At 42.6% G+C, this 576716-nt stretch overlaps 8 protein-coding genes, 4 long non-coding RNA genes, 2 other non-coding genes and 25 pseudogenes across 54 annotated transcripts in view; 33 read left to right on the top strand and 6 right to left on the bottom strand.

The window, feature by feature from the left end:
* NOS1AP (nitric oxide synthase 1 adaptor protein) overlaps window positions 1-7410 on the top strand; it is a 304488-nt gene extending 297078 nt beyond the window's left edge. The window contains exons 1-3 of one of the 3 annotated variants that reach the window (XM_077997533.1): window positions 1-1584; window positions 1892-2475; window positions 3985-7410. The exon at window positions 1-1584 is cut by the window's left edge and continues 1170 nt beyond it. In XM_077997533.1, the coding sequence (XP_077853659.1) occupies window positions 2202-2475; window positions 3985-4400 (690 nt within the window). In that variant the 5' untranslated portion in view covers window positions 1-1584; window positions 1892-2201 and the 3' untranslated portion in view covers window positions 4401-7410. 3 annotated transcript variants of the gene reach the window in all.
* Window positions 4606-22407, top strand: C1H1orf226 (chromosome 1 C1orf226 homolog). Of its 2 annotated transcripts, none has more exons than XM_077939481.1 (3): window positions 4606-4828; window positions 19908-20235; window positions 21178-22407. In XM_077939481.1, exons 2-3 carry the CDS (start codon window positions 19919-19921, stop codon window positions 21677-21679), a joined length of 819 nt encoding a protein of 272 aa, XP_077795607.1. In that variant the 5' UTR covers window positions 4606-4828; window positions 19908-19918; the 3' UTR covers window positions 21680-22407. The 2 variants fall into 2 exon arrangements, with proteins under 2 accessions (XP_077795607.1, XP_028702241.2); XM_028846408.2 differs by lacking the exon at window positions 4606-4828 and adding an exon at window positions 15959-15968.
* LOC144329891 (uncharacterized) lies at window positions 7284-8618 on the bottom strand. Its single transcript, XR_013395629.1, has 2 exons — window positions 8348-8618; window positions 7284-7608 (listed from the first exon to the last, which is right to left on the bottom strand). It is a non-coding gene; the product is annotated as an uncharacterized LOC144329891 (long non-coding RNA).
* Window positions 10997-13878, bottom strand: SPATA46 (spermatogenesis associated 46). The gene is made up of 3 exons (XM_001118171.5): window positions 13632-13878; window positions 12218-12331; window positions 10997-11535 (listed from the first exon to the last, which is right to left on the bottom strand). Exons 1-3 carry the CDS (start codon window positions 13732-13734, stop codon window positions 10997-10999), a joined length of 756 nt encoding a protein of 251 aa, XP_001118171.2. The 5' UTR covers window positions 13735-13878.
* Window positions 22408-32336: 9929 nt separating the features above from the next.
* On the top strand, window positions 32337-34249 carry LOC144329488 (cholesterol side-chain cleavage enzyme, mitochondrial pseudogene; annotated as a pseudogene). The gene has a single exon (XR_013395607.1). The product of XR_013395607.1 is annotated as a cholesterol side-chain cleavage enzyme, mitochondrial pseudogene (transcript).
* Window positions 34250-35605: 1356 nt separating this feature from the next.
* On the bottom strand, window positions 35606-53621 carry SH2D1B (SH2 domain containing 1B). Its single transcript, XM_001118174.5, has 4 exons — window positions 53357-53621; window positions 43102-43165; window positions 39236-39400; window positions 35606-37634 (listed from the first exon to the last, which is right to left on the bottom strand). Exons 1-4 carry the CDS (start codon window positions 53488-53490, stop codon window positions 37599-37601), a joined length of 399 nt encoding a protein of 132 aa, XP_001118174.1. The 5' UTR covers window positions 53491-53621; the 3' UTR covers window positions 35606-37598.
* A 35413-nt stretch (window positions 53622-89034) lies between these two features.
* Window positions 89035-90858, top strand: LOC144337664 (SLAM family member 9-like; annotated as a pseudogene).
* A 39247-nt stretch (window positions 90859-130105) lies between these two features.
* Window positions 130106-135736, bottom strand: LOC144329876 (uncharacterized). Its single transcript, XR_013395605.1, has 3 exons — window positions 134744-135736; window positions 132802-133916; window positions 130106-132384 (listed from the first exon to the last, which is right to left on the bottom strand). It is a non-coding gene; the product is annotated as an uncharacterized LOC144329876 (long non-coding RNA).
* On the top strand, window positions 134656-166435 carry UHMK1 (U2AF homology motif kinase 1). 7 transcript variants are annotated; one of them, XM_077997220.1, is made up of 8 exons: window positions 134656-134778; window positions 137398-137690; window positions 138342-138533; window positions 141170-141264; window positions 150640-150716; window positions 150865-150963; window positions 154623-154711; window positions 159232-166435. In XM_077997220.1, exons 1-8 carry the CDS (start codon window positions 134733-134735, stop codon window positions 159376-159378), a joined length of 1038 nt encoding a protein of 345 aa, XP_077853346.1. In that variant the 5' UTR covers window positions 134656-134732; the 3' UTR covers window positions 159379-166435.
* A 37753-nt stretch (window positions 166436-204188) lies between these two features.
* Window positions 204189-243210, top strand: UAP1 (UDP-N-acetylglucosamine pyrophosphorylase 1). 20 transcript variants are annotated; one of them, XM_077997329.1, is made up of 12 exons: window positions 204189-204393; window positions 205060-205171; window positions 209472-209598; window positions 220435-220639; window positions 223052-223227; window positions 224911-225083; window positions 231086-231279; window positions 232286-232426; window positions 234002-234190; window positions 236410-236457; window positions 241150-241216; window positions 242643-243210. In XM_077997329.1, exons 3-12 carry the CDS (start codon window positions 209523-209525, stop codon window positions 242733-242735), a joined length of 1362 nt encoding a protein of 453 aa, XP_077853455.1. In that variant the 5' UTR covers window positions 204189-204393; window positions 205060-205171; window positions 209472-209522; the 3' UTR covers window positions 242736-243210. The 20 variants fall into 20 exon arrangements, with proteins under 20 accessions (XP_077853455.1, XP_077853434.1, XP_077853381.1 ...); XM_077997308.1 differs by having other exon boundaries at window positions 236407-236457; XM_077997255.1 differs by having other exon boundaries at window positions 209270-209598; window positions 236407-236457.
* Window positions 243211-246153: 2943 nt separating this feature from the next.
* LOC144329875 (uncharacterized) lies at window positions 246154-290199 on the bottom strand. The gene is made up of 2 exons (XR_013395604.1): window positions 289248-290199; window positions 246154-246276 (listed from the first exon to the last, which is right to left on the bottom strand). It is a non-coding gene; the product is annotated as an uncharacterized LOC144329875 (long non-coding RNA).
* DDR2 (discoidin domain receptor tyrosine kinase 2) lies at window positions 282944-443668 on the top strand. Of its 11 annotated transcripts, none has more exons than XM_077939420.1 (20): window positions 282944-283110; window positions 284565-284684; window positions 313762-313925; window positions 336451-336563; window positions 380600-380708; window positions 412081-412183; window positions 413626-413857; window positions 414159-414306; window positions 414659-414764; window positions 418762-418945; window positions 419988-420231; window positions 425325-425387; window positions 426570-426700; window positions 429627-429837; window positions 431340-431563; window positions 432785-432912; window positions 434976-435167; window positions 435461-435695; window positions 437877-438026; window positions 439411-443668. In XM_077939420.1, the coding sequence occupies exons 5-20, from the start codon at window positions 380627-380629 to the stop codon at window positions 439543-439545; spliced, it is 2568 nt and encodes an 855-aa protein (XP_077795546.1). In that variant the 5' UTR covers window positions 282944-283110; window positions 284565-284684; window positions 313762-313925; window positions 336451-336563; window positions 380600-380626; the 3' UTR covers window positions 439546-443668. The 11 variants fall into 11 exon arrangements, with proteins under 11 accessions (XP_077795546.1, XP_077795549.1, XP_077795560.1 ...); XM_077939423.1 differs by having other exon boundaries at window positions 282944-283119; window positions 284595-284684; XM_077939434.1 differs by lacking the exon at window positions 284565-284684.
* Window positions 339056-339711, bottom strand: LOC144338648 (uncharacterized; annotated as a pseudogene).
* Window positions 443669-450065: 6397 nt separating the features above from the next.
* On the top strand, window positions 450066-467700 carry HSD17B7 (hydroxysteroid 17-beta dehydrogenase 7). Of its 2 annotated transcripts, XM_015114093.3 has the most exons (9): window positions 450066-450175; window positions 452015-452218; window positions 455808-455900; window positions 457082-457196; window positions 459122-459316; window positions 462737-462841; window positions 463563-463619; window positions 464694-464792; window positions 467175-467700. In XM_015114093.3, the coding sequence occupies exons 1-9, from the start codon at window positions 450141-450143 to the stop codon at window positions 467295-467297; spliced, it is 1026 nt and encodes a 341-aa protein (XP_014969579.1). In that variant the 5' UTR covers window positions 450066-450140; the 3' UTR covers window positions 467298-467700. The 2 variants fall into 2 exon arrangements, 1 of the variants encoding a protein (XP_014969579.1); XR_013395597.1 differs by lacking the exons at window positions 463563-463619; window positions 464694-464792; window positions 467175-467700 and having other exon boundaries at window positions 457108-457196; window positions 462737-462840.
* A 3701-nt stretch (window positions 467701-471401) lies between these two features.
* Window positions 471402-479686, top strand: LOC114669997 (uncharacterized). The gene is made up of 3 exons (XR_013395600.1): window positions 471402-471528; window positions 475945-476059; window positions 479201-479686. It is a non-coding gene; the product is annotated as an uncharacterized LOC114669997 (long non-coding RNA).
* A 1854-nt stretch (window positions 479687-481540) lies between these two features.
* Window positions 481541-481659, top strand: LOC144338831 (5S ribosomal RNA; annotated as a pseudogene).
* A 10487-nt stretch (window positions 481660-492146) lies between these two features.
* On the top strand, window positions 492147-492265 carry LOC114674625 (5S ribosomal RNA; annotated as a pseudogene).
* Window positions 492266-493963: 1698 nt separating this feature from the next.
* Window positions 493964-494083, top strand: LOC114675270 (5S ribosomal RNA; annotated as a pseudogene).
* Window positions 494084-496360: 2277 nt separating this feature from the next.
* Window positions 496361-496478, top strand: LOC144338842 (5S ribosomal RNA; annotated as a pseudogene).
* Window positions 496479-499040: 2562 nt separating this feature from the next.
* On the top strand, window positions 499041-499160 carry LOC114674683 (5S ribosomal RNA). The gene has a single exon (XR_003725810.1). It is a non-coding gene; the product is annotated as a 5S ribosomal RNA (ribosomal RNA).
* A 2087-nt stretch (window positions 499161-501247) lies between these two features.
* LOC144338863 (5S ribosomal RNA) lies at window positions 501248-501357 on the top strand (annotated as a pseudogene).
* Window positions 501358-503748: 2391 nt separating this feature from the next.
* LOC144338858 (5S ribosomal RNA) lies at window positions 503749-503857 on the top strand (annotated as a pseudogene).
* Window positions 503858-508534: 4677 nt separating this feature from the next.
* LOC114675640 (5S ribosomal RNA) lies at window positions 508535-508653 on the top strand (annotated as a pseudogene).
* A 2411-nt stretch (window positions 508654-511064) lies between these two features.
* Window positions 511065-511184, top strand: LOC114675639 (5S ribosomal RNA; annotated as a pseudogene).
* A 1370-nt stretch (window positions 511185-512554) lies between these two features.
* On the top strand, window positions 512555-512673 carry LOC144338835 (5S ribosomal RNA; annotated as a pseudogene).
* Window positions 512674-514438: 1765 nt separating this feature from the next.
* LOC114675125 (5S ribosomal RNA) lies at window positions 514439-514557 on the top strand (annotated as a pseudogene).
* A 2455-nt stretch (window positions 514558-517012) lies between these two features.
* On the top strand, window positions 517013-517131 carry LOC144338853 (5S ribosomal RNA; annotated as a pseudogene).
* A 2236-nt stretch (window positions 517132-519367) lies between these two features.
* Window positions 519368-519486, top strand: LOC144338793 (5S ribosomal RNA). The gene has a single exon (XR_013413167.1). It is a non-coding gene; the product is annotated as a 5S ribosomal RNA (ribosomal RNA).
* A 4934-nt stretch (window positions 519487-524420) lies between these two features.
* Window positions 524421-524539, top strand: LOC114674617 (5S ribosomal RNA; annotated as a pseudogene).
* A 3187-nt stretch (window positions 524540-527726) lies between these two features.
* On the top strand, window positions 527727-527846 carry LOC114675921 (5S ribosomal RNA; annotated as a pseudogene).
* Window positions 527847-530527: 2681 nt separating this feature from the next.
* On the top strand, window positions 530528-530646 carry LOC114675923 (5S ribosomal RNA; annotated as a pseudogene).
* Window positions 530647-533471: 2825 nt separating this feature from the next.
* LOC114674621 (5S ribosomal RNA) lies at window positions 533472-533590 on the top strand (annotated as a pseudogene).
* A 913-nt stretch (window positions 533591-534503) lies between these two features.
* LOC114675096 (5S ribosomal RNA) lies at window positions 534504-534623 on the top strand (annotated as a pseudogene).
* Window positions 534624-537840: 3217 nt separating this feature from the next.
* LOC114675044 (5S ribosomal RNA) lies at window positions 537841-537956 on the top strand (annotated as a pseudogene).
* A 2379-nt stretch (window positions 537957-540335) lies between these two features.
* On the top strand, window positions 540336-540453 carry LOC114674627 (5S ribosomal RNA; annotated as a pseudogene).
* A 1566-nt stretch (window positions 540454-542019) lies between these two features.
* LOC114674634 (5S ribosomal RNA) lies at window positions 542020-542138 on the top strand (annotated as a pseudogene).
* Window positions 542139-544747: 2609 nt separating this feature from the next.
* LOC144338892 (5S ribosomal RNA) lies at window positions 544748-544863 on the top strand (annotated as a pseudogene).
* Window positions 544864-546486: 1623 nt separating this feature from the next.
* Window positions 546487-546605, top strand: LOC114675079 (5S ribosomal RNA; annotated as a pseudogene).
* A 4355-nt stretch (window positions 546606-550960) lies between these two features.
* LOC114675340 (5S ribosomal RNA) lies at window positions 550961-551079 on the top strand (annotated as a pseudogene).
* The last annotated feature ends 25637 nt before the right edge of the window (window positions 551080-576716 follow it).

Here is a 576716-nt window from a genome sequence, read left to right as displayed (position 1 = left end):
GGTGCGCCACCCTCCAGGAACCTCCAAATGTTCAACCTGGCAGCTCCCCCAATCCAGTCCTTTTGAGTTTTTAATGGAGGCTTTATTATGTAGGCATGATTGATTACATCACTGGCCATTGATGATTAGTTTAACTTTTAGCCCCTCCCCTCCTGGAGGTTAGGGCGTGGGACTGAAAAGTCCCAACCCTCTAATCATACCTTGGTCTTTCCTGTGACCAGCCCCCATCCTGAAGCTTCCAGGGGTTCCCCAACCACTAATCATCTAATAAGCATACAAAAAACTTTCTTACCACTCTGGATATCTCATGGTTTGGGGAGCTATATGTCAGGAAACAGGGATGAAGACCAAACATGTATTTCACTGTATCACACCTGTTCTCACCCCTCCCCAGATCTTTCTCAATTAATATGAGACAAAAAAATGAGTCTGACTTCTTGACCAAAATATCTTCTGTCCTTAGCAGCTTTATGGAGGACAGATTTACTTTAAATTCCTTAGGCATTATGCCCCTATGCCTCCACTCAATTAGAAACAGGGTCAATGGCAAGGTCAGGGCCTCCAATCTGGGCAAGAGGGAGGCAGCCACTGCATCCACAAGTGTAATTCTCTGAGTGCTGGTTGCTGGGAGGGGCATGCCCTGGGCCAGCAGGTCACTTGGCCAGGGGTGGCCAACTGTGAGATTAGTACTGCCCTTTACTCCCTAAAAAAAATGTGACTCTCTTCAGAGCAAACTCCTCTTCAGAAATTTGAGCATTTGTTTTCTGAGCAAGAGAATCAGCTAATGCTTTCGACTCCCCATCCATCTTCCTGCATCCTCGTCACACCTCTCCTGCCCCCAGTCACCTGGCTCTGTCTTTACCCACACCATGGTTTTGGTACAAGAACACCCTTTTCCCCATAAGCTACATTGATTCAGGCCATAAAAATTCATTAGTTCCCTTTCTTCGGGGGCTTTCTGAAACCCTCCCTGGAGAACCCTTTATTCACTTCTTTGCACAAGAATCACATATGTGTGAACACTAGTATTGGCCTTCTAACTCAGTTTCTTCAAACCAGGGTCCTGGTCTGGTTGCCCCTGTCTCCTCCCACTGAGTTTCATCTCCACATAAAGATTGCTCACCAAGAACAGAGATGTTGACACCACTGGGCCTCAAGCATGCTGAATGCATCGCTGCTGGCTGCTCTGCCATGAGAACGTTGGAAATTGATGAGGGTGCCACAAACTGTTCACCTCAGCCCTTCTGGGCTGGTTGGAGGAGGCCCTCTCATGAGTCAGTCAGCAAATGTTTAACCCCTACCAGGTGGTCCTGGTGGTATGTGGTATGAATCAGGGTCCTAGATGTCTGCCATGGCAAATAAAAAGGGAAGACAGGGAAAGAAGCTGCCACCTACAGAGTGGCTAGATGACAGCTGCATCACTAATTTAAAAAGCCATGTGTAGTGCTTCCTATTTCTCACTACTTTTGGGTGAGTGGGGGAGGGAGAAAGATTATATGGGCTTCGTTGTGACACTGTTCTCAGCCAGTGGGTCAATAGATCAGTTTTGGTTTTGTTTTTTAGAAGACGGGATGAGAAAAGAGTGTGCCCCCTTCCGGCCGGGCGCGGTGGCTCAAGCCTGTAATCCCAGCACTTTGGGAGGCCGAGGCGGGCGGATCACAAGGTCAGGAGATCGAGACCACAGTGAAACCCCGTCTCTACTAAAAATACAAAAAATTAGCCGGGCGCGGTGGCGGGCGCCTGTAGTCCCAGCTACTCAGGAGGCTGAGGCAGGAGAATGGCAGGAACCCGGGAGGCGGAGCTTGCAGTGAGCCGAGATCGCGCCACTGCACTCCAGCCTGGGCAACAGCGTGAGACTCCATCTCAAAAAAAAAAAAAAAAGAGAAAAGAGTGTGTCCCCTTCCACCTCCAACATGGCATATGCCATACTAGGTGCAGAAGGAGTTCTCTAAGCAGGGATGGAGCACTGTGCGTGTGTATGTGTGTGTATGTGTGTATGTGGTGGGGGCTGGGGGTCGATGGCTCTTTCCTGCTTCTTGCCCTTGGTATGGGGCCCAGAGTGGTACCTTAGTGATACATCATGGCCCTCCCTTGGGACACACAGCTTCACAGGGTCAGTGAACCCACTCCTTCCGGCTCCTCCTCTGGAATGATAAGCCCAGATGCCCATTCTGCCCGTGAAGGGCTTCTTCTTGAACTGAATGTGGAGGGCATCTATGGTCCCGGCTGTCTGCCAGCGACTCTCATGTGCATTCACGTCCCTCTCTTCTCTCTGTCCTGTCTTCTCTGCTGCTGCCTCTATTCTGCAGGTACACTTGCTGAAGGACCAGTTGGCTGCTGAGGCTGCGGCGCGGCTGGAGGCCCAGGCTCGCGTGCACCAGCTTTTGCTGCAGAACAAGGACATGCTCCAGCACATCTCCCTGCTGGTCAAGCAGGTGCAAGAGCTGGAGCTGAAGCTGTCAGGACAGAACGCCAGTAAGCCAGTGCCCTCCCCAGCCCCGCTTCCTCTGTGAAGGCTCTGGAAAGAGTGTTACTTTCCTCAAGTTTTTGGTGGTGCTTTCTTGGACCCCTGACCTGCCCCTATATTCCAGCAGAAAACATAGGCAGCTTTGTTTCCCCATTAGTATACTTAATGAATTACAGAATCGCATGCCCAAAGGAGATCTCGGGTGCCTTCTAATCCAGGCCCAGGGCTGGACTTTGAATGTCCCCGGAGTCACTGCTATGTGCTCATTCAGTCTCTATTTGATAGGGGCTCAGGTACTCTATGTCCTAGGGCAGCCCATTTCTTTCTCAGAGAGCTTTTGCAACCACCATACAGTATACTCGGCACCTATTGGGTGTCATGGTCTCTGTGAGCTCTGTGGGAGACAGCAAATTGTTTCTTAATTTACTATTCTGCACTATGTATTTCAAAACTCTGTCACATAGAAAAAGCTGGGAGCAGTATATCTGTTCAGTGGATAAGGCAGTGGAATCACTGGCTGCACAGCTTTGCTGGACAATGGCAGAGGTTGCCTGGCCCCTACTTGAGAGGCTTCCTCTACGCTCAGCACCCCCAGACTGGACTGGACAGCTGTAGATTGCAACGCATTTTCACACCTTCCTCTTGAGCCTTTCTGTGGGTTGTATGCATGCTCAGAGTGTGTGTGGGCTGTGGACCAGCAAATACCCATTGACCACACATTGTGCCAGAAACTGTGATAGAATTTTTTGCATGTGAGATCATTTAATCCCTGTAGTTCGGCTGCAGAAAAATGGGATGCCATTTTACAGATGAGGTAACAGATTCAGGGAGGTTAAGTAATTAGCTCAAGGTTACAGGCCTAGCAAGGAGCAGAGTCAAGATTCAAACCTAGATCTGATTGCAAAACTTTGTTCCAACTATACCAGTGGTTCCCCCAAACTATCCCGTGAGCTCTTTTAAAAATACATCTTACTGGGTCCAACCTACAGAGATCCTGCATCATTGGGTCTGGGGCTGGTCTGGGAGCCTGTATTTTTAAAGTAACCCAGAGGTATGGATTGGAAACCTTCACCACTCTGGAAGCCTCTCTGGATTTTCCAGATTATTCATTGAAACTCTGCTCTATCCTAATTAATGCTTATTTATATGATTGTACTGAAGGTTACCACAGGCTTCTAACATGGTTCTCTCAATTGGTACCTTTTTCCTACCACTAACACTATTCAGAGCCTTTAGTGGCTTCCAGAACCATCATATGGTTCTCATGTCCCCGCCTTTACCACCTCCCAAAGCTCCTCCCCTCCAGCGAGGTGTGTCTGGAGCTATGTGGGGGCGCCAGGAAGGGGTGAAGAGTTAAGAGATCCAAAGCCCGGGAAGGTGCTGCTAAGCTGGTCTGGGAAGGGCTTTTGCAGGGCACCGGCGGACAGAAGGCAGGCATCCCAAATCAGAAGGCGGGCATCCCAAATCAGCAACCTTGCCTAACGCTGCCCCTCTGCTACCTCTTGTCTCCCCTGCAGTGGGCTCCCAGGACAGCTTGCTGGAGATCACCTTCCGCTCTGGAGCCCTGCCCGTGCTCTGTGACCCCACGACCCCTAAGCCGGAGGACCTGCATTCGCCGCCGCTGGGCGCGGGCTTGGCTGACTTTGCCCACCCTGCGGGCAGCCCCTTAGGTAGGCGCGACTGCTTGGTGAAGCTGGAGTGCTTTCGCTTTCTCCCGCCCGAGGACACCCCGCCCCCAGCACAGGGCGAGGCGCTCCTGGGCGGTCTGGAGCTCATCAAGTTCCGAGAGTCAGGCATCGCCTCGGAGTACGAGTCCAACACGGACGAGAGCGAGGAGCGCGACTCGTGGTCCCAGGAGGAGCTGCCGCGCCTGCTGAATGTCCTGCAGAGGCAGGAGCTGGGCGACGGCCTGGATGATGAGATCGCCGTGTAGGTGCCGAGGGCGAGGAGATGGAGGCGGCGGCGTGGCTGGAGGGGCCGTGTCTGGCTGCTGCCCGGGTAGGGGATGCCCAGTGAATGCGCGCTGCCGAGGAAAATGCCAGCCGGGGCCCGGGAGAGTGTGAGGTTTCAGGAAAGGATTGAGATTCTGCTTTGGAGGGTAAAGTGGGGGAAGAAATCGGATTCCCAGAGGTGAATCAGCTCCTCTCCTACTTGTGACTAGAGGGTGATGGAGGTAGGGCCTTGCAGAGCCCATGGCTTCAGGAAAGGGTCTCTCTCCAGGACTGCCAGGCTGCTGGAGGACCTGCTCCTACCTGCTGCATCGTCAGGCTCCCACGCTTTGTCCGTGATGCCCCCGTACCCCCTCACTCTCCCCATCTCCATGGTCCCGACCATGAAGGGAAGCCATCCGTACCTTCTCAGGTACTTTGTTTCGGATATCAGGATGCTCTGAGTTGCCTAACCCTCCCCCTACCTTTATGAGAGGAATTCCTTCTCCAGGCCCTTGCTGAGATTGTGGAGATTGAGTGATCTGGGCTATAAAAGCCAGGCTAGTCCTTGTAGTGTGAGCATGGAATTGGAATGTGTCACAGTGGATAATCTTTTAGAGGAACTGAATCCAAACGTTTTCTCCAGCCGGACATTGAATGTTGCTTCAAAAGGAGCCTTGAAGCTTTAACATGGTTCAGGCCCTTGGTGTGAGAGCCCAGGGGGAGGACAGCTTGTTTGCTGCTCCAGGTCACTTAGATCTGATTCTTGTTTTGAAAGCCCTGCCCTGCCCACCTCCTGCTTGTAGCCCAGCCCATCTAAATGGAAGCTGGGAAGTGCCCTTCACCTCCCCTGTGTCCTGTCCAGCTAAAGCTTTTGCAGCACTTTACCTCTCTGAAAGCCCCAGAGGACCAGAGTCCCCAGCCTTACCTCTCAACCTGTCCCCTCCACTGGGTAGTGGTGGTCAGTTTTTACTGCAAAAAAAAGAAAAGAAAAGAAAAAAGAGAAAGAAAAAAAAAAGTGAATGCAGGCTGATAGCTGAGACTGTGAGACTGTTTTTGTCCACTTTTCTGAATCACTGCCACTTGGGTCAGGGACTGCAGCCATTGCCACCCTTGGCCCATCTCTCTGGGTGCGTGCCTTGAGCACACCTGTAAAAAGTGCCATGTGCAATTGTCTTATCTTTTATGATCTAGGCTTTGCCTAGGGATCACCACTCCTTAATGGGCTGACTGGGGCAATGAGGGAAAGCTCCTTTGCTCCTGTAAGGCCGTAAGTGGCTGTTAACAGATTTTCAAATGACTGAAGAGATTGCTGAGACCTGCTAGAGTCATATGTTTGGGGAATTAAGTCTTTATCCTAGACAACAAGCTACAGATGCAAACTGCAGTATTTTTGGAGGGTCAATCGGCAAGGATATGATTGTCCCAAAATGGAGTTCATCGATCCTAGCTTTGCTTTAGAATGTATATAAATAAAAGTGCAGTCCTCTTCTAATGGCCACAGTTGATTTAGCCCAGAAAGTCCAAATGAAAGGAAATAAATTCAGTTTTATGTTAGCCTTCCTTGGTGCATCAGGGTGTCAGTGGAAATAGGATGGGGTGGGGTGTGTGTGTGTTTTGTGTGTGTGTGTACACATGTGTTTATATATACATGTGTGAGGGAAGGTGTGTACCTATATGTAGGATTGTGACCAGACAGAAAAGAGTGGGAATCTCCAGGGTGTTTGAATCAGCAACAGATTTGTGTTTTCTAACATGCATTTAGTTGGAGAGGCATGGTTCTGTTTGTTTTGTTTTGATCTAATTTGCCATTGGAAATAGGTACAGGTACACAGAGAAGGAAGAACTAGAAAAGTGAAATCCATGAAACTAAATGAGCAGCTGTCAGGAATCCAGTGTGACTGAGCCTACCTAGCTTGTTAAATCTAACCCAGGGTTCCTTGAGTCCAAGACCGCTTCGATTATTAAGATTTTGAATGTTCAGAGGAGTGAAAAGTCTGTTTTCTGGACGTAAGCAGGAGCTGAGGATAAAGCCAGAGGCCAGTGGATTAGGTGTGTGGAATGTGGATGGAGAGGGCTTGTGTGGGATGTGGCCAGGGAGCGAGTGAGGAAGGCCATTTCTAAATGGTCTGTAAAAACTTAAGATTGGATAGACAAAAGGAAATGGAGAGATTAAAGAATTGGGGAAACTAGTTATCTGTGTTGCTGACTTTGGGACCCATCCAAGACTCTTGCCCTTGGGGTGTTCCATGGTGGTTTCTTCCTGCCTGGGCCCCACCCTTTCCCCAGTTCAGGCCCTCCCTGAAGGACTAGTTTGTATATTGGCATCCTCCCTAGTGGGACCCAAACCAGTGCACACTTGGTGTGTGGAGATGGGAGACAAAGGACAGATCTAGGAGCCTTGAAGGATCACCAGCCACCAACCCTCCATCAGGGCCAACTGGGCAGGAAAGGGAACATTGCAGACCTGATTTCCCAACGATGTCACCCTGTCCTCCCTCCTTGCTTCTTGCTCTGCTAACTCAACTCTGCCTTCCTCTTTTTCATTCTTCTACTTTGCCCTATATGGAGGACAAATGGACACCAGGGGTGCTGACCTTATTGGTGCCTGCCCCAGCCTGCCCCAGGTGCCAGCAGGCTCTCGTGCACAGGAGTCTCCCACAGTTATGGAGCCAGGAAAGAATTTCTCCACACTGGATGGACTGTATATTGGGATTAAAAATTATATTCCTTATATTCCTGCTTATATCAATGCTCTCTCTGTAAAACCTCTTCCTAGCCTCATTTCTCTCAATGGATCTTGTTTAGGAGTTGTATTCCTTTTATTTACTCTTTGCTTGACTGCTTCCTCCTAACCCTCTACCTGCTAGCCCTCTACTTCCTAAAGCTGTGTGTCATTAACTCTGTTGGATCAACTCTCTGGGAAAAGATTCTGTTAATGTAAGTGCACTTACTCCCTGGATGTTGTCACTAGTCTAGTGGCTTTTGCTAAATAAATCTTTCTTATTTCTAAAAGCTTTTCCATTGTATTTTCTTGCTGCTTCTATTCCACCTGCTCCTTCTCTCCCCCTCACTTCCACCCCACTTCCCAAGCCAAGTGGCATCAGCTCTGTGACATGGTTCCCAAAGGTATGGGATTGAGGAAGGATTCACAAGTTCCCTGTAGGAGGAGAGGAAGATGGTGGCTTCATTTGCACTTTATATAGATCAGCCCTGCGGGATCAGAGGTATCAGTGGTTCTTAACTAGGGATGATTTTGCCTCACCAGGGGACATCTGACAATGTCTAGAAATGTTTTTCGTTGTCACAAAGCTACTGGCATGTAGTGAGTGAAGCCAGGGATACTGATCAACATCCTACAATGCACAGGACAGCCCCCCACAACAAAGAATCATCCAGCCCCAAATGTTAGTAGTCCTGAGTTTGGGAAACTCTCATCTACACCCATTTTTGCTGACTCTGCCAATCCCAGGTCTTTTCAAACTCCAAATATCATTAGAATATGTGGGTAGTAGCAACCAGTTTGTTTTTTGATTTTGAGTTTTGGGGCTTTTTGTTTTTCGGGTTTTTTTTTAAGGCAGGGTCTCACTGTCGCCCAGGCTGAAGTGCATGATCATGGCTCACTGCAGCCCTGACCTCCCTGGGCTCTGCAATCCTCCCACTTTAGTCTCCCAAGTAGCTGGGACTACAGGTGTGCGCCACCACACCCAGCTAATTTTTGTATTTTTTGTAGAGACGGGGTTTCACCATGTTGTTCAGGCTGGTCTCAAACTCTTGAGCTCAAGCGATTCTCCCGCCTTGGCCTCCCAAAGTGCTGGGATTGCAGGCATGAGCCACCTGGCCAGCATCAAGTTCTGAGTGCTTGAAAAATTACTACATCATAGATATTTGCCAATATAACTGTATAATTTTATAATCAAGATTACACAGCTCATGCCTGTGATCCCAGCACTTTGGGAGGCCGAGGCAGGTGTATCGCTTGTGCTCAGGAGTTTGAACCAACCTGGGCAACATGGGGAAAGACCGTTTCTATAAAAAAAAAGCATAAAAATTGGCCAGGCATGGTGGTGAGTGGCTGTGGTCCAAGCTACTTGGGAGGCTGAGGTGGGAAGATGGCTTCAGCCTGGGAGGCGGAGGTTGCAATGAACCGAGATCACGCCACTGCACACTCCAGCCTGGGTGAGAGAGCGAGACCCTGTCTCAAGGAAAAAAAAAAAAAAAAGGTTAAACTGTTTCACTGACTTCATGACTAAATGCCTGAAATATGTAGTTGGTAGAAGTCTGAATAGGCCTATTCTAGAAATGTTCATACTGGGGACAAAACAGGCTCCTCCTCATACCTACCTCAGGGGGGATCATGGTATCACTGCAACACAGCTCAGCACGGAAGTCCTGACTCATGGGAATGTAGGCTTCCCTGCAAGGAGTACAAATGAAAGGGCAGAGGAGGTTGGTAAAGGAGGGAGAGTTTGAGGAATTAGGAGCTGTGGATCTCACAGAACAGACTTTAGAGAAGCCAGGTCACTTTGGCTGGAACTTTTAGCCATTTTGCAGGCAGAGGACGTGTTAAGCCTGATGCTTCGTCAGGCCCAGGCTAGAGAGAAAATTGGAAAGGTTAGATCAACTGGGTTCACATGCCCTCTGTTCTTTTCTGGCTAAGTGAACTGAACTGAGCTTTGTATTCTCATCTCGAAAATGGGGATAGTATAAACCACAAAAAGCTACTCTGGAGAGTAAATGAGATTGCATTTTAAAAGCCCCTGGTAGAGAGTGACTGGCAGTGACCCAGGATAAGGGAGCTTCCTTCTACCTGCACCTGTGCTGCTCAGTACAGTGCTGGGTGCTTTTTCCTGCTCTGCTAAAACTTAGCTCTGTACTGAGAAAATTCCTGGGGTTACATTGATACAACATTAAATGTGGAATGTGGAAAACGCCTTGTCTTTAGGGAGAAGACACTAACCACAAGCACCTGGCAGGCAGGATGGGCACGTGCCGTGGCACCTGGGCTCAGTCTCTGGCCTGCTTGTTTTCCTTCTTGTGATGTGTTCTATACCTGTTGTACAGATGCCATAGAGAAGGGAGCATGGGGTTGGCAAAGGACAGGAGACAACACTAGCTCAGAGTGAGGACTAAAAAGATTGCCCAGAGCCACTCATCTGCCCTTTCAGGGCACAGGGTCCTGGGAGTGATGTCAGGGCTGCCTGGAGACCCCCACACACTGGACTGGACAGGTTGTGACCTTGTCCTGGCTCCCAGCCCAGTTGGAGCCTGGCAGCCAAGTGGACTCTGGGATGCAGGCTGGGTGGGGTTGGGGATAGAATGGGGCGAGAAGCATGGCTCGAGGGCACAGGGCGGGAGTGGTCTCACAGCATATGATGTGATAGGGATTGAGCCCAGCCTCCCTCCCACTCTGTGGGGAATGAGAGAACCACAAATGAGATTTTCGCAGCACACTGATAAGCAGAGCAGCTCTGCTAAGCCATAGATAAGACTCTGGAGGAAAAGCCATTGGGAGGTGAGGCAGGACCCTCCAGGCCACCTGCTGGCCAAGCCCTGGGGGAGGCAAAGACCAGGGGAGGGTTTGTGCTGGGGTCCCTGCAAGGCAGTGCCCACTGCAGTGGAGGGGCCACTGAGTCATCAGGGAGGCGAAGCAAGAGGTAAATGAGGCCTGAAAGGATGACCAGCAAGCATTTGGTGCTTTTTAAGAATCATGTTACAGTCAAGATAGATGTCCTTGCTGCATCCCTGATGCTTATCCGTCTTTCTGGGTCAGATGGACCGGGAGGTTCACTCAGAAATGGAGGAAGAGTCAGGGCTGCCCGCTGGGCACATTACTTGGTAACAGGAAGCAATAGGTTCCCATGTTTACCTGCCCATTTTCACCTGGCTCAAAGCAGCCATGAAAAGATGTCTCCTGGGTCAAAACTGATTCTATTCTGCGCCAGCACAAGATGGCTGTTCTAAGTGAATGATGGTGGCACATGTGAGCTCAGCCCGGGGTGAGCTCAGTCTCATCTGCCTCTGACCTGGCTTATACTCAGAGGCATATTGTCCTCCACATTCCCCTCCTCAGAAGATCTACCATCAAAGAAGCCTTTAAAACTGCAGAGATTCTTCCCCATGCAAATAGGAAAGGGCATCCAGCTCCTTATTCCCAGGGTGGGGCAAGGACTGAACACACAGGGACCAAGCAGAGGCCAGGATCCTAGAGCAGTGCTTCTCATAGCTGAGCTGCATCAGAGTCACCTGGAGGGCTGGTTAGAATACAGACCACCAGCCCCAGCCCCATGGTTTCTGATTCAGCAGGTCTGAGGAGGGCCTGAGAGTTCCCAGGGGATGCTGGTACTGCCGGCTGGGCACCTTACTTTGAGAACCTCTGCCTTAGAGGATATTCCCAAACTTCAGGTATTGTCTTTATTTTTAAAAGAGAGAAAGGGGAGGGTGTGTGCCTGGTGTTGCTAGGCAACCATTAGCCAAAGGGGATGGGAGCCGGGTTCTGGGAAGGACAGCAGGCTCTACGGGGTGACCTCAGACTGGACAGAAGGCTGTGACTAACTTTATTGGCATCTCTCTAGAGACATAAGTAGGCTTTACCGCCAATTTACCTAAGGTGTTCAGCAGGACTATTGAAGGCCTGGCAGCTGCCCGAGGAGAGCCTGTCTCCGAGCCAGGCCTTCGGCTCCTTACTCCAGAGGGCTTTGAGCTTCCGGTAGTACACCTTGCAACTGAAGCCCTCCCTGAAGCCTCTCTTGATGTGGCTCTTAAGGAAGTCCAGGGTGGGGTACATGCGGCAGCAGGCTGCGCACTTGTAGCCATTCTGCTGTGCTGGGTGCCACCTGGAAGCCATTAGGATGTCCTGAGATGTGATGGAGTCCAGGCCATGCCTGGATTTCTTGGTGGCTTCTCGAGGACAAGTGTTCTCTGCGGAGGAAGAGGACGAACAGATGCTCTCAGCCATGTCCTCAGAAAGGCAGTTGTCCCACTTGCCCTCATCCTGTTGCACCTCTGGGAAGTCATAAGCTTCCGGGTGGCTCTCTTTGTCTGCACACACAAAGTAGCTGTAGGGGGAGAACCAGGGCCGGTAGATAGTGCAGTTCCGCCTCAGCTTCTCTCCGTGCTGGGTGTCCCCCAAGCTGCAGTCTGCAAAGGAAAGGACCAGGTCAGAGCCTCCGGCAGGGAGCAGTGGAACCAAGGATGCCAGAGCAGCAAGGCAAGAAGGCAGACATCAGGCATGTCCTCGGTTACCTCCACCCCACCACGATTGCAGTCCTGAGAGCAGACGCAAGATGGTGGGAAGAGCAGCCGAGGGCATTCCTTCTCACTGCATTCTTTTTCTAGGGGTACAAAGGGCCACTGGATCTTGGGATGGGAGAGGCTGCTTTTAGTTAGTAAGCCTTGGTATTTGTCAAGTCCTTCCCTTCCTGGAGACACCATGTCCACTGACTCCTCTAAGGATAGACACAGACAGGTGACCTCGCGGACAGCCAGACCGGCGGCCTCCCATAGTCCTTCTTTTTGCCACCCGTGGCTGTGACCCTTTTTGCAGCCTCACTACCCATCTTGAGGGGTAGCCTCACTACCCTCCACAGCCCACTCAGCCAGAAGCTCTTGCACCAGCTTCAGAGACAGCAGAGGGGAGGCATGGCGAGATCCCCAGGCCTGTGGGTATCTACCAAAGGAAAAAGGGCCAGATAGGAGGCTGCAGGTGACAAGGCCACGCATGGGGGTCCAGCTTCCAGACACCTCTGCTCCCTTAGGGAAGCAGCCGCTATTCATCCTTAGCTTCTCATACATTCCCACCCAGAGTCAGAGAAGGCCTCACCTGGTGAGAGCACTGTGTTTTGTATCCCTTGCCGGACAGTGATGCTTTGGTACTGGGGTGGCAGGGCCTGAGCTGGGCTGGATGCCTCAGTGGGTACCGCTGTCTTTGCAATGTCTGGGTCACAGAAGAAACACTGGTGAGCTGAGCAAGGTTGAGATGCCACTTCCTGGGACTCCCCCAGGCATACCTAGAGGCTCAACCTCTGTACTTCAAGGCATCTCAAAGCTGAAACAGAACAGTGACCTCTCGAACTCAGCCAGGCAGAGCTATTCTGGATGACATCCTGGGGAATTCTGAATGGGGCCATTTCTTTCAGGCCTCAGAAACATCCTCTGCAAAGTGGGATTTATGATGTGGCCCAGATGACACCTCTGTTCCTGGCCTGCCCCTCACCTGACCCTCTTGCATCTCATCACACGGATGACTTCACTCTGCATTGCCAGTCTCCTGGGCATCCTGGGACCCAGAGTCACAGGCCGCAGAGCAATGTTCCATGCCCGCTTTGAGGATTGTCCAGTTGAAATATGTCACACCCACAGTCAGGGTTCCCGTGGACCATCACTGCACGGCACACCCTGGAGTAGCTGCTAACACTTGGACAAAAAGCTGACCTGCCTCAAATCCCAGAAAAAAGCTGTGTTCAGTTTGGGGGACAAATTTATAAATGTCATGGATATAGGCAAATGAATGCTTAGGAGGCCTACTCCACTGAGCAGTACTTCTCCATTTTACTGTGCATAGGGATGCCCTGGGGATCTTGTTAATAACGCAGGCGCTGATTCAATGGGTCTGGGGTGGGAACCTGAGATTCTGTATTTCTAAAAGCTCCCAGACGACGCAGATGTTGCAAGTCTAAGGACCGTATTTTTGAACAGGGAGTCATCAGGGTGTCCAACTTTATTCCAGGATGTGCTCATCAGTTTACCCTGCTGCTTAGGCTTCTCTGATGGTTTGCTAACTCCAAATCCTCTACAAGCTTGTCAAAACAGAGGTAAAACTAGTTTCTACTCTGTGTAGACATACTACCACCTTGAGATTTCATGCACACTCTAGGGGGGAAAAACTTGGTGATAAATGGAGGCTGAGGCAGAAGAATCGCTTGAACCCAGGAGGCGGAGGTTGCAGTGGCCAAGATTGCATCATTGCACTCCAGCCTGGGTGACAGGAGGGAAACTCTGTCTCAAAAAAAAAAAAAAAAAACACAAAAGTTTACCCCTTTCTTCCCTTAACAAAAATCAATACACAGCAATAACTACTTACCACAAATTTTTTGAAAAATTATTTTCTCCCCATACGTAATTTGACTTTCTCACTAAACCACGTTACATGGTCCCGTAACATGTTCTGGTAGGGTACTCAATTAAAAGCTTCAAAAAAACCACATCTTTGTGGCCCTAGTAGCACCAGAGTTTACCTGGCAGGCTGGTGGCACGAGAGAACATAATGTCGGGAAAAGCACTCAGGGCGGAGGAAGAGATTGGAGGTCCAGAGATGCTGAGGAGTGAGAAGTTCTCCATATTCTGACCACTGCGGTGTACAGAGATCACACGCCTGCTCTGGAGAGGCAGGCTGGCTGGCTTGTCCAGAGGATAAACATTCTGAGCGCAGTTGATGTCACAAGGCACATGATTCCACTACCCAACTAGGTTACCCTTTGGAAGATGAATGGAGTCTAACTGCAAGCAAGATTAAAATGTGTAAAGATTGTTTTTGACTTGCCATTGCCCAGCGGCAGGCCCTGATTGAGAAGACCCAGAGAGAAGAAAATAGTAGAGATGCTATAGTGATGCTGTCTGTTTGTCCCCTTTTATCTTTATTATCGTCATTTTTCTGTGTTCACACTGTCTACCCCCAGCCCTCCAGCCCTGGAAACCTCTGTCCTGTCTGAATAATCTCCTTCCTTTTCTTCTCCTTTATCAGCCTAATCTCTGTCAGCAAATATTTTTATTGTTTTGTTTTAGTTTGTTTTTTGGGGTTTATATATTTTTCACATTTTCTTTGAAAATTCAAATTTATAAAAGTTGCAGAAAAGGCTGGGTGCAGTAGCTCAGGCCTATAATGCCAACACTTTGGGAGGCCAAGGTGGGTGGATCATTTGAGGTCAGGAGTTCAAGACCAGCCAGACAAACATGGTGAAACCCCGTCTACTCAAAATATAAAATTTAGCCGGGCGTGATGGTGGGCACCTGTAATCCCAGCTACTTGGGAGGCTGAGGCAGGAGAATCGCTTGAACCCGGGAGACAGAGGCTTCAATGAGCCGAGATCGTGCCATTGCACTGCAGCCTGGGTGACAGAGCGAGACTCCGTCTCAAAAGTTGCAAAAATAAAATCAATACAAAGAACACCCATATGCCCTGTATCCAGATTTTCCTATTAACATTTTACCCGATTTGCTGTATCAGTCCCCTTCTTCCTGCCCCCTGCCCCATGTGTATGTGTGTATACTTAATTTTTTCTCTGAACTATTTGAAGGTAAGTTATAAACACTATGTCCTTTTACACCTAAGTACTTCAATGTGTATTTCCTAAGAATAGGGACCAAATATTGGTTTCAGTGGTTGGTGCTCTTTTTAGCGAGTGACTAAAACAAAAATGGGTGACTTAATACTGTTTTGCTCATTGCTTAAGTCAGTTTGATGGGGAGACTCTGGGACTCCAGAGAGGCAAGGTTGCCTCTTCGTTTCACTTGTCCTGTGACAACATTGTGCACTAGCAAGGTGTGGATAAGGTGAAAGATGATTGTGACTCGGAAGATAAACTGAAGGCACCCCTTTCTAGATTATCACGTGTCAACTAGATACAGAACAGGGCTGCAGATCTAAATGGCAGGTATGTTTATGCTGCATGGGGAGCGATGGCCACTCTGGAAATAGTGATGGGCTTCTTTTGAGGTGCTGTCAAGCATGTGTGACTGGAGTGTGAGTTAGCTTCTGCACATGATAGCCTAGAGTTGTCTTCCTGTGTGTATTTATTCACAGTACTGAAACATTCGAAGGACAATGGGAGAACATGATTCCCCTCGTGTTCCTCCCAGATAGCCTGGTTTGGAACATTAACATGTGTTGGAAAGTAAGTTGAAGCCACATACTTTGGCAATTTGGGGGGTATCAGCAATTTCATTTGGTCCATTATGGTGTAGAGAAAGCTCATGAGTCTGGGCATCGGTTTATGTGACTTCTAACCCCACTCCGCCATGAGCTACCTGTGTGATACTGGGCAAACCTCTCTGCTACTTGATTTTCCTATATGATTAGTTTAGACTCTAAACTCGAGTGGATGAATGTCTTCCTGGCTAAAACCCAGTGAGTGGCATGTGGACAGTAGCATACCTGTGAGTGGTGCACACAGGGCCCCGAGGACTTGGAATTGCATTCATTCTGTCTTGACCCATCACATTCCTCCCACTGCCAACTTCAGACTTTCCCACTGGAACCTCAGACTTAATGTAAAGGTGCTCAACATACTGGGGGGAAATATGGAAGGCGGACTCTCTCAGTGCCTGTGTAGAGTTTTTAAAATGCGACCCAGTTTTGGTTTAGTCACTGAAAAGTTTGTGGGAGCCTGGTGGTTCCCGGGTGCGCACCACTCTTTGTAGCAGGTCCCCTGTCTTGTGTGCTGTGTCCTCCCGAGGTTTGCTGTTGCTGGTGGCCCAGGTGGTAGGTGACACTCTCAAAGCGATTGGTCACTATGTAAAATGAGTCTTTCTCTTGTTTGCTTCCCACCTGCTTTCCAAGCCCCTTTCTCGGACAGGTAAGATATCCGTTGTTTTGTGGATGACTTACATTCCCAGATGCCCTCCTCTGCTTGGGTGTGTGCATGTTGGGGGGTGCTGTGGGGAGGGCCACCTGGCTGGGGTCCAGTCATCTCTCTCTCCTTCATTGCCATTATTTTCTGAATCATCAAGCCTGTAGTCCTAAAGCAAGAGAGACAATATGTGGGGGTCATTAGCGTCATCATCAAGAAGGACCCATTGCACGTCCTCAGACACAGGGATAGAGGGACCCCCAGCCAGAGGCCCACTTTCACTTGGAATAGAAGGGCAGTTCTCAAGATCTGACCTCCAGAGCCTCTGAAGACCACTCACATAGAGGGGTTTTTGAGTGGTTTTTATAAATGGAAAAAGACTTGTGGGCAGTTTCCCTGTAGTGTCAGCCCATCATGCAATTTTTAAGAATTCATGTAAAAGTCAAATTCAATTAAACAAACTTATTAAATGCCTACTATCATGCAAGACCCTAAGGTCGGCATTGTAGAAGATAAAGAAACACTTCAGATGCTGTGGCCCCTCAAGGAGCTTACCATTTTAAGACAAGGTGTATTTACTGGAAAGACTTAGACAAGGGTAAAGGGAGTGCATGGTAGGCTATTTTTACATTACTTGACAATTCAGTGCATTATAGACTATGTTATGAAGGGTAGAGAGCAAAAAATACAGAAAATCTAAAATGGTGCATAATCCAGAGTTACGTTTATTACAAAGAGTGTTTTAAAAATAATAATAGCTTATAATTTACTAATCACCTTGACAGGTGTTTTTGGTGCTTGCTTTTTTGAAAACGAGTATGTCTACTCTGAAAAGTCACTTTAAACCAGTAAGGAGACCGCCAGGGAAATGTCTGATTTGGGAAGTGGTGGCAATTTGCCTTCCCCAGGCATTTCGTACAGTTTCATTGTTGTCTATGTGCTTTCTGGTTTGGGGGAAAATAGTTAAATGGTTTGGTTTCCAAATCTTCTTTGCTAGTTTGCAGATGGCATGATTAAAGAAAATAAGACAGATGTGGGACCCGACAGGCAAATTGTGCCAAAGTGGAGGATGTGGCAAGATACACACTTAGGAGAATAATCAGGAGTTGATGACCCTGCTTGCTGTGGAGCGGGCTGGAAGCTTCTGCTGGTGCGGCGGGTCTATCCGGAGCCCAGCCAGCTCGGGCCCTGTGTCCGAGGGATGCTGTCATGCTGTTCCCTGGCAGGTCCTCACCCTGCAGTGGTGAAGGCCACAGGGCTCATCTGCAGAGACTAGTCTCCACTCCTCTTCCCACAGGTCTTCCTCCCTGCCACCCAAAGGCCCTTAGAATATGATGTATCTAGGTAGTCAGCCTAGAAAGGATAGCACCATTCATTCATCTCTAAGAACTGGACAAAGGTGACAGTAAACTATGCATTTCTTAACCAGCTTCAGTTAGATTAAGCAACCCTCCCTTTACTATCTCTACACAGCCCTCTATCAAATCCATTGATTGTACTTACTGATTTGATTGCAATGCTATCCCTTCCTGGACTTCAAGGACAGATCTTGGTGCTTGTCCTCCAGGCTCAAAATTGTTTTATTTGGGAAACAACTGGAGAAATCTAAGGATGAACTTTGATAATGTAAAGGAATTGCAATACTGGCATAATCATATAGAAAACTCTAATTATTAAGAGATTTAAACTTAATGATGACACCTTCCAGCCATTCACACAGAGAAAAAGACTTGTTTTCTTGAGATAACAGATATAGTGGCCTTTATTGCATTCTTCTCTCAATTTGTTTTATGTTTAAAAACTGTCATTTCGGCCGGGCGCAGTGGCTCATGCTTGTAACCCCAACACTTTGGGAGGCAAAGGCGGGCGGATCACCTAAGATCAGGAGTCCAAAACCAGCCTAGCCAACATGGCGAAACCCATCTCTGCTAAAACTACAAAAAATTAGCTGGGCGTGGTGGTGGGCACCTGTAATCCTAGCCTAGAGCCAAGATCACGCCACTGCACTCCAGCCTGAGCAACAGAGTAAGACTCTTGTCCCCCCCAAAATAGTAATAGTAATAATAATAATAATAAATGTTTGTATACTCATTAAAAAAAAAAAAAAGGATAGCACCACTGAAACTACAAGAAAGGTTTCCACTGGCCCAGGATGCAGCAGTGCAGGGCAGAAAGAACTGCTTTACACAAAAATTCTGCAGAAGAAAAAGTACACCCTAACCCCAGTTACTCTTAGAAGAGGCTCTGAGAATAGACACTTAGCAGAGGTGTTGACAAGGAAAGGAGCCTAGTGATCAAATGATCACATCCCTCAGACTGACAACATATCAGGGGTAGTTGGTGTAGACAGAAACCTTGACCCAGGTTCCAAGGCCTCAGAGTGGGTCTGGCTGCCTGATGACTGAGCTGGATTTCCAGATAGGGAGAGGATGGCCAAGTGTGAGTGTGTGGACAGCATGGCTTAGAGCCTGGAGCTCCAGTCATTTCAATAACGAACTTTTAAGCTACCACCTTGGCCACCACAATTTTCTATCTACAAAATGGGTTTTGGCGAGTCAAGATCTGTATTGAGCACAGCTGTGTACCAAACTGAGGCTAGGTGTTGAAGATACAAAGATGAATGAGGCGTGGCCTCTGCCTTGCAAATCTTTACAACCTAATGGGTTTATACCCAGCTCTTTGAGTTAATTTTTCAAGCCAAAGAGGATCCCTACGAGAAGGACTATGTACTAGGCATATATAGGCAGCTGTTCCATGATCTGTAGCAGGACAAAGTTGTGGACAGAGCCCTGAGCTGTGGGTTAGAAGGCCTGAGTTCTAGTTCCAGCCCTGCTAGTATTAAACTGTGTGACCTCAGGCACGGCACTGCATTATGTGGAGTCTTGCAGGCTTCATCTGTAGGTAGATATCCTTCCATGCACCACCTCCCTAGGTGGTTGTAAGGATTAAGTAAGCTGATGTTCATTAGGATCCTCATGCTTCACTGGCACTGAGTGGGGCTGACCTATCCATTTGGTATGAACTGATTCTGAACCACCACTTAGCATCTCTGCAAGAGCTGGCCCACTCGCTCAAGTCCCACCTCTGTAGACCTGAGGAGCTGCTGCCCCATTTTTCATGGAGAATTTGTGCTATACTCATGGGCTTCAGTGGGGAGCTTCTAACACCAAGCCTCATCCATGCCGTCCCTCCACCAGCTTCCAACCCACTGAGAGCTCAGCACGTGCTTATAGCGATGTAAAAATGTCACGTTTTAGGCCGGGCGCGGTGGCTCAAGCCTGTAATCCCAGCACTTTGGGAGGCCGAGACAGGCGGATCACGAGGTCAGGAGATCGAGACCATCCTGGCTAACACGGTGAAACCCCGTCTCTACTAAAAATACAAGAAAATTAGCTGGGCGAGGTGGCAGGTGCCTGTAGTCCCAGCTACTCGGGAGGCTGAGGCAGGAGAATGGCGTGAACCCGGGGAGGCGGAGCTGGCAGTGAGCCGAGATCGCGCCACTGCACTCCAGCCTGGGGCACAGAGCAAGACTCCGTCTCAAAAAAAAAAAAAAAAAAAAAAAAAAAAAAAAAAAAAAAAAAAAAATGTTACGTTTCATTGCTTCATCCTCATTTTTTCTTTACTTCAAAGGGCGTGGTGACTCCAAGGTAAAGGGGCCAAGCCCATGAATCAAGGAGGCAGGTTTACAGGAACAATTTTATTTTTTTATGGCTAGCATTAGTCACTGATTAACTTGGGTGGGGCAGAGCTAGAATTTCTAGTTCCTCTCCCATCAAGAAAACTGCACTGGGAAGTTCAAGAGTGTCTTTACCGGCTCTCACTTGAATATTTCCAAAGGCTTGGAAGTTACAAGTTTTGGGTGTGGGATAAGGAAAGCTGAATGATAGGGCACAGGTCCCACTCCCTTTTCCTCATCATGTCGCTCTGTCCCCTCTTTGTTCACAGTTGACCACGGCATGTTTGAGAATTTGAACACAGCCCTCACTCCAAAGCTCCAGGCCAGCCGCTCCTTCCCCCACTTGTCCAAGCCCGTGGCCCCCAGCTCTGCCCCTCTGGGTTCTGCTGAGCCTGGGGGGCCAGGACTCTGGGTGGGCAGCAGCCAGCACCTCAAGAACCTGGGCAAAGCCATGGGGGCCAAAGTGAATGACTTCCTACGGAGAAAGGAGCCCTCCAGCCTGGGCAGTGTGGGTGTGACGGAGATCAACAAGACTGCAGAAGCACAGCTGGTCAGTGGGGCTGATGCGGCTCCAGGGGCTTGGCCAGAGGATGAAAGGTGAGCCCCTCACCCACCCAACATCCATGCCCCTCTGTGAACCCACTTGAAAAAGTACAGGGACAAACTACGGTGTCTCCACAGGAGAACAGCCCCAAGGGAGGGGTGTGAGATTGTCCTGTACTGAAAAGCTGCAGGATCAGGCCACGTTCTCAGGAGCTGGCTTCATCTTCCGCAGCCACAGCTGAAGGTTGCTGAGTGCCTACTATGTCCTCAGCTCTGAGCTGCTGAAGGTTGCTGAGTGTCATGTCCTCAGCACTGTGCTTCAGACTTTGGTTGCATCATTTTGTCTAACTCTCCCAGCAGCCCTGGGAGGTAGATGGTATTTCCATCCTGCAGGTAACTCACGTTCAGACAGGCAAAGTAAACAGCTTGAGGTCACAAAGTTAGTACTTGGCAGAGCCGGATTTGAACCCAAGTATTGTCCAGAAGTTCCCCAGGTAGATTCTGATACCTGGCCATAGCTGAGAACCGCTGCCCTAGACCATTGCTTGTGGAGAAGCCTGCACCTGTCAGATCCCACTAGTGCAGGGCGGGAGAAGCCCCCCGTAGCAGCCCTCCTGTTCTTCCCCCTTCTACCAACAGGCTCTTTCCAGGCCTTGTTTTAAACACCTGTGCATCTGAGGGGGGCATGCCCTCCGCAGGTGTTACTCCATGGGTTCTGATTTGACAAGCTTCACCAGTGGTCTCTATCCTGTCTTCTAGAGGCCAGCACCTTGTGCTGCTCTGAACAGTGAGTGAGCATGGACCAGGCCAAAAGCTACTGTTGTGCTGAAGGTGCTGAGACCTACATGCCAAACCAAGAACCAGAGCCCAAGGAGTAGAGCATTCATTGAGTGGGGTGGGTCGAAAGTGCAACTGGAGTTGGAGAAGCAGGATGGCAGGTGGACTGGTGTCTTGCTGTCCTTAAGGCATGTATGTTTATTGTCATTAACCTTACAGATCAGTCCTGCAAGAAGCATTTCCTCGGCTGGATCCTCCACCTCCCATAACCAGAAAGCGAACCCCTCGGGCCCTGAAGACCACCCAGGACATGCTGATTTCATCACAGCCTGTCCTGAGCAGTCTGGAGTATGGGACAGAGCCATCACCTGGGCAGGCCCAGGACTCTGCTCCCACTGCCCAGCCTGATGTCCCAGCAGATGATTCACAGCCAGAGGCCACCATGGAAAGAGAAGAGAGAGGCGAAGTTCTACCTAATGGAGAGGTTTCCCTGTCAGTACCTGATCTAATCCACAAGGATAGCCAGGACGAATCCAAGCTAAAAATGACTGAGTGCAGAAGGGCCTCCTCCCCCAGCCTCATCGAGAGGAATGGCCTCAAACTCAGCTTGAGCCCCATCAGCCTGGCTGAGTCCTGGGAGGATGGCAACCCCCCTCCTCAGGGACGGACCTCCAGCCTCGACAATGAGGGCCCTCACCCAGACCTGCTGTCCTTTGAGTAGAGCCTCTGCTCTTTCCTGCTGAGCTCTGCCCTTGTCTTCCTGCTGCTTTCTCCTCCACTGCACACACTGACCCTGGCCCCAACTCCACCGTGCCCTTGGACTTCCTCGTATGAGGCACCAGCAGAGAGCCAGTCGTCCATCATGGGATTTTGCAGGACTGGAAGTCCTTGAGTAGTTCTAGTTAAAGAGTCTATCTGCAGAATGGCTAAAGGACTCGATGCCATCTTGAGCCTAAATTTCTGTAACCTCCTCTGAGTGGGCTGCAGCCCTTGGACATTAGAGCTCTTACACTCTTGAGCTTGTCCTGTCTTCTCAGTGAATTGCAGGGCCACCAGCCCAGGACGATGGATCTTGCAGGAATTCTCTTTGCCTGTCCCCTACATGCACCTCCTCCCCTGCTGTTCTCCCTCCCACACCCCGTCCCTTCTCTCTCCTCCTTGATGGGTCTGAGGCCCCTGGCCTCAGCGGGAGCAAGGCTGGATGAGGAATGATGGGTTTGGCTTGATGATAGGCCCTGGCCTGGAAAGCCACACACCCTGACCACAGCCCAGCCATGGCTCCTCTTGGTCCCAGGACAGCGCAGGCCCCTGGTTGCCGTGTTTGCTCTGCCCCTGGGGTGGAGGCCAGAGGAGATGCTTACCAGGCCTGAGACCTTGAGAGTTCACCCAGGGTTCCCAAGGTTTCCCCCATCTGGTCAGATGTCAAATACAAAATGTGGGCATCCTGCACAGAAGGAAAGATGAGGCTTCCTTTGCTGTGTATGTGAAGACAGGAGAGCCAGGCCCCAGCAGATGCAGCCGAGCACACTCTGGTTTTGTTTCTGGGGGAGGGCCCAGGAACTTGGGGATGGTTTTGGCATTCAGGGCTGAAGCTAAAAACCCAGAGCAGAAGTAGGGAGAAGGGAGTGAGGATGGGACAGAGAAGAGCGATCACTGGGGATCAGAACAGCTTTTCAGGGGCCACCTTGCAACCTAAAATGATGCCGTTTCAGGGCCTGGGCCTGCTGTGAGAGCCAGAGTGAAGCGTGTGCAAGATTGGAATGTGAGGGCCGGGCGCGGTGGCTCAAGCCTGTAATGCCAGCACTTTGGGAGGCCGAGACGGGCGGATCACGAGGTCAGGAGATCAAGACCATCCTGGCTAACACAGTGAAACCCCGTCTCTATTAAGAAATACAAAAAACTAGCTGGGCGAGGTGGCGGGTGCCTGTAGTCCCAGCTACTCGGGAGGCTGAGGCCGGAGAATGGCGTGAACCTGGGAGGCGGAGCTTGCAGTGAGCTGAGATCCGGCCACTGCACTCCAGCCTGGGTAACAGCGAGACTCCGTCTCAAAAAAAAAAAAAAAAAAAAAAAAAAAAAACAAAGATTGGAATGTGAGAAGAACTGAGGGGGGAAACCACTTTTAATTAAGTGGAAGTGCTTTGTGCTTGTGCTGAAGTTACCTGGGTCTCCTGTAGCCCTGGACCTCACTGGAGTGGCCCCGCCCTGCCCGTCCCTGCCCTTCTTTTATGCTGATGCTGATGGGCTGTGTCCTGCTTCAGGATCCATGTAAGGGACTCACCAGGTTCATCCAACCTTAACTGGTTCCTGCTCTCCTGGATTAAGCCACTTTTAGGTCTCCCACCAGGGGTCCTATTGTGCTGTCTTCCTGTGGCCAGCAGACCCTGTAAGGGGGTGATCCTAATCCCGGGGCTCTTTGCAGCAAGAGGAGAACATCCCTTTTCTTGAACAAGGTGGCCAGTTCCCTGGGAGAAAGCTGGGAATGGCACGTCCAGCCGGGGCAGGCATTGCGACATCCTTCTCCTGGGATTTCTGTGGCCTCCCCTGTTCTATTCATTATTTGGCTTCCCAACCATAAGCTCTGGGATACCCAGGGCTTGCTTCCCAGCTCATCTCATCTCTAAGCCTTTGCTCCCCTTCCCACCACCACTGCTATGTAAAATGGCCATGCTAACTCCTACAGAACTAGGAGCCTCAGCAGGATTGCTAGGATGTGGGTGCCTTCCTGCATTCTTGCTTCTGCAGCTGTGTGGCCTTCCCACAGCCCTCCCACCACTTTCCCTTCTACCTTGCCGTCCATTGTCTTCCTTCTCCCAGAAAGCCAGGTTTCAACACGTGCTCACCACTAGCTCTCTCCCCTCCCTCGTGGAGGTTGCTGCAGCAAGGCACCTGCAGGCCCTGGTAGAGTGAGCAGGGCTTATGTGTACGTTCTTTACGTGTACATCTCCAAGGATGTGATGTCTGACTGTGATGTCAGAGAGGAGGTCTCAGGACTAGCATTTGGGGTCCTGTGAGTTTTCCCAGAATGGTTTGGGGTATCACACAAAACACCAGAGCTGAGGATAGGGGTAGAGTCCCCAAACACACATCCTGGGAGCAAGCCACTTCATCTGAGTTTCCCATACCAGGAACATGATTTGTGCTTTGGTGGAAAACTTAGCAAGTCCCTGCACTCTGGGGCTTCTCCTCTTCTAGAACCCAGGGCGGCTCTGGCCCGATGATATGGCAGCCATAGGTACAGGTATTGCAGGTGCAGTCTTTCTTAAGTACCCTGCCTCCACTCTATAGCCCAGCTGCTGCTAGAGTCCAGGACCTTAGACCCAGGATGAGCAAAAGGACTCCACCAGGTTGTCCAGGACCATTGCCAGGGTGACCCCAGAGTCCTTCAGACTTCTGTCTGATACTGAACACAGTGCCACGGGACCCTGCTCCAATCTAACTGCCTACAACCCACCCATCCCCCTGCTGCAGGGGTGACGCTGCTACCTCGGGAGGCTCTCTTGAGAGTGGTGTCTGGTCTTAGATGCTGCAGATAGTACCTGATGCTAGGGTCTAGGTGCTGCCCAAAGCCCAGCAGGATCAGCTACTACTCATCCTGCAGAGGCCTTGGCCCAGACCAGCTCTTCCATCCAAAGCCTCACCTGGTTTCCGTGTTCATCTCAACAGTCTGGCCTTCCTGTGACTGCAGCCTGGCAGCCACACCCCCAGTAATCCCACACAGTGAGTCCAGCTTCTCTGGGAGCTTGGCCTTCAGTTAGCCCAGTCCATGAGAGGGCAGGGTAATGAGGAGGAGTAAAGGACCTATCTTCTCTGTCCACATAAGGAATTTGGGACCACAGGGTCTTTTATCTCCTTGTTACTCCCCAACCCCATCATAACCTCCTACTCAGCACACAGCTTTATCCTGGTAGATTATAAGGTGAGCTTCCAGAACCTGGCAGGAGGCTGGTGTATCCCCCTGCACGGAGGGAGGTGTATCTGAATGTTGTGTATGTGGCTGATATGGAAGACATACATGTATGCAATCAATCAGCCTTTAAAGAGGACTGGCTGCAGTTCGGAGGAGGAGGAGGAAGATTACAGATCTATTCTGAGTATTTTTTAGAGAGTTAATATTTATATTTTTAGTAATTTTCTGGTAGAAGGAAATTGCACAATAAAATGATTTGGTTTGGTTTGCTGGCTTTGTCTGTTTGATTTTCCTCCTGACTGATGGGGAGCAGTTGGTTTCCTCAAGTCTGACTTGTTGGGTGGAGGGCACTGGCATTTTCCTTTGTAAGCCTGGAAAAGTGGGAAATGAGGGAGGTAGAATGTGAGGAAGATGGGCACTACTGACACCTCCAGCCTGAACCCTTGGCGGGGAAATGACTTCTGAGGATGTGCCATCATTAGCTCCCCTGGCTGACCACTGTGAGGGGTACCTCTGTCGAAGCGACCTATCACTGTTTCAGGGGTGCCATCATGATGTGCACAGGCAGGACCCTCTTTGGGAGGAAGTAGGGGGAAGTGGACATGGCCATCTGATCATCCTCTAGGGTACTCATTCTTTACCTGGGTCCAAAACCCTCTTCCACCAAGAAAGGGATGGAGCTTCGCATTTCTGTGTGCACCTTCTTCCAGAGAGGGACGGGAGCTTCTATCAGCCTCTCAAAGAGAGTCATCAATACATGTCAGTGATTTGGACTTAGGTACTTCCTGGGAAATTGTCCCCAAGGACCCCCCTGGACAGGGACATTCTTGATGCTCACCTGCGGAGAGAAGGTGGCTCAGAGAAGAGCTGGCCTGGAGTCCCTTTGCCCCATTGCTGCCCCTAGGCCAGTGTCAGATCCAAGGACCCAGAGGACCCACACAGCTGAGTATTGGCCAGGCCTTTATCCTGCTTAAAAAGGAAGGAAATGGGGAAGAAACAGGAAGGGAAAGGGGTGTTCAGTCTGTTCACAGAAGCCACGCAGATTTCCAAAGGGAAACATGGGACCTTTCTGCGCAGCCCTCTCGTGCAGATGTGACTATGCCTGGGGTTGGATTCCACAGTTCCACATGCAGGGGCTCCCTGGCTCCATATCAGAGGCATCTCAGGCATGAGGCTAAGTCCCTAATGTTTTCTGCATCTTGTTCCACTCAGTGGAGGGGCAAGAAAAGAACGGCTGGGCTCTCAAAGGTTGCTCGCTGTCTCTGCAGTGGGGTGCAGCGTTATTGTCCAGGGAAAGCAGGAAAAACACAGAAAGCAATCTTCCATGTTTTGGGAAAAGGCATTGAAAATACTTACAGTAGCAACTTTTTTCTTTATGAGTATGCTGCGGTGACTCCAGACGACCTCTCCCATTGAATGGCTTCCGTATCTTGCTGCAGTCATTCAGTTGTGAAATGTGCTTTTAACATGCCTTTCCCACTATTATGTGAAGTCGTTATTTTTGTCTAAGATCAAATATAAACAGTTCTAGTGTAAAAAAATTTTTAAGGAAATTTTAAGTGTAAAAATGGAAGTGCATATGTCATGTTTTTTAATGCTGTGCTCTACGCTGAGCCACTGTTCTAGAATCTGGGGGACAAAGATGCATTTATTCAGACAATATATCCAAGCCCCTTCCTGCCATGCACTGAGTGCTATCTAGGGGACTGTGGTGACATTGGTGGAAAAGTGACACGCAGCCCTCTTTCTCCATTCTGAATGGATGGGGACACCATCATACCTGCCCTCCCGGGCACTATGCTGACAGGGTATGTGATCAGGATGTGAAATGCAGTGGAAGCACCACCAAAGCGGGACTCAGGATGAGGCAATTAATTTCAGCCGAGAGAGTGCTCATTTCCTCTGGACTAAATCTGCTGGTAGTAAGTAGTTGCCGAAGGAAACACACTAAGAGGCCATCAGGAGACCCACCTCATTCCGTACGTCTGTGCCTATGCTGTCAGGGACCCTAGTTGGTATTCAGAATTTTTATGAAATTAGTGGACCCGGAAATGTACTCAGATGCTAGCCTAATCTCGGAAAATTCCTGCTGGGTCAGTTTAATCTGCTCTCAGATTTCACAATGCCTTTGAGGTCAGTGAATCCTGGGAGTGTTCTAGAATTCTCTGTGCTTGGACTCCCTGTCCTCTCTCTGCTCCCCTCCCCACAGTGCGGAGTTTCCCAGGCCAGCCTAGTTGTGGTGGCAAACTCAGTGATGGCTTCTCTGAGATTTTGGCCCTCAGAGTGCCCCGAGCTTCAGTCGCTCAGTTTGCTGCCCTGGTTTGGGACATTCAGCCTGGAGCCTCCCACTGTGGCCCCTCTGTGAGTGGGAACAAGTAATTAAGTCCATATAGCCCTCGTAGAGAGGCTCCTACTCCCCCTTGGAAAGCTTCATCAGTGCTGATGGCATTTAATACCTTTCATCTCTCCCAAGGAAATCCACGCTGGAAGCTTTAAGTTGTCCAGTGAAAGCATCTTCAAGTACATCTCCCCTCCAGGATGCCCCCTCTCTGCTACTGTTTGCACTGGGGGCACAGGATGAAAGCCCAGAGTCCCCACCACTGACTTCCTCCTAATGAGAAAATTCCTCCACTTTCTGTATCTAGGGACCAGCTCTCCTGACACACAATTCCTCTTTGTGTCCAGCTTATCTCCAGCTGCTGCCATGATAAATAGTCCAGCCCAAGGGAGCCTGGGGAAGCTACCCTACAAAACGAATCACTTGGCTATTAACAACACAGACGAGGAATCAAGCTTGAGGAAATATTTAAGGACCACCTCAGACTCCAGACTGTATTCTCCTTCGTGTGAGTTGCCTGAGGAATCTGTTGGTTATATAGAGCAGGGAACATTGCCAGTGTGTTCTTTGGAATTGACCAAAACAAAACAAAAAACCCCAAACAAAGAGCAACCTCCCAACACACCGCAACTTTTTTTTTTTTTTTACTGTTTAACCAGCCAGCTGTTTCCAGTGCCATCTGCTTAGCTACCTATTTCCTGAATCATCCCTCCATGTCTGCCGCCACCTGCTTTCTAGGCTTGCGTTTATTGGGGAATTCTTGTTGGCTTGGTCTGATGTTCAAGCACATCCCAGTGTTCAGCCCGCTTCAGGGGCTAACTCACAGCGACTTAGAACAATTCCCTGTGGTTGCCACAGGAGCGCTTTGAGTTGGTCCGGGTCTTCATGGAGCAGGACAAAGGGGCAGGAGAAAAGTTAACTGTCAGCCCTGGGAATGGTTTGCAGCTTCAGCAAGATGCATGCCCCCTCTTTATCCTGAGCCTGCAATGGATGGACCCCCTTTGCTGGATAGGAAAGCTCAGGACAAGTGTGGACTGCTCCTGTTGTTTTGCCTTCCCACCATCTCCTGGTACTTGTTAAATTCTGTTGCAGCCAGCTTTCTTTGCTCAGCTTAAATCCTGGGTCCTATGTGTCAGGAAGTCTTTGCCTCTGACCTGGCAAGTACTCTTTAGACCTGGCCAACGTGTGACATTTCTAGGAACTGGGCCTCCTGGAGAGGCCATGTAGGCCATCTAGGAAGTGATTTCCAGAAAGCTGGAGGGGGAGGTGGGGATGGCAGTGTTGTCCATGCCTCTCCCTACCCCTCCCCCAACCCCTTAATCATCAGTTAGTGACTATGTAAGTGGCACATGCTGTGACCAGGCCCCAGGACACTTGCTGAGACCCATGTGGGGGAGGTGTCAGGTGGGTCCTCTGTGCTCTAGATTATCTGCGGCTGGCCTGCCTGCCTCGCTGGTGGCATCCACCACTGCTGCCTCTGTGCTGCACTTCCCTCAGAGCCCCAGCCTGCTCCGAATTGCTTCCATGCCTGTGTTTAAGATGGTCCATCTGCCCGGGTCACCTTTCTACCGTCCTTTCCCTTTCCTCTGACTTCACCAGGCTATGTTAACTCATCCTTCACATTTTCACTCAGGCATCCCTTCCTCCAGGTGGCTTCCCGGACACCACTCCACCCCTTCTCTGCGTTCCCGTAGCATCCTATGTGTTCCTCCATCACGTCACTTGCCATGTGTCATAGAAAGTCGCTTCCTCATCGTGCCTCTCTCCCACAGGTCTTTGAGCTCAGGGGCAGGGTCCATGCCATCTTCATCCCTGACTCCTCGGTTCCCAGCAGCGTCTGGCATATTGCAGGAGCTCAATAAAGATGCACTTTGGATGGAACTAGACTCAGGAAACTTGCAGTTGAATTTGTGTGGAACAGACTACATGGGCTCTGGGTTAGACCAGCAGGAATCTTTCAGTTCCTCTTCCTCAGGATCTCTATCCGCAGGCAGCCTCTGTACGTGATCATCAACTCCACAGAGAAGGATTGAGGGTGGCCATTTTCAAAATGGAAAGTGATTAATGGGCCAATGTGAAGCTCATTTATCTGCAGCCGGAGGCTTCATTCACTCTATTCCTTGGACTGGTGCCACCTTGCCGTGGAGCTGGTAGAAGCAAGCACTTATATCCAGCATAATGCAAGAAGGGCTGTGCTTCAGTGCCAGGCACCTGTCTATCTCTGGGAGCTGCCTACAGGGCTCTGAGTTCCAATTCTTAATATTCTACTTCACTGTGGTAGGCCTTAATTGGTGCTTTATCATTCTCTGAAGCTTCTGTATACTCCAGGAATTGTGTTAATCAATTTATACACATGGTCTCATTTGTTTTTCTCATAGTCCCCTAAGGGAGAAGCCCATTTTCCAGATACGGATGTTATTCTATTGTGCTTAAAGAGATGCACACACAGAATCTCATGAACCCTATCTTGTGAGGGCGGTATTTCAGCCCTGTCTTACAAAGAGGTAAACTGAGGTAAACAAGGGTAAACTGAGACTGAGATGATGACTAAGCCAGCTGCCTGGGAAGCCAGGCAGAACTCTCTGGGAAGGCCTAGGTCCTCAGGCCCGAGGACCAGCCACCCTCCCGCACTGTACGGCTCTTCTCTATCTCCATCGCGCTGGTCTGATAAATAATTCCAGGAAACATTCATGGCTCAGAAACATCTTTTAAGGTTAGATCTTCTCCAAGGACTAATACAATTTCATTAAACACTGCACATTCATCTGGGATGGGAATTTAAAGACCCATTCCACAGTCCCCACATTTTACAAAAGAGGAAACAACAAAGACTGCATTGTTAACACGTGAACCTGGGCTGGCGTCATCTCAGTGAAGCCCCACAGTGACTTTATGTGGTAAGTCATTATCTTCGTTTTCTAGATGAAGCTGAACAGAGGCTTAGGGAGTCTTAGCAATTTGCCCATAGTCACTCTACCAGTAAGTGACAGAGCTAACACTAGTACCTCCTGAAAACATTCATTCTTAAGGCTGTTGGTAAGAGCCTACTCTGAATTGCAAGAATTTTGCCCTGAAGTAGGAGTGGCAAGAGCACTTCTATTATATCTCACATTGCAAACTCAGGGAAGCCTGGCTTAGAAGTTAATCCTGTTATCGACACTAGAGATTAAGCATTCAATGGGGAAGTGAATATTGTTTGGAGAATACTTGCTAAAGAACTGTTTCAGGTCTAATAGCTACCATGGTACTCAGCAGTGCTTTAAAAAAAGAGAGAGAGAGAGAGAGGAAGCAAAGAAGGAAGAAAGAAAAGGAGGGAAGGAGGGAAGGAAAGGAAGGAAAGAAGAAAGGAAGGAAAAGGAAGGAAGGAAGGAAGAAGGAAGGAAGGAAAAGAAAGGAAAGAAGGAAGGAAGGAAAAGAAAGGAAGGAAGGAAGGAAAAGAAAGAAAAGAAAGAAAGAAAGAAAGAAGAAAAGAAAAGAAAGGTAAAAAGAAGGAAAAGGAAAGAAAACAAGGAAAAAAATGCAAGCAGTACTGGTTTTCTTGATAGCTGTCTGACCTCTTGTGTTTGGCATCAGGTATTGCAGTTTCTGGTAACTGAAAGGAAGATTTTCATGACAAAACGAATAGTAATTTATGAGATAGATATTATCTCCATTTTAGAGAGGTTGTATCTTTTCTAAGATCACTTAACAAATATTATTTCAAGGGTGAAATAAAAGAGAGGACAGTTCTTAATTAGAAATTCCAGTAAGAGGGAAAAATATAGAAGAAGAAATATTTGAAAAATGAATGAGAATTCTCATTCATTAATTCATTCATTCTATTCATTTAAATAGTAATAAAAGTAAAGAAAGATTAAAATCCCAAGAATAAAATGGCATATAAAGTTTAGTATTTGATAGAGAAGAAAAAACTCACTATTAGACACATTAAACTGAAATCGAAGATCACGAAGACAGACCATCTTTCAACTTTCCACAAAAAACTCAGCTGTGAAGGAGGATCAGATTGACATTAGACATCTCAGTAAGAAACCTACACATAAAATGCTAGCAGCTTAATATGTTTTATATCATTGAAGGAAAATAACTTTAAACCTGCAATTCTATATTTAGTTCAACTATCATTTAAATTAATCTAAAATAAAAAAGACTGCAAAAGGTTTACCACTCAAAGACCATCTTTAATGAGAACACTTAAAATCTGCTCTCTTAGCAATTTTCAAATACGCAAAATACTTTTGCAGAAAATATTCTGGCAAGAAGAGAAACTTGGGAGAGTGCTATGTGTTTTAAATATACAAGAAGGATGAGTAATTGACTCATTATTTAAATGATAAAGGACCCAAAAGAGTAAACAACAATTAAAAGTTTAGATAACATCAGAAAATCTGATGGGATTGGTGATGGTGACAGAAGAGAAATGAGAGTATGCTAAATTATAACAATTGATGTATTTACAATATTATAGAGAAAAGTAAAAATACAGGGCCTAGTAAGTTATGGGTAAACACTAAAACTTTTTTAATAGAGCTTTCAAGTTAACAGAAGTAAATTTGATCTATTCAATGGAAAGAAGAAAAGGAGGAAAAAAAGGAAAAAATGTATAGTAAATGGAAAGAATGGTATAAGATGGCAGAGATAAATTCCAGTAGAACAAATTATAATAAACATGTGTATTGAACTCACCAAACAAAAGGAGAGAATCTTAAATTGGAAAAAAAAAGATCTAGCAATATTGTGTCCACAGAAGGCAGAGAAAAAAGGTGTAAAAACTTGAAAATGAAAGGACAGAAAATTATATACTGGGAAAGTATGAATAAAAGTTGGGATAGCATTTTAATATGATATAAAATATAAATAAAGGCAAAACTAATAAGAGATAAGGAGGAATACTTTATAAAATAAAGGAAACAAATGAAGATGATAAAATAGTAATAAAAATATATACACACGAAAACATAAACTCAAAAAGTTAAAATAAGAATGGTAAGATAAAAACAAGTTAATATACTATTATAATCAGAAAGCTAAACACTATTATATATAATTAAAATGAAAGATTTATCTTTCTCTGATGCTGATAGATCAAATAGATAAAAAAATACAAATCTATAAAAACATTTGTTTTATATAATCTATAATCTTGAATACGTCTGGGGAAGAGGTAAAGAGAATGAGCTTTAAAATGAATGGAGACAGTCATCCTGGCAGTCCCCACTGGAGTGGAGCAGGTACAGTCACAGCTGTGGGGACAGCATGCTGGCCAAGGGTCTTCCCCCACGCTCAGTCTTGGTCAAAGGCTGCCAGACCTTTCTGAGTGCCCCCAAGGAGAGGCTGGGGCATCTCAGGGTGCCCACCAGTGAGGGAGCTGGCATCTCCACTCGCAGTCCTCGCCCCTTCAATGAGATCCCCTCTCCTGGTGACAATGGCTGGCTAAACCTGTACCATTTCTGGAGGGAGACAGGCACACACAAAGTCCACCTTCACCATGTCCAGAATTTCCAGAAGTATGGCCCGATTTACAGGGAGAAGCTCGGCAACGTGGAGTCGGTTTATGTCATCGACCCTGAAGATGTGGCCCTTCTCTTTAAGTCCGAGGGCCCCAACCCAGAACGATTCCTCATCCCGCCCTGGGTCGCCTATCACCAATATTACCAGAGACCCATAGGAGTCCTGTTGAAGAAGTCAGCAGCCTGGAAGAAAGACCGGGTGGCCCTGAACCAGGAGGTGATGGCTCCAGAGACCACCAAGAACTTTTTGCCCCTGTTGGATGCAGTGTCTCGGGACTTCGTCAGTGTCCTGCACAGGCGAATCAAGAAAGCAGGCTCCGGAAATTTCTCAGGGGACATCAGCGATGACCTGTTCCGCTTTGCCTTTGAGTCCATCACTAACGTCATTTTTGGGGAGCGCCAGGGGATGCTGGAGGAAGTAGTGAACCCCGAGGCCCAGCGGTTCATTGATGCCATCTACCAGATGTTCCACACCAGCGTCCCCATGCTCAACCTTCCCCCAGACCTATTCCGTCTGTTCAGGACCAAGACCTGGAAGGACCATGTGGCCGCATGGGACGTGATTTTCAGCAAAGCTGACATGTACACCGAGAACTTCCACTGGGAATTGAGACAGAAAGGAAATGTTCACCATGATTACCGTGGCATCCTCTACAGACTCCTGGGAGACAGCAAGATGTCCTTCGAGGACATCAAGACCAACGTCACAGAGATGCTGGCAGGAGGGGTGGACACGACGTCCATGACCCTGCAGTGGCACTTGTATGAGATGGCACGCAACCTGAAGGTGCAGGATATGCTGCGGGCAGAGGTCTTGGCTGCGCGGCGCCAGGCCCAGGGAGACATGGCCACGATGCTGCAGCTGGTCCCCCTCCTCAAAGCCAGCATCAAGGAGACACTGAGACTTCACCCCATCTCCGTGACCCTGCAGAGATATCTCGTAAATGACTTGGTTCTTCGAGGTTACATGATTCCTGCCAAGACACTGGTGCAGGTGGCCATCTATGCTCTGGGCCGAGAGCCCACTTTCTTCTTCGACCCGGAAAATTTTGACCCAACCCGATGGCTGAGCAAAGACAAGAACATTACCTACTTCCGGAACTTGGGCTTTGGCTGGGGTGTGCGGCAGTGTCTGGGACGGCGGATCGCCGAGCTAGAGATGACCATCTTCCTCATCAATATGCTGGAGAACTTCAGAGTTGAAATCCAACATCTCAGCGATGTGGGCACCACATTCAACCTCATCCTGATGCCTGAAAAGCCCATCTCCTTCACCTTCTGGCCCTTTAACCAGGAAGCAACCCAGGAGTGATCGGAGACGATGGCCTGCAGCCACATGGGAGGAAGGCCCAGGGGGTGGGGTCCATGGGGGCTCTACAGCTTCAGTCCTCTGTCCCCAGCCCTGCCCCTTTCTGCCCAGCCTGCTGAGCAGGTAGAATGGGTTCTCAGTGGTCACCTTCCTCAGCTCAGCTGGGCCACTCCTCTTCACCCACTCCATGGAGACAATAAACAGCTGAACCATGTGGAAAAAAAAAATGAATGGAAAGAGCAATTCAAACAAATGAAATAGTCGCAGAATGTTCACATATACCAGGTCAGCAAGGAAACCTCAGAAACTGAAGTCAAGCTGTTATCCAATATTAACGTGTTATAGTTTGAAATCTATACTAAAATAACTAAAAATGTATGTTTGAAAACAATTATAAACTACAAAAATAGTTTTTGGATTGAAGAAGATACTTTTACAAGAATTAAAAATACTTTGACCTGAACAGGAATAAACACTATTTGTGTTAAAATTTATGGGATATAGCTAAAATAGTACTTTGAGATAAATTCGTAACTTTAAATATATTTATTAGAAAATAATAAGTATTGCAAATAAGTCAGATAAGCCCCCCTAAAAGGAGGCTGGCAATCAAATAAATAGAGAATAACAATTAAAAACAGTAACAAAAAAGATTAACAAAACCAAAAGCTGGCTTTGAAAAGACTAATAAGATAGATAAGATCAATAAATATAAAAGGGTAAGATCCAAATAAGACACAGAGTGAGAAAGGAGATGTGGCTACAGACACAAGAAAGCATTAAAATAATGCAAGAATATTATGAACTATCTGCCAATAATTGTGAAAACAGACAAAATTGATAAACTTCTGGAAAAACAAAAAAGGTCAAAATTGGCAAAATATTTTAATAAATCAACGAGTGTTAATATTTAAATAGTAATTGAAGATGTCCCCCCACTCCACCCCACCCCACCCCACCCCACCAGAGTCTCAAACTCAGTTTTATAAGAAAGTACTGTAATAAAAAATGTCAAGGAACAGATAAGTTTATTTTATTTTATTTATTTATTTATTTATTTATTTATTTATTTATTTAAGATAGGGTCTCACTCTGTCACCCAGGCTGGAGTGCCCTGACACGATCTTGGCTCACTGCAACCTCCACCTCCCGGGTTCAAGCAATTCTCCCACCTCATCCTCCTGAGTAGCTGGGATTATAGGCGTGTGCCACCACACCTAGCTACGTTTTTGTATTTTCGTAGAGACAGGGTTTCACCATGTTGGCCAGCCTGATCTTGAGCTCCTGACCTCAAGTGATCCTCCCACCTAGGCCTCCCTAAGTGCTTGGATTACAGGTGTGAGCCACCACACACAGTCAGGAACAAATAACCTTTACCTTAAGAAGTTGTTGCAGAAAATGGTAAAAGGAGAAAGACTTTTCTTCGCTTTATATGAACAGTATAACCATGATTCAGTAAATTATAGTTCCATTTGGTTTATGAGTTTTAATGCAAAAATCTTAAATGAAATATTAACTTACCAAATTCCACAGTTTATGAAAAATAATACGATATGATCAAGTTAAACAATGCAAGGATGATATGATATCAACAATTTTATTAAGGTAACTTACCTTTATAATGGAGTGAAGACAAAAGGAATGTGACTACCTCAATAGATGTAGAAAAAAATAACAATAAATGTCAAAATATTTCTGGTAAAAATTACAGGCTTTAACAAGGCTACAACAAACATCATGTTTAAATAGAGAAAATTTCTAAGCAGTCCCTGTAATACTGGGAACAGCATAAGAATACTCACTATCATGACTCTGAACTGTTTAATGTATAGAGGAGGCCCTAACCAATGGGTAAACACAAAAAATAAATGAGCATAGGTATTGCAAGGAAAGAGAATAAAACATTATTATTTATAGCTGACAAAATCATTTACATAGAAAACACAATAGAATCAACAAGCAAACTAGTAGATCTAATGAGAGGGTTAACATTTCACCAACACCATAGCCTATTAGAAATGTAATAAAATATAAGATATCATTTACAGCAACTAGAAATAGGAATTAATCTAACAGCATATACAAGACTTTGGTTGTGAAAATTTACAACTCCATGAAAGGGCAAAAAAGATGACCCGAGAACATGATGCGGCACGTTTATGCATGGGAAAACATCGCAAGAGTGTCAGTTCTCCCCTATTTAAAAATTTGTTGCAAGTTCATTCAAAATTCCAAAAAGAGATTTTGAGCAATTTCACATATTTATTATAAAATGTACATGTAAGAATCAAGGTCCATGAATACCTAAGTCAGTTTTGAAAAGTAAAAGAGGACATTTGTCCTATGTACCAGACACAGGGAGTAGTAGCCGTAAATTACTGTGACCCCAAATCTCGGGGTCCACATTTGGGGGCTCCAGTCACAATGTCTGTTAGTCTGTTCATGTTACCTCTAAGTCTAGAGCTCCTCTCTTTAAAAACTCTGAAGATAAGTCCAGTGGGGTGAAACAAATTACTACAATTTGATGATAGGTAAGAGAAAGGGCACAGAATTCGGTACCTTTCAAACTAACCAGGTCCTAATTCACATTTTGAACTAGCAGAAAAATTCAACAAATCAATTTCAATAAACCTTAAAAACCAATTCAACAAACCTCCCTCAGCAATGTGCTTCCAGTCAATTTCTATGAACTAGGCACAGCTCTGAGTAGCACAAATTTCTACACACTGTGGAAGATACAAGGGAGACCCAACTGTGCTTTGATGGCACTTAGAACCTAACTGGGAACAGAAATCACACATAGAATATTTCAGAAATCTCCACATACATCACTGTACGGAACCACATTATTGCTGTTGAAGTGGCCGATGCATAAGTGGAATTAAGCAAAATCAGGGAGAAAGTGTGACTGGGGCAATGCTCACCAGGAAGTTTAAGATTAGAAAGAAGAACCAGAAGGAGAGTAGCCCAGGCTGGAGGGAGAAGGGTGCACGTGTGGGTCCAGCAGGTACAGAGAAGGTGCTGATCTGTATGCATCTCCATCACTCCCAATCCCTCACCTTCACCTAACACAAGCAGGCTCAACAGAGAGACTGGGGCAATGTCTATCATCCTACCCAACCACATAGACAAAGAAACTAAGACCTGGAGATGGGAAGAAATGTGTTCAAAGTCACATAGCCGCAGGACTGGAACTTGGGGCTTCAGACTCACAGACAAGTGTGCCCTCCTCTGTATGAAGCTGCCCCTCTGACTGTATGGTCCGAAGGAGGGTGTCAACCATGATGTAGGACGGTATCTTTAACAAGTCAAGGGGAAAAGGTTTAGGCTGTCCCATTCCGAGAAAGAAGAGTGAAACTGGAGAGGGCTTTGAAATTGCTCCTGGTGTATGTCTGGGAGGCAGGGATGTGGAGAGCGACCTCTGGTGCTGGTGGGCAGAACATCTTCAGTTACACAAACAGGAGAGTCTGAATTGTCCACTAGAGTTTGGTGCTCTGGACCTACGCCTGCAGAAGTGGGTCACCAGCGAGAACTGTTACTCATCTCCTTAACTTGCTTTGTCTGGCAGCCTTATCTTCAAGGCAAGACATCCACATAATCGCTGTTACTGTTCTTTGGAGGGGAAAAAAAAGCAGAAGACCAGCCATGAGACCACACCCAGAGGTCATATCAAACAACCCCCCTCAAAGGAAAGAAGACCCCTCCCCAGGCACAGAGCCAATTTGATGCCACCTCAAAGTTATATCTTCAAAGCCGGGGTACTACAGGGAGCCCTCCTAACAAAACGGGATCCCTTTATAAGCCAAGCCTCAGAGATTCCAGCACAAGTGTCTCCATTCACTAGTGAGAAACCTGCGCCTCCCTTGGAGTGAGAACATCTGAAGTTTGTTCTAAGAAAGCAACAGGAATGGGAGGAAGAGGTTAATGGGGAAGATTTCCTCTTCGGTAGCTGAGAATTTTGGAGCCCGCTGTGTCAGCACTGACCCGGTATGGAAAGTTGGTGGAGTGAGATTCATGCCCAGGTCTTGGGGAAGATTTCTGAGGGTTCTCCTCCTAGGATCTGTGATTCTTTTGTCATTGTCAAGACAAGTACTACCACCATCCCAACCAGTCCCAGCAACTCATCTGGGTTTGCCTAAGGGCTGCAGCACAGATACGTTCCTGGGTTTCTAGATCTGCCACATTTTATACTTTTTATTCCATAAATTTGGTGGGGGGGGGGAGTAGCTGTGGGACTACATCTGCAGCTAGACGTATAGAAAGTGATTTTTTGTGTGTGTCCATGAGTACACACTGCCCTTCATGGGGACTGGGGGACAGGGACACAATAGTAGGGAAGGGATTTTATGCTTAGCCTTGCTGGGGAGATGAGAAGCCGGCTATGGCAGCCTAAAGGGTGACTTTGCTGCAGACAGAGTAGAATGGCATGGAGTGATCGCAGGCTCCCAGAGAACTCTCTGTCCTCTGTCCCTCTCCCTAGGGAGGACATCTGATCTCATCCCATCACCTGCCACTGATAACTGCAGTCCCTTTCACTGAGAATATAACCACACATTCCAACATGGGAAAATAGGATTAAGCCCTAAGTGTTTCTGGAAGTCTGAGTTAAATTCAAACCACATTGCAACTGATAATAAATTATTTCCTGAGAGCAGATTTCAAGGGTGTGGGTAAGGAAGAGTAGCTGCTCGTGATATAATTTGAGAGGCTTCAGTGGAGATTCTCTGCACTCAGAGTTACTGACCATCTCTCATTTTCCACCATGGCTTAATACCTTTAAAAATGTATCTGACATAATTTGACACCCAGCACTTTATAAATGAATGCTTAGCAAATATTGAGCAAAATCTAACAGTATAAGCTTTGGGGAGGGGTTGAAGGGCTAACGTGATTTTTTCATTTGAAAACCTGCCCATTTGCCCGTTTATTCTCAAACTTGAATCATCTGCACAAGGTCACAGAATGAATTTGAAGTCAGCTGTCTGCCCAGGAACCACTCTTGCTATCCTGGCTGCAAACACAGCAAGCTCTATGTCTTGGCCCTCAGGGACTAAAAGACACCACTTCTCAACAAAATGGAAATTGCTCTTAGTAGGATGAAGCTTTTTAGAGATAATGTCATAGAAAAGAGCATGTATCTGTATTGAGTTTACAAAGGCGTTGGTGGAAATAGGATTAAGATTCCTATCTGACCCACATGTGAGAGATTTTACCATAAATGTTTCCAACTCTAATTTTGATCCTCTCCATCTCAAGCTGGGGCTGCTTCTCTTTATTGGCTTTAAAAGGTGAACCACCATCCCCTGATTTGGTTTTTCAAATTTGGTGATCAGTTCCTTTAGGCTTGGAAAGACCTGTTTTGGAGAACCTTCTGCCGTCTGCAAAAATACAAGAAAGGAGATCACTCATTATCATGCAACTGCGTGTGAAATGTGACACTTCTCAAAGCAGTGGTTTTTTCAGGGCTGCCCCTATGAGCTGAAAAACTGAAAACACAAGTGGTGGGAGCTCACACCACTTCTGGTTCACAGAAACTCTCATTTTTAAGACCAACCTCTGACTTGAGCCACTCTGAGTAAAGAGGATTTGCAGTCAAGGGATCCCAGTGCAGTCCATAGTATCGAGTGAACCTCATCCTTGGCAAGTTTATCTGGGGCAGTACTCGCAGATACACTGTGAAGGGTAACCCTATAAGAGTTTATGTCTGTACCCTACAGGCAGGCTTTGCTATCTTAGGGGACTATCGGAAGTGGACTTCTGATGGGAATGCAAAAACGCAATTAAAAAACAAAATTCCAACTGTTATTTTAAGTTCAGGGGTACATGTGCAGGATGTGCAGGTTCGTTACATAGGTAAACATGTGCCGTGGTGGTTTGCTGCACAGATCATCCCATTACCCAGGTATTAAGCCCAGCATTCACTAGCTATACTTCCTGATTCTCTCCCTCCTCCCACCTTGAGCCCTCCATCAGACCCCAGCGTGTGTTTTTCTCTGTGTGTCCATGTGCTCTTATCATTCAGCTCCCACTTACACGTGAGAACATGCGGTATTTGGTTTTCTGTTCCTGCATGAGTTTGCTAAAGGTAATGGCCTCCATCTCCATCCACGTCCCTGCAAAGGACATGATTTCATTCTTTTTTGACCTAAGCTTCTTTCTGACTCCCATGTGAGAGATTTTACCATACATGTTTCCAACTCTAATTTCGATCCTCTCCATCTCAAGCTGGGGCTGATTCTCTTTATTGACTTTAAAAGGTGAACCACCAGCCTCTGATCTGGTTTTTCAAATTTGGAGATCAGTTAGGCTGCTTAGTATTCCATGGTGTATACATACCACATTTTCTTTATCTAGTCTATCACCGATGGGCATTCCATGTCTTTAAAATATGCAATTTGTATACTTGATGAATTTAAAATATGCAATTTGTATACTTGATGAATTTAAAATATGCAATTTGTATACTTGATGAATTTAAAATATGCAATTTGTATACTTGATGAATTCAGAATCTCCATGTGAGCAAAACAAAACCAAAAAAGTCCCAATGTAAATAGAAAGTGGGAATGGCAACACAACTCAGTTAAGTTGTAAATGATTGTTTTCTGTTTATCAGCTATACCCAAGTACTTTTTTTTTGAGACAGAGTCTCACTCTGTCACCCAGGCTGGAGTGCAGTGGCGCGATTGTGGCTCACTGCAAATTCCGCCTCCTGGGTTCATGCTATTCTCCTGCCTCAGCCTCCTGAGTAGCTGGGACTACAGGTGCCCGCCACCACGCCCAGCTAATTTTTTTTTTTTCTATTTTTAGTAGACACAGGGTTTCACCATGTTAACCAGGTTGGTCTCAATCTCCTGACCTTGTGATCTGCCCACCTCAGCCTCCCAAAGTGTTGCGATTACAGGCATGAGCCACTGCCCCCAGCCCACCAAGTACTATTTTCTAATATAACCTTTTAGAAATAATTTTAAAATAAAAAGAATTTTCTGGCTAGGCACAGTGGCTCATGCCTGTAATCCCAGCGCTTTAGGAGGCCGAGGTGGGTGGATCACTTGAGGTCAGGAGTTCGAGACCAGCCTGGTCAACATGGCAAAACCCCATCTCTACTAAAAATACAAAAAATTAGCTGGGAGTGGTGGCAGATGCCTGTAATCCCAGCTACTCGGGAGGCTGAGGCAGGAGAATCGCTTGAACCAGGACATGGATGTTGCAGTGAGCCAAGATCATATCACTGCACTCCAGTCTGGGTGACAGCAAGACTCTGTCTTACACACCAACACACACACAGATTTTCTTCCTCTGCTCTTGTGCATTTGGTTTTCTTGATCATCACTGTGGTTTTCATATGGCCGCTATGTCAGACTAGAGAAGGGGGTGGCGATCAGGAGGTTTTCTGACATGCAGCCTGATTAACCTCTGTATTAGAGGCACAGGCTGACATCAAAGTCATCTGCAAGGAGGTTCCTTTAATGCAGTCACTTCAACAAAAGGCATAATCACTGCAGGCTTCTGAGCACAGAGCTGCTCCCCAGTGAAACGCCTTTTTGTGTCTGAGTTACAAATGATTTGGATTTCTCACTCTATTTTGTCCACACAAGAGACAAAACAGGGTACTGAGGAATTATCCAGAATTTCCCAAAGAATAAACAGGAAAAAAATGTTTTAAAATAAGTTGCTTTTTATAAGACATTTTATCTTGAAATTATTTCAGACATAGCAAACCTGCAAAAATAGTTTTTAAAAATTACCATATATTGCACCCACCCCCAAATGTTAACATTTTATATTTGCTTTTTATTCTCTTTCCAAATATATACACATATATTGTGTATGTATATATGCACACATATAGAAGCTATTTTCACAGTTAATTTGCAGACATAATATCCCTTTAAATATTTCAGTATTTCTTTAAATGTAAAGATATTACATAACCATACTACAATGATTAAAATCAGGAAATTAACTTTGATACAGTACTATTTGTTAATCTTATTCAAAATTTAAATTTATTCAATTTTTGCCAGCTGCCTCAATTATCATCCTCTATAGCAAAAGAAAAATAACGTAAGTGAAGTGTTTGGGGATCATTTTATATTCTAGTCTCTTTCAGATATTCAGAGTAAACATTAATATACTGGAGATTCTTAGAAATCTGTAGTCCCCTTAACCTTATATATAAGTGTTTGAGAAAGATTATTTCAGGATTCTCTGTTAGCAATTACAATTCAATTATGTTTATTATACTCTACTTCTTAAGCCAGATAACTAAATTTAAAATAAGCAAAATGTTTTTCTTCTTAGCTCTCAGTAAACCATAAAAATTAAACCCTAAGACTTTCAGCTATCTGATGCTTCCCACTATATTTTCATACAGCTACTGGGCACACTTGACTTCTTAAACACTCTGACCTCTTTCCACCGTCCCTTTCTAGTTCCATCCTGCATCATTGCTGAGTCTTCTAATTCAACGGAGGTTTTGCCTGGAATCCAAGCTGGCGCATTTGACCAGTGGAGGAGCCACAGTGGAATAACAGTGAGGGTTATTCAAAAGTAGAACCCAGCCGGGTGCGGCGGCTCACGCCTGTAATCCCAGCACTTTGGGAGGCCGAGGCGGGCAGATCACGAGGTCAGGAGATTGAGACCATCCTGTCTAACAGGGTAAAACCCCGTCTCTACTGAAAATACAAAAATTAGCTGGGGGTGATGGAGTGCGCCTGTAGTCCCAGATACTGGGTGGCTGGGGGAGTTTGGGGGCTGAGGCAGGAGTATCGCTTGACCCCGGGAGGCGGATGTTGCAGTGAGCCCAGATCGCGCCAACGCACTCCAGCCTGGGCAACAGAGTGAGACTCCGTCTAAACAAAACAAAACAACAACAAAAAAGTAGAATCCAAGCCCAGAACCTTCCTATTTCTCTTCAGGGAAAAACCAGGTTAACTCGATCTGACTCTCATCTCTGCATTGTGCTTTCCTTTTTAGAATGCTTTCATACAGTCATGGCTCAGGTAAAAGACATGTTCCCAGGTTCTTCTCCCCCAACATTTTTGTTGCTGTTGTTGCTGTCCTTTTTTGTTCTTACCTGTATCCTGTAATACCCATGTTTCTCTCTGAAGATTCGGTACGTATAGACAATATTTTTAAATCTGTGGAAAAAAAAATGACTGTTTGAATCATAATGTTCTATGCAAATCCAGGTAACATCTATCGTTATATTTCATATGCAAAACTTTGTTAATCTTCAATCCCCCCAAAAAAAACTTTTTTTTTTTTTTTTTTTTTTTTTTTTTTTAGACGGAGTATCACTTTGTCGCCCAGGCTGGAGTGCAGTGGCACGATCTCGGCTCACTGCAACATCCACCTCCCGGGTTCAAGTGATTCTCCTGCCTCAGCCTCCTGCGTAGCTGGGATTACAGGCACCCACCATCATGCCTGTTAGAATGGCTATTATCAAAAAAGACAAAGGATATAGAGAAAGGGAAACCCTTGTACAATGCTGATGGGAATGTAAATTAGTATAGCCATATGAAAAACAGTACGGAGGTTCCTCAAAAAATTAAAAATAGAATTACTGGCCGGGCGCGGTGGCTCACGCCTGTAATCCCAACACTTTGGGAGGCTGAGGTGGGCAGATCATGAGGTCAGGAGTTCCAGGCCAGCCTGGCCAACATGGTGAAACTCTGTCTCTACTAAAAATACAAAAATTAACTGGGTGTGGTGGCATGTGCCTGTAATCCCATCTACTGGAGAGGCTGAGGCACGAGAATCACTTGAACCCAGGAGGCGGAGGTTGCAGTGAGCGACAGAGCGAGACTCTGTCTGAAAAAAAATGTATATATGTATATATATGTGTGTGTGTATATATATATAATTACTATATAACCTCACTACTGTGTATATAACTGTGTATATATCCAGTGGAAATGAATCTAGTATGTTGAAGAAATATCTGTACTCCCACTTCTATTGCAGCATTAGTCACAATAGCCAAGACATGGAATCAACCTAAGTTGATTAATAGATGAATGAAGAAAGTTATACACACACACACACACAAAATGGAATATTATTCAGCCATAGAAAAATAAAATCCTGTTACTTGCAACAACATGGATAAATCTGGAGGATGTTATCCTAAGTGAAATAAGCCAGGCACAGAAAGAAAAATACCACATGGTCTCACTCATGTATGGCATCTAAAAAAAGTTGATCTCATAAAACTAAAGAGTAGAATGGTAGTTCTCAGGCACTGACAGTGAGAGGGAGAGGACTGGGTAGATATTGGTCAAAGAATACAAAATTTCAGTTAGATCTGTTGTACCACATGATGACTATAGTTAATAACCGTATATTCTTAGGCAGGGCACAGTGGCTCAGGCCTGTAATCCCAGCACTTTGGGAGGCCAAGGTAGGTGGATCACCTGAGGTCAGAATTCAAGACCAGCCTGGCCAACATGGTGAAACCCTGTCTCTGCTAAAAATACAGAAGTTTGCTGGGTGTGGTGGCACATGTCTCTAATCCCAGGTACTCAGGCAGCTGAGACAGGAGAATCACGTGAATGTAGGAGGTGGAGGTTGCAGTGAGCCAAGATGGTGCCACTGCACTCCAGCCTAGGTGACAGAGTGAGACTCCATCTCAAAAAAATAAAACAAAATAATAACCATATATCATATTTTTGAAAAATGCAGAGAGGAGATTTTAAGTTTTCTCACTACAAAAATGATAACTTGATGAGGTAATGCATATGTTAATTAGCTAGATTTAGTCATTCCGTGACATATATATATATTTTAAAACATCACATTGCGCACAATAAGTACATGCAATTTTATCTATCAAATAAAATAAAATGAATTAGATTGTATACTTTAAATATGTACAGTTTATTTTACTTGAAGTAGACTTTAGTTAAGTCTTTAAAAGCAAAAAAGTAGGCCGGGCGCGGTGGCTCAAGCCTGTAATCCCAGCACTTTGGGAGGCCGAGACGGGCGGATCACGAGGTCAGGAGATCGAGATCATCCTGGCTAACACAGTGAAACCCCGTCTCTACTAAAAAATACAAAACACTAGCCGGGCGAGGTGGCGGGCATCTGTAGTCCCAGCTACTGGGGAGGCTGAGGCAGGAGAATGGCGTAAACCTGGGAGGCGGAGCTTGCAGTGAGCTGAGATCCGGCCACTGCACTCCAGCCTGGGAGACAGAGCAAGACTCCGTCTCAAAAAAAAAAAAAAAAAAAAAAAAAAAAGCAAAAAAGTAAAATCTGCTGTTGAACCTCAATAAAAAAAGAAAAGAAAACACACGGATGGCAAATAAGCACTCTTAAAGATACTCAGTATCATTAGTCATTAGTGAAATGCAAATTCAACTCACAATGAGATATCACTACACACTTACTAATACAGTTAAAATGTAAAAGACTGACTGTTCCACATGTTGGTAAGGATGTGGAGCAATCAGAACTCATGTAATGCCCATAGGAATGGTGAGATAGCATGATCACTTTGGAAAACAGTTTGGCAGTTTCTTAAAAAAAGATAAGCCTCCGTAGAACACACAACTTAGCTGTTCTACTCCTGATTATTTACCCAGGAGACATGAAAGCATATGCCCACACAAGGACTTAGTGACAAATATTCATAGCAACTTTAGTTGTAATAGTTATAAATGAGTAACTAATCTGGGATACATCCCTACAATGGAGCACTATTCAGCAATGCAAAAGGATGAACTATTGATGCATGCAACAACATAGATGGATCTCAAAATAATTATTCCAAATAAAAGAAGTTAGACAAAAATGACTATATACTCTATGATTTGATTTATATTAAATTCTGGAAAAATACACATTAATCTATAGTGCCAGAAAGCCCATCGTGGTGGCCTGGAGTCTGGGCATAGGTGGGAGGTATGGTAACGAGAAATTACAAAGGGGTGCAAGGGAAGTTTTGGAGGTGATAAATATGTTCATTATCTTGGTCGTGTTAGTTTCTTTTTTTTTCTTTTTCTTTTTTTTTTTTTTTGGAGACGGAGTCTCACTCTGTCGCCCAGGCTGGAGTGCAGTGGCTGGATCTCAGCTCACTGCAAGCTCCGCCTCCCTGATTTACGCCATTCTCCTGCCTCAGCCTCCTGAGTAGCTGGGACTACAGGCACTCGCCACCTTGCCTGGCTAGTTTTTTGTATTTTTTAGTAGAGACGGGGTTTCACTGGGTTAGCCAGGATGGTCTCGATCTCCTGACCTCGTGATCCGCCCGTCTCGGCCTCCCAAAGTGCTGGGATTACAGGCTTGAGCCACCGCGCCCGGCCTGGTCGTGTTAGTTTCACAGGTGTACATACATATGTCAAAATCCATCAAATTATACACTTTTTATTTTATGTCAATGATACCTCAATAAAACTGTAAGACATATTCATGGCATTAAAAAGTAGATGAATATAATTTATCTTTCCAATATATAAACTAAATTTTAGTTCCTTATACACATATGTTTTTGGTGTTTTCATGATTGGGTTTTGACATCAGATAGAAAAAGTCCTATTTTTGCAGTTATATTCTCAAGAAATATGTGGTGTCTTGACTCTCAGTGTGAGACTGATACCCAGTGGAGCCTACCTTTTTGTTTATTCTATGGAAATCATTGTCAACATTTATGAGAAATACACTGGGCTTATAAAAATCATTTAAAAATCTTAGGCATTAATTTCTCAGTTGAGGTTCAAAAAGGCTGGAATACAGGGCCTCTAAGTTTTCCCATATCTTTGAATTGTTTTACTCTTATCTATTTAGCTTTCAAAGTGATCATTCCATGAGGTGCTGTGCACGGATCTCTGAGTCCTTGCTCAGTGCATGAACAGTCCACAGATTAGCATGGTCTCATGTTGTGGCCATTGTTGTGGGGAAAGTTTTTTTTTTTTTTTTTTTTTTGAGACAGAGTCTTGCTCTGTCGCCCAGGCTGGGGTGCAGTGGCCGGATCTCGGCTCACTGCAAGCTCCGCCTCCCGGGTTTAGACCATTCTCCTGCCTCAGCCTCCCGAGTAGCTGGGACTACAGGCGCCCGCCACCTCGCCCGGCTAGTGTTTTGTATTTTTTAGTAGAGACGGGGTTTCACCGTGTTAGCCAGGATGGTCTCGATCTCCTGACCTCGTGATCCGCCCGTCTCGGCCTCCCAAAGTGCTGGGATTACAGGCTTGAACCACCGCGCCCGGCCGCGTTGTGGGGAAAGTTGTTTGTGTTCGAGTTTTTATTTTAACTGACCTTCAAAAGATCAGTTGAAGGAAATGGAATCGACTGTGCCCTATAATATCAACAATGTGTTCCGCGTTTTTCCGTGCCATGATGCAAGTGGGGAACCCAGGTCAATAAAAAAAATATTTAAGACTCTTGACCTCTGGCCTTATCATGGCTCCTGATCTCAGCGTATTGTGGTGTAACCTTTTGTGGTACTAATTTGTCAGTGTGCTTGAAGATTTCTAAACATCGAGGATTTTATCCTAACTAGAGAGTGAGGCAAACTTTCACAGATGTAAGTACAAAAATGTTAATCATTCCAAATTACACTGAGTCCACTGGACTAAATTGGAAATGAAAATTGAAAATATTCTAATGTATGATATGTATACATTATGATGTATCAAGTCAATAAAATACTAAGCAGTCATAAAGGGATGACCTGCTTTCTTTGATGGGGAAGGATACCTACAATTATGGAAAAAACAGGTTGCAAGCAATCATGTATAATGAACCATTTATGTACATACATTGGCTTATAGATGCAAAGAGAAAAGCCTGGAGAGATGTATGCCAAAATATTAAAAATGGTGATTTCAGAGTGGTGAGACTGATATAATTTGTTTTGTTTTTTATACCTTTCTCTATATTTGATTTTTCTAAAATGAACTTTCATTAGCTTGATAAACCACCACAACAAAATGGATCATTTCTTTTCTTTCTGTTCTCTACAATCCTTCCAAAAGTCTCAGAATCTGAGACTCATAAGTGACTCTCAAGGCAATAGATAGACATTGCCATTATTCTTCTTAATGAGAGCACACATTAGGTTAGGGCTCAGGTCTTCCTCACCTGCAGCCTTCCTATGGCTTTGCAACATCCTCCTTTTCTTCACACTTACGGATGAACCCTTTGCACCTCCTAATACCTACTCCATTTAATTCTACTGATGATAAAGGCTGACTTAGTTTAGACACTCACAAAGTCACACTACACAGACAAATTTTACACACTGGAGTTTTCTAGACACTCTATTGTATTTTAAGATCAGAAAACATTTCCTGTCCACAGTTACCACATAGCTTTCTGGTTAGTGATATATGCTCCTATGTCAGCTCTCTCTGTGACTTCCTTCCTTTATTTCTAACCTTTCTCACAGTATTTTCATCACTAGATATTTAGCTTTGTGAAAGTGCTGAAGTATCGGGGGAACCAGCCCCCAATATTTCAATGTAGGTTCTTTTCTATTTTCCCTAAGTGTCGGCCGGTCTGAGAAATAAAGGAAAAGAGTACAAAAGAGAGAAATTTTAAAGCTGGATGTCTGGGGAAGACCCATTTTAATGCAGCAGAGAAGAAGGGGACACTGCATATCAGAGTCCACTCCCAAGCCCTAGGTCCCCTGCTTGGGCATTTTATAACACAGATCTTAGGTGAATACCTGAAACATATTTCAGTGAAGCTGGGGACATTGGTAAGAGACGGAACGTCATAATGTATTAGCAATTTGGCCCTAGGCAAGTTATTAAACAAGAAGTTACAGTTTATTTTCTCACAAAGTAGTGATCATGTCACCTACTGCAAAGGGATTGCAAAGGACAAATAAGATAATGCATGTACCATGCTTAGCAAAATGTTTGGCTCATAGAAAACACCTACATGGTAACTTTTTTTCTGTGTCAGTGAAGACAAGCAAGCTAACACTTGTATCATAATAGTAATTCTTGCTTTGCTTGCAAAGGGTTGTATCTTGAAGCATGAATGGTTGATGCGACCTCTTCAGAGAAACCTTTCCTGTACCCAACGGAAAGCAGCCGCTGTGTCTCTCCCTGTCATATGACTCTGTTTCATTTTCATCATATTTTCTCCTCTTACTGAAATTAACTTCATGAGGGCAGAAACATTGCCAGTAGTATTTATCACTGTATTACCAGTGCTTAGGACCACGCATGGAACATAATAAGTGCTCAATATATGCTTGTTGAATGAATGAAGGTTCCACTCATTCTCCTAAAGTCTCAGCTCCAATATCTGGTTCTCCCCTTTTTGCTGTCAGCTCTACAGTGCCCTAATGATAGTCTAATCATCACAATTATCATGTGCATCACAGTGTCTGTTTACTTCTTTATTTTCCCCACTAGGCTCTGAGCTGTGTTGAAGGCATCAACCAAGCGTCTAGCACACTGACATATGAGAGAATTCAAATATCTGTTGAACAACTAGAATTTAATAGTCCATACTTATCTGTGTGATAATAAGTTTTTACAAAGCCCTATGAGGAGGTAGCTTCAGGGGTCACTTGACCTGAGCCTTAAGCCTGAGGGTGAATGAAATTTTGTTTGCCTTTCAGTGACATGCATAGGAAGGCAGGTGAGACCTGATTATGTGCGGGGCTTAACAAATATTTATTTTTGCCTCTCCACTTGATTTACTTTCATTTTCTAGCATTTCTTTTCTTTTCTTTTTTTCTTTTCTTTTCTTTTTTTTTTTTTTTGAGATGGAGTCTCGCTCTGTAACCCGGCTGGAGTGCAGTGATGCGATCTTGGCTCACTGCAACCTCCGCCTCCTGGGTTCAAGCAATCCTCCTGCCTCAGCCTCCTGAGTAGCTGGGACTACAGGCTTGTGCCACCACACCCAGCTAATTTTTGTATTTTTAGTAGAGACAGAGTTTCACCATGTTGGCCAGGATGGTCTTGATCTCTTGACCTGGTGATCTGCCCTCCTCGGCCTCCCAAAGTACTGGGAATACAGGTGTGAGCCACCACACCTGGCCCATTTTTTAGCATTTCTTAGTGACCTTTGCTTTAGATGAATATGCAAGATGGGCTGATGCACCACAGAACAGTTGAGAATAAATATCAATTTTCGAAGAGAATCCCAATATAGGCTGGGTACAGTGGCTCATGCCTGTAATCCCAGAACTTTGGGAGGCCAAGGTGAGTGGATCGCTGGAGCCCAGGAGCTCAAAATCAGCCTGGGCGACATAGCGAGACCCCATGTCTACAAAAAATTTAAACATTAACCAGGCATGGTAACGTGCACCTGTAGTCCCAGACACTCAGGGGGTCTGATACAGGAGAATCTCTTGAACCCAGAAGGTTGAGGTTGCAGTGAGCCATGATCGCACCACTGCGCTCCAGCCTGGGAGTTGGAGTGAGACACTGTCTAAAAAGAAATAAAGAAGGAAAGAAGAAAGAAAGAAAAAGAAAGAAAGAAAGAAGGAAAGAAGGAAGGAAGGGAAGGAAGGGAAGGAAAGGAAGGAAGGGAAGGAAGGGAAGGAAGGGAAGGAAGGGAAGGAAGGGAAGGAAGGGAAGGAAGGGAAGGAAGGAGAAATGAAAAGAAGAGAAGAGAAAAGAAAAGAGAATCCCAATATTGATCACATACCCTGAGATCCTGTCCAAGGTCTGTCCTTGCACCTTCTTCTTTTTTCCCTTCCCACTGCTTGCCCCAGCACAACTAGCTGTTCACCATCTCCCGTCTAGAGGCACAACAGTTTCCGTTGCCATCATTTCCCAGCTTCATTGTCTTCTCCATATCAGATCGAAGTTCCTAAATTCACCAGTCTTATCACTTCCCTGCTCAGAAATCATCCATGTTTCCCTGCTATCTATAGAACCATTCTTGTAAAACTCCATTATCTTATCCCACCCTCCTTTTCCAAAAGCTGGTTTCCAAACTACATTTTAGGAACCTTGTATGTAAATCCTTTAAAATAACCTAGTTCTAGACTCCTGTTCCTACCTCCTCCCCTTCATAAAATGCCCTCCATCCCATTTACATGTAATCAGATCTTATCCACTCTTTGTTTATTTTATTTTATTTGAGATGTAGAGTCTCTCTCTGTCTCACAGGCAATGGCGCAATCTCAGCTCACTGCAACCTCTGCCTCCTGGGTTCAAGTGATTCTCATGCCTCAGCCTCCCAAGTAGCTGGGATACAGGTGCACCCACCATGCCTGGCTAATTTTTGTATTTTTAGTAGATGGGGGTTTCATTATGTTGACCAGGCTGGTCTCAAACTCCTGACCTCAGTGATCCGCCCACCTCAGCTTCCCAAATTGCTAGGATTACAGGCATGAGCCACCGTGCCTTGCCAATATATATTTTTCTTTAAATGGTACTGTGGATGTAGGTATGAGAGAAATAGCCTGTATCTCCATTACCATTTAAAGAAAGAAATATGTCCCTATGTATTCTATTAGTAATGACAATCACCTTTGTCTATAATCAGACTTCTGAGCCTATTCCAAGGCCCATTTGTGTACTTCCTTGTAAAATCAAGTTTTGGCAAAGAACTCTACTATGTCAGTTTGGCAAGGACTCCTCCCTCACCCTAGCTATCTGATCACTGTCAGATTCTGATCAGATTCCTCATCCTCCACCATCCCCCAGGCAACATCTGATCACCCTGGCCTGTCTTCAGTTACAGTTCTGTTAGGCTGGCTTAGCCAGAATCCACTTTACCCCTGCTGTTTCCTCTGAGTAATTTTCTATCTACTGACAGCCACACTGCTCCTTGGCCATAAATTCCCACTTCTCCATGCTGGATTCAGAGTTGAGTCCAATCTATCTTCTGCACCGCAAGAGCTCATTGCAGTGGTCACTGTACCTTTGTGATGATCCTGAATAAAGTCTTCCCAACCATTATTTAACAAGGGACATTAAGCAATTTTTTTCTTTAACAAGAGACACTTGGATTTTAATTTCTGTTACAGGTATAGTAAAAGGTTCAGTGGTCCCTACTTTACAAAGAGGAACATACATAAAAATAGGAGGTTTCTAGTGATTTCTGTTCAGGATTGCTTTCTAAACTGGGCACAAACAAGTTCCTTCAGCTGGGTCTCTTTGATACTGTGGCCTGGAATTTTTTTTTTCTTTTTCTTTTTTCTTTTTGAGATGGAGTTTTGCTTTTGTTGCCCAGGCTGGAGTGCAATGGCGCCATCTCAGCTCACTGCAACCTCCGCCACCCGGGTTCAAGCGATTCTCCTGCCTCAGCCTCCCAAATAGATGGGATTACAGTCATGTGCCACCACACCTGTAATTTTGTATTTTTAGTAGAGACGGGGTTTCTTTTTTTGGTCAGGCTGGTCTCCAACTCCCAACCTCAGGTAATTCATCTGCCTCTGCTTCCCTAAGTGCTGGGATTACAGGAGTGAGACGTTATGCCCAGCCACTCTTTTTACTTTTTTTGGAACAGAGTCTCCCTCTATTGCCCAGGCTGGAGTGCAGTGGTGCAATTTCAGCTCACTGCAGCCTCTGCCTCCTGGGATCAAGTGATTCTCCTGCCTCAGCCTCTCAAGTAGCTAGTATTACAGGCACACGCCACCACACCAGCTTAATTTTTGTATTTTTGGTAGAGATGCGGTTTTGCCATGTTGATCAGGCTGGTCTCAAACTCCTGACTTCAAGTGATTCGCCTGCCTCAGCCTCCCAAAGTTTTGGGATTATAGGCATGAGCCACCACGCCCGGCCTGGAATTTCATATTTAACTTAGACTCTGGAAATTCCAAATGAGTTTTAACACAAACAAATTATTTGAGAAATTCAGGTCTCTGTTTCTTTACTTATGAAATGGTGACTGCTTATGCTTGCCTCGATAGACTACAAGGATGAAAGGAAATGATGAATATTGAAGTCCTTTACAAATCTGACAAAATGTGAAATATGATTGTATTTATAGTTTAACTATTGCAAGCGGATGCTGCAGAATAAGTAGTCCTTCAGATTGAAACTTCTTAAAGAACCCCTAGCCTTTTCCATACCAAATAAACAGATCTCTGGAGGACAGGACCTCTGACATTTTCTCCATCCCCCTGTACCTTTGCTCCATCCCCCTGCACCCCTATACTTTCTGCAGCCCTTCCCTTCCCCACCACCATATCCCTCCTGCTGCTGCAGAGTCTGCTTGCAGGGCCCTTACACTAGGGAGAGCAGGCAGATGGAGGAGCATGGACAGATACATTCCTGTCCTGGCAGTGTCCATTAGTTCTCACTCTACTCATTGAGACTCCAAAGTCAGAGTGAAATACTGAGGGATATGAATTCCTGTACTGTGTGGCAGCCATTGCCACATTCAACATACGATGTCAGATGTGTGCAAAATGAGGCTACTCACGAGACACAGAGGCACAGGACTCCTGGTATCGACTCGCTGTCTCTTAACAGAAAGTTGCCATCCACCCCTTCCTTGAGCAGCAAGGTCTCACAGTCTTGCTTGGTCAGACGTCCGTGGTAGTAAGGCAGATCCATGGAGAACCCTCTTGTATCCCAGGTAGCCCTGTTGGCCTGAAATTCACCCCCAAGTCAAGGGACAGCTCTGGGGAGAGATGTGCAAGCAGTTGTACCTACTGTGGAAATACCTCTTCCTCTAGTGGTCTGCGGGACTCAGCCAGCTTCACAAGATTCAGGAAATTAGAAGGGCGGGGTTATAAAATGACCAACACTTTTCACCCTCTAAATGGCCCACATGTGACTTGCAGAAGTGGGTAAAGCACATTTAAACACACAATGGAATCAGTGATGCTCATAGCTAGGGAGGCAATGCTGAAGTCAAGCTTCCTGGAACTTGTTGAAGCCTTGTATGTTACCATGGACTATTATCACCTCTGGCTACTGGTATCCCTTCCAGGAAGCACACCACTACTTTTGCTCTAATGGTACCCACTTTCTGCTGAAGTTGCCTAGGATTGGGCTATGCTTGCCTTAGACTGGGTGCTCAAAAAGCATTTGGATGCTGAGAGAATTGATACGCTCAGATACAGTGGGAAAATTGAAAGGGTGGGATTTCCATGGGTCAAATGACACTAAAAATGGAAGACATTAATGGGAATAAAAAACAGTGGGACACTATGCATGAGGACAGCCCATTCCATGGCTAAGGCTCCCAGCCACTGGTGAAAAAAGGCCATTTGAACACCTTCAAGCATTGTTCCTTTTGGAGAAAGGGCTGGTGCAGGTGGGAGGGATATCTGGGTATACTCATACATCTACAGAAAATCAGTATATATATCTCAAAAATGTTATCTATGAAAATAGAACTATGTGCTAATGATTCATCTTTACTTCTCTTAGCTTCTTCTTCTTTTTTTTTTTTCTTCATCTCTGAAGTACCTGGAGATCTTAACTTCTTAACCTAGGTGTTTATTTCACCTTGCTCCTTTGCTTACCAGCTGTTTACTCACACTTGGGTGTATCTTATATGGAACTTACTTGTAACAGATCTTTGTTCTTCCTTGGAATTCCCACTCTTTGCATTTGGCATAGGGTAGTTTCACTGATTGAGGAACTTGTTATCAGAGAGATATGCTCTCAAATAGCAACATTTCTTCTGTGGTTTTGGACAATTCATCATTCAATTCTCTGGAAACTATGGCAGTTGAAGACAGAGTTGTTAATAACGAAAGAAGAAATTTGGTAATTCTTGTGAATAAATTCACAATTGTGGTGTGAAGATGCTTTTTGACATAAGAGAGGAAATAACAAAGCATGCTCAGGCTCTTGGTCATCACAGGGGCTTGCTTGCCCTTTTTCCTGTTTCAAAATCCAATCCTCACAATAAAAGAAATTCAAATTACCTCCATGCTGAGATAACAATTCTCACCTATCATATTGGTGAAAATCAAAAGTTTGAAAGCTTACTGGGTTGGTCATGGTGAAAGAAAATAGAATATCTTGTATATCATTCGTTGGAATAAAAAATAGTTACAACTATAGTAAAAGATGGTTTGGCAATATCTTGCAAATTTATGTATGACTTCACCATCTGATAGAACAATCTCAGTTCTAGAAATCTATCACAAAACTACACAGGCAGAATTGGAAAATGACTTGTGAATAAGGTAGTATTTTTTAATAGAAAAAGATTACAAACAACTCAAAAACTTGTGAATAGAGGGATATGTAAATAAACTGTGATTCATGTATACATGGAATATTACTATAGAATAATAAAATGGGATGAGGAAGATCTCTATATGCTGATATGCAATAATCTTCAGGATGTATTTTTAGGTGAAAGCAGCAAGATGCACAATAGTATATAGAGTATGGGGAATATAAATAAATATATACATTTATATATTTGCTCATATTTAAAAAACAAAACAAAATCCCCTGGAAGAACAAAACTAAAACTAATTAAAACTAAAAACTTCTTCCTCTAAGAGGAGAGAGGAAACATGCATAGAGGTGAGACTTCTCTTACTAAAACTTGCTGTAGAGTTGTCGGTTTTTTGTTTTGTTTTGTTTTGAGACAGAGTCTCACTCTGTTACCCCGTCTGGAGTGCAGTGGTGTGATATTGGCTCACTGCAACCTCTGCCTCCCTGGTTCAAGCGATTCTCCCACATCAGCCTCCCAAGTAGCTGGGACTACAGGTACATGCCACCATGACTAGCTAATTTTTATATTTTTAGTAGAGACAGGGTTTCATCATGTGGCCCAGGCTGGTCTCAAACTCCTCACCTCAAGTTATCCACCTGCCTCGGCCTCCCAAAGTGCTGGGATTACAGATGTGAGCCACTGCACCCAGCCTGCTGTAGAGTTTTGAATGTAGAATCTTGTAACTGTTTTACATATTGAAAATAAATAAGTAAAAGGGTATTCCTAAAAGGAGGGAAAAAACTAAAATAATGTATCTAACTGAACATTACTTTGGTAATATAATCATACAGAGAATTATTTCAACTGACTTTAGAAAGCAGAATTTGAGTGAACAGTTTTAATTAAATACTTTGTACATTAAATAAACTAGTAAATAAATTTAGTAATAATTTGGTATAATTTAAATATGTCTAACACATATTGTAAGATAAATAAAAATCATACTGATATTAACATTGTAAGAACCAAGTAAGGTAAACAACTGTTCCAGTTTGCATATGCCTGAGGGGTTTCCCAGTATCTATGACTTTCAGTGTTAAAAACAGACGAGTCCTGGGAAAATTCTAGAATCAAGATTTTTTTTCAGTGTAAGAGAAGAGATACACATATAAAAGCAAAGAAGCTAAATAAAATTATTGATGTTAAATTTGAATTGGAAATATCAGCATGGATTTACAACTCACTTTTCAACAAAAGGCCTAAAACAGGAGCCAGCAAACTTTTTCTTAGGCTTTGCAGGCAATAGTCTCTCTTGCAACCATTCAACTCTGCCATTGTAGTGTAAAAGCAGTGCTATGGCCTGTAGTTTGCCAATCCCTAGCTAAAACAATGAAAACTTGGTAGCAATGAGCACACCTAGGGATAAGGCTATGGTCTCTAAATACCATTTCTCCTATAAAAAAAGCAAGAACTTTTTAGAGAAATGGCTGAATTCACACCAGGGACATAAAAGTGTGACAGTGAAGACTGACTGAGTCATGTCAAAGGACCTAAGAACCAATATGGAAAAATTTAAGTATCAAAGGAATAATGATTGTGGTTGATCAAAATACACTGAATTTATATCATCTAGTAAAATATTAACCTTGCCCAAATATAGATGTAGCCCTTTGTCCCTGGCTCCTTGGAGATAACTTTTAAGCTCTTAGAATCCAGCATGTGGGACATTCAGTAGAACAAATAATGTGGTTTCTTCATAGGTCATAAAAACTGAGTCAGATAGTTGGGTGAGAACTGCTTTAGGCTAAAAAGATGTTTATGCAGCATGAAACCAATGCTAGATGACATCTTGTTTGGATCTTGGCTTGAAAAAAACAAATACAAAAAATGTAGTGCCAGGGGAAATATAAGTATTGATTTGATATTAGATAGTGCCAAACAATTATTGTTGACTTTTTAAAAGTGTAGCAATGGCATTATGCTTATGTGAATATAACTTTTAGAGATACGTAATGAAGTGTTATGTCTGATACTGGGTGATTGTGTGTGTGGTTCATTATATTAATGTCTCTTTTTGCATGTGTTGGAAAGTTTTAATAGTAAAAATATCTTTCCATTCCCATATTATTCTGATCCCATGTCACCTTTGAGAATAGCTCCACAGTACACAAGAATATCTTCAATTTCTTGCATGGGTCCCCTTTCTCTCATCCACAGAAACAAAAACCTAGCACCGTGTTTGTGGAACATGACCCTATTCTTCTGGCCATGGTTGATTGGATCAAGGATAGGCCTCTGACCTGAGATGGGTTAATCACAGACCCTTACCCAGGAATTTAGAGAAAATGGGGAAATGAAGGAAACTAGAGAGAAAAAGAGAGAGGAAACAAAGAAAGAAAGAAAGAAAGAAAGAAAGAAAGAAAGAAAGAAAGAAAGAAAGAAAGAAAGAGAAAGAAAGAAAGAAAGAAAGAAGAAAGAAGAAAAGAAAAAGAGAAGAAAGAAAAAGAAAGAAAGAGAAAAAGAAAGAAAGGAAGGAAGCAAGGAAGGAAGGAAGGGAGGAAGGAAGGAAGGAAGGAAAGAGGGAAGGAAGGAAGGAAAGAAAGAGGCAGAGGGCAGGGATGGGTAGGAAATGGGAATGGAAATGAATTCTCTAGGAATGACTGTGTAATAGGTACATTTTTACACTGTATACTGGTGGCTATATCCCAGCAAGCTGTCAGGAGAAGACAACTGGTCTGCAAAATGAAGAATGAAGTAGACACATGAAAAAAAGCAGAGTCAAAAGATAGTCTCACTTGGATTTCCCATGGGTTTTCATTCTAGGATTCAGTGATTTCTGAGGTCTGGCTACATGTTTGCCCTTGAGTTTTTTTGTCATTTTAATACAGTTCCCTTTTGTCATAAGCTAGTCAACATTTGTTTTTGTTATTTTCTACTAAAGATGTCAAATAAATCCAGCCTTACAGATAAAATTCTGTTCTCATGACCAAGGAAGCATGAGGCCAAATGTGAATCATAGTGTTGTTCTCAATGAAAAGTCATGTAGAATCTGGACAGTGCAGTGTCAACCCCAGAAAGCCCAAGATCACAAGATCATCACTGACCACAGCAGCATGGCAAATGCTTGTGTTGTGCTTGTTAAAAGATGCCTGATGGAGGGCGACAGTGTAGGACCTCCCACTTCATTCCTACTGTCTTATCTTAGGACATAGCACTTTGTCTATCTCCTTGAAGAGCTAACTCATTGCACCACCATCATTCATTGAACGTACTTTATAGTGGGACCCCAATATTCTTGGAATCTCCATGACTCTAAGGGCAGAACTGCCTATGTGAGAGGCAGTATGGTGTGGGGGGTTCAGCATGAGGCCTTGCCACCTGTTCATTCTTTCACTGCTACAAAGAAACACCTGAGACTGGGTAATTTGTAAAGAAGTTTAATTGGCTCACAGTCCACTGGTTATGCAGGAAGCATGGAAGCATCTGCTTTTGGGGAGGGCTCCGAGAGGTTTTACTCATGGTGGAAGGCAAAGAGGGAGCAGGACTGAGAAGGGGGACGTGCCACACACTTTTAAACAACCAGGTCTCACAATAACTCACTCACTCACTATCACAAGAACAGCACCAAGGGGATGGTGCTAACCCATTCATAAGAACTCTGCCCTCATGATCCAATCACCTCCCACCAGGCCCCCCCACCTCCAGCAATGGGGATTACAATTCAGTATGAGATTTGGTGGGGAAACAGATCCAAACCATATCAACACCAGACTGCCTGGATTTGAATTCCAATTTCACCACTCAGTGATGAATACAAACTGCCTACCTTTTGTGCCTTTGTTTTCCAGAAAATGGAGATGATCATTATAATGACCACATAGGGTTGTTGAGAGGATTACATATATAATGTAGCTGGCATGTAGTTAGGGCTTGGTTTTCTATTATTGTTCATATCTGAGAGATTCCACACAAGATGGCCCTTCTTTTGTCTGGATGGTGATATGTCTGCATGGGAGGCCTGGACCTTTGGTAATCATTCTAGGGCCACAGGAGTGTCAGCCCGAGGCCCAGCCTGTCTGCTGAGAAAGGAAAGGTAGAGAGACAGAAAGAATCTAGGTCCTTGACAGTGGCACTGGGCTGCTTTAACAACTGACCTAGAAGACCATTCCTCTTCTTGACTTCCAATTGGATGGGAGAATAAATTTCCTCACTCTTCAAACTATTTGAATTGGGGCCTTTTTTTTTTTTTTCAGTGAAAAGATCCTAACGAGTACACTGGCATATGCAGTTAAATTTTTTATTAGTTCAAATGTTATCTTCATTGATATTTTGAATATAATTACTCATCTACTAACATTGTATAGAAGAGTAATTATATTGGATGTTTTATAACATCAAACATTGTGTAGATGAGTACATAATGAGTTTTATAACTTCAAACATCCAATATGTACTATCTGTATTCACCTCTTAAATAGCTCAGATGTTTACCTGCATGTCACAAGTAAGCTCTTGTTAATTTAACACCAAGCTATTATTTTCCACAACTAATATAGTTATTGAAATAACTAATACAGTTTCAATAACTAATACAGTTATGGAAAATAATAACAACATTGGATGTTTCCAGTGTGGATGTTGACACTCACACTATCCAGTTTATATTGGAAACCACTGAATGTTTCCACAATAATGTTGAACTTCTACTACTTGTTGACCTCCTCTTACATTAAACTAGCAACTTTCTTTTTCTGAGACAAGGTCTTGCTATGTTACCCAGGCTGGAGTGCAGTGGCACAATCTTGGCTCACTGCAACCTCCACCTCCTGGGCTCAAGCGATTCTCCCACTTCAGACTCCCAAGTAGCTGGGATTACAGGCATGTGCCACCACGCCTGGCTAATTTTGTATTTTTAGTAGAGACAGGGGTTTCACCATGCAGGCTGGGCTGGTCTTGAACTCCTGACCTCAAGCAATCTGCCTGACTTGGCCTCCCAAAGTGCTGGTATTACAGGCATGAGTCACTGTGCCCAGCCCTGGACTAGCAGCTTTCTGAAAGCCACTCTACCACAGATGTATTATCTCTTTTTTCCTTTCATTTCTCAAACAAAATTTTAAAAGCCATGATGAAACTGGATTAGTTATATAAAATAATAGCTTGGTGTTAAATTAATAAGAGCATACTTATGACAGGCTGGTAAACTTCTGAGCTATTTAAGAGGTGAATACAGATAGTATATCCATCTGACAGCTTGAACTATTAATATACTAGAAAAAAGTTTTTATATGCGTCATTTTATTTTAAAAATAAAATACTCAGAAGTAAGCAAAATGATAATAAGATCCCTGAACAGTACAAAATAAAAATCTCAGAACGAGCTGAGATACTCCAATCAAATATAAAAGGTCAAGTTGGTGAGTACTGTGTGAATTTTAGAAGATGTGATTAGGAAGTTTGTTCATTAGGAATATATACATTTTGCACCTTTCTTCCCCATGCAATTTGGTTTAGGTAAACTGTGGGAAAGAGAGTGTCTGGGGTACCAGTTGAGTTGATCTCCCCTGTGTGAGACTCCCATGGGGAGCCATGGGCGGGCTCTGAGGAGAAAAGTCTCCTTATTGCCTTCATGTCTTTATGCCCCGAGAGCATAAGAGCTCAGTGGCCTGCCACAGGTTGCTCGGGGAAACAACACTCCCTTGAAGCAGTGAAGTATAATCAAACGTCTTGGCTCCTCCTGAAACCCACTCGCACCCATTTCAGTGCTGATAAGTTAAAGATCTTAAGTAGTTTAGACACACGTTTTTGCTCAAGGAAATTCACAGAAACTGCCACTGCTATACATCTTATTCAATGACTCACGAGTTCTCCTTCACTGATTAATGCTTTTCCTCATCCCTTCCTCCCCCTCCCATCTGCACTAAGAACCAAGAGCTTGTAAACCAATAAATTGGGCAGAGCCTGAGAGCTCTGGGCAGTGAGCAAGTCTCAGCCGCTCCCGTCTCCTGGACCCACCTTTTAAATGCTTTTTCTGTCTCTAACTCCTTTGTCTCCACCGGACTCGGGGTACCCGCTGGGTGGTGTGGGGCTGGTTTCCCCCAACAGTAAACAAGATGAGTCTTCTTGGAAGAAGAAACTGAGTTTAACCCTGAATACTTGACCTACAAGGCTTGGTTGCTGGGCTAATTCATAGTGAAGAGGATCACACTAGTCAACGTACAGACACAGGTGAGTGGGGACAAGAAAATTAATGAAATCTACTTCATTCTCCACAGGAGGAACCTGGGTTTACTTCTTAAGGGGACCTGATTTGTTAGGTGTGTAAGTTCCCTATTGCTGTTGTAACAAGTTACCACAAACTTAGCAGCTGAAAACAACACAAATTTATTATCTCATAGTGCCCTTAGGTTAGAAGTCTGGCAACCTTGGCTAGGTTTCTGCTTAGAATCTCACAAGGCCAAAATCAAGATGTTAGCAGGCCTGTGTTTTCTTTAGAGGTCCTAGGGGAGAATCCATATCCCTGTTCATTCAGGTTATTGGTGGAATTCCTTTTAAGGTCACTGTGGCACCAATGACTCATTTGCATCTTGTCTGTCAGTTGAGAGGCATTACCAGTTTTTAGAGGCTTCCCACGTGCCTTGGTGCATGGCCTTCATCCTCCATCTTCAGAACCAGCAATGGTGGGTGACATCTCTCACAGGCTCCCAATCTCTTCTCTGTCTCTCGATTCCACTGCATATCTCTGACCACTATTCTCCCTTCTTCTTCTACTGTTAAGGAATCCCATGGGGGCTGGGCACAGTGGCTCACGTTTGTAATCCCAGCACTTTGAGAGGCCGAGGTGGAAGGCTCACTTGAGCCCAGGAGTTTGAGATCAGCCTGGGCAACAAAATGAGACCCCCATCTCTACAAAAAATCAAAAAATTAATTGGGCATGGTGGTGCATGCCTGTAGTCCCAGCTACTTGGGTGACTGAGGTGGGAGGATTGCTGGAGGCCAGGAGCGTCAAGGCTGCAGTGAGCCATGTTCATGCCACTGCACTCCAGCCTGGGTGATAGAGTGAGACCATGTCTCCAAAAAAAAAAAAAAAAAAAAAGAAAAAGTGAAAGGAATCTCATGATTTTGCATTGGGCCTACACAAGACAGTCCAGAATAATCTCCTTGTCTTAAAGTCAGCTGATTAGTAACCTTAATTCCATCTGTCATGTCCCTGTTGTCAAAAAACTTAACATATTCACAAAGTCTAGGGCATAAGGGACCATTATTCAACCCACAAAATTAGGGATATGATCAAAGGAGGAAATACTAATGAAATTAAAACAAAATGCTGAAACAAATATCAGGGACAATCATAAGAGAAAACAAAAAGGTAGTTCATGGTCAGCTCCAGGAAATCACATGTCTGCTGCACTGCCAAGGCTCTGTGACAGAGTCTTGACTTCTCTGCCACCTTCTAAACTACGTTTCCTGGGCTCCTGGTGGGAGTCTAGCCCCCAAGAAATCTCAAGAGGAAGGAGATTGTAATCAATTGGCCACTTCTAGCTCCAGCCACAGCACAACTGTGGTTATTGTTTATGTCCAACATATCTGATAACACCAGCATTACGGCTCTCTGATCTACTGCCAGAGTGGGCGGGGGTGTTTACAAGAGATGCTTTTGTGCATTTTCCTTCCGGACTTACAGGAAACATAATTTCACACACTAAACCTGTTTTATCCCCTTATCATGAACAGTTGTCTGGAGGAGTTGTTGGCTCTCTCCCTGAAGGCTCTTGGAAGAAAGCAGATTAATATCATTACCTAGTTTCTTGATTTTGTATCTCTTGCCCTCATAATACCAAAAGAAGGAACGCCAGAAAGCATCAGGGTAAATGAAACCAAAAGTGTAACTGACCTTTACCTACTTTTTGCTGCAGTTCAGTATCCTGACCATGTTAAAGGGCCCAGTGTATGTTATTGTCCTCCAGAGCATTCTTCCATTTCTCTGTTAGGGGCTTCAGAACGTAAGGATGCAAGTGACATCACTGATGGCAAGGTGGAGGAGTTCCTCACAAGACCTTGGGGACTGGATATCTCTTATTTTTTTTTTTTTTTTTTTGAGACGGAGTCTCGCTGTGTCTCCCAGGCTGGAGTGCAGTGGCGTGATCTCGGCTCACTGCAAGCTCCGCCTCCCGGGTTCACGCCATTCTCCCGCCTCAGCCTCCCAAGTAGCTGAGACTACAGGTGCCTGCCACCACACCCGGCTAGTTTTTTGTATTTTTAGTAGAGACGGGGTTTCACCATGTTAGCCAGGATAGTCTCGATCTCCTGACCTCGTGATCCACCCGCCTCGGCCTCCCAAAGTGCTGGGATTACAGGCTTGAGCCACCGCGCCCGGCCTGGATATCTCTTATTAAAGGTGATCACTGACATGGATATTGGCCCAGAATGCTTTCTGGAAGGACTTCTTGTTCCCTCCTGTATTTGTTTCCTGCAGCAGAGTCCCAGAAGCCAGGAAGTTTATTGTCTCACAGAGGCTTGAAGTCTGAAACAAAGGTACCAGCAGGATAGTGCCCTCCAGAAATTCATGTCCTACCCCAAATCTCAGAATGTGATCTTATGTAGAACTGTGATCATGGCAGATGAACTTAATTAGGCTCTAAGATTTAGAAGAGGAAGAAAGAGGTGGAAGAAAGGGACTAGGTTGCTAGTGAAACTAGGCCTCATAAAACTTAGAAACTAGGCCTCATATAGAAAAAATTAACACCAGGTGGCTCTGGATAGGGTCCCACCCTGCCTCGATAGGGACCCACCCTGATAGGGTCCCACCCTGCCAATTCCGGGAAACAACCTCATGGGGTCCCACCCTGCCAATTCCGGGGGTCCCACCCTGCCTCGAGGTTCCTGGAATCAACAACTCCAGGAAAAAAACCTCATAAGGTCCTGCTCTAACCAATTAGCATAAAACACCTTGCTCAGGCCATAGCTAGACCCAATCATTTTGCGCCTTAAGCTTTGTTTGAATTTCGCGCCATAAGCTGTGTTTAAACTTGTGTTTGCCTATATAAACAGCCTGTAACAAGCAGTCGGGGTCCCAGGGCCAACTTAGAGCTTGGGACCCTAGCGCGCTAGTAATAAATAACTCTCTGCTGTGAATCTCGTGTTGGTGATCCTTCGCGGCGACCCCTGCCCAGGAGGGAATCGACAGTTCGGTTCCAACACTAGATTCTTGAGAGGAGCCCCTCTAAATAAGAACTATAGAAATGAATGCTACAGCCCTCAGAGCAATGCCAGAGCAGAGAAATAATTTACCTTGATGACCAGAACTCACTGACAGATCCCAGCTGATGTAACTAGTTATAATTGGCTGAACAAACTCAGATGAGCTGTTTCTTTTTCCAGAGGCGAAGACTTCTCAGAGTCTGGGATTAGAAGAGTCTGAGATCTTTGCTGTTTTTTCTCCCCTTCATCCATAAATCTTCTTCTCTTGGGATGTCCTGAAGAGGACCCTGTTTGCTTTTATCATTTTTTCAAAATACTATTGCTTCCAGCAGCTAAAAAAGCCTCAAGGTACACTGGAATCCACTATCTCTGAGAACAGTGCCTGTTATGCCCTGTTCTAACACGTTCCTTGAAGGGAGGAGGTGAAATCATACTTACAGGTGGACCCCAATGGACCAGGAGATGCTGTGTCCTAGGATGGATCCACTCACAGTGACTCCTTAGGCTCTGCAACCTGGACCAGACCTACATCTAGACAGCTTTAAACCCTATGAGCAAGAGCATCTCCTGCCATCCCTGCTGGGCAGTCTTGTGCAGATAACTGACCTTCATGGCCCCTCCAGGACCCCTGGGATATTCTCTGAGAAGATATGGGGAGTGCTGAAAAAAAGATGCCAGGCTGGGTGCAGTGGCTCATGCCTGTTATCCCAGCACTTTGGGAGGCCGAGGCAGGTGGATCACGAGGTCAGGATATCAAGACCAGCCTGACTGACATGGTGAAACCCCGTCTCAACTGAAAATACAAAAAATTAGCTAGGCGTGGTAGCACATGCCTGTAGCCCTAGCTACTCTGGAGGATGAGGCAGGAGAATTGCTGGAACCTAGGAGGCAGAGGTTGCAGTGAACTGAGGTCACGCCACGGCACTCCAGCCTGAGCAACAAAAGCGAAACTCCATCTTAAAAAAAAAAAGAAAAGAAAAGAAAAAAGAAGAAGTTGTGGTCATGGGCTAGTGCTTGAATGGATTTGAAGTTCAGGCTCACATAAGCTAGGTACTCAAAGGCAAAAAAAAAAAAAGCAGAATAGACTCAGCAAGACTTCAGATCAATTTTAATTACAATTAGCCATACAGATTCAAAAACAATTATGCTTAAATAAGAAACAACTTTGGAAATGTCTTCAAGAAACAGGAGAATTAATACCAATAAAATGTCCATACTACCCAAAGTGACCCACAGATTCAATACAATCCCCATCAAAATTCCAATGGCATTTTTAACAAAAATGGAAAAAATAATCCTAAAGTTTGTATGGAACCACACACAAAAAAACCCAAATAGTCAAAGCAATCATAAACAAAAAGGACAAAACTGGTGGCATTATTCTATCAGACTTCAGAATGTACTACAAAGTTATATTAATCAAAATAGCATGATACTGACATAAAAACAGACACATAGGCCAAAGGAACAGATAGAAAGCCCAGAAACAAATTCATGCATTTACAGTTCACTGATTTTTGACAAGGTGTAGAGGACTACGTGCTCGCAAACGACCGATAAGTCTTGCTCTTGCAAACAAAGCAGGGTGTTGGGGGCTTGTTTATATGTAAACATCTTGAAAATCCAGAAAGTCAGGGAAAGGTCAGAAAAACAACAATGTGTCTTGTGACTTGGCAACATTCCACAAACGACTGTATAAAATAAAGCAGAGCGCGCCATTCGAGGCGGCCGCCATGTTTGTCTTGTCTTCTGTTGTCTTGTGTGTTCATTCCTTTGTTTAGGAAACACGTGGACCCCAACAACAAGGTACCCAAACACACAATGAAGAAAGGAAAGTCCCTTCAATAAAAGGCATTGGGGAAATTGGATATCCATGTACAGAAAAATGAAATTAGACCCTTACCTCACACTATATTCAAATATCAACTTGAAACACATTCAAAACTTAAATGTGAGATGTGAAGCTGCAAAACCACTAGAAGAAAACATAGAGAAAATGTTCCATGACATTGGTCTGGGCAAAGATTTATTGAATATGCCCCCAAAGCATAGGCAATAAAGGCAAAAATAGACAAAACAGGATTGCATCAAACCAAAAAGCTCCTGCACAACCAAGGAAACAATCAACAGAGTGGAGAGATAACCTATAAAGTGGGAGGAAATACTTGCAAAGCATACATCTGATAAAGGATTAATATCCAAAATGTATAAGGAAGTCAAACAACTCAATCGTAAGAAACAAATAACCTGAGTAAAAATGGACAAAGGATCTGAATAGACAGTTCCTAAAAGAAGGCATACAAATGACCAAAAAATATAACGAAAAAATAGGCCAGGTGTGGTGGCTCACACTTGTAATTCCATCACTTTGGGAAGCTGAGGTGGGTGGATCACCTGCGGTCAGGAGTTCGAAACCAGCCTGGCTAACATGGTGGAACCCTTCTCTACTAAAAATACAAAAAAATTAGCCAGGCATGGTGGCACACACCTGTAATCCCAGCTACTCGGGAGACTAAGGCAGGAGAATCGCTTGAACCCAGGAGGCAGAGGTTGCAGTGAGCCGAGGTCATGCCACTGCAGCCCAGCCTGGGCAACAGAGCAAGATTCTGTCTCAAAAAGAAAAAATGCTCAACATCACTAATCATTAGAAAAATGCAAATTAAAACTGCAATGAGATACCACTTTATGTCTTAGAATGGCTATTAACAAAAGGATAAAAGATAACAAATATTGGCAAGGATGTGGAGAAAAGGGAACTTTGCACACTGTTTATGGGAACATAAATTGGTACAGCCATTATGAAAAAACAGTATAGAAGTTCCTCAAAATATTAAAAATAGAACTACTATATAATCCAACAATCTCACTACTGGGTATGTAGCAGGATAGGTAGTCAAGGAACTGACCATGTCCTTGGACACAGCAACCTTGGTGACCGTACAGTCAGTACAATAAGCCTCAGCATTTGTATTGTAGTCCAGCTCATTCAAGCAAAGCTATCTCCAGTAGGGCCTTTCCCCTCTACAGAGCATGTGCCTTTTGATTTTACCTATACTCAAACTGACCCTTTGCTCATTTTAATAGTAAGAAACATGCCCCTGGGTGGAGATTAAGACGCTTATGAGACAACGACATACGAACAAGTATGTACAGCTACTGTGCATGTGCATCTAGAGGACCACCCAGAACATGCTTTCTAGTAACACCTCTTCCCACAACCCTTTTGAATAATGTAAGACTCCCATAAAGGGAGTCTCCTCAGTGCCAGTCTTTGCTGTCTCATCCTTATGAGCAGCCCGCCCTGGATCTTCTCTCTCTCAGAATGTACTGTCTATTCTGCACTTTTAACTTTCAAAACGTTGTTTTTTACTTTGGAATAAATTATTGTATGCTGCATCTCTTTTTCTGTGTGTCTTTTGTTTAAATTCTTTTAAACTAAGATGATAAGAACTGAAGTATCACAATAGCCATCAACAGGTGTATAGCCAAAGAAAATGGAATTAGTATGTTGAAGAGTTATCTGCACTACCATGTTCATTGCAGCACTATTTACAATAGTCAAGATATGAAAGCAACATAAGCATCCATCAATGAATGAATGGATAAAGAAAATGTAGTATATGTACATGATGGAATACTATTCTGCCTTAAAAAAGAAGGAAATCCTATCATTCGCCACAATTTGAATAAACTGGGAGGGCATTATGTTAAGTGAAATAAGTCAGGCACAGAAAGACAAATACCACATGATTTCGCTTATGTGTGGAATCTAAAAAAGTTGAACTCGTAGAAGTAGAGAGCATAACAATGGTTACCAATGGTTGGAGAAACCGGGTTGGGAAAAGTTTGGTTAAAGGTTACAAAACAAGTTTAAGAGATCTATTGTACAACATGGTGACTATAGTAAATAATGATTATCTGTATTTTCGAAAATTGTGAACGGAGTAGTTTTGAAGTGTATTCACCATAAAAAAAAAAAAAAGCATGTGAGGTAATGCATATGTTAATTAGTTTGATTTAACTTTTCTACAGTGTATGCATATTTTAAAATAACATATTGCATATAACAAATATATTCAATTTTATTTTTTTATTTTTATTTTTATTTTTATTTTTTGAGACGGAGTCTCGCTCTGTCGCCCAGGCTGGAGTGTAGTGGCCAGATCTCAGCTCACTGCAAGCTCCGCCTCCCGGGTTCCCGCCATTCTCCTGCCTCAGCCTCCCGAGTAGCTGGGACCACAGGCGCCGCCACCTCGCCCGGCTAATTTTTTGTGTTTTTAGTAGAGATGGGGTTTCGCCGTGTTAGCCAGGATGGTCTCGATCTCCTGACCTTGTGATCCGCCCGTCTCGGCCTCCCAAAGTGCTGGGATTACAGGCTTGAGCCACCGCGCCATGCCTCAATTTTAATTTGTCAATTAAAAATAATTTTCTTAAAAAAGAAAAATGTGATCTATTAGATTTGAAAAATAACGAATAGAGGCCGGGCGCGATGGCTCACGCCTGTAATCCCAGCACTTTGGGAGGCCGAGGCGGGCGGATCACAAGATCAGGAGATCGAGACCACGGTGAAACCCCGTCTCTACTAAAAATACAAAAAATTAGCCGGGCGCGGTGGTGGGCGCCTGTAGTTCCAGCTACTCGGGAGGCTGAGGCAGGAGAATGGCGTGAACCCGGGAGGCGGAGCTTGCAGTGAGCCGAGATCGCGCCACTGCACTCCAGCCTGGGCTGGGCGACAGAGCGAGACTCCGTCTCAAAAAAAAAAAAAAAAAGAAAAATAACGAATAGAACTTACAGAAATAAAAGCAAAAAAAAAATTATATTTTAAAAAGCCAATAGATGTGCCAGGCGCGGTGGCTCAAGCCTGTAATCCCAGCACTTTGGGAGGCTGAGACGGGCGGATCACAAGGTCAGGAGATCGAGACCATCCTGGCTAACACGGTGAAACCCCATCTCTACTAAAAAAAATACGAAAAACTAGCCGGGCGAGGTGGCGGGCGCCTGTAGTCCCAGCTACTCGGGAGGCTGAGGCAGGAGAATGGCGTGAACCCGGGAGGCGGAGCTTGCAGTGAGCTGAGATCCGGCCACTGCACTCCAGCCCGGGTGACAGAGCGAGACTCCGTCTCAAAAAAAAAAGCCAATAGATGTAATTGGCAGCACATGGAATATTGTAAAAGAGATAATTCATGAATTGGAAATTAGGTTAGAAAAAATATTCAGAATGTAGTACAGAGAAACAGAAAGGCATAACATATGGAACAGAGATTAAGAGGCACGAAGGATAGGGTGATAAGTCTTAAGAGATGCTTTATTAGCGTTCTGGATAGCAGGAGAGTGAAAATGGGACGGAGGTGGTACTGAAAGAAATAATGGTTAAGAATATTTAGGACTGGGCCGGGCGCGGTGGCTCAAGCCTGTAATCCCAGCACTTTGGGAGGCCGAGACGGGCGGATCACGAGGTCAGGAGATCGAGACCATCCTGGCTAACACGGTGAAACCCCATCTCTACTAAAAAATACAAAAAACTAGCCGGGCGAGGTGGCGGCGCCTGTGGTCCCAGCTACTCGGGAGGCTGAGGCAGGAGAATGGCGTAAACCCGGGAGGCAGAGCTTGCAGTGAGCTGAGAACCGGCCACTGCACTCCAGCCTGAACGGCAGAGCGAGACTCCGTCTCAAAAAAAAAAAAAAAAAAAAAAAAAAAAAAAAAAAAAAAGAATATTTAGGACTAATGAAAAACACCAGTGCACAGAGCAAAGAGGCAGCAAATTCTAAGAAAGGGAAATGAAAAGAAATCTACCTCACAGCCGAGCGCGGTGGCTCACGCCTGTTATCCCAGCACTTTGGGAGGCCGAGACGGGCGGATCACCTGAGGTCGGCAGTTCGAGACCAGCCTGGCCAAAATGGAGAAACCTCGTCTCTACCAAAAATACAAAAATTAGTTAGACGTGGTGGCGGGCGCCTGTAATCCCAACTAGTCGGAGGTTGGGGCAGGAGAATCGCTTAAACCCGGGAAGGCAGAGGTTGCCGTGAGCCGAGATCTCGCCACTGCACTCCAGCCTGGGCAACAAGAGCAAAACTCTGTGTCAAAAAAAAAAAAAAAAAGGAAACCTACATCAAGATGCGGCTTAGTAAAAATGTAAAATTCCAAAGATAAACAGAAAATTTAAAGGTAGTCAGAGAGAAAAGGAAGGTTGCTTTAAAGAAACAGCAGTTGGCCGGGCGCGGTGGCTCACACCCGTAATCCCAGCACTTTGGGAAGCCGAGATGGGCGGATCACGAGGTCAGGAGATCGAGACCATCCTGGCTAACACAGTGAGACCCCGTCTCTACTAAAAATACAAAAAATTAGCCAGGCGTGGTGGCGGGTGCCTGTAGTCCCAGCTACTCGGGAGGCTGAGGCAGGAGAATGGCGTGAATCAGGGAGGTGGAGCTTGCAGTGAGCCGAGATGGTGCCACTGCACTCCAGCCCACGCGACAGAACTAGACTTGGTCTCAAAAACAAACAAACAAAAAAGAAACAACAGTTAGACCTCTGACATTTTTCCTTTAACAGTGAAAGTTATGAGGCAGTGGTATAGTATTTTCAATATACTAAGAAGGGATAATTCTCATCCTACAATATTATTATGCTCAGCAAAAGTATAAGAATAAACATTAAATAAAAATATTATCAGACCCCCCCACCAAAGAAATAGAAAAAGTTCACCATGAGTAGATCCTCCATGTATGAGGGATATACTTCAGATGGAATTAAATAATGCCAAATGAAAGAACTGAGCTGCATATTATCCTAAAGAAAGGGAAATATAGAGATTAAATTACAATATATTAAATGTAGATAAGATTAAGCTAAAAGTATAACATCCAAAATAGTAGATGGAAAAATAGATGATAGCAAAATGATTAATCCAAAAAGAAGGCAAGAGAGAGAAAAAGAAAGGTAGAACTTGTGGGACAAATAAAAAGCACAACATAGGATGTTATATTTAAACTCAAATGTATTAGCATTGCATTAAATGTAAATGGACTAAGCGCTCCACTTAAAACACCAACCTTGACAAATAGGATTAAAATAAACAAAATCCAGCTTTGTAATGTTTAGTAAAGAAACATTTAAGACATATACACACAGAAAATTTGAATGTAAAGCATAGAAAAAGATTACAGCATGTAAATAAAAGCAAAAGGAAATTTGTGTGGTTATATTAATATCAGACAAAATAAAGTTTATGACAATAGCATTAACAGAGAGGATCATCTTTTTATTCCCGAGTAATATATAAGAAATTGACATTTACATGCACCTTAGATAGTCTTAAAATATATAATACAGGCCGGGCATGATGGCTCATGCCTGTAATCCCAGCACTTTGGGAGGCCGAGGCGGGAGGATCACCTGAGGTCAGGAGTTTGAGATCAGCCTGGCTAACATGGCGAAACCCCGTCTCTACCAAAAATATAAAAATTAGCTTGGTGTGGTGGCAGGCACCTGTAATCCCAGTTACTTGGGAGGCTGAGGCAGAAGAATCACTTGAACCTGGGAGGCAGAGGTTGCAGTGAGCTGAGATCACGCCACTACACTCCAGGTTGGGCGACAGAGTGACACCCTGTTTTAAGAAAAAAGAAAAGAAGAAAAAAAGAAATGTATGATACCCTTTATGAAAACAAAGCATTTCAAACATTTAGATCTAGTAAAAGTTTCACAAGACCCCTAGAATCAAATTACAAAGCATTATTTGGAGAAATGAAAGAAGACCCAAATGAATAAAGGGATATGTATACAATATGGAAGAATCAATACTGTAAAGATGTATGTGGTCATGTAACCAAACGCCACCTGTTTCCCAAAAACCTATTGAAATAGAAAAACGCAGTAGTAGAAAAAAAAAAAAAAAAAAAAAAAAAAAAGAGGTATGTGGGCTCCAGAATGATATATAGGTTTTTTAGAAATCACAACAGTTTCTCTTTTTTTTTTTTTTTTTGAGACAGGGTCTCTCTCGGTCACCCAGGCTGGAGTGCAGTAGCTCACGGCTCACTGTAGCCTCAACCTCCCAGGCTCGATCAGTCCTCCCCACTTCAACTTCCCATGTAACTGTGATTACAGGAGCATGCCACCATGCCTGGCCAATTTTTTTTTTTTTTTTTTTGTAGAGACAGGGTTTCTACATGTTGCCCAGGCTGGTCTTGAACTCCTTCCACCTCGGCCTCCCAAAGTGCTGGGCTTACAGTTGTGAGTCACTATGCCCAGCCGTTTTTTTGTTTTGTTTTGTTTTGTTTGTTTCGTTTTTTTGAGAGACAAGTTCTTCCTCTGTTGCACAGGCTGGTGTGCAGTGGCACAATCATAGCTCATAGTAACCTCAAACTCCTGGGCTCCTGAGTAGCAAGGACTATGAGCTTATGGCACCATACCCAGCTAATTTTAAAATTCTTTGTAGAGGTGGGGTCTCACTGTATTACCCAGGCTGATCTGGAACTCCTGGCCTCAAGCAGACTCCCACATTGACCTCTCAAGATTCTGAGATTACAGGCGTGAGCCACAGTGCCCCACCCACAGCAGGTTTTTTTGTGGGGAGGGGGAATGGAAAATGACAAAACGATTCTAAAATTTATATAGAAATGAAAATAGTCACTGCTAGTCAAGAGACTCTTGAAGGAGAAAGGTGACTTAACTAATTCTAAAGATATTAAAATCTATTATAAAGCTACTAAAATTATGACAATGTGCTTATAGCACAAGAAAGCCCAAATAGACCAAAGGAACAAAATTAAAGTTCCAGAAATACACACTGTTATATGTAGACACTCAGTGTGTGACAAAGGAGGTACTACAGAGCTATGGAGAAATGACAATTTTTTCAACAAATGGTGCTGTGTCAATTAGACATTCATTCAATGTGGAAAAAAATGAAACTCACACCTTACTTCACACTTTACATCTCCAAATTCCAAGTATATTGAAGACCCTCATGTGACATGTAAATTTTTTAAAAACCTTCTAAAAGATATCTATATCTATAGACGAGTATCTGAATTCTGTGTGACCTTGTGGTAGGGAAAGAATTCTTTTTTTTTTTTTTTTGAGACGGAGTCTGGCTCTGTCACCCAGGCTGGAGTGCAGTGGCGCGATCTCGGCTCACTGCAAGCTCCGCCTCCCGGGTTTACACCATTCTCCTGCCTCAGCCTCCCGAGTAGCTGGGACTACAGGCGCCCGCCACCTCGCCCGGCTAGTTTTTTTTTGTATTTTTTAGTAGAGACGGGGTTTCACCGTGTTAGCCAGGATGGTCTCGATCTCCTGACCTCGTGATCCGCCCGTCTCGGCCTCCCAAAGTGCTGGGATTACAGGCTTGAGCCACCGCGCCCGGCCAGAATTCTTAAACAGAACAAAACAAAACAACAAAAAAGCTAACCCTAAAAGAAATGGTGATGATGTGCCAAATTAATCTTAAGAAATTCCACTTATCAAAAACCGTTAAAAAAGTAAAGAGACAAAGCACAGAATAAGAGAGAAGATTTGCAACACACAAAACAAAAAGCTCTTATCCCCAAAATATAAAGAATTGTACAAATCGTACAAATCAAAAGGAAAATGACAATCGAGAAATTAGCAAAAAACTTGAAAAGCATTTCAAAAAATAACCAATAAACATTTTTAAAGGCATTCAATCTTATTAGTAATCAGGGAAGTAAAAATTAAGACTAAAATAAGATACCAACACACACCCACAAGGAAAAATTAAGAAGACTAATAACACCAGGTATTAGTGGAGCAATGAGAACTCTCATATACTGTAGATGGAAGGGTAAATTGTTACAATATGGTTTTTCATTATCTATTTTTTTTTTCTTTTTGAGACAGAGTGTCACACTGTCACCCAGGCTGGAGTGCAGTGGTACCATCTCAGCTCACTGCAACCTCTGCCTCCCAGGTTCAAGCAATCCTCCCATGTCAGCCTCCTGAGTAGCTAGAATTAACAGGCATGCATCACCACACCTGGCTAATTTTTTTATTTTTATTTTTAGTAGAGAGGGGTTTCACCATGTTGGCCTCAATCTCCTGACCTCAAGTGATCTGCCTGCCTTGGCCTCCCAAGGTGCTGGGATTATAGGTGTGGGCCACCGAGCCTGGCCTCATTATCTATTAAAGTTTAAACACAGACATGCACTATGACCCAGTAATATTCTACTCCTAGGTATATACCCTTAAGAAATGAGAGCACACTGTGCAAAAAAATTAACAACACTCTTCGTAGAAATATTATTTACAATAGCATCAAGCTGAAAACAACACAAATAATGCCTATCAGTAATAGAACACGTCACTAAATTGTGGTGTGCACATACAGTGGGATACTATATAGCAACAAAGGTGAAGAAACTACAGCTACTTGCCACAGTATGGCTGATTCTTACGAATGTAATATTAACCAAAGGAAGCCAGATATAAAATACATAAACTATATTATTCCATTTGTATACAACTTAGAAATAGGCAAACCTAATCTATGGTGTTAGAAGTCAGACTATCTGGTTACCTTTTGGGCGATGAGTGCATCTAAGTATAGGGAGAAGGCAAGAGATGGGGCTTCAGGGCTGCTGGTAATTTTTTATTCCTTGAGTGTTGGTAACATTGATGTGTGTACTTTCTGTTAATTTATTGATCCTCATTTATCATACACATATTTTTATGTATGTTACAGTTCAATAAAAACATAATAAGAAAAATAATTCCCACTAAGAAATTTCAACCCCACCAAGCCCCAGGGGAGCAAGAAAGTGTGGCCGGCCTCTGGCACTGCTTTGTCTCCAAAACAAACTACTAAAATAAAACAAAAAAAAAGAAAAGAAAAGAAAAGAAAAGAACTTTCAACCCCAAATGCCTTCATTGGAGAGTTCTATTTTAATTCAAAGAAGAAATAATTTAAATAATTTACACAATCTCATTTAGGGAAATGAAAAAGAGGAAATATTCTTCAACCCATTTGTGAAGTGATGTTATATCGAGAGAACGCACTTTAAAAATAGTTGCCTTAGACATAAATTATACTTCAAAAATATTAGCCTCAGGCTGAATTAATAGTCTAAATATATAAGGAGCTAAATACAGATTGATAAGAAAATTACCAAGTATCAGCCTGGGGCAGTGATTCATACCTGTAATCCTAGCACTTTGGGAGGCCAAGGCAGGCATATCACTTGAGGTCAGGACCAAGTTCTAAACCAGGCTTGCCAACATGGTGAAACCCTGTCTCTACTAAAAACACAAAAAATTAGCGGGGTATGGTAGTGCACACCTTTAATCCCAGCTACTAGGGAGGCTGAGGCCAGAGAATCACTTGAACCCAGGAGGCGGAGTTTGCAGTGAGCCGAGATTGCACCACTGCACCGCAGCCTGGGCGACAGAGCGAGACTTTGCCTCAAAAGAAAAAAAAAGAAAAAGAAAAAGAAAAAAAAAAATTACCAAGTACCAAATAGATAGGTAAGAGCATAACTTATGTAGCAAATCAATTTGTTTTTTTTTAAAGTTCAACCTCACTAGTAGTTACAAAAAGTTATATAAATTAAGAAGTTATTTTCTTAATTACGAAATGGTATATATATTTTAAATGATAGTCTCCACGGCTGGGGAAACTACACATTGGTAGAATCATTTTGAAGGGGAATTTAGCAATCATATAAACAGTATAAAATTGTTAGCATCCTGTAATCCAAATACTATATTTCTAAGAATTTATCTTTTTATTTATCTTATGGAAGTAATCCTAAATAAGGATAATGACTTAAGCAGAAAAGTATAATCTTGTCACTATCTCACATGGTGAAAAATTGGAAATACCTGAAATGTTCTATGTTAGGGGCCTGGTTAAATAAACTATGGTGCATTCACTTGGCGGTCTATTTTTATGTGATCATCAAAAATAATGTGAATAAATAATATTAATGACAGTAAAATATGCTAAGAATATAACTACACAAAAAGGCTAAAAAAATTGTATAAAGATTTTGATATCAATTATCTATTTTAAAACATATTCAAAAGAGGCCAGAAGAAAAGACAAAATACTAAGCAGTTTTTCTACTTTTTGGAATTTTCTCCAGTTTTCAAACTTACTATAAGTGTATGTTCCCTTTTAAAACCCTACCCAAAACATCTTTTTAAAAGTACCATAATAGCAATAGAAAGAAAGAATATTACATATCTATTTTTCACTTTAGTCATATGTATTATTCTTAATATTGTATTTTTTTAAATGCTACAAATTTATATATTCTGTGCCTAACATTAAAACTGTGTTCATCGATAGCCAGGCACAGTGGCTCACGCCTGTAATTCCAGCACTTCAGGAGGCCGAGGCAGGTGGATCACTTGAGGCCAGGAGTTTGAGATCAGCCTGGCCAACATAGTGAAACCCCATCTCTACTAAAAAGACAAAAAAAAAAAAAAAAAAAGCAGGCCGTGGTGGTGCATACCTGTAGTCCCAGTTACTCAGGACGCTGAGGTAGGAGAATCGCTTGAACCCAGGAAGCAGAGGTTGCAGTGAGCCGAGATGGCACCACTGCACTCTAGTCTGGGAGACAAAGCAAGACTGACTCAAAGCAAACAAACACAACACAACAACCCACAAAACAGAACTAAACAAAAAAACTGTGTGCGTGGAACATTTTAAATGTTTTGCTGTAATAGAAACCAAGTTAAGTTGATTTTATGTATGTGAATCTTGATGTTTTCTTTGTGGGTCTTTGACCCTTGATAGAAAAAAGACTTCATATATTTGTTATAGGTCTTCAATAAATAAATGTTGGCTGGACCTTAGTGGAGGACAACTCTGAATATGACAAAGAGGATGAAACTCTTCAATACTCTCTAAGATTTTCAAGACAGACTATTGAAGTAGCTGCTTTTATCAGTTCTCCATGGAAATCTTTATCTTCATTTAAGATGTGATACCTCCATAGAGTTTATACCGTCCATTTGTCCATCTTTGGCATAGTATTTCCAGTTGTGGTCGCAAGGCTAGACTATGAAATGTAGTTGTTTGTTGTCTGGGTTCTTTTTTGTCAGAGGGATGAGCTTTAAGTACCTTGGCCATACTTCATAGTCTCTGAGTTTTACATCTGCTTCGAAAAGCCTTCTTAATTCCAAGGCTATTTTTAAATGCAATGCTTTCTTCTAGTACATTTATAAGTGTTTTTATGTTAAAGTTCTAGACCTAATTTTAATTAAATTTCATCTAAAATACAAGAGAGGGTTCAGCTAATTCTCTTTCAAACAAGCAGCTAGCTGTTCTAACACCATTAATTGAGTCATTCTTCTTTTCCCCACTAATTAGAAAGTCCCCCTTTATGCTAAATTCTATATGTATTTGTTCCTATTTTTCGATGTATTTCTCTCCACTATTCTGTCAGTACCAAACTCTTAATTACTGTAGCTTTCCAATACATTTTAGTTTTAAGTTCATCTCTGTTTCCCCAGCCTCCCCACCAAATTTTCCTGGCTTTAAAGCAAAATTAAAATGGAGGCCAGGCCTGAAAAATTCCTCAGCAAGCAAAACCAACTAAGTGTTAAAAACAGCCTTAGTCTTGCTTAAACTACAAACATAGGTGAAATTTAACTCGAATTATTTTTGGTAAAAGTTACGTCAGTCAGAACCTAAACCTCAGCCAATCATAAGCGGCCAATTAACATATGATTATGTGACTAGGGACTTTCCAGCAAAGTAAACCAAAAAGGGTAATTTTGTAACCACAGTCAATTAAATTTTTTTTATTTTGCTTCCTCATTTTCCCAATAAATGTTTTCCTCCAATGTTTCATCACAAGAACACCGCACCTCTTTCAGTTTGGTGTTCCCCAATTTGTGAATTTCTTCTTACTCAAAATCTTTAAAATTTTATTGTTCTTCAGATTTTTCTTTAACACAGTATTTTTACTTCTGATGAATTTTATACTCACTTTGTCAAATTTACAAAAAATATCTGTTGGTGTTTAGATCTATAGAATTTATAGATTTATCTGAGGAAAAAAATGGCATGGGTCCCAAATCAAGTCCTTTTATTCATTCAAATTTTCTTTTATGTCCTTGAGTATATTTTAAACATTTTTAAAAACAATTCTCTTGGTTACAAAAACTGCTAAAATTTTTGTTGTTATTCTCATTGTTATTATAAATGGGCATTTTTTATTATATCTTTTTAGTGATTATTGTTTGAATTAAGACAAAATAGTCTTCAAAGTTTCATTTTGTTTCCCAGTTAAGTTTCTTGGATTTCCCAGGCATAAAACCATGTCATGTGCAAATACTGCTAATTTTGGCCCTTTCCTTAAAGATTTCTAAACCTCATTTATTTTGTCTAATGGCACTGGCTAGTACTTACAGTATAAATTTATATCAAAGTGGTGATAATATGCATATTTATTTCATTCTTTTATTTATGTATTTATTTGGTAGAGGTGGGGTTTTACTATATTGCCTGGGCTGGTCACGAACTCTGGGCTCCTGGGTGACCCAGTTGTCTTCGCCTCCCAAAGTGCTGAGATTACAGCATATTTATTTCATTCTTAAAACCAATGTGAGTTCTTTTAGTGCTTTATCCTTAAACATAATTCTGACCATTAGTTAAGGAAGTATACCTCTTGCACTACATTTTTCAGATTACATATGTTAGTGTGAGAGTGTTTGAGAGTGGTAGTTGAATTTTATCTATCTTTTAGGAAACTTTTGAACACTTAATTCTTATTTTTTTACCTATTTATATGACAAGTTATGTTAACAGATTTCCTAACATAGAAGCACTCTTGGGTTCTTGGAATACACATTGAATCATAACTATTATTCTTGTAATATGCTACAAGATTCCAGCTGTTAGTAGTTTATCTAAGATTGACATTAAGTGAAATTAGTCTGAAGTTGTTTTTGTGTGCATGTGAACATTCTTATATTTAAAGCTTCATACACAGAATTTATGAGAAATCTGTAAAAGAAGATAAGCAACTCAATATTAAAACAATAAAAGATATAAATAGGCAATTCTCAAGAGTTAAAATACCAATAGTTAATAAAGATATGAAAACAGATCAACCTCAATAGTAATCCAGAAAACACAAATTAAATAAGGTGTTAGCTTTTTCTCAACAAATTGGCAAAGGTAAAAATTATTGAAAAAAGTTAGTAAAGGCTGGGCGCGGTGGCTCAAGCCTGTAATCCCAGCACTTTGGGAGGCCGAGACGGGCGGATCACGAGGTCAGGAGATCGAGACCTTCCTGGCTAACACGGTGAAACCCCGTCTCTACTAAAAAATACAAAAAACTAGCCGGGCGAGGTGGCGGGCACCTGTAGTCCCAACTACTCGGGAGGCTGAGGCAGGAGAATGGCGTAAACCCGGGAGGCGGAGCTTGCAGTGAGCTGAGATCCGGCCACTGCACTCCAGCCTGGGCGGCAGAGCGAGACTCCGTCTCAAAAAAAAAAAAAAAAAAAGTTAGTAAAGGTGTGGAGAAATGAGTTCTCTTATGTGTTGCAGGAAATGGTGGAAATATTGACTGCTATACTTTTTTAAATTTTAACAAATTAATAAATAATTCTCAATGTTAAAAATGCAAAGTGTAAAGAAGCATATATATGTCCCCTCACTGCCAATTCCCTTTTTTGGGGGGAAAATGATGTTTTGAGTTTTTAATGTGTCCTTCCAAAAATATTTTAAACCCATAAACACATTTTCATCCCCTTCCTCCTCCATCAACTTTTCTGAATTATAATTGAAGTACAATAAACTGGACATATTTGAAACCTACAATTTGTTTGATTTTGATGTATGTTTACAGATGCATATACCTTAGAAATCATCAATGAGTCCATATAATCAACATAGTCATCTCCCCGCAAATTTCCTTGTTCTCCTTGGTAATCTCTCCCTCCCTCTCACCCTTCCTGACCTACTTTCAGGGAAACTACCGATCTACTTTTTGCCACTATAGATTAGTTTGCGTTTTTTGGAAGTTCATGTAAATGGGCCAAGTGTGGTGGCTCACCACTGTAATCCCAGCACTTTGGGAGGCTGAGGTGGGCAGATCACCTAAGGTCAGGAGTTCGAAACTAACCTGGCCAACATAGTGAAACCCCATCTCTACTAAAAATACAAAAATTAGCCAGGCCTGGTGGTGCACACCTGTAATCCCAGCTACATGAGAGGCTGAGGCAGAAGAATTGCTTGAACCCGGGAGATGGAGGTTGCAGTGAGCCTAGATCACACCAATGCACTCTAACCTGGGTGACAGAGCAAGACTCTGTCTTTAAAAAAAAAAAGGTTCATGTAGACAGAATAATACAGCATATACTTTTTGCCAGGTCTATTTCATTTTGCATAATTATTTTGTGATTCATCATGTTATTTTATGAATAGTTCATTTTTTATTGCTGAATAGTATTTTACTGTATGCGTGTACCACAATTGGTTCATATATTCACCTGTTGATAGACATTTGGATTGTTTATATTTTGAGGCTATTACAAATAAAGTTGCTATGAGTATTTGTGTACACATCTTTTTTAAACATATGTTTTAATTTCTTTAGGTAAATATCTAGGAGTGATCTACTTTTAACTTTTTAAAAAATCAAACTATTTTCCAAAGTGTCTTTACCATTTTACATCACGTAGTATTTGTGTTATTGTTGGTATCATCAAGTATCATATATCCCATTGTGGTCAGCAAATATATTTAATATGATGTGTACTTTTTTGAATTTGTTGAGACTTGTTTTGTGGTCTAAGACATGGTCTATTTTGGAGAATGTTTTGTGTGCTAATTAAAATAATGTGTATTCTGTGGCAGTTGGGTGAAATGTTCTGTTAATGTCAGTTAGACCTATTTGGTCTAGTGTATAGTTTAACTCTAACGCTTCTTTGTTGACATTTTGTCTGGATGATCTGTCCATTACTGAGAGTGGGATGTTGAAGTTCCCTACTATTATTGTATTGCAGTCTGTCTCTCCCTTTAGATCTATTAATGTTTGCTTTATATACTTGGGAGCTCCAGTGTTGGGTGCATAGATACTTATAATTGTGATATCTTCTTGCTGAGTTATATTATATAGTGACTTTCTTTGTCTCTTTTTACAGTCTCTGATTTGTAGTCTATAATATCTGATATAAGTACAGCTACTCCTGCTCTTACTTGGTTTCTAGTTGCATGGAATATTTTTCTCCACTCCTTTACTTTCAGTCTGTGTGTGTGTTTATCGGTGAAGTGAATTTCTTCTAGGCAGCGCGTAGTTGGGTCTTGTTTCTTTATTCATTCAGCCACTCTGACTTTTAGTTGGAGAATTGAGACCTTTTAAATTGTGTTATTATTGATGTATAAGAACATATTACTGAAATTTTGTTGCTTGTTCTCAGGTTGTTTTGTAAGTCCTCTTTCACTTTCTTACTCTCCTTTTTGGTGGTTAATCAATTTTCTATGATAGTATGTCTTAATTTGTTGCTTTTTATTTTTAGTGAATCTATTATAGGTTTTTGCACTGTGGTTACCATGAGGCCTACAAAAAACACATCATAGATATAATGAGACATTTTAAAGGGATGACAACTTATCTTAGATCACAAAGAAAAGAATAGAAACAAACAAACAAAAAGAAAAAGAAAAAATAACCCTCTAGACTTTAACTCCACCCCCCTCACATTTTGACTTTTCGTTGTCTCAATTTGCATATTTTATACTGCTTATCTCTTAACAGGTTGCTGTAGCTATTACTGGTTTTGATAGATTTGTCTATGGGGCTTCACACTAGATTCATGAGTGAACTGCACATCGCAATTACAGTATTAGTGTATTTTGGGTTTGTCCGTGTACTTAATTTTACCAGTGGGTTTTGTACCTTCAAATGACTTCTTTCTGCACATTTGTGGGTTGTTTTTTTTTTTTTCCTACTCTTTAGCATTTCTTGTAAAATGGGTCTGGTGATGATAAATTTTCTCTGCTTCTGTTTGTCTGGGAAAGACTTTCTCCTTTATTTGAAGGATAACTTTGCTAGTTACAGTATTCTAACATGGTAGTTTTTATCTTTTAGCATTTTGAAAATATCATCCCACTCCTTGCTGGTCTGTATGGTTTCCACTGAGAAGTCTATTGCCAGATGAATTGAGTTTCTTGCTATGTTACTTGCTTCTTTTCTCTTGCTGCTTTTAGGATTCTTTCTTTGTGCTTGACCTTTGGGAGTTTATTATATGCCTTGGGGTAGTCTTATTTGAGTTTAATCTGTTTGGTGTTTTTTGTCCTTCCTGTACCTGGATATTTATACTTTTCTCAAGTTTTGAGAAGTTTTCTGTAGTTATTTCTTTTTTAAAAAACAAGCTTTAAAACTTTTATTACATTCTTTTGTTGAGACCAGGTTTTACTCTGTCACCCAGGCTAGAGTGCAGTGGAGCAATCTTGGCTCACTGCAACTCCCCCCTCCCAGGCTCAAGTGATCCCCCCACCTCAGTCCCACCAAGTAGGTGGGACGCCTGAATAATTTTTGTATTTTTTTATAAAGAAGGGATTTCACCATGTTGCCCAGACTGGTCTGGAACTTCTGAGCTCAAGCGATCCATCCTCTTCAGCCTCCAAAAGTGCTGGGATTATGGGCATGAGCCACTATGCCCAGCTATTTCTTTAAATAAGCTTTATACCCTTTGCTTTTGCTCAACCCCCTCCTGAACATCAATAATTTATAGATTTGGGCCGGGCGCGGTGGCTCAAGCCTGTAATCCCAGCACTTTGGGAGGCCGAGGCGGGCGGATCACAAGGTCAGGAGATCGAGACCAAAGTGAAACCCCGTCTCTACTAAAAATACAAAAAATTAGCCGGGCGCGGTGGCGGGCGCCTGTAGTCCCAGCTACTCAGGAGGCTGAGGCAGGAGAATGGCGGGAACCCGGGAGGCGGAGCTTGCAGTGAGCCGAGATCGCGCCACTGCACTCCAGCCTGGGCAACAGCGTGAGACTCCGTCTCAAAAAAAAAAAAAAAAAAAAAAAAAAAAAAAAAAAAATTTATAGATTTGATCTTTTGAGGTAATTTTCTACATCTTGTACGTTCCCTTCACCACCACCCCACATCTCTCCTGCAGCCACAGAGTTGGCTCGCATTTACACCAGGGACAGCAGGGCAGATGGAGGAGCATGGACAGGCACATTCCTTCCATCTTTTCCTGGCAGTGTCTACGATTTCTTACTCTACTCATTGGGGCTGCAAGGTCAGAGTGAAATCTTGAGGCATATTGATTCCTTTGATGTGTGGCAGCCATTGCTGCATTCAACACAAAATGTCTCATGTGTGGAAGATGAGGCTACTCACCAGATACAGAGGCACAGGACTCCTATTAATGACTCTTTGTCTCTTAACAAAAAGTTGCCATCCCCACCTTCCTTGAGCAGCAAGGCCTCACGGTCTTGCTTGGTCAGAGGGCTGTGGTAATGAGGCAGATCCATGGAGAACCCTGTCTGATCTTAAGCTAATTTGACAGCAGTAAAACCAGCCCCAATATTTTAATTATACATTCTAAGTGGAGGATATTCTAAGGAAAAGTAGATTTGCAAAGAAATTCTATACTCATTCAGTGTTTATTATTGCTATAAATAATTTTGATACTATTATTTAAAAACTATATATTTTTTCTAAGTTAAAATGAACATGTTTTTACATCAGTGCTGTCAAAAAATAGACTTTCTCTTGTAAGAAAAAAAGATACATGTAAAACAATCTAAATAAAAATCAGGAAAATACATGCAAACTTTTTTTTAATTTTTTAGAATATGTATTTTCTAGTGCTTTTCTCTAAAAAGACCTGGAAGCAATGAAACCCAATATTAGTATGTATGCTTAGAGATAAAATTTTGATCCTTACATACTATTCCCCTGTGAAAAGAATCAGGGGTCTTTTGAGAAATGGCTGATCTCATGTCTTTAGCAGATAATGAAGAAGATAAGCCCGGGATACTTTCTTGTTCAAGAATTCAAAGAAATTTTGAAATCTGAATTCAAAGAAATTTTAAAATATTTTTTTTTTTTTTTTCTTTTTTTTTTTTTGAGACGGAGTCTCGCTCTGTCGCCCGGGCTGGAGTGCAGTGGCCGGATCTCAGCTCACTGCAAGCTCCGCCTCCCGGGTTTACGCCATTCTCCTGCCTCAGCCTCCCGAATAGCTGGGACTACAGGCGCCCGCCACCTCGCCCGGCTAGTTTTTTGTATTTTTTTTAGTAGAGACGGGGTTTCACCGTGTTAGCCAGGATGGTCTCGATCTCCTGACCTCGTGATCCGCCCGCCTCGGCCTCCCAGAGTGCTGGGATTACAGGCTTGAGAAATTTTAAAATATTAATGCAGGCATGTCGAAAGAAGATAGGGACCAACATAAAGTTGGGGGAGGGTGCTCATATTGGCCACAAGTGAGAAAATTTAAGCACCAAAATAAAGATGATTGCAGTTGATTGAAATAGTTGATTGAGTTTGTAAATTCGATAGGGACCAACATAAAGTTGGGGGAGGGTGCTCATATTGGCCACAAGTGAGAAAATTTAAGCACCAAAATAAAGATGATTGCAGTTGATTGAAATAGTTGATTGAGTTTGTAAATTCATGAGAAAAGGAAAGAGTGAAGGAGAGACCTCCCTCCAAAAACAAAAAGGAAAAAAAGAAAAGAGGAGAGAAAAGAGTACCGAATTCTCTATACTAGAAGATATTTATGAGGTTCAATAACAAAACATAGCATAAGGATTTTGTTTGGATCCTGATTAAAACAAAACCAACTGCGACATGTTTTTTGCCATCAGAGGAACTTTGAATATGGACCGGGTATTTTACAATACCAAAGAATTATTTTTCACTTTTTTAGTTGTGATAATGGCATTAAGGTTATATAAGAAAGTATATGTATCTATTTTTAAACACATATTGAAATATGTAAGGATGATAGCATAGTACATAGGATTTTTTTTCAACACTTGAACAAGAAGAAAGAAAGAAAAGTATAGATAAAATAAGAGTGGCGGCCGGGTGCGGTGGCTCAGGCCTGTAATCCCAGCACTCTGGGAGGCCGAGAGGGGCGGATCACCTAAGGTGGAGAATTCGAAACCAGCCTGACCAACATAGAGAAACCCCATCTCTACTAAAAATACAAAAATTAGCTGGGTGTGGTGGCGCATGCCTGTAATCCCAGCTACTCATGAGGCTGAGGCAGGAGAATTGCTTGAATCAGGGAAGCAGAGGTTGCGGTGAGCAGAGATCCAGCCACTGCACTCCAGCCTGGGCTACAAGAGTGAAACTCTGTCTCAAAAAAACAAATAATAATAATAAAATAAGAGTGGCAAAAATAGTAATAAATATTGAATTTGGGTGGTAGATATTTTGGGAGTTCATTTACAATTATCTTAACTAATGCTTGGCTGAAAAATTTTAAAAACAGTCCTATGTTAGACCAATTCTCTTGTATTATTAGCAGTTGAGAATGGTTTTTCACTTTACTAGAATACCCTTAATTTCTCACATTGTGGAAAGTAAGAATGAGATAGGCAAATTTGCAGATAACCTTACTGCCCTAACTAGAGTCCCTTCTCCCAGGAAGTTTGAATTGGGAGAAAAGGAAGAAATGAAGAGAGGGAGAGAGAATGGTGATGAGTCTCTAGATATGGCTAGCCCTATAATAGCTGCGTACTGGTGACCATATTCTACCAGTAGGCAGGTGGAGAGAGAGCTAATCCAGAAAGAGAAAAGTAAATTAGACACATACAGAACAGAGTCGAGAGACAGTCCTAGTTGGTGTCCCCTTGGTTTTCATTTCCTAGATTAAGTGCTTTTTGAGTTCTGGCTACATGCTTGCCCTTGGGCTCTTTATTCTTGTGATTATCCACCCCTTAACCCCATCATAAGACAGTCTGCATTGGTGTTTGCTACATGATGCCAGTGGTATTTTATGAATGCAGCCCTATGTAATAAAGTCTATTGCCAATCCAAAGAAGTATTGGGTCAAGCTCATCAACGCCAACAGTGCTGGAGGAATTTTGTTGCTGAGAAATTGAATTGTATTGCACCGTTTTCTTAAAAAGTGCGTTGTTGGGACAGACCATGTAGCACCTTCCACTTAATTCCTGTTACTTATTTGGAGGTAGCGGCACATGGTAGTTTTATACTTTTCATTTAACTTTGTAAGCCATTCAGGGTGTATTTTATGTTAAGGGTAAGACAGGGATTTAAATAGAAAAATCTAGCCAATTATTATTATTATTATTGTTATTATTATTATTATGACAGAGTCTTGCTTTGTTGCCCAGGCTGCAGTGCAGTGGTGCAATCTTGGTTCACTGCAACCTCCACCTCCCGGGTTCAAGTGATTCTCCTGCCTCAGCCTCCCGAGTATGGATTACAGGCATGTGCCACCTGTAAAAAATTATGCCTGGATAATTTTTGTATTTTTAGTAGAGATGGGGTTTTACCATGTTGGCCAGGCTGGTCTCGAACTCACGGTGATCCACCTGCCTAAGCCTCCCAAAGAGCTGAGATTACAGGTGTGAGCCACCATGCCCGGCCAAAACTAGCCAATTATATCAGAACCATTTCATAAGTGTAGTAGGTTCTTCTACAGTGGAATCTCAATATTTCTGAACAAATGAGGACTATAAGGACTGAAGCTGAGGCAAGTGTCTAGGCCAATTAAAAGAAAATAACACATTGTATATATGTATCAAAATATCACATTGTACCACATAACTATGAACAAATATTGTGTCCATTTAAAAAACTGAGTGAAAGATACAGAGATTTCCCATATACTCTCTGCTACACACACACACACACACACACACACACACACGCACAAAGGAAGAAGGAGAGAAAGAAAGAACAAAAGAAAAAAAGCAGGGAAGCAAGCAAGAAAGAACGAGAGAAAGAGATATGGTTAGGCTTTGTGCCCCTACCCAAATCTCATCTACCTCATCTAGAATTGTAATCCCCACGTATTGAAGGAGAAACCTTGTGGGAGGTGATTGGATCATGGGGGTGGTTCTTCTATGCTGTTCTTGTGATAGTAAGTTCTCATGAGATCTGATGGTTTTATAAGTGTCTGGCATTTCCCCTGCTTGCACTTCTCTCCCCGGCTACCATGTGAAGAAGGTCCTTGCTTCTCCTTTGCCTTCCACCATGACTGTAAGTTTCCTGAGGCTGCTCCAGCCATGTGGAACTGTGAGTCAAACTTCTTTCCTTTATAAATTACTCAGTCTTGGGAAGTTCTTTATAGCAGTGTGAGAATGGAGAAAGAAACAAGGAAAGAAAGAAAGAGAGAGAAAGAAGTGAGGGAGGGAGGGAGGAAGGAAGGAAGGAAGGAACGAAGGAAGGAATGAAGGAAGGAAGGTGATTAGCAAATGTGATCATGTGATCAGCATAGAGCACAAAGAGCATTTAATCTGTTAGCTGTTCACGCTGCAGAACAGGATTTATCGTTCTCTTTTGCCTTCCTTTTTTTTTTTTTTTTTTTTTTTTTTGAGATGGAGTCTCGCTCTGTCGCCCAGGCTGGAGTGCAGTGGCGCGATCTCAGCTCACTGCAAGCTCCGCCTCCCGGGTTCACGCCATTCTCCTGCCTCAGTCTCCCGAGTAGCTGGGACTACAGGCGCCCACAACCGCGCCCGGCTAATTTTTTGTATTTTTAGTAGAGACGGGGTTTCACCGTGGTCTCGATCTCCTGACCTTGTGATCCGCCCGCCTCGGCCTCCCAAAGCGCTGGGATTACAGGCGTGAGCCACCGCGCCCAGCCTTTGCCTTCCTTTTAACTCCTCGCAATCTTCAAGGCAAGACCTTCCAGATCAGTCGGGCCACCATGAAACCTCTTGCTCAGCTTCTCCGCTTTCTCCTCCAGTTCCAGAAAGGTGAGTGAGTCAGGGGCTCCTTCCCTGACCTCCCAGGGGGTAGGAAGTCTACACAGGCACAGCCCAGCCAGACCTTTTCAGAACTGAGACCTCATATTAGGGAAATTGGGGGTCAAGCAGATGGAAGATGTTGAGAAACTCTAGGACATGGGAAAGACTGACTAGGGAGTGAATGAGGGCAAGGAGGAAAAGGAAAAGAGAAAAATCTAAGGTACATGGAATAATGACATTGTGAATGTCAGAGTTGGAAGGATTCTGAAAGACTCTGCATTTTATCTCCCTTGTTTTAAAAAAGAAGAGAAAAGGACTGGAGGAATCAACAGGCTTTCCCAAAGCTGCACATCTCAATAGAGGCAGGATCAGGACTAAGAAGCAGGACTAAGTCCTGTCTGTCATCTGAGATCTTTATATCACATACCGTTGAGACACACCAGAATTGCAGCGACAGTGAAACTCCAGTTCTGTGGGGCAAAAACATTTCAGGAAATAGGAAGTTGTGAGAGTTGAAATGTCTAGCTGAAAAAAAAGAGGGACCAGGCAGGGCAGGGCTGGCCTCTGACTTCCCCAGTGGTCTCCTTTCTGGTCTTCCAGGGCCAATAGCTCTCAGGGGAACACAACCCCAGAGACAGGGTTTAGTGATCCTAGCTGGAAGGGTCCCTGGAGTGATCCCTGGAGATCCCAGCAGGAAGGAGAGTTTAAGCATTGCCCACTTTGAGCTCCAACTACAACACCACTGCTAATACCTCTTTATGTCCAACATTCTTGTGGGCCCCAACATACAGGAGCTATAACTGACTGGGAGACTTGTGGGGTGGGACAATTGTCAGGGACATTTTGTAGCCTTTTCCTTCTGTGTTTACAGGGAATCTACTTTCACAAAGCAGCTCAACCCCATTGATGGTGAATGGGGTTCTGGGGGAGTCAGTAACTCTTCCCCTGGAGTTTCCTGCAGGAGAGAGGATCCAGTCCATCACTTGGCTTTGCAGTGGGACATCTTTTGCCTTCATAGTACTCTACGAAGAGTACTCTATGAAGGCAAAAGTCCACAAATCTACGTGACTCATCCGAAATGGCAAAAACGACTGAACTTCACCCAATCCTACTCCCCGCAACTCAGCAACTTGGAGATGGAAGACACAGGCTCTTACAGTGCCCTGATAGCCACAGAGACCTCTGCAAAGCTATCCAGTTATACTCTGAGGATACTCAGTGAGTAAGGGCATAGAGGACCAGCTCCCTACTGGTAAGGGTGAGTGGGCTACCCACTAAGCCTGGGGGGCTGCATGATCCTTGGTAAAGGCGGTCTCCCAGTTTCACTCTTTTTGTCAGTCCAGAACCTTTCCTAGGTAGATTCATTTTTTCTTTTCTCTCCTTATTCTTTTTCGTCCTTCTTCAGTTTGGCGGCCCCTGGCTGTGGCTGTGGCTGTGGCTGTGGCTGTTTGAAAAACATACAACTTACCCCTTCCTTCATGCAGTCACCCAGGAGTTGGAAATGAAAGAGTCAGAGATCTTTGCGTTGAAGGGGTCTGGATTTCTTGCTGGGTTCTTACTCCTTGATGATCTGAGTCTTCTCTTTCTAGTGTGGCCTGGAAAGGTCCTTAATTGCTATTAGTATCTTTTAAAATTATTGTTTCAAAGCAGAGCGGCTGCCAAGGCCTCAAATTAGAGTGGATTCTACCATCTCTGAGAATGGGATCTGTAATGCCATCTTGAGGTGTTCTGTGGAGGAAGGAGGAAAGACCATCACACATGAGTAGACATCAGTGGGACCAGGGGCTGCTGTGTCCCACGTGGGGTCAGTCCTCAATGGCTCCTGGAGTCTTCGTGACCTGGATTGGATCTACACTTGCACAGCTCTGAATCCTGTTAGCTACAGCAACTCTACTCCCATCCTTGCTGCACAGCTTTGGGCAGGTAGCAGGCCCCTTCTGGTCTCTCTAGCACCCCTATGAAATGTTGTGAGGTGAGGGCACAGCAGCCCTTGTCACCTGCCAACAATCCTCATTCCACTTACACTACACACATGTGCTCTGTCCTCTCTCATTCTACTTTCTCTCTTTCAGGTTCCAAAGCAACTGAAGCTACCTGTCACTCAGTGAAATGGATTTTCCTGAGGAAGGGGCTTCTTCTCCTTGTGTTCCTTGGGGTCCTAGGAATTTGGCTTATCCAGGTGCAGGTGCTCAGCAAACCCTTGAGGCCTAACTCAGGGTGATAAGAGACCACCAGTACCCCAAGAGAGCCAGGCTGTGCCTAACTGAGGCCATTACTTTTCTGTGGCTCGATTAAATTACATCTATTGACCCATACTCTTTTCAAGGTGAAGTACTATGGATTGTCAAAGGCCATTGGGATAAAATTTTTTATTTTGTGATGTCTGAGCCCACGTACATGCTCATTTTTTTTAAAAAAGAAGAAGTTTGGTCAAGAAGAGTTAAAATAACTGCATGAACACCATATGTTATCTATTCTGAGCATATTTTTTTCTCCACAATTTAAGGTTTCTGAAATCAAGGTAAGTTATAATATAAATATATACAGCTAAAAGGAATAGGGTGTTTTTCTCCTGAAATATCATTATTAAAATGATCTGCTTTTTAAAATTCAGTGGTGTCTTCTGTTGATGGAAATGTAAATTAGTACACTATTATTGAAAAATAGTATGAAGATTCCTAAAAGAATTAAAAATAAAACTACCATTTGATCCAGCAATCCTATTACTGGGCATATATCCAAAGAAAATTACATGTCGAAGAGGTATCTGCACTCCTATGTTCATTGCAGCATTATTCACAATAGCCAAGATATGGAAGCAACCTAAGTGTCCATCAGTGGATGAATGGATAAAGAACACATGGTATATATACACAACGGAACGCTATTCAGCTTTTATTTATTTATTGAGATGGAGTCTCACTCTGTTGCCCAGACTGGAGTGCAGTGGTGTGATCTCGGCTCACAGCAACTTTGTCTCCTGGGTTCAAGCAATTCTCCTGCCTCAGCCTCCCGAGTAGCTGGGATTATAGGCACGTGCCACCATGCCCAGCTAATTCTTGTATTTTTAGTGGAGATGGGGTTTTACCACGTTGGCCAGGCTTGTCCTGGCTCCCGACCTCAGATAATCTGCCTGCCTCGGCCTCCCAAAGTGCTGGGATTACAGGTGTGAGCCACTGCACCCGGCCAGCTTTTAAAAAGAAGAAAATCTGTCATTTGCAATGGCATAGGTAGACCTGGAAGACATTACGTTAAGTGAAATAAATCAGGCACAGAAAGATAAATACTACATAATCTCACTCATATGTGGAATCTAAAATAGTTGAACTAATAGAAGTAGAGAGTAGAATAGTGGTTTACCAGGGGCTGGGGTAGTTGGGTATGATGTTGGGGACATGTTAGTCAAAGGATACACAATTTCAATTAGGAAGAAGCTCAAAAAATCTATTGTACAATATGGTCACTATAGGTTAATAATATATTTTAACTTAAAATTTAAAATATCTTAAGAAAAATACAAATCTGTTCAATATTTATTAGAACTAGACAGTTGAGACTATTTTATGAAATAACATTTAACTGCTTTGAAAAGGCAATAAGTAGCCCCAATAGATGCAAAAATATTCAGAATCTGCTAATCCTATCCTAGCATTAGGAAATTCATCAAAATTAAAATTTTCATCATAAATATCAAGTGAAGGCCGGGTGTGGCAGCTCATGCCTGTAATCCCAGCATTTTGGGAGGCCGAGGCAGGCGGATCACCTGAGGTTGAGAGTTTGAGACCAGCCTGGCCAACATGGCGAAACTCCATCACTACTAAAAATACAAAAATTAGCCGGGCATGGTGGTGCACACCTATGATCCCAGCTACTTGGGAGGCTGAGGCACAAGAATCGCTTGAGCCTGGGAGACAGAGGCTGCAGTGAGCTGATATTGTGCCACTGCACTGCAGCCTGGGCGACAGAGAGAGATTCCATTTCAAAAAAAAAAAAAAAGAAAAAGAAAGAAAAGAAAAGAAACATCAAGTCAATATAGTCAATGTTAACAATTTTTTAAAAAGTTTATTGTAAAGAGATCTGTAGGTAGGAAGCAGGATGAGGTACTTTAATACTTTCTTACTAGCTGGTGAAGGTGGGCTACATGTACAATTGAAGTTAAATAATATTCTGGGTGGACTGGCTCACGCCTGTAATCCCAGCACTTTGGGAGGCCAAGGCAAGTGCATCACTTGACCTCAAGAGTTCGAGACCAGTGTGGGCAACATGGTGAAACCTTGTCTCTACAAAAAAATACAAAAATTAGCTGGTTGTGGTGGTATGCACCTGTAGTCCCGGCTAATTGGGAGGCTCACTTAAGCCCCAGAGGTCGAAGCTGCAGTAAGCTGTGATCATACCAGTGCACTCCAGCCTGGGTTTCAGAGTGAGACTCTATCTCAAAAAAATAAAAATAATAAATAATAAAGTACATGAAATCACAGAGAGTAGTTATCACAATGGTGGAATATGTCATGTAAAAATAATCTAACAAATATAATTTCCTATAACAAATATTGTGCATGACTAGCCTTGAGATTAAGGAGACATAATACCATCACATACAGATATCTCAGGGAAACTTCTGGTAACCAAAATTTGCCAAAACACATTTCCTTCATAGCAAAATAATAGTATGTATAAATGTGATAATAAAGGATTTAACCCCATTTGCTTAATGTTTACATTCTTACTGCCTCCCAGGGGATGATCTTTTAAGTACATCCCCATGTTCATCCTTATATAACAAGATATAATGACCAACTCAGTGCTTTGTCAATCTCAAAACACAATAACAAGACTTTTCCTAATTTTTCTAGGTTCCTTGTTAAGTTATTCAAGTACATTTTTTGACTCTGGCTTTTGTTACAAAACTGAATTAGGAAATACAGGGCTCCTAATTTTGTTTCCCCTATAGCCTGAGGATGTTTTGCCATGTATTAATCACTGCAGATTTGAAAACATGACTTTTTTTTCTTTTTTTTTTTTTTATTATACTTTAAGTTCTAGGGTACATGTGCACAACGTGCAGGTTCATTACATATGTATACATGTGCCAGAAAGCATAACTTTTAGGCAAGTGTATTATTAGGCAAATTGCTCGCCATTAAACTTTCATTGTAATTTTCTATGTAAATTTTCATAGTCTTCTCAACAAATGATGCTTGATCAATTGGATATCAATATGTCAAAAAAATTTTTGATCAATTTCCTATACAATATTGTAAAATTAACTTAAAACAGATCATAAGCATACATGTAAAATCAGAAAGCATAAGACCTCTAGAGAAAACCAGGAAAAAGTATTTGTGATCTTGGGTTAGGCAAGAATTTTGCAGATAACAACAAAAGCACAATTCATAAAAGAAAAATTTGAGCCTCTGCTTTTTTTTTTTTTTTTTTTTTTTGAGATGGAGTCTTGCTCTGTTGCCCAGGCTGGAGTGCAGTGACACGATCTCAGCTCACTGCAATGACTAATGTGGTTGAACAACTTTTCATGTGCTGGCAAATAAGCACATGAAATGCACATGAAAACCAGATGAGACACCACTCCATACATATGAGAATGTCTAAAATTAGGCTGAGCAGACCAACTATTTGGTGATGGTGTGGAGGAACTGGAGCACTCATATACTGCTGGTGGAAATACAAAATGGTACAATTGCTTTGAAAAACATTTTAGATACTTCTTAAAAAGTAACACATATAACATGATTTAGCCATTCCACTTGCAGGTATGAAAAGAGAACTGAAAACATATGCCTATACAAAGAGTTATCTGGAAATATTCACAGTGCTTTTTTTTTTGTAACAGCCTCAAACTGGAAACCACCTAAATGCACATCAACAGGTGAATGATTAAACTTGGCACATTCATCTGATGGAATACTACTCATAAACTAAAAGGAATAAACTACAGACATATGCAAAAACATAGATATACCTCAAAACAATTATTCTGAGTGAAATAAACCAGACAAAAATGAACATGAATTTAATGATTTTATTTATTTATTTATTTTTTCTTTTTGAGACGGAGTCTCACTCTGTCGCCCAGGCTGGAGTGCAGTGGCTCAATCGGCTCACTGCAAGCTCTGCCTCCTGGGTTCACGCCATTCTCCCGCCCTAGCCTCCAGAGTAACTGGAACTACAGGCGCCCACCACAAACGCCCGGCTAATTTTGTGTGTGTGTGTGTGTGTATTTTTAGTAGAGACAGGGTTTCACCGTGTTAGCCAGGATGGTCTCGATCTCCTGATCTCATGATCCGCCCACCTTGGCCTCCCAAAGTGCTGGGATTACAGGTGTGAGCCATCATGCCCTGCCTTAATGATTTAATTTATATGTTTCAAAAATGCAAACTAATCTATCATGATAGAAAGCAGATTACTGGTTGTCTGGGAATGAGAGGGATGAGAGTGGGAAAGAGGAAAGTTTCTACTAGGGCATAGGGAAGCTTAGGAGTGATGGACATGTTTAGATTCTCATTCCTGATGATGGTTTCACAGGTGAAAACATGTGAAAACTTAATCATTGTACACTTTCCACAGGTGTAGCCTATAACCTGTCAGTTGTAACCCAACACAGCTGTAAAGGAATGGAAAGAGCATCAGTGACCCACAGAGAAATCTCAAGGAGTCTAATATGTGTATTTGGAGTCCCCTAAGGTGAAGAGAAAGGAAAGACGTAAAACAATATTTCAAGAAATAATGACCAAAATTTTCCTAATTTGATGAAAACTGTAAATCTACAGGTCGAAAAAGCCCAATGAAACTCAAGCCAGATACATAAACACACACATACACACACACACAAAGACACTAAGGCATGCCATCACCTGTAAGACTGCACAAAGTAGCCATAAAAATTTTACAAGAATACATGTCTGTAACCTCAACACTTTGGGAGGTGGAGGTAGGTGGATTGTTTGAGCCCAGGAGTTGGAGAACAGCCGGGGCAACATGGCAAAACCCTGTCCCCGTCTCTATAAAAAAATTTTTTTAAAATTTTTATTATTATACTTTAAGTTCTAGGGTACATGTGCATAACGTGCAGGTTTGTTACATATGTATACTTGTGCCATGTTGCTGTGCTGCACCCATCAACTCGTCAGCACCCATCAACTCGTCATTTACATCAGGTATAACTCCCAATGCAATCCCTCCCCCATCCCCACCCCATGATAGGCCCCGGTGTGTGATGTCCCCCTTCCCGAGTCCAAGTGATCTCATTGTTCAGTTCCCACCTATGAGTGAGAACATGCGGTGTTTGGTTCTCTGTTCTTGTGATAGTTTGCTAAGAATGATGGTTTCCAGCTGCATCCATGTCCCTACAAAGGACACGAACTCATCCTTTTTTATGGCTGCATAGTATTCCATGGTGTATATGTGCCACATTTTCTTAATCCAGTCTGTCATTGATGGACATTTGGGTTGATTCAAAGTCTTTGTTATTGTGAATAGTGCCGCAATAAACATACATGTGCATATGTCTTTATAGCAGCATGATTTATAATCCTTTGGGTATATACCCAGTAATGGGATGGCTGGGTCGTATGGTACATCTAGTTCTAGATCCTTGAGGAATCGCCATACTGTTTTCCATAATGGTTGAACTAGTTTACAATCCCACCAACCGTGTAAAAGTGTTCCTATTTCTCCACATCCTCTCCAGCACCTGTTGTTTCCTGACTTTTTAATGATCGCCATTCTAACTGGTGTGAGATGGTATCTCATTGTGGTTTTAATTTGCATTTCTCTGATGGCCAGTGATGAAGAGCATTTTTTCATGTGTCTGTTGGCTACATAAATGTCTTCTTTTGAGAAATGTCTGTTCATATCCTTTGCCCACTTTTTGATGGGGTTGTTTTTTTTTTCTTGTAAATTTGTTTGAGTTCTTTGTAGGTTCTGGATATTAGCCCTTTGTCAGATGAGTAGATTGCAAAAATTTTCTCCCATTCTGTAGGTTGCCTGTTCACTCTGATGGTAGTTTCTTTTGCTGTGCAGAAGCTCTTTAGTTTAATGAGATCCCATTTGTCAATTTTGGCTTTTGCTGCCGTTGCTTTTGGTGTTTTAGACATGAAGTCTTTGCCCATGCCTATGTCCTGAATGGTATTACCTAGGTTTTCCTCTAGGGTTTTTATGGTATTAGGTCTAACATTTAAGTCTCTAATCCATCTTGAATTAATTTTTCATATAAGGAGTAAGGAAAGGATCCAGTTTCAGCTTTCTACTTAAGGCTAGCCAATTTTCCCAGCACCATTTATTAAATAGGGAATCCTTTCCCCATTTCTTGTTTCTCTCAGGTTTGTCAAAGATCAGATGGCTGTAGATGTGTGGTATTATTTCTGAGGACTCTGTTCTGTTCCATTAGTCTATATCTCTGTTTCGGTACCAGTACCATGCTGTTTTGGTTACTGTAGCCTTGTAGTATAGTTTGAAGTCAGGTAGCGTGATGCCTCCAGCTTTGTTCTTTTGACTTAGGATTGTCTTGGAGATGCGTGCTCTTTTTTGGTTCCATATGAACTTTAAAGCAGTTTTGTCCAATTCTGTGAAGAAACTCATTGGTAGCTTGATGGGGATGGCATTGAATCTATAAATAACCTTGGGCATTATGGCCATTTTCACGATATTGATTCTTCCTATCCATGTGAATGGTATGGTCTTCCATTTGTTTGTGTCCTCTTTTATTTCACTGAGCAGTGGTTTGTAGTTCTCCTTGAAGAGGTCCTTTGCATCCCTTGTAAGTTGGATTCCTAGGTATTTTATTCTCTTTGAAGCAATTGTGAATGGAAGTTCATTCATGATTTGGCTCTCTGTTTGTCTGTTACTGGTGTATAAGAATGCTTGTGATTTTTGCACATTAATTTTGTATCCTGAGACTTTGCTGAAGTTGCTTATCAGCTTAAGGAGATTTTGGGCTGAGACAATGGGGTTTTCTAAGTATACAATCATGTCATCTGCAAACAGGGACAATTTGACTTCTTCTTTTCCTAACTGAATACCCTTGATTTCTTTCTCTTTTTTTTTTTTTTTTTTTTTTTTTGAGACGGAGTCTCACTCTGTCGCCCAGGCTGGAGTTCAGTGGCGCTATCTCGGCTCACTGCAAGCTCCGCCTCCCGGGTTTACACCATTCTCCTGCCTCAGCCTCCCGAGTAGCTGGGACTACAGGCACCCACCACCTCGCCCGGCTAATTTTTTTGTATTTTTAGTAGAGACGGGGTTTCATTGTGTTAGCCAGGATGGTCTCGATCTCCTGACCTTGTGATCCGCCCGTCTCGGCCTCCCAAAGTGCTGGGATTACAGGCTTGAGCCACCGCACCCGGCCTCTTTCTCTTGCCTGATTGCCCTAGCCAGAACTTCCAACACTATGTTGAATAGGAGTGGTGAGAGAGGGCATCCCTGTCTTGTGCCAGTTTTCAAAGGGAATTTTTCCAGTTTTTGCCCATTCAGTATGATATTGGCTGTGGGTTTGTCATAAATAGCTCTTATTATTTTGAGGTACGTTCCATCAATACCGAATTTATTGAGCATTTTTAGCATGAATGGCTGTTGAATTTTGTCAAAAGCCTTTTCTGCATCTATTGAGATAATCATGTGGTTCTTGTCTTTGGTTCTGTTTATATGCTGGATTATGTTTATTGATTTGCGAATGTTGAACCAGCCTTGCATCGCAGGGATGAAGCCCACTTGATCATGGTGGATAAGCTTTTTGATGTGCTGCTGAATTTGGTTTGCCAGTATTTTATTGAGGATTTTTGCATCGATGTTCATCAGGGATATTGGTCTAAAAATCTCTTTTTTTGTTGTGTCTCTGCCAGGCTTTGGTATCAGGATGATGTTGGCCTCATAAAATGAGTTAGGGAGGATTCCCTCTTTTTCTATTGATTGGAATAGTTTCAGAAGGAATGGTACCAGCTCCTCCTTGTACCTCTGGTAGAATTCAGCTGTGAATCCATCTGGTCCTGGACTTTTTTTGGTTGGTAGGCTATTAATTATTGACTCAATTTCAGAGCCTGTTATTGGTCTATTCAGGGATTCAACTTCTTCCTGGTTTAGTCTTGGAAGAGTGTAAGTGTCCAGGAAATTATCCATTTCTTCTAGATTCTCTAGTTTATTTGCGTAGAGGTGTTTATAGTATTCTCTGATGGTAGTTTGTATTTCTGTGGGGTCGGTGGTGATATCACCTTTATCATTTTTTATTGCATCCATTTGATTCTTCTCTCTTTTCTGGATATCTCTCTTTTCTTCTTTATTAGTCTTGCTAGCGGTCTGTCAATTTTGTTGATCTTTTCAAAAAACCAACTCCTGGATTCATTGATTTTTTGGAGGGTTTTTTGTGTCTCTATCTCCTTCAGTTCTGCTCTGATCTTAGTTATTTCTTGCCTTCTGCTAGCTTTTGAATGCATTTGCTCTTGCTTCTCTAGTTCTTTTTTTTTTTTTTTTTTTGAGATGGAGTCTCGCTCTGTCACCCCGGCTGGAGTGCAGTGGCCGGATCTCAGCTCACTGCAAGCTCCGCCTCCCGGGTTCCCGCCATTCTCCTGCCTCAGCCTCCCGAGTAGCTGGGACTACAGGTGCCCGCCACCTCGCCCAGCTAGTTTTTTGTATTTTTTAGTAGAGACGGGGTTTCACCGTATTAGCCAGGATGGTCTTGATCTCCTGACCTCGTGATCCACCCGTCTTGGCCTCCCAAAGTGCTGGGATTACAGGTGAGCCACCGCGCTCGGCCGCTTCTCTAGTTCTTTTAATTGTGATGTTAGAGTGTCAATTTTAGATCTTTCCTGCTTTCTCTTGTGGGCATTTAGTGCTATAAATTTCCCTCCACACACTGCTTTAAATGTGTCCCAGAGATTCTGGTATGTTGTATCTTTGTTCTCATTGGTTTCAAAGAACATCTTTATTTCTGCCTTCATTTCGTTATGTACCCAGTAGTCATTCAGGAGCAGGTTGTTCAGTTTCCATGTAGTTGAGCGGTTTTGATTGAGTTTCTTAGTCCTGAGTTCTAGTTTGATGGCACTGTGGTCTGAGAAACAGTTTGTTATAATTTCTGTTCTTGTACATTTGCTGAGGAGTGCTTTACTTCCAATTATGTGGTCAATTTTGGAATAAGTGCGATGTAGTGCTGAGAAGAATGTATATTCTGTTGATTTGGGGTGGAGAGTTCTATAGATGTCTATTAGGTCTGCTTGCTGCAGAGATGAGTTCAATTCCTGGATATCCTTGTTAACTTTCTGTCTCGTTGATCTGTCTAATGTTGACAGTGGAGTGTTGAAGTCTCCCATTATTATTGTATGGGAGTCCAAGTCTCTTTGTAAGTCTCTAAGGACTTGCTTTATGAATCTGGGTGCTCCTGTATTGGGTGCATATATATTTAGGATAGTTAGCGCTTCCTGTTGAATTGATCCTTTTACCATTATGTAATGGCCTTCTTTGTCTCTTTTGATCTTTGATGGTTTAAAGTCTGTTTTATCAGAGACTAGTATTGCAACCCCTGCTTTTTTTTGTTCTCCGTTTGCTTGGTAAATCTTCCTCCATCCCTTTATTTTGAGCCTATGTATGTCTCTGCATGTGAGATGGGTTTCCTGAATACAGCAGACTGATGGGTCTTGACTCTTTATCCAGTTTGCCAGTCTGTGTCTTTTAATTGGAGCATTTAGTCCATTTACATTTAAGGTTAATATTGTTATGTGTGAACTTGATCCTGCCATTATGGTATTAACTGGTTATTTTGCTCGTTAGTTGATGCAGTTTTTTCCTAGCCTAAATGGTCTTTACATTTTGGCATGTTTTTGCAATGGCTGGTACCGGTTGTTCCTTTCCATGTTTAGTGCTTCCTTCAGGGTCTCTTGTAAGGCAGGCCTAGTGGTGACAAAATCTCTAAGCATTTGCTTATCTGTAAAGGATTTTATTTCTCCTTCACTTATGAAACTTAGTTTGGCTGGATATGAAAATCTGGGTTTAAAATTCTTTTCTTTAAGAATGTTGAATATTGGCCCCCACTCTCTTCTGGCTTGGAGAGTTTCTGCCGAGAGATCTGCTGTTAGTCTGATGGGCTTCCCTTTGTGGGTAACCCAACCTTTCTCTCTGGCTGCCCTTAAGATTTTTTCCTTCATTTCAACTTTGGTGAATCTGGCAATTATGTGTCTTGGAGTTGCTCTTCTCGAGGAGTATCTTTGTGGTGTTCTCTGTATTTCCTGGATTTGAATGTTGGTCTGCCCTACTAGGTTGGGGAAGTTCTCCTGGATGATATCCTGAAGAGTGTTTTCCAACTTGGTTCCATTTTCCCCCTCACTTTCAGGCACCCCAATCAGACGTAGATTTGGTCTTTTTACATAATCCCATACTTCTTGCAGGCTTTGTTCATTTCTTTTTCTTCTTTTTTCTTTTGGTTTCTCTTCTCGCTTCATTTCGTTCGTTTGATCCTCAATCACTGATACTCTTTCTTCCAGTTGATCGAGTTGGTTACTGAAGCTTGTGCATTTGTCACGTATTTCTCGTGTCATGGTTTTCATCTTTTTCATTTTGTTTATGATCTTCTCTGCATTAATTACTCCAGCCATCAATTCTTCCATTTTTTTTTCAAGATTTTTAGTTTCTTTGCGCTGGGTACATAATTCCTCCTTTAGCTCTGAGAAGTTTGATGGACTGAAGCCTTCTTCTCTCATCTCATCAAAGTCATTCTCCATCAAGCTTTGATCTGTTGCTGGCGATGAGCTGCGCTCCTTTGCCGGGGGAGATGCGCTCTTATTTTTTGAATTTCCAGCTTTTCTGCCCTGCTTTTTCCCCATCTTTGTGGTTTTATCTGCCTCTGGTCTTTGATGATGATGGTGACGTACTGATGGGGTTTTGGTGTAGGTGTCCTTCCTGTTTGATAGTTTTCCTTCTAACAGTCAGGACCCTCAGCTGTAGGTCTGTTGGAGATTGCTTGAGGTCCACTCCAGACCCTGTTTGCCTGGGTGTCAGCAGCAGAGGCTGCAGAAGATAGAATATTGCTGAACAGCGAGTGTACCTGTCTGATTCTTGCTTTGGAAGCTTCCTCTCAGGGGTGTACTCCACCCTGTGAGGTGTGGGGTGTCAGACTGTCCCTAGTGGGGGATGTCTCCCAGTTAGGCTACTCAGGGGTCAGGGACCCACTTGAGCAGGCAGTCTGTCCCTTCTCAGATCTCAACCTCTGTGTTGGGAGATCCACTGCTCTCTTCAAAGCTGTCAGACAGAGTCGTTTGCATCTGCAGAGGTTTCTGCTGCTTTTGTTGTTGTTTACTGTGCCCTGTCCCCAGAGGTGGAGTCTACAGAGACAGGCAGGTTTCCTTGAGCTGCTGTGAGCTCCACCCAGTTCGAGCTTCCCAGCGGCTTTGTTTACCTACTTAAGCCTCAGCAATGGCGGGCGCCCCTCCCTCAGCCTCGCTGCTGCCTTGCCGCAAGATCGCAGACTGCTGTGCTAGCAATGAGGGAGGCTCCGTGGGCGTGGGACCCTCCTGGCCAGGTGTGGGATATAATCTCCTGGTGTGCCTGTTTGCTTAAAGCGCAGTATTGGGGTGGGAGTTACCCGATTTTCCAGGTGTTGTGTGTCTCAGTTCCCCTGGCTAGGAAAACGGATTCCCTTTCCCCTTGCGCTTCCCAGGTGAGGCGATGCCTAGCCCTGCTTCAGCTCTCGCTGGTCGGGCTGCAGCAGCTGACCAGCACCGATTGTCCAGCACTCCCTAGTTAGATGAACCCAGTACCTCAGTTGAAAATGCAGAAATCACCAGTCTTCTGTGTCGCTCGTGCTGGGAGTTGGAGACCGGAGCTGTTCCTATTCGGCCATCTTGCTCCGCCCCCTCCCAAATCTTTAATGATAAGGTAACTCAACAAGTAGAAGGAATTAGGAACATATCAAGAAACTGGCACATGTGTATCATATGTGTGTAGAGCACTGTTTTCTTGAGTGCAGCAGATATCAAGATAAAAAGGCTACAGTTGAAAGGGCACACACCCGGGAGGTGAAGGTTGCAGTAAGCCATGATCACACCACTGCACTCCAACCTGGGTGACAGACTCTCTCTCTCAAAAAAAAAAAAAAAAACAGTCACCAAAAATATCTCATAATAAAGAAGAGGGTACAGACTGAGCTGTCTCATGGAAGGGATGGGGGTAGGGTTGGTATCAGGAAGGGATCACAGGTACAAAATACTACATCTAGTTTGAGAGAGTAGCAAATACTTTGCAAAAGAGGCATTTGAGATTGATATTGAAAGATGGAAGGCAACCGAGTAGGTCAGAAGAGGATTCTAGATAATAGGGTAATACAATTACCATTTATTGAGTGTCTCTTATATTCCAGGTACTGTATATCACTGAATACCCCTAACAACTGTAGGGAGTCGGCATGGTTACCCCCATTATTCAGATGAAGAAGCAAGCCATTAATATTATTTTCCCTGATATTATTGTGTCTCTGAATGTTACCACTATCCAAGTAGTCTTCCAAAATAGAAATCTGGAGATTATTAAAATTTCTTCTTATTCATCCCTATAGCCAATGACTAAATGATGTTCTTTTCATTACCTAAATAGTCTTATATCCATTCCTTCTCACCCATCCCTATGGTATAGTTTGTTAATTTTATTTATTTATTTATTTATTTTGAGATAGAGTCTCACTCTGTTGCCCAGGCTGGAATGCAGTGGCATGATCTTGGCTCACTGCAACCTCCACCTCCTAGGTTCAAGCGATTCTCCTGCCTCAGCCTCCTAAGTAGCTGGGATTACAGGCGAACACCACCACACCCAGTTAATTTTTGTATTTTTAGTAGAGGTGGGGTTTCACCATGTTGGCCAGGCTGGTCTTGAACTCCTGACCTCAAATGATTCACCCACCTCAGCCTCCCAAAGTGTTGGGATTACAGGTGTGAGTCACTACACCCAGCCCCTATGGTATAGTTTAAATGCATGATCTCCTCATGTTTTTTGAAGGATTCAATCATCTTTTGGCTAAGCCCTATCTCTAGTTTTATCTGCTCCCAATTCACCAGAATGATCTTTGTGAAATAAAAACTGATATCTATTTCCTTCCTGGGATGTATGAGTTAGGGTTATTTATGTTTCACATAATAGAAACCTTATCTCAAATCTATTCAGTAAGGTAACTCAACCAGAAAACTTCTTGGCTCATGTTATGGGAAGTTCAGAGAGAAGGTAGTGTTTGCTTAATCTGGGCTGCAGCACCATTTCCCTGCAATTCTCTCATGTCAGCCTCTCCACTATCAGTTTCGTTCTTCAGGCTAGTTGAAAGGTATCCACAGTAGTTTTGGCACTCACATTTACAGTATGATGTCCAGTGAGAGAGAAAAACTACCCCTTCTTGTGTTTCAGTCTTGGGAGTGAAAAAACTTTATCTGGAAGCTGTCAGAAAACTTGAATTGTATTACCTCATATTTCACCATATGTACAATTTCTGACCCTGTCTCTCTGGTTAAGGGAATGCCATCCAGGAATTGGTTCAGGTCTGAGATGCTGAGCCAATCACTGACAAGGAGCATGGGATTATTAAAGTAGCTTAGAGTATTCAGAATACACTCCCAGAGCTGGGGGTTCAATCTTCCATACCACTTGGATGTTACACAATAGAAGTGTGTAAAATTGATGTTGAGTAGAAAATCATGGGGTCACTACATGGATAAGAGCGAAACTCTTTTGCCCAACTGACAAAGCCCTTTGAGTTTTCTCCTCTGCTTACCTCTCAGGACTCATTCCCTGCCATTCTTCTTTGCACACTTAAAATTGAGCCATATTGAACTACCTGTACTTCCTGAAAAAGAACATGCTTTTCCAGATGACCATACTTTTCATTTATCTAGATCTACATTTGCATCTTTGCATGCTTTCTACTTCCTGGAATGCCAGCCCCCTTTGACTAACTGATAAACACATCCTTCAACATCAAACTCAAGTGTCCTCTCCTATATGAAGCCTTCCTCAATCTCTTGGACAAGTTTAACCAATGAGTCCTTTGTGCCATTGGTTACCCAGTTCACACTTCAAATATCTTTTTTTTTTTTTTTTTTTTTTTTTTTTGAGACAGGGTCTTCTTGCTCTGTCGTCTGGGCTGGAGTGCAGTGGCACTGTCATGGCTTACTGGAGCCTTGACCCCCTGGCTCAAGTGATCCTCCCACCTCAGCCTCCTAAGTAACTGGAATTATAGGCACACACCACCATGCCCAGCTAATTTTTTAGTTTTGTAAAGATGAATTTTCACTACATTACCTAGGCTGGTCTCAAATTCCTGGACCCAAGCTATCTGCCTGCCTCAGTCTCCCAGTGTTGAAATTATAGGTGTGAGCCGCAGTGCCTGGCCCACACTTCAAATATTGTAGTTATCTCACTGACGTGCAATTATTTGTTTTTGTTTTGGTCTCCTCAACTAGATTGCAAGCATTTTAAGGACAGGTACTATATCTTCTGTCGTTTTCTACTGCCTAGTAGAGTTTCTAGCACATTCCAAATACTCATAAGTATCTCTTATATGAATGAAGCATGCCCTCAGCATCATTGTTTCCCCTCCTCCTTTAGGTTCCCCTTGCTTAGTCTCCCCAGCCCTGGCCAGTCTCCCCACTGCTACTTTGTTGGTGCCCAGATCTTGTCATTATCACGCTTAGGTGTAAGATAAGACCTGTATTGGGTCTTACACCTAGGAGCTGTTATCTCTTTAGTAAGTTAACTCACCAGGTGAACAAATACACTTACATGTGGTAATACTAAAAAGCTGGGAGACCCCCTCCCAGATTTGTGCTTGTTATTTCTTTCACCACATCCCTCAGTGATATGCCTCTGTCTCTTTGTCTGCCCTCTGAGTGTTTCTGATAGGCATGAGAACAGGCTGCAAGACAGATTTAGGTCCCTCCGATATCTGGATTACTGGAATAGCCTCCTATTGTCTCTCTGCTTATGGTTTTGCTCTTTTTCCATCTATTCTCCACATACCCATCAAAGAGATCTTTTAACAGTTTAGTCAGGCAGGGTGCAGTGGTTCACGCCTGTCATCCCAGCACTTTGGCAGGCCAAAGTGGAGGATCGCTTGAGCCCAGGAGTTCAAGACCAACCTGGGCAGTATGATGAAACCTCATTTATACAAAAAATACAGAAATCATGTGGGAATGGTTGTGCACACCTTTAGTCCAAGCTACTTGGGAGGCTGAGGTGGCAGGATCGCTTGATCTCTGGAGGTGGATGCTGCAGTAAACTGAGATCACACCACTGCACTTCAGCCCGGGTGGCAGAGACCCTTTCTAAAAAAAAAAGCGAGGGGGGTTTAATCAGATCTTGTTTTTCCTTTGCTCAAACCCTGCAAATCATTTCCCCTTTCACTTATAGTAAAAGTCAAAAGCTCTACTAGGCTACAAAGCCCTGATGATCTGTTCCACTGCCCCGCTCCTCTCTGGCCTCATCTCCTACCCTGCCGCTTGCTCACTCAGCCGCAGCCACCTTGGCTGCCCAGTCCCTCTTAAGCACGCTTGGCGTGCCTCAGAAACAAAGCTTTCACACCGGCTGTTCTTGCTGCAGGATGTCTTCTTCTGCGGATTCACATAGCTAATTCTCTCACCTCCTTCAAGTCTTTGTTTAACTGCTGTCATCTCAATGAGGCCCACCTAGACCACTCCTTTAAAAATTGTAGCTCCCCTCACCCCACCTTCAGGCACTCTTGGTTTCCCTTACTCTGCTTTTGAAAATTAAAACATAATGTTTTATTATTGCACTTATAACTTTTGTACATACTATATAATTTACTAACCGATTAAGAGTATTGTTATTGTCTGACTTCTCTGGGTAGAACGTAAGCAGAACGAAGTCAAGGACCTTAATTTTGTTCACTGATGTATCTCAAGGTCCTGGAACAGTGTCTGTTCTATGGACTCACCAAAACTACCTGTGAAATGAATGAATGAATGAATTATGACAGCTTTAAATTATGAATTTATGAATAAATGTTCATTATTAAATGAATGAATGAATTCATTTCATAATGAGTGAATGAATTATGACAGCTTTAAATATGCAGGTGGTTCTTCTGAGAACAAAAGGGACACGGATTTGCATAATTCAAGGATAGAGTACATTTCTGACACTTACAATGGGGAGTTAGATACTTATAATGGGGAGTTATGTTCACAGAAAAACTCAAAGAAAAAAAAATTCCTGTATCTTATTACCCAATTTTGTCACAAACTTATGAAATGTAGCTATTGCGCAGTGTTAGAATAGGCATATGTTGTAATCATGGCTGTTAAGAATAAAATTATCTGAGATGAGAAAGAAGATTCTGCCAAACCATTTACATATATTCTGCACTCACTGCATCCTCTTTAACACTTTAGAATCCAGATTCTATCTTTTTAACTGTTTCTAATAACAATATTTGTGCATATTTATACTTGGTCTGCTTCCATGACTTTTTTTTTTTTTTTTTTAGCTCCCCAAGGCGTCTGATAAAAACCTCCAGTTTAAGAACCACTTATTTAAGACAAGAATTCTACCTTACTCATTTTTTTTTTTTTTTTTTTGTCCCTAGCACCTAACACACAATATGGTACGGAGCAGGTATTCAGTAAATGCTAACTGAACTCAGGAGACGAGTCTCACCATCCTCTAGGACATTTTCTGCATTATACCACAAGAGTTACTCTTCAACATAACAGAGGTGCTTGGCTTTAGCATTCTTGAATGATATCAACTCCAAATACATAAACTGTGAAACTTCAAATATGTACATTGTGAAAACAAAGCTTTTATCAAGATATGAAACACTACCATTATCCTTAAAATTTATTTGTGTCTCATCCCAATTTCTGCCCCACCCCGACCAGAGACAAACACGTTTCTGATTTTTCTCACCGTAAATTAGTTTTGACCTTTGGAAAATTTCCTATAAATGGAATCATAGAGTAAGTAATCTTCTGTGTAAGTCTTTTGCTCTGCATAATTTTGCCAGTTATTTTGTTTAAGATATTTGGAATTACGCTCATGAGTGAGACAGGTCTGTACATTTCCTTTCTTGAACTATCCTGGTTTTTGTATCAAGATTATGCCTTATGTGCCCATGTTGCTCTCTTCCTTTTGTTTAATAGCTAATACAATGACCTGCACAGAGTAAGTACAGAAGAATATGAATAAACAAATGAATAAACAGAGCTATAATAATTCCATAGTTGCCTTGTTATAACAAGCTCCTAGTCTTTGTCAAATTCTATGGCGGTTCAAATGAAAATAGCAATAGCTTCAAAGTTAACACTGGAAAATTAATTTTGACCAGATCCCAATGATAAATTTGTTAATTATGATAATGTAATAGTATTTTAATAATAATAAACCATTTTTGTTACTTATTGTGGCTTACACTAATAATTGCCACCCAATATCCACCTTTCTTACTAGTTAACACCTTCCTTACTGATAATCCTGATTTTAAGACAATGATGTGCACAAAGAAAAAGAACTTCACACACCTAGCCTCTCTTGCAGCTAGGGGTGGCCACACCACACAGGTCTGGTCAATAAGACCTTGATACATAATTGCCAGGGAATTGCTGAGAAGCTGCTTGTCTCTCATAGACATTGCATCTTCCTCCCTGTCATTTCCTTCTTCCTGTATGGAAAACAAACATAAAGTTGAAGATGAATTAGCTATGTTGTACCCATGAAGCAATTGAGACAATGAAAACCAGGTGCTAATACAGATGCTCCTTGGTTTACGTCCCAATAAATCCATTGTAAGTTGAAAATATCATAAGTCTAAAATGCATCAGGGTGGGCACAGTGGCTTATGCCTATAATCCCGGCACTTTAGGAGGCCGAAGCAGGAGAATTGTTTGATCCCAGGAGTTTGACACCAGCTTGGGAAACACAGTGAGACCCCATCTCTCAAAAAAAAATTAATGTAGTACACCTAACCTACAGAACATCATAGCTTAGCCTAGCTTACCTTAAACGCACTGAGAACACTATTGTTAGCCTAGAGTTGGACAAAACCATCTAACACAAAGCCTATTTTATAATAAAGTTTTGAATATCTCATGTAATTTATTGACTGCTGTACTGTAAGTGAAAACACAATGGCTGATGGGTACTTGATATACAATTTCTACTGATGCATACCATCATGAAATCCAAAAATTTTTAAGTCAAGCCATCAAAAGTCAGGGTCAGTCTATATGTTAATTGGGTTATAGGCTAGTTGGCTGTGACAAAGAGACTGAAAGTACAGTGTCCTAAATAAGAGAGTTTATTTCTCTCTCTCTAGAGTTTGCAATTCAGGCCTCTGCCATTCAAGACGTGGCTTCCATCTCCGTGATGAACGCATTTGCTTCACCTTCACCATTTCATGGCCTTTGGGAAGGTGAGAAGAGACCAGGAAAGAACACACCCGGTTTCAATGATGTTAAGACCCAAATGGGGTGCACATTATTTCCATTCATACCCCATTAGCTTCTACTTAGTCACATGACCTCACCTAGCTGAGAGAGAGGCCGGGAAATCCAGGTAAAATTCTATTAGTAATGGAAGAAGAAGAGAATGGATGAAGAGGGACAGAAACAGGTCTACCTCACTAATACTGGCACAGCAGAAAGGTAGAAGGCTCCTGGGTCCCTAATGGCATAAGAGAAGTCCATTCTAGCTTTCCACTGCCTTCCCCCAGCCTTCTTGTAAATAAATAGAAAAATAAATCTCTATTTGATTAAGCCTCTGTTACTATTCTTGTTTTTTATAAGATGTACTGTTTATTTGTTGTAGCAGAATTGTTTTTGTTTTTTATTTTTGGTAAAATATGCATAACATATAGTTTACCATTAAAGCCATTTTTAGTTGCACAGGTAGATAATGTTAAGTTCATCTACATTGTTGTGCAACCATTACCACCAACCATCTCTGGAACTTGTCTTATCTTGCATAATTGAAACTTTATACTCATTAAGAAACTCCCTAGTCTCTCCTTTCCCCAGCCCCTGGCAGCCACCATTCTACTTTCTGTCTCAATGAATTTGATTACTTCAGGTACTTTATGTAAGTGGAATCACACAGTATTTGTCTTTTTGTGACGGGCTCATTTTACTTAGTATTATGTCTTCAAGGTTCATTCATGTTGGAGCACATGTCAGAATTTTCTTCCTTTTGAAGGCTGAATAAAATTGCATTGTGTGTATACACTGTCTTTTGTTTATCCATTCATTCACTGATGGACACTTGGCTGCCACCTTTCTGAACATTGTGAATAATGCTGCTATGAACATGGGTATACAATGGGTACACAAACACTGCTTTGGGACCCCGCTTTACATTCTCTGGGAGTATATAACCAGAAGTAAAATTGCCAAATCATATGATAATTCTATTTTTAACTTTTTGAGGAACCACATTCTGGTTTTCATAGCAAGTGGGCCATTTTACATTCCCACCAACAGTGCACAAGGATTCCGACTTCTCACAAACACTTGTTCTTTTTTTTTTTTTTTTAAATAGTGGTCCTCCTAATGGATGTGAGATAGTTAAGCCTCTGTTATTTGGATTCTGTCTTACATGAACCCAAATGCAGTTTCTGACTCATATGCTGTACAACATTGTGTAGCTATCACTAGATTTAATCGTCAAAATCCTAAGGCAATACTGCTATTGTCCCCATTTTTCAGACAGAGAAACAGGGGATTCAGTGACTTGCTTAAGGTCACACAGTAGAAAAATCAGGATTTGAAATTAGCTCTGAATACTCTTTGGAGGCCCTATTTTTAACAATTCTAATTGCTTCCCTGCTTTTTGTCTAGATTACTTCCTGATTATTTAATACATAAACTATTACATTCACTATTCTGCCTCATTGCTGCAATGTAAAGAGTTGGTGAAGGAAGAAGTGAGGTGGGCAGAGGAGCCGTGGGAGCACGTGGGAGAAAAAAGTTGTGGTCTTGGTTCTGTCCCTAACTGGTCTGAACCAGTCTTTCTGAGCTTCTGTTTCCTCATATGCAAAACAAATGAATTTGATTAGATGATCTCCATGGTTCCCTCCAGCTTAACATCACTGATAGTTGGACTTCAAGGGGGATGGGAGTGCTAACTGGAGGGAAGACAAAATGAGAAAGTATTTGACTGAGGATAATTATTGGGGGCAATGAGAGTGAAAGTGAAGAACAGATAATTCAGTCAATGAAGCAGTGTAACAGGTAAAAGAGACACACCTGGGAAAATCATCAGGTATGTCAAAATGTGTTGTGGGTCTTTTGTTTGATAATAAAAAAAGAGAGTGTTTAGAATTAAAGAAATTCAAAAACACACACAGATTGATCCCATATGTTCTGGAAGAATGATTTGATATTGAAAATCAGAGTCCTGGACATTCTTTTTTTTTTTTTTTTTTTAATTATTTTTTTTATTTTTTTAAATTTTTTTTTTTTGAGACAGAGTCTTGCTCTGTCACCCAGGCTGGAGTGCAGTGGCGCGATCTCGGCTCACTGCAAGCTCCGCCTCCCGGGTTCACTCCATTCTCCTGCCTCAGCCTCCCAAGTAGCTGGGACTACAGGCACCCGCCACCGCGCCCGGCTAATTTTTTGTATTTTTTAGTAGAGACGGGGTTTCACCGTGGTCTCGATCTCCTGACCTTGTGATCCGCCCGCCTCGGCCTCCCAAAGTGCTGGGATTACAGGCGTGAGCCACTGCGCCCGGCCGTCCTGGACATTCTTAAAGATTGACATTTCTAGTTCTAGTCAATTCAGTTTGAATTTTACCAGTCCTATTAACTTAACATTCTTATTTTTTTCATTCTATTTACTTAAAATAAGGTATCTTAATTATTCATCCATATTAATGGATTTCAAGTGATCCCCCTCATCAATGTAGAAATGTACCTGAAATATCCTAAGCCCATGGCTGTCCACATTTCTTGTATTAAGAGAAGCCTGCTGGCCAGGTGCAGTGGCTTGCACCTATCATCCCAGTACTTTGGGAGGTGAAGGTGTTAAGGATCACTTGAGCCCAGGAGTTCAACGTCAGCCTCGGCAACATAGTGAGACCTCATATCTATAAAAAAATTTTTTTAATTAACCGGGCATGGCAATATGTTCCTGTAGTTCCAGTTACTCAGGAGGCTGAGGTAGAGGGATGCTGATGTACCAAGAATATGTGTATAAGAAAAAGAAAAAAATACAAAAGAAAAGAAAACTAAAAGCCAGGTGTTCTTGGCTTACTATTCACAAATATCTGAATTAGGATTTCAGCCAAGTTTCAGTGGAACCCAGTGGAACCCCAATGGTCCAGCAAAAAGTTGTGATTGAAAACAAACCTATCATTTTTTGTACATTATACACTGCCCAATGCTGGCACTCGCAGTGATGGACAGTAACCCAAAACTATGTCAGCAATTACATTAAGAGGTCAACCTATGGGATTAGCCCCATAGGTTGGCACAGGGTAAGGTCGTGTTTATTTAGTTGACTCATTGTCAGTTTTTGATGTGATAATTGGTGATTGCTGTATTGTACAGAGGGAAGGACAGGAAACAGATGACATCAACCTCTCCCTTCCAAATTGTCTCGCCCAATCTCCCTTACAAGCTACTAAGCCACCAACTGCTTTTATGGGAGCAAATTTCATCAATGTAAAAAAAACTCGGCCAAGTGTGGTGGCTCAAGCCTGTAATCCCAGCACTTTGGGAGGCTGAGGCAGGAAGATCACCTGAGGTCAGGAGTTTGAGACCAAACTGACCAACATGGCAAAACCCCGTCTCTACTAAAAATACAAAAATTAGCTGGGAGCTGAGATGGCACCACTGCACTCCAGCCTGGGTGACAGAGCGAGATTCCATCTCAAAAAAAAAAAAAAAAAAAAAAAAAACAAAAAAAAAACTAGAGAACACGATTTTTTTTTAATCTAGGATGATGAGTCAACAGAGTTCAAAAATAAATACGCTGTAGCAGTTTTAGGATTTTAAATGATGTTAAGATTTGCTGGGCGTGGTGGCTCACGCCTATAATCCCAGCACTTTGGGGAGGCCGAGGCAGGTGGATCACCTGAAGTTAGGAGCTCATGATGAGCCTGACCAACATAGAGAAACCCCATCTCTACTAAAAATACAAAATTAGCCAGGTGTGGTGGCACATGCCTGTAATCCCAGTTACTCAGGGGACTGAGGCAGGAGAATCGCTTGAACCCGGGAGGCGGAGGTTGTGGTGAGCCGAGATCACACCATCACAATCCAGCCTGGGCAACAAGAGTGAAACTGTCTCAAAAAAAAAAAAAAAAAAAAAGATGGTAAGATTTAAGAAAATATTTCCTGCTGCAAAGAACTGACTGAAACAAGAAAAGTCCAGGAAATATGAAGTATTCATTTTTGTGTCTAAAAAGGAAGGTATGGGCAGGGTGCAGTGGCTCATGCCTATAATCCCAGCACTTTGGGAGGCCACGATGGGTTGATTGTGGGACTTTGCTTTGGAGCTTAGTGCTGCCCTGTCACAGTGGAAGACAACACAAGGCAGAATTCTGCCAGCACCCATGGAGGGAGCATTTAGATCAGTCCTGGCAAGAGGAAATTGAGTTCTGGCTGACTCCACCACTGGCTGAGTAAAGTGTTCTGGGGCCCAGAACAAACTTGAGTGGTAGCCAGACCACTAGGACTGCAGTCCTTGGGTAAGCATTGATGCTGCACTGAGCTTGAAGGCAGTAGATTTGGTGCATGTGACCCAGTGAGACACCAGGTGTGGTGACCAAGGTAGTGCCTGTATTATCCCTCTCCCATCCTCAGGCAGTACAGCTTAGGGAGAGACTTCTGCTTGGGCAAAGGTAAGGGCAGAGTACAGAGGACTTTGTCTAGCAACTTTGGTACCAGCTTAGCCATGGTAAAATAAAGTACTAAGTGTTTGGGTGAAGGAAAAGGGACAAGATGGAGGAAGGTGAACAAGATGGAGCAGTCCCTGTTGTTTCCGGGTTCTTCTTCACAGATTTTCCCGCGCCCGGAAAAAGAACCAAATCAACTGAGCATGCGCAAAATGACGTCAAGCCGAGGACACCGAAATTCAAGAAGCCACTCCTACACACACGCCCCGAACTCCTCCCCTTCCAGCTCCCAGGCATGAAAGTCCGCCGCCGGCCGGAGCCGGGGTGACTTCTTCGGCCCCCCACATTCGTGGACCGGGGAACATCACCCGAGAGCGCCGGCGCGACTTCCCTGGCCCCCCCACACCTGAGGACCAGAGAACTTCGCCCGAGAGTGTGTGCATATTTGCAATAAAAGACTGCCACTTTCTTATGTACTTTGGCCTCATGTTTAATTACTTAGCTCTCCTAAATTAAGTTACATTAAATTAAATCAAAACACTAAGCAGTTTCCTGAGGCCACTATTCCAGGCCCTACCTCCCAGACAACATTACTAGGTACACCCCGGGCCAGAAGGGAACCTGCTGACCTGAAGGAAAGGACCCAGTCTTTACAAGATTCATCACCCGCTGACTAAGAAGCCCTTGGAATTTGCATATACATCAGTGGTAGCCAGGCAGTAGTTACCAAGGGCCTTGGGCAAGACCCAGTACCATACTGGCTTCAGGTGTGACACACAGCAGTAGCAAGCAGCTGTGATGGCCACAGGAGTGCCTGCATCATTCGTTCCTCAATTTCAGGCAGCTCAGCACAGAGAGAGATTCCTTCTGATTAGGGAAAAGTGAGGGAAGACAGTGAAAGACTTTGCCTGGTAATCTAGGGAATTCTCCTTGACCTTACGAAGGCCAACCAAGGTGATTCATTTAAGAGTCTGCAAGAGTCACAGTGTTACTGAGCTCGAGGGCATCCCCTAATGCTGATAATAGCTGCAGTGATCACAGTCTTATATCACAACACTCAACTCCCTTTCAATACATGGAAAGTCTTCTCAAGAAAGACAGGTACAAACAAACCCAGACTGTGAAGAGTGGAATAAATACCTAACTCTTCAATCCCTAGACATTAATGAGTATCACAAGCATCAAGAACATCCAGGAAAATATGACCTCACCAAACGAAATAAATAAGATACTAATGACCAGTCCCAGAGTGAGAGAGATATGTGACCTTTCATTTTATTTATTTATTTTTAATTTTTAAATTTTTTTTCTTTTCTTTTTGAGACAGAGTCTCACTCTGTCACCCAGAGTGGAGTGCAGGGGTGCAATCTGGGCTCACTACAACCTCTGCCTCCTGGGTTCAAGTGATTCTCCTGCCATAGCCTCCCGAGTGGCTGGGATTACAGGCATGTGCCATCATGCCCAGATAATTTTTGTATTTTTAGTAGAGATAGGGTTTCACCATGTTGACTAGGCTGTTCTTGAACTCCTGATCTCAGGTGATCCACTTGCTTCAGTCTCCCAAAGTGCTGGGATTACAGGTGTGAACCAATGCACCTGGCTACATGTGACCTTTCAGACAAAGACTTCAAAATAGCTGTCTTGAGGAAGCTCAGTGAACTTCATGATAACACAAAGCAGAGAAGGAATTCAGAATTCTATCAGACAAATTTAACAAATAAATTAAAATAATTTTAAAAAATCATGCAAAAGTGCTGAAGCTGAAAAATTCAGTTGACAAACTGAAAAATGCATCAGAGTCTCTCAACAGCAGAATTCATCAAGCAGAAGAGAGAATTCGTGGGCTTGAAGACAAGTTATATGAAAATACACAGTTAGAGGAGAAAAAAGAAAAAAGAATAGAAAAGAATGAAGCATGCCTATAAAACCTAGAAAATCACCTCAAAGGGCAAACCTAAGAGTTCTTGGCCTTAAAGAGGAGTTAGAGAGAATGATTGAGCTATAAAGTTCATTCAAAGAAGTAAAAACAGGCCGGGCATGGTGGCTTCTGCCAGTAATCCCAGCACTTTGGGAGGCCGAGGTAGGCAGATCATTTGAGGCCATGGGTTTGAGACCAGCCTGGCCAACATGGTGAAACACCATTTCAACTAAAAATACAAAAAATTAGCTGGGCCATGGTGGTGCACATCTGTCATGCCAGCTACTCGAGAGGCAGTGGCACGAGAATCACTTGATCCTGAGAGGCAGAGGTTATGGTGAGCCAAAATCGCACCACTGCACTCCAGCCTGGGTGACACAGCAAGACTTGTCCAAAAAAAAAAAAGTCACAATGGAGAACTTTTCAAACCTAGAGAAAGATATTGATATTCAGGTACGAGAAGGTCACGGAACACCAAGAACACACAACCCTAATAAGAGAACCTCATAGCATTTAATAATCAGACTCTCAAAGGCAAGTATAACAAAGTATTCTAAAAGCAGTAAGATAAAATAAACAAACATATAAAAGAGCTCTGATACATCTGGTACCAGACTTCTCAGGGGAAATCTTACAGGCCAGGAGAAAGTGGAATAACATGTTCAAAGGGCTGAAGGAAAAATTTTTCATTATAGAATATTATAAACAGCAAACATATCCTTCAAACATGAAGGAGAAATAAAGGCTTTCCCAGTCAAACAAAAACTGAAGGATTTTATCAATACCAGACTGGTCCTACAAGAAATGCTAAAGGGAATTCTCAATCTGAAAGAAAAGGACATTAATACACAACAAGAAATCATATGAAGGTCTAAAACTCATTTGTAATAGTAAGTACACAGACAAAAACAGAGTGGTCTAACACTACAATTGCTTACATAAACCACTCATATCTTGAGTAAAAAGACTAAAAGAGACACGTATCAAAAACAATAACAACAACTTTTTTTTTTTTTTTTGAGACGGAGTCTGGCTCTGTTGCCCAGGCTGGAGTGCAGTGGCCAGATCTCAGCTCACTGCAAGCTCCGCCTCCCGGGTTCACGCCATTCTCCTGCCTCAGCCTCCCGAGTAGCTGGGACTACAGGTGCCCGCCACCTCGCCCAGCTAGGTTTTTGTATTTTTTTAGTAGAGATGGGGTTTCACCGTGTTAGCCAGGATGGTCTCGATCTCCTGACCTCGTGATCCATCCATCTCGGCCTCCCAAAGTGCTGGGATTACAGGCTTGAGCCACCGCGCCCGGCAACAACAACTTTTTAAGACACAGATAGTATAAAATGTCACAGAGACAACAAAAAGTCAAAAAGAGGGTGGTGGTGTTTTAAAGTGTAAAGTTTTTTTAGTTTTCTCTTTGCTTGTTTCTCTTTTTTAAAATAATCAGAGTTAAGTTGTCATTCGTTTAAAATCATGAGTTATAAGATATTATTTGGAAGCCTTATGTCAACCTCAAATCAAAAATCTGTAGCAAATACATTAAAAGATAAAAAGCAAGAAGTTCAAATATATTACTAGACAAAGTTACTTTTACACAAAGGAAGACAGGAAGGAAGGAAGGAAATGGAAGGGGAAGGGGAAGGAGAAGGAAAGAAGTAAAGACCAACAAAACAACCAGAAAGCAAATAAACAAAATGACAGTAGTAAGTTTTTACCTATCAATAATAACGCTGAATATGAATGTCCTAAATTTTCCCATCAAAAGACACAGAGTGACCAGGTGTGGTGTCTCATGCTTGTAATCCCAACATCTTGGAAGGTCGAGGCAGGTGGATGGCTTGAGCCCAGGAGTTCAAGACCAGCCTGGGCAACATAACAAAATTCTATCTCTACCAAAAAGAAAAGAAAAGGGGGGAGGGGGAGGGGGAGGGGGAGGGGGAGGGGGAGGGGGGAAGGGGGAAGGGGGAGGGGGGAAGGGGGAAGGGGGAGGGGGGAAGGGGGAAGGGGGAGGGGGGGGAGGGGGGAAGGGGGAGGGGGGAAGGGGGAAGGGGGAGGGGGGGGAGGGGGGAAGGGGGAGGGGGGAGGGGGAGGGGGGAAGGGGGAGGGGGGAAGGGGGGAATGGGGGAAGGGGGGAGGGGAAGGGAGGGGAAGGGAGGGGAAGGGAAGGGAATTAGCCTGGCATGGTGGTGTGTTCTTGCAGTCCCAGCTATTCAAGAGGCTGAGGTAGGAGGATCTTTTGAGCCCAGGAGGTTGAGGCTACAGTGAGCTGTGATTGTGCCACTGCACTTCAGTCTGAGTGACAGAGCGAGTCTGTTTCAAAAAACAGAAAAAAATAAAAAATACATAGAGTACTTAAATGAATAAAAAAATTAGACTCAAAGTATATGCTGCTTGTAAGAAACTCACTTCATCTACAAAGACATTCGTAGACTGAAAATGAAGGGGTAGAAAGGACATTTCATGCAAATGGAAGCCAAAAAAGAGCAAAAGTAGCTATACTTACATCAGATAAAATATATTTAAACATGAAAATGTAAAGAGAGACAAAGAAGGTATTATAAAATGATAAAGGGGTCATGCATGGTGGCTCACACCTGTAATCCCAGCTCTTGGGGAGGCTGAGGCGGGTGGATCACCTGAGGTCAGGAGATCGAGACCAGCCTGGCCAACATGGCGAAACCCCGTCTCTACTAAAAAATACAAAAACTGGCTGGGCGCAGTGGCTCACGCCTATAATCCCAGCACTTTGGGAGGCTAAGGTGGATGGATCATGAGGTCAACAGTTCGAGACCAGATTGGCCAAAATGGCGAAACCCCATGTCTACTAAAAATACAAAAATTAGCTGGGCGTGATGGCGGGTGCCTGTAATCCCAGCTACTTGAGGGGCTGAGGCAGGGAGAATTGCTTGAACCCGGAAGGTGGAGGTTGCAGTGAGCTGAGATCACACCACTCCAGCCTGGGCGACAGAGCAAGACTCTGGTCCGACAAAAAAAAGAAAAGATAAAGGGGTCAATTCAGCAAGAGGATATGATTGTAAGTATACATACACTCAACACTGGAGATATATAAAGCGAATATTATTAGAGCTAAAAGAAAGAAAGGCCTTGATACAATAATAGCTGAAGACCTTAACCCCCACTTTCAGCATTGGACAGATCATCCAGACAGAAAATCAACAAAGAAACATCCGACCTGGGGGAGGGATAGCATTAGGAGAAATACCTAATGTAGATGATGGGTTGATGGGTGCAGCAAACCACCACGGCACATGTATACCTATGTAACAAATGTGCACGTTCTGCACATGTATCCCAGAACTTAAAGTATAATTAAAAAAAAAAAAAAAAAGAGGCCAGGCATGGTGGCTCAGACTTGTAATCTCAGCACTTTGGGAGGCTGAGGCAGGTGGATCACAAGGTCAGGAGATCGAGACCATCCTGGCTAACATGGTGAAAACTAAACACGTCTCTACTAAAAATGGAAAAAATTAGCCGGGCATGGTGGCACATGCCTATAGTCCCAGCTACTTGGGAGGCTGAGGCAGGAGAATTGCTTGAACCTGAGAGGCGGAGGTTGCAGTGGGCCTAGATTGCGCCACTGCACTCCAGCCTGGACAACAGAGCAAGACTCCATTTCAAAAAAAAAGAAAGAAAGAAACATCTGACCTAATCTGCACCAAGACAACATGGACATAAAAGACGTTTACAGAACATTTCATCCAACTGCCGTAGGATACACATTCTTCTTGGCACATGAATCACTCTCAAGGATAGACCATATGTTAGACCATGAGACAAGTCTTAAAAATTTTTTTTTAAATTGAAATCATATCAAGTGTCTTCTCTAACCACAATGAAAGAAAACTAGAAATCAAGAACAAGAAGAACTTTGGAAACGATACAAACATGGAAATCAAACAATATGCTCCTGAAGGATCCCTGAGCCAATGACGAATTAGGAAGGATATTAAAAAATGTATTGAAACAAATGAAACATGGAAACACAACATACCAAAACCTATAGGATACAGCAAAACAGTATAAGAAAGAATTTTATAGCAATAAATGCCTACATCAAAAAACTAGAAAAAACAAACAAACAAACAAAAAACGAAAGATGCATCTTAAAAAACTAGAAAAACAAGAGCAAACTAAATCCAAAATTAGTGGAAGAAAACAAAGAATAGTCTAGGCATGGTGGCTCATGTCTGTAATCCCAGCACATTAGTAGACTGGAGGTGGGAGGATTGCTTGAGCCCAGGAGCTCAAGACCAGCCTAGGCAACATAGCGAGACCCCATTCTCTACAAAACTAATTTAAAAAATTATCTGGGTATGGTGGCATACACCTGTGATCCCAGCTACTCTGGAGGGTAAGATAGGAGAATTCCTTGAGCCCTGGAGGTTGATGCTACAGTGAGCCATGATCAGCACTGCACTCCAGCCACCTGGGTGACAGAGAAAGACCCTGTCTCATAATAAGAAAAGAGAGAATAAGATCAAAGTAGAAAGAAACGAAATCAAAACAAAAAAAAAGCTATAAAAAAGATGAACTAAACAAAAAGTTGGTTTTTGAAAAGATAAACACAATCAACAGGCCTTTAGCCAGACTAAGAATAAAAGAAAGAAGTCCCAAATAAATAAAATCAGAGATGAAAAGGAAGACATCATGGCCTGTTGTGGTAGCTCATGCCTGTAATTCCAGTACCTTGAGAGGTCAAGGTGGGAGGATGGCTTGAAGCTAAGAGCTGGAGACCAGCTTGTGCAACATAGTGAGACTTCATATCTACAAAAAAAGAAAAAAAAATGGGGCATGGTGGCACATACCTGCAGTCCAGCTATTTAGGAGGCTGAGGTGAGAGCACTGTTTGAGCCTGGGAGGTCAAGGCTGCAGTGAGCCATGACTGAACTACTACATTCCAGCCTTGGCAACAGAATGAGACCCTATCTCAAAGAACAACAACAACAACAACAACAACAAAAAAAAAAAAAAAAGCAGGGGGAGACTTTACAATTGACATCACAGAAATTCAAAGGATCATTGGAGACTATTGTGGGTAACTATATGCCAATAAATTGGAAAATCTAGAATAAATTGATAAGTTCCTACAACCCTACCAATACAGAACCATGAAGAAACCCCAGAACCTGAATAAAACAATAACAAGCAATGATATAGAAACAGTAATAAAAAGTCTCCCATCAAAGAAAAGCTTAAAATCTGATGGCATCAGTGCTGAATTCTACCATTTAGAGAAAAACTAACACAAATCTTACTGAAACTATTCAAAAAAATTGAGGAGGGCATACTACCAAACTCATTCCATGAGGCCAATAGAACTTTGGCACCAAAACCAGAAAAAGACACAACAAAAACAACAACAACAACTGCTAGCCGACATCTCTGATGAACATAGATGCAGAAATTCTCAATAAAATACTAGCAAACCAAATTCAACAATACATTAAAAAGATCATTTATTGTAATTTAATGGGATTCATCCCAGAATGCAAGGATTGCTTAACATACACAAATCAATAAACATGATATATCACATTAATAGAACCAAGAGCAAAAACCATATGATCATTTCAGTCGATGCCAAAAAAAGGCATTTGATAAAATTCAACATCCTTTCCTGGAAAAAAAAAAACCCTCAAAAAACTGGATACAGAAGGACCATAACTCAATACAATAAAAGTCACATATGACAGACTCACAGCTATGATCATACTGAACAGGGGGAAGTGAAAGACTTTCCTTTAAGATCTTAAACAGGACAAGAATGTTCACTTTCACCACTGTTATTCAACATAGTATTGGAAATCCTAGATACAGCAATTAGGTAAGAGAAAGAAATAAAGGGCACTCAAATTGGAACGGAAAAAGTCAAACTATCCTTTTTTCAGATGACATGATCTTATATTTAGAAAAATCTAAAGACTTCACCAAAATACCATTAGAACTATAAACAAATTCAGTAAATTTGCAGGATACAAAATCAATGTACAAAAATCAGTAGCATTTCTATATACCAAAAATGAACAATCTGAAAAAGAAGAAAAGAAGATAATCCCATTTACAGTAAGTGCAAATAAAATAAAATACCTAGAAATAAACTTAACCAAAGAACTGAAAGATCGCTACATAAAAACCATAAAACATTAATGAAATAAATGAAAGAGGACACACACACACACACACACACACACACACACACAAAAGGAAAACTATTCCATGGTCATGTACTAGAAGAACCAGTATTGTTAAAATGTCCATACTGCCCAATGCAGTCTACAGATTCAATGCAATTCCTATCAAAATACCAATGACACTCTTCACAGAAATAGAAAAAAAAAATCTTAAAATTTATTGAAACCAGAAAAGATCCAGAATAACCAAAGTCATTCTGAGCAAAAAGAATAAAACTGGAAGAATCGTATTACCTGACTTCAAATTATACTACAGAGCTATAATAACCCAAACAGCATGGTACTAGCATAAATATGGACACATAGACCAATACAACAGAATAGAGAACCCATAAGTAAATCCACACATTTACAGTAAACTCATTTTTGACAAAGATGCCAAGAACGTACATTGGGGAAAGAACAGTCTCTTCAATAAATTGTGCTGAGAAAACTGGATATCCATATACAAAAAAATGAAACTAGACCCCTATCTTTTGCCATATATGAAATTGAAATCAAAATGGATTAGAGACCAGGCATGATGGCTCATGCCTGTAATCCTAGCACTTTGGGAGGCCGAGGTGGGTGGATCACTTGAAGTTAGGAGTCGAGACCAGCCTGGCCAATATGGCAAAACCCTGTCTCTACTAAAAATTAGCCAGGCATGGTGGCATGCACTTGTAATCTCAGCTACTCAGGAGGTTGAAACATGAGAATCACTTGAACCCCAGGGGCGGAGGTTGCAGTGAGCCAAGATTGTACCACTGCACTCCAGCCTGGGTGACTGAGTGAGACTCCAAGACTCCATCTCAACAACGACAACAAAAAAGATTGAAGACTTAAATCTAAGGCCTGAAAGTATAAAACAACTAAGAGAAAATGTTGGCTAAACACTCCAGGACATTGATCTGGACAAAGATTTATTGAGTAATACCTCAAAAGCATAGGCAACCAAAGCAAAAATGGACAGATGAAGCTAAAAAGCTTTTGCACAGCAATGAAAACAATCAACAAAATAAAGAGACAACCCACATAATGGGAAAAAATGTTTGCAAACTACCCATCTGAAAAGGGATTAATAACCAGAATATAGAAGGAGCTCAAGCAACTCATTAAGAAAAAAAAAAAAATCAAATAATCCATTAAAAAGTAGGTAAAATATCTGAATAGACGTTTCTGAAAAGAAGACATGCAAGTGATCAACAGGTATACAAAGAAAATGCTCAACATCACTAATCATCAGAAAAATGTAAATACAAATTACAATAAGATATCATCTCACTCCACCCAGTTAAAATAGCTTTTATCCAAAAGATAGGCAATAACGAACGCTGGTGAGCATGTGGAGAAAGAGGGACCCTTGTACACTGTTGGTGGGAATGTAAATTAGTACAACCACTGTGAAGAGCAGTATGAAGATTCCTCAAAAAACTAAAAACAGAGCTACCATACCAGCTATCCCACAGCTACACCTGAAAGAAAGGAAATCAGTGTATTGAAGGGATACTTGCACTCCCATGTTCATTGCAGCACTATTCAGAATAGTCAAGACATGGAATCAACCGAAGGGTCCATCAGTGGATGAATGGATAAAGAAATATGGTACATACACATAATGAAATATTACTTGGCCATTCAACAGAAAGAAATTCAATCATTTGCAAGAACATGGATGAACCTATAGGGCATCATGTTATGTGAAATAAGTTAGGCACAGAAAGACAAATTTCACATGTTCTCTCTCATAAGTGGGAGCCAAAAATTATTTTAAATGAACTCTTAGAGACAGAGTAGAATGATGGTTACTAGAGGGTGGGAAAGGTAGCAGGGAGGGGATGCAAAAATACAGTTAGATAGAGTAAGTACAAAAATACAGTTAGAAATGATAAATAAGCTCTAGCATTCATAGCACAATAGGGTGACTATAGTTAACAATAATCTATTGTAAGTGAAAAAATAACAAAAATAGTGAAATTTGAATGTTCCTAACACAAAGAATGATAAATGCTTGAGGTGATGGATACCCCAATAACTCTGATTCGATCATTTCACATTATATGCTTGTTTCAAATCATCATATGTACCCTGTAAATATATACAACCATTACGTGCCCATAATAATTAAAAATTTTAAACTTTTTTTTTCTTTCTTTTTTTTTTTTTTTTTTTTTTTGAGGTGGAGTCTTGCTCTGTCACCCACACTGGAGTGCAGTGGCTGATCTCAGCTCACTGCAACCTCCACCTCCCAGGTTCAAGCAATTCTCCTGCCTCAGCCTCCCAAGTTGCTGGGATTACAGGTGCCCACCACACCTGACTAATTTTTTTTTAATTTTTAGTAGAGATGGGGTTTCACTACGTTGGCCAGGCTGGTCTTCAACTCCTGTTCTCAAGTGATCCACCCACCTCTGCCTCCCAAAATGTTCGGATTACAGCCCTGAGCCATTGCGCCTGGCCAAAATTTAAAGCTTTTTAAAAATCAGAAAGAACTGCATAACAAAATTGAACAGTATTTTGTCTTCTTTCTATCCAAGTGTGTGACTTAGTCAGGGATTTTTTTTTTTTTTTTTTTTTTTTTTTTGAGACAGAGTCTTGCTGTATCGCCCAGGCTGGAGTGCAGTGGTGCAATCTCGGCCCACTGCAAGCTCTGCCTCCCAGGTTCACGCCATTCTCCTGCCTCAGCCTCCTGAGTGGCTGAGACTACAGGCAACCACCACCACACCTGGCTAATTTTTTTTGTATTTTTAGTAGAGACGGAGTCTCACCATGTTAGCCAGGATGGTCTTGATCTCCGGACCTTGTGATCCGCCCGCCTCAGCCTCCCAAAGTGCTGGGATTACAGGTGTGAGCCACCGCGCCTGGCTCCTCAGTTCTATTTCTAATTGTCTTTCCTCCTTAAGATATAATGCCCTTTGTTAAAGTCCGTCTTCTGGTTTTTCCATTTTCCCCTACTGGTTGTCATCCCCTCTCCATCCACTAGCCTCCTGTTGCTGCCTGAAAAATAGACAACCATTTAATAAACATTTGTTAAGAGCTTAATAATGTTCCAGACACTACTCTAGGCACTGGAAATACAGCGGTGAACAAATCGAAATCAAACTAGTCCTTATTTTAAACAGGGGAATCTAATTTTAAAAATGAAATATATACTATGTTGAAGGTGAAACAGTAAAATGAAAGCAAAGTAAGGGGTGCAGGGGATACCAGGGAAGTAAGGAATGGCTAATTTATATAAATGTGGTCAAGGGAGCTTCACCAATTAATGACATTTGGGCAGACACTTGAAAGAAATGAAAAGTTTTCTGGGTGTGGTGGCTCATGCCTGTAATCCTAGCACTTTGGGAGGCCAAGGCAGGTGGATCACCTGAGGTCAGGAGTTCAAGACCAGCCTGGCCAACATGGCAAAACTTTGTCTCTATTAAAAATACAAAAATTAGCTGGGTGTGGTGGCGGGGGCCTGTAATCCCAGCTACTATGGAGGCTGAGGCAGGGAGAATCTCTTGACCTTGGGAGGTGGAGGTTGCAGTGAGCCAAGATCACATCATGGCACTCCAGCCTGGGCGACAGAGCGAGACTCTATCTCAAAAAAAAAAAAGAAAGAAAGAAATGAAAAGTGAGTCATGTAGATATCTGAGGAAAGACTATGCCAGGCAGAGGAAACAGCAAGTTTCCTTCTTGAGGAAGGCAGCTACCTGATGTGTTTGAAGAACAGGTAGCTGGTGTGTTGGAACCAGAGTGAACATGGGGGATAATGGGAAGACATGAGGTTGGAGTGGTAGAGGGGTCTAAATCATGGACAGTTTCATCATCCATTTTATGGATTTTGACTTTAACTCTGGGAGAGATGGAGGGTTTGGAGCAAAGCCATGAAGCCATGACTTAGCCTGACTTCTGCTCTCACTGGATCATTCTGGCTACAGTGTTGAGAATAGACTGTAGGAGGGCAGGAGTGGAAGCAAAGAGACTGGCTAGGAGGTTATTTCAATTATTGAGGCAGGAGGTGATAGAGGCTTGGAACAGACTAGTAGCTGGGAAGGTGGTAAAAAAAAAAGTTGTTGGAGACTGAGTGTATATTGAAAATGGAGGAAAGAGAAGAATCAAGAATGACTCCAGGGGCTGGGCATGGTGGCTCATGCCTGTAATCCCAGCACTTTGGGAGGCCGGGGCAGACGCATCACCTGAGGTCAAGAGTTCGAGACCAGCCTGACCGATATGGTGAAACCCTGTCTCTACTAAAAATACAAAAATTATCTCGGTGCAGTGGTGAGCTCCTGTAATCCCAGCTACTGGGGAGGCTGAGACAGGAGAACTGCTTGAACTGGGGAGGCGGGGGTTGCAGTGAGCTGAGATTGCACCACTGCACTCCAGCACTCCAGCCTGGGCAACAGAGTGAGACTCTGTCAAAAAAAAAAAAAAAAAAAATGACTCCAGGGTTTTTGACTTGAGCATCTGGAACAATAGAGTTTCCATGAACTGACCTGGGGAAGGCTATGGAGGAAGAAAGTTGGGGAGGAAGATTGGGAGTATAGTTATATATATACCAAGTTTGAGATACTGATAAAATGCTAATTTGACACTCCCCACTCAAAATTCCAGGAAAAAAAGTTCCTGTAGCCAGCTGACAAGAGTGTCATTGAGACATTCCCCACTCCCTGCAGTCTCTTCTCCAACAGTGTATCAAGTACAGAACTGGTGGTTAACACTGAGTAAGAGTCAACCTCAAATCAAGCTTGCATGTAGATACGTGCTGTTCAATTTAAACTCTTCTCTCCAACGCATTTCCCACTGGAGTTATTCTCTCTTTCAATCCCCATATGCTCTCCCTCTGCTCTTCCAATGATGCTATCATGCCACCTTAATGGGAAAGTTTGAAGTCATCCAGCATTTTTCAGTTCATCAGATCACACATTCCCACATCATCCTCTCAGAACTCTCTCCAATCTCAAATGATGAGCTTTCTCTTTTTCTCTAAGCAAAGTCCTTCACCTGTGCTTTTTTGGGTTTTTTTGTGTGTATTTGTTTTTTCCTTAATCTTGTCTGTCTCCCCTACTAGACTATGAGTTCCTTGCCTGGGAAACTCTAGTGGTTCTTTATAAATATATATTGAAATAATGCATAGGTGAATAAATAAATGAATGGTTTTAAGCTACCAATATTTTCCAGTTTTCTGGATTTGGGGCCCCACAATCCTCTCCTTAGAATCGTCAATCTCTCTGGGCTAAAGAGATCAAGGCCAGACTGATTTTAATTAGTAGCTTATGGAATAAATCTTTTTATTATTTAGACCTACCTGTATCATTAAGCACCTACTTTTCAGGCAAGAGCTAGCTGGGACAGGAGTGAGGGGAACTAAAGAGGAAAAGAAAATCTACCAGGAGATCAAGAAAATTTAAAGAAGAGAAAATTAAAATAATTTTTTAAAAAACGCTTGAAAAGTAATCAAAAGTCATTAAAAGTATGAAAAAAGTACACCCTACTAATAACAACAAAAATTAAAAACTATATCAAAATGTCATTTTGGCTTTTAAAATTAAAAAGAAAAAAGTTTAAATAATAATGCTTTATATTGATATGGATATGGTAAGTCAACTTTTGACTGCTGATTAGGACACAAATGTATACAATGGGTTTGAAAAAGTGTGAAATTTGGGGGACATTATTTATTCCTTTCTAGTGTACAGCTACTTATTGCTACATAACAAGCACTCTAAAACTTAAAACAACAATAAATATTTATTATCACACATAATCTCTGTAGGACTGGATTCAGAAGTGGCTTAGCCGGGATGGTTCTACCTAGGGGGTCTCTCATGAGTTGGCAATCAAGAATTCAGCAGAGCTGCAATCATACTGAAAGCTTGACTAGGATTGAAAGATCCACTTCCAAGGTAGCTCACTAACATGGCTGTTGACAGGAGACCTCAGTTCCTCACCATGTAGACATCTCCATTGGGCTGCATGAGAGTCTTCATGACAAGACAGGTAGCTTCCCCAAGGTAAGCGATCAAAGATATAGCAAGGTGGAAGCTGAAATATCTTTTATGACCTAGGAAGTCTCACACCATCATTTCCAAAACTTCCCCTTGGTTATACAGGTCACCCTGCTCAACATGAAAGGCGGTTACAGGAAGGAGTGAATACTAGGACACAAGGATCATTGGGGGCTATTTTGGAGACTGGCTACCACAGGGTGTAAACACTTTCATGCTTGAAGGATTTGTATCTATCTTTAAGAGCTCAACAATTAAAATACACGCCACCCCTTCTGTTAATGATATTCCAAGGCATATCTGTTTCAGAATATTCTTTTTTTTTTTTTTAATTTATTTATTATTATTATACTTTAAGTTGTAGGGTACATGTGCATAACGTGCAGGTTTGTTACATATGTATACTTGTGCCATGTTGCTGTGCTGCACCCATCAACTCGTCATTTACATCAGGTATAACTCCCAATGCAATCCCTCCCCCCTCCCCCCTCCCCATGATAGGCTCCGGTGTGTGATGTTCCCCTTCCTGAGTCCGAGTGATCTCATTGTTCAGTTCCCACCTATGAGTGAGAACATGCGGTGTTTGGTTTTCTGTTCTTGTGATAGTTTGCTAAGAATGATGGATTCCAGCTGCATCCAAGTCCCTACAAAGGACTCAAACTCATCCTTTTTTATGGCTGCATAGTATTCCATGGTGTATATGTGCCACATTTTCTTAATCCAATCTGTCACTGATGGACATTTGGGTTGATTCCAAGTCTTTGCTATTGTGAATAGTGCTGCAATAAACATACGTGTGCATGTGTCTTTATAGCAGCATAATTTATAATCCTTTGGGTATATACCCAGTAATGGGATGGCTGGGTCGTATGGTACATCTAGTTCTAGATCCTTGAGGAATCGCCATACTGTTTTCCATAATGGTTGAACTAGTTTACAATCCCACCAACAGTGTAAAAGTGTTCCTATTTCTCCACATCCTCTCCAGCACCTGTTGTTTCCTGACTTTTTAATGATTGCCATTCTAACTGGTGTGAGATGGTATCTCATTGTGGTTTTGATTTGCATTTCTCTGATGGCCAGTGATGATGAGCATTTTTCATGTGTCTGTTGGCTGTATGAATGTCTTCTTTTGAGAAATGTCTGTTCATGTCCTTTGCCCACTTTTTGATGGGGTTGTTTGTTTTTTTCTTGTAAATTTGTTTGAGTTCTTTGTAGGTTCTGGATATTAGCCCTTTGTCAGATGAGTAGATTGCAAAAATTTTCTCCCATTCTGTAGGTTGCCTGTTCACTCTGATGGTAGTGTCTTTTGCTGTGCAGAAGCTCTTTAGTTTAATGAGATCCCATTTGTCAATTTTGGCTTTTGCTGCCGTTGCTTTTGGTGTTTTAGACATGAAATCTTTGCCCATGCCTATGTCCTGAATGGTACTACCTAGGTTTTCCTCTAGGATTTTTATGGTATTAGGTCTAACATTTAAGTCTCTAATCCATCTTGAATTAATTTTCGTATAAGGAGTAAGGAAAGGATCCAGTTTCAGCTTTCTACTTATGGCTAGCCAATTTTCCCAGCACCATTTATTAAATAGGGAATCCTTTCCCCATTTCTTGTTTCTCTCAGGTTTGTCAAAGATCAAATGGCTGTAGATGTGTGGTATTATTTCTGAGGACTCTGTTCTGTTCCATTGGTCTATATCTCTGTTTTGGTACCAATACCATGCTGTTTTGGTTACTGTAGCCTTGTAGTATAGTTTGAAGTCAGGTAGCGTGATGCCTCCAGCTTTGTTCTTTTGACTTAGGATTGTCTTGGAGATGCGGGCTCTTTTTTGGTTCCATATGAACTTTAAAGCAGTTTTTTCCAATTCTGTGAAGAAACTCATTGGTAGCTTGATGGGGATGGCATTGAATCTATAAATTACCTTGGGCAGTATGGCCATTTTCACAATATTGATTCTTCCTATCCATGAGCATGGTATGTTCTTCCATTTGTTTGTGTCCTCTTTGATTTCACTGAGCAGTGGTTTGTAGTTCTCCTTGAAGAGGTCCTTTACATCCCTTGTAAGTTGGATTCCTAGGTATTTTATTCTCTTTGAAGCAATTGTGAATGGAAGTTCATTCCTGATTTGGCTCTCTGTTTGTCTGTTACTGGTGTATAAGAATGCTTGTGATTTTTGCACATTAATTTTGTATCCTGAGACTTTGCTGAAGTTGCTTATCAGCTTAAGGAGATTTTGGGCTGAGACAATGGGGTTTTCTAAATATACAATCATGTCATCTGCAAACAGGGACAATTTGACTTCTTCTTTTCCTATCTGAATACCCTTGATTTCTTTCTCTTGCCTGATTGCCCTAGCCAGAACTTCCAACACTATGTTGAATAGGAGTGGTGAGAGAGGGCATCCCTGTCTTGTGCCAGTTTTCAAAGGGAATTTTTCCAGTTTTTGCCCATTCAGTATGATATTGGCTGTGGGTTTGTCATAAATAGCTCTTATTATTTTGAGGTACGTTCCATCAATACCGAATTTATTGAGCGTTTTTAGCATGAAGGGCTGTTGAATTTTGTCAAAAGCCTTTTCTGCATCAATTGAGATAATCATGTGGTTCTTGTCTTTGGTTCTGTTTATATGCTGGATTATGTTTATTGATTTGCGAATGTTGAACCAGCCTTGCATCCCAGGGATGAAGCCCACTTGATCATGGTGGATAAGCTTTTTGATGTGTTGCTGAATCCGGTTTGCCAGTATTTTATTGAGGATTTTTGCATCGATGTTCATCAGGGATATTGGTCTAAAATTCTCTTTTTTTGTTGTGTCTCTGCCAGGCTTTGGTATCAGGATGATGTTGGCCTCATAAAATGAGTTAGGGAGGATTCCCTCTTTTTCTATTGATTGGAATAGTTTCAGAAGGAATGGTACCAACTCCATCAGAATATTCTTGCTATAACTTTTGAATACGGTTCAATTCTGTAATTTAGTATCTTCACCTTGTAGGTTTACAAGTGAAGCAATGAGAAGACACTGAAGTATAACAGAAGAGACTTGAAAAGCAGAATGAAAGAAAACTTTACTGGGAAATATTTTCAGATGGATAACTTTTATTTGTAGTGTTCAGGAAAAGGGTTTATAACTAAGATATGGAGTATAACAATGGATATTTTTCACAAGGAGGACCTATTCAACTTCTAAAAGTTTAGCGCTTAAACTCTCTGCTTACAATACACTTTATTTCAACAAGACCATCTGAGGATCCCTAGTACTTTACTCGGCATTCCTTTAGAGCATTTTTACCTTTATAGTTTGATCATGTTACACTTGTCTAAGTCATTCTGCCAATTCCAAAGTCCTTAAAATCAGAGTTCATTTCTATTTCATCTCTTCCCTCTATTTAGGATCTAATGTCATTGTGTTCTCCACTTCCCTCCCTACTTCTCAATTTCCCACTTTGCTCTCCCTTTATACAAACACAGATGGCTGTACTTATTGCCTTAGAGGAGCCATGTGGCTGTAACATCACAAAAAACCTGTGAGTCTTTGCTTTAGTTTTGTATTCCAAAAGCCCAAAGCCCTCAAGAGATTTGTGTGGACTTCAGACTTAGAGAAAATGCTTTTTAGATATAGTAGGAGAGGGGCTGGGCATGGTGGCTCATGCCTATAATCCCATCACTTTGGGAGGCTAAGGAGGAAGGAGCCCTTGAAGCCAGGAGTTCAAAACCAGCCTGGACAAGAAAGTGGAGACCTTGTTTCTAATAAATAAAAGAATAGATTTTTAAAATTAAAAAAAAAATACTTGTGCAAGATGGTGTGTGGCTGTAGTACCAGCTACATGCAAGGTTGAGGCAGGAAGGTCACTTGAACCCAGGAATTGGAGGATGCAGTGAGCTATAATTATGCTACTGCATTCCAGTCTGGGCAACAAGTGAGGCTCTGTCTCTAAAAAAAGAAAAAGAAAAAAAGCAGGAGAGTGCACACATCTCAGTGACAATCAGACAAGATGATGAAAAATGATACTGAAAATCAGATGTGTCAATGAAAAAAGCCAAACTCTGTAAAACATTTGAGGAGATTTATTCTGAGCCAAATATGAGTGGCCATGGTCCAAGGCACAGTCTCAAGAAGTCCTGAGAACATGTGCCTAATATGTTTGGATTACATCTTGGTTTTGTATGTTTGAGGGAAACATTAGACATCAATCAATACACGTGAGGTACACAATGGATTGGTCTAGAAACGTGGAACAAAGCAGGGGTGGTGGCTTTCAGGTCATAGGTGGATTCAAAGAGTTTCTGATTGCAGTTGTTTGAAAGAGTTAAATTATTGTCCTGTAATCAGTAGAAAGGAGTATCTTGGTTAAGATAAGGAGTTGTATGATCAGAATACATAGATACAGGGAGAGGAACAACACACATTGGGGCTTGTTGGAGGGTGGGATGGGGGAGGGAGAGCATTGAGAAAAATAGCTAATGCATGCTGGGCTTAATACCTAGCTGATGGATTGGTAGGTGCCGCAAACTACCATGGCACATATTTACCTGCCTATGTAATAAGCCTGCACATCCTGCACATGTATCCTGGAACTTAAAATAAAAATTAAAATTAATAAGAAATAAAAAAGATAAGGGGTTGTAGAGACCAAGAATCTCATTATGTAGATGAAGTCTCCATAGATGATCATCCTTAGAGACAATAGATGAAAAATCTTTCTTATTTGGACCTTTAAAAGGTGCTAGACTCTCATTTAATACCTTCAGGGTTGGGAGGGCCTGGCAGGGGAAAAAGCCCTAGTTATGTTAACATAGATTATTTACAGATGCAAATTTTCCCCCACTAAAGATAGGCTTCGCAGGGCCATTTCAAAATATAACAAAGAAATGTATTTGGGGGCCTGGCACAGTGGCTCATGCCTGTTATCCCAGCACTTTGGGAGACCAAGGTGGGTGGATTACCTGAGCTCAGGAGTTCGAGATCAGCCTGGCCAATGTGGTGAAACCTCATCTCTACTAAAAATAAAAAATTAGCTGAGTGTGGTGGCAAGCACCTGTAATCCCAGCTACTTGGGAGGCTGAGGCAGGAGAATCGCTTGAATCCGGGAGGGAGAGGTTGCAGTGAGCCAAGATCACACCATTGCACTCCAGACTGGGTAAAATTCCATCTCAAAAAAAAAAAAAGCAAAACTCCGCCTCCAAAAAAAAAAAAAAAAAAGAGGCTGGGCACGGTGGCTCACGCCTATAATCCCAGCACTTTGGGAGGCTGAGGCAGGCAGATCACGAGGTCACGAGATCGAGACCATCCTGGCCAACATGTTACAAATACAAAATTAGCTGGGCGTGGTGGTGGATGCCTGTAATCCCAGCTACTTGGGAGGCTGAGGCAGGATAATCGCTTGAACCCAGGAGGCGGAGGTTGCGGTGAGTCAAGATCACGCCATTGCTCTCCAGCCTAGGCAACAAGAGTGAAACTCTGCCTCTAAAAAAAAAAAAAGAAATATATCTGGGGTTAAAATATTTGTATTTCCTTCTTTATCTGTCATGTGATTTTATGCCAGAGTTAGGTTGGGAAGTAAGTTTTATTTATACGGGGTTAAATAAAACCCATCCTGTGGCCAGGTGCCGTGGCTCATGCCTGTAATCCTAACACTTTGGGAGGCCAAGGTGGGAGGATTACCTGAGGTTAGGAGTTTGAGACCAGCCTGACCAACATGGGAAAACCCCGTCTCTACTAAAAATACAAAATTTAACCAGGCATGGTGGCCCATGCCTGTAATCCCAGCTACTCCGGAGGCTGAGGTGGGAGAATTGCTTGAACCCAGCAGGCAGAGGTTGCAGTGAGCTGAGATCGTGCCACCGCACTCCAGCCTGGGCAATACAGTGAGACTTTGTCTCAAATAAACAAACAAACAAACAAACAAACGAACCCATCTTGTTACTGGAAAGTGGTCTCAATTCAGACCCCAAGAGAGGGTTCTTGGACTTCACGCAATAAAGAATTAAGAATGAGTCCATAAAGCAAGTTTATTAGGAAGTAATGGGATAAAACAGTGGCTACTCCATAGGCAGAGCAACAGCTTAGGCTGCTCAACTTATAATTATTCACAGTTATAGTTATTTCTGGATTATATGCTAAAGAAGGGGTGGATTATTCATGAGTTTCCAGGAAAGGAGCGGGCAATTCCTGGAACTGAGGGTTCCTCCTCTTTTTAGACCACGAAGGGTAACTTCCGGACGATGCCATAGCATTTGTAAACTGTAATGGTGCTGGTAAGAGTTTCCTTTAGCATGTTAATGCATTATAATTAGCATCTAATGAGTAGTAAGGACGACTAGAGGTCACTTTCACCACTATCTTGGTTTTGGTGGGTTTTGGCCGGCTTCTTTCCTGCAATCTGTTTTATCAGCAAAGTCTTTGTTACCTGTATCTTGTGCTGACCTCCTGAGACTTAGAATGCCTAACCTCCTGGGAATGCAGCCCAGTAGATCTCAGCCTCATTTTACCATGCTCCTATTCAAGGTGGACTTGCTCTGGTTTGAACACTTCTGATAATCTGATGAGATTTTATGGTTTGTAGGCTGTGACTCCTCACATCCCTTAGATAAGAATTTGGGGCCAGGTGTGGTGGCTCACTCCTGTAATCCCAGCACTTTGGGAGGGTGAGGCAGGTGGATAATGAGGGCAGGAGTTCAAGACCAGCTTCACCAACAAAGAGAAAGTTCGTCTCTACTAAAAATGCAAAAGTAGCCGGCGTGGTGGCGCATTCCTGTAATCCCAGCTACTTCGGAGGCTGAGGCAGGAGAATCGCTGGAATCCGGGAGGGGGAGGTTGCGGTGAGCTGAGGTGCCGAGATCAAGCCATTGTACTCCAGCCTGGGCAACAAGAGTGAAACTCCGTCTAAAAAAAAAACTTGAGCAAGAGAGAAGACAGGTCAGAGTTTAGTCCTCAACCTCTCCTCAAACTTTCCACTTAGCACTATATGAACCATATCGAACCTGGCTGGGAACTTACACAAAACCTGAGGAAAAGAAGATAGGGCCTATTGCCTGATACTAAGTTTTTGCCACACAATCAGAATAGAGTTTGAAAGAGAAAAGGTTGAATGACTGAAAAGTAAAGGCGGCTACATTTCTTACACATCCTAGTTTGTGGATTGAGATGCCTATTTGCTACATTTGTTACTCAATAAACGTTTGCTGAATGAATAAAATAATTGAATAAATAAATGAAAAATAAAAATTTGAAACAGATCCATGTTTGCCCAGGGTGAATGTTCTTTGATGAGGGAGCCATAGGCAAGGTGGACTATATTGATAAAAAGAGTTAAACTCTGAAAAATGTTTGAAGAGATTTATTCTGAGCCAAATATGAGTGACCATGGCCTGTGACACAGCCCTCAGGAGATCCTGAGATCATGTACCCAAGGTGGTTGGGGTGCAGCTTGGTTTTATACACTTTGGGAGACATGAGATTTCAATCAAATACATTTAAGAAATACACTGATTTGGCCCAGAAAGGTGGGACAACTCGAAGCGGGGATTGGTGGGGGGAGAAATGGGTGCTTCCAGGTTATAGGCAGATTTAAAATTTTTCTACTTGGCAATTGGTTGAAAGAGTTATTAATAGAAAGGAATGTCTGGGTTGTCTTAAGAACTTGTGGAGACCAAAGTTTTATCATGCAGATGAAGCCTCCAGGTAGCAGGCTTCCGAGAAAATAGATTGTAAATGTTTCTTACCAGACTGAAGATCTGTGTTGACATTAACCAGAGAGGTATAATGAGGCTACTCGGACAAGGCCCTACTTCCCTTCATGGCCTGAACCAGTCTTTCAGAATTTGAGTGCCCTGACCTAGGAGAAAGTCCATTCCGATGGTTGGCGGGGGAGCTTAGAATTTTATTTTTGGTTTACATCTAAAAGAAGCACAAAGGTCTAGGCATCCAGAATCGTGGTTACTGGTGATCATGGACCTGCAGGTGATGGTAAATTCTCTCTTTTTGTTCCTGGTGTGTTTTCCTTGGGATCCTTTCTATGAGAAATGTAGGTAGGGTTTTATTTTTCTGGGTTCCTAGTGGTGAGGTGAGGTGCCTCAACAAGAAAAAGGACCAGTTTTAGCTTCAGGTCTATGTGAAAGCGGTTAACACTGGGCTTGGAATGGTAGATACCCAATGATTAAGGTTACTTGTTATTCTCGGTTCTTCTTTCCAAACCTAACTCATCTAATCACTTCTAGGCCCCGCCCCCTCTGTGCCCCCCTCCTTCGGCCTGTACGATGGGCTCTTCCTCCATTTCCGGCTTCTGGGACTCGGGTGCACCACGGCTTCCGGTGTCATGGCTGTTTGAAGTCTCGGGAGTCGGTGAGGCGGCTGCAGGTCTCTCCCTGCGGAGCCGCTGGTCCGGCTGGCGGGGATGTGACCGCGGGCCCGGCCGGCCTGCCTCAGGCGTCGCGTCAGCTCCCGAGTCCGTGCCCTTAGCCCACACCGATGGCGGGATCCGGCTGCGCCTGGGGCGCGGAGCCGCCGCGTTTTCTGGAGGCCTTCGGACGGCTGTGGCAGGTACAGAGCCGTCTGGGTAGCGGCTCCTCCGCCTCGGTGTATCGGGTTCGCTGCTGCGGCAACCCTGGCTCGCCCCCCGGCGCCCTCAAGCAGTTCTTGCCGCCAGGAACCACCGGGGCTGCGGCCTCGGCCGCCGAGTATGGTTTCCGCAAAGAGAGGGCGGCGCTGGAACAGTTGCAGGGTCACAGGAACATCGGTAATTGCCCCTGGCTCCTTTCTTTTCTTGCCCGGGTCACAGTCCGAGCACACTCCTCCTCTCGCTATCTGGCGTTCTGTCTTCCTCCCCTTCTGCGGGAGAAGCGGGTCTAGCCTTCTTTATCACCCGATCCAGGCCCCTTTCCCCTTTCACTGTAATACTGTCTGCGGTATAGTGGAATTGGTGGTCTGCTTTGCCAGGTGTCACACAGATGCTCAGTAAATTCTGTCCTGCTTCGAGTCCCATCGGAGAGTGCCGCATTCATTAGCATACAGAAATATCTTTTCTAGTGAGAGGAGGCACGTCTTTGCTAGATTGTCGTGTCTTGTGTGGAAATTTTTGGATCTTTGCATACCAGTAGAAAATGGGAACTATGTCTGGGCCTTGTGACATCAATGCTGGTAACTCATATAGCTCACCTGTTATATATTTAGTACGGATTTGGAAGAAATGATTCACTATTCCATGGGAGCCCTTATAGAAGTGTGAAATTTAGGAACACTGTGCCTTTGCTCTCGTGAGACTGTTTCATGAATCAGATACTCAGAATGTAAGCTATGTAATGATCACTGATGATTGATCTGTGGAAAGGTTTCATTTCTATTACACGACAGAAAGCTTATCATTAGTTATGGCTTTGGTTATTAAAGAAAAGTGAGTTTTTTTATAATACCATTTTGGAGAAGAATTAACACTAGTGCTACATTTTTTTAGTTTACTAAATGGTCTGTTACTATAAGTTTGGTACTGAAAAGGGAAAATTTTTGCAAGCCTAAGAACTTGCTGAATCTCTGCAAGATTAGTTGAAATTTCGTCCGGAAAGTCTCAATCTCTTCGTTAGTATTTAGATTATAGATAGCTGTTTGTTTTTCTGTTTTAATTTTTTTTGAGACAAGTTCACTCTGTCACCCAGGCTGGAGTACAATGGCGAGATCACAGTTCACTTCAGCCTCCAATTCCTCCTAAAGCCATTCTCCTGCCTTAGCCTCCCAAGTAGCTGGGACTACAGGCACATAGCACCACGCCTGACTAATTTTTTGTAGAGAGGAGGTTCCCCTTTGTTACCCAGGCTGGTCTCCAAACTCCTGGGCTCAAGCAGTCCTCCTGCCTCGGTCTCCCAGAATGCTGGGATCATAGGCATGAGCCACTGTGACAGACCTAGACGGCTATTTTGGATGAAGAAGCAATCTTTAGTTTGGTTTTTGCACATTGTGACATTCCTTTTAAAAGAGTTGCTTAATATTTGGATTTTTACTTTTTAAAATTTTTTTAAAAGGACCTCATGATGCAACAGTAAGTTTTATTTATTTATATTTTGGATTTTTACTTTTAATCATTTTTGGTTGGCACTCCAAGTTCATGTGCATCACCACTGAGTACTCGGTAAACACAAATTGAATAATTGTACTGTATGTAGTATCTGTGAATGGTAATCAGCTATTGTAGGCTGTCTCATCTTATTTTTATTAAAATAACCCAATTGCCAAAAGATCTTATTCATGGGAAAAATAAATTACAGTGGAAGCTTGCTCAGCAAAGTTATCCTTATCTAGACTATGGCAAGTTTGTACTGCAGTTACCTACTTTAATAGTGACTTACTCTGAGTCTGATTTTTAAAGTATGATAATTTCTTTTTCTAGTGACTTTGTATGGAGTGTTTACAATCCACTTTTCTCCAAATGTGCCATCACGCTGTCTGTTGCTTGAACTCCTGGATGTCAGTGTTTCGGAATTGCTCTTATATTCCAGTCACCAGGGTTGTTCCATGTGGATGATACAGCATTGTGCCCGAGATGTTTTGGAGGCCCTTGCTTTTCTTCATCATGAGGGCTATGTCCATGCAGACCTCAAGCCACGTAACATATTGTGGAGTGCAGAGAATGAATGTTTTAAACTCATTGACTTTGGGCTTAGCTTCAAAGAAGGCAATCAGGTAAGAAATAACCTTTTCTTTTCTCTAGCAGTTTAAAATGTAGTGGTCGAAGCCAAATATTTTTAAATGACAAGGGTAGTTTAGTAGGGACTTACAGGTCATTTTAATCAAAAGTACTGAAATGCCAGGGGATGCAGCAAATCAAAAGAATTTCAGTGCCACCGTGTAAAAATAAGACATAATGTTTGGGTCAGGTAGGAGGAGCCAGTGAAGCACGAGAGCTCTGGAATATTATAGATACTTAACCTACATAGAATGGTTTTCTAAATTTTATGCGTGTTTGGCTAATTGCTGAGTTACTATTCCTGGTCCCTTCAGTGTTGGGGCTGTAGCTCGTGGCAGAATGCATGGGACAGTTCTGCCAAATCCTCCTTTCTCCATGGTTTATTGTTTCTTTGCAAAGTGTCCTTATTATCAGCAGTGCCTAATAGGTAAGAGACAATCCAAAGAAGACTTCTTTATGGAAATGTACAGCTTGCCTCTGAGAATTGCCCAGTTAATGAACCAAGGAATTATGTTAACCAAGGACTAAAAATTTTTAACATTTAGCTTGCCAGTGGGTTTACTGCACTGTTAGGGAAGTAAATTCACCGTAGAGATGGAAAGGGAGCAGCTTTTTTATTGGTTGTAATATTTACTCATTTTTTTTAGGATGTAAAGTATATTCAGACAGACGGGTATCGGGCTCCAGAAGCAGAACTGCAAAATTGCTTGGCCCAGGCTGGCCTGCAGAGTGATACAGAGTGTACCTCAGCTGTTGATCTGTGGAGCCTAGGAATCATTTTACTGGAAATGTTCTCAGGAATGAAACTGAAACATACAGTCAGATCTCAGGAATGGAAGGTAGACTTCGCCAGTGCTTTGCTTTGGGGTCCTTACTTTCAATTTAAGAGCATATAATTTATGATGATTCTTTTTTTTTTCTTTTGAGATGGAGTTTCACTCTTTCGCCCAGGCTGGAGTGCAGTGGCGCAATCTCAGCTCACTGCAACCTCCGCCTTCCGGTTTCAAGCAATTCTCCTGCCTCAGCTTCCTGAGTAGCTGGGATTACAGATGCCAGCCACCTCGGCCAGCTGATTTTTGTATTTTTAGTAGACACGGGGTTTCACCATGTTGGCCAGGCTGGTCTCCTGACCTCATGATGCGCCCGCCTGAGCCTCCCCAAGTGCTGGGATTACAGGCATGAGCTACCGCGCCTGGCCAATTTATGATGATTCTTTTAGAGAACTCTTGATTGCTGTCTGTTGTCGGTACTCCTCTTTTTCTATTTATGATACTTGTATGCCACTACCAACTCCTATAGCTATCAATGTGCTAGTGAGTATTGCATTCTTATTGTTCCTAGCCTGTGGCTTGGCATATAGTAAGTACTCGATAAAATGTTTGAATGAATGCATTTTCTTGAAGAAGCAAAAGTGGTTTCTTTTGTTTACTAACAGTAATATTAAGTTCTAAAGTGTTACTAACACAACCATAGCTTATAAGTTAAACGATAATGTTTATAGATTATCTTAACTCCTTTGCAGTTAAAAAAATTATTTTTACTGGGCATGGTGGCTCACACCTGTAATCCCAGCACTTTTGGAGGCTGAGGTGGGAGGCTTATTTGAGACCAGCCCAGGCAAAGTAGTGAGACCCTGGTCTGTAGTTTAAAAAAAAAAAAACGTATAAAAGATATTTTAATACTTGTTTAATATCAAGACCAATAATCATTCCAAAGCATTGTATTTATTAAACCTCCAAAAATTAACTGGGTGTGGTGGCACACACCTGTAGTCCCAGCTACTCAGGAGACCGAGGCAGGAAGATCACTTAAATAGTAGCCTAAAGGATACTGATATTATCACAACATTAAAGCCCCACAATACCTTTGAAAACATACTGTAGTTAATTCCTAATTTATAAACGTACAAAAAGTTCATTCAAATATTAGAGGTTTGGAACTTAGATATTAAGCAACAAGTTTTTGATACTAAGCAACAAGTGTTTTTTTGAGCATCTAATACATACTATATAGCTATTATAACATAGTTTTGTTTCTTTTAAACACCTAGACACTGATTTCTGTTGTAGCATTTCCTGGAAGGGATATTTTAATAGCCCAATGTATATACCTGGTGCTTGTATGGGTAAAAATTGCTTTCTTGGGAATAAAATCAGTATCATTCTTTATTATTGGTACCCCAAACAATCAAGAGTCTAAGTATTCTTTCTTAGTGCTAATCCAGACATAGATCAGTTATTTGAATGAGCTTTGACTGTCTTTGAGCCTTTTGTACTATATCTGCTTGGCTTAGAGCTTATCAGAACTAGATCACATTCAAATTTGTGTGAAATTTAGAGGGGTGATGTGCAGTAATGGGATCTCCAATATATGCCTCTAGATAAAACATTATTTTTCTGTTTTATCGCTTTCTATGGAGGCAGAATTGCCAACTGATTATGAGCATGGGCTCTAAAGTCAAACTACTAGGGTTTGTATCTTGCCTCCACAAAGGTCTTACTAAGTTATTTATTTAGGTTCACTAAGCCATGGTTTGCTTTCTTTAAAATGAGGATAATAATGGCATTTATCTCATAAGACTATTGAGATTAATAAAGAAATGATACTTTTAGCAAGCAGCTCATGGTAAGTATTTAATAAATTTTACTGATAATGATAGTACTGATGGTGATAGTATCAGTTCTTTTAACTCGTATACACAGTTCTAAATTCTGAGTTAGCATAGTATTCAAGGAGAAAATATATTCCTTAAAGATTTAGAGAATGAGTAATATGACAAATAAGATGTTTTAATACTGCATCATATTCTCTTTGATAGTTTATTTCTGTCTGAAAACCAATTGAAGACTCATCACGGAGATACTCTGAGTCACCTATTATACGTTCATTTTTGCATTAAACTACATTCCTATGTGGTTGCTTTGGTATTTATTTTTTATTCTTTCGTCTAGTAGATGTTCACAGAGTGCTAGGTGCTGAAAATGAAGAAAAAATGTTCTTCTCTAGAAGTGTATAATTATGTTTATTATTTCTTCTGTTAAGATTGTAGGATCTTGCTGGGCACGATGGTTCACACTTATAGTCCCAGCATTTTGGGAGGTCACGGTGGGCAGATCACTTGAGCCCAAGAGTTTGAGACCAGCCTGGGCAACATGGTGAAACCCCATATCTACAAAAAATACAAACAATTAGCTGGATGTGGTGGCACACACGTGTATTTCCAGCTACGCAGGAGGCTGAGGCAGGAGGATCACTTAAATCTGGGAGGCAGAGGTTGCAGTGAGCTGAGATTGCGTCACTGCACTCCAGCCTGGGTGGCAGAGCAAGACCCTGTCTCCAAAAAAAGAAAAAAAAGATTGTAGGCTCTCAGAAGATAGTGTTTTCTGTTGCATTTTATTCTCAAATAGTGCTATATGCCTAGTACTCAATATACAGACTGAATAACCAAAAGGAAGACTTTTCTCCCTTTTTTAAGGCAAACAGTTCTGCTATTATTGATCACATATTTGCCAGTAAAGCAGTGGTGAATGCCGCGATTCCAGCCTATCACCTAAGAGACCTTATCAAAAGGTATGTTATACATGCTGTAAACTTGCTTTGCATACATGTACTATGTGAAATGGTACGTCTTTTTTTTTTTTTCTGAACAGATTTATATTATTTCTAGTTTGCTTGATCCACGTAGGGGTTTTGTTCCCCTAGAAATAAGTCTATGCAGGCTAGCTTCCTATAAGGAACATAAGTAATCAAATAGTTTCACCAAATTTATTTTCAAAGAAATGTTCTTTTGCTCATAGTATCGGATATTAAGCTTTCCCTGGCAGCTGCCTTTTCACTGGAAGATAGATACTGAGCCACTATACCTTTAGCCTCTCATAGCCCTGTCTGTTGTATATACTTGATGGTAAGCAGGTTTTTAAAGAGAATCTTTATTAACTAAAGATTGAGTTTGCTTTTGGACTACTCCCCTCCCCCTAAAAAAAGACCCAAAAACCATTTTGAATAAGATGGTTTTTAATTATACTTTAAATAATTACTCTTGACAATGGTCTGGGGACAGATACAGTTTTTCTGATGTCTGAATAGATCCAAATACAATAGATATTTTGAAAATACAAATGTGTACAGTCGTGTCATTTAACAATAGGTATCTGTCGTGAGAAATATGTCATTAGGTGATTTTGCCGTGCTAACATCATAGAGTACCTACATAAACGTAAATGATTCAGATTTCTGCCCATACCTGGGCTATATGGCAGAGACTATTGCTGTTAGGCTAAAACCTATATAGCATGTTACTGTACCAAATACTATGGATAGTTGTAATACAATGGTAAGTATTGTGTCTAAACATAGAAAAGGTACACTAAAAATATAGTATAAAAGATTAAAAATGGTATACCTTATAGGGCACTTAACCATGAATGGAGCTTGCAGGACTACAGTTCCTCTGGGTGATTCAGTGAGTGAGTGGTGAGTGAATGTGAAGGCCTAGGACATTACTGTACACTATAAGACTAAGGGTAAAACTGTGTACTTAGCCTACACTAAATTTATTTAAAAATTTTTTTTTTCTTCTTTTTTTTTTCTGAGAGTCTCACTCCGTCACCCAAACTGGAGTGCAGTGGCACAATCTTGGCTCCCTGCAACCTCTGCCTCCCAGATTCAAGCGATTCTTGTGCCTCAGCCTTCCGAATAGCTGGAAGTACAGGTGCACGCCACCATGCCCAGCTAATTTTTGTATTTTTAGTAGAGACAGGGTTTCACGATGTTGGCTAGGTTGGTCTCGAACTCCTGACCTCAAGTGATCTGCCTGCCTCAGCCTCCCAAAGTGCTGAGATTACAGGTGTGTGCCACTGCTTCTGGCCAAAATTTGTTTTCTTCTATAATAAGTCAGCTTAACAACTTAACTGTAACTTTTTTACTTTATAAACTTTAATTTTTCTTTATCTTATTTACTTTTAATTTTTTTTTGCTAAAAACTGAGACATAAGCACACCTTAGCCTAGACCTACACAGGGTCAGGATTATCAATATCATTGTCTTCCACTTCCACATATTGTCTTACTGGAATGTCTGCCGGGGCAGTAACATGCATAGAGCTGCCATCTCCTATGTTAACAATGCCTTGTTTTGGAATACCTCACAAAGGACCTGCCTGAGACTATTTTACAGTTAACTTTTTGGGGGAGGGGGTACACTTTAAAATAGGAATAAAAAAAATAGTTACAAATACATAAGCCAGTAGCACCTTTGTATTGTCATTATCAAGTACAGTAGTTTTGTTTACATCTGTGTCCTACTGCAACACATTACTCACCTGCATTACCACAAGCATGTGAGTGATATGTTGCGATAGGGGATTATGATAGCTATGATGTCACTAGGGGATAGAAATTTTTCAGCCCAGTATAATTTTATGAGATCACTGTCGTATATGTGGTCCATTGTTGACCAAAACGTCATTAGGCAGTGTATGACTGTATTATTAAATAGGAGGCTTTTCAGATTTCTAGACTATGGACTGGAAATGAATAAAATAATTAGTACGTCAGAAAAGTATGGATCCCTTGTTTGAGTTAGAGTATTATAGTTTCCTTTGAATATTAGTCCTATAAACCTTAATAATTGGCCCTATAAACCTTAAATTAGTTTTATTAACTCTTTACTTTGAAATAGTTACAGACTCACAGGACTTTGCAAAAATGTTACAGAGAGGTCCATTTACCCAGTTTCCAGCCGTGGTAATTATTTACATAACTGTAGTATACACAGTATCAAAACCAGTAAGTTGAAATAGGTATAATCCACAGGATTTATTCCGATTTCACCAATTTTACGCATACTTATTTGTGTGTGTATTTTTCAAATTAGTTTTAAATAGCTGTTAGTATCTGATTGATATGAGATATTATAAATTGCATTTTACATTGAAGAGAAGGGAGTGAAAAATTATAAAATGGATTCTAGCATGGAAGTTAAATCATCTAAATTATAGTATTGACTTTTTTATTTTTATTATTTTTTAAATAATAGCTCCCCCCCATTTTACATAGAATACTAAATTTGGGCACTATAGAAAGTCATGATGAGGAAAATAAAAATTATAAACCCACATTCTAGTGTAGTACTTTGGTATATTTCCTTCCACTATTTTTCTTTTTTTTTTTTTTTTTTTTTGTTTTTTGTTTTTTTGAGATGGAGTCTCGCTCTGTCGCCCAGGCTGGAGTGCAGTGGCCAGATCCCAGCTCACTGCAAGCTCCGCCTCCCGGGTTCACGCCCTTCTCCTGCCTCAGCCTCCGGAGTAGCTGGGACTACAGGCGCCCGCCATCTCGCCCGGCTAGTTTTTTTTTTGTATTTTTTAGTAGAGACGGGGTTTCACCGTGTTAGCCAGGATGGTCTCGATCTCCTGACCTCGTGATCCGCCCATCTCGGCCTCCCAAAGTGCTGGGATTACAGGCTTGAGCCACCGTGCCCGGCTCCTTCCACTATTTTTCTGCATATCGCGTTATATATGCATACAAGTCGCTTGAACCTTTTTTGTTGTTGTTGAATAAAGCACAGATACTAAAAGCACGAATTAAGCAAATGTGTAGCTTAATTAATCTGTTGGAACATTGTACCCATCTTGTAACTACCATTCACATCAAGAAAGAAAACTTTGCCCACCACCCTGAAAGTCCTGTATGTGTCTCATCCCAATCTCATACATTTTTGTTTCCTTTAGTGTCTTATATATTACTGCATGGGTTTCTGTTGAAAGTTTCGTGACTCAGTAAAAGTCACTTGGTCTTCCAGCCTGGCCAAGATGGTGACACCCCGTCTCTACTAAAAATACAAAAAATTTAGCTGGACGTGGTGGCGGGCGCCTGTAATCCCAGCTCCTCAGGAGGCTGTGGCAGAGAATTGCTTGAACCCGGGAGGCGGAGGTTGCAGTGACCCGAGATCATGCCACTGCAGTCCATTGTGGGCAACAGAGCGAGACTCTGTCTCAAGAAAAAAAAAAATCACTTGGTATTCTTGTCTAGATGCCTATTTTAACTTTTTCTTCGATGTGTAGTGATTTTAGCAAAATATATTTTGACTTTGATTGTTCTGGGTCAGAAATACGGTATGCCTTTCACTGTGTAGTTTCAGATCTTCGTTTGTTTTAGAAAAGTGTTCTGAAAGTACAGTTTTTAATATTTTTTTTCGGTTCTTTTTGGTTTTCACTTTCATGTCCTTCTAGTCTACATATGTTTGATTTTCTTTGCCTCATATTCAATATTGCCATTTTTTCTTTTCTTTTTCTTTGAGACGGAGTTTTCGCTCTGTTGTCCAGGCTGAAGTGCAGTGGCACGATCTCGGCTCACTGCAACCTCTGTCCCCTGAGTTCAAGCAATTCTCCCACATCAGCCTCCCAAGTAGCTGGGATTACAGGCTACTGCCGCCATGCCTGGCCAATTTTTGTATTTTTAGTAGAGACAGGGTTTCACCATGTTGGCCAGGCTGATCTCGAACTCCTGACCTCAAGTGATCTGCCCGCCTTGGCCTACCAATGTGCTGGGATTACAGGTGTGATCCACGGCGTCCAGCTATCATTTTTGCTTGATTCTGTATTTTCTCTTTTTCCTTTCTTAAGAGACGAGGTCCCACCATGTGCCAGGCTGGTCTTGAACTCAAGTGACCTTCCTGCCTCAGCTTCCCAAATGCTGGGTTTACAGGCATAAGCCACCACCCCCAACCCATTATTTCTTTTGTTTTTCTTTCTTTTTTTTTTTTTGGTGTGTGTATGTGTGTGTGTGAGACCGAATCTCACTCTGTTGCCCAGGCTGGAGTGCAGTGGCGCGATCTCGGCGCACTGCAAGCTCCGCTTCCCGGGTTCACGCCATTCTCCTACCTCAGCCACCTGAGTAGCTGGGACTACAGGCGCCGCCACCACGCCAGGCTAATTTTTTATATTTTCAGTAGAGATGGGGTTTCACCGTGTTAGCCAGGATGGTCTTGATCTCCTGACCTCGTGATCTGCCCACCTCGGCCTCACCAAGTGTTGTGATTGCAGGCGTGAACCACCGTGCCCGGCCTTTTTGATTTTTAAGAATATCCTCCTCTTTGCCTACTATTTCTCTTTAAGACGTTATTTGTTGTGTTTATTCATCCTGGTATCTCTTGTAGTGTAATTTTATTTTATGAAATGATTTTCTTTTAATTTCTAATTCTTTCCTGAGTTCTATTACCTTATTTTTGTGATTTTCTATTTTTTTTTCTCTTGCTCTTTCACATCTTGTGTCATTTTAAAAAAATGTCTTTAGCTCGTTTTTTGCAGGGGGAGGAGAAGACAAAGTCTCACTCTGTCGCCCAGGCTGGAGTGCAGTGGTGCAGTGCTCACTGCAACCTCTGCCTCTCAGCTTTTAGCGTTCCTCCTTCCTCACCCTCTCAAGTAGCTGGGATTATAGGTGGACCCCACCAGGCCCAACTAATTTTCATGTTTTTAGTAGAGATGAGGTTTCACCGTGTTGGCCAGGCTAGTCTGGAATTCCTGACCTCAAGTGATGTGCTTGCCTCAACCTCCCAAAGTGCTGGGATTATGGGCATGAGCGACCATGCCTGGCCATTTAACTCATTTTGAAATGGTAGGTTATAAAGGCCAGGTGTGGCCATTTAGTTCATTTTGAAATGGTAGGCTCACGCCCATAATCCCAGCACTTTGGGAGGTTGAGGTGAGCAGACCACTTGAGATCAGGAGTTCCAGACTAGCGTGGCCAACATGGTGAAACCCCGTCTCTACTAAAAACACAAAATTTAGCTGGGCCTAGCAGCATCTGCCTGTAATCCCAGCTACTCTGGAGGCTGAGGCAGGAGGAGGATTGCTTGAACCCCTCAGGCAGAGGTTGCAGTGAGCCAAGATTGCACCAGTGCACTTCAGCCTGGGTGACAGAGCAAGACTCTGCCTCAGAAAAAAAAAAAAAAAAAAGGTAGATTTTAATGTTCATCTGTGTTATGGTCATGTCTTTCTGGCATACATTATCTGAGATTTATCATTTTGCAGGTTTTTTTTTTTTTTTTTTGTACAATAGATTTCTTTCTTTCTTTCTTTCCTTCTTTCCTTCCTTCCTTCCTTCCTTCCTTCCTTCCTTCCTTCCTTCCTTCCTTCCTTCTTTCCTTCTTTCCTTCTTTCCTTCTTTTCTTTCTTTCTTTCTTTTTCTTTCTTTCTTTTCTTTTCTTTTCTTTTCTTTTCTTTTCTTTTCTTTTCTTTTCTTTTCTTTTCTTTCTTTTTTTGAGGCAGAGTCTCGCTCTGTGACCCAGGCTAGAGTGCCATGGTGTGATGACAGCTCACTGCATCTTTAAGCAGTCCTCCCACCTTAGCCTCCCAAGGAGCTGGCACCACAGGCATGCACCATCATGCCTGGTTTATTTTTTTGTAGACAAAGTTGTACTATGATGCCCAGGCTGGTTTCGAACTCCTGGGCTCAAGTAATCCTCCCACCTTTGCCTTCCAAAGTGCTGGGATTACAGGCATGAGGCACCATGCATAGTCAGTTATAATCCTTTTTATGTTGCTCATTTTTATGTGAAAATTATTTTCTTAAACTTATATAAGAAAATATACTTGGGATAACTTTTCTTATTATACAGGGCTCCCTATTCTGTTGTTTTGTGTAATATTCCCAAAAAGTGGCTTTTTTCAGAGATCTCCTGGCTCTTCTCTTCTGCTTTTTTCTGGTGCCTCTCTATCTCTCCCTCATCCTGCTCAGTTTGGATTCTGTTCCCAATATTTCTTCTCACTGTGGGACTTTGCACTGAAAAAATGCTTTGGCTGGTTAGTTTTAAGAGGTCTTAGTGTCTAGATTACTCCAACCTCATGATATTACAAAGAATTCCTTGTATTCACTTAGTATTAGAATGTATAACCCCTTATAGTTTCAGCTGCTTTTCTCTAGCATCTTGCTATGCAGTCCAGTGAGTACCTTTTGGCTGTTCGGGATGATTTTTTTCTCTGGTTCATCAGATCAATTGTAGCTTTCCTCTGCCTTCTTACACATAGATGCCAATATAGTGCAGATCTTACTGCTATTGATAGTTTGGCACTATAGGGTTTTTTGTTTGTTTGTTTGTTTGTTTGTTTTTTGTGATGGAGTCACACTCTGTTGCCCAGGCTGGAGTGCAGTGGCACGATCTCGGCTTACTGCAACCTCCACCTCCCAGGTTCAAGTGATTCTCCTGCCTCAGCCTCCCAAATAGTTGGGATTACAGATGCATGGCACCACGCTGGCTAATTTTTTGTATTTTTTAATAGAGACAGGGTTTCACCGTGTTGGCCAGGCTGTTCTCAAACTCCTGACCTGAAGTGATCCACCCACCTCTGCCTCCCAAATTGCTGGGATTACAGGCATGAGCCACCATGCCCGGCCTAGTTTTTGTTTTTTAAGTGGCTTATTTTTACTTTACAAATGCTTACTTACAATAAGGAAATAATGGTCTTTTTATGCCGCAAACACTTCAATAGCTATATAGAGATACATTAATTTTATTAGACTATAACAGCATCTCAGTCTTTTTTGTTTTTAATGACCTAAAATTTTATGTATTTATCATGTGCAACATGTTTTGAAGTATATATACATTATGGAATTATTAAATCTAGTTAATGAAAAAATGCATTAGTTTACATAGTTATCATTTTTTGTGATGAGAGTGCTTAACATTCACTCCCTGTGTTTTTCAAGAATCCAATATGTCATCATTAACTAGAATCACCATATTGTGCAGTAGGTCTCTTGAACTTATTCTTTCTATCTAACTGTAATTAGGCATCTTTTGGCTTTGGCCAATGTCTCCCCAAACTCTTCTGTCTTCTAACTCCCCCACCCAGCCTCTGGTAACCACCATTCTTCTCTCTACTTCTGCGACATCAACACTTTTTAGAATTCACATATGAGTGAGATCATGCTGTATTTGTCTTTCTGGACCTGCCTTATTTCACTTAACATGATGCCCTACAGGTTCATCTGTGTTGAAAATGACAGGATTTGCTCCTTTTCAATGGCTGAATAGTATTCCATTGTGTATATATATATCATATTTTCTTTTTTTACTCATCTGTGTTTTTCTTTTTCTTTTTTTTTTTCACTTTTTACACATCTGTTTTTTTATTTTTATTTCTTTTAAGCTAACATACAAGAAATGAACACTTATCTGTTAATAGATACTTAGGTTGATTCCATATGTTGTCTATTGTGAATAGTGCTGCAACAAACTTGGACATACAGGTATCTCTTAATCACACTGGTTTCATTTCCTTTGGATGTATACCCAGTAGTGGGATTGCTGGTAGTTCTGTTTTTAAAAAATTTTTAAGAGGCCTCCATGGTGCTTTCCATAATGGCTTTACTAATTTATATTCCCACCAACAATGTGTGTGGATTCCCTTTTCTTTATGTCTTTTGTCTGTTTGATAATAGCTATTGTAGTAGATGCGAGGTGATACCTCATTGTGGTTTTGTTTTTTCATTTTCCTGATGATTAGTGATACTGAGCATTTCTCATATATTGTTGGTCGTCTGTATGTGTTCTTTTGAGAAATGTTTGTTCAGGTCTTTTGCCCATGTTTTAATTGGGCTATTTGTTTCCTTGCTGTTAAGTTGTTTGAGCTCTTTTTTTTTTTTTTTTTTGAGACAGGGTCTCATTCTGTTGCCCAGGCTGTAGTGCTGTGGTGTAAACATGGCTCACTGCAGCCTTGAATTCATAGGCTCAAGTGATCCTGGAGCTACAGGTGCATGCCACCATACCAGCTAATTTTTAAAATTTTTTGTAGGGAGATGATCTTGCCATGTTGCCCAGGCTGGTCTTGGACTCCTGGGCTCATGTTGTCCTCTCACCTCTGCCTCCCAAAGTTCTGCGACTACAGATGTGAGCTACCACACCCAGCCAAATTGAGTTCTTTATATATTTTGTATATTACTCCCCTAGCTGATGTATAGTTTGTAAATATTTTCTCCTATTCTGTAAGTTGTCTCTTCACCCTGTTCATTGTTTCCTTGGCTGTGCAGAAGGTTTTTAGTTTGATGTAATCCCATTTGTCTGTTTTTGCTTTTGTTGCTTGTGCTGTTGAAGTTATATTAAAAAATTCAATGCCAAGAACAATGTTGTGCAGCTTTTCTCCTGTTTTCTTCTAGTAGTTTTGGGTCTTACATGTAAATTGTTCATCTATTTTGAGTTGATTTTTGTGTAGTTGAGAGATAAGGGTTTAATTTTATTCTTTGGTGTGTTAATATCCAGTTTTTCCCAGCACCGTTTATTGAAAATACTGTCCTTTCCCCATTGTGTATTCTTGGCACCTTTGTTGAAAATCAGTTGGTTGTAAATATTTTTTTTTCCCTGGGCTCTCTGTTCTGTTTCATCAGTCTGTGTATCTGTTTTCATATCAATACCATGCTGTTTTGGTTACTGTAGCTTTGTAGTATTTTTTTGAAGTCAGGTAGTATAATGCTTCCAGCTTTGTTCTTTTTTCTCAAGATTGCTTTGGCTATTTAGGGTGTCCCTATGGTTTTTGTTATAGATATTGTCCATGGGTTTTTGGTTTTGCTATCTAGTTGCTTTATTATTAGAGAAATTTGATGAAATTCAACAATCATCCCACCACTGTCTTTTTTTTAAATTATGTTACCCTAAATCTGTGGGTTTTTTTCCACTCACTGTTATAGAGTGTGAATCACTTTGCAGTATTTCATTTATTAATCAAAAGTGTTATTTTAAATCACAGTATAATGTCATAGGTATGTATCATGAATTGCTAAACCATTTACTAATAAATAGCATTTGTATTCTTTATAGGTGAATGATTCAATAAATCTTGCTACTATAATTAATGCTGTCATGAACATTTAGACATTCTTACTTTCTTTAATGGTTGCATTTTCAAAAGATTCAGTAGAAATGATAAGGCACCTATTTTTTGTGTTTTAGCATGCTTCATGATGATCCAAGCAGAAGAATTCCTGCTGAAATGGCATTGTGCAGCCCATTCTTTAGCATTCCTTTTGGTAAGTTGTATATTCTTTTATTTTTTTCCTGGTCATTTGACAGTCATTCAAGACATCCGCACTAATTTATATTCCCAAGTTCCTTTATCTGGTGTTCAACTTATTTGGGGGGATTTACATTTAACCATATTATGATGAATTTTAACAGCCCCTCATATTGAAGATCTGGTCATGCTTCCCACTCCAGTGCTAAGACTGCTGAATGTGCTGGATGATGATTATCTTGAGAATGAAGAGGAATATGAAGGTTAGTGTTTTCTAAATTATAATGTGTCTTTCTTAAATAAGTCTGGAATAAACATGTCTATAACATTTTCATATTTTCCAGTTTATCTAATGAGAATATTGAACAATATGATCTCTAATATACTCTCACTTTTTTTTTTTTTTTTTTTTGAGGCAGAGTTTCACTCGTTGCCCAGGCTGGAGTGCAGTGGCACGATCTCAACTCACTGCAACCTCTGCCTCCTGGATTTAAGCCTCAGCTCCCCAAGTAGCTGAGATTACAAGCATGTGCCACCAGGCCTGGCTAATTTTGTATTTTTAGTAGGAATGGGGTTTCACCATGTTGATCAGCTGGTCTCGAACTCGTGGCCTCAGGTGATCCACCAGCCTCAGCCTCTCAAAGTGCTGGGATTACAGGTGTAGCCACTGCGCCCAGCCCTCTCACTTTTATATTCATAATGTCCTTTTGACTCTTTCACGTTTCATCTTTACCCAGTTAATGAAGAAGATTAACTTGCCAACAGCTTCTATCTGTCTGATCTGTCTCTTCTAGCCTTTCCCTATGCTTGTGTTTCTCCATTTTAGTTCTCTTTTTTGCTTTTAGCATTTATTCATTTAAGACATATTAACTGAATATTTACTATGGGATTACTTCCCATCTTTAGTATAGTAGGGGAGACAGCTACATAAACAATTATAGTTGTGATAATCTGAAGATAGGGTACTATGCAATGGCAGAAAGGACAAGTACTTAACCCAGTCTTAGTAACTGGTGAATGCTTCTCTACAGATGTTATATCTGAGCTCAGTAATTTGGAGTTGCTTGGCTAAAAGTTGAGGGATTAGGAAGTAAGTGGCACAAACAGAGATGAAAGTGTCAGAAAACAGCAAATTTGTATGACTGTATCTTAAGATATTTGTTGGGGAGCAATCAGTTAAAGCTAATGAGGTAGTCAGAGTACAGACCAGTTTGCTATGTTTAAGAATTTGGATTTTATCCTAGAGATGGTAACACCAAAATACAGATACGTGAAGAACTTTGCATCAGGTATAGAATAATATCTAACTTATGGTAAGTATTCAATACCTATCTATTCTTTGTTGAATTCAGTAAAGAGTTTATTAAATAGTTTTAAATGGGAGAATGACATAGTCAAACTTGTATTTTAGTAGGGACATTTTGGAAACAGAGAGGGAGTAGGCTAAAGCAGGGCCAAACTTAGACCAAAGACAACAGCTATGAAGCATTTGCATCGACCTATTGTTACTACTACTAGAGAGACAATTTTATGTAGCGATTAAGAGTGTAGACTTACAAAAATTAGCTCGGCGTGGCGGCACATGCCTGTAATCCCAGCTGCTTGGGAGGCTGAGGTAGGAGAATCGCTTGAACCCAGGAGGCGGAGGTTTCATGTCCCGACAGAGTAGTGAGAGAACTGTAATTTCTTTGAGTCTGTGACCATTTTAAGAGTCTTGAGTTTTCATGTTGTCTATCTGAAAGAAAGTCTTGCCCTCAGCATTGTTTCAGGTCATGAAGGTATAATGACTCTGAATTTCCTGGGATCAGTTCAAAATACTACTTATGTCCTTTTAGTCTTCATCTTTGTGAAGACCTGCTGTCTTCATCACCTCATTCTGTCTACTCCAAATAATTTTGATGTCTTTAAAACTGAAGCTTGGCCTTTTTTTGAATAAACCTTTAGACTACCATATAACTCTTCTATCTTGCTGTGACTTTTTTTCTGCTTTGAAATACACTGAGTCTTTACATTTTGTTTAAATGTTGCTATTCAATCTTAGTGTTTAAGAATCTGAAGTGAACTAAAGTGCAACAGACAATATATGGTACCATTAAATACCTTTGTTACTTTTGATGAACAGGGTCATCATGAAATAACAAGTTTCTTAGCTAGAAATTATGGTATGTGTTGGAACAGCTGTCTTGTAATCTTGATAGAGGCAGGGAAGGAAGTTAAACCTTACATTATAGACCAAATTCAATTTCAAGTCAAGTAAAGATTAAAATACTAAAACAAGGGAATGAAATAGGGAAGGAGGGAAAAGAAAGGGGTGAGGGAAGGAAATAGGGCAGGTGGGAAGGAGATAATTTTTTAATATAAAAAGACATTGTATAATTTTGTTTTTTAATATTCCTGAAGTTGGAAAGGCCTTTTTTGAATATGGCAAAAAACTCAGAACCAGTATAATAAGCATTGAACAAAATCAATCCTGACAAAAATAACTCTAAGAAAGATTAAAAGACAAAGGATACTTTAAAGAAAAAGTATTTATAGCTCTTACTACAGTTTATGGAAAAGGAAGTAGACAAGTCTTTTACACATATGCTTTTATTCATTATTATTATGGAAATGCTCATTAGAGCCAAACTGCAATATCTTTGTTACCCATCAACCACATTGACAGTGATGAAACATTTGATTATCCTCTTGTGGGTAAGGGTATAAGGAAACAGACATTTTTGTACCTTGCTAGAGAAAGTTTACATTGGTAAACTTTTATGGAAAGCAAATTGGAAAAATTACAAATTTATGTCAATTTTGACCCAGCATTTCTGTTTCTAGAGTGTCAACTTAGAAATACACAAGTGAGGCCGGGCACAGTGGCTCATGCCTGTAATCCCAACACTTTGGGAGGCCAAGGCAGGTAGATCACCTGAGGTCAGGAGTTTGAGACCAGCCTGACCAACATGGTGAAACCCTGTCTCTACTGAAAATGCAAAGATTAGCTGGGCGTGGTGGCACACGTCTGTAATCCAAGCTACTTGAGAGGCTGAGGCAGGAGAATCACTTGAACCCTGGAGGTGGAGGTTGCAGTGAGCCGACATTGTGCCACTACACTCCAGCCTGGGCAACAGAGCAAGACTGTTTCAAAAAAAAAAAACAAAAAAAAAGAAAGAAATAAATACACAAATGAAATGAGATATGCCTGGGGGGAGTTTAATGGTAAAAGTTTGGAAGTTGTCTAATCAGTACTGGACATATTAGATAATATATTGAACATTCATAGAATAAAATATTTCGTAACCATAAAAATAAATGAGAAAATTTTATGTGATAATTTTATCTTAAAGGACATATTTAATATAAAAAGCAAGGTATTTGCTTTTATAATTTCATATTTGCTTGTATATAAGTTTATAATAATTATGGCAGAATACAGAAGAAATTGGCTGGACACGGTGGCCTCCCAGCACTTTGGGAGGCTGAGGTGGGCGGATCGCGAGACCAGGAGTTCGAAAACAGCCTGGTCAGTATGATGAAACCCTGTCTCTACTAAAAATACAAAAATTAGCCTGGTGTGGTGGCACCCGCCTGTAGTCCCAGCTACGGGGGAGGCTGAGGCAGAAGAATCGCTTGAACCTGAGAAGCGGAGGTTGCAGTGAGCTGAGATCGCGCTACTCTCTCCAGCCTGGGCGACAGAGCGAGACTCTGTCTAAAAAAAAAAAAAGAAACTGATCATTATGTGTTGCCTTCAGGGAGAGTAGAAGGTGGCAGACTATTATTTAAAATTTTGAATCATTTGAATGTCAACTATTCAAGACATAAAATGACCTCATTACTAGTTATGTATTCCTGAATTCTTTGATGATTAAAAAATTTAAAATGTTGAATACTTGTTTATTATATCAGAGCAGTTACTGTTATATGTTTTAATAATCAGATGTTGTAGAAGATGTAAAAGAGGAGTGTCAAAAATATGGACCAGTGGTATCTCTACTTGTTCCAAAGGAAAATCCTGGCAGAGGACAAGTAAGTGAATATTTTCATAATTGCAGAATTACTCAGAGGTTATTAAAATTCTGTGTTAAATGTTTTAGTTCTGTAGGAAGATGTACAACAAAATTTTGCTAAGGATTATGAGTTTTGCATTTTAATGATTCATATATTCTGACTTGTACTTTTTACTTATTCTAAAAGTTCTATAATATGCTTGCATTTTTTTAGCACTTAAAATTTTTTTTTTCTTTTTAAATATTGGCTGGGTGTGGTGGCTCACGCCTGTAATCCCAGCACTTTGGGAGGCTGAGGTGGGTGCATTACTTGAGGTCAGGAGTTCAGAGATGGTGAAGCCCTGTCTCTACTGAAAATACAAGTTAGCCAGGCGTGGTGGCACACACCTGTAATCCTAGCTACTTGGGAGGCTGAGGCAGGAGAATCACTTGAACCCAGGAGGCAGAGGTTGCAGTGAGCCAAGATCCTGCCACTGCACTCCAGCCTGGGCTGGGAGAAATGAGTGAGACTTCGCCTCAAAAAAATACTACTTTCGGCCGGTGCGGTGGCTCACGCCTATAATCCCAGCACTTTGGGAGGCCGAGGCAGGCGGATCACGAGATCAGGAGTTTGAGACCAGCGTGGCCAACATGATGAAACTCTGTCTCTACTAAAAATACAAAAAATTAGCCCGGCTTGGTGGCGCATGCCTCTAATCCCAGCTACTCGGAAGGCTGAGGCAGAGAATTGCTTGAACCTGGGAGGCGGAGGTTGCAGTGAGCAGAGATCACACCACTGCACTTCAGCCTGGGCGACAGTGTGGGACTCTGTCTCACAAAAAAAAACAAAAACTACTTTTGAGCCACTGTAAACAGTAACACCAGGCCAGGGGAGGTGGCTCATGCATGTAATCCTAGCACTTTGGGAGGCTGAGGTGGGTAGATCACCTGAGGTCAGGAGTTTGAGACCACCCCGGCCAACATGGTGAAACCCCATCTCACATGGTGAAATCCTGTCTCTACCAAAAATACAAAAATTAGCCAGGCGTGGTGGTGGGCGCCTATAATCCCAGCTCTTTGGGGGGCTGGGCAGGAGATTTGCTTGAACCTGGGAGGCGGAGCTGCAGCGAGCCGAGATTGCTTTATTGCACTCCATTCTGGGTGACAGAGCGAGACTCCATCTCAAAAAAAAAAAAAAAACAATAACACCAACTGCTAAATCATGCTTTATGTCAGGTTCAGCTAGAGAAATGTTTTAGTCTAATTTTGTTCTAATTAAGTAGAGTTAGAAAGCCAGTTAGGTTAAGTTCTAATTGTAATAGAAACTATCAGTGATAGTTTAAAGAAGGAAAGTGTGCTGGACTGAGTGAGAATTCTTGAACCTGAGTTCTAGCCTCAGTATGATTAGCTTTGTGATGATCCCCAGTTTCTTCATCTGTAAAATGTGTGGGCTAAAACTGTTATCACCACATTTTCTTTAGAAACTCTTAATTCCAAATTAAATTATATGACAAAGAATATAAGAAAATATTTATTTGTAGGATTTTTATTTTTTGAGAGAATTTTAGTTTGCTCTATCTTCAGGTTTCTCGTTCTTGATATTATTGACATTGAGCCTGATAATTCTTTTGTTGGAGTAGCTATTCTCTACATTATAGAACGTTTAACAGCATTCCTCATTTCTACCCTTTGGACAACAAAAATGTCTAGACACTGCCAGATGTCTGTTGTCTAGGGGGTGCAGTCATCTCTGGTTGTGGATTATTTTATCTTTCTTTGTGTGTGTGTGAGACAGGGTGTCACTCTGTTTCCCAGGCTGGAGTGCAGTGGTGCGATCTCAGCTGTCTGCAAACTCTGCCTTCCAGGCTCAAGTGATCCTTCTGCCTTAGCCTCCTGAGTAGCTGGAACTACAGGCACGTGCGCCACCACACCTGGCTAATTTTTTGTATTTTTTATAAAGACGAGGTTTTGCCATGTTGCCCAGGGTGGTCTTGAACACATGAATTCAAGAGATCCACCCCGATTCAGCCTTCCTAAGTGCTGGGACTAAAGGGATGAGCCCCTGCGCCCAGCTATTATTTTATCTTAATAGCTTAGTATTATGAACATTCCTGACAACTGAAAAAATATGAAAACAAAAATATGAACACAATTTTATTCTAGTCCTAATGAAAAGTTATTGCCAAACTAGTGATAATAGTTTTACATTTAGTATCACATACTGAATACTAATATGTATAATTCTGTCCTTGCTGTTTAGTCATTTAACTGATATTTATTGAGCATTTATTATGTTCTAGGTACCCATCATAAAAGTGGTCAAATCAGATTTTTTAAAATGTGATGATAAATGCTAGGGAGAAAAACAGATTAAGGTAGAACCTTAAGGAGTGCTAGGATAGGTAGGGTGGGTTGCACTTTTAAATGGGTTAGTAGGGAAGGACATACTGAGAAGGTTATGAGAGTCAAGATTTGAGGGAAGCGAGGAAGAGAATTTTAGGCAAAAGGAACAGCAAGATCCTGAGTATTCCTGGCAGATTTGAGGAGGCCTGTGTGGCTATAGCAGAGTGAGAAAGAAGAATAGTAGGAGATTAGATCAGAGAGATTAGGGAGTTGTAGGGGGCATACTAAGTAGAGTGAGCTTGATAGAGTATTGAGATTATATTGGCTTTTACTTGCAACTAGGGCAAGATATTAGAAGATTTGGAAAGAAGGGCTAACATGATCTGACTCAATATTAGCCCCAGTGGTCAAAACGAAGTGGAAGATACAGAAGAGACAGAAGTCTTTTCCAGAGAGAAGTATCCAGGTTTAAGATGGTATGAAAAAAGTATCAGTGAGAGGAAAGTTGTTATTTTGAGAGGTTTTCACCGACATTTAAAGGAGAGTGAAAGCTGCTTTTGATAAACTCTTGGAATCACAGATTTAATCTATTTAGATTTTTGAAAATGTTCATTACCTAGTTGTCAAAGCCATTCTTCATTTGAATTTTCTTTTTTAATTTGAATTTTCAATTCAAGTAAACATGGTTTTATAAGGAATGTTACAAAAAACACTGAAAAATAATGAATGCGTCTGATAAAGCAATTATAAAAATCAGAATTAAAATCATATAGCCCTATTAATTTCATAATGAATTATAAAAATAAGATGACTTTCTTAGCGTGGGATGGTGTAGTATAGAAAAGTATAGCCTATCTGAAGCAAGGAGTATTATAGAAAACATGATATTCCTTCTATAAATGCATGTCTACTCATTTATTCAACTTTGGTCTATAGGTTTGGGAATAATTAAGAATCGGGTGGCCGGGCGCGGTGGCTCAAGCCTGTAATCCCAGCACTTTGGGAGGCCGAGACGGGCGGATCACGAGGTCAGGAGATCGAGACCATCCTGGCTAACACGGTGAAACCCCGTCTCTACTAAAAAAATACAAAAAACTAGCCGGGCGAGGTGGCGGGCGCCTGTGGTCCCAGCTACTCGGGAGGCTGAGGCAGGAGAATGGTCTAAACCCGGGAGGCGGAGCTTGCAGTGAGCTGTCTCAAAAAAAAAAAAAAAAAAAAGAATCGGGTAAAAAAAAAATCAGGAATAGATTCATTATTCCTTTTTGGGGTGGGGTGGAGCTGGGGACAGGGTCTTGCTCTGTCACCCAGGCTGGAGTACATACAGTGGCGTGATCTTGACTTTTTGCAGCCTCAACTTCCTGGGCTCAAGTGATCCTCCCAACTCTGCCTCCCAAGTAGCTGGGATTATAGGCACGTGCTACCACGCCCAGTTAGATTTTGTTTGTTTGTTTTTGAGATGGAGTCTTGCTCTGTTGTTGCCCAGCTGGAGTGCAGTGGCACAATCTCAGCTCTCTGCAACCTGCGCCTCCCAGGTTCAAGCGATTCTCCTGCCTCAGCCCCCTGAGTAGCTGGGATTACAGGCGCGCGCCACCTTGCCCAAACTAATTTTTGTATTTTTAGTAGAGACAGGGTTTCACCATGTTGGCCAGGCTAATCTCGAATTCCTGACCTCGTGATCTACCTGCCTCAGCCTCCCAAAGTGCTGGGATTACAGGCGTGAGCCCCTGCGCCTGGCCAAATTGTACCTCCTAATAGGTGCAATTTCCAGCAGCTTTTGACCAATATTTTTTCCTTTTTCATTTCTAAAAGTACAGAATATCATCCAGATACCATTGAAATGCAGTTGCTGTCTGGGCTATTCAACCCTATCTTTGGGAGATGTCTAGTGTTATTCACCACTCCTGTAATGACCTTGGCAAAAGATTGTACATGATTCACATAACTTGTCTTTGAGAGATTTTTCAGAGTTAAGCTGAGTTGTGAGGAAGTATTCTAAACCTTGCTGCCCTGAAGTATAGTTCATGGACCAGCAGCATCGGCATCACCTGAAAGTTTGTTTAGATCAGAAACTCAGATGACATCTTAGACCTAAGGAAGCAAAATCTGCATTTTAATAAGATCTCCAGTTGATGTATGTCCATTAAAGGTGGTAAAGTGCTGGTCTAAAACAATCTTGGTGGAAATGAAATGACGTTTTTTTTCTCTGTCTTCTTTCAGGTCTTTGTCGAGTATGCAAATGCTGGTGATTCCAAAGCTGCGCAGAAATTACTGACTGGAAGGATGTTTGATGGAAAGTTTGTTGTGGCTACATTCTACCCGCTGAGTGCCTACAGGAGGGGATATCTGTATCAAACCTTGCTTTAATCAGTAACCTAAGGACTGTTTCCTTTTTCTCCTCTTCCATTTCTTGAGTTATTATATTCCACATCTGAATGCAGGAGTACCCCCTTACCATTTTAAGAGGTACTTTGTACATTTATTTAATCCTACTAATGTGCAGCCATTGCCCAAGCAGTGACTGCATTGCATACATTTGGCACTGAGTAGGACAAGACCTCTCAGCTATACATTGAGGGGTTTTAGAGCATCCATGTGGGCAGCCCTTTTTTGTGCAGGAGAGCAGGTGTTGCTCTTCAGTATGTAACCTAAAAAAATCTTAATTATTTCATGGGTCATGAAGCAAGGATGAATAATATCATGTCTTGGTAAATACTAACAAATTTGTTAGGTTTGGTGACATCATTTACAGATTATTTCTTTATGTTGTCCAGTGGTTCTTCCTTATTGTTGATATCCATAAGCTGGCACTGGATGCTCTCAGTAATGTTAAGCAATTGTCAAGCAGCAGTTACCTACTGTGTTCTTAACACTGAGTTGTGAATTTTTTCTTAAAGGAGTACTGTAGTACTGAATATTCCTTTAAAGGAACTGCAGTGAGCCTATCTAAGTTTTTTTAAATTAAGGCTTTTAAAATAGAAAGCTGATGCTTGATCTTGCACAATTTTTATGTCTAGTATGTATGCTTGAGTGTGCGGGTATGAATGATTAGAGAAAATTTGAGTCAGTGTACTTTATAGTGTGAATCCTGTGAGCTAATACAGTCTATACTCATTTCTTCCCTACCTGTTTCACATCCGTAAGATTTAGGATATACATTTTTTGAGAGGTAGTCTGTCTGATACAGTGTAAATGACAAAACAGATAATTCCTGAGAGGCTTAGAACAAACGAGTCTAGCCTGGAGTTAAATTGAGACTTCTAAAAAGATTGGAACAAAGACTAAGTTTTGCCAGATGTAAATCAACCCCTCTTTTAGTCTACTTTAGACTCAGTATTAGCTCATCTTTTTTGTAGTAAATCTATAGTTTTAAGGTGTCTCAAGATGTGGCTCTATCTACTATGATGGAAAATTGAAGTGGGTCGAAAGAATTAGATGTACAGTGAAGGGAAAAGAAAAAAATGGGCGAAGAGAGGATGGAAAATAAAGGATTCTTTTTTTTTTTCTGTTTCTCATATCACTGCTCCCTTTTTTCTCCACTTCCCTCATTCTCTGCCTCTATCCTTAGCTGAAGACAGACTAGAGGAACAGCATCCCAGGTAGTTTGGCTTTTGACTGCAAGTTAGTTAAGAAAGGTGTAGATATAATGAAGTAGAAGTAGAAAGGAAGAAAAACTCAAAGAATTCTTAAAAGGATTCATAGCAACCTAACGTGTCCCTGAGTAGAGAATGCTGCTGTATGTGTGTTCATGGACACAAGTTGATTACATAGTTTTTAGAATTATAATTATGGATTCTTCTTATTTCATGGTAGGTTGTCTTTAAAGATATAAAAGTTAGGACGCCTTTATGAAGCACTGATTATACCAAAAAAGAAAAAAAGACAAGTTATATACAGGTTATTAATTTTTTAATTTATTTATTTTTTCCTAAGGAAAAAGTCTTCTATCTTTCCCTGCTGGAAGCCTCCTCATATTTCCTTATGTTTGCCATGCAGGTTGCTGAGAGTTCGATTAGAATTTGCATTTTACAGAATGAAATATATTACCCCATGACATTTTAGTTATTTACAATTGTCAAATTCAGGACTCTCCTTTAATGTTTATTATGAAACCAAATTTGGCTTAAGGAGGCTGATTTATGAATTACCAAAGGGTCTTTTGCCATGTTCCCCAATACATGCGCTTAGAAGGAAGAACTATTTTTTTTTTATTTTGGCCCTTTCAGGGGTTGATTATAAATTGGTTTGTTTTCAAGTCAGAATTCAAGTGGGCAGAACCTGTATTGTGAAGACCTAAACTTTCCTAAATGTTCATATGGGTAGCAGATTTTGTGGTGATTAGAAACATCAGGTCCTTAAGTACGATGAACATGGGATACAAAGAAATTCTTTATAAGGGCAAGTATCCTAAGTTAGCACATTGACTTTTCACTCCCCTCCTCCCCCAAAAGAAAAATCTTTACAAATAAACTGCAGGTAGTCTTCTAAGCCTAGTCCTGCAGTATGCTGCTAACATCTTGATGCCAATCTTCGCAGCATTCTTTGATTGTCATCTTATTGCTGATACATTCATACATATATTTAGTGCTTGACACTGTAGGATTTTGTTACAGAAGATGCTAACTAGATTTTAAGGGAGCTGAGGGAATAATTGATGAGTCTTGAATTAACCATGCATTTAATTAGAGGTTTTTTTTGTTTTTTGTTTTTTTTTTTTCGAGATGGTATCTTGCTCTGTTGCCCAGGCTGGAGTGCAGTGGCTCAATTTCAGCTCACTGCAACCTCTGCCTCCCAGGTTTGAGCAATTCTCCTGTCTCAGCCTCTCCAGTAGCTGGGATTATAGGCGCTTGCCACCATACCCGGCTACATGTTTTATATTAAAGCCAGAGAATTGAAAAAGAAATGCCTCTGTGATTTAAATTATTTTATAGCTTAGCCCATTCTACCAAAGATCACATTAGCAGATTACCCCTCCCACCTCTGATATTATCTTTCTTAAACCTGAACCAAATATTATCAAAAGATATAAGTTTCATGATTAGGATGAAATACATACATAGGGATTTTGATTTACTGAAGTTATTGGAAAACCTAGAATTTTCTTTTTGAGAGAAAGGGTAAAGAGGTGAGGGTTCATGTCACTTAACTCCTACCCTTTTGGGCAAATTCTGTCTCAGGTAGTTTTTCATTCCCTAAATTAATACCTGTGCTTCCTTGCCTCTCACCTTCCCAGTTACATCTTTGGGATATTACTGTGGTACATTTTACACCCAGAAAAGGCACATACGGTGATTATTTTGTAGGAAATACTTGATTCTTTTTAAGCATATTTGGAGGGGGTAGCTAGCTAGCCACTGTCAAAACTAATGCTGTATTTACAGGACAAAAACAAGTAGAGTTGGACACCTCAGTAAGAGACAGCATTAACTAAAAGTACTGACTGCCTTTTAAAGGAATTTTTTAAAACTATCCTCTTGCAATAAGAGATCCACATTTATTACCACTGGATGTCTTCCTTTTTTGTGGCCACCAATATAGCAGCTCTCTTTAGAGGGATTCCCTTTCTGCTATGCCTTGAGCCAAACTGGCTGCTTTTAGAACAAAAACCATAAGTATGGTTTTACTCGAACTTCTCTTTGTTTTTATTGAGAGAAATATTGCCTTCTTTTTGGTACTCCAGCTGCTTAAGAGTGCTGAGATATGTTAAATTATTCTTTAAAAGAAAATCTCTGAATGCTTATTTAACTTGTCTTCTAGATTCACGTTGCTTATATTTTAATTATTGAGCAAATGTATTATAAGGAATGCTGCCATGTAGAGAAAGCTGAAGAGAAACCATGGGCAGAGGCTTTTTTCTGTCTTATTACACTGGACCTTCACTCTGGTAAGGGCATCAGTTACTTTTCTGGAATAAAAGGCAGAGTTAGAGCACTTATCAGATGCTGTTTCATGGCTTGTTTTAGTTAATTCACCATGCAGATAACTAACATTTGGGTATCCTTTTGTTTTGGGTCTTATTTTCTGACTGTTAGACCTATCTTACATGTAATTTCTACTATCAGTGTACTTGGCAGCATGACTTTTTTTTTTTTTTTTGTACAATTAATTTAATGAAAATCAGCACCATTGTAAATGATAGTAATTGTAACAACATAGTTACTGGGTGAAGGAGTAGGGGAGACACTCAGTAACCATATATTTACCTAGACACTTATGCAAGGGTACATGCTAGGTGGCTTTATTCAGATTCGGGTACAGATGGAATCACATCATGACTTTGAGTCTGATGGATGTGTAGATAAAGATTTAAGCAAGTGCCTTGTGTTTCCTGGAAAATATTAAAACTCATTTGGTTTAGCTTCCCAGATGATGATAATTAATAGCACTTCTGCCTTTTTCCTGGAGTAACTTTTAATTGAGTCACATATGATAGTATAAAAGTCCAAACTTTTCTTGGTTTACTTTTTGTTTTATTTTTCATGTATATATTCACTATCTTCCTGGAAATAGCCTTGGTTTACCTTATTTTTTTGTATGTGTAAAACTATTCGTGTTTGATTTTATTCCAATATTATGTATGATGGAAAAGCCAGAATTGTCTGGCAGAATTTAATTTTTCCTTGGATCTCTAGTTCTGTTTTTAATATCAGGTTCCTTCATCAAATTTTATTACTGTAGCTCTCTGATATAATTTTATTTCTTGTCAATTATGGTCACATATAGACAAGTAGTTGGTCACAATTAGCTCAAAAGAATCCCCATTTCTTAAGGTGCTCAGTCAATCACCTTTATTTTGAGATGGTAGTGTTTCAAGTTAGTATTACTTATTAGCTTTCTTGATGAATATAAAAATGTTGTCTCCATCGTACGGAGCTGAGCCTCTTGTGGTATATTAAGATAAGTCCCATTCTTAATCACAGAAGAACATGGATATTTTAGTTTTTGGAGTACCTAGAATTGTAAAATTTGGTTTCATTTGTTTTAGGATAGCTTCTCTGCCTGATACTGTAGGATATGTCATGTTTGTTATTGTAGTCGCCTCCCTCAGATGTTTTTCACTGTTTTTAAAACTATATAATGACCAGTAGATTCACAGTGACATGTACTTGACAAGTGCCGTGGATATTTAAGAAGAAGGTAAATAATTTTAATATTTTTGCTGTAATTTTATAGGAGCAGTGGACTGCAAGAGAAATATCTATAAATCAGAGAGTATTTAGGAAACTTTATATTTTATAGGTGGTCATTAAAATGATCTTCAGGATATAAGATAGTTTACACAAACTTTATTCTCCTGATAGGAAATTTTTATTCATTTTCCTACCAGTCAGCACTTTTGTTCTGCCTTGTACTGCTTGTGAGGATTAATGTTTTAAATTTGCTTTATTTGTGCTTTTCAGAGAGTTGTCATAATTGTGGCAGTTGTGTTTGTGGCTCTGTAAATGCTGGAATTCATGGGAAACTTCTCAGATGACTGCTTGAGTGTTATTTCCCATTAAATTGGGTAGCTGTCACAATAACCGGAAGAAAGCTGGTGGCTTTTTTGAAGAAAGCCATGTATGTTTTGTTACCTAGGTTCATAGTATTTTAATTTAAAGGCAAAGAGAAGCATTCTATCTTATTTGTCTTATAAACCATTAATCTTTTTTTTGCAGAAGAGAGCTTGTTTTGTTATACTGCTTTGTATAATGGAAATAAGTCACATTCTGGGGGAAAAAAACTGGAAATGTTCGTATTTTGTTTTTTTTTGCGGCGGGGGGGAAATCTTTATGTGAAAAATCAGAGCTACTTGTTACCATGAGCCCTTATTATCAACAAGATAATTATTTGTAATCACTTTTTTATCCCAGATTGGAATTGCTTTCCCCTTCTAAGTTATCTTCCCTTAATAATATTTATGATATCAGGACAGTGAGGGTGTAAGAGCAAATGCAGTGAGGTATTCAAAAATCCTGCATATATGGACTCAAAAGTTCTTTAGTTATTTGAATTACATATAGCTATATTATTTTATTAGCATGGGTTGTCAGAAGACTGCCAATTTTAAGAGTAAAGAGGAGAGAGATAAGTAATAAAAAAATAGAGGAGGGGAAGAAAATGGCTCCCTTACTGGTCTTAGTAATCTTCCATATAGTTAATGAGCTAAAAATGATACTTAAAGTTCCAGGTTTGGTACCGCTAGCATAGAAACATTGCCTTTCCTGCACATTCCTCGTCATTGTTTCCTCAGAAAAGCATTTTAAGAGTTTGTGAAACCAGATTAAATATCTATATTCAGTTTGGCCTAATGTTTAAAAATAAATATTTGTACTCCAGCTTTTGTGTATTTGGTGTACACTGCCACTTACGCAAATCAAGGATCAGAAAACTGGAGGTTAGCCATCTCCATTATTTCCTTTTGCACATTGGGTACAGTGGGTGGCATTAGTATGCACTAGCTGCAAAGTTACAGCACCTTAAGGAAGTAAGTATATTTATTATAATTAAAAAAAAGGTTAAGCTGCATGTCTGTAGATTATTTACTTTGCAGACTGTAAAGCTGTCATGAATTTACTCTTTCATTCTTAATTCTTTTTTGAAATCTTAAATAATTTAACATTCCTTTATAACCTCTTAACAGTGTCAAATCTGGGGTAGAAGGGATTTTATTTTTTCCCAAAAGGGCTCCATCTTTGCTATCTGTTGATCACTCTTAGAAAATCTAATTAAGATCAATAAATTTTAACAGTTGATGGCATCCTGTGTCAGCTGGAGTAGTTGGTTGTGAATATTAAAACCTAGTACTATTTTCCCTCAGTAACAATGTAATTGCTACATTTTTTATAAGAAGGTATGGTTAGAAAAAAATGTGAAAGATCACTTAAACCAAAGCCAGTTACAAGGAGTAATCTCTCCTGTTGGTTTACCTTCACCTCAGAACTACAAGAATATTACAATACCTAGTGAATAGTTGTCTGTAACATTTCTACCAGTTGTATCAGTAGCATATTGGTCTTAGCATTTCTTGGCACTATGGTTCTGCTGTATTATTTGTGATGTCTCATTGTTTGTGAGGTTTTGTTTTTTTTTTTTTTTAAAGAAAAAACAAAAACAAAAATTAAGTGGGACTATATATGTAGATGTGTGTCAGTACCAAAAAGTTATTTTTTCAGATCCCTAAATTTCTGATTTCCATTCAAGTCTTTTAAACTCTTTCCTGCTGAATAGCAAAGGACTTTTATTTTCCACTTTCCTATATTCCTAAAAAGTATGAACAATGCGTTTCAGTTGACTGTATTGCATACTTTTTTGCTGAAGACTTTTTCTGTAAACACAATTGCCTTGTTCAGTTTTGTTGTAAACTGACTTACCATAAGATGCACTGTTGATAATGCTTTCTGATGTGTGTTTGATACGAGTGATAAAATAAAAGCTTAAAAATAAAGGAGTTTCTTTTTAATTTCAACTTTTTCTATACTTAGTATAAATACTCAGATAACAGGTAAATATATTTATTTTATGATTTAATTTTAACTAAAAACTGCCGTTAAAAATTTCCATACAGCTTTAACCACCCATTTCTAAAGAATATGATTTTTCACTTTTGGAAATCTTGCATCATATTGACAATACTAATATGTAATTTTTTATTTTGGAAAAGTGTTCTTGATATTGTAGAAACAGCCAGGTCTAATGAAAAGAACCAGAGTTCAGAGTCAGGAAATTTGTGTTCTAGTCTTGGCTGTTTTATCAACTTGGATATCTTTAATCCAGTGATTCTGCTTTGATAATAGCTGTATTTTTATGTTGTGAGGACCAAATGAGATAATAGGTGCAATAGTAATAAAACAGCCATAAATCATGACGCATCAACTAGGTGATGGATACCATTTGAGTTTATATCATGTTTAATGTTCCCTTTTTCCATATGGGAACTGAGACCCAAATAACCTGAGACCCAATTAACTGAGACAACTGAGACCCAATTAACCCAAATAAAGAGACTTGCCCGACATTTCATAAAACTGAGAGGTGGTATTTATATACTGGTCTGTCTGGGAGTGGCATTGGCATGTTGTTTTAGGAAGTCAGTGACAGATCCGGAAGATATTCAACAGGAAAATATTGTTAGGAGGGACACCCTAAGAGACTGTTTTAATAACTTAGACTGGAGATAAGAATATTTAAACCAGTAATTCTCATCCTTCAGCATATAACAGAATCACCTGGGAGGGCCTGTTAGGCTACCCACTGTTGGGCCCCGCCCCTAGAGTTTCTGACTAGTTTTGTGGGATTCGAGAATTTGCATTTCTGACAAGTTCTCAGGTGGGACTGTTGTGGCTGCTAGTGTGGAGACTGCACTTTGAGAACCACTCATCTAAACAAAGAGCATTGTTCACAATTGAAAAGCAGAAGCAGTCCTTTATTCAAGAGCTACTTAGGAGTAGCTCAATCTCTTCATCTCGCTGGTAGTAGAATAGTGACTAACTGAGTGGTATTTTGCACCAAATGTTGTGCTAAATGCTTTTTGTGCATTATCTTTCCCCCTACCTACCCCTAATCCTCCCAACAAGCCTATGAGGAAGATATTAATGTTCACTTCATTTTATGGTTAAGGAAATGGGTTGTTTAGCTTACTTCCTAGGGTTTACACAGTGGACAAATGAATATCTAACTCCAGAGTCACCACTGTACTAGATTGCCTGCTAGTCAACCCAGTAATTCCTTCCAGATCCAGCTTCCCTTTTTCGTTTCCTCAGATACTACTTGGTTTAGTCCTTGATCTTTTACTAGAGCTTCTTACAAGATCCCTGTCTCCTGCCCTCTTGTCTCTTAACATTGCTAACAGTTTTCATTTTTAAAAAGAAGCCTGATCATGCTACTTATGTTTAAAATTCTTCATTTTATTTCCTATTCTGCCCATTTGCCTTCAAAATAATATGTAATTCCCTTGAACTGGCATATAAGACTTTTTACAATCTGGCTCCACTTGTCAATCATGCCTCCTGTCTCTTTCCCTGTTTATATTTCATGCTGCAGCTACACGTACCTGTATTTCTGCAAAATCCATACTTTTTCCTGTTTCTGATCCTCTTATTAAAATGCCATTCAGGCCAGGCACAGTGGCACACGCCTGTAATCCCAACATTTTGTGAGGCCGAGGTGGGCGGATCGCTTGAGCCAGGAGTTCAAGACCAACCTGGGAAACATGGCGAAACCCTGTCTATACAAAAAATAGAAAAATTAGCCTGGCATGGTGGCATACACCTGTAGTCCCAGCTACCTGGAAGGCTGAGGTGGGAGTATCACCTGCGCCCAGGAGGTCAAGGCTGCAGTGAGCCGTGATGAGACCAAGTGCACTCCAGCCCAGATCACAGAGTGAGACCATGTCTCAAAAATAAAACAGGAAGAAATTAGCCAGGCATGGTGGCATGTGCCTGTAATCCCAGCTACTGGGGAGGCAGAGGCATGAGAATCGCTTGAACCTAGGAGGCAGTGGTTGCAGTGAGCCGAGATTGCGCCACTGCACTCCAGCCTGGGTGACAGAGCCAGGCTCTGTCTAAAAAAAGAAAAAATAAAACAAAGCGCCATTCAATTCCCTGCCTACCCATGCCCAGTTTATCTGTGTGATAAAATCATATTGATCTTAAAACAGCTCAGTTGTTACTTTCTCTAGTTATCTTCCCTGTACTCCTCCCTGTCAAATTGTTAGTACTTCTGTACCAAGTCTGTACTTTGTATGTACGCATTTCCTATATGACTAGATTTACCATTTTGTTTTGCCCCAAGTGTACTCCATATCAGTAGTGGATCATCATATTCAGATCTGTATTCCTAGCACCTAGCCCCATGCCTGGGCTATATAGTAATTGCTCAATAAATGTCTGTGGCATTGAAAATGAATTCATAGAATCTGGCATCCAGTTGGATGTGGATGACTCCAATATTTCAAAGAATGGCAGTTTAGTAGTTTATTTTGTTTATTTATTTTTGAGACAGTTTTGCTCTTGTTGCCCAGGCTGGAGTACAATGGCACCATCTCGGCTCACCGCAACCTCCGCCTCCCAGGTTCAAGCAATTCTCCTGCCTCAGCCTCCCTAGTAGCTGGGATTACAAGCATGCACCACCACACCTGGCTAATTCTGTATTCCTAGTAGAGACGGGGTTCCTCCATGTTGGTCAGGCTGGTCTTGAACACCTGACCTCAGGTGATCCGCCCGCCTCTGCCACCCAAAGTGGTGGGATTACAGGTGTGAGGCACTGCACCCGGCCAGTAGTTTCTATTTTAATTAACTCTATAGCAAAAAGAAATCACTATAAAGTATAATCTATTGATGTACAAATAACAAAATTGGCAATTAATCAAACAACTTAGAAATTTAGAAAGGTAGACTTTGGATTTTAAAAATATAGCAAATTATGCCTGATCACAGTGGCTCATGCCTGTAATCCCAGCACTTTGGGAGGCCAAGATGGGTGGATTGCTTGAGGTCAGGAGTTCAAGACTAGCCTGGCCAAGACAACAAAACCCCATCTCTACAAAAAAAAAATACAAAAATTAGCTAGGCGTCGTGGCACACACCTGTAATTCCAGCTACTTGGGAGGCTGATGTCTAAGAATCGCTTAAACCCGGGAAGCGCTCTCTCTCTCTCTATAATATATATATATAGAGAGAGAGAGAGAGCAGATTATTTTTGTGGAACAGTTTGTAGTCCTAAATTTAAGGAATTCGGATTTTTCATATCCTTCTGTTGCATAAAATTGTGTATCTGAACAACCAAAATCCTTGAGTTCTTCTTTAGCATGAGTATATTGAACTTCCTAAACAAATTTCCACTTTAAAAACATGAGATGTTTTATTGTGACTTGTAGTTCTCTCTAATATTCTGTAACTTTTAAGAATTCTTGACTTAATATGTTGGAACATGAATGAGTTGCTACACATAATTACTAAACCATTTCCAAAAGCCTATTTTTCATTAAGCATACAATGTCATCTGCATATGTAATATTATATCGATGTCTGTATGTATATTTCAATATCTTTATTTACATATGAAATAAAAATAATGCTCAAAGGAAAGTGGGTAACTGATGGCTGCATATTCAAATACCAGCTAAATGAAATGTCTTCCAGAGTTGTGCAGACCTGGCAAGAGGCTCTATGACAAGGACCATCGAACACCTGTTCAGTTGAGAATACTTTGTAAAGCAATAAGACGTTATTGATGTTTCTGTTGGAAAAGATTTATTAGACTAGTAACAAAAGATTACTGCTATAGGCTGGGCGGTGGCTCATGGCTGTAATCCCAGCACTTTGGGAGGCCGAGGAGGACAGGTCACTTGAGGTCAGCAATTCAAGACCAGCCTGGCCAACATAGTGAAATTCCATCTATACCAAACAATCCAAAATTAGCGGGGCATAGTGGTGCGTGCCTGTGGTCCCAACTACTCAGAAGACTGAGGTTAGAGACTTGCTTGAACCCAGGAGGCAGAGGTTGCTGTGAGGCATTGTACTCTAGCCTGGGTGTCAGAATGAGACCGTGTCTCAAAAAAAAATAAAAATAAAAAAAAAATAATAAATTACTGCTATATAATTAGAACATTTACATTTTTTTTTTTTTTTTTTTTTTTTTTTTTTTTTTTTGAGACGGAGTCTCGCTGTGTCGCCCAGGCTGGAGTGCAGTGGCCGGATCTCAGCTCACTGCAAGCTCTGCCTCCCGGGTTTTTACGCCATTCTCCTGCCTCAGCCTCCCGAGTAGCCGGGACTACAGGCGCCCGCCACCTCGCCCAGCTAGTTTTTTGTATTTTTTAGTAGAGACGGGGTTTCACCGTGTTTGCCAGGATGGTCTCGATCTCCTGACCTCGTGATCCGCCCGTCTCGGCCTCCCAAAGTGCTGGGATTACAGGCTTGAGCCACCGCGCCCGGCCGAACATTTACATTTTTAAGACCACACTCCTTTAAAGAAAAGAGGGATCAGGCTGGGCGCGGTGACTTGCACCTGTAATCTCAGCACTTTGGGAGGCCGAGGCAGGTGGATCACTTGAGCTGAGGAGTTCGAGACCAGCCTGGCCAGCATGGTGAAACCCTGTCTCTACTAAGAATACAAAAATTAGCTGGGCATGGTGACATGTGCCTGCAGTTCCAGCTACTCAGGAGACTAAGGCAGGAGAATCCCTTGAACTCAGGAGGCGGAGATTGCAGTGAACTGAAATGGCGCTACTGCCAGCCAGCCTGGGCAATAGAGCGAGACTCTGTCTCAAACAAAAAAAAAGAAAAGAGGGATCAGGGGTAGATTTTTTTTAAAGATAGAGATTTTGCAATAACCTTTTGAAAAATGAAGCTCACAAAAAGAACTGCATTTTAGGTGGAAATGAGCAACTTACAGAGGTAGCAAACACATCTGGTCACCTGAGTGGCATTACTCATTGCACAGTTGGCAATAGAGAGCCTCTAGGGCTTATAAGCATACTTAAATAAGTATGCTTATTTTTGCTTAAAAAAACGTAAACCGTATATTTAACTGTATGTTAAGACACGTCTAAATAAAGTGTTCTGACAGAAAAGATGAAGCAAGTAAACGCTCATCTTTTTTGTTTTTTGTGTTTTTAAATTTTATTTATTTATTTTTATTTGAGACAGATTCTCGCTCTGTTGCCCAGGCTGGAGTGCAGTGGCGTCATCTTGGCTCACTGCAACCTCTGCCTCCTGGATTCAAGCAATTCTCCTGCCTCAGCCTCCCTAGTAGCTGGGACTACAGGCATGCACCACCACACCTGGCTAATTTTTGTATTTTTAGTAGAGATGGGGTTTCACCATGTTGGGCAGGCTGGTCTTGAATTCCTGACCTCATGATCCACCCGCCTTGGTCTCCCAAAGTGCTATGAAGGCTCATCTTTAAAGTAAGAACGAGGCCGGGCGCGGTGGCTCACGCCTATAATCCCAGCACTTTGGGAGGCCGAGACGGGCGGATCAGGAGGTCAGGAGATCGAGACCATCCCGGCTAACACGGTGAAACCCCGTCTCTACTAAAAATACAAAAAACTAGCCAGGCGAGGTGGTGGGCGCCTATAATCCCAGCTACTCGGGAGGCTGAGGCAGGAGAATGGCGTGAACCCGGGAGGCGGAGCTTGCAGTGAGCTGAGATCTGGCCACTGCACTCCAGCCTGGGCGACAGAGCGAAACTCCGTCTCAAAAAAAAAAAAATAAGAACGAAAGCCAAAGCTTAGTTAAGCAGTCATGGAACAAGTTGAAGTTAGAGAAGAAGTGCTTATTAGTGTTTAGTACAGCACTTCCCAAACTATATCCTTGGAACATTAGCATGGCGTATAATACTAAGAGAGGCCTAGAGGGGCTGGGTAGACCAGAAATATTCTATGGTTAAATATGTTTTGGACGTACTGCATACTTTTCCCCCAATTTTCTTAGAGAAGTTGGGAGTCTGCTTGGTCTATGTCAACCCACAGAAGAGTTGGAAGGATAGTAAGTTGATGCCAATATACCCTTCATCTACTGTCAATATTTTGTCACATATTTTTAATCTCTGGCCCTCTCCCCCTTTATGTATATAAATAATAAACATAACCTTTTTTCTGGACCATTTAACAGTTGCATGTATCATAACATTTGACCTCTAATTACATCAGCATGACTCTCCTAAGAATAAAATTGTCATCTATAACTATAATACCTTTATCACAACCTTAGAATTTAACACTGATACAGAAATTCCTAATATAGTCTGTCTTAGTCTGTTTTCTGTTTCTATAACTGAATACCGAAGATTGGGTAGTTTATAAAGAAGAGAGATTTATTTATCTCATGATTCTGGAGGCTGGGAAGTCCAAGATTATGAGATCGGATTCTGGTGAAGGATCCATGCTACATCATAATGCGACAGAGAAGTAGAAATGGCAAGACCAGGGGTGGCCTCGTTTTTATAACAACCCACTCGTAACTATTCTAGTCTCCAGAGAACAAGGACTCATTCCCTCGAGAATTCACTGAGTCCCATGAGAGCAGCATCTGTCCCTCTTTATGACCTAATCACTTCTTAAAGACCCTGTCTCCCAACACTGCCACCCTGGGCACCAGTTTCCAACACATGAATTCTGGGGGACACACTCAAACCATAGCACAGTCCATATTCAGTTTTTCCCAGTTACCTCATATAATGTCTTTTATAGCTGTATTTCCCTGCCGGGACCCAATTAAGACTCTTTGTATTGAAAGTATCTGTTGAGAATTTGTGCAATGTTGGTGTTCCTCAGAACACAGAACAGCTAGTTGGTGAAAAACTAGCTTAGACTATACACTTAAACCCATCCCTTTTATTATTATTATTATTATTATTATTATTATTATTATTATTTTGAGACAGAGTCTCACTCTATTGCCCAGGCTGGAGTGCAGTGGTGTGATCTCAGCTCACTGCAACCTCCACCTCCCAAGTTCAAGTGATTCTCCTGCCTCAGCCTCCCAAGTAGCTGGACGACAGGCACCCGCACCATGCCCAACTAATTTTTGTATTTTTAGTAGAGACAGGGTTTCACCATATTGGACAGGCTGGTCTTGAACTCCTGATCTCAAGTGATCTGCCTACCTCGGCCTCCCAAAGTGCTGGGATTATAGGTGTGAGCCACTGCATCTGGCCTCATCCCTTTTATAATTTAACAATTGTTAACACTCATTTAAAATGTATTTTCTTATTTCAGGGAAGCAACATTGAGTGGACTGTTTGTTTTATCCTTTGTATCTCTTGGTTATGCTTGCAAGGGAAAACAGAGCTATAATTACTAAGAACCTGCATATGTCCTGACAAAATAGCAAATAATACCTTTTTTTTTTTTTGAGATGGAGTCTCACTGTCACCTAGGCTGCAGTGCAGTGGCGCTATCTTGGCTCACTGCAACCTCCACCTCCCAGGTTCAAGCACTTCTCCCACCTCAGCCTCCCAAGTAGCTGGGATTACAGGTCACCACCACGCCTGGCTAATTTTTTATTTTGTATTTTTAGTAGAGATAGGGGTCTCACCATGTTGGCCAGTCTGGTCTCAAACTCCTGACCTCAAGTGATCTGCCTGCCTTGGCCTCCCAAAGTGCTGGGATTACAGGTGTGAGCCACCACACCCAGTCTAATTTTGTATTTTTAGTAGAGACAGGGTTTCACCATGTTGGCCAGGCCAGTCTGGAACTGCTGACCTCAAGCAATCCACCCACCTCAGCCTTCCAAAGTGCTGGGATTACAGGCATGAGCCACTGTGCCCAGCCAAGAAGTGTGTAACTTTAAGAGGGAAAGGATGGAGCAAGTATGGTCCAAAGAACCATAGTAATTGACACATGTCCTAGAGACCATTTAATTAAAAAATAAACTTTTTATTACACAAAATTTCATGACAAATAATGCTTAACATATGTTTGGAAATCATCCCAGACAAAAATCTTAGGGCCACTGCTGATTTGGGAGCTATGGTAAAGTTTTTGACTTAGTGAGGCATTCTGGTCCTCATTTGCAGCTAAACTAAGAAATCATTTCTTTCCTTCTTTCTTTTCTCTCTCTTTTTTTTTCTTTTTTTGTTTTTTGTTTTTGAGACAAGGTCTCTCTCTGGGGTTCAGTGGCACCATCACAGCTCACGGCAGCCTCCTGAGTAGCTGGGACCACAGGCATGTACCACCATGGACAGCTAATTTTTAAATTTTTTTGTAGAGACAGGGTCTCACTATGTTGCCCAGGCTCATTTCTGATTTCTGTAACGAGGAGTTGGTTGTATTACATCCTAAATTTCCGCATTCTATGAAGTAGATGATAATAGAGTCATCAACATTTTCCACTGGTAGTTGGTTTTTCCTAAGAGGAAATGGAAGACACTGAGCATGAATAAATATACTATGTCAGATTGGCACATGGAGGTTTTCTTTTCACTAATGTCTGTCATTACTCATTACTTAATAGTATTAATTATGATGTATATGTCTTAATCACTAAGTCTGAGAGTTAGGGAAAATTCTGTTTTAACTACGATACCCAAAGGATTATTTCTGTTTCCTTGAAAATAGCAAGTCCTGGCCAGGCGCAGTGGCTCATGCCTGTAATCCCAGCACTTTGGGAGGCTGAGGCGGGTGGATCACGAGGTCAGGAGTTCAAGACCTGCCTGGCCAAGATGGTGAAACCCTGTCTCTACTAGAAAAAATACAAAAAATTAGCTGGGTGTGGTGGCACTCGCCTGTAATCCCAGCTACTCTCGAGGCCGAGGCAGAGAATTGCTTAAACTTAGGAAGCAGAGGTTGCAGTGAGCCAAGATTGCACCACTGCACTCCAGCCTGGGTGACAGAGCAAGACTCTGTCTGGAAAAAAAAAAAGAAAATAACAAGTCCTTTAACTTTCCTCTAAAATCATTTTTAGTGTCTAGATAGCTTGTATTTCTTATCTCCTTATACTCTATCCAGATGACCACACAGCCTTTCTCTTTCAAATGCCACTTATATATGCCAAACACAGACAAATATTTCATGCCAGCCAATCCCCACTTTTGTGGACTCACCCAGGCTGAAGTGCAGTGGCACGGTCTCAGCTCACTGCAACCTCCATCTCCCAGGTTCAAGCAATTCTCCTGTCTCAGCCTCCCAAGTAGCTGGGATTACAGGCATGTGCCACCATACCTGGCTAATTTTTGTATTTGTAGTAGAGACAGGGTTTCACCATATTGTCCAGGCTGGTCTTGAACTCCTGACCTCAGGTAATCCACCCACCTCAGCCTCCCAAAGTGCTGGGATTACAGGTGTGTGCCACCGCGCCCAGCCACCCATATATATATCTAAGGGCCTACTAGATGTTTTCACTTAGTAGTCATGTGAATGCCTCAAATCTCCATATCCCAAACCCCATTTTTTTGTCCTGTATTGCCAGTAACAGAAACTAATACTAAATGAAACGAATAGACAGACAAACAAACAAAACCTTATAATTAGGACACAGTTGAGTTTATGGAATATAAGAGTAGCTATGCAGTTAGATCTCACGCAGGGACAGGATCCAGAAACTGGGAAGCTGCCAGTACTCTCCCTATTCTTTTCTTGCTTTGCCTCTTAGTCTCTGCTTTTCTTTTGGGGAATACCTGCTTTGTGCTTTATTAGGCTGTCTCTCCTTCTCTTCCTCCTCTGCCCCCTTCCTCTTCCTGTTGCTGCTGTTGTCTTCTCTCTGCTTCCCCATCTACCAGTGGGATATGACTGTCCACTGCACAGGCAGTTAAAATTCTAGCCACATTTGAAAAGTAGCTTTGTTTTTTTTTTTTTTTTAGACGGAGTTTCGTTCTTGTTGCCCATGCTGGAGTGCAATGGCTCGATCTTGATTCACTGCAATCTCCGCCTCCCAGGTTCAAACGATTCTTCTGCCTCAGCCTCCTGAGTAGCTGGGATTACAGGCATCTGCCACAATGCCCAGCTAATTTTGGTATTTTTAGTAGAGACGGGGTTTCACCATGTTGGCCAGGCTAGTCTTAAACTCCTGACCTTGTGATCTGCCCACCTCAGCCTCCCAAAGTGCTGGGATTGCAGGCATGAGCCACTGTGCCCAGCCTGAAAAGTGACTTTCTTTAGGCCCAATCACAAATTCCCAGAAGAGAATCTTTAACTGGCACAGTGTATTTAAGTGTCCATGCTAGACCAATAAACTATGAAAAATATTGATCCACGTTGTACAAAGACTGTTGTGCACTTTTCCTTTTGACAGGGGGCTGTTCTTACAGAAGGGAGAATTGTTCATTAACCAAAGAGATATCTCAAAACCGACCTTGACTATATTCTTTTTTCAGGTAATAACCCATCTACTCAGTGACCTAAGTCAGAAACACGAAAGCCATTTAGTTCTCCTCCTCCCTCACTGTCAACATGCAGTCAGTAAGCCTTTCCCATCCTAAATCTTAAATATCTCTTATATTTATTTCCTGAACTTAATACGCATCGTCAGATATATATATATATATGAAATAGAGATGGACTCTCAGATTTTGACCAGGCTGGTCTCGAACTCTTGGCCTCAAGCAATCCTCCCATCTCAGCTTCCCAAAGTGCTGGGATTACAGGCGTGAGCCACCATGCACGGCCCATCAGCATATTTTGGACCATCATAATCTCTTGCTTAAACTATTACAGTGATCTTCCTGCCTTCAGGCTCCACGCTGCCAAGAGAACTAAAAATTTTGATCAGATTCCTTCACTTCTTGAAATTCTTCAGTAACTCCATATGCTCTGCCCACTCCTCCCCAACACTTGCTTGGATTTTGGACCCAGTGTTCCAGTATCTGTTTTCAATAGCAGTACTTCCTCCATTTCTGTGTATCATTGCTTGGCAAGTATCTACTCATCCTTTAAGAATCAGCCCATGTATCCACATCTGTGTAAACCTGTGGTCCCCGGGCTGAATCAACTATTCCTTCCTTGATGTTTCCAATGAATTTTGTGAATATTTATAAATTCTTAACACTAAATAACATTTCTCTGTTTTTTCCCTTTGCATGTGAGATATGTAAAAGCAGTGACCTCATCTTATTCATCTTACAGCTAAAAGGACATGTGTTATGATAAGAAGGCTACATTATTTCTGCCAGGGAATATGAGAGCTAAAAAAATTATACTCCTTGTCTCTGAACTATTTATTTATTTATTTATTTATTTATTTATTTATTTATTTTTTGAGACAGTCTTGCTGTGTCGCCCAGGCTGGAGTGCAGTGGTGTGATCTCTGCTCACTGCAGCCTCCACCTCCTGAGTTAAGCGATTCTCCTTCCTCAGCCTCCTGAGGCAGGATTACAGATGCCCACTACTATGCCTGGCTAACTCTTGTATTTTTAGTAGAGACAGGGTTTCACCGTGTTGGCCAGGCTGATTTCGAACTCCTGACCTCAAGTAATTGGCCTGCCTCGGCCTCCCAAAGTGCTGGGATTACAAGCTTGAGCCACTGAGCCCAGCCTTTCTTCTTTGCTTCTGCATAAAACATGTGCTCTTAGGCTTTTAGTAAGCTAGTATTAAGTATTTGTACTTTTAGGGGGAGGCTGTGACTAGGTGTTAAGTCTAATTCTGTACTGTAATGTTAGGAAACTTATTGTACCCATGCACCTAAGCTACATTCTCCAGCTGTTCTATCAGCAAATGGTGGCCATTTGCTCTCCACTGCTTAACTACTTCATCTCATTAGATTCAAGACTTGGTTCAGACCAGGTGCGGTGGCTCACACCTGTAATCCTAGCACTTGGGAAGGCTAGGGCAGGCAGATAACTTGAGGTCAGGAGTTTGAAACCAGCCTGGCCAACATGGTGAAACTTCATCTCTACTAAAAATATCAAAATTAGCCAGGCATGGTGGCACACACCTGTAGTCCCAGCTAATTGGGAGGCTGAGGCAGGAGAATCGCTTGAACCCAGGAGGCGGGGGCTGCAGTGAACCAAGATTGTACCACCGCACTCCAGCCTGGGCGATAGAGCAAGTCTCCATCTCGGGAAAAAAAAAAAAAAAAGCAGAGAGCTATATGTGATGGTTAATTCTGGGTGTCAACTTGACTGGATTAAGGGATACACACATAACTGGTAATGCATTATTTCTGGGTATATCTGAGAGGGTGTTTCCAAAAGAGATGGGCATTTGAATCAGTGGACTGAGTAAAAAAGATTCACCCTCAACGTGTGCTGGCTGAGGGCCCACAGAGGAAAGGCAAAATTCACCCTCTGTCTTCCGGAGCTGGGACACCATTCTTCTCTTGCCTTTGGACATCAGAACTCTATGATTTTTGGCATTTGGACTCTGGGACTTGCATCAGCAACCCCCACCCCATGCCGCAGGGTTCTCAGGTCTTCTATTTCTAACTGGAAATTACACTATCATCTTTCCTGGTTCTGAGGTCTTTGGACTTGGTCTGAGCCACTATGCAGGCAGCCTGTTGTGGATCTTCTCAACCTTCGTAATCACCTGAACCAATTCTCCTAATAAATCCTCTCACATATATCTATGTATATACATACGTCTTATTGATTCTGTGTCTTGGGAGATCTCTAACTAATGTGTTGTGCATGCCCGGTTCCTATTCCCAAATTTACCAGTCTTTCTTCTGAACATAAGTGAGTAAGGAACCTCAGGAGTGGGAACTAAGTGTTCACCCTTAACACTTAGAATCAGGATGGCTCCCAGCTTGTGGTAAAGCACTATTTATTTATTTATTTATTTATTTATTTAATTTTTGAGGCAAGTTTTGCTCTTGTTGCCCAGGCTAGAGTGCAATGGCGTGATCTCAGCTCACTGCAACCTCTGCCTCCCAGGTTCAAGTGATTCTCCTGACTTAGCCTCCCGAGTAGCTGGGATTATAGGCATGCACCACCACACCCGGCTAATTTTTGTATTTTTAGTACAGACAGGGTTTCTTCATGTTTGATCAGGCTGGTCTTGAACTCCCAACCTCAGGTGATCTGCCTGCCTCAGCCTCCCAAAGTGCTGGGATTATAGGTGTGGGCCACTGCACTATTTATTTATTTATTTATTTAAACCATCTTGCTCTGTTGCCCAGGCTGGAGTGCAGTGTCATGCTGATGACTCATACAGCCTTGACCTCCTGGGCTCAAGTGATTTCCCACCTTAGCCTCCCTAGTAGCTGGAACTACAGACATGCATGACCACGCCTGGCTAATTTTTTTTTTTTTTTGTATTTTATGTAGAGACAGGGTCTTGCCGTGTTGCCCAGGCTGGTCTCAAACTCCTAGTCTCAAGTGATCCTCCCACCTTGACCTCCCAAAGTGTTGGGATTACAGGCGAGAGCCACTGCACCTGGCCAGCACTCCCTTCTTATTATTGCTGCACATTCATCAAAGGCCTAAGCATCTGACTTTGTGTTATAGCCAAGAAAGAGAATTTGGAGGTTGGCTCTGGTGATAAATAACATATGGAGCTATAGCCTCTGACCTAGGCTGCCTGAAAGTGGTGTTGTGAGAGTCACTTTTATGGTTTTGGCAAACTGAAATTCTACCATTCAAAATGGCTTCCACCTACTTGTTCATGTGTCTGTTCATGTACGTGACGAAATCGTTTTCTTTGTTCCCAAAGAAACAGGCAAGGGAAATCAGCTAACTGGCTAACCCTTAAGCAATAGGGAAGATATGGCAAGGGCTGGTTATGTTACTACATTGGTTTGTATCACAAGTGGACATAGAGAGTCTGGGGTTAAGGAACAGAAGGTTGCATTTGAATGCCGTATTTCTCCATTATCTTCATTGACAGAGCATCAGAACCACTTGCCTGCTGACAAAGGCCAAGTTTAATTAGGGTAAAAGAGGTGAGGAGATGCCAAATGTGTGTGTGTGTGTGTGTGACAGAGAGAGAAAGAGAGCGAGAGAGAGAGAGGGAGAGAGAGAATTAGAGATTTCAGGACCAGGTAAAGGAGGTAGCTTGGAAATGAAAATAGAAAGGTAAGTTTGAGTGTTCAAGGGACTTGTATGACTCTCCCTTGTACTCTCAAAGTTGGAGAGACTTCCTCACACATTAACGATATGACCTTAGTAAGCTGCTTAAACTTTACAAGACTTGGTTTCCTCTTTTGTAACATAGAGATAATAATTATATTTACATTATAAAATTGCTGTGAAGACTAAACGAGCTTATTCACATGAAACAACTGTGAGGTGTCTTTCCCTCCCTTTTGTTCTCATTGTCATCCAAATTTCTCTTCTTATGTTGGGCTGCAAGTTGAGCTTTTCAAAACATTTTCCCTTCAATGTTATCTCCATTTTTCTCATCATTTGGGGATAGTGCCTAACTCATCCTGACCATTTTTGATGTAAGGAACCTCCCTCATAGCAGGATTTTCTTTTTCAGCATGCTCATACTTTTTGTTTCTAACAATTTTACATTTGGAAAACTCATTTTTACTTGCAACTGTGGAAAAACATGTCATCTACAGTGGATGCAGAAACATAGTTTTAATGCTTTTTGCTTTTTTTCTATTATTACTGTAATTATTTTTTTCATTAGGTGGCCTGGCATGGTGGCTTACATCTATAATCCCTGCACTTTGGGAAGCCGAGGCGGGTGGATCACTTGAGGTCAGGAGTTTGAGAACAGTCTGGGCAATATGGTGAGACCCCATCTCTACTAAAAATACAAAAGATCAGCTGGGCTTGGTGGTGCACACTTGTAATTCCAGCTACTCGGGAGGCTGGAGTAGGAGAATTGTTTGAACCCAGGAGGCAGAGGTTGCAGGAAGCCGAGATCATGCCCCTGTACTCCAGCCTGGGTGACAGAGTGAGACTTTATCTCAAAAAAAAAAAAAAAAAAAATTAGGTTATTAAGCGTGTCAAGGAATAATTAAATATAGACTATATTCTCTACCCTTTGATATTGTGGAGGAAAAATAACACTGCCACCATCAATATTTTTATTTCATATAAATATTATTATGTATATTTTTTCACCTCCTTAATACAGCTTCACTGTCATGTTTAAATGAAGATGGGGGGGTGGATTTTTGTCTGAGATTTTAACAATATCTTTTCCTTCCACAGATAACAAGCCCTTAATTTTGCTTGTAGCTTATAGCTGTATGAATAGGTAAAAGGGGATTATTACTTGGATGCAAAGCTCAGTAAGTTGACTGATGATTAATTCATAAGGAATGTTTTACTGTTAACATAGACATGGGCCTATATGGGCCAATTTTTTCTTAATCTGTTTGTTTAATATGTCTGAAATAAGGTTTTGTGACTGAATTCAAGCAGCCTATCCCCTGTGTCACCAGAATTTCAAGCCTTAAATCTCTCTTTAATTATGCTTTTCACTACTGGCTTCAACAAAGCTGAATAATTGTGCATATGTGCCCCACCTACATATGCCCCATGTAATAGGTAGACTGCATTTCTTAGATAGAATACATACTTAACTCATTGCTCATGATATTTCTTTGAGTTCCAGGAGCATGACCAAAGATTAATTTTCTAGGTTGTACAGGAAGACAGAAACCACACATACAGGCTAATAATGACTGATCTCAGAGCATATGAATTGAATGACTCTGTGTCTCAAACTTTCAGTTGCCTGAATTGAGAGGCCTTTTCTTATTCTTGCATCACTTCCTATTGAGCCCTTCTGAAGTTCCTTACTAAGTTGAAGCAACACCCTCCTTATGGAAAAATACAGTTCTCAATGAAGGTAAGTATGGCAACTATGATCTCTGTTAGAACAGCCCAACAAATGCTCAAAGCTCACATACAGGAGAGGGCAGGTTTGCCTGACCACACTGGGTGAGCAGCAGAATTAAAAGCCCAGCCTGAACCAGGGGTGGTGACTCATGCCTGTAATCCCAGCACTTTGGGAGGCCAAGGCAGGTGGATCCCTTGAGGTCAGGAGTTCAAGACCTGCCGGGGCAAAATGACCAAACCCTGTCTCTACTAAAAATACAAAAATTTGGCCGGGCACAGTGACTCATGTCTGTAATCCCAGCACTTTGGGAGGCTGAGGCAGGTGGATCACAAGGTCAGGAGATCCAGACCATCCTGGCTAACACGGTGAAACCCCGTCTCTACGAAAAATAAAAAATAAATAAAAATAAAAATTTAGCCGGGCGTGGTGGCAGGCGCCTGTAGTCCCAGCTACTCAGGAGGCTGAGGCAGGAGAATGGCGTGAACCCAGCAGGCGGAGCTTGCAGTGAGCCGAGATCGCGCCACTGCACTCCAGCCTGGGTGACAGAGCGAGACTCCGTCTCAAAAAAAAAAAACCCCAAAAAACAAAAATTAGGCCGGGCGCGGTGGCTCACGCCTGTAATCCCAGCACTTTGGGAGGCCGAGGCGGGCGGATCACAAGGTCAGGAGATCGAGACCACGGTGAAACGCCGTCTCTACTAAAAATACGAAAAATTAGCCGGGCGCGGTTGTGGGCGCCTGTAGTCCCAGCTACTCGGGAGGCTGAGGCAGGAGAATGGCGTGAACCCGGGAGGCGGAGCTTGCAGTGAGCCGAGATCGCGCCACTGCACTCCAGCCTGGGCGACAGAGCGAGACTCCGTCTCAAAAAAAAAAAAAAAAAAAAAAAGAAACCAGAAAACACTAGTGGCAGTGGCTCACACCTGTAATCCTAGCACTTTGGGAGGCCGAGGTGGGCGGATCACCTGAGGTCGAGAGTTACAAAATTAGCTGGGCATGGTGGTGTATGCTGGTAATCCCAGCTACTGGGGAGGCTGAGGCAGGAGAATCGCTTGAACCGGGGAGGCAGAGGTTGCAGTGAGCCGAGATTGCGCCATTGCACTCCAGCCTGGGCAACAAGAGCGAAACTGTCTCAAAAAAACAAAAGAAACCAGAAAACCTTTGTAAAATGGTTTCTGGGTGGTAGTCGCAGATTGCAAAAATATTACAGTTTTACAAGCTGCATTTTATAGCTCCAGAGACAATTCATCTTTTGTTTGGGGGAGCAATTCAACAGGTCTTTGGGTGATGTAAAGACAGTACTCACAGACTAGTGTGTGGAAATAAGAAGGGGCTAAACTGCTCGGTATATTAAAAATTTTGTTCCTTGGGTACAGAGAGAATCAAGTGATTACCTGATTTTCTGCTTGTGGGGAATCCAAAGACATGAAATTGGAATTATTTTATCTGGATAATAAAATACAGTGATCTCAGGAGGCCAAAAATAAGAACAAACATCAACCAACTTGGTAAAGTTGGGGTACATACTGGATTCATTTGAGAGTTTTTTTTTGTTGTTGTTGTTGTTTTTACTATAGGTATTTATTTAAAGGAAAACATGCAGACTAAATAATTTTCTTTTTCTTTTTTTTTTTGAGACGGAGTCTCACTCTGTCACCCAGGCTGGAGTGCGGTGGCACAATCTCGGCTCACTGCAACCTCCACCTCCCAGGTTCAAGCGATTCTCCTACCTCAGTCTCCCGAGTAGCTGGGATTACAAGCGCCTACCACCACGCCCGACTAATTTTTGTATTCTTTTAAGTAGAGACAGGGTTTCGCCATGTTGGCCAGGCTGATCTTGCACTCTTGACCTCAGGTGATCTGCCCACCTCAGCCTCCCAAAATGCTGAGATTACAGGTGTGAGCCACTGCCCCCACCCTAAATAATTATTATATTGTGTTTTGGGCTTAGCCGTCTTCATAAAAATACTTTGAGGACAGCTGCATCCATAGATTTCAACTACATGATTACTTCTTTGCCCACTGTTTTATCTCTTTTCTCTCCTGAGTAACCACTTTCAGATATGGTTCAAGGTAGAATTTATCCTATCATATTTGGTCCACTGCTCTTTAGGCAAGATCTGCTGCCTCATAGTCAGGTCCAGTGCAGTAGATGCAAAACATCCTGTTATTACAAAGGTTCACAGGAAGGCTTCTTATGGCTTCTCTTCTTCATCCTTGTATATGAGATAGTTTGGAATCCTGGTACAGTATCGACATGCACCTTAGACTGGTACTTCCCGGAGGATTGAGTCAAAAGCAACTACCAAATGGATTTTCAGAGTCCAGACTGATCAGTTAATCTCATCCACACACTCCCTTCTTCCTTCAGTTCTCTGTTCTCTTGCAGCCTCTGCTTTGAAAATCTGTCCATTGAGTGACCCTGTGGCCACTGTTCCATTTTGTAATCCCAACTAATGGGGAAGGATTTTTTTTTTCTTAGTCTCTTCGTAAGCATTCAAGGGAAATGCCTCTGGCTTTGCTCAGATGCTGGCTCTCTTCCAGTCAGTTCCTATCGGCTCCTGGAGGAAGAGAAAGCACCACTTTCTGGAGAGAAGGTTATGGGAGAGTGCGGTGGGGTAGGTACTCCCTTTGCAATTCAGTTTACTCATCGAGAGCAACAGTAATTTCCTACTGACTTCACAGAAAATAAGTACAACTCAAACTAACCAAGAAGGGCAATTTTTTTTTTCCTTTTGGTACATTATATCTCAAAGTTAAGAAACAAAACATTAGAAATTGCTGATGGTTTGGCTGTTCCTTTTAAACAACACATCCCGGTCATTGAAGGATTTGCTCTTTCCTAGACCTGTCTTATATTATACCCTGGCCATACATTACTTTTTATTTCTCATAAAGAAAGGGAAACACCATTTCAAATTAGCATTCTTTTTTTTTGTATACCAAATTTTCTCCTTATGGAAGTCTCTCCTACTGTCAAGAACAATTTTTAAGAGCAAAGCAATCTCAATTTGTATTTATATTAAAAAAAAATTAGGTGGGGCACAGTGGCTCATATTTGTAATCCTAGCTCTTTGGGAAGCTGAGTTGGGAGCATCGCTTGAGCCCAGGAGTTCAAGACCAGCCTGGGCAACATAGTGAGACCCCATCTCTACAAAAGACACTAAAAAAAAAAAAAAAAAAAAAAAAAGATGTGGTGTCATGCACCTGTAGTCTCAGCTACTCAGGAGGGTGAGGCAAGAAGATTGCTTGAGCCTGGAAGGTTGAGGCTGAAGTGAGATGTGATTGTGCTACTGCACTCCAGCCTGGGTAACAGAGTAAGATCCTGTTTCTCAAAAAATAAAATAAAATAAAATAAAACAAAACAAAATATTTATTTAATTGGTAAATTCTGTCTGCCTAAATTCCCCTAACACATTTTCTGCTGGATAGAGGCAAGGAGAAGTAAATGGTAGGCCACTTTGACACCTCCTAAAACACACACACATACACACACACACACACACGCTAATATCCCTTACACTGCATTTATTTGTTTTGACATCATGTAAAGATAAGGAATATTTGGAAAAAATACTTCAGTGTGGTTCAACTTCATAATTTGTTGTGATGTCAACTTCATAATTTGTACTACCATAGCATCATAGCAATCTCAAAATACAGATATGTACTTTGATTATAATTGTGCCTTAGCATTTATTAGTGTAATTACATTTCAATGTGGCCTCTCCTCTAGCTTCATTTGATCATGAACTGTTTCTGGCTTGGTCACTATTATATCCCCTGTATCAATATGTTGCCTGATACACTGTAAGAGCCCAATAATTATTTGTCAAGTGCATATGTAACCACCCAATGGGCTCATCTTGCCCACTGCTTAGATAGAGCCAATTTATCCAGACAGGGGAATTGCAATAGAAAGAGTTCAATACACGTAGAGCCAGCTAAATGGAAGACTGGAGTTTTATTATTACTTAAATCAACCTCCCTGAAAACTAAAAAATTCAGAGGCTAGGGCTTCTCAAGCATAATTTAGTGGGCATGGGACTTCAGAAGAGGGAATGCTGATTGGTTGGGGATGCAATCATAGGAGTGTAGGAAACAGTCTTTTCCTGTGTCTGCTTCTGGGTGGGGGCCATAGAGGAGCCCCTGGTCTAGATGGGGCCATCTGGTTGTCAGAAATGCAAAAGTCTGAAAAGACATCTCAAAAGGCCAATTTCTACAGTAGTGAAATTATTTACAGGAGTAATTGGGGAAGTTGCAAATCTTGTGACCTCCAGAATAATGGCTGGTGATCATTTAACTGTGCTTACATCTTAGCAGAATTCAGGCCTCTCTCATCCTCGTAATCTGGTGGATTTTGATTGTTTTTTTTTTGAAACGGAGTCTCCCTCTGTCACCCAGGCTGGAGTGCAGTGGTGCAATCTTGGCTCACTGCAGCCTCCATCTCCCAGGTTCAAGCAATTCTCCTGCCTCAGTCTCCCGAGTAGCTGGGATTACAGGCAAACACCACTACACCCAGCTAATTTTTGTATTTTTTAGTAGAGATGGGGTTTCACCATGTTGGCCAGGCTGGTCTCGGACTCCTGACCTAGTGATCCTCCCACCTCAGCCTCCCAAAGTGCTGGGATTACAGGCATGAGCCACCGCACCCAGCCTTTCATTGCTTTACAAAAGTGGTTTAGTTTAGGGAAGGGCTATTATAATTTAAACTATAAACTAAAATTCTGCCCAATTAGTGTGACCCATGCCCAGGAATGACCAAGGGCAGTTTGGAGGTTAAGGCAAGGTGGAGTTGGTTAAATCAGATCTCTTTTACTGTCATAATTTCTCGCCATTATGATTTTTGCAAAGGTGGTTTTAGAGAAAGGAACAGGTGGTTCAAGTGGTAGTATTCAGAAAAATGGGCAGAATCACAAGGGAGGCAGATATTCCACCCCCACCCCTCAGTTGTCCATACCCAAATCCCTGGAACCAAGGAACATGTTGCATTACATGGCAAAAGGGACTTTGCAGATCCAACTAAGGTTATGAACTTTAAGATAGGGAGGTGATCCTGGATTATCCCTAGGGATGAGGATGTGGGGAACATTCAATTACAGAAGGCTTTAAAGCAAATCGCTTTTTCTTTTTCTTTTCTTTTCTTTTTTTTTTTTTTTGAGATGGAATCTCACTCTTGTTGCACAGGGTGGAGTGCAATGGCGCAATCTTGGCTTACTGCAACCACTGCCTCCTGGGTTCAAGCAATTCTACCTCAGCCTCCCAAGTAGCTGGGATTACAGGAATGCGCCCCCATGCCTGGCTAATTTTTTTTTTTTTTTTTTTTTTGTATTTTTAGTAGCGACGGGGTTTCTTCATGTTGAGTCAGGCTGGTCTCGAACTCTCGACCTCATGTGATCCGCTCACCTTGGCCTCCCAAAGTTCTGGGATCACAGGTGTGAGCCACTGCACCCAGCAAAGCTGAGAACTTTTATGGCTGGGCACGGTGGCTCACGCCTGTAATCCCAGCACTTTGGGAGGCCAAGGGTGGCGGATCATGAGGTTGGGAGTTCAAGACCAGACTGGCCAATATGGTGAAACCTCGTCTCTACTAAAAGTACAAAAATTAGCCAGGCGTGTTGGCAAGCGCCTGTGGTCCCAGCTGCTCAGGAAGCTGAGGCAGAGGAGTTGCTTGAACCTGGGAGGTGGAGGCTGTGGTGAGCCGAGATCACGCCACTGCACTCCAGCCTCGGCGACAGAGCATGACTCCATCTCAAAAAATAAAAATGAAAAAAATAAAAACCAGAGAACTTTCTCCAGCTGGGGTCAGAGAGAGGTGGCAGAAGGTAAAGTCAGAGATTCAAAGCATGAGAAGAACTCTACCTGCCATTGTTGGAAGAGGCCACATAGAAAGCATGAAAATAAAAGTGGGCACCCTCTAAGAGCAAAGCCTGGACCTGGCCTGACAGCAGCAAGGAAACAGGGACCTCAAGAAACTGAATATGGCCAACAACTTGAACAAGTCTGGGTGTGTTTTCTTCCCTAGAGCCTCCATTAAGGAATGCACTCCATTAAGGAGTGCAGCCTCGATGTAAGCATTTTTTTTTTTCTTTTTTCTTTTTCTTTTTTTTTTTTTTTTTTGAGACAAAGTCTTGCTCTGTTGCCCAGGCTGAAGAGCAGTAGTGCAATCTCGGCTCGCTGCAACCTCCACCTGCCAGGTTCAAGCTATTCTCTTGCCTCAGCCTCCCAAGTAGCTGGAATTACAGGTGCCTGTCACCACACCCAGCTAATTTTGTATTTTTAGTGGAGACAGGGTTTCAACATGTTGGCCAAGCTGGTCTCAAACTCCTGACCACCTGCCTCGGCCTCCCAAAGTGCTGGGATTATAGGTGTCAGCCACCGCGTCTGACTGATTTTAGCCTTTTGTACTCTAAATAAAGGACCCAATTGAACTTACCCAGCTTCCTGATCCAGAGAAACTGTGACATAACAAATTTGTGTGGCTTGAAGCCACTACGTTTGTAGTATTACAGCATCCATGTGAAATGAATACATCCATCCACAGAACAAAGAGATTTTATAACATTTCTATCTGACAATACCTAATTCATGATTTCATTAGCTCTATCTGTCAGAGATGTTGAAGAAATGATTCGTGCATTGCTTGGGAGGTAGGATATGATGACTTAGGAAGTTTCTTCCAGGGACCTGGTGCAGTGGGTCGCGCCTGTAATCTCAGCACTTTGGGAGGCCAAGGTGGGCAGATTATGAGGTCAGGAGATCGAGACCCTCCTGGCCAACATGGAGAAACCCTGTCTCTACTAAAAATACAAAATACACCTCCACCTCCCAGGTTCAAGCAATTCTCCTGCCTCAGCCTCCCGAGTAGCTGGGACTACAGGCATGTGCCATCATGCCCAGCTAATTTTTTGTATTTTTAGTAGAGACGGGGTTTAACCATACTGGCCAGGATAGTCTCCGTCTCTTGACCTCGTGCTCCGCCTACCTCAGCCTCCCAAAGTGCTGGGATTACAGGTGTGAGCCATCGTGCCTGGCCCATTATTGTCTTTTTGAGATGTTACTCTGCAGTATTTATCTAAATGGGTGCTGGACAGAGTATTTACTATTTTGGAAAATAAATTGTTGGATATATGAATTCAGTGATTAAAAGTATGAAATTTGTAGTAAGAGAGATGTGTTCATATTCAAAATCTGCCACTGGTTGAGACCTTGAAAAAGCTGCTTAACATTTCTCAGCTTGTTTATTGAACTATAAGATGAAAATAATATCAGGGCCGGGTATGCTGGCTCATGCCTGTAATCCCAGTACTTTGGGAGGCTGAGGCGGGTGGATCAGGAGCTTGAGACCAACCTAGCCAACATGATGAAACCCCGTCTTTACTAAAAGGACAAAAATTAGCCGGGTGTGTTGGCACAAACCTGTAGTCCCAGCTACTTAGATGGCTGAGGCAATAGAATCACTTGAACCCAGGAGGCGGAGGTTGCAGTGAGCTGAGATCATGCCACTGCACACTGCACTCCAGCCTGGGTGACAGAGCAAGACTCTGTCTAAAAAAGAAAAAAAAAACCAAAAAACCAAAAAACCAAAAAAAACAACAACAAAAATAATTATTATAAAATGACCTTAACTTTTGTGGTAAAAAATTTTAAGCACATAATTGAAAATATTTTACATTGTTAATTTAAATATAGGCTTTCCTTATTCTAATAATTATCCAAATCAACTATAATCAGGTGCTATATCAAAGAGTCACTCCAGCCTGGGCAACAAAGCAAGACCTTTCTCTACAAAAATTAAAAAAAATAAAAATTAGCCAGGCGTGGTGGCATGCACCAGGAGTCTCAGCTACTTGGGAGGGTGAGGCGGGAGGATTACTTGAGCCCAGGAGTTTGAGGCTGCAGTGAGCTGTGATTGAGTCACTGCACTCTGACATGGGCGATATAGAACAAGAAAAAAAAAAATTCACAGCTGCCATTTGGAAAGTTCCATTTACTGTATATTTTCATATTCCTAAATTACTTTTTAGCAATTTTCTATTGTGTACTAAATTGTGGCCTAAAGTCATGTTTTTTATGGCTAATAATAAATAACAACTTTAGACAGTTATTTAAACAAAATGGCTACCTCCAAACAAACCATCACAATGTTTCTTTAGTAGTTACAGTAGAACCTTATAAAACCTAGTATTAATGGAACAAGGTTCAATGACAAATAAATGAAGGACAAATTAATCTTTAAAAATATAAACAAATGCTGGGCACTGTGGCTCACACCTGTAATTCCAGCACTTTGGGAGGCCGAGGCAGGTGGATCACGAGGTCAAGAGATCAAGACCATCCTGGCCAACATGGTGAAACCCTGTCTCTACTAAAATTACAAATATTAACTGGGTGTGGTGGCACGCACCTGCAGTCCCAGCTACTCGGGAGGCTGAGGCAGGAGAATTGCTTGAACCTGGGAGGCAGAGGTTGCAGTGAGCCGAGATCACGCCACTGCACTCCAGCCTGGTGACAGAGAGAGATTCTGTCTCAAAAACAAACAAACAAACAAACACCAAATATCAAAAAAAAATAATAATTGTAGATTTCCATCATGATGTAATTTAATGAGATAATCTGGCGAGGAAAAGAAAAAAGTCTGTATGTTCATTTCAATAAAAAGGATTTATTTTATTCTTGGGTGGCCTGTTTATATTTTATGCATTCATTTTAACTGTTGAGAATACAGTGCAATGAAATATATTCTATCAAAAGAAGAATCTAGATTGTCTCTTTAAAACAGCCTTATGGTCAAGACAAATCCAGTCAGAAGTTACTTCAGTGAGATGCCAGAAAGGTCTGGACTCATGAGCAAACCCCAGGGCGTATTTTCAAAAACTTGTGAGAAATGAGCTCAACTGGGGCAGGGTGTGGTGTGCTACGTGAAGTCAGGATTTCAGAGAAGACACTGTTCCTCTCTCTCCCTGGGGAGGAACACTGCCAAGGATAGTAAATAAGTCTTTTAAAAGTATTTAGACTTTTTACTCTATAAGGAAAAATACTAGTTTGAATAGGAATTGTTTTATGTGCCAGGCTCAAAAGGTGATTTCCTTCCTTCCTTCCTTCCTTCCTTATTCCTTCTCCCTCTCTCCTTGCCTCCCTCCCTTCCTTCCTCCCTCCTTCCCTTCTTTCTCTCCTTTGTGTGTTTCAAGTTTTAATATGTATAATATCTGTAAAATTAAAAAATAAGAATCTATTTTATTCTTTTAAAAATACTAAAAGTTTCAGGTCTTTAACTGATTTTTTTTTGCTTTTAATCTTTCTTTCATCACAAAAAGGAAGATAAAAAAGGAGTCTCAAGTAACACCAGCTTGGCTACTAAGGGATGCTTTGTGCCCCTGCTGGGTCAGCAAGACCAATCAGAACAGTTTGATCACATAAGGGGCAGGTACTGTAGGAGGTGCAGGCCTGTGATATTAACTGTCTGTATTTTGTCCCACTTTATAGGCAGAGAAGACAAAATGGTGGCTTTTAAAAATCCTTCAGGGGATCTGGCACAGTGGCTCACACCTGTAATCCCAGCACTTTGGGAGGCTGAGGTTGCAGTGAGTCAAGATTGCACCACTGGACTCCAGCCTGGGCAACAGAGCGAGACTCTGTCTCAAAAAAAACAAAAAACAAGAAAAAGAAAAACCCTTCAAGGACTCCTCACTGCCCTCAGGAAAAATTATAAGCTCCAGTGTGTCTGGAGTCTGGTGAACCAGGGCAGGCTATGGAGAACTTTAGGGAGAAGTTAGAGAAGGAGTGGGCCAGGTGGAGTGGGACAGCATAGATGATCTTGTGAGTCATTTGATGATTTTGCGTTTTATTCTGGTTGAGATAGGAAGCCATCAGAGTGTTTTGAGCACAGGGGTACTATAAATCCACAGATCATCATTCTGGCTGTTGTACTGAGAATGGCTTTAAGAAGGGCAAGGGGTCTGGGTTTGGTCGTTGACGCCTGTAATCCCAGCACTTTGGGAGGCTGAAGCTGGAAGATCACTTGAGCCTGGGAGTTTGAGACCAGCCTGGGCAACAGTGAGACCCCATCTCAATTAAAAATAAAAAATTAAAAAAAAAAAAAAAGAAAAAAAGTAAGAAAGAGAGAAAAGAAAAGATAAAAACAAGGGTAAGGGTAGAAGCAAGACTGGTTTGGAGGCCATTATGTAAACCAGGTAAGAAATGATGATGGGAGAAAGTGATTGTGTGAATTGGTCAGATTCTAGATGTACTTTGAAGATAGAGCCTATGGGATTTACTGTAGATTGGATCTGGTATGAGAAAAAGAAGTGAAGGATGACCCTAAGGTTTTTGGCCTGAGAAACCATAGAGATAGGGAAGACTGAGGGAGGGAAGCAGGTAGTTGTGGAGGTGTATAGGAATCATTTGGGAATTCAGTTAAAGACATGTTAATTGTGTAAGTAAGTATTCAAGGCTATGCATGGTGGTTTACACTTGTAATCCCAGCACTTTGAGAGGATGAGGCAGGCAGATAGCTTGAGACCAGCCTGGGCAACATGGCGAAACCCAGTCTCAATTAAATCTTAAAGTATTTTTTTTTTTTTTTTTTTTGAGACGGAGTCTCGCTCTGTCGCCCAAACTGGATGGCAGTGGCCGGATCTCAGCTCACTGCAAGCTCCGCCTCCCGGGTTTACGCCATTCTCCTGCCTCAGCCTCCCGAGTAGCTGGGACTACAGGCGCCCGCCACCTCGCCCGGCTAGTTTTTTGTATTTTTTAGTAGAGATGGGGTTTCACCGGGTTAGCCAAGATGGTCTCGATCTCCTGACCTCGTGATCCGCCCGTCTCGGCCTCCCAAAGTGCTGGGATTACAGGCTTGAGCCACCGCGCCCGGCCTAAATCTTAAAGTATTAAAGAATTCAAGCCCCAGAGTGATGTCCTTGAGTGAGCAAGAAAGGATGGGATCTAGCTCACAGGTAGAGGCGTTGAACCATGGACAGCTTATCCTAAGCACATAGAGATAAGATAAGAATATGGGTGCAGATACAAGTACATGGGAGGGTGTGGTGGTGGGAACTCGTAAAAGTTCTCTTCTGATTGCTTTTGTTTTCTCAATGAAAGAAGCAAGGTTATCTGTTGAGAGTGAGCATGGGGGAGAAGATTATAGAGGCCTGAGGAAAAAAAAAAGATGTGAAATAGTCATCTAGGAGCATGGTAAAATGATATTTCTCTAGAGTAGACTACAGAAATATAACATATCATATTTCTGTGGTGTTCATGAATTTAAAGTCAGACCAGTCAGCATGATTGCACGTTTTTCTCCAATATGTTCATCTACCTGAGTATTCTGGTTCAGGGTCTCTCACAAGGCTGCGATCAAGGTGGTGTTGGCCCAGGGCTTACCTGGGTTTTTTGTTTCAAGGTCCCACCAGACTGTTGTTAAGATGTCAGCTTCACTGCATTCTCACCTAGAGGCTTGACTGGAGAAGACTCCAGTTCCAAGCTCCCTCTGTTTCCTTGCATTGCAGGATTGCAAATTTCAGAGTTTTGTGGTTGTTGTTTTGTCATTGTTTGTGTTTTGTTGCTGGAAGCCACTCTCAGCTCCTAGAAGCTGTAAGTTCTCTGCCATGTGGTCCTCTTCACAGGCCATTCACAACATGGCAGTTGGTTTCCTCAAGGCCAGCCGAATTGTGAAAATAGTTTGTTGGCAAGAAGGAGTTTTACATAATGTAACATGATCTTGGAATTGACATCCACTCACCCTTGTCAAACAGCATACTGTATTCAGGGGAGTGAATATCTCCTTTTCCATATTCTGTTAGAAGCAAGTCACAGGTCCTGCCTGCACTCAAGGAGCGGGGTTACACAAACCCTCTCCAAATGCACACCATTCTGTTCTCAATACCTGACACTCACAAAGCCAAACTTAGCAAATATATATATATATATGCGTGTGTGTGTGTGTGTATACACACATATATAGGATTTGTTTTATGTGCCAGGCCCAAATGGTGATTTATTTCCTTCCTTCCTTCCTTCCTTCCTTCCTTCCTTCCTTCCTTCCTTCCTTCCTTCCTTCCTTCCTTCCTTCCTTCTCTCTATCCCTCCCTCCCTCCTTCCCTTCTTTCTCTCCTTTCTTTCCATCATGAAGTTTTATATATATATATATATATGCACACACACATGTATATAGTGAGATGGAGTCTTGCTCTGTCGCCTAGGCTGGAGGGCAATGGCACTATCTCGGCTCACTGCAGCCTCTGCCTCCTGGGTTCACGCAATTCTCTTGCCTCAGCCTCCCAAATAGCTGGGACTACAGGCACCTGCCATCACGTCTGGCTAATTTTTGTATTTTCAGTAGAGACAGGGTTTCACCATGTTGGCCAGCCTGGTTTTGAACTCCTGACCTTAAGTGATCTGCCCGCCTCAACCTCCCAAAGTGCTGGAATTATAGACCTGAGCCACTGTATCCGGCCAGCAAATATAATTTTTTAAACAAAAACTTACAGATCTCTTATTCTGTGTCAGAAACTGCTCTAAACACTTTGTAAATAACCTCACAGTAACTCTAGTCGGCAGGTCTTCTTATTAAGTAGGTCTTATTTCTTTTTCTACCTTGTTTTATTTGTTGTTGTTGTTGTTGTAGAGACGGGGGTCTCACTAAGTTGCCCAGGCTAGTTCTGGGATTCCTGGGCTCAAGGAATTCTCCTGCCTCAGCCTACCGAAGTGCTGAGATTATGGGTGTGAGCCACCACGCCAGGTCTGATAGGTTTTATTTATATATGCATTTGGGAATCAAGGCATGGAGACATCAGTTAACTTGTTGAAGGTCATAGTAACTGCAGAGCCAAGACTCCAACTCTTGTAGTCTGGCTTCAGAGTTCATATTCTTACTTATTATGCTAAGCAGTTAAAGACAAATTAAATGAATAAATAAATGCTTTGGGGGGAAACAGGAAATAATTACCCAGCAGCTCTGAGAACCCAAGTAAGTTTTGAAACAAACACGCTTTTGTAATTCAATTTTTTTCTTTTTTTTGTTTCTGTAATTCAATTTTGATGTCAAGCCAGTTGCCACTGCCAGAGACTTTTATTGCAACATTGGTTTTTTTCTTCCACTAATATTCAGTAACACAGGCCAAGGGGAGACATGGGGTCTGGAGCAAAAAATGTTGAGGAATTTTTTACTGTGCCTAAGATATTACCTGGAAAATAAAAACAAAGTTAATTTGTTGTCTATTCACAAAGAAGGAATAGGCAACCAGGAGGTATCTCGAACAAAAATAACTTGTGGTATATTGTATGTGTGAGAAGGATAAAAGATAAAATGTACAATAAATTCAGACATGTTCACTTAGAGTAGAGCTGAAAAACTATATTATGAAAATCATATTCTGAGAAATCATCCACATCTGAGAAATCATCTTATGGAAGGTCAACAGCCCAGCAGAGATGGATGGCTGAACAATGACAAAATAGGTGGAAAGGCAAGTTTAGAATAAAGTATGCTGCCCTTCTGGTTTCAATGTAGGTCTGATGCCATTCTAGGCTAGGTTTTTGAGGAATTTTCCTTGGAGAGAGTAACACTGTGTGGCTGCCTGCCTTAGAAAGATCCAGTGAAAGCCAGGTGTGGTGGCTCACGCCTATAATCTCAACACTTTGGGAGGCCAAGGTTGGTGGATTGCTGGAGGCCAGGCGTTCGAGACCTGCCTGGGCAACATGGTGAAACCCCATCTCTACTAAAAATACAAAAAATTAGCTGGGCGTCATGACGGGCACCTGTATTCCAGCTACCTGAGAGGTTAACACAGGAAAATTCCTTGAATCTGGGAGGTGGAATTTGTGGTGAGCTGAGACTGTGCCACTGCACTCCAGCCTGGGTGACAGTAAAACTCCATTTCAAAAAAAAAAAAGGAAAGATTCAGCCAAGTATACTCTCAAGAATATGCATTAAGTGTTTGACCTAGGACTCATAGTGGTTACAAGCCATTTAGCTTTAAAAGAAGAAAATATATTGGAATAATTGATTATGGTGGTTGAGGTTTTTAATGACTGGGTTATTTTTACATTCATTACCTTCAGAGGAACTCTGTTATGTGGCAATAGATTGACTTCTGATCCTGCTGTTTTTTTTTAACTACTCGTTCTTTCCTTCAGTTAATCTCTTAAGAGAAATTTTGTCTCCTTATCTATGAATTAAGGGAGGTGAAGCAGGTAATTTCCAGTTAACAGCACAGGAATAAAATTTCAAGTCCACTCCTCCACACTATAAAAACCATACCTCAGTCTGGAATCCTGAGGTTGTGTACCTGCTCTAATTAGCACGCAATGATACTCTTAATTTTTCTTTTCTTTTTTTTGAGACAGAGTCTGGCTCTGTTGCCCAGGCTGGAATGCAGTGATCACGGCTCACTGTAGCCTCAAACTCCCGGACTCAAGTGATCTTCCCACCTCAGCCTCTGGAGTAGCTGGGACCACAAGCACATGCTATCATACCTGGCTAATTTTTGTATTTTTTGTAGAGGCAGGGTTTTGCCATGTTGCCCAGGCAGGTCTCAAACTCCTGAGCTCCAGCTATTGGCCCATCTTGACCTCCCAAAGTGCTGGGATTACAGGTGTGAGCCACTGCACCTGGCACACCCACACTTTCTTGCCTGCTTTCTCTCCTGTTCATTCCATTTTGTTATTTATGTGATTCTTACGTTATAATCAGTTTTGAGAGGTTGTACGTTTACTCATCTTTGTATATCATCCCCAGCATCCCACACACTGTAGATGCACAAATATTTTTCTGACAACTTAACCCTCTGAAGGACAGCATATACTTTAGAAGGGTGTGGAAAACACTGGGCAAAAAAAAAAAAAAAAAAAAAAAATTTGTCATTTAATAGAGTGTACTAATCATTCCACAGAATTTCAAAACACACTCTGAAGTACAGAAAATTTATAGTGTGGAAGAAGTGGTAAGCTACATCAGGATGATCTCTTGGGAGAATGAAGTACTCATGTCCTAGGAAACTGTCAACAGGAAAGTTAAAACGCTAATCCCACCCCACCCATTTGTTTGAGGCTCGCAGAAACAGTGATCTCATGAATGCTCAGGCCTTGCATTGAACAGAGCCTTGAGTTGAGCCAGACTTTCTCCTGGTGTGTTGTCTATACAGCTGGGAAATAATCTGGACATTTGCAGAAGTTCAGTGGACTAGCTGAGGCCATTGCATTCAGGACAATGGAGGGAAGACTCCTCTAGTGTATACTTGCTAATACCAGCCTACTGTTCAAAAAATCTTGGTGGGGCCAGGCAAATCGCAGCACTTTGGAAGGCAGAGGTGAGCGGATCACTTGAGGCCAGGAGTTCAAGGCCAGTCTGGACAATGTGGTGAAACCGTCTCTCTAAAAATATAAAAATTAGTCACACATGGTGGCACATGCCTGTAATCCCAGTTACTTGGGAGGCTGAGGCATGAGAATCACTTGAACCCGGGAGGTGGAGGATGCAGTGAGCTGAGATCGTGCCACTGCACTCCAGCCTGGGCAACAGATCGAGACCCTGTCTCAAAAACAAAACAAAAACAAAAAACCCTGGGTGGTGGATCATTACTTGTACTAAGCAAGAGAGTGTGGTCAGACTGGCACATATCTGTCATGACTTCAGGGAAGAACAATCAAGGAAGCAGCTTTTTAAGTTGTTAGCATACCTGCTCTTCTGAAATTAAAAAAAAAAAAAATTCTCCTAATTATAAAACAACTTTCTCTGGAGCATATTTAGAAAATAACCCCTCAAAATCATCCAAAAGAATATAAAAATCACCATAATTCTATTGTCCCTAAAAGACAAAACATAAAACCTATTCTTGTATGTCTTGAATTTTTTTGTTTGTAGTAATGGCCCACTTAAAACATCTCTCCCTTTATCGCGGTATGATTCTGCTTTTTTTTTTTTTTTTTTTTTTTTTTTTTTTGAGACAGAGTTTCACTCTAATTGCCCAGGCTGGAGTGCAATGGTACAATCTTGGCTCACTGCGAACTCCACCTCCTGGGTTCAAGTGACTCTCCTGCCTCAGCCTCCTAAGTAGCTGGGATTACAGGTGCTCACCACCACTCCTGGCTAATTTTTTGTATTTAGTAGAGACGAGGTTTTGCCATGTTGGTCGGGCTGGTCTCAAACTCCTGACCTTAGGTGATCCACCCACCTCAGCCTCCCAAAGTGCTGGATTACAGGTATGAGCCACCTAGCCCAGGCTGATTCTATATTTTTAATACAGGACTATTTCATTTCACTTTTTTCTTTCTTTCCTTCTATCTTTCATTTATTCACCTAACATTTATTTATTTATTTATTTTTTGAGATGGAGTCTTGCTGTCACCTGGGCTGGAGTACAATGGCGCCATCTCAGCTCACTGCAACCTGCACCTCCCGAGTTCAAGTGATTCTCCTGCCTCAGCCTCCTGAGTAGCTGGGATTACAGGCGCGCACCACCATGCCCGGCTAATTTTTGTATTTTCAGTAGAGACAGGGTTTCACAATGTTGGTCAGGCTGGTCTTGAACTCCTGACCTTGTATTCACCTAATATTTATTGAATAGCTACTGTGTACTAGGCTTTTTCTCTTTTAATTCTCTTTCCAACTCCATATTTCAATTTTGTAGATGAGGAAACTGAAGTTCAGGGAATTTAGGTGATTTTTTTCCAGGTCTCACAGCTTCTATATACCTGTTCCTTTTTTTTTTTTTTTTTTTTTGAGATGTGGATCTCACTCTGTCGTCCAGGCTGGAGTGCAGTGGTGTAGTCTGGGCTCACTGCAACCTCTGCCTCCCAGGCTCAAGTAATTCTCCTGCCTCAGCCTCGCAAGTAGCTGGGACCACAGGTGCACACCAGCACACCAGTTAATTTTTTGTATTTTTGGTAGAGACAGGGTTTCTCCATGTTGCCCAGGCTGGTCTTGACCTCCTGGGCTCAGGCAATCCACCTGCCTTGGCCTCCCATATGCTTGGATTACAGGTGTGAGTCACCGTGCCCGGCTCTATCTATGGATCTCTCTATCTCTCTATGTATCTAGATGAAATATTATCTTTTGGAACACCAAGCTGAGATCATAACACTGCTGAAAATACATCCCTTTTGGTAAATATTCCATTTTTGGTGTTTCAAATTTTACAGCTTATTTAATAGCAACCCTTAAGTAAATATATCACTTTTTTTTTTTTGAGATGGAGTTTCGCTCTTGTTGCCCAGGCTGGAGTGCAATGGCACCATCTCAGCTCACTGCAACCTCCGCCTCCCGGGTTCAAGTGATTCTTCTGCCTCAGCCTCCCAAGTAGCTGGGATTACAGGCATGCACCACTACACCTGGCTAATTTTGTATTTGTAGTAGAGACAGGGTTTCTCCATGTTGGTCAGGCTGGTCTCAAACTTCCGACCTCATGTGATCTGCCCGCCTCAGCCTCCCAAAGTGCTGGGATTACAGGCATGAGCCACTGCGCCCGGCCAGATGTCTTACTTTCTACGTTCTTTACTTGAGTACAAATATCTTAGTCTTTTTTATTAAGGAGGCAGCAAGAGTTAGAAAAGGTGATGGTGTTACAAGTAGGAAAACACATGAAAGCCTCCAACCCCAAGGCTGCGTATCAAACGGCAGCCTCCTGTGAGGAGTGAGGCTGTCCTTTGCCTCCTGCCTCTTTCCCAAACCTTCTGGGTGTCCTTTTCGGAAACCTCTTCATTCCTTCATTCCTTCCCTCCTCTGAGCTCTGAAATCCTTTATTTGTGCATTCATTATGACGCTTATGACTCTCTGCATTGAAAAAGAAACATCTCTCCTATCTCTATTATTGCACTATAAAGCCCTTGAGGACACAGAATCTTTTGCTATCCTAGGGTGTCTATCACGAAGTCTAGCACAGAGCAGCCAAATAAACATACTTTGAGCAAACATCAGTTTGTTCTTTTTTGCATGCTGAACATATGTCAGTTTGTGCTTAAGAGAATAGTTCAACTTCAGAGACATCCATATATAAACATGGAGGGATTCCAGGCAATGCCCTCTCTGTACAGGTTTCTGTGCTCTTCATCTAAGCCTCCACTGTATCCAACTAGAAGGCTGAGAATCACAGAAAAACATTTCCCTACCATTATTCCTGTACTAAGGAGGCACGGTTGCCACCATAAACAGGACTTGCTGGTGGCATTTACAGCTTCTCAGGTGATGTGGCATTCTGACCAGATGCCAGAAGGCTTGCGACATGGGACAGATATGTTATTCTATGCACTGTCACACCTTTCCTGGATCCTTTCCCTTCAGAGCTGTGTGCTCTATAGGTTAAAGATTTCCTTTTGTGTTGGACTGGTAATGAACAACTCCACCGTTGGTTGTATTTTAAAATTTTATATAATTTCAATCTTACTTGCAGAACAGTATAAAGTTCTAAATACCCTTTAAATTAACTATTGTATTTTCCTCCATTTACTTTATTATTTACTTCGCCTCCCAAATTTCTTCCTTGCCTACCCCCATGTGTGTATGCACATATATTTCTTTCTGAGCCTTTTATTTATTTATTTTTTTGAGATAGGGTCTCACTCTGACACCCAGGCTGAAGTGCAGTGGCATGATCACAGCTCACTGCGGCCTCAACCTCCTGGACCAAAGCGATACTCCTGCTTCAGCCTTGGGAGTAGCTGGGTCCACAGGCACATACCATCATGCCCAGCAAATTTTTTTTTTTTTTTTTTTTTTTTGGAGAGATGGGGTTTTGCCATGTTGCCCAGGCTAGTCTCAAATTCCTACACTCAAGTGATCCTCTCGCCTTGGCCTCCCAAAGTGTTGGGATTACAGGCATGAGCCATCGCTCCTGATCTTTCTGAGTCATTTAAGAATTGCAGACATCATATTCTTTTACTCCTAAATATTTTGGTATGTCTTTCCTAGGAACATAAACATTCTTTTACATAACCATAGCACAATGACCAAAATCAATTTATTTAGTCATTTGTTCATATCTGCAACATACATGAAATAGCTCCAGAATTTTTTCATTTGATCAAGTATCTTATGTGGCTTTCAGGCATCTTTTACAACTCTCCTTATACAGGTTTTGCACATTTTGCACTAAATTTATACTTATTATTATTTTTTTTTGCTGTTATAAATGGGATTTTCTCCACCATCGTGTCTTCTAGATGTTATAATGTGTGTATATGAGAGCTACTGATTTACTGATTTCTACATGTTCATTTTATAACTTGCTACCTTACTGATATGGTTTGTCTCTGTGTCCCCACCCAAATCTCACCTCCAATTGTAATAATCTCTATGTGTCAAGGGTCAGACCAGGTGGAGATAATTGAATCACGGGATGGTTTCTGTTGTAGTGTTCTTGTGATAGTGAATTCTCATTATATCTGTTTTTTTTTTTCTTTTTTTGGAGACGGAGTCTCGCTCTGTCACCCAGGCTGGAGTGCAGTGGTGAAATCTAGGCTTACTGCAACCTCCGCCTCCCAGGTTCAAGCGACTCTCCTGCCTCAGCCTCCTAAGTAGCTGGGACTACAGGCACGTACCACCACACCCGGCTAATTTTTGTATTTTTAATAGAGACAGGGTTTCGCTATGTTGGCCAGGCTGATCTCAAAACTCCTGACCTCATGATTCACCCACCTCAGCCTCCCAAAGTGCTGGGATTACAGGCGTGAGCCACCGTGCCTGGCTGATATGATGGTTTTATAAGGGGCTTCCCCCTTCACTCAGTGCTCATTCTCTCTCCTGCTGCCCTGTAAAGAGGTGCCTTCCATCCTGATAGTAAGTTGCCTGAGGCCTCTGCAGCCATGCAGAACTGTGAGTCAATTAAACCTCTTTTCTTTATAAATTACCCAGTCTTGGGTATCTCTTGATAGCAGTGTGAAAACGGACTAATACACTAATCAAAATTTTATGGTTAGTCTTATCGTTGACTCTTTAGGGTTTTGCAGGTATTCTCTCTTGTCATTTGCAAGTCGAAGTAGTTTTACTACTTTTTAGAATTCTCAAAATGTATTTTTTAAATTTTATATATATTTTTCGAATTCATAAGCCTCTTATGATTTCTGTTGTCTAACTTCATTAGCTGATACCTTTGGTGTAATGTCAAAAAATCAATAGGTAGAGTGAGCATCGCTGCCTTGTTTTCTTCAATCGGCTCTTAAAAGACCATGTATACAAACAGTATTTTGAAGGACAGATATAACTCTAGTGTGAGAAATTTCTGGACATTTAGCTGGCAAGATGAGATTATGGCCCCTCTTATGCCTACTAACCGGAATAACAAACAAACAAATGAAACTTCAGCAAAAAAGGGCAAAAGTACAAATTTGATTTTATAGTAGTTCATTAAAAACATTTGAGCCAGACCTCAGTTCTACCTTTTTTCTTTAAAGGATTTCTAACTAATAATTTTGCTCTTTACTCAGTCATTCATCTAAGACTTATAGAATGCCTGTAATATTCCAGCCATTATCTTAGGTTCTTTCTCACTTTTTACTACACCCATGTGAAATAGGTATTAGCTTCATTTCATAAAAGGACATTGGAGTTTGGAGTGGTTAAATGACTTACCCAAAGTCACACAGTTAGTAAGTATAGACTGATTTTGAATCTGGGTCTCCTAGTTTGAATTTTTATAAGTACTCAATAATAAATAATAACTAAAAGTTATTTAGTGTTTACTGTTTTACATACTTCATTTATATCGATTGGTTTAATACAACCACCAAATGGCATTTTCATCTTTATTGTCTGTTTTTTATAGATGAGAAAACTGATCGCACAAGTAGCTTGCCAAAGATCACAAGCAATAAAGAAGCTGAAATTGTCTTCGGATCCCGTGGTTAAGAAACCAATCACTACACTGTAAACCAATCACTACAGTATTCTTCTTTCAAAGAAACAAATGAAGTTCCAGGATCATGAGAGATGGAGAGTATTCAATCTCCTGAATGTAAATCTACAACCATTACTTACCAAGTTTAAGTTTTTCTGTTGTTACTTGAGGCAGTGGGTGATTATGCAACTGGTAAAGGGAACGAAAAGGCCTTTGCACTCAAGAAAGTAGAAGAAAGGCGCCTGAATCTCTTTATGATAGGTGGTATGTTAAATTTAGGTGTTTTCGTATTTCAACATATCCCACTTCTTGCAAAAACTGCAAAATGCAACACAACTTTAAATGTAAACATAGCTTCCAAGGGCACAGTGCTGAACATATAATAACCTGTGTGTACACTAGGTTATGTAACAGGACTGTAAACACTGGTCCTGGAATGGCCTGGGAGGTCATCTAGGCCCTCCGCCATCTTTCTGCAGAGTACTGAAGCCTAGCTACGTTGTCTGCAGACTCACAAAGATGACCCCCGGCTTATACTGCCTTAGGTTACCTAATACCTTTGTTTGCATTTCCTCTCTCCTTTCCTGTCTGCTTGTGCTAAAGAAAAAAGGCCTGGCTTCACCTTCTTGGGAGCCAAAACACAACCAGAGAGCGAGTTTGGAGCCCGGTCAGGCATCTTGCGAACTGCACACAAAATAGCCCAAGGTCAGAGAGCGCGCCAGGCCCGCCCTGAAAGTTTCTCCGCAGGAAAATCCGCCGCTCTTTCCCAACCATCCGCGTGGGTGGCTCGGAAATCCGCCACCCTGGGGACACAGCTCCCTGCCCATCTCTGTGGCCCGTTGTGCCTCGTGCCGCTGGGCCAAAAGCCTCGGGCTCGCACCTCTCAGTACAACCTAGAGACATCAGGAGTCCTGGGACCCAGTAGGCGCTCTCTGCCGGCCCGGGCGTGGCCCCTCCTAGCGGACCCAACTAATATCCTCCAGCCTCAGCCAGTGCGCTGGAGGGACGGGGCCGCCAGCCGACTGCGCTCCAGGACTATCCCCATTGGGCCAGAGAATGAGTGACGCACTAGGCCCCGCCCCGCCCTGGCGGGTTACTCCTTTCACGCCCGGCCCCCGTCCCTAGCCCCGCCTCGGCGCCCCCGGCTGCGTCCGCGTCGTCATCTGCGCTCCGGACGCTGACGTGTCTGGGCGGTCGGCTTCCACTCCTCCCGGCGCCGGCAGCCACTAGTCGTGGCGAGAGGGGCGGGGTGGCCGGGGCTGGCGTTCCCCTTGGCCCCCGCTCCCGGCCCGCCCCGCCGCCGCGGCCCCCCGGATGAGGGTATATATTCGGAGCGGGCGCGGGACGCCGATGAGTGGCTGCGCGGAAGGAGCTGGAGACAGGCGTAGCTGTGGTCGCGCCGAGGAAGGTGAGGAGCTCCCAGCCCAGCGAGGGGACGGCGGGGCCCTGGACCCGGGCGGGCGGAGGACCTGGCCCCGCCGCACACACAGCCATGCGCTCAGACGTGGACACGCGTCGCACGAACGTGCACAGCGCGGGCAACCGAGCACACACACCCCCCAGCCCGTGCGCCCCTCAGTCGCACCCCGTCGTCCGCCACCCGGCGAGAGGGTGTGTGGGCTGGGCAGCCGGGTGGATGGCGGGGCCAGGGATGGAATGATCTCGCCCCAGATGGACTGGGGGCGTTGTGAGAGGAGGTCTGGGCCAGTGTCTGGAGTCCGAGGGGGTTGTGTAGGCGTGTGGGGTTGCGAGTGGGGCCTTTCCCGGGTGGGCAGTAGAGACCTCGAGGCTCTCAGGCTAGGGCCTTGTGGACAGTTATACCAAGTGGGGGGGCCTCCAGTGGGACAGGAGATCGTTGGAACTGTCAGGTGGAAGCGAGTTCGTGTATCTTGAATATATGAGGAAAATAATTGAGAGCTCTGACAAAGACGGGATACATTTGGAGGACAGGACAGTGGGACAAAACCTGTTTGCTTGCCACTTTTTTCTTTCTTTTTTTTTGGTTTGGTTTGCCATGATACTGGTAGTGAGAGAGAATTGAAATTTCTGGGTTTCCCCGTGCTTGGCCAAGCAGAAGGATGGTATTGGAGGGCTAAGTACACATATGCTGAACATATGGCTGCTTGAACTTTGGCCTGACGCTGTGCTACACTTACTTCTACGTGGTTTATGAAATCTGGAATCAGGTAATAGGATTATAATCATATGTGTGTGTCATTTGGTATTGCAAAAGTTTAAGGACTTTTAGGTGAAATTCACTGGGTGTGGACCCAAGAGTTCGTCGGAAACTAAAGGTCTGTTCCTTCACTGTTAGTCAGTTGGCTCACTTAGCTGGAGCTAAGAAAGACTTCTTAGGCTGTGCTGCCAAGCATTTATAGGATTCAGTTGGTGGTTATGTCTCAACGCTGATACTGTGTTTTAAAAGCTGTAAAAGGTTTACTTAATCATTTCGAGGGCATACATATACCAGCAGAGATAGGGGCCGAGTGGGGGAGGCCAGAAAAGGAGGGAGAAATACTGGATTTCTTTAATACTGGTATTTAAATTCTAATAAAAATATATTTGATAATGGTAGATTATTACCAAATTTGTCATATATTTTGATGCAGATGGATTAGGCTGTGGGCATGTACCAAGTTTTGTTATAATTTCTAGAGCAGCTTTTCAACTTTTTCAGTTTTCGGTTGTCAAAATAAAAATTCTTGTCTTTTAACTCTTCTGTTCATTGCTGCTTACCATTACACACACATGCCTCTAAACATCGTTAATGGGAAATATGGTACTATTTTTGTGGCATGAAGATGCTTATGTCTGCCTCAGATAAATATAATAGGTGAATTGTGCTTGTCCAAAACTCAAGTATGGTTGTTACATTATAAAAATTATACAACATGTAAATGAGTACATGTGACCAGTGGTTTAGGTCCAGATATCAAAGTTTAACCTATGAGGTACCTTTTTTTTTTTCTTTTTTTTCTTTTTTTGAGATGGAGAGTCTCACTATGTCGCCAGGCTGGAGTGCAGTGGCGTGATGTCTGCTTACTGCAACCTCTACCTCCCCCGTCCAAGCGATTCTCCTGCCTCAGCCTCCTGAGTAGCTGGGACTACAGGCGCGCACCACCATGCCCAGCTAATTTTTGTATTTTTAGTAGAGATGGGGTTTCACCATGTTGGCCAGATGGTCTCCATCGCTTGACCTCGTGATCTGCCCGCCTCGGCCTCCCAGAGTGTTGGGATTACAGGCGTGAGCCACCGCGCCCGGCCCTATGAGGTATCTTATTTGCATGGATTCATTTTTCCAAGTGTCTGAAGGTGGAGGAGTATCTAATGATGACCTTTTAGAAAAGTTTGGTTTATATCTTAAAATGTTATAATAATATGTTTGTGTATGCCTTTTAGCAGACAGAGCACTCTTTACTCTTGACTCTCTTGAAGGCATGTGAGAAAGGTTGGTTGTCTTATATTCATGAGGAAGTATATGCACAGGGAGGTAAAATGATTGCATAGAATCAAATGATGGAGAAGGACCAAGAACAGGGACTTCCTATTCTTTGGTTATCTGGTTCCTTGCTGATCTTCCTATTACAATGTACTCTCTTAAATCAGAGGCAAAGCAGTAGCATAAATGAGGTCTTGGGAAAAACTACATTCCTTGGAAAATAATTTAATATAAATCTGTTCCTCTCAAGTGTCTTTCTTAATGTGATTTTTTAAAATTACAAAATAATAGCATCATGACTCTTGAAACCTATATAAATCAATAGGAATGCCTTTTAATACCATAACGAACATTGAAAGCTAAGTGTTGTTATTACCACCTCAGGGAACACACAGATGTAGGTTCTCTAGACCTGAGCTTGTAAATGGTGTTTGATGTTTAATGATCCTGGTGAGGTAGATACTATTATTAATCTCATTTTACAGACAAGGTCACCGAGGCATGGGGAAATTAAGTGGCTCAGCTGAGCCTAGAATTGTGCTCTGAACTACCATGTGTATTACTTTTCACTGTTCTCATAGGAGAAGATAAGTGTCTTTAGTACCTACTTTTTCCCTCTGTCCCTCACATCGAAGCAATTATAATGCAGTGATGATTCTTTACAGTGACCCTCAGATTTATTCCTTTCACTCTTATTTTCTCTGCCACTAATCTGGTTCAGACCTTTGGTATTTCATACCTGCAGTTGTCTTTTAACTTCTTTTCCTGCTTCTAGTTGTCCCTCCTTAAAATCTATTGTATGCCATTGCTCCTTTCTCTCATCCTTTAAAGCATGGTAACGCTGCCCTGTTTGAGAATCTGCTGTTCACTTTCTGTTACTTCTTCTCTAAAGTCTAAATTCTTTTGGTTAGTTTTCAGACTCTTCATGATCTAGCCCTACCCTAGGCCATTTTATGTCATTTGTCATACCTTAACCTTCTTACTGCTTTCCATCCCACACGTGCTTGCTCCTTATGGCCACCAGGCTCTGCTTGTTTCCTAATCTTTTATTTTTTTGAGATAGAATTTCCTGTCGCCGAGGCTGGAGTGCAGTGATGTGATTACGCTTCATTACAGCCTCGACCTTCCGAATTCAGGTGTTCCTCCCACCTCAGTCTCCTCAGTAGAGTAGCTGGGACTACAGGCATATGTCACCACACCTGGCTGATTTTTGTGTTTTTTGTGGAGGTGGGGTTTTGCCATGTTGCCCAGGTAGGTCTTAAACTCCTGAGCAGAGGCCTGTGCTGGGATTACAGGTATGAACTACCATGCCTGGCCTCTAATCTTATCTATGTAGTCTGCCCAACCCTTAACATATGGCTAGATCCTGCCTGTTTGTGAACTTTCTTTTTTTTTTTTTTTTTTTTTTTTTGAGACGGAGTCTCGCTCTGTCGCCCAGGCTGGAGTGCAGTGGCCGGATCTCAGCTCACTGCAAGCTCTGCCTCCCAGGTTCACGCCATTCTCCTGCCTCAGCCTCCCGAGTAGCTGGGACTACAGGCGCCTGCCACCTCGCCCGGCTAGTGTTTTGTATTTTTTTTTTAGTAGAGACGGGGTTTCACCAGGTTAGCCAGGATGGTCTTGATCTCCTCACCTTGTGATCCGCCCATCTCGGCCTCCCAAAGTGCTGGGATTACAGGCTTGAGCCACCGCGCCCGGCCTTGTGAACTTTCTAGAAAACACCTATCTCCTGTTGCATTTGTCTATATTGGGCAAGTAGATTAAATATTTCCTCATTTTCTTATTTTTTAGCACTATGAAGTTTAACATTTTACTATATTATCACAGAATATAGCTCTTTAGAAAACATTTGTCTTATTCACTGATTGTTATATGTATATTGCTTGTCTCTTTAAGGAGGACCCAAGTTTTTAGTGAGTAGAGACAATAGATGTGTTATTGCTTCTTTGCAGAAGTTGCTAATGAAATGAAATGTATTTTTCCTTATTATAGGTAGTTCTGTCTTTCTGAATATTTCGGTATACTGACTACAACAACACTTAATAGTATTTCTATCATTAGAGATACAAGGAAAACATTTTATTTTATTTTATTTTATTTTATTTTTTTTTTTTGAGACAGAGTCTCGCTCTGCCGCCCAGGCTGGAGTGCAGTGGTGTGATCTTGGCTCACTGCAAGCTCCGCCTCCCGGGTTCACGCCATTCTCCTGCCTCAGCCTCCCGAGTAGATGGGACTACAGGCGCCCGCCACCTCGCCCGGCTAGTTTTTTGTATTTTTTAGTAGAGACGGGGTTTCACTGTGTCAGCCAGGATGGTCTCGATCTCCTGACCTCGTGATCCGCCCGTCTCGGCCTCCCAAAGTGCTGGGATTACAGGCTTGAGCCACCGCGCCCGGCCAAGGAAAACATTTTAATATTAAGTAGTCAAGTGTTCTTTCAGTGGTAGCTTAGTAGTCGGAGGACTAATACAGAGACAACTAAATGTGGTAAAGAGTGTGAGCCATGTCATCAGGCTGCCTGGGTTCCTATCCCAGCTCCACTCATTAGTTAGGTTACTTAGCCTCTCTGCCTGTCTTCTCAACTGTAAAAGAGTGGTAATAATAGTGCCTATGCCATAGAGTTGTTGAAAATTAAACAAGACCATGAAGGTAAAGTACTTAGAAGTGCCTGGTGCATATTTTTGTCTTACAGGTTTGATCTCTTACAAATATTGAGTGATGGAAAAGCAGAAGTTAATTTTTTTAACATCAAGTTTTAAAAATATTCTTATTTTAGAGGGGGAAAACCCCCTCAATTTTGGAGGTTGAATTTTGACGTGCCATTAATTATTTTTCTCTTTTCGGTTTATAGGTACGTACATTACACCCCTATTTCTACAAAGCTTGGCTATTAGACCATTATGAACATTAATGACCTCAAACTCACGTTGTCCAAAGCTGGGCAAGAGCACCTACTACATTTCTGGAATGAGCTTGAAGAAGCCCAACAGGTAGAACTTTACGCAGAGCTCCAGGCCATGAATTTTGAGGAGCTGAACTTGTTTTTCCAAAAGGCCATTGAAGGATTTAACCAGTCTTCTCACCAAAAGAATGTGGATGCACGAATGGAGCCTGTGCCTCGAGAGGTATTGGGCAGTGCTACAAGGGATCAAGATCAGCTCCAGGCCTGGGAAAGTGAAGGTACTGGGCATCTACATATTTCTTCTGAAGTTTATTTGAGATATACTAAAATTGTTCAGGTAGCTGGATCATGTCACTAATATTTTGATTCATACTACATTAAACCAGGTGATCTAGCAGAAAGTGACAAAAATTGTCTTTTTATTTTTGATGCTCCATTCAAGGCTTCTCTCATTCAAGTCTTAATTTGCCTTCAGTCTCTTTCCCTCCTTAGTTTCCATACTTCTGCTAGATTTCTTTTCCCGAGGCACAAGTTAAATACTTAAGTTTAAGCTGGCTTAATTTTTTTTTTTTAAGACAGAGTCTCACTCTGCTGCCCAGGGTGGAGTGTAGTGGGGCAATCTCAGCTTACTGCAACCTCTACCTCCTGGGCTCAAGTGATTCTACTGCCTCAGCCTCCCGAGTAGCTGGGATTATAGGCATGTACTACCATGCCTGGCTAATTTTTGTATTTTTAGTATAGGCAGGGTTTCACCATGTTGGCCAGGCTGGTCTTGAACTCCTGACCTCAAGTGATTCGCCCACCTCGGCCTCCCAAAGTGTTGGGGTTACAGGTGTGAGCCACTGCGCCTAGCCCAGCTGGTTTAATCTTTAATGCCTTAACCTGACCCTAACCCATATTTCCAATCAACATTTTAGCTGAACCAAATAATTCGCCTTTCCCTGAAATAATTCACCTTTCCCTGCCTTTGCTCATGTTTATCCGTAGCTTGATGTGCCCTTTGCCCTTTCTCTACCTAGCTAGGTCACCTTGTAAGGTCATTTCTTGGAGTTGTACAGTGCAGTAGTTCTGCCACTTGGGGAACTTACACTCATTCATTAAGGTTCACCACACATAATATTTGATCTATGACCTTTTCTTCTGTGTCCCAAGTTACAATGAGTTGTTCATGCTTTTATTTCATTCTAGCTTATCATAAGAGGTGTTTGTCTTCCTTAGTACATTGTAAATTCTTGAAGAGCAGCCCGTGTACTAGTTGTCTCTGCATGTTATGTAGCATTTAGAAAAGAGTTTTATAGTTATAAGTTGATCAATAAGTGTTTGTTGAATTGCCCCAATTCTTTTCATTCTAAAGCATGTAAAAATATCTGTCCCCTTAACCTAATACTAATTTGTGCTTTTGAGAATGACAAAATAGCTCAACTGTAGCTTTTGGTGGAGTTGAAAGCTGTGCTTTTTATAATCTATTACTCCTTCGTAAGTAAAATGTTGACTAAATATTGTAGGTGATTCCCTGAGTGTTTGTACATGATCCTTGTCACATCTGGGCCTCATTTTCTCAACTGTGAATGAGAGCTTGGGCAAATACTTTCCTTAACTTTTTAAAATACATTATTTTATTGCAAAAATATTGTTGAAATAACAGATTGCCCATAATCTCATCAAAGCTATATTTTTATTTGCTCACATTACCACCCAGTACTTGATTGTATACTTATTTTTTTGTTTCTTTGGGCTTTTTTTTTTGAGACAGCCTCGCTTTGTTGCCCAGGCTGGAGCGCAGTGGTGTGTTCCTCACTCACTGCAACCTCTGCCTCTTAGGCTTAAGCAATACTCCTGCCTCAGCTTCCTGAGTAGCTGGGATTATAGGCGTGAACCACCATGCCTGGCTAAGTTTTTGGTATTTTTAGTAGAGATGGGGTTTCACCATGTTGGCCATACTGGTCTCCAACTCCTGACCTCAAGTGATCCGCCCACCTTTGCTTCTCCCAAGTACTGGGGTTACAGGTATGAGCCAGTGTGCCGGGGTGGATTGTATATATATTGGATTTCATAGATGTGTAGTAATGCTATAGATACAGTCTTATAGTCTGTATTTATAACATGGCTATTTTTATTTTGTTTTCCACTCTTTGGCATCCCCTCACCCCCTGTAAAAGAAAGATTACTGGCATCATCAACCTGCTGTATACCTCTCTCTGTCTTTCTCAAGGCTCACAAATTTACTGATTTTCAAAGGGTGTTCCAAAGAACCCAAGGGTTTTCACTGTTGGAGAAGCTGCCTCTTATAGGGAGGGAGGGAGGGAGCAGATACTAAACTGGTAGGTCTCCAACCCCTTTATTCTCCACTATGAGTAGTTCTACTTTTTTCTGTTCTGTGTATTTGATCTTTACGTGAGGTTTTATTTAAAAGAGTTTAGAGATTTAAAAACAGTTTGAAAATAATTGAATCTTCTTCAAGGAGGTGCTTTTCAGATGTAAAATGCTTGGTGGTAGCTAACTTAGCTTTTTACCTAGGATAGGGCTGTGCCACTAAGATGTGAGAGAATGATGCCTAGATGTGTCCTTGTGAATGAAGAGTTTTAAGTGATACCATGACTCCTGTTACTTTGGATTCACTAATCCTTCCCTCCTTCCCTGGGTTTCAAAAAGGCTACTATTCCCAACCAAAAACCACACAGGCCTTTCTTTACCCTCTAGTATCCCAGTTGCCTATATTTTTCCTTGGGATTTTAAGGGGATGAAGTATTAGTAGTAACTCTTATGGAAAGTCAAAGCTTTGACCTTGTGTAATGGGGAACATAAGCCACAATTAAGATATCCTATAATTTGAGTCTTCTTTATAGCCTTTTTGTTGGACTATGTGGAGCTAGTCTACTTTTATGACTTTTCATGTAAACTAAAATCTGGAACTATTAGAATCAAATATAGTATAACACGGTGTAAACTTCCTTTTGGCTTAGTGTCAAGGGAAAGGTATTTATCTGTAGCTTAAACAGTAAGGGTGGAGAAGGAGACTTTATGTTGACATTATTATCCTTTTCACTTAGCCAGAAACTACTGTGTATCTGCAAATTCATAACAAAATGAAGTTTCTGCAGTAAGTTATCAAAGGGAAGAGAAGCCATTGCGAAGATCATGGCATTGTATTTCAGGTAGTAGGAAAATCCTGCTAATTGTATCAGGGACAGTTTTTACTTCCCCACACCTCCACCTCCTCAGATTGGGGGAATGAAAGCATTGTCCAGTAGTTGCAAAGTATCTGGTGGTTATTCAGATGATAATGGACATTTTTACAACTAGAGTGGAAAATTATTTATTTCTGAAGGATGAATATAAGTGACCACTGTATTCCTTGTTAAAGAGAGATCTTGCTTTATTTCTTGAAGTTTTCTGGCCAGTTGTAGAAAAAGGAATGTAGAGGAGCAACTAGAAAATCTTTATTTTACAAAGCTGAGATCTTGAAAGAGAAGTAATTACCAGCTTTGAGAATGTTATTTTAGTAAAGATACACTGGGAAAACCTGTTTGCTTGATAACAATACCCATTTATTAAAACAAATGCATGCTTATTTGAACACAAATATACCAATTTTATATTATAATATCTAATTAGTATTCAGTCTTAGTCTTTTTTGCCTATAAGACGTTTTCCTGTTAATCATAATGGTGCTTCTCTACTATATAGCACTATGGTAGAAAAGTAAGTGGATTGTTTAGAAGAAATGCATTCTTAACATTATCTCCCTCTACATTTTCTGAAATCTAGGATACTGATGTTTTTAATAGATTTGTTTTATTTTAAAAGTAATACGGCTGGGCACTGTGGCTGACGCCTGTAATCCCAGCACTTTGGGAGGCTGAGGCAGGAGGATCATGAGGTCAGGAGACCGAGACCATCCTGGCTAACATGGTGAAACCCCATCTCTACTAAAAATACAAAAAAGTAACTGGGTGTGGTAGCAGGTGCTTGTAGTCCCAGCTACTCGGGAGGCTGAGGCAGGAGAATGGTGTGAACCCAGGTGTCGGAGCTTGCAGTGAGCTGAGATTGCGCCACTGCACTCCAGCCTGGGCGACAGAGTGAGACTCCATCTCAAAAAAAAAAAAAAAGAAAAAACATATTTATTTTAGAGAAATGGGTAAATACTAAAAATTACAAAGGAAAAAATACAAATCTCTGTGATTCCACCATCGAGAGATACTCACTAGTAATATTTTACAGTATTTTCTTTCACGCACACACACATACGCATATATTGGGATTGTGGTGCGTGTGTAGTTTTGCAGCCTGCACAAGAATTTATCATGAAAAATGTCAAGGATATTTTGAAACAAATATTTAGCGGCAAATTCAGTACAGTGAACCCCCACATAAGCCACCTTAATTAAAAATTATGAAAGTTTTGCTCCTTTTGCTTTCTCTCTCCCTCTTTTTTTTTTTTTTTTCCTTTGCTGCAGTATTTTAAGGCAAATCCCAAACATCATGTTATTTTTATCCTCATATAGTTCGATATCCGTGTCTAAATATATGGGCCTTTTCTTACTGATCACATGCCATTATTATACCTAACGAAATTCATCTAATGTAATCTCTGCTACCTAAAACTGGTTCAGATAGAGATTTTCCTGATTGTTTTGCTTTTTGTGCTTACTATTTTGGGGAAATATTGTAGTTTCAGCTAGAACGTGATTAAAAATTAAAGACTTAAATTATTCTCTCTAACTTTCTTGGATAGCTTTCCTTTATTTCTAGCAGTTGAATAGCCTGTTTACCCAACTCTACTTGTCCTGGAGTTCTGATACTTTAAATGAAAGTTCTGACAGTGCTTTACTCCAAAAGGACCTGTGCTATCTTCTTTGTTAAAGTCTACAGAAGGAACTAGTCTAAGTAGGAAGTTATCCAGGAAGCGTTTGACTTCTGACAGGCCACTGTAAACTTTTCTGTTTCTTGTGAATGTTATCAGAAAAAGTGCTTAGATTCTCTTGGGCCCACAATGCATGACTCTCCAAGGAGAGAGATATGCTCCAGCCCTGGACATGTGTCAGGCTGGCTTGCTTGCCCTTCCTTCCTTCCTTCCTTCCTTCCTTCCTTCCTTCCTTCCTTCCTTCCTTCCTTCCTTCCTTCCTTCCTTCCTCTTTCTTTCTTTCTTTCTTTCTCTCTCTCTCTTTCTTCCTTTCTTCCTTTTTCTTTTTTTTGAGACAGAGTCTTACTGTGTTGCCCAGGCTGGAGTGCAGTGGCACGATCTTGGCTCACTGCAACCTCTGCCTCCTGGGTTCAAGCAATTCTCCTGTCTCAGCCTCCCCAGTAGCTGGAATTATAGGCGCCTGCCACCACACCCAGCCAATTTTTGTATTTTTAGTAGAGATGGGGTTTCACCATGTTGGCCAGACTGGTCTTGAACTCCTGACCTCAAGTGATCTGCCTGCCTTGGCCTCCCAAGTGCTAGGATTACAGGTGTGAGCTATCTTCCAAGTGCTGGGATTACAGGCGTGAGCCACTGCACCTGGCCACTTTTTTCAATTTCAATTTCAGTTTTGCCTGTGTTGAGTTCCCTTGTGTAGGAAAAATTATTAACCCTTATGTCTTATCATGGAGAGATAGAAAGGATGATACAGTGTTGAACTTTTCAGTGTTTTTCCGTATTTCTGCAGAGGTAGCTTTAGGATAGAAATTTATAATTTCCTAATTGTCACTTGGGTTTAAATACATTTATAATTAGTTATTTTTCAGGTATGTTATGACAAACGCAGTTTGAAATAATGTATAATTGCCATATAACCAAAAAACTTATTGAATTTTATTGGCCCACTTAATTCAAAACAGCATTTTATCTGTCATCAGAAGACAGATACTAATTTATGTGTTGCATACTTTTGATAAACATTGCAACTTTATTGTAGTAACAGAGCTGAAGTAGATGAGTACTGAGTACTTCAGCCAGTGTACACCAATTTGATACTGTGAACAATAGCTGTAGCTGCATTTCATTTGTGAATTATAGCTGGCCTTGGTTCTCCAGGGACTGCTGCCTTTTCTCTTGTTTTCTGCTGTTTGCTTATAAGTGAGGTGTGTAAACAGGAAGAAGTTAATGAAAAACCTTTTTATTGCAAATATATGTGGATTGTGTTATAATTCATTGTAATAGTTGTGGTTAAATAGAGATGAGATGCAAATGTATATCTACCTGGTAATATACATCTGGTTGGCATCATCTCAGTGCCACTGTTAATTGGTGACCGGACTGGTTATCAGGTTCAGAGATGGAAAGAAGCACTGAAGAGTGAACAGGAGTTTAGGAAACAAACACATGCCATTTATCTGAATAAAGAATGAAGCCACTGTGAGCTGCTGGTTAGCAAAATTTTAAACGTGAAACAATTGGAGAGTAGGAATGAAGCAATAATTTAGGGAACCCATCTAAGGAAGAGAAAAGTTTATACAGGGCTATTTTGAACCTGGTTAGACCTGTAGAAAGCACAGAATTGATGTTGAATGCCATCAGGTCAGCAGGAGCTGAGACCTGGAACTGGCTCTGGGAGTGTAGCTTTTACCTTTTTCAGATCAGTTAGCTAAGGGAAATAACTTACCTCGGACTGAGAGTGAAATTAAGAAGAAGGCTAGCACCATGTTAAGAGTAAAACAACTTGAAACACATGTGCCATATGAAGGAAATGTACTGTATAAAAAGAACAAAGATGTCTGTGGCCAGAATATAGGTATCAGGCACTTCTTTTGAAGATGTTCAGAAATATTTTTTATTCTAACACCTTTGATTATATGCAAGTGTCCAGACAGCAGATCTTTATCTGCATTTCTAAAATGATACAAAACCTGACCTGAATAGACATGAGGCTGTTTGTCAACTTTATTTATCCCACTTAATGTGATTATAGGGTGCTGTTTCAGATCTGCTGGGGACATATATAATTATAGCATATTATACATGTACTATAGTCTTTTTATACATTTTGAAGAGTTCTGTGTTCTGAAACAAATCTGACCCATGGGTTACATAAGAAATTGTGGACTTGTTCTTTAAAACAATGTTTTGTAGGTGACAGCAGAATTAAATTTATTTTCTAGAAACCATAGTTTATTTGATATAATTCAGGGAATAACCAAATACAAAACAGTTTTCAAATGTCTAAAAATGTTCCCCGTTCCCATTACATTTCTTCATCTCAGTTTTTGTTATATAATGGTTATGGGTCTTGCTTAAGACAAATACAAACTCAGAATGACTGTTAAGAATTTCGGTGTTTGGGAAGTTTTGGAGAATGTTGACTCTTCTTGCTCAACAGCTTTTTCTTTTTTTTTTTTGAGACAGAGTTTCGCTCTTTTTACCCAGGCTGGAGTGCAATGGCGCGATCTCGGCTCACTGCAGCCTCCGCCTCCCGGGTTCAAGTGATTCTCCTGCCTCAGCCTCCTGAGTAGCTGGGATTACAGGCATGTGCCACCACCCCGGCTAATTTTGTATTTTTGGTAGAGACGGGGTTTCTCCATGTTGGTCAGGCTGGTCTTGAACTCCCGACCTCAGGTGATCCACCTGACTCGGCCTCCCAAAGTGCTGGGATTACAAGCGTGAGCCACCGCGCCCGGCCAGTTTTTTCATTTAGGATGGTGGGTAAGACAGGCTAAGAAAAAAGGCAGCATAACCTCTGGTGGCAGGGTGGTATGGTGCTGAAGAGGCCCTGGATTCAGGTCCTAATCCTGATTCACAATTACTAGCTATGTGACCCTGGGCGAGACTCTTAACTTTTCTGAGTTTATTATCTCTAAAGTGGTGAAAATTACACAGAACCTGCCTCTTAGATTATAGTTACTATTTTGGGTTCTATTTTGGTACACCTGATTTTATGTTCTTGTTTTCAAACTCTGATGAGGTACAATTAAATACTATGGAGTTAACGAGGACAATTCTGGTTTTAGGGAAGGAAGAAAGAAGATTTAACTCTCAGGTAGCTAAGGTCAGCTTCATATCGAAGGTGAAATTTATGAAAATATATAATGTGCTTTTGGGTTTTTAAATTGAAAAAATAGCTGGAATAGGCTGGGCAGGGTGGCTCATGCCTATAGTCCCAGCACTTTGGGACGCTGAGCTGGGCAGATCGCTTGAGCCCAGGAGTTCAAGACCAGCGTGGGCAACATGGTGAGACCTCTGTCTCTACTAAAAATACAAAAATTAGCTAAGTGTGTTGGTGTGCACCTGTAGTCTCAGCTACATGGGAGGCTGAGGTGGGTGGATCACTTGAACCCAGGAGGCGGAGGTTGCAGTAAGCCAAGGTTGTGCCACTGCACTCCAGCCTGGGTGACAGTGTGAGACTTTGTCTCCAAAAAAAGAAGAAAAAATAGCTGGAATGATTGCTGAATAATGTTCTTGGACTATACTTACTAATGCAGGAAAAATAGAATCAGACCTGGCTCTAAATTTATAATGGGTTTATTTTTCTTTATTTTTTTTTGATGGAGTCTCACTGTGTTGCCCAAGCTGGAGTGCAGTGGCACGATCTCGGTTCACTGCAGCCTCCGCCTCCCGGGTTCAAGCAATTCATCTGCCTCAGCCTCCCGAGCAGCTGGGATTACAGGCGTGCACCACCACACCCAGCTAATTTTTGTATTTTTAGTAGAGATGGGGTTTCACCATGTTGGCCAGGTTGGTCTTGAGCTCCTGACCTCAGCTGATTCACCCACTTTGGCCTTCCAAAGTGTTGAGATTACAGGTGTGAGCCACTGCACCCGGCCGGGTTTAGTTTTCTTTATGTTGTTGACCTACTAATGTATTAGCTTTAAGAAAACCCAGTATGTCAAAAACAAAGCACAAAGTTGGTAAATGAAATAAACCCACATTACCTAAGGATTTTAAAATAATAATTGATAGTTGCCGTCACTGACTGCGTCCTCTGACTTCGCATACAACTGTGGGCAGTGGCCAGGTTTGTTCACAAAATTTCTAAGAATTCTAATGAAAGTATGAAACTCAGAAAACAAGAACAAAACTGTTTACCATGGCTTTAATTTTATAGTTTTTCTAGCTTGCCAGAAACCCAGTTTCCACATAGCCTCTTCTCACCAACTACTGTGCCTTGTGGTACTGAGACTGTCCACTTTTGAATGATGAGATCAGTCTTAGGAATGGATTATGGCAAGATTTTTTTTTTTTTTTAATTCAGACTGAGAGCTCCTTTGTAGTTTTTATGGTTACATTTGTTTGCATTTGGATCTCAAATCATCTTGAATTTATTTTGGTTTGAAGAATAACATTTTTATTCAAACATTATGCTTGATGACTACTTATTGCTGAATATTCTACTGGCAAAAATTGACAGGCTTCCAGACTAAAGAAATAAATCAGTAGTGAAGATAGTCTGAGTCTTATATTCTTCTGAGCTGGTATAGATGGCCCATTTTTTTAAAAGACATTTTATTTATTTATTTATTTTTGAGACAGAGTCCCACTTTGTTGCTCAGGCTGGAGTGCAGTGGCACGATCTCGGCTCACTGCAACTTCGGCCTCCCGGATTCAAGTGATTTTCCTGCCTCAGCCTCCTGAGTAGGTGGGATTACAGGTGCCTGCCCCTGTGCCTAGCTAATTTTTGTATTTTTAGTAGAGATGGGGTTTCGCCATGTTGGTTAGACTGGTCTCGAACTCCTGACCTCAGGTAATCCTCCCGCCTTGGGTTCCCAAAGTGCTGGGATTACAGGCGTGAACCACTGTACCCGGCCTACAAAAGGCATTTTAATAAATTAATATATATTTACATGTAATAAAAAGCACTAGTTTTACCTTTTGGTTTTGTTTTGTTTTTGAGACAGAGTCTTACGGTCACCCAGGCTGGAGTGCAGTGGTGCAGTCTTGGTTCACTGCAACCTCTGTCTCCTAGGTTCAAGCAATTCTCATGCCTCAGCCTCCTGAGTAGCTGGGATTATAGGCATGCACCACCATGCCTGGCTAATTTTTGTATTTTTAGTAGAGATGGGGCTTCGCCATGTTGGCCAGCCTGGTCTGGTCTTGAACTCCTGGCTTCACATGATCTGCCTGTCCCGTAGTTTTATGTTTTTGTGTTTTTTTTGAGTCTCACTCTGTCACCCAGGCTGGAGAGGAGTGGCGTGATCTCGGCTCAGTGCAACCTCCGCCTTCTGGGTTCAAGCAGTTCTCCTGTTTCAGCCTACAGGTGTGTACCACCATGCCCGGCTAATTTTTGTATTTTTATTAGAGACAGGTTTCACCATGTTGGCCAGGCTTCTCTCGAACTCCTGACCGCAGGTGATCCACCTGCCGCGGCCTCCCAAAGTGCTGGGGTGAGCCACTGTGCCCAGCCAATTTTATGTTTTAACAAATATATACCCATGTAACTACCATCCCAATCAACATAAGCGTATTTCCATCACCCTACAAAGACTTCTGATGCCCATTGCAGGTGATACCCCAGGCTCATTCTGTTGAGTTGGGTTTCAAACTAGAAATCCTAACTTCAGAGCCTGAGTTCTCACCCATTATACTTTACTGCTTTCCTAACTGAAGATTTATTTTCTTTATATAGCTTACCTGTTATATTTGCATGCTCATTGATTATTTATTATAGGCTGGAGGTAATTTGATAGTGTCATCATTCATCCTGAAACTTTGCTATTTTCTTTATTTTATCTTTTCTTGACTTGCCACATCAATCAGTCATCAAATTTTTGCGAAACCTTTATAATATCTCTTGCTTCTTACCTCCTGACATTATCAGCAAAAATATTTAGTTCATTAAAATACATCGTTCATCGTTTGGTGTTCTGTTGGGTTATGTAAATTTAATTGTTTTAATAATAGAAAAGTTTTTATTAGCAAGGTAGTCATCCACGATTCTATGTAGATTCTGTGTTCTCTGTGCCTTACGTCGATAAGCCCCTATCTTGTTATTTCAGTCCCATGTGATCAATAAAACAGCAAGCAGCCTTTGGTCCAAGCCAGATTCTCCACCTGTACCCTAAATCAGCAAATGACCTCAGGACAAGGCAGCTGTATAGCCTTACTTCCCTTTTGATGAGTCTTTGCTGCTACCTATGTATATTTAATACTAAAGTGTTGAATTGTAGAGGTTTTGTGATACAAGTGTTTTCTTTTCTAGGACTTTTCCAGATTTCTCAGAATAAAGTAGCAGTTCTTCTTCTAGCTGGTGGGCAGGGGACAAGACTCGGCGTTGCATATCCTAAGGGGATGTATGATGTTGGTTTGCCATCCTGTAAGACACTTTTTCAGATTCAAGCAGAGCGTATCCTGAAGCTACAACAGGTTGCTGAAAAATATTATGGCAACAAATGCATTATTCCATGGTAAGATACATCTCATTATTGGAGTGTGTCTGAACATATATTGTTTTATAATATTCAAAATGCATATATACACTTTATTCACTTGCAGACATATTTCTTGTTACTGAAGATTTTCTTGGGAGGTGTAATTTACTATATATGTTAAAAGTAATATATATTATTGCTTGGTAGATGACCACTATTGACTTAATAAGCAATACGTACTCACGACCAACTTTTACATTCCTAACTGAGTACCTTAAAGTACTCAGTGAGCTCTCTGCATCTAGAAACTCTTATTTTCAAGTACCAAGTTATTTAGCTCTCCCACATCCACCCGTGCCTCTTCCACATACACACCAGGTTTGGCTGACTGCGTCCTCTGCCTCCCGGGTTCAAGCGGTTCTCCTGCCTCAGCCTCCCGAGTAGCTGGCATTACAGGCGCCTGCCACCACACCTGGCTAATTTCTGTATTTTTAGCAGAGATGGAGTTTCACCTCGTTGGTCAGGCTGGTCTTGAACTCCTGACCTCATGATCTGCCCGCCTCAGCCTCCCAAAGTGCTGAGATTATAGGCATGAGCCACTGTGCCCGGCTGTTTTTTTTTTTGTATTTTTTGTAGAGACAGGGTTTCACTTGTTACCTAGGCTGGTCTCAAATTCCTGAGCTCAAGCGATCTGCCTGCTTTGACCTCCCAAAATGCTGGGATTACAGGTGTGAGCCACTGTGTCCAGCCAGTGTTAGTTTCCTAAGTACCAAGAGATTACAGAAGATCCTGCTCTGCTTTTTACAAGTTTTTGGTTCAGCTCTTTAATCTCTTTCCCCGAGCAGTTTTGGAAGTTACCGTGTTTTGAGGGGAAAATCAGCTGTGTGTTTGAAGCCCCCCAAGTCCCTATCTTGTTATTTCAATCCCATGTGATCAACAAAAGCTCCACTAGTTTCTGTCCCCCAGCAGCCTTTGGTCTAAGCCATATTCACCACTAGCCTGTACCCCAAATCAGCAGATGCCCTCAGGACAAGGCCTCAGTTCCTTTTGAAAGATTCTGTCTCTGGACTTACAGTTCCAATCTATTTTGCCTCTGAAGCTCTCTGATGCCTTTAAAAATCTGCTTTTTGTAATTTTCCTAGCTTTTCTAGCTCTTCTTACCACAAGTACTGGCCTGCTGTGAACTGTTTGGTTCATCTTGATTCCTGTGGGGAATTTGGAGGAACATCTGTGTTCTAAGTGGCCAGCATTCTACTTACAGCCCTGGCCTCCTACTATCATGTCGAATTTTCTTCTCTTTCTTCCATCTCCTCACAACTCAGAATTTCTGTTCTTATGCAGAGAAGTTTAGCCACTTCTTTTGTCGTCTTCTAAATATATCCAAACCTTTTGTACCTAAAGTTCAAAATATCCAGGATAATTTGTTAAACAGACGGGTATCTCCTGTGGTATGAAATTATACCATTTTGTTTATTCTTTTAACAAATATTAATTGAGTGTCTGTTTCTAGGTGTTGAGGATAAATCAGTAACCAAAATAGGCAAAAATCCCTTCTTATTTGTAGTTTACATTCTAGTAAGGGCAAAAGCTACCGCAGTCACTAATTATAGTTTTAGATATTATTTTCTTCTTCTTATCCGCACTAGCATGGGTTGACTTTTTGTGACAACAGAAAGTATAATTATACTTTTATGATTTTTAAATGGAGGGTTAGCAGAGCCCAGATTGCATTTCAAATTTCAATAAAAGGAACCCCAAGAGATCATTAAACTGTATTACAGTTACCCTTTTCTTCCTATTTATTCAGAATAGGCTTTTCAAATTTAAAATACACTTTCACAGAGTTCCAAAATGTTTCCGTAAGCCATTTTATAGGTTCTCTGGAAGGAGTTATGTTTAGTATGTTTAATATTGTTAAGTAGATTTATTTCATACCTAAGAGTTGATGAAATTACTGAAAGAAATTTCCCTTGGGAAACAGCTAATGAATGTGTCTTACCCAAGAAAAATATGAAGGAAGTCAAAATAATAAGCAAGTACTTTCTTTTTTTTTTTTTTGAGACAGAGTCTCACTCTGTCGCCCAGGCTGGAGTGCAGTGGCCGGATCTCAGCTCACTGCAAGCTCCGGCTCCCGGGTTTACAACATTCTCCTGCCTCAGCCTCCCGAGTAGCTGGGACTACAGGCGCCTGCCACCTTGCCCGGCTAGTTTTTTGTATTTTTTTAGTAGAGACGCGGTTTCACCGTGTTAGCCAGGCTGGTCTCGATCTCCTGACCTCGTGATCCGCCCATCTCGGCCTCCCAAAGTGCTGGGATTACAGGCTTGAGCCACCGTGCCCGGCCAAGCAAGTACTTTCAAAGGTATCTTTAGCTTAGGAAATAGACAAAACTTTATTTTGCCCTAGTCCACCTAGCACGATTGCTTAGAAGATCTAATTTTCTCTTGTAAGGTATATAATGACCAGTGGCAGAACAATGGAATCTACAAAGGAGTTCTTCACCAAGCACAAGTACTTTGGTTTAAAAAAAGAGAATGTAATCTTTTTTCAGCAAGGAATGCTCCCCGCCATGAGTTTTGATGGGAAAATTATTTTGGAAGAGAAGAACAAAGTTTCTATGGCTCCAGGTTTGTAATCATCCTTATTTAATGGTGACTAGAAAGGGTAACAACCTAAATCATCAAATGTTGATTTGCTTTTTAACATGGTGATTTGGGTATTTAAACATTAATACGTGTGTGTTTTTTGCAGCTTGGAAATAATTTAAAAAGATGAAAATGCCCGTTGGTGGAATGGATACTTTTTTTATACTTGTTTTGATGTCTGCTCTGTAATGGAGCAATTTGAGGAACATTCAGGGTATTCATTCTCTATAACAAGTATTTTATTTTATTTTTTATTTTTTAAATTTTTGAGACAGAGTCTCACTCTGTTGCCCAGGCTGGAGTGCAGTGGCGCAGTCTCGGCTCACTGCAGTCTCTGCCTACTGGGTTCAAGTCATTCTCCTGCCTCAGCCTCCTGAGTAGCTGGGATTACAGGCACGTGCCACCATGCCCGGCTAATTTTTTGTACTTTTTTGTAGAGTTGGAGTTTCGCCATGTTGGCTAGGCTGGTATCCTGACCTCAAGTAATCTACCTGCCTTGGCCTCCCAAAGTGCTGGGATTACAGGTGTGAGCCACCGTGCCTAGCCATATAGCAAATATTTTCTATATACTGCAATGTTCATGGCTACATTATTTATTATAGTAAAAACTTGAAACCATATGCTATTTAATAAATGAGAGGCTAAATTAAGTTTATAAATAGCATTAATTCTTAAATAGTATTAAAATAATTGGTGGCATTAAATGAAAAACATTATTTCAGTAGGTTAAGTAAGAGAATGCAAAATGAAAAACTGCATACAGTCTATGATTAGGGCCACTGCTTTGCACAGTTCCAGATAGTGCATACACATCGTGGTTTGTTAATGGGACCCACTAGAATGGGACAGTGTGTTGCCTGTGTAGCCACATTCAGTGACCTTGAGTACAACGTCAATCTATAAAAATAGACCTACTGACAGATTTATATTTATGTGAATCTGTACTTGGAGGAAAGGCTGAAAAGAAATTAATGGTATTAACAGTGGTGCTCTCTAGATGTAGGCTTTTATTTCATCTTAATTCTTTTGGTTAATGCAAGAGTTACTATTCTTAGCTGTATTTTGTGAAATTGTCTAATTTTTCATCACTTAAGCTATGGCTAAGGTTGTTATTGGACAAAGTACATTAAAGCAGCATTATAAATAGATGGAGAAAGAAGAGGCTTTATTTATATCTAGTTTAAATCACCTTAGGCCTTCTTATCAGTCTATTTTTTTAACACATGATTTGATATAAAATACTTACATATTTTTATTTTTGACATGGGTGAAATTGTTAGCGTCAGAGTTATAAATACAGAGCTAACTTATATCATACAAATGTTAATAAAGCTTGATATGAAATAATCATTGCCTGATAAAGGATTTTATATCATACAATATATTACTAAAAGGGGCTGAGTTAAAAAGAAAGATATGGTTTTTGGGGTTGCCTGATCTTACATTGATAGTGTTGTTCTCTGGATACTTAATGCTAAGTAACCTTCAAAATCCTATAGTTTAATTTTTTTGACACCTGATTCCTTCCTTATGGATATTCACTTTTCTTGCCTTTGTAAAGTGAATTTTGGTTTTTAGGGATCTTGACCCTAGTTTGGAAACAATCTTTGTGTTGCCTTTATAATGGATTTTGATGTGCTACTAATGAGCTATTTTGTTTTCCAGATGGGAATGGTGGTCTTTATCGGGCACTTGCAGCCCAGAATATTGTGGAGGATATGGAGCAAAGGGGCATTTGGAGCATTCATGTCTATTGTGTTGACAACATATTAGTAAAAGTGGCAGACCCACGGTTCATTGGATTTTGCATTCAGAAAGGAGCAGACTGTGGAGCAAAGGTAATGCCTTTCTCAACTATGGTGAGGCTTCTGATGGTCTTTCTCTGTCATATATGCATTCCAGAATTCAAACCAAGTTTATTAGGGTGATTTGAATATTTTAGAACCATTTATCTCTCTAAGGTAACTAAACGGTCCCACACCTACTTTTTTCCTTAAATTGGCAAGACTTGATTCTAGAAGTAATGTTGTATACTTATCAATCACAGGTAAGAGTTTAAAGTATGTGAGGAGGATTTGTAAGTACTTGGGAAAGTGGTCATCACTAGACCTGGGTTGGATTCATTAATACCAAATTGTGTTCAATCAGATTAACCCAACTTTTTTCCTGTGACAAAGTTATTGGAGTAGGAAAGGAAAATGTGGTAGAAATAACAGATTTAGACTTCCTAAGTCAGGTGACAAGGTATCTGATGATGTTCTTTCAAATAATTTGGAAATAGGTGAGTTGGGCATAAGGACAATTAAAGAGACGAATACTTGCTTGAATGACCACACACAGACTGATAATAAGTTGGAGGGAGGTTTGTAATGATATGTAATGATTCTGTTCTTGGCATTGTACTTTTCAACATGTTTTTAGTTGTATAGATGATATGTCTTTATGGTAGCAAAAAAATATGTATTATAGCTAGAAATAGACAGCAAACATGCAAACCTTTAAAAACACTTTGGAAGACTTAAAAATATTGATATAAACATTACTAGAAGTCTGTAAAGGTATCCATTCTCATCAAAAACAGTATAATACAATCCCAGTCAAAATCACAGTGAGACTATTTTGGGGACACTTGACAGAATGATTGCAAAGTTTAGAATAAACATGTAAAGGTGGCCAGGAAAATGTTGAAAAAGGATGAAGATAAGCGTGGAAAGGGGGCCAAAGACAATATATCAAGCATTAAAAGGAATTGTAAATTAAAAGAGTGTGGTACTAGAACCAGAATAGAATGACAGATTAATGAAAATAATGTAGGTCAGTCAGAAACACATCTGTGTATGTATAAGAAGAACACATTTTATAAAATATGGCATTTCAAATCAGTGGAGGAAATTAATGAAATAACTGGCTAACAATAAAGTAAGATCTCTCTGTCAAAGTTCATACAAATATCAATTTTAGGTGAATTACAGTTAAGTATTTTAAAATGAAGCCATAAAGGTATTAGAAGAAAATTAGAATAATTTTACAATTGTGATGCAAAGGGAAGACCTTTCTACCAAAAGCAGTAACTATATAGACTTCTGACAAAAACAAATTAGATTTCAAATTATTTTGAAATATCTGTATTTAAAAAGAAGATCTGCCAAAGAAGTGATTTCTCTCAAAGTTAATCTAGAAATTTTATGCAAAGTCACATCTGAAGCTGAAATCTTAAATTTACTGATACAAGTTTTGAAAGATTAAGCTGATGGACCTAATAAGCCTCCTCTGGACTCTGAAAATAAGAGTTGGTTTAGTTCATTTATTTAAGACTTCTGTATACCCTGTGAGTATCTGAACTGTATTTTTTTTTTTTTTTCCGAGCCACAGACTCACTGTGTCATCCAGGCTGGAGTGCAGTGGCAGGATCTCGGCTCACTGCAACCTCTACCTCCTGGGTTCAAGTGATTCTCCTGCCTCACCCTCCCCAGTAGCTGGGATTATAGGCACACGCCTTCCACTTGGTGTCACTCTTTTTTTTTTTTTTTTTGAGACGGAGTCTTGCACTGTCGCCTGGGCTGGAGTGCAGTGGCATGATCTCAGCTCACTGCAACCTCTGCCTCCCAGGTTCAAGCAATTCTCCTGCCTCAGCCTCCTGAGTAGCTGGGATTATAGGCACTCATCACCAGACCCAACTAATTTTTTTGTATTTTCAGTAGAGACAGGGTTTCACTATGTTGGCCAGGCTGGTCTCGAATGCCTGACCTCATGATCCACCCGCCTCGGCCTCCCAAAGTGCTGGGATTACAGGCGTGAACCACTGTGCCCGGCTGGTGTCACTCTTTTTTTCTAAAATAGAAACTTAAAATTTTACTGTTACGAGCTTCAGAACGAATTTAAACTTTATGCAGTCAGAGAGTGTTCAACCTGGAAGGGACCCCAGAGATCATCTGGTCAACCCCTTTGATCTCAGAAATGAGAATCCTGAGTTCTAGTACTTTGTTTGTTTATTTATTTATTTGATAGGGTCTGGCTGTGTTGCCTAGGCTGGAGTGCAGTGATGTGATCTTGGCTCACTGCAACTTCTGTCTCCAGGCTCAAGCAATTCTCCTGCCTCAGCCTCTGGAGTAGCTGGTACCACGGGCATGCACCACCATGCCTGGTTAATTTTTTTGGGTCTTTTGTATTTTTAGTAGAGACAGGGTTTCTGTATGTTGCCCAGGCTGGCCTTGAACTTCTGACCTCAGGTGATCTGCCCACTTTGGCCTTTTGCTGGGATTACAGGCGTGAGCCAACACACCCAGCCAGAGTTCTAGTACTTTATAAGACCCAGGCTCAAGGTTCTTTATCACATTAGCAGAGCCAGGATTAGAGTTCGTGTTTCCCAACTTTCTAGTCTTATATTATATTACATTATAGAACCATACTCTTTAGATTAGTTAAGTTTTTGCTGACAGCTCAAAAATCTTTAAACTGGTGTGCTGACTTTTGTGAGTACACTAATCACGCAAAGATGCAAGTGTTGTCACTCCTCTCCATTACCTGTGGACTCTGTAGGGTAAATCCAGACTGAGTCTTGCAAAGACACTCACTGTTTAGTCCTGTGTCTGGCATGTAATGTAGTAGTCACTTAGTGAATGAATAAGTAAATATTCAGATGGAACCAAAATATAACTAGACTGACATATATTAAAATCTTTTAGAAATGTTAGAAGCCTTTTATGTAATTGCTCCCCTGCCCTTTTAAAATAAGAAAATCAAAGCATTAAAATATGTGTTTTAAAACATGTAAGTTAGGGGATGATTCATACTGTGGTAGTAGAATTATTTGCAGTACTTTATTTTTATTGTATTTATTTATTTTGAGACAGGGTCTCACTCTGCCACCCAAGCTGGTGTGCAGTGGCATTATCATGGCTTCAGTGCAGCCTCGACCTCCTGGGTTCAGGTGATCCTCTCACCTCAGCCTCCTGAGTAGCTGGGACTACAGGCACCCGGCACCATGCCTGGCTAATTTTTGTCTTTTTTGTAGAGATGGGGTTTTGCTATGTTGCCCAGGTTGGTCTTGAAATCCTGGGCTCAAGCAATATGCCTGCCTGAGCCTTCCAAATTGCTGGGATTACAGGTGTGAGTCATTGTGCCTGGCCTGCAGTACTTTAATAGGCCCCTGTCTTGGTGCATTAAGTATTTTTTATGGAGTGAGGAACATGAGAAAAGACTGAAAGAGTGAGGTAATTTGCAGAAGTGCAAAGTTAAAAAGGCAGGAACCATTATTTATTGAAGATCATTTTGTAAAGCAATTATAGTAACTCTGAGGTTAAAGTGTTATTTTGTACTCAGCTTTTCTTTCAGCTCACTGCAACCTCTGCCTACCGGGTTCAAGTGATCTTCCTGCTCAGTCTCCCAAGTAGCTGGGATTACAGGCATGTGCCACCACACCTGGCTAATTTACCATGTTGGCCAGGCTGGTCTTTTAACTCCTGATCTCAAGTGATCCACCTGCCTTGGCCTCCTGGAGTGCTGGGATTATAGGTGTGAGCCACTGCGCCCGGCCCTGGACTCAGTTTTTCTGGATTAAACTTATGAAATAATGAGTAAACCTTTTAAGTTTATACTGTATATCTTTTCTTTGTGTGGTTTTTTTTTTTGAGATGGAGTCTTTCTCATTTCGTCCAAGCTGGAGTACAATGGCACAATCTTGGCTCACTGCAATCTCCGCCTCCCAGGTTCAAGTGATTCTTCTGCCTCAGCCTCCCAAAGTGCTGGGATTACAGTGCCTGCCACTATGCCTGGCTAATTTTGTTTTAAATTTTCAGTAGAGATGGGGTTTCACAATGTTGGCCAGGCTGGTCTTGAACTCCTGACCTCAGGTGATCTACCCACCTCAGCCTCCCAAAGTGCTGAGATTACAGGCGTGAGCTACCACCACCCGGTCTAAGCTTTATATCTTTTCTGTATAATATAAATTGATTCCCACTTCATGCAGTTTACAAATGCTTTCTTCTATAATGTAGACTTTTATAATATTTGGAGGTTCATAGTTGCCATAGAAGTAAACCTTTGGGAAATGTAAAATGTGAATATGCACATTTTTATTTTTATGGCTGGTTGGGAGTAGGCGTATATAGCGGTGATTGGAAAATAAACCTGTGTGTGTTAAAAAAAAAAAAAAAATGAGAATAAGGGGAATCTATCCCAAATTCCCTGCCTAGTAAGGTACCGACTGTAGGTAAAGTACATGAAGTAAGAGGTGGTGATGGGTTGGTAGATAAGAATTATAAATAGGCCCCTGATTGATTTAAATGATTTGCTGAATAATGTTCCCCTTCAGTTTAATCTAATTCCTTGGTAGAAAGTTTCTTTTCATTAAGAACTGTGTTCCTTATAGGGTGGCAAACAGTGAACCACACAGCAGGCTTACTTATCCAGCAGCTCTGCCTCACCCAGCTAGACTCAGTGCCTATATCTCTAATTGCTGTGTAAACGAAGTTCTCAATAGTGCCTTTAGTTTTCTGGACGAGACTGCTACTGACTGTATTTATTTTAAGAAATCAGTTGTTGAAGAAAAGTTTTAACTTTATTAATATAATTTCATGTCCACTTAGGATAGACTTGTCAAATTGTTTTAAACATATTTTGAAGCATGCTGAATTGATAATTGGACAGGACAAATAAAACAATACCTTCAAATAAATATGTATTTTTGAGACAGGGTCTTACTCTGTTGCACAGGCTGGAGTGGAGTGCAGTGGTGCAATCACGTTTCACTGTAGCCTCAACCTCCCCAGACTCAGGTGATTCTCTTGCCACAGCCTCCCTAGTAGCTGAGACTCCAGCATGCCACCATGCCTGGCTAATTGTTTTATTTTTTAAATAGAGACCAGGGTTTCACCTTGTTGCCTAGGTTGACAAATATTTTTTATTGTTTGATTCTTTGGTTGAATATTTATCTCATCTGAACCTTGATTTTATATTGCTCATTGTATATAGTTCTTTTATAATTTTCTTGTAAACACTTAAGTCAGTGATGTGTGGGATTAGTGTGGTGGCACACTAAAATCACCTGTGAGGTTTTTAAAAATTACATATTCTTACATTTCCCTCTGATTTTAGTATGCCCTCTTTTCTCAGCTCCCCATCAGCCCAGAGCCTTTGATAAATTGTCACATCACTGGTTTTCAAAATTAATTTTTTGAAATGTAGAATCACTTATTTCAAACAAAATTGAGTATACAAAACAGATAAATATGGTTGGGTTTTCTGATTAAAGTTGGAGTGGGAGGCTAGTGACCTGCCTGCTCTAAACCCCTTTACCTGCTACTCAGGTCCCTGAAAAACAAGAAAAATGCCATATTCACTAATGAAAATTAAAGAAATGCTATTTTCAGATGAAATATTGGGCAATAGAAAATGAGAGACAAAATGCCTAACTTAGGTCTTTTGTCTTGTGAATCCCAGAGAAATTTCATTTTGTTTATTATCAAAGTAATTGAGTGTGGTTAAGGATAAATTAAACAAAAAGTACAAGATACATGGGGAATGTTGACTCCTGATTTAGTTATTCCCAGTCCAATGTGATTTACTCTGTGCTAGATATATATATATATGATGGAATTTCTAGCCCATGGTTTAGTTAGGTGATAAGTAGGAAGGAAATAATGTACCTCATTTCCGGTTGGAAAGTGCCTGTCAGGGTATATAAAGATGGATAGTTGATTGTCTAAAGTTAAAGATTCTTCTTGGCTTTATACCTTTTCGTGTAAGCAAAGTTGTAAATGTCATCTTTGACAATGGCAAATCTCCAAAGAAACATTTAATTCCATTTCTTTCTCTACTGTTGTCTTTCTTTGGTGGACAGGTGGTGGAAAAAACGAACCCTACAGAACCAGTTGGAGTGGTTTGCCGAGTGGATGGAGTTTACCAGGTGGTAGAATATAGTGAGATTTCCCTGGCAACAGCTCAAAAACGAAGCTCAGATGGACGACTGCTGTTCAATGCGGGGAACATTGCCAACCATTTCTTCACTGTACCATTTCTGAGAGATGTTGTCAAGTATGGGCAAGATGGAGCCTTTTAAAATTATATTTATTGTTAATCAGAAACTAAGACACTTGAGAGGGACGCAGATACCCCAAATCCATATCCCACAGAATTCATCTTTCCCGAGGATCACTTATCAAATGGACATGTATCTCATGTTGTGATTGTTTTTAGTAAGATGTATTGTAAGGTGGGAATCATCGGAGCCCATTCCCCAGCACATTAATGGGAGGCCAAAGCATTTCACCCTTCTCACCTTCCCACCCCCAACTATGTGCTAGGTTCTGTTGAAGCAAAGAATAAGAAATGAAACTTTCTTTACCACAACTGTGAGCTTTTTAAAAATACAGATATTCACCCTACACCAACTGAATTAGAATTTCAGGAGGTGGGTTCGGGGCATCTGTATTTTTAGGAAGCTGTCCTCAGAGTTCTAATTCAGCTGATTCCCAAGCTGGCATTTAGGAACTAGTGTGTTAAAGAATAAAGAAAGAACTTGACACCTGCATGAAAATCAGTGGGTAGTGCTATAAAGGATAAAATAAGAGCTATTTTATCCTACCATAGTTTTAAATGAAGGACATTCTCACTATCAATTTCACTTAGCTTTTAGACATTCAAGATGACTGTCTACTTTTTAAAAAGTTAATACACCTTACTTTATCCAGTTCCAGAATATTTCCCATTCTATGCCATTTGTAGCTGGGTTTTTGTTTCATCCATAGTAACTTAATGCATTTTTTAATGTACACATATACAGTTTTAAGGCATTTGTAATGAATACAGTTTTAATGCACATGTACACAGTTTTAGTGGAGACCGTTATTTGATTTTTTTAAAAATAGATGATTTGGGGAAAGCTATTCATTTACTATTTAAATATGAACTGAAACTTAAATGCTCTTCACTTTGAAAATCTTAGTATTGGTTGTTGACACATTTGCTCCTGAGTGTTATAAGATTTTCTGGCATTTGAAATCTGAAACGTGATTATATCTTTTCTCCTCCTACTTCTTAGTGTTTATGAACCTCAGTTGCAGCACCATGTGGCTCAGAAGAAGATACCTTATGTGGATACCCAAGGACATTTAGTTAAGCCAGACAAACCCAATGGAATAAAGATGGAAAAATTTGTCTTTGACATCTTCCAGTTTGCAAAGTATGCTTTGAATAGTACCAGTAAGGTTAAATAAATGTCTTAAAATGCTGCTTTTCACTCTCTTAGGCATGAAACTGTTTTCAGGAAACATTTGATAGCACATATCTCACATGGCATTTTGATTGTGAGTATGCAGTCTAGATTCATTATGGTTCTCTAGAATAAAACCAGGAGTGTGATCTGAGTTGCCTATGAGTACAACATCTTTTTTTAAATCATCTAGTTTCTGGCTCCTATAAAGTTTTTTTTTTCTCATATATATATATTTATTAAATGAGATGGGTTCTTCCTATGTTGAGCAGGCAGGTCTCAAACTCGCAGCCTCAAGTGATTGTCCCATCTCGGCTGCGCAAAGTGCTGGGATTACGGGCTTGAGCCACTGTGCCCCGCCTTGGTCTCCTGTAAAGTTGTTAAAGTCGTTTATTTTGGATGAGAAACTGAAAAGGTTAAGATAAAGAATTGACCCGTTTTGTATTTAGGATATCTTTTTACTGCCCTGTGAATAAATGTTTTAGTAAACATGTTTTTAGATTATATAGTTTTCTATAAAGATCACATTTGATGCTGAGATGCTTGTCTCAGAATTTGATGAGTGCAAAAATGAGGAAGACAAATAAGCTTATAAAATTAATGCGTGGTGGCTCATGCCTGGAATTCCAGCAGTTTGGGAGGCTGAGGCGGGTGGATGACTTGAGGCCAAGGAGTTGGAGACCAGTCTGGCCAACATGGTGAAACCCCGTCTCTACTAACAGTACAAAAATTAGCCGGGCGTGGTGGTGCATGCCTGAAGTCCCAGTTACTCAGAAGGCTGAGGTGAGAGAATCTCTTGAACCCAGGAGGTGGAGGTTGCAGTGAGCTGAGATTGCACCACTGCAGTCCAGCCTGGGTGACAGAGTGAGACTCTGTCTCAAAAAAAAAAAACCATAAATAAATAAAATGAAATTAATCTTTCCATTTCTAAATCATCTTTTTTGCCTGTTTTTTTTTTTCCCCCAGAACAGGCACTAATGTGATCTTTGTACGTTAGGATTCCTAATCTTTCTGACTTAAGATGAACTGTTCTATAGTTGAGGGGGGAAATGATTTCTCATTTCGCATTGAGAAAGAAAATTTCAACTTTCTTTAGTCCAAGGATGAGCAATATTTTATTCATCATTCAAATTGGAATAGGAAAGCCTATTGTTGAAGACCAAAGGCTTAGCTATGTTTTTTTTTTTTTTTTTTTTTTTGAGACGGAGTCTCACGCTGTTGCCCAGGCTGGAGTGCAGTGGCGCGATTTCGGCTCACTGCAAGCTCCGCCTCCCGGGTTCCCGCCATTCTCCTGCCTCAGCCTCCTGAGTAGCTGGGACTACAGGCGCCCGCCACCGTGCCCGGCTAATTTTTTGTATTTTTAGTAGAGACGGGGTTTCACTGTGGTCTCGATCTCCTGACCTTGTGATCTGCCCGCCTCGGCCTCCCAAAGTGCTGGGATTACAGGCTTGAGCCACCGCGCCCGGCCGGCTTAGCTATGTTAAGGGGTTAGAAGCTGTGTATGCAGTTTCATAATAAAGAGGTCTTTATATGGTTTTGCTCTAGGAAGTTTGTGGTGTATGAAGTATTACGGGAAGATGAGTTTTCCCCACTAAAGAATGCTGACAGTCAGAATGGGAAGGACAACCCTACTACTGCAAGGCATGCTTTGATGTCCCTTCATCATTGCTGGGTCCTTAATGCAGGGGGCCACTTCATAGATGAAAATGGCTCTCGCCTTCCAGCAATTCCCCGGTAAGTCCGTATCTTTTCTCTTTTGTATGAATGCTTTCTTGGACTTTTCCTCCTCTTGGACTACTTTCTCTCTCTCTCTCTGTATTCCTAGATCTTTTTTAAAAAACAAAGTGTTAATGTGTGAATAGTTCCTGTTGTGAAATAACACTAGCTTTGCCTATTACAAAGAGAATGATTGTTTTACTTTCTTGTGAAGAGGAGTCTTTCAAATCTCTTTCTTTAATTTTTATTTTTTGGAAACAATGCCACCGTGACAGCAAAAAGACTTCTACTAAATAACGATCAGAAGATTTTTTTTGTTTTGGTGTGCCATATGGTTAAAGCCCATCGGTAACACTGTGTACCACAGGGCAAGTCCTTCAGCCACAGAGGATTGGTTGTTGCTGCCCTTATATCTGTGGCCTCACTACTTTTTTTTTTTTTTTTTTTTTTTGAGACAGACTATCGCTTTGTCACCAGGCTGGAGTGCAGTGGCGCAATCTCAGCTCACTGCAACCTCCACCTCCCAGGTTCAAGCGATTCTCTTACCTCAGCCTCCCAAGTAGCAGGGACTACAGGTGCACACCACCACACCCAGCTAATTTTTGTATTTTTATTAGAGATGGGCTTTCACCTTGTTGGCCAGAGTGCTGTTGATCTCCTGACCTTGTGATCTGCCTGCCTTGGCCTCCCAAATTGCTGGGACAGGCGTGAGCCACTGGGCCCAACTGACCTCACTACCATTAATAATACTGTCTGTGAGACCCACTCATAGCCCCACCAACCCCAGGCTACCTACAAATTGTAGTCCCATGGCAGTTTTCACTGTCGCACTTTCAGGTCACTGAGGAAGATGTGTAGAACAGAAGTAAATATCAGTTACATTCACTGATACTTTAGAAATGGCCTTGGTTTTGAGCAGTTAAAAAAAAGAAGGTATTGTAGCAATTTAAATCCAAGGTAAAATACTTTCCAGCTAAATCTGTTTTTGTTTGTTTGTTTGTTTTTTGGAGCCAGAGTTTCGCTCTTGTCACCCAGGCTGGAGTGCAATGGCACAATCTCTGCCCACTGCAACCTCTGCTTCCTGGGTTCACGTGAGTCTCCTGCCTCAGCCTCCCAAGTAGCTGGGGTTACCCTCGCCTGCCGTAATGCCTGGCTAATTTGGTATTTTTAGTAGAGACAGGATTCCACCATGTTTGTCAGGCTTGTCCCGAACTCCTGACCTCAGGTGATCCGCCTGCTTTGACCTCCCAAAGTGCTGGGATTACAGGCGTGAGCTGCCATGTCTGGCCAGTCCTTTTCGTTTTTAAGACAAGGTCTTGCTCTGTCAGCCAGGCTGGAGTGCAGTGGCGCGATCTCGGCTCACTTCACCTCCTGGGCTTAAACAATACACCCGCCTCGGCCACCCAAAGTGCTGGGATTACAGGTGTGAGCTATTGTGCTCAGCCTAAATCTTGTATTTTATGATGAAACCTTCACTGGCACCTAGAATTTCCTCTTCTGAATCATCTGGTATATCCGTACTTATGTAAAAAGCATTCTGCCATTTAATTTATATTCCTAACGGATAAGATGGCTGGCTGCAAGAATGCCTCAATAAATGTTAAAATATTGGGCTAGGTGTGGTGGTTCATGCCTGTAATCCCAGTATTTTGGGAGACTGAGGCAGGTGATTACCTGAGGTCAGAAGTTCAAGACCAGCCTGGCCAACGTAGTGAAACCCTGACTCTACTAAATCTACAAAATTAACTGGGCATGGTAGCACACGCCTGTATCCCAGCTACTTGGGCGGCTGAGGCAGGAGAATTGCTTGAACCCAGGAGGGAGAAGTTGCAGTGAGCTGAGACTGTACCGTTGCACTCCAGCCTGGGTGACAGGGTGAGACTCCATCTCAAGAAAAAATAATAAAATGTTAGAGAACACATTGGAATTTACTAGTACGTAACTGGTTTTATAAGAAGCAGCAGTGGTAGCTTTCATCTCCCAGTCCAAGGCCACTTTTGGGCTCTGTATTGGTCAACAAGCTTGCTCTTGGCGTGTCACGTTGTCCTCATGTTTCATCTTTGGCCATTGAGTTTTATTTTGATTTTTTTTTTACCCCCTTTTGGTCTCTTGGGACAAATTTATGATTTACCATAAATACATACCATTCAATCAAGTATATTTTGCAACTCCATTTCATTGTTATTGTTTGATTTGCTTCCATTCCCCATTAATGCTTATTTATTCCCACATAGCAGTGCTACAAATGGGAAGTCAGAGACCATCACAGCTGATGTCAATCACAAGTAAATATACCAGCCTGCCTACAGTGCATGGTGATGGGGCTGTGCTTCCCTCCATACTAACTGGCATCGTAGTTTAGTGCTCTGCCTTTTGGGGGTCTGGAGGGAGGATGGTTGAAGCTTTGGTGTGGGTGCACTGCTTACTTGGTGGCAGGTATCTCTCTGGATAACACTAACTCAGAATCTTGTTGCATGCTGGAAATGGGGAGCATGCTTTACTAAAGAATCTGACCACAGGTGTTAGAACTGGAACTGACAAATTTTAGATGATAGATAAGATCCAGAGCAGGTTACAGGTCAGGGAGAACACATTTTGCACCTTTAACATAAGCTTGTACGGGATTAAAAATACCATTCTGAAGATGTGTCTTGTGGAATTGGGTGTATGCTGTCAGTATAAAGGCTAATTGTTCCTGTCGTGTTTGATGGCCCTTGATATGGTGAAAACTGTTCTGTTGATTTATTCTCACACTAATAACTCCCCTTTTTGGTCACTGCATTAATTTTAGTCAGTTACTATCTTGCTTCTAAAGAATCTTTTAATCTTAATGGCAGATCATTTTTAGTTAGAAGTAACACATATCCTCTCCCATCTGGGTACTGACAGAGTTTGGAAAAGCAGTTATCTTTATAGTTTAAGAGACAGCTTGGTGTTATTGTCACACGTTGAAAGTTAAAGTTTTTAAGGTTGGGTGCAGTCGCTTACGCCTTTAATCCCAGCACTTTGGGAGGCCAAGGCGGGTGGATTTTCTGAGGTCAGGAGTTGGAGACCAGCCTGGCAAACATGGCGAAACCTCATCTCTACTAAAAATACAAAAATTAGCTGGTGTGGTGGTGCACACTTGTTAACTAGCTACTCAGGAGGCTCAGGCGGGAGAATCACTTAAACCTAGGAGGCAGAGGTTGCAGTGAGCTGAGATTGCACCACTGTACTCCAGCCTTGGTGACAGAGCAAGACTCCATCTCAAAAAAAAAAAAAAAGAAAAAAAAAGTTTTTAAGGTAATTTGGGAAATATATGTAGGGCAAAAGATCTGGAGATGGAAGTTGTCTCAGAAATAGAGTAGCACTGACATCAGTGTCACCCAAGTGCTTTTTCCTGTTTGTGCCATTCCTTTGCCCAAATTCCTGTGAATGTCAATGTTTCTGGGATGTGACTCTGTAAACAAGGAAGTGGACTTAAAGATCTGATCAATTTCTTACAGGTGCTGTAGATCAGTGGTCCCCAACCTATTTTGGCACCAGGGACTGGCTTTGTGGAAGACAAATTTTCCACGGACTTGGGGTGGTGAGGGTGGTTTCAGGATGATTCAAGCACGTTATATTTATGGTATACTTTATTTCTATTATTATTACATTGTAATGAAGTAATTATACAACTCACTGTAATGTAGAATCAGTGGGAGCCCTGAGCTTGTTTTCCTGCAAATAAATGGTTCCATTTGGGGATGATGGGAGACATCATCAAGCATTAGATTCTCATGAGGAGCATACAGCCTTAGATCCCTTACATGGGCAGTTCACAATAGTGTTCACATTCTTATGAGAATCTCTTGCTGCCACTGATCTGACAGGAGATGGAGCTCAGGCAGTAATGTGAGTGGTGGGGAGCGTGTGTAAATACAGATGAAGCTTTACTCACTTGCCCACTGCTCATCTTCTGCTGTGTGGCCCAGGTCCTAACAGGCCACAGAGTAGTACCGGTCCATGGCCCAGGGGCTGGGGACTGCTGCCACAGATGGCTATTGTCCCTCATGCCTTGAGAACTGTATGCAGATCCCTTTGTCACTTTCTGTCTCATCCATCATTTTTAATATATGGAAGCAAACTGCTTTTATATTTAAAAAATAAAACTTTGACTAAATTTTTTTGTCATTGAACCGTAGCTTTTAACCTAAGAGTGTAATAGATTCTTAATTATATAACTGAAGACAGCTACAGCATCTAGCTATCTTAGTTAAGATACAAAAAGCTTTAAACATTATTCTTACTCTTTTATTTAAAACCCCCCATCGCCCAGTTTTCTTCATTTTAGCCGTTTGTAGAATAATTAAAGTGAAATAAAAGTTTGGCTTTAAATGATACCATGCACTGAAAGAGTTCCTGCATAATCCTTGGCACCAAAGGATGAACTCACACAGCTGAAGAAAATCATGTAATAGTGAGAGACGAAAAGAAAGTATATTATGTAAAAGAGGGAAGAAGCAGCTAGAAGTATTCTGAAAGAAGGGAAACAGCCATGCTGAGTTTTGACTCAGTATTATTTTTATTTCTCACCTTAATGCTTACTGAATAGTGTTAGCTACCAAAAGGATGCATGGCTAAAGAATTGTGGGGCAGTTGGTATATTGGGCTAATTTGCCTATATCCTGAGATTTTACATTTGGTGATGGTAGCTTCTGTTTTCCCTCCTTCAGGGCATCCAGTTTTGTTTGCTAAAGTTGACTCCTTAGTTTCTTGGGGTATCTTTGTGGTAGTAGAATGGAAGTTATATATTAAGGCCAGCTGTATATGTGTTTCTTGGGTTCACAACCACCTTCTGTTCCTGCTACACTGAATCCTTCGGGGTTTAGGTGGGACTGGGCTATATACATCTTATTAATGGGTGGGCCCTCATTTTTTCCTTGGCATGCCTACTCAAAATTCATTTGGTTTTGTATGACTTTGAGTTGCCCCAGAAGGTCTGGACTAGACCTCTTGAGCTCTTGTGGTAGAATCTGGCACGTATGTAGAGAGGTGTATGCCCTACTATACCTCCTCTTTTCCCTTCATTAGTTTGTCATCTGTCTATTTTCATAGTGTTAATTTGTTCAGACAACAAGCATTGGTAGGCCTGCTCATAGGTTTATAGGTGCTATTAGTATTCTAGGTGCTGAAGTATCTTATACAAGAGAAATAAGTCACTTCTTACAGCCTACTGGGATGTTCAAGATGCACATACATAAAAGTTAAGTAAATTTTCAGACAGTATGTGATTATGTGCCAAATGTGTGCTATAGCAATAATAACTCTAGGAGGCAGTGACTTAGCAGGTGTCTAATACATTTATTTTTTATTTATTATTGTTATTACTATTTTTGAGATGGTATCTTCCTCAGTCGCCCAGGCTGGAGTGCAGTGGAGCGATCTCAGCTCATTGCAACCTTCGCCTCCCAGGCTCAAGCGATTCTCCTGCCTCAGCCTCCTGAGTAGCTGGGATTACAGATGCTCGCCTCCACACCCAGCTAATTTTTTGTATTTTTACTAGAGACGGAGTTTCACCATGTTGGCCAGGCTGGTCTTGCACTTCTGACTTCAGGTGATCTACCCGCCTTGGCCTCCCAAAGTGTTAGAATTACAGGCGTGAGCCACTGCGCCCAGCCACATTTATTTTTTATATGACTAAATGGATGGAGACAATTACTATGAAATGCAGTGGTCAAGAGAAGATTGGGGCTTGAGCCAAATCTTGGAGGATGGGTGTGGTTTTTATGGGACCATAATTGAGAATGACTTGGAATAATCCAAAGAGTGTGACTGGTCTGATTTGAGTGGAGAGTCTCAGGATAAGTAAGTTGAAGTAGGATAGAGAGTGCTTTGAATGCTAGAGAAAGGTTGACCTGTAGCTGAACTCAGAAGCCCTCTGGTTTTTATTCACTCCAGCAAAGTCTGAGACTATGTACTTAGGGAAAGAAAAGAAAGAGCTATGGTTTGACAAGAGACTAATATTTTTGTGCCCTGTGTCTTATTGGTAAGATTCTTGAAGCGGCAAGTAACAAAGAAGTCTGATGACTGCAAATGCATTGACTATTTATTGACTTTTGTGTTAGATAACATAGAAATTCATTGCTATAAATGTTAGGTTGTGACCTAGATGAAGCAAATAGGGACTTTGACCTTGCTTTTGCTTGAGTGCCTTCTGCCTTAACTCTTTAGAAAGGGACTTTTGGTAACAGAGAAGTACTTTGAAACATACTGAATAAATCAGCTCAGTTAATCTAGAATATTTGGGATGTACAGAAAAACATGTACTGGGAAATAATTTAATTGTCCGATAGAACTTTCTGCAGTGAAGGAAATGTTGCATATCTTTGTTGTCCAATTTTGTAGTCATTGGGCATTCATGGCTTCTGAACCCTTGAAGTGTGATTGTTATGACTGAGAAACTGAATTTTAAATTTTAAATTAATTTTAAAAATTTTAACTAAGTTTAAGTAGCCCTGTGTGGCTATTGGCTTCTGTATTGGATAGTACAGCTTTAGAATGTTTGTCAACCTTAATAGTACCAAGGTAGTGGTGAGAATTAAAATGCAATATAAAGGGCTCCAGAGCACCTAGCACTGGGGCACTGGGCTTGGCATATAGTATATACCTAGTAAGTAGTTGCCTTTTTATCAAATTGAAACTTGGAAATGGTAAAAAATGAAATGTAGGTAAGGGGACAGTGTATAAAAACTATAAAAACTAGTGAAGTGCTGTAAAGAGCTACCCATAATTATTGGCACTTGCCCCAAGTAGTGTCCTTCTGACCTGAGAATTTCATATTAACTTAATCCTCAGGGAATTTAGTGATCATCAGGGTAGCATCTGTTCCATTCGTTTAACTGGAAGAATTGTTATCTGTAAGCTTCTCAGAGGAAAGTTGATGGTTTGTACTTTTGCTCCGGCAAGTAATATGGGAAGCAAAATCTTTAACACACATTTGTTTTTTTTCTTAGCTTGAAGGATGCCAATGATGTACCAATCCAGTGTGAAATCTCTCCTCTTATTTCCTATGCTGGAGAAGTAAGTCTGCTTTACTTTTTCCTCTATTCTTTGGCAAAGCTTTGTATATTTCAAAATAACGAAAAGGTGGATTTTAAATGTTCTCACCACAAAGAAAGGATAAGTATTTGAGGTGATAGGTATGTTAATTGGCCTTATTTGATTATTCTACAGTGTATACATGCATCGCATCATCACATTGTATCTCAAAAATATATACAATTATTGTCAATTAAAAATGAAATAAAGTTGGGCACAGTGGCTCACTCCTGTAATCCCAGTACTTTGGGAGGCCGAGGCAAGTGGGTTGCTTGAGCTCAGGAGTTTGAGACCAGCCTGGGCAATGTAGTGAGACCTTGTCTTTATAAATTAAAAAAAAATAACAAAAAAAAGCAATAAAACTTTTTTAAAAAGTAGAATTCTGGCATTGTTTTATGTTTAAGTAGGGATGCCCTTAGAGAAGATGCAGCATTTTCTGATGGTCCTGCCCTGAGGAGCTCTTCCTGGGAATAAGTTGAGAAACTGCATTTGTTCTGAATTCTTCTCTTTGAGAATTCCTGTTATGGCTTTGCATCTATCCCATAAGTGAGTTAGTTGCCATTAACAGACATCTACAATAGCTAGTCCATTTCACCCACTCATTGAAATGCAGTAGGCTTTTGAAAAATATATAGTCACCCTTGTTTTTTAGATAAATCATCTGGCTTTTTAAAAAGCAATGTAACTTCTCTTTCAAGGAGTCTAGCTTGTTCATGTACTTAGTACTGTCACTTTTGGGTGACAGTACTTGGGGATTTAGAGGTCTCTACTCTTTTAATTATGTAATATTTTTCCAGGAGATCTTTGTATTGCTTTGTTGTAGCATTAGAGACAACTTTCTTGCTTAGAAAGTTAACTCTATTGGCCGCTTGTGGTGGCTCATGCCTGTAATCCCAGCACTTTGGGAGGCCAAGGCAGGTAGATCATTTGAGGTCAGGAGTTTGAGACCAGCCTGGCCAACATGATGAAACCCTGTCTCTACTGAAAAATACAAAAAATTAGACGGGTATGGTGGCAGGCGCCCATAGTCCCACCTACTCAGGAGGCTGAGGCACGAGAATTCCTTGAACCTGGGAGGTGGAAGTTGCAGTGAGCAGAGGGGTGAGACTCCTCCGTCTCAAAAAAAAAAAGTTAATTTTGTGAGAGGTGATTGTAGGAAAAATGATTATCATCTTATTAACTGTAGAAATGATAATCAGAGTAATTTTCTTTTTATATTTTTGTTTTGTGCTTTTACAAGTCAGTCATTGAGTCTACTCTAAAACGTATATTAAATAGATTTTGACTTTTATGTTCTGCATCTCAACCTTTTTTGGCATTTGTGCTTTAAATCATCATTATAGCAAGTCCAGCATTGCATGACAAGTGCAGATTTTCTAATTGTGTTTCATTTCAATCCTCTTTTTAGGGATTAGAAAGTTATGTGGCAGATAAAGAATTTCATGCACCTCTAATCATCGATGAGAATGGAGTTCATGAGCTGGTGAAAAATGGTATTTGAACCAGATACCAAGTTTTGTTTGCCACAATAGGAATAGCTTTTATTTTTGATAGACCAACTGTGAACCTACAAGACCTCTTGGACAACCGAAGTTTAAATATCCACAGGGTTTTATTTTGCTCGTTGAACTCTTACAGCTATTGCACACTTCCCGAGATCCAGATGACTCAACTGCAGATAGCATTTTTATGATTCCCAACTCATTGAAGGTCTTATTTATATAATTTTTTTCCAAGCCAAGGAGACTATTGGCCATCCAGGAAATTTTGTACAGCTGAAATACAGGCAGGATGTTCAACATCAGTTTACTTGGAGCTGGAAGCATTTGTTTTTGAAGTTGTACATAGTAATAATATGTCATTGTACATGTTGAAAGATTTATATGGTACTAAAAGTTTGTTTTATTTTATCAAACATCAAGCTTTTTTAAGAAAATAATTGGGCGGTAAAATAAATGTGTCTTCTTGTCCCTGGAGTGTCATTTGTACTTGAAGAAATTATTTCATTGAGAAAATATGAAACTTGGGAGAAACTTTAAGAGAATGCATAAAAACAAATCGATGATTCAATGAGGCTGCAGAGTCATAGAACTTCTTTCAGTGAATGTCTAACTTTGGGCTTTCTCTTCTTATCACTTTATAGTAGTAGCTCTCACTCAAAGATTATTTTGTCCCCCTCCCAAAGGGCCATTTGGCAATATCTGGAGATATTTTTGGTTGTGACAAGTAGGAAAGTGAAATGGTACCACTGACATCTAATAGGGAGTAGGGATGTCACTAAACATCTTACAATACACAGGACAGTCTCCTACGACAAAGAATTGTCTGGCCTAAAGTGTCAATGGTGTCAAGGTTGAGAAACCTTGTTTCAAATTATTCATTTACTCTGTTTTGCTCAAATATTTGGTGGCACTTAGGAATTCAAAAGAATATAGTTTCTGAATTTTCTGTGGCAGGCTATTCCAGTTTTTTGTTACTGTAATTGTTTTGGAGGATTAAAAAAAAAAAGACAAAGGTAGTTCTTTAAATATGGGCCATAGATCATTGGTCATTAGTAAGGGTTCTGTGTGTCTAAAATGCTGTTTGTTTGAAAAGACTGAGCTTTTTAAATGCATCTTAAATAATATTTAAGTATTGACAAAAAGTATAAAAATGAACATCTGGATAAATGATTATGAAAATTATATCTAGAAAAGAGATGAATAAATTTTATTTTCCACTAACAAGTTGTCACAAGATAGGATGCCATTCATGGGGTGGGTCTTTTGTTTAAGGATCACTTTTTTTTTTTTTTTTTTTGAAGAGCATGTGATGTTGATATCCATCAATTTTATGTAAATTTTTTTTTTTAACTAAGGCCTAAATTGTTCATTTAGCATATTTTCTATTTTATTTCAATAACAGCTCAATTTTGCTATTGTTATCTATTCTAGTTTTCAGAAAGATTAGTGAAGTTTGACTTCTTTTTGAAATGAGCTCCAAATGGATTGTAAGAATGGAATTGCAGAGTTTTTAGCTCCTGAATGCCAAAAACTGGTACTAATGGTGTGATCCATTTCTTTTTTTCTTGAACCTTGCTATTTCCACTGCTATTTCTGCCTGCTATTTCTTCTCCCCTTGTTATAAGAACATACTAGTGACACCATGAAAAGGGAAGAATGGAAGCCTGGGATTGTGTAGTGGTTTTGTTGGAGAGGAGTGATGGCTGGGGAACATTGGGTAGTTAAGAACAAACTCTGAGAGCCTCTGAACCATGGAATGATGAGGTGATAGCATTATGTATCTTTATAAGTTCTCGTTAAATAATTGTCACAATTCAGAAAATATAGAATTGGGTAAAATGTTTATGAAAATAAAAGCTAGAATAATTTGGCAGTAACAGTATAGAATTTATGTGAGAGCTGATAGTCATTTTGAGTCTGGCTTGATTGGCTGGCTGTGATTTAATAACTTTTTTGATAGTCACAAGTGAACATATAAGCCCAATGGGTATGTTACTTGAATATTTGATTTTTGTTCAATTTCCCTCTTACCTCTCAAATTTAATCCAGTTTTGATGTCCACAAAGGAATTATTAGTGACATCTATTGGAAGACAAAGAAAAATTACAGTTTTCAACTTCTACCTCTTCTATTCCTGGAAGTTTTGGCATTTATTGGTAATTTTGATTGTATTTCTAATTCCAGCTTACTGTTGCTAACTTTTCCTCTTTATTCATCATAGTACAGTCAGATTTCAGTTATCCGGGTAAAAAGAGGGAAGGAAAAAGCATGCATATTTTAGAAGAGTGACTAAAACACAAAGCATTCAGTTAGTTTGGAAATCTGTTTTTCTGTTGGCCAACGTGGACGTTTTTGCAATTCATGGTCCTATTTTGAACCCTGGTTTAGGAAATACATACTGGGAAGTGATGAATGGATGAGTTAGCCAATAAGGACTGAGTGCTTGCTTGTCATGTGGTCAGCAGTATTAGATGGGGTATAAAAAGTATAACGCAGAGACTTGTCCTTAAAAAACTTACATTCTGGTTAAAGAGACAAAATTAACCCACATAAAATGAAAATATAATTTATTACTAAAATGTAAGGAATTAAGCTCAGTAAGAATTAACAAAGGCAATCATAAATTGGAGTTTAGCATGTCCTCATCGAAGGATCTCGTTGTATTAGGGTTCTCTAGAAAAACAGAACTGATAGGATATTAAAAGTAATGGGAAAAACTGCAATTACTTTTGCACCAGCTGAAATATATAGTTATACGAAAGATTTAATTACGAGGAACTGGCTTGTGATTATGGAGGCTAAGACCTATGATCTGCCCTCTGCAAGCTGGTGGTGTGGTTCCAGTCCAAACCCGAAGGCCTGAGAACCAGGGGAGCCAATGGCTTAAGTCTTAGTCTGAGTCTGAAGGCTGGAGAACCAGGAGTGCAGATGTCCAAGGGCAGGAGAAGATGGATGTCCCAGCTCAAGCAGAGCCAGTTCACTCTTCCTCTGCCCTTTTGTTTTATTCAGGCCCTCAATGTATTGGATGCTGCCCACCCACACTGATGAGGACAGTCTTCCTTACTCAGTCTCCTGACTCAAATGTTAATATCTTCTAGAAACACCCTCAAAGACACACCTAGGAATAATGTTTTACCAGCTGTCTGGGCATCCCTTAACCCAGTCAAGCTGACACATAAAATTAACTATCACATCCATCATTTTGAGAGTAGAGCTATTCCCTTCCCAAATTGGGGTTATATGTTTATATATACTAACAAGAAAATGTACCTCAATAATTCTAACATGTATTACGAAAAATCAGTGTGGTTTTTAGTAATCAGACCATGTTTTTCTCATAGTAGGCACTCAAACATTTTAATTAGGGTTTATTGGGTTTAATTACCTTTTTTCTTTTTTTTTTTTTTTTTTGAGATGGTGTTTCATTCTTGTTGCCCAGGCTGGAGTACGATGGCATGATCTTGGCTCCCTGAAACCTCTGCTTCTCGGGTTCAAATGGTTCTACTGTCTCAGCCTCCCTAGTAGCTGGATTACAGGCACCTGCCACCATGCCCAGCTAATTTTTTAGTAGAGACAGGATTTCATCGTGTTGGCCAGGCTGGTTTTGAACTCCTGACCTCAGGTGATCCACCCACCTTGGCTTCCCAAAGTGCTGAGATTACAGGCGTGAGCCACGGTGCCCGGCCAGATTTAATTACCTCTAAGTGCAAATGTTTGTTGTGATTTAGAAGTGGATCATGAAGGAAGATTTATAATTATTTTGGGGAGGAAAGGGGTCCCGTAACTGCATCAAGTTGCCAGGTGATTGATGCCCAAAATATGGGGTTCATTAGGAAATCTATAACTGATATTTCTAAGTGTGGTCGCCTGACCAGGTACATCAGCATCACCTGGAAACTTGTTAGAAATACAGATTCTCAGAATTACTACATTATGCATTTGGGGGTGCAGCCTAGAAATGTGTGTTTTAACAAGCCATCTGGGTGATTTTGGTGTACATTAAGACTTGAGAATGATCACTGTAAGAGGATTTGGGGAGGCTGACCGAAAGTTCAGAGATGTTCCTGTGTTGATTTGTTTAAGGTAATGGCCTCCAGCTGCATCCATGTTACTGCAAAGGACATGATTTCATTCTTTTTTTTTTATGGCTGTATAGTATTCCATGGTGTATATGTACCACATTTTCTTTATCCAGTCCATCTTTGATGGACACCTAGCTTGATTCCATGTTTTGCAATTGTGAATAGTGCTGTGATGAACATACAAGTACATGTGTCTTTTTGGGTGAACAATTTATATATTTTTTAGATATATACACAGTAATGGGATTGCTGGACCAAATGCCACATGTTTTCACTTATAAGTGGGAGCTAAACGTTGGATACTCATGAACATAAAGATAGCAACAACAGACACTGGGGACTGCTTGAGAGGGGAGGGAAAGAGTGGGGAAAGGGTTGAAAAACCAATAGTTTTCCACCAATAGTTGAAAAACTATGCTTACTACCTGGGTGACAGAATCAGTTGTACCCCAAGCCTCAGCATCACACAGTATATCCATGTAACAAACCTGCATAGGTACTGCCTGAATCAAGAATAAAAGTTGAAATTATTAAAAAATGTTCAGGGATGATACTAAAAAGGAAACATAAATTAGGCAGAGAGACTGAGAGAGGCCAGTGTTTCCACAGCAATAATAAATTAAGCAAGAAACCAAATAGATAAATCTTATGTGAGCTTTATCCTTTCAAACACCTGAGGGGGCGGTAAAAGAATGAAAGATGGGCTGGGTGCGGTGACTCAGGCTTGTAATCTCAGCACTTTGGGAGGCTGAGGTGGGCAGATCACGATGTCAGGAGTTTGAGACCAACCTGACCAACATGGTGAAACTCTGTCTCCACTAAAAACAAAAATTAGCTGGGTGTGGTGGCGTGTGCCTGTAATCCCAGCTACTCAGGAGGCTGAGGCAGAAGAATCGCTCGATCCCTGGAGGCGGAGGTTGCAGTGAGCAGAGATCATGCCACTGCACTTCAGTCTGGGTGACTCGGTCTCAAAAAAAAAAAAAAAAAGAAAGATAAAACTAGCAAGACATGACTAGGAGAATTGTAATTACTAGAACAATGGTTTCCAACCCTTAGGATCCTCTGAATTACTTGGAGAGATTTTTGAAAAATCTTGCAAGGTTTTGACTTCAGTCCTAGAGATTATGATTCTCAGTCTGGTAGAAGGCCAGAGCATCTAATTTGTAAAAAGCATTAGATGATTCCAAAAGGCAGCTAGGAGTGAAAATTACTGACTTGGAGGCATAGACTTAGCTTAGAAATCAGCAACCAGGGATGAGAGGGAAGAGACCGGATGTGTTCTGGCTTTGAAAGCTTAGACGAGGGGAAGAGAAGAGTGAAGAACATTTCACTTGAGAACAGTACAAGCAAAAGATGAATAGATGGGGCCAGGGAATAGGCATTCTGGGGATAATTCCACTTTGCAAATATCTCAGACTGCTAGAAAGAACCAGCCTAAATAGGGGTCTTTCTAAATTTTATCCCTCTCTGACTCAACATTTTCTGAAACGAGGGTGGGGTGGTAGGCAGGGAAGAGAAAGGGGAAAGTTAGTGAACAGTTTGGTTTAAAAATATTACTGGCACTTTTTTTCAGGCTGAATGAGATGTAGAAAGTATAATGTGTTAAGGCTGGGCACGATGGCTCACACCTGTAATCCCAGCACTTTGGGAGAACGAGGCGGGTGGGTCACCTGAGGTCAGGAGTTCAAGACCAGCCTAGGTAACATAGAGAAATCCCATGTCTACTAAAAATACAAATATTAGCTGGGTGTGGTGGCACACACTTGTAATCCCAGCTCCTCAGGAGGCTGAGGCAGGAGAATCATTTGAACCCGGGAGGCAGAGGGTACAGTGAGCTGAGATTGCACACTGCACTCCTGTCTGAGCCACAGAGTCTCAAAAAAAAAAAAAAAAAAAAAAAAAAAAAGTGTTAAGGTAGGTTTTTTTCTCTCTATGAATTTTTGGACAATGCATTCTTAATTTTATGATAAAAAGCTTTATCTTTTATAAAGGCTCAAAGGAAAAATTAACCAAAGTTGTTCACATTAGCCACTTTGGTACAGCTGTAAAGGAACTCTGAGGTCAAATGGCTGTGGTGCAGTTGAGGTGGGGGATGTAAATGTACTTTCAGATAGCGGAATGTCCATCGTTGCAGTATAAGAAAGCGTAGTCTTCATTATGCTATTGTCTTTGGCATTGGGCATTTCATAGAGTGTCTTCATTTGTCAAATATGATAATGCCTTATGATTCAGAGGAATATATGAAGGAAATATATAGAAATTTAAGGTAATGCAGTTTGAGATAAAGCCTTTCTGCAGGAGGTTTAATATGAGTCCGCTGATGGAATGTATACATTCAGTATTATGTCTTTAAAGTTGAAAGGTCTAAAAGGCTTGCCAAAAAGTGTAGTGAGTCGGTGCTGACACAAAGTATGTTTATATGAACAAATTCTCAACAAAGTTAGGATACCATAAGAACAAAAAGTCTATCCTGATAGCTTCATGACTCATCATTTCCATATCAGTTCTTCAGTTTCTCTCTCAGTGATTCCACTTCCCAGAAATGATCCTTCTCACAGATCTCAGATTTTATTCTGGTAGGCAAAGCTTTTTTTTTTTCTTCTTACAAAACGATGTGTGCAACTCATACTGTATGTATTTTATAGAGTAAAATATATAACATAGGTAGTATGGATAAAATTGAAATGAGACAATATATTTCCTTTTAAAGTTTAAAATATGCATTTTATTTTTTTTCTTTTTTTTAAATTTATTTATTTTTTATTATACTTTTAAGTTTTAGGGTACATGTGCACAACGTGCAGGTTTGTTACATATGTATACATGTGCCATGTTGGTGTGCTGCACCCATTAACTCATCATTTACATTAGGTATATCTCCTAATGCTATCCCTCTGCCCTCCCCCCACCCCACGACAGGCGCTGGTGTGTGATGTTACCCTTCCTGGGTCCAAGTGTTCTCATTGTTCAATTCCCACCTATGAGTGAGAACATGCGGTGTTTGGTTTTCTGTTCTTGCAATAGTTTGCTGAGAATGATGGTTTCCAGCTGCATCCATGTCCCTACAAAGGACACGAACTCATCCTTTTTTATGGCGGCGTAGTATTCCATGGTGTATATGTGCCACATTTTCTTAATCCAGTCTGTCATTGATGGACATTTGGGTTAGTTCCAAGTCTTTGCTATTGTGAATAGTGCCACAGTAAACATATGTGTACATGTGTTTTTATAGCAGCATGATTTGTACTCCTTTGGGTATATACCCAGTAATGGGATGGCTGGGTCAAATAGTATTTCTAGTTCTAGATCCTCGAGGAATCGCCGCAGTGTCTTCCACAATGGTTGAACTGGTTTACAGTCCCACCAACAGTGTAAAAGTGTTCCTATTTCTCTACATCCTCTCCAGCACCTGTTGTTTCCTGACTTTTTAATGATTGCCATTCTAACTGGTGTAAGATGGTATCTCATTGTGGTTCTGATTTGCATTTCTCTGATGGCGAGTGATTATGAGCATTTTTTCATGTGTCTGTTGGCTGCATAAATGTCTTCTTTTGAGAAGTGTCTGTTCATATCCTTTGCCCACTTTTTGATGGGGTTGTTTGTTTTTTTCTTGTAAATTTGTTTGAGTTCTTTGTAGGTTCTGGATATTAGCCCTTTGTCAGATGAGTAGATTGCAAAAATTTTCCCCCATTCTGTAGGTTGCCTGTTCACCCTGATGGTAGTTTCTTTTGCTGCGCAGAAGCTCTTTAGTTTAATTAGATCCCATTTGTCAATTTTGGCTTTTGTTGCCATTGCTTTTGTTGTTTTAGACATGAAGTCCTTGCCCATGCCTATGTCCTGAGTGGTATTGCCTAGGTTTTCTTCTAGGGTTTTTAAGGTTTTAGGTCTAACATTTAAGTCTCTAATCCATCTTGAATTAATTTTCATATAAGGTGTAAGGACGGGATCCAGTTTCAGCTTTCTACATATGGCTAGCCAGTTTTCCCAGCACCATTTATTAAATAGGGAATCCTTTCCCCATTTCTTGTTTTTGTCAGGTTTGTCAAAGATCAGATGGTTGTAGATGTGTGGTATTATTTCTGAGGGCTCTGTTCTGTTCCATTGGTCTATATCTCTGTTTTGGCACCAGTACCATGCTGTTTTGGTTACTGTAGCCTTGTAGTATAGTTTGAAGTCAGGTAGCGTGATGCCTCCAGCTTTGTTCTTTTGACTTAGGATTGTCTTGGAGATGTGAGCTCTTTTTTGGTTCCATATGAACTTTAAAGCAGTTTTTTCCAATTCTGTGAAGAAAGTCATTGGTAGCTTAATGGGGATGGCATTGAATCTATAAATTACCTTGGGCAGTATGGCCATTTTCATGATACTGATTCTTCCTATCCATGAGCATGGAATGTTTTTCCATTTGTTTGTGTCCTCTTTTATTTCATTGAGCAGTGGTTTGTAGTTCTCCTTGAAGAGGTCCTTCACATCCCTTGTAAGTTGGATTCCTAGGTATTTTATTCTCTTTGAAGCAATTGTGAATGGGAGTTCACTCATGATTTGGCTCTCTGTTTATCTGTTACTGGTGTATAAGAATGCTTGTGATTTTTGCACATTGATTTTGTATACTGAGACTTTGCTGAAGTTGCTTATTAGCTTAAGGAGATTTTGGGCTGAGACAATGGGGTTTTCTAAGTATACAATCATGTCATCCGCAAACAGGGACAGTTTGACTTCCTCTTTTCCTGATTGAATACCCTTTATTTCTTTCTCCAGCCTGATTGCCCTAGCCAGAACTTCCAACACTATGTTGAATAGGAGTGGTGAGAGAGGGCATCCCTGTCTTGTGCCAGTTTTCAAAGGGAATGCTTCCAGTTTTTGCCCATTCAGTATAATATTGGCTGTGGGTTTGTCATAAATAGCTCTTATTATTTTGAGATATGTTCCATCAATACCGAATTTATTGAGAGTTTTTAGCATGACTGGCTGTTGAATTTTGTCAAAGGCCTTTTCTGCATCTATTGAGATAATCATGTGGTTTTTGTGTTTGGTTCTGTTTATATGCTGGATTATGTTTATTGATTTGCATATGTTGAACCAGCCTTGCATCCCAGGGATGAAGCCCACTTGATCATGGTGGATAAGGTTTTTGATGTGCTGCTGGATTTGGTTTGCCAGTATTTTGTTGAGGATTTTTGCCTCAATGTTCATCAGGGATACTGGTGTAAAATTCTCTTTTTTTGTTGTGTCTCTGCCAGGCTTTGGTATCAGGATGATGTTGGCCTCATAAAATGAGTAGGGAGGATTCCTTCTTTTTCTATTGATTGGAATAGTTTTAGAAGGAATGGTACCAGCTCCTCCTTGTACCTCTGGTAGAATTTGGCTGTGAATCTATCTGGTCCTGGACTTTTTTTGGTTGGTAGGCTATTAATTATTGCCTCAATTTCAGAGCCTGTTATTGGGCTATTCAGGGATTCACCTTCTTCCTGGTTTAGTCTTGGGAGGGTGTATGTGTCCAGGAATTTATCCATTTCTTCTAGGTTTTCTAGTTTATTTGCGTAGAGGTGTTTTTAGTATTCTCTGATGATAGTTTGTATTTCTGTGGGGTCGGTGGTGATATCCCCTTTATCATTTTTTACTGTATCTATTTGATTCTTCTCTCTTTTCTTCTTTATTAGTCTTGCTAGTGGTCTATCAATTTTGTTGATCTTTTCAAAAAACCAGCTCCTGGATTCATTGATGTTTTGAAGTTTTTTTTGTGTCTCTATCTCCTTCAGTTCTGCTCTGATCTTAGTAATTTCTTGTCTTCTGCTACCTTTTGAATGTGTTTGCTCTTGCTTCTCCAGTTCTTTTAATTGTGACGTTAGGGTGTCGATTTTAGATCTTTCCTGCTTTCTCTTGTGGGCATTTAGTGCTACAAATTTCCCTCTACACACTGCTTTAAATGTGTCCTAGAGATTCTGGTATGTTGTATCTTTGTTCTCAGTGGTTTCAAAGAACATGTTTATTTCTGCCTTCATTTCATTATGTACCCAGTAGTCATTCAGGAGCAGGTTATTCAGTTTCCATGTAGCTGAGCAGTTTTGAGTGAGTTTCTTAATCCTGAGTTCTGGTTTGATTGCATTGTGGTCTGAGAGACAGTTTGTTATAATTTCTGTTCTTGTACATTTGCTGAGAAGTGCTTTACTTCCAACTGTGTGGTCAATTTTGGAGTAAGTGTGATGTGGTGCTGAGAAGAATGTGTATTCTGTTGAATTGGGGTGGAGAGTTCTGTATATGTCCATTAGGTCCACTTGGTGCAGAGCTGAGTTCAATTCCTGGATATCCTTGTTAATTTTCTGTCTCATTGATCTATCTAATGTTGACAGTGAGGTGTTGAAGTCTCCCATTGTTATTGTGTGGGAGTCTAAGTCTCATTGTAAGCCTCTAAGGACTTGCTTTATGAATCTGGGTGCTCCTATATTGGGTTCATATATATTTAGGATAGTTAGCTCTTCTTGTTGAATTGATCCCTTTACCATTATGTAATGGCCTTCTTTGTCTCTTTTGATCTTTGTTGGTTTAAAGTCTGTTTTATCAAAGACTAGGATTGCAACCCCTGCCTGTTTTTTGGTTTTGTTTTCCATTTGCTTGGTAGATCTTCCTCCATCTCTTTATTTTGAGCCTATGTGTGTCTCTGCTCATGAGATGGATCTCCTGCATACAGCACACTGATGGGTCTTGACTCTTTATCCAATTTGCCAGTCTGTGTGTTTTAATTGGAGCATTTAGCCCATTTACATTTAAGGTTAATATTGTTATGTGTGAATTTGATCCTGTCATTATGATGTTAGCTGGTTATTTTTTTTGTTAGTTGATGCAGTTTCTTCCTACCATTGATGGTCTTTACATTTTGGCATGTTTTTGCAGTGGCTGGTACTGGTTGTTCCTTTCTGTGTTTAGTTCTTCCTTCAGGAGCTCTTGTAGGGCAGGCCTGGTGGTGACAAAATCTCTCAGCATTTGCTTGTCTGTAAAAGATTTTATTTCTCCTTCACTTATGAAACTTAGTTTGGCTGGATATGAAATTCTGGGTTGAAAATTCTTTTCTTTAAGACTGTTGAATATTCGCCCCCACTCTCTTCTGGCTTGTAGAGTTTCTGTGAGAGATCTGCTGTTAGTCTGATGAGCTTTCCTTTGGGGGTAACCCGACCTTTCTCTCTGGCTGCCCTTAACATTTTTTTCTTCATTTCAACTTTGGCGAATCTGACAATTATGTCTTGGAGTTGCTCTTCTTGAGGAGTATCTTTGTGGCATTCTCTGTATGTCCTGAATTTAAATGTTGGCCTGCCTTGCTAGGTTGGGGAATTTCTCCTGGATAAATAGCCTGAAGAGTGTTTTCCAACTTGGTTCTATTCTCCCCGTCACTTTCAGGTACACCAATCAGACGCAGATTTGGTCTTTTCACATAGTCCCATATTTCTTGGAGGCTTTGTTCATTTCTTTTTACTCTTTTTTCTCTACACTTCTCTTCTTGCTTCATTTCATTCATTTGATTTTCAATCACTGATTCCCTTTCTTCCAGTTGATCAAATCGGTTACTGAAGCTTGTGCATTTATCATATAGTTCTCCTGCTATGGTTTTCAGCTCTATCAGGTCATTTAAGGACTTCTCTACATTGGTTATTCTAGTTAGCCATTTGTCTAATCTTTTTTCAAGGTTTTTAGCTTCTTTGAGATGGGTTCAAACTTCCTCCTTTAGCTGGGAGAAGTTTGATCATCTGAAGCCTTCTTCTGTCAGCTTGTCAAAGTCATTCTCCATCATGCTTTGTTCCATTGCTGTCGAGGAGCTGTGTTCCTTTGGAGGGGGGAGAGGCACTCTGATTTTTAGAATTTTCAGCTTTTCTGCTCTGTTTTTTCCCCATCTTTATGGTTTTATCTACCTTTGTTCTTTGATGATGGTGACGTACAGATGGGGTTTTGGTGTGGATGTCCTTTCTGTTTGTTAGTTTTCCTTCTAACAGCCAGGACCCTCAGCTGCAGGTCTGTTGGAGTTTGCTTGAGGTACACTCCAGACCCTGTTTGCCTGGGTATAAGCAGCGGAGGCTGCAGAAGAGTGAATATTGCTGAACAGCGAATGTTGCTGCCTGATCGTTCCTCTGGAAGCTTTGTCTTAGAGGGGTACCCGGCCATGTGAAGTGTCAGTCTGCCCCTACTGCGGGGTGCCTCCTGGTTAGGCTACTCGGGGGTCAGGGACCCACTTGAGGAGGCAGTCTGTCCATTCTCAGATCTCAACTTCCGTGCTAGGAGAACCACTACTCTCTTCAAAGCTATCAGACAGGGACATTTCAATCTGCAGAGGTTTCTGCTGCCTTTTGTTTGGCTATGCCCTGTCCCCAGAGGTGGAGTCTACAGAGGCAGGCAGGCCTCTTTGAGGTACGGTGGGCTCCACCCAGTTTGAGCTTCCTGCCTGCTTTGTTTCCCTATTCAAGCCTCAGCAATGGTGGGTGCCCCTCCCCCAGCCTCACTGCTGCCTTGCAGTTAGATCTTGGACTGCTGTGCTAGCAATGAGGGAGGCCCCCTGGGCATGGGACCCTCCGAGCCAGGCGCAGGATATAATCTCCTGGTGTGCCATTTGCTAAGACCCTTGATAATGCACAGTATTAGGGTGGCAGTGACCCGATTTTCCAGGTGCTGTGTGTCACGATTTCCCTTGGCTAGGAAAGGGAATTCCCTTACCCCTTGTGCTTCCTGGGTGAGGGGATGCCTTGTCCTGCTTCAGCTCTCACTTGGTGGGCTGCACCCACTGTCCTGCACCCACTGTCCGACATACCCCAGTGAGATGAACCCAGTACCTCAGTTGGAAATGCAGAAATCACCCGTCTTCTGTGTTGCTCACGCTGGGAGCTGTAGCCTGGAGCTGTTCCTATTCAGCCATCTTGGAACTGCCTGAAAATATACATTTTATTTTATTATTTCTTTAAAAATAAATTCCTCACTTTTTTTTTTTTTTTAACTAGAGACAGGATCTCACCCTGTTGCCCAGGCTGGAGTGCAGTAGTTCAGTCATAACTCACTGTAGTCTCAAAATTGTGAGTTCAGGGGATCCTCCTACTTCAGTTTTCCAAGTAGCCAAGGACTATAGGCATGCAGCACCATGTCCAGCTAATTTTTTTTTTTTTTTTTTTTGAGATGGAGTTTTGCTCTTGTTGCCCAGGCTGGAGTGCAGTGGCGTGATCTCAGCTCACTGAAACTTCTGCCTCCCGGGTTCAAGCGATTCTCCTGCCTCAGCCTCCTGAATAGCTGGAGTTACAGACATGCGCCACCACACCTGGCTAATTTTGTGTTTTTAGTAGAGACAGGGTTTCTCCATGTTGGTCAGGCTGGTCTTGAACTCTGTACCTCAGGTGATCTGCCTGCCTTGGCCTCCCCGGCTAATTTTTTATTTTAATTTTTTGTAAAGATGGTCTCACTATGTTGCCCAGGCTGGTCTAGAACTCCAGGGCTCAAGAAATCCTTCCACCTTGACCTCCCAAAGTGCTGGGAATACAGGCGGGAGCGACCACATCTGGCTCATTTTATAGACTTCTAAAAGGTCTGAAATGTGATAGAGGAGAGATTAACTGTATATATAAAGTAAATATTCAGTGAGGATGATAACTATGGCCAACACCATAGTGTGTCAAGCATTGCACTAAGCACTTGTCTTAACCATGCGTCAGGCATTGCACTAAGCACTTGTCTCATTTAATCCTTGTTACTTTCCTATGAAGTGGGAACTCTTGTTGTCCAGTCCACACGGAAACTGAGGCATTGAGGTTAATTGTTTAAGATTATATACCTCATAAGAAGCAAAGCTGAGAATTGAACCCAGAGTCTAAATCCAGAGGCCCACACTTTTTGTCTACTTAAAAAAAATTCAAACATACACAATAGAACAGAGTAATAAGCCTCTATTCCTTAGTTTCTAACAATTAATTGTGGTTAGTCTTGGTTCATTTATTTCTCACTTTCCCCCTATACCCCACCTACCCACTGAATTACTTTAAAATCAGTTCAACATCTTGGTTGTAATACTTCAGTGCATCAGTGTATATCGGAGTGATAAAATAACCAGAGTATGTGTGTGTGTGTGTGTGTGTATGAATATATATATATATTTATATTTAGACAAGTCTCACTCTGTCACCCAGGCTGGAGTACAGTGGCGTGAACATGGCTCACTGCAATTCCAACCTCCTGGGCTCAAGTGATCCCCCAACCTCTGTTTCCCAAGTAGCTGGGACTACAGGCATGTGCCACTGGTCCAGGTAATTTTTTTATTTTGTAGAGATGAGGTCTTGCCATGTTGCCCAGGCTGGTCCCAAACTCCTGGGCCAAGTGATCCTCCCACCTCAGCCTCTCAAAGTGTTGGGATTACAGGCGTGAGCCACCATGCCTACCCCATAATATTTTTAAAACCTTAATAATTAACAATCACACCTTAATATCATGTAATATCCAGCCAGTGTTTGAACTTCCCCAAGTGTCTCACAAATATCTTTTTTTTTTTTTTTCTGAGACAGGGTCTCACTTTGTCACCCAGGCTGGAGTGCAGTGGCAAGATCTTGGCTCACTGCAGCCTCAACCTCCTGGGCTCAAGTGATTCTGCTTCAGCCCCTCAAGTTGCTGGGACTACAGATGCGCACCACCATGCCAGCTAAATTTATGTATTTTTTGTAGAGAGAGAGCTTCACCATGTAGCCCAGGCTGGTCTTGAACTCCTGAGTTCAAACTATCCACCCTCCTTGGCCTCCCAAGGTGCTAGGATTACAAGTGTAAGCCTCTGTGCCCAGTCCCCAGTGTCTCATAAATATATATTTTTTATGTTGAGTTATTTGAATCAGGTTCTAGAGTCTATTTATTGCCTTTGACTAATATGTCTCTTAAATGTTCCCTTAAATATTTAAAAATATATGCAGGTCCTCCATCCTCTTCTTTTTTTTTGTTTGATGTTTGTTAGAAAAAACTGGTTACTTTTTCAACATAGATTTGCAGATTTTGGGTTTTGTTTCCATGACGTCCTGTAACATACTCCTCTAGCCTCCATATTTCCTGAAAATTATAGTTACAGCTGAACCTTGATTAAATTCAAGGTCAATTTTTTTTTTTGAGACAGCATCTCACTGTCGCGCAGGCTAGGGTGCAGTGGCATGATCTCGGCTCACTGCAAGCTCCGCCTCCCAGGTTCACGCCATTCTCCTGCCTCAGCCTCCCCAGTAGCTGGGACTACAGGTGCCCACCACTCTGCCCAGCTAATTTTTTAGTAGAGGCCGGGTTTCACTGTGTGAGCCAGGGTGGTCTCGATCTCCTAACCTTGTGATCTGCCCGCCTTGGCCTCCCAAAGTGCTGGGATTACAGGTGAGAGCCACTGTAATCAATTTTGTAAAGTTAAAAATATTTCATAGGCTTGGCACGGTGGCTCACAGTAATTCCAGCACTTTGGGAGGCCAAGGGGGGCAGATCACTTGAGGTCAGAAGTTTGAGACCAGCCTGGCCAACATGGTAAAATCCTGTCTCTACTAAAAATACAACAGTTAGCCAGGCATGGTAGCGTAGGCCTGTAGTCCCAGCTACTTGGGAGGCTGAAGCAGGAGAATCACTTGAACCCAGTAGGCAGAGGTTGCAGTGAGCCGAAATCATACCACTGCACTCCAGCCTGGGCAACAGAGCAAGACTCTGTCTAATCAAAACAAAACAAAACAAAAACCCAAAAAGCTTCATAGATAGTGTGCATACTTCATGTTAATCTCATTAGAGGCACATAAATTTAGTTCTTGTTCAGCCCAACAAGATAAAGAGTATCTCTATGTTCTTATAAAGACATTTTTAAATCAGTCTTCTGAAAATAGATTAATAAAATATTAAAATCACCGAGGGTCACTATGGAACAAAGAAATCCTAATTTAAAGAGGAAATAGTGGCCCTTGATCAAACTATTTAATATGGTCTTAGTAGAATTAGCTGTATTTAGGTCAAGTCAGACTTTATTGTGAAATGTAATAGTTGGCTGCATTCTCTTCATTTTAATCAAAGAAACTTAAATGGCTTCTTTTCTTCCACATGTTCTATCCTTGACAAGATGGGCAGTATCACTAAGGGGCCTGGCTTTCTATCACGTGATGCTAGGAGCTATAAACTTGTATTTAACTGTTCTCCTAGTTTCTCTTTTATCTGTGTATCTTTGCCATTCTGTTTTCTCAATGAGTAGTACGTTCTCTCCCATTCAGGTACCTTAATGGTCTCTCTTTTATTTTATTGCTGTATAATACCACATACTTATTTTTTAGTTTCTGAAGATTAGTAATCCAGGAGTGCTTAGCTGGATAGTTCTGTCTCTGGTTCTCTCATGAGGTTGGAGTCAAGCCATCAGCTAAGGCGGCAGTCATCTGGACTATACTGGGGCTGAAGACCGTGATGCCAAGCTCACTCATGTGGCCTTTGGTAAAAGGCCTCAGTTCTGTGCCATATGGACCTCTCCATAGGGCCTCATGACATGGAAGCTGGCTTTCCTCAGCACAGATGACCCAAGCAAGAGAGATAGCAGCAAGATAGAAGCCAGTGTCTTTTATAACGAACCTCAGAAGTGACATAGCATCATGTCTATAATACCATATTGGTCAACTATTGTACAATAAGTGATTACTCAAGGGTATAAATACTAGAAAGCAGAGATTATGGGGACCCATCTTAAAGGCTGGCTTCCACAAACTTAGGTGTAAAATTCTTAACACAATTTTAGCAAATAGAATTCAACAATATATTAAATAGATAATATAACAAAGGGATGTAGCCCAGGAATGCATGGTTGTCTTAATATTTGAAAATTAATAAGCAGAATTCAATATATTAACAGACAAAAAGACAAATTATAGATTTAGAAAATACATTTCACAAAATCCAACATCCTTTCCTCATAAAATTTTAGTCTCATGACACTAGGAATAGAAGGAATAGATGTGATAAACAAAGGTCATGTTTGCAAAAGCTACATTTTACTATCACACTTAATGGTGAAGGACTGTATATTTCCCCCAAAAAGTCAGGAACAAGGCAATATGTTCTTTTTTACTACCTCTATTCAATGTTGTGTAGAAGTTCTACCCAGTGCAATAAGGCAAGAAAAACATATAGGTATCCACATTGCAAAGGAAGAAATAAACCTGTCTATTTGAAGATGACATGATTATCTTCCTAGAAAATCCTGTGGGATCTGCATAAAAGTTATCAGCTAATAAGTTTAACAAGGTTGTAGGACACAAGATCAACATACAAAAATCATTTGTATTTCTATATTCTAGCAACAAAGAATTAGACATTAAAATTTAGAAAATCAACATCATTTATAGTAATGTTAAAACATGAAATGCTTATGGGTAAATCTGGCTAATATGTGAAGGACCTGTACATTGAAAAGTACAAAACTTCGTTGAGTAAAATTACAGAGGCAGATCAGAAGATTTGTGTTAAGATGTCAGTTCTCCTCAAAATGATCTATAGATGACAAGGTAGACAAATATATCAATGACACAGAATAGATAATCTAGAAATAAACTAATCTAGAAATAGACAATACATATATTGTCAATTTGAGGCTGGGCGTGGTGACTCATGCCTGTAATCTCAACGTTTTGGGAGGCAGAGGTGGGAGGATCACTTGAAGCCAGGACTTTGAGATCTGCTTGGTCAACATAATGAGACCCCATCTCAGAAGGAAGGAGGGAGGGAGGGGGGAAAAGGAAGGAAGGAGGGAGGGAGGGAGGGAGGGAGGGGGGAAAAGGAAGGAAGGAGGGAGGGAGGGAGGGAGGGAAGGAAGGAAGGAAGGAAGGAAGGAAGGAAGGAAGGAAGGAAGGAAGGAAGGAAGGAAGGAAGGAGGGAAGGAAGGAAGGAAGGAAGGAAATTGTCAATTCATTTTCAACTAAGGTGCAGAGGCATTTCAATGGAGAAAAACAGGATTTTCAACAAATGGTGCTGAAACAATTAGATATCCACCTTGAAGAAAGTAAACTTTTATACATACCTTGCACCAAATATAAAAATTAATTTGAAATAAATCATAGACCTAAATGTAAAACGTAAAACTATATAAAACTTCTAGAATAGGCTGGGCATGGTGGCTCACGCCTGTAATCCCAGCACTTTGGGAGGCCGAGGAGGGCGGATCATGAAGTCAGGAGATCAAGACCATCCTGCTTAACATGGTTAAACCCCGTCTCTACTAAAAAAGTACAAAAATTAGCCTGACGTGGTGCATGCACCTGTAGTCCCAGCTACTCGGGAGGCTGAGGCAGGATAATTGCCTGAACCTGGGAGGGGGAGGTTGCAGAGAACCAAGATCATGCCACTGCACTCCAGCCTGGGCTACAGACTGAGACTCTGTCTCAAATAAATAAATTAAAAAAAAAATAGAAGATTTGAATAGGTACTTCAATAAAGAAGGTAAGCTAATAGCAAATGAGCATACAAAAAGATGCTAAACATCATTAGGGAAATGGAAATGCAAACCATGATAATGAGGTACCCTGACACATCTATTAAAATGTGTAGAATTAAAAGGACTCATCATGCAAGGCGTTGACCAGGATACAGAACTCTCACAGATTGTTGGTGCCAAGATAAAATGGCATAGCCACGTTGAAAAGAAGTTTGGCAGTTCCTTAAAAGTTAAATATAAATTTGGCAGCTGGGCGTGGTGGCTCATGCCTGTAATCCCAGCACTTTGGGAGGCTGAGACTGGTGGATCACCTGAGGTCAGGAGTTCGAGACCAGTCTGGCCAACATGGCGAAACCCCATCTCTACTAAAAATACAACAAAATTAGCTAGGCATAGTGGTACATGCCTGTAATTCCAGCTACTCGAGAGGCTGAGGCAGGAGAATTGCTTGAACCTGCGAAGTGGAGGTTGCAGTGAGCATAGATTGCGGCACTGCACTCCAGCCTGGGTGAGAGTGAGACTCTTTGAAAAAAAAAAAATTGTTTTTGCATATTGTCTAGCAATAATATTGGGAGAAAGAAGCCAGGCACAAAAGAGTATCCACTTCATTATTCCATATATATGATGATTAGGAATCAGCAAAACTAATCTGTGATGGAAAAGGTCAGAATAGTCAAGTTCTATGGAAGGGGTATGTATCTATTGAGGGAGGACCGACCACAAGGGAGCCTCCTGAGTGCTGGATTTATCTATATTTTTATCAGTTGTGGCTACAGATACATTTCTAAAAATTAGGCTGAACACTTAAAATTTGATTTACTCTTTAGTGTTATACCTCAATTAAAAAGAAAAAAGTATCTTAATCTCCTATGCATTTTGAAGTTTGAAAATATATTTTAAAATAATTCATTCATTTAAGAGGGAGTTTAAATAACTTATTCAAGACTTCATAACTAGTAGATAGTGAGTGAGGATTAAAATCCAGGTCTGTCTGGCTCTGAGATCCCTGCTTTGAATTATTAGGTTGGTGCAAAAGTAATTGTGGTTTTTGCCATTGAAAGTAATGGCGAAATACTACCGTTGTTGCAGTTAATACTATGCTATGCTGCTTCCCACCACACCTTCTAATCCCAACAACATTCTGAAAAATGCTGTACACACTAACCATGACTTTTGAAAGAGTAAACGAATAAAATAGTTGGGTTTCTAATTTTTAAGCTGTCAGAATTGAGGAGCAGTGGAAAAAAGCTAAGAATGAAGAGAGAGCAAATATTTTTAGTGAATTTCACAATTAGCAGTTTGAGAAAAAGGCCTATTGGTATGAGATGGTTCAGCCTGTGGTATCCGAGGAGGAAGTGTCAAAAGCACAAAGAGAGAGTGCCAGATGGTGATCGTGGCCAGATGGCTGTCACCAGGGTCATGCTCAAGCTAGTGAGAATTAAGAAGAATCTTATACAATAAGCTTATGCAACACCGGCCCAAAGCCAATTATTGTTCTTGGACTTAGGGTATGTTTCCTTTTTATTTATAGGAAAGTGTATCTTTGTATGTGTGTGTTTGTATATGGGGGTTGTGTTTGCAAGGGATGGCAAAGAGCAGTTCTGGGAATAATGAATCAACATTTGAGAACAGAGTTGGGCTATAATTAGGTGAGTGTAATTGTTTCAGTGGAAAAGTTTTTCTCACACTCTTTCCCTTCCCTTTAGTGTATTATCAGAACATATTGAAGGGCAGTGATTTGGCAGGCTGAATTTGGCACTGCTCAGATAGCCTCAGCAAAGGGCCTGAGGACACTAAATTCTATCCAATCTCATTTACTGAGCTGTTGGGCAAATGGAATGGTGCTCTTGATAACTTGCTTCCAGGGGGTGAGAAGCAAAATACCAAAACTTACAGTTCCTGTGTTGGGTTGCAGGTGGAAGTTGAGAGCTCTACTCCTGCAGAACAGAGTTGTAAGACTAACTGCTTTGCTTATTGGCCTATTCTCAATCAGAGACAAGAGTATCCAGATAGTGATCAAATTAAAGGCCCACAGTACTCTTTGGTTAACATTTATTAGTCAAAAGCTATTTTTGTCTCACTCTTCTATCCTTGTATCCAAATTTGGTTGGCCTTCCAAAAATGACACTCCAAGGTCTTGTTTCTGGAACTGTCTGGAGTCCTCTGGAATGGAATGCAGCAGCAGCCCTCAGCCCCACTGCCTGTCCTACCCTAATCTGCCCTGCTATCAGGGGTGGCATAATTTGAGGGTAATGATGAGCTAATATCTGAAGCCCTGGAGCAGAATGTATTTGCTTAAGCCGGGTTTTTTGGCTTGATTTTTCACTTATTTTTTAAGTGTATTATAGGCTAGTTCCTGTGAGTCAGCTGCCTTCCTGGGGGCCTTGTCCCAGCTGGGCATGGTTACTGTTTTTTGTAGATTTTCCCGCAGGGCTATTTCTGTGCAGTAGAGGGCAGTATTTTCAAATGCTCAGGTATTAGCGCCTCAGCCTTAGGAGAATGTTTAACCCAGATCCAAGTTACACAGGGTTGAGTAAAAGCCCACCTGCTTGACCATCTGAGAGATGCTAACATCATCCATACCCCGATCCTCTGTGTCCTACCAGCAGATGAAGGGCACCCAGGTTCATTAACAGAAACTTGGAAATGCAGAGAAATAGCAAATTTAAAGTGACCTCTTTTCGAATACAGCTGCTATTAATGTTTCTGTGTATTTTTCTCTTAGGTATTTCTTTTCTATGTACCTTAAAGAGTGTTTAAATAGCCGGGCGCGGTGGCTCACGCCTGTAATCCCAGCACTTTGGGAGGCCGAGGCGGGCAGATCACCTGAGGTCAGCAGTTCAAGACCAGCCTGACCAACATGGAGAAATCCCGTCTTTATTAAAAATACAAAATTAGCTGGGGTGGTGGCTCATGCCTGTAATCCCAGCTACTCGGGAGGCTGAGGCAGGAGAATCGCCTGAACCCGGGAGGCGGAGGTTGCGGTGAGCCGAGATCGCGCCATTGCACTCTAGCCTGGGCAACAAGAGTGAAACTCCGTCTCAAAAAAAAAAAAAAAAAAAAAAAAAGTGTTTAAATAATTAACACTATAGCAAAAACATTTCCTCATATTGTGTAATTAATATTTATAAGTCTACTTTTTATTTGCCAAATCATATTTCTTAGGGTGGATTTGTTAACCTTTTACTTAGTGTTGAACATGAATTTTTTTTCTTCCAGCTTTTTGATAATATAAATAATGCTATGACAAATATTTTTTAATAAGAGGCTTTCCATATTTATGTTTCCTGAGTATGGATTCCCAGGATAGAATTATTTCGTCAAAGGATATAAATATTCTTAAAGCTCTGATTACTATTTTTTTTTTTTTTTTTTGCATTGCTAGGGAATTTTGCTAATTTATACTTGTGTCTTAGCTTTTTTATTGCTGCCATAACAAATTACGACAAACTTAGTGGTTTAAACTACACAAACTTATTATCTTATATTTCTGCAGATCAGAAGTCTGTTACAGGTCCCATCAGGCTAAAATCAGGTTGTTGTCAGGGCTGAGTTTCTTCGCATAGGCTCTAGGGAAGAATCCATTTTTTTTTTTTCTCATTCAGATGGCAGCATGGAGTTCTATGGGGTTGTGGGACTGAGGCTCCTGTTTCCTTGTTGGCTGTTAGCTGGGGCTGTCCTTAGCTCCCCCACGCCTCTCTCTGGTCCTTACAGATGTCGCCTACATCTCAGAACCAGACTGAGAGTGGAATCCTTCTCATGCTGCCATTTTCAGACTCATTCTGTTGCGTTTGGTTGTTGTATCTCTCTGACCCAGCCGGAAAGGTTCTATATTTTTAAGGGCTCATGGGATTAGACAGGACCACTCGGATAACCAACAATAATCTTCCTCTCTCAGGGTCCTTATGCTTAATCCTATCAGCAGAGTCCCTGTTGCCATGCAAGGTAACATATTCTCAGGTTCTGGGATTAGGGCATGGATAACTCTGGGGGCCATTATTCTTCCTACCCCACCAACAATACACAATTTTTTATTTCACCAAATCTTAACCTCGCCAGATATTATAACACTTGTGTAATAGTTTGATAGATAAAAAGTATCTTATTTAAACATGTATTTTCGTTTAGTTCTGAAGGTGAACATTTTTTGTACTTTACAGTTACTTTTGTTTATATGTCTTTCTTGTTGGCAGGAGAAACATATCTTTTCTGTCATTTCCCTGCCAGTTCTACTTATTGCTTGGACTTTAATACATTTTTTCTTCTTGAAATCACATTTGCCTCTTTTTTGTTTATTCTTCATTTGCTTCAATCATCCTCAAGCAATGTCCCACAAAAGGAGAATGAGAACCAAATTTCCCAAGTTCTTAGAAACTTTATTCTCATATGATAGATATTTTGACAGGGTAGATACTTTTAATTTTAGGAGAATTTTTCTTTAGGAGTTTAATGGTCTCGCTTCATTGGCTTCAAACATCCATTATTGTTCATGAAAAGCCTGATGCTAGTCTGATTCCTATTTGTAGGTAAACTATTTTTTCCTTCTCTGGAAGGCTTAAGAATCTTTTCTGTATCTTGGGACACATAAAATTTCACAATGATATTCCTAACAGAGAGTATGTACTCTGATAACCCCCCTTCTTTTTCTGATAGGTTCTTCTGATATTAACTAATTAATGTAAATCTTTTTATTATGGAAAATTTAGAGCACATACAAAAGAAGACAAAATAGTGTAATAAACCTACATATATTATGTATCACTCACCCAACCTCTATCATGGTCAATTTATTGTCAGTCTTGTTTCATCTCAACCATTTGCTGTCCTTACCAACCCAGTACCTTTTTTTTTTTTGAGATGGGGTCTCACTCTGTCACCCAGGCTGGAGTGCAGTGGTTTGATCTTGGCTCACTGCAACCTCCGCCTCCCAGATTCAAGCGATTCTCCTGCCTCAGCCTACTGAGTAGCTGGGATTAGCAATTAATTATTTCAGTTTTAAGAACTCTGGTAATATCTTAACTTATTCATTATGAAGGATAGTTTTGCTGACATGGAATTCTCGATTGACGTTCTTTTTCTTTCAGCACCTTGAATATGTTATACCATTGCCTTCTGACCTCCGTGGTATCTGATGAGAAGTCAGTATTTAATTTTATTAAGGGTCTCTTTTATCATGCATGCTTTTTTTTTTTTTTTTCCTTCTTAAGGAGTTTCACTCTTGTTGCCCAAGCTGGAGTGGAATGGGGCAATCTTGGCTCTCCACAATCTCCACCCCCCTGGTTCAAGCAATTCTCCTGCCTCAGCCTTCTGAGCAGCTGAAATCATTTTTTTCATGATGCTTTCAAGATTATCATATAAAATTATCATTTAATAATTTGACTATAATGAGTCTAGGTTTAGATCTTTTAAATTTATTCTACTTGGAGTTCATTGAGCTTCTTTGCTGTGAAGAATAATATTTTTAATTAAATATCAAATTTTCTTGGGCATTATTTTCTTATGTATTCCTCCTGCTCTATTTTCTCTCTTCTTTCAGGACTCCCATTATACATATGCTGGTATGCTTGATGGTATCCCATAGGCCACCATTTATAATAGCTTATTTTAGGTCTTTGACTTCTAAGTTTGATATCTGGGGTTTCTCAAGGACAATTTTTGTTACCTGTTTGTTTCTCCTGTGGGAGCCATACTTTCCTTCTTGTAAGCATGTTTCTTTTCTTTTTTTTAAACTGGACAATTTGAATGATACATTGTGGCAATCCTGAAAATCAGGTTTTCCCTATCCTCAGAGCTTGTTGTTGCTGTTTGTATATTTAGTGACTTTTCTTGATTAATTTTGCAGTCTGAACTCTTTGCATGTGCAGCCACTGAAATTTCAGCTATGGTAACTTAGTGGTCAGCCAATGATTGGACAGATTTTCTTAAATATTTTGAACCAAAAATTCTCCACTCTTTGCTGAGGGGTTCTCTGTGTGTTTTGGGGTGCACCTTCAATGCATTGGCCAGAAATTTACAACTGTTTTTTAGTCTTCACTTTCTGCTTCCACAGAACCTAAAGGTCAGACAGAGGTGAGAACATAGGTCCTTTTCAGGTCTTTTCTGGACAGACTCATGGACTTGTATGTGTTTATGGCCTTCTAGATTATCAAGAATATGTTGGAACTTTTCAAAGTCCTCTATGGATGTATAAATATCCAGCTTTTTCTTTTCAGTTTTTTGGCCAACTTCTTGCTTGCCCCAACTGGTATTGCTGCTCTAGGCCACTGCAGTTTTAAACCATTGCCACTGATTGTTTTTGACAAACATCTTGGGGATAAGGCTTTTTACTAAGTGAGATCTGAATCAGGTTAAATAGAGACAAGTCTTGAGGGGAGACAGGTAGAATAGTAATAATTTTCTGGGGATAGTATTTTAGGGGAGCTCCAAACCTTCTTCTGCCTCTCATGGCTGATAAGTGGCTGGTTTTTTTGTTTTTTTGTTTTGTTTTGTTTTCCAAGCTATCTTGTTTTTGAGGCTGCTGTAGAGCTGGGTAGAAGGGGATGAAAATAGAGCAAGTTAAAACTTAATAAAGCTCATTGTTTTTACCTAGTTTCAGCTGTTTTTCTTTAATAAATTCTCCTCAGATTGTTGCAAGCCTTTAGTTAACATTCAGAATTCTAAATAAGTTTATTTTGATAATTTCTTCAGTGTTCTTTTTGTTTTGTGGAGGAATAGGTTTTCAGAGGTGTTTACTCCAGCATCCTGGAGGTGCTTCTCCTTTTGGTGACATTTAAATGCAATCTCAGGTGGAGGGAGGTAAAAATGCATGTAAATATGATATCCTGAAATGACTAATTTTTAAAAACTGAATTTTCATGTTTCTTTTCTTCCTGTGAGATACTGGCTACAACACATCTTACACAGGCAAATTATTTTATAATTATGGTTCAAGGTTTGCAAACATGGGGTGTTAGCTTAAAAAAGAACACATCTCATGATGTATTCTGAAAAAAACAAAAGTTAGTGGATGGTCATACACCCATATGCCCTTTTATCAAAGGATGCCATTTAGAATATACAAATATTTTTCTCTCTTGACAATTTTTTTGATCACAAACAGGAATTATCATTATAGGGTTTTATTTTTATTGGTAGACAAAACCAAGCATCAAAATTTTATTGTTCAGATTAATTATAACCAATGGTTATCTGAGAACTGTGATTCTTTTAACCTTTGTTTATCCTACTTGATTTAGGTGAATGAACCAAAAAGGATTTAATAAGTGATGAAGTTGGACCCAGCACTTTACTATACCCTTGTAGGAATACAAGAGATGAGGCCCAGAGGCCCCAGTCTTTGCTGTCTTTTAAAAATCTCCTAACATATTCTGTATTTTCTTATTCCTCATGCTTTTCAGAATATTCTCTACAGAAAAAAGCTGTTTAACTTATGAAGAAAAACTCTACATAGTATTTACAGATTAGCCCTTGACTGAAAGCATAATAAAAATATCAATTTTCAGTTGGCAGATCAAATAAAAGTTCTATTTTCAACACTTTTCCTTATGTTTTTCAAATATGCAACTAAAATTGTGATGATAGTTTCACATTTCCATAATCCATTTCTTTCTTTTTTTATATTGGATCTGTTTAGGTCCCCAAACCCAGAATACCAATTTTATTTTCATCTGATTCCTCTTTTTTTCATGAAAACTGCAAATTAAGTCCTTTTATTTTATTCCAAAAACCAGCTTCCTTTCATTCCTCCATCCCTGGTTTCTCAAATAATTGCTCCTTTGTGAAGAACCAAACAATAGCAAACCACTGGTAATCTGTTACTGGTTTAAGTCCTATATTTAACCAGCAAATTGTTTAATCAGAAACATAATCTGACCTATTGGGTAACCAAATTTTGTTTAATATATCTGAGAATAATACATTCTCATTTAGCTTTCCATACACAATGGAGGATTTTTAGTATAAAATTGGATGCACCAAAATTATATCATTTGATAATATATGAAAGTGGAAAATTAGAAGTTTAACCAAGATTTGACTTTTGTTTTTATCATTCCACAGAAGAAATGGTACCCTTTTCTACTCCCCTCCCCCTCTTTTTTTGGGAAGCTCAGAATTCTTCATTATTGCCAAATGTACATTTTGGATATGCTCATGATTATATAACATTGTGTTTCAGAATTGAATACTTTGTGGGTTCTTTCAAGAGACACTGTCTTTTAAACTAATTCCAAAGTAGAAATAAAAATGCTGGAGATTTGGGATTTTGAGATAGGAGCCCAGTTCAAGGCAGTTGCTCCTGGGCAGTCTTCATCCCTTACCTTGGACGGGTCTCTCTTTTATTCTATTAACCCTTTGATAAATCACTTCAGATTTCGAGCAACTTGTTGGGTTCTCTTTACAGCATTTTCTATGAGATGGTTGCTCTACACTGGATTGAGAAACAAGGTACCTGAGTTTTCATCCAACCTAGTTATTAACTAGAGTAACTTGAGGCCAGTCATTTATTTTTGAGGCTGTTTCTTTCTCTGTAGAATGGAGCAGAGAGTGTGTATGTGTTGGAAGGGGGAAGGTGTTGGGCTCAATGAGCTTCAAGACTTCTTCAGGCTCTTAATTTATATTTTTCTGTGGCTCAAAGCAGAAATATTTCTGGTTATCCAATAGAAGCCTTAATTTATCTAGTGCTTTTGACTTTTCCTGATTTCCTGATAGTCATCATCTTTCTATATATTTCCACATGTATATTTATGTTTAATATATATGTATACACACATATGTGTATGTATACATATTCTGTCTTCTATATTCTAGCTATTGAGTGGTTAATATGAGGCAGATACTATGGTAACAGCTTTACATTTATAAACTCATGTAATCCTCACAATAATCACCCAGGATATGTATCAGGAAAAAGAGGCACAGAGAGGTTAAATAACTTGCTCAAGATCACCCTGATAGCAAGTAGCTGAACTATGATTAAAACTCAAGTAGCCAAGAACCAGAATCATGTTCTTAATCATTGCACTATACCTTATACTTCTGTGTAAGAATCCTATGTTCCATCTTAACATAGCTTCAAGCTACTATCTTTTTATTCTTTGCCTTTCACTGTAAAATTGTATAAACTATTATTTCTCACTCACTGTTTCTCCATTCCTGCACATGCTAATTTCTCAACACCTTACAAACTGGCTCCTCCTTTTCATTATCAAGGATGGTAGCACCTAGTTCAGCATCTCTCTCTTCCGCATCCTTTTGTTATAGTCTCTGACTACAAGTAGATATTTGATTCTCCTTTTTGCTCTACTTATCAACACTAAATGCCCTCCTCTCTTCTTTGCTTCAGCTGCACACAGGTACCAGTGTTTGGGAGCTTGTCACCATTTGTTTTGTTTGTACAACATGGTCTGCACTTTCTGGCCTTGACATCTTTGCTGACTTGGTTCTCTTTACCAGGAATTCCAAGTTGTATTTGTTCTTCAAGACCTGGCAAAATGTGATTTTCTGTATGGATGGATGGATCTCACTTTGTGATCCATCCAACAAGAAGTCCTCTCATCTTCCTCTAAAATCCTGTAACACTTGATCTAGATCTCACCGATGACATCCATTTTTAAAAAAAGTTTTATTTATTTATTTATTTAACCATGTATTATAGTTATTCTAGCATGGGTTGAACTACTACTATGGGCTGTAGATTCTGGGGATACAAAGTGAAGACATAATTCCAACTTTCAGGAAGTTTTGAGGCAGGTGGAAGATATATTTATTTAAATATTCAACATGAAGACGAGGAAGAAGGGGTGAAAGGGCCATGCCAATTAGGGGTCCTGCAACTGACAATGTACTGCAAATGTGACTCTTCAGGGGCTTTGCTGGAGAGACTGATGGGTTCTGGGGAATTATTATCCTCTGCAACTGCACAGAAGATCTTTCTTTTCTTTCTCTGGGGAAATTTCTGGCAGAGGCACTTGAGGCCTGGTGTAATCATTTAGGAGAGTAACTGTTAGTAGTTTCTGGGTGAGAGCAGATAACGATTGAGAGGGTATTCAGATACTCTGATGAAAGTAGATCTGGGTAGGGTTGAAGGAAATTGTAGATGGGAGCCTGGAGTAAGCAGGAGACCACTAAGGTTAGGTTAGTTAGTTAGGTTAGCTAAGCATACATTTAAGAAAAATAATTCTAATTATAATGGTAATAAGGCCAATATTAATTGAAGATTTACTATCTTTAGCACTATTCTAAACTCTCCAAGTATATGAACTCATTTATACCTTTCAACATTTCCACAGATTAAATACTATTAATATCCCTATTTTACAGATGAGAAAACTGAAATACAGAAAATTTAGGCCATGGATGGAAGGGCTTCCTTTCTAGTTATGTTGTATGGGATCCTAGAAAGAAAACTTATTTTGCTGGTTGTGAGAATCTTGGAGAAATCTTGCCAAGATTCTCGTGGTCAGTAAGTGGCAGAACATGGATTAAAGTTCTGTAATTGTGACTTTTTTTTTTTTTTTCTGAGATGGAGTCTCGCTCTGTCGCCCAGGCTGGAGTGCAGTGGCACAATCTTGACTCACTGCAACCTCTGCCTCCCGGGTTCAAGCGATTCTCCTGCCTCAGCCTCCCGAGTAGCTGGAATTACAGGTGCCCGCTCCCAGACCCAGCTAATTTTTGTATTTTTAGTAGAGACAGGGTTTCACCATGTTGGCCAGGCTGGTCTCGAACTCCCAATCTCAGGTGATCACCCACCTTGGCCTCCCAAATGCTGGGATTATGGCGTGAGTCACTGCTCCAGGCCTGTAATTCTGACTTCTTATCCTACGGTCACACTGTTCACGTCCCTGATTCGTGAGTTCTTCTTGCTGATGGTGAAGTAAGGAAACTTCCCAGTGTAACACAGCCACCAGCTTTTTTTCCTCCCTGGTCAGGAGGCATTGGCAGGTAGAAGAGCTGGGTGGAGTTTTGGAAGGCAGAGAAGGGAAAGAAAAGTAGGATCCAGAGATAGAGGATACCCTGAGCCCCATCAGGAAAGTATTAGGACCAAGCTGACCCTTAGTTTGGGTTCTTCCATCCCTGGGAGTCTCAGTTACTGGCATAAGGTTGGCCCTCCCTGATCACTGCTGGAATTTTAGGCCACACGAGTACCATGTTCCTCCTCTAGCCATCATGCCTCACCCTTCAGTGGCAGAGGTAGATCAGGGTGAATGATGTCTGAAACTCTCCATTCCTCAATGTAAAAATCATATTCTCTCCACCCATGGAGGAATAACTTGTTTGAAGGACAAGGATCAAAGCTCATTGCTAGTCTTAGTCTGGGATGAGATTTTTTTAAAGGATGGATACCGTGTTGCCTGTCAAGACCCAAAGTTCCCATCCCCTCCACATCCTGATGTCCCACTGTTTCCATCATGCTACCTGCATGCCTCTACTTCATCCTTTAGCAATTTATCTTTCTCTATGAGATTTAGATATCTGCTGCTGCATTAGCTATAGTTCCTTCAACTTATTGGAGCTTATTGGAGTAAGAACTGCTGAAAGAGCTGGGCACCCATGGTCCACTGCATTTTCCCACTTGGTTCTTTTTATTCTTCCTTCCACAATGGCCCTGAAAGCTCAAGGAGCTTTTGTGTTCATATCTCCCCAACTGACTCCTAAAGGTGACTTCCAGGACAGGCAAGGGATATTCTCTCTAGTCTCCTTCTGTCTTCTTTGTTTAGGACACAGACATTTCCAGCTTTCTCAGGTAGGTTTTATCTCAGGTATTCATTCATTCATTCCACATTTAACAAATATTTTATAAATCCCTAGTATGTGCTACGAATGGTTATAGACACTTGGAGATATGCTAGTAAACAATATAACAGTTCTTACATTCTAGGGGGTATAAATAAATAAACGATATAGTTTTTTTTTTTTTTCTTTGAGATAGGATCTTGCTCTGTTGCCTAGGCTGGAGTGCAGTGGTGTGATCATAGCTCATTGCAGCCTCAAACTTCTGGGCTAAAGTGATCCTCCTGCCTTTGCCTCCTGAATAGCTAGGACTATAAGCATGTTCCACCACATGGCCCTTTTTTTTTTTTTCTTTCCTCTTTTTTTTTTTTCTTTTTAGTAGAAACAAAGTCTGTGTTGCCTAGGCTGGTCTCAAACTCCTGGCCTCAAGGTATCCTCCCACTTCAGCCTTCCAAAAGTGTTGGGGTTATAGGCGTGAGCCACCATGCCTGGCCTGCAGTATGTTAATAAACTCTAAAATGAAACAAAAGATGAGAAAGGGGGATAGAAAGTGGTAATGGACATAAAATATTAGAAAGGGATGCCAGATTTCAGTGGTAAGGTCCTTTAGGAAGGAAGGGAACAATGTGGGTGGCTACATGGGGAAGAGTAGCCCATGCAGAGGGGGTAGCAAATGCAAAGGCCCTGGGGTTGGTTGTCTGATCTGAGGAGGTGTATTGGCATAATCTGATTAGTAGGTGCAGGTTGGAGCTGCCTGAATAGGGCCATAGTTAGGGAATACCCTGTAGAGAGGAAGTGGTGCCTGGTATACTGTACCAGGTATGGCAACTGAAAGAAGATTTAGTTGGCATCGCAAAACCTGGAATCTAAGGAGAGAGGACACATATAGGTGGCAATCTGGGCCAGAGATCAGTAATGGGTGGAGAGAATGTATTTAATGAGTGGAAAGCAAGAGTGGTGGGAATTTGCCTATTGTCGGCTCTAAACATTCCTTTTTTTTTTCTTTCTTTTTTTTTTTTTTTTTTTGAGACGGAGTCTCGCTCTGTAGCCCAGGCTGGAGTGCAGTGGCCGGATCTCAGCTCACTGCAAGCTCCGCCTCCTGGGCTTACGCCATTCTCCTGCCTCAGCCTCCCAAGTAGCTGGGACTACAGGCGACCGCCACCTCACCCGGCTAGGTTTTTTTTGTGTAGAGACGGGGTTTCACCGTGTTAGCCAGGATGGTCTCGATCTCCTGACCTCGTGATCCGCCTGTCTCGGCCTCCCAAAGTGCTGGGATTACAGGCTTGAGCCACCGCGCCCAGCGGCTCTAAACATTCTATGCTCTGCTCTGTGTTGTCAGATCTGAGGCTCTGCAAACTGCAGTCAGAGATTCCTTTACCAGTAGGCTTCCTCTTAGGTTCTGTCAAGAGGAGGCAGAAGATGGGACTGAAAGTCAGAAGGAGGAGAGAAGAGAGTAATTTTCTATTTCTTTCTTTCTTTCTTTTCTTTTCTTTTTTTTTTTTGAGACGGAGTCTCATTCTGTCGCCCAGGCTGGAGTGCAGTGGCGCAATCTCAGCTCGCTGCAAGCTCTGCCTCCTGGGTTCACACCGTCCTCCTGCCTCAGCCTCCCAAGCAGCTGGGATTACAGATGCCTGCCACCACGCCCGGCTAATTTTTTGTATTTTTGGTAGAGACGGGGTTTCACCGTGTTAGCCAGGATGGTCTCGACCTCCTGACCTCATGATCTGCCCACCTTGGCCTCCCAAAGTGCTGGGATTACAAAGTGCATGGGATTACATGAGGCACCACACCCGGCCTTCTATTTCTTGATATCAATGTCATTGCTCCAGAAATGGCACTTTGCCCCAGCAGTGGCATTTCATATCACTGTGGCAGTTTATTATGGCTTCCAGCTCCTTTCCACATTCCCAGAACCAGCCTCAACTTGCCTCCTTAATGGTACCAGCACTGTTCAACGTTATGAACCACCTCAAAGGTCAGAGCCCTAGTTTCATGGTGCCCACTTCTTCTAGTTCTTAAGTTCTGATAGCCCCAACCCTCACCTTTTCCTCCCTCAGCCTTGGGATGGTAACTGCTTTCTGCAGTTATTCAATTTCTGCTCAGTCAGCTCTCCAACACCTGTGTGATCAATCAATTCCTCATTAAATCCATGCTGTTGAAAGACCTAATATGGTGTCTACTTTCCTGACTGGATCTTGACTCTTCGCCTACCCGTTGACCAAGTACTTATTTGCCTGGATTTCTGAATAATACCTCCCTGTGGGTTCCATGGTCTGAGCTCTACTCCTACATCAAAGAGTTACTGGGAATGCCAACATGAGTCTCTGATTGGTTTCCTTGTCTGTCATAATTGGAATAACAATACCCATCTTCTATTCTGGTAGCAGTGTTAGCTAATTGACTAGAAAAGACACCTGTACAGAGAGACCTGAAAAGGGTATGACTTCAAGTCACAGAAACCTGTTTGATGCAGTTTAAGCAGCAAATGGGAACACAGTTTATGGACACTAGTGTCCTATGGAATCCAAGAGCAGGAGGAGCATCTTGACCTTGGGAAGAGCTTGCGACTGAGAACTAGAAAACTGCCAGGAGTCTCACTAGCCTTTGCATTTTTCTGCACATTGACTTCATTCTTTTTTCCCTGCTGGCCAGATCTATAGGAGAGGGAGCAGTACCAAGGTCAGTGTAGACTGAGAAGACCTACAAATGCCTACTCTCCTGGACCTCAGTAATGCCAATGCAACTTGGAATTGGGGCCCAGATGAGATGTAGGTCTTTAATCCCAGATGGACTAACTGCTACTGAACAGATTCCCCTACCTCAGGCTCAGATTGATTCTAAGGAGGTGGGGAGGGATGAGACTGAGTCTGCAGATGAGGATCCAGGGGTCTCAGTTGCAGGAAGTGGGAGAGATGCAGACTCAGGACTCATGTCTCCATTCACCTCTGCCAGGTCTCTCAAGTGTATTCCAGATTTCTCATGAAAAAAAAATAATTATTCTACCTCTAATCTTCATTCTGTTGAAGAAACTGGGTCTCCCCATGGGCTAAGCAAAGAATGAGAGATTGCAGGGCTTGATCTGTGTTCTCAGAGATTACTGACATCCCATAGGGTGATCTTCTCTAGATTCCATCCCCCTCAAACCACTCCCCGACCCCTGATTGGTTTTGTGGTGCTTTGCCTATTTATTTCTTCTATTTATTTTGTTCACCTCAAATCTCTTAAATGTTTAATATGAAAACATTTTATGCACCTGGGTTCTTCTGTGGGACATGAAGGGCCTTGAAGAACACAGTCTCCGTCCATAAGATAAACATCTGAGCCTTCCCAGAAACAAACAAGGATTACACAGAATCAGAATCTGGTCTTTATCCTGAAAGGCAATTTGAGTGCTGTTGGACATTCCAAACTGGAATTGTACATGGAAAAATAACATTGGTGCTATAAATTCCTTTCTGCTTTGAAATATGTTGTGTGTTAGAAACAGAGAGGTAGTGTTTATGGTGTAACTCAGAACACTGGGATAGAGTTATGCATTAAGAGTGAGACGATAGGACATTATGCAAACAAAGTCCCTAAAGACAGATGTTTTAGTGGGTAAAATAATTTTTAATAATTACTTAGATGCTCTTTCCCAATAAGTACTCACAGATATTAACCTCCCAGACTTCCAGTGTCCTCCAGAGATCGTTGGGAAAAGTAGAATGAATCACTAAAAATAAAGCTCAATAACTAAACGTCCTTTATCTTCCAAACTTCTTGGATCAGTACAGTCAGTGGGGACTATGTTGATTCTCTCATAGATGCTGGAAAAACTCCAGCCTGGAAGCGAGGCAGCTGAGAGTCTTTAAGTTTCATAAGGAGGGTTATTATTATGTATAAGATGATTCCTGAAAACTGGGCCTGAGCATGGAAAAATAACACTACTGCTCCAAGTTCACTCTGCTCGGACACAGGGGTGCATGAGGAACCGGGCGATGGTTCAACCAGCTGAGGGTTGTTTCCACACAATACAGACAAGGATAGGGTACAAATGGCAGCGGGGAGATTCAGGATACATAAAGCAGAAATGTTGACACTGAGGGTTGATAAACACTGAGAACTGTTAAGAGATCCTGTTATCTGGAGATGCTTAAAAGAAGGTTGCTATCTTATCTGACAGGGATGGTTTAGGGTGCCAGACTATAGCCTGGAGAAGGGTTTATATCCTTGACCATTATATAAAATAAGTCATTTAAAAAACTTTTTGTAGCCCCACTCTCTTCAAGGAAGCTAAAACTGAATTACAATTCTGAGATTTCTGTCTGTTTCTTCACCTCTCATCTTAGAATTTCTGTCGAGGCAAGGAATTGCTATTCTTTCTCTACAATGAAAAAGAAAATGAAAGAACAGCAAAGCAGGCAGGGAGACCAGATAACCTCATGCTCCAGAATTGAGTGTAAATTAATAGTCTAGCGGCTCCGAGGTTTGTTATTGATGCCAAATGGGCAGGAGGAGCACTGAGAATCACAAGAACTGGATTCAAACTCAGATTCTGTTACTTAACAGCAAAAAACCTCAACTAAGTTACCAAGTCCCTGAGCTTCATTTTCCTTTCTGTGAAGTGAGGATATTAATATCTGCACTGAGTACATATTGGGACTGTCTGAGGATCAGATGAAGTCATGTCTGTGAAAGCACTCCTTGAACTGTGAAATATTGTATGTGGCATTGTTAGAAGCAGACAAATAAGAATCTTATTTTGGCCATTAACCTTAACTTTCTCTTTACTTAACTTTTCAGTTCATCCATGGGAGAGTCACTAGATGGACTGATATGAATTTTCCTTTTTTGATTTCTCATCTCTTTCTCTGGTGGACATGCTAAGGGGGTAGGAACATAGTCATTGATGGGCTTCAGGAGAGCAAAGGATGGGAAAGAAAAGGACATAGATGATTTTCCATATGGATAACAAGACTTCAAGCCCTGAAAACCTAAGAATTAACTATTTCCCAACTGCTCTGAAATTTTTCCTATTCACTACGCAAACACACAGCATTGTCACATAGACACACATTTTGTTGTCACACATACACACACGTATTCTAGTCTGGCAGGTATGATCTTGGGCAAGTTAACTTCTCTGTGCATTGGTTTTCTCATGTGGCCATTGGGAAAATAGTAGTACCCATCCTATAAAATTCTTGTGAGTGTTAAATGAAATAATAAATATAGAGTTCTTATCACAGTGTCTGGTATATGGTGTCAGAAGTTTTATATGTCAAAAGTTCTGCTTTATATATCCTAAATCTCCCCTCCTACCATTTGTACTCAATAAATTATTCTTTCTGGATCTTATTTGATCTTCACAACCCTGTGAATTGTCAGTTCATATTGTCCCCCATTTTACAGTTAGAAAAGTGAATGACTTGTTCAAGGTGACTCTGCCCCCTAGGGGTTTGTAATTGGATCGTTTTCCATGAAAGTCTCTGACAGGAGAACACCACCTAGTAGTGTGCAGGGTTAGGACCCAGATGATAAAGTGAACAATCTCATAGAGTTAAAATTATCTTTGAAAGATCTTTAAATCACTCATAAGATAGTATACATACTTCTGTGGATGACTTCATAGGATAATTCTTAAGGACACTAAGATTCGAGAATCATGTGGTAAATTCAGGAAGAAACTAAAAGCAAGTCTATATGCAGCTGTCTGAACATTCAGACTATTTTGCTTTTTAGAAAACCAAGGTGTTTCTATTGTCTACAAGAGTTCCTCCATACTGATTTTTAAAGACTATTAATCCTTTCTGCCTTAATATATGTCAATGGATTTGTCTATTATGGATAGATCAACTAGTAACAGGGAGTCTTAAGAGTTAGGTTCTAATATTGGAGGCCAGGCGCGGTGGCTCATGTCTGTAATCCTAGCACTGTGGGAAGCCGAGGCGGGTGGATCGCTTGAAGTCAGCGATTTGAGACCAGCCTGGCCAACATGGTGAAACCCCGTCTCTACTAAAAATATAAAAATTTGCTGGGCATGGTGGTGTGCGCCTGTAATCCCGGCTACTTGGGAGGCTGAAGTAGGAGAATCGCTTGAACCTGGGAGGCAGAGATTGCTGTGAGGCAAGTACATGCCCTTGCGCTCCAGCCTGGGAGACAAGAGCGAAACTCTGTCTCAAAAAAAAAAGAAAAAGAAAAAGAATTACGTTCTAAAATTGGTGCTTAAGTTAAATGTGTGCAGAATATAACTCCGACGTACACAATATTCTCTGGTTTTATGTTAGTAAGGCATAATTTCTTTAAAATCCAGGGATTGTCATGCTTGGCTAACTATTGATGTAACAGACAATTTTGGGGTGTCTTCTAATGTATGACATCCCTTTTCTGAGCATTGATTCATGTATGCATATGAGCCCTTGGAGCTATATTCGGTATTATATGATCCATTGCCCTCTACAGTTTAGAGATAGAGGATGCACATAAGAAACATATTTGACCAGTAAAATTCTCCATCCCAGTATTTGAGAACTGGACTCCGATAATATCTGTCATTCTCTCATGATCGCTTCAAGTAAGGAGAGAGAAATTTGAGAGCTAAGGCACTGTTACAGGTGCCTATTATAACCGCCTATAATATTATGTGAAAAGAAGCAGAATAGGCTGGTTTGCTGAAAAAGAATGGGCTAAAGCAGAATGAGCAGCGGTAAGCAGAGGAGAGAGAGAGAGACAAGAAATGAATGAGAGAGAAGAAGAAATAAGAGAACGAGGAGAGGAGAAGAAAAGAGAAGAGGAAAGAAGAGAAGAGAGGAGGAAAGGAGAAGAGAAGACAGGACAGGAGAGAAGAAAAACCTGTTGACTAAGTTACTGGTGGTGGTTAATTTGTGGCTTAAACTCCTTGTGAAGTTAAATGTACCATGTGGGTTTGGTTTCTGCGAATATCCATGTATCCTTTTAAGGTATGTGTGTGTTTCTCAAACTAAGTTAGGTTAATTCATTTTACTTTCATCCTTCATTTTATGTCCTGAGACATCACAAAAGCATCCAGCTCATAGCTATTTAGAGACAGAAATATTATAGTTATTTCAATGCTCAACTTTTGTATTTACTTAAACCTTGGTTTGTAGACTAGAAAAGGTCTTGAAAAGTCATCTTGCACATCTTACTTCTAATGAACACTGCATCTTGACCATTCCTGATAGATCTGTCCTATTTTTAGTAAAATCCCAGTAATGGAATTCTATATTGTTTTTCAGTCATTTGTTTTCAGTGTAAAACAATCCTCATAATGAGAATACATTACTTCCTATGGAACATAAATAATTCTGAATACAATGACTCACATTTCCCAAGCCAGACCAACCAGGGGGTAAAATCTGTTCACAGAAGAGTAATAAAATGGTATTTCTCCACATCTGTTCCCACAATATTAGGAATTCCAGTCTTACTCAAAACCCTACCAAATAGTTCTGGGAGTTCCCGGGAAATTTCTTTGTGTGTTCCATGGGTTAGTCCCTTCAGCTTTGAAGTTAGCATTTGCCGTTTTCTTACTTTAAAGCTCTGGCTTCCCACAGCAATGGCTGGTGTCAAGGCTGAACACTGGTTGTCACTCAACCAGAGTTGTCTCCAAAAACTGAGGCTTCAGTCTAATGAATCCTCCTCATGCTTTAAATATCCCTCAAATATTTTAGTAAAATATCACTTTCAGCTTCTCCTTGCTCTTTTCTTTGTAGAACCTTCTTCCTAGAGTTTGAGATTAGACCCCAGGTTTGACTGAGAGTAGCCTGAGTGATGGAGATGGTGTTTTGAGTGATTGATAGACATGATATTTTCCTTTGAGCTACTCCTTACTATTGACATAGCTCAGTTGTCCTTGGGACTTTTATGCCTTGGTCCTATGTTCAGTGACTTCTTCCCCAGAAGTGTCCTGGTCTATATACAAGTAGACTCTTGACTGCCTAGTCTGCCTCAGACAAACCCTGGTGTATCTGGGTTTTGCAGTCTATATCACTGGCTCAGTCCTGGCTCAATTAAGACTATAACTTGAGTTCTAATTATACCTACACAGAAAAAAACAATCTCACCTATGGAGTAGAACCACCTTAAAATGAAAAAGGAAAACACATACCTATATCTACAGGCCCTGTCCTTTATCAGGCTCTGTCTGGTTTTATGAAGTTGTTACTGTTTTCCACATTTGACCTATAGTTCACCAAATCTGTGAAATCACAGATTGTATTTTTGGTACATTCTTTATAGTAATGCCAAAGAGGTGAACTACTATAGGCGTAGACATTTGAGGAGGATTTCTAGTTGTCTCTGGCAAGCACCCAGTAAAGTGCCTGATAAGAGACCAACACATATTTATTGAGTTGAGCTGCATGTCCTGGCCTGAGTCACCCTCAGACCTGACTTCAGATGCTGTAAGTTATTTGAAGAGTCTTCTTAATAAGTTGATATCTGCAGTGTCTTTTCTCTTCATAAAATCACCCTAGTTCTATTTTTTTCTCTAAGGTCTTGCTTGTTACCTTTAATCATTTCCATGGCTGCCCTCTGAACCAATCCCATGTTCTCTGTGTCCTTTTCTGTAACAGCTGTGAGGCACAGATATTAACAGCTGCTGCTTTCTGACCCTCAGACTGGTGCTGAGCTTATGAGACTTTTAGGAACTTAACACTGACTCAACACTGGCTCTCAGTTTCATGGCCACCCTCATTGTTTGTGTGTGTGTGTGCCTTTCCATTCCCCTTGTGAAATATCTCCTGCCCCTAACTTACTATGGGAATGTTCCTCCATGATCTCTTTCCATCCTCCCTTTCCTGTTTGCTCACTTCTTTTCTTGCTCATCTTGAGACCGTGCAATCCCAGATTAACTACAAACAGAGAAGAGCTGGTGATAGCTCCAGAGCCCAGAGAAAGGAGGTCTCTTTACGAGAGGGCTGGCTCTCAAAGGTAAGCTCGCTCTTCTTAACCTGCCTTTTGCCATCTACCTCCCTCTTTGGATCTCCTGCTCCTGGGTCCCTGCTTGCCCTGCGTTCTCCATACTCACAGAGAATCAGGACCTTCAGAACAGCCCAGCGTGGGCTTGGTCAGGAATGATCCAGGCTCTGAAGGGTTAAGGCTGGAGCCTGGATGGATGGAGAGGGTTATTAGTTATCGTTTGGAGAGTGGAGTGAAGGCTCCTCCCCTGTTGCCTACCCGCCCCTTTCACATGATCTCTGACCATGGCTGTGGAAGCGGGCAGAAGATAAAGGGGGGGAAAAAAAGTTCACAAAATAATTTAGAAAGTCCTTATAAATGCTTGTGTTTTCATTTAGCAGCATGAATCGAGGACAGCAACAGACCCTCAGAGGCAGCAGCCAACTGGGAATTGAGTGGAAAAAAATAGGAATCCTGGATTCTGGCACTTTCCAGTTTTTTTTGTTTTTTTTTGTTTGTTTGTTTTTGGTGGGGGAAGCAGTGGTGGGAAGCGATTAAATCAAATCTTTCAGGGGAGAACTCAGCTCTAGGCTTTCATGGTCAAAATACTAAAGGTCAGCTCCGCGTGTGTGTCCCAACTGTCCCAGAAGCTTCAACTCGAAGAAACCCCAAACTTTAAGTTGTGCTTATAGCTTCAGCTTAAGTAAGAAAAATGAGGTGTGGGGTAGGTGGCGGGGAGGATCACAGGATGGGGATCAAGTCTTAAATGGAGGGGAAGGAAGAGGAGATGGATATGGGTGGGAATAAGGCAGAAGGGAGCTGTGTCTTTAAGTCTGTCCTATGGTTATACGTGTTTTTTCTTCTATGAATGGGTTTTGCTGTAAATTATAGCTTTGCCCATAGTCCCTTGGGTCAAAAGAAATAGTCTCTAAACAGAAAACAGCTCTGATTGGTGACTTTCCTTCTTCCCTCCCCAGCCCCCTTCCTAATTGAAACCAAATGTGCAATATATTGGATGCTGGGATCCCTGGCGCTTTCCCAGGAATCCTCAGAATGTGAGGTTTCTCTCAAAGGCATCTTGCATCAGCCTGTGGATGTATGCCTACCACCAGGCTCCTTCACCAGCAAAGTGGAAAAAGAAGCGTTTCACAACAAATTCTTCTTTCTGGGTTGGGGAAACGCAGTGGATTATAGCTCTGTTTTCTTCTTTCCAAAACTGTGCACCCCTGGATGAAAGTAAGTTATGTGGGTCTTTTTTCTTTATTATTTTTTCTTGTTTGAAAATGAAAGCTCCGCATATACTTCTTTTGGTGTTTCAGGAAAAGTTTTAAAAAGGAAACAGAAGGGCGTTTTTCAGTCAGACAAGGAAGGGAACGGAGTGAGGCACCACAGACTTGAGAAATCAGATCCCATGTTTTTGGGGGTCTGGATTTATGCTATGAAGGGAAGAATAAAGATCACTAATAACCAAAGAAGGCCGAAGCAAAATAAATGAATCCATAACAGCTGCAGGATACAATAAACAGGATTAGCAGAGCTGAAATTGTTGGCAGGCAAGACAGGCCGATTGCAGAGTTAGTTTCAGGATGAAGAAGGCAGAGCAAGAGAGCTAAGTTTTTAGACATTTAGTAGTGGTGTTAGAAGGTCCTGAGTTTTGGAGATAATGTAGACCAAGCACTTTTTGTTTTTCAGAGGAGTTGCTGATTTACTTGTGAGAAGGGTAACTTTGGATGAGGGGTGGCTTCCCCCTGAGATTTGGGGTGGCTAGGGGGAGGTTGGGTGCATGGACGATTTTTCAGTTGTGACGATGAAATACAGCTTCCCAGACTCATCTCCTTGCTGGCTCTTGGTGTCTTTCCCTTTGTTATGGAATGACTTGGGGCTGTTTTCATTTGGGACCTCTGAGTCCTGGCCTAGGTTCAAGAGTCCGATCCAAAGGGAAAGAGAACTGTTCCCAGTGGCTGAAACTCTCAGACCAGCCATTTGAGGCAAGAGTTCGTACTGTTCAAGCCAGTAGGGGGTTCAGCACCATTTTGCCGATTGTTGGCTTCCTACAACCCAGAGTTAAGAGTCCTGAAAAGGGCCTTAGGCCTCTCATCTGACCCCCTCACTCCACAGATGTAAAAAATGATAGGAAGGGGACCGACCTGTTGGAGTCCCACAGTACATCTGTAGCGGAGCTGAAAATGAAATTGAGATTCTCTCCACTGCTAGTCCAGTGTTCTTTCCACCCCATACCTCTGCTTTCATTTACTTTTTAAGGCTTATTCTGCCTGAGACAATAGAGGCAGTATGATGAGCAAGTCACCACGAGGACATTAATTATCAGTAATAGAGAGGATGCCAATGGCGGCTCATCAGCTAATGATGTCTATGGTTATATTTGTGTGTGTGTGTGTAAAATAAAAAGAAGCTAACTTCTTAGTATTTTCTATGCACCAGACTCAAAATAATACATAATTCATGCTCAGAGCTTTTCATACATAATTTGATTGAGTTCTCACAGCTATGTAAGGCATTATTTCTATCTTACATGTAAGGACATTAATGCTTAGAGAAGTGAAATGAGTTGCTCAAGGAAATGTAGCTAATACATTTGAAACTCATATATATCCGACTCTAAAATCTGTGCTTGGAATCACTATTTAATGATACTCTCCTCATCTCCCTTGCATTTGGTTACTTTTGAGGTCAAATTCCATATTTCTCCGGGTGATCAGGAGGTGAAGGTGTCAAGCTACGGGAGCAGTATGGATTCTCTCTCGGAGGCCACTCCTGCACTTGGCTGAACATTTGTCGGGATATCAGATGTGAGTTGATTTCTGGGTCTTTGGTATATACTTACCTTCGTTATGCAAAGAGTCTGGGACTTAGAAGATTCAGGATAAGTTCTGGCTGTACCTGTTACTACTTAGCAAAGTTGCTTTGCCTTTCTGCACCTTGACTTCTGTATTTATTATATGGGAACAATGGCAGTACCTTTCAGTGTTATTGCTGTAAGAGGTATTGGATGTGCATGCATGCTGAAGGCTATCAAGGGCTTACCGGTATCAGCTCTTGTGATTAGGATCAGTAAACACCAGAACGTCTTGTGAGGCAGACCCTGTGGTGCTGGGTCTGGCAGTGGGTGCTGATGCTGGCGGGAGGGCAGATGGATTTGGATGTGTGTGAAACTCTGAAATGGGTGGCCTCAGCCTTAGTGCCCATCTCCTTTGAATGGAAGCAGGCCCTCCTCCCTCCCAGGGGAATACTCCTGAGGGCTCTGTCTTAACTTCTCTTCTGCTGGCCTGGTTTGCTGTGATTCCTCACCCAAAGCAGCGCAGGCTGAAGGACACTGTGCTTGGTGAAGCACCCCCTGTCTCTGAAAAGGAAGGGTTTACTCAGGACCAGTCCCCTGATTGCTCCTCAGACGAGACTCACATTTGAGGAGCTTCGTTTCTAGCTGAGGGCAGATCCTTGACCCAGGACCTTCTTGTCACTGGCAGGCACATCTCCCTTCATCTTTTCTCTGGCATTCGCTATTCTGTGCCTGCAGTCAGAAGGGAGGCCACTGCTCCTGGGGTGGGGGTGGAGAGCCAGCCTGCAGTAGGGAGGCCCCAGCCTCCGTTTCAGGGTAAGATCCATTTGCTTTAGAAACTTTAAATGTAAGGGAAGTGGGGAAGGTGTTTCCGGAATGCCTTTCACTTAGATTCCTCAACACTCTCCATGTCCAAGCACAGAACCTTATCACCTGCTTATTCTCCCCTAGCCACTCTGTGAACTCCCTCTTTTCTTCCCTTCCTGTATAATCGCTCCCCAGTCTTGAAGTCATATGAATTCTCGATCACACACAGTGAATTTACTTCAAACCTTTCCATGTATTTTCATTTTTAATAGACACATGAAAAAATTAGAGTGGCCACCCTCCATACATTCGTGTCACACTATTTTCAATTCGCATGATCACTCAGATATCCTTCCTAAGCTCCTTTAAAAGATCTGCTTTCAGGCACTTCACATCACCCTCACCTCAAACACACAATCCAAACACACATCTCGCAGGCATCCAGAAAGCAAACACACGTTTAAAACTGGACCTCCACAGACATGCTAACATTCTTGTGCCAGCTCACATAAATGGTGACCTGTCCGCAACACAGACACACTGGACTCTTTATACCTCTTGCCCGTTTGAAGCTGTGTAACATATGAATTGATCAACTCTGTCCCAACAATGACTACTCAGTCCAGAAATGTGTCCAGCATCCCCAGGCATCCCAGAGCTTCTCTGAATGCAGCAACCATCCATAGTGAGGACTGCTCACCAGGAAATTAGAAACCCCAGGTAGACTTTAAAAGATTTTCAGACCAATCAAATCAGAATATCTGAGGTTGGAGATTGGGAATCAGTACTGTGAACTGCTCCCCAGGTGATTCTGATGTGAAACAGAGTTAAGTACCTCTGCAGATAAATCTCTAACTGTGTTGTCTTTGGCAATTCAATTTTATTCCATTTGATTTAATTCTATTTGTCAAAGATTTATTAACACTGTGCTAATAACATAGTTTAGTAAAGGAGCTGAGATGTCCAGATACCTGTCAAGGATGTTTATTGGAACATCAATCACCTAGTGGCTAAAGTGATGGCGTCTGTAAACTTTTTCTCTCTTTTAATTATATTTGTATACATTTAAATATGTTATTATTAATCCTGCATTATTCACATATGATTTGGCTAAAAATAATTCTCTTCTTTTCTAATTGTTTTGCATAGAAATATTTGATGTTTCCTAATGCTATAAACCCCAGCATTTGGCAAATTATATACTTATTACTAGCTGGAATCTTACTTTGGCTTTGAAATGCTGAACAAGGTCAGTTTTGAGCCAGCCCAAGAGTTGCTAAGGCCTGGAAGGGCAATGCAAAGGTAGAGGAGTTCTAAACATGGGTTCGGACTTACTACAGAGCTCCTGAGTTTAGCTGGGCTTCTCTTGGAAACTGGATATTGTCTGTAATGGATCCACTCATTAACTCATCTGTGTGACTTGTATTTTGTGCCTAAAGGAACCCCCAAAAAATCTGTGAGGGGCCCTTTGGATCTATAGCTCCAAGGTTAGTGCTGGCTGGTGCTCTGTAGTATGAGTGAGAGGGAGAGGGCAAGTGATAAATAGAACTTCAGTTGCGTCATGTAGAGAAAAGAACAGGTAGTGCGGCTATGGTCCCACCCCCATCATTTTCTAGGGTTTCAATCTCAGAGGAGTTTTTTTAACTTCACTGGTCTTCAATTTCCTCATGAATTTTATCCTCTTCATTTGAGTTTAGATAAGGTAATGTATAGGAAACTGGAAAGCACTGTACCTGTGAGGATAATAGGTGTGGATGCCCTTTGGGACATATTTCATAGGTAGCTAAACCCGCAAAGTTTGCTGTAATGCAAGATAATCCTTAGGGCCTTAATGGCTTAGGTAGCCAAAATAAATTGAGATGGGAGATGGATTAAAAATGAGGGCAAACAATCTAGCATTTTTGCATTTTTTCCTTTTAAAATTTGAATGCTCTTATGAATCCAAAAACATGAAACAATACAAATCTCAGTGAACTCTCATGTCTAAGATAGTTTTCACTGATTTTATTTTTCTCTTAAATAGTGGTGATTTAAAAAAAAATCACAGGTATATTTTATTTATTTATTTATTTATTTATTTATTTATTATTATTATACTTTAAGTTGTAGGGTACATGTGCATAACGTGCAGGTTTGTTACATATGTATACTTGCGCCATGTTGCTGTGCTGCACCCATCAACTCGTCATTTACATCAGGTAGAACTCCCAATGCAATCCCTCCCCCCTCCCCCCTCCCCATGATAGGCCCAGGTGTGTGATGTTCCCCTTCCTGAGTCCGAGTGATCTCATTGTTCAGTTCCCACCTATGAGTGAGAACATGCGGTGTTTGGTTTTCTGTTCTTGTGATAGTTTGCTAAGAATGATGGATTCCAGCTGCATCCAAGTCCCTACAAAGGACTCAAACTCATCCTTTTTTATGGCTGCATAGTATTCCATGGTGTATATGTGCCACATTTTCTTAATCCAATCTGTCACTGATGGACATTTGGGTTGATTCCAAGTCTTTGCTATTGTGAATAGTGCTGCAATAAACATACGTGTGCATGTGTCTTTATAGCAGCATAATTTATAATCCTTTGGGTATATACCCAGTAATGGGATGGCTGGGTAAAAAAAAATCACAGGTATATTTTTTATCTATTAAAAATGTCATAGCATCCTGGTAAACTCTGTCATAATTTTGTTTTTGCTGTATTGATTTATTTACTCCTCAGTAAATAGTTATTGCATGCCTATTCTCTGTTGGACACTGTTATATATTTTGTGATGAACAAACCCCACGAAGTTATGAGCATTTATAAGCATTCATTGCTTTAGGTTCTAGGGAGTATATTATGAATTTGACTGTACAAAACTTGATTTAGAAAATTGGTATCCAACCTGGATTAATAAAATTTAGCTTTTAAAGTTTGCTGAACTATAATTCAAAAACAATACAGAAATAGTTATTAGATGGTGATTGTCAGTGGAGCCAGGTGTTATGCCATAATAAATAGGATCCTAAATTTTATATTTTTTATAATTTTTAAAAGTTATAGAGCAACTTTAGCTTTATAGAAAAACTGAGAACAAAATGCAGAGTTCTCATGAATTCCTTCTACCCTTTGCACAATTTCCCTACTACTATCACCTTGTATTAGTATTATGTTTTATTTGCTATTAATTACTCAATATGTATTTATTAAACATAACAAAATAATAAATAAATTTATTATTTATGCCCTATTTGTTATTGTGAAAATAATAAGTCATATTGCTGCCTCTCAAGCTGTTTATAATGTTATGTAGCTATAGTTTGAGGTTTCTCATTTATTAGAAAAAAATTTTTCTGTGCACTTAGTGCATGCCTTATACAGTGCTAGGGCTTAACACAATATCTGGACATAGTAGACATTTAATAAAACATCTACTGAATATATAAACAAATGAAATGAAGGATCCAGAAGTAAAAGACATAATTCTTGTCCTTAAGAACTTAGGAAACAACAGACACATACAGCAGTGACTAGAGAAAATTTCAGAAACACATAAAATATGATTAAATCTCTGATAAAGGAGACACCTCCATCTCCTTTTCAAACAAAACCATCCTCGTTTTCCTTATTTTTGGGACTGTACTTTTTTTTTTTTTTTTTTTTGAGATGGAGTCTCGCTCTGTCACCCAGGCTGGAGTGCAATGGTGCGATCTTGGCTCACCGCAACCTCTGCCTCCTGGGTTCAAGTGATTCTCCTGCCTCAGCCTCCCGAGTAGCTGGGATTACAGGCACCCGCCACCATGCCCAGCAAATGTTTGTAATTTTAGTTGAGACGGGGTTTCACCATGTTGGCCAGGCTGGTCTTGAACTCCTGACCTCAGGTGATCCACCTGCCTCGGCCTCCCAAAGTGTTGGGATTACAGGCAGGAGCCACTGCGCTTGGCCTGGGACTGTACTTCTTATCACCATTGTCTTTGTTGCCATAGTCTTCATTATTATCATAATTATGGCTATCGTTCTATGTCTAAATCCAAGCATTAAAGAACAAACTCCCATATCCCCATGGTAAGGTTGGAGAGGTGGGTGCAAGTGCGTCTATGTGTGTTTTTGGCAATTTTAAAGTACAGTCACACCAATATATGCCACTTCCGTTTCTTGCTGGAAGTAAAATGAGTGACTACTTGGGCTTTGTAAAAGAAAATCGCACTTCGGAAGTCCTCATGGGAGCCATACCAAAATGCCTTGCAGTACTGTAACTTCTCAGAGGCATGTTAGAGGATTGGTGAAGTTTTCAAAGGCTACTGGCACTTGTCCTTCAGGATGAACCCTCTTGAGATGCAGGGGAACAAATCGACCTCAATAAGAGAGTAGTGAGAGCTAAATTCACTCAAGAATAGCAATCTGTTCCTCAGACAGATGCAGTTGTAATTTTAGAATGTGTACATAACTGAGAGTTTAAAATGGACATAATAATGCTAAAATAGTATCAATGGAAATTAAAAATAAGTCCTAATCCCAACCAAAATTCTAGCAAGTTATTTTGTGGATATCAACAAACTGATTCTTTTTTTTTTTTTTCTTTTTCTATTTTTGAGATGGAGTCTTGCTCTGTTGCCCAGAGTGGAGTGCAGTGGAGCAATCTCTGCTCACTGCAACCTCCACCTCCCGGGTTCAAGTGATTATCCTGTCTCAGCCTCTTGAGTAGCTGGGATTACAGACGTGCACCACCATGACTGGCCTCAACAAACTGATTCTAAAATTTATATAGAGAGGTTAAAAGATCAGATTAGTCACTGCAATACTAAATGAGAACAAAGTCAAAGGACTGATAGTACTTGACTTCAAGACTTACTGTAAAGCTCTGGTAATCAATACATCATGGTATTGGTGAAAAAATAAACAAATAGATCAACAAAACAGAATAGAGAGCCCAAATAGACCCATATAATGTAGCCAACTGTTCTTTGACAAAGAAGCAGAGGCAATCTGATGGAGAAAAGGTAGTATTTTCAACAAATGGTGCTGGAACAACTGGACATCCACATGCAAAAATAATGAATCTTAGGTACAAACCTTACATCCTTCACAAAAGCAACTCAAAGTGGATCATAGACCAAAATGTAAATGCAAAACAATGAAACTCATAGAAAATAACATAGGAAAAAATCTCAGTAATCTTGGGTATTTTGATGACTTTTAGATACAGCACCAAAGGCACTATCTGTGAAAGAAATCACTGATTAGCTGGACTTCATTAAAACTGTAAACTTCCGCTTTGTGAAAGACAATGTCAAGAGAATGACAATACAAACCATCGGTTGAGAGAAAATACAGATGGTCCTGATTTAAAACGGTTCAACTTATGATTTTTCAACTTTACGACAGTGCAAAAGTGATACTCATTCAGTAGAAATAGTACTTCGAATTTTGAATTTCACTGGACAAAACTATGGAAACAGTAAAAACTATTCGAGGTTGCCAGGGATTAGGAGTGAGGGAGGGATAAATGGAACAGAGAGGATTTTTAGTGTAGTGAAACTGTTCTGTGGTTACTACAGTGGGGGATGTATGTCATTATACCTTTTTCAAAACCCATAGAATGTATAAAATGTAGAACACTGAGAGTGAACCCTAATGTAAACAATGTACTTTGGGTGAAAATGATTTTTTTTTTTTTTTTTAATTTGAGATGGAGTCTTGCTCTGTCACCCAGGCTGGAGTGCAGTGGCATGATCTCGGCTCACTGCAACCTCTGCCTCCCGGGTTCAAGCGATTCTCCTGCCTCAGCCTCCTGAGTAGCTGGGACTGCAGGCGCGTGCCATCACGCCCAGCTAATTTTTGTACTTTTAGTAGAGACAGAGTTTCACCATGTTGGTCAGGCTGATTTCGAACTCCTGATCTCGTGATCTGCCCCTCTAGGCCTCCCAAAGTGCTGGGATTACAGGTGTGAGCCATTGCGCCTGGCCGAAAATGATGTGTTGATATCACACACGATTAGGTTTATTGATAGGCTTATTGATTGTAATAAATGTGCCAATGTTGTGAGGGATGTCAATAGTGAGGGAGGTTTTATAGCAGAGGACAAGGGTGTATATGGGAACAATCTGTACTTTCTACTTAATTTTGCTGGGAACCTAGAACTGCTCTAAAAGAATTAGAGTTTAATTTAAAAAATCTGCCCAATCTCCAAATTCTAGCACTTTGATTCCATCTTGGCTACTTCTTTCTTATTTGAAGGCAGTCATTGTAATATAGTTATAATCATGAGCATCTGTATTTTAAAATGATTAATTTTGTTTTTCAGATAAGTACCCTAAACTTAAATGATATTATTTTATTTATTAAAGCGACCTGAGGCAGAAATGTTTCAAATTCTTGAGAAAGACTAATTCAATAGGTTAATAGCAGATATATAGGTATTTTTGTGTTATACCCTTCAAATTATAATAACTATCACTTAAAGAATAGTCATTTGTTTTGTTTGTTTGTTTTTACAGACAGTATCTCACTCTGTTGCCCAGGCTGGAGTGCAGGGTGCAATCATGGCTCACTACAGCCTGTACCTCCTGGGCTCAAGTGATCCTTCCACCTCAGCCCCTCAACTAGCCGGGACTATATGTGCACACTACCACAGCTGCCTAACTGTTTTGTTTTTTTGTAGAGATGTGATTTCACTATGTTGCTCAGGCTGGTCTCTAACTCCTGGGCTCAAGCGATCCTCCCACCTTTGCTTCTCAAAATGCTAGGATTACAAACATGAGCCACTGGACCCACCCTCATTGTGTTGTTTTAACTACAACTTGGTATGGTAGAAAGAGTAATGGGCCAAGGGTTAATAGGGTGAGATTGTAATTTTAACTTTGCCACCTATGAGGAGTGGGACTTTGTGCAACAATGTTTTAAATCTTTCAGCATTTAAATTTTTCTCATCTGTAAAGGACAATATACAATTTCTACATTTTCTGGTTCAATTATGCTAATAGCTGTCCTGTCAGCACCCACACCCCCCTATTCACTTTCACAGATTAAGACTTGAGTCGCTATGATCTTCACCCTAGTTGTCATCCTGTCCCCATACTCTCTGAATATGCTCCTCTCTCCTCTCATTTTAGCCAAATACCACTCTTCTTGAAGGCCAGCTTAAGTTTCAGATCCTCCATCCATCCCAGATCTTACTTCTTGGAATCCCTAGTTCTTTTGGTCAGTATCACTTAGTTTAGCAAAGACTATAACTTAGGTGATCGCTCTAACTCACCTTATAGCATTAACCCATAAGTGAGTACTTACCGAACTCTCACTGTATATTAGATTAAGGACTTACTTTACATGCCTGGCACAGTGCTTATTTGTTGTTGGAAAAAATTTTAGAGGGCAGTAATTGAAATGTCATACACTATAGTCTTTGAGGATGGAAAAGAGCTCAGTAAGTTTCTATTAATTGGTTATGCCGTTAAGATCAGCATCTAAAGAGAGCTAGGTCATGGAAAAAAAATGGCTTAAGTACTGGACTTACTATCAGAAGTACTAGACTTAAATCTTGATTCTTATGATTTGTGAACATTGTAGAAATATACTAATGTCTTGTGAGTACAGATAAGGAGGAACAGATAAGCTCATGTGAAAACTCGGTTTGTATTGGGCCTATATTATATACAGGGCTATTTTATTTTATTTTTTGTTTTATTTATATTTATTTATTTATTTCTGAGACAGAGTCTCACCCTGTCACCCAGGCTAGAGTGCAGTGGCGTGATCTCGGCTCACTGCAACCTCTGCCTCCTGGGTTCAAGCCATTCTCCATCCTCCTGCCTCAGCCTCCCGAGTAGCTGGGATTACAGGCACCCACCAGCACACCCAGCTAATTTTTGTATTTTTAGTAGAGACAGGGTTTCACCATGTTGGCCAGGCTGGTCTTGAACTCCTGACCTCCAGTGATCCACCCACCTTGGCTTCCCAAAATGTTGGGATTACAGTCATGAGCTACCATGCCCGGCCTATTTTCTTTATTTATTTATATATTTATATATTTTTTGAGGTGGAGTTTCGCTCTTGTTTCCCAGGCTGGAGTGCAATGGTGCCATCTTGGCTTACCGCAACCTCCGCCTCCCAGGTTCAAGCCATTCTCCTGCGTCAGCCTCCCAAGTAGCTGGGATTACAGGCATGGGCCACCATGCCCAGCTAATTTTCTGGGTTTTTTTAAGTAGATACGGGGTTTCTTCATGTTGATTAGGCTGGTCTTGAACTCCCAACCTCAGGTGATCTGCCCGCCTTGGCCTCCCAAAGTGTTGGGATTACAGGCGTGAGCTACCATGCCCAGCCTGTTTTATTTTATTTTAACAACAAATAGAAGGTGGTTATTCCAGGAGGGTTTCAGAATACTACCCCAGATTTGGTTTCTCCTGGTTTGACTACAGGCAGTGCTGGTGTCTTTCTCTTGATCATACTCCTTTCCTCATGGGTGTGTTCAGTCCTCTGATAATAGAAGTGCTTACCTTTAACCTTTCCCTCTCTCACTGAGTGTTCTCTCTTTTCTAAAATACCTTTCATTTGTTAAAGCTTTTAAAAAATCCTTATTTGAACATTCAGTGTTATGTAAAAAAACAAATTAACTGCTGCTTAATACCATGTTTGGAGGTGAAAAATTTTCTAAGCCTTTTGCTCAGCCATTTATTACCAAAGGGGTATCAAGCTTGGATGTCAATCTAGGATGTAAATTCTAGACCTATACAATTCCTTCAAGGGCATCTGAAAAGTTGCTTTCTAATCCTTTTGCTGTATTTTGGCAGCAAGCTTTGTTTTCACAGTTTAAAGACGATTGATAGTCTTCCTATTGTCTCTCCTTCTCCTTCACAACTTTCTGAAGTTCACTTGCCTGTTTCACTTTCATGGCTTAAGGTACCAGATTCTTCTGCCCCTTTCATAGATCCACCAGCGCCCCCCATGCTCCAGAAAAATGGAGCTACACTGTGCCTTTCCCTGAGCTGTAGAAAGTTCCACCTCTAGGTTCCCAGGTGCTTCTCATCATCATTTTTCAATTGATTGAGGCAGGAGGATGGAGAATGGCTTAATAAATATAAACAAAGATGCTCAGAATGTCTGATATTGACCTATCTACACAGGTAAACTTTAATAACTCTGCATTTCCCTTTCACTGCTGGCCTCATGCCTTTTGCAGAAGTAATATAGGAAAGAAGAAGAGCATTTAAATAGGCAGAAGATCTAATTTTCTTTTTCTTTCTGGAGATGTTGTCTCACTCTGTCACCCAGGCTGGAGTGCAGAGGCTTGGTCGTGACTCACTGTAACCTCCGCCTCCTGGGCTCAGGTGATTCTCCTGTCTCAGCCTTCCGAGTAGCTGGGATTACAGGCACCCACCACCACGCCCAGCTAATTTTTGTATTTTCAGTAGAGATGAGGCTTTGCTGTGTTGGCTAGTCTGGTCTCGAACTCCTGACCTCAGGTGATCCACCTGCCTCGGCCTCCCAAAGTGCTGGGATTACAGGTGTGAGCCAATGCACCCGGCCAGAATATCTAATTTTCTAACTTACAACGTACGTGAATATTGAAAGGAATTTCATACTTTTAGAACAAAACCCTCATTTGGGTTGGGTAGGATTAGGGCAAGGAGAAGTCTGGGAAGGAGTTCTTGGGTAGTTAAACTGGAAAAAGAGAGTCTGGCACATTCAGAATGGTTCCATATTTGTTACCCGCAGACTGTACATAAGAAATGAGACCTGGCTTTTAAGAGATATGATGCCTGTGAAAACCCAGGATACACTTGCGACTGGCTTTACCCAAAAGTGTTTAGGACTCTAGTAGGGACACCTCCAGTTCCTTTTGGAAATAAGCTAATATTTGGTTTTCAAAAATGTATTGAAGTAGTCTTCATGAGAAAAATAGAAAATAGAAATGTTATTGAATGTTCTTGCACCTAATGCTACTTTTTAGCATTTTTAAAAATAGTGAAGTACATGTTGGGGTGGGAGTGGAGAAGAGACTATAATATTTCTGTATCTGAAGCCTCTGTAAGGTCTTAATCCAGCCCTCCATAGGAACATAAGCAATAATTGTCATCTACAACTTGTTCCTAAATTTACTCACAGTTTCTCAGAGCTATTGAGAGAAGTACTACGATGCTAATTTAAAAATATTTTCAAATTCATCTGTATGATGATGAAGTTATTATAGTTACAAATGCATGATTCAGCAATAGGCATTAGGAAAACATATCCACCAGACAGCCTGATGATCATGGTGTATGACACTTTCTTCTGAACACATGCGGGTTAGATGAAAGTAGCGACAAAGGATTGAGATATCTAGATCCACATCATTTACTTTTTTTTTTTTTTTTTTTTTTGAGACAGAGTCTCACTCTGTCACCCAGGCTGGAGTGCAATGGCACACTTGGCTCACTGCAACCTCTACCTCCCAGGTTCAAGTGATTCTCCTGCCTCGGCCTCCTGAATAGCTGGGATTTCAGGCATGTACCACCACGCCTGGCTGTTTTTGTATTTTTAGTAGAGAGGGGGTTTCACTATGTTGGCCAGGCTGGTCTTAAACTCCTGACCTCAGGTAATCCGCCCGCCTCGGCCTCCAAAAGTATTGGGATTGCAGGTGTGAGACACAGTGCCTTGCCATTGTTTACTTTTATAAGCAGTCTCACTACTGGGTGGCCAAAGGAAATGAAATCAGTATGTCAAAGAGATACGTGCACTCCCAGATTTATTGCAGCATTATTCACAATAGTTGAGATATGGAATCAACTTAAGTGTCTATCAATGGATGAATGGATAAAGAAAGTGAGTGCATACACACAATGCAGTACTATTCAGCTTTAAAAAAGAAGGAAATCCTGTCATTTGTGACAACATGAATGAACTTGGAGGACATTATGTTAAGTGAAATAAGCCGGCATAGAAAGACAAATACCACATAATATCATCTGTAGGTGGGGTATAAGGGAGTAGAACTCATAGAAACTGAGAGGAAAATGGTGGTTCCTAGAGGCTGGGTGAGGTAGAATGGGAAGATTAGAGAGATGTTAGTCACAGGATGCAAAATTTCAGTTAGACCGTAGGAACAAATTTAAGACATTTATTGTACATCATGGTGACTACAGTTAATACCAATAAACTGTATCCTTGAAAATTTCTGAGAGAGTAAATTTTAAGTGTTCTCGTTACAACAGAATAAGTATGTGAGGTAATGCATATGTTAAATAGTGTGATTTAGCCATTTCACAATGTAGACATATATCAAAGCATCATGTTGTGTGCTGTAAATATATACAGCTTTTACTTGTCAATTTAAAAATATTTTTTAAAATTATAAAAAAGAAATGTACAGTCTAGGCCTCACACGAGGCCTACTCAATCAGTATCTGTATGTAAATATTAGAATTTAAAAAGTAAAATGAGATAAAACAAAACTAAAAAACAAAAGGAATTCGATTTCCACCTGCACCATTAACTACACCTCTTTTTTTTTTTTTTTTTTTTGAGACGGAGTTTCACTCTTGTTACCCAGGTTGGAGTGCAATGGCATGATCTCTGCTCACTGAAATCTCCGCCTCCTGGATTCAAGTGATTCTCCAGCCTCAGCCTCCCAAGTAGCTGGGATTACAGGCACCCACCACCACACCTGGCTAAGTTTTGTATTTTTAGTAGAGATTAGGTTTCACTATATTGGCCAGGCTGCTCTAGAACTCCTGACCTCAGGTGATCTGGGCCTCCCAAAGTGCTGGGATTACAGGCATGAGTGCCCAGCCAACCACACTTCTTAAGGCTAGATAAATAAATAGCTTTAAGTGTAGAGCAAATGGTGTTTCACTTGCAAAGAAGAGAATCTCTTGGTCCTCTCCTTTCCCCAACCGCAAATAACGACTTTGCTATTGGCGATGGAGGGTGGGTTGGGAAGGGAAGTTTGTGAAGCAATGGCCGAGGGCCTTATTGAACAGGCATGCTGCAGGGGTGGCTTGGTCATAAGTTGCTGATGAAGCAGATTCTCTGTCACTCATCCCTGGTGAACAGGTGGGGACTGCCTTCTTCAAGAGAGACAGGTGATAATAGAAGAGTAGACAACTCTGAACAAACTTTTCCTGAGGATTGTCCCTTTTGGTATTACTCAAACTTGAATAATACATGGGCATGTTTTATAGGGAATTTTTTTTCAGCTCTTTGGGTGATCTATTATTAGGATCTTATTAAAATATGTATAATTTTAAAACTAGGTATACACTACTTATGCTTATAGTTCTTATGCGACTCTAGAGCCAAAACAAATTTATAAATGAAATCAACTATATCTGAGCAGACCTCGGGATTTGAGAGAGAAAAATAAATCAAATATAACTATGAAACCCAATAAGATGTAAATTATTTTAACGTGATAGATAATATGGTTTTGTTGAAACTAATCACTAGTATGGAACTTAAAGATAGACACAGTAGAACCATGTATCCTCAGGGTCTGGTCTGTGTTTAAATGTGTTATTTAGATGTATTAATACTCATGCAAAACATGCCTGTTAGTGTAAGTACATTGAACAAATTGTTGTTAATAGCTTTGAGGGTTCATAAGTTCAGGAAAATAAGATCTCAACCAAAACTCTGTAGTAAACAATCATCGAATGTCAGTTTCAATGACGTATCATTTGATAATTTGTTAAATTGTCTACTCACTTGAAGATGGGGTTAGCATTGTGTTGATATTAAAATTGGTACTCAGTGGATATCTAATCCATTTACTAACAGAATCAGGGACAGAATCATTCTTCTTTGTGTATTTATGCCTCAAGTTTCTGCTTATAAGCTGGTATGTGTTGGTATGTAAAAAGCCAGAGTCCCCATGGCACATCTGCTCACAGCGTGAAGATGACGTTGAATCCTATGGCTTAGTAGATTAAACTGCCTCATGCCATGCAGCGACTTAGTTTTCCCAACATTTCCTCTATTTCCATCCTTGACTTCATCTGGCTTTCATTTGGCATTTGTGCAAGTGTAAACACAAATGAAAAGTCAGGCAGTGAAATTGCATGATGGTTACTTCTTGTATAAAATGTTAAATTATAATCAAAGACACAAAATTTTAAAAATCCTAGAACTCTTGTGGACTGCAAGATATTTATCCTTTGAGACATACTGCTTTAAAATTAAATTTAGGCTCCACGGTTCTCAGGAAAACTTTTCTCATCTGCGGTCTTTCCTTTAAGTTCCATTAATAATTAAAAATGACAGTTGTGATGACTTCTGAGTAATGAGTGTTTATTATGCTCCAAAATTTAAGTTAAGCATTTTACATATGTAGTCTCATGAAAACCTGGTAATTGGTGTGAAGTGAGAGCTTTGGCTATTTTACATGTGAGGACATTAGACACCAAGAAAAGGTCAATCACATGACAAGTAAGTGGCAGCAGCAGAATTTGAAACTGTATCTTTCTCATTGCAACATCCAAGCCTTACCCACTAAAGCCCCTTCTTTTTTTTTTTTTTTAATTATTATACTTTATGTTCTAGGGTACATGTGCATAACGTGCAGGTTTGTTACATATGTATACTTGTGCCATGTTGCTGTGCTGCACCCATCAACTTGTCAGCACCCAACTACTCGTCATTTACATCAGGTATAACTCCCAATGCAATCCCTCCCCCCTCCTGCCTCCCCATAATAGGCCCCGGTGTGTGATGTCCCCCTTCCCGAGTCCAAGTGATCTCATTGTTCAGTTCCCACCTATGAGTGAGAACATGCGGTGTTTGGTTTTCTGTTCTTGTGGTAGTTTGCTAAGAATGATGGTTTCCAGCTGCATCCATGTCCCTACAAAGGACACAAACTCATCCTTTTTTATGGCTGCATAGTATTCCATGGTGTATATGTGCCACATTTTCTTAATCCAGTCTGTCACTGATGGACATTTGGGTTGATTCCAATCTTTGCTATTGTGAATAGTGTGGCAATAAACATACGTGTGCATGTGTCTTTATAGCAGCATGATTTATAATCCTTTGGGTATATACCCAGTAATGGGATGGCTGGGTCATATGGTACATCTAGTTCTAGATCCTTGAGGAATCGCCATACTGTTTTCCATAATGGTTGAACTAGTTTACAATCCCACCAACAGTGTAAAAGTGTTCCTATTTCTCCACATCCTCTCCAGCACCTGTTGTTTCCTGACTTTTTAATGATTGCCATTCTAACTGGTGTGAGATGGTATCTCATTGTGGTTTTGATTTGCATTTCTCTGATGGCGAGTGATGATGAGCATTTTTTCATGTGTCTGTTGGCTGTATGAATGTCTTCCTTTGAGAAATGTCTGTTCATATCCTTTGCCCACTTTTTGATGGGGTTGTTTTTTTTTTCTTGTAAATTTGTTTGAGTTCTTTGTAGGTTCTGGATATTAGCCCTTTGTCAGATGAGTAGATTGCAAAAATTTTCTCCCATCTGTAGGTTGCCTGTTCACTCTGATGGTAGTTTCTTTTGCTGTGCAGAAGCTTTTTAGTTTAATGAGATCCCATTTGTCAATTTTGGCTTTTGCTGCCGTTGCTTTTGGTGTTTTAGACATGAAGTCTTTGCCCATGCCTATGTCCTGAATGGTACTACCTAGGTTTTCCTCTAGGGTTTTTATGGTATTAGGTCTAACATTTAAGTCTCGAATCCATCTTGAATTAATTTTCGTATAAGGAGTAAGGAAAGGATCCAGTTTCAGCTTTCTACTTATGGCTAGCCAATTTTCCCAGCACCATTTATTAAATAGGGAATCCTTTCCCCATTTCTTGTTTCTCTCAGGTTTGTCAAAGATCAGATGGCTGTAGATGTGTGGTATTATTTCTGAGGACTCTGTTTGGTTCCATTGGTCTATATCTCTGTTTTGGTACCAGTACCATGCTGTTTTGGTTACTGTAGCCTTGTAGTATAGTTTGAAGTCAGGTAGTGTGATGCCTCCAGCTTTGTTCTTTTGACTTAGGATTGTCTTGGAGATGCGGGCTCTTTTTTGGTTCCATATGAACTTTAAAGCAGTTCTTTCCAATTCTGTGAAGAAACTCATTGGTAGCTTGATGGAGATGGCATTGAATCTATAAATAACCTTGGGCAGTATGGCCATTTTCACGATATTGATTCTTCCTATCCATGAGCATGGTATGTTCTCCCATTTGTTTGTGTCCTCTTTTATTTCACTGAGCAGTGGTTTGTAGTTCTCCTTGAAGAGGTCCTTCACATCCCTTGTAAGTTGGATTCCTAGGTATTTTATTCTCTTTGAAGCAATTGTGAATGGAAGTTCATTCATGATTTGGCTCTCTGTTTGTCTGTTACTGGTGTATAAGAATGCTTGTGATTTTTGCACATTAATTTTGTATCCTGAGACTTTGCTGAAGTTGCTTATCAGCTTAAGGAGATTTTGGGCTGAGAAAATGGGGTTTTCTAAATATACAATCATGTCATCTGCAAACAGGGACAATTTGACTTCTTCTTTTCCTAACTGAATACCCTTGATTTCTTTCTCTTGCCTGATTGCCCTAGCCAGAATTTCCAACACTATGTTGAATAGGAGTGGTGAGAGAGGGCATCCCTGTCTTGTGCCAGTTTTCAAAGGGAATTTTTCCAGTTTTTGCCCATTCAGTATGATATTGGCTGTGGGTTTGTCATAAATAGCTCTTATTATTTTGAGATACGTTCCATCAAACCGAATTTATTGAGCGTTTTTAGCATGAAGGGCTGTTGACTTTGTCAAAAGCCTTTTCTGCATCTATTGAGATAATCATGTGGTTCTTGTCTTTGGTTCTGTTTATATCCTGGATTATGTTTATTGATTTGCGAATGTTGAACCAGCCTTGCATCCCAGGGATGAAGCCCACTTGATCATGGTGGATAAGCTTTTTGATGTGCTGCTGAATCCGGTTTGCCAGTATTTTATTGAGGATTTTTGCATCGATGTTCATCAGGGATATTGGTCTAAAATTCTCTTTTTTTGTTGTGTCTCTGCCAGGCTTTGATATCAGGATGATGTTGGCCTCATAAAATGAGTAGGGAAGATTCCCTCTTTTTCTGTTGATTGGAATAGTTTCAGAAGGAATGGTACCAGATCCTCCTTGTACCTCTGGTAGAATTCAGCTGTGAATCCATCTGGTCCTGGACCTTTTTTGGTTGGTAGGCTATTAATTATTGTCTCAATTTCAGAGCCTGCTATTGGTCTATTCAGGAATTCAACTTCTTCCTGGTTTAGTCTTGGAAGAGTGTAAGTGTCCAGGAAATTATCCATTTCTTCTAGATTTTCTAGTTTATTTGCATAGAGGTGTTTATAGTATTCTCTGATGGTAGTTTGTATTTCTGTGGGGTCGGTGGTGATATCCCCTTTATCATTTTTTATTGCATCTATTTGATTCTTCTCTCTTTTCTTCTTTATTAGTCTTGCTAGCGGTCTGTCAATTTTGTTGATGTTTTCAAAAAACCAACTCCTGGATTCATTGATTTTTTGGAGGGTGTTTTGTGTCTCTATCTCCTTCAGTTCTGCTCTGATCTTAGTTATTTCTTGCCTTCTGTTAGCTTTTGAATGTGTTTGCTCTTGCTTCTCTAGTTCTTTTAATTGTGATGTTAGAGTGTCAATTTTAGATCTTTCCTGCTTTCTCTTGTGGGCATTTAGTGCTATAAATTTCCCTCTACACACTGCTTTAAATGTGTCCCAGAGATTCTGGTATGTTGTATCTTTGTTCTCATTGGTTTCAAAGAACATCTTTATTTCTGCCTTCATTTCGTTATGTATCCAGTAGTCATTCAGGAGCAGATTGTTCAGTTTCCATGTAGTTGAGCGGTTTTGATTGAGTTTCTTAGTCCTGAGTTCTAGTTTGATTGCACTGTGGTCTGAGAGACAGTTTGTTATAATTTCTGTTCTTGTACATTTGCTGAGGAGTGCTTTACTTCCAATTACATGGTCAATTTTGGAATAAGTGCGATGTGGTGCTGAGAAGAATGTATATTCTGTTGATTTGGGGTGGAGAGTTCTATAGATGTCTATTAGGTCTGCTTGCTGCAGAGATGAGTTCAATTCCTGGATATCTTTGTTAACTTTCTGTCTTGTTGATCTGTCTAATGTTGACAGTGGAGTGTTGAAGTCTCCCATTATTATTGTATGGGAGTCTAAGTCTCTTTGTACATCTCTAAGGACTTGCTTTATGAATCTGGGTGCTCCTGTATTGGGTGCATATATATTTAGGATAGTTAGCTCTTCCTGTTGAATTGATCCCTTTACCATTATGTAATGGCCTTCTTTGTCTCTTTTGATCTTTGATGGTTTAAAGTCTATTTTATCAGAGACTAGTATTGCAACCCCTGCTTTCTTTTGTTCTCCATTTGCTTGGTAAATCTTCCTCCATCCCTTTATTTTGAGCCTATGTATGTCTCTGTGTGTGAGATGGGTATCCTGAATACAGCAGACTGATGGATCTTGACTCTTTATCCAGTTTGCCAGTCTGTGTCTTTTAATTGGAGCATTTAGTCCGTTTACATTTAAGGTTAATATTGTTATGTGTGAACTTGATCCTGCCATTATGATATTAACTGGTTATTTTGCTTGTTAGTTGATGCAGTTTCTTCCTAGCCTCGATGGTCTTTACATTTTGGCATGTTTTCGCAATGGCTGGTACCGGTTGTTCCTTTCCATGTTTAGTGCTTCCTTCAGGGTCTCTTGTAAGGCATGCCTAGTGGTGACAAAATCTCTAAGCATTTGCTTATCTGTAAAGGATTTTATTTCTCCTTCACTTATGAAACTTAGTTTGGCTGGATATGAAATTCTGGGTTGAAAATTCTTTTCTTTAAGAATGTTGAATATTGGCCCCCACTCTCTTCTGGCTTGGAGAGTTTCTGCTGAGAGATCTGCTGTTAGTCTGATGGGCTTCCCTTTGTGGGTAACCCGACCTTTCTCTCTCGCTGCACTTAAGATCTTTTCCTTCATTTCAACTTTGGTGAATCTGGCAATTATGTGTCTTGGAGTTGCTCTTCTCGAGGAGTATCTTTGTGGCGTTCTCTATATTTCCTGGATTTGAATGTTGGCCTGCCCTACTAGGTTGGGGAAGTTCTCCTGGATGATATCCTGAAGAGTGTTTTCCAACTTGGTTCCGTTTTCCCCCTCACTTTCAGGCATCCCAATCAGACGTAGATTTGGTCTTTTTACATAATCCCATACTTCTTGCAGGCTTTGTTCATTTCTTTTTCTTCTTTTTTCTTTTGGTTTCTCTTCTCGCTTCATTTCGTTCATTTGATCCTCAATCGCTGATACTCTTTCTTCCAGTTGATCGAGTCGGTTACTGAAGCTTGTGCATTTGTCACGTATTTCTCATGTTATGGTTTTCATCTCTTTCATTTCATTTATGACCTTCTCTGCATTAATTACTCTAGCCATCAATTCTTCCACTTTTTTTTCAAGATTTTTAGTTTCTTTGTGCTGGGTACGTAATTCCTCCTGTAGCTCTGAGAAGTTTGATGGACTGAAGCCTTCTTCTCTCATCTCGTCAAAGTCATTCTCCGTCAAGCTTTGATCCATTGCTGGTGATGAGCTGCGCTCCTTTGCCGGGGGAGATGCACTCTTATTTTTTGAATTTCCAGCTTTTCTGCCCTGCTTTTTCCCCATCTTTGTGGTTTTATCTGCCTCTGGTCTTTGATGATGGTGACGTACTGATGGGGTTTTGGTGTAGGTGTCCTTCCTGTTTGATAGTTTTCCTTCTAACAGTCAGGACCCTCAGCTGTAGGTCTGTTGGAGATTGCCTGAGGTCCACTCCAGACCCTGTTTGCCTGGGTGTCAGCAGCAGAGGCTGCAGAAGATAGAATATTGCTGAACAGCGAGTGTACCTGTCTGATTCTTGCTTTGGAAGCTTCCTCTCAGGGGTGTACTCCACCCTGTGAGGTGTGGGGTGTCAGACTGCCCCTCGTGGGGGATGTCTCCCAGTTAGGCTACTCAGGGGTCAGGGACCCACTTGAGCAGGCAGTCTGTCCCTTCTCAGATCTCAACCTCCATGTTGGGAGATCCACTGCTCTCTTCAAAGCTGTCAGACAGAGTCGTTTGCATCTGCAGAGGTTTCTGCTGCTTTTGTTGTTATCTGTGCCCTGTCCCCAGAGGTGGAGTCTACAGAGACAGGCAGCTTTCCTTTAGCTGCTGTGAGCTCCACCCAGTTTGAGCTTCCCAGCGGCTTTGTTTACCTACTTAAGCCTCAGCAATGGCGGCCCTCCCTCCCCCAGCCTGGCTGCTGCCTTGCTGTGATATCGCAGACTGCTGTGCTAGCAATGAGGGAGGCTCCGTGGGCGTGGGACCCTCCCGGCCAGGTGTGGTATATTATCTCCAGGTGTGCCTGTTTGCTTAAGGTGCAGTATTGGGGTGGGAGTTACCCGATTTTCCAGGTGTTGTGTGTCTCAGTTCCCCTGGCTAGGAAAAGGGATTCCCTTTCCCCTTGCACTTCCCAGGTGAGGCGATGCCTCGCCCTGCTTCAGCTCTCACTGGTTGGCCTGCAGCAGCTGACCAGCACCGATTGTCCGGCACTCCCTAGTGAGATGAACCCAGTACCTCAGTTGAAAATGCAGAAATCACCGGTCTTCTGTGTCGCTCGCGCTGGGAGTTGGAGACTGGAGCTGTTCCTATTCGGCCATCTTGCTCCGCCCCCTCTAAAGCCCCTTCTTATGTCTCCATTTCACATTGTGAATATCTGTTTTACTGCAACTAGGCACAACTGCTCTACAATTATCCTCATACATTCCTGTCTTTTCCATTGGGCCAGTGGCTCTCAATCTGTATTATGCAACAGAATCACCTGGAGTACTTTTTAAAAAATGCAGGTCCCAGACGCTGCTCCATACTTACTAAATAAGAAATTTTCTGTGCAAATGTCCAGGAGGCCTGCATCTTTTAAAACAGCCCCCCTCAGGTGATTCTGTTGCAGGTGTCTGTCTGATCACATTTTGTGTAAAACAGCATTAGACTGTGGATGCCTCAAGAACCATGGCTTTTAAAAAAATCCATCCTTGTATCTCAAGGACTCACTCACTAAATGCTTGTCAGATAAGTAAAAGAATGAATGAAGGTGCAATTGTCAAGAAAGATGTGTTCTTGGGAAGAATATGCTTTTGGCCAGACCCTTGGAAAATTTAGAGATGCATGTTTAAATATCACTTATAATATACTCGGTCTAGACTCTCCTTCCTGGAGGCCAAGTATGGCAAAGAGCCGATGAGAGGGTGGTAGAAAGTACAGATCCATCTACATATATATATAAAAAATGAAAATGCTCCGGACCATCCAGGATGAGATAGAATAAATTTTCTCTTGCTTTTATAAAACTAAAGTCAGTTGAACTAGAAATGTTTAAATGCACTTGAGGCCCAGAAAGAGATTTGTTCCCTTAAAGTTTTGTGGACCTGACATTTTCTACTTAACTCATAGCTCTAAGGTCAATATGGATTTGTTACCAGAAAAGGGTCCCAATCCACACCCCAAGAGAGGGTTCTTAGACCTCATGCGAGAAAGAGTTCTGGGCAAGTCTATAGAGTAAAGTGAAAGCAAGTTTATTAGAGAATGAAAGAAACAAAAGAACGGCTACTCCATAGGCAGAGCAGTGGCATGGGCTGCTCAGTTGGGTATACTTATAGTTATTTCTTGATTATATGCTAAATAAGGGGTGGATTATTCATGGATTCATGAAATCCAATAATGGATTCAATATGGATTCAATAATCCATAATCATGGATTATTCATGGATTTCCCTTTTCTGGAAAAGGGGCAGGGATTTCCCTCGGAACTGAGGAGCCCTCCCCTTTTTAGACTATATGAGGTAACTTCCAGATGTTGACATGGCATTTGTAAACTGTGATAGCGCTGGTGGGAGTGTCTTTTAGCATCTTAATGCATTATAATTTGCATCTAATGAGCAGTGAGGATGACCAGAGGTCACTTTCATCACCATCTTGGTTTTGGTGGGACTTGGTAGGCTTCTTTACTGCATCCTGTTTTATCAGTAGGGTCTTTGTGACCTGTATGTATCTTGTGCCAACCTCCTGTCTCATCCTGTGACTAAGAATGCCTTAACCTCCTGGGAATGCAGCCCAGCAGGTCTCAGTCTCGTTTTACCCAGCCCCTATTCAAGATGGAGTCACTCTGGTTCAAATGCCTCTGACAGATTCATTCCTGTATTTAGCAAGAGTTTTTTTTTTTTTTTTAGAGTACTTACTAAAAAGCTTGTATTTAATAAGACATAGTCCTTTCCCTTTCTGAGTTTATTTTCAGTTAGAAAATTCAGGGAGCAGTAAAAGAGCAATGCAAGTAAATGGGGGGATACTTGTTCAGAATCTGCAAATGTAAGAGTGCATGGAAGGGTTTGTATAGCCAGGGGACTGGTGCTGGATGCTGCAAATTGAATAAGAATTGGAATAAATTGGATAGCCAGGAAGCAAAGAGCAGTGGAACAGATGCTTGGCAGTCAGATTGCTTATGGCTGGCTGGTTCAGTTAACAGTAAGGACAGGAGCCTAGGGTGGTGCGATATTTGCCTTGGGGAGCATAGAGAAATAGCATTGCATAGATGTGTTTTCTGACATTAAGTAGAGCTTTGGATGTTGTGGAATTTTGAACATTTCCTTTATATGAAAGCCGGTGAATTGCAGGGGAGAACAAATCAAGTCAGGGAGACCTACTAGAAGGCTGCTTTCTCAGAACAAGGAGCACTGAGGAAAAAATTAAAAACAAATAAACAAAAAAAGAAGGTTGATTTTGGTAGTCCAGATGTGAAGGGACAGGGTTTAGACCAGGGTGGTGGAGTGCAGAAAGAAAAGCCAGAGGGATGTGGAAGGACAAGATGGCATGACCATGGATGGTGGCAGAAGCAGTGTGGAACGAGCACATCAGCTGATGTGGAACGTATGAGAACAAAAACACTCATTTTCTCACCAGAACCCTTAGTAGGAGACAGTACCTTAAGCTTACAGTGAGGATTCCAAATTGAAATTGCTCAGTAGCTGTTTCACCCTTTGTTGCTGGCAGAGCAGATGGCTCTGGAAGAGACTAGGACAATTTGTTGCTTCTTCTGTCTCTCATCACTCCCCGACCTCATTCCACAGTGAGGACCACTCACTAGTGACATTTCTGCTTTAGACCGACAAAGGAAGTCTTGCTAATGAGACTTAGGCACTGTTTCCCAAAGTGCCATTCTTGGAAATCTGTGGGTTTGTAAGTAGATTACAGGGTCACAGTTCCATGGTCAAATTAGTTCAAAAAGTATTGTTAGAGAATTAAGCAAGTTTCTTTACTGCAGGATGTCCCACAGTCTTTAATATGGTAATCAACATTTTGACTATCCAAGAGAGGGCGAGCTTGGAGCACTCCACAAACTTTTTGGATCATGGAGCTCTTTTAAAAAGAAGCACCTTGAAAGAAGAGGATAACACAGCATATATGTAAAGAAATTAGGGACTAGAAAGTTTGTCTCTTGCACTAGAGGTTGGTAGTGTCATGCAAAAAAACAAGAGTTGGGATTTGGGTCCAGGCTTTACCACTAACTGGTGATCTGGGGTAAGTCATTGAATGTCTCTGAGGTTCAGTTTTCCCAGGGGTTATGTTCATTGTAAATGAACTCTTCAACTCCTTTCAAAAGCCTGTCTTTATACTCAAAAAGGAAAATAATCTGCACTTTCTCTACTCTGCAATAACTCTGGTGGTGGAGGCAGTGGTAGGAAAAGAGAGGGTAGAGGGGACAGTGACAAGAAGATGAATAAGATACGGTCTGAACCCCTGAGCTGATTCGACTGTTGGGCCCAGTTACAGTGCTGGGCTGATGTAACAAAGATAGATGAAGTTTGCAGTGTGTTCTCAGGCTTCTCTGAATCCAGCCACATCATGTGATATACAGCAACTAGTTCAGTTGCTAAGCAACACTAATTCCCAATGGTCACTTAATCCGTCTAGTCTCAGTTCTGCTATTAAGAAGCTGTGAGGCCTTGGATAAATCAATTAACCCTCTGGGTTTGGGTTTCCTTCATCTGTAAAATAAGGAGGTTGGGTTAGGTCTGGAACCATTTTTAAGTTGACCCAAGTCTTACCTGGAAGAAGGTAAAGGAAACACAGCTGTTCTCCTCTCACCCACCCCATGCAGGTGGGCCCCAACATTCTGTCTTCGCTTTTCTTCTCTTCCTTCCTCCTGGATCACTTAATCTGTCTCAGACTTTAATTATTGCATTTATGTAGTTGAAGTTCAAATGTGGATCTCTAAGACCAACTCCTCTCTTGAATGCCAAAGTCAAGGTGTGTCTATCTGTTTTCATTCTAAGGAAATCAAATTACTTATGTTTCAAACCAAACTCACAGTCTCCCCTTACAAACCAATTCCTCTTCCAGGTTAAAAATAAATAAATAAATAACTGGCCAGGTGCTGTGGCTCATGCCTGTAATCCCAACATTTTGGGAGGCCAAGGAAGGCAGATCACTTGAGGTCAGGAATTCAAGAATAGCCTGGCCAACATGGTGAAACCCCATCTCTACTAAAAATACAAAAATTAGCAGGGTGGAGTGGCGCACACCTGTAATCTCAGCTACACAGGAGGCTGAAGCAGGAGAATCACTTGAACCTGGGAGGTGAAGGTTGCAATGAACCAAGATTGCATCACTGCACTCCAGCCTAGGCAACAGAGTGAGACTCCATATCAAAAATAAATTCATAAATAAATAAATAACTATGTGCTCCTGGTCACATGCAGCCCAGACACCCAGGCTTTTTGACTCCTTCCTTCTTCCCTCCTGTGGTAGTCACTGGTCAATTCTCAATTCTCTCCACATTATTATTATTATTTTTTGAGACAGTCTTGCTCTGTTACCCTGGCTGGAGTGCAGTGACTCGATCTCAGCTCACTGCAACCTCAGCCTTCCAGGTTCAAGTGATTCTCATGTCCCAGCCTCCGAAGCAGCTGAGATTACAGTGGGTGTGCAGCACCATGCCCAGCTAATTTTTGTATTTTTAGTAAAGACGTGTTTTCACCTTGTTGGCCAGGGTGGTCTTGAACTTCTGGCCTCAAATGATCCACCTGCGTTGGCCTCCCGAAGTGCTGGGATTACAGGCATGAGCCATCGTGCCCAGCCCCTCTCTATATTATTATATGTCCACATTATTTATTTCCCTTTCCTGATGTCATTATTGTACATAAGGCTTTCATTGGTCATCCTGTCCCAGGTCTCTCCTCCAAAGCACTCCATATGCCAGGTTCAGCCTCACAGAGCTTCTCTGAGCCTGCCATCCCACCTCTCCAAAGCCCTTCCTGGCTGTCTTGTGCTCACCCCTTGGTGGCATTCGGAGCCCTGCGTTTTCCCACCTCAATCATCTTCCAGCTTCCAGCTTTGTCTTCAATTACCTGTGTGTTCCTGTCCTCCTGCCAACTATTTATTAGTCTTCTTATCTCATAACTTGCCTATTCAAATTGTTCCCTTTTCTTAGACTTTTGTCTGCATTCTTTCTACCTGACAAAATCCTAGTGATATTTCAAGAGTCAGCTCAAATAATGCCTCCTCACTCCAACAAATCTTTAGGGAACTCTCAACTGGCTTGATTTCTCCTTCTTTTAGTGCCTTGTTCTTTTCTTTCTTACTACCTTACCAACCCAAACTATATATCTACTATATCTTGTAGTATCCTTTATATCTTTTTTGAGGCCAAGGAACATGTTTCCTTCATCTTTCTATCAACTATAGTGCATATTATATATTAGGAACTCAAAAACATGGTTGAATAAATTCCTATTAAATTATTAAGCTATTAAAACAATAATCTATTGAAATAATGTAATAATCTTAATCTCCTAACAAAATACTAATTAAATTTAAGTAAAATAAATAATCTACAATAATCCAAAAATGAATTGAATCTTGGTTTACTCTTTGGTGTTTTACCATTCTACTTTTGTGTCAAGTTTAGAAATAATTTTCTGAAGAATTTTGACTTTGATTTTAGTTATACTTTTGCTTAAGTAAGACCATCAGCCTATGGTTAAGGATATTTGTCTGTCCTGTGAAATCTCACTATCTCCAAGAAACCGGCTGGCTTCACTACATCATGGGAAAGGTGTTATCTTTCCTAGTTGGAGCGTCATCTGATGATGTGGTTGAAAACATGCACTTTGGCATAAGACAGACTTGGTTTGGAATTCCGACTCTGGCCTTGTTAGGGCTGCTTGGGGAATTTAGTTAGCATCTCTAAATATTGGTTTCCTCATTTGTAAATGGAGGTAATAATACATCCTGTAATTGTAGGTACTGGTTCTACTCTTGGAAGGATTCAAAAATTGTCATACTTAGCTGAGGGGCTCCTCCAAGCCTGGGCGGGGTTTTCTGTATGCTCTATGGACCTACAAATGCAAACCACACTGGACTATGTAATTTCAGAGACAGATTGGAAAGCTGAAACAGAAATGCAGGGACTGTTGGTGCCCATCTTCCTGGCTTGGTGGGGAGGGATGCAGGAAAGCAGACTTGTGCTTCTCATCTTGAATCAGACAGATGACAGACACTCCAGGAAATTCCTTTTGTTTGGGAAAAAAATGCTCTACCGTCTTCTCTTACCTCAGTTTCCTACATTCCCAGACTTCCTAAAAGACTACACCACTGGGGTTCCCTGAGAAACCAGCTAAGTCCAGGACATAAGATCAGCCCCACAGCTCATTTTGGTTCATAGACAATAAGGAAAGGGGACTTAACAATTACTGAGTGCTGAGTACCCACTATGTGGTAGGAACATTTTCTACATAATTATAATTATACTTCCTCATAACTTTGTCACATAAGTATCATCTCTATTTTACAAGTAGATGCTAAGCAACCTCCCAAGATTGTACAGCTAGTAAATCTGAGTGAAGAAATGAACTCAGATAGTCTATAAAACTTTTAGCATTTGTGGCCAGGCATAGTGGCTTATGCCTCTAATCCCAGCACATTGGGAGGACGAGGTGGGAGGACTGCTTGAACTCAGGAGTTAGCGATCAGCCTGGGCTACATGGCAAAACCTTGTCTGTACAAAAAATACAAAAATTAGCTGGGTGTGGTGCACCTGCAGTCCCGGCTACTTGGGAGGCTGAGGTAGGAGGATCGCTTGAACCCAGGAGGTGGAGGTTGCAGTGAGCCATGATCACACTACTGCACTTCAACCTGTGTGACAGAACAAGGCCCTGTCTTAACAAACAAACAAGCAAACAAACAAAGAAAGAAACTTTTAGCATTTGAGATCTTCAATGTGATCAAAGCAAATTAGCTTTATGAGGTGGGGTTTCCTTTAGCTTCTATGTCAGCGAAATTGTGAACCAACAGGATTTACCTTTTGCCACCTTAGTACTGCGGGAAACTAGCTTTCAGAAATATTGTTTGAGGGCTGGGCACGGTGGCTCATGCCTGTAATCCCAGCACTTTGGGACGCCAAGGCGAGTGGATCACCTGAGGTCAGGAGTTCGAGACCAGCCTGAGCAACATGTCCAAACCCTGTCTCTATAAAAATACAAAAACTAGCCAAGCATGGTGGCGCATGCCTGTAATCCTAGATACTTGGGAAGCTGAGGCATGAGAATCACTTGAACCCTAGAGGCGGAGGTTGCAGTGGTTGAGATCATGGATCGTGTCTACTGCACTCCAGCCTGGGTGATAGAGTGAGACTCTGTCTCAAAAAACAAAAAACAAACAAACAAACGAAAAACTGTTTGGGGACACTTGGGTCCTGTTTTCTTCCCTGACGCTGATGTGATGCTGATGATAGTGAGTGTTTCAAGAACTAGGAGAGACTGGTGGTTGTAAACATCCCTATAAACGTTAGCTCAGAGATTGTTAATGTTAATTTTCTGGAGCAGTGTGAGGTAAGCCCCAAGTAGTAAAGGGCAGAAGTATAGTAAAAGTTTGGTTGTTTTGTCAACTTTGCAAGACTTCAGCTGGATACCTTGTTAGGAAACTAGAAGCTGGAGGAAAGTTGTGCTAAGATGTGTAGCATTTGTTCTTGCTTTGTGTGGCCATTTTATTCCCAATAAGTACTCCACTAAAGAAATGGGCAATTTACAGCAGCCATTCAGCAGCCCGCCTGAACACTGTGGCACTGTATATAGTTATAGGGAGTTATATCCATTCAGAGGGACACACCAGATCAGAGGAAAGGAAAGAGGTAACTATGTATGCAGACGTGGAACTGTCCCCAACATGTATAACAGACAAGCCAAGGTGAAATATATAGCATGCTAATATCCAACTTTTTAAATTAAAAATCTGTGCCTCTCAAGGTATGGTGGCTCACATTTGTAATCCCAGCACTTTGTGAGGCCGAGGTGGGAGGATCGCTTGATTGCCTGAAGCCAGGAGTTCGAGACCAGCTTGGGCAACATAGCAAGACCTGGTCTCTATAAAAAAATACAAAAATTAGCTGGGCATGGTGGTGTGTGCCTGTAGTCCTAGCTACTCAGGAGGCTAAGGCAAAAGGATCACTTGAGCCCAGGAGTTCAAGGCTGCCGTGAGCTATGATCACTCCACTCCACTCCAGCCTGGGCAACAAAGCAAGACCCTGTCTAAAGAATACTACAGCAAAACAAACAAACAAACAAAAAAACCCAAAACACTACAAATCCATAGTTTTTATATATGTGTAAAGTATTTCTAGAAAATTACTCAAGTAACTGATAACTAGTTACCTCTGAAGGTGGGGATGGTGTGGTGGAAATGAGACTCACTTTTCATTGTCCAGAGCAGTGATTCCCAGCGTGTTCTGGGATTCCTGGGAGTCCTTGAGACCCTTTCAGGAGATCCATAGATCAAAATTATTTTAATAATAATACCAAGTTGCTTTTATTCTCATTCTCTCATGAGTGTACAGTGGAGTTTTCCGGAGGCTCAGTGACATGTGCCATTGCAACAAATTGAATCCAGAAGCAGATATGATAATACAACTGTGTCTGGTCAAGCCAAATATTTAAGAGATTTTAAAGAATGTAAAATGATATAATTCTTCTCATTTTGAAGATGAAGTTATTTTTATAACAATTTTGAAGATAAAGTTATTTTTATGACAAGTATTATTCAACAAAATTACTATTATTTAATGAGTTAATACACAAATTTTAAATTCTCAGTTTTAATTTCTAACTGGGCAAATATCAGTTGGTATAAACAACATCCCTCTGAGATCCTCTGGGATACATCCAATTCCTTCAGTGCCTGGTGTGCTTGGAAAGCTTCTTTTGCACAGTGCTGGACAGGAGTGCCAAGGAGGAAAGAAATGTGAATAGAACCGAAGTCTGTAATAAAATATTGCTTTCTCTTTTTCCCAGCCTCCATCAAGGGAGATCTACAAGTTGCCTGGGGTTCAATGCTATAGAAAGTTCCAAGGTTTGTGGCTTGAATTGTTCTAAAGAAGCTGAAATAATTGAAGAGAAGTAGAGGCCAGCTGTTTTTGAGGATCCTGCTCCACAGAGAATGCTCTGCCCCTGTTGATGTAAGTAGATCCAGTCACCGAGGCTCTGTTACCACATGAGATTGGGAGTGGTGTGGCTCACATTGAATCCCCCCACTTATCCTGCCTGGTGTCACAGGGAAAGTTGAACACTTGGTTTCTGTGCCTAGGGCTGCTATCAGATGAGGAGACAATGTATTTGACTATATAGGAAATCTGATATGGACTGTCAACTCATTTTCACTTCCATTGATTTGGTCGTGACCAGCCCTAGATTAGAGGGCAGTTCTGGAGTGTCCTGGCCTAGAGTGTCTTCCTCAGTTTTGAGTGAGCCAGGGTATCTGGCCTCTTTCTGGGACTTCTCTGTCCTTACAGGACCCACTGGAAATCTCTAGGGTTCCTGCGTCAATTCATGTTTTCTAATATTAAAATTTGTTTTTATTTTTAACAATCATTTTATAAGTTGTTTTCTTCTAGGAATAATTTGAGGTGATTTAGAGTAAAACAATACTTAATAGAAGCACTACAACCAGGATAATAGTACAAGAGTCCTGTAATTATGTTTTGGGGAAATTAAATGTAAGAAAACCTAGCCCAGGGATACTGACTGCAGATTTGTACCACGCTTAGCTGTGACTCAAGGCAAAAAGAGAAGCATGCTATATTGCAGAACTTTTATTAGGAAACTATTTCCACATATCAAGGTGGTCTGCTACAGGTGAATTTTGGTCTGAATGGGACTTCTCGGTTCATCCTTTGGCAGGCTCAAATCCCACCGAGGATCTAGAACTGTAGCAATTTCTAGATTGCATCTGAGACCTTCCCAGCCTGGAGCTCCATATCTCCTTCATGCCTGTGCCTCTAGCATCTAGCACAGGGTCTGACACATGGAGGATGCTCAGTGAGAGCCCTCAGATTCAACTTGGGCTTTACTGTATTCTGCACAGCTTCTGGAATGTGTGCTGAATGAATGAATGATTGAGTAAATAATGTGAATGATTATTGGGATAAGGGTGGGGCTAAAGTAGTATTTTCTTACATTCCCCAGAAGATTTCTTCTCCCTGTCAGGATGCTTATTGGATTATCCCCTCCTCTCTGTTTATTATCTAGGGAATGCCTCATTGCTCTTTAGTTTCCTGGTGGTAATAATTCACTTCATAGTTTAATATCTTAGATTTTCTTCTTCCCACAGATTGCCTTGAAATTTGCCTTTTCTTCCTCCCTCACTTTCTTCCTTCCTCTTTCTTTTCCTCCCTTTTTTCCTTCCTTATGATAGACTCTTGGTATGGGAGAGTTAAGAGGTCTTAACTTGAGCCTTCACAGTGTATATTTTAGAATGAATAATTCATTGCTATGCTTCACCACCAACCAGAAATTATTATAGTGTTTCTCTATTACATGAGATTTTTCAAACATTATTTATCTATCATTTGTTCTGCTTTACCTTTCAGAAACTATCACTGTGGTCTTTTCTTCCCCTGCCATTGGATTTTTTTTTTTTTTTTTTTTTAACAGGGTCTTGCTCTGTCTGTCACCCAGGCTGGAGTGTAGCAGTGCGATCTTGTGCAATCTTGGCTCACTGCAACCTCTGCCTCCAGGCTCAAGTGATCTTCCCACCTCAGCCTCCCAAGTAGCTGGAAATACAGGTGTACGCCACCACTTTGTATTTTTTGTGGAGATGGGGGTCTCACTATGTTGTCCAGGCTGGTCTTGAATTCCTGAGCTCAAGCAATCCTACCACCATGGCCTCCTAAAGTGCTCGGATTACAGGCATGAGCCACCATGCCTGGCCACCAATCTTAAACAGTGATTTCCATAAATTATTATTTCAATATTCAAGGCATATGCTATATATAGCCTTGTCCTATGAAGCCTGATTTCAGTGCCCTCCTCCAACCCCACTGTCATATTATCCCTAGAACTATCTCACATACCTTGGCTCCTCCAGGAAGAGTCCTTCTGGTCATCAATTCAGGCTCATTCTCTTTCTGGGAATGATCAGACTGAATATTTCAATCTGTTTAGAGATTTACTAAGTTTTAGTTTCTTGTGTTTCTTATTAATAGGGAGACCAAATAATTCAGCATCTAATCTGGAGAACTAGTGAGGACAGGAGAAGTTATTAATAGGTAATCTGAAACATAAGGCATACTCTGGATGGGTGTGGCCACCTACTTTTCAAAGATATTGCCTCTTTAATAGGTACTGAGAGCAGAAGGGTAACAACAGCCTTTGGAGATTGAACTCCTGAGTTCTGTTCAGTTGTCTGGGGCTAGGGAACTCTGACACAGATTTTGTAGCACTGAGTATTTCTAACAAGCTGTGGGGGGCCTGTCTCCTAGTGGATGTTAGAGTTCCCAGAGGGAGAAGTCAAGACCACTGCAGCACCGATGGCCCCGTGCTTATGAGATCCAGTGGTGGTACCCCCAGTCAGTCTTCCTCCACCCTCTCCTTCCGCTTTTCCCTTTTCCTCCCCTTCTTCCCTTGCCCTCCCCACTCCCCAATCTGCTCCCTTCTCTTTTGGATCCTTATTCTCTCCCTCTCCCTTCCACCCCCTCCTCCGTCTGTCTCCCTCCTTTTCTGTATTCTCTTTCCATCGCCTTCTCTTTCACTATTTTCTTCTCTCCCTTTGCCATTCACACTGTCTTCCTTTCCTTCTCTCTTCTAAAATGGCTCTTCCAAAATCATTGGAGGGCAGCTCAAAAGAGCAACTCTGCCAACATTAATTTCTCCTTGAAAGGGAAAAGCCTGCATTTCCAATTATGACTTAGTCTTCTTTCATTAGTTAGAAACTGTCTTTTTCCCACAGCAAGTGGCCTAGGAATGGTGTGTTTCTCGCAAGTCTCTGGTTGGAGGTTCTGGTTTTATGTATTCTGCTGTGCACACTTTCCAGGGCATGAAGACAGGGCAGCCTGGGGCATTGCAGGTGGGAGTGGCAGCGAGGATGATGGTCTGGCTGTGATAGGACACACCTGGAAATGTCTGCTTGTCACAGAATGGATTACAGCTGAAGTAAACAAAACTCTGTGATCATGTTGCTGCATAAACCCCAACGTCTGAAATTTGGGATGATGGCTGTGCCAGGATTATTTTAGAAAGACAAACTCAGGATCAGTGTTCAACTAACCAGAGAATCTATAGCTGCTGTGGATGTCCCTCCACCAGAGAGGGAGAGAGCGTAGCAGAAACTGAGGAGAGAAGCTCTTCAGGCCACTCAACGGCTCACGTCCGTAGTCCCAGCACTTTGGGATGCCGAGGAGGGAGGCTCACTTGAGCCAGGTTGGAGAGCAGCCTCGGCAATGTCGCAAGACCTTGTCTGTACAAAACAAAAACAAAAACAAAACAAAAACAAAAACAAAAGCCAGGTGTGATGGTGCCTGCCTGTGGTTCCAGCTACTGGGGAGGCTGAGGTGGAAGAATTTTTTGAGCCTGGGAGGTCGAGGCATGGTAAGCCCTGTTCACATCGCTGCACTCCAGTCCGGGTGATAGAATGAGACCTTGTCTCAATAACAAATAAATAAATTAAATAAATAAATAAATAAGTAAGTAAAAGTTCTTCGAAGAGGAATGGAGGGGAGGAACCAAGGGCTGAACATGGACAATTCTAGGCAAACAGGGCTCCAGAAACCTTCTGAAAAGCATAAGCTGAGAGCAGACTTCAGTAACATGAAGAAAGAACTAGGGAGGAGGGGAGCAGTCTAGAGAATAACATGCTCTTATTTGTTCATGGGATTCATAAACTGTGGACAATATTTTTATTTACCAAAAAGATAACAAAGTTTATTGAGTACCTGTAATGTGTAAGGGACTCTGGAAATAGTCTGAAGGGATACAAATATAAATAAGAGAGAATTCCAGCCTCGGTTTCTCATGGGCATGGGCTAATAGGAAAGGAAAGGAACAAAAAAGAGAATTACACTCAAGGGAGGCGAGCATGAGTCAGGACCATGACAAATGGTTGAGGGAAGGAAAGAACACTTGTAGCTGGGATGTTTAAGGAACACGTGCTTTGAATATAGAGGGTGTGGAGCTTGAGCCAAGCCTTGGGGGCTAGGAAGGAATTTGATATGCAGAAGGGAAGATGTGGGTCATTATCGTTGGAGCTGACCTAGGCAGCTGTGATCTGGTGAACAAGTACTGTGCTGGGCATGTGGAGTGGAGGGGAGGGAGGAAATGGCTGTCTACTTGGGGCAGAGGATTGGGTTGAGCAGCGGTGGAAGGTAACACTGGAAAGGAGGACAATTGCCAGACTGTGGAGAGCCCTGACTGTTGGCTGGGCTAAGACATCTGGACAGTCTGGACACCATGTTAGGGATTCAGCACGTGCATTTTATGTGCTCTAGCGGGGAAGGATGACTTTACTGTTAGAGATGCTCATTTCTGATGTCCCTCTTGCTGAGTGTGAGTGCAGTCCTGAATCAGATATAAGGTGTCATGACAATAAACCATTTGGAAAATGTAAAAAAAATGTATGCATGAAGCACTTGAAACAAGCATTTTCTAAGGTCTCAATTTCTTGTTTTTGCTTTGATCATTATAGCTTATAAGAGTAGATTTCAGGGTTAGCCACAAACTCTATTGCTGTCAGAGCAGATTTGGGCTGCTAGGTAGAATCTTATTTTCATTGTTTTGATTCTCATTTCTTTGTAATTTTTTGTATTATACTACATATTTTAGCCCCAAATTGTGGGCTGCAGGAACAATGTTGTTAAGTATTTTTGGCTGGCAGTGTTCACTAAATTGCTTCCTGAGCCTGAACTTGCTCAAACTTCCTGTTTTTTAGGGCACAGAACTCCTGGTTTCTCCATTTATGATGGATGAGAGGGGTTTGGAGTCTCTTTTCTAGACTTTCATAGCATGTTTCAGGATTTCTCACTGATATCTAATTGTCTTATAAGAGCCATTACCTTTTTTTCTGGACTCAAAAAACCATGATCCCTTCTAGGTAAGGTCTGAGTCTCTGTCAAACATTTTCACTTTTGTGTAACATTTAGCATAGTATTTATGAGGCATTACTTTATTTGAGGGTAGAGGAGGTAGGTGGCGGTGGGCAGTTGGGACCCCCCACCCCGTGCTTATGTTCTGGTCCAGTATTAAGTCTTGTAGAGAATGGTCTAAAATAGATCTGTGCTATCTGAAATATTATCTAGTGAGAGCATTGGCATCATCAAAGAGCTTGTTAAAAATGCAGGATCTAAGCTGGGCGTGGTGGCTCACGCCTGTAATCCCAGCACTTTGGGAGGCCGAGGCAGGTGGATCACGAGGTCAGGAGATCGAGACCATCCTGGCTAACACGGTGAAACCCTGTCTCTACTAAACATATAAAAAAAAATTAGCCGGGCATGGTGGCGGGCGCCTGTAGTCCCAGCTACTCGGGAGGCTGAGGCAGGAGAATGGCATGAACCCGGGAGGTGGAGGTTGCAGTGAACCGAGATTGCACCACTGCCCTCCAGCCTGGGCAACAGAGTGAGACTCCGTCTCAAAAAAAAAAAAAAAAAAAAAATGCAGGATCTAAGACCTCAGACTAAATCAGAATCTGTGTAATTTGACCGTCCTTTGAGACTTGCTGGTCTCCAGATGTAATGTATACACATCACCTAGGGATCACGTTAAATGCAGGTTCTGGCACTCAGTTGCTTTGGTAATGATACAACAACCAGGCCTTGAAGTTTTCTCGCTTCAAAGCAACTTCCTATCTAGAGATGTCACTGGACACCTTCCCTCCTGAGAGTGACACTCCTGCACAGAACAGATGGTTTATGACAGGAGTTGAAAAACTGTGGCCTGCTGGTGATACCCAGCCTGCCACCTCTTTTTGCAAATAAAGTTTTATTAGATCACAGTGACACTCATGTATTTACATATTGTCTATGGCCTCTTTTGTGCTGTATTGACTGAGTTGCATAGTTGTAAAAGAGACCGTATGACCCACAAAGCCAAAAGTATTTACTATCTGGGACTTTATAGAAAACAGTTTGCTGACCCTAGCTTATGTGAGTGACCCTAAATATTTCCTTAAAGGAATCAAATAGCTATACTCTCTTGCCCCATTGGCAAACTTTCCAAGCCCATCTGAATCCATGGCTATTCATGGAGAAGCTGAACCATAAACCGTAATTCCCAAGCGGCCCACAAAGGGTCTTGAGCCTAAAATTGGTCTGGATAATGGTACCACAGCACCTGTGACTTTCCAAAATCCATTTAATATGTCTCTCCTCAAAGAAATGGTTGTAATTTTTGTAATTTTATTGAGCTGACTCCCTCCTCCACAAATTGATTTCATTAATTGTTCAACACAAGTTTGACTTTTCCCAAGAATTGGAATCAAAAGGAAATTCTGAGTAAAAATATATTTGGGACCAAGGAAATAAAAAGACTTGTACAAGTTGGTTATAATACACATTTTACTCCTAAAAAGGTAGCGTTGGTTTCGGCCTCACTCTGGGCTATTCACTGGGCAGGCTGTGTGGGCTTGGAGTCATTCTTCTAATTCTCTTAGAGAATCCCACCACCTGTCTCTTATTTGGGTTTTTGAATTGTGAAATGATGGCACACACAAGCTCCAAGAATAGCTGTGTGTGTACGCCAAGCATACAGAGACAGAAGGCAGAGACTTAGGCCAAGGATCAGGAAATACAGAAGAGAAGCTGGCATGGAGGCATCTGCTCCACAAATACAGTGAAGTCGGAGGTTGCAGGAGGAGGGAGGTGGGACCCATGTAATCACTAGAGGATGTGAGCACTCTGCTCTGCTCTGCAAGTCTTGGAGATCTTGGTTTTCTTTCCAGAACCAAATTTCAGAGGAGGTGGGTGTAGGAGAATTGAGATTCTTTTTCCTCATCCAGAGTTATCTGGGGCCAGGGAGGTTTAGGGTGAGATTCTGTGGGAATCTTTGCTGTAGCTCCAGAAGCTTTATTCTGACTTAGCTCCTTTTCCCTTTGTCTGGACTGTAGTTCCTTTTCCCTTTGTCTGAATAGTCCAGGACACTAAAAGGGTTTGTGAAGAGGCTGGGTAGACATAAGTGGAGAGTCTTCTCCTTAATTCTAGAGTCTACCTTGACTTCAACCAATTAGAGATTGTAGGAGTGAATTAGATCTCCTTATGTTAAACCCTGTTTCTGGCAAGCCCTCCTGAAATTCCCTAAGATGCAGAGCTGATTAGCTCACCCGGTCAGAACGTGAAGGTTTTAAAGCCAAAGTTACTATTTGGGCTGATATTTTAGACTTTCTCTTCGTTGGAAGAAGCATAATGTATTCATTCATTCATTCATTCATTCATTCATTCACTCAGTGAATATCCATTGAAAACCTATTGTGTAACAGGATGTGAGGAAAAACATGAACTGGAGAGTCAGACCCATCTGAGTTCAAATTCTAGTTTCTTGATCTGTGAGCTAACTAACACCTCATTCAAGTTTCCATCCAGGTGACATAACCACCCCAGCTTCCTTCCCTGATTCTGCAGGTTAGGTTGGACATTTACTTCTCTGCTTTTGCAGCAACTTCTTTTTTTTTAATCTTCATTTATTTTATTTTATTTTATTTTATTTTTATTATACTTTAAGTTTTAGGGTACATGTGCACAACATGCAGGTTTGTTACACATGTATACATGTGCCATGTTGGTGTGCTGCACCCATTAACTCATCATTTACATTAGGTATATCTCCTAATGCTATCCCTCCCCTCTCTCCCCATCCCACAACAGGCCCCGGTGTGTGATGTTCCCCTTCCTGTGTCCAAGTGTTCTCATTGTTCAGTTCCCACGTATGAGTGAGAACATGCGGTGTTTGTTTTTCTGTTCTTGCGATAGTTTGCTGAGAATGATGGTTTCCAGCTTTTCGTAGCAACTTCTACATTGTCTGTTCTCATACCACATTATGTGGAAATTATCCGTTTGGAGTCTGTCTCTCTCTCCAGATTGTAAAGTCATTGATAGAAAAGAGCTTCATTTCACATACTTTTTACCCTTAGTGCCTGACATATATTAGAAATTAGACATATGTTTATTGCACTGAAAAGAACCTAGTTGTGTGGCTTAATTTCCCTAAAGCATATGTCTCTTATCTGTAAAATGAAGGTGATAAAAACGTGCCTTGTGAGTTTTTTGTGAAGATTATATCAGATAATGTTTGAATTAGTATTTTATAAATATGAAGTGCTTGCAAATAGTAATAGTTGTTCTAATATCTGGATTGATTGGGATTCAGTAGAAAGCAAGTAGAAGAGAATCAAGAAAATATGTGGAGATGTCCTAGTCCACTTTTTCTAAACTAAATGACTGAACAAGGGGGATCTGGAGACTTCAGCTTCTGAGTTTTGGTGTGTGGGGTTGACACAGGACAGAGGACCCTTTCCAGCAAGCTCTATGTCTCTGCCACTAGATTATATACTCATAACAGTGGGGATAGGTTTTATTAATTTATTTGCCCCTTTATTCACCCTAAGCACAACTAAGAAAGTGAATATGTAATAATTGGATTTCAATGGGCATTGCAAGGCCAAAGTCTCCTGCTCCCGCAAATCTCCCAGTATCCCTGGCCTGTATGTGTCTTGTCTTGAGAACCTGAATAATGGAACTGTTAGATTGAAAACATAGATTGGGGAGAAGAGAGTGAGTTGAGTTTGAAAAATATTGAGTGTGACATCTGGCAGTCAAATACTCAGCGCTGAGTCATTTCACTTTTCATGTGTCTGTTTTAGCTCACAAACTAGACATGGAGATCATTGTACAGATTCCATAGTGCTTAATGCTCTGGCTACCCATTAAAAAACTTATAGAGCTTGCTGGAGGGGGTCCCCTATCTCGTGTCAACTCAATAAATAAATATTTATGGATTCTCTGCAAAATATTGGAATTTCTTTCACATGTAAGTAACAAAGAACTGCTGCAGATGTTTCAGCAGAGTTGTAAAATGATATGAATTTTGCTGTGAGAAAACTTGATCTTGCTGTAATGTATGAAAAAGACTAGAAGGGAAAGAAATTGGGGGTGTAGAGACTTGTTAGGAGGGCCAAGATAAGAGCAAGTGGGCCGTGAAGGAGGCTGTGGCAGCACCATGCCAAGCAGATTAGAGTGGAGGGGACTCGACTACCCAAGAGGCTGGGGACTCAGCTTTCTCCCTAGTATTAGTCCTAGAAAAGTCTCCCTGCTCTGGGAAGACCAATGTCTAGCCTTATGTGGCTTCGGAACAAAAGCCGGTGATTGCATCCAAGGGAAGATAATGAGAAACACACAGGCCATGAAAATCAGGAAAGCACCATTAATCTTTTTGTTGCAAAACTTCACTTTTCAAAGTTCTGGGGAAGGGTGCGGAAGCCTCAGCACATGAACTTGAGCCCTGTACTCGGAAATGCAAAATGGAAACCCCCTAATAAATCACAGAACTGAAAATATCAAGAGTCTGAGAGGTTGGGGGAGGACAGGAGTGAGAAAAGGAAGGGTGCTGGAGTACTGATCAGAAGACAGGAGAAAGCAACAGTGTAAAATGCGGAGAAGGGCTTAGTAGACATTCAATTTAATCTAGACTTTTATTTTGCTACAAACTAATTTTATGAAGACTTTTTTGCCCAAATATTAAATATTTACTAATTAAAGAAAAGATATTAAAACAGGAAAAACTACTTTCATTCAATAAAAACTCTAGTAGTTCTTCCTAACTCCAGAATTGTGTGTATATTTTTTACCTATTAAATAATCAGAAATAGAAACCAATTAGACAAGATATGTGAATATCCTTAAAAATTTTCCGTAATATTTGACTTAGGAACTTTAGTTTTATGAATGTACTCTAAGGAATACCCTGAAAAGGACAAAATCTATACACAAAGATTATACACAAATTTATTATAGAATTATGTATAAAAAACCCTAAATGACCAGCCTTGAGTGTATGGTTAAATATGTAAGTTATAAGCCTTTGAAATAATGAGTTTTGAGAGTTTTAGGTAACAGAAGAAGGTGTTTATGATATTATATTAAATCAAGATAAAATTCACAATGTAATATAAAGATATACAATCAAGGATGTAAAAGTGCATGGAAAAAAACTCTAATGAAAATATGCCAAAATGTTAACTATGATTGCTTTTAGATAAGGGGATTATGGGACCATTTTGTTTCCTTATGCAATTGAAAAGTCATAAATGAGCATGCATTACTTTTTCATCAGAAAAAGAAATGAGTTACATCATTTTTAAAGGGAAGATATTGTGAAGGAATATTTGTTGAGAGGATGCATAAAAAATCTGGGTAATTTCCTTATTTCCCTGGGATTCTGAGAATTTTTTTACTCTTGGGAATATCCTTCCTTGCTCCTAGTTAAATTATTTTCATATGTTAGTCTTGTTCCTGGGGATAAAATGGTAAGTTTGCTATTTTAGCTCTGCTTGAACATGTGGAGTAATTCTCTGTTACATATACAGAAAACAAGGTCTTAACTCCTTGGTTTGATATTCAAGGTCTTTCAGAGTTAAATCCTGATTGATCTTCCCAATTTCACTTCCCTTAGTTTCCTACATATATTTTCTACACAAATCAAAAACCTTTTCAGACTTCCTGTTTCTTGTTCGTGTCCATAACCTCCCCTTTCTGAAACTCTACTTGTTCATGGGGACAGAATGTTCACAGAGCATGCATTAAACATCATAAAGTGGACTGGGAGCCTCTTTTAACATACGCAGTCTGGTACTGCTGTGCTGTGTGATTTTGACAAGGCAGTTAGTTCACCCTCTAGATCTCAGATGGAACACCTGTAAAACAAAGGATTATATAGTAGATGGTTGCCAATGTTCCTTGCAGCACTACAGCTGAGTGAACCTTGTTCCCTCATGGCCCTAGGTGTGCTCATTCATCTGCCTGCACCTTGTCTCAGGTTCCCACTGCATCTTAAGTGGCCCCTGCCTACCCCACTGTCAAATTCAACCCTTCCTAGCTCATGTCCCATTTCCTTTATAATGCTGTCCTCAGTGATTCTGATTAACAGGGACTTGCATGTATGATTTTTTTTTTTGCCACTCATACATGCTGCCTTTTATCAAAACTATGGCACATGCCAAAGATATAACAGATAATATCATTTGAATAAGAAGTCAACTCGATGGGGAGAAAAAACCTACTTAAGTAAGCTTTAGAGATAAAGGTGCACACTTCTCTAAATCCTTTGTTTATGGTCTGTTAATCAATAAAGTCCAATCTGTGATCCCCAGATACATAAGAGGAGAAAGATATATAGATTATTTATGATATTTCTGAAAAGCCTAAGAAAAATCACACACAGGCCCACAGTAAGTCTATGTTTCTTTATTTTGAGTTAGAGGATTTTTTTTTTTCATTTTTAGCCAGTGTAAATTGGTTTAAACTTCATCTCTTGAATGACTCCTAACATGACAGAGCCCTTTCCTTCCTTCAAATTTCTACAAATGCATTGCTCCCCTTTTTTCTTTTCACTACCCATATGTCCATGTTGGACAAAAACCATGAAGGAGGTTGAGAAACTGTACCAAAATGCCAAGAGCATCTTTGCCATGTTTCAGCACAAAGGGCACTGTTAGAAGGAGGTGATCAGGGTCATCTTCTGACTCAGCCTCACAAGAGGAGCCAGGGCAGATGGACAGTTCCCAACTGTTTACTCTCCTCTCTCTCCTCATTCTCTCTCTCGCATTCTTTTTGCTTCTGCTTTTTATTAGCAGCACAAAAGATTTTGAAGTGCTTAAGGGCAGAAAGCTTGCCTTGTTCATCTTTGCAGCTCTTGCTGGGACCAAGTATGGTGCTAAACACAGGGTAGACATTCAGTAAGTATTTGTGGAATTAATGAATGAATAAATGAAGGACAGGCGTAACTTTGATGGTAATGGGTCAGTGTGAACTCCGGAAAGAGTATGCAGAGTTATAGTCAAAGTGGATGATGGATCATTGCTCTGACTTACTAGTTATGTAATCTTGAGCAAACCCCTTTATCACTGTGGGATTAATTTCCCCAGCTGTTGAAAAAATGCATGTAGGGGAAAGGGGGAGGGTTAGTGATTAAAAATGTGTACCTTAAGGAGCATGTATGTAAAATCATCTGGCACATGGTGCAGCTAAAGAGCTGGCATTTATGTAGCACTTTATTTTTCCTGCATTTTTAAAAAATGTAAAACCTGAAAATCATTAAGTTATACTAACCTCAAATCTCACCACTTAAGAATTATATAAAATAAGAAATAAAATTTCTCTTCCCAGCCAACTTTTCTAATTTTCCAGAGATAACTACTTTTCTTTACATTTAGGTTTGATGTTTATCTTTCTTGATATTTTTCCAAAGTTTCATGGATATATATACACACATATATTTATAATTATTTAAGATATATGTAAACTCATAAATATATACACGTACGTATATATTCATGCAACTTTGGAGATATGTGTGTGTATATCACATATCTCCAAAATGTAACTATTCATCATTTTCAAAATGGAACTATTCATGTCTATCTATCTCCAAGTCAATTGTTTTTGAATGATGGCAGAAGCATTTGTTGTTTGAATATACCATATTTTGCTGCCAGTCCCCCAGTTCCAGTGTTTTGTGATTACAAATAATAATGCAAGGGTCTTCCTTGTACATCTATATCTGTAAGCTTTTGTACAGTACTTACTTTAGTAATAAGGCACTTGAACACTTATTGTTCTCTTTACTCATAACCACCACAAGAAAAAAGGACAGAAATTGTTATTCTGTGTTACAGATGAAGAAAAGGGAGGGCTCAAGGAGACAAGTGGCTTGGCCAGAGACCCACACAGATAGACTATGGCAGAGCCTGTGTTTCCCAGTGGCTTGAATTCTTGTCCAGAGCTCTTTTTGTCACACTGCAATAAAGCACAAGTCAACAGGGAACCTTTACAACCAGGCAGAGAAGCGTGGGTCAGGGAGCAGGCAGTCACATTACATTGTAGAAAAGAACAAACACATACACACAAACAAGAAACTCAAGGCCAAACACATCTAAAAGATATTATTTGGAAGAAATACACTGGTGGTGAGTGAGGGACCAGCATAAGATGAGCTGTCCTTTAACTAGTTACCATCTTTTATGCAGTGTTCTCAATATGATATTCAAATGATTAGGATGGTTTAGATTGCATAAATGTGGCAGGAGAATGACAAAGGACACCCCTGCAACCCCAACAATGACACTACTCCTCTCCCTCAAGGGAAGTGTCTAGGGAAGGTCTGTCGGCATCTGGTTAGGATTGGCCTTAATTGACACCTTCCTCAATTATCTGCAGGAAATATTAGCTGTTATTAAAATTTGCAGATGCAGTCAATTGTCAGAGTCACTGGAGACCAAGAATTATTACTCAGAGCATTGGAGAGAGGCTGGCAGGAAAGAGAACAATTCAGCCTGGAAAAATGCAAACTAATGGATAAAGCAAGGTTGGGGGAGTGGGGGAAGAACTTAGAGGGATAAGGCTAGTAGTAGGGTGAGGCAGTGAAGCACTCCCCTGGAGTACAAACTTTAAGGGGATACCAAAAACTCAGCTATCAAGATAAATAAAATTTTAATTCAATATTGAAAAATCAAGTTGACAAATGACAGCCTGTGGGCCAGCAGCCTGTTTGTAAATACAATTTTATTGGAAAGTCACTGGAAGTAAAGGTACCGTGGCAGGGGAGATCCAGGCTAATTCTTTGATGTGAAAACCCTGGTTCAGCTTGTGAATGTTAGACACATTAGACCTTAGCTTGTGATTGGTGGGAAAAATACTTCTGAAGAAAAGGAATAATGGATCTGACTGCTTTTATGGGTTTCCTGGGGCTATTGTAACAAGTGATCACAAACTAGGTGGCTTAGAACAACAGAAATTGATTGTCTCACAGTTCTGGAGGCTGGAAGTCCAAGATTAAGGTGTCAGCAGGGCCATACTCCCTCTGAAGATTCTAGAGAAGCATCTTTCTTCAACATCTAATTTTTGATGGCTCTTGCAATCAGTCCAATCTCTGCCTTGATGTTTGCATACTCATTCTTGTGTATGTCTCTCTGTCTCTGTGTCCACATCTTTTTCTCCTTTCCCTTAGATCCTAGTGATTGGGTGACATCCCACTACAGATAACTTCATTTTAACTTGAAAACATCTGCAAAGACCCTATTTTCAAATAAGGTTACATTCCTAAGGTTACCTATGAATATAACCTTAACTCTTTGGTTCCTTATTTGTAAATAGAGTCTTTCTTGGACACAATTCAACACACCACACTATTAAGTAGGTGGGGATGGGGAGAGATTTGACTTAGGTGCAGCAGAAACATTATCCATTCACAAGAATCTGGCGGTGGAGTCAGGGGCAGACTCCTGACATTATTTAAATACCTAAGAAAATATTTAAGGAAATGTACTTTAGTTCTTTTGGGGTGCAAATATTATAACCTTTGCTAATGTCACATGGTGACAAATACGTGTAGGATTTTTAAGGGTAGTTCTGATTTCAAACATGCAAACAATAGTGACTAGAAATATTTTTACTAAATTTTATATTCCTTTTATTATTTTATTCTTCTCAATATAAGGCGCTTACTAAATTATTACTATAACTGAATATGACAACTTTAGATATTTTTCACAAAAATTCACCAACTGGGGAAAAATGTTGTTTGTAAAATGCAGTATTCTGATTTTTAATTTATGAAATATGGCTATAATGCTTCTGAAGCCTGTTCAAGGGCTGTGAAACAATGGAGATGATCGAATACCATTAGAATTTTAAGTAAGTTGAGATGTAAATGGGAATCAAATCTATTTTCTCCCATTTTCCAAACACATCACAGTCAAGTCCAAAAACTTGAATGTTACATAGCTTTTTGGTGAACACTTTTGTTATAGACATGCATGTGTAGGTATACTTAATTGTATCAGCAATAATAACATTAGTTATTTTAATTATTGTATCGCCAATCCTAATTACTAATCAATAAATGTATACTCATTAATTAATAATTCAATAATAATGGCTAATATTTATGAAGTGCTTATGTGCTAGACAGAAGAATTGATCCCTTTATGTGAATTATTTAATTTATGAATACAGTAATTCTTCCTTAAAATTGATATTCTGTTTATTTGGGCTTGAAATGTACTACATATTATTTTTCCTGCTTTTGGTCAGGGATCACCAGCCCATTTAAAGAGAGACAGCTGTATCTTTCTGTAACTGGGCTACTTTCTCCATGGGTGCATTAATGTTAACAGAGAAGCATGGCCAGCAAGCGTTGCTAGCACAATGTGACGGGCCCTGCTGTGATGAACAGAGAAACTGGGAACTTTATCATTGCTGCTACATACATTATCAACTAATAATGCGTTTTTAAAATTCCTGAAAATGGTTTGCTTTCTAAAGGTTAAAAAGGTTTAAGTTCTCCCTGCAATTTTGTTTATATAGATGATTTGCTTTGTAAACATTTGGTTTTTTTTGTTTGTTTTTGAGACAGAGTCTGGCTCTGTTGCCCAGGCTGGAGTGCAGTGGCGCGATCTCGGCTCACTGCAACCTCTGCCTCTTGGGTTCCAGTGATTCTCCCTCCTCAGCCTCGCCAGTAGCTGGGATTACAGGCATGTGCCACCATGCCTGGCTAATTTTTGTATTTTTAGTCGTGATGGGGCTTCACCATGTTGGCCAGGTTGGTCTGGAACTCCTGATCTTGTGATCTGCCCGCCTTGGCCTCCCAAAGTACTGGGATTACAGATGTGAGCCATTGTGCCTGCCACAGCTCTGCTTTTTAAGGCTTTGCAATTGATTGAATCAGGCTTGTTCAGGTTACCTAGGATAATCTTCCTCATGTAAAGTCAACCCATGATGGATTTTAATCAATCTATAGAACACCTTCACAGCAACACCTAGATCAGTGTTTGAGTAACTGGGGTCTATAGCCTAGCCAAGTTGAAAGATCAGAAGAGCTGTGACAACAATGATAAAATAAACTGTTTCCCTCTAGTTTCCTCTTGGGCATTAATAATTTAGCTAAGATAAACCCAAATACTTTGGATAAGATTGACTGAATTCAGCTTTGCTGATGCCTCTGATTTCAGTTGCTTTAACCAAGGGAAAACCCCTAGTGCTTCTGTTGTCTGTTGATACCCAGAGGCTTATGTGATCTGGAAGGGTAAGTGGCTTCTCTCTGATTTGCCAGGAGTAAGTGGTTATGTTAGCTGAGGAACCAGAACACTAATTTCAGTGATTGGACTCTGGTACAAGTGATGGGAGGCCCGAGGGTGGGGTGCTGCTTTTTCCTTTGGCCCTGATAAACATTTTATGCTTGTTATGGTGGTTGAAATGCTGTATTTAACCTTTTCTTCATGTGCCAGGAGGTTCACAGTAAATGAGGGGTGTGGTCTGTGAGGGGAAAAGTGGCTGTGGCTTGGCCTCTTTGTACCCTGTCAGCACACATGCACGCGTGGTCTGTAACATGTGAACCTATCACGTGGGTACTCATTACTGAGCTGTGAGGGCTGCCCCTGAGAAGCTGGGGGCAGTGGTCGGGAGAGGAGAAGGTCATGGGGGCACAGTAGAAATGGCACTGGACTGGGAATGAGTTCCTACTGCCAACTTGTCATCAGCTCAGTTCTTCCAATCCTGTACTCACTCCTTTATTGCCCAGGACATATATTTAATGCCAGGCTAAGCACAAGGCTTCCAGGATTCAGCAGTGAACAAGACAGATGCCCTTTTGGAGCTGACTGTTGAGCAATGTTAATAAATAGCAATGATCATATCATTAGCATTTCCCAAGGGTTACCATGTCCCAAATGTGTGAGCTATGATAGAGGAAGATGGGGTTATTCTAGGTGAAGGCTGAGAAGCTTCTGGGAGGTGGTGACTAATAACTACTGCCTTTTTTACTTTGGAGTCATGTCCTTTCTGTGACTCCCCTTTCCTTCTCCTCTGTGTTCTCTCCCTTGGCCTTGTCGGGCTGCCCCTGGCTTCCGTTCTCTCTTCCTAGTCTCCTTTCTAATTAGCCTTTCTAGCCCGATCAATCAAGCTCTTTTCTGGAATCTCTAGCTGCCTGATGGACACCTCCTTGTGGAAGCCCTCAGACATCTCAAAGATACATCTGTGAAGAACTCAACTCTTCCATTGTATTCTTCCTTCCCTTTCCTGTCTCTGATAATGTTATCACAATTCGTTTTGTCATTTAGGTCAAAAACATAGTCATCTTTGACCTACCTTCCCTATCATAACTACCACTCAGTCCTACCCTGTCTATTCCCACGATGTCTTTCATCTCTCCCTCCATTTGTTTGTCACTCTCAATGGTCAGACTGTCTTGGTCACTTTTCTGGGCAATCGCTATAGTTTCATGCTTACAGTTTCCTCTCAACTTTAGTTCATCCTCTTTAGAGCTACCAGAGCACATACTCTTGATACATCTTCTTGTGTCACTCTGTTGCTCAAAAGCTTTCAGTGAACCACTGCTGGGCTCTTCAGCCAGGTGCTTGTGTTCTAAACCTGGTTCCATCACTTACCAGCTGGGTAACTGGCAAATTATTAACCATTCTGTGCTTCTATTATTTCATCTATAAAACAATTGTGTCTGTCTCATAGAGTTGTGATGGGGATTAAATGAGTCAACATATAAGTAGTGCTTATAAAAAAAAAGTCTGACATAATTTTGGCATTCCATTCAGGTAGATCCTCTGGCTCCTGGTCCTCTACATTTTCCCTCTTGTACCTTGACTTTTTGCTTTTCTACCTTTTGTCTGTTATATTTCTGAATAGTTTTTTGCAAAGTAGTGCACAAATTAGTGCCTGTATCTACACAAACTACATCACATGTGATGTTCTTGTCTTTCTTCATATTCTTTTAAAAACTATGTATTATATGTGTACCCACATATGCATATTTATACTAAACTAAATATATATGTATATACATATATGCATATAGATTCATATATACTTTATTGTTTCTTAATTAACTGACCAAATGTCTTGATGATGCTTCTAAATAAGTAGTACTTAGGCAAATCTCCACCCATAATGTTGTGGTAAAAGATTAATTTTTGAAAACTGCTCAGAGAACAGCTTTCTATCACACTAGTCATTACAGTTTTAGTTTTTTCAATGTTCTGGCAGCCATTCTCATGAGGATGGACTGTGCTGACTGGTCTTAGTGAAAGTTACCAGTGGGCACGTTCTCAGGGCCTCTCTGTCCCCATGAAGCATCCCCACTCAGAGACATGGAAAACCTGTGAGCTCATACAAATGATTTCTGGGATGAAAATAGCAATGTGAGATAGTGCCAGGAACTTCAGGTTCACAGAGTATAATTAAGATTTTTCCTGAATCATTGCACACTGTAATTTCATCATTATGTACATTCTTTAATTATGGGCTCTAATTGCCCATTTTAGTTCTGTAATTAGACATAAAGACATTAATTTTGTAAATACAACAATTAGCTCAAGTGTACTTCCAAATTCTTTCCCCTACCCTACCTTTCAAGAAAAATTAATACATCATTAAAAAGTTTGTGCACAGAAAGAGCCTCTTAAAGGGCAGCTTTTGGGAGCCAGTTGGTGTTCTCAAAGGTGGGGCCCCGGTTCAGGAAGGGTATGGGAACATCACCCTCTTATATTCCCCATAAACTCTGTTGCTTCATGTTAGATAGACCCTGCAGGGTCCAGGGCAGGGAAGAGCTCCATTAATGCACGTAGGACCAATTTCTCTTAATTGTAAAATTTTAAGGTGACATCAATGCTTAATGAGTCATGGGAGAGGAATGAACTAATGTTAGGGCAACTCTGGTGTTTTATTTCTCTTGTGTCCTATTAAAAGATGAGAAGATGAAGCATTTTTGGTTCATGGGATTTGTATTTTTCATTTGTGTATGGGTAGCTGATTATCATCTGTCATTGTGTGTGTGTGTGTGTGTGTGTGTGAGAGAGAGAGAGAGAGAGAGAGAGAGAGCTAGAATCTGTTTTTTAAGAACTTCAATGATTCAGATCTCCATTTTTTCCTTCACCTATAGCACTTTAGTTAAAACAAAACAAAACAAAAAAACAGACCAGTTCCAGCATTTCCCCCCATGTACCATGCTATGTCCATTTCAGCCGATACATTTTACATATGTATCTATTTTCTCCACTTATAAATCCAAGCAAAAAATGGCAGTGTGGTAGAGTAGAAAGAGCCTCAGTAAGGGTCTTGGCCCCTTTTTCTTCCCTTTTTATACATACTGTCTCTCTAGGTAATCTCTCTAGTCTCATCCTTTAAAGGCCATTTATACTCTTTTGTCCCTCCATTTATATCTCTAGCTCAGGCCTCATCTCTGAGCTCCGGATTAGATAACAATCAGAATGCTTATTTCTACTTGGATGATTTATAGATAATTTAAGCTTGCTGTGTCCAAAACTGGGTTTACCTTTCCTCCAAATGTATTGCTTTTCTGTTTTTCCCAAACTCAATAAATGGCAAAATTCAGGTATTCAAGCCGAGTCATCCTTGATTATTCTTTCGACATACGAGCCATCAGCAAGGCTTGTTTCACCCTCCAGAACCTATCTTCAATCTGTCTGTTTCCCTCTCCCTCCATTCAGGCTGCCATCCCAATGCAGAGTGTTCTGTAAAGCAAAAGGGGTGGTCTGCTCTCACCAATAGCAGTTCATGTGCTCTTAATTCACGTGCTCTTAATTCACGGATGGATTACCTAGCACTTAACACAGACCCAGATATATTTGGTACTCAGTAATATATGCTGAAGAATGAATGAGTGAGTGAATGAATTAATGAATGAATAACAGAAACTCTTCCTCCTAGAACTTAATAATACAGAGCACAATTAACCTGCTTTCATAGGTAATCAGTGAACCTCGTGAAGTGTGACATTTATCTTTTGGTGAGAGCAGCTCACCCCTTTTGCTTTACTGTTTCACCAATTATCTCTGTTTTATTTTTGCCTGTTCTTTTGGACACAGCATTTAGTCAGAAATTTGCACCTGAGTCTTACTTCTGCCACCTACTAGTATAAAGATCAACTGGTGCGGAGCACTATACAGTGGTTATTTATTGTTTGCTACAATGTTGGAAAACTGAGTATACAGTTTCCTCTCTAGGACATCTTTAACTGGGAGGGATAAAAACGGCACAACTAAATTTCATGATTTGGATAAGAAGAGAAACATTGACCGGGTGTGGTGACTCACGCCTGTAATTTCAGCACTTTGGTAGGCTGAGGCGGGTGGATCACCTGAGGTCAGGAATTTGAGACCAGCCTGGCCAACATAGTGAAACCCTGTCTCTACTAAAAGTACAAAAAAAAAAAAATTAGACGGGCATGGCGGCGGGCACCTGTAATTTCAGCTACTCGGGAGGCTGAGGCAGGAGAATCGCCTGGACTCAGGAGGTGGAGGTTGCAGTGAGCCGAGATCGCGCTGTTGCATTCCAGCCTGGCCAACAAGAGCAAAACTCCATCTCACAAAAAAAAAAAAAAAAAAAAGAGAAATATTGCTTCACTCAGAAAGTGCTTCCTAAGAGATTCTTATGGTCCAGGGATGATGCTGGATGGTGGAGATGTGGAATAATGTAGAGATTAAAGGGTAGTGGGGACAGGGATGCACATATAAGCCAATGAGTAGAAGAAAGGGGTTCTGGTGCTGGCACAGCAGCAACCACAGGGTGAAAGCGACTGCAAATGCACATGTGCTCAATTCTCTGAGGGGACAATGGTGGGAAATGGTAGGGTCCTGATCATGTCATTGTTGATGGCAAGTCTACCAGTCAAAAGGAACAAGTGAGCAAAGGCCTGTAGCCTGGAGGCGGCTTGGGACTTTCAAGGAACCACACTTCATTAGACCTGCTAAAGCTTGTGTTTCAAAGAGAATGTACCCAGGTCAAAGACCTGTACATAGTAGGCACTTAGCTAATATCTGTTTAATAAATGGATAAGTGAATATAAGTGGCAGAAAGACGGCTGAGTTGTTGGGACAGGTGAGATCATGGAAGGCCTTGTGCATCATGCTAGGATCAGTAATGGGAAGTAGAGAAGTGGTCAATGAAGTTTTATTTAAGCAGAAAAGAGACCCTGTGGAGTTGAGTTTTAGAAAAATCCCTGTGGCTGTAGAAAAGAGGATGATTTGGTGGGAATGAGACTGAAGTTGTGAGCACAGACAGGAAGGGTAACTGAACATTTTGAGAGAGCTGAAAGTGTAGACAGGAAGGGTGTTCAGAAATTGTTGGAGTTCAGAGAGAAGTCCTGGGCCTGGCCAAGCAGTGTAGACAGCCAGAAACAGACAAGAAGTGGAATGTCACATTCTAGTAACTGATTGAAATGTGTGTGTGCATGCATGTGCAAGCTGAAATGTGTGTGTGTTTATAGGCAAGTGGGTTGAAAACTGTGTGTGTGCTTAAGTTGGAATGTACATGTGCATGTATACAGGTGATTTGAAGTATATGTGTGTGTGGGGGGGAACGCAGGGTGTGGTAGTGCATTGGAATGTGTGTGTGTGTGCATGAGTGCAAGTGAACAGTCAAGAATAGTGTCTAACACTTACCTATTTGGTCTAAAGGCTCATAAGACTTCTGCCTTACTCCTAGTCACATGCTCCAAGTCACAAGCAGAAATGGGCAGAACAGCTCGGCCTTGTAATTCCAGCCTGAGTCACACTAAGCTGTTTCCAACCAAGTGAATTAATTGCTCCCTTCTTATCCCACACAGCACTTTCCTCTACAACACTTGTCACACCACTGTTGTTATTAGTTTATATAATACTTTCCCCCCTGCTAGGCTGTGAAATCCTGAAGGAGGAGAAAATGTGTTAAGTATCATTTGTCTCTAGAGTCTAGCTCATTCAGGCACATGCTAAGTTCTCAACTAATGTCTGTTGAATGAACTAAGAGAATAGGCACACTTTTATAGCTTATTAAGCGCAAACATAGACTCCAAAGCAAAATCTCATCATTGCCTCTTGCACATTTTGGAAGCAACAGCAATAATAGTTACCATTTCTTAAGAACCTACTATGTGCAAGGCACAGTGCCAAGTACTTTGGGGGAGCCAGTGATTTTATGTGCAGTGTTTTTTAAAGTCTCTGGAGTTAAAAAAGTCCTGGGAGGTAAATATTATCCACCCCTTCCACAGACGACAGGAGCGAGGCTTACTAAGGATAAGTAATGTACCAAGTCACACAGCTAGAAAGTAGAGAGCTGAAACAGGAACTCAAAGCCTGGGCTCCAAACAAGCACACCCTGCAGACTTCCCTTCCCTATGATGCCCCATGCCCAGTTTTCTATTTTCTTTATAGTGGAAAAGTCAGTGCCCTTCCTATGAGAAATGAAAGGGTTTAAAGTAGTCAAAAGGAAACAGTGTTTCCTCTGTGCTCAGGGGGTTTTGGCTAATCACAGAGAGTGAACCAAAAACAATATTATGTGAGATGTGGCCAGTTTCGGTTGATTCCAGCTTTGGATGCTGTGAGCTGGATCCCAGGAGCACACGAGGAAAAACGATAATAGCATACTTAAGATCCAAGCCCATGGTGGGTTGAGGATAGAGGTTTTGCTTTCCTCAAACTATTGCATTTTTCTTTTCCTCCCTAAGGGTCCGGGCAAGATGCTTCCTACCCCAGGGGACCACTTCCAAATGCTGCTCTGTCACTTGGTGGAAAACTTCAAATTTATTGAGGTTTTACTGTGGAAGACTTAGTCAAGAGGGCAAGTACCCTATATCTCCAGATTGCCTTGCACATACTGGCATTCGACTAATATTTTATTGTATGGATTCTAATAGCTGATTACAGTTTGCAATGCTCTACTCATGGATAAATCACAGTTGATCTTCTCAGACTCCTTATGCCTTTTCCCAGTGGGGTTTTCATTGTCATGGATAACCCCAGGAGAAAGAGGAGGCACAGAGGAACCTCTTCTACATGAATAGGTGGGGGGACGCAAGGGAGGACTTCTAGCTTTTCTTCTTCTGACTTTTCTACATTCCCCAAGTTCAGTGACTCATCCCCATCTTTTAATTGAGCATCTTGGAACTGAACAGCACCTCCCAAGCAACCTTCACCTGGGAACCAGGCAGAAACAAGTGAAAATGTGGAGGAGGTGGTTATGAATTTTTGTGCAGTCAGTGATTTCAGGGATCCAGGAAGTTATTCTACTTTCTAAACCACTTCCCTACCTGCTGGATATGAATATAACTCCCTCAGTTTTCAGCTTTCACATCTACTTTATATAATTCTACTCTGCCTCTATATTATTTATACCTATGTGCTGGGACTTGAGCAAAGGTGTTTTTTTGTTGTTGTTTGTTTTTTGTTTTTTGTTTTTAGTTTTAAACTTTGTACAAGGGAAGCCATAAACAATTTGGGCAACTTGTAGGGAAGAGGCAGAGTGAATCTGGAGAAACCAACAGTCAGTAAATGTCACATGGGAGACACTGAGCCTGCAGACAGATCTTTCAATGTGAAGCAGCAGCAAAGAACATGGCTCTGGAGTCAAACTGGCTGAGTTAAAGAGTTGACTTTTTTACCTGCTAGTTACCTATTGGTAGTTACCTACTAGTTATCTACTAGTTACCTACCTCTGTTACCTACTAATGTGACCTTGGGCAGGTTAAGTAACTTCTCTGAACTTAGTTTACTGATATGTAAGTTAGTGATAATAATAATTCCTATCTCATAAAGTTACTGTGAAGATTAAGTGAGGCAATGTATGTGGAGTGTTAAAACAGTGCATGACGCAGAGTAAACACATTAAAATGAGCTGTTATTAATATTTGGTTGCTAAAGGTCTGTCCTACCTGATGTGTCTATCTCTTTCAAATAAATCCTCTGGGATTTAGCATTAGAAACTTAGTCTTGCAGAAAGTTAGAGCAGGGAGGAACCCTCAAGATTGTCTAATCCAAAACCGTCTTTTGTAAGTGAGGAATCACTGGCCCAAGGTCACAGAGGAAGTCACTGAGTAAACCCTCTGGTCTGTTGCCCGGAATGCATTCCTTCCCACAAATCTGGCCATGCTTGTCCTGGAGGGCAGATAGACTAGCCCTCCCCAGGTAACCGCATATCTTCCTGTAAAACCATCTCTCCTCACAAAGTGGCACAATTTCTAAGGATCCCTCAGGCAACAAAGTAGGTTGTGTTCAGAGACCAGCGAGGTGGAGAAACTGCCTAGCCACTGAACTCCAGGCCAGACTTGGTGACTGGCACTCAGTAGAGTCAGAGTCCTGGAGACCTGCGCATCAGGGAGAGGGCCCTGAAGAGATCTTGAAATAATTTGACATGGAAAAAGAAACATACAAGATTTCAGAGACACAGATGAGCATCATATTTTTAAGTCAAGAGCTCAGTTATATTTTTGACACTGTGGTGTCTACAGTACTAAGGCATGTTCTTATGAGAGTGACACTCACTAGCTCTTTTTCTTCCTTCCTTCCTTCCTTCCTTCCTTCCTTCCTTCCTTCCTTCCTTCCTTCCTTCCTTCCTTCCTTCCTTCCTTCCTTCCTTCCTTTCTTTCTTTCTTTCTTTCTTTCTTTCTTTCTTTCTTTCTTTCTTTCTTTCTTTCTTTCTTTCTTTCTTTCTTTCTTAACTTTCATTTTAGTTTCAGTGGTATCTGTGCAGGTTTGTCATATAGGTAATGGGGATTTGGTGTACAGGTAATTTTGTCACCTGGTAATAAACATAGTATCTAATAGTTATTTTTTCTGATTCTCTCCCTCCTCCCACCCACCATCCTCAAGTAGGCCCTAGAGTCTGTTGTTCTCCTCCTAGTATCTGTGTGTTTTCCTTGTTTAGCTCCTACTTGTAAGTGAGAACATTCAATATTTGGTTTTCTGTTCCTGTGTTAATTTGCTTAGGATAATGAGATCATGTCCTTTGATGTGGAAAGAGAAACTTAAAAATTTTCAGAGTCACAGATGAATATTATATTTTTAAGTCAAGAACTCAGTTATATTTTTGACAGTAGGGTGCCTACAATACTAAGGCGTGAATGGAGCCTCCAGCTCCATCCATGTTGCTGCAAAGGACGTGATCTCATTCTTTTGTATGACTGCATAGTATTCCATGGTGTGTATGTATGAAGGGTGGCCAGCCCCTCCGCACCTGCGGGTATATCTCGTCAGGTGGGACAAGAGACTGAAAAAAGAAATAAGACACAGAGACAAAAATATAGAGAAACAACAGTGGGTCCAGGAGACCAGCACTCAGCATACCAAGGACCTGCACCAGCACTGGTCTCTGAGTTCTCTCAGTTTTTTATTGATTATTATTTTCACTATCTCAGCAAGAGGAATGCAGTAGGAGAGCAGGGTGATAATAGGGAGAAGGTCAGCAAGAAAACATGTGAGCAAAAGCATCTATGTCGTAATTAAGTTCAAGGGGAGGTACTATGCCTGAATGTGCACATAGGCCAGATTTATGTTTCTCTCCGCCTAAATATCTCAGTGGAGTAAAGAATAACAAAGCAGCATTGCTGCCAACATGTCTCGCCTCCCCTCATAGGGCAGTTTTTCTCCTATCTCAGAATTGAACAAATGTACAATCGGGTTTTATACCGAGACATTCAGTTCCCAGGGGTAGGCAGGAGACAGTGGCTTTCCTCTATCTCAACTGCAAGAGGCCTTCCTCTTTTACTAATCCACCTCAGCACAGACTCTTTACTGGTGTCGGGTTGGGGGACTGTCAGGTCTTTCTCAACCCACAAGGCCATATTTCAGACTATCACATGGGGAGAAACCTTGGACAATACCTGGCTTTCCAAGGCAGAGGTCCCTGCAGCTTTTCACAGTGCATTATGCCCCTGGTTTATTGAGACTAGAGAATGGCGATGACTTTTACCAAGCATACTGCTTGTAAACATGTTGTTAACAAGGCACATCCTGCAGAGCCCTAGATCCCTTAAACCTTGATTCCATACAACACATCTGTGAGCACAAGGTTGGGGCAAAGTGGCTGGGGCAAAGTTACAAATTAACAGCATCTCAGCAAAGCAATTTTTCAAGGTACAGGTCAAAATGGAATTTCTTATGTCTTGCCTTTCTACATAGACACAGTAACAGTCTGATCTTTCTTTCTTTTCTCTACGTATGTACTATGTTTTCTTTATTCAGTCTACCATTGATGGCCATTTAATTTGATTCCATGTCTTTGCTATTGTGGATAGTGCTGCAATGAACATGTGTCTTTATGGTAGAACAATTTATGGCCCTTTGGGTATACAACCAATAATAAGATTGCTGGGTCAAATGGTAATTCTCCTTTTAGCTCTTTGAGGAATCACCACACTGCCTTCCAGAATGGCTGAACTAATTTGCAATCCCACCAGCAGAGTATGTGTGTGTTTTTTTTAACCTCGCCAACATCTGTTTTTTTTTTTTTTTTTTTTTTTTTTTTTACTTTTTAATAATAGCTATTCTGATGAGTATGAGATGGTATCTTATTATGGTTTTGATTTGCATTTCTCTAATGATTAGTGATGTCAAGTATTTTTTTTTGTATGCCTGTTGGCCGCATGTATGTCTTTTTTTGAAAAGTGTCTATTCATGTTCTTTGCCCACTTTTTAATGGGGCGGTTTGGTTTTTGCTTGTAAATTTGTTCAAGTTCCTTATAGATTCTGGACATTAAGCCTTTGTCTGTTGTTCCCCTCCTAGTTTGTAAATATTTTCTGCCATTCTGTAGGTTGTTTATTTACTCTGTGAGTAGTATCTTTTGCCGTGCAGAAGGTTTTTAATTAGTTCTCATTGGTAAATTTCTGTTTTTGTTGCAATTGCTTTTGGTGTCTTCATCATGAAATCTTTGCCAAGTCCTATGTCCAGAATGGTATTTTCTAGGTTATCTTCCAAAGTTTCTGTGGTTTTACGTTTTACATTTAAGTCTTTAATCCATCTTGAGTTTATTTTTGTATGTGGTATATAAGATAGGGGTCCAGTTTCAATCTTCTGCCTATGGCTAGCCAGCTATCTCAACATCATTTATTGAATGGGGAGTCCTTTTCTTAGTGCTTGTTTTTGTTGATTCTGTTGAAGATCAGATGGTTGTAAATATGCAACATTATTTCTGGGCTCTCTATTCTGTTACATTGGTCTATGTGTCTGTTTTTGTACCAGTACCATGCTGTTTTGGTTACTGCAGCCCTGTAGAATACTTTGAAGTTAAGTCGAGTGACATGATACCTCCTGCTTTGTTCAGCTCATTTCTTTCTTGTTGAAGACTTAAGTTCAATGACCTTAGACGTCTTTAGAATGGCATTTAGGAAAATGGACTCCTTTACAAAAAAGGTGAAAAAGAAAATAATATCACCCAACCTTAAAGACTATTTTTTTTGGGGGGAGAGGGAAAGGACTTTACTCATAATCCTATCAGCTGAACACATTCCAGTCTTCTTCTATAGAAACACAATTTTTTATAAAGTTGAAATTATGGAGCTATTTCTAAGAAAACTTAATTTCAGTTAGGGACTTGTTGATTATCTTTGGGTAAGTCAATCTGGCTTCTTTTCTGGGAGGAGTGTTGTGTCTTTAGAGATGTGAACATCGACGTCTGCTTGTTTTTGTGAGGAAGCATGGTAGAATGAAGAGAATGCTGTCTGAAGTCAAAAGATCCAGATTGAAACCAGACTTTAAGCCTGGACTCTGCTTCCCCTTTTGCTGAATGACCTTAAGGAAGTGTCTTAACCTTCCTGGATCTGTTTTCTAGCATTTATAAAATAGATCACTGGCATATCAGCTTGTTAACATGCACTGTGCTCAGCCTTGACACACGGGAGAAAGGTTTTCAGGGGCAGGATGAAGATTTCATCTATATGACCTTTGACTGCAGTTTGGTTGGTTGGGTTACACAATCTAAAATTGTAGATTGATTGAGAGTCTTTTGCAATATGTTTTTCTTTATGGTAGTTACACAGGTCCTCTCCTCTCTGGTGACAGTGGTAATTTACCAGGGCATTGTGTCCTTCTCTTTTCATTAATTAGGCCACTGAAGCCTACCTGAATCCCAAGAGACCATTCACTGATGATGAAGGTGGTAAGATAGGATTGTAGTATGTTGGACCTGCTGTCACAAACTACCATATGCGGGGTGACTTATAAATAAGAGAAATTTATTTTTCACAATTCTGGAGACTGGGAAGTCCTAAATCAAAGTGCCAGCAGATTTGGTGTCTGGTTAGGCCCGCTTGCTGGTTCACAGATAACTGTCTTCTTGCTGTGTTGTCACATGGTAGAAGGGGGAAGAGAACTCTCTGGGGTCCTTTGTATAAGGGTACTAGTCTCATCCACAAGGGCTCTGTCCTCATGATCTAATCGTCCCACAAAGGCCTCAACTCCAAATTCCATGACTTTGGGGGTCAGATTTAAGCATAGGAATTTTAAGGGGACACAAACATTCAGTTTATAGCAGAGAGTGTATGTTCACAGCACAGGAAGGTTCACAGCAGAAGGGACCCATTAATTGTGTAGAGACTTTCATGCTTCTGCTCTGATTCATTGTATAATCTGCTTCATTCAAAGGAAGAAGGTAAATTTTGGGTCTGTCTTGGAACATTTAGGTGACTCCTACCAAATATAGGATAGCTTTGAGCTATAACCTCATGAAGTCCCTGGTCATGTCTGTGTGTTTTCTTTGGACCAGACCCAAGGGCCTGTCCTGTGTCCTGGGCTCCTCCCACCTCTTTCCTGGAGAAACCCACAGTGAGGGTTGAGGGTGGGGGTCCATGTTTATCTCGGTGTGCCTCACTAGAGCTGGACACTGCTGCTCTGTTTGCCCAGGCTTAAGTATGCAGCTCCTTTTTTAACTGGCCAGGGACTTTCCCCCAGTTACTTGGCCTGCCATTGATTTTGGCCTCTTCTGCCTAAACCTTCTAGGATGATAAGGAGAGCACTATTACCCACTGCCTGCCCAAACCTAGTAGCAACAGCAGCTAGTCATGACCAGCATTCATGGCTGCAAGTACTGTCAGGCCAGGGGCCTGACCAGTGAACTGGAACTTTACTTCTCTCCCAAGTGGACTTAGAGTTCACTGAGTAGGTGGCCCTGTTAAAATATGTATAGCCTGTGCTAAAGGTAACTCTAGGGGTGAGGATGAGGCAATTCTGCTTGCTGGCTAGCCCAGGCTGGCAAAGAATAATGGGTGCAAGCAGAAATACCAGAGTCAGACTGGGTTCAAATTCCAATTCTGTTGCTTCCTAGATATACTAACTTAGGCAAGTACTTTTATTTCTCTATGTCTCAGTTTCTTCACTTGTGGAATTTTCATGTTTTAAGGATTTTGAGGATATCATTTTGAGGATTAAAACAATGTAACTACTTATGTTTAACACATGTAATTAAATGACAAAGTTTAGCAGAGTGCTTTAAAAACATGACCCAACTATATGCTGTCTATAAGAAGCCCCTTCTAATGTAATGATATAGCTGTGTTGAAAGAAAAAGGATGAAAAAAGCTATATTATGTAAACATTAATCGAATGAAAGCAGGAGTAGCCATATTAATACATGTGAAAATCCTCTACAAAATATTAGCAAATTGAATACAACCATGTACAAAAAGAATTACACATCGTATCAAATTAGATTTATTCTAAGTATGCAAGACTGGTTCAATATTTTTAAATCATGTGATTATATTAATTGATGAAGAAAATTATTTGATAAAATTCAACTCATTCATGACTTAAAAAAACCTCTCAGCAAGTTAGGAATAGAAGTATTACCTCAATCAAGAAGTTTACAACTAACATCATACTTTGTGAAGAAAGACTTAATGTTTTCTCCCTAAGACAGGGATCAAGGCAAGAATATCTGCTCCTGCCACTCTTATTCAGCACAGCACTGGAAATTCTAGCCATTACAGAAAAGAAATTAAAGGCATAAAGATTGGAAAGGAGGAAATAAAGCTATATTTGAAGATGACATGATTGCCTACATAAAAAAATACCAACACATTTACAAAAAACTCTCCTAGAACTAATAAGTGGGTTCAGTGAGACCACAGGATACAGGCTCAACAAGCTCACAGGATACAAAAATCAATTGTACGTCTATATATTTCTAATGAACATGCTGACACCAGAATAAGAAATACAATGCTAATTTTAATCACTAAAAATAATAAGTGTAAGTACATTTAAATATATTATATTTGTAATATATATCATGTAAGTGTAAATATAATAAAACATGCATAGGACTTGTATGTTGAAGGCTGCGAAGCCTGATGAAAGAAATAGAAAGAACTAAATAAATGGAGAAATATACTATATTCATGGAAGTACTTGACATAGTAAAGACACAATATAGTAAAGATGCCAATTCTCCCCAAATCAATATATACATTTAATATAATACCTACCCAAATCTTAGCAATGTTGTTTTTTTTAAAATAGATATAAAGAGGATTATTCTAAAATTTTGATGAAAGACTGAGGAACCATAAAAGCTAGAACAATTTTAAAGCAAACTAAGTGGGAGGAATCAGTCTACCCTATTTGAAGACTTATTATATAGCTATAGTAATCAAGACTGTGTGGTATTGACAGAAGTACAGACATAGATCAAAGGAATGCAATAAAGAATCCAGAAATAGACCCAGGCAAATACACCTCTGTGTTGCCTTATGTTTCGGAAAAGCTGTAGACTCAGGGTCAGGAAGCCCAGGTTTAGGTCCTTGGCCTTGCACAAGTGAGTTCTTCTAGTTATAAAACTTTGATTTTCTGGGTCTAAAGCACTTAAACTTTTCTGTCTCAGTTTTCTTTTCTGTTTAAGGGAACATCCTTCCTTCTTCCTTCCAAGCCTCTATTTGACAAGGATGACAAAATATCTTTCTTTTTTAAACACAAGGAATTCTACAGACCAAAAGAATTATTACATTGATTGATGTGAATAACACATCTCAACACCAGGAGGCCCTGGCTCCACAAACCTGAAGTCAAATGCCAAGAACTTTCATGAAATTTATGAATTTGGTTTTTTCTTCCCAACTAACACCACTAATTCTTTATTTGGACTTCTTAAGGAACACGAAGAATGGAACTCATTCTTGCAGAACTGTTCTTAGAGTGTGCTAGTGCTCAAAGCTCAGAGTTTAGCCATGTGAACTTCTGAGAAGTCTGTGAACAAGAGATTTTGTGGCAATTAAACAGTGGTTCAAAGGTAGATTCTCTGTCTCCCAGTAGAATACTTCTGCTTGTATGGGCAGAAAATTCTTAAAATGATTCAAACCAATCAACAGCCAACCACCCAAAAAGGATTATATGTAAATCCATATTGTATAGGTCCTGGGAGCTTTGAAAACCACATACCCGGAACACAGAAACACATATACACATACACCAACACACACACATGCACATACACACACACGTGTGCGTGCACACACACACACACACATGAATAGCAGCACCCTTAGCACCATTGCTACCTTATGTGATTCCTACCATAAAAACCCACACTTAAAAAAGCAAGCAAATTTGAAATCTACAGATGTGGATAACTCTCAAACTTGAATTGGGACACAAGAACTTTTCCTTCTCAGGCTAGTGAGATAGTATGGCATAGTGGCTAGAAGGGTGAATTCTGGAGATAAATTTTCTGGGTTTAAATCACAATTTTACCTTTCATTAACTGTGATTTTGGGCATGTTTTTTTAACTATTGGCTGCCTTGGTTTGCTCTTCAGTACGATTGGAATAATTATATATAAAATATACAGTATCTATCTCACAGTATTGCTGTGAGGATTTGAAGAAATCATTTACACTAAGCTTTTATGCATGAAATATATTTAGAACAGAGTGAAGCAGAAGTATCTGTGTTCTTTCATAGAATGTATGAATGAAATGGGACAGTGGGTGGTCACTGCCTTAAAATACTATCCCCATATATCTTGTCATTGTGCTATTGCAACAATACTCCTAACATTATTTCTTTCTTTATTTGAGTCACTTAAATACAAACATGTTCTGAGCAGAGTCAGCAGAGTGATTTACAAACTAGCTTTTTAGATTGGGAGGCACACAGGAGCTCTAGGTTGGGGGCCTGGGTCTAATCTCAGGGCTCTACTTTTTTAACAAGGTATATAATTGTGGACAAGTCAACTGGTGTCCCTGAACCTCATTCTTATCTGTACACTGAGGAGGCTAAACTGGGTGATCTCGGAGGTCCTTTCTGGCTGTAATATCCTAAGAGACTGGATGCTCCCTAGGGGAGGAAACTGGTTTATTGACGTACATACTGTGGAAGCTTACTAATGCAAATCTTTATTAAGTAGTTTTTCTGTAGCAGCCACTTTTCTAAGCCCTTTGACCTATTTAACTTTTGCAGCAATCCTATGAAGAAGGATTTATCGTTATCCCCATTTTACAGATAAAGAAACTGAAGCAGTCAGAAGCTAAGTGATTTGCCCAAAGGCCATATGGCTATTAAGTGGCAGAGCTGAGATTCATAATCCAGTAAGGTGAGGTACGCACACCAGGCATTCTATTCAGCACCAGACAGTGCTAGGCAAAGAATAACAGAAGAAGAGGGACTGTGTCCTATTCACTTTGTTTTCCCTACAGATCTGTAAGAGTGCCTGGAGCTTTATGTAGGTTCTGAATAGGTATTTATTATTCTTGTTTTTGTTTGTTTGTTTGAGATGGAGTCTCACTGTGTCGCCCAGGCTGGAGTGCAGTGGCTCATTCTCGACTCACTGCAAGCTCCACCTCTTGAGTCCAAGCAATTCTCCTACTTCATCCTCCAGAGGAGCTGGGATTACAGGTGCTCAGCACCATGCCCAGCTAATTTTTTTAAAAATTTTACTTAAAGTTCTGGGATACATGTGCAGATACAGTTTGTTGCATAGGCATACATGTGCCATAGTGGTTTGCTGCACCTACCAACCCGCCATCTAGGTTTTAAGCCCCGCATGCATTAGGTATTTGTCCTAATGTTCTCCCTTCCCTCGCCCCCCACCCCCTGACAGGCCCCGGTGTGTGATATCCCCCTCGCCGTGTCCATGTGTTCTCATTGTTCAACTCCCACTTATGAGTGAGAACATGCGGTGTTTGGTTTTCTGTTCCTGCGTTAGTTTGCTGAGAATGATGCCTTCTAGCTTCATCCATGTCCCTGCAAAGGATATGAACTCACTGTTTTTTATGGCTGCATAGTATTCCATGGTGTATATGTGCCACATTTTCTTTATTGATTCCTTCATTGATGGGCATTTGGGTTGGTTCCAAATCTTTGCTATTGTAAATAGTGCTGCAATAAACACACATGTGCATGTGTCTTTATGGTAGAATGATTTATAATCCTTTCAGTATATACCCAGTAATGGGAATTTTTTTTTATTATACTTTAAATTCTAGGGTACATGTGGATAACGTGCAGGTTTGTTACCAGGAATTTTTTGTATTTTTAGTAGAAATGGGGTTTTGCCATGTTGACCAGGCTGGTCTTGAACTCCTAACCTCAGGTTATCTGCCTGCCTCAGCCTCCCAAAGTACTGGGATTACAGGTGTGAGCCACCATGCCTGGCCTATCATTCTCATTTTTGTTTATGACAAAAAGTTATTGGATTAAATTGCTTTCAGTCTTCTGGGTTGCTCAGTGTTGCAGAGTTGGCTGCGTTAAGTTTCATTTTCTTTTGTTGATGTTACTCACACAAGGTGAAGGTTTTGGTTGGGGCTCAGGAGGGCTCCTGACTGGGGAGAAAGTGGGAAGATCCAGAGCAAGGAGAAGACAATGACGCTGCCAGGCTTTGGGCTGCTCTGGCCTCTCGGCTGCCTGCCACTGTCTTCATGTCCAGCCTCACTGTGTTTCTATAAAGGTGGAGTTGTAGCTCTCTGATTTCCCCTAAAGGTGGCCTGGATGTGGTAGAAGGAAGAGGAGGCAAGACATTACCTGCTCCTGGAATACTGATGAGTGGTTTGCTCTTTCTTGTATGCCCAGTGGCCTGGTCTTAAGCCTAGGAATAAATGTGGTCACCATGGCCATAAAATGGCCCCACTGCTGGGCTTGCTTTCCCTGGCCTCTGTGAGTTCCATGCTCATTATATGGACTCCCCATAACAATGTTGCGAGATGGCTTATTATTTCCAGAAGTGATCATGGCAGATTAGGAACAAACGTTTATTTTGAGGTGGGTTTTTTTCTTTTTTAATTTTACACGTTGTTGGATGAACATAACATCAAGGGCTGCTTTCCCAGCTGTCTTAGGAAAAGAGCTCTAATGTTGAAGCCAGTACCCCTGAGTGTTCTCATCCCAGTTTCAATTATAACTGACTGTAATACTGTAATGACAGTCTGACCTGTGTTCTTTTATGACTGAGATTTCCAGTGGGGATGGAGCAGGTGTCTGATGCACAGAACCAGGGGGATGCTGCCTGAGCCAGGTTGGGGATGGAGAGAAGAGGCTGAATTCCAAGACACTGACATCATCAATACTGACCCTAGTGCAGTTGCATACCTGGTCCTGCAATGAATAATGAGTATTTAGGGCACGTACACCAAGCATTAATAGGGTTACGAGGTGGATCATTCTTTTGAGTGTCCTTTTAAATGCCTCTGCAGTCACAGAAGCAGGACACCATGTAGGTGAGCATCTGGTGTTTTCACAGCTTTTTGAAGCTGCAACCCAGTGTAGTAAAAGTTTCCAGGTTGACTCAGTCCAAAGGTGACTGTTTTGGAAACTTTGAATGAGATTGGTTCGGCAACTTCAGTGTTATGCAAGTAAAAGGATGAGGGCAGTTGAAAGGGCCACTGCTCTGGACATGTTCTAAGTGACTTCTACCAATGGGAATATGTGAGCATGCATTAAGAATGAATCAAATGAGACTGACATGTCTCCAGTACAAGCACAGCACATACAAGGACACAACTTCGTATTTGGTTCAATGTGAGACTTCTCTATGGCTCCTTTCTCTTCATTTGCACCGATATCTGTACCATCCAGTATAAGTGGTATACTAATTGTAGCTAGCCTGTGCTGCGTGCCTGCTATTTTCTGGGTAATTCCCACATGTTTTACACAGGTTAACTCTACTTCCTGTCATGGAAACTATGTGGTCGATATAATGGTTATATTTTACCAATATGACAACTGAGGCACAGAGATGTTAAGTGTTTCACCCCAAGTAAATAAGTGGTTCAGTCAGGATTTGAACTCGAGCAGCACCTCACTCAAGTCTAAGCTCTTAACCATAGCACTACACTGACTCTATAAAATCTACACGTTCATTGGTTTTAAGCTCTACTAATTGAAGAACATTTATACATGTCTCTATTAAAAATTCAACTGTGTGTGGGTTATGAATTCACCCATAAAGAAGACTGCCATAATGCACGGAGGAGGGGTGTCTGTGGAGCTTCAGGAGACGTGATAATCCACAAGCTGGCCTGGGTTGAACTTAGCTATGCTTCTGCCAGGAAACAGGCTGGAGAAGGTCCAGGAAAGTACCAAGAAGTAGAGAAGTACCTGAGAGTGCTCAGCTCCCAGTGTGCCCCTTAGCACCTGCCAGTCACAGCTTGGTCGGTTCTGGCTGTGGGGCCGGCCTTCCTGAGACCCTTGTCAGGGAGCTCGTACCCTGGTGCTCTGTTTTCACTGATGATGAAGCCTCAGGGCCCTTGGTCCCCTCATGATGTTCTGCGGGAAAATTGTGCACACTTTTGTTGTGTGACTTAGGTTCTTTAGCTCAGGCTGGTTGACATGGAGCTTGGTTCCAGTGATCAGTGCTGGCTTTGATCTGATTTGCGCATCTCTGCAGGCTAGTGTCATGCTGCACTGTGGATCTGGACTGTGGTTCAGGTGCCAGGTGCAACATAGTCTTCAAGGATAGCCAATGGTGAGACAACAGCACTCTGTCATGCAGCTGAAATTTTGGAAACACGTGATGTCACATGAATGTCTATTGTGTGAGGTGATGGTTAATACCTGTGTCTCCAAGAAAGTGCCAGGCATTGGCTAGTCCTCACCACACCCCTACACATGGTAAGGGCAGTTATTAAGCTCATTTTGTAACTGAAGAAGCATTAACACCAACAGAGAAGATAATTTGCCCAAGGTCATACATGAAAACCAGTAGAGAAATTAAGATTTAAACCTCGGCAGTTAAGGCCTAAAGTCCGTGCTCATGACCACCAAGCTACCTCACCTGTCCCCTGCCAGGCTTTTTAGGGGATAAAGTGGAGACTAAAGTAGAACTTTCCTCAAAGACTGTCTTGTTGGTTTCACTTATTTTTTTTGTTAGTCTTTGGGTTTACTTTAAATTGATGGGCTGCTGGAAAAAATGTAAATTGTCATTTAAAAAGAAGGCATCAAGGTTTTGTCTTAGGTTAATTTTTCAAAGGGCTTACCAAGAACATGGAAGACAGAATGCTGGTTGGGTGCCGTGGCTCACGTCTGTAATCCCAGCACTTTGGGAGGCCGAGGCAGGCAGATCACTTGAGGCCAGGAGTTTGAGACCAGCCTGGCCAACATAGTGAAACCCCATCTCTACTAAAAATACAAACAAAAACAAAAACAAATTAGCCTGGCATGGTGGCGCATGCCTGTAATCCTAGCTACTTGGGAGGCTGAGTTGGGAGGATCTCTTGAACCCAGGAGGCAGAGATTGCAGTAAGCTGAGATCATGACACTGCATTATAGCCTGGGTGACAGAACAAGACTCTGTCAAAAAAAAAAAAGAAAAAAAAAAAAAAAAAAAAGCAGAATGCTGAGCCATTAGGAACTACTTCATTTAGTCTTGTCCTATCATTTGTGACCTTTGTGTATTGAGCACATCCTGACAGCTGGGCACTTTCTAAATACTTTACATGTGTTTCCCCACTTTATGCTTGTAATTGCTTTCTGGAAGCAGGACTGTGATTGTTCCCATTTTATGGAAGAAGGAAATGAGGTTCATGAATGTTACATAATCTACTCATAGTCACAAAGCTAGCAGGTGGTGGGGCTGGCATAGAAACCCAGGCAGTCTGGCTCCAGAGTGCATGTTCTTAATTAACTACTCCTCTAGGGTGGAAAGCTCACTGGTTTGGGGGTTACAGGATACTCGTGCCAGCTCTGCCAAAATGTCAACATGTGTGACACTGGCCAAGTCATATCTCCTCTCGGGTTCTCGTTTGTTTATTTACTGATTCATTCAGCAGCTCTTTCCAGCATACCTACTGTGTGCTAGACATTGTTAGTACTAGACACATAACGGGTGATAAGACAGATTTCCTCAATGCCTTTGTAGAGTTTACAGATGGATTTTCAGTTTCCTTATGTGTAAAAGATGAGAATTAAAATACATGAATGTTTCTCATCCTTTAGAAAACCCACACATATTTTTATAAACATAAAAAGTTTTGCCTTCCCTAAAGTTATTTGAAATTTCTAAGTGAGTAAATAACCATGACTAAAAATAAATTAAAGCAATTATAATAGTGAGTAATTTTTGTTTGAATCACACAAACCCTCATGCCTGTTCCTGAGGAGATTCTCCTGCGCTGGCCCCCTGAACCCTGGGCATTCTTTTGGTTAAGATTCAGTGGAACAGTATTCTTGCTCTAAAAACAGATCTACAGTTATGTTTTTTAATTGCTTTGAAATGCCAGAGTTGTGTCTATTTAATTTATATTCATTCTTTCACCAAGTTTTGGCTCTTGGGTTTGTGTGGCAGATAAAACTTTACTCATTCCTTTTACTGAAAACCTCTTTCCCCCCAAGGGTATGGTCGTGAGTCATGAGCTCTCTCACCAACTGACATTTCCCCATCCTGTTTTCGGAGGGAACAACAAGGGACATGCCTTGTGCCTAACCCAGCGGGCCCACAGGCTGCTCCTTTAGTGGCCTCGTGAGTTCGATGAGCTTTTGGCTCTAGGAAGTGCCTGGGCTGCTATTACTCTGAGATTCTCATGAGAAAGGATGCTTCACAGACCTCTTAGGAGCACCAGCCAGGTTGTAAAGATCTCTTTAAGACTGGGCTCTGGAAGGATTGGGCACTCCAACACCCTACCTTGCCCTTAATTGTGCATTGCCTAGTGTTCTCTAATTGCCTCACAAATGCCCTTGAAAACTCTCAAGGATGGCCTCGCTGTGCATAACGAAGGAATGCGACCTACTGGCTGGGTGTACTGAAGGAGCAGAGAGCAGGATTCTCATAATGATTGTTCAAAGAATTTATTTATGTGGAGTCCTAAAAGGAGTGATAAGTGTTGTGAAAAAAATGAAATTTAATTCAACAAACAGTGAGGCAAACGCTGTGCTTGGTGACAGGAATATAGAGTTGAATAAGACCAGTGTCTAGTGATGTCCTGGCAAGTACAACTGGCTCTGTGGGAGGCGATGCCCTGATTTGTAGCTTTTGCTGATTTCCATCGAGTAAATACTCTTGCCATGTTTGATTTCAAGCTACCAACATCATGTCAATTGGCTTACAGAAGCCCTGAAAATTTAATAATCAGCTCTTATGAGCCTGTACAAATTGATCTTACATTCTGCTGCTAATATCTACTTTTGAAGTTGTCAGTTTAGATTGGAACATACATAAATTGCCATGCAGTCTGATAAAGACAGAAATAGAAGTATGTAGAAGGTAGAAAGATATCACAAGGGACACTGGTTCAATTCCATGATGGGCATATCCACATGGTAGCCTGCAAAAAAAGACAGACAAGGCCTATAGGTAGGTGGAGACAGGGACCTTCAGAGCATCTTCTGTGCCTTCAGGTCATGGGGAAATGCCTTGGCCTGCCTTAAGGTCCCGTGCAGTCTAGCCTCACCTTACCTGGCTAAGCTTTCTCCCACATTTACTAACACAAACCTTCTGCTCTAGTGAGTGCAGTCCAGTGTTTTCAATCTTGAGAGCACGTCCCTGCCTTGGGTGACACCATCCCACCACACCCCTCTTTGGAAAGTGCCTTCCCTCCACCTCCGTTTCCCTGCTGTACTCATCCTTCTTTATGAATGCTTCCTACAACAGCTCCAAGCCACAGAAAACACTAACAGAAAGGGAAAGATTGATCACATGGATTCCATTAAAGTGAAGAATTTATGTTTATCAACAGTCACTGTTAAGAAAGGAAAAGGCAAACAATGGAGTCAGAGGAACTATTTGGAGCACTTATGACCAATCGAGGATTTGCATTCAAGACATGTAAGGACCTCTCACAAATCAATAAGAAAAAGACAGGAGAAGGGGCAGGAGACCAAAACAGGAACTTCACAAGAATGGATATCCAAATGACATGAAAAGAAGTTTGCCTTCACTCCACCTTTACCTCAGTCACTAGGGAAATGTGATGCCACTAGATACCCATCAAAGTGGCTGAAACCAAATAGACTTGTATTACCAAGCATTGTCGAAGACTTGAAACAGTGGGAAATAACATATACTGCTGGTAAGAATCAAATGTGGTATAACCTATTTGAAAAACATTTTGGCAATTTTTATTAAAATGGAACATTTGCATACTCGATAACCCAGAATTAATATCCTAGCTATAATCCAATGAAAATGTATATCTATATGTTTACCTAAAAGTATGTACTGGAATGTTTATACAGCATCATTAGTTATGGCTCCAAATTGGAAATACCCAGATGTTCATCAACAGTAAAAAATAAATTATAGGCTATTTGTAAAGTGGAATCTTATTAAACTATGAAAAAGCATGACATATTGCTCCATAGAACTACATGGATGAACCTCATAAACCTAATTTTGAGTGAAAGGGGCCAAACACAAAAGAAGACAAAATGGAGTTATTATATTTATATAAAGTTCAAAAACAGACAAAACTCTATGAAGTTAGACATCAGTTTACCTGATACCTTTGGGGAAGAGCAAGAGGTTAGTGACTGGGAGGGCTGTGTTGGAGGCTTCTGAGTTGCTGAGGATGTTATATTTCTGGCCCTGAGTGGTGATCACACAAGTATGTTCACTTTGTCATTGAGCTTTACATGCGTGATTTGTGCACTTTTCTGCTTCTGAATGAAAGTGTTAGAACTAGTGTTGGAAAATGAGGGAGTGTTTCTGGACCGCCTTTGTGTTTTTTCTTTTGACGTTTTCTATCTTTATGAGTTTATTCATCAAACAAAGACATATTGAGAATGACAATGTGCTGGGATCTATTTTAGGTACTGAGAGTGAAACAAAATAGAAACAATTGCCCTTTTCATGGAGCTTACATTCTCAAGGGGACAGCAAGGTCATTGAACAGAAAAATATGTAACAAGTTAGGGGATAAGAAATACTCTAAAGTGGTATTAGGGGATAAGAGGATAAAGAATAATGGAGCTGGGCTGACGGTTTGGGCACTGACTAGGTATCGTTTTATATGGGGTGGTTGAAGAGGACCTCTGACCAGGCAACCTTGGAGCCAGAGCCTGGATGAAGTGAGTAAGGGAGCCTGAGAAGTATGTGAAGAACATTCCAGGCAGAGAGGGCAGTAAGCACAAAGGCCCTGCATTGGGATCCTTGGCCTCCGAAGCAAGAAACTCAGCATCATTCTTGGCTTCTCTCTCTCTTCTTCACCCTCATATTTGAATCAAGTCATGATCCATTTGATTTCATAGCTAAATCTCTCATAGTTTGCAACCTCTGCCTCTCAGGCTCAAGCGCTTCTCCTGCCTCAGCCTCCCGAGTAGCTGGGATTACAGGCACGTGCCACCACGCCCAGCTAATTTTTGTATTTTTAGTAGAGATGGAGTTTCACCATGTTGGCCAGGATGTCCTCGAACTCCTGGTTTGTCTCCATCCCCTCCATTGTTGCCTATTTGGGCAATAGTTTTTTGACTCTGCCTTCTCGTTTCCATTTTTTTCTCTCTGGTTTTAAGTCATTCACTGGATATGCCACTTCTCTGCCTAAAAGCCCTCCAGTGGCTCTGCTTTGCTCTCAGAGTAAATGCCCTATAAGGTTTTGGCTTTCCTCACTGGTCTCATATCTTTCTGATTTGCTGCACACTCCGTGCTTGAGCCACACCAAGGCAATTCCACATTTCCCACATTCCCTCTGAGGAAAGACCCTTTAGTCTCTGGGTTTTTCTTCATGAGGGTGCCTCTACCTGTGGAGTTCTTTCCCCCACCTCCTCATTTTATGTTTTGTACATCCCTTAGGTCTCAGCTTAGATGTTGTTTAGTCTGGGAAGATGTTCCTGCCCCTTAAACCTTGGCCAGGTCCCTGTATTCTCCTATCATTGCCCTGTCATATCATTCTGTCATTGAGTTTTCTTTTTTCAAGCCTCCCCTGAAACTCTAAGATACATGTGGGAAGTAACTGTGTTACTTATTTGTAGTGCTTAGCAAAGTTCCTGATGTTTAGAAATTTCTCAATAAATATTAAAAAAGAATGCATGTTGAGCTACATTTCTGTGATATGTCAAAAATCTAGAAGTATTTTTATTAATAACTGATAGAAATATCTTTCAGTCAAAACATTATTCATCAATTCATAAAAAAGCAGCCTAGCTTTGTGTTTGAGTTTTTTTTTTTTCCTGGTGATTTTGTGTTCCATAATTTTTCAAACACATAAACATTATCTTTCAAATTTTAATACCACCTTATTTGACTCAATCACATGTAAAATTTTTGTTCAGAGAATTTTGAATGTATCTGTGAAAAATATTCAAATGTCGAAATCCAAATATCTTGCTTTGGCTATGGAGCGATATCATTATTGTGACTTAATTCTAGAATTTGGACTTAATTGCTAAAAAAACCATTTTGAATTCAACTTTATTAATTTTGTCAAGTTTTCGACATGCTAGGTAGACATTCTTTCCAATTTATTACAGTCTCTTCATATAGACACAAAAGCTTTTAACATGATGGGAAAGCTGGTGAGACAAGCCAGAAAAGAAAGCAGCTCTGTTTTCTTTTTTTTTGTTGAGGTGGAGTCTAGCTCTGTTGCCCAGGCTAGAGTGCAGTGGTGCAATCTTGGCTCATTGTAGCCTCTGCCTCCCAGGTTCAAGCAATTCTTGTGCCTCAATCACCCAAGTAGCTGGGATCACAGGCATGCGCCACCACACCGGCTAATTTTTGTATTTTTAGTAGAGACGGGGTTTCACCATGTTGGCCAGGCTGGTCTCAAACTCCTGAGCTCAAGTGATCCACCTGCCTCCGCCTCCCAAAGTGCTGGGATTACAGGTGTGAGCCATTGTGCCCAGGCAGAAAGCTGCAATTTTTAAGGTGATGATTTGTACCATCGGTGTGAGGAGTGATGCTATTGATCCCTGCTGGGCATGAGCATTAGAAGAAAGCTGAGCAGGGACTTGAAATGGGGATGTGGAGCACTGTGTCAATATCTCTCAAATGGGCTTTTAAAAATTCTTTTAACAGATTATTTGGAGAATTATAAATGTTTGAGCCTCAGATACACTCATAGCCACCATTTACTGAGTACTTGCTATATGCCAGGCACTATAATAACTGCTTTAAATAGGCAATCTTATTTAATTGTAATAACAGTTATATGGGATTGTTACCATCATTCCCATTTAATGGATGAGAAAAATTAAGGCTCAGAGAGGTTGAGTGATTTGCCGTAGGTCATATAGCAGGTCAGAGGTAGTGCTGAGCTATGAACTCAGTTCCTCCAACTCAAAATGTGCAAGGCTACTAATGACTGGGTTCTACTGGCTTATGTATTGAAAAGCAAATCAACGAACTCATTCTAGAGCTAAATGTTAACTATTGCTGTGGATTATCCATGACATAACCCATCCACTATATTCTAGTATTGGTTAAAAGGTAGGAGAGAAGTGATAGTAAATTTCATGGGTTCAGCATAGCTTCTGACCGACAGAAGACATTGAAACGTTTTAAATGTTTCTTTTCCTTTTAAACCAAATAACACTAAAAGTTTCACCAAACAAGGGTTCATAGATCCTCTCTAAATGGTGGATGTGGCGAGTGTGCATGCTCTGAGCAAAAAGAGCCTTCCCTTTCTGTGGGAATTGTGACCCTGGAAAGGAGGAGAGCAGTAACAGCTGGCCATCTCCCCCTGAAAGGCCAGGGCCCCCCTCTCGGGCCTCTGGGCTCCAGCTCTGGCTGAGGGTGTGTTTGTTTGGCTGTGACTCTTTCCCTTCGGTTTCCCTCTCTGGGTGTCATATTTCATGAGCTCCAGGCTCCTGCCTGTTTCAGCTTGAGCCTCTGGCTTTCATTGCTGCCTCCTTGGCCTAAGCTGAGTGAGGGCTTGAAAAATGACACTGATTGGATGCACATTTGATGGAGGCGATTGCTGGACCAGCACCTCACCAATCCCCAGCTCCAAATGCAACTGACAGCTACACCCTCCTGGTTGGAGCCCAAACCACTGCTTTAGTAAGAGAGGCCCCTTTCCTCCCTTCTCTCCACCCCATACCCTTGCTGTTTGCCCAACTCTTCCTGCTGAAATCAGAGGCAGCTTGTGCCTCCCAGCCTTCTTCCCTGCCCCCGCTGTCTGCCCAGACACAAGCTTCCCCTGGGCTGGAAAGCCCCCACTTGTCTGACTGTGCTAATCCTCTGTTTGAGGTTCCAGAATGTACTTCCCAATTGTTGGGCCTGGGTTCCTGTACTTAGCTGCCCAGAATCTCCACTTCTCTGCTGAGATTTCCATTATACAAGAGATTCAACCAGAACCCTCTCCGTGGGCCTCCATGCCTCTTTTTGCTGAATTCCGCATTCTCATTCTGGGTAGGGGTGGGAGTTGGTGGGGGTACATGTCCCTCGAGTCTAATCATGATCTTATTGGGGAGAGCTCAGTAGGAAAGTAATAACATACTCATTTAAACAACTTTTTCTCTGTTAGTCTTTTTATTGAACTTCATAGAATTAATGGATAAAGACTATTGGTTAGAGTGCATGTTTCTTAGAAGAGATGTAACTCCATCTTAAGATTTTAATATGACTCCATTTTAAGAGACTCTTAAAAAAATAAGGATTGTCACCGCAGGAGTGTACAGAGCACCTCAACTATTGGAGTCCAAGTGGTCTCTTGGGTGGGTCATAAAATCTGAGTCATAAGAACCTCATGGCAAAGAAAACTTGAAACTGCAAAGTCTCACATAGTCATTTGCTGAAAACTGAAGTATCCCAGCAAATGTGGGGTTAGACCTCCTTAGAGAAACACGTTCCAATATGAGATTGAACCTGACAATTTTGCATGCTAACCTGGACTGTTTCTTATTACAGCAAAGGAGATGGGCTTTTTGTTTGCTTTGGGTGTATTTGTTTTTGCTGCCAAAGTGGTGTAATGTCATGATTATTTAATATGTATGAGGCCTAGTTGTGTACTAGGGAGAGTCAAAATACATTTACTATGAAATGAGATCAGCTCCAGTTGTTTAAACAGCTCCAGTTGTAACAATAAAAGCTAAGACTTGATGCCAAGCACTGTTTCTAGGTATTAACTCATTGACTCCTCATGATTACTCCTCACGATGGTCCTCTTGGAAAGGATCCTGTTTTTCTATGAGAAAACTGAAGCTTGAGTGTTAAGGAACTTGCTTAAACTCACACATTTGGTAAAGGTCAGCGCTTAGATTTAAAGCCAGGCACCCTCATTCTAGAGCCTGTGGCTCAACCGCTGAGCTATACTGCTTGTTAGTGTTGTTAGTGGAGTGATAGTAGAAGTAGATGGGCTAGAGTTCTCCATTTCTAACCCTAAAAATCGATAGCTATTAACACTGAAGACAGCAACTGCCAATTAAATAAATCCTCAATGAGACCGAGAAGAGAATCTGCTAATCTGTTGGTCACTAATATCTGCAGTTTATCTGCTTGTCTATCTGCAGTAGAACTGTCTTAGAACACTTTGCTGAATGAAATTGAACATAGAAAGCTGACTGAAGGGAAAACAGAGAAGGTGGGATAGTTGAGAAGGGAGTAAGATCAGACAAATGGCAATGCTCCCTGGGATACTGTGTCCAAGCAGAACAGTCAAGGGATTCAGTTCTGAATTCAGAAGCTGTTCAGGTAGACACCCTCCTTACAGAGTTGGTTAGCCCCTTGCTGTACGCACATTTGGGGCTGTTCAAAGCATGAGGGAGGCATGGTCTGTGCTCAGTCCAGGCATCCAAAGCACCAGGGAGGCAGGATCTGTGTTCATTTCAGGCGTCTTATCTCGCTGCCACTTCCAGGCCTGCCCGTTACAGACAATATATTTTCTACACTCTCCCTTCTCCTTTATTTTTACTTCTGGATGTGCCATGGTGAATATTTTTCAGGGGAATGGGGGGAATAGTTTCCTTCTCAAGCTGGGTTGAAACCTAGCACTATGATTAGGGTTGCGCTATCCTCTGCCTGCCTCTCCCCTAACTCCTGCTGTGTATAGGTGGGCGCGGCTCAAGCATCCTTGGGGCTGGGAGAAGGCTGCATTAGGAATGTTCCTACCAGCAGAAGCTGGCCAGTGAGAGGCTTGTAGGCACTTTGTAATTTACCATTCTCCTCTAGAACTATGCAGCAGTCTGAGGGGCTGTTCGGAGGATTCTCCCCAGTCATTCCCATTGCTAGCTTTGGGGGCCTTCTCCCATAGTTCATAGCCTCATACTAATGTGCTTTATTCCTAAAGCCCTGTCCTGGGGGTTTTTGAAGAAAAGGAATGAAGATCAACATGCCTTCCCTAGCCCGAAATTACACTGTTTGACTCATATAGTGAGGAGCTTTATAATCTGTAATCCTTTTGGGATTGTCTGTACTATAAGGATATTCTCTGGGACTTATGCCTATTTAACCAAGATTGTCTGCAATGGGGAGCTCCCATGACAGGGAATTCAGAAGAAGGCTGGCATAGGCTTCTAACTTATACCAGTGCTCCCTGATGCCTGTGAATATGGGGAAAGGGCGAGGAGATTTTGAGAACAGATAAGAGACATTTGAATTTCTCCATGCCTTCTGAAAAACCATGTGCAGAGATGAATTGAAACTTACCTTGTTAGCGTTATAAATCTAAACACTTTCCTTGCTAGGCCACAATGGCTTAATAATATCCTCTAAAGAATCTATGTTCACTCTACTTGCATCGATTTATATCTCCTTTTTCTAATTCTGCATTGTCTCTGGACACTTCTACTTCCAAATATCACCTGTTTAAGGAATAGCACTTACCTTGTCTTGCACTGTGAATCCAAATTTCTGTGAAAAATGGTCTCTGGACGTTGTTCCCACTTGAGATTGCTGAGTGTCATGAACATTGGTTTTGAAGAGTATAGAGTGTTGCTGGAAGACAGCTTGAGGCTAAACGTGGTTGTGCAATATGGTTCCTACACACTGTCCAGCAGGTGGTTGGATACAGTAATGCCATGCTCTGCTTCTTGGTTTGTTCCATTCAAAGCATGAAAAAATAAAAGCAAAATGTAATCAATGAATTCAGCTTCTCTTAAGCTCACTTTTATCTCCTTTCTATAAGACTCAGTCATTATTTCTGAATATGCCATCAATTTTATGAGTGAAAACCCAGTTTTAGTTTTAAAACACACAGATATAACAATAAGATGCAAAGTTCTACAGTAAAATTCTTAGACATAAACACTGAGATTTTTGGATTCACAAATAAATAGTTTAGATAACACTCAGAAAGATCTTTTCCTGCTAATTAGCTTCTATTGTCACCTTGTCCTAAGTTGATATGTAGCTCAATTTGTTAGGAAAGGGATTTCCCACACATGCCCTAACTATAATCATAAGCATCTGCAACTCTGTTTTCAAACAAAGCATCTGCAATTCTATTTTCAAACAGGTGGTTACTCATGAGAGAGCTTCTTTAAACTGCAATGGACCACACAGAGGTGGATGTCTAGCACATTTGCCGTGACTATGACTTTGCCCTGACCCTATCTTTCACTGTTTCTTCTTTTCAATATTGCAGGATTCTAACCATATGACTTTCCCACCCCTCACCTGATGGCTTCTACTGGCAACACCATCTTATGCTATTTGGGGTAAATGTGCTCCTTATCAGCCCTGGATCCTAGCCAGGCTCAGGACCTTGTGAATGCAATGTCTATTGGGCTGTTGTGGACCCCATGACTATGACATCCCTTTTCAGGGAGCTAGGTCAAGGACATCATGCAACTCATTTGCATGCCATATTGAAGATTCACACTCGGGGGAATACTTTATTCTCAGGCAGCCAAGACTTTGAAACTCCAGCATAGTATGAAGAGTGCTGAGCCTTCAGCATTTTTAGCACATGATTTCAGGCTTGGAAATCTGATGTACTTGCAGACCTCTACACAAGAGGAGGTGTTTGCATAGAAACATGAGCATGCTGGGGCTGGGTCTTCCTTTTGCTGCACATGTTAAAGCATACATTGTAACCAAAATTTTGGAAGCAATGAGAATCTCTTACTCTACTATTGGGATATGGGGTCACAGCAAGACTTTGGAGGAGGTATTATTGAGAAGATGCCCCTATGAGCTGTTACTCAGAGTCATTAATCACTTACAGGGCACTATGAGAATGGCATAGTTCATGTCTTAAAACCATTTATAGCTACTGGTTGAGACAGAAAAGGAAACTATATGCTGTGTGATTAAACCAGTGTTTTCCTTTTTGCATTCTGTCTTCTACATGTGTTGTGGTGAAATGAAACTTTACCACGTTCAGCAGGTGCTCAGGAGAAACATTGAGCAGTGTTGGTATATATTTCAATGGCATTCAAGACCCCGATAAATAATTTAGGACTTGGGGAGATCTGGGCATGGGAAGAAGAACTGAAAAAAAAAACCCGGAGGTAATTTACTAATGTATGTTTGTAGGTTAAAACACTTTTTATAGCTGACCAGAGTAGATAGAATCATTCTTTACAACTATTAAGTGGTATTAACTAGGTTGACCTGATTCCCTTGGAAAAGTGATTAATTTTGTCCTCCAGACCTTACTTCTGAAGCTCAAAGTTGGTTTAAACAATTCAGTTGTAGTAGAGGATAGCCTGATACACAAGTTTTGCCACAGAATCTGGGCCAGATGGCATTTGCAGTAAATGGAAGGTAACAATGATCAGCTCTGGTATTTACATGTGTAGGTGGTATGGTCTTGTGGGAGTGTTCATATGCTTACAAGTCATTTGGCTCTTGGCCATAAACTATTGCCACGTAAGGCTTTGACTCTGTATCAGTATGAATAAGGTAGCTCTTTCAGCTCATGAGTATCCATTTGCTTTCTGTGTCAGGCTGATGTCAAGTTACCCTGCTTTCGTACTCTGGTGAACAGACACATAGATTATTAAAACTGAAAGGGATCTAAAAATTTGTCTAAACCAACATCCTATGTGAAGAAGGATCTTCCTTACAGCCTCACAAATAAGATGATTAGTCAGCCTCTACTTGAATATTTCCAGTAGTGGGGACCTCACAACCTCACAAAGAAGCACAGCCCATTTTTGGATGGCTCTAATTTTTAGGGTGTTCCCTCTTATTTTGGATAAAAATCTGCCTCCCTGTAACTTCCTCAGTCATGACTGGAGTTCTGTTATATGATCTGAAACCTTCGATTTCAGAATAGGGCATCACATATTTGAAGACCATCATCGAGTCCCAGTGTAGCTTTCTTTTTTCTGCACGAAGCATTCCAAGGTCTTTCAGTAAATCCCCTTGTTTTCTTGGCAGGGAGTCACTCATCATCACTTTTCTCTTCCCACTGCAGCTGTATTAAGCTCCTTGAACCTTTGCATCCTGGAGATACAGCTTTCTTGTCACAAAGCCCAATTTACCTTCTCTGAAAAGAGTCTAGTTCTTTTTATTAGTTTTAGTTGTACAGTTTGGGATTCTCCTTTTTCTCCTCTTTGTCTTATTTTTCTTCCCAGCTTCCTCATCACTTGGCATTATTGTGCATAAAGTTCTGAATCATATTCTTCAACTTTGTTCATTGTAATTTTTGTCACTCTGTCTTCCCTCTTGGATTATTTCTTTCATTCTCCTTAGAAAATTTTTGAATTCTCCCATCAGTTGGAAAAAAGAGACACTCTTTACATCCTTTACCTTCTCCTCCAGCTTATACTGACTATGCAAGCAGCTTATACTTAAGTCCCATGCAAGCAGTGAGTTCAGAAAAACCAAGAACATGAACAATGTATCATCTCCTATTGTTGGCTCTTGATTTTGAATAGATATTCCCTATTCAACTAGATTCATGTGTGAGACTCTGAGTATAGGTCATTCATTGAATGTCTGTTACTGCTAGAGTCTCTGAGTATGTAGTCAGTTGATGTGAACTTAAATGTAGTTGGTGTTACATGCAGTTTAAATGTTACCCTATTTCAACCTCATGGTTCTCATTCTTATGCCAATAGCTACAGTATATTTATTCTCTACCATAGGATCTAATTACATAAGCTTTGGTACTTCTCATTATCCAGAAGGAACTTAATGTGAGAGAGGATATGTCTTCCCCACATTATGAAGGATTAAGAAACAGAGGCTCAGGGAGAATATTTGGCTCATCCAAGACTACACCATTAGTTCAGCAGCTGGTCAGATGCTGTTTCCGATAAGCCACTCAGTTAGCTAACTCCCTTGGCTTCAATAGAGAAAGTGACTTAAACTGTGGCATTTCTGATCTTTTATACTCTGTGTGTGTGTGTGTGTGTGTGTGTGTGTGTACATTTTTTCTTCTTTATCACCTAGCATATTTTCTGATATGTAATAAGTTCTCAATAAATGCTGGTTAATGAATATTTCAAACCATCTTTTCCTTTTGGAAGTTGGGAGCATAAGTAATGGAAAAAGACTAGATTGAGCAATAAAGTATAAAGTATAACTAGGAAAGGTCATAGTTTGGGATGAAGAGTAATGCAGTTTGTTCAGAAGTATATAAATCATTGTGCTATGTGCCACAAAGCCTATACAGAATGTATAGTCTAGTTCCTGATATCAGTGAGTTTATAATGAGATAAACATATTATATTTGGCATTGTGAAAATGAGATAAAAATAGAGACAAGACTGAATCATATGGGAAAAGATTAGTTTCCAGTTCAAGAGAATGTTATCAACATCAGCGAGGTGTTCAGAGAAGGGAAGGTAATAAAGAGCCTGCTATTATGCTATTGTTCTCATCGGAAGAGGGGTGAGTGTGAGGGAGGAAGAGAGGACAGATGGAAGATGAGAAGAGGGTGTTTTCCAGAGACATGTTGTCCATTTAGTACCAGCCCTGTGTGGCAAATAGGACACGAACCTCCAATTGGCTTAAGCTCTTGAGGTAGAAGAGATTAAGAATGTAAAAAAGGGAACAAAATTTATTGAGCACCTACTATATGTGAATTCACGAATATTTCTTGATCACCTGTTTGTAGAAGGCACTGTGTTAGGTGTTAGAGATTCAGTGGTGATAAAGAGAGATACTATCTTCACCCTCAAGGGCAGGCCAGGTAGTGTGCTAGGAACCTCACAAAACTGATCTCAAGAAGGAGGTGCTGAAGTCACATAAGCTCCCCTTATGTAGTTATTCCAGTTTTTGGTTTTCATATCTAATGGATTTTTTTTTTTTTTACCATAGCTTCTCCCCATCCACCAAACCCCAGCCTTTCCAGAGTGTATCTGTCTTTCCAAAATGAGTTTGATACTTTGTGTGCATGCCGGGATCCCCAGGGGATTGGTGACATCATATGCCATTGGCTCCTATTGCACGCAAGAGAGGAGACAGATCTGCACATTCCTGCAGTTAATGCTGAGCAGAATCTTGGCAGAGGTGGTGGCATCCTTCATTTGACTTTAGACCTTCAACCTCCCTTTTAAAGCCCTGGCTCACACAGTTATTGAGAAGCCTTATCCTGCAAAGAACCTACAGCTTAGGAAAGAGTTGCCCACATGTTTTCACTATCAAACAAAAAATATTGGCAAATCTTTTATCAATTTTCTATTCTGGCAGAGGTACCATTTATTATGGGGCAGATGGGATATAGATAGAGCATCTCCCTGCTTCTACCTTCCTGAGATAAATGCCTGTTCCACTCCCAATCACCAGGAAATGCCTTGGAGCAATGGAGTCTAATAGCCTGAGAGTTGTAAAGGGGCAGCAAAGCCACTTCTGCAGGAGGAGAGTGTTCATGAGCCTTATTCATCATCCATATGGGAAGCTGATTCGTGTACATGCTTTTCACCCTGATTTGACACATACTAACATCAAATAACTATCTGCTTTACCCCATTTGGATACTATAATAAAAAAAGATAGTCCAGGTACCTCATAAACAACAGAAATTTATTTCTCATTGTCCTGGAGGCCAGGACGTCCAAGATCAAGGTGCTGGCAGATTCAGGGTCTGGTTGGGGCCCACTGCCTGGTTTATGGATGGCATGTTCTCGCTGTGTCCTCACATGGTGGAAGGGATGAGGGATCTCTATAGGATCTCTTTTAATAGCACTCTGAAAGAGAGTGCCACCCTCATAACCTAATCACTTCTCAAAGGCCCTACTTCCTAATACTATCACACTAGGGGTTAGAATTTCAATATAGGAGTTTTGGGGGAACACACATCCAGTCTGTAGCACTATCTGATAAGGCTTCTGAATAGTCCTGGGCCATTTTATGTAATGGGGATTTACTAAGGACTCTCAATAGCATGGCTCTTGCTTCAAGGGGTTTTCCATGGAGGACCTGTCAGAATCACCTAAAGATTTGCCCTTTTGCTTTTGGGGGAATCATTGAGAGAAAAAGGACCTGGCTCCCGTGCTTTCCGCATGCCCACCCACTCCGGCCCTTCTGATTAATGTTTGCTGTTCTGCTTTGCAGATGCTTCCCAGGACCCAGAGGGACACTGTAGCCTCATTTCTGTGGAGACCTTTGGCTGGACTCTCCTGGCTCTCCCAGAGGTGAGAGACTGTGGTTCCTGTAGCCTCAGGCTTGGCACCAACTCATCTCTGGTGGATCCAGGATTCCAGATATCCAATCTCACTACAGTCAGGGCCTCTTTGTCCCAGTGTGACCTTGCGGGCTGTCCCTCTGCCTGCCTCTTAACAGCCCCTGCCATTGGTGATTTTCGTTCCAACTATGAGCCGATGGATCCCTGAAAGCGACTGTGTGGGCTTCTCTCACGATCTCACTCTGGCCTCAGCCTGGTGGTGTGCTCCTCTGTGGTCTGGATGGGGATGATGAACTCAGGCTGCCTGTTGTTTTTGTTTTGTGATATTTAAAGCAGCCAAAGCTCTCATTACTGTAATACAGTATGTGCCTGGGCTGAAGGGGTAGCAGCATTCCTTCTGGATGAGGGGGCAGTTCTATTCTGTTGTGGTGCACCCGCCAGAGTGTTTAAAACCATGGCTGGTAGAATTTACAGTGCCAGGACTGACAGGGGCCTTGGAACTCCCGCATTTTCACACATCCCAGCCCCTTGTTTGAATGAAGAGGGAGTTGAGCCCATTCTGGGTATGGGGCGACTGTTCAGGCCCTGGGGTGATGAGTGGCAGATCTGGGACTAGAACTCAGGCCCAGAGACCAGCTTGCTGTCATCTGGCTAAGTTTCTGCTTCTGTTCTCCTCACTTGTTCAAGATCCTTCTGAGGCCCTGAACCAAATGAGGAAAATTCATATAAATCTTAGCACACTGCTTGATATGTAATAAGTGCTCCATAAATGTTTATCAGTACTCTCATAAGCCCTGAGACATGCAAAATATTCTTGCCCTTCAGGGACTTACAGTCTTGAGGAGGAGACAAAATTTTCACACTTACACACTAACACACTTAAGGAGCAATTTAAGTCACTAAATGGTTATCTGCTAAGTTTTGGGGAATAGGTGCAGTGGATCACGCAAGAGAGGAGACAGATTATTATGGCCTAGAAGAAGTGCCATGGTGAAGATAAGAGCATAATGTGTATGACATCTGTGTATGACGGCTTTTCAACTCCTGGCAGTGAGTGGGTCAGCAGCCATTCCTGGACACTGCAGAGCCCTCAGGCCAGCCACTCATCTACCCAGCACATTCACTAATTATCACCCAGCTCTGTGCTCTGCATGAGAATGTAAAGAAGACCATGACAAGATCCTTTCCTCAAGCCTAGCCAGGGAGACAGACATGCATAAAGATATGACCACTGAAAAATTCTACATTCATATCTATTTATATCCTCAAGGCATCATCTGAGCCCACAGGTGGGTAGGCAAGTCAGATAGGATCAAGAGTTTGAAGGAAAGCATACATTTACCTGGTAAAAAGGGGCAACTCACAAGCCATAAGCTCTTGTGCAAAGGGGCTGGTAATTGTGAGTCTTCTACAGGAGAGGTGGAGTTGCTGGGACGTTAGACCCAATCAAGGGCATTCTGAGAATGAGATTGAGAAACCTCTGAGGCCAGCATGGGGCAAGACTTTGGTGTCACATTCGGCCCTGGCAATGTGGTATTTTTGAGCTGGGCCAGGAACTGGAGAGGAGTGGGCCTGGTGGAATGGAGAGGGAGGCTCTTTACTTATCAAGAGTAGGTACCAGATGCTGGTGACTCAAGGGGAAACTTCCTGAATGGATATGGAGTCTGTAGATGTTTAATGGCCTAAAACAAACACATTTTCTGCACTGCTTGGTTCAGAGGCTGCAGGTTAAAGTAACATAGAAGAGAATGTCCAGCCAGCAAGGTGAAGGAAGCATGAAATGGAAAGGGTTAGAAGCTGAACTTCTCTTGATCAATGACTTCATTATCTTGGCAAGGATTGCAGAAACTGCAGGTGCTGAGGCAGTGACTTGTTTGGAGGAAGGGGTAGGGACCAGGAAAGGAATCCCAGATACTTGGTGCTAACCCAACTGCTGAATGAGGCTTTCAGGCTCTGGGATTCAGTCAGGAACTCCTGGGCCACATTCTTCCTAGGTATAGGGCTAGAGAGCCTTCACTCTTAGTGTCTGTATGTCCCTGGGCCAATCTGCTTTGTTCTACCATGCCTAACATCAGAAAAAAAAGGGTAGATTAAGTTTGGAGCCACTGCTCTGTATCTTCATCCTGCTTGTTTTTCCTAAGGCAACTGAGCCTTGGAAGGTCTTGTAAGTCCCTGTGAGGTCTACAGTTGTCAGGGGTTGGTGAGGTCGGAGAACAAGCTGGTCTGTTCTGAATTCAACTCTCTCTTTCTCCCTTTCACAACTGAAGGTCTTCCTGAGCCTTTGCCTCTTTCATTAGCCTGGATGTTGAGACTGCAATTTTTCATGATTGCTTGTTTTGTATTTTTTCTTCATGGTCTTTCCTAAAGTCTGTTATTCATCCAGGTCCACTTATATGTCTTCTAATCTATTGCATGAACCCTGCAGCCACGGCCTGGCGTGAAGTTGCCTGCTCATTGTCTCACTGGTTTTTCCAAATGCTCACAGGCACTAGTCATGTAAATCTCCTCCTGGCAAGAAAAAAGACTGACTTTTTGTTGTTGCTGTGTTATCCCCAGGTGATTCAACCTGTCCTGGGATCACAATAGATGCTCAGCATACGATTGCCACCTCGACTGCTGATCTTTTTCTTCCTATACACCATTCTATTCACCCCACTATTCAAAAATTGATATTTATAAGCACTTACTATATCCCAGGAATTGTACTATATGTTCTTTATATGCATTATCCCATTTAATTTTAATAGTTATACCATTTTCTACTTTTAACTATCTCATCCTTTCTACACTGATAGAAAAGTGTCCCTAAACCCAGAGACTTATTAGTACCTGGCTGTTTTAGAAGTTCCTGACCCATAACATTTCTGAAGTTATTGCTAGAAGATATGGTTGCAAAGGCCTGGGAGGAGAAATCCTTTCTGTCTCTGATGGTTTCAGGGAAGGTAAGAGGTCTCCTGTCTCTTTGTGGTAAAAACGCCAGGGTAGGCCTTGATCTCCTGAGTCTTGAGTATGTTAAGGGAAAGACACTAAGACTGCTCTGCCAAAAGGGCAGACCCTGCCTGGTGTCTGGGAAGTTGAGCCCAAGTTTCTCTCCAAGGAGGGTCTCCTGCAGGGATCAGGAAGGAGGGTCTATTGGCATCACACAGGACCTCTTCTAGGTTCAGGAGGGTTTCCTGTAGCTAGATGAGATAGAATTGATTGATGTCTCAGTGATGCTTGAGGCCATGTTGATTGGACCTGCGCTAAAGGCAAGCCGCCCTTCAGAGCCACGTGTTCTCAAGAGACAGCACAGCCATAACCGCAAGAGTAGGATGGTCCTGGTGGAAATGGCACAATCAAACAAGCTCCTGGGCCTTGTGGCTTTGAGTGGCTGAACTGGAAGGTTCTTGGGGTGTGAGCACTCTCACTCGCCGTGTTGATCAAGCAGCGTAATCACATCACTGCCCCCACAGAAGTGGCAGCCACTCAGTTCTCCTTAGCCCAGGCTGATTTCTGCTCTGCTGGTTCATAGGAAACCACTTGGGTGTTTCATGAGTGCTGAAGCCCGAGGCACTTTCTCCAGGGGCAGCATGCATCACTCACAGGATGGACCAAGCGAAATGTCCTGGTCAAAGGCAAGAAGTTTGTATTATTGTCCTTGCCTATTTTACTATCATGTAAATACCCGCCAACCAACCTACAGATATTCTCTGAGTACTTACTATGTAGGTGTTAAGGGATACAAAAATAAGGGTGTGGCTAGGGGTGGCATGCTTTTTGCCCCTAACTTGCAAATTTGTTGAGAACATGATGCCAGGCACAGTAAAAACAAAAGATAAATACAAATAAATGGTAACATTTATGAGACAGGCACTAGGTTCTAGGCACTTCTTATGTGTTAACTCATTTCATCCTTACAACATTTCTATGGGCAGGTGCCATTATTACTCCCATTTTTACAGGTAAGGAGACAGAGGTGCCAAAGTTCAAGTGTGTGCCCAGGTGCATGCCGCCAGTGAGAGGGGGAGACAGGACTCAAACCCAGCAAGCCTGGTCTCAGACAAGGTGACTCATAAGGAGCAGGAAAGGAGGTAGGCGGCAGAACATTCAGTGCAGGGGTTCAGAGGGTGGAAGGAAGTAACTTCAATCTGGTTTAAAGAAACCAGTTATCAGAGACAGACAGAGCCTAAAGAAGGTATGGGTGGCTCAGAGTTTTAGGAAGGAAAAACAGGAAGTTGGGCCAATAGGGATAGCATGATAAGAGAACAAGTGCTAGGCTGGAAGACCAGGGGCCTGGCTGTGGCTGTGAGCAGCTGCTCCCTCGGGGCAGGTCACTCTGCTTTTTTGGCTGCCTTATTTTTCTCACCTCCAATTGGAGAAAATTGGGAAAGATGAGCTTTCAGGTCCCTTCAAGTTTTTACCTTATGGTTCTGTGATTTTTGAGGGCTGGCATGTTTTCCTGGTTGCTTCCAAAACCCTCTGACCACAGTCCCTCAGGCTGACCCTCTTGTGCCCAGTAATGTGGAAAGATGGCCCTCTGCTCACCAGCACATGCTTCCGAGGGCTGTGGAGCCTGGGACAGAAGGTAGGGTTGGAAAGAAAATGAGAGGAGCTGATTGGAAAAGATACTTACGTACAGAAAAGTTTCCAGCAAGTCAGAGGTGAGAGTAAAAGATCCAAATGAAAAGCCAGAGATTGCTAGGGCTTACCAAGGTGGAATAACTTGTCCAAGGTCTTAGCAGGCCAAGGGATATTGGATTATAACATTTCTAATACATTGTTTTGTATTTGGAAAATGCTCTGCCTTCAGTTTGTATTTTCTCTCCTTCTTCTTCTCGGTAATCAAATGAAGACGTTAGATTTGACGTTTCTTTCCAGTGTGTATAGTACAGACAGGAAACTAGGTGAATGGTGTAATGCAGTCAATGTTCTGTGACTCCATTCTGCCCCTGGAAGAGGGATGTTTTCTATAATAGTGATGTGACTTAACATCCTCTTCTCTTCCTAGAAAGGGAGTGAGAGAATAAGATAGCCATCTAGCACTTTCCCCCCTCATCTTTTCTACAAACTCTAGCATCTCGTTTTACGGAAGAAAAGACTGAGGTGGAAGGGAGCAAAGGCAGAACAAAGGCAGAAGTGGAGCTTGCTGTTTCATCCAGTGTGGGTCACCTCAGGTCACCTGGGGCACATCCTATGTGCCCAGATACTTACGGATGGGGTCATTCTGGGCCTTTGGCTCTGCACCGAGGGGCTGCATTTTGAGAAGCATGAGGTTGGGACTCCCAGAGGAAAGTTGAGAGTCAGGAAAACTTCAACAAATCCTCAGGAATCGAAACAGAACATGAGATGAGGATGTTCGGGACAGCTCTGCTGTTAGTTTCTGTGTGTGTGTTTGGGGGCCCTTCTCTTGCCAAATCCAAGCTCATTTCTGCATATTTGTTTGCTTAATATGAAATACTCCAAAACTGCTCTTCATATTTGTTTAATCTGAAATGAAAATGACTCAGCAGAGAGGAAAAACAAGATTTAAATGCCCTGAATGGCCCCTTAATTAAAATATGTAGCCCCAAATCATGGGGGTGTTTTTCTCCCCACCAAACCTTAATCTTCAACACACACAAATGCAAGCGCCACACACAGTCATGCATACACACACACACACACACACACACACACATTGTGTTTGCCTGCCACAACTTGACCTCAGTCCCTTTATCTCTTTTCCCCTTCGTACTCCAGCCTTTCCAGGGTCCTGCCTTTCCTGCAAGGGGAGACATATTTGAGCTTAGGTGGAGGGGCCTGGCCTGAGCTATAGGTCACAGATGATTTTCCAGGAGGGCCACCACCTCCTCTCCAGTCCAGATCACAGGCTCAGTGTCAAGATCCCTGTGGGAAATCTGAATTTTCGTTCTTCAGCAAAGTCGAGGCCACCTCAGATTGTCCCTGGCTTTTGGATCTGGAAAAATGGACTCCATGGACAGAATGGCCATCTACCAAATCAGACATGTCTTGCTTTGTACACAAGCTGTATTCCTGAAAAGTTGGGTATAAACTGGATCTTGGGATGTTGCATCAAGTTTGAGTGTACTGAAATTTGCTATTCAAAGGAACCTAGCACTGGATTCTTTTGTCAAGGGAAGAATTACTTTGTAATGGCTACTCATCTAGTGATTTATGAGTTTGTTAAGTAGATGGAACATTTTTGTATACTGAACGTTATTTTAAATGTACTGTGTGGGATTTGTTTTTCAAAGTTACCGGCATTGAATCCTTTTGCGAAGAACTATTCTGTAGTGTAGATAAACATTTCATGATGTATGAGTTTGGTAACTTTAGGCATTTCTTAAAGTGAGATATACCCCTAGTTCTGCTTCAGAGAAAAAGTTGTTTTTTGCTAATGATCAGACTTGGAGAAAAAAGAGCTCTACCATATGTGAGTTATGGTCACTCCTGAGGGGCTTGGGAAGAACGGAGGTACTCAAACTTTCCATTTTGTTAGAGCAAAAGATCCAGGAGTTGCCTGCTCTTCTTACTTTCTGTATTATCACTGGGGTGGAAATTATGGCGATTATTTTCCCAGCGAAATGTAGTTCACTATTATAGCTACATTTCAAAGGTGTTTCTCTTCATATCTATATCATTTAAATATATATATATATAAATATACATATGTACACACATACACATATATACACAAACGCATATATATATACACACACACATATGCACATATGTATGTATATACATATATAATCTATCATGTATATTTAGATCTAAAGCAAGAAACAGACGTTGCATTGCAGTAGGGCTTGTGTTTTGAACCACTGAAGGGCTGCTGTTTCCACCAGTACAGAGTGCTGGGGCTTGCTCTGAGATCACCAGGAGTATGAACCAGGCAGGAGGGAGACTTTAATTTCCTGCTCACTCTTTCTCACTTCGCAGGTCAAAAATCATTTCAGTACTTGTCTCCGAAGGTTCCTAGCTGTGTCCCCATACCATCCTATCTGAGCACTAGTGTGAAGCTTGTTTTGGGAAATGATCTGATTGCTAAGACAGTTGGAAAAAAAATATAGTGTCATGTGTGTACAGCCAAGAGCTGACCTAGGATGCCCACATATTCCTGGCTCATCCATGAGCCACATATTCATTGAGGTTCTTATAGGTAGGAGCAAACCCTGCTTATAAGAACCGTACATGGACTGGCAATGGACTGGCAGTGTTTCAGGCAGAATGTGCAGAAAACTTACCCTTTCACCATGATTTGGCCCGAATGTGTCTCAGAAAAAGGCTTTTGGAAGCTCATCCAAGTGCAGAGATAATTTGTGAGACATTTAACCTCTCAGACTCTTGCTTTTTTCTTTACTGGAGTGCTGCTAATTTCTAGTTGTGGCTGCCACACTCCCGTCTGCCTGATCTTCCATTTTACTTCCTGGTTTACCGGTGGCTTTGACACATGGCCTGTCCAGATCCCAGTGGAGGCAGTCCTGAGATGGAGAGTTGGCGGTCTTTTGTCAGATCTGGGAGGTCCTGAACCATGACTTCCTTTGAAATCAGTTTGGAATGTCCATCCAGCTTGGCTAAGGAAGAGGATTTTGACTGTGAAGAGGGAAGTGGGTTCTTTACTACAAAGGACATATTCTCTCTGAGTCACGTGTTCCTTGATGTTCTTTGGTAAATGTTGGGCTGTGGGCCTAGAAACACTGACCTTGGAGTCAGGGAAACTGGGATCCAGTTCTAACTCTGTGGTCTTCTAACTTAGTGACCCAAGTAAGTCAAAATTAATCTCATTTCAATGTAGAGATATGCAAGATCCTTGACCTTCAATGAATCATGGTCTGGTTTGAGAGAAAGACAGGTAAAGAAGCAAACTCTAATTCAGCACAATGAATGGGAAGCAGCAGTCAGACCAGGTAAAACAGCCTTAATTGAGGGTGAAGGGACTGAGGGCTGTACTTTTCTACTTTGTCAAAAGGAGATGATAATTTCTCTCCACAGGACTGTGGTGACGCTCAATGATATAATGCATCTATAAGTAACTGATGAAGTTCAGGAATTCTAAAATAGAAACAGGCAGTGATTCTCAACTGTTTTCTTTTTCCACTCTCTTCACATGCAGGGTGTGCTAACCAATAATATCTCCCAATACAACAAGTGATTCTTGAAGTATATGACATGTTCCCCCCACACCTCCAACTCTGGGAATGCACAGAAAGCATCCTTGAGATTCTGATAGTCTGTTTCCAGGAAAAATGTTTTGTTTGGTTTCATCAGAAAAACTAAAATAAATGACATTAACAAGGAACACATTTTCCTTGTTGAATATCAAAACATTACAAATAAGGCTAAAGTCTCCCTTTGATCACCATTCACAATCTCCTCTGACAAATGCAGCAGTCCATCTCCTAACTCCATCTCTGAGGGAACCACTACTGTCAGCATGGTGTTTAATCTTCCAGATCTTATATATATATAAATGTACATGAGTGTGTATCTATTCATAGAAATATATAGTGTGCTTTACATAAACTTTGCAACCTTGTTCACCTAAAAACATGTCATCAGCTTCAAACCTTGTAACTGCGAGTAGCTCTAATATATTCATTGTTATGATTGCATAGCATTTCACAGTAGGAATATACTACAGTTAATAACATTATCCTACTGGTAGACATTTTTCTAAGTTTTTGTTATTAAAAATATATTGCAACGCACTTTTTTTGTGCATGCCTCTTTGTGTACACACACAAGTCTTTCTTTAGGGCGAATAATAAATGGGATATATACATCATGGTATATGTATTTTTATTGAAATTATCTTCTAATTTATATATCCAGCAGCAGAGTATGAGAGTATGCATTTGCCTATCTTATTGCCAAGTTTTATATTATCACGCTTTAAAATTTTGCCAATCTGATAGATAAAAATTAGCATTCAACTACTGCTTTAATGTTTGTCTTTGTGACTACTAGCAAGGTTGAATACTTTTAGATGTTTACAGCATTATATTTTCTCCCCTGTTAAATGCTTTCTATTTACTTGGCCCATTTTTCTAGTGGCTTTTTAAAAATGATTTATAGAGATTATTTATACTAGAAGTTATTTCATTATACAATTTCAAATATTTATCTTTGCCAGTTGTTTACATGTTATGTTTATGATGTCTTTTGATCTTAAAGAAGTTTTGAATTTTGATGGAAACATTTATTATTCTTTTCATTTCTGGATTTTGCTTTCCATGTCTTATTTGTGCAGGCCTTCCTTATCTTTAGGTCATAGCAAATTGTTCTAGATTTTCCTTGAAATATTCTTATGGTTGCATCTTTACATTTTGGGCTCTTCATTTTTGTGAGGTGTAGATACACCTTCATTTGCTTTTTTTTTTAAATATTTTAAGTTCTAGGGTACATATGCATAACGTGCAGGTTTGTTACATATGTATACATGTGCCATGTTGGTGTGCTGCACCCATTAACTCGTCATTTACATTAGGTATATTTCCTAATGCTATCCCTCCCCACTCCCCCCTCCCCATAATAGGACCTGGTGTGTGATGCTCCCCTTCCTGTGTCCAAGTAATCTCATTGTTCAGTTCCCACCTATGAGTGAGAACACGCGGTATTTGGTTTTCTGTTCTTGCGATAGTTTGCTGAGAATGATGGTTTCCAGCTGCATCCATGTCCCTACAAAGGACACAAACTCATCCTTTTTTATGGCTGCATAGTGTTCCATGGTGTATATGTGCCACATTTTCTTAATCCAGTCTGTCACTGATGGACATTTGGGTTGATTCCAAGTCTTTGCTATTGTGAATAGTGCTGCAATAAACATACGTGTGCATGTATCTTTATAGCAGCATGACTTATAATCCTTTGGGTATATCCCCAGTAATGGGATGGCTGGGTCATATGGTACTTCTAGTTCTAGATCCTTGAGGAATCGCCACACTGTTTTCTACAATGGTTGGACTAGTTTACAGTCCCACCAACAGTGTAAAAGTGTTCCTATTTCTCCACATCCTCTCCAGCACCTGTTGTTTCCTGACTTTTTAATGATTGCCATTCTAACTGGTGTGAGATGGTATCTCATTGTGGTTTTGATTTGCATTTCTCTGATGGCCAGTGATGATGAGCATTTTTTCATGTGTCTGTTGGTTGTATGAATGTCTTCTTTTGAGAAGTGTCTGTTCATATCCTTTGCCCACTTTTTGATGGGGTTGTTTGTTTTTTTCTTGTAAATTTGATTGAGTTCTTTGTAGGTTCTGGATATTAACACTTTGTCAGATGAGTAGATTGCAAAAATTTTCTCCCATTCTCTAGGTTGCCTGTTCACTCTGATAGTAGTTTCTTTTGCTGTGCAGAAGCACTTTAGTTTAATTAGATCCCATTTGTCAATTTTGGCTTTTGTTGCCATTGCTTTTGGACATGATGTCCTTGCCCATGCCTATGTCGACTACTAAAGCATCTGAAACTTCTTCACCAAGTTTAAAGGCTCCCTTTCTCAGGTGGTACATTTCCATTTGTTCATGAGTCTTTTCTGGGTTTTTCATTCTCTTCAATGTTCTGCTTATCTATTTATATACCAGTTACATACTCAGGGAGGCCTTTGCTGGCCACCTTACCTAGAATAGGTCTCATTCCCTTTGTATTACATTACTGTATTTTATTTTCTTCCATGTAGATATGTTTCTTTAAAATTCTTCTTCATTTACTTGTTTGCTTATGTACTATAAGTTCCATGTTGGCAGGAACCTTCTTTGCCTTTTTACTGATGTGCTTATCACCTGTAATAGCACCTAATAGCTGTTTACAAAATAGTTGCTGAATGAATGAATGAAGGCCAGTGGCTTGACCAGTGGTGTTTGCATTTTGCGTTTTATTTCTTAAGGCTTAAATAAATTGCCAAAGGGATTTCTACTACTAACTAAAGAAGTGGGTAGAGAAGGGCTTTTTCAGAAGTCCTTGACATGCTTCTTTTGAGTTCTGTTCACATGTCATATTGTTTAAATATTGAACCCTTGGAAAGACTCCTTCAAAGGTGCAGAAAAGGGTTTTTCTGCTCACAATAAGCTTTGGAGATACTTCCTTTTAGGGCATGAAATTTAAAATGACCAGATGTAGTCACTGAATATATGGCTCGAGACAATCATTAATTCATTCTGCAAATACTTACCAGGCACTCTGGTAGTGTTGAGACTACAATAGTGAATAAAATGAACATGGAGCTTGTGTGTGTTGGGGGTAATACAAATTAAACAATCACAGCAATGAATATATAGTGAGAAACTATGATCATTTCTATATAGAAACATGTTTTTAGAGTATGTAACAATCAAGGGGATCAGAGAATATTTCACTAAGAAAGTGACCATTTAGTGGAGATCTGAACTAGGCAAAGAGAGGAGAGAAGGTTCTTGGCAGAGGTCCTTAGGCAAAAGAAAATGGAAGAAAAAAGAAAAGAAGCCCCAGTGTGACTGAGGTGGAAAGGATGAGGAGAAGGGCAGCTCTGGTGAAGTAGGTGGAGCCCAGATCGAAGGATGATATAGTGCGATGATGAGCAAAAACAAAAGAAGGAGCAACAACAACAACAAAAACTCATGTGGATTTTGAAGTAACACCAGCCTTAGGTTCACATATGAGTTTGATCACCTATCAGGTATGTAACCTGAGCAGCTTTAACCTCTTTCTCCTTAGCTCCCCTGTTGTTGAAAACAAAACTCACTGAGTTACTGTGAATATTGTAAGAGACATCTCTGATTCGCAGTAGATACACATGGTATAGGCATAATACTTCTAGGTGCTTTACAGTGCTCTGTTTGTTAGCTGACAGTCATCTAATTTTAAGCAAAACAGAAAAATAATTACTGCTTTTGGAGATTCGTAGTGTGAAGCCCAGCAACAGTTTCAAAAAGTAAATTAGTTAACATTTTTTGAACACTTAGTAAGTTTGACTTAGTTCAGTTAAAAACCATTTTTGAGCACATACTTTGTACATAATATAAAGTAATACTTTGGCAATACAAGAATGAGCCATTTTGAAGTTAATGATTAAATGGATAATTTTATAGCAATGTTGTGAAGGATCCAATAGAGTTAAATTAAGTATGTGTTTTGGTGAAGGCAAGAAAGGAAATGAGGTGTGGGAGATATTCTTTGCAGAAGGAATTTTTGGGGAGGGGAGGAAGTTACGGCCAGTAACCCATGAGAGAGGTGCCACAGGAGAGAGAATTCTAGGACTCTTCTGCAAAAGGCTGCTAGGAGAGGGCGGGGAGCCAGGGCAGTCCTGGGCCTCAGTGCTTACTGAATGGCTACTTACAAAGAGCTCGGGTCGCTCTGGAAGGACATCCTGGATTATGGTCATGAGTTAGTGCTCAGCTATAGCCAAGACCAATGTCTCCAGGATTCACCTGTGTGTTTCTTTCTCTGGACATGTTTCTTTAGGGACTTATTTATGGAAATAGTGTTCTTGCTGCTGGAAGTAGCTAGGAACACTGAGACATGTATTTTATCTTATCCAAATCAATGCTGTGAAACTATGGAGCTCATCACCCTTTGTAGTTGTGGATCACACACCCCTCAGCCCCTCACTATGGGGTCATTTAAATCTTCTGTGTTTTATTTGTTTGGATCCATCCTCTTCAGTCAAAACCATCTGACTATATTGCTTTCTTTTTTATTTTTTTTAGCCCCTCTGGGTGTGTCAGTATTATACTGCTTAGAAATTGTCTTAGAAAACTTCTGTTTCCTGAAAAAGAAAGTGCCTTACTCATGTCATCCTCTTATTTACTCCACCCCTGTTATTGCCTATTAAAGTCTTATCCATCCTTCAAGAACCTGATCAGATTTTTTTTTTCTCCATGAAGCCTTCCCTAATCACTCCAGCTTAAGAGAATTTTTTCTTTCTTTATAATATTGTGTCACATACTATTTCTAACAGTGCATCCAATGCTTGCTTGATTATTAGTGTTACTCAGAGGGAATTTTTTAAAAAATCAAAATCAACTTTGTATTCTAGAACAGTTTTGTTTGTTTGTTTGTTTGTTTGTTTTTGTCTTGCTCTGTCACCCAGGCTGGAGTGCAGTGGCACAATCTCGGCTCACTGCAACCTCCACCTCCTGGGTTCAAGTGGTTCTCATGCCTTAACCTCCCAAGTAACTGGGATTACAGGCACTCACCACCATGCCTGGCTAATTTTTGTATTTTTAACAGAGACGGGGTTTCACCATGATGGCCAGGCTGGTCTCGAACTCCTGACCTCAGGTGATCCGCCTGCCTCGGCCTTCCAAAGTTCTGGGATTACAGGCGTGAGCCAATGTGCCTGGCCTTCTAGAGCAGTTTTATATTTACATAATCATTGTGATTACATTACATAATCATTGTGAAGCTGGTACAGGAAATCCTTGTATATCCCACATCCAGTTTCCCCTATTATTATCATCTTATATTAACATAGTACATTTGTCAAAATGAATGAACTGATAGGGATACATTATTATTAGCTAAAGTCCATTCTTTATTCTGATTTCCTCAGTTTCCCCTAATGTCCTCTGTCTGGATATAACATTGCACTTAGTCATCATGTCTCCTTAGGCTCCCTTACCTGTGACAGTTTCTCAGACTTCCTTGTTTTTAGTTACCTTGACAGTTTTGAGCATTACTCAACAGAAACTTTATAGCATTTCCCTCAATTGAGATTTGTCTGGTGATTTTTTTATAAGTAGACTGAGGTAATAGGTTTTTGGGTGGAAGACCACAGAGGTAAAGTGTCATTTTCATCACATAATATCAAGTACACATACCATCAATATGACTTATCAGTGTTGGTGTTAACCTTGATCACCCTGTCTTGAGGAAGTGTTTGTCAGATTCCTCCACTGAAAAGTGACACTTTTTCTTTCTCCATTTTTACGCTGTACTTCTTGGGACAAAGTAACTACATGCAACTAACTCTTAAGGAGCTGGGGAAGGGAGATAGTAATGCTTCATTTCCTTAAGAGCAGATTATCTACATAAATTATTTGGAATTCTTTTGCATTGGAAATATGCCTATTCTCCCCATTTGTTTATTCAATCATTAATTTATAGCAGCATGGACTCATGGATATTTATTTTATTCTTTGGTTTATAATTCAATACTACTTTTTTTGGAGGGGGAACTCATTAAGTGGGCTACTGTGTCCCTTTGACATCCCCCATAATCTTTTTGCATGTACGTTTTCTCAATTTCTGGCACTAAAAATACTCCAAGTCTATCTTGTGTATATTCTGCTCCATTCCCAGAATCAGCCATTTTCCTGAGGAATCCTGTCTCCTTTTATTGAAGAATGGTTATTAGAAATCAAGATCTGAGCCTAGGTTTTCTCATTGCTACTGGGATGTCATTGCCTCTAGGCCCTCTCAGCGGATGGAACATATGTGTGTATACTAACCCAGACATATACACATGTCTACAAATATTTCCGTATGTAACTATTTGTATCCTTATTAAGCTAAACATGAGTTCATACTGATGTCTCCAAATCTAATCTATTATCATATGAATCATTCTGGGGAAACCTGAAAATACAGAATCCCAGGTATCACTCCAGAGATAATGAATCGGGATAAATATTGAACGTATATGTTTTGAAAGGCAAACATTAAAAGTATTGAATGTTTCTCTTGGTTGAATATTGGAATCAGTATTAAGATTTTGAAAACATCAGTTTACATGATAAATATAAGTTTTACTTTGCCATTATTCACCATTTGGGTAAGTATTTATCTTAGGAAAACTTTGTTGTCTGACTGTAGTTTTGCTAATTTAAATTTCAAGAGTGTGCAATCTGATAGAGTTTGAAAATTCTTGTATTAGGTGATTATTGGATGTGCCATTCAACTCCCAAAGTCTATGATTTGAAGTCCCATATATAAAAATAAACACTGCAGGAACACAAAATTAACTGTGAGAAGTGTATTCATTCATGTTGGCAGTATCTGCCTCACTCATTTCCTCTGCTTCCCTTTCTGTTTTCTTGCATTATTGGTTGGCGGCAGACTCCAGTTCCAACACCATCTTCTGAGATGATCCTGATTCCCAGAATGCTCTTGGTGCTGTTCCTGCTGCTGCCTATCTTGAGTTCTGCAAAAGCTCAGGTTAATCCAGGTAACATGGCTATTACTCAGTTATATGCTAGAAGACCGGCAGAATGTTAAAACCCACCAATGTTCAATGGTGGGTCTAAAAGCTGCCAAGAGGGTCTACAAAGTTCTTTCTCCATGGTGAAATAGGAACAAAAACTAATATTTTATATATATATACACACACACACGTATATATATACACACACATATATATGTATTTTAATACAACCTGTTGAATATTGTAAAAGATTTTCTTATATAGAGTAGGGTGCAGTAAGAGGGCATTTAAAAAATGGGAGGTGGCAGAAGCAACCATTTGCTTCTGCATCTTCTGAGAAAAACAGGACAGAATTTTTAGATGTCTTAGAGAACTTCTTCAGGTTGGTTTACGAGTTGTTTCTGGCTGTCTTAGGCTTTGATTTTGCTTGGATGTCCTGTTATGCTTTTGGGATCCTGGTCCTGTGGGATCTCAGGCAGATTCTCTTTCCTCTAGGGTGTGGCCATGCTCAAAATAAATAGGTTAGGAGAATCTTTTGAGCCTAATTTTGTGGGATTATGTTGTATTACATGCACTTTTAAAGTTTAAATGGAAGTAAATAATTGTATTATTTGTTACACAATAATGCTGCTTAACAACCTATCCAAAGCTCAATGTCTTTAAATGAACATTTATTTGGCTCCTAGCTGGACTAGTTTGGACTGTTCTCTATTCTGTGTTGATTCACTCAAGCATAACTGAGAGTCAGCTGGCTATTGGCTCATCTAGGATGGCCGCGGCACAGATGAATGGGGCAACTTTGCTGTGCTCTGTTTCATCCTCCTGCAGACTAGCCTGGGTATGTTTTCCTGGAAATTGCACAGGAACAAGACCAGAAGCCAGAATATTCAAACATTTTTCAAGTCACTGCTGAAATCATGTTTACGTCGCATTGGCCAAAGCAATTCATGTGGCCAAGCCCAGAGTCAGAGTGGGAGAGCACAAAAAATTAGATGGTAAAGATCTGGGATGCAGGTATTGGAGAAGAATTGGAGTCATTTTTTTTTCATTTTGCCACAAATATGAACATGGAAAAGTATACACAGCTTAAGTGTTGAATTTTATGAATTTTATAAACTGAACACATCTAAACAGTACCCGAATTAAGAAACAGAACTATACCAGCATTTCAGAAGCTCTCTTCATGCTTCATTCCAGTAACTTTTCTCACCACCCCCCAAAGGTAGCCATTATCCTGCTTTCCAGCAACATAGATGAGTTTTGCCCATTTTTGTACTTATATACACAGAATTAGATGATGCATAAATGCTCTTTGTGTCTGGCTTCTTTCACTCAACATTTTGTTTATGAGATTCATCCTACTGTTGCATGCAGTTGTCAACTATTCATTTTCATTGTTGTATATTACTTTGAATATTTTATGTAGCCAATCTACTGTAGATGGGAATTTGGATAATTTCTAGTTTGGGCCCATTATGAACAAAGCTCCTATAATTATTCTTGTATAAAACTTTTGGTAGAGATAAGTACTCAGTTCCTTTGAGTATACACTTAGAAGTGGAACTTTCATATGTGTAGCATATGATGTACCATTCTGCATAATTCCAAAAATTGTTCTGAAGTGCTTTACTATTTTACCATCCCATAGCAGTATATGTGAGTTCCAGTTGTTGCATGCTATATTTTGATTCTAGAGGGTGCTTTAATTTTGTCCTCTTCATAGCATAAGGGTTCATTTGTGAAATGTTTGCTCTCCTCCTTCCACAAAAGTTCCATGTACATGGGTTTTTCTTTATACCTTCAATAGGAAATACAATCAAAACTCCTTAAAATCAAAGAATAATTGTTTGAAGAAGCCCAGTGCCTTGTTACTTTCTCATAATAAGCTCAGCTGTTGCATCTCAGATCCTAACTTGGGTACCATTTTTTCCTTTTTCTGCTCTGTATTCCTCTCAATCAATTGTTGATGTTTGGTTGCCTCCTACTACATTCTTCATGCTCTGAGTTCCAAGGAAGAGTGCTGTGAGTGCATGGAGTGGTGGGATGTTTTGGTGGTAAGCATACTCACGGAGACTGGCATACCATGAGGACATTTAAATGACTAACCAGGAGAGTTAATCTTCTGTGTTAGAGTCCACACTGTGGCCCTGAACAGGAAATGGACTGTTTGAAGACAGCAAATAGTCATCTTACTTTTTTTTTTTTTTTTTCTATTTCTGGTGTCAGGTATTTCTGTTGGCTCTTTCTGACAGGGAAAAAGAAACAGACATCTCGATTTGCAAAGACCTTTATAGGAAAACAGGACATGTTGAAGGACTAATCCTTCCCTCTGCCATTTCTTTCTATTTTACCAAGTCAAACCAGAGACGAGTGTTTGAGGCAGATGAGAAATTTTCATTCATTATCAGTGATGAAGAGTCTATCATGAATCCTGAGGCTCATGGAATTTTATAGCTTGCACACTGCTGAGCATAAAGTCAACATATAACAAATGCATGTTGATTTAAGGATGACTCTTCAGGAGTCCTTACTGGTGTCAACTGAAAGACTGACTATAACCGAAAGTATTGAAAGGTAACTGAAGGCACTGAAAGACTGAGTAAATTCTTGGCCAGTTAGGTTTTTCCCATAGGGAGGCCACATGATATAACAAATAGAACTTAAGCCAGGAGACTGGGTTATAAGCAAATCCATTATGCAACCAATTATTAAATTATCGAAACATTTTAGTTGGTTATTACATATAAAATACTGGTTGGTTAATAGTTACTGTGCTAAGCATTAAACTCAATAAAATAAAAATAAAATAATAATTAGTTGAAGCTCATTGTTGAAGATTTTACAGTGACTATTGGTCAATAAGCCTTCAGTATTAGCATGATTTAGTTGATAGCAGAAACATTGAATATGATATGATATGAAATACCCATCTTGGGATCTCAGCAGATACCAAGAGAGGATAAATAATCTTGTTTATATTTTTAAAATTCTCTACTATTTTAAATCATAAATGTCTCACTGGTGTCATCCAGGGAGGCTGCAGAGTATTGGTGGTATGACAGAGATAGTCGGCCGAGGCACGAAGGCAGCAGAGCTCTTGGCTCACTGTTCTAAAGCATCTGAGTTTTGGCAAAGTAGGCAGTGAGGCACGTGGTGTTAGTGGCATTTCCAGTAATGGCAGTGTTAAAGGCAGCATTGTCAAAGGGGCCTGCAGCGTAGGCTATGCAAGACTTTGTGGGAAATGCTGACATGAAATTGTATATACATAGTCCTGAATTGTGGGCAGTGTTCTCACCTATCTTCCAGCTGCAACGGTGCACCAGGAACTGGAACCTAATCATCATTCATCCAGTGGGGGAAGTTACTGGAAGAATTTGAGGCAGTTTCTTATATCCAAATCATGGATCAGAAATACCATTTAGCTAGTGACATCCAAATCAAACAAATAATCATCCCAATAATTTCTGAAAATCATTTCTACAAATCAGCAGATGGTTGCAATGTTATTAGTTCTGATGAATGATTTGAAGTTAACTTAGAAAAAAGTATTTAGCTTACTTTTGAGTAACAACCCTAATTATAATCCTGACTTGGTCATAAATTAATTGTGTGACAGTGAGGACGTTGTTATGTGTCTCTTTGTACTTCCTTAATCTTTTCGCCTGTAGTAAGATTAAGTTGGATTAGATAATCTATGGTACCCTTCCCGCTACAAAATTGCTGTGATTTTTATGGTGTGAGAACTTTATAGCACATACTGGAAGATTTGTTGGGCTTTGGACTTGGAGGTATAGCCCCTGAAGTTGCATGGCTGTTTTTTGCAAGAAAGACTACTTGTTTCCAACTCCCTACCACTTCCCAGGCTCAGGGATGTGAAGTCTGAATTTCAGGAGAATCTTGCCTTTGGGGTAAAGCACACAGGAAGTGACTGATAAATACTTAAAAATTTTAAACCCTAAAACTCTGCTTAGTGGCAGGTGAGTGCAGAAACCCTGCCCTAGCCTAACCTGCAGGAGCATCATAGTGCTACAAGCCACCCTGCTCCAGTGCATCTTTTGCTCTAGAGGTGGGGCCAAGAAGTAGCATTTCGGGCTGAAGATACAGCATATGCAATGGCTGAGAGGAGGGAGAGGAACATGTGGGGCTCCTAGTGGAGGGTAATGAGTGAGAGAGCCAGCAGTGCTATGTAGGGGATCCATTCCTCTGTGGGATCCTTGAGTCAAGTTTTCCCTTATTTCCAACTTGGGCTGGGACTGCCAAACTTGATAGGAGAACTAAGGGTATCTCCATGGGAAAGGGACCTCTTTAGACTCCACAATCATGTACTAAAATACTGGGCTGCAGTAGTTGTCTGAGTGTACACCAGTGTCAGGCTCCCCTAGGGGTCATAAAACCACTGTTGCAATGGTTGGTGGGGAACTGGCACCTTATGTTTTTCCAGATAGGAGGATGAACAGAAGTATCCTGATGATCCTGAAATTCTAGCCCAGCGGTCTGAAGCCCTGGGACCCACTCAGCCAACTAGAGGACTGTTGTGTATAAAAAGTACAGGGGTGCTTATTCTCACTCCCCTGACTTGGCCTGTGACAATTGTTTGTGGTTAGGAAAGGGAGAAACATCTCTTCTTCTCAACAGGCAAACCAGGCCTTTAGGATCCATGGTACAAAGCTGGGGCACGGCAGTGCTGGGACTTCCCATTTTCATCTCACACTTTCCCCTCATAGGAAGCAGGCAACTTACTACCAGTTCAGAGTCCTGGGGTGGGAGTCCCCTTTTGGTATTCAGAATGCTTCCACTTTGAAAAAGAGTGGCAAAGCCATTCAGGGTTTGGGATTAGGAGAGGAAGAGCTTTTCTCCTGCTGGCCCCAAATTTATTTTAGGTGCACCACTATGGTTTTTGTTCTTTCCAGCATCAATCCCACATGTCATTGAGTTCTTAGGGTCAGACAACTAGAATTTCTAGACTATTCATTTTGGAATGGACCTTAGAAATATCTAAGTCACTCTTCCTCATTTTACAGATGAGGAAATAGAGTCAAAACAGGTGAGTGATTTGCCCATGCTCTACATTTAGCTAATAGTAAAGCTAAGACAAGGACGCAGTGCTACCTGTCTCCCAACCCCAGGTGATTTCCACCTGGGCCCTCAGGGAGCGATGTGCTGAAGTGACCTTTATCTAAAAATCATGTGTATCTGCGCAGCCTCATGGCTTCCTTTCTGCAACCAACTTCCAATGTACCTTTATGGGGGTGAGATGTAATTGAGGTTTGAGGGACAGCCTGAGGCCAAAGAATGGAGTCAGATGAATAGGATATACAGTGCCCACACCTAGTCTCATTATGCTAAATGAGGAAGGCTGGAGCTAGAAGCCCTGCAGGGCCAACTTACCCCTACCCAGAAACTGAAGCACCAGGGATGCTTTAGTTCCCTTCTGCACCAGATTGTCCCTTTATCACCTCTCCCTTGTCTTCCACCAAGGCTGCTATGTGTTAATTCACCTACACATATTTCCAAATTGGAAACTCACTTTTGTTTCCCTGGGTTCTCATCATTCATGTTCCCAGAGATGTGCTGAGAAGGTTTATGTGGCCTTGTCTGTTAATGAGAAGGTGATGCTAGTTTCAGGTTTGTGAAACTAGGCCTGAGGTACTAGTGTTGTGATCTGTGTGTATGTGTGTGTGGGGGGTGGGTGGTAGGGGAGACTGTGTGTTAGATGGCCTGAACAGGGCCCTGAGACAAAGACATAAAAGGCTGGCAAAAGACCTCTTTGGTTGAATTTATCTTAAGTGAGCAATGCTAGAAGCTGCCCAAATTGGCTCTTTCTTGCTTGTGTGTTTGTTAAGTCTAGGCTGACGCCTGAGAGTTGCCTTTGGCATCCTTCCTGCCAGTAAAAGAGTCTTTCTGTGGGTAAAACAGAAACTCATCTGCCCCTTGAGCTCCGTTGGTTGTGCTGAATAGGGAAAAAGAGAATTCAAAATTCAAAGAATATTCAATGAACACTTAATATATTCTGGGTACCATTTTAAGTGGTGTCAACAAATTTAATCCTCACAATAACCTTATTAGTATTAGTATTATTACATAATAGTAGTAGTATTATTCCAGTTTTACAGAGGAGAAAGTGAGGCCAAGAAACATTAGGTAACTCACACCAGGTTATAGAGAAAGCTAAGTGGCAGAACTGGGATTCGACCCAGCTCCAGCAAGCATGCTCTTTTCTTCTACTTCTTCTTTTTTCTTTATCCCCTTTTTTCAAATTTCCAACAATGTATCAGTTAATAGTTTTTTGTTTGTTTGTTTTTGGAGAGGGCATCTTGCTCTGTCACCCAGGCTGGAGTGCAGTGGCATGAACATGACTCACTGCAGCCTCGACCTCCTGCGCTCAAGCGATCCTCCTGCCTCAGCTCCCCAAGTAGCTGGGACTACAGGCATGTACCACCACACCCAACTAGTTTGAGTGTTTTTTGTAGAGAAGAGGTTTTGCCATGTTGGCCAGACTGGTCTTGAACTCCTGACCTCACCCTCCTAAAGTGCTGGGATTACAGGTATGAGCCACCACACTCGGCCACAAGCATGCTCTTGACCTCTGTGCTCTACTGCCTGTGGAGTGTGAGACTCAAGGAATGTCAAGGCAGAGGAACCCCAGATTCATGGACCAGCCATGAATGGGCTACAGAGACCTGTGAATCCCCTGAAATTGCATTCCAAACTTAATGTACGAAAACAAAAGTACATTTGCAGAAGGAAAAAATTTTCTATTATCAGATGCTCAAAAGACTCTGTGACCAGTTCCAGAAAAGGCTAAGAATGACTGATTTAATCTAATCTTGTACGAATGAGGAAACTGAGGTTTAGGGACATGAAGTGATGGGAAGAAACATGTTTGAAAACACTATTACTGGACCTAATCAGTCTTTGCCTACTTGCTGGGAGAGCACGGTCAGAGTTTTGGCTTCTCTAACCGCAGTCTTGACACCTATCACTGATCGCTGCCTTAAGGGCTGTTACAAAGAGTAAGAGAATATATGTAAAGTACCTAGCATAGCATCAAACACACAGAATGTGATTAATAAATGCTAGAACTTCTGTCCTCTTCCTTAATTTTGTATATTGTGCTGTGATAATGGCAGACTTCATTAGTCTTTCCATTATTCTATACTGTTCTCTATATTTTAACTTAACTGTAAAAATATTTCATTTTCTCTGAGGGCAGACTTCTCCTAATTCCTGGGCTTTGTATCTTGGGATAAAAGGGTTCCAAATGCATCTACTGCATCATCAGCTTTCCATCCAAAGTAGCCAGGTGAATTCCCGGTTCATACCCTAAAACTTTGCCTTTACCCTGTTGTTTTACATTCTGAGGCCTGGATTCCTAACTTGTAAAAGGCAGTCACAGGAGCTAAAAGTAATGCAAGAAAAAATAAGGCTCCACTTTTTTTCTGTGGTCAGTAGGGATAGAGGCCCATGGAGACCTAGTCTCCTTGAGTCTAAACTTTGGGGCCAGGAACATGATCATGGGACTGCAGGAAGAGCTTCACACAAAGTCCCTTCTCTGGACCTCTCAGTTTTCACAACCACCTGCAGAGCTCAGGTTTGCTCAGAGGTCTCATGTGGAAAGACTAAGAGTCTACAAAAGAACAACAGTGTTGGCAGGAGCAGACAAGGAGACAGGGACCCTGCTTACTATGGAAATCAGGCACTGGGGCCATTAGGGCCGTGCATGACTGGTGCTTCACATATTTGCTTATTAATGTTTTTTTCTGAAAGCTGACAAGAACTCTAGGAGCTTCAAGTCTATAAGATCAGAATATACAGTATAGTGATGTAAGTATGTAAGAAACATTGATACAGATAAAAAATAGGAAAAAGATATGAAACAATATATATACAGGATAAAAAGCAATATAAACATTATAATAAATATTTAATATATGTGTGTATATTTATGTATATATGTATGTATATATAGATATATCTATCTATATGTTCACGTGTTACATGTTACATGTGAACATATATGTCTATATAAATATCTATATTTAGATATATATTTTTATATATGTACATACATATTCCATAAATATATATGTAAATATGTTCACATTTTACCCAATCGGGTCAAATCTCTGGTGTCGTGCTAGTTGAGATACTGAAGGTATGAGAGTTAGCTGGAGCTGAAAGAATTTTCTAGGCTAGGTGAAAAGAGGAAGGGAAAGCTTTTGAGCCAAAGAAAAGCCGCAGAGGCACAAATAGAAAAACAAGAGTCAGGATAGTGATTATTGAGGGGTCATGAGGGAAAAGATGGGGGTAGGATGGGACCAAAAGTAGGAACCATATAGTCTTGGGATACTCAGTATATGACAAATGCCTTATGATCAAAGGCCTTGCTTCAGCTGGTGTTAACATAATGCTATGCCTTGCTGTCTTTCCGAGGGTGCACGTTCCTTTTGCTATCACATTTCAACAAATCCTGGGACCAGCGCGTTCTAAAAATTAGACAAGCAATAATCCTCCCTGGGCTCTCTGTCCAGATTCTTCCCCAGCTTGGTGATTCTGGACCCTAGGGATCATACTATAAACAGGGTGTGTGTGCTGGTAGCAGTGTGTGATGACCATGTGATACGGTTACTAGACAATGACAATGAGGATCAAGAGATCCAGATTCTAGTTCCAGCTCTGTCACTATCTAGCTTTGTGACTTTAGGTAAATCTCTGCACCTCACTTTGCTCATTTATAACATGGGATTCCATAAACTTTGCTCTCTGAACTTCATAGGGTTACTGCAGGGGATTGAATGAGAAAATGGAAATAAATGGGCTTTGAAAAGTTACATGCAAATATCAAAGACTGTGACTTATTACTTTTGGAAGAGAAGAAAATGAAAATAAACACTATGAAACAATAGTTTCTATCCAGCAGATGATGCCGGAGGAAGAAAGAGAAAAAAACTCCATTCGTGACCATTAAGGTCCTTTGTGGTCCCCAAGACAGACTTAAAGTTGCTTTTGGGGAATGGAGCTTCTAACGGTCCTGAACTCTGGCCACCCTAACTCTAAAGGGATGTAGGGCCCTGTGCTCAGGTCAAGCGTATCCATTACTCTCTCTCTCTCTCTCTCTCTCTCTCTCTATATATATATATATATATATATATATATATATATATATATAGTTTTTTTTTTAATTTTTAATTTTTTTTTTTCTGGGGAGAATAGTGTGATTGTTGACTTAGCTCTTAGTCTTGGCCTGTGGGTCTCTGAAGAGCATGGATGTGGCAAGATAGCCCTCACAGAATTTTTCAGTGGTTTGGACACATACACAGTAAAGTAGAAGTTAAGACACTAAAATCAGTGAGGTTTTTTTATGAGCTTAAGTGGGAGGTGATGAGTTGTTAAAAAAATTTATGCAACTTTTTTTTTTTTTCCTGCTTCAGAGATTTTTATGATTTTGGTCTTTGTCTTTGGTGTAATGATAATCTTTTGTGTCTTCATGACTAGCACCTATGACAGTGCTTGGCTTATATAGGCAATCAACAAATGTTTGATGAATAAGAAGGGGGAGGGGGAAAAAGGAAGTTAAGGAAACTCCCAGGCTTCTTTGTATTTATTTATTTATTTATTTGAGACGGAGTTTCACTCTTATTGCCCAGGCTGGAGTGCAATGGCGTGATCGCGGCTCACTGCAACCTCCGCCTCCCAGGTTCAAGAGATTCTCCTGCCTCAGCCTCTCAGGTAGCTGGGATTACAGGCATGCATCACCACACCTGGCTAATTTTGTATTTTTAGTAGAGATGAAGTTTCTCCATGTTGGTCAGGCTGGTGTTGAACTCCTGACCTCAGGTGATCTGCCCACCTTGGCCTCCCAAAGTGCTGGGATTTCAGGTGTAAGCCACCGCGCCTGGCCTTTTGTTTGTTTGTTTCCCAAAGAACAAAACAAAAAAGATCTAAATGATGCCATGTGAGACTTGATCTCAGAAAGATGTTGTGAAGCTGAGAAGGAACCCTTAGGAATATCATCCTTTTAAATGATGAGATGCTGAGTATGGAGTGAGTAAATTAGAGGGAAGATAATGAACCGAGGCCGCTTTAGCTAAAGCTACTAAAGTGCAGCAGCAGGGATCCAACCTTCTAGTGTTAGAGAACTGGGAGAGCCCATCTCCTTGAAGAGGTAGAGCAGCCCGGGGCTGCGGGGGAGGGGGAGGCCTTCATGTTTGTTCCTAAAGGCCACAAGTGGAGCATTTTGATCGTTATACTTAAAGGAAAGTGTGGTTGAATTTGACTCAAATATATGTAAATATCCTATGATTGGCATTTCAAGGGAGGAAGTCAGATTCAATCTTTCGGCTCCTGTAACTTATATTAAAGATAGGAAGTATGCAATGATGTGTACTGTCTATATACAGGCATTGCTAACTTGAGAAATGTATTGGCATGGGAGGAGCCCTGGGCTTGGGCATGGGGCAAATCCACCTCGAAAGCAGAGCAGAGTGTCTTCATTCTGGGTAGCTGGTAGGATATAAGCCTGGATTCTTGGTCTTCCAGTGCTTCTTAAAAACTGCCACGTGTTCTCTCTCCCCGCCAGGTCCTGAACTCTAATCTGTGTCTTGTCCAACTCTCAAAAACTCAGCTCACCTCGTCAGAGGGCTTCTCCTTACATTCCTCCTCCACGTAGCCCCAGCATTTGGCACATGTGCTGAGTGAGATATGCTGCATGCTTGAGGGATACCAGGTCTCCCTCAAAAACTCTGCTGATTTTGTCCCGTTGCGACCCTCTGCTAGTGCCAAACCTGGAGTCAGCCTCCTGCCCCTGCTCCAAATGGGCAAATGGCTGAAAGTGGCTATAGAAGTTCCCTCACCTCTCTGAGATTCTCCCTTCTCTGAAGTCTTGGTCTCTGCATTCTCATTGCCTTAGAAACAATCAGATTCCTTCAAGTAGATGATTTATGAATTTTATTTAGCTCTTCCAGTTACTTTTAGAGGGAGCACTGATTACTTACTGTACATTACTCCATCCCACCTAGAAACAGAGACATTAATAAAAAGTGGATTTATACTTTGTTGCCACTGCGATTCATGTTAACTAATTGTGTTTTACTTTTTGACTTGATTTCTAGGAAGCTCAGAGCCAAAGTTGAAACTTATCATCAGCCAGTGGTATAGAACCAAATGCAGTACACCTCCTGGATTAACTTTAGCTCTAGCTTATCTTGTTCCTATTTTCTTTTTCCTTTATCCAAATTTCTTTCTTTCTTTCTTTTTCTTTCTTTCTTTCTCTCTCTCTCTCTCTCTCTTTCTTTTCTTCCTTCCTTTCTTTCTTTCTTTCTTTCTCTTTCTTTCTTTCTTTCTTTCTTTCTTTCTTTCTTTCTTTCTTTCTTTCTTTCTTTCTTTCTTTCTTTCTTTCTTTCTTTTCTTTCTTTCCTTTTATCTTATGCAACTTTGAAAGCCGACTCCAAAATTTACTGAATGAGTCAAAGTAAAAATAATTAAAAAACAAATAATATCTAACTTTATTGAACGTTAGTGCTCTATGTGCTTGACAGAATTAACTCATATATTCCTTATGGCATGCCTATAAACAAGTGCCATTACTACCATGAAATTGAGAGGCTGAAAGCTTAAGTAACCTTTCTAAGGTCATAAAACCTTTGAATTATTTAAGAAAGATTGAATGTAATATTTAAAACAAATGATTCTCTCTTCTCCTCCTAGATATCATTTATTGAGCCCCATTACATTCTGTGAAGTATGCTAACTTCTTTGTATACATTATGTTAAATCTCTACAACAACCTTGGCATGGCAGGATTATTAAAGATGAAGAAACTGAAGTTCATAGAGGTTTGGTAACTAACTGGTAGTGGGATCCCATAATTCAGAAGTGGCCGAGCCAAGTCTTAAATATACACTTTCCATAATTCCACACCATGGCCTCAGTTTTCTTCTTCACTCCTGATCTTCATAGCTACCCAGTTTTCTCTTAAACTTACTTTCTTGTTGGGGATGGACGTACTATTTACTATGAAAGCTTCACTGACTTTGTTAACCAAGAAGAAGAATTCATTATCTGATCCCTATCTTAGTACCCTGAAACCCACTACAGCTTGGGGACTGCCCTTCTGGGGCTCTGCGAGAATTGTTTCTGGAAAGTATTTTGGGCTTCCAGGAAAACTGCAATCCTAAAGGTCCATTCCTAAGGGGAATTTCAACGTGCACAAGAGGTCCGGGTGACCATTGTACCCAAAGAATAGCCCTGTAGGCTGAAGAAAGAAACCCAAATAATCTTTCTTGGCCCCACTGTGGAATCCCATTGTGTCAATATTTATCTGCACAAAGGACCAGTCTGAAATAGCCTGCTCTGTGAAACTTGTGGGAAGCAGGGCCTCTGTGACAGCTTCTTTAATTGGACTACCTTGTCCTTTCAGAAACTGGAAGAACTATACCATGGTAGCCTAGGGTTGGAGAAGGAAGAACCAGGGATCAGGAGACCTGAATTTCAGTCCTGGTTACCCTAGCTCTCTGTGTGAACTTGAGTAAGTCAGTTCACCTTTCTGGGCCTCAGAGGTTCTGATATTTAACATGGAGACATTGGAGGGATTGGTTTCTTAAATTTGCTTCTGGACTCCAAAGTTTTATGATTGCAGATATCCCTTTAGATTGTAGACTGGCTTGGGACCCCTGACCCCAATAATACCCCCCAGTCAGTCTTGTCTGGGCCCAGAGAGGCCAAGGTGTCAGGTCTCTGCACCTCAGGCCTCATGTGGGCCATGTGTGTGTTTTCCTGGAAGCTGCATATAGGACACTCATTGACAGGGAGCCCGTGGTCTGGAGCTAGTGGTGAGATGGTAAACATTATGGAACAAGCAGCCCTTTCAGACTGTCAGCCTTGGCAGGATAGTATGAAAAATAATTCTTGCAAAGCTGGGGACTGGTGGCAGCTGCTTCTCCTCAGCCTGCCTGCCAGGCCCTACTAGAGCTTGGAGGGTTGGAGCTCCCTGCTGGGCCTGCCACGGCCTGTGCTGGTAGTTTTCCACTCTGGGAAGCTGGAAGAGTGAATTGGCTTCTCTGTCCAGGAGATTGTTGGGTAGCAGAAGCATCAGAAAACCACTAAGACAACTCAGCAGGAAAAACCAGGAGACACTTCTTTGCTGCAGGGTCTCTTGTTTCCCTTGCCATTCCCCACTTTTCCATGCTTCTTTACAGTTCATAATAGAACAAAGACAAACTGGTGGGATTTGATGAACGAGGAAGTGGAGTTGGGGGAAAGCAAGGAGACCTGACATTTAGGGCTTGGGCCAACTTGCCAGTTCTGAGTCTTGACTATTGGCTGAAATCCCTTCCACAGAAAGAGTTTACCCAAAATAGGCACATTCAATGGGAAAACCACACTGGTACAGCTGAGAAGTGCCACGTTGGTTGCCCTGGGCTTCTCCTGGTTCCAAAGATTCAGTAGGATTAGAAAGGTCATCCAAGATCATCTTGTCCATTTTCCTGTGCCCTTTCTCTAAGGCCCTTGGACATACTGAATCACTGAGAAACGTTGCCTATTTTCTTAATGTGGCTATTGCTGATTTACTAAGTTCTTATCTCTGAATTGTCTATCCTCATCCTTATATTACTTTGTCCCAATTTCTAGACCTCCGTCCTAACTTTCGTTGTCTGGAGATTGTGTGCAATACTTGTAGCCCTCTCTGCTTTTTCATCTACTTATTTATTTGCCAGATGTGTGTTGAACATCTCATGGATGCTGTGTGTTGGCAGGTACTGAGGGAGAAAAGGAAGAATCTGACATGATTGCTATTCTCAAAATTGCTCACAATTTCAACAAGGAGGTAAACAAGCACAAGAGAAACAGAAAATCTTCATTGAAGTTTGTTACTTAAAAGAGCCCCCCTACACACCATCAGCACTTCTATCCCATATCATGTTTTAGTATTTTGCATAGCTTCGTCACACTACCTGAATAGGAAGAGCCAGTAATAGCTACTGTCAAATACATAATCAAATTGTGTGTATTTGATTATGAAAAATCTATTGTCTTTTTTCTGTCTCCCCTACCAGAATGTAAGATTCATGAGATAAATTATTTTATCTGTCTTGCTTACTACTGTATCTTCAGAAGAACATCTGATACACAGCAAAAACTTATTTATTAAATAAATACATACATATTCATAAAAGAAATACATTTGTTAACTAAATACATGCAGGTAAAGATAGATTGCAAAAAAATATATCATGACTCAGACTTACAAGGAAGTTTCCTGTATCTGCTGTCTGCTAAAACACTATTAGCCAAGGCTACCCTTGACCAAACTCCTGGGACTTTGTTTTTAAGACTTATAATGATGAACAACAGAAAACACTTCCTTTATCACTTTTCAACAGACGTTTATTGAGCACTTGATTAATGCCAGACATCCTACTAGAAACTGGAGATACAACAGAGGAAGATAGACATGATCCTTGACCTCATAACACATACTGTTGAGTGGGCAGACAAAACTTAAGCAATTATTTACATGACAAGTGTAAAAAGTGTTATGAAAACCAGTGTGTTATAAGAGCATATAATAGAAATTCCTAACTTAGCTGGGGGCTTGGAGGAATTCCTTGGGGGAGTGACTGGCTGACAGCTGGAGGATGAGCAGGAGCTAGTGAGTGAAGGAGGGAGGATGCACATCCCAGGTAAAGGGAACATCATGCACAGAGACCTTGAGGCTGGAAGATGCTTTGTGCATTCAGGAACTGAAATAAGGTCAGCATGCTTGGTAGAGAGCAAAGAACAGGGAGTAGCCAGAGATGAGGCCAGAGTGTAGGCTGAGACCCGATCATGTGGACCTTATGGGTCACATTTTCTTAACAAGAGTGGAAACCTGTTAGAAAGTTCATGACAGAATAAAGTTTTAGGAAGCTAATTTGGGCTGTTGTGTTGAGAAGGGATGATAGAGGAATGACGAAGAAGAGCTAGAAGGCATTATAGTGGCTCAGATGGGAGGTCATGGAGGTTGTGCACTGCACGGGAAGAATAGAGGAGAGAAACAGCTGGACTCGACTGCAGGAGATAGGATTTGTAGAACTTGCTGATGGACTGGATGATTCTCAAAGGCCAAGCTTGCTTCTCATTCTTTGACTTCCTCCTGTTGAGAGTAACATGTTACCTATCATTCCTGAACTCTTCCTCTCCAAGAATTCTATGTTGGTCTCCAGGCAGAGGCTGACTCAGGGAGAGCCTTTCCATTTTTCATCAATGTCATTGCCATGCTGCTGTCCACCATACTGTTGACCTAAACCCTCTGTAAGCTGGAAGGGCTAGAGGAGTTGAGGAGGAGGGGAGCGCTGACACATGTAGCAAGTTATTTACATGAAATGAAGCCTCATGTCCTCCTCTACTTCCTCTAGTTCTCAAGCTTGAGTTTGCATTAGGGTCACCTAGAGGAGTGGTTAAAACACTGTTCGCTGCCCACTCCCAGCAACCCCACCAGAGTTTCTGATTCAATAGATCAAATGGAGACTAATAATTAGCATTGCTAATGAGTTCCCAGGTGATGCTGATGCTGCTGGTCCTGGAAGCATATTTGGAGGATCACAGCTCTAAATGGTAACTGAAATGCAATCACAGTACATAGATCAAAGAGCCTTCAGGAAGGAAACTGGCACTCCTTTGAAACCACATAGCAGAATATCCTATGTGGATCTACCCCCACCCTCCCATCCCACACACTTCACCTCTCTTTTGCTCCATTTTTCTCATCTGTTAAATAGGGAAATTCCTGAATGGGTTCAGTTAGGGCACAAAATATAAAGGGTTTCAATGCCTAAGAAATATAATTTAACTGAAGTGTGTCATAAAGGCAGCTGCAGCAGCAGCAGCTCTGATAAAACTCCTTAGTTGCTATTCTCAGACTGAGCAGTACGTTAGAAGAGAAGTTATTTGCAACAATATCATGATTCACCTCACGCAACCCTTATTCCCTATTTTTGGTTTACTTTAGATGTTCCAAGAAGCAGAGGCTCTCATTGCATTCATGGCCTAGTGTCTAGAGATGCATGATAGCCAGGGATGAAAGCCCAGTGGGACTGTCAGTGTGACTTTCTCTGGTGACCAGCATAGTCCCAGAGAACCATTACACGTCCAGGCTGAAGGGACCTGGGCCAGAGCCTGGCTATGCAGCACAGTCACTGGGGGACTGTAAACATATGCAGGCTACTGGGCTCAGCTTCAGATATACCAAAGCAAAATCTCTAAGAGGAGGCTCACAAACATACATTCTAAAACCTCTCTAGGCTTTTCTAATGCTATTGGTCCATGGACTGGCTTTGGGAACCACTGCCTTACAGAAAGCCTAATAGAACTCCCTTGCTTTCCAAATGAAGAAACAGACCCAAAGAGAGCCAGGAGCTTGCTCAGATCGCACATGGTATAAGTGGTAGAACCAGAAGTGGATGTGAAGTCTTGATTTTCAAGGGTTGTGTGCTCAGTGGAATTACAGGCTTTAGAGCCAAGTTCTAAGATGAGTTAGTATTTACTCGATGAATGGCCTTTGCAGTTAAAACTTACCTGTTAGTGGGAAACGTGAAATATTGGGTGGAAAATGCTTATCATATTGCCTGACACTTGATACATGCTTCTAAATGGATATCATCATTACTGCATTTTACTGAATTTAAGCAACTCACGACTCTAAGATGCATCATTACTTTATGTGCCTCTAAGAAAGAAAAAAAAAAAGCTACTGCCAGTTAAACTATGACACTATTTGCTTGTGAAGTGCATCCAGATTTCAGAGATGTTAATATACGAAAGAATGGGCAGTGTGGTATTTCACTTTTCTTTTCTCAACTCTATTTTACTTTACTGAATTAGATACTTAACAGCACATTAAAATTCCTGAAGGAAAAGTATACTTAGTGTGTTTGAGGAACAACAAGGAGGCCAGTGTGGCTCATGGTAAGGACAAGGTCCAAGACAGCCAGGGGGTGTCTGATTCCATGTCTTCACTATAGTGAATAGTGTCAGCAGAAGAGTTTCATGATCTGACTTACATTTTTTTATGACTACATAGTATTCCATGCTGTATATGTACCACATTTTCTTTTCTCTTCTTTTCTTTTCTTTTCCTCTTTGCTTTTCTTTTTTTGTTCTGTTTTGTTTGTTTGAGATGGAGTCTCTCTCTGTCGCCCAGGCTGGAGTGCAGTGGCGCGATCTAGGCTCACTGCAACCTCTGCCTCCCAGATTCAAGCAGTTTTCCTGCTTCAGCCTCCCGAGTAGCTGGGATTACAGGGGCACACCACCATGCCTGGCTAATTTTTGTATTTTTAATGGAGACAGGGTTTCACCATGTTGGCCAAGCTGGTCTCAAACTCCTGAACTCAAGTGATCTGCCCACCTGGGCTGCCCAAAGTGCTGGGATTACAGTTGTGAGCCATCGTGCCCAGCCCACATTTTCTTTATCCAATCCACTATTGATGGGCACCTAGGCTGATTTAATATCTTTGTTATTGTGAATAGTGTGAGCAAAAGAGTTTATTGATCTGACTTACATTCTAAAAGATACATGGGAAAAGGTGGACTAAGGGAGGCCAGTTAGGAAATTATTGTACTATTCCTGGCCATGGAAGACAGTGAATTAGCTTATTATGGTAGTAAAATATGTGAGAAGAAGTAGGTGGGATATGGGAATATTTTTAGGGTAGCCAGTAGAATCTTCTGTCAGTGGATGGACTGGATACAGGGTATTGAAGGAGTCAAGAATGGCCTCAAGATTTTTGGCTTAAGTCATTGAAAGAATGAGTCTGGAAAAAAAAAAAAAAAAGACTGGAGGATGAGCTTCAGAGGCAGTCTGTATTTTACTCAATGTTATCTTTACTCCTTATTTACATCTATCTCTGAAATTTACCTCTTTTTTCAATAAATATTTTTGAATACCTATTTTCTCCCCAGAATGCACTGAGAAATAAAAATGAATAAGATACAGTGCTTTATTCCCCTCAAAATTTTGCCACCTGCAGGGGAGATAGAACTCTCACACATGGTACCTTACAAAGCAATATGTATCTAATAGTATAAGAAAGATAATTTAAAATGTGAGAAATCAGAGAAAGGAGACATTCATTGTAATTGGCCCTATCCTCCCCACAAAATGCTTGCTTTAGTTGAGTACAAGTTCATTACATTGCAAAAGGAGAATGCTAGCATAAGGACTTTAACTAGTTTTTTCACTTTGGGTAAACTGCCTCCTTGCTGTAACTCAAACCACCTCCACAACAAGCATGCTCTTTCCTCAAGTTTACCTTTGCACTTGCTGTTTCCTTTGCATAAACCATCATCCCTGCAAGAGGCACCTGGTTCCTGTCTCCCTTCACTCCGGTCTCTGTTCCAAGTCACCTTATCTGAGAAGTCTTCCTTCATTTCTTTATATAAAAGAATGCCTATTCCTTTTGCATACATTGTATTTCTTCACAGCACTTGCCATCTTCTCTCACATTATATATTTATTTGCTTTATTGTATGTTTCCCCACATGAGAATGTAAACTCAATGACAAAAGGCACTTTGTTTTGTTTACCACTGTATTCCCTCAGGGCCAATGAATTGCTTAACGAATTATTTAATACTTATAGGAACTAAAATAAACCATGGGTTTGGAAAGCAATAAGCAAGTGGGGTTGGAGATAGGACTGGACTCTGAACACAGCGTTGGTTTCAGAAGAGAGAGAAGATGCTAGAGAATAGCTCTCTGACTAAGTTACATGCCTGTGTGGCAGCCTGGACTCTTGGGAGACAAAACTTGCATCAGGCCACTCTTTTGGTTAAAGCCAAGGTCTGGTGTATTGGTACAAACTTTGGATAGAGATACAGAATGTAATCTAAGTCAATCCCTGCTACTTAATAGCTGTGGGCCTTCTGCTGGTTTCCTCATATCTAAACTGCTTGGGACCAGAAGTGTTTTGGATTTTAGAATTTTGGGACTTTGGAGTGTGTGTGTGTGTGTGTGTGTGTGTGTGTGTGTGTGTGTATATATATATATATATATATATATATATATACACACACACACTTCAGGTAAGCATCCCAAATCCACAAATCCAAAATCCAAAATTCTCTAATGAGCATTTCCTTTGAATATCGTGCTGGTGTTCAAAAAGTATCAAATTTTGGATTGAGATACTCAACCTGTATATATTTTGAGAGTAATAGTGTGTACTCTGCCTACTACATAGGGTTATTGCAAGGGTGAAGCAAAGGTAAGCCGTGGGACAGCACCTTGCAACTTGTTAAGAATTCTATTAGCAGGGTCAAGATGGCAATCAGGGACACTGTGATATGGACTAAAGCTAAAAGATCCAGGAATGCCTGCCTTGGACAGCTAGATCTTCTCCCCAGGAGGTGCCTGAGGGAGATATACACACAGGTGACAGTGACAAAGGGTAAGTGATGTTCTACATTATTAGTAGCTGGGCTTGGGTCCTAAATGCCAATGTGAGTGTTCTGATAAACCGACCTGGGCATGTAGCCCAGGTTAAAGGCCTCCAGAAGCCTCTCTTTGTTCATTAAGTCTCTGGTGCCAAGGACTAAAACACTTAGCACACTCAACAACATGTAAGATCAGTGTTGAGGAGGGGTTAGAGCAGGCCCCTGAGAGGGCCATTTTCTGTGTGTGATTTTCAAAAAGTACATTGATCTCATCCATTGGAAATGTTGGCCCCATTAGCATCCTGCGTTAGTATTTCCTCATCCTTACTCTTCCCTTCAATTTCACTTCTCAGAAAGTGGAATTTGAGAATTTGTTGCTTCATCCCCAAACAGTTCAGATTTGCCCTTAAGATTCAAGCATAATGATTATCTGTGGCACATATTACCTCTACTGGAGAAATTATGCTTTTGATAAGAATAGACAAAATAATACTACACTCCTATGTTCATCTCTTGATTCAAAACTGACTTGGAAATCATAGTGGATGGTGTATTAGGCTGTTCTTGCATTGCTATAAATACATACCCAAGACTGGTCAATTTATAAGAAAATAGGCTTAATTGGTTCATAGTTCTGCAGGCTACACAAGCATGGCATTGGCATCTGCTTGGCTTCTGAGGAGGCCTCAGGGAGCTTATAATCATCACAGACGGTGAAGTGGGGGCAGGCATATCACATGGTGAAAGCAGGAGCAAGAGAGAGAGAGGAGAGAGTGGGGTGGTGGGGAAGGGACTTCACACTCTTAAATGACCAGATCCCTTGTGAACTTAGAGCGACAGCTCACTTACCACCAAGGGGATGGCCCAAGCCATTCATAAGAGATCCTCTCCCACGATCCAAACACCCCCGCCTCGCCCACCAGGCCCCATCTCCAGCATTGGGGATTACTTTTCAGTGTGAGATTTGGGTGGGGCAAATATCCAAACTATACCACATGGCGTATTAATCCGTTTTCATGCTGCTGATAAAGACATACCCAAGACTGGGAAGAAAAAGAGGTTTGATTGGATTTACAGTTCCACATAGCTGGGGAGGCCTCAGAATCATGGCAGGAGGCAAAAGGCACTTCTTACATGGCAGCAGCAAGAGAAAATGCGGAAGAAGCAAAAGCAGAAATCCCTGATAAACCCATCAGATCTTGTGAGACTTATTCACTATCACAAGAATAACACAGGAAAGACGGGCGAGCCCGCATGATTCAATTACCTCCCCCTAGGTCCTCCCACAGCATGTGGGAATTCTGGGAGATACAATTCAAGTTGAGACTTGGTGGGGACACAGCCAAAGTATATCAGATGGTGAACATAGAAGTGTTCCTGTGGGTATATGGCCATGTTTCTTGCCAAAACTTCCTGCATATAATTTTGGTTAATTGCAGTTTCTGGAAGTATCAGCTAATCCTTGGCCTAAAGCCATCTTTCCCTTTCTTAGGGTGAGATAAGACTCCAGGAGCTCTTTTTGGTATGACACAGAGAGAAGGGCCCTCTTGCCTTCAGTTCATCATGGTTGCAGTGGATATCCTCATTCTCCAAGCCCATGATGTTCCTTAGGGAAAGCAGTTCTGCTGTTTCTGTGCCAAGCCTGGACATTATGCTCATGTGAAACCTTTTTCCCTTGATTTTTGCTACTTCTCCAGGGCACTTCCAGGGAATGGGGCTTGGTACATGTTAGTACTATAATTTGCCTATCTCTGACCCCTCCAAGCTGAGGGAAGTCTCGCCTTTCTCCCTGCTACCTCTGCTCCACCCTGCAGTCCCTTACTGAGGGCAGGCTTTCTAGGAAGTTCTTTGTCTTCATGCAGCTTCTTTTTTCTTCCCTGTAAACATAAATGTCCCCTAGGGCAAATGAACATAAAGGCCTGGCTACAGGCATTGAAAATGGAAGTGAAAGTACACAAATAAAAATCTTCAAAATTATCTTGCTCCAGAGATTATTTCAAAAACAGTTTTATTGAAGTACACTCGACATACAATAGATGCACACATTAAAAATGCACAGGTTGTGCAGTTTTTGACTTACATGTAAACCCGTGAAATCATCACCATAGTCAAGATAATGACCACATCCATCACTGCCAAAAGTTGCTTGTGTCCCTTTATGATTCCTCTGGCCACTCCTCCTTCCCCCCGGAAACCACTGATCTCTTTCTGTCACTATAGATTAACTTGTTTTTGTTTTCTTTTTTTTTTTTTTGAGACGGAGTCTCGCTCTGCCGCCCAGGCTGGAGTGCAGTGGCCGGATCTCAGCTCACTGCAGGCTCCGCCTCCCGGGTTCACGCAATTCTCCTGCCTCAGCCTCCCCAGTAGCTGGGACTACAGGCGCCCGCCACCTCGCCCGGCTAGTTTTTTGTATTTTTTAGTAGAGACGGGGTTTCACCGTGTCAGCCAGGATGGTCTCGATCTCCTGACCTCGTGATCCGCCCGCCTCGGCCTCCCAAAGTGCTGGGATTACAGGCTTGAGCCACCGCGCCCGGCCAACTTGTTTTTGTTTTCTAAAGTTACATATAAATGGAAGCAAACAGTATGTACTTTTTTGGTCTGACTTTTTTTACTAAGCATAGTTGTTTTGAAATTTATCCATGTTGTTGTAGCATGCATTAAGAGTTCATTTTATTGCTGAATAGCAAGGCATGATCTAGGGTGGGACAAGTGAAGTGCCTAGGGTTAAAATGCAGTCAGTTCTTTATGATGATAATCATAATGATGATGATTGTAAAAACATTTAATGAGACCTGCTCTCTTAACAAGTTTTTAAGTGTAACATACAGTATTGTTAAGTATAGGCACAATGTTGTGCAGTAGATCTCTAGAACATATTAATCTTGTATAACTGAAATTTATATCCCTTGAATAGGAATTCCCCATTTCCCCTTCCTCCCAACTCCTGGAAACCATCATTCTACTCTGTTTCTATGATTTAGGCTATTTTTGATACCTTACATATGTGGAACCATGCAATATTTGTCCTTCTATGGTTGGTTTATTTCACTTAGAATTATGTCTACTGGGTTCAACCATGTAGTCACAAATGTTAGGATTTCTTTCTTTCTTCTTTTTCCTTCTTTTAATTATTATTTTTATTATTGTTATACTTTAAGTTCTGGAGTACATGTGCAGAATGTGCAGGTTTGTTACATAGGTATACACATGCCATGGTGGTTTGCTGCACCCATCAAACCATCATATACATTAGGTATATCTCCTAATGCTATCCCTCCCCTAGCCCCCCACACAATTTCTTTCTTTTTAACAGCTGAATAAGATTCCATTGTATGTGTATCCCAAGTTTTCTGTATCTGCTTATCTGCTGATAGTCATTTGTGTTGTTTCCATGTCTTGGCTTTTGTGAATAGTGCTGCAATGAACATGGAAAGGCAGATATCTCTTCAAGATGCTGATTTAGATCCTCTTGGGTGTATACCAGAACTGGGACTGCTGGAGCATATGGTAGTTCTATTTTTAATTTTTTGAGGAGCCTTCATGCTGTTTTCTATAGTGACTGCATCATTTTACATTCCCGCTAACAGTTTATAAGGGTTCCAATTTGTCTACATCCTTGCCAACATTTGTTATCTTTTGATTTTGTTGATGATAGTCATCCTGACATGTATAAGGTGATATCTCATCACAGTTTTAATTTGCATTTCCCTAATGATTAGTGATGTTGAACATCTTTTCATATAACTTGGACATTTGTATATATTCTTTGATGAAATGTCTATTCAACTTCTTTGACCATTTTAAAATCGTATTTTTTGTTTCCTATCAAGTTGTATGAGTTCTCCATATATCTTGGATATTAACCTTCAAATAAATAATTTGCAAATATTTTCTCTCATTCCAAAGGTCTTTTCACTTGGTAAATTGTTTCCTTTGCTGTGCAGAAGTATTTGTTGTTGTTGTTCAATTGTAGTTCCTCCTGTTTTTGCTTTTGTTGCTTATGTGTTTGGTATCATATCCAAGAAATCATTGCTTAGACCAATGTCATCAAGCTTTTTTTCTTATATCTTCCTCCAGAAGTTTTATACTTTTAGATATCATGTTTAAATCTTTAATCCATTTTAAGTTGATTTCTGGGTACAATGTATGATAGTAGTTTAATTTTATTATCTTGCATGTGGATATCCAGTTTTCCCAACACCATTTATTGATGAGATAATTTTTTTTTTTTTTTTTTTTTTTTTTTGAGACGGAGTCTCGCTCTGCCGCCCAGGCTGGAGTGCAGTGGCCGGATCTCAGCTCACTGCAAGCTCCGCCTCCCGGGTTCACGCCATTCTCCTGCCTCAGCCTCCCGAGTAGCTGGGACTACAGGCGCCTGCCACCTCGCCCGGCTAAGTTTTTGTATTTTTAGTAGAGACGGGGTTTCACTGTGTTACCCAGGATGGTCTCGATCTCCTGACCTCGTGATCCGCCCGTCTCGGCCTCCCAAAGTGCTGGGATTACAGGCTTGAGCCACCGCACCCGGCGATGAGATAATTTTTTTTGCTCATTGTATATTTTTGACACTCTTGTTGAAGCTCAGTTGACCTGTGTGGGTGACTTCCAGGCTCTCTATTCTGTTGTATTGGTCTATATGTCTGTTTTTTCAGGTACCATACTGTTTTAAGTAACTTTCTAAAATATTTTGAAATTAGGACATGTGAAATTAGGACGTGTAATATTTTGAAATTAGGACGTGTGAAGAAATCTGATTGATTTCTTCTTTTTCAAGATCGCTTTGGCTATTTTGAAACTTTTTGTGGTTCCATATACATTTTAGGATTTAAAATTATTTTAAAATAATTTCTGTAACAAATGTCATTGGGATTTTGAAATGCAATCAGTTGTGAATCTGTTTCAGTTGTTCTTTTTCTTCTTACCTTGGGTTCTATTTTTCTGCTTTTTCACATGCCTGATAATTTTTTATAGGATGGGACATACTTACACCTTAAAACTTTTTGTTAGACGGCCGAATAGGAACAGCTCCAGTCTACAGCTCCCAGCGTGAGTGATGCAGAAGACAAGTGATTTCTGCATTTCAAACTGAGGTACCAGGTTCATCTCACTAGGACTTGTTGGAAAGTGGATGCAGCCCACAGAGTGTGAGTCGAAGCAGGGCAGGGCATCACCTCACCCAAGAAACGCAAAGGATCAGGGAATTCTCTTTCCTAGCCAAGGGAAGCCATGACAGATGGCTCCCAGAAAATCAGGACACTCCCACCCTAATACTGCACTTTTCCAACGGTCTTAGCAAATGGCACACCAGGAGATTATATCCCGTGCCTGGCTCAGAGGGTCCTACGCCCAAGGAGCCTTGCTCACTGCTAGCACAGCAGTCGAGATTGAACTGCGAGGCAGCAGCGAGGCTGGGGGAAGGGCATCCGCCATTGCTGAGGCTTGAGTAAGTAAACAAAATGGCAGGAAGCTGGAACTGGGTGGAGCTCACCACAGCTCAATGAAGCCTCCTTGCCTCTGTAGACTCCACCTCTGGGAGCAGGGCATAGCTGAACAAAATGCAGCAGAAACTTCTACAGACTTAAACGTCCCTGTCTGACAGCTTTGAAGAGAGTAGTGGTTCTCCCAGCATGGAGTTTGAGATCTGAGAACGTACAGACTGCCTTCTCAAGTGGGTCCCTGACCCTTGAGTAGCCTAACTGGGAGACACCTCCCAGTAGGGGCCAACTGACACCTTATACAGCAGGGTGCCCCTCTGAGATGAAGCTTCCAGAGGAAGGATCAGGGAGCAACATGTTCTGTAGCCTCCACTGGTGATACCTAGGCAAACAGGGTCTAGAGTGGACCTCCAGCAAACTCCAACAGACGTGAAGCTGAGGGTCCTGACTGGTAGAAGGAAAACTAACAAACAGAAAGGAATAACATCAACATCAATAAAAAGGACATCCACACCAAAGCCCCATCTGTAGGTTACCATCAGCAAAGACCAAAGGTATATAAAACCACAAAGATGGGGAGAAACTGGAGCAGAAAAGCTGAAAATTCTAAAAGTCAGAGTGCCTCTTCTCCTCCAAAGGAGTGCAGCTCCTCACCAGGAATGGAACAAAGCTGGACAGAGAATGACTTTGATGAGTTGGCAGAAGTAGACTTCAAAAGATTGGTAATAACAAACTTCTCCCAGCTAAAGGAGGATGTTCGAACCCATCACAAAGAAACTAAAAACCTTGAAAAAAGATTAGACGAATGGCTAACTAGAATAAACAGCACAGAGAAGACCTTAAATGACCTGATGGAGCTGAACACCATGGCACAAGAACAACGTGACACATGCATAAGCTTCAGTAGCCAATTCGATCAAGTGGAAGATCAAGTGAATGAAATGAAGTGAGAAGAGAAGTTTAGAGAAAAAAAGAGTAAAAAGAAACAAACAAAGCCTCCAAGAAATATGGGACTATGTGAAAAGACCAAATCTGCGTCTGATTGGTGTAACTGAAAGTGATGGAGAGAATAGCACCAAGTTGGAAAACACTCTTCAGGATATTCTCCAGGAGAACTTCCCCAACCTAGCAAGGCAGGCCAACATTCAAATTCAGGAAATACAGAGAATGCCACAAAGATACTCCTTGATAAGAGCAACTCCAAGACACATAATTGTCAGATTCACCAAGGTTGAAATAAAGGAAAAAGTGTTAAGGGCAGCCAAAGAGAAAGGTCAGGTTACCCACAAAGGGAAGCCCATCAGACTAACAGCAGATCTCTCAGCAGAAACTCTACAAGCCAGAAGAGAGTGGGGCCAATATTCAACATTCTTAAAGAAAAGAATTTTCAATCCAGAATTTCATATCCAGCCAAACTAAGCTTCATAAGTGAAGGAGAAATAAAATCCTTTACAGACAAGCAAATGCTGAGAGATTTTGTAACCACCAGGCCTGCCTTACAAGAGCTCCTGAAGGAAGCACTAAATATGGAAAGGAAAAACCAGTACCAGCCACTGCAAAAACATGCGAAATTGTAAAGACTATCGATGCTAGGAAGAAACTGCATCAACTGATGAGCAAAAATAACCAGCCAACATCATAATGACAGGATCAAATTCACACATAACAATATTAACCTTAAATGTAAATGGGCTAAATGCCCCAATTTAAAGACGCAGACTGGCAAATTAGATAAAGAGTCAAGACTCATCAGTGTGCTGTATTCAGGAGACCCATCTCACATGCAGAGATACACAAAGGCTCAAAATAAAGGGATAGAGGAAGATCTACAAAGCAAATGGAAAGCAACAACAACAAAAAGCAGGGGTTGCAATCCTAGTCTCTGATAAAACAGACTTTAAACTAACAAAGATCAAAAGAGACAAAGAAGGCCATTACATAATGGTAAAGGGATCAATTCAACAAGAAGAGCTAACTATCCTAAATATATATGAACCCAATACAGGAGCACCCAGATTCATAAAGTCAGTCCTTAGAGAACTACAAAGAGACTTAGACTCCCACACAATAATAATGGGAGACTTTAACACCCCACTGTCAACATTAGACAGATCAATGAGACAGAAAGTTAACAAGGATGTCCAGGACTTGAACTCAGCACTGCACCAAGGGGACCTAATGGATATCTACAGAACTCTCCACCCAAAATCAACAGAATATACATTCTTCTCAGCACCACATCGCACTTATTACGAAATTGACCACATAGTTGGAAGTAAAACACTCTTCAGCAAATGTAAAAGAACAGAAACTATAACAAACTGTCTCTTAGACCACAGTGCAATCACGTTAGAACTCAGGATTAAGAAATTCACTCAAAACCACACAACTACATGGAAACAGAACAACCTGCTCCTGAATGACTATTGGGTAAATAACGAAATGAAGGCAGAAATAAAGATGTTCTTTGAAACCAATGAGAACAAAGATACAACATACCAGAATCTCTGGGACACATTTAAAGCAGTGTGTAGAGGGAAATTTATAGCACTAAATGCCCACAAGAGAAAGCAGGAAAGATCTAAAATTAACACCGTAACATCACAATTAAAAGAACCACAGAAGCAAGAGCAAACACATTCAAAAGCTAGCAGAAGGCAAGAAATAACTAAGATCACAGCAGAACTGAAGGAAATAGAGACACAAAAAAACACTTCAAAAAAATCAATGAATCCAGGAGCTGGATTTTGAAAAGATCAACAAAATTGATACACCACTAGCAAGACTAATAAAAAGGAAAAGAGAGAAGAATCAAATAGACACAATAAAAAATGATAAAGGGGATACCACCAATCCCACAGAAATACAAACTATCATCAGAGAATACTATAAACACGTCTACGCAAATAAACGAGAAAATCTAGAAGAAATGGATAAATTCCTGGACACATACACCCTCCCAAGACTAAACCAGGAAGAAGTTGAATCCCTGAATAGCCCAATAACAGGCTCTGAAATTGAGGCAATAATTAATAGCCTACCAACCAAAAAAAGTCCAGGACCAGATGGATTCACGGCCAAATTCTACCAGAGGTACAAAGAGGAGCTGGTACCATTCCTTCTGAAACTATTCCAATGAACAGAAAAAGAGGGAATCCTCCCCAACTCATTTTATGCAGCTAGCATCATTCTGATACCAAAGCCTGGCAGAGACACTACAAAAAAAGGGAATTTGAGACCAATATCCCTGATGAACATTGATGCAAAAATCCTCAATAAAATACTGGCAAACCAAATCCAGTGGCACATCAAAAAGCTTATCCACCATGATCAAGTTGGCTTCATCCCTGGGATGCAAGGCTGGTTCAACATACACAAATCAATAAACATCATCCATCGTATAAACAGAACCAAAGACAAAAATGACATGATTATCTCAATAGATGCAGAAAAGGCCTTCAACAAAATTCAACAGCCCTTTATATGATAAAAACTCTCAATAAACTAGGTATTGATGGGACATATCTCAAAATATTTATGACAAATATTTATGACAAACCTGCAGCCAATATCATGCTGAATGGGCAAAAACTGGAAGCATTCCCTTTGAAAACTGGCACAAGAGAGGAATGCCCTCTCTCACCACTCCTATTTAACGTAGTGTTGGAAATTCTGGCCAGGGCGGGAGAAAGAGATAAAGGGTATTCAAGTAGGAAAAGAGGAAGTCAAATTGTCCCCGTTTGCAAATGATGTGATTTTGTATTTAGAAAACCCCATCGTCTAAGCCCAAAATCTCCTTAAGTGATAAACAACTTCAGCAAAGTCTCAAGATACAAAATCAATGTGCAAAAATCACAAGCATTCCTATACACCACTAACAGACAAACAGAGAGCCAAATCATGAGTGAACTCCCATTCACAATTGCTTCAAAGAGAATAAAATACCTAAGAATCTAACTTACAAGGGATGTGAAGGACCTCTTCAAGGAGAACTACAAACCACTGCTCAATGAAATAAAAGAGGACACAAACAAATGGAATAACATTCTATGCTCATGGATAGGAAGAATCAATATCGTGAAAATGGCCATACTGCCCAAGGCAATTTAAAGATTGAATGCCATCCCCATCAAGCTACCAATGACTTTCTTCACAGAATTGGAAAAATCTGCTTTAAAGTTCATATGGAACCAAAAAAGAGCCTGCATTGCCAAGACAATCCTAAGCCAAAAGAACAAAGCTGGAGGCATCACGCTACCTGACTTCAAACTATGCTACAAGGCTACAGTAACCAAAACAGCATGGTACTGGTACCAAAACAGAGATACAGACCAATGGAACAGAACAGAGCCCTCAGAAATAATACCACACATTTACAACCATCTGATCTTTGACAAAACTGAGAGAAACAAGAAATGGGGAAAGAATTCCCTATCTAATAAATGGTGCTGGGAAAACTGGCTAGCCATATGTGGAAAGCTGAAACTGGATCCCCTCCTTACACCTTATACAAAAATTAATTCAAGATGGATTAAAGACTTAAATGTTAGACCTGAAACCATAAAAACCCTGGAAGAAAATGTAAGCAATAGCATTCAGGACATAGGCATGGGCAAGGACTTCATGACTAAAACACCAAAAGCAATGGCAACAAAAGCCAAAATTGACAAATGAGATCTAATTAAACTAAAGAGCTTTTGCACAGCAAAAGAAACTACCATCAGAGTGAACAGGCAACCTACAGAACGGGAGAAAATTTTTGCAATCTACCCATCTGACAAAGGACTAATATCCAGAATCTACAAATACTTAAACAAATTTATAAGAAAAAAAATCAACCCCATCAAAAAGTGGGTAAAGGATATGAACAGACACTTCTTAAAAGAAGAGATTTATGCAGCCAACAGACACATGAAAAAATGCTCATCACCACTGGTCATCAGTAAAAAGTCAGGAAACAATAGGTGCCGGAGAGGATATGGAGAAATAGGAACGCTTTTACACTGTTGGTGGAAGTGTTAACTAGTTCAACCATTGTGGAAGACATTGTGGCGATTCCTCAAGGATCTAGAACTAGAAATACCATGTGGCCCTGTGATCCCATTACTGGGTATATACCCAAAGGATTATAAATCATACTACTATAAAGACACATGCACACGTATGTTTATTGTGGCACTATTCACAATAGCAAAGACTTGGAATCAACCCAAATGTCCATCAATGATAGACTGGATTAAGAAAATGTGGCACATATACACCATGGAATACTATGCAGCCATAAAAAAGGATGAGTTCATGTCCTATGTAGGGACATGGATGAAGCTGGAAACCATAATTCTGAGCAAACGATTGCAAGACAGAAGGCCAAGCACTGCATGTTCTCACTCATGGTTGAGAAGTGAACAGTGAGAACACTTGGACACAGGGCGGAGAACATCACACACTGGGGCCTGTCATGGGGTGGGAGGAAGGGGGAAGGATGGCATTAAGAGAAATACCTATTGTAAATGACGAGTTAATGGGTGCAGCACACCAACATGGCACATGTATACATATGTAACAAACCTGCACATTGTGCACATGTACCCTAGAACTTAAAGTATAATAAAAAAGAAAAAGAGAAAAGAAAAAAAAAATTGTTGTTGCTTATCTGAAATTCAAATTTAACTAAATTTTATCCGGCAGCCCAGTGTCCTGAGAACTCTAGCTTCCTTTACTTCTCTGGACTCCTATTTTTGTCTCCTCAACTCAGGAGATTCTCCAGGCTCTGCCTGAGTTCCCACTCATTGTGATGTATCCTGGACACACTCTCATGCCAGTAAACTGATGCCACTACAGGGCTCAAATTTTTGTTTCCTGACTCTCAGATTGTTGTCCTTTGTTGTCAGATGCTCATTATCTTAAAACATAATTTTTCATATATTTTGTCCTTTTTGGTTGTTTCACACTGGAGAGCAAATATGGTCTCTGTTACCCTGTCTTTGGTTGAAAGTGGAAGTCTGTATCCGGAGCTTATTGTTTATAGCCAGGATTCAGAACATGGTTCTAACCAGGGCCAAAAATGTATGTTCGATCCCTTCGTAGGCAAGTGTGTAGTTTGCTTTATAGTTTTCATGAAATTAACTACTGAAAAAAAATAATTCTTTGTATCATAAGGGTGCCTGGTGATTATGAGTGTTCCTCACTACTGTTAGGAAATTGATTAGAAGTGAACATCTGCTAACAAGAGAATGGGATGGGCCACTGGGGTTATTACCAAGTACAAAACATAAATTGGCACATTACATTATATTACATTGATTGTTAGAGTTTGAACCAAAACACAGATTTGGCTGGGGGTCAAATCTTGGAGGCCCAAATTTTATTTGGAGTCAGGGCCAGAAAGACAAATCTGATAGAGTCAGGGTGGTCAAATTGGGGCCATAGAGGAATTGAGGAAGATGTAAATTATCTTATTCCTTGTTCAATATTCAGTGATGTTCTTCCTAGGGAGTTCTGGAAATAAAAATAAAAGCATGTCCTCTCTCTTCTCTTTGGTTTCTCTTGATCTAGCTATATGCCGCTATCCTCTGGGCATGTCAGGAGGCCAGATTCCAGATGAGGACATCACAGCTTCCAGTCAGTGGTCAGAGTCCACAGCTGCCAAATATGGAAGGTAAGGATGGTTACATCAAGAAAGCCTATGTTCTGGGGTTGGACAGATTTCCTGGGGACAGATTCCTGACCCTAGGGGCTGGGAAAGGTGACGTTATTGGCAGGAACTGTTGAGAATGAAGGACAGACAGCAAGTGGGCCTGTCCTGCTCTGTATGTTTTCAGGGAGAGAATTCAGGGCTTAGCCACATGTACTGGTCTGGCAGCCCCATCTCAACCACAGAGGCCCCAGGGCCACATTATCCACAGTGAATGGGTTAATTGATAGGAAGTGGATTTGCTTTCCCTGACTTTCTCATTTTGAGCTGCTGCAGGAAGCAGGCAACAGTGGCAGCTATGGGAAGGTGCAGATTATGTAGGACACTGGGAGTTAGCATCTACTCCTCTTCTCAGTGGGTCTATGAAACATCACTCACTGCAAAGCATCACTTACTGCAAAGCATCAAGACACTGAGGCCTCCAACAAGTTCTCCCTCTCTCTCAAGGATGTCTCACATAGAAGGGTCACCCTTGCCAACAGACAGAGTGTGGCAGTTTCCTGGGGTGATTGATTTCAGGGGTCTTGTACATCAATAAACTCCCTACTGCTCTACTGGTTGGACCCAATACTCTTCCTGGCATCTAATTCTTTTGGTGTGAAGTATTGATTTTATTAAAATGGAATTACCCATAAGAAAAGCAATCCTGATGAAACTTCCCCATAATTTCTTAGTGTATGAAAGACTAGAGTGATGGTTGGTGGAACTGGAAGGGAGCAACAAATGAATGGGTAATATCTGTGGGAAAAGGGAGCATTCCAGGGGAAAGGGAAAGTGGTAGGAGGTTCTCAAAGTAAACTTTATAATAATTTCACAATTTTGCTCCATGGTAGCTCAGCCTGGAGGTAATGAAATGAAACCAGATTATTTACTACTTCCTTGACATGCTCTTCCCCCTCATCCTCCCCATGTGTGTCTATGGCTCCTTGCTGGTCTGCAGTGCCCATCCTGCAGCATTGCATAACCTACACTGGAGACCCTACTATCCCTCCTCCTTATTGCCATAATTTGATGTCCAAGCAAAGGGTGGCTAGCTTTGTTAGGCTGAGTTTGAAAGAGGGAAGGGAGATATGAAATGACTCATGGGGGAACAGAGGGTAGGAAGAGTTTTATTTCTCTTTAGACCTCTAAATCAGGATGGGGAATGAAGGCTATGTGTGATCTGAAGGCCTCAGCTCACTGGTGGGGACTGTCTCTCAGGGTCTCATGGTACTCCAGGGAAATGGATCTGACCACAAATAGGTATTGTGGTGGCAGTGAAAACTGTGGCAAGAACCCAAAATGTTTATAAGGACTGGGCAGCCTGCTCTCTCCCCTCAGTACAGGGCAGCTGCTTGCCTGTGAACCAGTAAACAGCTCTGTGGTTTCTTGGTTGCTCCCTCTCTCTCCAACACTCATCTCTCAAGGCTGGACTCAGAAGAAGGAGATGGAGCCTGGTGCCCTGAGATTCCAGTGGAACCTGATGACCTGAAGGAGTTCCTGCAGATTGACTTGCATACCCTCCATTTTATCACTCTTGTGGGGACCCAGGGGCGCCATGCAGGGGGTCACGGCATCGAGTTTGCCCCCATGTACAAGATCAATTACAGTCGGGATGGCACTCGCTGGATCTCTTGGCGGAACCGTCATGGGAAACAGGTAGGAAGAAGAGACATCCAGACCTTGGGATGTCCAAGACTGTATTTAGACTTAGGCTAGGAGAAGAAGGGTACAGGTTGTCTGTGTGGGTATGTCTGTCCAGGGATTAGGCATGCCCTTGTAAATGTGTGACCCAGGGTGAAGGAGGCAGGGAAGGAATATCAAGGCTGTAGGGAAAGTGGAGTAGATGCATTCTGCTCCTCGAATTAAGAAGAGAGAGCCCATTGAAAATGTGGCAGGGTGAAGAAAAGTGAGCATGATTTAATATCACCTCTTCATTCGTTCTCTTCTCTCTCCTCAGGTGCTGGATGGAAATAGTAACCCCTATGACATTTTCCTAAAGGACTTGGAGCCGCCCATTGTGGCCAGATTTGTCCGGTTCATTCCAGTCACCGACCACTCCATGAATGTGTGCATGAGGGTGGAGCTTTACGGCTGTGTCTGGCTAGGTAGGTCACTAGCCCAGGAAGCCTATAGACTTTATTAAAAACTTCAACTTCTGGGAAAATCAAATCAGAAAGGGATGGGATCAGTAACTCCTGGAATGGTGATTCCTTCTTGGGAAGAGTAGAGACAGAAGCATTGCTCATTAACCCAGGGCTTGGTGCCCCACACTGTGTCATGCATTCAGAGTCATTATGTTGACTGCCACTGAGGGGCGCTCCTCCAAAGTCCTCCCTGGGTGCCCAGATGGAGTCCTCCTGGACACTCTGTGCAAGCTTATACCCTTGAAACTCACACAGTTCCCTGGGGTAATGGGCCTGAGCAGTAGGCACTCACTTGGCTGTGTTTCCTTTGCAGATGGCTTGGTGTCTTACAATGCTCCAGCTGGGCAGCAGTTTGTACTCCCTGGAGGTTCCATCATTTATCTGAATGATTCTGTCTATGATGGAGCTGTTGGATACAGGTAAATCTTGGGAAACTTTGATTATTAAAATGGGAAATTGGCCACTAGGAAAGAATAATATTTTATCATGTCTTGGGATCAATAATCAATCAACCAATCAGTATTTATTTAGTTCCTGTACAAGGCATTTGGAGATAATTTAGATTAAGGAATATATATGACCTTTATTTCTAGGGAACTAAAAGCCCAGTTTGGGAAGACAAGTTAATTACCCAGAAAACAATCAATTATACTAGAGTTTGTGATGGCTCTAGGTGTAATAGCCATATTTTTGACCCTCAAAACAGGACGTGTAGTCTGACACAAATATTGGCCTACTTATGGAAACAAAGGGCCAGAGAATTGAAGTACCAAGTATAATACTCTGGGTAAGTCAAGAAGTCAGAAAGAATAGACCTTATACATATAAATGCTTTGAAAATTGTAAAAAGCGGACTAGTAAGGCTTACAATAGACAAGGAAAGTTCTAGGGTAAGATGAGAATTATAGCAGAGAAAGGTAGGTAGAAGGTAGCAGAAGAAAGGAAGCAGGGCTGAAGGCAAGACTGGCCTGGCTATTGTAGAAGCTGGAGCTCAGAAGAACAGAATGGAACAATGGATAAGCCTGAAGTGCATGGATGGAGTGCCATGGCAAAGAAGTGTGACCAGATACAGTAGGAACTTAGAGCTGGGTACGGGATGCTCCCACCTATCCCATTCCACTTCAAGCCTTCAAGCCTTGCCATTCTTCTAGCCCACACTAACACTTTTCTCTCTAAGCTTGGTCTGTATCTGCAAAGTGAGCCTGGGAGAGAAGTCAGTTCATAGTGAAGACCAGATCAGATGATGGAGGTTGACAGGGCTTGAGAGAAGGAGATACTAGTGAATCTCAGGAAGGGAGTGTGGAATTATAGCCTTCCATTGGCTTAGGTGTGGAGAATGAACTATTGCTCTCTAGCTGCCATCCCCTGGGTGAAGGCTTGATTCATCCACTCTTCTACTCCTAGTCACTTCCTTTCCATCTTCTTAGTCACTGTTCTTTCCTTTTTGCTTAAACTGTCTTGGCATAATTTTGCTCAGTCACACCCCAACAGGCATGTATTCAAGGCATAGAGGAAATCAGAGATCAACCGAATTCAGTTTAATTTAATAAGCCTTTGTTAGTCAACTGTTACTATATACAAGGAATTTGGCCAGGCATGTTAGGTATTCAAAGGTAATGAAGTCATTGACCTTACCTTTAAAGAGCTCACAATTTGGAGTAGGGGCTAAAACAGAATATAAGTTATTATGATTCGAGTATATGAGCAAGAGATAGCCTATGATTGCTCTGGGGTTCAAAGGAAAAAGTAAACTATAGTAGGAAAGCACAAAAATGGGGATGAAAACATCTGGATTTTATATAATAAAAGTTACTTCTCTTTGCTACAAGGCTTAAGGGATTAAAATGTGTGTGAAAAGCATTTCATAAGATAAATTGCTGTACACATATAAGTTGTTATCTGATTATCATTTTTCTGACTGAAGGACTGCAAAGATATGGTAGAATCGATGAAATCTGAATTGGGTCCCAAAGAATGGGTACTACTTTCACAGATACAGATTCTTGAAATGGAATTTTAGGCAGAGGGAATAGCATGAGGAAAAAAGAATTATGGTTATAAAGTTTAGGGGACTGTCTGGGAAAATCAACAGTTTATTTAATGATGGGCCATATTTATGTGGCAAAGTAGTACAGGAGAAGCAAAACAAAGCAGATTATGCCATGTCTTGAAGGAACCTGAAGTCAAAGCCAAAAGGAGCAAGAAGTGGAGGAGGAGGAAGAGGAGAAGTTGCTGTTCTTGTTCTTCATAAACATTATCATTAATGTAATGAGTCATTGAAGATTTTTAAAGCTGAGGAAGGACATGATTGGAGCTGTGGTTTAGACAGATTAATCAAGCAGCATGCAAAGGTTAGATTGGAATGGAATGAGGAGGTGATGAGGAACATTTTAAAACTCTGAGTTCTGCCAAGTAAAAAGAATTAATGACCAAGGCCATAACCGTGACTGTGGGGAATGAGGAAAATATATTCATTTAGGGGACATTTGCAATCTGATTGGATGTATGGGGCAAGACAGCAGGGTGAGAAAAAGTGTCACATGAAGCTTGACAGTCTAAGTGACTGAAACAATGGAGATGACATGTATTTATTCAACAAATATATTTTGAGTGCTTACCATGCACCAAGCACTTTCCACTACTATGAAAGAGAAGTGTAATTTATGGAAAAGGGAAACCAAGGAGAAAGATTTAGTTCGGTAGGGTATGATGATGGATTTAGTTTGGGGTTTAAGTCTATGAGATTGACAAGACATTCAGTAGAGAAATAAGGAAGGTAGCCAGAATTATGGCTCTGAACTCCAAGGGAAAGATTAAAAAAATTACAAAAATGTAGACATCATTGGCTTCATTTAATAATTGAGGTAATAAAATATCTGGTGGAGGTGGCTGAGTGAAGAGAGATGACATCAGAGTCTCAGGAAATAGTCATATTAGCAAAAGTTACTTTTTAAATTGAAAACAATTTCAAGAGTAATATATGCTTACTGGTGATTTTAATAACTCTAAAGTATATAAACATTGAAAACTTATTTTCCTATCCCTTCTTCACTTGATTTAATTTTGACTAAAGGGGAACTGAACAGGTATTCCTTTTAATTTCTGTTGCTTTTCATAAGACTTCCATGGGATTTATTTTTCTGGGGATAATGGGGAATATATTTATTGCAAGTAAACTTATGTTCTCCTAGCTTTCTGATCTGTAGAGAGAAGAAAAAGATGGCAAAACCTTGGAAGGGAGATCCAGGCTCTGGTCACTGTGGATAAGGCCAGTCAAATTTTATAATTTACCATACATTTTCAATGATTAAATATATTTTAAAAGGCTGGCATAATCACCCTTAGTATTTTTTATTTTTTGCGATTCACAAATTTTACAAATTATTGGTCTGGCAATAAACCTCAAGGGTCACACCCATTATTGCTTGAGGGTGAGTATCCCAATCTCATCATTTGGGAGATTTGTGTCATATCTGCCAGAGCTTGAGATGCACAGCTTGAGGAAAGACAAGTTCCACATGATGGGTTCTTGCTCTATGCCTCCATAAAAAGAAGAAAGGAGCCTCTTTGTGTTCTCCAAGTAGTCAAATAAGTATATATGCAGTTACATTCCATCCAGCAGTCAGGCTTCTGGCAAACTCAGCCTTTAAAACAGAGCCTCTTACTCAGAAGTCAAAGAAGACTGCTAAGCTAGAACACAAAACTAAATCCAATACCTGGGATTCTCATGACATCCATGCATCTTACTTCCTGGGTCTAGTATCCTATAAATTTAATTAAAATTAAATAGAAATTATTGTTTAAATTTGGAGCTTATATTTTCTCCCTTTCATTTAATATCAAATTGGGTTGTTGGATATGTGGAATAGAAGAGAGTGTGACTGGATTCTCTGAAATTGATTCACTGAACAATGACAGCGTGTAGTTAAAGGAGAGTCAGCACCAAGCTCTGGAAACATTTATTTGATAATGGGGCAAGTGCTACTATGTATGCTAGTATTTATTCTATGCATTTATGCATTTCATCATTTACTTAGTGAATTAATTCGTCAACTGCATTTGATAATATTGAGTCATTATGTGAAGACATATTCATTATATAAGAATAGGCAAGGTACAATAAATTATAGAAAGCTTTTCATATTAAATAAGATATTGTTTAAAGGTTTTACTACTAAAGGGGTAAGCATCAAATATTTTATAAAAATTACTAATATGAAATTCTTAATTCTCCATTGATGCAAGACAAATGAGTCAATACTGTAATACAAATGTGATTATTTACAGTCCTTCAATTTCAAGATAATAAGCCCATACAAAATCTGGAGTAAAGATGCTGGGTAAAAGCTCTTCCATGAATATGTGATTAACTCAGATTTCTCTCTCCTTTTCCTCCTCTTCTCCTGGCCTGAGCAGCATGACAGAAGGGCTAGGCCAATTGACTGATGGTGTGTCTGGCCTGGACGATTTCACCCAGACCCATGAATACCACGTGTGGCCCGGCTATGACTATGTGGGCTGGCGGAACGAGAGTGCCACCAATGGCTACATTGAGATCATGTTTGAATTTGACCGCATCAGGAATTTCACTACCATGAAGGTCAGTGCAGTTGGATGTGGTGGAATTTCTTTAAGGAGGCACAAATCATAGTGTGGTAGAGAAAAGGCATGCTAGAAAGAAGTCTAGGCTGATGACGGTTCAATGACATATTCTGTTACTAACTAGCTAAATGCATTTCACCAGTCACTTCACCTCTAAGGGTGTGGTTCTCCATTTGTGTGTAAGGGAGTTAGAATAGGTCAGTGAGCTCTCTCTCTCTCTCTCTTTTTTTTTTGTTCTAACACTAAAGGTGACACATCCATAAAACACAATAACACAGTGTCCAGGGCCCACAGATTTTTAAGACCCGTAAAAATGTTTTAATTTCTTTTCATATCAGATGAAAAAAAACCAAATTTTTAGGGTCAAAGATTATCTTTTTACCAGCACAGTTGCTATATATATATATATATATATATATATATATATATGTATACACACACACACATCTATATATACACACACACACATATGTGTGAATATGTGTATTCTCATTTAGAAATGAGATTTCTAAAAAAAAAAAAAAGATGAAATTGTTTTGGATTGTATATTATTTCAGGTTTCTCACCTAGCCCTGTTGAAAAGTAGACTGGCTCTGAAACATACCTAGGAGGAAGTAGGATGGCAGTCATCCTCTTACCTCAGTTCAGAATAGCTCGAATCAGGGTAGATGGCAACTGTGGTTGAGAGGATTATAGACTTGAGAGAATTCAAGGCAAGGAAGGGCCTGAGAAGATGCTGGTGTAGTCATCATTTAACAGATGAGAAAACTGCAGTCCAGCAACATGAAGTGAGGTGGCCAAGGACAGACAGTGCATACAGGTGACCAGGGTTGCAGCCCAGGTTTTATAATGCCTGACCAACTATCACTGCTGCTGTGAGGTTCCTAGAAGGAAAAATCCAGAAGACTGCAGAACACCAACTATTTACCAAGGGTGGTGCTCGCAGAAACAGCAGGTCTTGACTTATGGAGTTGGCTGGCACTGTCTCCATGCACCTTAGCAGGGCCAACCTGTCACTCACTTGCCTCTTTCTCTACCAGGTCCACTGCAACAACATGTTTGCTAAAGGTGTGAAGATCTTTAAGGAGGTACAGTGCTACTTCCGCTCTGAAGCCAGTGAGTGGGAACCTAATGCCATTTCCTTCCCCCTTGTCCTGGATGACGTCAACCCCAGTGCTCGGTTTGTCACAGTGCCTCTTCACCACCGAATGGCCAGTGCCATCAAGTGTCAATACCATTTTGCTGATACCTGGATGATGTTCAGTGAGATCACCTTCCAATCAGGTAGGGAGCTCAGGTCCTCTTTGGGAAGTGGGAGCAAGGTGATGAAGGAGGAATGCACATGGCCAGAAGTTCTCATTAGCAGGTCTCTGAGAGGAGTGGGATGGTACAGGCAGCTTCTCATTTCTGGATGCAGTGAATCCTTTGTGTGACTAGTTTTAATTGTGGAGGGGACAGGATGAGAATGGAAATGAACAAAATATTCATGTAACTCTTCTTAGAAAGATTTTTTTTAAATGAGAGTATAGTGTGTTAAAAATTTTATATAATTTAAGGCAGTTAATAAGCTGCTAAGAAAAAGCACACCTAAGCACTACTGAGATATTTAAATGAAAATCTCTAAATATACACAAAAGTAAAGAGAACAATAAACCACCCGTCACTCAGCTTTACTAATCATTGATATTTTGCCATATTTGTTTCACCTATTCCTTCCTTTTGGCTGTAGCATTTTAAAGCAAATGTGAGATACTATTTGATTTCATTAGCAAATACTTTGACTGCATCTAAGAAAATAGTGTCATTTTCATAGCTATAATGCCATGATAACATCTAACAACCCTTATTATTAAATAATTTCTAAATACAACCCAATATCCTGTCCATATTCAAGTATGACTAACTGTCCAACAATGTCTTAATTCAGTTGGCGTTACCAAATAAGGATCAAAATAAGGATCTCTTGGTGTGCTTCTTTATTCTATTTGCCCTGTATCTCTTTTAATCTAAAACAATTCCTTCCTTTTTTTTTTTTTTTTTAAGGATTCTGGCTTGGCTGATGGCTTTCTGTGGTGTCATTTTACTTGAGCTTCTGTTCTCTGTCATTCCTAATGACTGGGTGCTTACATCTACAGGTCAATTTGATTCAAGTTCAATATCTATTTTTGTCAAGAATTCTTTTTTTTTTTTTTACTTTGCCATCCTATTTCTTTATTATCAGAAAGTTGTTTTTTTTTATTTTTTTATTTTTTTATTATTATACTTTAAGTTGTAGGGTACATGTGCATAACGTGCAGGTTTGTTACATATGTATACTTGTGCCATGTTGGTGTGCTGCACCCATCAACTCGTCAGCACCCATCAACTCGTCATTTACATCAGGTATAACTCCCAATGCAATCCCTCCCCTCTACCCCCTCCCCATGATAGGCCCCGGTGTGTGATGTTCCCCTTCCCAAGTCCAAGTGATCTCAGTGTTCAGTTCCCACCTATGAGTGAGAACATGCGGTGTTTGGTTTTCTGTTCTTGTGATAGTTTGCTAAGAATGATGGTTTCCAGCTGCATCCATGTCCCTACAAAGGACACAAACTCATCCTTTTTTTATGGCTGCATAGTATTTCATGGTGTATATGTGCCACATTTTCTTAATCCAGTCTGCCACTGATGGTTGTCAAGAATTCTTTATGGATAGTGTTGTATATTTTATGCTGAACTTCATCATGGGGATATAATGCTAGATCCTCTCACTTTTTATGATACTAAGATTGATTTCTGGTTCCTCATGAACTTTTTCCTTAAGTTTTATCCTCCATTAATAACCACTGTCTGAATTACTTATTTCACTAGGGGTTGCTAAATGATGATTTTCTAATTCTTTACTTTTTTTCTGCATTTCTTAGCTGAATTTCTTCCAAATAGAATAATTATTCTTCATGCACCAGTTTACTCAGATTTCACATTGAAAGACCAGGATATGTGACTTATTTTCCCCTTTAATTATTAATTTTCAGAGTAATGACTTGATACCCTAGCAACCCTCAATAATGTCTAATGAAGTTTGTTTTTTACTCTTATTTTTTGGTATAATTATAAACTAATTGCTTTTTATCAATTTAATGTTTAATCGATTGCAGGGTTTTTTTTTTTTGTTTTTTTGTTTTTGTTTTTGTTTTTTTTTTAGACAGTGTCCCTCCCTGTCACCCAGGCTGGAATGCAGGTGGTGTGATCTCGGCTCACTGCAACCCCTGCCTCCTGGGTTTGAGTGATTCTTCTGCCTCAACCTCCCAAGTAGCTGGGCTTACAGGTGCCTGCCACTGTGCCTGGCTAGTTTTTCTATTTTTAGTAGAGATAGGGTTTCGCCATGTTGGCCAGGCTGGCCTTGAACTCCTGAACTCAAGTGATATGCCTGCCTTGGCCTCCCAAAGTGCTGGGATTACAGGTGTGAGCCACCGTGCCCAGTCATTATTCTTTTTAATACTCAAGTTGTGCTGTCTTTGACTAGAGTTTGCTCTTTTTTTTTTTTTCTGAGACAAAATCTTGCTCTGTTGTCCAGGATGGAGTACAATGGCACGATCTTGGCTCATTGCAACCTCCGCCTCCCAGGTTCAAGCGATTCTCCCGCCTCGGCTTCCCGAATAGCTGGGCTTACAGGCACCTACCACCATGCCTGGCTTTTTTTTTTTTTCTTTCTTTCTTTCTTTTTTTTTTTTTGTATTTTTAGTAAAGACAGGGTTTCACCATGCTGTCCAGGCTGGTCTCAAACTCCTGACCTCAGACGATCCGCCCGCCTAAGCCTCCCAAAGTGCTGGGATTACAGGTGTGAGCCACTGCACCCAGCCTAGAGTTTGCATTTTTAAGGGGGCTCTTTGCTCTTTGGATCTGACCCTAGAAGCCTTTGATATCTTTCTTGTTTTCTGAAAGAACAAGGTATTTCAAGCTCATTTTGAACATGCACTGTGCCCAACATGGAATCAACCATTTCTTCAAGAAATCTTGATTCCTTTTAGTAGAAAATGGTATTTAGAGAACACAAACTGGGCAGTAGGGATGTTCATTGCTAATAGGTTGTCATTGTTTCTTGAATTTTTTGGTGGAAGAAAGCAATTCAATATGTATATTTAAAAAGAAAAAGATTATGAGTTTACATTGTTATTTCCAATTGAAATTAAAGATAAGGTTTTTATTTAAACTTGATTTTATACTTTCATCTCTATTATTTATGCTAAACATCATGTTTCCTAACAATGTTAACAGCATTTTCTTCATCCTGTTATTCAAAAAGCAATACCAATATTATTACTAGCAACATAACTATTGAGCATTAAGATTTCGTAACAATTCTCTTTTCTTTGTCCTGAGAATATATCCTACTAAGAATGTACAGTCAAAGCACTGTGTTCTAAGGTCAGTTGGGTAACAGTGGTATAATTCTTTTCTGTATATAGTTATATCACCAATGTGGTATACAGTTAGGGTAACAGTGGGATAATTTTTTTCTGTATGTAGTTGTGTCACCAATGTGATATACAGTTAGGTTCATTGTATTCCATTTGTTTCAACTTTTAGGGATTCGTTTTAAACTGTAAACACTACTTTTGATTGGACAGTAACAGCAGCAAATAGTGATTTAACTTACTGATACCAGAAACTGTGCCAAATCTTGAAAAGTTAAAAGGTGTTTAGAATATTGTTCACACTATTAAATTTTAGATGGGGAGACAAAAGACACACAATGCTGAAAAAAAAAGAAAGAAATGTCCAAAGCAATATGAACAATAAATGGTCAGAAGGAGAGAGGCACTAGAGTGTGTTTGTCATAGACAGCATCAAAGAAATAAGATTTGTACTGGGCCTGGAAGAAAAGTCCAGGTGTAAAATAACACAAGAGAGAGGAAGAGACTAATTTAAAGATAAACCACACTTTGGGAGGCCAAGGCAGGAGGATTGCTTGTTATCAAGAGTTTAAGACTAGCCTGGGTAACATGGCGAAACCCTATCTCTTTAAAAAACACAAAAATTAGCTGGGTGTGGTGGCACATGCCTGTAGTCCCAGCTACTTGGGAGGCTGAGGTGAGAGGATCACCTGAGTCCCAGAGGCAGAGCTTGCAGTGGGTCGAGATCGCACCACTGCACTCCAGCCTGGGTGACAGAGTGAGACCCTGTTAAAACAAAAACAAAAACAAAAACAAAAAAACAAAAAACAAAAAGATAAACCAGAAGAACCCATCCTTTCAGATTTGATTTTTAAGGGGGGAAAAAAAATTCAAGATGGTTTGCTTATTAAGATGTACTGATAAGACAATAGAGCATATTTTTAGGAAAACAGGTTTGATGTTTAAATGCCTTCTGTGCTAATGATTCAATCTAACAGTAAGTTGATTGATTGTTTTAAGTTGATTGATTGTTTTATCTGAATACTGAGAGTAGAAATCAAGACACTCAAAGTCAATGCCACTTATACTGTAAGTGTTAACTGGGGGACAAATAGATTACTACCCATCCTCAGGGATTCTCCTGGCATAGTAATCAGTACACTTATTACAGCTAATTATAGCTATGAAGCATGGTTTTTGACTCCTGGGGTCTCTTGAGCTTTAAATCCAATGCATAATAATATTAGTTTTCACTGGAGCCTGATAACTGAACTCATAAAGCACATGCAGAGGCCAGATACCTCCTTATTTATATAATAATGTTAAGAAGAAGAAAAATTAGGATAGTTGGAAGAAATATCTCTTAGAAAGGAAATACGTATTCTAATTCTTGACCCCCTTGATTAGACAAATCAGAGGGAAAAATTCAGGCAAAGCTGCCAACATCAATCTGGCAAATACACTTTTGTGGTTTAGTCTCAGAAGCTGCAAAATCACAGTAGAGGACCCTCCAATGTCAGTAAATATCTATAAAGATGAAGCCTTAATTCATAAATTGAAGGCCTAGACCGATGAGGCATAGTGGAGACTCTTTTATAAACAATCTAATTTCCTTTAAGGAAAAAGCATCTTAACACTATGTCTATCTCTTGCCCATTTACCTGCCATATTATGTCTATATTTTCACTGAATTTGGGTCCTGCTTCTTATGCTTTATAATAATGCATGGTCACAACCTGTTGAATCGCTGTTTCTTAAACTTTTTTGTACCATAGCACCTAGTATGTAATATGTGAAACAAAAATTTTACAAAGGAAAACTTGCTCTTACTATTTAGATAAATGGTGATACTTTTATTTGATATATTTATGATTTTATCTTTTTAAAAGACTGATGGCAACTCACTAAATTGATTTCATAATGTGCTAGGTCACAATATGACTTCAGAGAAAACACAGCTATCTGTCTTCTCCCTGGCTCTGACTCACCCTTGTTTTATAACAGATGCTGCAATGTACAACAACTCTGGAGCCCTGCCCACCTCTCCTATGACACCCACAACCTATGGTATGTGTGATTCCTAATTATACAAATTAAGTTGAAGGGACTTCCTGGAGGATGAAGAAGGGTAGAGAGTTGCAAAGCCCTGGCTGTGTGGGAGGCTTTACACCAGTTGGCTTTGGATGAAGAGTAGCCCTGGAAAGGTAGGACTGTCTACCTCCAAGTTATGGATCCAAATATACTCTATTCACTACTGATTCATGTGCTTCTTCAGCTGAGGCAGAGTCTGGAGTTGTCCCAATTTCTCCATGAAAGTTTGGAAATTTGGGGTCAGAAACAGGGAAATGGACATTCCTAGGTCAGACCCATAGTGGGTATTTCTAAGAAGGGGTGAAAATCTAAGAAACAAAATGTTGATCTCTCTAATTGGAGATAAATATGCCATGTATGCCTTGCTTTAGGCAGTCATTGGTGACACTAGCCAGCGATGTGGGAAACATGTGTGATTGCATGTGTCCAAAGAGGACTTTCAGCTCCCTTGGCATGTCTCAAAGAATGCAGAGAATGAAACTGATTCTTCAACTATTTTTCATGAAGTGTGATTAAGGGACCATAGACTCAGGCCATAATAATACAGAGACAAAATTTTGGGAAGAATAGAAAAACTCACCATTATTCTGTCTGACACACGGGGAGAGGGAGACTACTGTCTTATGGAAGAGGGAAGTAGGATTTGTGAACAAAGTAATAAAACAGGATGGGCATGGTGACTCACACCTGTAATCCCAGCACTTTGGGAGGCAGAGGTAGGCAGATCACAAGGTCAGGAGTTTGAGACTAGCCTGGCCAACATGGAGAACCCCATCTCTACTAAAGATACAAAAATTAGCCGGGCATGGTGGCGCATGCCTGTAATCCCAGCTACTCAGGAGGCTGAGGTAGGAGAATTGCTTGAACCTGGGAGGGAGAGGTTGCAGTGAGCCGACATCATGCCATTGCACTCTATCCTGAGGGACAGAACAAGACTCTGTCTCAGGAAAAAAAAAAAAAAAAGTAATAAAACAGTAGCAAGAAAAAAAAAAAAAAAAACCTGTAGCAAGAACAAGAATAAACAGAAGTATTAAGGTGGCATCTTCCATAATTATCTTCAAGGAACAGGGTCTACCTCCATGTTTCCAGTCCAGTCCCTCATACTTTTACTTGACCTGTGAGATAATTGTATTCTCTGCCTTCTCTCCCTGGTCACAGATCCAATGCTTAAAATTGATGACAGCAACACTCGGATCCTGATTGGCTGCTTGGTGGCCATCATCTTTATCCTCCTGGCCATCATTGTCATCATCCTCTGGAGGCAGTTCTGGCAGAAAATGCTGGAGAAGGTGAGGAGGTGCAGAATGGCCATGATACCAAAAACTGCTCCTTTCTTTCTTAAGCCACTGTTGCCCCAGGAGTAAAAGGCACATTGCAAACATTTATTAATGGTTGGAGTTAATTGAGGCTACCAAGAAACATAGGAATGAAGCCAGAAAAGAATTAGCTAAGTCTATTTTCTCATTTTTAGAGTGGAGATGTTGGAACCTCCCTAACCTTCCTCGAAAATGCAGAAAACTCTTCTTAATACATTGAATCTCAACTCAGGCATTTTCCTTGAAGATTCTGATTCACTGGATTTTGGGTGGAGGCCAGGCATCCATACTTAAAAAAAAAATTAACAAGTGCTTCTGATGCACATTCAAATTTAAGAATTACTCTCTCCTAATGCCAAGCTGAAATTTCTGATAATGCTGTTGAAGTTCCTTCTCATCTTTTTCACTTTGCTTGTCTGTTTGGTGTGTGTGTGTGTGTGTGTGTGTGTGTGTGTGTGTAGAAAAACATCCAGCTTCATGAATGTTCAAGTCAAGTTTCTCACTACTCTATTTCTACTTTTGTTCACTTGAAGGTTATGATTATGTATCCCTCTGAGTCCCTTTTCAGACTCTGTCTATGCCAACTGATCTGAATAACTTTTTACATTGTCTAACACTTTACAAGAAGCAGACTTTTTCCTCATGCATAATTTTATATATACCTCATTGAGTAATAACTCATAGGTATTGTTATATTTAACTATTTTTCTGATGAGAAAATGTGATGTGCTTAAGGTCATACAACTGGTGTCCAGTCTTCCATGCTTTTTCCAATTGTTAATATTGAAATGCATTTATTTCTTTCTACATTCATTTCATCAAAGATGGAGTATCTATGACTTGTCTTGCTTTCTTGGACCAAATAGCAACTCACTGCTGCTTAGTGTCTATTCTTTTGGGGCCTGCTGATGATTAAGTATTTCTACGTTTGGCCATGGTCACCTTTCCTGGTCAATGAGTTCCTCTCATTAGACATGTACTAGGAGAGGCCACAGAAACTCTGAGCTGTGGGGCTTTGAACTGCCTCCTGAGGGCAGGGAACAGGAAGAAGGAGAAATCCTGATTGATTTCGGTGTTTGGGGGTGGGGTCTCAGAGGAGAACAATGCCTGTGTGGGATCTCTATTCCAGACAAGAGGAAAGGGCACCATGAGAATGGGCTTGAGTCTCCAGAGCGTTCTAGATGTAGGATGGGAGAAATATGGCTCAAATCAAGGGTAAGGAGGAGCAATCCTGATGAGTAGCCTGCAATTCCTTCTGACCTGTGCCACCCTCAGGTTCCTGAGATGGTTGATGTTTGTTTTAAGGTTTTTAGGCAGGAATATTTCATGTAAGAGGTCTCCTTGCTTCCCACAAGTATGTCTACTAGTCTGAAAACACTTAAAGCTTTCAATTCACAAATAGCCACAGAAGACTGAAAGACAGAATCCACAGAGACTCACTCACTGTCATGAGGTGTCTCAAGGCATGAATGAGGCAAATATCAAAACTTTTCCTCCTTTAGAATGCTGGAACACACTAGTGTTTAATGAGGTATTCCAGAGTGAGGGTGGTGGTGAACTGAAGATTCACTGAACTGCTTGAAGAGGATATGTAACCTTCTTAAATAGTCTGTTAGGACCACATTTTAGCCAAGGGAGGAGGGTCTGTGTTCTCTACTCTATGAGCTCTTTTTCTCTTTATGTGAGCCACAATTTACCACACTTCTCTGAGTCTTTATTCTGAGGCCTGTTGGAATATCTTCATGGGCTAAGAGAGAAATGTTGGAATCTCCAGGTAAAAGGTAGAGCAAACATTTTTCCCTTGAATATTTAACTTGGTCCTCTGAGAAATTCTACCCCTGTACACCCTGAGTAAGATGACTCAAGGTGCTCTGGAATGACACCCAGGATTTCTTCCTGGGAACAAAATTTTATGTGGAAAATCATTGAGTACACACATATATTCTAAGAACATTACTTAACATAGCTGTAGACTGTAGCATTGTTTGTAGGATACTTTTGATGGTGTCCTCAACATTCCCTCTTTGAGAGATTCAACCCACATATATTGAGTACCTACTTCGTTCTGAGCTTCATGCTTGTACTGGGGATATTACTGCAACAAAAGACCTTTCAGTCTAGTGGAAAAGTGCACATCTAAGTTTCGCCATTGAGCACCCAAGCTGTGTTTGTTGGAGTGGAGCATTTTACATGCTTAAACTCAAATAGTCACATACATGCAAATGTTGGCATTTTCCTTTTGATGGAGCAGGCAGGTTATATTAGATAAGATACCACAGAAGTGGTTGCTTTGTTGTTCTCCCTCCCTTATTAGGTGTAAGTCACATTGTTATCTCTGGACACCTAGAGCTTTCCTGTCCCATATTGTAGCCATTTTATTTTTGGTTAGTGAAAATATGGGTCAGTGGTGGGTATTATCCTAATTTAGGGTGTCAGAATGATCAATTAGAACTATTGATTCATCATGTTATAGTGCATTTATTAAGTTAATAAAAAATTTATGTCTATTCCAAAACCAAGCAGTTAAAGGGTAAGCCAGCAAAACCCATCATTTAATAAAACATAGAAAACTCTATAAGATTGAGATATTTGGCTACCGATAGGTTCTTATAGCATCAAGGAGATAATCCTTTTTTTTTTTTTTTTTTAAGTGTTTCAGAAAGCACATCATAGAAATTAGAAGATCAAATTCTACCTTGAAGAAATGAAGGATTATTCTAAGTTTCTACAACACAGGCATTTGTGGACGCAGACTGCATCCCTAGCACGTCCAGTGTCACTGGGGTTAAACAGTAGTAAAGAGTTATTTCATTTTCGTGGAAGAGCTGAGTTTAAGAAGGGGAGGAATTGACCATCTTTTTTGTGCCAGCGTGTCTTTCTCCTTGTTATTCTCTTCCAGGCTTCTCGGAGGATGCTGGATGATGAAATGACAGTCAGCCTTTCCCTGCCAAGTGATTCTAGCATGTTCAACAATAACCGCTCCTCATCACCTAGTGAACAAGAGTCCAACTCGACTTACGATCGCATCTTTCCCCTTCGCCCTGACTACCAGGAGCCATCCAGGCTGATACGAAAACTCCCAGAATTTGCTCCAGGGGAGGAGGAGTCAGGTGAGGATGATGTGGTGGGCAGGGAATCGAGGGAGAAACTTCGACAAGCCTCAGGTAGGAATGACGCACCTGCTCCCAGTTAACTGTATCTATTTTTAGTCTCTACTAACCTCCTGAGAAGTCCACATTCTCTTTCTAGATTTGGTCTGCAGCTGCTCCTGGCCCAATTTGAGCACCTCTCCCTTGCTACTGAATATAAGATGTGTGGAGGGACCCACATATCAGAAAATAAAGAAAAAAAAAAAACATGTGAATTAGGTGTTAACACCACAAGAACCTAAACAGTCCAACCAGTCTAACCTCATTTCACATGTCGGGAAAGTGAAAAAGCCCAGATAGAGTACTCATCCAACACCAAATTTCATAAGTGGGTAAAGGCAGGACTAGATTTTCACCTGGAGAAATAAATAAATAAATGAAGCTAAAGACATTCCAAAATTCCCAGTGGTATAGCCATTTAAATAACTAAAATAAATAACTACTTGAGTTATCTATTTTTTGGTAATTTCTCTTTGGTAAACATTTATTAGAGTAATATGAGATTTTATTATGAGAGTAAAATATTTCTCCCCTTTTCTCAATAAAAGCATTGAAATAAAACAGGTAAAATAGTAAGTAGTGTCAGTTCATTCAAATTTCAATGTCTTTTAAAAAATGATGCAGAGTCATATCAGAAGGGAAGCTGGAGTCACCTCTTTAGCTCAGAGCAACTTTTCTATAAGGTCATCTACCTGAGGGACTCAAGCCAGTAGAAAATACCTTGTAGTGTTGAGGAGAGAGGAGCTAGGCCTGAGCTGAATGTAAAAGCAGACAGGACTAAATTCAAGAGCATAAGATTTTACAGGAAGGAGCCTGAAGTGGTCTTTTCAAAGGATAAAAGGAAACTTGCATCTATTTTATTATTCAATGGACAGAAGACATGAAAGAGCATGCTAAATTCAAGTAATTTCACAGAGGCAGCAAGAACTAAGGATATAAACTGATTTATTTCTTAGGGTGAATGGAAGTAATTTACCTATTTCCTAAGTTTAAAACATTCCCCACCTTGTATTTTAATGTTTTTTTTTTAAGTTAGAATATGTCTTAAACTAGATCATATGTCTTTAATCTGAAAGTTTTTTATACCTAAAATCAGTTTTTAAGTCAATAACAGTGTCTTAAAATTAAGGAAATACATTATTAAACCTTCAACCTTTAATATTCCCACCCTAATATACCATGAGCCTTCCTATAGCTTCACCACACAATTCCACAAGTTTAGCCACAGAATTTGTAAATGGTCATGTATTATGAGGAAAAGAATGAGAAATAAAATTGTGTTCTACATTCTGAAGGCCACAAGAAAATCTTTAGAGGAAGCAAAATCATTTTCCAAGTAAGAATGTCATGAAGCAGGTTAGGCTTTCACAGGGGCATGTTTTAGCCCTCCTCTCAGAGTTCCTTCCTGAAGAGATCTCCAAAGACGCTCCATGGAATGAGGCTCGTTGCCCTTGTTTTCCCAGGCTGCAGCGGTGTTGTGAAGCCAGTCCAGCCCAGTGGCCCTGAGGGGGTGCCCCACTATGCAGAGGCTGACATAGTGAACCTCCAGGGAGTGACAGGAGGCAACACATACTCAGTGCCTGCCGTCACCATGGACCTGCTCTCAGGAAAAGATGTGGCTGTGGAGGAGTTCCCCAGGAAACTCTTAACTTTCAAAGAGAAGCTGGGAGAAGGACAGTTTGGGGAGGTGAGTTGATTCTTTGAGTGGGGCCTCCAAGTCCCTTAGAGCTCGAAGGAGGTGGTTGGATAAAAATGGTCAGTAGAACAAACAGTCCCTTCCAGAGGTGGATTCACAACAGAGTGTCTCTTCCACTTGTCTCTCCTTGCGTTGTCCTCTGGATTCTAGTATTGGATCAACCTCATCTTTGTCAAATAGCTGTGGAGTTCCTGGGACTTCTGATTTCTATACAGGAGTTTTTAAGGCAGGCAAGTCACTAGACTTCAGATATCTTGAAACACATTCAATATTTTCAAAAATGTTTACAATAGATTATGCAGGGTGGGATCCACAAGATGTGATCATCTTTTATGAACTGTCCAGGAACATTCTGCTTCTCAACAGCCACTTTGTTTTTTTCCCCTTTAATGAGAGTTATATGTAAAATGGTCAAAAACAACCTCGCCCCTGCCTTTGGTCCCAGAATCAGCCACTAGGGAGTGAATCACCAACCAAGATAAGGAGGAGTACTCTTTTCATTTGCCCTCAGAGTGATGCATGCATTATTAAACTTTTCACTCTTGCATCAGTCACATGAACCTTCTGGGAGCTCAAAGCAATGTTTTGAATTGTAATAGGAACTCTTCACCACTGCCATCTAAACTCCAAATAAAACACTTGGTTTCCTAAGATGTCTTATTGGTTTTCAGTGTGGATCTCATGTTCTCTCCTTGGATAGGTCTGGTGTTGCAAGAAGTGGAGGGGCCCATGTTATCTGTTCATGGTGTGACATGTACTCACTATGTCCCCTGGGTTGAAAACCCGTATCTGTTATACTGTTGCTAACACACAGGAGTTGCTTATAATGCTAAACCCTATGCTAAGGAAACTGCCTTTTTTTTACATGATCCAGTGACTCATGAACCAAAGTTCAAGCATTTGTAATAAAAGACATTTTATATTGGGCTATGCTGTAATATAATATTGTTACTGATTCATTCATTCACTTAATGTTCCAATCAATGTGTATTTCTAAGGCAGGAAAGTAGCATATTAGCTGGGTACTTTACCATTGTTTTTAATCTTATCAGTTATTTGAATCATAGATATGTTGCACATATCTTCTTATTGGTCTTTTGATCATTTTGCCTGAGTTGTAAGAGTTAGTTTATCTCCAGGAAATGCCCAGCAAGAGTACTGAGACATCTTCAGGAGAAATGATGATGCTGAGACTAGATGACTTTTGTCTAGGTTCATCTCTGTGAAGTGGAGGGAATGGAAAAATTCAAAGACAAAGATTTTGCCCTAGATGTCAGTGCCAACCAGCCTGTCCTGGTGGCTGTGAAAATGCTCCGAGCAGATGCCAACAAGAATGCCAGGTCTGTGGTCTACATTTTGAATTTTCCTTTATGTATTTCATCTTTAGGACCAGGAATACTCCTGGATACTTCTGAGCAATTTTTTCTTTTGAGATGGGGAGGTCAGTGAGCTGCCTCCCATTTCCACTGTTATCCTTTTTCTTACTTTGATGGGGTCAGCAGTCCTCATCTCTTTCTCCACCTCTTTCAAACACAAAGGCACATTTTCCATTGTACTTGCCACATATTTACTTCCTAACCCCCTGTGCACAAGCACTGTACTTCCCAACATATACAACTGTCTAGATGTGTACTTCTTTGGTCTTTACATGCAGACATACTCCTGCATGTCATTACCTCCTCTTGACAAAGTCTTCACAATCACACATGACTTTCTTGCTAAGCCTCTTCCAGTCTCCTTTTTTCACATTTCTATTTATTTTCTCATCCCTTTTTTCTCTTTTATGCTCCTTTTCTTCTATCTCCAGCAACCCTCAAAATGAGAAGCTACCTCTATTTGGAAAATTATCTATGAACCTCAAAGCAAAAGGATCCACGGTTCTCTAGCAGTTTTCCAAACTGGCTAATAATCTCTTGGATCTTTTTCTACATAAATTGCAGTTTCCAGCCACACTCCATTGTCTGACAGCCTTTCCATTACAATAATGGTGAGTTTATCCTCACCCAGAGAGACAAGCTGGTTGAAAGCTGGTTGTATGTGTCCCAGAGAAATCTCCATACCTGGATAACCTATACATTTTTCCTATTCATGTTGTCTTGATTTGTCTCACTGATATTCATAAGTGAAAAAAAAGTTTATTATTCTTATTTTCCAAATTATCATAAATTCCAAGAATAGTGATAGACTTCATTAAAAGTCTTGCAATGGACAGGATGTAAGATAAAGAAGAGAGAAAGGTGAGGAAATGAAACTGGAGGCTTTAGAAATTTAACTGATAATTTCAAACTTTAAGATACTGTTAAGAATAAAAAGTGACATTCTCTGGGTCTCATAGAGAGATTAAGTATTTCTTATATTAATCTTAGCACACGACTGGAGAAAGTGGCATGAGGGGAAACAAAACAAAACAAAACCACAGGACATAGGATATGACAAAGCCTTTCTCCATTGTTCCGATTGGTGAAGTTTGCCATTCCTCCACCTGTGTCCTTAGCAGTGATGGATGGCCTGTGAACCCTCCCAAGCCATGAAAACCCCTGGTTTGAGACGGAAGGGGGAATGAAAGAGGGGAGGTGTTGCATCAGGACTGCATTGATTCCAGTGGTTTATATTGACATAGTATGACTTCCAGTCTAGGATTCCTAGAAAACTCTTGGAGGGCTTATAACTCATCTGCTCCAATAGTTTTGGGAATGTGGGCTAGAGGCCTCACTAACAAAATCTTGCTACTTTATGACCCAAGGATGTCTGCCGCCATGTACTCAAACAATTATTAGTCTTGGTCAAATGAATACTTCTTTTGACATGACTACCACAGCCTTTAAAGAGCTCTGTTTTGGACAGGCTACTAAATACATGTTGCAACTGACTGACGGTTCATACTGCATTAAGAAAAGTCAGTATGAGAAAATAAAGAGTAATCAGGTAAGCCAAAGTATGGTTGTTCACATCATACAAAGTTTCTTCACTTTAGTAATATAGTGACTCCATGGCTTAAAAAAAAAAAAAAAAAAAAAAAAGGTAAATATCCTCGTGCACTTAAGATACGATTTTCAGTGAAACATTTTACTTTGTAGAGTGGTTTTTAGCAGCCTATTTTTGATTCAGCAAATATTAATCACTTTCTGTGTGGCAGGGATTTTGTTAGATGTGAGGGATAGAAATGTGAATAGATCATGGATCTCGTTCTCAAAAACATTACAATTGAATAAGGGTTCATGATATTTCAGGAGGAATAGAATGAGACAGATCCAGGTGTCAATTTCTCTGTCCTCTCAAAAGTTATCCAAAGTGAAACAAGATTTGGTATAATGTCTAGGAATAGACCTTGGTGTGCATTCTTCTCCCTCTTGATTCTGACTCTGGCAACTTCTGATTGTATCTATGTCTGTATCCTCCCAAGGAATGATTTTCTTAAGGAGATAAAGATCATGTCTCGGCTCAAGGACCCAAACATCATCCATCTATTAGCTGTGTGTATCACTGATGACCCTCTCTGCATGATCACTGAATACATGGAGAATGGAGATCTCAATCAGTTTCTTTCTCGCCATGAGCCCCCTAATTCTTCCTCCAGCAATGTACCCACTGTCAGGTAAACAAGCCAGGTCTTCCGTCTTCTCCCTGTGGTGATGAGAGCAACCTGGGATCTGAAAGTAGGGAGCAGTGAGCCTTAAAGTGTATCACTGTTCTGGGATGGTGAGGGAAGTTAGTGTGCAGGGAATAATGGAGCAGCTGCCCTTTGGGGGAATGCAAGGGATTCATCAAGAGTAGAAAAAGAATGTTGAGCTTTCAACCCTAGTTTGTTGATACAAATTTTAGAATGTGTACCTTTCACATCTTCCTGTTTCCATAGGCTACCTTCTGTCTTCTTGTCTATTTCCTCAGTTACACCAATCTGAAGTTTATGGCTACCCAAATTGCCTCTGGCATGAAGTACCTTTCCTCTCTTAATTTCGTTCACCGAGATCTGGCCACACGAAATTGCTTAGTGGGTAAGAACTACACAATCAAGATAGCTGACTTTGGAATGAGCAGGAACCTGTACAGTGGTGACTATTACCGGATCCAGGGCCGGGCAGTGCTCCCTATCCGCTGGATGTCTTGGGAAAGTATCTTGCTGGTGAGTTCTCAGCATTTTAAAGCCCTGTCTAACAACTGGCTTGTGGGCTGGCACGCATGACACGTGGAGACAAACCTGAGACAGCAGAAGGCAAACTCAATAGACTAATATTTTCTCTGATTTGAAATTATTTTCTTTGTGTACTAACTCTTATTATTTAATGCTTGCCTATTTCTGCTAAAAAATTAACACACTTAATTTAGGGAGAGAAGTTAAAAAGTATAAGAGATTTATTATCTTTGTTTCTCTTTATTATTTCTACCTAGTGATTGTTCTTAACTTAAAGTATTAAAAACCTTATCATTTAAAGAAATGTTACCTATACAAAATATTTTCTTCTCCATTAGTTTCATAAGCATGGTTCTCATAATTATATAGACTAATTCCTATAATTGTATTTCAGTACTTTTCAAGATGTTCTTTTTAAGTTCATCATTCTTTGCTGTTTAATTTTTATTCGATTCTTGATATTCCATACCATAAGTGAGTAATATCTCTCTTAGAGGTGTATTTTCTGTCCATGCATACCTGAGACTTTTTATTGTTGATTTTACAACCACTCAGCTGATTTATAGACTCATTAGACTTTTACTTCCTACAATGCCATGTACATGTTATTTTACCTTTTTTCTTGTGTAACATTGTACAAAAAAGTCTGAGACCAATTTGGTTTTGTTCATTTGTGATTAATCTGCTTATTTCCTGCTGATATTCTTATAGGATTTATAAATTAATTTTGAAATAAAAAATGTATAGTTATTCCCTTCCACTCACCAAGATAGCCACTATCAATGCTTTGGTATATTTTCTTTGAGGACTTTTTTCTATACATATGTTGTTTCTATGCATGCAATTTTTTTCTATGCATGCATTTATATACATATGTACGTACATGTAATTTATATTACATAATTGGGATGACACTATGCCATACAATTCTCTATCTCTATTTTTAACTTAACATTTTATTATCTGCATAATGTTCCATTGTGTAGATATATCCTATAACTTAATAATGCCTCTATAATTTGATATTTAAGTACTTTCCAATTTCCTGCTATTATGAATGATACTGTGATGTACACCAGTTTACATAAATCCTTATAAAGATCTTTTTCACCTATGTATGTGAATTGCTATATTTTACCCATTTCTAATGGGATAGTTAGGCATTACTCTCCCTAAAGGTATTATGTGGTGTTGAAAACAATATATTAGACTGACATTCAGAGGACCTTGGTTCAAGTCCGGTTTTTCCACTACTAATGGCCTTATTAACCAGGAGAATCTGGGAAGCCGCTCCTGTTTCATTTTTCTGATCTAAAAAATAAGGATAACTGGCATGGTGGTGTGTACCTGTAGTCCCAGCTACTCAGGAGGCTGAGACAGGAGGATGAAAATCTGGGCTGCGCTGCGCTATACCTATTGGGTGTCCTCACCGAGTTTGGCATTAATATGGTCACCCCTAGGAGCAGTGGACCGCCAGGTTGCCTAAAGAGGGATGAGCCAACCCAGATCAGAAACAGAGGAGGTCAAAACTCCCGTATTCATCAGTAGTGAGATCAAACATGTGACTGGCCATTGCACTCCAGGCTAGGCAACATAATAAGACCCCATTTCTCAAAGAAGAAAAAAATTAAAAAATAAATAATATCATCAACTTCACAATGTTGTTGTCTGTATTGAGTAGAAAATGTGAGTAGTCAATGCATGCTATTTACACCTGAATCTCATTGCTGTCACTTGTTAAAGTCTATCTTTCAACACTGTGATGATAACTGAACTGGTAAATGAGAGTCCTGGATTCACTGCAGGCACTTAAACTAGAGTCCTCTATCTCTAACATAAAAACCATTGACTTCCCATTCAGATTTTGCCTTTCTCAGGAGCATTTTCCCAAGGCTACCCTAGAGTTGAAAGGTTGACCTAACACTCAGTTGCAGAGTCAGATAGCTTATGGCTGCATTTTTTTCAGCTCTTGGATCACAAAGAAACAAAACCAAGGTGAGATCATGAGAATGAGAGAATGGGCTGTTTCTAAATACTCCATGCACATCTTGGCATTTTCAGAATTCCTTGTCTGTGGTAGGGGAAGGGGTATAGCTCCAGATTATGAAATTTAACCAGGTATTGTTGTGCACAGGTTATTCTGATTTCCCATTCTTTTCTTTACTTGAATAGGGCAAGTTCACTACGGCAAGTGATGTGTGGGCCTTTGGGGTTACTTTGTGGGAGACTTTCACCTTTTGCCAGGAACAGCCCTATTCCCAGCTGTCAGATGAACAGGTTATTGAGAATACTGGAGAATTCTTCCGAGACCAAGGGAGGCAGGTAAGAACTGTTGGGGATGAATGGATGTGGACCTGTGTACCTTGAAGGATGGAGAATGGAAAGTCCTGACTTAGCAGGAGTGGGCTGAGATGGAAGACAGACTATGTGGATGATAGTCTTTGTCACTAACTATCCAAATGATGTGAAAGACCAGTATCCTCCCCAGGCATCCATACACTCTGCTTTATCTATGTGTCAACTCATTGACTCTTGGAGGGCATAAAGGGTCATGTCAGGTTTCTCCCCAACTCAAAGGTAGCAGGAAATACAGTCCTGTCTCTCATGTTTTATCTATTTCTTGATCTAGATCATGTGGTTTTCTTCTGGGTCAATAAATATAAGTGTAAAGGGGATGTATTAGCATTCATTAAAATATAGCTTAGTATAAGAATTGGGGTTGGTTTTGACTATCTAGCAATGCTTCTAGACTTGGATGTCCGAAAATGGGCAGATATATCCTGAACTTGTTGCTCTTGGAAGGCATCTCTTGGACAATCCAAGAGTATTGTGACATCTCAAGACTCAGGGAAAGATAGTTTCCCAAGCTCCCCAGGAGTCTCAATTCCTAGCCAAGATACTCCAAACTTTTTTTTGGGTGACTTAGATTAAAAATTCCTGTGACGTATGGAATTTAAAGCTTGCCAGTCACTACAGCACTGCACCTCCCCAAAGGGGCCTGGCAACAGCATACCCTTGGATTATGGCATCTTTACCAGGAAAAGGATAATAGCTGGGGAAGGATCTTGCAGACAATAAAAAGTGGATCTTCTGTGGCTTGAATAGATCCAAGTAAGTCAAAGATAGATAAGGGATTGACAAGAGATAATACATTATGCATATTAAAAATAAGAGAGGGGTCTCAGATTTTAATTGTCTCTTTATACTCTGTAAATATTTTGGCAGCAGGGAGTCTAAATTAGCTATCTTGGTTATGAGGCAATTTGCCTTCTTACCACAGTAAAGGGCAAATTTACTCCCAAGTACGTGAGATAAGTGAGTGGGCCAAAGAAAAATGTTGTTTTCTGCCTCTGCCATGATTGGCTCAGCCAAGATGGACTTCAATATGGGTTGGTCATAAATGGAAGATTTGGTCTCTTTTTGGTTGTTTCATCTTTTGCATGAAAGTAGGGACCACATAATGGCCCATCAAAAATTTCTGCTCCAGAGAACTCCAGAAGACAAAGGGAATAGCTTAGAAAAGGGCTGATATGATTCAAAACTTTCATGAATAGGAAAAATGGATACCACACCCATTTCAGTTATCAAGTTCAAGAAAGTGGGCAGGGGGCAAATCAAACCATGATGCAAATATACTTCCCTTTCCCCTTCTTTGTAATATTCTCTGTCTCTTTCACTTTTGTTTTCCTTTATTTTTTTCCCAAAGACTTACCTCCCTCAACCAGCCATTTGTCCTGACTCTGTGTATAAGCTGATGCTTAGCTGCTGGAGAAGAGATACGAAGAACCGTCCCTCATTCCAAGAAATCCACCTTCTGCTCCTTCAACAAGGCGACGAGTGATGCTGTCAGTGCCTGGCCACATTCCTACGGCTCAGGTCCTCTCTACAAGACCTACCACTCACCCACGCCTATGCCACTCCATCTGGTCATTTAATGAACCTGAGAGACAGAGGCTTGTTTGCTTTGCTGTCTGTTCCTGGTCACCCCCACTCCCTACTCCTGACTCATATATACATTTTTTTTTTTTTTACATTAAAGAACTTAAAAAAAAAAAGCCTAGGGCAGATACAATCTAGTAAAAGAAAATCTTACTTGATATACCAAAATGTTGGATAACAAAGGCTAGAAAATTCAGATAATTTATAAAGGTTAACTATGCTTGTGCTTATAAATGTGCAGATTCTACAATACTTTTCCATGTCACTCTAAAAGAATCTTCGGAAAGAAAAACTTGAAGAATACTAATGTCTTGGGAAACATGAGATTAAATTTAGGGAAAACACTTGATAGATGTGGAGAATCTGAGGACTCAGAATTCAGCAACTAATCACAGGTGGTTTTCTAATTTGGCCTCTGGACATGTCTCACTGTTTGCATTTCTCTCTCCTGTCAAACTGAATGATATATTCTTGAAACCCCCCAATTTCTTGAAATGGGTGTTCTGCTCATTCATAGACAGGGGTCAGGGTTGAAGTTCATATATGAAACAACTGGGGATATAGATAGGAAAGAATGTTTGCTGCAAGAGTGTATGAAGGGGGATTGTCATTTACAGAAAAAAAGTACCTCGTGGATGGAAGGATTCATGAATAGATAATGGACATAGGAAAGGAGGTCAATGGAGGACACATAACAGACATGGTATCCACCATTTATTTGTGATTTTGTAAGAGGGTTGTTTTCTTTGTCTTGTTCAGATATTTTCATGTGTGTGTTTTAGTGAGAATCTGAGTTTTTAATCAGTAAAGGCTGATGTTTTGATATCTTGATAGTAGACTCTTGAGTTCATCTTGTCCAAATCTTCTAGCGTTTTCAAGGATGAAGCCTCTGTAGGATCTTTGGGCTTGGGGCTGAATTTCTCAGGCATAAATACCTACTGGCCTTGTCCAAGAGGGAATAGGTCTGTTCTGAGTGTCCCCAAAAAAAGTTGTCCTAGGACTAATGTGGAGAAGTTACAGGGAGACTGATTTCCATTCCTTATTGGGGAAAACAAAGCACTCAGAACATACAAGGATAAATGGGCTGCTACCAGAGGTGGGGAGTCTCTTGTCAAAGAAAATGGAGGTTTTGAAACACAAAGTAGATGGTGGTGTAAGACAATGTTTAATGTCTTTCTAACTCCGAGAGTCCTTGATTCTAGAGAGGCACAGGATGAGCATCTATTGCTACTGCTGAGTATACACGCTCTTGCCTCTGAGATGGTGTGACCCGCAGAAAAGAAATCTCAAAGCTGTGGCTTCAGAATTCATGGAAACAGAGCCACTGTCAAGAAGGAATCTGCTCAGAGCAGATTCTGAGCTTTCACACTCCACAAATCTTCAGATTTAGTGGGAAGCTAGAAAAAGGAACTCTTAATTTCCATTGAGGAGAAACATGAAGACATTACAAATCAGCTTCCCAAGCTGAGAAGGAATGGCCTTGACCCCTTGGGTCTGCCTCTGTTGCCCTCACCAGTTTACCTTCTACAACAGTTTCTCAGGAACATGTGTATTTCCCCATTCAGACTTCAGCATTGCTCCAGGCCACAGCATAAGCATAAATCCCAAGTCCACAGGATCCATTTTTCAGGTCATATTCTGATCCTAGCAAATGTCCTTTCCCCGTAGTTGTCCTATGCCTTTGGGCTTTAGTCTATCCCAGGACTAACTTTGGAGAAATCATTGGTTTGAAAGTCAAGAGAACATTGATTTGGGAGCTTTAACCCTCTTTCTGCTTCACACTAAGTGTGTCCTCTTGGCTAAATCACTTGGTCTTTCTGCATTTTGTTTTCTTATTTATAGGATGAGGAAATTAGATTAAATAGTTTTGAGGTCCCTGCTGGTTCTGATACGTCCAGTACTAACTGGATAATTGAATCTATAACTGATGGATTTAGTAATCTGGTCATTTCTTGCTCTGAAAATTGTAACCAGCAAAAGAGATCATGGAAGAAATCACTGTAATGGTAGTATAGTAACACATGCCATTTGTATTGTGCCTTAGGTTTACCAGGTGTTTCCAAATACATTAGCATATTTGATATGTGCAGGGCTAGATACCTTGGGACCTGCCACACTCCGCTTTCAAAATAAGTATTCTAAGCTTCATTAGAATTAAAGGGACTTGAACTCAGGACCTGCAGCCTATTCTTCTTTATCCACATGCCTCTGGTAGGGCTACATCCAGACCATGCCATGACTTCTTATGGAGCAAGAGAAAATAATATTATTTTATCTTCCTTTGCCTAAAATCTCTTCACTTATTCTTTTTTATGATTCTGCCCCAGTTCACTGGGTTATTCTATGTTTCCATATTTTTTTAAAATCATATTTAAAATGAACTTACAGTGTCTGAGTTTTCCCAGCCTTGAGTCATAGAAGTAATCTGTTTCAGATGGCTGCTCAATATATATTATCATGTAATACATATCTGTATCCTTTTCTGGGATGAGGAAGGCTTCAACTTCTGGCACTGAGACCTTTGTATTACAGACACAGGTTTAGTTTCTAGCTTAGTCATGCCTTTAGAGTTTAGTAGCACACATCCAAGCAACCCAACAGAATACATGGTGAGGGCCTAGTGTGTAGAATTCATACTAAGTAGTTCATATATGAACTACATAGTAAGTAGTTCAAATTTGAATTAGAGGAACAAAGCTAGGACTTATTTGGAGAAGGAGATCGAAAAAAATGATCAGAGACTGTGGGGCCTTATTACGTTTGCAGTAAGTTATCTTCTTCATGATATATGTGAATTATTTTGTGTGCAGATTGTGTTTTGGGATTGCCAGATCTAAATTTATGTTCTTGCTGGCTAATGTGCTGATAGTTAGGTCTATCTAAAACTTGATGTGCTTTCCAGACACATATGTGACCAGATAAGATCTAAAGTGCAAAGCGGTGCCTGAGGAGCAAAATGTGATTTTAATGTTGTGGAAAGATCACTTGCAAGTATATTAAGACTGTATAAAGAAGAGGATTGTATGCAAGTGGGGTGAAAAAAAAAAGGATACGCGAATGTGCATATGACTGAATGGGGGGAAGGTCAGGGCTAGAAAGGAGGCTACAAAAAAGGGGCAACGGAGAGTGCACAGGAAAGACACAGGGAAAGATCAAGTTGAGCAAGTAGAAACAGGAGTAGCTGGAGCCATTGGGAATCCATTTTGAAACAAGAAGGAGTTTTGAAAGGGAATAGGAAAGTAAGTATCTTGAAGTAAAAGATAAATATGAATGGAGAAAGAAGAAATTCTGGATGATAGAGATGATAAAAATATTTATTAAGAAATGAAGTCAGGTTCAATGTATGAAATGGAAAGGAATTTTTCAGAATTTTAAAAAAGGGGAAGTTCCTTTTGGAAAAGATATAGCAATCATCAGGGAATGACCTTTTCATTTCAGAAGTGTGTGAGGAAGGTAGTTTGAGCATCTGGTGTATTCTGGACCATTTCAAGTGCTGGTGAGAAGTAATCAACTATTTGCCTGAACGGGGCTTGGTTTCCCAAGTGCTGCTTTGGAAATGAAGACCCAGAGATGGGGAGCTTATGGTAGTTCATAAATCTTCATGTTCTATTATCTTTCCTCTGTCAAAAAAGTTCATTTTCAATAATGCCCACCATTGCTGTGCCCAGAATAACCACAGGCAAACATCAAAACAATACGCATAAGTTAGACAAGATTAAATCTTATCTGATATCTGCACAAACAGATATGCACCATGTTGGAAACATGTGTTTTTCTAGTCCCATCCAGGCTTCCCACAACAAAGCCATGATGTGGGTCTAAACCATATGTTTTGAGTAAAGGAGAATAGAAGAAGAGGAGTGTCTGCAAGACAGAAAGAGATGAAGATGTTCCAAGGAAGTATACTAAAACAGAACAGTGAATGTTTTGCCCAAAACTACAGAAAGAAAGAAAGAAAGAAAGAAAGAAAGAAAGAAAGAAAGAAAGAAAGAAAGAAAGAAAGAAAAGAAGGAAAGAAAAGAAAATTGCAATATATGGCTACTAAGTCTTTGATTGTAAGTTGAATTTATAGACCTGGAATTTGCTATCCTAATCTTTCCCTTTCAGTAAGACTTCTGTCCTCTGGCAGTGCATATGGTAGGTAGGTCCCTAATGTTTCTGCATCTCCAGGAAGATGCAGATCCTTATTTTTGCTGGGAAAATCTTCTTAATAGAAATGTAACATTTTAATAAAAACAGATTAATGTTTTTTTCACTTGGTAATAAGTTGTCAAGAACTGAACTTAGAGGGAAAGAGACTGGAGTGGTTAATGGTGATTTAATTTCTGGCATTTTGAGTTTTCTGCTACAATTAGCTGCATTACTTGTGCCAAAGAGCAGTGAAGAATTGTTGAGTTGGTGTCTCCTTTAAAAAAACTTGTTATTTTGAAAGAACTTAAAGCTCACAAGATGTTACAAAAATAGTAAAGTGGCCTTACCCTAGATCCAGTTTTCCCCATTTATAACATTTCACTTAGTCCATTTTCAGAACCAGAAAATTAACATTGGCATAATGCTATTAACTAAACCACAGACCTTTTTTCAATTTCACCAGTTTTTCCACACATATTCATTTAGTTGCTGGATACTTTTAATTCTTGCTGATTTGTAATCTGGCCTTGCTTGGATACAACAGGAAAGACACTATCTGGATAAAATTCTACAGTATTAGAGAGACTATAACACATTAATGTGTTCCTTTATCATGAGCAATACCCTGCCTACGTTGCTTCTAAATTTTCTGATTAGTTAGGCTGTTTGGCATCTGAAACAATCCAAGACAAACTTAGAAATATTAGGCAACACAAAAGACAGTAAGAACTGCTCATAGCTTGTTGCCTAGAAAACCAGGTATAGCAGGATATTCTAGATATTTCCTGAAGCTTCTACAGTGAGTAGGATTAGTACTGGGGACAAAATGAGGAGTTTAGAGTAAACCAGTATTTCAGTCAAGAGTTAGTTGGCACTTAGTTAATGGCACTGGGAATAGCTTGTGGAGAGAAGAGAATGCAATGGTATAGACTCCTAATGTTTGATAAAATACTATTTTCAGAGTGGTAGAGAGGTTTTATTTGCCTAAATAGCTGTCATTAAATGGAATAACAACCACATTAAACCAAATTAATTGCAAACACAGCAGCAACCTGTGGAGAAGTTGAAACTCCAGTTTTGTGGATTACAGTTTTGAGTTTTACGATTGACATTTTTAAGTCCCCTATTTAAGGGGTCACAATTTTATAACAATGTGTGTCTTATTAAGTTCCTAGGTCATTGTGAGCACTTGATAAATATTTGCTGAATGTTGTTTTTTTGAATGAATTTAAGATGGAAACAAAAACTTGTCATCCAGTTAACTAGAGTGAATATAGGGAGAATTTTTTTGCTGTAACATGGAGAGTTTATTTTCAAAATGAGGAAAGAGAAAAAAATATTCAGACTCGTACCTGGTGAAGTGCATTCTCTGTATACTTTTTGATGGAGAAATTGATCTATAGAGCTGCTTAATTTTTTGAGGCATTTAGACAGCAATGAAAGGTAGTTCTCCACAGGACACCAATTCAAAGGGAGAGATCAGACTCTGGCCTTATACCCAGTCTATTTGAAACAAGCTATCTAGTTTCTCCTGCAGACACCTTGTCAACAACATGCAACAATGTCAGGTGCCTTGCAGGAAAATAATCTGAGTCCCAAGCTAGCTGTGCTCATCGACAATTACAATGAACATATCAAGGAAGAATTTGCAGACACTCAAAGGAAGCACAATGGGGTAAGGTAATCACTTTCAGTGAAAAACTGTTTTCTTGAAAAGAGGCTTCCTGCAAACACACCAAGAGTCTGTAATCTAGCCTATCCATTATATATCCTTTATTATTCATGATATCCTATTCTTCTACCCTGTTGCCTGGTAACTTTTTCTGAGGACTGAGTTTCTGCAGCCATGTGGTGCACTCTTCCTGTGATGAGGAAACATCTGGGCCCCCTTCTGCAGGCTTTGGAAGGTGATGTGTCTTGTCAAGGGGTAAAGATAAAATGGATTTAATTTCTGCTTAAAACTATCATAGACGTTCCAAATAGAATACGTAAAATTTCTCTGTATTAGAAAAAGAAACGTGATACCAATTGTATATTTTCTTTTCTTTATTTATTCTCTGTAAGTCTGTCAGATGATAAATTGTAAATAACAATGATTAAAGAGTCATGCTACTGATGGATCTCCCTTTCTGTATAAACAGTGCCAGTTCTGGGCTTTGTAACCTTTGCTCTTGACAGTCTTACATCATTCCTGGGGAAGTGATGGGGCATGGGTCAGAGCTGGGGTGTATGTAGTGTGGACACCTGTTTGTGGGGCTGTCCAACAAAGGATTATTTAAATAGGCCTCTAACATATGAGTTGACTGTTTATTGGGAGGAAAGCACCTTGGTCTCTGACATATCTAAACATATGAAACACTGGGATTTTATGTCCTCATATTAATTAGTCCAGTTCTGGGGAATCCAGTCCAGAATTAACTGGCAATCCCTTATTGTTATGGTTACAGAGTTGTCTTGTTTGATACACAGAAATCCTTTTTAAATCCCAATATAGTCTGTTTCAGACTGTCCGCACATGCACAAACCACCCCCCCCAGAAAAAAAAAAAAAAAAAAAAAAAACTATGAAAACCAGAATTTAGACTCAGTCATTATATTAGAGATTAGAATGAAACGACCCCAAACAACCAATTTCTTACCTGGTCTCTGAGAATAAGTTTATACTTTTAGTTTTCTGAGAATGTTTCTCAGAATATTTGAGTTTTCTGAGCACGTTTCTCAGCACTGGGCATGGTAGATAAATCACAGGGCCAAGGTTTGGCAGGGATGGATGGGATCATTGTGTACCATATTGTTCTTCTGATTTCCAGGAGAACAGAATGAGCCCATGCAAAACATACACTTATGATGATAAAAAAAAACATACCTATCCATTCACTCATCAATAAAAACATATTATGATGGTTATCAAGCTGTGTCCTATGAGTGATAAAATATTTGTAAAATATAGAATTAAATGGCATCTATTGTGAATAGAACTCTATTCTAGTCTCTCTGAGCACCTCCAGCAGTTCAGCCCATCTTTCAAAAGTCACAACACCTTGAAAACAGCAACTTTAGTGGAAAAAAGGGAAGAGAGTAGTTTCATCACTTGGCTTGAATGAAAATCTTGAGGAAAGGAGAGACAGATGGTCTTGCTCTGAAGTTGTCTGGACTTCACTTAATTCAATCTGTCTTAGGCTGGCGGGCATCCAGAGACTGCGGTAATGCTGAGCCTCCACAGCCCAGGCCCTCCCCCTTCTTTATAGAAATGAGTTTTGTATGAGACAGCCACACAACCTGGTCTCCTTCTTCTTATTCCTCATCACTTCTGAGCTCTAGGACATTTAAAAATGAGCCTTTGGGTCTAGACTCTCACAATTAGGCTTAATTTTACTCCATGACTTTCAGAAAATATTGTTAAATTGTGGTCTCTTTAGAACAGTTGAAAGTGGGATAAACATAGGAGCTGATTTCCACCCCTATGATAAAGAAGTTTTATTGGCTGGGCACGGTCGCTCACGCCTGTAATCCCAATACTTTGGGAGGCTGAGGCAGGCAGATCACTTGAGGTCAGGAGTTCAAGACCAGCCTGGCCAACATGGTGAAACCCTGTCTCTACTGAAAAAAAAACAAAAACAAAAACAAAAATTAGCCGAGTGTGGTGGCGTGTGCCTGTAGTCCCAGTTACTTGGGAGGCTGAGGCAGGAGAATCACTTGAACCCGGGAGGCAGAGGTTACAGTGAGCCGAGATCACACCACTACACTCCAGCCTGCTGACGGAGCGAGACTCTGTCTAAAAAAGAAAAAAAAGTTTTATTTAGGAATCTAATGTTCTCATAACCAGATTTGTTCTTTCAATCTAATTTTCTTGATATAGGATAAATGATTACTAAGTAAGTTGGTATCATTGATCAAAACCTTTAGGATCAAAAGCCAATATAAATTATCACAGTGTTTTAGGGATCATTGCTGTTCATAAATAATTAAAACACTGAAAGAGGCCATTAAATAGATTAAAGTATGCTCAGTAGAGTTTGATGTATGATACACAGTTTTATTCCGTGTGAGCTGGGGCTAGTGATGGTCCCATTACCAGTCTACTACAAATATGGAAACCTAGAGTAAGCATTAGAAACCTTGATAGCAGTTTTGTCACTGGAAGCAGGGTCTTGAGTGTGAGTCATCCAGGTTTTTGGCATTTGGAACGAAAAGTTGGACAAAATGCACAAAGTAACAAAGGAACGAACCCGTGAAGGCAAAAGCAGCGATTTATTAAACTGAGACAGCACTCCACAGGGTGGGAGTGGGCCTGAGCAAGTGGCTCAAGGGCCAAGTTACAAAGTTTTCTGGGTTTTAAGTAGTTCTTTTGAGGTCCCCATGGGCTACCCCTTACCTGGATGAAGGATTTGGTTTATGGCTAAGTAAAGGCTGAGGTGAATGTGTGCCCTATGCAGATGATGGCATGGCCCATGCTTAGTGCTTGGCCCACAGCCAATCCAAGGCACTTTCCCTTTCCATCTGAGACATGGTGGAAGTGTGGCAGGCCAGGTCTCACTAACAACTGTTTCAGTACTGACTAAGTGGTGAAATATTAAAAGCCAGTGCCCTTATACAAAGGCTGGGATGTAACAAAAGCCCATCAAGAATTTTGCCTAGGCCTTTCCTGGGCCTCTTAAAGCATGACAAAATAATGAAGGAATTCTTAACAGGACCCCATTTAGGATTAAACGAGTTTTATTGTGGGTCTGAAGAAACTCCCCAGGCCTCCACAAACAAGTTCATTGGGGGGTCTAAGGGAACTCCTCAAACCTCCATGACTTAGCAGGAGAAAATACAAGGGTAATCACCCCAGCACCTGGACCCATTTAGGTTAAGTAAATTTGCTGAGGCTCCAGAGGAAGGTTTTCAGGACTCAGACCTTAGTTACAGATTAAAAGAAGTTAATCACTTATGTCTTTAGATAAATGCACACTTACAGGTAGACAGCTCACTTAGAAAGTATATAAGCTCTGAAAAACTGTAATGTTGACTTGGTCTGGCGATAATTTCCAGGCCTTCTCCCTGTAACCGGTTACAGAAATAAGAACTCTCTTCTTCCCCAGTTCATCTGCATCTTGTTATTGGACCTTGAAAAACAGCAGCCCAACCCTCAGTTTGGTCTGGGACCAGAAGGTTGTAGGGAGAGTAGCCTTTGATCCTTTGCTACTGGGAGGTGGGGAGATGGGGTTTTTCCTTCTTTAGCTTTAGGAAGTTGGTGTTAATTGGCCCTAGTTTTCCGGCCCCCAGAACCAGGTGTTTTCCTTTTGATCCAGCTTTGGGAAGCCAGCACCAATTGGTCTCAGATTCCCTACTCCCAGCCCTTGCTGTTTTTCCTTGATTGAGCTCTAGGAAGTCAACACGAATTGGCCTTAAGTACCCTGCCTCCAAACCCTATTCTGCCTCATTTTGGCAGAGTATTTTTATAAGTCTGGAATCTAATAATAAAAAATCGGGGCTTGTGTTTTGTATGCCTTTTGCTTTTCTTTTTCTAGCACTTCTTTTTTTTCTTTTTTTTTTTTCTCTGTATTTTCTAAAAGCACCCATCTGGGATGGCTTGGAAACACAAACAGGCCCTTCAGCACAGTTTGAGATGCACTGATATAGGAGGTTACAACACATTCTCAGTACTTCGCTAATGAAGTTCTGAGATTCTGATTCCACGCCACATTCCAACTTTTGAATACTGGTAATTTACGCATGATTCTACATAAAATTCTTAACAAAATCAGTGCTCATTTTCTCAAATAAGTTTCTTTAGAGGAGGAGGTCTGGGATCAGAAGTTGGGCTGTGAAGTGGCACAATGCCTGGATCTATACATCCAAAAAGGAGTGGAAAATTAAATAATAGTCGCCCAACTCTGGCTCCTAGACTCAAACCTTTTCTCTAAAATGGGCACTGGTGCAAATACCGTGAGGCCTTCCTGCAATGAAGTGCCAATCTCAGACGCCAGGGCACAGACCCAGTGCGTGTTACTCCTCTCCTAAGAGCTAGGCCGGGTGACACGCCCACCAGGATTAAAGATCCGGCTTCCAATAAGCCCTACGCGGCAGTGACGGACACCTGCGCTGAGGCGGAGCGAGAAGAACCTGGAATGGCTCCGGGCTTTGCGTCACGCAGCTCCTCCCCTCGGCCTATCTCACCCGACGCCGACTCCGAGGGCAGGGAGCGGTTGGCGGACTGAGATTGGAGGGATCAGCGCAGACTCGATGACGCAACGGGAGGCGGGGCGTGGCCGTACTCTGATTGGTGACGGGTGAGGTGGGCCCGGCTGCTGCCCGAAATCTTAGGACTTCCGAAAGCAGCGGCGGCGTTTGCTTCACTGCTTGGAAGTGTGAATGCGCGAAGATGCGAAAGGTGGTTTTGATTACCGGCGCGAGCAGGTGAGGCCTCCTTTGGGTTGGCAGAGGTGGCAGCGGATGAGGGGTCTGAGAGAGCAGGGATCTGCGACCTTCCACGAACGGACCCCGGAAGCGCCCGCCCCTGGCTTTGCCTAGGTTTCCCGGAGTCTCTGTAGCAGGTGTGGAGCGTGCCGGCCTCTTGAGGTGCTCAGTAACTGGTACTTGGTATTAAACATGACAGTGAAAAGGAAAACTAGAACATCAGTAAGTGATGAGTGTGGCAGTGATGATCCTGAGGTTATCAAGAGAATAGGGTACTCACGCGGGCTCCGCCCCTTTTCCATCTTTGCCTGCTATTCGTATTGATCGTCAGTGCCCAGCAGTTTGCTCCTGACCACGTGATCATGTCTTATATTATAGGTGTTTTGTCTGTACAATCCTTTTGCCTACAAATTTGAACACCCATGAGCATTAGGACTGTGGAGAAAAAACAATCCCCTTCCATTTAGCTCAGTGCTAGAGAGCTAACACACTCTTCAGAAACCCAGAGAAAGTTAACCTTTTCATATGAAGGCATGGTTGGGGTGCAGAATAACTAGCTCATAATAATTCCAGGGTTGCTCACTTAGTCTCTCAGCCTCTTACCTGTCATTTGCACTTCCATGAAAAATGTGTAGAGGATGAAGCCAATCAAACAATTTTTTCTACTAGTTGCATTTGGCATTTTTAAATGATTAAGATAGAGTACATGTTAAACATTTAAGATTGATCCACTTTCAATTATTCAACCACATGCATATTAACTAAGCCAGCTTGGTAGGTGTCTGCAGTTGGCAACTTTTTAGCATACCCTCTCAAGTGACTTCAACAATTGATTGGTGCTTCTTATGTGGAAGGTACTGAAATAAGTCAGAATTGATTTTGTCTGTTTCTTTTACATATATTGTGATATGTGCAATTGTATATTAAATACCTACTATTCTCATGTGAGGACAAATAACTGTTTTTGATGCTTTGTTGTTGGTGCTAACAGATTACTGATGGTTCCAGGCTCTTTTTGGGTTTTAACTATTAATATATTTTCCTGGAATCAGCTTAAGTAATGAAAGAGAAATTATTACCCAACTTTTCATTGCTATCAGCCAGGCTGATCTGACTGATGTCACCACTCCTATGCGGTTTTACAGTGCTGGTTTTGAAGTTCTTTGTCTCCAAATGCTGTACGCATCCCTGCTTCCCTTTTCTTGGTCCTCATCTAATATTTAGTGTATTCCTACCTTCTACGTAATCACGTTGAGTTCTTTCTTTTTCTATTATTTAATCATAGTTGTCGAGAGGGATTTGTACATCTTGCCATGTTACTGATGCCTCATCTGAAAGATTCATCTGTTCCTTTATCGGAGATTTCTGGTGCTCCTTATGGGGTTTATGATACCAATAGGTGGTAAAGCCCTTGCCCCTGAGGAGCCTAGACAGCAAAGTAAAGATGCACATAGGAAACAGCTAATAAGATGCTCTTTTCAGCCCTTACTGGTGATATATTAAATCATTCTCATGAGTGGCATAATAAATACAAAATGAAAACCACTGGCAGGATAAAGCCCAGTAATAGCAAAACTAAAGAACAACTCTTGTTTACAGTCCAGTTATTGTGTCATTGAAGTTTTTCAAAATGAGAAAAACACAAACTAGACTGTGTCTCAAGCAAGTGACTATTGGAGTGGAGGATTCCTCCATTCTTAAATAATTGTTGAGTCTTTTATGTTTTTCTGGGCTTCTCACTGGAGGTCAAGTTGACACAGTTTTCTGAACCAGAGAGAAATGCCTCTACCTGATGCCATCCCAGATAACCCACATCTTGTGTCTGAATTGTCCTCCCAGTGGCATTGGCCTGGCCCTCTGCAAGCGGCTGCTGGCGGAAGATGATGAGCTTCATCTGTGTTTGGCGTGCAGGAATAGGAACAAGGCAGAAGCTGTCCGTGCTTCTCTGCTGGCCTCTCACCCCACTGCTGAGGTCACCATTGTCCAGGTGGACATCAGCAACCTGCAGTCCGTGTTCCGGGCCTCCAAGGAACTTAAGCAAAGGTATATCTCTTGCTGATGGATTTTTTTTTTTCTTATGTGATTGTGCAGCATAACACTTAATAAAATGAGAGGAAAGAAAAACCTAAAAAGAAACAGGTGCAGTGTAAGCAGTTATGTTGAGGAAATCTGTATAGGGTGACCCATTGTGTCTCAGTACCACATTTTCTTTCTTTTTTTTTAATTTTTTTAAGAGATGGAGTCTTGCTCTGTCACCCAGGCTGGAGTGCAATGGCGTGATCTTGGCTAACTTCAACCTCCGCCTCCTGGGTTCAAGTGATTCTCCTGCCTCCACCTCCTGAGTAGCTGGGATTACAGGCACGCACCACCACGGTGGCCTGGTTAATTTTTGTATTTTTAGTAGAGATGGGGTTTCACCATGTCGGTCAGGCTGGTCTCGAACTCCTGACCTTGTGATCCGTCCACCTCGGCCTTCCAAAGTGCTGGGATTACAGGCGTGAGCCATTGTACCCGGCCAGTACCACATTTTAAATCTCAATCATGATCATAATTATTTCATGGAAACTAATTTATGAGTACATCCTGATGTGTGATCAGTTGGTGTTGGGATTACAGGCGTGAGCCATTGTGCCTGGTACCACATTTTCAGTCTCAATCATGATCATAATTATTTCATGGAGACTAATTTATAAGTACATCCTGATGTGTGATCAGTTGCACTGCCTTACGTTAAGGTAACTCTTTTGACATTTGAATTCATTTTTTACATCTTTCCTTCACATAATGAATTCATTAAGTAGATAAGGCAAGTAGTGACATTTAACAAGTGAAGAAACTGAGACACAGAAATAAGGGTAATGTCCCTAGGAAGGTCATCCAATCTTATATTAGTTGAGTGAGTCCAAGACCCCAGGGCTTCTCCCTGCTTCCTAAGGGGTATTTTTTTCCCTAGGCCAGTAAAGATTTGTTCACACCTTCACAGTAATTGGCATGTAATAGACATTTGATCAACAGTTGGTATGTGAAGGAATAGAGTATAACTTATAGAGTATAACGTATAACTCCCCTGCAAGTGAACACAAAATTGCATGTAGGTGCACAATGCATTTTTCTGGGCAGAGATGGCTTTTTATTTATTTGTTTGTTTTTAAATTTTAGGAGGAATGTATGATGAAAAGAGGCCAAGAACCCTGCACTAGTCTATGCCGCCCTAGGACTATCTTGAATAATTAATTTTCAAAGATTTTAGTATTGAGGCACTTAAGAGACAAATAACTACCTTGTTTCCTTGGACAGTAAAATGAAATGGGTAGAAACAAGGAAGCCCTTCTTAATGAAGACATTTGCTGAAGAAAAATACTTTGTATTTTATGTGAATTGATAATAATTTGCATTTCCCTCTTCCAAATGCACCAGTTACAAAGTGAAAGCTAGTTTTCTTCTTCGCTCTGGCTCTTCTCAGTGTGGCCTTAGTCCTTTGTAAATGTGGTTTCTCTCTCCAGTACTGCTGAGCTCTAGAGTTTTCTGCCACATCTTAAAAAAGAAAAAAGAAAAAAAAAACCTGAGGAGATTTTCTAGGTTCTGTTTTCACATAAATTGTGATATATTCCATATCCCCTACTCCTCCATAACTTAAGAGTCTCCAGGGCTGTGAAACTGTATACTGAATGTCCTTATGGAGATAAAAACTATGAAGTTGAGAGAAGTTACAACTTTTAAATCATGTTTACAGGCATTCTTTTCCTAAACTTTCTTAGCCAGCTGGCTTCTTACCTGATTTGTTTAGATTTTGTTATATTCTCTTATTTGGAAGAAAAGAACCTTCATTTCCCAGTTAATAATAGCCCATTCCGATGCAGTTTACTTTTGAGACCTAAAGTTTTAACGTTTATAGTACTGACTATTCCCGAATGCCTTCAAAGGTTCAAGATATTCGGTACTTTATCACAAGTTTAGTAATTTAGTATTTTGTAAGATATTTAGCAACTTAGCACAGATTCAAGGCAGTGAGGCTGTGGTAGCAGTGAGTTGTCCCAGGTACCTGTCATCAGCATTGTAGTGAAGTTTTGAGGTATTTTTTTTAGTTCGCAAAACAGCCTTTTTTTTTTTTTTTTTTTTTTTTTTTTGAGATGGTTGGTGTTATTCAAGTTTAGGAAATGATGGTTGTAATGATATTCACAAATATGGAATATATGAAAGTGTCCAGATAGATTCTTGCTTATGTCAAGAAACTGCACTCAGTGGCTCAAATGGATCTCTTCAGTTCTAAGCTTGAAGTCAACTAGAGCTAAAGAGAGCTTGAGATTCCTTCTAAAGGCTCAAGTAGCACCATCCCTGACACCTGGTCTTTCTATCTGTAGCATTGTCTTCTATTAGATATGTGCAGATGAAAACTAGTAAGAAACAGTGATTCTGTTTTATCCATATTAGAGCAATGTGTCAATTATTTTATTGATGAGTGGTATGCCATTTTACTGAAGCCAGAGCTTAATTTGGTGTCTTTACTAAACATTTCCTCTCTGTTCCTAGCCAAATATGTTAATATTCTTAGATAAAAGTTGGCAAATACGGTAATAGAACAAGCAACAATGGATGAACTCACACTATCTTTGTGGCACTTATGTGATGAACTGATGGTAACAATATCAGCATTTTAAATGGTCAGTTTAATAATTTGAGTCATTTGTCAATTATTTATAGGATGATGAAGAAATATTTGTATGTGATCTGTATTGAAGACCATGTATGTAGTTCAGGGTCCTAACTTTAGAAGCTGTGGCTCTTAATGTCTTGGGTTAGTCAGAGACAGTTTGGTACATAGAACTCTAGGAGATATTCTGAATATTTATGGTGTCTGTGAGTATCATGAGAGCAGGCTTTACCTGCCTTGAACCTAGTTCAAAACCAGTACATCTAGATGAAGGCTTACATACGTTTAAAACTGAAAATGCTTTTTCAACTCATCATTTCATATCCCTTCCATGACAAGTATTCAGGAGGGAGCCCGGCAAGAATATCTTACCCTGATTCATCTTTTACAATCTCATTGTATTCTTATGAACTTTCATTATTTTATGATACATAGGACTTGTCCATGAACACTGAAAGGTTTCCACATGGATCTTCTGTTTTATTATATATTTTGGCATTCAGATTTCAACATTAATAGATCAAGTCAGGTGAATATCAATATTATATAAATTTTACTTATCAACCAGAGGAGATGTGGATTTTTTTTTTTTTAAAAGCAAGAGACTTTGTAAGATGAGGAGAGTGGAGTGGGTTTAACAGATAGAGGGTTGCTGCAGTTCCTTATTGAGAGAACAGAGCTGGAAGGAATTATTGATCAGAGGTTTTACTTAAAGTCCACAGATTCTGTTTGAAGCCACTACCAAAGAAAGAATCCTCAGATGTTTACTGTGGCTAAAGAAAAACTGTTGAGAAAGAAATGCTGTAACTTTAATGTACTGTAAATTCTTCTCAGCTTGCTGTGGCTAATTTATTAATTTAAAAAGTATTTTTTGTCTTTCTTAGGCCTCCTTGATTCTAGTCACTCTAGAGATAGAATACACAATCTTGACCTGATGCTTTTACTTGCAACTCACAATCTCGTTTGGTTGTTTACTTGCAGGTTTCAGAGATTAGACTGTATATATCTAAATGCTGGGATCATGCCTAATCCACAGCTAAATATCAAAGCACTTTTCTTTGGCCTCTTTTCAAGGTAATTTCCATTTTCTGGATGAACTGATTGGAAGGAATGTGTTCATTTTTCTGCCTAGTTTTGCTGGTGTGTTAAGTTGGGGAGATGAAAGGTAAGGGGTCGTTGAAAAGGTTGAAGACAGAAAAAGGAGATGATGCAACCATATCATGAAAGAAAAGCAATCCTCTTTTGTGGGGAGCGCTGAAAGTTCTGTTTTGTATGGTATTCTAAGTCCCAGTACATTCTAAATGGTTGAATGGTTTAGAAGGTCATTTTTTGGTCTGCCGGGATATGCCTATTAGCAAGAACATTTTGAAATTAGGCAGAGTTCTCAGAGAGACTCCAACTTCCAGGAAAGCTACTTTGAACTATTTCCCAGTTGTATGTCAGGTGCTGTGACCAGTAGGTTGGGGAAATGCAGAGAACTAATGTCTTCCTGGGAAATTCTCATTACACATTAGTGTAGTGGCTTTCAAAAATTTCAAAAATGTTGAAACACAACCAGGAGAATTCTTATTTATAGGAATAAATCTTACTTTGTGACCCAGTACACTTACTCATAAATAGGCATTCTTACTATGTGCTACTTACTATACCAGTACTTTTGCTTTACTTCTTTTTCATTAAAAGACAGACAGACACTCTCTCTCTCTCTCTCTCTCTCTCTCTCTCTCTCTCTTTCTCTCTCTCTCTCTCTCTGTCTGTCTCCATGTTGGCCTTGACCTACTGAATTGACCTCACAGCAGAACACTATATTAATATGTTTGAAGAATTCCCAGTTAAAAAAACAACCTGTTTAACTTTGTTTTTGGCAATTAAACATACTTTATACACAGGAAGACTTTTTTCCCTTTGGCATAGCTTATTATTCATTTAGAACAGTTTACCTGTAACTTGACTGGGGAAGAGGTAAAGAGTTTTAGCAGCAGATTTTTGAGAGACTCAAGTTCCTATTGGTAGTGTGAGCTATACGTGTGTAAGTACTTCTGTGAATTAGTCGGGGGAAGGAGGGACTTTGGCATTTCATTTAATGCAATAATCCAGTCTGAGAAACAGCTATTTTTATTCCTGTCATTACAGAATCAAGGGAGGTATAGTTTATGGGTGGGGGGGGGGAGGCGGGGGATGGGTTGGGAAGTGTTTTCAGCATTTCCAGTTAAAGAAGCTTTAAAAAGTCATGCAATTATCTTCTGCTATTTCAGAAAAGTGATTCATATGTTCTCCACAGCTGAAGGCCTGCTGACCCAGGGTGATAAGATCACTGCTGATGGACTTCAGGAGGTGTTTGAGACCAATGTCTTTGGCCATTTTATCCTGGTAAAAAAGCTGTGGGCTTAATAAGCTAATATTTGGTGTGATCGTTTCTGTAAAGCTCTGGGCACGGGGCATTGCTATAGTTGAGCAACCAGTTAACTGACTTAATCTCATGTTTGAGTTTTCTTGATTGCATTTGGCTTGTTTATTGTAAGCATGGAATACTTCTGGAAGCTTTCCTAGTAGATTTTTCTTCAATAAGTGTACTAATAGTTTTTGATTTACAGAATTACTGCAGAGATAATATAGAGAGTTTCTGTATGCCTTACACCCAGATTCCCCTATTAACATTTTGCATTGGTATGATGCATTTGTCAAAATAGATGAATCAATTTTACTACATTATTATTAACTAAAGTACACACTTATGCCGGTTTCGTTTTTGCCTAATGTCTTTTTTCAGTTCTAGGATCCCATTACATTTAGCAGTCATGTCTCCTTAGGCTCTTCTTGGTTGTGACAGCTTCTCAGACTTTCCTTGTTTTTGATGACATTGACTGTTTTGAGGAGTACTGCTTAGTGTTTTGTAGACTGTCAGTTGGGATTTGTCTGATGTTTTTCTCATGGTGAGACTGAAGAATGTGGTTTTTGGGAGGAATGTCACAGAGGTAAAGTGACATTCTCATGACATCATATCAAGGGTATATTCTATCAGTATGACTTCTCAGTGTTGATATTAACCTTGATCTCCTGGCTTGAAGTAATGTTTGTCAGGTTTCTCCATTGTTAAGTTACTTTTTCTTTCTCCCCTTTCATACTCTACTTTTTGAGAGAAAGTTGGGCCGGGCACGGTTGCTTATGCCTGTAATCCCAGCACTTTGGGAGGCCAAGGCGGGCGAATTACCTGAGGCCGAGAGTTGGAGATCAGCCTGACCAACATGGAGAAACCCCATTTCTATCAAAAAACAAAATTAGCTGGGCATGGTGGCACATGCATGTAATCCCAGCTGCTCGGGAGGCTGAGGCAGAAGAATTGCTTGAACCCAGGAGGCGGAGGTTGCGGTGAGCCGAGATCATGCCACTGCACTCCAGCCTGGGCAACAAGAGTGAAACTCCGTCTCAAAAAAGAGAAAAAGAAAGAAAGTTACTATGTGCAGCCAATGCATACTGGCTAATGCTTTACCTCCTTAAGAGAGTGGGTTATCTACAGAAATTGTTTGGATTTTTTCCTGCAAGGGAGATTTGTCTGTTCTCTTTTATTTATGTCTTTATTCAGTCATTTATTTTTTCCACATGGACGCATGAATATGTATTTCCTGCTTTGAAATTATAAATACTATTTTATTTTCTTGCTCAAATGTTTTCAGTTTTAGCCACTGGGAGCTCTTTCAGTTGGCTCCTGTATCTCTTTGGCACACCCCCATCATTGTGGTTTTCTGTTTTTGTTTTAGCTTTCATTTTGAGCAGTTTCTTACTATCTGGCACCACAAGATGCTTCAGAATCATCTTATGTGTTTCCTTGTTCAGTCCTAGAATCAGATACTTTTCTAAAGACATATGTTTTCTTTTATCAGAGAATGGTTATTAGAAACCAAGATCTGGGTGCTTATTGCTACTGAGAGATCAGTGTCTTCTAAACCCTCTGTGCTAATAGACTACAGAGATATGTGTGTGCATACTAGCGTACTAACTCATGTATGTATGCATATCTATAAATATTTTTCTATGTAACTAATTCATGTCTCTTTTAGATAACTAGTTAATACTGATGTCTCTGACCCTAATCTCTTACCATATAGATCATTCTAGCTTCCTCCCCATGCTTATTTGTGATGTCTCACTTCAACAGTGACAAACCTGACTCCCACCATCCTCCCTCCTAATTGTTCAATTTCAGTATAGATGTACAGTGGTTTCAAAATTGTTATCTGTATTCTGCCAGTAGATTTTAATACTTTTTTGTTCTTTTTTTTTTTTCTTTCACCCAGATTCGGGAACTGGAGCCTCTCCTTTGTCACAGTGACAGTCCATCTCAGCTCATCTGGACATCGTCTCGCAATGCGAGGAAATCTAATTTCAGCCTCGAGGACTTCCAGCACAGCAAAGGCAAGGAGCCCTACAGTTCTTCCAAATATGCCACTGACCTTCTGAGTGTGGCTTTGAACAGGAACTTCAACCAGCAGGTAAGGCCCATCTCAGTGATATGGAAATGGCAGGGCAGGTTCTCTTAATTACCTACTATTGATTTCCTAGTAAGGTAGCTGGCTTTCCACTAACTCTTGTAGTTTAGATTGATAGTTGGTGTATACGAAAATGTTAGGGCAGAGATAATTAGCTCCTGACATTTTAGTTACAGGTAGTTCATTCATCATTCTGTGGTTCTTCAGGAATTCTAACTTATGTTAACAGAGTGACACTACTAAAAGTGATAATAACTACTGTTTTGGTACTTGCTGTGTTTCAGGTTCTGTATTCATCTGTGTGTGTTATTAAATACCTGCCTCATTATATGGAGGTGGGTTTAAGTATAACCATTTTCAGATGAGGACTCTAAATCTCGGAGAACTTAAGTCATTTACCCGATGGTCACACAACTTGTAAATGGTAGAGTTCAAAATTGAGCCCGAGGCTGGCTGACTTTATGGCTTGGACTTTTCCCCCTGCACCATGCTGCCTCCTAGTGGTTGTCATAGCAGATGTTTATAGGACAGTGAAGTAGTTATAAAACCTTCTGGATAGTGGTGGTTTTAGGTAAGACTCCCAGAGCTCTGTCTCTATGAGGATCTCAGTTTATAGGATGTTTTACAGGGGATGGTGACCCTTGTTGGTCATACTGAGTCCTTGTGGCCACTATGGTCTGCAGTTTACTGCTTCTTTTATCTCTCTGTTGCCCAGGTCTAAATTCTTACCTGAAAATCTCCAGTCTTCCCCTTGGACATTTTCTTTTGTTTGCTTTGATTAACAGTGTTGTATGAGTATGGGGCTATGGAGAAGTTTAATTTCACTAACTTATAAAAGACTTATCATGTTTAGGGCACTGGGCCAGGTTTAGGGTTGAGGAGAAAAGTGAAATAAAAAGATGATCAAGAATTATGTTTTCCCTCAAGGGAGCTTCTTGGATCATGAATTAGACATAGAAATATAAGCCTTATGTGATAGTCTAGACCTGGCTTATTCTGGAATGGCTACCTTTATCAGGTGGCATTTTGTGATCTGGCTCTTAGAATCATGCCCCCCCTTTTTTTGAGACAGAGTCTCGTTCTGTTGCCTAGGCTGGAGTGCAGTGGCACAATCTCAGCTCACTGCAACCTCCATCTTCTGAGTTCAAGTGATTCTCATGCCTCAGCTTCCCGAGTAGCTAGGATTACAGGCATGTGCCACCACACCCACGTTTTGTATTTTTAGTAGAAACAGGGTTTTACTGTTTTGGCCAGGCTGGTCTCGAACTCCTGATCTCAGGTATCTGCCTGCCTCAGTCTCTCAAAGTGCTGGGATTACAGCGCCTGCACCCAGCCTGAATCATGCCTCTTATAAAGTTGAAGCTAAGAGCATACTTTCTAGGACTGAATTTGAATCCTGACTCTTTGTAACCCTAGGCATATTATTTAATCTCCCTATGCCTCAGTTTCCTCATCTGAAAAATAGGGATAGTAATAGTGCCTGCCTCACAGATTTATTGGGAAGATGGACTGAGGGGATCTGGATGAAGCACTCACAGCAGTGCTTTGTATTCAGAATGTGAGTTTGTGTGTGCATGTGTCTGTACAAATACATACATGTGGATATGCATGAGCGTGTATATGTATTTGTGTGCCTACCCATGTGTAGGGGGTTCATATGTACGTGTATGGGTTTTGAGGGTGTGTGCACATGTGTTTGTGCATGTATTTTTTGGGTGTGTGCACATGTGTAGGCGTTGGTGCATGTGGTCTGCAGATGCCTGTACGTGTTCTTGTATAGGCTGTTAATATTGCAGGTTGGATTCAGCATGTTGGCCCCATTGTGCACCTCCTTCCGAAGTTTCTTGAGACGTTTAAAAACTTGTCAAAACTGCTTCCTGGTACTCTGAGAACTCCCTTTTAGAGGAATTAGCTTTTCCTTTCATAGAAAGGTCTGGGATTCTATTTAAGTCTCAGTTATCAAGTAAGGTTTGGGATTCTATCTTTTATGAAAGAGGGAGATTTAGCTATTGCTTGTAAAATCTGTTGAGATTGGTTCTCAGCCAATGACTTTTTTCTCCCTGGCCTTTATGAGGAAAGAAGCAGCTGAGAAAGAATGACATTACAGTATTCCTTTTGAAGCCCTGTGTTACTGGAAATGTTGTCAGGTTCTATATAGACTGCCTGATAGACTTGAATCATCCATGCATCCTCCCCGACTCAAGCCATATAGAAATACTCAGGATCATCACAATTTAATCCCTATAATTAAACAAATGGAAGGATACAGTCTTGGTTAAGATTGTCTTCTTCTTTCTTTCTTTTTTTATCTCTCAACATCAGAAAATTATATATGTTGGAAACCCTGGATTTTAGTTTGAAGATTTCTTCATTTAGGACAGAATAGTCCACAAGTGTTCCTAGGTAGTTCCTAGAATAAGAACTTTTCCTTAGCTGTTTTGGGGGCAGAGTACATTATTTTCTTAGGAAAAACTTTTGGACTATCATGAGGATAAGTCTTAGCTCTTGACTTTTTTCTAGAGGATTGTTGGTAAATCAAGGGGATTCTCAGGTTCTGTCTGTAACAGACAGTTCAATGAACAGATAGCACCCTAAGCAACAGAACCTGGAGGCTTTTCCTCCTTTATTTGGTGCTGCAGAGTCTTGGCATTGCCTGACATGGATCAGCCATCCCTGAGAGTCCCCTTGATTTCCCAGCAATCCTCTAGAAAAAAGTCACGAGCTAAGACTTATCCTCATGATAGTCCCAGGGCTCCAGGGCTTAACTATAGATCACTTAGGACCCTTTAGATTAAATAAGCTCTGTGTTAATTGGGGCTCTCTTTATAGGGTGGAACTTTCTAAAATGAGTTCTAGGCTAAGGACCTGATTTAGAGATCTTCAGTTGGAGAAAGTGACAGCACATACAGCCTGATGCCGGGAGCACCCACCTCAAGCTAGACGTATGGGTCTTATGTACCTGCAGGGAAACAGACACATACTTTAGGTTTAACTGTCTATTTATTAGGCCAGAAACTTCTTGAAGGCAAGGACTGTACTCTGTACATCTTTTAATCGTAAATGCTCATGATTATTGAAAAGTTGATCTTCAGTTAAGCCAATAATAGGGAAAACTCAGATAACCAGGCCCTGCTTTTCTCCCCCAGCTTTAAGATTGGTTATTTTTTATACTGCAAGGTTCATGAGAATAGAGACTTTGTCCTACTAATTTTTACATCCTGGGTGCCTCTCACAGTGGGTTCTCTTAATACATGATTCTTCAACATAAATGTTTTACCCACCTTCAGAGACAACTCAAAACGTAAATTCTTTATTACCTGACTTCTGGCTCATGTACATACCTCTTTTATTAACTAGCATGTAGCTGGACTGAGTCAATATACATTAAGTTAAAGTCTTATTGCTACCCCTGTCTGTTCCTAGGGTCTGTATTCCAATGTGGTGTGTCCAGGTACAGCACTGACCAATTTGACATATGGAATTCTGCCTCCCTTTATATGGACACTGTTGATGCCGGCAATATTGCTAGTAAGTGATGAATACTTCTTTTCTTAGCTCATAAAATCTCTTTTTGGGACCTGGAAGATGTGTTTAAGGGTTGGGAAATGATTTAAGGAATGAACCTGAATGCCATTTAACTTGAGGTTTTGAACTTACTAAATGTGAAACCTCTGCTTAATATTTCTAAGTATTACTGCCACACCACCATTTGAGTGTCCACTTCTCTTTAAAGGAATGTTTCATTGCTCATGCACCACAGATCCCAAGAGTTCTGTAATCATATAATTTCAGAAAACCCATGTTAAACATGGTTAAACTGGACTTCTCTAAGTTTTCAAAGTGGTCATGCGCATTAAAAGTTCCCAAAAAGGGGATAATTGTACATTATGTAACTATAGAACCATATTTTTGTTTCGTGATTTGAACATCTTGCAGGACCATCGTTTCTCTGGCACACATTGAAAAATGCTATTTTTAGGAAATGATTCTCCCTTTAGGGCTCAGGAAGAAATATCTCTCCTTTAGGGCAGGCATAAAGAAAAGATCAGAAGTAAATAGACCTTCGTGTTAAAAGTGGTTGATTTGGAGTATGGAGATTAAGTGATGTTTCTTTTTTGACCTCTATTTTTTGTTATTTAAAAAATGTTCTATAATCAGAAAGGCAAGTTTTCTTTTTTAATATTTAAATGAATAATTATTTTGTGACTGTATTCTAAACTACCACAAAAATAACTGTTGTTTTCTGCAGCTTCGCTTTTTTGCAAATGCATTCACTTTGACACCATACAATGGAACAGAAGCGCTGGTATGTTACTGAAGTTTTTATAACTTGTATGATGGCTTAGCAGATGTGAATTACAGGTTCACTTGTGGTAGAAATAATTTCGACAGAAGAGATAATAAGAGAATAAGCTCTGTGAATAATCGAGGTCCTGTTTGGAGCTAAAGCGGACTATAAGGCTAAGCGCAGAACATTAGGAGTGAAGTTTGCAAGTTTGACATTTACCATGGCACTGGGCACCATGACTATAGGGAAAACACTTCTTTAGAGGCAGGATACACCAGCAGCTGGAGGAGAGACAGAGCAGTGGAAAGCTGGAGGGGCAGGCAAAGCAGGACGATGACTGCACAATCAGTCCGTGATTTCCCACGGAGAAAGAGCATCTTGTGGGTCAAGAGCCAAGATAACAAAGTTCAACACCATTCCCCTCTATGAAGATTTTCTTCCCTTTCTTAGAGGATCAAGTTGTTATTTTATTAGGAAGCCAGTCGAGTTCCTTAAATCACACATGGCAAATGGGTTGCGTGTGTTTCCTCATCAATGGCAGACATTACTAATGGGCTATAATACTCCTTTCTGTTGTACACAAGTGGTGTCTCTGAATATTCTTCAACCCAGAGCTCCAGAGGCAGCCTCTACTAATGGATCAGAATTGTCCTACATTAAAAACCCATTGTATCTGAGTCAGTTCTTTATGTTTGTCTCCCTCATTCCATTGAGCTCCTTCAGGAATTTTGCTATTCACTTTGGAAACCTAAGGACCTAGCACTGTAGTACTTAGTAGATTATTAAATCTTGACTTAATTGAAATTAGCTAAGGAAAACATAAATGGAATTGGCTTTGATGCTCTTGTTTTGGTAAATGTTACAGAAATAAATGTGTTTATTGTAGGAACACAAATTGATTATAGAAGCAAGTGCTTTTAAACTATATTTTAATTAGTTCTCAATACATTTGCTAAACCGTTCACTGATGATATTTGAGAGGATGTTTATAATTTGTCTGGGGAGCTCTATAAAGTGCTGATTGTGAATCTCCACCAGCCTCACTCACCTTGGGCAGAAGAAACAAATCATTGACACATCCTTCCTTTCCAGGTATGGCTTTTCCACCAAAAGCCCGAATCTCTCAATCCTCTGATCAAATATCTCAGTGCCACCACTGGCTTTGGAAGAAATTACATTATGACCCAGAAGGTAAATGTGCTTACATTGTTGCACTGATGTTTGCTGCTGGGTTGATGAATTAAGCCCGTGTTCCTGACCAGCCCCTCAGCCCCGCAGCTTCCCTTCTCTGAGTACTCACTGTTGACCAGCATCACACTGGCCTGATTTTATTTCATCCTGCTCTCTCCTGTTTCTTGCACATCTTGTTCTCCTGACCTAAGCTGCTCTCAGCCTCTTGATGATTAATTTCTGCTCATCCTTCAGATCAGCTTATCCCATAGCCTTTAGTGACCCTGTAGACCAGGCCTGGGTGCCTCTGTGGTAGGCTTTCTTGACATCCTGTACCTGTTGCAGATCATGCTTGTTCACCTTCGGGTTCCTCTGTCAGAATGTAAGCTCTGTGAGGAGGAGGGTCATACCCCATTTCCTAGCGGACTGCCTTACACATGGTAGACGCTCAGTAAATACGTTGCAAGTTGGATGAAATAGGAATTGTTTTTCTGTGTGAACTTAACTTCCCTTTGAGTATTCAATTCTGCTTGTGACAATTATCAGCTTTAATAGATTGGTGTTTTGAAGAGGAGCAGGATAATGTGCAGAAAAAAAATCAAATCAGTACTGTGTTTTTTAGACTTGGTGTAATCTAAAATGAAATCAAACATAGAGTTACATACTGGGGAATGAGAACATTTATTTTAAACTGAGAGAAGTACTTTGTTATACTTTTGTCATGACTAAGGTTTATTTCAGCCTTCGATTTTCCACGATCCAGCCTGTTGTGAGGAGGTATTAGCTTAAGATAAAATAAGATTGAGGTGACCGTTAGGTAAGTCAAGTAACTGGCATCGATCTTGGCGTCTGTTAGTAGCATGAGCTGAAAGGGGAGCCATGCACTTGGCTTCCTGTGCTATCTGTTCACTAAAAGTGAACCTTCCAGGTTTTTCAAAATACATTCTGTGGGATACTAGTTTCTTGAGAAGATTTGCAAGAAGCAGTTCCTGTAGCAAGTAAAATTGAACCATGCTTCATATTACATTCCCCTCTTTCAGAGACTTGTACAGCATACGTCAGCAAAGTAAAGGCTGTGAGAAGTTGAAACAGTTAAGAAATGTGTGTGAAATATTTAATCCTGCTGTTTTCAGTTCCTCACCATGAATTTTTTTTAAACCAAATTTTACATAACCTGTAACATCCCTTTGGGGAATTCTATTATAAACTAATAACTTACTTTAGGCTAGCAGAGTGTATTTGAACTTACTGTCTGTTAACTTAGAGGGAATGTTTTGTTTATCAAGGGAAAAAATGTTTAATTCTACAAACTGACATACTCATTAGCATTTTATGGAAATGCACTGAAGAAAGTATTTTAACCTTTGATTATTTGGGTAAGTCAGCTTTCTCTTCTGTTAAAAGATGGGGTTGAACTAGAAGAGTTCTGTAATGCTTCTTCCAGTTCCATTATAGAAAAACTAACATGATTGAAAATAAATGTTATTTTCAAAATGTTCAAAAGTTTATTTAATTTTTAGCCTTTCAGTTTTGTGAACAAAGAGGCTGTTCCTGAAGTTTAGGCTCTGTGTTGGCTTGAAAAAAGGATATCGCTATTTTAAAAGAGCTGAAAGTTTGCCTTTACATACTGTCGAGATTTCCTGCATGAAACACAGGAATGTAAAATAATTATGGATTGAACCAGATAGAATCTTAAATTTCTTGCATGTAAAAGCATTTAGGAGAGAGGCAGTCTCAGGCTGCCATGGCAGCTCCACAAATTGTCAGGAACCCAAGTTCCTTGCAGTCACCACCTGGCCATTAGGGCGTGGCCCTCAGGCCTGCGGCTGGAGAGTGGTATGGAAGAAGGGAAGAAAAAAGGGATGCTTTATTTCTCTTGAAGAGACTCCAGGTATTATTTACATCTCACTGGCCAGAACATAGTCTCATGGCTCTGGCACCCATTGTTTCAACAGGGGCTGAAGTATCATCTTTTATCTAGAGGGCCGTGAGCCCAGCTCAAACCAGGGCTTTTTTACTAAGCCAGATGGATATTAGGAAGTGAGTAGCCATTAGAAATTCACGAAACTCTTGATTTTTCTGTTTTGTCCTTTGATATCACAGTTGGTTGGTGTCTTCTGTTTCCTGGGCATATAGAAGTTGGGGGAGATAGCAAAACTCGGATCTTTCAGTCTTGCTGTTTAAGGGAAGCATCAGTGGGTTTGGTGAGTGTTGGAACTGAGACTGACATTTAGTATGTCTTCAGGCTCTCAGTTTCCTGACAGTCCCCACGTGTCTGCCACCATGGCCCTTTCCTGCTGCCTCCTTTCTTTTTGTTTCATATATTGAATGACTTTCTTTTATACAAATACTATTCATCTTAATTTTCCTTTCTAGACATCTTTATTTTTGCTTCTTTTCCAGATGGACCTAGATGAAGACACTGCTGAAAAATTTTATCAAAAGTTACTGGAACTGGAAAAGCACATTAGGGTCACTATTCAAAAGACAGATAATCAGGCTGGGCACAGTGGCTCATGCCTGTAATTTCCAGCACTTTGAGAGGCCAAGGCGGAAGGATCACTTGAGACTAGGAGTTCGAGACCAGCCTGAGAAACATAGTGAGACCCTGTCTCTACAAAAAGAAATAAAAAAATTAGCTGGGTGTGGTGGCATGCATCTGTAGTCCCAACTACTCAGGAGGATGAGGTGGGAGGATCTCTTGAGGCTGGGAGGCGGAGGTTGCAGTGAACTGAGATTGTGCCGTTGCACTCCAGCCTGGGTGACAGCGAGACCCTGTCTCAAAAAATATGTATATTTAATATATATATATATATAACACCAGAACTGACAATGATACTCTGGAACATTGCATACCTTCTTGTACATTCTGGGGCATGTGGATTTCTATCATGTTAGATAATATGCATTTGTAATAAACTATGAACTATGACTGTCTATTTTCCTTCCTTTTGGAATTATCTCCGAGAATGTGTATGTGTGCATGCTTGTATGCATATGAGAAAAAGATTGGGCCGGGCACAGTGGCTCAAGCCTGTAATCCCAGCACCTTGGGAGGCTGAGGTGGGCAGATCACGAGGTTAGAAGTTTGAGACCAGCCTGGCCAACATGGCAAAAACCCATCTCTACTAAAAATACAAAAATTAGCCGCGTGTGGTGGCGTGCACCTGTAATCTTAGCTTGGGAGACTGAGACAGGAGAATCGCTTGAACTCAGGAAGCAGAGGTTGCAGTGGGCCAGGATCACGGCACTGCACTCCAGCCTGGGTGACAGAGCAAGACTCCATCTCTAAAATTAAAAATTGATAAAGTAAAAATATTAGTTATTCTCTAGAATGGTATCACATCAAAATTATTAGAGTTCTGAAAGATTTTATGTAAAAATAAAATCAAGTCATCCAACAGAATATCTGTTTATATTATTCTGTCAACTGGAGCCTAAGCTGTGCTCCATGGGACAAGAGGTGGACTTGAATAATTGTGACACAGGCACACACTGCTCCTTTCTTTGGCCTGCCCCCAGCAAAAGGAAGTACTGCCAACTATTTGAGTGGCAATTGGAACTTTGTTGCTTTACGAGCAATGTTTTTAGCTCTTTTGCACTATTTCTTCCTCCATATGCTGCTTCTGACAATCTTAAAATTGTTAGAATCCAAACAGTCCTCATGTGGTGTCCATGTGGTTAATAACAAAAACGAAATAGATACATTTTTGGGTGACTTGAATTATTTTTGGTTTAAAAAATATCTTTTATTGATTCTGAAGGAGTTCATGCTAATATTGGGCCTGATCCTTAACACTATTTGCAAATTTGTTTATTAGTGACCAACCCATTTTCATGATCATATCTTAATAGTTGTAAACTTGCAACGAGAAACTCGCATTAAGTTTCGATAAAATTTTCTAATTGGGTAACTGCTGGCGTAAGGTACACTATAGTAGTAGAGGAAAGTGGTGAAGATTTAGTTTACATGTATCAGATAATTATGCAAACTTTTTCTTTATAAATTTTCAAAGAACCACACCCCAGGCCTCACTTGATATGAAAAAAAATGATAAAATGCCATATACTTTTACTGTAAATATAACCAATGTAATGCCTGAAATCTAAAGTCAGTAAAATTTTGAATGAGTTAACAAAAGTAAAAAACGATATATAATTTCTTCACAGTTTATGAAGTTTTTGATTAGTTTCTCTAATTCTGTTGTTAAAGGTTTTCTATAAACATTCTATAAGTGAAAATGAGAGCTGCACACCACTGTGTCCACTGTCTTTGGGAGAGAAGGGTGAAGCTGACCTGAAATCGAGCTGTTTTTCACTCTTCCATTCACTCACATTGTAAATTTGGAAGAAGCACATTATGTATTGTGAATCTCAGGTTCCTCATATGTAAAGTGGAGTGGTTATCTTTTTGCTGCTTCTACTCATGGGTATGGAGTGAACATTTAATGCAATAATATATGTGAATGAATAAAGAGCTTTTTAACACATTGTAATAATTTTTATTAGAGATTGATAAGCCAGAATGTCATGGTTCAAACACTATAATGTAAGGCACTAAGTGATGACTTCCTATCTGATAGAGTTGTTTCAGTTTTCCAAGTTTGACCCGGTAGGCAGCATCTGATCAAGTGGCAGGGCATGGTGGGAGGAGTATGGGCTTTAGGGCTGGGCAGACCTTGGATCAGATTTGGATTTAGCCAGTTAACTATCTGTATGGAGTTCGAGACCAGCTGTATAACTTTGGGCAAGTTACTTCAATTTATACCTCAGTTTGATTACATAAAATATTGATGCCAGTGCCTACCTTGCAGAATTGTGATAATATTCTAGTAGGTGCACAGCCAATGCAAATTAAGTACCCAAAAGGAAACTTTAAACATGAACCAATCTTGATTTCACGTCATTGATGATGTGTCCCTAGGTTGGTTCTGTATGTATTTTCTGAGCCATTTTATCCAATTTCCTCAAAACAGGGAGCACTCCCTTCCCACACTCCCAAATGGTGTACCTGTACAATTGGTTCCTTTCATTAAACAATCCCAGATTTAACTCTTTTTGTATCTGACTGGAGTAGTAGGTTAAAGATTCAACTGCTAGGAAGTTGGATTTCAGCAGATGCCTGATTTCTGCCTTGATCTGGTGCATTTATTTTGATTTCCAATGGGTTTAGTATAATTCATTCGTTCCATAGATGAGCACTGACCACATGCCAGGCACTGTTGGGTTTTGAGGATATAGAAGTTAACATGTGAATGATAGAGTGAGACATCTCAAATGCGTCTAATAAGCATTCTAGAAAGAACTGAGAACATGGGAAAGAGGTAACATTGAGGAGATGAAGACTGAGGTTTTTTTTGTTTGTTTGTTTTTGTTTGTTTTTTTTCCTTTTTTCTTTTTGTTGTTAGAATTGATGGAAGCCATGATCATCAGATTCAGGAAAAATGGCAAGTTCCAAACAAGATAGACACAGATAAAGAAAAACCTAGACGTAGTGAAACTGCAGAGAACCAAAGAAACTAACTTGCAAAAACAACTGGAGACAATAGATTACTGACAAAAATCACTGGGTGGATTAGCTAATGCCTGTAATCCCAGCACTTTGGGAGGCCAAGGTGGAAGGATTGCTTAAGGTCAGGAGTTAGAGACCAGTCTGGGCAACATAGTGGGATGCTGTCTTTACCAAAAACAAATCATTTCTTTTTAACATTGTTGGATTTGTTTTGCTAATATTTTATGGAGAATTTATGTGTCTAAGTTCATGAAAGACATTGGCCTGTATTTTTTTTTGGTTTTGACTGGTTTGGTTATTTGGCGATAGCAACCTCAGAAAATGAGTTGAAGTGTTCTTTCATCTTCTGTATTCTGGAAGATATTATGTAACATTGGTGTTAATTCTTCTTTAAATATTTGGTAGAATTCACCAGTGAAACCATCTGGGCCTGGAGATTCAGTTTATGGATCTTGAAAATTATGCATGTAATTGTTAATGATTATAAGACTATTCAGATTTTCTGTTTTATCTTGTGTTTTTGTCATTTGTGCTTTTTAAGGAATTGGTCAATTATTTCTAAGTTTTCAAATTTATTAGCGTAAAAGTTGCTTGTAGTAGTATCTTTTTAATGGCTACAAGATCTGTAATGATGTTCTCTAATTCATTCTTGATGTCAGTATCTTCTCTTTTTTTTCTTTTCTTTTTTGTCAGTCTTGCTAGGAGTTTCTCAATTTTATTGGTATTTTCCTAAGAACCAACTTTTGTTTGCTAAATTTTCCCAATTGTTTTCCTATTATCAATTTCACTGACTTCAGCTCAGATCTTTTCTATTTCCTTCCTTCTGCTTGCTTTAGATTTATTTTGCTCTTCTTTCTCTACTTTCTTGCTGTAAAAGCTTAATTATGAACTTCTTCTTAGCACTATTCTAGCCGCATGCCAGATTTTTTGACACATTATTAAGTTGTACATATTTGTATTAATTTCCTTTGATACTTTCTCTTTACTCATGAATTACTTAGAAATGTTGTTTAATATACATATTTTTAGAGATTTAAAAAACTTGTTATTGAGTTCTGACTGTATTTTTGTTATTGATTTCCAGTTTTATTCTATTATAGTCGGAGAACACATTCTGTCTGATTTCTCTACCCTTACATTTGTTGAGGTTTGTTTTATGGCCCAGGATATGGCCAGCTTTGGTGAATGTCTCATGGGCTCTCCTCCACACTGTGCCTGCTGTTGTTTCTTCTTTGGAATTCTAAGGTAATTTTTTTTTTGCCTTTTGTCCACAGTTAATAGTTGTTCTTCAGGAAGGATGGTCTGTGGGTGGGGTACGTTGCTATAATTAAAAGCAAGACTTCTCTGCACTTTTTAGTTCCATCTTTATTTCTGTATGATTTTACTTTCTTCTGTTTCTTTCCTGAGAATAATCAGTTTTTGTTTTATTTCTTCCTGTTCTTTGTCTATTTCTGTTTTTAAAATTTTTGATGCATGGTATTTTTTAATGTCGCCAAATGCTTGTTTAAGGATATTTAATTCTGTTTCATTGGGTTAGTATTTTCTTCTCCCTTGTAGTTGTTTTCTTGGGCATGGGGGATGGTGGTTATTGTAGTTGTCAACTCAAACATTTTTTTTTTTTCCGTCATTTCGTTTGCTTCACTTCTCAGCAAAGCCTTCTGGTCACCCAGTCTAAAATTTCGTCATGCCCCTCATATGTTCTCATCTTTCTTATCTACCTTTTTTTTTTCCTTTTTGCTGCTTATTACTATCTAACATATGTATTTTACTTATGTTGTCTATTGCCTTTCAACCTACCAAAGTATAAGCTCCAAGATGATTGGGACTTTTAAAAACATTGTTTCTCTACTATTAGTGCAAGGCATATAGTAGGCACTCAATTACTGCTTGTTGTATAAATAAATACATGAACAATTGATTAAACAAAGGTTTATTTTAATAAAGGTATCATGCTCCTTGACATTTATAGCCTTAATCAACTTTTTTTGTTATAGCCATATTGAAAAAAAAAAAAAACAAACAAACTCTATCACAATTTCGATCTTAATTTGAAGTGGTGTTTGCAGTACCAAGTCAAGAGTTTATTGAGTTTCTGTCTGCTGTCATCGTCATGTTAGAATATTGCCTTGTGCTGATACAATTCCTTCTCATGAAAAACAAAAAATACAAAGAACAACAAGAATGTAGAATGAGCCTTATTCCTACTAATGGAACTCCACACAATAATCCATATTTCTTGTCTGGCACCTGAAAATGTGAACAAATTTCATTATCTGACAAGTCTTGTTTACTTATTATGTTTAATAACCATGACAATATACATAAAGGACTGTTGAAAATGGAGAGTAATCCACCGGGTTAAAGAGAGCTCATCTCACCATTGCTGGAGGTTATTCCTCACTGTCTTATTTGACTCCTGTTTCAAAGAAGGGAATTATAGGAGGTTTTAGAGTGGTTTATAGTGGAAAAGAAAAATCTCAGAGACTGGATGTTCGAGAAACATTTTTTATTAGTGACTCATAAATAGGTTTAAATGTGGGTAGATGACACGGATGATGCTTTGGATATAGGCTATGCATGGATTTATTTTCTTTCTTAGGCTAGGAAGTAACACTATCCCACTCTGCTGTATTTAACAGTCAAAATGATTCTATATTCTCTGTATCTTTGATTGCAAAGTGATCTCTATTTATAACTATCATTTATATTCCACATTTGAAAGAAATATATTCACAAGCACCCAGGAAAAATGATTTATTATATGTGCCATATGAGTAAGAATTGATTACTTATCATTTATAACAATGTAAAAAATCCTATCCCACACATTAGTTGTGAGCCAGGCCGGATAAATGGGGATTTGAAAAGAAGAGAGATGAATGATAGGAGGGAAAGGAAACAAAGGGAGAGTGTTTGAGTCAAGGCAGTACTTTCCCCCTGCTTGAAACTGGAGGCAACTTCATTCCAGAGACATCTACAGAGAACTACAAGTTCTCTGTTATAAGGGGCTAAAAATAAATCATTTTATTCTTGGCCTTCAAGGACTTAGTTCAGGCACATGATGGGAATTAGAGCTAGATTTTAAAGTTCAGGGTAGAAGTGGATGAAAAATATAGCAAATAATCAGCCACAGATAGATCTGTCAGATTCTTATCGAGAAAAGTATGAATGGTTATCCAGGAATAGGGTTATCATGACCAGGTGATGCTTCTCCATGTCCAGAAACTAAAATATCTACATCAACACAACAAAAATCAAGATGAAAACATAGGAGTTATTGAAAGTAAAACCAAGGGCTTAATTTGATTAGTCCACCAAACTTATCCTGCCCTGCTTGCTTTTGGTTGTTTGCCTTTTGCTTTCGTTTTTGTTTTTCCCTGAAGCTGAAGGCATGGTAGCTGAAGGCTGCACCACTGAATGCTGTACCTAACCTTCACTGGCTACCTTACAGATAACATAAGTCACATGATAGTGGTCATTTCAGTTGTTTTTTAGGAACTTAGGGCAGCTCCTGTCCAGTTCAAACCAGTTGAGACTATGTACTCTTCAACTAGGCATGTGTACATACCTGAGAGGGAGCCTTTTGGTGTCAGAGGCAAAAACACCATTCTCAGATCATGCTAATGCTGATCTGAGACATATATCCTGTGAAATGCCATGGACCCCGATAATGCTGGCATAGATCACTGATTACCTCATTTTTACCCACTGCCATTCACCTTTCCCCATGTCTTAGACCACCCGCTTCTCTAATCCATAAATATTTCCTATCTTTGGGGAGGCGGATTTGAGAGCTGTTGTCCCACCTCCTTGCTGGGATGTCTAATTAATCTTTTCTTTTGCAAAAACCCATTGCCCCAGTAATTTATTTACTGTGCAGGTAGAATGAACCTGGCTGGTATCAAAAGTACACAAAGAGACCTCAACAAAATGATAGTATCATGATAACTGTCCTATACATAATACATTTTAATAAATGCATGATTTCTTCAGTCATCTAGAGTTCTGTCCTTCTCTGTTACTTTTAGTAGGTCAGACAATTGTTCAAAGTTTGCAGCAGCTTGAAAGCAAATTCTTTAGTGAAAGGTGCCAGGTCTCTGGGGATAACAAGAAACTAGGTCTTTCCTACTTGGTTCTGATGGAAGTGATGGTGGGAGGCAGAGGCTGCTGGCCTTGCTCCAATGCCTTCAAGTCTTCCTGGAGCTCACAGTTTTTTTTCTAGCTGTCATTCTCACATTATGATGAGCATCAAACCTCCAAGATTGGGACCCCTTTTTGTTTTCCACAGGGTGAGCTCTTCATGGGACAGCCATACACCCAAGTTTCCACTCACTTTCTTTCCTTACATGACACCCCCGAATCCAGGAACTTTCACATTGAGCCTTTGGGTCTGGCCCTGGAATAAGACTATTCTCATTTTCAGAGTTAGAGTTGTCAAATACTGATCTCTTGTCTTTGAAGGAGTTTGAATGGGAGAAGGGTAGGGGCTGAGTTCCTCTCAAATCATGAATATTTCTGAATTATCCAGAAATCTAAATGTCAAACAACCAAACAAATTGATAGTATCAGTGATTTATTCAAAATAATTTTGGGACAAGTGGCTAGTAACCGGGAAAAAAAAAATTGCGGAGTCTTATATCACTGCTGTAGTAGGCGGAATTTAAAATGTCCACCATGACCTTTGCTGGGTTACTGTCATGATTGCATTGTTATGCGGCACAGTTGTTATTAAAATAGGGAGATTATCCTGGATTATTCAGGTGGGCCACATGAGCCCTTACAAGCTGTAGAGAAAGAGCAGAAGTTAAGTCAGAGAGATCTACAGCTACAGTAGTGCTCTCCTGTGGACCCTGAAAGAGCAAACTACCTTATGCCTACTTGTGCACAAGGAGGCAGGTACAATGATTGGAGGCTACCTAATAGTTTATCAATAGATGAATAGACAACCCAGTCATGGAGGAACAGACTAATGGGCTAATGGATTAATGGGTTCTTATGAAAGTGGGACTGGTGCCTTTGGGAGAGGAAGAAAGATCTGATCTAGCACATTAGCATCCTCAGCCCCCACACTGTGTAATGTCCTGCACCACCCGGGACTCTTGAACGTCTCCACCAGCAAGAATCCCCTCACAGATGTGCCCTTTCCTTGGACATTAGACTTCTCAGCCTCAATCGTCATAAGAAATACATTTCTTTATAAATTATCCAGTTTCAAGTATTCTATAAGCACCAGAAAACAAAGACAGCCATTCTCTCAGAAAGGAACAACTTTTTGATTTTTTTTTTTTTTTTTGGATAGAGCCTCACTCTGTCACCAGACTGGAGTGCAGTGGCACGATCTCGGCTCACTACAACCTCTGCCTCCCGGGTTCAAGCGATTCCCCTTCCCTCAGTCTCCACAGTAGCTGGGACTACAGGCACATGCAGCCACGCCCGGCTAATTTTCTTTGTATTTTAGTAGAGACAGGGTTTCACTACATTGGCCAGGATGGTCTCGATCTCCTGATCTCATGATCCACCTGCCTCGGCCTCCCAAAGTGCTGGGATTATAGGCATGAACCAACATGCCCGGTTCAACTTTTTGATTTTTAACTAAATAGCACATTGAGTAAAATTTATTTTTCTTTTCTTTTCTTTTCTTTTTAAAATCATCTATTTCAGAAAGGTGATTCATGTATTCTCCATAGCTGAAGAACCGCTGACCCAAGATGACAAAATTACTGCTGATGGGCTCCAGGAGGTGTTTGAAACCAACGTGTTTGACTACTTTATCCTGGTAAAAAGGCTTTGAACTTTATAGGCTCATGTGCTCAGTGTTACAGTTCTAATGGCAGTGCTATTCTATTAAACTAATAGTTTTTGACTAATACTTTATACTTTATCCACAGGCCTATTTCTGCTGCTTCTGCTTCTGCTTCTCCGTCTGCTCCTGCTCCTGCTCCTCCTGCTTCTCCTTCTCCTTCTCCTTCTCCTCTCCTTCTCCTTCTTCTTTTTTTTTTTTTTTTTTTTTTTGAGAAAGAGTCTCGCTCTGTCGCCAAGGCTGGCTGAAGTGCAGTGGCATGGTCTTGGCTCACTGTAGCCTCCGCCTCCCAGGTTCCAGTGATTCTGCCTTAGCCTCCTGGGTAGCTGGGATTACAGGGGCCTGCAACCATGCCTGGCTAATTTTTATATTTTTAGTAGAAAGGCGGTTTCACCATGTTGGCCAGGCTGGTCTCGAACTCCTGACCTCAGGTTGGCCACCCACCTTGGCCTCCCAAAGTGCTAGGATTACAGGTGTGAGCCACTGTGCCCGGCCCCTATTTCTTCTTTTACCACAATTCTAAAGGGTAAATTTTGAGGGAAAAAGTACAAACCAAAGAGAAATTGCATGCAGAATGATCTGAGATACGTAGATCAGTCCCATAAAGAACGTTGTTCTCTGCTAGGCATATCTCCAGCTAGAAGAGGACAGCAGGCAAGTTAAATGGAAGGCAATTTTTCATACCCATTTGTTAGATGTGTCATGTACTAACAACTGTCTTACATTAGTTAAATGTGTACAGTGTCAGTGTCAGGTACTGATGAAGAATGGTAAGCACAGGTTAGACCAGTGTTCAAAAAAATTAGTTTCATCTCTTTCCAAATGTAGAGATTTTCTGGCTTCTGTGAAATTTTCTTCTGTGCTCTGTCCTGAGTCACATATGTCACACATAATACTACTTTAATATCTGAATCAAGTAATTCCTGACTCTGGTAGGGGTCAGATATAATATGTGGATATTGGATAAACTACTTTTGCATCTAGAATTGCATGTCACAGAATTTGCATCTCATTATACTCAGGGACAATATCCAAGATAGGCGAGAACTAGATGGCATATGGGAGTCAAGTAGTCAGAAGAAATATAAGACATAGAACTAGAACAGAGTCTTGGAGCTTCCTAGAGGAAGAGGAAACCAACTCTTTAGTCAATGAGGTTTGGGGCAGGAGGGGGAAGCAGCACCAGCAGGCTCAGCACATTGTTATTATATTTACCCACTGGTGTGAAAGTAGTCCAGAACTTAAAAACCAATACAGTTGTACTGGATGAATATTTGAATCATAATTCTATTGCTAAACATTTTATGATTTATCTCCTTAACTCTATTTATTTTCATCCCTCTACAGTATAGCGGTTGCATGTCCAAGTTCCAAAGCCAAACTGCCTGCATTCACATTTCAGCTCCATCACTTATTAGCTGAAGGACTTCGAACAAGTTACTGATCTTTCTGGATTAAGTTCAAGTTTCCTCATTTGTAAAATAAGAGGTAATAGTCATTACCTCATAAAAGTATTGAATATCAAATGAATGAATATATATATACACACAAACATATAATTGCATATGCATATATTAAGTTTCTCATAGAATGCTTTTAATTAAACAATTTAAATTTCCTTACTTGGATGAATGGAATAAAAACAGAAGCAGAGTGGGGCTACAAGTTTTTATTTTTGCTCCTTCATGGTGTGGCTTCTCTTTATGAATAGGTGGATGTATGAGTAGAGATTTGGAATCTTACAGCACTTTGGAAAGCAAACCTTGCTATAAAGTTAATGTGTATGTTTTTATAAGCTGAGACATCTTCAGTTTTCTAAGATGGCTCTTCCCCAGTTTCTAATATTCAATGTGTTACTTATGGTAAAGCAAATTGATATAACCCCCAAATCTCAATGGATTTAATACAATACTTGGTTCTTACTCACATAAAGGTGATTTAGTGGTTAGAGGGGTAGTGTTAGAGACGTGTGAATGAGAACAACTCCATCTTGAACAGGAGCTGGGTAAAATGAGGCTGAGACCTACTGGGCTGCATTCCCAGATGGTTAAGCCATTCTAAGTCACAGAATGAGATTGGAGGATGGCACAAGATACAGGTCATAAAGACCTTGCTGATAAAACAGGATGCAGTAAAGAAGCCCACCAAATCCCACCAAAACCAAGATGGCCATGAGAGTGACCTCTGGTGGTCCTCACTGCTACACTCCCACCAGTGCTATGACAGTTTACAAATGCCATGGCAATGACAGGAAGTTACCCTATATGGTATAAAAAGAGGAGGCATGAATAATCCACCCCTTGTTTAGCATATCATCAAGAAATAACCATAAAAATGTGCAACCAGTAGCCCTTGGGCCTGCTCTGTCTATGGAGTAGGTATTCTTTTATTCCTGTACTTTCCTAATCAACTTGCTTTCACTTTCCTCTGTGGACTTGCCCTGAATTCTTTCTTGTGTGAGATCCAAGAAGCCTCTCTTGGGGTCTGGATTGAGACCCCTTTCCTGTAACAGTAGGAGTCCTTGCTCTGCTTCATATAGTCATTCAAGGATCCAGGCAGATGGCGGCTCTGCCTCTTTTTATCCATGTATTTTGAGATTAGTCTGTCAATATCCATTTAACATTTAGGGAAGAGAGAACATTACATGTGGGAGGTTTATATGAGCCTGATCTCAAAATGTACATATAATTTCAGTTTACATTCTGTCAGCAAAAGTAATTTATATGACATACCTAACTGGAAGGGAAATTGGAGAATAGATTCTAGCTGAGTACACAAGAAGAAATGTACATAGGTTTGTGAATAGTTAGCTGTTGTTACTACATGTAGAATGGGGCTGATAACACAACCTGGCAGCTTGTTTCTAAGGATCAAAGATAATGCCTTTAAAGTGTGCAGCACTGTTCCTGGAAACTAGGAGGTCCTCAATAAGTTAAAATGCCATGTGGAGATTATTTTTATTATTATAGCTGAGGAACTGTTTTGGTTTTCTTTACCTAGTGTTTGTGGGCTTGGTTGACTTTGCTTATTTATTTATGCAGGTGTCAAATACTTCTGCAAACTCCCATATCACATTTTAAGATACAGTTTTTTGTTGTTGTTGTTGTTTGACTTCAGATTGAAGAGCTAGAACCTCTCCTCTGTCTCTTGATTATCTTGGATACAACCTGCAGTGCCTGGAAATCCCATTTCAGGCTTGAAAACATCCAGCACAGCAAAGGCCAGGAGCCAGAGAGCTCTCCCAGATCACCACTGCCCTGAGTGTGGCTTTGAACAGAAACTTCAACCAGCAAGTGAGGCCTGTCTCAGTGATACGGAGATAGCAGAGCAGGAGCTTCTTTGTTACTGTTGAATTCCTGATTATGAGGCTGACTACCAAAAGAATTGCGGTAGTTTCAGAAAGTTCAGTATAGTCACTTGAGCAGGATTGCTGTGAGGATAACATAGGACACAAGTGGTCCTAGTTGGTATAAAATAACATTTTAGAGTAGTGAATATGTCCTTATGGCTCTCTACTTATATGGAGCCTATTCTCTTGCATTCTGAAACTCTTTGGGACATCTGATTTATCTAACGGATGATAATAAAGCTATGGCTACTTGCTATGGGACTGTCCTGGGCTCTTTATCTGTATTAGAAGCTTGTGAGGTAGCTGTGATATCTCCATCTCTCAGAGGAGAAAACTAAGGTACAGGAAAGACAGTATTCATCTAAGATCACCTGTTGGGATCTGAGGTATAAATTAATTACAACACTTTCCTTTTCAGTAAATGCGCTATTTGAGTAACATATGTGAAAAGAAAGTATCTTGGCACCCCAAAATTACTAAGGAAAACTCAAAGTGGAAACTGATTAAGGCAAACCTTCCTCCAATTCCATTCAAAATTATCCCCTCTGCTCACTGAGGGGATGCCCGGGAGGGCCGTCCCCAAAGGCGCAGGCGCCGGTTCCCTACCATTCGCGGTGCCTTCCCGCTCCCGGTGCCTTCCCGCTCCCGGAACGCCCAGGATATTCAATCCACTCATCGGGCGCCGCCTCAACCTTCCAAACCGGGGGAAGGGGCGGGCAGGGGCAGCGGGTGCCACACACGCCAGCCAAGACCTCCGATCCAGAACGCAGGGGCTGCTGTATCCGGGGGAAGGACATTGTTTCGACAGCCACCAGGAAAACAGTCCCAGTGCACCCGGATTCCCATTGCCACCAACTTCGTGTAAACTCCTGTCCGGAGAACACGCCAGAGACCCAGGCCTCGGGCCCCGTGGACACGCCCGGTGCCACGGATCCCGCTAAACTGGCGGGCGCACTCTGAAAATCTCGGGGCCCGCCGCACCGCACCAAGAGCACAAGGAGGTGCCAACAAAGGAAGGAGCCTACGAAACCCACCTCCAAATCAAGCAATTAATCCAAGACAAAACCCGTCACAGCGCTCCGTTGCTCCTCTCGAATGGATGGCCTGGCCACCCTGTTCTGGCCCAGCCCAAGCCCCCTCCACCCTATCCCAGCCTGCCCAAATGGGCCCTGCCTACTGGAGCAGGGCGCTACCTCTCCAAGGCTCTATCACTCTTGCTCTCTAGCTCCGTCCCCCTCTCTCTTCTGGGTTTGCCCCTGCACCTCGCGCTACTTCTGCCGCCTTCCCTCTGTCTCTCTGTCTCTCTCTCTTCCTCTGTCCCTCTCTCTTTCTCTGCCTCTCTGTCTGTCTCATTCCCTCTCCCCCTCCCCTGTTTCTCTCGATCGCTCTCTCCCTCCCTCGGTTTCAATCTCTCCATCCATCTCTTCCTTGTTCTCCTTCAAACCGTTTGTGTGTGCGTGCACGTGTGTGTGTGTGTCTGTGTGCGCGTGTGCGTGTGTGTGTTCCTGCGCGCGAGCGCCCCGGTGTGTCTGTGTGTAGGGCTGTGGATTTGCTCCTGGTGGTGGTGGGGTGTGTCTGGGTTTCTCTCAGCCCCTCTGGATGGGGATCAGGCTGCCGTCTCTAGTGCCGGCCCGGGGCAAAGCAGGGCCATCCCCCAACCGCCAACCCCCCACGCCTTCTTGCCCAGTGGCCGGGTTTTGCTCTGGACAAGCTACCGTGGTGGGAGCGTTGTGAGAAAAACGCCACTCGTGTCTCGTCCGTCTGTTCCCCCTTGGCCAGCCCTGACGGCTCTGGGTGGGTGGGGCAAGAGGGGCCCTCACAGAAGCCCCTGAGAGGCAAGGAATCCAAAAGAATATCTCCGCGACAGGGCGGAGTACTGGACGGGGTGCCAGGATCATGGGCCCTGGGCCCTGACGCCTCGGAGCACTCCCTGTTCCGAGCGGACCCAATGTGGTGGAAGCTAGGGAGCTCAGGAGCTGGAGAAGACCGCAGGCGAGCGGCTCCGGGGTACCGATGCGAGCCCGGCAGCCCCGGGCTGGCGGTGCCGGTTGGAAGCCGGCAGGCATGGCTGGGCCGGGCTCTTGGGGCAGCCAGGCTCCTCTGCCGGGTTCTACAGCCATACCACCCTGAACACGCCCGATCTCGTCTGATCTCAGAAACTGAGCATGATCGGGCCTGGTTAGTACTTGGATGGGAGACCACCTGTGAATACCGGGTGCTGTAGGTTTTTTTGCTTTCTTTCTTTTCTACCTTCCTTTCTTTCCTTCTCTCTCTCTCCTTTCTCTCTCTCTCTCTTTCTTTTTCTTTCTTCCCGTCTTTCTTTTCTTTCTTTCTCTCCCTTCTTTTCTTACCATCTTTCTTTCTCTCTTTCTTTCTTTCTTTCTTCCTTCTTTCCTTCTTTCTTTCTTTTCTTTCTCTCTCTCTCTTTCTTTTTCTTTCTCTCTTTCGTTCTTTCTTCCTTTCTTTCTTTTCTTTCTTTCTTTGTTCCTTCTTTCCTTCTTTCTTTTCTTTCTCTCTTTCGTTCTTTTTTTCTTCTTTCTTCCCTTCTTCCTTTCTTTTCTTTTTCTTTCTTCTCTTTCTTTCCTTTCCTTTCCTTCCCTCCCTCCCTCCCTCCCTCCCTCCCTCCCTCCCTCCTTCCTTCCTTCCTTCCTTCCTTCCTTCCTTCCTTCCTTCCTTCCTTCCTTCCCTCCTTCCTTCCTTTCTTCCTCCCTCCCTCCCTCCCTCCCTCCCTCCCTTCCTTCCTTCCTTCCTTCGTCTTCCAGTCAGAGTCTTGCTCTGTCACCCATGCTGGAGTGCAGGGGCACCGTTCTTGGCTAACTGTAAGCTCTGCCTCCCGGGTTCAATGCCATTCTCCTGCCTCAGCCTCCCCAGCAACCGGGCCTACAGCTGCCCGCCACCACTCCCGGCTCATGCTTTTGTAGTTTTAGTAGAGCCGAGGTTTCACCGTGTTAGCCAGGCTGGTCTGGATCTCATGACCTCGTGATCTACCTGCCTCAGCCTCCCAAAGTGCTGGGACTACAGCTGTGATCCACCGCGCCCTGCCTGCTGTAGGCTTTTGTGGCTTCCATCCTCCCTCCTATCACCCTATTGTCGCCATGCTTCCCAACCTCCCCTGACTCTGCTCCCCCTTTATCACCCGCCTACACCTCCCCCACCGCAGCCGGGGAACTCCTCCTGGGGTCCGCCACCAAAGCACCACTGGGCAGCAGCATCCCACTGCTTCCACCTCACCGCCGCCCCACCAGGAGCTCCAGCCCGGGAGGGCAGGGGGCTGGATCCCAAAGGCGCAGGCGTGTGTTCCCTGCTTTTCACAGTGCCTTCCAGCTCCCGGAACGCCCAGGCCATTCAATCCACTCATCGGACACCACAGCAACCTTCCAAACTGGATGAAGGGGCAGGCAGGGGCAGCAGGTGCCACACAGGCCAGCCAAGACCTCCGCTCCAGAGCGCAGGGGCTGCTTTATCCTGGTGAAGGATATTGCTTCGCCAGCCACCAGGAAAACAGTCCCACTGCACCCGGATTCCCATTGCCACCAACTTCGTGTAAACTCCAGTCCCGAGGACGTGCCAGATTCCCAGGCCTGGGGCGACATGGGCACGCCTGGTGCCACGGCTCCCATAAAACGGTCGGGCACACTCTGCAAGTCAAGGGGCACACTGCACCACACCAAGAGCACAGGGAGGTGCCAACAAAGGAAGGAGACTACTAAACCCACCTCCAAAACAAGCAATTAATCCAAGACAACACCCGTGTCAGCGCTCCGTTGCTCTTCTCCCATGGAAGGCCTGGCCACCCTGTTCTGGCCCAGCCCAAGCCCCTTCCACCCTATCCCGGCCCGCCCAAAAGGGCCCTGCCTATGGGAGCAGGGCGCTACCACTCCAAGACTCTATCACTCTCGCTCTCTAGCTTCCTCACCCTCTCTCTTCTGGGTTTGCCCCTGCACCTCTTGCTACTTCTGTCACCTTCCCTCTGTCTCTCTGTCTCTCTCTCTTTCTCTGTCCCTCTCTCTTTCTCTGCCTCTCTGTCTCTTTCTCTCTCTCCCTCTCCTGTCTCTCTCGATTGCTGTCTCTCTCCGTCCCTCGATTTCAATCTCTCCATCCATCTCTTCCTTGCTCTCCTTCAAGCCATTTGTGTGTGCGTGCGTGCGTGTGTGTGTGTGTCTCTGTGTGTGCCTCAGCCCCTCTCGCCGGGGATCAGGTTTCCGGCTCTAGTGCCAGCCAGGGGCAAAGCAGGGTTATCCCCCACCACCGAACACCCCACGCCCGCTTGCCCACCAGCTGGGTCTTGGTCGGGACAAGCCACCGTGGTGGGGGCGTTCTGAGAAAAGGGCCAGGCGCTGCTGGTCTGACTGTTGGCCCTTGGCCAGCCTTGACGGCTCTGGGTGGGTGGGGCAAGAGGTGGCCTTGCAGGAGCTCCTGAGCGGCCAGGGATGCGAAAGAATACCTCCGAGACAGGGCGGAGGACCGGATGGTCCCGAAGCTAAGCAGGGTCGGGCCTGGTTAGTCCCCCCATTGTCGCCATGCTTCCCAACCTCCCCTGACTCTGTTCCCACTTTATCACCCGCCTACACACCCGCCGCTGCCGGGGACTTCCTCCAGGGCTTCCGCCACGAAAGCACCACGGGGCAGCAGCATCCCACCGCTTCCGCTTCGCTGCCGCCCCGCCAGGAGACCGGCTCCAGCCTGGTAGGGCACCGGGCCGGACCCCAAAGGTGCAGGCGCGGGTTTCCTGCAGTTCGTGGTGCCTACCCACTTCCGGAACGCCCAGGCGATTCAATCCACTCATCAGGCGCCGCCAGAAACTTCCAAACCGGGGGAAGGGACGGGCAGGGGCAGCGAGTGCCACACACGCCAACAAAGACCTCCGCTCCAGAACGCAGGGGCTGCTTTATCCGGAGGAAGGACATTGCTATGCCACCCACCAGGAAAACAGTCCCTGTGCACCCGGATTCCCATTGCCACCAGTTTCGTGTAAACTCCAGTCCCGAGGATACGACAGAGACCCAGGCCTCGGGCCCTGTGGGCACACCCGGTGCCACGGCTCCCGCCAAACGGGCGGGCACACTGTGCAAATCAAGGGGACCACTGCACCGCACCAAGAGCACAGGGAGATTCCAAAAAAGGAAGGAGTCTACGAAACCCACCTCCAAGGCAAGCAATTAATCCAAGACAAAACCCGTCTCAGGGCTCCGTTGCTCCTCTCGCATGGATGGCCTGGCCACCCTGTTCTGGCCCAGCCCAAGCCCACTCCACCCTATCCAGGTCTGCTCAAAAGGAACCTGCCTACCGGAGCAGGATGCTCCCTCTCCAAGGTTCTATCGCTGTGGCTCTCTAGCTCCCTCCTCCTCTCTCTTCTGGGTTTGCCTCTGCACCTCGCGCTACGTCTGTCACCTTCCGTCTGTCTCTCTGTCTCTCTCTCTTTCTCTGCGTCTTTGTCTGTCTCTTTCCCTCTCCCCCACCCATGTCTCTGTCGATCGCTGTCTCTCTCCCTTCCTTGGTTTCAATCTCTCCATCCATCTGTTCCTTGCTCTCCTTCAAGCCATTTGTGTGGGCGTGCATATGTGTGTGTGTGTGTTTCTGTGTGCACACGCGCGTGTGTGGGTTCCTGCGCGTGAGCGCCCAGGTGTGTCTGTTTGTGGGGCTGTGGATTTGCTCCTGGTGGTGGATCCCCTCTCGCCGGGGATCAGGATTCTGGCTCTAGTGCCAGCTCCGGGAAAAGCAGGGCCATCTTCCAACCCCCAACCCCCACTCCCTCTTGCCCACCAGCCGGGTCTTGCTCGGGACAAGCCACCGTGGATGGGAGACAACCTGGGAATACCGGGTGCTGTAGGCTTTTTTGCTTTCTTGTCTTTCTTTCTTTTCTACCTTCCTTTCTTTCCTTCTCTCTCTCTCCTTTCTTTTTCTTTCTTTTCTTTCTTTCTCTCTTTCTTTCCTCCTTTCTTTTATTTCTTTCTCTCTCTTTCTTTCATTCTTTTTTTCTTTCTTCCTTTTCTTCCTCTCTTTCCTCCTTCTTTCTATCCTTTCTTTTCTTTATTTCTCTCTCTTTCATTCTTTCTATTCTTTCTTTCTTTCTTTCTTTCTTCTTTCTTCACTTCTTTCTTTTCTTTCTTTGTCTCTTCTTTCTTTCCTTCTTTCTGCCCCTTTCTTTCTTTCTTTCTTTCTTTCTTTCTTTCTTTCTTTCTTTCTTTCTTTCTTTCTTTTTTTTTTCTTTCCTTCTCTCTCTCTCTCTGTCTCTCTTTCTCTTTCTTTTTCTTCCCGATGGAGTCTCACTCTGTCACCCAGGCTGGAGTGCAGTGGAGTGATCTCAGCTCACTGTAAGCTCCAACTCCAGGGTTCACGCTATTCTCCTGCCTCAGCCTCCCCAGCAGCTGGGACTACCGGCGCCCGCCACCAAGCCCGGCTCATGTTTTGTAGTTTTAATAGAGACTGGGTTTCTCCGTGTTAGCCAGGCTTGTCTGGATCTCCTGACCTCGTGACCCACCCATCTCGGCCTCCCAAAGTGCTGGGATTACAGGCGTGATCCACGGTGCCCGGCCTGCTGTAGGCTTTTGTGGCTTCCCCCTCCCTCCCTTCCCCCTACTGTCGCCATGCTTCCCAAACTCCCCTGACTCTGCTCCCACTTGATCGCCCGCCTACACCCCCACCACAGCCTGGGACCTCCTCATGGGGGTCTGCCACCAAAGCACCACCGGGCAGCAGGACCCCACCCCTTCCGCCTCGCTGGCGCTCTGCCAGGAGCCCGGCTCCAGTCCAGGAGGGCAGGGGGACGGATCCCAAATGCGCAGGCCTGGGTTCCCTGCCATTCGTGGTGCCTTCCCGCTCCCGGAACGCCCAGGCGATTCTATTCACTCATTAGGCGCCGCCACAACCTTCCAAACGGGGAGAAGGGTCAGTCAGGGGCAGCGGGTGCCACACACGCCAGCCAAGAACTCTGCTCCAGAACGCAGGGGCTGCTTTATCCAGGGGAAGGACATTGCTTCGCCAGCCACCAGGAAAACAGTCCCTGTGCACCCGGATTCCCATTGCCACCAACTTCCTGTAAACTCCAGTCCCAAGGTCACGCCAGAGACAATGGCCTACGGGCCCCGTGGGCAAGCCCTTTGCCACTGCTCCCGCCAAACGGACAGGCAAACCCTGCAAATCAAGGGGACCACCGCACCACGCTAAGAGCATAGGGAGGTGCTAACAAAGGAAGGAGCCTATGAAACCCACCTGCACAGCAAGCAATTAATCCAGGACAAAACCCGTCTCAGCGCTCCGTTGCTCCTCTGGCATGGACGGCCTGGCCACCCTGTTCTGGCCAAGCCCAAGCCCTCTCCACCCTATCCTGGCCTGCTCAAAAGGGCGCCGCCTACCGGAGCAGGGCGCTCCCTCTCCAAGCCTTTATTACTCTTGCTCTCTAGCTTCCTCCCCCTCTCTCTTCTGGGTTTGCCCCTGCAGCTCACGCTATTTCTGTCGCCTTCCCTCTGTCCCTCTGTCTCTCTCTCTTTCTCTGTCCCTCTCTCTTCCTCTGCCTCTCTGTCTGTCTGTTTCCCTCTCTCCCTCCCCTGTTTCTCTAGATCGCTGTCTCTCTCCCTCCCTCGGTTTCAATCTGTCCATTTATCTCTTCCTTCCTCTCCTTCAAGCCGTTTGTGTGTGCATGCATGTGTGTGTGTGTGTGTGTGTGTGTGTGTCTGTGTGTGTGTCTATGTGCGTGAGCTCGCGCAAGTGTTGGTTCCCGTGCACGAGCGCCCGGGTTTGTCTGTGTGTGAGGCTGTGTATTTGCTCCTGGTGGTGGTGGGGTGTGTCTGGGTTTCTCTCAGCCCCTCTCTCCGGGGATCAGGCTTCTAGCTCTAGTGCCAGCCCGGGACAAAGCAGGGCCGTCTCCCAACCCCCAAACCCCCACGCCCTCTTGCCCAGCGGCTGGGACTCGCTAGAGTGGTGGGGGCGTTGTGAGAAAAAGGCCATGCGCCGCTGGGCCGGCTGTTTGCCCTTGGCCAGCACTGACGGCTCTGGATGGGTGGGGCAAGAGGGGCCCTCGCAGGAGCTCCTGGGCAGCCACGGATCCAAAAGAATACCTGTGCGACAGGGTGGAGGACCCGATGAGGTCCCAGGATCGTGGGCCCTGGACCCTGACGCCTCGGAGTGCCCCCTGTTCTGAGCTGACCCGACGTGGTGGAAGCTTGGGAGCTCGGGAGCCGGGGGAAGGCCGCGGGCGAGCCACTCCGGGGTCCCGATCCGAGCCCGGCGGGCCCGGGCCGGCGGTGCTGGCTGGAAGCCGGCAGGCATGGCTGGGCCGGGCTTTTGGGGCAGCCAGGCGCCTCTGTTACTCTCTACTGCCATACCACCCTGAACGCGCCCGATCTCCGAAGCTAAGCAAGGTCGGACCTGGTTAGTATTTGGACGGCAGACCGCCTGGGAATACTGGGTACTGTAGGTTTTTGGCTTTCTTTCCTGACTTTCTTTCTATTCTACCTTCGTTTCTTCCCTTCTCTCTCTCTGTTCTTTCTTTCTCTTTCTTTCCTTCTTTCTTTCTCTCTTTCTTTCTTCTTCTTTCTTTCTTTCTTTCTTTCTTTCTTTCTTTCTTTCTTTCTTCGATTTTCTTTCTTTTCGTTCTTTCTCTCTCTTTCTTTCTTTCCATCTTTCTTTCTTTTCTTTCTTTCTTCTTTCTTTCCTTCTTTCTTTCTTTTCTTTCTCTCTTTCTTCTTTCTTTAATTCTTTCTTTTCTTTCTTTATTTCTTTCCTTCTTTTCTTTCTTTCGTTTTCTTTCTTTCTTTTCTTTCTTTCTTTCCTTCTTCCTCTCTCTTTCTTGCCTTCTTTCCTTCTTTCTCTCTCTCCTTCCCTCCCTCCCTCCCTCCCTTCCTTCTTTCTTTTCTTTTCTTTTCTTTTCTTTTCTTTTCTTTTCTTTCTTTTCTTTTCTCTTTTCTTTTCTCTCTTTTTCTTCCAGAGTCTCACTCTTTCACCCAGGCTGGAGTGCAGTGGCCCGATCTTGGCTCACTGTAAGCTCCGCCTCCCGGGTTCACGCCATTCTCACGTCTCAGCCTCCGGAGCAGCTGGGAGTACAGGCGCCCGCCACCACACCCGGCTCATGCTTTGTAGTTTTAGTAGAGACGGGGTTTCACCGTCTAAGCCTGGCTGGTCTGGATCTCTTGACCTCGTGATCCATCCGCCTCGGCCTCCCAAAGTGCTGGGATTAGAGGCGTGATCCACCACACTCAGCCTGCTGTAGGCTTTTGTGGCTTCCCCTCTCCCTCCCTTCCCCCTACTGTCGCCATGCTTCCCAACCTCCCCTGACGCTGCTACTCCTTTATCGCCCCCCTACACTCCTGCTGCAGCTGGGGACCTCCTTCTGGGGTTCCAGCACCAAAGCACCTTCGGGCAGTAGCATCCCAGCGCTTCCACCTCGCTGCCGCCCCGCCAGAAGCCCGGCTCCAGCCCGGGATTGCAGGGGGCCGGATCCCAAAGGCGTAGGCGCGGGTTCCCTGCCGTTCATGGTACCTTTCCATTCCCGGAACGCCCAGGCAATTCAATCCACTCATCGGGCACCACCGCAACCTTCCAAACCGGGGAAAGGAGCGGGCAGGGGCAGCGGGTGCCACACACGCCGGCCACGACCTCCACTCCAGATCGCAGCGGCTGCTTTATCCGGGGAAGGACATTGCTTCGCCAGCCACCAAGAAACTGTCCCTGTGCACCCAGATTCCCATTGCCACCATCTTCGTGTAAACTCCAGCCCCGAGGATACGCCAGAGACCCAGGCCTCGTGCCCCGTGGGCACGCCCCGTTCCACGGATCCCGCTAAACGGGCGGGCGCACTCTGCGAATCAAGGGGCACACCGCACCGCATCAAGAGCACAGGGAGGTGCCAAAAAAGGAAGGAGCCTAAATCAAGGGGCACACCGCACCGCACCGCACCAAGAGCACAGGGAGGTGCCAACAAAAGAAGGAGCCTAAATCAAGAGGCACACCGCACCGCACCAAGAGCACAGGGAACTGCCGACAAAGGAAGGAACCTACGATACCCACCTCCAAAACAAGCAATTAATCCAAGACAATCTCTGTATCAGCGCTGCGTTGCTCCTCTCGCATGGATGGCCTGGCCACCCTGTTCTGACCCAGCCCAAGGCCCCTCCAGCCTATCCCGGTCTGCTCAAAACGGCCCTGCCTACAAGAGCAGGGCACTCAGTCTCCAAGTCTCTATCACTCTGGCTCTCTAGCTCCCTCCCCCTCTCTCTTCTGGGTTTGCCCTTGCACCTCCCACTACTTCTGCCGCCTTCCCTCTGTCTCTCTGTCTCTCTCTCTTTCTCTGTCCCACTATCTCTCTCTAAATCTCTGTCTGTCTCTTTCCCTCTCCCCTTCCCCTGTTTCTCTCCATGGATGTCTCTCTCCCTCCTTCAGTTTCAATATCTCCATCCATCTCTTCCTTACTGTCCTTCAAGCCGTTTGTGTGTGCGTGCATGCTTGCGTGTGTCTGTGCGCGCGCGCGTGTGTTCCTGCGCGTGACAGCAAGGGTGTGTCTGTGTGTGGGGCTGTGGATTTGCTCCTGGTAGTGTTGGCGTGTGTCTGGGTTTCTCTCAGCCTCTCTCGCTGGAGATCAGGCTGCTGGCTCTAGGGCCAGACCGGGTCAAAGCAGGGCCATCCCCCAAACCCCAACCCCCAACGCCCTCTTGCCCACCGGCCGGGTCTTGGTCGGGATAAATGACCATTGTGTTGGCATTGTGAGAAAAAGTCCATGCGCTGCTCAGCCGCCTGTTCGCCCTTGGCCAGCCCTGAGGGCTCTGGCTGGGTGGGGCAAGAGGGGGCCTCGCAGGAGCTCCTGAGCCGCCATGGATCTAAAAGAATACTTCCTAGACAGGGCGGAAGACCGGACGGGGTCCGGGATCGTGGGCCCTGGGCCCTGACGCCTCGGAGCATTCCCTGTTCCGAGCGGGCCCTACGTGGTGGAAACTCGGGAGCTCGGGAGCCGGGGGAAGGCCGAGGGCGAGCTTCTCGGGGGTTTGAATATGAGCCCGGTGTCCCCGGGCTGGCGGTGCCAGCTGGGAGCCGGCAGGCATGGGAAGGCAGGGCTCTTGGGGCAGCCAAGTGCCTCTGCCGGCGGCTACAGGCATGCCACCTGAACCCGCCCGATCTCGTCTGATCTCTGGAGCTTAGCAGCATGGGGCCTGGTTAGTACTTGGATGGGAGACCGCCTGGGAATACCGAGTGCTGTAGACTTTTTTGTTTTCTTTTTCGTCTTTCTTTCTTTTCTACCTGCCTTTCATTCCCCTCTTCTCTGTTTCTTTCTTTCTTTTCTTTCTTTCACTTTCTTTCTTTCTTTCTTCTCTTTCCTTCTTTCTTTTCTTTCTCTCTCTTTCCTTCTTTTTTCTTTTCTTTCTCTTTCTTTCTTCTTTATTTTCTTTCAGTCTTTCTTTCTCTCTGTCCTTCTTTCTGTCCTTCTTTCTTTCTCTTTCTTTCCTTCTTTTCTTTTTTCTTTGTTTTCTTTCTTTCTTTTCCTTCTTTCTCTCATTCTTTCTTCTTTCTTTCCTTCTCACTTTCTTCTCTCTCTTCCTCCCTCCCTCCCTCCCTGCCTTTCTTTCTCTCTCTCTTTCTTTCTTTCTTTCTTTCTTTCTTTCTTTCTTTCTTTCTTTCTTTCTTTCTTTCTTTCTCTCTCTCTCTCTCTTTCTTTCTCTCTCTTTCTTTCTTTCTTTCTTTCTTTCTTTCTTTCTTTCTTTCTCTCTTTCTCTCTCTCTCTTTCCCTCTTTCTCTCTTTCTCTCTCTCTTTCTCTCTTTCTCTCTTTCTTTCTTTCTTTCCTTTCTTTTCTCTTCCAGAGGGAGTTTCGCTCTGTCACCCAGACCAGACTGGAGTGCGGTGGTGCGATCTCTTCTCACTGCAAGCTCCTCTGCCCGGGTTCACGCCATTCTCCTGCCTCAGCATCCCGAGCAGCTGGGACTACAGGCGCGGCCACCACGCCCGGCTCATGTTTTGTAGTTTTAGTAGAGACGCGGTTTCACCGTGTTAGCCAGGCTGGTCTGGATCTCCTGACTACGTGATCCACACGCCTCGGCCACACAAAGTGCTGGATTACAGGAGTGATCCACTGCACCCGGCCTGATGTAGGCTTTTGTGGATTCCCCTCTCCCTCCCTTCCTCCTACTGTCGCCATGCTTCCCGACCTCCCCTGACTCTGCTCCCACTTTATCGCGCCCCTACACCCCCGTCGCAGTCGGGGATCTCCTTCTATGGGTGCGCCACCAAAGCACCACCTGGCAGCAGCATTCCACCGCTTCTGCCTAGCCGCCGCCTGGCCAGGAGCTCGGATCCAGCCTGGAAGGGCAGGGGGCCAGACCCCAAAGGCGCAGGCCCAGTTGTTGGCATTGTGAGGAAAAGGCCACGCGCTGCTGGGCCTCCTGTTCGCCCTTGGCCAGCCTTGATGACTCTGGCTGGGTGCGGCAAGAGGGGGCCTTGCAGGAGCTCCTGAGCCACCAGAGATCCAAAAGAATACCTCCGCGACACGGCGGAGGACAGGACGTGTTCCTAGGATGGTGGGCCCTGGGCCCTGATGCCTCGGAGCACTCCCTGTTCCCAGCGGGCCTGACGTGGTGGAAGCTCCGCAGCTCGGGAGCCGGAGGAAGGCCGCGGAGGAGCGGCTCGGGGGTCCCAATACGAGCCGGGAGGCCCCGGGTGGGCGATGTCGGCTGGAAGCCGAGGGGCATGGCTGGGCTGGGCTCTTGTGGCGGCCAGGCACCTCTGCCGGCGTCTATGGCAATACCACCCTGAACGTGCCCCATCTCGTCTGATCTCGGAAGGTAAGCAGGGTAGCACCTAGTTAGTCTTTGGATGGGAGACCACTTGGGAATATCGGGTGCTGTAGTCATTATTGCTTTCTTTCTTGTCTTTCTTTCTTTTCTACCTTCATTTCTTTCCTTCTCTCTTTCTCTCTTCTTTCTTTATTTCTTTTCTTTCTCTCTCTCTCTTTCTTTCTTCTTTCTTTCCTTCTTTCCTTCCTTTCTTTCTTTCTTTCTTTCTTTCTTTCTTTCTTTCTTTCTTTCTTTCTTTCTTTTCTTTCTTTCTTTCTCTCTTTCTCTCTTTCTCCCTTTCTTTCCTTTCTTTCCTTTCTTTCCTCCTTTCTTTTTCTTCCAGATGGAATCTCGCTCTGTCACCCATGCTGGAGTGCAGTGCCTCAATCTCGGCTCACTGCAAGCTCTGCTTCCCAGGTTCACGCCATTCTCCTGCCTCAGCCTCCCGAGCACCTGGGACTACCACGCCCGGCTGATGTTTTGTAGTTTTAGTAGAGACGGGGTTTCACCGTGTTACCCAGGCTGGTCTGGATCTCCTGACCTCGTGATCCACCCTCCTCGGCCTCCCAAAGTGCTAGGATTACAGGCGTGATCCACCGCAGGCTGTAGGCTTTTGTGACTTCCCCCTTCCCTCCCTTCCCCCTACTGTCGCCATGCTTCCCAACCTCCTCTGACTCTGCTCCCCCTTTATCGCCTGCCTACACCCCCACTGCAGCCGGTGACCTCCTCCTGGGGGTCCGCCACCAAAGCACCACCAGGCGGCAGCATCCCACCTCTTCCACCTCGCCGCCTCCACTCCAGGAGCCCGGGTCCAGCCTGGGAGGGCAGTGGCCCGGACCCCAAAGGCGCAGGCACGGGTTCCCTGCTGTTCGCGGTGCCTTCCCGCTTCCGGAACGCGCAGGCGATTCAATCCACTCATCAGACCCCGCTACATCCTTCCAATACGGTTAAAGGGGCCGACAGGGGCAGCGGGTGAGACACATGCCAGCCAAGACCTCCGCTACAGAACGCAAGTGCTACTTTATCTGGGGGAAGGACATTGCTTCGGCAGCTACCAGGAAAAGAGTCCCTGTGCACCTGGATTCCCATTGCCACCAACTTCGTGTAAACTCTAGTACCGAGGAACAAGCCGGAGACACGGCTCCCGCCAAACGGGCGGGCGCACTCTGGAAATCTAAGGGTCCACCGCATCGCACCAAGAGCACCAAGAGCACAGGCAGCTGCCAGCCGAGGAAGGAGCCCACGAAAACCACCTCCAATGGAAGCAATTAATCTAAGACAAAAGCCGACTCACCCGGGATGACGCTGCCGGCTCTATTGCCAGCCCAAGGCAAAGTAGGACCATCCCCCAATCCCCAATCGCCACGCCCTCTTGGCCACAGACCGGCTCCTGGTTGGGACAAGCGACCATTCTTTGGGCGTTGTGAGACAAAGGCCACACGCGCCTGGGCCGTCTGTTCGACCTTGACCAGCCCTGACGTCTCTGGGTTTGTGGGGTAAGCAGGGGCCCTCAGGAGCTCCTGAGTGACCAGGGATCCAAAAGAATACCTCCGGGACAGGGCGGAGTACCGGTCCTACGATCGTGGGCCCTGGACCCTGAGGCCTCCAAGCACTGAATGTTCCGATCGGGCCCAACGTGGTGGAAGCTTGGCAGCCCGGGAGCCGGGGGAAGGCCGAGAGCCAGTGTCACGGGGGTCCTGATCCGAGCCCGGCGGCCCCGGGCCGGCGGGCATGGCTGGGCCAGGCTCCTGGGGCACCCAGCTGCCTCTGCCCACATCCTCGGCCATACCACCCTGAATGCCCCGGATCTCGTCTGATCTCGGAAGCTAAGCAGGGTCGGGCCTGGTTATTACTTGGATAGGAGACCGCCTGGGAATACCGGGCGGTTTAGGCTTTTTTGCTTTCTTTCTTGTCTTTCTTTTCTACCTTCCTTTCTTCCCTTCTGTCTCTCTCTCTTCTTTCTTTCTTTTCTTTCTCTCTCTTTTTCTTTCTTCTTTCTTTCTTTCTTTCTTTTCTTTCTCTCTTCCTTCCTTCTTTCCTTCCTTCCTTCTTTCTTTTCTTTCTTTCTTTGTTTCTTTCTCTTTCTTTCTTTCTTCTTTCCTCTCCTCTTTCTTTCTTTCCCTCTTTCTTTTCTTTCTTTCTCTTTCTTTCTTTCTTCTTTCTTTCTGTCTTTCTTTTCTTTCTTTCTCTCTCTCCTTTCTTTCCCTTCCTTCCTTCCTTCCTTCCTTCCTTCCTTCCTTCCTTCCTTCCTTCCTTCCTTCCTTCCTTCCTTCCTTCCTTCCTTCCTTCCTTCCTTCCTGTCTTTCCTTCTTTATCTTCCAGACGGAGTCGCTCTGTCACCCAGGATGGAGTGCAGTGGCGCTATCTCGGCTCACTAAAAGCTCGGCCTCCCGCGATCACGCCATTCTCCTGCCTCAGCCTGGGACTACAGGTGCCCTTCACCACGCCCGGCTCATGTTTTGCAGTTTTATTAGAGACGCGGTTTCACTGTATTAGCGAGGCTGGCCTAGATCTCCTGAAGTCCTGATCCACCCGCCTAGGCATCCCAAAGTCCTGGCATTACAGGCTTGATCCACCACACTTGGCCTACTGTAGGAGCATACCACTGCTCACGCCTCGCAGCCGCCCTGCCAGGGCCCCTTCTTCAGCCCCGGAGTGCAGGGGGCCTGACCCCAAAGGCGCAGTCGCGGGTTCCCTGCAGTTCGTGGTGCCTTCCTGCTCCCGGAAGGCCGAGGCAATTCATTACACTCATCCGGCACCCCCGTAATCTTCCAAACCGGGGGAAGGGGTGGCCAGGGTCAGCGGGTGCCACACACACCAGCCAAGACCTCCACTCCAGAATTCAGTGCCTGTTTTATCAGGGGGAAGGACATTGCTATGCCAGCCACCAGGAAAATAGTCCCTGTGCACCCGGATTCCCATTCCCACCAAACTCGTGTAAACTAAAGTCCCGAGGACACGCCAGAGACCCAGGCCTTAGGCCCCGTGGGCACACCCGGTGTCATGGCTCCCGCCAAAGGGGCGGGGGCACTCTGCAAATCCAAGGGCCCTCTGCACCGCACCAAGAGCCCAGGGAGGTGCCAACAAAAGAAGAAGCCTATGAAACCCACCTCCAAAACAAGCAATTAATCCAAGACAAAATCGGTCTCAGCGCTCCATTACTCCTCTCACATGGACGGCCTGGCCACCCTGTTCTGGCCCAGCCCAATCCCCCTCCACCCTATCCTGGCCTGCTCAAAAGGGCCCTGGCCTACGGAGCATGGCACGCCCTCTCCAAGGCTCTATTGCTCTCGCTCTCTAGCTTCTTCCCCCTCTCTCTTCTGTGTTTGCCCCTGCACCTCGCGCTCCTGTCGCCTTCCCTCTGTCTCTCTGTCTCTCTCTTTCCCTGTCCCTCTTTCTTTCTTTGCCTCTCTGTCTCTTTCCCTCTCCCCCTCCCCTGTCTCTCTCGATTGCTGTCTCTCTCCCTCCCCCAGTTTCAATCTCTCCATCCATGTCTTCCTTGCTCTCCCTCAAGACGTTTGTGTGTGCGTGCGTGTGTGTGTGAGTGAGTGCACGGGCGCGTGTGAGTTTCCACACGCGAGCACCCGGGTGTGTCTGTGTGTGGGGCTGTGGATTTCCTCCTGGTTGTGACAGGGTGTGTCTGGGTTTCTCTCAGCCCCTCTCACCGGGGATCCGGCTGCTGGCTATAGTGCCAGGAGGGAGCAAAGCAGGGCCATACCCCAACCCCCAACTCCCCACACCATCTTGCCCAACAGCCAGGTCTTGTTGGGGAAGAGCGACCGTGGTGGTGGCTTTATGAGAAAAAGTCCACGTGCCTCTGGGCCAGCTGTTCGCCCTTGGCCAGCCCTGACGGCTCTGGCTGGGTGAGGCAAGAAGGGGCCAGGCAGGAGCTCCTGAGCGACCACGAATCCAAAAGAATACCTAAGCGACAGGGTGGAGGACTGGACTGAGTCTCAGGATCATGGTCCTGGGCCCTGACGCCTCGGAGCACTCCCTGTTCTGAGCGGCCCGATGTGGTGGAATGTCCGGAGCTCCGGAGCCGGGGGAAGGCCACGGGCGAGCGGCTTGGGGGTCCCGATCCGAACCCGGCAGCCCCAGGCTGGCAGTGCTGGCTGGAAGCCGGCGAGTGTGGCTGGGCCGGGCTCTTGGGGCAACCAGGAGCCTCTGCTGGTATCTACAGCCATACCACCCTGAATGCGCCTGATCTCGTCTGATCTCGGAAGCTTAGCAGGGTCTGGCCGTTTAGTACTTGGATGGGAGACCGCCTGGGAACACCGGGCGCTGAAGGCTTTTTTGCTTTCTTTCATGTCTTTCTTTCTTTTCTACCTTTCTTTCTTCCCTTCTCTCTCTCTTCTTTCTTTTTTCTTTCTTTTCTTCTTTCTTCGTTTTCTTTCTCTCTTTTTTCTTTCTTCTTTCTTTTTCTTTCTTTCTTTCTCTTTCCCTCTTTTCTTTCTCTCTTTCTTTCTTCTCTCTTTCCTTCTTTTCTTTCTTTCTCCCTTCCTTTCTTTCGTTCTTTCTTTCCTTCTTTCTATATTTCTTGCTCTTTCTTTCTTCCTTCCCTTCTTTCTTTCTTTTTTCCTTCCTTCTTTCTTTCTCTTTCTTTCTTCCTTTCTTCTTTCTTTCCTTCTTTCTTTATCTCCTTTTCTTTCTTTCTCTTTCTTTCTCTTTCTTTCTTTCTTTCTTTCTTTCTTTCTTTCTTTCTTTCTTTCTTTCTTTCTTTCTTTCTTTCTTTCTTTCTTTCTTTCTTTCTTTCTTTCTTTCTTTTCTTTCTTTCTCTTCCAGATAGAGTCTCACTCTGTCACACAGGCTGGAGTGCAGTGGTACGACCTCGCCTCACTAAAAGCTTGGCCTCCTGGGTTCACGCCATTCTCCTGCCTCAGCCTCCCAAGAAGTGGGGACTACAGGCCCCCACCACCACACCGGGCTCATGTTTTGTAGTTTTAGTAGAGACGGGGCTTCACCCTGTTAGCCAGACTGGCCTGGATCCCCTGACCTCGTGATCCACCCTCCTCGGAATCCCAGGCTGCGGTGGTTACAGGTGAGATCCACCGCGCAAGGCCTGCTATAGTCTTTTGTGGCTTCCCCCCTCCCTCCCTTCCCCCTACTGTCGCCATGCTTCCCAACATCCCCGGACTCTGCTCCCACTTTATCGCCCCCCTACACCCCCGCCACAGCCGGGCACATCCTCTTGGGGGTCCGCCACGAAAGCACAACCGGGCAGCAGCCTCCCACCTCTTCCGCCTCGCCGCTGCCAAGCCAGGAGCCCGGGTCCATCCCCAGAGGGCAGGGGGCGGGATCATAAAGGCGCAGGCGCAGGTTCCCTGCCATTCGCGCTGCCTTCCCGCTCCCAGAACGCCCAGGCGATTCAATGCACTCATCGGGCGCCGCGGCAACCTTCCAAACCGGGGGAAGGGGCGGGCAGGGGCAGCAGGTGCCACACCACGCCAGCCAGGACCTCCGCTCCAGAACGCAGGGACCGCTTTATTGGGGGAAGGACATTGCTTTGCCAGCCAATAAGAAAACAGTCTCTGTGCACCCGGATTCCATTGCCACCAACTTCGTGTAAACTCCAGTCCCGAGGACATGAAAGAGACCCAGGCCTCAGGCACCGTGGGCACTCCCGGTGTCATGGCTCCTGCCAAACGGGCGGGTGCACTCTGCAAATCAAGGGGCTCACTGCACCGCACCAAGAGCACAGGGAGGTGCCAACAAAGGAAGGAGCCTACGAAACCCACCTCCAAAGCAAGCAATCAATCCATGACAAGACTCGTCTCAGCGCTCCATTGCTCCTCTCGCATAGACGGCCTGGCCAAGCTGTTCCGGCCTACCAAGCACCCTCCACCCTATCCCGGCCTGATCAAAAGGGCCCCGCCTACCGGAGCAGGTCGCTCCCTCTCCAAGTCTCTATGGCTCTCGCTGTCTAGCTCCATCCCCCTCTCTCTTTTGGGTTTACCCCTTCAGGTCGCGATACTTCTGTCGTCTTCCCTCTGTGTCTCTGTCTCTCTCTCTCTCTTTCTCTGTCCCTCTCTCTTTCTCTACCTCTCTGTCTCTTTCCCTGTCCCCGTCCCCCGTCTCGCTCGATCGCTGTCTCTTTCCATCCCTCGGTTTCAATCTCTCCATCCATCTCTTCCTTGCTCTTCTTCAACCCGTTTGTGTGTGCGTGCATGTGTGTGTGTGCGTGTGTGTGTGTGCGTGTGTGTGTGTGCGTGTGTGTGTGTCTGTGTGCACGCGCGCATGTGTAGGATCCCGCGCGCGCGAGGTCCCAGGTGTGTCTGTGTGTGGGCCTATGGATTTGCTCCTGATGGTGGTGGGGTGCATCTGGGTTTCTCTCAGCCCCTCTCGCCGGAGATCAGGCTGCCGGATCCAGTGCCTGCCCGGGGCAAATCAGGACCATTCCCCATTCCCCAAAACCCCACACCCTCTTGCTCACAGGCTGGGATTTGGTCGGGACAAGCGACCGTGGTCGGGGCATTCTGAGAAAAAGGCCACGCTCTGCTGGGTTGGCTGTTCGCCGTCGACCAGCCCTGATGGTTCTGGGTGGGTGGGGCAAGAGGGGGCCTCTCAGAAGCTCCTGAGCGGCCATGGATCTAAAAGAATACTTCCTAGACAGGGCGGAGGACCGGACAGGGTCCCAGGATCATGGGCCTTGGGCCCTGACGCCTCAGAGCACTTCCTGTTTCCAGCAGGCCCGACGTGGTGGAAGCTCTGGAGCTTGGGAGCCGGGGGAAGGCCTCGGGCAATCGACTCGGGAGTCCGGATCCGAACTCGGCGGCCCCGGGCTAGTGGTGCTGGTTGGAAGCCGACGGGCATTTCTGGGCCCGACTCTTGGGGCAGCCAGGCGCCTCTGCTGCCATCTACGGTCATACCACCCTGAACGCGCCCGATCTCATCTGATCTTGTGAAGCTATGCAGGGTTGGGCCTGGTTAGTACTTGGATGGGAGACCGCCTGGGAATACCGGGTGCTGTAGGGTTTTTTGCTTTCTTTCTGGTCTTTCTTTCTTTTCTACCTTCCTTTCTTCCCTTGTCTCTCTCTTCTTTCTTTCTTTCTTTCTTTCTTTCTTTCTTTCTTTCTTTCTTTCTTTCTTTCTTTCTTTCTTTCTTTCTTTCTTTTCTTTCTTTCTTTTTCTTTTTCTTTCTTTCTTTCTTTTCTTTCTTTTCCTTCTTTCTCTCTTTCCTTGTTTACTTTCTCTCTCTCTCTCTCTCTCTCTCTCTCTCTCTCTCTCTCTCTCTCTCTCTCGCTTGCTTGCTTTCTTCTCTTTTTCTGTCTTTCTTTCTTTTTCTTCCAGACAGGGTCTGGCTCTGTCACCCAGGCTGAAGTGCAGTGGCACAATCTTGGCTCACTGCAAGGTTCGCTTCCTGGGTTCACGCCATTCACCTGCCGCAGCCTCCCGAGCAGCTGGGACTACAGGCGCCCGCCACCCCACCCGGCTCATGTTTTGTAGTTTTATTAAAGACGGGGTTTCACCGTGTTAGCCAGGCTGGCCCGGACGTCTGACCTCGTTATCCAACCGCCTCGGCCTCCTAAAGTGCTGGGATTATAGGCGTGATCCACCATGCCCGGCCTGCTGTAGGCTTTTGTGGCTTCCCCCCTCCCACCCTTCCCCCTACGGTAGCTATGCTTCCCAACTTCCCCTGACTCTGCTCCCCCTTTATCGCACACCTAAACCACTGCTGCAGCCGGGGACCTCCTCCTGGGGGTCCACTAACAAAACACCATAGAGCAGCAGCATCCTACCGCTTCTACCTGGCCACCGACCCGCCAGTAGCCTGGCTCCAGTCCAGGAGGGCAGGCGGCTGGACCCCAGTAAAACAGTCCCTGTGCACCCGGATTCCCATTGCCAACACCTTCGTGTAAACTCCAGTCCTGAGGACATGCCAGAGGCGCAGGCCTCGAGCCCAGTGTTCAGGCCCGGTGCCACCATACCAGAGAAGAGGGAGGTGCCAACAAAGAAAGGATCCTAGGATACCCAAATCCAAAGCAAACAATTTATCCAAGACAAATCCCATCTCAGCGCTCTGTTGCTCCTCTCCCATGGGTGGCTTGGCCACCCTGTTCTGGCCCAGCCCAAGCCCCTGCCACCCTCTCCTGGCTTGCTCAAAAGGGCCCTGCCTACCTCAGCAGGGTGCTCCCTCTCCAAGGCTCTATGGGTCTTGCTCTCTAGCTCCCTGCCCCTCTCTCTTCTGGGTTTGCCCCTGCAACTCACACTACTTCTCTCACCTTCCCTCTGTCTCTCTGTCTCTGTCTCTTTCTCAGTCCCTCTCTCTTTCTTTGCCTCTCTGTCTCTTTCCCTCTCCCCCTTCCCTTTCTCTCTCCATTGCTGTCTCTCTCCCTCCCTCGGTTTCAATCTCCCCATCCATCTCTTCCTTGCTATCCTTCAAGCCACTTATGTGGGTGTGCATGTGTGTGTGTGTATGTGTGTGTGTGTCTGTGTGCGTGCGTGCTCGCGTGTGTGGGTTCCCACGTGAGAGCACCCGGGTGTGTCTGTTTGTGGGGTTGTGGATTTGCCCCTGGTGGATATGGGGTGTGTCTGGGTTTCTCTCAGCCCCTCTCACCGGGGACCACACTGCCGCTCTAGGGCCAGCCGGGGGAAAAGCAGGAACATCCCCAAAGCCACAACCCCCAAGGCTGTATTGCCCACCGGCTGGGTCTTGGTTGGAGCAAGTGACCCTGCTGGGGGTGTTGTGAGAAAAGCCCTGGGCGGCTGGGCCGGCTGTTTGAACTTGGCCAGCCCTGACAGCTCTGGGTGGGTGGGGCAAGAGGGGGCCTCACAGGAGCTCCTGAGTGGCCAGGGATCCAAAGGAATACTTCCGTGACAGGGTGGAGGACCTGACGGGGTCCCAGGATCATAGACCCTGGGCCCTGATGCCTGGGAGCACTCCCTGTTCTGAGTGGGCCGACGTGGTGGAAGCTCGGGAGCTCGGGAGCTGGAGAAGGCCGCGGGCGAGAGTCTCAGGGATCCTGATCCGAGCCTGGTGGCCCCGAGCTGGCGGTGCTGGCTGGAAGCCGGCGGGCATGGCGGCGCTGCACTCTTGGGGCAGCCAGGCATCCTCTGCTGGTGTCTACTGCCATACCACCCTGAATACGCCTGATCTCCGAAGCTAAGCAGGATCTGGACCTGGTTAGTACTTGGATGGGAGACTGCCTGGGAATACCAGGTGCTGTAGACTTTTTTGCTTTCTTTCTTGTCTTTCCTTCTTATATAACTTCCTTTCTTCCCATCTCTTTCTCACTCTTCTTTCTTTCTTCTTTCTTTCTTTCTTTCTTTTCTTTCTTTCTTTCTTTCTTTCTTTCTTTCTTTCTTTCTTTCTTTCTTTCTTTCTTTCTTTCTTTCCTTCTTTCTTTCTTTCTTTCCTTCTTTCTTTTCTTTTTCTTTCTTTCTTTCTTTCCTTCCTTCCTTCTTTCTTTCTTTTCTTTTTTCTATCTTCCTTTCATTCTTTCTTCTATCTTTCCTTCTTTCTTTCTCCTTCCTTCCTTCCTTCCTTCCTTCCTTCCTTCCTTCCTTCCCTCCTTTTTCTTCCAGACGGAGTCTCACTTTGTCACCCAGGCTGGAGGGTAGTGGCTGATCTCAGCTCACTAAAAGCACGGCCTCCCAGGTTCTTGCCATTCTCCTGCTTCAGCCTCCTGAGCAGCTGGGACTACAGGCACTCGCCACCACGCCCGGCTCATGTTTTGTAGTTTTACTAGAGACGGGGTTTCATCATATTAGCCAGGATGGTTTAGATCTCCTGAACAGGTGATCCACCCACCTCGGCATCCCAAAGTCCTGGGATTACAGGCGTGATCCACCGCGCCCGGCCTGCTGATGGCTTTTGTGGCTTCCCCCCTCCCTCCCTTCCCCCTACTGTCGTCATGCTTCCCAACCTCCCCTGACTCTGCTCCCCCTTTATCGCCCACATACACCCCCGCTGCACCTGGAGATCTCCTGCTGCGGGTCCGCCAACAAAGCACCATGGGGCAACAGCATCCCACCTCTTCTGTCTAGCCGCGGCCCAGGCAGGAGCCCGCCTCCAGCCCGAGAGGGGAGGGGGCCGGAACCCAAAGGCGCAGGCGCGGGTTCCCTGCCGTTTGCAGTGCCTTCCCGTTCCCGGAACGCCCAGGCGATTCAATCTACTCATTGGGCGCTGCCGCAACCTTCCAAACCGGGTGAAGGGGTGGGCAGGGGCAGCAAGTGCAACACACGCCAGCCAAGACCTCCGCACCAGAACACAGGACCTGCTTTATCCGGGGGAAGGACATTGCTTCACCAGCCACCAGGAAAACAGTCCCTGTGCACCTGGATTCCCATTGCCACCAAGTTCTTGTAAACTCCAGTCCAGACGACACGCCAGAGAACCAGGCCTCGGGCCCTGTGGGCACGCCTGATGACTCGGCTCCCGCCAAACGGGCTGGCACACTCTGCAAATCAAGGGGCCCACTGCACCTCACCAAGAGCACAGGGAGGCGCCAAGAAAGGAACGAGCCTATGGAACCCACATCCAAAGCAAGCAATTAATCCAAGACAAAACAGGTCTCAGCGCTCCACATTGCTCCTCTTGCATGGACAGCCTGGCCACCCTGTTCTGGCACAGCCCAAGTCCCCTCCACCCTATGCCGGCCTGATCAAAAGGGCCCTGCCTACTGGAGCAGGGCGGTGTCTCTCCAAGGTTCTATAGCTCTCACTCTCTAGCTCCCTCCCCCTCTCTCTTCTGGGTTTGCTCCTGCTTCTCTCGATATTTCTGTCGCCTTCCCTCGGTCTCTCTGTCTCTCTCTTTCTCTGTCCCTCTCTCTTTCTCTGCCTCTCTGTCTGTCTCTTTCCCTCTCCGCCTCCCCCCGTCTCTCTTGATTGCTGTCTCTCTCCCTCACTTGGTTTCAATCTCTCCATCCATCTCTTCCTTACTCTCCTTTAAGCCGTTTGTGTGTGTGTGCATCTGTGTGTGTGTCTGTGTGTGTCTGTGTGTGCGCGCACGCACGTGTGTGGGTTCCCTCACGCGAGCGCTCAGATGTGTCTCTGTGTGGGGCTGTGGATTTGCTCCTGGTGGTGGTAGGGTGTGTCTGGATTTCTCTCACTCTCGCTGGGTATCAGGTTGCCAGCTCAGGTGCCAGCTCAGGGCAAAACAGGGCCAGCCCCATCCCCAACTCCCCACTCCTCTTGCCCACCAGCCGGTCCTTGGTTGGAACAAGTGATCGCGGTGGAGGCGTTGTGACAAAAAGGCTACGTGCGGCTGGGCCGGCTGTTTGCCCTTGGCCAGCCATGACGGCTCTGTGTGCGTGAGGTAATAGGAGGCCTCACAGAAGTTCCTGAGCGGCCAGGTACCAAAAGAATACCTCCCCGACAGGGTGGAGCACCAGACGGGGTCCCAGGATCGTGGGGCCTGGGTCTTGACGCCTGGGAACACTCCCTGTTCAGAGTGGGTGTGATATGGTGGAAGCTTGGGGGCTTGGGAGTCAGGGGGAAGGCTGCGGGCCAGGAGCTCGGGGGTCCCAATCCCAGCCCGACGGCCCCGGGCCTACGGTGCTGGCTGGGGTCCAGCAGGCATGGCTGGGCCAAGCTCTTGGGGCAGACAGGTGCCTCTGCCGGCATCTACCACCATACCACCCTGAACGCACCTGATCTCGGAAGGTAAGCAGGGTGGGGCCTGGTTAGTACTTGAATGGGAGACCCTCTGGGAATACCAGGTACTGTAGGCTTTTCTGATTTCTTTCTTTTCTACCTTCCTTTCTTCCTTTCTCTGTGTCTTCTTCCTTCCTTCCTTCCTTCCTCTTTTTTTCTTTTTTCTTTCTTTCTTTCTTTCTTTCTTTCTTTCTTTCTTTCTTTCTTTCTTTCTTTCTTTCTTTCTTTCTTTCCTTTCTTTCTTTCTCTTTCTTTCTTTCTTGCATTCTTTTCTTTCTTCTTTCTTTCCTTCTTTCTTTCATTTCTTTCTCTCTTTCTTCCTTTCTTCCTTCTTTTCTTTCTTTCTCTTTCTTTCTTTCTTTCCTTCTCTCTCTCTTTCTCTTTCTTTCTTTCTTTCTTTCTTTCTCTCTTTCTCTCTTTCTCTTTCTTTCTTTCTTTCTTTCTTTCTTTCTTTCTTTCTTTCTTTCTTTCTTTCTTTTTTTTCTTTTCTTTTCTTTTCTTTTCTTTTCTTTTCTTTTCTTTTCTTTTCTTTCTGAGTCTTGCTCTGTCACCCAGGCTGGAGTGCAGTGGCGCGATCTCGGCACACTGCAAGCTCCGCCTCCCGGGTTCAGGCCATTCCCCTTCCTCAGCCTCCTGAGTAGCTGGGACTCCAGGCACCCATCACGACCCCAGGCTCATGTTTTGTAGTATTAGAAGAGACGAGGTTTCACTGTGTAAACCAGGCTGGTCTGGATCTCCTGACTTCGTGATCGAAACGCCTCGGTCTCCCAAAGTGCTGGGATTACAGGTGTGATCCAGCCCGCCTGGCCTGCTGTAGGCTTTTGTGACTTCCCCCCTCCGTCCCTTCCCCCTACTGTCGCCATGCTTCCCAACCTCCCCTGACTCTGCTCCCCCTTTATCGCCCAACACCCCCGCCGCAGCAGCCGGGGACCTCCTTCTTGGCGTCTGCCACCAATGCACCACCGAGCAGCAGAATCCCACTGCTTCCTCCGCGCTGCCGCCCCACCAAGAGCCCGGCTCCAGTCCAGGAGGGCAGGGGGCCGGACCCCAAAGGCCCAGGAGCAGGTTCCCTGCCATTCGCAGTGCCTTCCCGCTCCAGGAACGCCCAGGAGATTCAATCCACTCATCGGGCGCCGCCACAACCTTCCAAACGGGGGAAGGGGTGGGCAGGGGCAGCGGGTGCCCCACACACCAGCCAAGACCTCCACTCAATAACGCAGGTGCTGTTTTATCCGGGGGAAGGGCATTGCTACGCCAGCCACCAGGAAAGCAGTCCCTGTGCACCCGGATTCCCAATTGCCACCAACTTCGTGTAAACTCCAGTCCTGAGGACACACCAGAGAACCAGGCCTGGGGCCCCATGGGCACACCCGTTGCCATGAATCCCTCCAAACGGGCAGGCGCAGTCTACAAATCAAGGGGACCACCACACCGCACCAAGAGAACAGGGGGATGCCTAGGAAACCCACCTCCAAAGCAAGCAATTAATCCAAGACAAATCCCGTCTGAGCACACCGTTGCTCCTCTCGCATGGAACGGCTTGCCACCCTGTTCTGGCCCAGCCCAAGCCCCCTCCACCCTATCCTGACCTGTTCAAAAAGGCCCTGCTTACCGGAGCAGGGCGCTCCCACTCCAAGGCTCTATTGCTCTCTCTCTCTATCTCCCTCCTACTCTCTCTTCTGGGTTTGCCCTTGCACCTCCTGCTGCTTCTGTCGCCTTCCCTCTGTTTCTCTGTCTCTCTCTCTTTGTCTGTCCCTCTCTTTCTCTGCCTCTCTGTCTGTCTCTTTCCTTCTCCCCCTCCCCTGTTTCTCTCGATCGCTGTCTCTCTCCCTCCCTCGGTTTCAATCTCTCCATCCATCTCTTCCTTGCTCTCTGTCAAGCCGGTTGTGTGTTTGTGCATATGTGTGTGTGTATGTGTGTGTCTATGTGTGTCTATGTGTGTGTGCGTGCGCGCTTGTGGGATCCCGAGCAAGATCGCCCAGGTGTGTCTGTGTGTGGGGCTGTGGATTTGCTCCTGGTGGTGGTGGGGTGTGTCTGGGTTTCTCTCAGCCCGTCCTGCTGGGGATCAGGTTGCTGGCTCTAGTGACATCCAGGGGCAAAGCAGGGTCATCCCTCAACCCCGAACCCCCCTCGCCCTCTTGCCCACCAGCCGGGTCTTGGTCGGAACAAGCGACCGTGGTGGGGGCGTTGTGAGAAAGAGGCCACAAGCGTGTGGGCCGGCTGTTGGAACTTGGGCAGTCCTGACAGCTCTGGGTGGGTGCCGCAAGAACGGGCCTCGTAGGAGTTTGTGATTGACCAGAAATCCAAAAGAATACCTCCGCTACAGGGCGGAAGAGGGGACGGGGTCCTAGGATCTTGAACCCTGGGCCCTGACGCCTCAGAGGTCCCGATCTGAGCCCAGCGTCCCCGGGCTGGCGGAGTCGGCCGCAAGCCGGCGGGCATGGCTGGGCCCAGCTCTTGGGGCAGCCAGGCGCCTCTGCTGGTGACTATGGACATACCATCCTGTACAGGCCCGATATCATCTGTTCTCGTGAAGCTAAGCAGGGTCGGTTCTGGTTACTTACTTGGATGGGAGACAGCCTGGGAATACTGGGCGCTATAGGCTTTCTTTCTTGTCTTTCTTTTATACTACCTTCCTTTCTTCCGTTCTCTCTTCTTTCTTTCTTTCTTTCCTTCTATCTTTCTTTTCTTTCTCTATATCTTTCTTTCTTTCTTCTTTCTTTCCCTCTTTCTTTTCCTTCCTTCCTTCCTTCCTTCCTTCCTTCCTTCCTTCCTTCCTTCCTTCCTTCCTTCCTTCCTTCCTTCTTTTTTTTTTTTTCTTCCAGACGGAGTCTCGCTCTGTTACCCAGGCTGGAGAGTAGTTGCGCGATCTCGGCTCACTGCAAGCTCCGCCTCTCGGGTTCACGCCATTCTCCTGCCCGAGAAAGGGGTTTCCACTGTGTAACCCAGGCTGGTCTGGATCCCCTGACCTCCTGATCCATACACCTCGGCCTCCCAAAGTGCTGGGATTACAGGCGTGATCCACTGCGCCGTACCTGCTGTAGGCTTTTGCTTCTTCCCCCCTCCCTCCCTTTCCCCCTACTGTCGCCATGCTTCCCAACCTCCCCTGACTGCTCCCACGTCATCGCCCACCTACACCGCAGCCGCAGCCGGTGACCTCCTCCTGGGGGTCCGCCACCAAAGCACCACCGGGCAGAAGTATCCCACCGCTTCCGCCTAGCCGCCGCCCAGCCAGGAGCCCATCTCCAGCCCGGGAGGGCAGGGGGCCGGACCCCAATGGCTCAGGCGCCGGTTTCCTGCCGTTCCCGGTGCCTATCCCCTTCCAGAATGCACAGGCGATTCAATCCACTTATCGGGCGCCACCACAATCTTCCAAACCGGGGGAAGGGGCAGACAGGGTCAACGGGTGCCACACATACCAGTGAAGACCTCCGCTCCACAACACAGGTCCTGCTTTATCGGGGGGAAGGACATTGCTATGCCAGCCACCAGGAAAACAGTCCCTGTGCACCCAGATTGCCATTGCCACCAACCTCGTGTAAACTAAAGTCCTGAGGACATGCCAGAGACCCATGCCTCTGGTCCCGTGGGTACGCCCGGTGCCACGGCTCCCGCCAAATGGGCGGGGGCACTCTGGAAATCAAGGGGCCCACGGCACCACACCAAGAGCACAGGGAGGTGCCAACACAGGAAGGAGCCTACGAAACCCACCTCCAAAGCAAGTAATTAATCCAAGACAAAATCGGTCTCAGCGCTCCGTTACTCCTCTCGAATAGACGGCCCGGCCACCCTGTTCTGGCCCAGCTCAATTCCCCTCCACCCTATCCCGGCCTGCTCAAAAGGGCCCTGCCTACTGGAGCAGGGCGCACCCTCTCCAAGACTCTATCACTCTCGCTCTCTAGCTCCCTCCCCATCTCTCTTCTGGGTTTGCCCCCGCACCTCGCACTACTTCTGTCACCTTCCCTCTGTCTCTCTGTCTCTCTTTCTCTGTCCCTCCCTCATTCTCTGCCTCTGTCTGTCTCTTTCCCTCTCCCCATCCCCTGTCTGTCTCAATGGCTGTCTCTCTTCCTCCCTCAGTTTCAATCTCTCCATCCATCTCTTCCTTGCTCTCCTTCAAGCTGTTTGTGTGGGCGTGCATGTGTGTGTGTGTGTGTGTGTGTGTGCATATGCGTGCGTGCATATGTGGGTTCCCGCACGCAAGGGCCCAGGTGTGTCTGTGTGTGGGGCTGTGGATTTGCTTCTGGTGGTGTTGGGGTGTGTCTGGGTTTCTCTCAGCTCCTCTCACAGGGGATCAGGCTGCCGTCTCTAGTGCCAGCTCCAGGCAAAGCAGGGTCATCCCTCAACCCCAAATACCCCTCGCCTTCTTGCCCACCGGCCAGGTCTTGGTCGGAACAAGCGACCGTGGTTGGGGCGTTGTGAGAAAGAGGCCACGCGCGGCTGGGCCGGCTGTTCGAACTTGGCCAGTCCTGACGGCTCTGGGTGTCTGTGGCAAGAGGGGGCCTCGAAGGAGTTCCTGAGCTACCAGGGATCCTAAAGAATACCTCCGCAACAGGCCCTGATACCTCGGAGCACTCCCTGTTCCGATCGGGCCGGACGTGGTGGAAGCCCGGCAGCTCGGGAGCTGGGGGAAGGCCGCGGGGGAGATGCTAGTGGGTCCTGATCCACGCCCGGCTGCCCCGGACTGGCGGGGATGGCTGGAAGCCGGCGGGCATGGCTGCGCCCGGCTCTTGGGGAAGCCAGACGCCCCTGTAGGTGTCTACAGCCATACTACCCTGAACGCGCCCGGTCTTGCCTGATCTCGGAAGCTAAGCAGTGTTGGGCCTGGTTAGTACTTGAATGGGAGACTGCATGGAAGTACCGGGTGCTGTAGGTGTTTTTGCTTTCTTTCTTTTCTACCTTCCTTTCTTCCCTTCTCTCTCTTCTTTCTTTTTTCTTTCTTTCCTTCCTTCTTTCTTTCCTCTTTCCTTCTTTCTTTCTTTTCTGCCTTTATTCTCTCTCTTTCTTTTCTTTTCTTTTCTTTCTTTCTTTCTTTCTTTTTCTTCCTTCCTTCCTTCTTTCCTTCCTTCCTTCCTTCCTTTCTTTCCTCCTTCCTTCCTTCCTTCCTTCCTTCCTTCCTTCCTTCCTTCTTTCCTTCCTTCCTTCCTTTCTTTCCTCCTTCCTTCCTTCCTTCCTTCCTTCCTTCCTTCTTTCCTTCCTTCCTTCCTTCCTTCCTTCCTTCCTTCCTTCTTTCCTTCTCTTCCAAATTCAGTCTCAGTCTGTCACCCAGGCTGTCTGGCAGTGGCGCTATCTCGGTTCACTGCAAGCTCTGCCTCCTTGGTTCACCCCATTCTCCTGCCTCAGCCTCCAGAGCAGCTGGGACTACAGGCGCCTGCCCCCACGCCGGGCTCATGTTTTGTAGTTTTAGTAGAGATGGGATTTCACCGTGTTAGCCAGGCTGGTCTGGATCTCCTGCCATCCTGATCCACCCCCCTCGGGCCCCCACAGTGCTGGGTTTACAGGCATGATCCACCGCACCCAGCCTGCTGTAGGCATTTGTGGCTTGACCCTTCCCTCAATTGCCCCTACTGTCGCCATGCTTCCCAACCTCCCCTGACTCTGCTATCCCTTTATTGTCCGCCTACACCACCGCAACAACCGGGGACCTCCTCCTGGGAGTCCGCCAACAAAGCACCACCGGACAGCAGCATCCTACTGCTTCCGCCTCGCCCACACCCTGCCAGGAGCCCGGCTCCAGCCTGGGAGGGCAGGGGGCCGGACACCAAAGATGCAGGCGTGGGTTCCCTGCCGTTCCCGGTGTCTTCCCACTCCCGGAATGCCCATGCGATTTCATCCACACATTGGGCGCTGTGGCAACCTTTCAAATCAGGGGAAAGGGCGGGCAGGGGCAGCGGGTGCCACACACGCCAGCCAAGACCTCCACTCCAGAACGCAGGGGCTGCTTTATCCAGGTGAAAGACATTGCATCGCCAGCCACCAGGAAAACAGTGCCTTTGCACCTGGATTCCCATTGCCACCAACTTTTTGTAAACTCCAGTCCTGAGGACACACCAGAGACCCAGTCCTCGGGACCCGTGGGCACCCCCAGTGTCACATCTCCCGCCAAATGGGCTGGCACACTCTGTAAATCAAGGGGCCCACCGCACCGCACCAAGAGCACAGGGAGGTGCCAACAAAGGAACAAGCGTACGAAACCCACATCCAAGGCAAACAATTAATCCAAGACAAAACCTGTCTCAGTGCTCGGCAGTTCTCCTCTCACATGGAGGGCCGGACCACCCTGTTCTGGCCCAGCCCAAGCCTGCTCCACCCTATCCCCGTCTGCTCAAAAGGGCCTTGCCAACCAGATCAGTGCGGTGTCTCTCCAAGACTCTATCGCTCTCGCTCTCTAGCTCCCTCCGCCTCTAGCTCCCTCTCCCTCTCTCTTCTGGGTTTGCCCCTGCACCTCGTTCTACTTCTGTCGCCTTCCCTCAGTTTCTCTGCCTCTCTCTCTTTCTCTCTCTGTCTCTCTCCCTCTCCACCCTCCTCTCTCTCCATCGCTGTCTCTCTCCCTCCCTCCATTTCAATCTCTCCATCCATCTGTTCCTTGCTCTCCTTCAAACTGTTTGTGTGTGTGTGCATCTGTATGTGTGTATGTCTGTGTGTGTGTTTCTGTGTGTGTGCGCACTCGTGTGTGTGGGTTCCCACACGGGAGCGCCCGGGTGTGTCTGTGTGTGGGTCTGTGGATTTGTTCCTGGTGGTGGTGGGGTGTGTCTTGGTTTCTCTGAGCCCTTCTCACTGGATATCAGGCTGCTGGCTCTAGTGCCAGCTCTAGGCAAAGCAGGGCCATCTCCCAACCTCCAATCCCCCACACCCTCTTGCCCGCCGGCAGGAACTTAGTCCAGACAAGCCACCGTGGTTGGGGCGTTGTGACAAAAGGGCCATGAGCAGCTTGTCTGGATGTTCGCCCTTGGCCAGCTCAGGCTACTCTGGGTGGGTGGAGCAAGGGGAGGCCTCGGAGGAACACCTGAGCAGCCAGTGATCCAAAAGAATACCTCCGTGACAGGGCGCAGGACTGGACGGTGTCCCAGGGGCTCGTGGGCCCTGGGCCCTGACACCTCGGAGCACTCAATGTTCCGAGCGGGCCTGACATGGTGGATGCTCGGCAGCTCGGGAGCGGGTAAGGCTGAGAGCCAGCGCCCCAGGGGTCCCGAGAGGAGCCCGGTGGCCCAGGGCTGGCGATGCTGGCTGGAAGCCGGTGGTCATGGCTAGGCCGGGCTCTTGGGGCACCCAGGAGTCTCTGCCCACGTCTACAGCCATACCACCCTGAACGTGCCTGATCTTGTCTGATCTCCTAAAGCTAAGCAGGGTTGGGCCTGGTTAGTACTTGGTTGGGAGACTGCATGGGAATACCGGGTGCTGTAGGCTTTTTTACTGTCTTTCTTTCTTTTCTATCTTCCTTTCTTCCCTTTTCTCTCTCTCTCTCTCTTATTTTTTGCTTTCTTTCTTTTATTCTTTCTTTTCTTCTTTCCTTTCTTTCTTTCTTTCTTTCTTTCTTTCTTTCTTTCTTTCTTTCTTTCTTTCTTTCTTTCTTTCTTTCTTTCTTTCTCTTTCTTTCTTTCTTTCATTCTTTCCTCTTTCTTTCCTTCTTTCTTTTCTTTCTCTTTCTCTCTCTTTCTTTCTCTCTCTCTTTCTTTCTTTCTTCTTTCTTTCTTTCTTTCTTCATTTCTTCCTCCCTCCCTCCCTCCCTCCCTCCCTCCCTCCCTCCCTCCCTCCCTCCCTTCCTTCCTTCCTTCCTTCCTTCCTTCCTTCCTTCCTTCCTTCCTTCCTTCCTTCCTTCCTTTTTTTCCTTCTTTCTTTCTTTCTTTTTCTTCCAAACGGAGTCTCGCTCTGTCACCCAGGCTGTAGTGCAATGGCGCAATCTCATCTCACTGCAAGCTCCGCCTCCCGGTTCACGCCATTCTCCTGCCTCAGTCTACCGAGCGGCTGGGACTACACACCACCACCAGCACCCCCGGCTCATGTTTTGTAGTTTTAGTAGAGACGGGGTTTCACCGTGTAAGCCAGGCTGGCCTGGAACTCCTGACCTCGTGATCCACACGGCTCAGCCTCCCAAAGTGCTGGGATTACATTTGTGATCCACCCCGCTCAACCTGCAGCAGGCTTTTGTGGCTTCCTCCCTCCTTCCCTTTCCCCTACTATCGCCATGCTTAACAACCTCCCCTGACTCTTCTCCCCCTTTATCACGCCACTACACCCCCGAGACACCCGGGGAACTCACTCTGGGGGTGCACCACCAATGTACCACCCGGCAGAAGCATTCCACAATATCTGCCTAGCCGCTGCCCCGCCAGGAGCCTGGTTTCAGCCTGGGAAGGTAGGGGGCCGGATCCCAAAAGCACCGGTCCAGGTGTTGGCATTGTGAGAAAAAGTCCATGCACTGCTGGGCCGCCTGTTTGCCCTTAGCCAGCCCTGATGGCTCTGGCTGAGTGGGACAAGAGGGGGCCTCGCAGGACCTCCTGAGCCACCAGGGATCCAAAAGAATACCATGGGACAGGGCAGAGGACTGGACAGGGTCCCAGGATCGTGGGCCCTGGGCTCTGATGCCTCGAAGTACTCCCTGTTCCGAATGGGCCATACGTGGTGGAAGCTCGGGAGCTCGGGAGCTGGGAGAAGGCCAGGGGCGAGTGGGTCAGGGTTCCGATACAAGCCCAGAGGCCCTGGGCTGGCGGTGCCTACTGCAAGCTGGCAGGCACGGCTGGGCTGGCCTCTTGTGGCAGCCAGGCACCTCTGCCAGCATCTATGGCCATACCACCTTGAACACGCGAGATCTCATCTGATCTCAGACACTAACCAGGGTCGGGCCTGGATAGTACTTTGATGGGAGACCGACTGGGAATACCGGGTGCTGTAGGGTTTTTGCCTTCTTTCTTGTCTTTGTTTCTTTTTTGCATTCCTTTCTTTCCTTCTCTCTCTTTCTTTCTTCCCAACCTCCCCTGACTGTACTCCCCCTTTATCACCTTACTACACCTCCGCCGAAATCGGGGACCTCCTCCTGGGTGTCTGCCACCAAAGCATCACCGGGCAGCAGAATTCCACTGCTTCCGCTTCACTGCTGCCCCACCAGGAGCCCAGCTGTAGTCTGGGAGGGCAGATGGCCGGACACCAAAGGCCCAGGCACGCGTTCCCTGCCATTCGTGGTGCCTTCCTGCTCCGGGAATGACCAGACGATTCAATCCACTCATCGGGCTCCACTGCAACCTTCCAAACTGGGGAAAGGGGCAGGTAGGGGCAGCTGGAGCCACATACACCAGCCAAGACCTCCGCTCCAGAACGCAGGGGCTGCTTTATCTGGGTTAGGGACATTGCTTCGCCAGCCACCAGGAAAACAGTCCCTCTGCACCCAGATTCCCATTGCCACCATCTTCGTGTAAACTCCAGTCCTGAGGACACTCCACAGACCCAGACCTTGGGCCCCGTGGGCACGCCTGTTACCACAGCTCCTGCCAAACGTACGGGCACACTCTGCCAATCAAGGGGCCAACCGAACAACATCAAGAGCACATGGATGTGCCAACAAAGGAAGGAGCCTATGAAACCCACCTCCAAAGCAAACAATTAATCCAAGACAAAACCCATTACAGCGCTCCGTTGCTCCTCTTGCGTGGACTGCCTAATCACCCTTTTCTGGCCCAGCCTAAGCCCCATCCACCCTATCCTGGCCTGATCAAAAGTGCCCTGCCTAAAGGAGCAGGGTGCTCCTTCTCCAAGGCTCTATTGCTCTCACTCTCTAGCTCCCACCCCCTCTCTCTTCTGGGTTTGCCCCTGCACCTCGTGATATTTCTGTCACCTTCCCTCTGTCTCTCTTTTTCTCTGTTCCTCTCTCTCTGCCTCTCTGTATGTATCTTTCCCTCTCCCTGTCCCCTGTCTCTCTCGATCACTGTCTCTCTCCCTCCCACGGTGTCAGTCTCTCCATCCATCTCTTTTTGATCTCCTTCAAGCCATTTGTGCATGCATGCATGTGTGTGTGTATGTGTGTGTGTGTGTGTCTGTGTGCCTGTGCTCGCAAGTGTGTGGGTTACTGCATGCGAGTGCCAGCGTGTGTCTGTGTGTGGGGCTGTGAATTTGCTCCTGGTGTTGGTGGGGTGTGTCTGGGTTTCTCTCAGCCCCTCTCCCCAGGGATCAGGCTTCCGGTTCTAGTGCCAGCCCAGGGCAAACAGAGCATCCCCCAACCCCCAATGCCCCATGCCCTCTTGCCCACCAGCCAGGTCTTGGTCGGAACAAACGACCGTAGTTTGGGCATTATGAGAACAAGGCCTCGCGCAGCTGGGTCGGCTGTTCAAACTTGGCCAGTCCTGACGGCTCTGGGTGGGTGCGGCAAGAAGGGGCCTCACAGGAGTTCCTGAGCGGCTAGGGATCCAAAGAATACCTCCGTGACAGGGTGGAGGACGGTACGGGTTCCCAGGGTCGTGGACGCTGGGCCCTGATGCCTCGGAGCACTCCCTGTTCCTAGCAGGCCCGACGTGGTGGAAAGTCAGGAACTCAGGAGCCAGGAGAAGGGCGCAGGCTGGAGGCTCGGGGGTCCTGATCCGAGCCCGGTGGCTCCAGGCTGGCGGTGCCAGCTGGAAGCCAGCAGACATGGCTGGGCCGGTCTCTTGTGGCAGCCAGGCTCCTCTACCAGCGTCTACGACCATACCAACCTGAACACACGAGATCTCATCTGATCTCGGAAGCCAAGCAGGGTCGGGCCTGTTTAGTACTTGGATGGGAGACCGCCTGGGAATACCGGGTGCTGTAGGCTTTTTGCTTTGCTTCTCATTCTTTTTTTTCTACCTTCTTTTGTTTCCTTCTGTCTCTCTCCCTTCTTTCTTTTCTTTTCTTTTCTTTTCTTTTCCTTTCTTTCTTTCTTTCTTTCTTTCTTTCTTTCTTTCTTTCTTTCTTTCTTTCTTTCTTTCTTCTTTCTTTCTTTCTCTTTCTTTCCTTCTTTTCTTTCCTTCATTCTTTATTTTCTTTCTTTCTCTCTCTCTTTCTTTCCTTCCTTCCTTCCTTTCTTTCTCTCTCTCTTTCTTTCTCTCTTTCTCTTTCTTTCTTTCTTTCTTTCTTTCTTTCTTTCTTTCTTTCTTTCTTTCTTTCTTTCTTTCTTTCTTTCTTTCTTTCTTTCTTCCTTCCTTCCTTCCTTCCTTCCTTCCTTCCTTCCTTCCTTCCTTCCTTCCTCTTCTTTCTTTCTTTTTCTTCCAGACAGAGTGTCACTCTGTCACCCAGTGTGGCGTGCAGTGCCGTGATCTTGGCTCACTGCAAGCTCTACCTGATGCATTCATGTCATTCTCCTGCCTCAGCCTCCCAAGCAGCAGGAACTACAGGCACCCACCCCTGCATCGGGCTCATGTTTTGCTGTTTTAGTAGAGACGGGGTTTCACCATGTTAACCAGGCTGGTCTAGATCTCCTGACCTCATAATCCACCCTCCTCCAAATCCCAATGTACTGTGGTTACAGGTGTGATCCACCGTGCATGGCCTGCTATAGTCTTCTGTGGCTTCACCCCTCCCTTCCTTGACCCTACTGTCGCCATGCTTTCCAACCTCCCCTTACTCTGCTCTCACTTCATTGCCTGCCTACTGTCCCGCCGCAGCCGGGAACATCCACTTGGGTATCCGCCATGAAAGCACAACTGGGAAGCAACCTCTCACTGCTTCCGCCTCGCCACCACCATGCCAGGAGCCCAGGTCCATCCCGGGAGGGCAGGGGGCCAGACCATAAATATGTACGCGCAGGTTCCTCCGTTTGCGCTGCCTTTCCACTCCCAGAACGCCCAGGCGATTCAATGCACTCATGGGGTGCTGCCATAACCTTCCAAACCGGGGGAAGGGGCGGGCAGGGGCAGCAGGTGCCACACACGCCAATCAAGGCCTCTGCTCCAGAACGCAGGGGCCGCTTTATCCGGGAGAAGGACATTGCTTTGCCAGCCACCAGGAAAACAGTCCCTGTTCACCTGGATTCCATTGACACCAACTTCGTGTAAACTCCAGTCCCGAGGACATGCCAGAGAACCAGGCCTCGGGCTCTGTGGGCATGTCTGGTGCTACGGCTCCTGCCAAAAGGATGGGCGAACTCTGCAAAATTAGGGGCCCAACGCACCACAACAGGGGCACAGGGAGGTGCCAACAGAGGTAGGAGCCTATGAAACAAACCTCCAAAGCAAGCAATTAACTCAAGACAAAACCCGTCTCAGCGCTCCATTGCTCCTCTTGCATGGATATCCTGGTCACCCTCTTCTGGCCCAGCCCATGTCCCCTCTACCCTATCCTGGCCTGCTCAAGAGGGCCCTGCCTACTGGAGCAGGGCGCTCCCTCTCCAAGGCTCTATCGCTCTCGCTCTGTAGATCCCTCACCCTCTCTCTTCTTGGTTTGCCCCTGCACCTTGCACTCCTTCTCTTGCCTTCCCTCTGTCTCTCTGTCTCTCTCTCTTTCTCTGTCCCTCTCTCTTTCTCTGCCTCTCTGTCTGTCTCTTTCCCTCTCCCCCTCCCCTGTCTCTCTTGACCACTGTCTCTCTCCCTCCCTCAGTTTCAATCTCTCCATCCTTCTCTTCCCTGCTCTCCTTTAAGCCGTTTGCGTGTGTGTGAATATGTGTGTGTGTGTGTGTGTGTGTGTTTGCGTGCACGTGTGTGGGTTCCTGAGCGTGAGCACCCAGGTGTGTCTGTGTGTGGGGCTGTGGATTTTCTCCTGGTGGTGGTGGGGTGTGACTGGGTTTCTCTCAGCAACTCTCACCAGTGATCAAGCTGCCGGCTTTAGTGCCAGCCTGAGGAAAAGCAGGGCCATCCCCCAACCCCCAACCACCCACGCCCTCTTGCCCACCGGCTGGGTCTTGGTCGGGATTAGCGACTGTGGTGGGGACATTGTGAACAGTTCGACTGTTCACCCTTGGCCATCCCTGACGGCTCTGGGTGGGTGGAGCAAGAGGGGGCCACCCAGGAGCTGCTGAGCCTCCTGGGATCCAAAAGAATATCTCCATGAGATGACTGAGGATGGGACGGGGTCCCAGGATCCTGGGACCTGGGCCCTGATGCCTTGGAGCACTCCCTCTTCTGAGTGGGCCTGACGTAGTGGAACCTCGGAATCTCAGGAGCTGGGGGAAGGCCACTGGCCAGCGGCTCAGGGGTCCTGATTCGAGCCGGGCAGACTGGGGCTGGTGGTGCCAGCTGGAAGCTGGTGGGCATGGCTGGGCCGGGCTCTTGGGGAAGCCAGGCGACTCTGCTGGCGTCTACAGCCGTACCACCCTGAACGTGCCCGATCTCGTCTGATCTCGGAAGCTAAGCATGGTCAGGACTGCTTAGTGCTTGAGTGGGAGACCACTTGGGAATACTGGGTGCTGTAGGCTGTTTTGCTTTCTTTCTTGCCTTTCTTTCTTTTCCACCTTCCTTTCTTTCCTTCCCTCTCTCTCTCTTCTTTCTCTTTTTCTTTCTTTCCTTCTTTTTCTTTCTCTCTTACTTCTTTCTTTTCTTTCTGTCTTTCTCTCTCTTCCTTTCTCTCTTTCTTTCTTCTCTCTCTCTCTCTCTCTCTTTCTTTCTTTCTTTTTTTCTTTCTCTCTCTCTTTCTTTCTTTTTCTTTCAGATGGAGTCTTGCTCTATCACCCAGGGTGGAGTTCAGTGACGCCATCTCGGCTCACTGCAAGCTCCTCCTCCCAGGTTCATGCCATTCTCCTGCCTCAGCCTCCTGAGCTGAGGGGAGCCTCCTGTGCATGGGGGGAGCCCGCCCCCATGCCGGGCTCAAGTTTTGTAGTTTTAGTAGAGACGGGGTTTCACCATGTTAGCCAGGCTGGTCTGGATCTGGTGACCTCGTGATCCACCCTCCTCGGAATCCCAACATGCTGTGGTTACAGGCACGATCCACCGTGCACGGCCTGCTGTAGTCTTTTGTGACTTCACCCCTCTCTCCCTTCCGCCTACTGTCGCCAGACTTCCCAACCTCCCCGGACTCTGCTCCCACTTTATCGCCCGCCTACATCCCCGCCACAGCCCAGCCGGGGACGTCCTTTTGGGGGTCCGCCATGACAGCACGACCAGGAAGCGGCCTCCCACCACTTCCGCCTCGCCGGCGCCAAGCCAGGAGCCCAGTTCCAAACCGGGAGAGCAGGGGGTGGGAACATTAAGGCTCAGGCGCAGCTTCCCTGCCGTTCACGCTGCCTTCCCGATCTCCGAACTCCCAGGCGATTCAATGCACTCATCAGGCGCCACCGCAACCTTCCAGACTGGGGGAAGGGGCGGGCAGGGGCAGCGGATGCCACACACGCCAGCCTAGACCTCCCCTCCAGAACGCAGGGGCCGGTTTATCCAGGGGAAGGACATTGCTTTGCCAGCCAGCAGCAAAAGAGTTCCAGTGCATCCGGATTCCATTGCCACCAACTTCGTGTAAACGCCAGTCCCGAGGACATGCCAGAGACCCAGTCCTCGGGCGCCGTGGGCACACCCAGTGGCATGGCTGCTGCCAAATGGATGGGCACACTCTGCAAATCTAGGGGCCCAATGTACCACACCAGGAGCACAGGGAGGTGCCAGCAAAGGAAGGAGACTATGAAACCCATCTCCAAACAAGCAATTAACCCAAGACAAAACCTGTCTCAGAGCTCCATTGCTCCTCTTGCATGGACGGCCTGGCCACCCTGTTCTGGCTCAGCCCATGCCCCCTCCACCCTATCCCAGCCTGCTCAAAAGTGACCTGCCTACCAGAGCAGGGAGCTCCCTCTCCGAGGTTCTATCACTCTTGCTCGCCAGCACCCTCCCCCTCTCTCTTCTGAGTTTGCCTCTGCACCTCATGCTACTTCTGTCACCTTCCCTCTGTCTCTCTGTCTCTCTCTCTTTCTCTGCCTCTCTGTCTGTCTCTTTCCCTCTCCCCTTCCCCTGTCCCACGATTGCTGTCTCTCTCCCTCCCTCGGTTTCAATCTCTCCATTCATCTGTTCCTTGCTCTCCTTCAAGCCCTTTGTGTGGGCATGCATGTGTGTGTGTGTTTCTGTGTCTGTGCATGCACTTGTGTGTGGGTTCCCATGCACGAGCGCCCAGGTGTGTCTCTGTGTGTGGCTGTGGATTTGCTCCTGGTGGTGGTGGGGTGTGTCTGGGTTTCTCTGAGCCCCTCTTTCCAGTGATCAGGCAGCCGGCACTAGTGCCAGCTCCGGGCAAAGCAGGGCCATCTCCCAACCCCCAACCCCCACTCCCTGTTGCCCACCTTGTTGGGGGCATTGTGAGAAAAAGACCATGCGTGGCTCATCCGACTGTTCGCCCTTGGCCAGCTCTGTCGGCTCTGAGTGGGTGGGGCAAGAGGGGGCCTTGCAGGAGCTCTTGAGCCACCAGGGATCCAAAAGAATACCTCCACGTCAGGGCGGAGGACCGGATGGGGTCCTAGGATCATGGGCCCTGGGCCCTGATGCATCGGAGCACTCCCTGTTTTGAGCCGGCCCATCCTGGTGGAACCTCAGGATGTCGGGAGCCGGGTGAAGGACGTGGGCTAGCGGCACGGGGTTCCCCATCCGAGCCTTGCAACCCCGGGCTGGCAGTGCGGGCTGGAACCCGGCGGGCATGGCTTGGCTGGGCTCTTGGGGCAGCCAGGCGCCTCTACTGGTGTCTACGGTGATACCACCCTGAATGCGCCTGATCTTGTCTGATCTCAGAAGATAAGCAGGGTCGGGCCTGGTTAGTACTTGAATGGGAGACCACCTGGGAATACCAGGAGCTGTAGGATTTTTGCTTTCTTTCTGGTCTTTCTTTTCCACCTTCCTTTCTTCCCTTCTCTCTCTGTCTCTTCTTTTTCACTCTTTCTTTCCTTCTTTCTTACTTCCCGTTTTTCTTTCTTTTCTTTCTTTCTTTCTCTCTCTCTCTCTTTCTTTCTTTCTTTCTTTTTCTTTCTTTCTCTTTCTTTCTTTCTTTCTTTCTTTCTTCTTTCCTTCTCTCCTTCTTTAGTTTCTTCCTTTCCCTCCCTCCCTCCCTCCCTCCCTCCCTCCCTCCCTCCCTCCCTCCCTCCCTCCCTTCCTTCCTTCCTTCCTTCCTTCCTTCCTTCCTTCCTTCCTTCCTTCCTTCCTTCCTTCCTTCCTTCCTTCCTTCCTTCCTTCCTTTTCCTTCCAGACGGAGTCTTGCTCTGTCACCCAGGCTGGAGTGCTGTGGCGCGATCTCAGCTCACTGCAAGCTCTGCCTCCCATGTTCACGCCATTCTCCTGCCTCAGCCTCCCGAGCAGCTGGGACTACATGTGCCCGCTGCCAAGCCCGGTTCATGTTTTGTTGTTTTTGTGGAGATGCGGTTTCACCGTGTAAGCCAGGCTGATCTGGATCTCCTGATCGCGTGATCCACCCACCTCGGCCTCCCAAAGTGCTGGGATTACAGGCGTGATCCACTGCACCCAGCCTGCTGTAGGCTTTTTTGACTTCCCCCCTCCCTCCCTTTGCCCTACTGTCACCGTGCTTTCCAACATCCCGATTCTGCTCCCCATTCATGGCACCCCTACACTCCTGCTGCAGCTGTGACCTCCTTCCTCGGGGAGCATCACCAAAGCACCATCAGGCAGCAGCATCCCAGTGCTTTCCCCTCGCTGACACCCCGCCAGGATCCCGACTCCAGCCCGGGAGGACAGGGTGCCAGACCCCAAAGGCGTAGGCACGGGTTCCCTGCGGTTCACAGTGCCTTCCCACTCCTGGAACGCCCAGGAGATTCAATCAACTCATTGGGTACCACTGCAACCTTCCAAACTGGAGGAAGGGGTGGGCAGGGGCTGTGGGTGCCTCACAGGTGAGCCACGACCTCTGCTCCAGAACGCAGGGGCTGCTTTATCTGGTGGAGGGACATTGCTTCGCCAGCCACCAGGGAAACTGTCCCTGTGCAGCAAGATTCCCATTGCCACAACCTTCGTGTAAACTCCAGCCTGGAGGACATATCAGAGACCCAGGTCTCGGGCCTCATGGGCATGCCTGGTGCCACGGCTCCCAACAAATGGGTGGGCATACTCTGCAAATCAAGGAACCCACCACACTGCACCAAGAGCCCAGGGAGTTGCCAACAAAGGAAGGAGCCTAAGATACCCATCTCCAAAATAAGCCATTAATCCAAGACAACATCCATATCAGTGCTGCATTGCTCCTCTCGCATGGACTGCCTGGCCACCCTGTTCCAGCCCAGTCCAAGCCCCCTCCACCCTTTCCCAGCCTGCTCAAAAGGGTCCTGCCTACCGGAGCAGGGTGCTCCCTCTCCATACCTCTATCTCTCTCGCTCTCTAGCTCCCTCCCCCTCTCTCTTCTGGGTTTGCCCCTGCACCTCCCACTACTTCTGTCACCTTCCCTCTGTCTCTCTGTCTCTCTCTCTTTCTCTGTCCCACTCTCTTTCTCTGAATCTCTGTCTTTCTCTTTCCCTCTCCCCTTCGCCTGTCTCTCTCGATGGATGTCTCTCTCCCTTCTTCAGTTTCAATCTCACCAACCATCTCTTCCTTTGTCTTCTTCAGGCTGTTTGTGTGTGTGTGCATGTGAGTATGTGTATGTGTGTATGTCTGTGTGTGTGTGTGCATGCGTGTGTGGGTTCCCACATGCAAGAGCCCTGTTGTGTGTGTGTGGGGCTGTGGATTTGCTTCTGGTGGTGTTGGCGTGTGTCTGGGTTTCTCTCAGCCCCTCTGGCTGGAGATCAGGCTGCGGGCTCTAGTGCCAGCCTGGGGCAAAGCAGGGCCATCCCCCAACCCCCAATCCCCCACACCCTCTTGACCACCGGCTGGGTCTTTGTCGGGACAAGCGACTGTGGTGGGCACGTTGTGACAAAAATCCACCTGCGGCTGGGAGTGCTGTTCGCCCTTGGACAACCCTGACGGCTCTGGGTGGCTGTGGCAAGAGGGTGCCACGGAGGTGCTCCTGAGTTGCCAGAGATCCAAAAGAATACTTCTGCGACAAGGCAGAGGACTGAACAGTGTTCCAGAAGCATGGGCCCTGGGCCCTGATGCCTTGGAGCACTCCCTATTCCGAGCGGTCCCGACGTGTTGGAAGCTTGGGAGATCGGGAGCCGGGGGAAGGCCATGAGCGAGGTTCTCGCCGGGGTCTCGATCTGAACCCAGCGTCCCTGGGCTGTTGGTGTTAGCTGGAAGCCAGCAGACAGGGCTGGGCCGGGCTCTTGGGGCAGCTAAGGGCCTCTGCTGGTGTCTACAGCCATACTACCCTGAGCCCACCCCACCACATCTGTTCTCGGAAGCTAAGCAGTGCCGGGTCTGGTTAGCACTTGGATGGGAGACCCCCTGGAAATACCGGGTGCTACAGGGTTTTTTGCTTTCTTTCTTGTCTTTGTTTCTTTTCTACCTTCCTTTCCTCCCTTCTCTATCTCTTCTTTCTTTCTTTCTTTCTTTCTTTCTTTCTTTCTTTCTTTCTTTCTTTCTTTCTTTCTTTCTTTCTTTCTTTTTCTTTCTTTCCTTCTTTCTTTTCTTCTTTCTCTCTTTCTTTCTTTCTTTCTTTCTTTCTTTCTTTCTTTCTTTCTTTCTTTCTTTCTTTCTTTCTTTCTTTCCTTCCTTCCTTCCTTCCTTCCTTCCTTCCTTCCTTCCTTCCTTCCTTCCTTCCTTCTTCTTTATTTCATTGTTTCTTTCTTTTCTTTCTTTCTTTCTGTCTTTCTTTCTTATGCTCTTTTACTTCCAGAGTCTCACTCTGTCACCTAGGCTGGAGTGCAGTGGTGTGATCTCGGCTCACTTCAAGCTCCACCTCACTCATTCACACCATTCTCCTGCCTCAGCCTCCTGAGCAGCGGGGACTACAGGCACCCATCCCTATGCTGGGCTCATGTTTTGAAGTTTTAGTAGAGAAGGCACTGTGTTAGTCAAGCTGGTCTGGATATCCTGACCTCGTGATCTACCCTCCTTGGAATCCCAAGGTGCTGTTGTTACAGGCGTGATTCACTGCGCACAGCCTGTAGTAGTCTTGTGTGGCTTCCCCCTCCCTCCCTTCCCCCTACTGTTGCCATGTTTCCCAACCTCCCTGGACGCTGCTCCCAATTTATCGCCCGCCTACAGCCTTGCTGCAGCCGGGGATGTCCTCTTTGGGGTCCGCCACAAAAGCACAATGGGGCAGCAGCCTCCCAATGCTTCCACCTCGCTGCCGCCAAGCTAGGAGCCCGGGTCCATCCCTGGAGGGCAGGGGGTGGGACCATAAAGGCGCAGGTGCAGGTTCCCTGCCCTTCACGCTGCCTTCCCACACCCGGAATGCCCAGGCAATTCAATGTACACATCGAACGACGCTGCAACCTTCCAAACCAGGGGAAGGGGCAGGCAGGGGCAGCGGGTGTCACACACACCAGCCAAGACCTCCGCTCCAGAGCTCATGGGCCGCTTTATCCGGGGGTAGACATTGCTTTGCTAGCTATCAGGAAAACAGTCCATGTGCACCCGGATTCCATTGCCACCAACTTCGTGTAAACTCCAGTCCCGAGGACATGCCAGAGACCCAGGCCTCGGGCACTGTGTGTACGCCCGGTGCCATGGCTCCTACCATATGGACGGTTGCACTCTGCGAATCTAGGGGCCAATACACAGCACCAGGAGCACAGGGAGGTGCCAACGAATTAAAGAGCATATAAAAAACACCTCTAAACAAGCAATTAACCCTAGACAAAACCAGTCTCAGCACTCCATTGCTCCTCTTGCATGGACGACCTGGTCACCCTGTTCTGGCTCAGCCCATTCCCCCTCCACCCTATACCAGCCTGCTCAAAAGGGCCCTGCCTACTGGAGAAGGGCGTCCCTCTCCATGGTTCTATCTCTCTAGCTCTCTATCTCCCTCCCCCTCTATCTTCTGGGTTTCCCCTGCACCTCCTGCTATTTCTGTCACCTTCCCTCTGTCTCTCTGTCTCTCTCTCTTTCTCTGTCTCTCTCTCTTTCTCTGAATTTCAGTCTGTCTGTTTCCCTCTGCCTTTCCCCTGTCTCTCTCCATGGATGTCTCTCTCACCATCAGTTTCAATCTCTCCATCCATCTCTTTCTTGCTCTCCTTCAAGCCGTTTGTTTGTGCGTGCATGTGTTTGAGTGTGTGTGTCTGTATGTCTGTGTCTGTGCACACGCACGTGTGGGGGTTTCTGTGCGTGAGCGCCCGGGTGTGTCTGTGTGTGGGGCTATGGATTTGCTCCTGGTAGTGGTGGGGTGTGTCTGGGTTTCTCTCAGCCCCTCTCGCCAGCGATCAGGCTGCTAGTGCCAGCCTGGGGTAAAGCAGGGCCATCCCCCAATCCCCAACCCCCCACGACCTCTTGCCCACCGGCCAGGTCTTGGTCTGGACAAGTGACCTTTGTGGGGGTGCTATGAGAAAAAGGTCACGTGCAGCTGTTCCAGCTGTTCGTCCTTGACCAGCCATGATGGCTCTGGGTGGGTGGGGCATGAGGGGGCCTCGCAGGAGCTCCTGAGCGGCCCAGGGTCCAAAACAATACATCTGTGACAGGGCGGAGGACCGGATGGGGTCCTAGGATCCTGGGCCCTGGGCCCTAATGCCTCGGAGCACTTCCTATTCCGAGCGGGCCTGACGTGGTGGAAGCTCAGGAGCTCGGGAGCTGGGAGAAGGCTGCGGGTGAGTGACTCCGGGGTCCCAATCTGAGCCCGGCGGCCCTGGACTGGTGGTGCCAGCTGGAAGCTGGTGGGCATGGATGGGTCGAGCTCTTGGGGCAGCCAGGTGGCTCTGCAGGTGTCTACAGCCATACCACACTGAACACGCCCTATCTTGTCTGATTTTGGAAGCTAAGCAGGGTAGGGTCTGGTAAGTATTTGGATGGGAGACCACCTGGGAATACTGGGCGCTGTAGGCGCTTTTGCTTTCTTTCTTGTCTTTCTTTTCTACCTTCCTTTCTTCCCTTCTCTCTCTCTCTTTTTTCTTTCTTTCCTTCTTTCTTTCTTTTCTATCTTTCAGTCTTTCTTTCTTCTTTCTCTCTTCTCTTCTTGCTTTCTTTATTTCCTTTCTTTCTTTCTCTTTTGGTCTTTCCTCTCTTTCCTTCTTTTTCTTTTCTTCTTTGTCTTTATTTCCTTCTTTCCTTCTTTCTTTCTCTCTTTTCTTTCTGTCTCTCCTTTCTTCTTTCTCTTTCTTTCTTTCTTTCTTTCTTTCTTTCTTTCTTTCTTTCTTTCTTTCTTTCTTTCTTCTTTCTTTCTTTCTTTCTTTCTTTCTTTCTTTCTTTCTTTCTTTCTTTCTTTCATTCTTTCCTAATTTCTTTCTTTCTTTCCTTCATTCTTTCCTTCTTTCTTTCTGTCTCTCTTCCTACTTTCTTTTCTTTCTTTGTCTCTTTCTATCTTTCTTTCTTTCCTTCTTTATGTCTTTCTTCTTTCTTTCCTACTTTCTTTTCTTTCCTTTTTCTCTCTTTCTTTCTTTCTTTCTCTCTCTATCTTTCTTTCTTTCCTTCTTTATGTCTTTCTTCTTTCTTTCCTACTTTCTTTTCTTTTTTTCTCTGTTTCTTTATTTCTTACTCTTTCTTTCTTTCTCTCTCTTTCTTTCTTTCCTTCTTTTCTCGCTATCTCTTGTTCTTTCTTTCCTTCTTTCTTTAGTTTTCTCTTACTTTTCTTTCTTTCTTTCTCTCTTTCTTTCTTTCCTTTCTCTTTCTTTCTTTCATCTTGCAATCATTCTTTCTTCCTTTTTCCTTCCTTCCTTCCTTCCTTCCTTCCTTCCTTCCTTCCTTCCTTCCTTTCCTTCCTTCCTTCCTTCCTTCCTTCCTTCCTTCCTTCCTTCCTTCCTTCCTTCCTTCCTTCCTTCCTTCCTTCCTCCCTCCCTCCCTTCCCTTCCCTTCCCTTCCCTTCCCTTCCCTTCCCTTCCCTTCCCTTCCCCCCTCCCTCCCTCCCTCCCTCCCTCCCTCCCTCCCTCCCTCCCTCCCTCCTTCCTTCCTTCCTTCCTTCCTTCCTTCCTTCCTTCCTTCCTTCCTTCCTTCCTTCTTTTCTTTCTTTTCTTTCTCTTCCAGACAGTCTCGCTGTGTCACCCTGGCTGGATTGCAGTGGCATGATCTCGTCTTACTGCAAGCTCGGCCTCCTGGGTTGACGTCATTCTCCTGCCACAGCCTCCGAAGCAGCTGGGACTGCCGGCACCCGCCACCACTCCTGGTTCATGTTTTATAGTTTTAGTAGAGATGGAGTTTCAACGTGTTAGCCAGGCTGGTCTGGATCTCCTCACCTCGTGATCCACAGGCCTCGGCCTCCCAAAGTGCTGGGATTACAGGCGTGATAAACTGCGCCCAAACTGGTGTTGGCTTTTGTGGCATCCCCCCTCCTTTCCTTCCCCCTACTGTCACCATGCTTCCCAACCTCCCGTGAATCTGCACCCCGTTTATCGCCTGCCTACACCCCCGCCGCAGTTGGGGACCTCCTCCTGTGTGTCCACCACCAAAGCACCACGGGGCAGCAGGACCCCACCCCCTCTGCCTCACTGTCGCTCAGCTCCAGCCCGAGAGGGCAGGGGGACGGATCCCAAATGCGCAGGCGCGGGTTCCCTGACGTTCGAGGTGCCTTCCGACTCCTGGAACGCCCAGGCATTTCTATTCACCCATCAGGCGCTGCCACAACCTTCCAAATAGGGGGAAGGGTCAAGCAGGGACAGTTGGTGCCATACACGTCAGCCAAGAACTCCGCTCCAGAACGCAGGGGTTGCTTTATGCGGGGGAAAGACATTGCTCTGCCAGCCTCCAGGAAAACAGTCCCTTTGCCCCCAGATTCCCATTGCCACTAACTTCCTGTAAACTCCATTCCCGAGGACACGCCAGAGACAAAGGCCTAGGGCCCCGTGGGCAAGCCCGGTGCTGCAGCTCCCGCCAAATGAATGGGCAAACCTTGCAAATCAAGGGGCGACCACACCACACCAAGAGCACAGGGAGGTGCCGAAAAAGGAAGGAGCCTATGAAACCCACCTCCAAAGAAAGCAATTAATCCAGGACAAAACCCGTCTCAGTGCTCTGTTGCTCCCCTCACATGGATGGCCTGGCCACCCTGTTCTGGCCCAGCCCAAGCCCCCTCCAACCTATCCCGGCCTGCTCAAAAGGACCCTGCCTACCAGAACAGGGTGCTCCCTCTCCAACTTTCTATTGATCTCACTCTCTTTCTATTGATCTCACTCACTCCCTGCACTTCTGTCTTCCGGGTTTGCACCTGCACTTCACGCTACCTCTGTTGCCTACCCTCTGTCTAACTGTCTCTCTCACTTTCTCTGTCCCTCTCTCTTTCTCTGCCTCTCAGTCTGTCTCTTTCCCTCTCCACCTACCCTGTCTCACTCGATCACTGTATCTCTCCCTTTCTCGGTTTCAATCTGTCCATCCATCTCTTCCTTGATCTCCTTCATGCTGTTTTGGTGTGCCTGCATGTGTGTGTGCGTGTGTGTGTCTGTGTGTGTGTCTGTGTGTGTGCGCTAACGCGTGTGTGGGTTCCTGTGCTCCTGTGCCCGGGTTTGTCTGTGTGTGTGGCTGTGGATTTGCTCCTGGTGGTGGTGGGGTGTATCTGGGTTTCTCTCAGCCCCTCTCACCAGGGATCAGGCTGCCAGCTCTAGCGTCAGCCCAGGGCAAAGCAGAGCATCCCCCAAGCCCCAACACTCCACGCCCTCTTGCCCACCGGCCGGGTTTTGCTCCAGACAAGCTACCATGATGGGTGTGTTGTGAGAAAAAGGCCACACGCGGCTGGGCCGGCTATTCGCCCTTGGCCAGCTCCGACGGCTCTGGGTGGGTGGGGAAGAGGGGGCCACGCAGGAGCTCCTGAGCGGCCAGGGATCCAAAAGGATACCTCCGCGACAGGGCGGAGGACCAGACGGGGTCCCAGGATCGTGGGCCCTGGGCCCTGACGCCTCGGAGTGCTCCCTGTTCTGAGAGGGACGGACTTGGTGGAAGTTTGGGAGTTCAGGAGCCGGGGGAAGGCTGCGGGCAAGCGGCTCCGGGGTCCCGATGCGAGCCCGGCGGGCCGGGCCAGCGGTGCTGGCTGGAAGCCGGTGGCCGTGGCTGGGCCGGGATCTTGCTGCAGCGAGGGGCCTCTGTTGCCCTCTACTGCCATACCACCCTGAATGCGCCCGATCTCTTCTGATCTCGCGAAGCTATGGATGGTCGGGCCTGGTTAGTACTTGGATGGGAGACGACGTGGGAATACCGAGTGCTGTAGGTTTTTTTGCTTCCTTTCTTGTCTTTCTTTCTTTTCTACCTTTCTTTTTTCCTTCTCTCTCTCTCTCTTCTTTTTCTTTCTTTTCTTTCTTTCTCTCTCTCTTTCTTTCCTTCTTTCTTTCCTCTTTCTTTTCCTTTTTATTTTTCTTTCTTTCTTTCTCTATCTTTCTTTCCTTATTTCTTTTCTTTCTCTCTTTGTTTCTTTGTTTCTTTGTTTCTTTGTTTCTTTGTTTCTTTGTTTCTTTCTTTCTTTCTTTCTTTCTTTCTTTCTTTCTTTCTTTCTTTCTTTCTTTCTTTCTTTCTTTCCTTCTTTCTCTCTCTCTTTTCTTTCTCTCTTTCATTCTTTCTTTTCTTCTTTCTTTTCTTTGTTTCTCTCTCTCCTTCTTTCTTTCTTTATTTTTTTCTCCTTCCTTCCTTCCTTCCTTCCTTCCTTCCTTCCTTCCTTCCTTCCTCCCTTCCTTCCTTCCTTCCATCATTTCTTTCTTTCTTTCTTTCTTTCTTTCTTTCTTTTTTCTTTCTTTCTTTCTTTCTTTCTTTCTTTCTTTCTTTCTTTCTTTCTTTCTTTCTTTCTTTCTTTCTCTCTTTCTTTCTCTCTCTCTCTCTCTCTTTCTTTCCTTCTTTCTTTCTTTCTCTCCTTCTTTCTTTTTCTTTCAGATGGAGTGTCACTCTATCACCCAGGGTGGAGTGCAGTAGTGTGATCTCTGCTCACTGCAAGCTCTGCCTCGCGCATTCATGTCATTCTCCTTCCTCAGCCTCCCGAGCAGCGGGGACTACAGGCAACTGCCCACACGCTGGGCTCATGTTTTGTAGTTTTAGTAGAGGGGGGGTTTTACTGTGTTAGCCAGGCTGATCTGGATATCCTGACTTCGTGATCCACCCTCCTCTGAATCCCAACATGCTGTGGTTCCAGGCGTGATCCACCCTGCCCTCCCTGCTGTAGTCTTTTGTGGTTTCCCTCCTCCTTCCCTTCCCCTTACTCTTGCTATCCTTTCCAAACTCTCCGTACTCTGTCCCCACTTTATTGCCTGCCTACAACCCTGCCGCAACCAGGGACGTACTCTTGGGGGTCCGCCACAAAAGCACAACCAGGCAGTAGCCTACCACCACTGCCGCCTTGCCGCCACCATGCCTGGAGCTTGGGTCCATCCCGGGAGGGCAGGGGGCCAGTCCACAAAGGCGCAGGTGCCGATTCCCTGCCGTTCATGCTGCCTTCCCACTCCCGGAATTCCCAGGCAATTCAATGCACTCATCGGGCGTTGCCACAACCTTCCAAACTGGGGGAAGTGGGAAGCAGCGGCAGTGGGTGCCACACACACCAGCCAAGACTTCCGCTCCAGAAGGCAGGGGCCGCTTTATCCAGGAGAAGGATATTCCTTTGCCAGCCACCAGGCAAACAGTCCCTGTGCAGCTGGATTCCATTTCCACCAACTTTGTGTAAACTCCAGTCCCGAGGACATACCAGAGACCCAGGCCTTGGGTGCTGTGGGCTCACCCAGTACCACGGCTCCTGCCAAATGGACAGGCGCACTCTGCAAATCTAGGGTCCCAATGCACGGTACCAGGAGCACAGGGAGGTGTCAACAATGGAAGGAGCCTACCAAACCCACCTCAAAAGCAAGCAATTAACCCAAGACAAAACCCGTCTCAGCGCTCCATTGCTCCTCTTGCATGGACGGCCTGGTCTCCTTGTTCTAGCCCAGCCCATGCCCCCTAAACCCTACCCTGGCCTGCTCAAGAGGGCCCTGTGTACCGGAGCAGGGCGCTCCCTCTCCAAGGCTCTATCACTCTCGCTCTGTAGCTCCCTTGCCCTCTCTCTTCTGGGTTTGCCCCTGGACCTCGTGATCCTTCTGTTGCCTTCCCTCTGTCTCTCTGTCTCACTTTCTTTCTCTGTCCCTCTCTCTCTGCCTCTCTGTCTGTCTCTTTACCTCTCCCCATCCCCTGTCTCTCTTGACCTCTGTCTCTCTCCCTCCCTCGGTTTCAGCCTCTCCATCCATCTCTTCCTTGCTCTCCTTCAAGCTGTTTGCATGTGCGTGCATGTGTGTGTATGTGTGTCTTTGTGTGTTTTCGCACGTGTGTGGGTTCACATGCGCGATTGCCCAGGTGTGCCTGTGTGTGGGTCTGTGGATTTTCTCTGGATTGTGGTGGGGTGTGACTGGGTTTCTCTCAGTAACTCTCGCTGGGGATCCGGCTGCCAGCTCTAGTGCCAGCCCAGGGAAAAGCAGGGCCATTCTCCAACCCCCAAACTCTGTCGTCCTCTTGTCCACCAGCTGGGTCTTGGTCGGGACAAGCGACTGTGGTGTGGTTGTTGTGAGAAAAAGGCCATGCGTGACTGGGCTGGCTGTTCATCCTTGGCCAGCCCTGACGGCTCTGTGTGGGTGGACCAAGAGGGGGCCTCATAGGAGCTCCTGAGCGCCCTGGGATCCAAAGGAATATCTCTGCAACAGGGCTGAGATCAGGACGGCGTCACAGGATCCTGGGCCCTGGGCCCTGATGCCTCGGAGCCCTCCCTGTTCTGAGCGGGTCCGATGTGGTGGAACCTTGGAATCTCGGGAGCAGGGGAAGGCCATGGGAGAGCGGCTCAGAGGTCCCGATTTGAGCCCGGGGCCCCCGGGCTGGTGGTGTTGGCTGGATGATGGCAGGCATGACTGTGACGGGCTGTTGGGGAAGCCAGGCGCCTCTGCTGGCATCTACGGCCATATCACCCTGAACACGTCTGATCTCATCTGATCTTGGGAGCTAAGCAAAGTAGGGCCTGGTTAGTACTTGGATGGGAGACCGCCTGGGAATATCGGATGCTGTATGCTTTTTTGCTTTCTTTCTTGTTTCTTTCCATTCTGCCTTCCTTTCTTTCCTTCTCTCTTTTTCTTCTTTTTCTTTCTTTTCTTTCTTCCTTCTTTCTTTTTTTTCTTTCTTTCTTTCTTCTATCTTTACCTTTCTTTCTTTTCTTTCTTTCTTTTCTGTCTTTCGTTATTTCTTTTTTCTTCATTCTTCCCTTCTTTCTTTTCTTTCTTTCTCTCTCTTTCTTTCCTTCTTTCTTTCTTTTCTTCCTCTTTCTTTCTTCTTTGTTTACTTATTTCTTTCTTTTCTTTCCTTTCTCTCTTTCTTTCTTTTCTATCTCTCTTTCGTTATTTCTTTTTTCTTCATTCTTCCCTTCTTTCTTTCTTTTCTTTCTCTCTCTTTCTCCCTTCCTTCCTTTCTTTCTTCCTGCCTGCCTTCCTTCCTTCTTTCTTCCTTCCTTCCTTCCTTCCTTCCTTCCTTCCTTCCTTCCTTCCTTCCTTCCTTCCTTCCTTTCTCTCTCTCTCTCTTTCCTTCCTTCCTTCCTTCCTTCCTTCCTTCCTTCCTTCCTTCCTTCCTTCCTTCCTTCCTTCCTTCCTTCCTTCCTTCCTTCCTTCTTTCTTTCTCTTCCACATGGAGTATCGCTCTGTCACCCAGGCTGGAGTGCAGTGGCGCGATCCTGGCTCACTGCAAGCTCCGCCTCCAAGGATCATGCCATTCTCCTGCGTCAGCCTCCAGAGCAGCTGGAAATTCAGGCGCCCACCAGTACTCCAGGCTCTTGCTTTGTAGTTTTCCCAGAGACTGGGTTTCACCGTGTTAGCCAGGCTGGTCTGCATCTCCTGAGCTCGTGATCCATCCGCCTCGGCCTCTCAAAGTGCTGGGATTACAGGCATGATCCACCAACCCTGGCCTGCTGTAGGCTATTTTGGCTTCCCCTCTCACTCATTATGCAGGGTCAGCCCTGGTTAGTACTTGGGTTGGAGACCGCCTGGGAATACTGGGTGCTGTAGGGTTTTTTGCTTTCTCTCTGGTCTTTCTTTCTTTTCTACCTTCCTTTCTTCCCTTCTCTCTTCTTTCTTTCTTTCTTTCTTTCTTTCTTTCTTTCTTTCTTTCTTTCTTTCTTTCTTTCTTTGCTTCCTTCTTTTTCTTTCTTTCTTTCATTCCTTTTTCTTTCTTTCTTTTCCTTCTCTCTCTTTCCTTACTGTTTTCTTCTTTCTTTCCTTCTTTCTCTTCTTTCTTTCCTGTTCTTTCTTTTTTCCTTTCCTTCCTTCCTTCCTTCCCTCCCTCCCTCCCTCCCTCCCTCCCTCCCTCCCTCCCTCCCTCCCTCCCTCCCTCCCTCCTTTCCTTCCTTCCTCCCTCCCTCCCTCCCTTCTTTCTTTCTTTCTTTCTTTCTTTCTTTCTTTCTTTCTTTCTTTCTTTCTTTCTTTCTTTCTTTCTTTCTTTCTTTCTTTCTTTCTTTCTTTCTTTCTTTTTTCTTTCTTTCTTTCTCTTTCTCTCTTTCTTTCTCTCTTTCTTTTCTTTTCTTTTCTTTCCTTTCCTTTCCTTTCCTCTCCTTTCTTTCCTCTTCCAGACAGAGTCTCACTCTGTCACCCAGGCTGGAGTGCAATGGAGTGATCTCAGCTCACTGCAAGCTCCAATTCCTGGGTTCACACCATTCTCCTTCCTCAGCTTCCCTGGCAGCTGAGACTACCGGCGCCTGACACCAAGCCCGGCTCATGTTTTGTAGTTTTAGTAGAGACTGGGTTTCTCTGTGTTAGGCAGGTTTATCTGGATCTCCTGACCTCTTGATCCACCCATCTCAGCCTGCCAAAGTGCTGGGATTACAGGTGTGATCCACTGTGCCTGGCCTGCTATAATCTTTTGTGGCTTTCCCATCCCTCACTTCCCCCTACAGTTGCCATGCTTCCCAACTCCCCTGACTCTGCTCCCACTTTATCACCTGCTTACACCTGCTTACATGCGCCACAGCCTGGGACTTCCTCCTGGGTTTCCGCCACCAAAACACCATTGGGCATCAGAATCCCACCACTTCCACCTCACCACCGCCCCTCCAGAAGCCTGGCTCCACTCCAGGAGTGCAGGGTGCTGGACCCCAAACGTGCAAGCACGGGTTCCCTGCCGTTTGCTGTGCCTTCCTGCTCCGGGAATGACCAGGTGATTCAATCCACTCATTGGGTGCTGCCACAACTTTCCGAACCAGGGGAAGGGGTGGGCAGGGGCAGCGGGTGCCACACATGCCAGCCAAGACCTCTGCTCCAGAATGCCGGGGCTGCTTTATTCGGGGAAGGACATTGCTTCACCAGCCACCAGGAAAACAGTCCCTGTGCACCCGGATTCCCATTGCCACCATCTTCGTGTAACTGTAGTCCCGAGGACAATCCACAGACCCAGACCTTGGGTCCCATGGGCACGCCCATTGCCACAGCTCCCGCCAAATGGACGGGCGAACTCTGCCAATCAAGGGGCCCAGTGAACCACACCAAGATCAGATGGAGGTGCCCAGAAAGGAAGGAGCCTACGAAACCCACTTCCAAAGCAAGCAATTAATCCAAGAGAAACCCTTCACAGTGCTCTGGAGCAGCCAGGTACCAAAAGAATACCTCCCCAACAGGGTGGAGGACCAGATGGGATCCCAGGAATGTGAGCCCTGGACCCTGATGCCTTGGAGCACTCCCTGTTCCGAGCAGGTGCGACGTGGTGGAAGCTCGGGAGCTTGGGAGCCAGAGGGAAGGCTGTGGGTGTGCAGCATGGGGGTCCTGATCCCAGCCTGGTAGCCCTAGGCCAACAGTGCCACCTGGAAGCCGGCAGGCATGGCAGAGCCGAGCTCCTGGGTCAGCCAGGCACCTCTGCCAGTGTCTACCACCATACCACTCTGAACGTGCCCGATCTCATCTGATCTCGGAAGCTAAGCAGGGTCAGGTCTGGTTAATACTTGGATGGGAGACCCACTGGGAGTACCAGGTTCCATAGGCTTTTTTGCTTTCTTTCTTTTCTACCTTCCTTTCTTTCTCTTTCTTTCTTTCTTTCTTTCTTTCTTTCTTTCTTTCTTTCTTTCTTTCTTTCTTTCTTTCTTTCTTTCTTTCTTTCTTTTCCTTCCTTCTTTCTTTCGTTCATTTCTTTCTTCTTTCTTTCCTTCTTTCTTTCTTTTCTTTCTTTCTTTCCTTCTTTCGTTCATTTATTTCTTCTTTCTTTCTTTTCTTTCTTTCTTTTTTTCTCTCTCTCTTTCTTTCTTGCTTTCTTTCTTCCTTCCTTTCTTTCTTTCTTTTACTTCCAGACAGAGTCTCGCTCTGTCACCCAGGCTGGAGAGCAGTGGCACGATCTCGATTCAGTGCAAGCTCCGCCTCTGGGGATTTTCTCCTGGTGATTGTGGGGTGTGACTGGGTTTCTCTCAGCAGCTCTCACCAGGAATCAGGCTGCCGGCTCTAGTGCCAGCCATGTGGGAAAGCAGGGCCATCTCCCAACCCCGAAACTCCCGTGCCCTCTTGCCCACTGGCCGGGTCTTGGTCAGGACAAACGACCGTGGTGGGGGTGTTGTGAGAAAAAAGCCATGCCACTGGGCTGGCTGTTCACTCTTGGCCAGCCCTGACAGCTCTGGGTTGGTGGAGCAACAGGGGGCCTCACAGGAGCTTCTGAGCACCCTGGGATCCAATAGAGTGTCTCGGCAACATGGCAGAGGACCGGATGGGGTCCCAGGATCATGGTCCCTGGGCCCTGATGCCTAGGAGTGCTCCCTGTTCTGAGCAGAACCATTGTGGTGGAACTTGGCAGCTCGGGAGGTGGGGAAAGGCCGCGGGCACCCGGAAACCCTGGGCTGGCGGTGCCAGCTGGAAGCTGGCAGGCATGGCTGGGGTGGGGGCTCTTGGGGCAGCAAGGCACCTCTGCCAGCGTCTACAGACATACCACCCTGAATGCTCCCAATCTCGTCTGATCTTGGAAGCTAAGCAGGTTAGGACCTGGTTAGTACCTTGGATGGGAGACCGCCTAGGAATACTGAGTGCTGTAGTCTTTTTTGCTTTCTTTCTTTTCTACCTTCCTTTCTTTACTTCTCTCTCTCATTTCTTTCTTTTCTTTCTTTCTCTCTTTCTTTCTTTCCTTCTTTTTTCTTACTTTCTTTGTTTCCATCTTTCTTTTCATTCTTTCTTTCTGTCTCCCTCTTTCTTTCTTTCCGTCCTTCTTTCTTTCTTTTCTTTCTCTCTTTCTTTCTTCTTTCTTTCCTTCTTTCTTTTCTTTGTTTCCTTCGTCTCTTTCTTTCTTTTCTTCATCCTTTTCTTTGTTTTTTCTTTCTTTAAATCAATCTTTCTTTCTTTCTTTCTTTCTTTCTTTCTTTCTTTCTTTCTTTCTTTCTTTTCTTTCTTTCTTTCTTTCTTTCTTTCTTTCTTTCTTTCTTTCTTTCTTTCTTTCTTTCTTTCTTTCTTTCTTTCTTTCTTTCTTTCTTTCTTTCTTTCTTTCTTTCTTTCTTTCTTTCTTTCTTTCTTTCTTTCTTTCTTTCTTTCTTTCTTTCTTTCTTTCTTTCTTTCTTTCTTTCTTTCTTTCTTTCTTTCTTTCTTTCTTTCTTTCTTCTTTCCAGATGGAGTCTCACTCTGTCACCAATGCTGGAGTGCAATGGCACAATCTCGGCTCACTAAAACCTTGGGCTCCCTGGTTCTCGCCATTCTCCTGCCTCAGCCTCGCGAGCACCTGGGACTACAGACACCTGCCACCATGCCCGGCTCATGTTTTGTAGTTTTAGTAGAGATGGGGTTTCACCGTATTAGCCAGGTTTGTCTAGATCTCCTGAACTCATGATCCACCTGCCTCAGCATGCCAAAATCCTGGGATTACAGGCGTGATCTGCCACGCACAGCCTGCTGTAGGCTTTTGTGGCTTCCACCCTCCCTCCCTTCCCCCTACTGTTACCATGATTCCCAGCCTCTCCTGACTGTGCTTCCCAATCATCGTGCCCCTACACACATCTGGGGACATCCTTCTGGGTTGTGCCACCAAAGCACCACCAAGCAGCAGCATTCCACCACTTATGCCTAGCCGTCGCCCCGCCAGGAGCCTGGTTCCAGACTGGGAGTGCAGGGGGCTGGAGCACCAAGGCACAGGCACTGCTGTTGTCATTGTGAGAAAAACGTCATCCACCGCTAGGCCGCATGTTCACCCTTGGTCAACCCTGAGGGCTCTGGTTGGGTGGGGTAAGAGGGGGCCTTGCTGGAGCTCCTGAGCCATCAGGGATCCAAAAATATACCTCTGTAACATGGCAGAGGACTGGGCTGTGTCCCAGGATCATGGGGCCTGGGACCTGGGCCCTGACACCTCAGAGTGCTCCCTGTTATGAGCAGGCCCAATGTGGTGGAAGCTCGTGACCTTGGGAGCCAGTGGAAGGTCGTGGGCCAGTGCCTCATGGATCCCGATACGAGCCTGTCGGGCCTGAGCTGGTGATGTCAGTTGGAAGCCTGTGGTCATGGCTGGGCCAGGCTCTTGGGACAGCCAGGCACCTCTGCCCACGTCTACAGCCATACCACCTTGAATGTGCGCGATCTCGTCTGTTCTTGGAACCTAAGCAGGGTCTGGCCTGGTTAGGACTTCCAAGGCACACTGGCTGGGAATACTGGGTGCTGTAGGTTTTTGGCTTTCTTTCTTGTCTTTCTTTCTTTTCCACCTTCCTTCTTACCTTCTCTCTCTCTTTCTCTTCTTTCTTTCTTTCTTTCTTTCTTTCTTTCTTTCTTTCTTTCTTTCCTTCTTTCTTTCTTTCTCTCTTTCTTTCTCTCTGTCTTTCTTCTATCTTTCCTTCTTTCTTTTGTTTCTTTCTTTTTTCTCTTTCTTTCTTTCCATTTTTCTTTCTTTTCTTTCTTTCTCGCTTTCTTTCTTCTTTCTTTCCTTCTTCATTTGTTTCTTTTGTTTGTCTCTTTCTTTATTTCTCCTTTTTTAATTCTTTCTTTCTTTTCTTTCTCCTCTTTCTTTCTTTCCTTCCTTCCTTCCTCCCTTCCTCCCTCTCTCCCTCCCTCCCTCCCTCCCTCTCTCTCTCTCTCTCTCTTTCTTTCTTTCTTTCTTTCTTTCTTTCTTTCTTTCTTTCTTTCTTTCTTTCTTTCTTTCTTTCTTTCTTTCTCTTTCTTTCTCTTTCTTTCTTTCTTTCTTTCTTTCTTTCTTTCTTTCTTTCTTTCTTTCTTTCTTTCTTTCTTTCTTTCTTTCTTTCTTTCTTTCTTTCTTTCTTTCTTTCTTTCTTTCTTTCTTTCTTTCTTTCTTTCTTTCTTTCTTTCTTTCTTTCTTTCTTTCTTTCTTTCTTTCTTTCTTTCTTTCTTTCTTTCCTTCCTTCTTTTTCTTCCAGAAGGGGTCTCACTCTGTCACCCAGGCTGGAGTGCAGTAATGCAATCTCGGGTCACTTCAAGCTCCACCTCCCGGGTAAACGCCATTCTCTTGCCTCTGTCTCCCAAGCAGCTGGGAATACATGTGCCCACCACCATACCTGGGTCATGTTTTGTAGTTTTAGTAGAGATGGGGTTTCACCATGTAAGTTGGGCTGGTCTGGATCTCCTGACCTCGTGATCCATACGCCTCGGCCTCCCAAAGTGATGGGATTACATTCGTGATCCACCCCTTCCAGCCTGCAGTAGACTTTTGTGGCTTTCCCCCTCCCTTCCGTCCCTCTACTATCGCCATGACTCTGCCCCCCCTTTATCACGCCCCTGCACCCCCAAAGCACCCAGGGAACTCCCTCTGGTGGTGCGCCACCAAAGTGCCATCGGGCAGGAGCATTCCAACACTTCCGTCTAGCCGCCACCCCACCAGGAGTCTGGCTCCAGCCTGGGAGGGCAGGGGCCAGACCCCAAAGGCACAGGCCTGGGTATTGGTGTTATGAGAAAAAGTCAATGTGCCACTGGGATGCCTGTTCGCCCTTGGCCAGCCCTGACGGCTCTTGCTGTGTGGGGCAAGAGCGGGCCTAGCAGGTGCTCCTGAGCCACCAGGGATCCAAAAGAATACCACTGCGCCAGGGTGTAGGCCCAGACGGTGTCCCAGGATCGTGGGCCCTGGGCCCTGGGCCCTGATGCCTCGGACCCCTACCTGTTCCAAGTGGGCCAGATGTGGTGCGAGCTCGGGAGCTCGGGACCCAGGGGAAGGCCATGGGCTAGTGGGTCCAGGATCCTGATACGAGCCCGGAGGCCCCAGGTTGGAGGTACCGGCTGGAAGCCAGCAGGCATGGCTGGGCCAGGCTCTTGTGGCAGCCAGGTGCTTCTGCCAGCATCTACGGCCATACCACCCTGAACGCACGGGATCTCTGATCTCGGAAGCTAAGCAGGGTTTGACCTTGTTAGTATTTGGATGGGAGACCACCTGGGAATACCGGGTGCTGTAGATTTTTTTTTCTTTCTTGTCTTTCTTTTCCACATTCCTTTCTTTCCTTCTCTCTCTCTTCTTTCTTTTTTCTTTCTTTCTCTCTTTCTTTCCTTCTCTCTTTCTTTCTTTCTCTCTCTCTTTCTTTCTTTTATCTTTCCTTCTTTCTTTTCTTTCTCTATTTCTTTCTTCTCTCTTTCTCTTTCTTTCTTTCTTTCTTTCTCTCTTTCTTTCTTTCTTTCTTTCTTTCTTTCTTTCTTTCTTTCTTTCTTTCTTTCTTTCTTTCTTTCTTTCTTTCTTTCTTTCTTTCTTTCTTTCTTTCTTTCTTTCTTTCTTTCTTTCTTTCTTTCTTTCTTTTCTTCTAGACGGTGTCTCGCTCTATCACCCAGGGTGGAGTGCAGTGGTGCAATCTCGGCTCACTTCATGCTCCATCTCCCATGTTCACACCATTCTCCTGTCTCAGCCTCCTGAGCAGCAGGGACTACAGGTGCCCACCCCCACGACGGCCTCATGTTTTGTGGTTTTAGTAGAGATGGGGTTTCAACGTGTTAGCGAGGCTGGTCTGGATCTTCTGACCTCGTGATCCACACTCCTCGGAATTCCAACGTGCTGTGGTTGCAGCCGTGATCTATGGAGCCAGGCCTGCTGTAGTCTTTTGTGGTTTCAACCATCCCTCCCTTTTCCCACTGTCGCCATGCTTCCCAAATTCCCCGGATTCTGCTCCCACTTTATCGCCCTCCTACAACACTGCCGCAGACGGGGACATCAGCTTGGGGGTCCACCACCAAAGCACCACTGGCAGCAGCCTCCCACTTCTGCCTCACCGCCACCATGCCAGGAGCCCGGGTCCATCCCAGGAGGTCAGGGGGCCAGACCATAAAGGTGCAGGCACAGGTTCCTTGCTGTTCACATTGCCTTACCGCTCCCAGAACGCCCAGGAGATTCGATGCACTCATCGGGCACCACTGCAACCTTCCAAACTTGGGGAAGTGGTGGGCAGGGGAAGCCCATGCCACACACGCCAACCAACACCTCCACTCCAGAACGCAGGGGCCACTTTATCTGGGGGAAGGACATTGCTCTGCCAGCCACCAGGAAAACAGTCCCTGTGCACCCAGATTCCCATTGCCACCATTGTCGTGCAAATTCCAGTTCTGAGGACACACCAGAGACCCAGGCCTTGGGCCCCGTGGTCACGCTTGGTTCCACAGCTCCTGCTAAATGGGCGGGCGCACTCTGCAAATCCAACAGGCCCACTGCACCGCACCAAGAGCACAGGGAGGTGCCAACAAAGGAAGGAGCCTATGATACCCACGTCCAAAACAAACAATTAATCCAAGACATTCTCCGTATCAGTGCTGCATTTCTCCTCTCGCATGGCTGGCCTGGCCACCCTGTTCTGGACCAGCCCAAGCCCCCTCCACCCTACCCCGGTCTGCTCAAAAGGGCCCTGCTTACAGGAGCAGGGTGCTCCCTCTCAAAGTCTCTATCACTCTTGCTCTCTAGCTCCCTCCCCCTCTCACTTCTGGGTTTGCCCCTGCACCTCCCACTACTTCTGTAGCCTTCCCTCTGTCTCTCTGTCTCTCTCTCTTTCTCTGTCCCACTATCTTTCTCTGAATCTCTGTCTGTCTCTTTCCCTCTCCCCTTCCCCTGTCTCTCTTGATGGATGTCTCTCTCCCTCCTTCGGTTTCAATCTCACCAACCATCTCTTCCTTGCTTTCCTTCAAGCCGTTTGTGTGTGCATGCATGTGTGCGTGTGTGTGAGTGTGTATCTGTGTGTGTGCGCATGTGTGTGTGTGTTACTGCGTGTGAGAGCCTGGGTGTGTTTGTGTGTGGGGCTGTGGATTTTCTCCTGGTTGTGTTGGTGTGTGTCTGGGTTTCTCTCAGCCCCTCTCCCTGGAGATCAGGCTGCCAGCTCTAGTGCCAGACTGGGGCAAAGCAGCGCCATCCCCCAAACCACAACTCCCCACGCCCTCTTGCCCACCAGGCGGGTCTTGGTCGGGATAAACGACCATGGAGTTGTTTTGAGAAAAAGTCCACGCGCTGCTCAGCTGCCTGTTTGCCCTTGGCCAGCCCTGAGGGCTCTGGGTGGGTGGGGCAATAGGGGGCCTCACAGAAGCTCCTGAGCTACGAGGTATTCAAAAGAGTACTTTGGTGACAGGGCAGATGACCGGATGGGGTCCCAGGATCGTGGGCCCTGGGCCCTGATACCTTGGACCAATTCCCTGTTCCAAGCGGGCCTGACATGGTGGAAGCTCGGGAGCTCGGGAGCCTGGGGAAGGCCGAGGGTGAGCTGCTTGGGGGTTCGAATATGAGCCTGGCATCCCTGGGCTGGCAGTGCCAGTTTGAAGCCGGCAGGCATGGCTGGGCAGGGCTGTTGGGGCAGCCAGGTGCCTCTGCTGGCATCTACGGGCATGCCACCTGAACCCGCCCGATCTCGTCTAATCTCGGAAGCTTAGCAGTGTGGGGCCTGGTTAGCACTTGGATGGGAGACCACCTGGGAATACCAGGTGCTGTAGGCTTTTTTGTTTTCTTTCTTGTCTTTCCTTCCTTTCTACCTGCCTTTCTTTCCTTCTCTCTCTCTCTCTTTCTTTTCTTTCTCTCTTTCTTTCCTTCCTTCTTCTTTTTTCCTCTTTCTTTACTTTCTCTCTTTCCTTCTTTTTTCTTTTCTTTCTTTCTTCTTTCTTTTCTTTCATTCTTTCTTTCTCTCTCTTTCTTTCCTCCTTTCCGTCCTTCTTTCTTTCTTTCTCTCTTTCTGTCTTTCTTTCCTTCCTGTCTTCTTTCTTTGTTTTCTTTCTTTCCTTCTTTTCCTTCTTTCTCTCTTTCCTTCTTTGTTCTTTCTTTCCTTCTCAATTTCTTCTTTCTTTCTTTCTTTCTTTCTTTCTTTCTTTCTTTCTTTCTTCTTTCTTTCTTTCTCTTTCTTTCTTTCTTTCTTTCTTTCTCTCTCTTTTTCTTTCTTTCTTTCTCTCTCTCTTTCTTTCTTTCTTTCTTTCTTTCTTTCTTTCTTTCTTTCTTTCTTTCTTTCTTTCTTTCTTTCTTTCTTTCTTTCTTTCTTTCTTTCTTTCTTTCTTTCTTTCTTTCTGCCTTTCTGCCTTTCTGCCTTTCTGCCTTTCTGCCTTTCTTTCTGCCTTTCTTTCTGCCTTATCTTGTTTTTTTCCTTTTTCTTCCAGACAGAGTCTTGCTTGTCACCCAGGCTGGACTGCAGTGGCACGATCTCCACTCACTGCAAGCTCCTCCTCCTGGGTTCATGCTATTCTCCTGCCTAAGCATCCCGAGCAGCTGGGATTACAGGCACGGCCACCACGCCTGGCTCATGTTTTGTAGTTTTAGTAGAGGTGCGGTTTCACCGTGTTAACCAGGCTGGTTTGGATCTCCTGACTACATGATCCACACGCCTCGGCCACAAAAAGTGCTGGATACAGGAGTGATCCACTGAGCCCGGACTGCTGTAGGCTTTTGTGGCTTCCCCTCTCCCTCCCTTCTGCCTACTGTCGCCATGTTTCCCGACTTCCCCTGACTCTGCTCCCATTTAATCGTGCCCTTACACCCCCATCACAGTCAGGGATCTCCTTCTATGGGTACACCAGCAAAACACAACTGGTCAGCAGCATTCCACCACTTCTGCCAAGCTGCCACCCAGCCAGGAGCCCAGATCCAGCCTGGGAGGGCAGGGGCTGGACCCCAAAGGCACAGGCCCAGGTGTTGGCGTTGTGAGAAAAAGGCCACACGCTGCTGGGCTGTCTGTTTACCCTTGGCCAGCCCTGATGGCTCTGGTTGGGTGGGCAAGAGGGAGCCTTGCAGGAGCTCCTGAGCCACCAGGGATCCAAAAGAGTACCTCTGCGACAGGGTGGAGGAACGGACGGATTCCCAGGATGCTGGTCCCTGGGCCCTGACGCCTTGGAGCACTCCTTGTTCCCAGCAGGCCCGACATGGTGGAAGTTTGGCAGCTCGGGAACCAGGGGAATGCCATGGACGAGCGGCTCGGGGGTCCCGATATGAGCTGGGAGGCACCGGGCAGGCGATGCTGGTTGGAAGCTGGCAGGCATGGCTGGGTCGGTCTCTTGTGTCAGCCAGGTGCTTCTGTCAGCTTCTCTGGACACACAACCCTGAACGTGCCCCATCTCATCTGATCTCGGAAGCTAAGCAGGGTAGGACCTGGTTGGTATTTAGATGGGAGACCGCCTGGGAATACCGGGTGCTGTAGTTATTATTGCTTTCTTTCTTGTCTTTCTTTCTTTTCTACCTTCCTTTCTTTCCTTCTCTCTCTCTGTCATCTTTCTTTCTTTTCTTTCTTTCTGTCTTTCTTTCCATCTTTCTTTCTTTCTTTCGTCTTTCTTTCCTTCTGTCTTTCTTTTGTTTCTTTCATTCTCTCTCACTCCCTTTCTTTATTTCCTTCTTTCTTTTCTTTCTTTCTTGATTTCTTTCATTCCTTCTTTCTTTCCTTCTTTTTTCTTTCTTTCCTCTATTTCAATCTAACTTCCTTCCTTCCTTCCTTCCTTCCTTCCTTCCTTCCTTCCTTCCTTCCTTCCTTCCTTCCTTCCTTCCTTCCTTTCTCTCTCTCTCTTTCTCTTTCTTTCTTTCTTTCTTTCTTTCTTTCTTTCTTTCTTTCTTTCTTTCTTTCTTTCTTTCTTTCTTTCTTTCTTTCTTCCTTTCTTCCTTCCTTCCTTCCTTTCTTTTCTTTCTTTCTTTCTTTTCTCTCTTTCTTTCTGTCTTTCTTTCTGTCTTTCCTTCTTTCTTTCTGTCTTTCCTTCTTTCTTCCTTCCTTCCTTTCTTTCTCTCTTTCTCTCTTTCTTTTTCTTCCCAATGAAACCTCTCTCTGTCATCCATGCTGGAGTGTTGTGGTGCAATCTCGGCTCACTGCAAGCTCCGCTTTCCGGGTTCACACCATTCTCCTACCTCAGCCTCCCGAGCACCTGGGACTATATGCGACCGCCACCACACCCGGCTGATGTTTTGTAGTTTTAGTAGAGATGGGGTTTCACCGTGTAAGCCAGGCTGGTCTGGATCTCCTGACCTCGTGATACACCCGTGTGGGCATACCAATGTGCTGGGATTACAGGCATGATCTACCGCACCCAGCCTGCTGTAGGTTTTTGTGACTTCCCCCCTCCCTCACTTCCCCCTACTGTCACTATGGTTCCCAACCTCTCCTGACTCTGCTCCCCCATCATCATGCCCCTACACCCCCACCACATCTGGGGACCTCCTTCTGGGGGTGTGCCACCAAAGCACCACCGGGCAGCAGCACCACTAATGCCTAGCTGTTGCCTTGGCAGGAGTCCGGCTCCTGCACGGGAGGGCAGGAGGCTGAACCCCAAAGGTGCAGTCATGGGTTCCCTGCTGTTCGCGGTGCTTTCCCACTCCCTGAACGCCCAGGGAATTCAATCCACTCATCGAGCTCCACTGCAACCTTCCAAACGAGGGGAGGGTTTGGGCAGGGGCAGCGGGTGCCACACATGCCAGCCAAGACCTCTGCTCCAGAACGCAAGGACTGCTTTATCCAGAAGGACATTGCTTCACCAGCCACTAGGAAAACATTCCCTGTGCAGCGAGATTCCCATTGCCACCAACTTCGTGTAAACTCTAGTCCAGAGGACACGCCAGAGACCCAGGCCTCAGGCCCTGTGGACACGCCTGGTGCCATTGCTCCGGCCAATTGGTCGGGTGCACTCTGCAAATCAGGGGGCCAACCGCACTGCACTAAGAGCACACGGTGGTGCCAACAAATTAAGGAGCCTATGAAACCCACCTCCAAAGCAAGCAATTAATCCACCACATAACCCATCTCCGTGCTCTATTGCTCCTCTCACATGGACGTCCTGGCCACCCTGTTCTGGCCCAGCCCAAGCCCCCTCCATCCTATCCCGGTCTGCTCAAAAGGGCCCTGGCTAATGGATCATGGTGCTCCCTCTCCAAGGCTCTATCGCTCTTACTCTCTAACTTCCTCCCCCTCTCTCTTCTGGGTTTGCCCCTGCACCTTGTGCTACTTCTGTCACCTTCCCTCTGTCTCTCTCTTTCCCTGTTCCCTCTCTTTCTCTGACTCTCTGTCTGTCTCTTTAACTCTCCCCATCCCCTGTCTCCATCACTGTGTGTCTCCCTTTCTCGGTTTCAATCTCTCCATCCATCTCTTCCTTGCTCTCCTTCAAGCCGTTTGTGTGTGCGTGCAGGTGTTTGTGTGTGTGTGTGTGTGTATATGTGTGTGTTCACATGGGTTCCCACATGGGAGGGCCCAGTTGTGTCTGTGTATGGGTCTTTGGATTTGCTCCTGGTGGTGGTGCGTGTCTGGGTTTCTCCCAGCCCCTCTCACAGGGGATCAGGCTACCAACTCTAGTTACAGCCTGGGGCAAAGCAGGGTCATCACCCAACCCCCAACCCCCCATGCCCTCTTGCCCACCGGCACGGTCGTGGTAAGGACAAGCGACCATTGTGGGGGTGTTGGGAGAAAAAGGCCATGCAGGGCTGGGCTGACTCTTTGCCCTTGGCCAGCCTTGATGACTCTGGGTGGGTCGGGCAAGAGGGGGCTTCTCAGGAGCTCCTGAGTGGCCAGGAATCCAAAAGAATACCTCCCCGACAGGGCGGAGTACCGGACAGCATCCCATGATTGGGGGCCCTGGGCTCTGACGCCTCTGAGCACTCCTTCTTGGAAGCAGATCTGACGTAGTGGAAGCTTGGAAGCTCGGGAGCCGGGGGACGGCTGCGGGCGAGCATCTCAAGGGTCCTGATCCGAGCCCTGCAGCACTGGCCTGGCAGTGCCGGCTGAAAGCCAGCCGGCAGGGCTGAGCCGGGATCTTGGGGCAGCCAGGCACCTCTGCCAGCATCTACAGCCATACCACCCTGAACGTGCCCAATCTTGTCTGATCTTGGAAGCTTAGCAGGGTCGGGCCCCTTTAGTGCTTGGATGGGAGACCGCCTGGGACCAGGTGCTGTAGCCTTTTTTTGCTTTCTTTCTTGTCTTTCTTTCTTTTTTACCTTCCTTTCTTTCCTTCTCTCTTTCTTCTTTCTTCCTTTCTTTTCTTTCTTTCCCTCTTTCTTTCTTCCTTTCTGTCTTTCTTACTTTCCTTCTTCTTTCTCTCTTCCTTTTCATTCTTTCTCGCTCTTTCTGTCTTTCTTTTTCTTCTTTTTCTTTCTCTCTTTTTCCTTTCTTTTCTTTAATTCTTGCTTTCTTTCTTTTCTTTCTTTCCTCTCTCACTTTCTTTCTTTTCTTTCTCTCTTTCTTTCTTATTTCTTTCTTTCTCCCTTTCTTTCTTTCCTTTTATCTTTCTTTCTTTCTGACTTCTTTCATCCCTTCCTTCTTTCTCTCTTTCTTTTCTTTCTTCTTTCTTTCCTTCTATCTTCCTTTTCTTTCTTTCTCTCCCTCCCTCCTTCCTTCCTTTCCCTCCCTCCCTCCCTCCCTCCCTCCCTCCCTTCCTCCCTTCCTTCCTTCCTTCCTTCCTTCCTTCCTTCCTTCCTTCCTTCCTTCCTTCCTTCCTTCCTTCCTTTCTCTTTCTTTCTTTCTTTCTTTCTTTCTTTCTTTCTTTCTTTCTTTCTTTTTTCTTTCTTTCATTTTTCTTTCTATCTTTCCTTCTTTCTTTCTTTCCTCCTTTCTTTCCTTCTTTCTTCTTTCTTTCTTTACTTTCTTTCTTTTTCTTCCAGGTTGAGTCTCGCTCTACCACCCATGCTGGTGTGCAGTGACGTGATCTTGGCTCACTAAAAACTTGGCCTCGCTGGTGCTCGCCATTCTCCTGTCTCAGCCTCCCAAGCACCTGGGACTACAGGTGCCCCCCACCACACCTGGCTCATGTTTTGTAGTTTTAGTAGAGATGGGGTTTCACCGTATTAGCCAGGTTTGTCTAGATCTCCTGAACTCATGATCCACCCACCTCGGCATCCCAAATTCTTGGGATTATAAGCGTTATTCACCACGAACGGCTCACTGTAGGCTTTTGTGGCTTCTCCCCTCCCTCCCTTCCCCCTACTGTTGCCATGATTCTCAACGTTCCCTGACTCTGCTCTCCCATCATCGCGCCCCTACACCCCTGCCACATCCGTGGACATCCTTCTGGGTTGCGCCACGAAAGCACCACCGAGGAGCAGCATTCCACCACTTATGCCTTGCCGTCACCCTGCCAGGAGCCAGGCTCCAGCCTGGGAGGGCAGGGGGCCAGACCTCAAAGGCACAGGCGCTGGTGTTGGCATTGTGAGAAAAAGGCAAGGCGCCACTGGGCTGCCTGTTCGCCCTTGGCCAGCCCTGATGACTGTGGCTGGGTGGGGCAAGAGGGGGCCTCGCAGGAGCTCCTGAGCAGCCAGGGATCCAAAAGAATACCTCCGTGACAGGGTGGAGTACCAGACGGTGTCCCAGGATCATGGACCCTGGACCCTTACACCTCAGAGTGCTCCCTGTTATGAGCGGGCCTGACGTGGTGGAAGCTCAGGAGCTCGGGAACTGGTGGAAGGCCACCGGCAATAACCTCGTGGGTCCTGATACAAGCCCATCAGGCCTGGGATGGTGATGCCAGTTGGAAGCCAGTGGGCATGGCTGGGCTGGGCTCTTGGGGCAGCCAGGCACCTCTGCTGGTATCTACAGCCATACCACCCTGAATGTGCCCGATCTCGTCTGTTCTTGGAAGCTAAGCAGTGTCCAGCCTGGTTAATACTTGCATGGGAGACCGCCTGGGAATACCAGGTGCTGTAGGTTTTTGGTTTTCTTACTTGTCTTTCTTTCTTTTTTACCTTCCTTTCTTCCCTTCTCTCTCTCTACTTTCTTTTTCTCTTTCTTTCTTTCTTTCTTTCTTTCTTTCTTTCTTTCTTTCTTTCTTTCTTTCTTTCTTTCTCTCTTCTTTCTTTCTTCTGTCTTTCTTTCTTTCTTTTCTCTCTTTTCTTCACTTACTCTCTCTTTCTTTGTGTTTTTCTTTCTTGATTTATTTCCGTCTTTCTTTCTTTTCTTTCTCTCTTTCTTCTTTCTTTCTTCTATCTTTCCTTTTCTTTCTTTTTTTCTTTTTTCTCCTTCTCTCTCTTTTTCTTTCTGTTTTTCTTTCTTTCTTTGTTTCCATCTTTCCTTTTCTTTGCTTCTCTCTTTCTTTCTTCTTTCTTTGCTTCTTTCTTTCTTTTCTCTCTTTCTCTCTCTTTTCTTTCTTTTCTTTCTCTCTTTCTTTCCTTCCTTCTTTCTTTATTTCTTCTTTCATTGTTTTCTTTCTTTTTTCTTTCTGTCTCTTTCTTTCTTAATTCTTTCTTTCTCTCTCTCTCTCTCCTTCCTTCCTTCCTTCCTTCCTTCCTTCCTTCCTTCCTTCCTTCTTTCTTTCTTTCTTTCTTTCTTTCTTTCTTTCTTTCTTTCTTTCTTTCTTTCTTTCTTTCTTTCTTTCTTTCTTTCTTTCTTTCTTTCTTTCTTTCTTTTTTCTTTCTTTCTTTCTTTTCTTCCAGAGGGGGTCTCGCTCTGTCACCCAGGTTGGAGTGCAGTGACGTGATCTCGGGTCACTTCAAGCTCCACCTCCTGGGTAAATACCATTCTCTTGCCTCAGTCTTCCTGGCAGCTGGGAATACATGTGCCTACCACCACGCCCAACTCATATTTTGTAGTTTTAGTGGAGACGGGGTTTCACCATGTAAGCCAGGCTGGTCTGGATCTCCTAACCTCGTGATCCACATGCCTCGGCCTCCCAATGTGATGGGATTACATTTGTGATCCACCCCGCCCGGCCTGCAGTAAACTTTTGTGGCTTCCCCCTTCCCTCGTTTCCTTCTACTATTGCCATGCTTTCCAACCTCCCCTGACTCCACTCCCCCTTTATCGTACCCCTACACCCCCGACGCACCTGGGGAACTCCCTCTGGTGGTGCACCACCAAATTATCATAGGGCGGCAGCATTCCACCACTTCTGCCTAGCCGCCACCCCACCAGGAGACCAGCTCCAGCCTGGGACGACAGGGGGCCAGACCCCAAAGGCGCAGGTCTGGGTGTTTATGTTGGGAGAATAAGTCCATGCACCACTGGACTACCTGTTCACCCTTGGCCAGCCCTGACGGCTATTGCTGTGTGGGGCAAGAGCGGGCCTTGCAGGAGCTCCTGAGCCACCAGAGATCCAAAAGAATACCTCTGCAACAGGACAGAGGACCGGACGGTGTCCTAGGATCATGGGCCCTGGGCCCTGACGCCTGGGAGCACTCCCTGTTCCAAGCGGGCCTGACATGGTGGAAGCTCAGCAGCTCAGGATCGGGGTGAGGCTGAGAGTGAGTGGCCCGGGGGACCCGATCCGAGCCTGGCAGCCCTGGGCTGGCAGTTCCGGCTGGAAGCAGGTGGGCATGCCTGCACCAGGCTCTTGGGGAACCCAGGTGCCTCTGCCCACGTCTACGACCATACAACTCTGAAAGCGTCTGATCTTGGAAACTAAACAGGTGGGTCTGCTTAGTACTTGGATGGGAGACACCATGGGAATACCAGGTGCTGTAGGCTTTTTTGCTTTCTTTCTTGTCTTTCTTTCTTTTCTACCTTCCTTTCTTTTCTTCTCTCTCTCTCTTCTTTCTTTTTCTTTCTTTTCTTTCTTTCTCTGTTTCTTTCCTTCTTTCATTCTTTTCTCTTTCTTTCCTGCTTTCTTTCTTTCTCTATCATTCTTTCTTTCTTTGCTTCCTTCTTTCTTCCTTTTTCTTTCTCTTTCTTTCTTTATTTCTTCCTTCCTTCTTTCCTTTTTGTCTTTCTCTCTTTCTTTCTTTCTCTCTTTCTTTCTTTCTTTCTTTCTTTCTTTCTTTCTTTCTTTCTTTCTTTCTTTCTTTCTTTCTTCTCTCTCTCTCCTTCCTTCCTTCCTTCCTTCCTTCCTTCCTTCCTTCCTTCCTTCCTTCCTTCCTTCCTTCCTTCCTTCCTTCCTTTATTCCTTTCTTTCTTTCTTTCTTTCTTTCTTTCTTTCTTTCTTTCTTTCTTTCTTTCTTTCTTTCTTTCTCTCTCTCTTTCTTCTTTCTTTCTTTCTTTCTTTCTTTCTTTCTTTCTTTCTTTCTTTCTTTCTTTCTTTCTTCTTTCTCTTGACAGTGTGTCACTGTGTCACCCAGGTTGGAGTGCAGTGGCACGACCTCAGCTCACTGCAATCTCTGACTCCTGAGTTCTCACCATTCTCCTGCCTCAGTTTCCCAAGTAGCTGGGACTACAGGCGCTTGCCACCACACCCAGCTTATGTTTTGTAGTTTCAGTAGAGATGGGGTTTCACTGTGTTAGCCACGCTGGTCTGGATCTCCTGACCTTGTGATCCACCCGCCTCGGCCTCCCAAAGTGCTGGAATTATAGGTGTGATCCACCATGCCTGGCCTGCTGTAGGCTTTTGTGGCTTCCCCCCTCCCCCCTTCCCCCTACTGTCACCACGCTTCCCAACTTCCCCTGACTCTGCTCCCCCTTTATTGCCAGCCTACACACCCACCACAGCCTGGGACCTCCTCCTGGGGATCCGTCACCAAACCATCACCAGGCTGCAGGACTCCACCGCTTCGGCTTTGCTGCCACTCTGCTGGGAGCCCCACTCCAGCCCAGGAGGGCAGCGGGCCGGATCCCAAAGGCGCAGGCGTGAGTTCCCTGCTGTTCGCAGTGCCTTCCCACTCCTGGAATGCACAAGTGATTCAATCCACTCATCAGACCCCGCTGCAACATTCCAAACGAGTTAAATGGGTTGGCAGGGGCAGTGGGTGCCACACACACCAGCCAAGACCTCTGCTCCGAAGCGCAGGGCCTACTTTATCTGGGGGAAGGACATTGCTATGTCAGTCACCAGGAGAACAGTCCCTGTGCACACGGATTCCCATTGCCACCAACCTCGTGTAAACTAAAATCCCAAGGACTTGAGGGCCCCGTGGGCATGCCCTATGCCACGGCTCCTGCCTAATGGGTGGGGGCACTTTGGAAATCAAGGGGCCCTCCACACCGTGCCAAGAGCACAGGGAGGTGCCAACAAAGGACAGAGCCCACGAAACCCACGTCCAAAGAAACAATTAATCAAAGAAAAAACCAGTCTCAGTGCTCCATTACTCCTCTCACATAGACGGCCTGGCCACACTGTTCTGGTCCAGAACAAGCACCCTCCGCCCTATCCCGGCCTGCTCAAAAGGGCCCTGGCTAACGGAGCATGATGCTCCCTCTCCAAGGCTCTATTGCTCTCGCTCTCTTTCTCCCTCCCCCTCTCTCTTCCTGGTTTGACCCTGCAACTCGACCTACTTCTGACGCATTCCCTCTGTCTCTGTCTCTTTCTCTGTCCCGCTCTATTTCTCTGCCTCTCTGTCTCTTTCCTTCTCTCTTTCTCTGCCTCTCTGTCTCTTTCCCTCTCCTCCTCCCCTGTCTCTTTCAATGGCTGTCTCTCTCCCTCCCTCAGTTTCAATATCTCCATCCATCTCTTCCTTGTTCTCCTTCAAGCCGGTTCTGTGTGTGTGCATATGTGTGTGTGTGTGTCTGTGTGTGTGCGCATGTGCATTTGTGGGTTCCCACACATGAGCCCTTGGGTGTGTCTCTGTGTGGGGCAGTGGATTTGCTCCTGGTGGTGGTGGGGTGTGTCTGGGTTTCTCTCAGCCCCTCTGGCCGGGTATCAAGATGCCAGCTCAAGTGCCAACCTGGGGCAAAGCAGGGCCATCCCCCATACCCAACCCCCCACACCCTCTTGCCCACTGGCACGGTCCTGGTGAGGACAAGCGACCATCGTGCTGGTATTGTGAGAAAAAGGCCACATGCACCTGGGCTGGTTCTTTGTCCTTGGCCAGCCCTGACGACTCTGGGTGGGTTGGGCAAGAGGGGGCCTCTCAGGAGCTTCTCAGAGGCCAGGAATCCAAAAGAATGCTTCCGCGACAGGGCGGAGTGCCGGACGGTGTCAAAAGATCATGGGCCCTGGGCCCTGATGCCTCTGAGCACTCCCTCTTCCTAGCAGGCCTGACATGGTGGAAGCTCGGCAGCTTGGGAGCCGGGGGAACACCACGGGCAGGCTACTCGGTGGTCCTGATCCGAGCTCTGTGGCACCAGGCTGGCAGTGCCCACTGGAAGCCGGCGGGCATGGCTGGGCTGGGCTCTTGGGGCAACCAGGTGCCTCAGCCGGCGTCTACAGCCATACCATCCTGAACGCGCCTGATCTCATCTGATCTCGGAAGCTTAGCCGAGTTGCGCCTGTTTAGTACTTGGATGGGAGACCACCTGGAAATACTGGGCACTGTAGGCTTTTTTGCTTTCTTTCATTTCTTTCTTTCTTTTCTACCTTCCTTTCTTCCCTTCTGTCTCACTCTCTCTCTTCTATCTTTATTTTCTTCTATTTTCTTTCTCTCTTTTTTCTTTCTTCTTTTTTAATTCTTTCTTTTTTCTTTCTCTCTTTCTTTTCTTTCTTCCTTTCTTCTTTCTTTCCTTCTTTCTTTTCTTCCTTTTGTTTCTTTCTTTTTTTCTTTCTTTTTTCTTCTTTCTTTCTTTCCTTCTTTCTTTCTTTTCTTTCTTTCTCTCTCTTTCTTCTTTCTTTTTTTCTTCTTTGCTTCTGTCTCTTTTTTTTATTTTTTCTTTTTTTTTTTGACAGTGTCTGGCTCTGTCAACCAGGATGGAATGCAGTGGTGGGATCTGTGCTCACTGCAAGCTCCACCTCCAGGCTTCCTACCATTCTCCTGCTTCAACCTCCTGAGTGGTTGAGATTAAAGGCACCCACCCCCATGCCTGGCTAATTTTTTATTTTTAATAGATATCCTCCCACCTCAGCCTCCCAAAGGGCTGGGATTACAGGCTTGAGCCATTATGCCCAGCCATCAGTGTTTTCCATGTCTTCCTACATGACCCACTTTTCCAGCCAGTTCTAGCCTATTGCAAGCATCCTCCACCATATCCCAGACTTCTCAAAAGGGCCTTGTTTAGCAGAGCATGTCTCTCCCTCTTCACACATCTATCGCTCTCGATCTCTAGCTCTCTCACCCTTTTTCTTTTCTTTCTCCTCCACTTCGTTGTCTTTCTGTCATCTTCTCTCTCTCTCTTTATTTCTCTCTCTGTCTCTCACAGTCCCCCTCTGATGTCTTTCTCATCTGTTTCTCTCCCTCCCTCTGTTTCTGTCTCTACATCTCCCTCTCGCTTGCACTCCTTTAAGCTATCTCTGGCTGTAATTTTCTGCTTTATTGTGTTCCCACACACATGCCCCTGTGTGTGTTCTTGTGTGGAGTGCGTTTGCTCATGGTGATGGTGGGATGTGTCTGAGTGTCTCAGCCTCTTTCCCAGAATCAGGCTGGTGGCTTTATTGCCATAGTGGGCAAAGAAGGGCCCCCATGCCCTCTTGCCCAAGGGCCGGTTCTTCATTGTGATAATTGACAGTAGTGAGAGTGTTGTGAGAAAAGGATCCCATGTGGCTGGGCATGCTGTTCGTCCCTGCCCAGCCTTGACAGATCTGGCTGGTTCTGGCAAGAGGGGTTCTTGTAGGAGGGGCTGCAAGTAATGAAAGACAGTATTTCCACTCCAGTGCAGAGAACTGGAAAAAGTCCTGGGACCATGGGTACTGGGCGCTGCTGTGTTGGATCCCACCCAGTTTTGAGTGGTCCTGATAAGCTGGAAGTTTGGGAGCTTGGGAGCCAGGGGAAGGCTGCAGATGAGAAGCTCTGGGATAGCCAATCTGAGTCCCTTGGCACAAGCTTGGCAATGATGCCTGGAATCAGGCAGGCATGGCAGAGCTTGGCTCTTGGGGCAGCCAGATGCTTCTCCCAGTGTCTGACAAACCAATCTGAAAGTGACTGATCTCCTCTGATCTTGGAAGCTAGCAGGGTTCATACTTGGATGGCAGCCCTCGGAATACCATGTTCTGTAGGATTTTCTTTCTTTCTTTCTTTCTTTCTTTCTTTCTTTCTTTCTTTCTTTCTTTCTTTCTTTCTTTCTTTCTTTGGCTTTTCAGCTCCCTCCCTTACCCCTATTGTGGCCGTATTTCCCAACAACTTCATGACTGCTCCTCTTTTTTGCTCACCTGCACCACTCCACAACCTGGGACCTCCTCCTGGGAGTCCGCCCCTGCAGCACCACCAGGCAGAAACATTATATTGCATTTGCCACACCATCGCCCTAACAGGAGCTTGACTTCAACTGGTTGTTTGCCCCAGCCTGTCCTGCCAGATTTGGTGGGTGGGGCAAAGGTTTCCATGCAAGATGGGTGGCAAGGGATCCAAATCTATACCTCCATAGCAAGAATTAGGACAAGAGGACATCCCAGAACTGTGGGCCCTGGTCCCTGGCACCACAGAGCACAACCTGTTCCGAGTGGGCCCGATGTGGTGGAATCTTGGGAGCTCAAGAGCCAGGGGAAGGATGTGGGTGAGCAGTTCAGGGGTCTCTTATTTTAGTCCCACCACCCCAGCCTGGTGGTGACCACTGGAATCAGGCAGACGTGACTGGGCCGCACTCTTGGGGCTCCCAGGCACCTCTGCCAGTGTCTGCGTCCATACCACATTGAACACATCAGATATCGTGTGACCTCAGAACTTAAGCATGGTCGGGCCTGGTCAGTACTTGGATGGGAGACCACCTGGAATACTGGGTGCTCTAGGCTTGTGGGGTTTTTTTTTGTTTCTTCCCTCCCTCCATTCTCCCTATTTTTCTCATGCTTCCCAAATGCTGCCTGAGTTTGATTTCCTTTTACCCCCCCATCCTTGGCCCCATCCAAAACCCCAAACCTCCTTCTGGGAGTCTACCCCTGCATTGCTGAAGGATAGCAGTATCCCAACACTTACGTCTTGACACCGTCCCTCCAGGAGCCATGCTGCAGTTGGAGCAGGCCACAATTGGACCCCAAATTTGCAGACACGTGTTCCTTGCCATCAGAGGTGTCTTCCCACTCCCAGAATGGCCAGGCAAATCAATTTACTCATCGAACTCTGCTGCAGCAGTCTAAGCCATGGGAAAGAGAGGGCAGGGGAAGTAGGTTCCACAGAGGCCAGCTTAGAAGTCTGGTCCACAACACAGAAGCTGCTCATCAGTGGAAAGGACATTGCTTGCCTACCCATGTGGATAACAGTCCATTTGCCCCCAGATTTCCATTGTTGCCATCTTTGTGTAAACTGCAGTCCTGAGCATCCAAGCGAGATCCTGGCATGCTCAGGTACACTGGGTGCTGTAGACATTTTTTTCCTGGCTTTCCCATTCCCTATTCAACCTATTTTCACCAAGTTTCCCACCACCACCTGGGTGACCATGCCACAGACGGGGACCTCCTCCTGGTCATCCGCCCCACCAACACAGGCGGGCAGCAGCATTCCACCACTTCTGCCTCACTGCTACCCCACCAGGAGCCCGGCTCCAGCCTGGACAGGCCAGGGAAATATCCCAAAGGCAGGGCCATATCCAAAAGTCACAGGCACGTGTTCCCTGACATCCAGAGAGTCTTCTTTCTCCCGAAATGCCCAGGCTATCCAATTTATTCATCGGGAGTCACTGCAACAGTCCTAACTGGGAGAAAACACAGTCAGGAGCAGTGGGTTCCAAAGACACCAGATAATATCTCTACTCCAGAATGTAAGGTATATTTATCTGGGGGAAGAACATTTATCCTAGCCAGCAGGAAAACTGTCCCTGTCCACCCAAATTACCACTGCCACCAGTGAGTAAACTCCAGTCCCAAGCACACGAGAGAGACACAGCCCTCAGGCACCACGGGCATGCTCGGAGCCATGGTTCTTGCTAGACGGGTGGGTGAATGCTAAAAACCTCAAGGCCCATGGCACTAACAGCATAGGTTGGAGTCAACCAATGAAGGACCCTACGAAATCTGCCCCCAAAACGACCAACCAATCCAATAAAATCACATCTCAGCACTTTATTTGTCTTTCTGCATGGACCACACGGCCACTGTGTTCTGGCCCAGTCCAACCAGGAGGTCAGAAACACTCTTTTTGTAGAATCTGTGAAGGAACATTTGTGACCCCAGTGAGGCCTATGGGGAAAAAAACGCACAAAAAAACCCAATATTCCCAGATAAAACTAGAAAGAAGCTATCTGTGAAACTTGTTTTTGATGTGTGGATTCAACTCACAGCATTAAACTTTTCTTTTGGTACAGCTGGTTGGAAACACTCTTTTTAGAGATTCTTCAAAAAGACATTTGGGAGCTCCATGGACCTATGGGGAAAAAACAGAATATCCCCATAGAAAAACTGCAAAGAAGCAATCTGTGGAACTGCGTTGTGACATGTGGATTCATCTTACAGAATTAAACCTTTCTTTTGATTTGGCAAGTTGGAAACACTTTTTTGGATAATCTGCTAATTTACATTTGGGAGCAAATTGAGACCTATGGGGTAAACAATATTCCCAGATAAATACTAGAAAAAAAGCTATCTGTGAAACTGCTTTGTGATGTGTTTATTCAGCTGAGAGTTAAATGTTTCTTTTGATTCAGCAGGAAGGAAACACTCTTTTTTGTCAAATATGTGAAGCAACATGTTGGAGACCTTTGTGGCCTATGGGGAAAAACAAAATATCCCCATATAAAAACTAGAAGGAAGTTATCTGTGAAACTACTTTGTGATGTGTGAATTCATCTCACAGAGTTTAACCTTTCTTTTGATTCAGCAGGTTGGAAACACTATTTTGGACAATTTGTGAAGGGACATTTAGCAGCCCTGTAAGGCCTATGTGGAAAAACCCCACATTTATATCCCCATATAAAAACTGTAAGGAAGCTATGTGTGAAACTACTTTGTGAGGTGTGGATTCATCTCATAGAGTTAAACTTTCCTTTGATTCAGCAGTTTGGAGATCCTATTTTGGAAAATCTGCAAAGGGACTTATTGGAGTCCATTGAGTCCTATGAGAGATAACTGAATATCCCCAGATAAAAAACAGAAATAAGCCATCTGTGAAACTGTTTTGTGTTGTGGAATCAACTCACAGAGTTAAGCCTTTCTTTGGATTCAGCAGTTTGGAAATACTCCTTTTGGAAAAGCTGCAAAGAAATACTTGGGAGGCAATTGGGGCCTAGGGGAACAACAGAATATCCCTAGATAAAAATCAGAAAGAAGCTATCTGTGAATCTGATAGCTTGTGATGTATGGAATCAGCTCTCAGAGTTAAATCTTTCTTTTGATTCAGCAGTTAGACAACACTATTTTTAGAGTCTGTGAAGAAACATTAGGAATCCCATTGATGCCTAAGAGAAAAAAGAGAATATCCCCATAATAAAACAAGAAAGAAGTCATATGTGAGACAGAATTGTGTTGCGTGGATTCAAGTGACAGAGTTAAAACTTTATTTTGATTCAGCAGGTTGGCAACACTCTTTTTGTAGATCTGAGAAGGCTCATTTAGGAGCCCATTTATGCTTATGGGGAAAAAGAAAATATCCCCAGATAAAAACTAGAAAGAAGCTATCAGTGAAACTGTTATTGGTGTATGCATTCATCTCAGATAATTAAGCCTTCCTTTTGATTAAATATTTTGGAAACACTCTTTTGTAGAATCTGAAAAGGGACAATGGGAATCCCTTTGAGGCCTACTGGGAAAAATCAAATATCCCCAGATAAAACTAGAAAGAAGCTATCCATGAAAATAATTTGTGATGTGTGGATTCATCTCACAGAGTTAAGCCTTTCTTTTGATTCAGCACTTTGAAAGCACTCTTTTTGGAGGATCTGCAAAGGGATATTTTGGAGCCCATTGAAGCCTATGGGTAAAACCCAAACATCACCAGATAAAAAGCAGAAAGAAATTATTTGAAACCTTTTTGTGATGTGTGGATTCATCTCCCAGAGTTAAACCTTTCTTTTGACTCAGTAGGTTGGAAACACAATAATCGGTGTATCTGCAACAGTACTTTTGGGAGCCCATTGAGGTATATGTGTAAAAACTGAATATCACCAGATAAAAAATATAAAGAAATTATTTGAAACTGCTTTGTGATGTGTGGATTCATCTAACATAGTTAAATCTTTTCTTTCATTCAGCAGGATGGAAACACTCTTTTGTAGAATCTGCAAAAAGACCTAGGCAAAAAACCGAATATTTCTGGATAAAAACTACAAAGAAGCTACCTGTGAAACCACTTTTTGATGTGTGGATTCATCTCTCAAAGTTAAACCTTTCTCTTGATTCTGCATGTTCAAAACACTCCTTTTGTAGAATATACGATGGAACATTTGGGAATCCATTGAGATTTATGGGTAAAAATTGAATATCCTCAGATAAAAACTAGAAAGAAGCTATGTTTGAAACTGCTTTGTCATGTGCAGATTCATCTTATAGAGTTAAACCATTCTTTTGATTCAGTAGGTTGGAAACACTCTTTTTGGACAATCTACCAAGAGACATTTAGGACCCCTTTGAGGCCTATGTGGAAAAACTGAATATCCCCATACAAAAACTGTAAAAAATCTATCTGTGAACCTGCTTTGTGAGGTGTGGATTCATCTCACAGGGTTAACCCTTTGTTTTGATTCAACAGGGTTGGAAACAGTCTTGTAGAATCTGTGTAAAGGTATTTGCCAGCCCATTGAGGCCTATGGGGAAAACCCGAATATCCCCATATAAAAACTAGAAAGAAGCTATCTATGAAACAGCTTTGCAATGTGTTCATTCATTTCAAAAAGTTAAACCTTAATTTGATTGAGCAGTTCGGAGACACTCTTTTTGGAAAATCTGCAAAAGGACATTTTGGGAGCCCATTGAGTCCTATGGGAAATAACTGAATATGCCCAGATAAAATCTAGGAAGAAGCTATCTGTGAAACTGCTTCGTGATGTGTGTAGTCAACTCAAATGGGTAAATCTTCCTTTTGATTCAGCCAGTTGGAATCACTGTTTTTGGAGAGTCTGTGTAGGGACATTATGGAGCCCATTGAGGCCTATGGAAAAAAAATGAATATCCCCAGGTAAAAGTTGAACAGAACCAACCCGTGAAACTGATTTGTGATATGTAGATTTATCTCACAGTGTTAAACCTTTCTTTTATTCAGTCACTTGGAAACACTGATTTTGGAAAAACTGTGAAAGGATGTTTGGAAGCCCATTGAGACCTATAAAGAAAAAGGAAATATCCCCAGTGAAAACTAGAAAGAATGTATCTGTGACACTGCTTTGTAATCTCTGTATTCATGTCAGAGAGGTAAACCTTTCTTTTGACCCAGCAGTTTTGAAACAATCTTTTTGGAGAGTCTATGAAGGGAAATTTGGGAGTCCATTGAGGCCTATGGGGAAAAAACAAATATCCCCAGATAAAAACTGGAAAAATCTATCTGTGAAACTGCTTTGTAATTTGTGGAGCTATCTCATTGAGTGAAACCTTTCCTTTAAAAGAGTAAATTGGAAACATTCCTTTTGTAGAATCCGTGAAGGGACGTTTTGGAGCCTATTGCAGCCTATGGGGGAAAAACCGAATATCCCCAGATAAAAACTAGAAAGAAGCTGTATGTGAAACTGCTTTGTGATATGTTGGGTTCTTCTCTCTGAGATAAACCTTCTTTTGGTTCAGCAGAATGGAAACACACTTTTTTAGAAGCTACAAAGGGATACTAGGGAGACAATTGGGGCCTATAGGGGAAGAAAAAAGAATATCCCCAGGTAAAAGCTGGACAGAACCAACCTGTGAAACTGCTTCATAATGTGTAGATTTATCTCTCAGCATTAAACCTTTTTTATTATTCAGGCAGTTGGAAACTTTTTTTTTTTTTTTTTTTTAGGAGTATACACATAGGGATATTTGAAAGCCTTTTGAGGTCTATTGAGATAAATGGAATATTCCCAGATAAAAACTAGAAAGCAACTATCAGTGAAACTGCTTTGTGTTGTGTGAATTCATCAAAGTTAAACATATCTTTTGATTCAGCAGTTTAGAAACACTCTTTTTGTATAATCTGTGAAGGGACATTTGGAAGTTTATTGAGGCCTATGGGGAAAAACTGAATATTTCCAGATAAAAGCTAGAAATAAGCTTTCTGTGAAACTGTTCTGTGATGTGTGGATTCATCTCACAGAGTTAAACCTTTCTTTTCATTCAGCACGCTGGAAACACTCTCTTCAAAGAAACTGTGAATGGTCAATTGGGAGACTACTGAGGCCGTTGGGGAAAAACTCTAGATAAAAATTAGAAAAAAGCTATCTGTGACACTGGTTTTTGATGTGTGGATTCATCTCACAGAGTTTAACCATTTTCTTGATTCAACAGTTTGGAAACACTATTTTTGTAGAATCTGTGAAGATATATTTGGGAGTGCTGTGAGGCCTTTGTGGTTAAACAGAAAATCCCCAGATAAAAACTAGAAAAATGTCAACTGTGGAACTTCTTTGTGATGTGTGCATTTCTCTCACAGAGTTAAACATTTCTTTTGATTCAACAGGTTGGAAACACTCTTTTTGTAGAGTCTATGAAAAGACATTTGGGAGCCCAGTGAGGTCTAGGGGAAAAACTTTATATCCCCAGACAAAATCTAGAAGGAAGTAATCTGTCAAACTGTTTTGTGGTGTGTGGATTCACCTCACAGAGTTAAACCTTTCTTTTGATTCAGAAGATTGAAAACCCTTCTTTGGAAAATCTGCCAAGGGACATTTTTGAGCCCATTGATGCCTATGGGGAAAACCCGAATATTCTCAGATAAAAGTTACAAAGAAGCTACCTATGAAACTGCTTTGTGATATGTGGATTCTTCTCTCAGAGTTAAACCTTTCTCTTGATTCAGCAGGTTCAAGACAAACTTTTTGTAGAATATGCAAAGGGACATTTGGGAATCCATGGGGGCCTATGGGTAAAAACTAAATATCCCCAGATAAAAACTCGAAAGAAGCTATATTTGAAACTTCTTTGTCATGTGTGGATTCAGGTCACAGAGCTAAACCATTCTTTTGATTCAGCAGGTTGGAAACACTCTTTCTGGACAATTTGTGAAGGGACATTTAGAGCCCTTTAAGGCCTCTGTGGAAAAACCGAATATCCCCATATAAAAACTGTAAAGAAACAATCTGTGAAACTGCTTTGTTAACTGTGGATTCATGTCACAGAGGTAAACCTTTTTTTTCATTCAGCAGAATGGAAACACTGTTTTTGTAGAATCTGTGTAAAGATATTTGCCAGACCACTGAGGCCTATGTGGAAAAACTTACCATTACCATATAAAAACTAGAAATAAGTCATCTGTGAAACTGCTTTGTGATGTGTGCATTCATCTCACAGAAATAAACCTTCATTTGATTCAACAGTGTGGAGACCATATTTTGGAAAATCTGCAATGGGACATTTGGAAACCCATTGAGGCCTATGGGAAATGACTGAATATTTCCAGATAAAAACTAGAAAGAAACTATCTGTGAAACTGCTTTGTGATGTGCCAATTCATCTCAAAGAATTAACTGTTTCTTTTAATTCATCTGTTTGGAAACAGTCTTTTTGCAGAATTTGCCAAGAGACATTTGGGAGCCCTTTGAGGTCTATGAAACAAAACAAATATCAGGAGATAAAAATCAGAAAGAAGCTATTTATGAAACTTCTTTGTGACGTGTAAATTCATCTGAAAGAGTTAAACATTTCTTTTGATTTAGCTTGTTGGAAACACTCTTTTTGTAGAATCTGCAAAGGGATATTTGGGAGCCCATAGAGGCCTATTGGGAAAAAAAGACTATCCCCACATAAAATCTAGAAAGAAGCGATCTGTGATACTGCCTTGTGATGTGTGGATTCATCTCACAGATTTAAGCATTTCTTATGATTCAGTTGGTTGGAAACACTTTTTTGGGGATTCTGCCAAGGGACATTTGGGAGACCATTGAGGTCTATGTGGAAAACTGACTATCCACAGATATAAGTTAAAAGAAGCTATCTGTGAAAGTGCTTTGTCATGTGTGCATTCATCTCACAGATACAAACCTCTCTTTTGATTCAGCAGGTGAGAAACACTGTTTTTGGAAAATCTGTGAAGGGGCATTTGGGAGCCCCTTTTTTCCAGGGGAATAAAAAAAAAAAGGAATATACCCAGATAAAAACCAGAATGAACCTATCTGTGAAAGTGGTTTGTGATGTGTGGATTCATCTGACAGATCTAAAACATTCTTTTGACTCAGCAGGTTAGAAACACTCTTTTTGTACCATCTGCAAAGGGAAGTTTCAGAGCCCATTGAGGCCTACTGGGAAAAACTGAGTATCTTCAGATAAAAACTAGAAAGAAGCTATCTGTGAAACTGCTTCCTGATGTGTACATTCATCTCATACAGTTAAACCTTTATTTTGGTTCAACAGATTGGAAACCCTCCTTATCTAGAATCTATGAAAGGACCTTTCAAAATCCTTTGAGACCCATGAGGAATAACAGAATATTGCCAGATAAAGACTATGAAGAAACTATCTGAGAAACTGCTTCGTGATACATGGATTCATCCCATGAGGATAAACCTTTATTTTGGATCAGAAGTGTGGTGGTACTCCTTTTCTAGAGTCTGTGAAGGGACAGTTGAAAACCCATTGAGGCCTTTGAGGAAAAACAAAATATCCCCAGATAAAAACTAGAAAGAAGCTATTTGTGTAACTGCTTAGTGATGTGTGGATTCATCTCATCTGGTTAAGCCTTTCTTATGATTTCACAGGTTGGAAACACTGTTTTTGGAGAATCTGCATACGGACATTTGGGAGCCCATTGAGGACTATGGGGAAAAACCAAATATCCCCAGATAAAAACTATAAAGAAGCTACCGTGAAATGGCTTTTAGATATGCATATTCATTTCTCAGAGCTAAATCTTTCCTTTGATTCAGTAGGTTGTAAACAATCTTTTTGAAGAATCTGCTAAGGGACTTTTGGGATCCCACTGAGCCGTAGGGGAAAAAAATTGAATATACCCAGATAAAATCTAGGAAGAAGCTATCTGTGAAATAGTTTTGTGATGTCTGGATAGATTTTCCAGAGTTAAATTTTTTTTTTTTCCTTCAGAAGGTTGGAAACAGTCTTTTTGGAGAATATGTTAAGGGACACATGGGAGCCCATTAAGGCCAATGAGGAAAAATTGAATATCTCCAGATAAAAACTAGACAGAAGCTATCTATGAAACTCCTTTGTGATGCGTGAATTCATCCCACAGAGTTAAAACTTTCCTTTGATTCAGCAGGTTGGAAACACTCTTTTTGTAGAATCTGAGAAGGAACACGGAGCCCATTGAGGTCTATGGGGAAAAACAAAATATCCCCAGATAAAAATCAGGAAGAAGCTATCTGTGAAACCACTTTGTGATATGTGGATTCATTGCACAGAGTTAAAACATTCTTTTGATTCTGCAGGTTGGAAAATGTCTTTTTAGAGCATCTTTGAAAGGACATTTGGCAGCCCTTTGAGACCTATGGGGAAAAATCGAATATCCACGGATAAAAACTAGAAAGAAGAAATCTGTGAAATTGCTTTGTGATGTTTGGATTCATCTCTCAGAGGTAAATATCTCTTTTGATTCAACAGATGAGAAACACTGTTTTTGGAAAATATGCAAGGGACATTTGGGAGCCCATTGAGGGCAATGAAGAAAAGCTGAATATTCCCAGATAAAATTTAGGAAGAATCTATCTGTGAAATTGCTTTGTGATGTGTGCATTCATTTCACAGAGTTAAACCTTTCTTTTGACTCAGCAGTTTGGAAACACTCTTTTTGGAGAATATGCTAAGGGATATTTGGGAGCCCACTGAGACCTAGAGGATAAAACTGACTACATCTAGATAAAAATTAGGAAGGATTGGGTGCAGTGGCTCATGTCTGTAATCCCAGCACTTTGGATGGTTGAGGTGGGCACATCACGAGGTTGGAAGATTGAGACCATCCTGACTAACACAGTGAAACCCCATCTCTAATAAAAATACAAAAAAAATAGCTGAGCGTGGAGATAGGTGCCTGTAATCTCAGATAATTAGGAGGCTGAGGTAGGAAAATGGCATGAACCCAGGAGGCAGAGCTTGTGGTGAGTTGAGATTGTGCCATTGCACTCCAGCCTGGGAGAGAGAGTGAGACTCCATCTCAAAAAATAATAATAATAAAAAATAAAACTAGGAAGAACCTATCTGTGAAACTGCTTTGTGATGTGTGGATTCATCTCAGAGAGATAAAAGTTTCTTTTGATTCAGCAGGTTGGAAACACTTTTTTTTGTAGAATGTGTGAAGGTGCAGTTGGGAGCCCATTTATGCTCATGTGGAAAAACAGAATATCCCCTGATAAAAACTAGAAAGAAGTTATCTCAAAAGTGCTTTGGGATGTGTAGATTAATGTCAAAAAGTGAAACATTTTCTGTGATTTAGCAGTTTGAAAACAGTTTTTTTTTGGAGAATCTGTGAAGGGATATTTGGGAGACCATTGAGGAATATGGAGGAAAACCAAATGTCCCCGGGTAAAAACTAGATAGAGTCTATCTGGGAAACTGCTTTTTGTTATGTGGATTCATCTCACAGAGTTAAACCTTTCTTTTTCTTCAGCAGTTTGGAAACACTGTTTTTGTAGAATGTGCAAAGGATCATTTGGGAGCCCATTGTGGCCCATGGGAAGAAACAGAATATCCCCAGATAAAACTAGAAAGAAGCTATCTGTGAAACTGATTTTTGATTTGTGGATGCATCTCACAGAGGTAAACTTTTCTTTTGATTTAGCAGGTTGGAAACACTCATTTTGGAGAGTCTGTGAAGGGACATTTCAGAGTACATTGAGGACTATAGGGAAAAACCTAATATCTCCAGGTAGAAACTAGAAAGAATCTATCTGAGAAATTGCTTTGTGGTATGTGGATTCATCTCACACTGTTAAATATTTCTTTTTATTCAACATGTTGGAAACACTCTTTGGATAATCCATGAAGAAACATTTCATAGCCCATTGAAACCCAAAGGGAATAAATGAATATCCCCAGGTTTAAATAGAAAGAAGCTATCTGTGAAACTGCTTGGTTAAGTATGGTTCACTCTCTGAGAGTTAAACCTTTGTTTTGATTCAGCAGGTTGGAAACACTCTCTTTGGAGAATTTGCAAAGGGCCGTTTGATAGCCATTAAGGGCAATGGAGAAAAAACTGAGTATCTACTGATAAAAATGAGAAAAAGTCTATCTGTGAAACCGCTTTTTGATGCGTGGATTCATCTCACAGTTAACATTTTCTTTTGTTTCAGGAGGTTGGAAACATTCCGATTGGAAAATCTGTGAAGGGACATTTGGGAGCCCATTAAGGCCTACGGGGGAAAACTGAATATCCAAAGGTAAAACGTATAAAGAAGCTATCTGTGAAACTACATTTGGGATGTGTGGATTCGTCTCACAGAGTTAAACCTTTCTTTTGATTCATCAGGTTGGAAACACTCTTTTTGGAGTACCTTTGAAGGGACATTTTTAAGTTTATTGAAACCCAGGGGAAAAAACAAATATTACCAGATAAAAACTAGAATGAAACTATCTGTGAAACTGCTTTGTAATGTGTAGATTCATCACACAGAGGTAAGCATTTCTTTTGATTCAGTAAGTCAAATACAATCTTTTTGGAGTATCTGTGAAGGGACATTTTTGAGCCCATAGATTCCTATGTGGAAAACCAAATATCCCCAGGTAAAAACTAGAAAGGAGCTACCTGTAAAATTGTTTTGTGATTGTTAGATTCTTCTCACAGAATTTAACCTTACTTTTGATTCAGCAGTTGGAAACACTCCTTTTGGAGAATCTGTGAAGGGACATTTGGGAACCCATTGAGGCCTATGGGGAGAAAGGGAATATCCCCAGGTTAAAAGTGGAAATAAACTATCTTGTAAACTGCTTTGTGTTGTGTGGATTCATCTCACAGTGTTAAAAGTTTCTTTTGATTCAGCAGGTTGGAAGCCCTTTTTTAGAAGAATCAGCAAAGAGAGGTTTGGGAGCCCATTATGGCCATTGGGGGAAAACTGAATATCCCCAGACAATAACTAAAAAGAACTTATTTGTGAAACCTCTTTGAAATGTGTGGACTCATATCTCAGAGTTAAATCTTTGTTTAGATTCAGGAGGATGGAAACACTCTTCATGGAGAATCTGTGAAGGGACATTTTGAAGCCCATTGAAACCCATGGAGACTACTGAATATCCCCAGATAAAAACTGGAAAGCAACTATCTATAAAACTACTTTGTTATGTGTGGTTCATCTCAGAGTGTCAAAAGTTTGTTTTGACTCAGCGGGTTGGAAAAGCTTTTTTTCGGGAATTTGCGAAGGGATATATGATAGCCCATTAAAGTCAATGGGGAAAACCGAATATCCCCAGGTAAAAACTAGAAAGAATTTAACCTTGAAACTTCTTTGTGATGTGTGGATTCATCTCACTGATTTAAACATTCTTTTGATTCTGCAAGTTGAAAACCCTCTTTTTGGGAAATCTGCAAATATACATTTGGAAGCCCATTGAGGCCTATAAGAAAAAATTAAACATAACCAGGAAAATAATTAGAAAGAAGTTATCTGTGATGAAACTGCTTTGTTATGTATGGATTTACCTCGCAGACGTCAACCTTTCTTTTGATTCAGCAGGTTGGACACACTCTTTTTGGAGAATCTGTGAATGGACATTTGGCAGCCATTTAAAGTCTATTGGGAAAAACTGAATATCCTCAGGTAAAAACTAGAAAGAAGCTATCTGTGAAACTGCTTTGTGATGTGTAGATTCATCTCACAGAGGTAATCCTTTCTTTTGATTCAGCAGGTTGGAAACACTCTTTTTGGAGGATATGCATAGGAACATTTGAGAGCACATTGAGGCCAATGGGGAAAAAACAGAATATCCCTAGATAAGAAGAAGAAAGAAAGTACTTGTGAAACTGTTTTGTGATCTGTGGATTCATCTCAAAGAATTAAACCTTTATTTTGATTCACCAGGCTGGAAACACTTGTTTTGGGAATTTTATGAAGGGATATTTAGGAGTTTTTTTGAGGACAATAGGGAAAGACTGAATATCCTCCTATAAAAACTACAAAGAAGCTACACGTGAAACTGCTTTGTGATGTGTGGTTTCATCTCACAGAGATAATTTTTTTTTTGACTCAGCATGTTAGAAACACTCTTTTTGAGGGATCTGTGAAGGAATATTTTGGAGCTCATGGAGACCCAGGGGAAAAAGTAAATATCCTGCGGTAAAAACTAGAAAGAAGCTATCTGTGAAACTTCTTTGTGATTTGTGGATTCATATCACAGACTTGAACTTTTCTTTTTATTTAGCAGATAAGAAAATCTCTTTCTTGAGTATGTGTGAAGGGATATTTGGGAGCCCATTGAGGCCCATGTGGAAAAACCAAATACCCCAGGTGAAAACAAGAAAAAGTGCTGTCTGTGAAACTGCTTTGTGATGTGTAGATTCATCTCACAGAATTAAAAGTTTCTTTTGTTTCAGCAGGTTGGAATAACTCTTTTGTAGAGATTCTGCTAAGGGACATATGGGAGTCGATTGAAGTCTACAGGGAAAATGCAAATATCCCCAGGTAAACACTAGAAGAAAAGTATTTGTGAAACTGCTTTGTGATGTGTGGATTCTTCTCACTGAGATAAACCTCTCTTTTGACTCAGCAGGTTGAAACACTCTTTTTTGAGAATCTGCAAAGGGACGATTGGAAGCCCATTGAGGCCAATGTGAAAAACTGAGTATCACTAGGTAAAAACTAAAAAGAAACTATCTGTAAAACTACTTTGTGGTTGGTTGATTCTTCTTACAGAGCTAAATGTTTTCTTTAATTCAACAGATTGGAAACAATCTTTTTGGAAACTTTGCAAAGGGACATTTTGGAGCCCATTGGGGGCATACAGGGCAAAACCCAATATCCCCAGGTAAAACCTAGTAGAAAGCTTTCTTTGAAATTGCTTTGTGATGTGCGGATTCAACTTACTGAAGTAAATGTTTCTTTTGATTCAACAGGTTGGAAATGCTCTTTTTGGATAATCTGCAAAGGGATTTTTCGGAGCCCATTGAGGCCCATAAGGAGAAATGAAATTTCCACTGGTAAAAATGAGAAAGAATCTATCTGTGTAACTGCTTTGTGATGTGTGGTTTCATCCCACAGAGTTAAAACTTTGTTTTGGTTTAGCATTGGAAACATGCTTTTTGGAGAATCTGTGAAGGGACATTTGACAGCCCTTAAAGCCTATGGTTTGTGATGTGTGCTTTCATCCCACAGAGTTAAAACTTTCTTTTGATTTGGCAGGTTGGAAACATTATTTTTGGAGTATCTGTGAAGAGACATTTTACAGCCCACTACAGTCTATGCAGAAAAACCAAATACCACCAGTAAAAAATTAGAAATAAAGCACCTGTGAAGTTGCTTTGTGATGAGTGGATTCATCTCACAGAGTTAATCCTTTTTCTTCAACTTATCTGGTTGGAAATGTGGAAAAGAGAGTTTTGGGGGCACCAGTTGAGTTGGTCTCCCCTGTGTAAGACACCTATGGGAAGCCATGGGTAGCCTCTGAGAATAATAGTCTCGTTATTGTCTTCAAGTTTTTATGCCCCGAAAGCATAACCATTTGGCAGCATTCCATAGGTTGCTAAGGGAGATAACACTCCCTTGAAGCAAAGGAGTATAATTAAATATCTTGTCTCCTCCTGAAACCTACTCCCATCCATTTCAGTCCCAATAAGTTAAAGATTTTAAGTAGTTTAGACACACGCCTCTCCTCAAGGAAATTCACAGAAACTGCCAGTGCTATACATCTTATCTAATGAATCATGAGATTTCCTTCACCGATTAATTCTTTTTCTCATTCCCTTCTCCCCCTCCCATCTGCCTTAAGAACGAAGAGCTTGTAAACCCAGAAATTGGGTGGAGCCTGAGAACTCTGGCCTGTGAGCAAGCCTATGATGCTCAGGTCCCCTGGACTCACCTTTTAAATTCTTATTCTGTTTCTAAATCTTTTGTCTCTGCCAGATTCTGGGCACCCACGTGGTAATGTGGGGCTGGTTTCCCCAACATCTGGAACCCAATGTGGGTCTCCCCATAATCTCTACAAATAATCCAGTGAAGAAACCCCAGAGTGTGGAAAGTGGAGCACGACTGATGAAGGACATCTGAGTACATTTTCACTTCAGGCTCTATTGGTAAGTAGAGCAATTGGAGAATTCCTGGGTAACCTCAGGTAAATATGGGTCAGATTGAAAGTAAGCTTGCTAATTACTTAAGCCTGGTGTGGTAGTTATTGCACCTCAGCAGGTAATTGTGAGTACTCAAAATCTCACATCTTTGTTCCATCTCATAGAAAATTATTCACCTCCCTTTCCAGAATATGGAACCATGAATGTAAAAGATTGGGACAAGATCAGATCAGACTTAAAATGAGTACAACAAGAGGGCCACGATATTCCCTTCTCCACGTGGTCTGTGTGGTCAGCAATTAAAACTGTACTGGAGTCATTCCACAGTGAGAGGAGGAGGAGGAGTTTCAGGATGACGTAGGAAAGTTTAATATTCAGGAGTCTGATGATCAAGAAAGTGAACCATCACAGTCTAGCTTAAAACAGCGGGAGAAACAGGAAACTATATATTGTAAGCACCAAAGTGGCCACCCCCATCTCAGTCTTATGAATTTTTGGAATGGGAGGCTGAGACATGTCTTGCCACTCCCAATGTTGCATACCCTGCCATTAACTATGGTGAAGGGAAGTTTCAGACTTGACCAACAGCCAATTATGGTGAGGGAATGATCCAGGCTTGTTCCCCTGTTAATTATGGTAGAGGAACAGCCCAAATACAAATTATGGCTTAGGGACAATCCAGGTATCCATTCCCCAGTCATGAGAAATGGGGGATTTGGATGCTTGGCAGTTTCCATTAATTATTTTGCCAGCTGAGGAGTCCAGAGAACCAGCTCAAGCACACTGGGAGCCATTTTCTTTTAAAATATTAAAAAACTTAAAGCAGTCAATTGGACAATATGGGCCAAACTCTTCTTATGTTCATTCCTTATTACAACCTGTGGGGCCGGGCGCGGTGGCTCACACCTGTAATCCCAGCACTTTGGGAGGCCGAGGCGGGCGGATCACAAGGTCAGGAGATCGAGACCACGGTGAAACCCCGTCTCTACTAAAAATACAAAAAAAAAAAAAAATTAGCCAGGTGCAGTTGTGGGCGCCTGTAGTCCCAGCTACTCGGGAGGCTGAGGCAGGAGAATGGCGTGAACCCGGGAGGCGGAGCTTGCAGTGAGCCGAGATCGTGCCACTGCACTCCAGCCTGGGCGACAGAGCGAGACTCCGTCTCAAAACAAACAAACAAACAAACAACCTGTGGCTTATAACTGGTGCTTAATACCTACGGATTGTGAGTCATTAACCCGACCCACCCTGCCCCCACTCACTTTCTCCAATTTAAATCCTTTTGGACAGATGAAGCAACAAATCAGGCATACAGAAATGATCAAGCCCAACCTCCCATTAATATTACATCTGATCAATTGCTTGGAATTGGACAGGCATGGGGTACTCTAAACCATCAGACGCTAATGGGTGATGAGGCTGTTGATCAGCTCAGAACTATATGCCTAAGAACCTGGGGAAAAAAAATTCACGACCCTGGTACACTTATTCTTCTTTTAACTCAGTTCAACAGGTTCCAAGGAAGCCTTATTCAGATTTTATCGCCCATTTGCAAGACATGACTCAAAAGGCCATTTTGGATTATCATGCCAGGAAAGTGATCATTCAGCTGCTTGCTTGTGAAAATGCCAATACAGAATGTCAGGTAGCAATTAGACTTATTAAGGGAGAGGCAGAACAAAATTGCACTTATTGGGTATACATTCCCACCACTGAATTGGCCTGTTACATAGTTAGACTACCTGGTGGAGGTTTATGTTAATGACAGTGTCTGGATGCCTGGACCAACAGATAACTGAAGTCCTACTCATCTAGAGGGGGAAGGAATGTTAATGAATGTTTCTATTGGTTATCACTTTCCTCCCATCTGCCTGAGGCCAGCAGCAGGATGTTTAAATTATGACTAACAAAGTTGGATGTTTTATGTCCCTACACATAATCGATCAAAAGCCTCCTTTCTTGCAATCATTGGAAGAACAGTTCAATCTTTGGACACTATTAAATGCTTAGAGCATGGCTATGCTATGACACATTGCCAGATTAATAAATTTAAACCTGATAAGAAGCCCTGCCTTAGGCAGGCTACTAAACGGTCTTGAAAGCTAGAGGTGCTAACCTGGGAAGATTGAAATGTAAACTGCTGCAGTACTGCAAAATAATTCTGATGGAATTGTCATTGATTGGGCCCCTAGGGGATGCTTTGCAGTAAATTGTGCTGGACAGCACAAAGATTGTAGAGAGACTCTTTTGCAAACGATTACCCAGATAATGTAACAAAATTATACAGAAGAATTAAAACAAATTACCCCAGTAAGTGGGAAGAGAATAGTATGGTTTCTACAAACCCAAAAATGGTTGATCCAATTATAAGTCTGGAATATCCAGAATTACGGAAATTAATGATTGTTCAAACATCAATTCGGATTTGGGAAGGAGAATATAAAACAGAAACCCATAGTAAAAACTTCAATTTGTTGTAGCTAGGACCTCTAATCAGACGGTCCCATTGCAGAGTTGTGTTAGGCCTCCTTTTAAGTTGGCAGTGGAAAAAATTAATATCCTACCTAACTCTCGAACCATATCATACCTCAACTGTCATCTGTTTACCTGCATTAATTCTACCTTTAATAAAGATAATAACATTTTACTCATTCAGACCAGAGAAGGAGTCTGGATACCTGTTTCTCTCAATAGACCTTGGACGGCCTTCTCCTCCATACATATTATCACTGAAGTACTAAAAAGAATATTTAATAGATCAGAGAGACTCATATTTACTTTAATAGTTGTGATCATGGACCTTAGAGCCATCACAGCTACTGCTGCTGCTGGTGGTGTTGCTTTGCACTCTTCTATTCAAACTGAGGGCTTTGTGGATAGCTGGCAGAAAAATTCTTCTAAGCTTTGGAATTCCCAAAGCCAAATAGACGAAAAATTGACAAATAAAATTAATGATCACCTTCAACAGTAATTTGGATGAGAGATTAGGTTGTGAGCTTAGAGCATAGAATTCAAATGCAATGTGGTTGGAATATTTCTGAGTTTTGTATTACTCCTAGCTCTTATAATGCCACTGAGCACCATTGGGAGATGAATGGATATCACCTAAAGGAAAAGAAGGTAATTTAGCACTATATATTCCTAAACTGAAAAAACAAGTTTTTGTGGCTTTTCAGGCTCATCTCACCCTGTTGCATGGAGCTATATTGTTGCTGGAGCCACTGATGGCGTTTCTAATACCAATCCTTTAAAGTGGATTAAAACCACAGGTGTATCAACAATTGCAAATTTTATTTTGGTTTTTGTCTGTTTATGCTGTTTGTTTCTAGTCTACAGATGAGGACAGTGCCTTGGAAGAGAAGCCAGACACCGTGAATAAGCCATGATACCAATGGTGGTTATTATTCCAAAAAATATTAATAAAGACAAAAAAGGGGGACATGTGGGAAAGAGAGTTTCTGGGGTGCCAGATGAGTTGGTCTGCCCCATGTGAGACACCCATGGGATGCCATGGGTAGCCTCTGAGAAGAAGTCTCCTTACCACCTTCATGTCTTTATGTCCTGAGAGCACAACCACTCAGTGGCAATCCACAGGTTGCTCAGGGAGATAACACTCCCTTCAAGCCATAAAGTATAGTCAAACATCTTGGCTCCTCCTGAAATCCACTCCCACCTGTTTCAGTACTAAGCTAAGACCTCAAGTAGTTTAGGCGTATGCTTTTGCTCAAGGAGATTCACAGAAACTGCCACTGCTATACATCTTATTGAATGACTCACGAATTCTTCTTCACTGATTAATCCTTTTCCTCATCCCTTTCTCTCCCTCCCTTCTGCCCTAAGAACATAGACCTTGTAAATCAATGAATTGGGCGGAGCCTGAGAGTTCTGGGTTGTGAGCCAGCTTCTGAGGCTCCAGTCCACTGGACCCACCTTTGAAATCCTTATTCTGTCTCTTTCTAACTCTTTTGTCACTGCCATACTCTGGGTACCTGCTGTGTAGTGTGGGGTTGGTTTCACCAACAGGAAACACTTTTTATCTGGAGAATCTACAAAGGGACATTTGGGAGACAATTGCAGGGTATGGGGGAAAACTGAATATCCCAAGATGAAAACTAGAAAGAAGCTACCTGTGAAACAGTTTTGTGAGATCTGGATTCATCTTGCAGATTTAATCCATTCTTTTCATTCAACAGAATGTAACACATTTTGGAGAATCCATGATGGATCATTTTGGAGTCTTGAGGCCTAGGGGAGAAACAGAATCTCCCCAGATAAAAGTTGGAAAGAAGCTGTATGTGAAACTTCTTTCTAATGTGTGGATTCATCTCACAGAGTTAAACTTTTCTTATGATACAGCAGATTAAAAACACACTTGTGAGATTATCTGCAAAGGAATATTTGGGATCCCATTGAGGCCTATGGAGAAAAATCAAATATTCCCAGGTAAAAACTAGAAATAAGCTATATGTAAAACTGCTTTGTGATGTGTGGACTCCTCTCACAGAGTTACAACTTTCTTATGATTCAGCAGGTTGGAAACACTCTTTTTGGAGAATCTGTGAAGGGACATCCATGAGCCCATCAGAGGGACATGTGTGAGCCCATTGAGGCCAGTATGAAAAATGGAATTTCCCAAGGTAAAAACTACGAAGAAGCTATCTGTAAAATAGCTTTCTGGTTTGTGGATTCGTCTCACAGAGATAAACATGTCTGTGTTTCAGCAGGTTGGTAACACTGTGTTTGGAGTATCTGCAAAGGGACATTTTGAAGCACATTGAAATCTGTGGGAAAAACCTTATATCCACAGGTAAAAATTAAAAAGACGCTATCAGTGGAACTGCTTTGTGAAGTGTTGATTCATCTCAAATAATTAAATGTTTCTTTTGATTCAGCAAGTTGGAAGTACTCTTCTTTGGGGATCTGCAAACAGATATTAGGGAGCCCACTGAAGCTCCTAAGGAAAAACTGACTATTTCCAGGTAAACAGTAGAAAGAAGCTATCTGTGAAACTGCTTTGTGATATGTGGATTCATCTCACAATGTTAAATGTTTCTTTTGATTTAGCAGGTTGGAATCATTCTTTATGTAGAATGTGCAATGGGATATTGGGGAGCCCATTTATGCCCTTTGGGACAAACTGAATATCCCCAGATAAAAACCAGAAAGAAGCTCTGTGAAGCTGCTTTGTGGTGTGTATATTCATCTCAAAGTGTTAAACCACTCTTTGTTTCAGCAGGTTTGGACAATCCTTTTTGGAGAATCTGTGAAGGGATATTTTGGAGCCCATTGAAGCCTAACGAGAAAAATCCAATATTCTGAGGTAAAAACTAGAAAGAAGCTATCTGTGGAACTGCTTTGTGGTGTGTGGATTCTATATCTTCAGGTAACTACTTGAATGATGCTATATGAGAAACTGTTTTGTGATGTGTGTATTAATGTCACAGAGTTAAAACTTTTTTTTTTGATTCACCAGTTTGGATAAACTCTTTTTGGAGATTCTGAGAAGGAACATTTGGGCGTCCATTGAGGGCCTAGGGGAAAAACAGAATATCTCCAGGTAAAAACTAGAAAGAAGCTATCTGTAAAACTGCTTTGTGATGTGTGGATTCATCTCACAGAGTGAAGCCTTTCTGTTGATTCATGAGATTAGAAACGCTCTTTTGAGAGAATGTGTAAAGGGACATTTATGAGCCCATTGAGGACTATGGGAAAAAACAGAATGTCCCAAGGTAAAAACTAGAAAGAAGCTATCTGGGAAACTGCTTTGTGATGTGTGGATTCATATCTGACAATTAAACATTTCTTTTGATTCAGCAGGTTCAAAACACTGTTTTTTGAGACTCTGGGAAGGGACATTTGGGAGCCCATTGTAGCCTGAAAGGAAAAACTGAATATCCCCAGGTAAAAACTAGAAAGAAACTCTCTGAGAAACTGCTTTGTGATGTGTGGATTCATCTCACATATTTAAACCTTTCTTTTAATTCAGCAGATTGGAAACACACTTTTTGGAGAATCTCTGAATGGACTTTGGTAGCCCATTGAGGTCTATAAGGTAAAGAAAGTCGAATATTCCTAGATAATAATTAGAAAGAAGCTATCTGTTAAATTGCTTTGTGATGTGTAGATTCATCTCACAGAATTATACCTTTCCTTTGATTCAACAGGTTGCAAACACACTTTTTCAAGAATCTGTGTAGGGACATTGGGAGCCCATTGAAGCCAGTAAAGAAAAACTGAATATCCCCAGATAAAAACTAGAAAGAAACTATCTGTGAAAATGCTTTGTGATGGTTAGATTCATCTTACAGAGTTAAAACTTTCTTTTGATTCAGCAGGTTTGGACACACTCTTTTTGGAGAATCTGTGATGCTGCATTTGGGAGCCCATTTAGGCCTCTGAAGAAAAACTGAATATTTCCAGATAAAAACTAGAAAGATGTTATCAGTCAAACTGCTTTTGATGTGCAAATTCATCTCACAGAGTTAAAACTTTCCTTTCAATCAACACTTTGAAAAAACTTTTTGGAGAATCTTAGACAGACACCTTGGAGCCCATTGTTGCCCATGCATAAAAACAGAATATCCAAAACGTTAAAACTAGAAATCAGATATCTGATGAACTGTTTTTTCGATGTGTGGATTTATCCCTTTCTTTTGATTCAGCACATTGGAAACTCTCCTTTAGGAGAATATGCGAAGGGATATTAGAGAGAGATTTGTGGCCCATCAAGATAAACCAAATATTTTCAGATAAAAACTATAAGGAAGCTATCTGTGAAACTGCTTTGTGGTGTGTGGATTCATCCCACAGAGCTAAACCTGTCTTTCGATTCAGAAGATTGGAAACACTCTTTTTGGAGAATCTGTGAAGTGACATTTTGGAGCCCTTTTAGGCTTATGGAGAGAAACAGAATATCTTCAGGGAAAAGCTAGAATGATGCCATATGAAAAACTGTTTTGTGATGTGTGGATTAATCTCATAGAGATAGACTTTTCTTTTGAAAAAACTCTTTTTGAAAAATCTCTTTTTGGAGATTCTGCAAAGGGACATTTGGGCACCCATTGAGGACCAAGGGGAAAAACAGAATATTCCCAGGTAAAAACTAGAAACTAGAAAGAAGCTTTCTGTGAAACTGCTTTGTGATGTGTGGATTCATCTCACATACTAAACCTTTCTTTTAATTCAACAGGTTGGAAACACTCTTTTTGGAGAATCTGTGAGTGAACATTTGGAAGCCTATTGAGGTCCAAGGGGAAAAACAAAATATTCCCAGGTAAAATCTAGAAAGAATCTGTCTGTGAAACTGTTTTGTGATGTGTGAATTCATCTCAGAGAGTTACAACTTTCTTTTGATTCAGAATGTTGGAAACACTGTGTTTGAAGAACTGCAAAGGGAAATTTGGGAGCCCTTTGAGGCTTATGGGGAAAAAACCACATATTCCAAGATATAAACAAAAAAAGAAGCTATCTGTGAAACTCCTTTGTGATTTGTGGATTAATCTCATATACATAAAACTTTATTTTGATTTAGCAGGTTGGAAACACTCCTTTTGGAGAATGTGCAAAAAGATATGTGGGTACCCATTGAGTCCTATAAGGAAAAATAGAACACTCCAGACAAAAACCAGAAAGAAACTATTTGTGAAACTGCTTTTTAGCTTGTGAATTGATCTCACAGAGTTGAACTTTTCTTTTGATCTTGCACGTTGAAAACTATCTCTTTGTAGAGTCTGTGAAGGGACATATGGAAGCCCATTCAGGCCTATTCGAAAAAACAAATATCCCCAGATAAAATACTAGAAAGAAGACATCTGTGAAGTGGTCTTGTGATGTATGGATTCGTCTAATCCTGCTAAACCTTTCTTTTGAATCAGCAGGTTGGAAAAACTTTCTTGGGAGAATCTGTGAAGGGACATTTTTGAGTCCAGTGGGGCCTATGGGAGAACCTGAATATCTCCAGAGAAAAACTAGAAAGTATCTGTCTGTGGAATGGCTTTGAGATGTGTAGATTCATCTTGCAGGGTTAAAACTTTGTATTGAAGCAGAAGGTTGGACACACTATTTTTGGAGAATCTGCAAAGGGACATTTGGGATCCCTTTGAGACATATAAAAATAAACAGAATATCTATAGATAAAAACCAGAAAGAAGCTATCTGTGAAACTGCTTTGTGATGTGTGTGTTCATCTGACAGCGTTAAACCTTTGGTTTCATTCAGCAGATTGTAAACACTCTTTTTGTGGAATCTGTGAAGCCACATATGGGAGCCCTTTTTGGCCTACAGTGAAAAACAAAATATCCCAAAATAAAAACTAGAAAGAAGCTAGCTGTGAAACTGATTTGTGATGTATGGATTCATCTCACAGAGTTTAACCTTTCTGTTGGTTCAGCAGGTTGGAAAAACTCTTATTGAAGAACTGGCAAAGGGACATTTAGAAGCCCATTGAGGCCTGTGGGGAAAAAATCTCATATCCCCAGACAAAAAGAAGAAAGAAACTATCTGTGAAATTGCTTTGTGTTGTGTGGATTCATATCACAGGATTAAACCTTTGTTTTCATTCAGCAGGTTAGAAAAACTATTTTTGGAGAGTCAGTGATGAGACACTCAGGAGACTACTGAGGCCTATGGTGAAAAACCCAATATCCCCAGGTAAAAACTAGAAAGAAGCTATCTGTGAAACTCCTTTGTGATGTGTGGATTCATCTCACAGAGTTAAACCTTTTCTTGATTCAGCATATTGAAAACAATTTTTTTGGAGAAACTGAGAAGGGACATTTGGGAGCCCTTTGAGTCCTATGGGGAAAAACCGAATATCCCTAGGTGAAAACTA

The sequence above is a fragment of the Macaca mulatta genome, chromosome 1 (assembly GCF_049350105.2).
Source record: "Macaca mulatta isolate MMU2019108-1 chromosome 1, T2T-MMU8v2.0, whole genome shotgun sequence".
NCBI classification, from domain to species: Eukaryota; Metazoa; Chordata; class Mammalia; order Primates; family Cercopithecidae; genus Macaca; species Macaca mulatta.
The sequence above is the reverse complement of the archived record's forward strand: the minus strand, read 5'-3'. Positions and strand labels throughout refer to the sequence as shown.

Coding starts and splice junctions, on each gene's coding strand:
- SPATA46 (XM_001118171.5), bottom strand. CDS start 13,734: ATGGAGAACTTCTCACTCCTCAGCATCTCTGGACCTCCAATCTCTTCC. Junction 12,332..13,631: donor TCGTGCCACCAGCCTGCCAG/GTAAACTCTGGT, acceptor TCTGTGACCCAG/ACATTGCAAAGACAGCGGTA. Junction 11,536..12,217: donor AAACACAGTGCTCTCACCAG/GTGAGGCCTTCT, acceptor TTTCCTTTGCAG/ACTGCAGCTTGGGGGACACC.
- C1H1orf226 (XM_077939481.1), top strand. CDS start 19,919: ATGTTTGAGAATTTGAACACAGCCCTCACTCCAAAGCTCCAGGCCAGC. Junction 20,236..21,177: donor GCTTGGCCAGAGGATGAAAG/GTGAGCCCCTCA, acceptor TTAACCTTACAG/ATCAGTCCTGCAAGAAGCAT.
- SH2D1B (XM_001118174.5), bottom strand. CDS start 53,490: ATGGATCTGCCTTACTACCACGGACGTCTGACCAAGCAAGACTGTGAG. Junction 43,166..53,356: donor GTCCTGTGCCTCTGTGTCTC/GTGAGTAGCCTC, acceptor TTTTTTCCACAG/ATTTAAAAATATTGTCTATA. Junction 37,635..39,235: donor TAGAGTTGGAAACATTTATG/GTAAAATCTCTC, acceptor TCCCCTCCAAAG/AACAGTAACAGCGATTATGT.
- UHMK1 (XM_077997205.1), top strand. CDS start 135,278: ATGGGCTCTTCCTCCATTTCCGGCTTCTGGGACTCGGGTGCACCACGG. Junction 137,691..138,341: donor GCTTCAAAGAAGGCAATCAG/GTAAGAAATAAC, acceptor CATTTTTTTTAG/GATGTAAAGTATATTCAGAC. Junction 154,712..159,231: donor AAAATCCTGGCAGAGGACAA/GTAAGTGAATAT, acceptor GTCTTCTTTCAG/GTCTTTGTCGAGTATGCAAA.
- UAP1 (XM_015113232.3), top strand. CDS start 209,319: ATGAACATTAATGACCTCAAACTCACGTTGTCCAAAGCTGGGCAAGAG. Junction 225,084..231,085: donor GAGCAGACTGTGGAGCAAAG/GTAATGCCTTTC, acceptor TTTGGTGGACAG/GTGGTGGAAAAAACGAACCC. Junction 236,458..241,149: donor ACAGCTGATGTCAATCACAA/GTAAATATACCA, acceptor TTTTTTTCTTAG/CTTGAAGGATGCCAATGATG.
- DDR2 (XM_015114088.3), top strand. CDS start 380,627: ATGATCCTGATTCCCAGAATGCTCTTGGTGCTGTTCCTGCTGCTGCCT. Junction 413,858..414,158: donor GGAACCGTCATGGGAAACAG/GTAGGAAGAAGA, acceptor CTCTCTCCTCAG/GTGCTGGATGGAAATAGTAA. Junction 414,307..414,658: donor TTACGGCTGTGTCTGGCTAG/GTAGGTCACTAG, acceptor TTTCCTTTGCAG/ATGGCTTGGTGTCTTACAAT.
- HSD17B7 (XM_015114093.3), top strand. CDS start 450,141: ATGCGAAAGGTGGTTTTGATTACCGGCGCGAGCAG. Junction 450,176..452,014: donor TTGATTACCGGCGCGAGCAG/GTGAGGCCTCCT, acceptor TTGTCCTCCCAG/TGGCATTGGCCTGGCCCTCT. Junction 462,842..463,562: donor TGATGCCGGCAATATTGCTA/GTAAGTGATGAA, acceptor TGTTTTCTGCAG/CTTCGCTTTTTTGCAAATGC.